Source organism: Antechinus flavipes, chromosome 3 (assembly GCF_016432865.1).
Source record: "Antechinus flavipes isolate AdamAnt ecotype Samford, QLD, Australia chromosome 3, AdamAnt_v2, whole genome shotgun sequence".
In the NCBI taxonomy this organism is placed as follows: Eukaryota; Metazoa; Chordata; class Mammalia; order Dasyuromorphia; family Dasyuridae; genus Antechinus; species Antechinus flavipes.
Genome location: NC_067400.1, coordinates 327,605,751 through 328,169,069, shown reverse-complemented (window position 1 = coordinate 328,169,069; position 563,319 = coordinate 327,605,751). Strand labels below are relative to the sequence as shown.

The 563,319-nt window shown below is 34.7% G+C and overlaps 2 protein-coding genes and 1 pseudogene across 5 annotated transcripts; 1 reads left to right on the top strand and 2 right to left on the bottom strand.

The window, feature by feature from the left end:
• Positions 1-18,200: 18,200 nt before the first annotated feature.
• LOC127557207 (telomere length and silencing protein 1 homolog) lies at positions 18,201-24,050 on the bottom strand (annotated as a pseudogene).
• A 52,435-nt stretch (positions 24,051-76,485) lies between these two features.
• Positions 76,486-112,194, top strand: MSL2 (MSL complex subunit 2). Its single transcript, XM_051985600.1, has 2 exons — positions 76,486-77,259; positions 108,246-112,194. The coding sequence occupies exons 1-2, from the start codon at positions 77,118-77,120 to the stop codon at positions 109,838-109,840; spliced, it is 1,737 nt and encodes a 578-aa protein (XP_051841560.1). The 5' UTR covers positions 76,486-77,117; the 3' UTR covers positions 109,841-112,194.
• Positions 112,195-113,802: 1,608 nt separating this feature from the next.
• PPP2R3A (protein phosphatase 2 regulatory subunit B''alpha) lies at positions 113,803-328,749 on the bottom strand. Of its 4 annotated transcripts, none has more exons than XM_051985596.1 (14): positions 328,344-328,749; positions 262,376-264,870; positions 246,986-247,255; positions 234,484-234,587; positions 210,390-210,492; positions 206,510-206,584; positions 191,479-191,565; positions 180,330-180,486; positions 152,712-152,760; positions 149,780-149,869; positions 147,254-147,429; positions 146,561-146,679; positions 143,195-143,301; positions 113,803-116,288 (listed from the first exon to the last, which is right to left on the bottom strand). In XM_051985596.1, the coding sequence occupies exons 2-14, from the start codon at positions 264,377-264,379 to the stop codon at positions 116,162-116,164; spliced, it is 3,468 nt and encodes a 1,155-aa protein (XP_051841556.1). In that variant the 5' UTR covers positions 264,380-264,870; positions 328,344-328,749; the 3' UTR covers positions 113,803-116,161. The 4 variants fall into 4 exon arrangements, with proteins under 4 accessions (XP_051841556.1, XP_051841557.1, XP_051841559.1 ...); XM_051985597.1 differs by lacking the exon at positions 149,780-149,869 and adding an exon at positions 148,918-149,007; XM_051985599.1 differs by lacking the exons at positions 262,376-264,870; positions 328,344-328,749 and adding an exon at positions 253,602-254,033.
• Positions 328,750-563,319: the final 234,570 nt, after the last annotated feature.

The following is a 563,319-nucleotide window of genomic DNA, read 5'->3' as shown; positions in this document are numbered from 1 at the left end:
TCTTTGACAGAGATCTAACTCAGTTGCAATTGATCAATGATGGACAGAAGCAGCTACACCCAAAGAAAGAACACTGGGAAATGAAATGTAAACTGTTTGCATTTTTGTTTTCTTCCTGGGTTATTTCTACCTTCTGTAACTAGGATATACTGTGACATATTTAACATGTATAGGACTGCTTGCCATCTGGGGGAGAGGGTGGAGGGAGAGAAGGGAAAAATCGGAACAGAAGTGAGTGCAAGGGATAATGTTGTAAAAAAATTATCCTGGCATGGGTTCTGTCAATAAAAAGTTATTAAAAAAAAAAAAAGAATTGCACTGATCTTCTCAAAGACCTTCGGTAATACCCTTTTGCCTACTTATTACAATTCAAAAAACCTATAGTGTAATACTAATAAATCCAGCTATATTTTATAGAAATACTCAAAATAAATCCTCATTCCAGCTAAGCTGAACTGCATCACTGGACCACTTTTAAACAATCTTCACTCTATTAATAAATTTCTTAACTATTTTTCTCAACCTTACTCCCCCAGCAATCACAATCATGGAGTTCCTACATTTGGGGCATTGTTTAGCAAAATAGCAAAAGATAAATTTATCTTTAACATTTTTGTTTGTCTATATCTTTTTCCAAAGAAAACTTGTCTTCAACAAGCTTGAATCAAAAGTCTGAATGAAAGCTTAGAACTTTTACTGTCTGTGCTGTTGGTCTGTGTGTGATGGGTGAAGGTTCATGGACTAGGTTTTGCCACCTAACAGCCAAAGATGACAAATAATCATAGGTGTGAGCAGCAGTGTTAAATAAAGTTGATCATTAACCATGGTATACATAAAAGTGTTTAAATTGGATGATGGATGTAGCTGCATTGTAAATATTTCCTATGAGTCATACAGAAATGAAAGCCCTCCTTTCTGCTCAACAATCCTTCTATTATTGCCTGTATCATTTCCCACGATAGTAGTTTCATACTTCAGGAAGAAGCATTTAGTAAACACTTAATATGTACCAGGCACTGTGTTAAGCTAAGTGCTAATGATACAAAGAAAGGCAAAAACAGTCCCTGCTGAAAAGAGCTCATAGACCACTGGGGAAGACAATGTGCAAACAATTATGTACAAACAAGATTAGAGAGATAAATAATATAAATAGATAAAGATATGCACATACATTATTTTTTTAGCATAAGAATTCTTTTTTTATTATAACTTTTTATTGACAGAACATATGCATGCGTGATTTTTACAACATTGTCCCTTGCACTCACTTCTGTTCCAACTTTTCCCTTCCCTCCCTCCATCCCCTCCCCTAGATGGCAAGCAGTCTTATACATGTTAAATAAATTACAGTATATCCTAGAACCAAACAATTCTCTTGTTGCACAGGGAGAATTGGATTCAGAAGGTAAAAATAACCTGGGAAGAAAAACAAAAATGCCTATTTCCCAGTGTTCCTTCTCTGGGTGTAGCTGCTTCTGTCTATCATTGATTAATTGGAACTGAATTAGATCTTCTCTTTGTCAAAGATATCCACTTCCATCAGAATGCATCCTCATATAGTATCATTGTTGAAGTATATAATGATCTCCTGGTTCTGCTCATTTCACTTAGCATCAGTTCATTTAAGTCTGGCCAGTCCTCTCTGTATTCATCCTGCTGGTCATTCCTTACAGAACAATAATATTCCATAACATTCATATACCACAATTTACCCAACCATTCTCCAATTGATGGGCATCCATTCATTTTCCAGTTTGTAGCCACTACAAACAGGGCTGCCCCAAACATTTTGGCACATACGGGTCCCTTTCCCTTCTTTAGTATCTCTTTGAGATATAAGCCCAGCAGTAGCACTGCTGGATCAAAGGGTATGCACAATTTGATAACTTTTGGGGCATAATTCCAGATTGCTCTCCAGAATGGTTGAATTCATTCGCAACTCCACCAACAACGCATTAATGTCCCAGTTTTCCCACATCCCCTCCAACATTCATCATTATTTTTTCCTGTCATCTTAGCCAATCTGACAGGTATGTAGTGGCATCTCAGAGTTGTCTTAATTTGCATTTCTCTGATCAATAGTGATTTGGAACACTCTTTCATATGAATGGAAATAGTTTCAATTTCATCATCTGAAAATTGTCTGTTCATATCCTTTGACCATTTATCAATTGGAGAATGGTTTGATTTCTTATAGAGTCAATTATCTATATATTTTGGAAATGAGGCCTTTATCAGAACCTTTGACTGTAAAAATGTTTTCCCAGTTTGCTGCTTCCCTTCTAATCTTGTTTGCATTAGTTTTGTTTGTAGAAAGGCGTTTTAATTTGATGTAATCAAAATTTTCTATTTTGTGATCAATAATGATCTCTAGTTCTTCTTTGGTCACAAATTCCTTCCTCGTCCACAAGTCTGAGAGGTAAACTATCCTATGTTCCTCTAATTTATTTATGACCTCCTTCTTTATGCCAAATCATGGACCCATATTGATCTTATCTTAGTATATGGTGTTAAGTGCACATACATGATAAATGCATATCTGTATTTATCTATTATCATATTAGATATTATCATATCTATTATTAAATAGACAAATAAGTAATCACAGGAAAAAACTAGTACTGATAATGGGGAAGGAGTCTTGCATAAGGTAGAATTTTAGCTAATACTTGAAAGAAGCAAATGAAACCAGGAGATAGTAGTAGAGAGAGAATTCCAGGAATGAGGGTCAACCAGTGAAAATACAAAGAATAGAGAGATAGTGTGTTGGTAGGTGGGAAGAACAGCAAAGAAGTCAATGTCCCTAGATTGTTGAGTATGTATAAGGAAGTCAAATCTAAGAAGACTGGAAAGAGCTAACCATGTTTCCCCTAAATCACTTATTACAAAAGCAGTCAAATCTTGCAGCACTGATATAACTTAATAATTGAGCATCTTCATCCTCCCTTCTCCACATCTCAAATCATGTTTTACCAGACTCTTCTTTCTCTCCTATCTCAGAGAAAAAATTACCCCCTTTTCTTGCTAATTCTTTTGCCCTTGATCTTACCACTTCTCCTAATACCTTGCTCTATAAATCATCCTTCTCATACCATCTTCAATTCCTTAGTTCCTGCCATATTAACATTTCCAGTCATTAGTCAAAAACTAATATATCTTTTTTGTTGAATTTTTGTATATCTTTTTTATTGAATTTATTTATGTATTCTTAGTGAAATTCTAGTGTCATCTGCTCTCCCTTTTCTCCTTCTTTCTTTCCCTCTCTGCTTCCCCCCCCAATATATTTCTCTTCCCCTCATTTCCATTCTTGTCTTAAGACCAATACATAGAATTACTCCCAGATCCTCTTTGATTAAACTCCTTCTATGACCCCTGATAATGGTAGAGTTTCAGAGAAGATGCATGTATCTCATCATGTTTAAATATAAGCAATTAATTTCTTTCAGTCCTTTAGTGTTCTTTCATGTTTATCTTTTTATGCTTCACTTAACTCTATTTTTGAACTGTTTCTACGTGTCCCAAGTCTTTTCATCAGGAATACTTCAAAGTTCTAAATCAATTAAAAATTGTCTCCTACAAGATTACATTCAATTTTGTTGTTTAAGTTTTCTTTGTCTATCAGTCTATATCCCTTACCTTCTAGAATATTATATTCTAGCTCTCTGCTCCTTTATAAAGTGATGACTGCTAAATCATGTGTGATTCTCACTGATTCTTTGATACTTGAAGTTTTTCTTTCTGGCTACTTACAATATTTTTCCTTTTACTCTGGATTCCAAGGAGTTTTCATTTTAAGTTTTATTCAGAAGGTGATAGATGATTTCTGTTTTCACTTTGCCCTCTGGTTCAAAGAGAGATGGGCAGTTTTCTTTTTAATATTTTTTGAAGATGATTTCGAAGTTTTTAGGCAGTACAGTGATTCTTAAATTTTTTTGTCTTAATTTGGTTTCCAGTTTAATTGTTATTTCTATTTCTATGATATGCCTTGTATTTTCTTCTACTTTTTAAAGCTTTTAGTACTTGTCATCCCAAGGAATAACATTTATTTCTCTATAGTTCATTTGCATTTTCAGGGTTTGTTGCTTGGGCAAGGTTTTGTACCAAGCTGTTAATTCTCTTTCTAACTCTTTCTTCTATGGCTTTTATTTCTTTTTAATTTTTTTCCCTCTAGCTCTCTCATTTCATTTATAAAAACATCTTAAAACATTTTTAAAAACCAAACAACTTTTGCTTCATTCTTTACAGGAATTCTCTATGCCAAAGCCATGTTTTCTTTGAGGCTTTGTTTGCAGATATTTTGTAATCATTTTCTCCTTCCAGGTTTATCTTGAATATGTCACCATATGTAGAGGGCCAGAACTCTGAAAAGGTATACTTGAATCAAGGACAACAGGATGCTTATAGTTAAGCACCTACCTACTCAGCGTGAGATAATGGTTCTCTAAACATATTCTTAATGTGATATGTGATGTAATGGTTGCACATGCTCAGGGTGTTATATTAATGTAATCATACTTAGGTATTTGAGGGCTGAGGAATACAGAAGTCTCTCAGCCACAAATACAGAAGAGTCTCAGACATAGATACAAAGAAGTGCCTGGACCCCATCTTTGACCAGCTTTGTAGTGGCTATCCTGCCTTCATCACTCCTCCACCTAAAGACCAAGATTCTCCAGAAAGCTAGCCCCGACATTACAACCATATTTTCTTTTTATGATGGGATTCTTTTTTCTTTTACTTATTCTTCCAGCTTACTTTTTTACTTCAGACTTGATGCTGGTATTGGACTCTGTGCACTTCTGGAGAGATGTTGGTTCCTCAGCAGAGTCTGATCTGGTATGTTGTCTAGATTTCTTTTAAGGAGTTTAGGCTGGAGAAGGGGAACTGGCTACTTTGCTCCTTCCATCATCTGCTCAGTCTCTTTACAATATTTAACTATTGGCCTTCTTGAAAAAATTTATTGAAAAAAATTTACTTTATGTCTGATACTTTATTTCTTCTCCACCTAATAGTTTATCAACATTTTACTATTTAGATTATGTCCCCATAACTCTGCAGAAACTTCTCTTTCAATCAACAAATCCAAATCCCCAAAATAAATTTTAACATTTATCCTATTAATTAAGAATCACAGAATTTCAGAGTTGGAAGTTATCTTTGTGACCATCTAATTCAACTCCTAAGTGGTTTAAAATCCTTTCTCTAATATTCCCAACAAATGGTCATTCGTCCTCAGTTTGAAGACTCAGTAAAGAGGAATCCATTCTTTCTTGAAATAGCCTCTTCTAGCTTGGTAGTTTATTATACCATATTACATAATACAATTCCTTGTTAGGAAATTTCTCTTTAAATTAGGTCCAATTTCTCTTCTTCTGCACCCAAGGATCATTTCTTTTTCTACCTTCTGGAGCAGAGCAAATACTCTTATATGGGACAGTCTTTCAACATAATCAAAAACTATTAACATTTTTCCTTAAATCATATCTTTTCCAGGCTAAATATTCTCAGTTCCTTCAAAAGTTTATACCTAGCATGGATGCTAGTCTTGTCACCATCTTTGTTATACTCCTTTAGAAATCTATAACTCGTATATGACTTTTCTTTAAAAAAAAAAAAGTTACTTTGAACTGAGTCTTGTACTTTGAATGTGATGATAAGAGCAGTTTATAGCAGAATTATTACCTCTCTTTGTTCTGAACACTATGTCTTTCAGTGCAGTCTTTAATAACATTAAATATTTTTTCTACTGAAATATTAGTGTAATCCCTGAGTCTGTGTGCATCAGTGGGTCAGAAGATCAGTTAACAAAAATAAGATGAAAGAAGAATGAGAAAAATATATGACCTTGTATTTTTTAAACTGGGCAGCTAAATGGCACAGTGGATAGAAAGCCGGGTATGAAGTCAGAAAGACATCTTCCTAAGTACAAATCTGGCCTGACACTAACTGTGTGACTCTGGGCAAGTCACTTAATCCTGTTTGCCCCAATTCCTCATCTGTAAAATGAGCTGAAGAAGAAAATGGCAAACCATTGCAGTTTCTTTACCAACAAAATCCCAAATGGAGTCATGAAGAGTTGGACACAACTGAAAAACAAGCTATTTAAACAAAGTGTTTAGAAATAGGAAATATACAACAGAAATGACATTAATAATTTTTGTCCAGGAGTTTAATCATTATAAATTAATTGTCACAATAATAAAGCACCTTAGCAAACATCTGGTATATCATCACATATTTAGAACTATAAGGGCCTTTAGAAGCTAGCAAATACAACTCCCTCATTTATAGTTGTGGGAGTTAGGCTCACAGCGTTTAAATAATTTGTTCAGGGTAACACAGCTAGTGAGTGTCTGAGACAAGATTCACCCTTAGGTCTTCCAGACTCCAAATCCAGAGCTATATTTTCTGTTCCTTCTATCTGTCTTCTCTGGCTTATTTGCCAAACAGCAAGTCAGCTGCCAAAGGCAATACTGATTAGACTATTAGTTCATCTGTAAAATCTTATAATTTCTGGTTCACACAGGAGTAATTGATAACCTCAAAAAAGAAAAAAAAATAAATGTTTATAATCAGCAATAATTTATCTTCAAGACAGTATACTCACACAGGGAAAAGATGGATCTTTAATAGAACAGAAGACCTTCAGGCAATTTTGATGACAAGACTAGTGCTGAGCAGAAACTTAAAAAGGCAAACATGGGAGTCAAGAGAAATTTAGAAAGGTTAAAAAACATTTGAGGAAATGGATGGGTCTAAATGATGTTTAAGTGATGATAAAGTGATAGCTAGATGGGGAAGTTGATTGCATATTAGAATTAGAGTCAAGAAAACCTCAGTTTTTAACTGAGGCAAGTTTTTAACTCTGGGCAAGTCACTCATACTCAATTTCCTTAAAAGTAAAATCATATCTACTACATAGAGTTATTGTGAGGACTAAAAGTAAAATGTGTTACAAACTTTTAAGGGTTATATAAATTCTAGCTATTATGATGTTCTTTTAAAGTGGGATTTTTATTGCTATCTTTTGTTTTTATATTGACTAGATTTACTCCTGTATCTTTGTCTCTCTCCTTAGAAAGCCATAACTTATAACTTTTTTAAAGAAAAGGAGAAAGAAAAAAAAGAAAATCAAAATCAATTAATACTTCAGCAAAAAAACAACCACCATAACCTGATGAAGGAGAGGAAGGTAATGTTAGTGATGCAAAAATGAATAATCAGTATCAATGCAACATGTCTACAAGTTCATAAAACAAAAGGAAATTCCTGCCTTCATACCTGACTTTCTATCCACTTTGGCATTTTAACTTGTTGAATGTTTTATAAACTTAAATAAGTAGTATATAGTAGGGAATTACAGCTCCATGTATAATACTCAGTATTCTTTTTCTGGTTCCCTTTTGTCTATGTAGAAATTGCTTTTATTTTTGTTGGTATTTGCCAAGTTCAGAGTTACAAAAATTATTTTTAAAGAGTCATGGAAAAAGATCATGAATTATTATGACTAGTATAATCTTATAAAATAGATAGAAGCAGTAGAGGGCAAAGCCAGTTTATAGAAAGCTTAGCAAACTATCCAACAAAGCAAAAATAATTCTAGAGGAATTTAAGGATGAAAATGAAAGAACAACAAACAGGATAAAAATGCTTACAGAGAGGGTAGAATTGGCACTAAGGAGAACAAAGACAAGAAAAACAGACGTTTTACACCAAGTACACAAAGAAGAAATCAGTGCTGGAAGTGACACAATTGTGAGGATATTGAGTGACATATATACAGAAAAAAATCTTGAATTTTAGTACTGAAACATCCAAAACTATTTACACATATACATTTATATTTATGTATATATTATATACCTCTCTCCCGAACAATGGAAAGTCTTTATGAGACTCATCTATATGTAAAATTAAGATACCCTCAATAAGAGAAAAGGTGAGTATTCATAAGCAGTATTCAACAGGAACTACATCTTCACAATTAACTAAAAATTACAGACAACATAAGAGCACATTAAATAATTTGTTTATTGACTATTAAATAGCATTTGATTCAGTAGAACTTAATCCAGTTTAAAAGGTGTCTCCCCATTCCTCAAGATTTCTTGAAGGATACAATACTATTTTTTCTTAAACAGCACGAGTAATATGGAAATAAATTATATATGATTGAACATTGCTTGCCATGTTAGGGAAGAGGAGAGAAGGAGAGAGAAAATTTTTCAACTCAAAATCTTTGTAAAATTGAATGTTGAAAATTATTTTTATGTGTAATTGGAAAAAAAACTACTCAATAAAAAAGAAAAACAACAACAGAAAGAACTTAACTCTGTTGATCCTCTGATTATTAAAAGGAATAAAATTAAAGAAGGATTAAACAAGGATTGGATAAGGAATAAAATGGATGTCTACTTGACAGAGGTTGTCCCCACTGTGATGAAAAAGATCTAAGGCTGTGTAAAGTTAAAGAGAGACTATATGTGACTGGTGATATCCTTCAGATGCTTCTGTTTAGGGATTACACTGTAATCATTGTATTAAATCCCAGAACACAGCAATTCCTTGAGAAGGCCATTTATAATCCACAGTTCCACTTCTCTTCTGACTCTTAACTCTGTACAATCTATCTCCTAACATCATTATTCAACTGAAACTGCTCTTTCTAAAGTCACCAACAATGTCTTTTTTTTTTTAATTTAAAAATATTTAATTTTCTTGTTGCTATGTGCAGTGTTCTCTTGGTTCTATTCCACTTAGCATTAGTTCATGTAAGTCTCCCCAGGCCTTTTTGAAATCTTGCTGATTGTTACAGAACAATAACATTCCATAACATTAATATACCACAACTTATTTAGCCATGCTCCAATTGATGGGTATCTACTCAGTTTCCAATTCCTTGTCACTATAAAAAAGACTGCCATTTTTGAACATGTGAGTCCTTTTCCCTTTTTTTGATCTCTTTGGGATACAGGCCCAGGAGAGACACTGCTGGATCAAAGAGTATGCACAATTTGATAGCTCTTTGGGCATAGTTTCATTTATCAGTTTACAACTCCACCAACAATTTATTAGTGTCCCAGTTTTCCCACATTTCCTCCAACATTCATCATTATCTTTTCCTGTCATCTTAACTAATCTGAGAGGTGTGCAGTGGTATTGTTTTAATTTGCATCTCTCTGATCAATAGTAATTTAGAGCATTTTTTCATTTGTCTAGAAATGGTTTAATTTCTTCATCTAAAAATTATCTGTTCATATGCTTTGACCATTATCAATTAGAGAATGGCTTATAAATTTGAATCAATCTCTATATGTTTTAGAAATGAGGCCTTTATCAGAACCCTTGGATATAAAATTTTTTCCCAGTTTACTGCTTCCCTTATAATCTTATTTTTATTGATTTTGTTTATATAAAACCTTTTTAAATTAATAAAATCAAAATTATCTAATTTGCATTTCATAAGGAACTCTATTTCTTCTTTGGCCATAAATTCCTTCCTTCTCTACAGATCAGGCACTGTTCTTCTAATTTGCTTATAGTATCACTCTTTATGTCTAAATTATAAACCTATTTTAATTTATATTGATATAGAGTGTTAGTGTGGATCAATGCTATTTTCCAATTTTCCCAGCAATTTTGATCAAATAGTGAGTTCTTATTCCAGAAGTTGGGGTCTCTGGGTTTATCAAACACTAGATTGCTATAGTTATTGAGTATTTTGTCCTATAAACTGATCAACTATTCCATTTCTTCTCCAGTACCAAATGGTTTCAATGACCACTGCTTTATAATATAGTGTTAGGTCTGGTACAGCTAGACCACCTTCATTTGTATTTTTTCATAATTCCCTTGAAATTTTTGATCTTTTTTTCTTCTAGATGAACTTTGTTATTACCAAGATTGTACACCTCACTATGACAATAGACTTCTGGTTGGTATTGCCTCAAATTTCTTCTGAGTCCAGTCCAGCTTCTACTCCAATGTTGGGTTAATCTTTCTGAAGCTCAGATCTGATCCTATCACAAACTACAGCCCTTCCAGTCCTATCTCCCTCAACCCTGGACTAGGAACACAGATACACAGTTCTTTGTTTGGTATTCAAAGCCATTCATCACTTTCTAGTCTTCTTATACCTTCTTAAACCTCACAATCCACCATGTAATTTATAATACTAAGATAATGGCCTCTAGGGCATTCCTAAAGGACATTCCCTTTCTGACTTCAGGTATTTTTATTAGCTGTTCCCATGCCTGGAATGTTCTCCTTTCCTCATCTGCACTTACTGGCTTATCTTGTTTCTTCAAGGCCTAGTTAAAATCCCATTTTCTATAGCAAACCTTTTTTGATCCCCTTTAATACTAATGCCTTCCTTCTAAAATCATCAATTTATCTCATCTATGTCTTGATTGTATATAACTGTTTGCATATTGTCCCCTCACTCCCTATCCCATTCCCCATCATTAAGACTGTGAGTTTCCTGAGAGCAGGGATGTTTTGTGCCTTTTTCTGTATCCCCGACATCTAGCAGTGCTTGGTACACTGTAAGCACTTAATGAATGCTTGTTAACTGACACTTACTTGACATTATAAAGCCTCCTAGAAAAGAATTGTAATCATTTAAAGGAATTTAGCTTGACTATTCTCAGAGGAAAGACCAAATTGATGAAGAATGTTTATTGCCCAGATTTCTTTTTTTTTTAATTTTTTTATTCATTTTTATCTTAAATGCAAAAAGATGAAAAGAAAAAGAACATTTCTATATATAAAGCACAACATAAAAATAGGATTCAATATAAAACCATGAATCTCTATTTCACACTGTTTGCTTTCTTTTTTTAAACTATGGAATAAATACTACACATCATTTTCAAAGTGACCCTATTTTCTGTGTTTCATTCTAGGTTTTCTTTTGTTCTCTTCTGTGCGTTTTTAATTTTTTTCTCCTTCCTTCCCCATCCTATGCCAGAAAAAACTACCATTAGACACAAATATTTGAATATTTGTAAAACTGTATTAAACATGTTTATCAGTTCCTACTCTGGATGTGTATAGATTCTTTCTTCACAGTTCCTTTGTAGTTGATTTGATTATTTGTAATGCTCAAGATGACTTAGTCATTCAAAGTTGTTCTTTATATTTATAATATATATAATAATACATATATATATATAGTATATAACATTCTCTTGGTTCTGCTTATTTCACTCTATTATTTCATTCAAATCTATGTTTTTCTAAAAATCAACAAACTCATCATTTCTTATATATAATACAACAGTATTCCATCACAATTATATACCACCACTTGTTTAGCCATTCCCCAAGTGAGAATCATCCCCTCAATTTCCAGTTTTTGCTATCAGAGAGAGTTGCTATAAATTAGAACACAGAAGTTATTTTTCTTTTTCCCTAATCACCTTAGGAAACAGACCTAATAGTGGTCTATTTCTTTCCTTCCTCTTTCCTCCCTCCCTTTCTTCCTCCCTCCCTCCCTTCCTTCCTCTTATCCTTCTTTCCTTCCTCCTTCCCTCCCTTCTTTCCTCATAGTCATCAGGATTAGATTTGGATTTGGAATTCTTTGTTAAGGGGAACTCCCAGTTGGTACATTCTCTCTACTAGTGTAGTAAGCATCTGGGCTGTAAATTATAGGCCTTTAGTTAAATGATTGGTCCAGAGTTACATAGCCAGTTATGGAACAGAGGCAGGACTAGAGCACCATGTCTTCCTGGCTTTGAGACTACACTACGCAACATTTCCTCACATCATATTTTTCATAATTTTTATTTTACAAAATTACATTGATACTTCATAGTCAATTGAACCATCTTCCAGAAGGATTTTTTCTGTTTTTTTTGGTCATTACAGAGAAGTTATGAAAATTTTTGCTGAAGGGTTCTTTTTTCCATTTTATAATATTTTTAGGGTAAAGTCCCAGCAATGAGATCGCTGAATCAGAGGTTATAGTCATTAATAGTAACTATTGTTTGGTAGGCAGCTAGGTGGCTCAGTGGATAGAGTTCCAGTCCTGAAGTCAGGAGGACCTGAGTTCAAATGTGGCCTCAGACACTTAACACTTCCTAGCTGTGTGATCCTGAGCAAGTCACTTAACCCCAACTGCCTGGGGGGGAAGGGGGGTATATGAGTTCCAATGTGACTTCAGACACTAGTTGTGTGATTTTGGACAGAGTTACTTTAGCCCCATTGGTTTTCTCATCTATAAAATGAGCTGGAGAAAGAAATAGCAAAATATTCCAGCAACTTTGCCAAGAAAACCCCAAGTGGGGTCATGAAGAGTAGGACATAACTAGACAACAATAATTATTAGGTCACTGTGGACTTAGATTAGAATTAGACTCTGTGGAGCTCAGTAGGGCTGGGGAGTAAGCCCGGGATAAACTGCCACTGCCCACTTGGACCAGTTGGAAGCTGGTCCAGGAGTAGTGATACAACCAGTGCTCTTTTAAAATGAGAGAAGAATCGTTTATTCAGCTGTTCTCATGAGGCACACTCAATGCAGATGCAGAAGCAGGCTTTATGCAGTTAGTCTGGTTCCTTATCCCGCCCTTTAAAGTTTGGATTCGACAGATACAGTCAGTTAATTACAATTGGTCAGATTTACAGTCAGTTAATTACAATTGGTCATATTTATAGTCAGTTAATTACAATTGGTCATATTTACAGTCAGTTAATTACAACTGGTCAGATTTATAATCAGTTAATTACAACTGGTCAGATTTACAATCTGAATAACAATTAGATTGATTTACAATCAGAATTACAATTGATTGGATTTACCATCCTTTTTATTCATCCATTCAATATGTCAAAAGGCTTGTGTTCTGCCATTGACCGTAGCCACTTTGGCTCAGTTTAAGCCTGAACCTTTTGTCTGGACCTTTGTTGTTTAGCCAGTTCCTTGACTCACAGGATGATTGGTTGGAAATATCTTAACGAGATACTTCACCCCTCCCTTCATCATGTTTTGACAAAATCTTTGGAAGCCTAATTTCTCATACTTATCACAGTTACTATTAATGGATATTGAGTTTACATAGTCTTCAGTACCAACAACAACAGTTGTAGAGAAACTTTTCTCTTGAAGTCTTCCCTATTCCCAGTCACTTTATTTTATCATAATTTTTTTTTAGTTATTTTCCCAGTGTAATAGGCTTATGTTTATATCTTAAGGTTGTCAATTTATATGATCATTAAGGAGTGTAAACATCTCTTCATGTGTTTATTGACATTACTTTGGAGGATGAAAAGGTAGAGAAATTCTATGAAGAACTTAACAAGCACCTCCAATTTAAATTAGCATAAAATTTGACTCCTGGTAACTAATGAAAAGGGTTGGAACAGAGGGGAGGGTGGCAAAAAACATGTTAGAAAATATTTCACAATGAGATGATTCAGACCAGTTCCAATGATCTTGTGATGAATCCTACAAAGAGAGGATTGTGGGAACTGAATGTGGATCACAACATGAACATTCTCACTCTTTTTGTTGTTATTAGAATGCATTTTATTTTCTTACTCATTTACTTTCTTTTTTTGATCTGATTTTTATTGTGCAGTAAGAAAACTGTATAAATATGTTTACACATATTGGATTTAACATGTATTTTAACATGTATAACATATATTGGATTGCTTGCCATCTAGGGGAGGGGGTGGGAGGAAGGAGGGGAAAAGTTGGAACTCAATGCTATTCAAAGATCAATGTTGAAAAATCATCCATGCATATGTTTTGAAAATAAAAAGCCTTAAAAAAATTAGAAAACAATCTCAAGGAATAAAACCATCCAGAAGTTTCACATTTATACATAGGATCACAATTATACAGCTGAGAGGGATATCAGAGGCCACCTACTCCAGTCCTGTAATTTTACAAATGAGAAAACTGAGGCCTAAAGAAGTCTATCCAAGTCACAAACCTGGTCCTCTTACTATAGTGTCAATATTCTTCCAGTGGGAATCCTGCCTCTATATTTCACTTCCTTTTTTTTTTTAATCTATAATCCCTGCTTTTCTTCATTTCAACTGATGTGTATGAAGCATCTATCAAATACAAAGCAGGTGGTACAGCTGGACCCACAGTCTGGAAGACAGGAGTTCAAATGTGATCTGAGATAGTAGCTGTGTAACCCTGATCAAGTCCCTTAACTTCTTAGTTCCCTTTAGGCAAGTCTCTAAAAGGAAATTTCAGCACAAGTACAGATATGCATTGATAGAAAGAGGTAAACTCCATGGATAAAATTGTAGGTGTGATAAAAGAAAGATATAAAACATACTGATATAAGCGCTGATGTTATAAATCCTAGATTAATGATTCAATCAATCAAAAAGTAAATTTTATTAAATATCTCTCATTTTTATTATATTATTTTATTTCCCCAAAACACATGAAAAGATAGTTTTCAACATTCATTTTTGCAAAACCTTATGTTCCAAATTTTTCTCCCTTCTTCTTCTTTTCTCTCCTTTTCAAGACAGCAATTTGATATAGGTTAAACATTGCAACTCTTATTTTTCTAGATACAATACTAGGCCCTGGCGTGCAGAGACAAAAATGAAACAGTCCCTGGCCTCAAAGAGCCTTCATTATATTGGAAGAAATGATATATACATATTTTTAATCGTTTGAAATGTCATAAGATCTGCAATGACTTTAATTTGATCATAAATACTTGCTTTGAGAAATGAATCAGAAGTTACTGGTCATGGTCAGTAACCAACTAATTTCACAAAACAATTTGAATTGATTATATTTTAACAGGCAGGAAATAATTCATTACTACTGTGGAAATCATTTATGAATTACTTGCCTCTAGACAGTCACATCATTCACTTATTAGAACAAAGATAAAAATTAATACAATGCTGGAAGAATAGAAATGTGAAAAATATGGCTTGAGACTTGGGATTTAATCACTGGGTGTAATTTCAGACTCATATGAGTATTCATGGTCTGAAATGACTCAAAAACCATCTGTTTATAGCCTTTGACCATACACCCATTGTAGACTTTGAATACAACTATAGAACTATGTCTATTTATAATATGTTAGAAATACACTGAAAATCAGATATTGAGGAAAATTTATTAAAGAAGAATTTTAAGGAATTGTCTGTCTTAACATTTTTGGCCAGAGGGGCCCCATTCCTCTTCGAGAAGAGGGAGCATTGAGTATAAAAGTGGGGGAACCTTTGTACTTGTGTGATTCAGCCCCTCTCTTCAGAGAGCAGATTGGTCTGTTCCCTTCTGGATTACAATCTTTCTGATACACCCACTATATGTTTCCTCTTAATATGTATAAAACATGTTCCCCCATCATACATCCCATGTTCAAAAATGGTGGAAAACTCCTTCTATACAATGTGTTGTTTGATATTCCATTAGCCTACAGACTCAATAGTGATTTGGTCAAATCAAGTCATTGACCCCAACCAGTTTGGACTAGATGGACCATCATCTTAAATTTATGGTTTTCTCAAAATCACAAGGCTCTTTCTGATGGGCTGAATCCATCTTGCCTGGGGAGAGGCATTCCTTGTTTGTTCAAGGCTTCTATTGATCACTTAATTGTTCTGTGAATTCTAATCTTCCTTCACCTCTCACATTCTGAAAACTTTTTGATCAAGGGTACCCATTATCACACACTATCTCAAAGCTTGCAACACTGTAGAAATCCAACTTTTCAGCATTTCTCACATTATAGATTTTAAATATCAGATGTGGAACTATTAGTTATAGCAAATGAAGAAGCTTTGAATGATGCTGTGGCTAAGTTCACTTACCTTGGCAGTATCCTTTCCAGGGATGTCCACATTGACAATGAGGCTGACACATGCATTGCCAGAGCTAGCTCAGTGTTTGGGAGGCTCCTAAGGAAAGTGAGGGAGAGGAGAAGTAACAGACTGACCACCAAACTGAAAGTCACAGAACCTCTGGGCTGACCCCCTGGTTGGTAAAGCCTGTTTTCTTGGTGTTAATTATTAGGCCAAAATTAGCACAAACAGCACAAAATAAATTTATCTAATTTATTTTCTGCAAATCTTTCCCCTATTTCTTTTGTTTTTATTTATACTTACACTGTTTTACTTTACTTACTTTGTATTACTTTGTTTTTAAATTCTTTTTTACTTAAAAAAATCACATCTTTTTATTTTGTCTTCAACAACTTCTTTCATTTGTGTATTTAATAAAAAATATTCCTCCTCTCAGCATGTAAGACAATTCTGTTTTTCTTCCAACTTAAAAAAAATCAATTTAGCTAGTTGATATAGTTTAAATTTATTGTAGTAAATGATGAAAACCCTGAATCTAAAAATTACCTTTACTATGGAATTACCCAATTTTTCTAATACTTTAAAAAATTAAAAATCAGCTGATTCTACCATTTCTCTTTTTTCTGAAATGGTTGGTCAGTTGTCTTTTATTTGCAAAGATAACCAAAATAGCATCAATAAATTAGAGTCAAATTACAGTGTTTGCAACTGCGCCTTACCAGACAAAAAACAAGCTTGGATCGCTCTACCACAGGTCAGGCACAAATAGTGCAAGTGAACATTGGGGGTGTGTTCTATTAAATTTGTGCAGCTTGTCTTGCTTTTGAGCTACTGCCATTCTGCTTTGCTCATAGAGCACAGCATCTCCATGCGGGGTGGTCCTTTGCCAGCATCATCCATGTCATGTAATCAGTTCCAAAGAGAATCCTTGAGAATGTCCTTGTATTATTTCTTCACATGAACGAGTACCTTCCTTGTGTGAGTTCTCTGTAAAAGGGTCTTTTAGGAAAGTATATGCTTGTCATTCAAACAACTGTTGTCAGTTGCACTCTCTGCACAAATTGGAACACTTGGTGGTTTAGCTGGAGAAAGGACCTCAGGCCCTTCTATCTTACCTTGCCAGGTCATCTTCAGAGTCTTCCCAAGACTTCAGATGGAAGCGATTCAATTTGCTGGCATGAAGCTGTTAGACTGTCCAGGTTTCACAGACACACAACAATGAGGTCAGCCCAGAGGTTCTGAGACTTTCAGTTTGGTGGTCAGTCTGATACTTCTCCTCTCCCTCACTTTCCTTAGGAGCCTCCCAAACACTGAGCTAGCTCTGGCAATGCATGTGTCAGCCTCATTGTCAATGTGGACATCCCTGGAAAGGATACTGCCAAGGTAAGTGAACTTAGTCACAGCATCAAAGCTTCTTCTTTTGCTATAACTAATAGTTCCACATATGGGTGGTGTGGTGCTAGTTGGTAAAGTCTGTTTTCTTGGTGTTAATTATTAGGCCAAAATTAGCACAAACAGCACAGAATAAATCCATACTTTGTTGCATCTCAGCTTCAAAGGCTGAAATGAGTGCATAATGATCCGTGAACAAAATATCATGCACCAGTTCACCAGACCAAGCTGGTCTTGGCTTGTAGCCTTTTCAAGTGAAATAATTAATCTACTGTCAGTATGATAGCTGATCTTCATACCATATTTGTCTTCATCGAAGGCATCTGACAACATTTTTGAAAACAACCTACTAAAAAGCATGAGACAAGCACACAGCTTTCTTTCATTCCAAATCATCATCTTAAGTATATTAAATTCTTCTTTATTTCTTATTCTTTGATTACTCTGTTTTTGCCATAACAATAGTTTTATAATTACAACCATTCCTTCCACATTTCAATTTTCCCCATTGTAGCTTCTGTACATCACAGGTGAGTATAAGAAATTAAATGGGAATTTTGGGTTATTTTTGTGGAAATCATATTCAACACATGCAGGCTAGCAAATGACCCAGAAAAAGTTTAGAAACTCAGAAATGCATAAACTATGTGTGTAGTTTTGTATAATATCAATATATTTTATCTTTTAATACCATAAATATATACAAACTTTATAATAAGGTTCTGTAAACAATCTAAAAAAGAAAAAGAAAAAATTCAGACTTCTCTGGTACAAAATGAGGGCCAAAAATTCAGCATGGATTTCCCAGATCATGGGGGCACTATACCCCTAACTCTCATGATGTGGAAGGGATAAAAATAATGTGTATAGCTTTATAATACATTTGAACATCTGATTAGATCTTTTTCTGTTCTCATTTTCATGGTTCTTAATAGTTTTGTATACTTTATTTTTCTTTTCTTCTTTCTGTGATATTTACATTGCATCTTGTACTTAACAAAAAGTAAACTCTCTGAAAAAAATCTCCCATCTACTCCTACTAAACATCACATGATATCAATAGAGTCTATTCATCTTCTTAAATTTCTCATAAAGATAATCATATATTGCCTTTTCTTTGGGGAATATTCACAGTTTTGAGAAGACCTCTCAAATTCTGACTTCTCTGTATCACCCACCCTGATACAGAGCTCCTCCTTGTGCCTCTGAACTAGGGATTGAGGTCTTCTTGATAAAATCAGTTGTGCTGCACATAGTTAACAGCCATGTTGGTTGGAACAAAATTGTCTTCTTTTTCTGTCTTTTTGTTCTTTTTCTATTGCTCAGTCAGTAGGAATGCCCTGGCATGTTCTGTTGAAATATTTTTTGTTTTCACATCAATGGCTAAGTTCATCTCAGAGATGCCAGTCAGCATCTGCATAGACAGATACATAGATGCATAGACAGCATCTTTTCTATTTTCATAGCTAAAGAGATTCAGATGCTTTTGGGGAGCTCATAGAGACAGTCTCTGGCATTCTTCATCTTTACCTTTTGCTCTTCATTTTCCATAGTTCATTTCCTTTCCTATAGCTCAGTTCCAATTTATTTCATTGTATCAACATCTTCATTTTTTTGGTTGGTTTCTGTTGAAAATGATGTTCCAAAATTGAAGTCTTACCAATTGTGTCCTTGTTTCTCTCCTTAAGTTTCTTCATGTCCACTATTCCACCTACTTTTTTTAATCTGTGTTTTATAATGAATTTTGTTTTGTGCTTTTCCCACTGAGTGCTTGCCACACAGTTATAAAATCTAGTATATTTGATACTCTATTCAATTAAGACTTTTTTTTGATCCATCATGTTCTGATCATGAGATAGTATGGTCTTCCAGTATTTTGGAATTGTTACTTTTTTTTAATTGTAAAACTTAAAACTTTTCCTAGTAAAATTTTGCTTTAGTATTATTAAGTTCATATAGATTGAAAATTCATGTGCTCTCACTTTGACTCTTACCATAACATAATGTCCTTATTTATATTTTTAAAAGGCTTTCTGTTTTGAATTGTGCCTTGTCTATCATCAGGATTCTTTTTGCTTTTTTTTAGCTGGCAATTGTGCAGGGAAATTTTTCAAAACTTTCTGGATTAAATGTGTTTCCTCTACATGTGTTGAGAACTTTGATTTTGTAATTTTAAAAAATGCTTTCTTGAAAAATTCAGCCTATTTGCATTTTTAAAAAATAACAAAATGACCAGAAGACAAAGGAAAAATCTGGTTTTTGATGGTAGATTTCTTTTTTTTTATTTAAAAAAAAAGATACATTTTGTTTTAGCTTTCAGAGTTGAATGTAAGCTTTGAAATAAATGACAGAGAACAAAGGGAAGAAAGAACAAAAAACTCCAACTCTTTTCTTGACTAATATAAATAAATATAAAACATGATTTAAATCGCACTAGAGTTGTAAATGCATGTTATTTCTAAGAGAAACAAAAACTATGCATTTTAGTTTTAACAAGGTGGTCAAGAAAATTATTCTGTATGCTTTGTCAATTTTGTATCTGTATAACATCTTTATTTATCTGGTGTGCTGTGGTTTTGGTTCTATTTTCTTTTCTCTGCATCATTTCAAATAAGTCTTGCTATATCTTCTTGACTTCTTCAAATATGTTTTTAATATCATAAAATTATCCCAGGGCATCCATTTGCTAAAATTTATTTTAACATTCCCCAATTGGGAATATAGTTTTTTTCAATTTGTTGTTATTATAAAGTACTACTAGGAATATTTTTTAAAGATAGGTCTTTTATTTCTGTCAATATTGTTCTTAGGATATAAATCTAATAGTGGGACTTTTGTTTTCATAATTTTTATCATATTAATCCATACTATTTTCCCAAAAGAACAAACAATTCATGATTCTCCTTAGAAGTTTGTTGCCATGCTCATTTTTCCACAGCTGAGTCAACAATGAATTTTATTGTTTTATATTACCTTTGTCCATTTGATGGATGTACCCTATACATGACATCCATGTTGTACTTTGCACTGAGTACCTTTCCTAGAAGAGGCTCTGTTACTTTTTAGGAGCTGCTCAATATGAATTATACCTAAGCATTATTTTAAAGATTTCCTTGAAGTTATTCTGGGATGGGGGCAATGAGTCTAAGAAGAGTTTGCTGGCCACCCTGTTTGGTGTTAGGCCATCCCTAAATGAATCTGGCTCCCTTCCAGGCCAGAGCAGGGCCTCTTGTGGGAAAGAGTTACATGTACATTTTGCATATGCCCATAAAGTCCATGTCTCCCTTGGTTAGGGCATTTCATTCTAGTCCTTATTCCACCAGGTCTAACAGGTATTGGGACATAGTAGCCATTTACTAAGTTCTTCCTGATTGATACTGTTGGATTCACAAACAACCCCTGAAAACTTCATTTCTCCCAAAGACTTTCATTGTCCTTCTAACTTATTACACAGCCTTTTGTGCCCAGGGATGGGCAAAGTCTGCTCTCTGATTCCATTTCCTAGCTTCCTTGACTTCCTTCAACATTTAGCTTAAATCTCACTTTCTGCAAGAAGTCTTTTCTCGTTCCCCTTTGTCTTCTCATTGCTAATGCTTTTTCTTTGAAATTTTCACCTATTTACTTTGTCTGTATTTGTACATACATAATTGTTGATATGTATCTTCCTCACTAGAATGTGAATTTCTCAAGGGCAGAAAATGTTTTTGTCTGTCTAGCACTTAATATGCCTGGCTCACAAAAATTGCTTAATAAAAATGCTTTTTGACTGACTAATCAGAACTTGTATGAATTAACAATATTTAGTTTTGCAGAGCTAAAACCCAGATTTTATTTCACAGATGATTCTGCCACACAATTTATACAACTCTTGAGGTTCCTAAGTTATATATTAAGTTATATTTAGAGAGATCAAATTTTTGTGCCATTAACAAATGACAAAGATCTGTTGCTATGAGAAATGGGTCATCAGTCTTTTACAATTTTTTCTACCCAAAGGAATTGAAAGTAATTTGTCCAACTCAACTTTCCCTTACTCCTTTGTGATTTTAGTGGGGCCTTAAAAAATATTTGATCAGTCAAGGAATAAGAGACTTCTGATTATAATTCAGTCAACAATGCAAGTGAGGTGTCAGAGGAGCCAAGAGGAGAGTCAGTTCAAAGAATAGATTTAATCTAAGCTTAAGAGTTTCTTCTGACCTTTGTTTCCTGGAAAGCATACAAAAGCTCTGGTCCCTTCTTTGCATTGGAGAGGCTTATCAACTATGTATCTTGGGAGCAAGTATCAGAGTGCAGAAGATATCTCACTATATCCACTGTAACAATGGAAATGTCCCAGGCAGCATGTAGCTTTGCTGCAAATATCCATTTGTGCATGTAGAAATACAGCTTTCATAGTTCATTAATTCTTTTCCTTGCTTAAATACTTTTTCTTTTCTTTTCTTTCTTATTTTTTTTTTTTTTTTTTTAGGATAATGTACAAAATCCTCCGTTAAACATTTAAGGGCTTCCACAATTTAGTCCTCATATACCTTCCCCACCTTATTTCACTTGATTTCCCTTTATCCACCATATGTTACAGTGGGGCCAGACTGCTGATTCTTCCTTAATCTCAACATTCTACCTCCTGCCATCTGCCTTTGTGTATGTGTTCAGTCCATCCCCCTCCCTGGAATTCATTACTTCCTCAAACTGATTCTTTTAGGTTCTTTCTTATCAAATTGCCTTCTGTAGTATGTAATACTTCTCCTTTTCAAAGGTAAGCTTCTTAAGGGTAAAGACTTTCATTTTTGTCTTTACTTCCCACAGTACTTTGTACCTAAAAGGTGCTTGATAAACATTTATTGAATTAAATGAAAAGGAGTATTATTCTGTTAGTTTCCAATCAGATCTGTTAATCCTATTTATTTTTAAGCAATCTGAATAGAGACTTTTTCAGACCATTGCCATGTCAAGAACTTGAAGTAATAAACATGATTAAATAGCTTTTATTCGTTCTTCAGATTTACCTGGGAGGTTATTTAGGGTTCATTACCTTAGTGTGAAATGTTACAAACCAGGATACATTAAATTGTTACCTCAAAAAATTAAACTTAAAAACCTCTTTAAAATATTTATTACAGGACATAGTTCATAGTCTCAAAGAGCCTTGGATGTGAGACTAACAATTTGTTGTCCTTAGATTTTCAAAATATTTTCAGTTTCTTTCAACCTCTCCCTCCCTCTCTCCCTCATCTCTCCTTTTCTCCTTCCTCTCTTTCCTTTCTCTCTTTTCTTCTCTCTCCTCCTTCTTCTCCCTCTTCCCCCCTCTCTTTTTCCATACTAAAGTGTGAAAGCAATTTGAGGCCTCATTCATATACTTTTCATTCTTCAGAATTCAGGGCAATAAAAATGCACAAATAGATGACCAGAGTGTCAATATATTGCATTAATTAGCAACTCCCAGTTACAAATGGCTTCTGGCAGGAGTAAGCATATTAACACTTTACTATGAGGATTAGTCACATTTACCTAAGAAGACCTAGACCGAATGAGATACAGAAGCCTGGCTTGGATGGGAGGAGCTGAGAAAGGCCCAGAGTATTTGGTATCACACTGAGCAGCTCTCAATTGCACGAAGATACTGGGTAGTTGGCTTAGAGGAAGGGTCACTGAAAGGGAGGAAAAGGCAGACTCAAAGAAAAATAAATAGAAGGGCACTGGCACACAATTTATTTTATAAGTGAACCCAAGGGTTAGACGCACTTCTCTTTCTCTGAGCTATAAACTGGGAACAAGATAGCAGAGTCCAATTCGTGAGATTCCTAGAAAGAACCATGTCTCCTAAGTTTATAGTCCTGGATTTCTTCACTATAGAACTAGACAGGGAGGCAGAAAATTTAGTTAAAAGGACAAAGTACAATAGCTCCTGTAGGCAAAAAAGAATTGCAATTTAAGCAACAATGATACAGAAGATAACAAATATGGAGCATTTCTAGCCATCAAAGCCATTGGGGGCTTTGTTTTAAAATGACTTTGCTAGCTTTCATCTACTAAGATGATGCTACGGTCCTGCTATCTGTAAAGGAAATACTTTGGGATTCTCCTTTTAGTAACAGTAATAGATGATGCATTGTGGTGTATAAAAAATTCCAGAGACAGTTTCTGGATAATTAATAATTTTATAAATTGGGTTAGCAATAATTGATAAAGGAATCACTAGTTCAGTAGTTTTTTTTTTTAAAAATCTGTTACTTCAATTTAACAAACATTTATTAAAAGCCTGTCACGTGTCAGACGTTGTGCATGCAGGGTATATGAAGTTAAAAACAATCTCTGCTTTCAAGGAATTTACATTCTGTTGAGAGGAGTAAAAAAGGATACAGATAGGTAAATATATAATATAGCAGAGTTCATACTACTAGTTTCAATTAGTGGCAATAATGAATCCTCTGAAATGACTGCATTATTTGAATTTGCCCTGCATTTTTCCAATGGGCCGGAACTAGCTACCATATTTTATATGATAATAACTTCCAAGAGTACAAATTTGAATATATATGACCACTTCAGGGGATTAATGATTGATTTGCTGTACTAATTCTTCCCCTTTCTGCCTGTGTATGCTGAGATGAAGGGGCAAACATTGCTTTAAAGCTTTAATCTGCCCATGGAGGAAACTTTCTGACTGTTGTGTCTATTTTTCCTGCTTTTAAATGAAGTAATAGGTATGACTGTACGAACTTTGGGTGAATTTTGACAGGTAGGAATAGCTAGTGCCAGAAATTGGGAGCCACAGACCATGCTGAGATTGGCTGGGAATCTGAGCACAGGTGAAACAGGGCCCAGCAAAGACTTACCTCTCCATAGACTGTCATTTGGAAGCGCATAATTGGAGGTGAGTGTGAAAGAATGCTTTAAATCGAAGTCTGTTCTTATTGTTTGTAATAGGGAGAAAGAAAGGGAGCAAGCATTTATTAAATACCTATTGTTATTTGAAAATGAGCCTGGAAAGGTAAGTTGAAGTCACACTGAAGAGCCTTAAATACCAAACAGAGGAGCATGAGATAGAAAGCACAAATAAGTCATGGTTCCTACTCTCACAGAGCCTGTGGTCAAGGGGGGAAAGAGCTTACACGACTGACTGACATATACCACAGTGAATGCATTAGAGAAATTTTATAGGTTTATGGGTTAGAACACAATAGACAGCCACGAAACAGCAAAACCGAGTCCGCAGGGAATCTCACCTGTGCCTTTGATGAATAAACATTCAAGAAGGCCCCAGTGGATAATGAATGTACAGCAGAAGATTCTGTATTTGGTCTCTGATGAGCTTACTTTTATAATACCTTACACATAATTTATTCTCACTAAATGTCTGTTGATAGATTTATTTAAAAAAAAAAACCAATCAAATAAACAAAAATTTAAGCAAGGAAGTGATGATCTCTTTAGTATTTTTTTCACAACCTGGAAGTCACAGATCTCTGGCTTTTTGATTCTCCTGAGCCTCTATGTAATAAGAGTTGTAAAATTATCAAGGAGAGGCCTTCTGACTTACGCGCAGCCAAATAGTCCTAGATTTTTTTTTTCTTATAGTATTGAAACTACGTAAGTATCACAGACCCTGGATGATACAGGACAGGGCTATTATCACCTTGTTCAGATCTTCTCTACCCAACCATCAGATTACAGTGTTAAGGAATTGGATGGGATGCATCAAAAAAGAAAAACAAAGCATCCTCTATTACTTTTCACATTCCCTGGAGAGGACTTCTCACATGTCAGACACTACTCGAATTTAACACCACCCCTGGAAACTAGATAGGTTTACCCAGTTCCATGGGAAAGAAGCTGACTCCTGTGATGGGCCTGGGAGACAGACAATTTTATTTGCCCTGAGACACTGTCACAATGCAGGCAGGAGAGTTAGGAGTTTGAGAGGGAAAAGTAGGATGCTCCAGGAGCAGGGTGAATTGGGGTACTCGGTGACGAAAAATACTCTATATAAAGATTCTGATTATATTGTCATTTGAACACCAATCCAAATTGATGCATTTAAATCAAACAAATCATCTTCCTGAAGAGCAGATCAGATGCTGCTGCTAGTAACCAGAAGGAAAGAACTTAGGAGAGAATTCCAAAGAGATACACATCTTCACTTATTCATTATCCAGGAAGAAAAGACAAAATGTGGTACAGTAGAAAGAGCATTAGAGTGGGAAAATTCAGGTTCTAATACCAGTTGTGACATTTGCTAACTTACTATCTTAGACAAATTTTTCACCTGCTTTCAGCATCAATTTCATCATCTGTAAATTAAAGGGATTAAACTAGATTTCAGGGAGTCTCTGAATTTGAATAGGAAAAAATACACATTATTAGAATTTAATAGACTTATTTAATAGAATTGGTTTCTTTTGTTTTTTTGTGTGTGTGTTTAATAATATTATTTTCATAGGAGGTCCATTGGATTCTTCAGACTGCTAATGGCATCTATGATACATACAAGATTAATACTAGATTTTCCTTCTAAGATTTGAGTACTGATACAGATTCTGTTAGAAAATTTTAAAAACCATAGAAGAATGATAAAACACATATATAAATCTTATTTTTTCCCTTAAGATCTACAAGCACATTTTAGTACTTGAAATTGTTTGGAGAATTCTTCAGCTAAAAAAGGTGGAAGAAATTCAAGATCTTGGTTGGGTTAGAATGTCAGGTTGGACTCAAGTAGACTGGAAGTTCCCCAAAGCCCAGGTAAACCATCCTATTGCTCTCTATTCCACTTCAATTTGTTTGTTTGTCTGTTTTCATTTATCTATACTCTGGTGGGTTAACCTCCCATACTTCCTTTGGTTAACTGAATAAAAAGAAGTTTTCTGAGGACTATTTCTTAAAACTAGATCTATGCTTCCTGCTCTGGGTTAGTTAGCTAACTCTTAGTTATCTAAGAGTTTGAAAGATCCTAAGAAGTGATCTCATACAACTTCTAACCAATACTTTCTCCTTCATAAATGAAGTAGACTTTACCCAATTCTATTTAGCTGTAAATATGTTTAGTTTTGTCTGACTCTTCATGGCCCCATGGATCATAAAACACCAGACCTTTCTATTCTCCACTAGCTATCAAAGTCTGTCCAAGTTTATTTTTCTTTGAAACAATTGAAAAGTCTGAGAGACTGAGTTTCTGGATGATTAATAATCAATTTATTAATTAGGCTAGCAAATAATCAACAAATTGAGGTCAGAGGTCAGTGGACTCTATACAGAAGTTGTTGAATGTTTAATCACCTTTGGAAAAGAGGGTATCCCTGAGGGTGAAAATCAACTCTGATTGGTTAACAATTAATGAAGGGGTAGACATATTAATGAGGAGGTAGGCAAAAAATCTTTAGCTCTTTCTGTAAAGGACATAACTTGATGAAACTCAGCAGCCACAGCTATCTGGACAAAGAAATCTATTTCCACCTAGACCACTTAAGTTGTGGAATGAGTCAGAATTCACCTAGACTAGATTCTCCTAACCTTTAAAGAGAAATAAGCTCTCCCAGTTGGGTAGGGTCTGACCCAAGGACAGTATCAGCAGTGATCTTCACATAGACTGAGCTTTGCATGAGGAAACAAAAAGAGAAATAACCTTTAATAATTGTTTATTAGTAATCAAAAAGATCTTTGGGTCCCCAAAATAAAACTGGTTATTAATAAAATAAGAATATAATAATTTCTCTCACATTCTTTACCTAATATTATATATCTATCTAAATTCTAAATAGTACTGGCTTCTGAATCTAAGAATCTAAATTCTGTATTTCTATATATTCTGTACATTTCTATGTAATTGTTATAATTCTACCTACTCATCTTGAATAGGCCTTCCTAGGTAATTTTTAGAAATTAAAAAAAAATTTGCTACATTCTTCCTGATATATTTGCCATACCAGTAATATGACAGTTGTCACATAGATCCTTTATTCCAAAATTCTAAATTCTGTGCCTTAGAGCAGAGAGAGCAATTCCCACTGTTCATCTAAGTGAACACCAGACATGTTCCTCTGTGGGAAGGTGGGGGCTGGGAAAGTTACATATAACTCTTATCTCTGACTAATTTATTGTACCTTTCTATGCTGAACTTTCTTTTTTTTTTTAAATTAAAGCTTTTTATTTTCAAAACATACATGTATAATTTTTCAACACTAAACCTTGCAAAACCTTGTATTCCAAATCCCCCCCCTTCCCTTTCCACCCCCTCCCCTAGATAGTAAGTAATCCAAAATATATTAAACATGTTGAAAAATATATATGTTAGGGACAACTAAGTGGAACAGTAGATAGAGCTTCAGCCCTGAAGTCAGGAGGACCTGAGTTCAAATCTGGTCTCAGACACTTAACACTTCCTGGCTGTGTGACCCTGGGCAAGTCACTTAACCCCAACTGCTTAGCAAAAAAAAAAAAAAATATATATATATATATATATATATATATACACACACACATATATATATGTGTGTGTGTACATATATACATATACATACATGTATATAATTATATATATATATACACACACATATATATGTGGTAAATCCAATATATGTATATGTATTTATATAATTTATCTTTCTGCGCAAGAAAAATCAGATCAAAAAGGAAAAAATGAGAAATAAAATAAAATTATGCTGTATTTTCTTGTGAACATCAATAAACTATTCTACTCTTTAGCAGTATCCTTATATGGAATTCATCCCAAACTGGGCCCTAAATTTGCATGACAAGATTCATATCTCTGGCTACCCATAGGACATTTCCCCTTGAATGTAAAACACCTCAAACTTATTATACTTCAAATCAAACTTATGCTCAGTTCAACTGAAAAAGGCTCATAGAGTGATTCTGACTCATTAAGAAATTGAATCTTTGATAAAAATCTATGGCTTGGGACCACTAGACAACTGGAGGTATAATCACAGAGAAGTTTAATTGCACCAATGACCACTAATTTATTTAATGATACCAGGTATTGATTATAGCACATTATTTAGAAATTCTTGCTTTTATCTGGAACTATGCCCCAAAAGTTATCAAACTGTGCATACCCTTTGATCCAGAAGTGCTACTACTGGGCTTATATCCCAAAGAGATACTAAAGAAGGGAAAGGGGCCTATATGTGCCAAAGTGTTTGTGGCAGCCCTGTTTGTAGTGGCTAGAAGCTGGAAAATGAATGGATGCCCATCAATTGGAGAATGGTTGTGTAAATTATGGTATATGAACGTTATGGAATATTATTGTTCTGTAAGGAATGACCAGCAGGATGAATACAGAGAGGACTGGTGAGAACTGATGCTAAGTGAAATGAGCAGAACCAGGAGATCATTATATACCTCAACAACGATACTGTATGAGGATATATTCTGATGGAAGTTGATTTCTTTGAGAAAGAGATCTAACTCAGTTTCAATTGATCGAGGATGGACAGAAGCAGCTACACCCAGAGAAAGAACACTGGGAAATAAATGTAAACTGCTTGCATTTTTATTTTTCTTCCAGGGTTATTTTTACCTTCTGAATTCAATTCTTCTTGAGCAACAAAAGAACTGTTTGGTTCTGCACATATATATTGTATCTAGGATATACTGTGACATATTTAACATGTATAGGACTGCTTGCCATCTGGGGGAGGGGGTGGAGGGAGGGGGGGAAAAGTCGGAACAGAAGTGAGTGCAAGGGATAAAAAATTACCCAGGCATGGATTCTGTCAATAAAAAGTTATAATTATTAAAAAAAAAAGATAAATAAAGTTGGTCAGACAGTGATTAAAAAATAAATTCTTGCTTTTTATAATTATTTTTGGCTAAATGATTTGCAGAAGTTAACATACTACTACTACCACCACTGGTCTCGAATCATCCCTCTGCTCTTGACCCCTTACAATTGGCCCTGTCCTTGTCTACCTCTCCACCTGGAACAAATACCCTCTGAATCAGACTTCCAGAAATCATTCTCACCTTTCTGGGTACTTAATTCACTCAGCCTTGGAATTCTAGCTATCCTGATAGGTAAGTGAATAAATACAAATTAATTTATCCCACTAAATCTAATTGTCCTTCATATCCTTCCTTCAAATCCATCCACCCCAGACATCAGCCTTTTGCCTTATTGCTGGTATACTTAGTACTTTCTTCCCTTTTTTATGGACATAGTAATTAAATCAACACTACTACGGCTTTTGTTGATATTCTTATAAATTCATTCACCATTACTTTTATTTCCAAGACTAAAACTCCTTTCCCAGGCCATGACTTCCTATTAAAATGTCTTTCCCATTACAATGTAAATTTTTTTAAAAATCAGGGGCTGTCTACTTACACATTTTTATCCCTAGCACCTAGCAAAATATTCAGAACATAGTAAATACTTAGCAAAAGTTGTGTGCATTCTTTCATATTACTTATCAAAATGTTTTTTATATATAAAAGACTGACAAGAAGTCTTGCAAAAGATAAGCCTCAGGATTGGGGAAATAAGTTAATTGGAGAAAATAATAAAGACCAGATCTGTGTTTTCATTAGGGAAGGGAATTCTTGAGCATAATTAAACTCTCTCTACCAATGCAAGTCAGCAACTTCTTTTCGGTAAATAAAAGAGGGAGTGAAAAAGGGCAGACAATAATTTACTAGAAAAAGACCTGGGAGTTCAGTAACCTCTCTCGTTTAGAGTCTTCAAGAAATTGCCTATACAATTGTATCCAGGATATAATGTAACCTATTCAACATGTAAAGGATTGCTTGCCATCTGGGGGAGGGGGTGGAGGGAGGGAGGGGAAAAATTGGAACAGAAGTGAATGCAAGGGATAATGCTGTAAAAAATTACTCTGGCATGGGTTCTATCAATAAAAAGTTATTTAAATAAATAAATATCCATCTTCTTCCATGGGGAAAAAAAAAAAAAGAGAAATTGCCTATACATTGACCCACACTTAATACGGTACACCAAGATAAGGTCAAAATGGGTTCATGACCTAGGCATAAAGAATGAGATTGTAAACAAGTTGGAAGAGCATAAGATAGTTTACCTCTCAGACCTGTGGAAGAGGGAGGAATTTATGACCAAAGAAGAACTAGAGATCACTATTGACCACAACATAGAAAATTTTGATTATATCAAATTGAAAAGTTTTTGTACAAACAAAACAAATGCAGACAAGATTAGGAGGGAAACAATAAACTGGGAAAACATTTTTACAGTCAAAGGTTCTGATAAAGGCCTCATTTCCAAAATATATAGAGAATTGACTCTAATTTATAAGAAATCAAACCATTCTCCAATTGATAAATGGTCAAAGGATATGAACAGACAATTCTCAGATGAAGAAATTGAAGCTATTTATAGACATATGAAAATATGCTCCAAATCATTATTAATCAGAGAAATGCAAATTAAGACAACTCTGAGATACTACTATATATCTGTTAGTTTGGCTAGAATGACAGGGAAAGATAATGGGGAATGTTGGAGGGGATGTGGGAAAACAGGGACACTGATACATTGTTGGTGGAATTGTGAACACATCCAGCCATTCTGGAGAGCAATCTGGAACTATGCTCAAAAAGTTATCAAACTGTGCATACCCTTTGATCCAGCAGTGTTTCTACTGGGCTTATACCCCAAAGAGATACTAAAGAAGGGAAAGGGACCTGTATGTGCCAAAATGTTTGTGGCAGCCCTGTTTGTAGTGGTTAGAAGCTGGAAAATGAATGGATGCCCATCAATTGGAGAATGGTTGAGTAAATTGTGGTATATGAATGTTATGGAATATTATTGTTCTGTAAGGAATGACCAGCAGGATGAATACAGAGAGGACTGGCGAGACTTACATGAACTGATGCTAAGTGAAATGAGCAGAACCAGGAGATCATTATATATCTCAACAACGATACTGTTTGAGGATGTATTCTGATAGAAGTGGATTTCTTCGATAAAGAGAGCTTTAATTGATCAAGGATAGACAGAAGTAGCTACACCCAGAGAAAGAACACTGGGAAATGAATATAAACTGCTTGCATTTTTGTTTTTTTTCCCGGGTTATTTATACCTTCTGAATTCAATTCTCCCTGTGCAACAAGAAAACTGTTTGGTTCTGCACACATATATTGTATCTAGGATATACTGTAATCTATTCAACATGTAAAGGACTGCTTGCCATCTAAGGGAAGGGGTGGAGGGAGGGAGGGGAAAAATCGGAACAGAAGTGAATGCAAGGGATAATGCTGTAAAAAAATTACCCTGGCATAGGTTCTATCAATAAAAAGTTATTTAAAAAAATAAAAAATAAAATAAAAATTCTATTTGGTTTAGGAAAAAAAAGAAAGAAATTGCCTATAGTCTAAATAGAGCTAAGTGATTTATCTAAAGTCACTCTGCTAGTGTATGTCCAGGGACTTCAAACCAAGGTTTTTCTGGTGCTGAGGACAGCTCTTAATCCACTTTCTTATGAGGTGAGAAGAAAAATGGCAGCTGGATTCTGATCTCCTTCTGTCAGTTTTTATGTCTGTCCAAGTCTTCACTGACTCCCACTTCTTCCTAGCATCCCTTAGAGCTGTGACAAGTTTCCTAGCAGCTCCCATGGGTGATTGCTATTTCCCCTCCCACTGGAAAGAGTGGTTACAATCAGGAGATGAGCAAAACATGCCCCAGAGGGAAATGTGTGGAGGTGGAACTCATTTGGAAATACCTGGCTATAAAACTGTGTCATTACTGGGTCTGTAATCCAAGGAAATCATAAAGGAGGGAAAAGAAACCGTATGTGCAAAAATGCTTGTAGCAGCTCTTTTTGTGGTAACAAAGAATTGGAAAATGAATAGACGCCCATCACATGGGAAATGACTGGATAAGCTGTGGTATATGAAGATAATGGAATATTAATGTTCTATAAAAAATGATGAACAAGCTTATTTTAGAAAGGCTTGGAAAGATTTATATGAACTGATGTTCATATAACCAGCCAAACCAGGAATACATTGTACACAATAACAACAAGAATATGTGATGATCACCTATGAAAGACTTGGTTCTTCTCAGTGCTTCAGTGATCCAAAGCAGTCCCAGTAGACTTTGGACAGAAAATGCCAGCTGCATCCAGAAGAAGATCTAAGGAGAGTAAATGTAATCAACACCAGAAAAACCTTGGTTTGAAGTCCCTGGACATACACTAGCAGAGTGACTTTAGGTAAATCACTTAGCTCTATTTAGGCTGTGGGCAATTTCTTGAAGACTCTACACTAGAGAGAGGTTGCTGAACTCCCAGGTCTTTTTCTAGTAAATTTCTAGTAAATTATTGTCTGCCCCTTTTCACTCCCTCTTTTGTTTCCCTCCGCAAAAAAAAGAAATGATGAGAAGGATGATTTCAGAAAAACGTGGAAAGAATTATATGAACTGATGCAAAGTGGAATGAGCAGAACTAGAAGGTTGTTGTTTATGGCAATATCAATATTTTTGTGATGATCAATTGTGGAAGACTTAACTACTCTAATCAGTACAATAATACAAGACAATTCCAAGGGACTCATAATGAGAAATGCTATCCACTTCTACAGAGAGAAGTGTTGAAATCTGAGTGTAAATTGGAGTATAATTTTTTTACTTTTTTTTTTTGCTTTTTTTTGGTAATATGGTTAACATGAAAATATGTTTACACATGATTCATATGTATAATTCGTGTATTGCTTGCCTTCTCAATAAGTGAGGAAGGGGTATGTGGGAAGAAGAGAATTTGAAACTCAAAAAAAATTAATGAATATTTAAAACAAATAAATAATAAATAAAAAGAACTAAAGCCATTCACTCCTTCAAAAAAAAAAAAAAAAGCAGCAGCTCTGATGGGAGCTTATGTGCATGGCACCCCCTTCCTTCCTCTCTTCCAAATTTAACAAGACCAGGGAAGTCCAAGAGGCTAAAAAAGAAAGCTAATGCTCCTGCTTCAATTCTTTCTGGTTCTGAGGGTCCTGGAAAAATGAAAAACTTCTTTGGAAGAGCTGGGAGAAGTGGGGTAGGATGGCCCAAAAAAATCCAGTGCAAGTCTTTAAGTGACTTAAAAGAAATGTTAGCAATAGTAAACTAATGGGGAAGTAACCCCACCCTGTATTCTTTGCTGACCATCACTGACAGAGGATTTTGGGGAAATACTGATTCAAATCAAGACAGCACCCAAGAGCTGAAGGTCAGAACAATTGTCATTGTGAAATAACAGAGTCTTGTTGAAAGCCCAATAGTTATTCCCTCTTATTAAGTTCCTCTTGAAGAACTTAATCCATGCAAACTTGTTCTGTTGCTTGTCCAATTACTCCTTTTCTAGTTTTCTCTCTAAAAATATGAGAAGGGGGAAGAGGAAGAGAGACCCTGTCTCTCAGCTATAATGATATTGCAACCTTAAATTATTCCTTTAAATGCTAATTTTTGTGTAGTCTACATTAGTTCACGCTGCAAGAAAACTATAGGTGTTTGCTCTGTTTTGTGTCCAGGAATATGAGTTCGGTGAGATGGAGGTGGGACTGAGGAGGGAGCCAAATCCTTAAAGGGACAAATGATTTTTCCATTAGTTAAGTAAAGCTATTTATTTTATACAAAAAGAGAATGAGCCTGATATTTAAAATTTTTTTCAGACTGTATATGGACTCTATTCATACAATAGATGTATAAAGACAATCAGCTGAAGAAACAGATAAGGAAACAGGACTGGAGCACTGAATGTCTTTGATTTTAGCATTGCTGTGGCTAAAGCCTGGCCTGGAATTAAAGAATGGAAGATTCCTAGATTAAGCCCCGAACCCATCCCACATTCCCTCTTCTTCTTCTTCACCTCCCCCCACCTCTGAACCATAGATTTACATGAGTGACTGTCCCCCCACTATCATGGACCCAGCGGTAGCTGAGGAGGAGATAGGATATTGCCTGTTTGTTGGCTCTTCAGTCTCTAGGGATGTGGGAAAATAAGAGTTCTCCCCAGGCAGCTGTGCTGTAATCAGACAATAGATAAGAAACATCAGTGAACAGAGCAAAATGCCACAATGGGCTCAGAGTAGCAGAAGGCTAGTCGTTTGTCTGTGAGGGAGCTAGCAAAGGGACTGTTATCAGAAATCAAGCAATCAATAAATATTGATCACCTACCATGTGCCAATCATTGCACTAAGTGCTGGAGGTTTTTTTTTTTAAGACACAAAAAAAGTAGTCCCTGCCCTCTGAGAGCTTACATTCAAATGGGAAACTCACAAGAAACAATGTTGCTATAGAGTTTAATGGAAACTAGAGCATATGACGTTGTCCATCCTTTCATAGTCAAATCCTTAAGAGGTAGAGGTGGGAAATTATCTGTAATTGTTGCCTTGAGTTCTCCACTTTGTCATAATTTTTCTGATTTTCCTGTTGGAATGATATGGCTCGCTCCAAATTACCAACAATATCTTAAAATACAATGGCCTTTTATCGGTACTCATCCTTAAGATCATTGAATTACAAATTTAGAGCTGAAAGAGATATAACAGATTCCCTTATTTTCTCCTTTTTGACTTCTGCAGGTTTTGACACGACCAATATTTTTAAAAATTAATTATTTAAATTAAGTTTTGTGAGTAAAGTTTTTTTTTTTCTTTTCCATTCCCCACCCTCACTTCCTACTCCTGTTGGAAAAGCATAATAAAAAGAAAACTCTTTTAACAAATAGTGAAGTCAAGCAGAATAAAATTTCATATTAAAAGGATTAGCCAATTAGCATTTGTTAAGTATCTACTATGTGCCAGGAGTTTTGTGTGTGAGGAACAGTAATGATACCAGAGTTACTAGATCAATGGGAAAAAAGGAAAAGAAAGAGGAAGGAAGGAATAAGAAGGAAAGGAAAAAAGAAAGAAAAAGAAAAGAAGGAAGGAAGATTAATCAAGTGAATTTTAAAAGTTTAGGATAAGAAGAGAGTATAGAATAGAATCTCTTCTTTAGAATAAAGAAGAGAGTATAGAAAAACCTATGGGTGAAATCTAGAATCAATTTTGCATAAGTAAAGATAATTAAAAGACTAAGTATGGACTCAGAAAAGGGAATAATTTAAAAAAAAATCAAACAAACAAAACCATAAAATGGAAGAAAATATAAATGTAATGTGACTTATAAAAGTTCAAGAAACATATTTCTGGGAAATTAATAATTTTGTTAATTATGCTAGCAAGAAATTAATAAAAGGAATCAGCAACATTCCATGTCAAATGTGAAAGACCCCTTAGGGAATTCACTCTATTCCAGTGAGGGCTGGACTGATCACTTTTTCTCCAGATCATCCACCTGCAGTCTCCAGGCAATCTAGTCATAGCATTTACCTCAACCCCTCTCCCCAATCTCCTAATTTGGACTTTCCCACTTGGGTGGGATCTGAACAATGTTGAAGAGAAAGTTAATCCACATTAGATAATAATTCGTCATTCCACTTATTCTCTCAACAACTCTGTGAAACAAATACTATTATTATTCTAATTTTACATGTGAGGCCTATAGGGACTGAATTAATTATTTAGAAATCCTTATCTATTAAGTATCTGAGACAGAGGTGACCGAATAGTTTTTCTCACTCTAAATCCAATGTTCTTTCCAATAAATCAGGACTAATCCCTTTTACATTTAGATAAAAATCTGGGTTGAATTATATAAATAGATTTAACATTTCAAAAAAGTATATCTTCTGTTTTAACATCAATTATATTTCATAGTATATTCTTCCCTCTCTCATCCAGAAAGCCATTTCTTATAAGAAACATTAAAAAAGAAGTCAGTCAAGAACAATTTAGCAATTGTTAAGTGTTTAATAATTGCTAAATTGTTGTGATCTAATTAAGTACTTAATAAATGCTTAACATTGCCAGACATAGTGCTAAGTACAAAGGATATAAAAAAAGCAAAATGTAGTCCCAATTTCAAGGGTTACATATTTCATGGAATATACAATACACAAACACCTATGTATAAATAAAATGTATATAGGAAAAATTGGAGATAATCAATAATAATAGTTAAAAAATCATATGATACTACATTATAAGTAGTGTGGGAAGTACTTTATAATTATTATCTTTGATCTTCACCACAATCCTGTGAAGTTGTACTATTAACCTTATTTTACAGATTTGATTTCTTTTAAATTCCAGGTCTAGCACCTAGATGCCTTATAGAGGGAAGGTACTAGAATTAAAGAGAATCAGGAAGGTCTCTTCACAGAATATGGGATTTTAGCTAGGACTTGAAGAAAGCAGAAATGAGGAGGGAGAGCATTAATTGCTTGGGAGATAGTAAGTAAAAAATGTTCATAGTCGTGAAATAGAACAGCAAGGCCAGTATCCCTGGACTGCAGAATAATGAACGGATGGGAATTGGATGAGTAAGGTATAAAAAAGACTACAAAGACAGGAGGGGGCTACATTGTGAAAATTTTAAATGCCAAGCTATGATATTTTATCTTTTATCTTGGAGATGGTAGGGTATCGTTCATTGAATGGGGATGGAGTGGTCTCTTAATTACCAGATCTAATGGCCTTTTCTCAATCTCTTCCTTCTTGATCTTTTTGCAGCCTTTGACACTGTCAGTCACCCCCTTCTCCTTATTGACACTATTCCTTCTAGATTTTTGTGACATTGTTCTTTCCTGGCTCTCCTCCTACTTAACTGACTGTTCCTCCTCTGTCTTGCTCTGTCTCCTTTGCTGAATCTTCATTAAGTTCTCCTCCACTAACTATGGATGCCCTTCAGGGCTCTCCCATAGGCCTTCTCTTTTCCCTCTATACTATTTCAGTGATATCATTAGCTTCCATGAATTCAATGATCATTTCTATACTGATGATTCTCAAATCCATTTATCCAGTTCTAACTTCTCTGCTGACCTCCAGTCTCACATTTCTAAATTTCTATTGGAAATCTTGAACTGGTTGTCCCATAGACATCTTAAACTCAGCATTCCAAAACTAAATTCATTATCATTTCCTTCAAACCATTGCCTTTTTCTAAATTCTGTTACTATGAAGGATCCCTCACAGACTCACAATCTTATCCAGGACTCCTCACTGACTCTTAGTTCCCATATCCAATCATTTCTTAATTTTACCTTCTTAACATCTTTCACATAATCCCCACTCTCTCCTAAAAAAAAAAAAAAAAAAAAAGGCCCTTATCTCTTTATTCCTGGATAATCAGCAATAGCCTGCTGATTGGTTTATTTGTCACAAGCTTTTATCTTCTTTAGTACATCCTCCACTTAACTAACTAAATGATCTTCCTAAAATGTATGTTTTACCTTGTCATACCCCTGCTCAGTTAAGTCCCAGTGACTCCCTATCACCTCCAAGATAAAATGTAAAATATTCTTTTTGGAGTTAAAAGCCCTCCATATCCTTGCCCACCTCTACTTTAAAAATATGTTGTTTAATGTATTTATTTATTTAATACTTAATTTAATAATTAATAATAATAATATTTGGTAAAATAAGGAGGGAAAACAAGACAGGAAAAAAATTGTCATGTGTCCAACAGAACAAAAGGGAAGATTCAAAATATGTAACAATAAATTTCTATTTCAAGAAAGTATATATAAAAAATAGGAGACATTTTATTCATAATTTTCTACTTTTTCTTTGCTTCCTTGTAGGTTTTCTATTGTTCTCTGCAGTGCACTTTTTTTTTTTCATAATTACAACTTTTTATTGACAGAACCCATGCCTGGGTAATTTTTTACAACATTATCCCTTGCACTCACTTTTGTTCCAACTTTTCCCCTCCCCCCCTCCATCCCTTCCCCCAGATGGCAAGCAGTCCTATACATGTTAAATATGTCACGGTATATCCTAGATACAATATATGTGTGCAGAACCGAACAGTTCTCTTGTTGCACAGGGAGAATTGGATTCAGAAGGTAAAAATAACCTGGGAAGAAAAACAAAAATCTGCAGTACACTTTTAACTTTATTCTTTTTTCCCCCCTTTCCTCTTCCCTACTTCCTTCAAGCAGGTTACAGTTAAGCATGGATACACACACACACACACACACACACATCTATAATATATTCATGCACATATACGTACACATACATGTATATACATCTAAAACAATATTAACATGGCTGACATGTAATATAGATTTCTCTCCTGATTGAATCTTTTAAAAAAAATTTGACTTTGAGATCAATGATTACTATTCCTACTTTTTTCTAATAAATTCCACTCCTAATCATTGTTATTGTATTTGTATATAATTAATCGTCAAGTTATTCTTATATTTTCTCTTCTTGACTTGATCTGTTCTCCTGTTCTGTTTTTTTAATGAGATGTCACACATTCGCCACTATTTTTTCATTCTTTGTATTTTGTTTTATTATTCTTCTTTGGCCATAAATTCCTCCTTTCTTCTCAGATCTGAGAGATAAATTATCCCTCATTCTCCTAATTTGGTTATAGTATCACCCTTTACGTCTAAACCATTTAGACCTTATTTTGGTCTAGCGTGTTAGATGTTAGTTGATGTTTAGTTTCTGCCATACTATTTTCCAATTATCCCAGCTGAGTACTTATCCCAGAAGCTGAAGTCTTTGAATTTATCAAACACTAGATTCCTGTAGTCATTGACTATTGTGTTTTGTGTAGCTAACCTACTCCACTGATCCACTAGTCTATTTCTTAGCCAGTACCAAATGGGTTTTGATAACTGCTGCTTTATAATATAGTTTTACATCTACTACAGCTAGGCATCTTTCCTTTGCATTTTTTTTTTCCATCAATTCCCTTGAAATTCTTGACCTTTTGTTCTTCCAGATGAATTTTGTTATTATTCTAGTTATCTAGTTCTATAAAGTAATTTTTTGGCAGTTTGATTGATATAGCACTGAATAAATACATTAATTTAGGTAGAATTGTCATTTTTATTAGCTCAATCTATGAGAACCTGATATTCTTTCAATTGTTTAGATATAATTTTATTTGTGTGAAAAGTATTTTCTAATTGTGTTCCTGGCTTTATCTTGGCAAGTAGAGTCCCAAATACTTTATATTGTCTACTGTGATTTTAAATGGGTTTTCTCTTTTTTAAAAAAAAAATCTTTCTGTGGGCCTTTGTTGGTAACATAGAAATGATAATCCTATTAAAGTTGTTAATTGTTTCTAGTAGTTATTTAGTTGATTTTCTAGGATTTTCTAAGTATACCATAATATTACTTGCAGAGTAATAATTTTGTTTCCTCATCACCTACTTTAATTCCTTCAATTTATTTTTCTTCTCTTATTGTTAAAGCTAACATTTCTACAATATTGAATAGTAGTGGTGATAATTGGTAACCTTGTTTTACCTCTGATTTTATTGGGAATGCTTCTAGTTTATCCTCATTATTTATAATGCTTGCTGATGGTTTTAGATAAATGCTGCTTATCATTTTAAGGAAAATTACATTTATTCCTATGCTCTCTAGTATTTTTTTAATAGGAATGGATGTTATATTTTGTCAAATGCTTTTTCTGCATCTATTGATATAATTATATAATTTCTGTTAGTTTGATTATTGATATGGTCAATTATGCTGATATCGAAACAGACCTGCATTCCTGGTATAAATCTTATTTGGTCATAGTGTATTATCCTGGTGATAGTTGCTTTAATCTCTTTGCTAATATTTTATTTAAGATTTTTGCATCAATATTCATTAGCAAAATTGGTCTATGATTTTCTTTCTCTGTTTTGGCCCTTCCTGGTTTAGATATCAGCACCATATCTGTGTCATAAAAGGAATTTGATAGGACATTTTCTTCCCTATTTTTCCAAATAGTTTATACAGTATTGGAATTAATTGTTCTTTAAATGTTTTGAGAGAATTCACTTGCAAATCCATCTGGCCCTGGAGATTTTTTCTTAGGGAGTTTGTTAATAGCCTGTTCTATTTCTTTTTCTAAAATGGGACAATTTAAATAATTTATTTCCTCATCTGTTAATCTGGGCAATCTATATTTCTGTAAGTATTTATTCATTTCATTTAGATTATTAAATTTATTGGCACACAATTGGGCAAAATAGCTCCTAATTATTGCTTTAATTTTTACTTCGTTGCTGATAAGTTGTGAAGAGTTTTAAATAACAAAAGGAAGTTTTTATATTTGATACTGGAGGTAACACAGAGTCACTAGAGTTTGTTGGGGGCAACTATGCAGTGGATAGAGTGTTGGGCCTGGAGTCAGGAAGGCTCATCTTGGTGAGTTCCCATCTGGCCTCAGATACTTTCTAACTGTGTCCCTGTGCAAGTCACTTAATCCTGTTTGCCTCAGTTTCCTCATCTGAAAAATGAACTGGAGAAAAAAATGGCAAACCAGTCCAGTATCTTTTCCATGAAAACCCCAAATGGGATCAGGAAGAGTTGGATATAACTAAATCAGCAAAACAACAGAGAGTTTTCTGAGACAGGAGTGGAAGAGGAGGGACATGGATCAGATCTGCACATTACAAAAATCATTCTAGCAGCTGAGCGGAGGACAGATAGGAGCAGGGGAAACTTGAGGCAGAGGAGCCAATGAGACTGCTATTGCAAAAGTCCAGGCAGGATACATGAAGGCCTGGACCAAAGTGGAGTCTGTGATAAAGAGAACGGGATATATATCTGAACTGGGTTTTTTTTTTTTTTGAGAGTTGTTTTGAAGATAGAAATGATAGGATGCTTTCTACCACCAGGGTGATAGGAAAAAAATATAGTTTAGCAAAACTAACACAACTTAACTTGTGTTTCATATTTCACACTCATAGCATCCCACATCTGAAAAAAAAGGAGGGGAATACATTTTTCTTCTTTTTTCACCATCAGATTTGGTCATTTTAATGACCATATTCAGTGTCAGGCTGCTGTTGTTTTTTGTTGCAATTGTTTTCCATTTATATTGTTGTCATCCATGAGCACATTTTTCTTTTGGTTCTCCTATCTTTTTTCTCTATTTATTCATGTAAGTCTTCTACACTTCACATGCTCTGACAGCACAGTAATATTGCATTACATTTGTTTACTCTGATTGGAGGATAGGAGAAAAGTTCCCCAAAAGCTGAATATTTTCTTGGTTAGTAGATATTTGCTGTATAAATACACTTTTTAAAGAAATCTCTCTCTGTAACTTCCTCATTTTATTAATTGCTTATCTGAAACTAAATAGCAGCTGTAAAGGAAACAGAAGTTGTATTATTGGTTTGTAGTATCAGTTTGAAAGGCCCAAGTGTTATACTGATCTTATCTATATTATATGTATTAGACACTCTCCACCCTGAAGTCCTGCTTTCCTGATTTTCTGCTTTAGGAAAAGCACCAGTCTTGCTTTACTCCAGCAGTATCCAGTAAAGTGTTTGATTTTCCTGCACTCAGCAGGGGTACAGTTTTGTGATATGAAATTCTTAGAAGGTCCTGACTCCTGACCCTGTTAAGCTACCTGCTATTCACTTTTAGAAACCTAATTTTGCATACTGAGCTATTCTCAAAAACATCAGCATCCAAATTGAGACACCAAATTTTTAGAAACCTTGAAACTCTTGAACTTTTGGGGAAACCCAAAATCCTCATACTGGTTCAGAAAATCTACCTTATATTGAATAAAGAAATATCCTACCCTACTTCTTGAGAAGGGTTCAGCTACTCCCAGCCCTATTGGAAAGCACCTTCTTGCAGGTGGCTAGGTCACCTGCAGCCAGAATAGAGTTTAAGATCTCTGGGGATCATGATGATCTCCAGAAAGGGGACAGCTGGGCCCCCACATGACTGCACCCCCTCTCCCTGAGAGTATGAGCATGTAACTTTGCATATTTCTGTTTTTATGGCTTACATAATTCCTTGAAGCTGCTCCAGACCTCCAGCTCCAAAACTTGCTTCCTCCCCTGACCTGCCCTTACTCAAATAAATCTATTGCTGAAGCATTATTCTAGCATTATTATGGAGTTTTCATGGAGCTTTCATTTCATGGGAATCCTAAACTGCTCCAGAATTTTCCTTCAAGTTTTTATTTCCCTTTTTTTCTTCTCCCCACATAGTTCTGGAAAAATAAACAAAGATCCTTTCAATTCTGCCATTGTTCAAGGATGGGGTTATGTCAAATTATTCCTCAGAGAGAGTATTGACTATCTCTGTAACTTTCAGCCCAAAGTGCCCTTGTCACTACTTCCACTGTTCCTTATACACATACTAAAATGTAAACTGCAGGAACTATCTTACTTTTTTGTATGAGTATCCTTAGGACTTAGCACAGTACTTGGTACCAGATAAGTTATAAAAACGATTTTCATTAATTCATGCTTAAGCTTATATGGCAGAGATTGGTTCCCTGAGATAGTCCCATAGGTCCATTTTCACATATGTTTCTTGGAGTTCAATTTCTAACTATATTTAGGTTGTATTCACTCTGAACCAGTCTGTGCTTTCTTCTCCTCCCACCCAGAAAAAGATAAGGCAAGCATTTTCCACTCCCTCCCTCTGCCCCTAAGCTCCTACTTTGTCCCACCCCTTTAAACATATTCTGCAGAGCTATCTCAGGAGAAATAAAATCAGAAATTAGACTGGAGCCATATTTATTGGCACCAATGCTCAGCCATAACATGGTTAGTGAGTCCCAGAAGACGATGAATGGTGTGAGATAAACTAGTACTTTTTCATAGAGCTGACATTCTGTAAATTCCTAGCAGAAAAGCTTGTAACATATAGTACTGAAGAAATTGCCATTCTTGCCAAGATAAATCCTTTCTGTGTGCATGTACCATTCCCTCCCTTTTCACCAGCAGATTGCTCCCACTATCATCCTCCACTCTGTATATAATCTTAAATTTCTTTCTATCTCCTGATTCTTTTCCTGCTGCCTACAAACACACCCATATCTTCCTTCCTCCAACTCTTGTTTTTTTTAAAAAAAAAAAACCCTTCATTTGCTCTAACTCTACCTCTGCTAACTAGTTATTATCTTATTTATTGGTGGTGTGATTGTCCAGTTGTGTCCAACTCTTCATGATTATATTTGGGGTTTTCTTGACAGGAAAACTGGACTGGCTTGCCATTTCCCTCTCCAGCTCACTTTACAGATAAAGAAAACTGAGGCAAAGAGTGATTTGCCCAGGATCACATACCTAATAAGTGTCTGAGACTAGATTTAAACTCAGGAGTCTTCCTGTGTCCAGGCTCAGAGCTCCATCCACTGCCCTTCTCATCTAATAGCTCTCTTCTTCTCAGTTAAACTGGAAAAAGTTAACTACATTAAGTGTTTCCACTTCCTCTCCTTCCACTTCTAAATAACTCTGCAATTTTGCTTCTGACCTCATCATTTTACCAAAACTTCCCTCTCAAAATCTGTTAATGATCTATTAATTATCAAATCTAATGTCCTTTTGTCAATTTTTATTGTTCTTAACTTCTCAGCAGCCATTGACATTTTCAATTACTCTCTTCTATCTGGGTTTTCATGACACTGCTCTCTCCTGGTTCTCCTCTCCTGGTTCTGATGGCTCCTGCTTGGTCTCTTTTGCTGAATCTTTATCTGTGTCACATCCACTTACCATAAATCTGTCCTGGGCCCTCTTTCTTTCCCCTTGACATCATCTACCTTGGAGATCTATGTAGATTATTCTCAGTCAGTTACTCAACAAGCATTTATTAAGCACCTACTATATGCTAGCCATTGTCCTAGGCACTAGGGATATGGAGAAGAACAAAAAATATTCAGACTCTCAAAGAACTCACTGTCTATTGAGGTACACAACATGCAAACAATAGTGTACTATCAATTTACAGGATGAATTATATCTAATGTTTATTAGTTGCATATATTATATTCCTGTTTAGCATTAAGGGAGACTGGGAAAGCCTTCTTATAGAAGGTGCATTTTTTAGCTGGGACTTGTAGAAAATAGGAAAGGCAAGAGATAGATTCATGGAGGAAGAGCCAGCCATGAAGAATGGCCCATGAACAGGCATAGAGCTGAGTAAATGGAATATTTTGTATGAGAAACAGCAAGGGCCTGTGTACAATACTGAGAGTGATTCAGGTGTAAGAAGATTGAAAAATTAGGAGGGGGCCAAGTAGGAAAGGTTTTGAATGACAAACTAAAAGGTGGAAGGAAATCACTGAATTTATTAAAAGGATGTGCATAGGAGAGAAATAGAGAGAGACAGAGAGAAAGGGACATAGATAGATGGTCACCCCTGACTTTGCTCCCTTGCCACCCTGTTAGTACCTCTCCTTGCCTGCCCTCTGCTACCTCCCAGAATTTTTGAGATTTTATTTTTCCATTGTTAGAATTTTTGCTCCTTGAAGGTAGGAACTATATATTTTTTTCCTTTTCGTATAGTTGTATCTTAGAGCTCAGTACAGTAGCTGACAAGCTTATCAATTAAGCTTATTACCTTATTGCCTTGAGGATGGGCAGGAGTGGAGGGAGATATGAGGAGGGGGCCAGTCAGAAGGCTATTCTAATAATCCCGGTGTGAGGTGATGGGGGCCTGCACCAGGCTGGTTTTGGTGTCAGAAGAGAGAAGGGGAAGTGTTTGAGAGATGCTACTAAGGCAGAATTGGCAGGACTTGGCAACAGATTGGGTAAGGGGGGAGAGAGAGTGATAAGTCAAGTTGTGACTCTAGGGGCTGGGAGGACAGTGGCAGCCTCAGCAGCAAAAGTTAGCAAAAAGGAGATGATTTTAAGTTTTTGTTTGAATTTAAAACTTACATGAGATATTCAGTTTGAGATATCCAATAGGTAGTTGTATGTATATCTATGTTGTATGTATATCTATGTATTCTGTCTGTCTGTTTATTCCTTCATTTGTTTATTTGTTTGTTTGTTTATTTATTTATTTACTCATTTTTTTTGAGAGGAAGGGGAAATATCAAACAAGGTAGTTCCCGTATGGACTTAGAAGAACTGAGAACACTGCCTCAGGCTCCTGGATTGCTGAATTTTAACCAATCCATGTAGACTTCAGTCAAGGTCTCTAGCTTTTGCGTCCCTGCCTTGTAATGGTAAATTAGAGCTTCTCACTGTAGCAATTAGAAGGAGGGCTTCTTGACTTCTAGGGGTTTAGAAATGAGGAAGAATTCTTTTCAGTTTCCCCTACCCATTCCAATCCCTCCATTTGTCAGCAAAGGCCTGCCTAAATGAATGATTGTGTGATAAATTTATTGTTTATTCCTAAAAAGGAAATCTATGTGTAAGATTCACCTCTCCACAGGAGAATTATCAAAGGGTGGTCCAGGCTAGAGACAAGAGAGGGATTCTTCAGGCCTCCAGATCTGCCTCTAGGCTGATAATGTGGTAGATCTTCAGATAATAGTAGTGAGGCAGCTCTAACATTCTTTTTTTTAAATAGAAAACGCCACATCTCTGATGTGAATTAAGAGATCCTTCCTTCTGGGAAGTTAGTGACTGGTGGAGAGCAAAATTTAATCTGCTACTACTGCTTCTAGATCTACAAGTTGAGATTTTTGTATACAGTAATTGGTTGAAGGGAATGAGAGCAAGGGAATGGAAACTTACCAAATATACCAAAGGTTAGCTAATAAGGGTGGAATTTAAATTCTTATCTATGATGTCAGATACTGTGAAGCCATCTGTGCTCAAAGTCTATGAAATTATTATTGGGGAAAGGGGAGATCTTTCCAGCTAGTTTTTGAAGTGGATGAAAAAAATAAAATAGAATAGAATAAAAGGACAGTTACTAGATAAAATAGATCTGAGATTATTCTCTTTAGAGGGAAATGAAAGACCTTGTAGAGCTGCTGGTTTTTTTTTTTTTTTCTGTGACTCTACATGTGAAATTCTAAACCAGATTCTATAAGGAGGATGGGAATTTATTTCCAATTCAAAAAGACTCTAGTGAAGAGATAAGCTTACTTATTTTTTAAATTAAATTTTATTTTATTTTTTTCAGTTAACAAGAATTTATTTTCTCTCATCTTCTACCTACTAGAAAAACAAACAAATATAAGAAAAGAAAACCCTTAGAACAAATAGACATAGTAAAACAAATACTCATGGTATCCAAGTTCAAAATTGTGTCTCATTCTGCATCTTGAATCTATCACCTCTTTCTCAGGAGATGAGTAGCATAGATAATCATCAATCCTCTGGGATCATTGTGGTTGGTCATTACATTGTTCGGAATTCCTAGATCTTTCAAAGTTATTTTCTTTAGAATATTGCATAAATTATTGGGTTCTGTTCATTTCAATCTATATAAGTTTATACAAAATATCTTACTATTCATGTATCTAATGTGCGTATGCTTATAAATTAATCTCTAGCAAGCCAAATTAATTCATGTTCCTCAGAGTGAAGGATAGATATTACTTTCCATCACAAAATTCCAAGAAATAAAGCCATATCCTAATAAACAACAAAAAAGGGAACCATAGAAACTGAAGAAAAGTCATTATAAAAAGCTTTGCAGAAATAAAAATTTTGCTAGTCCTATCTCAACCTATATCTTTGTACTTTTCAACTTCCTATCATTCAAATCTGAGCACTAATCTCTTAGTTTTAACATAGACTAACATAGTAGTTACAGAAAATTTTTTTTTGGCATTCAAAATTAGAGATCACTTAAATGAGGTCTATATATTGGAAGTTTTTTCAAGGCATCCAGACCTTAGGAAGATTTGACTTCAAATTTTATAACTTATCCTTAATACTGTGTTTCCCTGATAATAAGACCTATCCCGAAAATAAGCCCTTCCCCTTACTGTGTAAGATTCCTCTAAAATAAGCCCTCTCCCGAAAATAAGCCCTATTGAGATTGCTACTGTAGTGAAGGTGATCCCCTGTGCTACATGCTACATTACGGTACCCTCTGTATGCACGTCCCCCCTCCCCATTCCCCTCCTCCCCCCAGGTGAAACACACACTGCGCTCCGAGCTGCATCCAATCATTGCTGCAGCAGTGAGCGCGTCATCCTGTTCTTCCCCAGTGATTTGCTTGCTGGCGCCATTGAGAGCAGTGCCGCGGAGGAGAGCTGAGGCAGAACAACATAAAAACCCGGTATGTAAGCGGGAGTGAGGGGGCATGATGGAGGATAAAAGGGGCCTGATGGAGGATAAAAGAAGAACTCAGCCAGCACTCACCCGCTAAAGAAATGAAGAACTTCCTTGCAGAGAGAAGAATAGATTAAGTAATGATTCCTGCAGGAATGACTGCCCATCTCCAGACCCTTGATATTGCAATAAACAAGCCATTCAAGGACTATTTGCACATGGAAGTCAATGACTACATTGAAAATAGAATGGAAAGAAATCAGCGTGGAAACTTTGTGAAGCCCTGTCTGCAAGAAGTTGTGATTTGGGTGAAGAAGTCATGGGATAAAATTACTGACAGCTGTGTCACCAAGGCACTACGAGCAGGTTACCTGGACAAAACATGTTCATTTAAAGAGAGCTATATTGCTGGACATGACAGATTGGGTCCACTTCTTCTGAAGGAAATAGAGGTGCAAGACATCCAGGACGGAATTCAGAGTATGGACACTTATGACGATGTTGTTGAAGAAGATGACATGATCATTATTGAATAAAGGTACTTTTTTTGGTTCACATTTACCTGTTTATTAAAATTGCTGTCAATGTTCATTAAAATAAGCCCTCCCCTGAAAATAAGCCCTCTGGTGTTTTTCTGTCCCAAAAAAAAAAAAAAAATAAGACACTGTCTTATTATCGGGGAAACATGGTAGCTAGGTGACCATGAGAAAGTTATTTAAGCTCTCTAAGCCTTAGGCAACTCTATCAAGACTATAAATGTATAAAACCAGACATTAAAAACCCATAAAGGTCCTTGATATATTTGACAAGTCACAAAACCACTAGCTAGAGTCATAAACAAGCAAGGAAGCAAACAAACAAACAAAAAACGTTGAGGAATAAATAATATGACCCTTTAGGGGTGAAGAATTTACATTTTAACCTGACACTCCTCAAGTTTTCTTACAAAGGAATAGCATTAATGGTAGAATGAAAGACTCTGGGGAAGGCCAATGGGAAAGATATTTCAGAACCAGGAAGATCTTTTATGAAAGTGCTGCAAATTTACACCACAAAGTAAGTTTTCTTCTCTAACTGCAAAATGCTGGTGTTATCATGAGACAAGTTAATTCTAAAATCACCATGATTTCTTTTCTTAAAGTTGCACTGGTAATTTAAAAAATGTATTTATTTATTTAAAATTTAAATGCAAAACAGGGTAATTTTTGTTTTTATGCCATCTTAAAATTCCTCCTCCTCTCATACGTAAAAAGCCATCCCTTTTTTTAAAACAAAGAATAAAAAAGGAGAAAAAACAAATAGATAAGCAAACCAGTCAAGTCCTACAGTGTTTTGATGTTCCATTTCCATAGTCTCTACAAGAAGAAAGGAAGGTAGATATATTCTCATTCTATTCTTTGGGGTCAAGTTTATCTAGCCTTTATAATTTCAAAGAAAGTTTCTGAAATCATATTATTCCTTTGCATTTCTAAAACATTTTGAATACTGTATAAAAATAAATTTTAAACAAGCTTTGAAATTTAAAAAAGATGTTATTTCTTAGTGCAAAAAGTACTACTATAATCTTCAAAAGAGGTAATTACTTTTTAAAGTGTGGTAATAACTACCCCAGAACCCCAAAACTCAAGTAAATAGCAGGATGTGGCAAAACAGTTTACCTTAGTCTGATACCCACATCTTGAATTTCCCAGACCTCTCAATATTTCTTTGTTTCTCTCATTGTTGGAATCCTTTTTAAAAAATTAATTAATTTGTTTTTTTTTTAACACACATTGCTTTATGAATCACATTAGGAGAGAAAAATGAGAACAAAAGGGAAAAACCATGGGAGAGAAAAGAAAAAAACAAAAAAGAAGTGAACATAGCATGTGTTGATTTTTTTTTTTTTTTTTCTTTTCTTTTCTTTTCTTTTTTTTTTTTTTAAATAACTTTTTATTGACAGAACTCATGCCAGGGTAATTTTTTACAGCATTATCCCTTGCACTTACTTCTGTTCTGATTTTTTCCCCTCCCTCCCTCCACCTCTTCCCCTAGATGGCAAGGAGTCCTTTACATGTTAAATAGGTTACAGTATATCCTAGCTACAATATATGTGTGCAGAACCGAACAGTTTTCCTGTTGCACAGGGAGAATTGGATTCAGAAGGTATAAATAACCTGGGAAGAAAAACAAAAATGCAAGCAGTTTATATTCATTTCCTAATGTTCTTTCTTTGGGTGTAGCTGCTTCTGTCCATCCTTGATCAATTGAAACTGAATTAGCTCTCTTTATCGAAGAGATCCACTTCCATCAGAATAGATCCTCAAACAGTATCATTGTTGAGGTATATAATGATCTCCTACTTCTGCTCATTTCACCTAACATCAGTTCATGTAAGTCTTGCCAGTCCTCTTTGTATTCATCCTGCTGGTCATTCCTTACAGAAGAATAATATTCCATAACATTCATATACCACAATTTACTCAACCATTCTTCAATTGATGGGCATCCACTCAGCTTCCAGTTTCTGGCCACTACAAACAGGGCTGCCACAAACATTTTGGCACATACAGGTTCTTTTTCCTTCTTTAGTATCTCTTTGGGGTATAAGCCCAGTAGAAACACTGCTGGATCAAAGGGTATGCACAGTTTGATAACTTTTTGAGCATAGCTCCAAATTGTTCTCCAGAATGGCTGGATGTGTTCACAATTCCACCAACAATGTATCAGTGTCCGTTTTCCCACATCCCCTCCAATATTCCGCATTATCTTTCCCTGTCATTCTAGCCAAACTAACAGATATATAGTAGTATCTCAGAGTTATCTTAATTTGCATTTCTCTGATTAATAATGATTTGGAGCATATTTTCATATGTCTATAAATAGTTTCAATTTCTTCATCTAAGAATTGTCTGTTCTTATCCTTTGACCATTTATCAATTGGAGAATGGTTTGATTTCTTATAAATTAGAGTCAATTCTCTATATATTTTGGAAATGAGGCCTTTATCAGAACCTTTGACTGTAAAAATGTTTTCCCAGTTTATTATTTCCCTTCTAATCTTGTCTGCATTTGTTTTGTTTGTACAAAAACTTTTCAATTTGATATAATCAACATTTTCTATTTTGTAGTCAATACTGATCTCTAGTTCTTCTTTGGTCATAAATTCCTTCTTCTTCCACAGATCTGAGAGGTAAACTATCCTATGCTCTTACAATTTATAATCTCATTCTTTATGCCTAGTCATGAACCCATTTTGACCTTATCTTGGTGTACAGTGTTAAGTATGGGTCAATGCCTAGTTTCTGCCATACTAATTTCCAATTTTCCCAGCAATTTTTGTCAAATAATGCGTTCTTATCCCAAAAACTGGGGTCTTTGGGTTTGTCAAACACTAGATTATTAAAGTTATTGGCTATTTTGTCCTTTGAACCTAACCTATTCCATTGATCAACTAGTCTATTTCTTAGCCAATACCAGATGGTTTTAGTAACTGCTGCTTTATAATATAATTTTACATCTGATACAGCTAGGCCACCTTCATTTGATTTTTTTTTTATTAATTCCCTTGAAATTCTTGACCTTTTGTTTTTCCATATGAACTTTGTTGTTATTTTTTCTAGGTCATCAAAATAGTTTTTTGAGAGTCTGATTGGTATAGAGATAAATAAATAGATTAGTTTAGGTAGTATGGTCATCTTTATTATATTTGCTCACCCAATTCAAGAGCATTTAGTATTTTTCCAGTTGGTTAGATCAGACTTAATTTGTGTGGAAAGTGTTTTGTAGTTTTGCTCATAAAGTTTCTGATTTTCCTTTGGCAGATAGATTCCTAAATATTTTATACACTCAGTAGTTACTTTAAATGGAATTTCTCTTTGTAACTAACTGTTGGGTTTTGTTAGTGATATATAAGAATGCTGATGACTTATGTGGGTTTATTTTGTATCCTGCAACTTTGCTAAAGATGTGGATTGTTTCTAATAACTTTTTAGTAGAGTCTCTGAGGTTCTCTAAGTATACCATCATATCATCAGCAAAGAGTGATAATTTGGTTTCCTCATTGCCTATTCTTATTCCTTTAATCTCTTTCTCAACTCCTGTTGCCAAAGCTAGCATTTCTAATACAATATTAAATAGTAACGGTGATAGTGAGCAACCTTATTTCACTCCTGATCTTACTGGGAATGGTTGCAGTTTGTCCCCATTACATATGATGCTTACTGCCGGTTTTAAATAGATGCTACTGATTATTTTAAGGAAAAGCCCATTTATTCCTATACTCTCAAAAGTTTTTAATAGGAATGGATGTTGGATTTTATCAAATGCTTTTTCTGCATCTATTGAGATGATCATATGGTTTTTCTTAATTTGATTATTAATACGGCCAATTATACTGATAGTTTTCCTAATATTGAACCAGCCCTGCATTCCTGGTATAAATCCTGCTTGATCATAGTGTATTATCCTGGGGATGATTTTCTGTAGTCTTTTTACTAATATCTTATTTAAGATTTTAGCATCAATATTCATTAGGGAGATTGGTCTATAATTTTCTTTCTCTGTTTTCAACCTACCTGGTTTAGGTATCAATACAATATCTGTGTCATAAAAAGAATTTGGTAGGACTCCTTCATTCCCTATTTTTTCAAATAGTTTATAAAACATTAGGGCTAATTGTTCTTTCAATGTTTGGTAGAATTCACATGTAAATCCATCTGGTCCCGGGGATTTTTTTTAAGGGAGTTGATTAATAGCTTGTTCTATTTCTTTTTCTGAAATGGGACTATTTAAGCAATTTACTTCCTCCTCTGATAATCTGGGAAGCCTATATTTTTGAAGGTAGTCATTCATTTCACTTAGGTTATCAAATTTATTGGCATAAAGTTGGGCAAAGTAACCCCTTATTATTTCTTTAATTTCTTCTTCATTGGTGGAAAGTTCTCCCTTTTCATTTTTAAGACTACTAATTTGATTTCCCTCTCTCCTTTTTCTAATCAGATTTACCAAAGGTTTATCTTTTTATTGGTTTTTTCATAAAACCAACTCTTAGTTTTATTTATTAGTTCAATAGTTTTTTACTTTCTATATTATTAATTTCTCCTTTTAATTTTAGAATTTCAAGTTTAGTAATTGATGGGGGGTTTTTAATTTGGTCTTTTTCTAGCTTTTTAAGTTGCAGGCCCAATTCATTGATCTTTTCTTTCTCTATTTTGTTCAAGTAAGCCTCTAAGGATATAAAATTTCCCCTTATTACTGCTTTGGCTGCATCCCATAAATTTTGGTATGATGTCTCACCGTTGTCATTATCTTGAGTGAAATTATTAATTATGTCTATAATTTGCTGTTTCACCCAATCATTTTTTAAGATGAGATTATTTAGTTTCCAATTACTTTTTGGTCTATTTACACCTAACTTTTTGTTGAATGTAGTTTTTATTGCATTGTGATCTGAAAAGAAAGCATTTACTATTTCTGCCTTCCTGCATTTAATTTTGAGGTCTTTATGTCCTAATATATGGTCAATTTTTGTGTAGGTTCCATGAACTGCTGAGAAGAAAGTATACTCCTTTCTGCCACCATTCAGTTTTCTCCAGAGATCCATCATACCTAATTTTTCTAATATTCTATTTACCTCTTTAATTTCTTTCTTATTTGTTTTGTGATTTGATTTATCTAAATCTGAGAGTGCAAGATTGAGATCTCCCACTATTATAGTTTTGCTGTCTATTTCTTCTCGCAACTCTCTTAGCTTCTCCTTTAGGAAGTTAGATGCTAAACCACTTGGTGCATATATGTTTAATACTGATATTGCTTCATTGTCTATAGTACCCTTTAGCAAGATATAGTTTCCTTCCTTATTTTTTTTAATTAGATCAATCTTTGCTTTTGCTTGATCTGAGATAAGGATGACTACTCCTGCTTTTTTGACTTCACCTGAAGCATAATAGATTCTGCTCCAGCCTTTTACCTACTCTGTATGTATCTCCCTGTTTTAAATGTGTTTCCTGTAAACAAATTGTAGGGTTCTGACTTTTGATCTAGTCTGCTATCTGCCTCCTCTTTATGGGAGAGTTCATCCCATTCACATTTACAGTTAAAATTACTAATTCTGTATTTCCTGCCATCTTAATATCCCCAGATTATACTTTTCTTTTTCTTGCCCTCATTTCCTTCTTTCCTAGTGTTAAACTTATTGGTCTCACTTACGTCACGCAGCTCTCCCTCTTTAGTATCCCTCTCTCCTCCCTTTGAATCCTTTCCCCTTTCTTGTACCCTTCCCTTATTACTCTTTTTCCTTCTCCCTTTTCCTCTCCCACTTTTTAATGAAGTAAGAGAAGAATCTCTGTAAAACAAATACGTCAATTATTTCCTCTTTGAGCCAACTCTGATGAGAGTAGGATTCACACAATGTTCCTCCCCCTCTCTAAGTTCCCTTATATATGATAGGTTTCCTTTGCCTCATCGTTGCATGTAGTTTCCCTCTTTCTATCTCCCCTTTTCCCTTTTTCTGACACTATCCCCTTTCCATTTCTACTTCCCTTTTTTATGTTATATCAATAAAATCAAACTATACATATGATTTTTATCTATATCCACAACAGAAATACAGTTCTCAAGAGTTCCTTTTACCTTTTTCTATTTCTCTTGAGTCCTGTTGTTGGAGATCAAATTTTTTGTTTAAGTCTGGTTTTTTCTTTAGAAACACAAGGAATTCCTCTATTTCATTAAATGTCCATTTTCTTCCATGGAAAAAAATACTCAGCTTAGCTGGGTAGTTTATTCTTGGCTGCATTCCAAGCTCTTTTCCTTTCAGAATATCTGATTCCAGGCCCTTCGATCCTTTAATGTTGAGGCAGCCAGATCTTGCGTGACCCTTATTGTGGCATCTCAGTATTTGAACTGTTTTTTCCTGGCAGCTTGTAAAATTTTTTCTTTAGTCTGGAAATTCTGAAGTTTGGCCACAATATTCCTTGGAGTCTTTATTTTAGGGTCTTTTTCAGAAGGTGTTCGATGAATTCTTTCAACACCTATTTTCCCTTCTGGTTCTATTACTTCTGGGCAGTTCTCTTTGATGATTTCCTGTAAAATAATATCTAGGCTCTTTTTTTCATCATAATTTTTGGGTAGTCCAATGATCCTCAGGTTATCTTTCCTAGATCTATTTTCCAGGTCTGTTGTTTTTCCAAGCAAATATTTGACATTTTTTCCCAATCTTTCATTTTTTGTTTTTTCTTGACTGATTCTTGATATCTCAATGAATCAGTCATTTCTATTTATTCAGTTCTGATTTTTAGTGAGTTATTTTCTTCATTAGCTTTTTTTACTTCTTTTTGTATATGTCCAATTGAGTTGTTTTACTCTATGGAATTTTTTTCCATTTCACTATTTTTTTTTTTTTTAGTGAGTTATTTTCTTTTTCCCGTTCATAAATTCTGTTTCCCTGCCCTTCTTGGGAGTTTTTTACCTTTTCCCATTCACATTTCAGGAAGTTGTGTTCTTTTTCCACTTTATCAAATTTTTCTTTTAGTGAATTATGTGCCTTTTCTGTACTCTCTTGCATAGCTTCTCTTTCCTTTCCCCATTTCTCTTCTAGCTCTCTTTTAAGGTTTTTAATAGTCTCTTCTAGGAGAGCCTTTTGTATTGGAGACCAACAATTGTCTGGAGACTGTCTGCTATTAGTCTCTTCAGGGTTGAAAAGCTGTTCTCTTTCTGTGTAGAAACTATCAATCGTTCTTTTGATTTTTTTACTCATTTTGTTAAAGCCTGTAAGGTCTGCCTTCAGAGCCAGGAGGTTACCAGCTTCCTCTGCAGAGCAGTGAAATGTATATGGACGGGGTAGCTGTCCTGCCAGCTGACTACAAAGAGCAGTGAGGTACTGGAGTGCTCTGGAAAAGAGTTCCCCACCTGAAAGTAATTCAGGCCTGCAGGGCCGGGCTGGGAAAGGGCCCTTCAAAGGACCCCCCCCCACACACACACGTTGTGAGATAACGACTGCTCTGGGGGCTAGAAGCTGAGCAGGGAGAGTTTCACTTCCCAAGCCAAACCTGCCCTGGGGCTGTGGGTGTTAGCAGCTGAGCAGTGAATGGATTTGCAGGGACCGGAAGTCTCTGCCCGGGAAGCGCAGTCAGCTGGGGAGGTTCTATTGCCCCAGGCCGAGCCCCCCACTCTGCCAATTAGAGGCTGCCCAAGCTGTGCCCCCCTGCCGTGCAGCTTAGTAACTGCTCCCGTAAAACCCCCGAACTGCCGGATGTGGCCACAGGGAAGTGGTAAAGTCTGCCTGAGTCACTTCCGGGTTTGAGGGGTTACAGCCAGACCATGTTAGGTTCTGACATTTTTTAGAGGACCCTCTATTTTAGGCTTTAATTTCTCTGCCAGTTTACTGCTTTGTAGTCAAGGCAGAGCAGCTAGTCTATAGCAGAGTCGTCTCTATAACTTCTCTAGCCACAGAGATCACCCCCGCCCCTGGTCTGCTCAGGACGCTAGTGCTGCCCTCAGGACAAACCTTTCCTGGCAAGCTTCCAGACTGACTTCGGCTGGTAAGCTGTAGTGCCTCTAATCTTCATGAATTTAAGCAGTGAAGAGCTATTTTTGAGGCTGAATTAAATAGTTGGTTATGAGGGGAATGAAAGGAGCTTAGAGAGTCGTGTGTGCCGGCTCCGCCATCTTGGCTCCACCCCTGGAAGAGCATGTGTTGATTTACATTCAATCTCCATAGAGATTTTTTTCTGGATGCACACGGCATTTTCTATCCAAAGTCAAATGGGATTGCCTTAGACGTTGCTGGAATCCTAAAACCATTGACTACCAGGATGAATTCATGATTTCTTCACCTCACATAGGCAATCCAGACAAAATAGAAAAAAGTTCAGAAAGTGTTGCGAAGGATGCATTTGACATCATTTGTTGTTGTTTTGTTTTGTTTTGAATGGAGGTTAAGTGAATTGCTCAGGATCACACAGCTGATACATATCTGGGGTGGGATTTACACTCAGGTTCTACTGACTGTACTCACTATTGGTATTCTGTGCATTGTACTACCTATCTGTCCCTGTCCTTGTTCTTATGACACAAAAATCATCATTTCTCAGTTTTTTGTTTTGCTCAGAATATCAGGCCACTTATAATATATGTCCAGTCCCTATATCTGAAATACACTTCCTTCATGTCTTGTTGCTTTAATCCTATTTTTCTTTCAAGTGACATGAAGGCCAAAAACAATTATATTCACATCGCAACAAAGCTACTTTTAAGATTCTGCAAAGTGGGCTTCAACAATTTAATCAATCAAGAATAACTATAAGAGCAGGATGGTTTTTAGAAAAGGCAGTAGAACTAGAGACCAAATTGCCAATATTCACTGAATTATGGAGAAAATAAGGGAGTTTTAGAAAAACATTGACTTTTGTTTCATTGACTATATGAAGGCTTTTGACTGTGTGGATCATACCAAAATGTGGCAAATCTTCAGAGATATGGGGGTATGAGGCCCTGAGGAGGCTCTATGTGGGTCAAGAAGCAAAGTTAGAACTGAGCATGGATTCAGATTAAAAAGGCAAATGACAATGCTCTATTCTGTTACCTTATTTATTTAACTAACATGTAGAGTATATCATGTGAAATGCCAGGCTATATAAATTAAAATTCAGAATTAATGTTGCTGTGAAAAATATCAACAATTTTAGATATATAAATGATACCATTTGGATGACAGAAAGTCAAGAGAATTTAAGTCTCCATGAGGGTGAGAGAAGAAAGTGTAGAAGCTAGTTTGAAGTTTCACACAAATAACCCCTAAAAACTTACATTTTTGGAAACTGTTTCCATTACTTCTTATAAAATAGAGTGATAAAATGGAAGCACATCAGATTTTCTTGTACTCAAAGATCACTATAGAGAGTAACTGCACCTATGAAATTTAAAAAAAAAAACATTCGTTGGAAAGTAAGCTTTGACAAATTTAGATAGAACTAAAAAGCAATGGTATCACTTTGCTAAGAAAGGTCTAGATAGTCAAAGCTGTGGTTTTTCTAGTAGCAGTCTTTGGCTGTGAGAGTTGTATTATAAGGAAAGCTGGCAGAATTGATGCTTCCAAAATTGTGGTGCTGGAGAAGATTTTTGGGATTCCCTGGGATAGCAAGGAGATCAGTCAACACTTAAATAAATTAATTCAGTTATTCTGGAATTTGGATTCCAGAATTTTTAATTTTCCCGTATATTCCTCCTTCTAACGAACTTAAAGAGCCACCTTTTTTTTTTTTTTTTTTAAACAAAGAATAAAAAGGGGGGAAGAGCTGGACAAATAATATCATGGAAACAACCAACATGAATTTAGACTGACTTTGGAATGTGGTAGAGGACAGAAAAACCTGGCATGTTGTGGTCTATTGGGTCAAGAAGAGTGAGTCATGGCTGAATGATGGAACCACAACTGTGCTTTGAGAGAGATTTTGATTTGTATTGGTTCTAATAAATTAGAAAAACAATTTTCAATTCATTTTATCGTATCCTTAAAAAGAAATTCAACATAAGGAATAAACAAAAGCATATACCAGAGAAGATCTTTCTTCTTGAAACTAAATACTATCTGTAACAATTTCTTCTCTTTAATTCTGTATTTGGTTAACAAAAATACATTCCAGTTCTAGTATGATCAATAGTAAACAAGGACCATCAAGTCTACATTTGGTCATCACTGCTCAGTCAAAGGTGAAGAAGCAGCCCAATAAAGAGCTTAGCAGGTTTCACGCAGAAATACTAGTTTTCCCTAAACACACCCTACACTCTAAGCCATTGGTTACCTCAGGTTGAAATCAATCACTTCCTTGCTGAAGAAGAGGTTTTGAAGGTCACTTCCACATGGCAAAGCATCTGGTGCTGATTCAATTCCAGCTGAGATTTATGAGGTGGAGGGTCCATGGTTCATACAAAAGCTGACTGAAAATTTCCAGATTATATGGCAAGAGAAGGTTATGTCCCAGGGGTTCAAAGATGCCTCCATTGTCTGTCTCTGTGAAGGTAAAGGGAATAGTTTGTACTGAGACAATCATGGTGGGGTCTTTCTCTTAATGCTAGCAAAATTCCTGCCAGAGTCCTGCTTAATAGGCTGACCCTCCATCTAGAAGGTGATGTACCTGGGAACCAGTGTGGCTTCAGAAGGGGCTGAGGAACAGTCAATATGGTTCTTGCTGCCTAACAATTCCAGGAGAAATGCCAAGAGCAGAACAAGGTCAGTACATCACATTCATAGATCTGACCAAGGCCTTTGATATTAGTCATGAGGACTTATGGAAAATTATGTTAAAATTTGATTGTCCAGAAAAATTCATCAGTAGAGTACATCAATTTCTTTTCTTTCTTTTTTTTATTTTAAATAACTTTTTATTGATAGAACTCATGCCAGGGTAATTTTTTACAGCATTATCCCTTGCATTCACTTCTATTCCGATTTTTCCCCTCCCTCCTTCCACCCCCTCCCCCAGATGGCAAGCAATCCTTTACATGTTGAATAGGTTACAGTATATCCTGGATACAATATGTGTGCAGAACTGAACAGTTTTATTGTTGCACAGGAAGAATTGAATTCAGAAGGTATAAATAATCCGGGAGGAAAAACAAAAATGCAAGCAGTTTATATTCATCTCCCAGTGTTCTTTCTTTGGGTGTAGCTGCTTCTGCCCATCTTTGATCAATTGAAACTGAATTAGCTCTCTTTATCGAAGAGATCCACTTCCATCAGAATAGATCCTCAAACAGTATCATTATTGAGGTATATAATGATCTCCTGGTTCTGGTCATTTCACTCAGCATCAGTTCATGTAAGTCTCGCCAGTCCTCTCTGTATTCATCCTGCTGGTCATTCCTTACAGAACAATGATATTCCATAACATTCATATACCACAATTTACCCAGCCATTCTCCAATTGATGGGCATCCATTCATTTTCCAGCTTCTAGCCACTACAAACAGGGCTGCCACAAACATTTTGGCACATACAGGTCCCTTTCCCTTCTTTAGTATCTCTTTGGGGTATAAGCCCAGTAGAAACACTGCTGGATCAAAGGGTATGCACAGTTTGATAACTTTTTGAGCATAGTTCCAAATTGCTCTCAAGAATGGCTGTATGTGTTCACAATTCCACCAACAATGTATCAGTGTCCCAGTTTTCCTGCATCCCCTCCAACATTCCACATTATCTTTCCCTGTCATTCTAGCCAATCTGATAGGTGTGTAGTGGTATCGCAGAGTTGTCTTAATTTGCATTTCTCTGATTAATAATTATTTGGAGCATATTTTTATATGTTAGAGTACATCGATTTCATGACGGCATATTTGCCCAGGTTCTGTACATGGGCAATGCTCTCAAGCCTTCCCAGTCACCAATGTAGTGAAAGAAGACTATGCTTGCTCTCTTGGCATCAGCTTCTACACTGAGAGTGAATTTTTCTTTTTTTCTTTTTTAAATTTTTAATTTTTTTTTCTGTTGCAGTACTGGGGTTAAGTGACTTGCCCAAGGTCACACAGCCAGGAAGTGTTAAGTGCCTGAGACCAGATTTGAACTCAGGTTCTTCTGACTTCAGGGTTGGTACTCTATCTACTGCACCACCTACATGCCCCCTTTAAATATTTTTATTAAAGGTTTTTATTTTCAAAATTTATGCATAGATAATTTTCAACATTCACCTTTGCAAAACTTTGTGTTCCAAAAAGTTTGTCCTTCCTTCCCTCCCTCCCCTAGATGACAAATAATCCAATATATGTTAAACATGTGCAATTCTTCTATACATATTTCTGCAATTATCATGTTGCACAAGAAAAATCAGATCAAAAAGGGAAAAAATGAGAAAGAAAGCAAAATGCAGGCAAATAACAACAAAAAGAGTGAAAATGCTATGTTATGATCTACCTTAAGTTCCCACAGTTCTCTATCTGGATGCAGATGACTCTTTCCATCACAAGTCTATTGGAACTGGCCTGAATAATCTCATTGTTGAAAAGAGCCATATACATCAGAATTGATCATTGTATAATATTGCTGTGCTGTATACAATGATTTCTTGGTTCTGCTCATTTCACTCAGCATCAGTTCATGTAAGTCTCTCCAAGCCTCTCTGTATTCATCCTGTTGTTCATTTCTTACAGAACAATAATATTCTGTAACATTCATATACCACAATTTATTCAGCCATTCTCCAATTGATAGGCAACCACTCAAGTTTCTAGTTTCTTGTTACTAGTAAAAGGGCTGCTACAAACATTTTTGTACATGTGGGTTTCTTTCCTTCCTTTATGATCTCTTTGGGATACAGGCCCAGTGTAGACATTGCTGGATCAAAGGATATGTGTACTTTCATAGCCCTTTGGGCATAGTTCCAAATTGCTCTCCAGAATGGGTGGATCAGTTCACACCTTCACCAACAATACATTAGTGTCCCAGTTTTCCCACATCCTCTCTACCATTTATCATTATCTTTTCCTGTCATGTAAGGAGTGTTTATGCTGTGTTATCCCTTTATGATAAGTAAAGGAGTTTGTTTTCTTTTTAAGTCTGGCTTGATAGAATTTGAAGGTAGCTAGCCAAAAGAATGGACCATTAAAAACAAGACCCAATCTCTGAGGAACGAATGGAAACAAGCGACAGCAAGGAGGAATGTGAGCTTTAGTAGACAAGTACAAAATTAACTTTGGAAGAATGCAGCTCTTGAGAGGGAATTACTCTTTGGGAATGGGAAGAGTTTTCTCTGTTTTCTCCTCCTCTCATCGGTGGTGGGGACTTGGAATGGAGGAAACATTACACCCAACAGGAAGTAAGTCCAGCCAACCAAAGCATGATGCCAGAGGAGTTTCATGGATCAAGAGAGTTAGCTTGAGTTACTGGGTGCAAGCTGAGAGAGGCAGGCCTATGGGGCTTAGCTGAATGATCTGTCTAGCAGAGATGCTGTATCCATGGGGATTAGCACGGGGACACCATGAGAAGAGAATGGACATCAGAGCCATTTCTATTGGCCACATGTGTTCTACCAGTATGTTCCACATGTGTGTTCCCTCTTTTTAATGATTTCATGTATTGTGGGGAGGATGCTTTGTAATTAATGTTCCTTCTATGTCATCTTAGTGAATGCTTTTTCTTCAAGCTAATTGTGTCTATTAATTCACTATTAAAGTAAATGCAGGATGATTGAAGACAATTCCAAGGGATTCGTGATGGAAAAAGCTGACCATCTCCAGAGAAAGAACTATGTTATCGGAATGCAGATCAAAGCATACTATTTTCACTTTTCTTTTTGTTTTTTATTTCTTGGGATTTTTCTCCCCTTTGTTCTGAGTCTTCTTTCATAACCTAATATATTAATATGTTTAACATGATTTTATACATATAAAATATATCTAGATTGCTTGTTGCCTTAGGAAGAGGGGAGGGAAAGGATGCGGGAGAAAATTTTGGAGTTCAAAATTTTATGAAGGTGAATGTTGAAGACTATTTTACATGTAATTGGAAAAAATATAAGTAAGTAGAAAAAATGGTAAATACAAGGCTGCTAGGTGACAAAGTAGATAGACTGCAGGTCTGGAATCAAGGGGATCCGAGTTTAAGTCCAGCCTCAGACATTTAATTACCTGTGTGACCTGGGCAAGTCATTTAACTCTGACTGTCTTCATCTTCTTCCCTTCCCTCCCAAAAAGTATATGCATCAAGGACTTGTGAGTTACAGTTTTAAGAGTGAAGATATACAAAATACCTAGAACATGGGAATAGTTGCTTTGGAGACCTGATCTGTGAGAATGAGAATGGGGAAGAAAAGCATAGGGGAAACATTTTCAATCTAAGCATTTGTTAATATAGGCTTACCTATGTTTTAAGTATTTCTTTTGTTGTGAAGGAAATAAATACCTGTCTTATATTTGATATCTACTACTTTGTATAAGGAGTATCTTTCTAAGAGGGACTCTGTTAGTCTATATGTTTAAGAAAGTTTCTCTAGCACCAGCTGGGTGAGGGTAGACAAGGCAGAGAGTACACCTTTTTTTGAGATGAGACACCCAAATGACTGAATAAGGTCCACATAGGTCCAGAGCTAGACCACCTTCTGTGGAAATATTGATTTCTTAATTTTGATTCTTATATTGATATTGATTCTTCATTTTTATAGCAAAATTAAAGTATTATTCCTACATGCTTCCATTGTGACTCTAATTAGAGATTTGAGAATTATGTCATCCTTTCACTTTTTAAAAAATATAACCTTTGAATCTCTCTCTCTGTTTATATCTATAGCTATCTGGCTGGGACAAACTAAAAGCAGAAGGATAGAATAGTTTAGTCTAGACTTCCTATAATCTTTTGATAGTGAGGTCAATGATAAATATGATCAGGCCTCTAAGGAGTAAATTGTAAGGAGTAAGGAGAAAATCTAATCTTGTCATACAAATCTATTCCCCCCTTAACCCCTCATTTAATTTACTCTAGTGTTTTTCTATTATTTTCAGGATCAAATACAACATTCTTTGGCTTTTAAAGCAACTATGATTTCTACCTCTATTATTACTCAAGATATCTAAAATGAATACAAATGACATATCCCATGTATACTGCACTGTATTATCAGAAACATAGATAAGGGCCCAGTGATCCATGTTGCAAGTTGAATAAAACACTTTTCAAGGGAGAACAAGTGTAGGACTTCCCAAATTGGCCATAAATGAAAATATATTTTGTATCTGTGCCAATCCTCTCTACCCAGTCTTTTCTCTCTCAAATTTCCTTATAGCATTTTGTCTGGATTGCTTCCTTTCATTCATTCCCCCAGTCTTCCTTTATCATATTTATTTTTATATATCATGTCCTCCTTCCCCCATTTGATCATTAGCTCCTTTATGGCAAGAACTGTATCAATGTTCATTTTTGTATTACGAGTATCTACAGGTATCTGATTTCATGGTTAGAGTGAGCTATCTGGAATCAGCAAGTTCATTTTCTGCTTTTTTTTCCTATTCTCTAACTTTTTTGCATTTTATTGATTTTACCATTTTCATTTAAGTTTCAGTTGTTGGGCTTGCCTTTTCTTTTTTTTTTTTTTTAATAATAACTTTTTGTTTTCAAAATATGTACAAAGATAGTTTTCAACATTTACCTTTGTAAAACCTATGGTCTAAATTTTTCTCCCTCTCTTCCCTCTCCCCTCTTCCCTAGACAGTAAATAATTCAATATATATTAAATATGTGCAATTCTTCCATACATATTTCCACAATTATCATGCTGCACAAGAAAAATCAGATCAAAAAGAAAAGAAAATGAGAAAAAAAAAAGCAAATACACAACAAAAAGATGAAATATTATGTTGTGTTCCACATTCAGTTCCCACAGTTCACTCTCTGGGTGCAGATGGATCTCTCCATCACAAGTCTATTGGAATTGGCCTCAATCACCTTATTGTTGAAAAGAGCCATGTCTAATTGATCATCATATAATCTTGTTGCTATGTACAATGATCTCCTGATTCTGCTCATGTGGATCCCTTTCCTTTTTATGATCCCTTTTAGGATACAAGCCCCAGTAGAGACACTGCTGGGTCATAGGGTATGCACAGTTTGATAACTTTTTGAGCATAGGTTCCAAATCGCTCTCCAGAATGGTTGGATCCATTCACAGTTCTACCAACAATGTATCAGTGTCCCAGTTTTCCCACATCTGTCATTATCCTTTCCTGGCATCTTAGTCAATTTGAGAGATGTGTAGTGATATCTCAGAGTTGTCTTATTTGCATTTCTCTGATCAACAATGATCTAGAGCATTTTTTATATGACTAGAAAGAGTTTTAATTTCTTTGTCTGAAAATTGTTCACATCTTTTGACTGTTTATCAATTGGAGAACGGCTTGTATTCTTATAAATTTGAGTCAATTCTTCATATATTTTAGAAATGAGACCTTTATCAGAATCTTAGATGTAAAATTTTTTCCTCAGTTTTCTGCTTCCCTTCTAATCTTGTCTGCATTGGTTTTGTTTGTACAAAAAAAATTTTAATTTAATATAATCAAAATTATTCATTTTTTATTTCATAATGTTCTCTAGGTCTTTGATGACCACAAATTCTTTCCTTCTCCATAGATCTGAGAGGCAGACTCTCTCTTTTTCCCCTATGAGGTTTCTTTTTTATTCAGAGATTTTTATTTGAGATAGCTATCTCTCTATAAACTTTTCTAAGTTTGTTTGCTTTATCAACTATCCCTCTCTTATCTACACAAAGCATTATGAGTTCTGCTGAGTAGATAATTCTAAGTTAGTGACCTATTCTTTTTAATTTTGTAAGTATATACACCAGTTTCTGCAATTTTTCCTTGTCCTGAGAAAATCTGATACTAATAATTGTTCCTTGATAAGTTTTTATTTCTTCTCTTATTATGGTAGCTTTTATTTTTCCTAACCATTCATTATCTATATTTCCATGAGAGTTAAATTTTTTTCCCTAGTCTTCTAAATCTTTTCTATTAGGTTGTTTTTTTTTTTTTTTTTTGATAATTTTTTGAAATATAGTACCCAAATTGATTTGTTTTCTAAGTTTTCTGGGATATTAGTATCTGTTCTCTAGGCCTGTAGCTTGGGCCTGAGTATTCTGCTGTTGCTTTATGTATAATTTCATTTTCCACTAAATTAAGTCTTAGGCTTATTGTTTCTTTGAACTTTTGTTAAATTTCTTTTTTGTATGTACTCTTAGTCATTATTTCCTCATTTTTAAAATTTAAAAATTTTCGTTTTATTTCCCAGTGTAATTAAAAAAAAATTCAAGCTTTTATCTACTCATTTGATTTTTTTAGATTTAATAATTCTTGCTAATTTCCTTTGAATGTGTCTTCTATCCATATGGAAATGAGTGTCATCAGAATTTCTTATATGATTTCTTTTTCTATTTATTGCTTCTTCTATTTTATCTAATCAGACACTTCTACAATTATCTAAAAAATAATTGGCACTCTGCTCATTTTCTTTTGTTTTTGGCTTTGTGTGTGTGTGTGTGTGTGTGTGTGTGTGTTTTAATTATTTTTTTTCTTTGTAATTACTCTTGATTGTGTGTAGAATTTGGCTGCCTTTAGTCCATATATTCCTTTAGTTACTGTCTTCTTCCTTTTCCTATTGTATTTTATTGAAAACAACTTACTATTTCTCATATACTAGATGGCATTTTTAGTATTCCCTTTAGTCTATCTCAGTATTAGCTTTTTGACTTGACCACAAATTCTTTGAAGACAAGGGTAACTTAATATTAATGGTCTTGCCTCTGGTTCAGTTGATGTAGCAAGCCTTCATCAAAATCTGTGATTACATTCTACTGCAGTTGATCTTGTCTGTCTCATTGGAGATTTTGGCAACTCAAGTTTCTCATTCATATTTCTATGTTGCTCAGGCACAGATCCCAGGCTTTTCCCTATCCCTCCCAACCTCCTGGGCCAATTCCCTGGGGGAGAAGAAGAGGATATCCATTTTCTAACCATAAGATCATGCGCACATTATGGAATGTTTATGATCCCGAGGCAACTTTGAAACAATATGAGTCATATAAGTGATCTTGTTTCTGAGAATTTCTGCACCAATGAAACGACAGAATCTCAACATTTTGACATATTCTCAAGGCCCAACACATATCAAGCAATTAAAAATATTGCTTAACAAGATAATTGTATAAATATGTATGCTTATATTGGATTTACACATATATATTTTACCATCTTAAATGTATATTGGATTACTTGCCATCTAGGAAAAGGGGTTGGGGAAAGAGGAGAAATTGGAACACAAAGTTTTGCAACACTGAATGGTAAACAATTACATTTGCATATGTTTTGAAAATAGAAAGCTTCAATAAAAAGAAAAAAAAAAGAAAAATTAAAAATAAATAAATAAATGTTATAGGCCAGAACTCTGAACTTGAAACAAGGATTTTTACACAGTGCTGACTCAGTGGAATTGATAAGACAATGGTTATCTAGTTTAGCATGGTGATTAAAAGTGCTCTAATTCAGTACATGTACTTAGTACTTAATATAGTTCTATAAGCTTGATATCTATTCTACAAGATTCACACCTATGATACTGTAATTATAATAGAATATATAAACTAGAACAAACTCAGCCAGACAGATTTATTCCATCTCATACCACCGTGGTGGCAGGCCTGTCCTCCTTCATTTCTCCACTGAAACCAAGAAGGCTTTCAAGAAGGCAAGGAAACTAGATTATGAAGGAGATAATAAAGAATTTGAACTTTAACACCTGGCTATTCTCGTGGCGATTACTCTGCTGAAATGAAGGCTGGTCCAGAGACCTCCTGAAAACCAACCAGGATATTAAAAATAAATAAGTAAAATAAAATAAATGTTACTTAAATTCTACTTTTCATCTCTTTTCCTTTTTCCTTTATCTATTCTTCCTATTTCTCTTCCTCTCTGATTATCTCTACGGGCTTCTCCTTTTTTTCTTTCTCTTTTTTCTCCATCTTTTTTGTTTTTTTCCTCCAGTTGTTTATGAATATAACACTTTGCTGATTTGTTATTATATATATATATATATGATAAACATAAATACATACATATATATATATATATATATGATAAACATAAATACACACATATATAAATACAAACATATTCAAACAAAACAAATTCCTACATTGGCTGTGTTAAAAAAAAATGCATGCCATATTTTACATCTTAAATCTCTTACATCTTTCTTTGATGATAATCAGTCCTCTGGAATTGCAGTTGGTCATTTTGTGTTAAAAGTCTTTCCAAGTTGTTGTTCTTCAATATTGTTCTCCAATTGCATATATGATTTAAACTTAAAATATGTCTGTGGAGGCAGCAAGATGCATTTGACTTGACTTTGAGATTTGAATTTGATTCCCAGGGCTGATAAATTACTCTATTTTGGAGTGCTTGTTCTGTTAGTTAAACTTATGCCATCATACTTTAAAAAAGAAAAAAATAGCTTTCTTGGAAATTATTAAGCATACCTACCTTCTCTTAAAATATTTGATATGCTTGTATTTTTGAATTCCATTTTTTATTAGGTATGATTTTTTTTTAGAATTTGCATTTAGTGAAAATTTTCAATGACATCAAGTTCTATGACTTTCCCTGCCATGTGGGAAAGATAGGTTGGGCTTAATGAAATTGTTATCAATAACAATGATGATATCACCATTATTTCTGTTGATATCCTCATTCTTTTTATCCTACTTAGGAAACTAGGTGAAGTAGTGGATAGAGCTCTGGTCCTGGAGTCAGAAAGACATGAATTCAAATGCAACCTCAGACACTTACAAGCTGTGTGGGGTAGAAAAATCATCTTACCTATGATTGCCTCAGTTTTCTCCATTGTAAAATGGAGATAATAATGGCACCTACTTCACAAGATTGTTGTGAGGATCAATGAAAGTGATATCTGAAAACTTGGCATTGTGCTTGGCACATAAGCAGGTGATTAATAAATGCTTATTACCTTATAGTCAACGGGTTTCAGATAGAAACAGTGCTGGGACAAGCCATTGTTATATATATATATATAATGTTTGGTGGATTATCATGTAATTGGATAAAATAATGTGTTCAGCTTCACAGTGAAGTCATCAAGAATCAAGATATAGAAATTAACTTGGTTTAAAGCAGTAATTCTCAAACTTTTCCACAGTAGCAGAACCCTTCAGTTTAAACAAAACTATAATATAATCCTCTACATTTATTAGTTTTGATGACTATTATTGTTGTTATTTTTTACAAAAAACATAAAGTTCATTTTTGAAAAATAAAAGCTAACTTGTGTTTCAGGGTTCCTTGCAATACAGTTTGAAATATAGAGGTCTGGGGCAGCTCAGTGGTACAGTGGATAGAGCACCAGACCTGAAGTCAGGAGGACCTGAGTTCAAATCTGGTCTCTGACACTTAACACATCCTAGCTGTGTGACCCTGGACAAGTCACTTAACCTCAATTGCCTCAGCAAAAAATAAAAATTAAAAATTAAAAAATATACGTATATATATATATAGAGAGAGAGGAATCTGGTCTAATTCTTTATTGAATTTGTCAACTTTATCTTCTGCAACAAATATTGGCAAAAAAAGCCACATAGTGATCTTTATTTATACTTATCAAATATTCTCCAAAGAGAGTTGACCAAGTGCCTCATGAAATTCTATTTCTTGTTGCCTTTGGGTAAATGCTGAAACCAACTATGTTGACACCTTTTTTTGTCTCTACAAAGAGACCTGGTGAGCTATCCTTCAAGTTAACTGCTCGTAGCATCATATAACTGATCACAGCATTATGTAATTAGAGTTGGAAGGAACTTTGAGATCATATTAATCTCTAGACATTCTTAAGCTTTTTTTGTGCTACAGACTTTTTTTTTTTGCAATCTGCAGAAATCTATGGACCTCTTCTCAGAATAATGTTTTTAAATATATAAAGTAATATACACAAGATTATAATGAAAACCAACCATATTGAAATTCTATTATCTAAAATATTTTTAAAAATAATTTCCCACATCACAGATTAAAAATATCTGAGATAGACAATAATTTTACAGATGATGAAATAAGGCTGAGTGAGGTTAATATGATTTGCCCAAAGTAAATGACAACTAAGTTCCAAAACCAGGTTTTTTAACTCCAAATCCTATATTCTTATACCAGAGATACCACTTCTTGGTTCAACTTTAGCAGGAATTTCAACATATATGTTTCAAAGAATCAGAGTATTTGAGAATTGGGAGAGATCTAAGTAGCTATCTGAGCTTATACAGAGTGGAATCCCTTCAGTTCATTATATGGATACCAAGCTTACTGGCTAGTATACCAACATATAAATTTATATTTTTACATGGTCTTAATACAGCCGCTAAGTAACACAATGGGATAGAATGTTAGACCTGGAGTTAGGAAGATACATTCTCAAGTTCAAATCTGATCTCAAGCACTTTAATATATGGGTAAATCATTTAATCTTGCTTGCTACAGATTCTTCATCTGTAAAATAAGTTGGAGAAGGAAATGGCAAACTACTCTTGTATTCTTTTTTTTTAACTTTATTTTTTCTCTCTTCAGTAATATTTTATTTTTTCCAATTACATATAAAAATAGTTTTCAACATTTGCTTTTATAAGATTTTGATTTCCATTCTTTTCTTCCTCCCTTCCTTCCTTTTCCCTTCCCCAAAACAGCAAGCAATCTGATATAGATTATACATATCAAACATATTTCCACATTAGTCACATTGTGAAAGAAGAATCCAAAGAAAAAGAAAAAAACATAAGAAAAATACCCAACAACATAAAAATTATAAATAATGTGCTTTGATTTGCATTCAGATTCCATAGTTCTTTCTCTAGATTTGGATGGCATTTGCCATCATGAATCTTTTGGAATTGATTTAGATCATTGTCTTGCTGGGAAAAGCTAAGTCTATCAAAGTTGATCACTGAAAAATGTTATCCTGGTTCCACTTACTTCCCTCTGCCCCAGTTTGTACAAATCTTTCCAGGTTTTTCTGAAATCTTCTTGCACATCATTTATGGAACTATTCCATTCCATTCATATACCACCATTGGTTCATCCATTCCCCAACTGATGGGCATCCTCTCAATTTCCAATTCCTTGCCACCACAAAGAGAACTGCTATAAACATTTCTGTACAATGTGGGTCTTTTTCCCTTTCTTTGGGATATTGCTGGATCCAAGAGTATATGTAGTTTGATCGCCCTTTGAGCATAACTCCAAATTGCTCTCCAGAATTGTTGGAACAGTTTATAATTCCACCAACAATGCATTGGTGTTCCAATTTTCCAATGTTTTATCTTTTTCAATGTTTATCTTTTTTTTTTTTTGGCATATTAGCCAATCGATGGGTGTGAGGTGGTGCCTTAGAGTTGTTTTAATTTGCATTTCTCTTAGAGCATTTTTATATGCTATATAGGTAGCTTTAATTTCTTCATTTGAAAACTGCCTGTTCATATCCTTTGGTCATTTATCAATTGGCCACTCCTGTATTTTTGCCAAGAAAACCCCAAATGGGGTTAGGAAGATTGGACACAATTGAAACAACTGAATAACAACAAAAATATATGGTCCAAAAACCTCTTGATTTTTAGCATTTTCTTCCCCCTCATCTGCTATCAGTGTAAAATCACAGAGTGTTCTGTACAGGGCATAGGGTTGGTTATTCTAAATTTTAATTTGTTCATGGATTGATGTGACTGAAGAATTTATTACCTAAAGGCCAACTTACTGGTCACCAGCCTGTATCCTAAACTAGCCTGATCTATGAACATTAGTTTGTCCCTGGTAACAAACATAAAGCGTTTCCAACTCAGTAAAATCTCTTGGGGCTTGCATTCTGTTGAGACATTGGTATTTCTTTTATGGAGGGCCTAATCCTGTTCCTAATAAGTATTGTTAATCATTGGAATATTTCCAAAAGCCTCATTAGTTTTTTGGTCCTTTCTGAAGTCACTTAAAGCAGGTTATACCCCTGCTCTCTGTCTCTCTCTCCTCAGCCTAATAATCCCTTCTTAATACCTCCCCTTTTCTGGGAAACTTCCATATCCCAAGTTGGAAACTTACATCTTTTATACCTGTGATTTTCAGCTGCCAATCTCTCTGCATTCTACACCTGAAATATCAGAGATGGGAGGCCAATCTGAATTAACTTTCATAAGAAGCCCTCCTTTGCCTTATAGGTACTTATCACTCATTTATTATTTCCATTATAAGAAAGTGGCTCAATATGTTTATGACATATAACTTATGTCTTCTGATTCCAAATCTGATGTTCCTGTCAGTCCTAGACAGTCTAGCTAAGGCAGGTAGGTAGTACAATGGATAGAGTGCTAGGCCTTTTATGAGGAACATCTCAATTCTAGTCTTAGTCACTGATTTAGTCACTTAATCTCATTCTGCTTCAGTTCCTCAACTATAAAATGGGAATTATAATTGCATCTGCTTTGAAGTGTTGTGATGCTGAGATATTGTTATGAATTTGTAAAGCATTTAGAAAAGTGCCTGGGATGTTTAATAAATATGGCCTCATTTGTTTTTTGATTTTGTTTTTTTGGCAAAAATTCTGAAGTGTTTGCCATTTCTTTCTCCAGCTCATTTTCTAGATGTGCTTCCCCCCCCCCCCAAAAAAAAAGAGTGACTTACCCAGGATTATACAGCTAATAAATGTCCTGATTCCCAGTCCAGTGCTCCATAAATGCTGCCCTATTAATAAATACTAGGCCCTCATTAAATGCTTGGTCCCTTCCTTTCTCCACTCCTCACTTCCAAGTTCAATGGGCTAGAATAAGGCTTCAAACCCAAATCACTCTGGTTCTCATTGACTTACTAACAAAAAGTCTCAGGCCAAGTTAATTTGGTCTTTGTTTTGGCCCTGATTGCCTCAGAGTGAAGGAATCAATATTGTTTCTATTTCGACCAGAAAATCCAAAGTTCTTTCCTTTCCAGATTGAGTCCTTTTATTTATATATTTTGACTAGGTAAAAAAGGCCATTCTTTTCAGTCATTCAGATCCATATCTGGCTGCTGGATCCAGATGATTTTGAGGCTAACTGACCTTGTATCTCTCCCCCTCACTCAAATCCAATTCACTTGCATGTCATAGAATCACCTCATTGACCTCAAGGTTGGAGACGGAGGGACAAAACAAAAATAACAAAGAACAAGAACAATTTTCAAAGTGTCACCCCTGTGTTTGTCCTAAGGCATCCTCATTCCAAACTTGTAATTCCCTGGGTTCCCATAGCTGGACCTAGGGGTCAGGGATAATTCATTCTTCAATGCCATTTGGCTCAGGCTCTTTCTGATTTTATCAAGTGAGAATCATTTAGTTAACTCGAAGTAGCTTTTAGCTTTTGTGCAATGGTAGTACATTAAGGATAGCTTAAAACGTTATCTCAGAAATTTGGGATGTACTCTCTGACAAATACATATAGAGTCTAGGGAAAAGTGGGCTTGAGCTTAGAAAGTATGTGGCAAAGAGTAACTCAGTTTCTAACTACTAGAAGACCCATTCTCCCAATTATGGAATAGTTCCAGAAGTTTTCCTTAGACACGATTATAGTTTTTTGTTAGGCTTCTTGTAGAGTCCTAAGTCCCAGTTTGTTCTGATGCTGCAGACACTACTGCAAGCTGATCAGGAACAGCATTTTGAACATAAGGAAAAATGGGAAATCCAACATCCTCTCAGGCCCTTTTTAACTGCAAGGGGTTGAGGGAAGGAGACCTTTGAAGTCCACTTGAGATTTCTCAATTCTTTTCTTCTCCTGCACTTCCCCCCAACTCTCCAAGTCATTTTAATGAGGTTGAGGTCCTGAACCAAATGATGGGGTTAGGTTAGCAATTCAAATGTGAAGAATTCATAATGGCATCCTCCTTGCCCAAAGGTACCTTTATTTATGAGAACAGGTTACAGACAAAATGGAGGTAAAAAAGACACCAGGAGAGGTAAATATGAAATGGATTTGGGAGAGCATATAGTTAGCAAGAAAAAGGATTTTAACAATAAACGATGGAAAAGGTAAGTTCCCCAGTGGAATTTATAATTAACCAAGAGAAAGGGAATAAGACATGAGGTGGGAGTCCACCATTGACTGGGAGACTAAATCCATAGAGGAGTTTAGCACCCCAAAAGAGTTAATAATAACTCTTTTATAATTTTTTATAATCATGAGGTTTGTGGGAGGAGGTGAGAAGAAAGATACAAGGCAGAACCCCAGGGTGGACTAATGCCAATAGGGATTCTGTAAAGATGGCATAGGCTATAGGCAGATTTAAAGGGGAAATTAGGGAAATGACATCATAATTTAGTTTTCAGACTAGATAGAGTGAGGTGGGGTTTCCCAACATCTCCACTGGGTTGGGAATGTAAGGCTGAACAGATCCCAACAGCCTCTATTCTGCTTGCCTCAGGGAGTATTATAATCTTATCAGCATTTCAGGATTTCTTTGCCAACCTTACCTACCCAACCAGGACCTCATCAATTTCTCCTCAGAAAAGTGTTAAACAGATATTAGCTCTAATTTTTGGAATTCCCTTCCTTCCCAATCAATTTGATCATTTATGGATTATCATTAATCATAAAATGATCATAAATCAGCTCCCTAAAGGTAGCTGACCAAATTTCTGAGCCTTTTGGGACAGACTATGTCCAGTCTCATTTTGTTTCACCTAATGGCTTTCAAAATATTTTTTTCAAAGGTCTTTGATTGTGAGGTATTCTCATCTAGTTTAGGTATCAGAGCTAATTTGGGTGAGAGTTTTATAGGGTTTATAAGAAGAGGATATATTGGAGGCTGTTGTATTGAGTATTGATTCAACAGTTGATAAATTTTAAGTATAAATATTTATTTACACCTTTGATTAGAAATTGGCAAACAACAAATCAAGGGTTGGTTTATTGTTTCATTGACTGTTTAGTGGAAAGTCATGGAGAAAATGTTAATAACGTTAGAAACAATCAGGACTTTGATAACATCAAGTATCATTAGGTACCAGGTTTTGGGGTTTTTTTTTTTTTTTTTGGTATCGAGATTTGAGAAAGGTACATAAAATAGGAACCCAAATCAAGAAAAAGTCAGTATTTCCTTTGTTAAATACTAGAATATCTATCAATGATCATAAAACACTTGAATAAGGAGTTCTTACTTGGGGGATTCTAAGAACTTTACATATCTTGAAGGAGAAAATAGTCAAGGATGTTCCAGGGATAAATTCCTAGGATACATTTCTTATCATTAGTTATCATTAGTAAAAGTCCTGCCGAAACTTTCAGAGAGCTAATTAATGGAGCTGATCATGCAAACTATATACAAATAAGTTATATACAGGATAAACTGGAAATAATCAACAGAAAGCAACAAATAATCAACAGCACTAGAATTAAGGGAGATCAGTAAGAATTATTGGAGAACGTGAGCTTTTTGGCTGGGACTTGAAGGAAGCCAGAAAAACTAAGACATGGAGATATGGAGAGCTTTCCAAGCACGAAGGGCAGCCAGTGAAAATTCCCAGAGATAGCTGAAGTGTCTTGTTCCAAGAGCAAGAAGTCAGTGCCACTAGATAGCCTTACATGGAGGGGGAGGAGACGAAAAAGGTGAGGGGAACAAGTTATGAGATTTGGACGCCATTGGATTTTGTATTTGATTCTGGAGGTGAAAGGGAGCCAATGGCGTTTATGGAGAGGGGAGAGAGTGTAACTTGATCAGACCTACACTTTAGGAGGATCACTTTGACAGCTGAGTGGTGGTCATCTGTCCAGGATTTTTTTTTTTAAATCAAGAATGCAAAGGGGAATAGGGTGAGATAAGTACGTGGATTGTGGGGGTGGCATAGGGAAGTCAGTGCCAATTAGTCTGGTGATATAGACTTGGAGAAAGTGTAGGTCAATATGAGGTCTTGGTTTTGTGCTCTTGCCGTTATCCCCAGCCTCTCCGTAGCATTCGAGGTGCGTTGTGTTGGCACCTATAACTGAAAAGCATGCAAGAGGCCACTGGTACAGTGGAACCGGTCATATCCTTGGCGGGACCCTCCAGTTGGACATGAGTCAAAGGTAACCTAGTGGCAGTATGCTAGAGATTGGAAGGGGGTGGGCCACCAGTCTGTCGCGCTGAAAGGAGCTCGGGCTCGGATAAGAAATCCTAGAAAGCTTGGACTGACCTTGACCCCCACGGCTCGGCCCCCCTCCTACTTCGGTCCCCGCCAACGCAGCCCTGAACAGAGGTGGCGACCAAGGCAGCGGCGCGGGGCACCACGCCCTCGGGAGCCGCACAACGAAAGGTGGGTAGAGGAGGGGCGCCGGGGTAGTTCGTCAGCTGTTAGGAGAGGCTGGGTGCGTGGCGGGGGAAAGAATGGAGGTTGCTTCCCCGATTCCGGGCAAGAGCTGGAAGAGCATGCGATACTCCAGGGGTGGTGGAAGTGGAAGACGCAGAGGGCGGTTCCCAGTAGTTTACTTTGGGAAAGGCTCACTTTGCCCTTTCCCCGCCCCCTCCCCCCCAGTTCCCTAGCCTCTGAGCGTGGGTTGGGGGACGAGGGGGGCGGGAAATCGGAGGGTGGGGTGCGGGGTAGTGGTGGAAGATGGAGAGTGAGCATGCGCTTGTTGGCAGTCAAGCCCAAAGACTCGAGGAAAAGAACTCGCTCAGTCGAGCATGCGCATAAGGTAGCGAGTGTTTTTTTCTTTTTTTTTTTCATATATATATATATATATATTTTTTTTTTTTTTTTTTTTGATAAGGGGCGGAGGGATGGGAGAAGTGGAGCGGCTAGGTGGGGTGCGTGAAGGCGCTCGTCTGTTTATCCAGTTTTCTGGGTAGATGTCCATAGCGCACGCGCAGGAGACTGGCGGCGGTGCGAGGTGGGCAGCGCGCATGTGCCGGGTAGGTCCGGGGCTGAGGGTGGGGGGGAGGGAGGAGGAAGAGAGAAAGAGGGGGCGGGGGCGCCTAGAGGAGAAGCAGGGGAAAAGGGAAGGGAAGGGACGGGGGAAGCGGGTGGGGGAAGGGTGCAGACTGCGCATGCGTGTGGGCGGTAGCGACGACGGCGGCGGGGGAGTCTCGGGGATGACCGTGGCTTTGCCCGTTGGGGTAACGGTCGTTGTCGCCGGCAAGGCCTGAGACACCTCTAAGCCCGTGAGATCCGTTGGGGCTGCCGCGGCCTGGGACAGACAAAGTCGGGGCGGCGTGTGGAGTTCAGGGTGGCGGTGGCGGTGGTGTGTTGGGGGGAGGGGCTTGCGGCCGGGCCTTGCTGTGTGTGTGCGCTGGGCGGCGGCGGGGCCTGGCGGTGTGTGCTGGTGACCGCGGCGGCGGCCGAAAAGAAGCTGTAGCTGCAGAAGCGGGAGGTGACGGCGGCTGTCCTCGTCGTGTTCTGAAGGCGGAGGGACTGGTGTCTGTGGCAGGGAGAAGATGGCGGGGCAGTGAGGGGGCGGCGCCTGCGCCTGGTGACCCCGGTGTGTGAGTGAGTGTGTTGGTGTGTGTGTGTGTGTGCGTGCGTGTGTGAGAGAGGGGCGCCGCGGCCTGGCCCGGGCCTGTTACCCGCCCCCATCCCGCCGCCTGCGACCCCAGCCCCTCCCCCCCGAGGTGATTCCTGCGCACCCACGTTCCTTCCGCGAAAGCCGGGTGGTGAACGCTGGGGCCGGGGCCGAGAACCGGAATCAGCCCCGGGGCCCCGCGTCCGACATGGGGGAAGCGGCGGCGGGCCCCGCCAAGCACAGCGGCAGCGGCGGCAGCAGCAGCAGTGGCAGCGGCAGCGGCGGCGGCAGCGGCAGCGGCTACAGCAACAGCAACATCCGCCGCCACCGCTTGCAGTAGAAGTGGAAGTTGATGCATCTCCCGCCCGGCCTGGCGCTGTGATGGAGTAAGGGGTGCAGCCCGCAGAGAAGCAGCCGTCCAGCTCCACACACACGCGCGCACCGGGTCGGGGGGCCTGGACTCCCCTCACCCCCGAGCCCTTCCCCCTCCCCCATCCACCGCCGCACCTTACCGGGGAGGAGGTTGGTAATAGCGGCGGGAGATGCTGCTGGAGCGAATCCCCACCGAGCTCCAGTAAGGGAGCCTCCCCCGGCCGCACCGCGCACAGGAGCCGCTTCTCGGACTAGCTTGGGGCGGAGACCTCTCCCTCCTGCCGCTCCGGCTCCTGCACCGGAGGAACTCGAACACAGTTTTCTTTTTGTCTGGAAGTCTCAGGGACTCAGGAGGAGGGGCGCCGGGGTCCCATGTGTGGGAGGATTTCTTCAGCTCCCGGAACTTGTACGGATTTAAGTTACTTCTTTGGGCAGAGGTTCAACTTTGTTTTCAAAAGAATTCTTGCATCTTGGCCATTGTTCCTTGTCTGGTTACAGAGTTGGACCCGAACTTTCTTTTTAACCAGGAATCATCAGTGTCGAAGTGTCTGCAATGAACCCGGTGAATGCTACTGCTCTTTACATTTCAGCGAGCCGCCTAGTGCTCAACTACGACCCTGGGGATCCCAAGTCATTTACAGAAATTAATAGGCTCCTACCTTTCTTCAGACAATCCCTATCTTGCTGTGTTTGCGGTGAGACTTTTCTTTATTGCTCTTCAGTATAGCTTAATATTTTGAAGTCTTTTCAAGTGTATGAAATCGTAAAAACGAATTTTAACAGTTTGGAAGTACAGTAGTTTACATAAGGGCCCAACCTGGTTTCTTTATTTTTGTAATGTGTAAAGTAAGCATTCCGTCACAAAATGAGTATTTTTCTGAAACTTTAGAAACATGGTAATTTTAGTTAGCATATATGTGTGCTTTGAAGTTTGCATACAACAAACTAAGAAAATTTTTGTGAGTGGACCTCCCCGTTCAATCTAATTTTATTTCCTTTCACTTTTAGTGCCTTTTTCCAGTAATTTAAAGAGGGAAAAAAATTATGTTTTTATTCTATATATGTTGCTTGTTAGATAATTCATTACCTTCTTGGTCACGTTTTAAATTACACGCTCTTATATTTTGAAAGGTTCTCAACTTATTTAAGTCCGTATAGGATTTTATAGTTGAAAAGACCTTTGAAACAATTTTACAAATAGTGAAACTGAGGTCCACTGAAAATCATTTCACTTTCCATGTCGTCTTGTGTTATGTTTGTGGGTAGTGATGTGTTTGCTTCGGAGGAAACTTACGGAGGGTTTTTATACCTGTATTCTGTCACAAATAGTTCAAGATTTGTGAGTAAACGAATGATCCAAGGAAGACAGATTACATAGAACAAACACTTTTTCTAACTGATGAAGAAACAGGCCCAGAGAAGTCAAATGATTTATCCCAAAGTTGTAGTTGACTTTAAGGCCTGTGTTTTTTCCAGGAGATCACATCACTTGGATGGTAATTTAGTATTTGCTGTGGGTTTTTGTAGGACTATTTTTTTCCATTTATCTTTTTGTAACATAATTATCCCTTGGGCTATTTTGGTTTATTGAAGATTTACTTTGGTTAAAGCTGATAAATTTTTGTACTTTGGGTAGGACTTAGGAATCTGTTTTGACAGTTGAAATGCTTCTAGGAAAAGAATTATCAATGAAATACTCACATTATGAATCTATTTTAAAATTATGTAGAGCCAAGCTAGTGGAGAATACCATTTTAGGGGAAAATAAAGTTAAACTTCATTTAATTTTATATTGAATTGATCAAGATGACTAGTCAATACTTGAAGTATGGACCTTTTGGCTTCTTCTGTCTTAAATAAGAGAAGACTTTCATATATCATGACAAAATGGAAAAAATTTGTACGTGCAAGAGATTTCACTGTTAGTTTTTTTATATGTACTTGCTTAAAACTTTGGTTCCTTACCTTTTGGGGTCGATATCCGTTAGAAAAGGAAGATAGACATAAAAAACATGCAAGTAAGCATCTCAGAATGATTAAATATCAGAATGAATGTTAGCCATTTCATCTTTTTGATGCAGGGCCTAATTTTCCTACTGTAAAATTTGTATTGGATAAGCTTTAATATCCCTTCCAATTCTAAAATAATGATTCTAGACCTGGAGAGAACAGCTTAGCTACAGAGTCCACAACTAATTTTTGCCAAAGGAGTTTCTTATCTTTTGTCCAAAGCCTTGAACTTAGGTAGGTAGAGAAGGTGAGAAACATTCAAACAGCTCACTCTTTTATCCTCACCCCAACAAAAGTACAGACCCAATATTGGGACTTAGAAAATTGCAGATGAAAGGGAACTGATCAGGAAAGGTTTCTGTGGTTCTTGATCTGTCTTTGGATAAATCCCTGTCTCACCCAATATTCATGAGGTCTAGTAGTTTATTAACATAAACACTTTTCAATAACATTTTATCGGTAATTAATTTTTTAATTAGATTTTTGTCTCACCACAAGATAGTGGTACAAAGTTTTTTCTGAAATAAATGATCTTGAAGATATATAGCCGAACTTCTTCTGAGGCTTTGTCATCCTTAATAACTCTGGCAACAGGAGGAAATTCTGCTCAACAATGAGTCTTTGTAGTTATTCTTTCATATGAAACTTTTTTGCTTGATTTCTTATGTGTGCTTCCTTTTTTCCCCTTGTGGTATCAAAAAGTAATTGGCATTCCCTTATCTATTTTTCAGCATAAAATTGCAACCATCTGGTTTTCTGTATCTTAGAATCAAACGTTCTTAATCTGGGTCCATAAATTAAAATTTTTTTGACAAGTATGTTTCAATATAATTGGTTTTATTTGTAATTCTATATATTTTTACTTAGTAAATTTAAAAATTTTTCTGAGAAGCCATTTGTTAAGACATAATCAGACTGCCTAAATCCATCCATGGCACAAAAAAGATTAAGAACCCTTATTGTAAATAACACTTAAAGATCACCAAATGATTAGTTGAGATGGTTTTCTGACACTATTTTACTTGAAGGCTTTAAAAAAAAATCTCTTTTCTACTTTGACTCTTTGGATCTTAGAACTAGAGCTAAAAAGGCTCTTAGAGGATTTAATATCCAATTCTTTACAGTTGAAAAAACTATTCTGTATTAAGAAAACTGAATCCCCAAGAGGTAGTCAGGTACAGGATTTGATCCCAGGTCTTTTTATTCTTTAGTCTTGTACCAGAATTGGGAATTCTTCTTTTGCTCCCCCTCCCTTTTTTTTCCCTCCCATTGCTCCAATGATCATTCCTTATATAGAGAAAACTTGTAATATCATGATCCTAAAAATTTATTTTGTGTTTTTTGAGAGACGTGAGGGTAAATTTAAATTCATCTAATGTTAAAAATAGGTTATAACATTTTATTGGATAAATATTTTTGAATTTCATATTATGCTTAATTAAATTGGGGATCCTGGTCTCTTAAATTCAGGCCTCATTCTTTCTTTCCTCCACTATATTTTTCCTCTAAACAAATCTCATAGTCTCTTTTCTCAACTTTACCTAAATGTATCTTGTTGTCCAGTTTTGTTCTTTGTTTGAAATATCTTCCTGTTATCTTTCCTTTTCAAAATATTGAATGCATAGCTCATTAACTTCTTGAAATTTTCCATTCCTGAACTTCCAAGATGGATAAGATATTTTGTCTTATAGCACTCAGTAACAGAAATATAGCATTTAATACCTTGTATTTTAGTTGTTTTGGTTATCATCCTTTATTCCTTGTTTTTAAATCTTTACATGGACTGTAAGACTGAATACAATGCCTTGAACATAGATGTGTTAGGATAGTGAGGACAAATAAGAGATGAGTTGGAAAATGTGTGAAGTATGTCAGAAGTGGTTGAAACTTAAGAAGAACTTGGCTTTTGATGTATTAGCTAAATAATACTTTTGTCATACATAACCAATTTCCAATTGAAGTTAGGACTCTTCTTGGAAATATTTATTGATGATTAATATTTTTTCCTAAATCTTTAAGTTTTTTTTTTATTCTTATATTTTAAGAAGTTTAAATAGGACACTGAGAGAAAAATTTTTTTAGATTGGTAGTATCTATGATCAAAGCAATATTGTCCTAGGTGTCCCTGGAATTTTCCTGTTCCTGCTCTAGAGCTAGAGGGATGAAAGTAAAAGGTATCAGAATATTGACTTTAGTGGCAAACTTAGATTCTGTTCCTGTTGCTACATATGTGAACTTAGATTTTTCAGTTCTCATCTGTAAAATGAAGGGATTTAGGAGTAGCTTAGAGGACTTGTTAGGTTCTAGAGTTTTGAAAAATTTTCATTAAAGTACATGATTAATTCCTACATGTGTCACATGGGAAAATAAGACAATCCCATAGGGAGTATAATTAGCATCCTTTGAAACATCAAGGTCAAAACTGATGTTGCAGAAAAAGTAGAAAAGTTTATTTTTCTCAAGCTCCAAGAAAGTTATATACTTTTTTTTTTTTTTTGCTAGAATGCCAGTATCAAAAAAGGTAATGAATGTTAGAACTTTTTCAAAATTAAAAGCACTATGTAGATGTTAAGTGTTATTATTGCCCAAAATATGTATTGAAAAATTTTTTAGTCTTTTACTAAAACAGTTATCAAAGAGAAAATTTTTAAAGTAGAAAAATGATATGTATGAAGTACAGTGGAAAAAGCCCTAGATTAGAAGGTAGGAATTTTGGGTTCTAATCTTTGTATTGCCATTAAATTATGTGTAAGTTATTGAACATTTCTAAATTTGAGGGTTTTTTATTTGTAAAATTTTAGATTTTGTCTAGATGATCTGTCTCTAAGGACCTTGCCAACTATAAAACGCTATGGACTTCCTGATCTCTTTCCATTATCCTGCCCCATTTAAGAAGAAAATTTTGTGACTGATTCTACCACATCTAGTTTCTAGAAGTTTAGGAGTCATCCAGTTCATAATTCAAACTTATTAAATAGTACCTTGCTCAAAGCCTTAGATTGAAGTCTGTTTAAAAGGTTGAGTTTTTTTATAAATTATGTAGAGGGCAGGAACTCTGGAGAAGCATACTTGAAACTTGAGAAGCTTACAACAAGATGTTAATTCAGTGGAATTGATGAGATTCTCTACTTCACATATATAGTTAGTACTTAGTATGGTGATATAATGGTTCTCTAGTTCACACATATTCAATATGCTGTAATGATGTAATTGTACTAAGGTATATAAGGGCTGAGAAGAACTAGAAATGAGACGGTCCATCTTTGACCAGCCTACTAGCTGACAGTGGTGGCTGTCCTGCCTTCATCACTTCTCCACTAAGACCAAGGATTCTGGCTGATCATGAGGTCCTCCAGAAAGCTAGCCCGAACATTATAAGTTATAAATACCAATATATAGGTAATTATTTTGCATCTTCTAATATTAGAGAGAAGTATCCTGGAGTCCTGAGAAATTAATAGTAACTTAGGTAGAGCCATTCCTTAAAATAACAACAGCATTTATATATATCACCTCTTATGTGCTGCACTTTACCTTGCAGATATAGCATTTGATTCTCATAACAACCCTGGGAGGTAGGTATTATTATTATTTCCATTTTACATTTGGGGAAACTAAGGCAAACTGAAATTGAGTTTCCCCGGGTTGACACAACCAGCGAATAAGTCTGTTTTTGAACTCAGGTCTTACTGACTTTAGGCCCAGTGCTCTACCCAAGCTACCTTATATTTGAGGCAAATCTGAGCTTAGAAGTCCAGAAGTCACTCACCGGTTAATTTCATCATGGAAATTAAGACCTGCTTAGTTTTTGACCTGGGCTGGTTAACCCCTTCTTTTGGCAGCATGGACCAGCTTCTTTCCCTTCAGGACTCACCGTAGTGGACTTTACCAGTCTTAGTGTAGAAATCTGATCTGCATAGCACACTTCAATTCAGAACTTCCAAATTTCTTAAATGCTACAGTAACAAGTGTGTATTGCCATTCTCAGAATATACATTTTTATTGATATTTTAAAAAAATGAGTGGTTGTTATTTTTCTCTATTTTTTTCTCCAGCTTTTACTTTCTCCCAGAGTGCCATAACTTGTAAGACAGGGAGAAAAGGGAAAAAAAGGGAACAAATATTTGTGTAGAGGAACAGGAGGAAATATTGCCTTATGTCTTTTTGTTCAAATTTGTGGTTTGCAGGTTTCATTATTGTCTTTCCTATTCACTTTGTTAATTAGAGTGTATATTTTCCTGGTTCTGTTTATGTTTCGATTCATATAAGCATCACCATTATTATCTATTCATCATACCACAATTTGTTTAGCCATTCCCCAATCAATAGGCATCTGTTGTTTCCCCTCACCCCCAGTTCTTTGCTGTCACAGAAAATGCTGCTATAAATATTTTGCTGTAATTACTCCTTTCTTTTTGTCATTGATTTTCTTGTCATTATGCCTCGTAGGAGATCTGGAGATTGGGATACTCAAGGCAACAATGCCTCTAGTGCAAAGTGGAAAGAGTACTGGGCTTAGAGTCTGGAAATTCTGAAGTTTAAATTTCTTCTCAGATACTGTCTAACTGGGTGACTTTGAATAAGTTACTTAACTTCTGCCTGCCTCAGTTTTCTCACCTGTAAAAAAAATCAACAATATCAGTACCTATCTTAACAAAATTGTGAGGATCAAATGAGATATTTGTAAAAAGTGTTAAGCTTAGCATTTAGCATCAAATAGGCACTTAATAAATGTTTCTCTTCCCCTTCCTTTTAGGTCAAAAGAAATGGATCTTTTAGTAATTTCATTGCAAAATTCCAGATTGCTTTCTAGAATAGCTGTACCAATTCACAGCTCTACCATCAATGCATTAGTGTAACTATTTTGCACATTTCCTTCTTCTCCTGTTGGGTAGCAGGTGAAAACTTGGGTTGTATTTGCATTTCTCTTGTTAGTGATTTAGGGCATTCATTTATTCATGTAGTTGCTTATAACTTTACATTTCTTTTGACAAATATTGGTTCATTTTTGACTATTTATGGAAAATTTGTTTAAAGCAATATCTTAGTAGAAATATAGTTTATTTAATTATCTTTTACATCCTTAATTTAATTTGAAATTTGCTTGCTGTGTTCTCCAGATGTATTTACATTTTTTCCCTAGAATCACAGTCATAGCTTTTAAAAAAGCATTAAAATGTTTAGATTGAATTCAAATATAAGCATCATTTATTTATTTATTTTTATTATTATTATTATTTTATTTTATTTTGTAATAACTTTATATTGACAGAATCCATGCCAAGGTAATTTTTTTTTTTTACATTATCCCTTCCACTCACTTCTGTTCCGATTTTTCCTCTCCCTCTCTCCACTCCCTCCCCTAGATGGCAAGCAGTCCTATATATGTTAGATAGCATCATTTATTTTTGAATATTTTAAAGTCTAAGTTAAGAAGTTGAGCAAATTATAGTAGAGTAAAAGCTTGATTATTCTAATAAATTGACAGTAGACCTATTTGGAGTAAATGTTAATTATCTTGACTTCTCAGTAAGCATTTATCAAGCATCTAGTATGTACTAGTCATAAAAGCATAAAAATGTTCATGTAAAACTTCTTTAGGAAGTTAACATTCTACTGTGGCAGTTAAGGTAAATAAAGAATGGATTTTTATATGTATGTATATTATACATATATCTATATAAATAATGATTTTATAGTATATGCTGCCAACTTGGAGGAATCAGGAAAAACTTGAAAGAGATGTAGCTTGAAGTGAGGGAGCTTGGGTTTCCAAAAGATAAGAGGGTGAAGAGGTAGGAAATTCCAGATATGGGTAAGTAGTCTGTATGCAAAGTCAACTAGGAGGAATAGAGGAATAGTGGATAAAGTACTGGGTCTGGAATTGGGAAGACCTGAGTTCAAATTCAGCCTTAGGTACATATTAGCTGTGTGATACTAGACAAGTCATTTAACCTCTGACTGCCTTATTCCAGATGGCAAGCCATCAAAGTATCTTTGTGAAAAAACCCCCATGGACAGTATTGGTATGCTGTGGTCCACAGGGTCATGAAGAATTGGACATGACTAGACAAAAGCAAGCAAAGACATTGGAAGTGGTACAAGACGAGGAAGGTAGAGCATGAGGTAACGGGAAAAGGGGAGCAGGGTTAAATAGCTAATCTGCCTCTCAGGATAGAGCCAGATGCTGAAGGGCAGTACATTTGCAGGAGAGAAGTTAGCACGTTATCATGACTGCTGTAAGGAATTCCCTGAATCTTCTTTAACAGGAGTGACTTGTTCAAATCTGTTGTTTTAGGAATTACTCAGTTTGGCAACTTATGAGATGATGGAGGTGAAAGTATAAGTTTCTTGAGGTCAGGGATTGTTTTACTTTTTCTTTCTGAGTTTGAAGAGGGCCGGGATTATCTTTTGCTTTTCTTTGCATTGCTTGGATTTAGCACTGTTCCTGGACCACCATAGGTGTAATAAATATGTGTTGGTTATTGATTACTTAATAAATGGTGATTAAGTGGTTAATACACGTGGGAATGTCTGGTAAGTAGCTGGAGATTTGAGATGTTTAGATTTGGGATGAAATGAAGTTGGGTTGAAGCTGGTGCTTCTTTTAGCTTAGGGCATTCATGTTCACAAATTGGAAGAATTTTATAGAAGTTGGATCAGTTGAGAAGGAACTACAAGATTTCACTGTTTATTTTTGTCAGAAAGCATTAAGATATATAGTTCCTGTCTTCCAGGGTAGTATATACATATATACCTATATACTTATAGCTTCAGAGATGAATAGATGTTTGATTAGAATTGGGGTCTTCCTCCTGTTTGGAAGCTGATGGAAAGGCTACAGAATGATAAATTAGTCAGATAATTTAGTTGTATTGTGGAGGGCCCTGGATGTCTAGATAAGTAATTTATATTTTATTATGCAGAACTATGAGAAACTATTAAAGTTAAAGATATGACAGACAAGATTTAATTTGATTGTGAAGTCCTGAATGAATTGGAGTGGGGAAAAACTTTTAAGGCAGAAAAATAATTTAGGTTTTGTTATTAGGCAGGAAGCATTTTTATGAAGTTGATTTTTACTGGCTCTATGCTGGGGTGTGAAATAAGAGGTTCTGGGCTAGGTATTAGTTAAAGGAATGAGGAAACAATTTTTGAGGAAGAATTGACAAGACTTTCAAAAGTCATTAAATGTTATAGACAAGGAATTAGACGGAATTAAAGATGACAAAGTTTTATAACTAAGTGAAAAATGTCCCTCAAAGCAATAGAAGCAGTGTTTGGGGAAAGAAGCAGTACTTGAGGAAATGGGGAAAAAAGATTGATTTTGGTTTTATGTGACTTGAGCTTGATATGATGGCTATCCAACTAGATCAGACTCTTTCGGCAGTCTAATAAAGTTTGTATTCATAAAATAAAATACAGTAAGATTACAAAGGAAACTATTGAAATATAGTTCTTAATATATTTAAAAAAAAAAAAAGAAGAAGAAGCACGAAACCAACCCATGACCCCTAAGTTAAGAATTTCATTCCGGTACCAGTATGCCTTGAGTTAAAATATTGGTTTTTATCCTATTAAGCTGGAGATTGCAGGATTGCCCTGCTACATGTTTTTGTTTTGGCCGGGAGCTAAGAATAGTTTTTACATTAAAAAAAAAAGTATTCTAATTAAAAATATAAAAACCATTCTTAAGCCTATATAGGCAGTGCAAAAGAAGTTTTCAGTCTTGGGGATATATTGCCTCTAAGGGTTTCTTTTATCTCTTGCTCTTACTCTTTTGTGACACTGGTGTTTAGGGGTGAGGACAAAGTTGGAGATGTTTATTTGGAAATCATCATAGGTTAGTATTATTGAAACTATAATGGGACTTGATCATATAGAACTAAAGATTACAAAGTTGTTTCTTCACAGTTCTTGTGAGAAGTGGATACTGCAAATAATAATATTCATATTTTGTAGATTTGTTAAAAGTCTGAGACAGAATTTGAACACAAGTTTCTTGACTTCTGAATCAGTGCTCTTCCCTAGTTCATGTTCAGTTCCTGAGGGGGTGGATATGGTGAAGACCTAATTTTGGTATATGCCTACTATTTCAGTGCAGGAAAATAAAGCTAACAAAGGAAATTGGAGGTAGTGATTCTATTCTAGTGACAAAAGAGATGGTATAATATCAAAGAAGCCAGAGGTGGAGAGTTATTCAGGGATAAAGTATTCAACATATGAGAAGCTGTAGAGAGACTAAGGAGAATAAGGACTGAAAAACAAATAGTATTTAATGATTAATACTTTCTATTACCTTTTTAGAGTGTAATTTCAGTAAAATGATGGGAACAGTAGTCATTTTTCTTTGTGAAGACTTCATTTTTTGGTTGCTTTTTACCAATTTAGCCAAGTCAGATGACTTAAGAAATACCAAGAACTATATGCTGTTGGGAGAGGAGATGCAAGATGAATTTGGCCAGTGTCCCAGGATATTGAGAATGATATGTGGTATATTTTGTTGCGTCCCCAGTAAACATTTGAATGAACTGAGTATTAGGATATAGAACTGTGTGAGAAAATGTATATAATGTGGTAAGTGACAGTAACTTGAAGAAAAATAGTGGTTAGAAAATGATTTTATGTAAGGAAACTAGTTTTCAGTTAAAAAAAACTTCTTGAAATTATTCTATGCTCTGTTTAACCTGTTGTACAAAATTTGCATAATTATTGCTTTGCTTTGTTGTAGATCTTTGGCTGATTTCTGTCCTTTCCTCTCCTTTCATTCTTTGGGCTTGTCAGAGCATTCATCATTTTCATTTTATCTCGTGATTGTACGGTATTGTCATCTGTTGGTTTTTAACTATTTTGACTACTTCTTTAGTCTGTCTTAATGTTCTTTCTTTTACCAGTATATTTCTAAGGGCTCCATTTTCAGCTCCCTACAGTTATCTTTTGGTTAATTGTCTCTTTCTGTGAATCATCATTTATACTGTGATCTTTCATTTGTTTTCTTTCTTTCATCTTTATTTTGACTTGATTATTTTTTAAATTAAATTGTATTTATTTATTTTTAATTAGTAAAACCCACCACCTTTTGCTCCAGTTGAAGAAACAGAAAACTCCTGCATAAATATATAGTCAAACAAAAACGACTGTATTGGCTAGGTCCACACCAAAAAAAATTCATTTTGCATTGGGTCTTCTGTTTTTCTATTAGGAAGGGTGTGGTCGGTAACATGTTTCATCATTAGTATTCTGGAATCATAGTTGGTCATTACACCGATCAGAAAAAACCTAAGTTTTTCAAAGTTGTTTGTCTTCATAACATTGTTCTCATTGTATAAATTATTCTTCTGGTTCTGCTGATTTTAACTGTGTCAATTCACATAATTCTTTCAGGGTTTCTCTGAACCTATCCCATACATCATTTCTTACAATATTGTAATATTCCACTGATTTAATATACTGTAATTTGTTCAGCCATTTCCCAGTTGTTAGAAATCCCAGTATCTAGTTCTTTGCAATCCACAAAAAGAGCGGTAAATATTTTTGTACATTCTTAATTTAGAGTTTGTTTTGCTTAGGTCTTATCCCTCTCTTAACTTATCCTCTGTCTTATGACCTTTTCCTTTCTTTTTTCCTCTTATTCCTCTGTTGGGCATGTGGGTTTTGTTTTTTTTTTTTGAACAGGTTAGAGAAAGTGAGATTCTTAATCCTAACTCTTTTTCCTTCTCAGCCTGCTTCCCTATCATTTCCTCCTTGTTTTTTATTTCTACTTGAATCCCCAAATCATGAGAGTTAATTTTTTCTACCTTTCCTTTATCTTTTCCCTTTCCTTTTTTAAAAAAACTGACATATTAAAAACATACCCCAACCCTTTTCTCTTATTCCTTTATTATTCTTTATGAGGAAAAAGTTTTGAGTAGACATATTTTCTCCTCATATTAAGAATGAAAGTAGTTCATACTGTTTTGTCCCTTCTGGCTTGTTTGTATTTACCTTTTCATGTTTCTCTTGGTTCCTGTGTTTGTCTTTCAGAGTTTCTATTCAGCTTTGGTCTTTTCATCAAAAATACTTCGAAGTCCTCTATTCCATTATAATTCCATTTTTTTCTCTTTGTAGGAATATATCCAAATTTTCTGAGTAAGCTATTGCTGGTTGTAAGTTTATATTGGTCATCATCTGGAATGTTATGTTCTATTCTCTCTTAAGAGAGTGGAAGCTGCTAAATTTTGTATAATTCTGACTCAGGCTTTTTGATGCTTGAATTCTGATTGCTTGCAGTATTTTTTTTGATGTAGAAGTTCTAGATTTCAACTCTTATGTTCCTAGGAATTTTATTTTAGAATTTCTTTGAGATAGTGATTTGAATTCTTTTTGGGTTTCAGTTTCCTATAAGAGGTCTGTTCAGTTTTCTTTAAAGATTTTTTGAAATGTGATGCCTCTTCTTTTGGTTGTGGCTTTTAGATAATCCAGTGATTTTAAAATTCTTTTTCTTTGATCTCTTTTTTAGGTCAGCTGTTTCTGACTAAAAAAACTTTACATTTTCTTCTGTTTAGTCATTAACTTATATTTGGGCTATTCTAATTTTCATTGGGCAAAGTTTGATTCTCTTGTGCCAAACTGTTAATTACCTTTCCACTTCTTTCTAGCTCTCATTTCTTTTTCTTCCCATGCCCCCCATTTCATTTTAAACTTTTAAAAATTCTTGCTTCGTCTTTTTCAGTAATTCTAGCTGAATTTGTGCCCGTGCTGTTATTCTTTAAAGCATTGCTTGTAAATGTTTTTTTTTTTTTTTTTTTTTTTCACCAGTCTTTTCTAGCTTTGTCTTAGGTGTCCCGGTTATCATAATGATTCTTTATGTTGAGATACTTTTGTTGTTTGTTCTTCTAGCCTATTTCCTAACTTCTCAGATAATCCTGTTGCTGCTTCTTTGGGGTATTGAGTCTTGTGTGTACTTCTGTATTTTAGAGATAATTTGGTCGGGGGACCTGAAAACTTCTGTGCTTCCAAAGTGTTCTGATTCGGGGCAAAATCTGATAAGTCATCTGGAAAACCCTGCTAATTCAGTGACAAAACTGCGACTTGAGAGTGGGTAGTTAACAACAGAATTCCCAGATGGTATCTGTTCCTTATGCCCCTCTGTGCTAGATCTGGGACCACCTCTTGCCATGCTATACAATCTTTGCCTTAGCTAGAGTAGAATTTTCTAGGTCTCTTTGAAGGAGTGTTAAAGGGGAGGGAAGGAGAGAGACAGTGAGAAAGAGAGAGACAGAGGAAAGAGAAAAAGAAGCTTGTTCTACTTCCTGCCTACTTTGTCCCCTCTTTCCTCATTTTATGTTTCAATAGTTGCTCAGTTTGCTATAAGTCATCTTTAATTTTTCCATGCAATAATTTGATAAAGATTAAGTTTCTGACCATTTTAGCTATCTGTAATGCTTTTGTTTTCTCAGTCATTTTTGTATGTAGTGAATTGTTCATTTTGAACATTGCTTTATCAGCTATAATCTACTAAAATTGTCCTATGATTACATGCTGTTAAAATTTGGTTGAAAACAAAATTCAGGAAAAAATACTGAGTAAATGATAATATGCATTTCCTAAGGTAGGTTGAAAATAGATCCAAATTTTAAGCTTGATTCTTTTAGAATGTCATTGTTCTGAAACTTGATACTTGGCTGTTTTATTTTTTTGGTTGACAACAGCTGTAGCTGTGATGCCAGTAACTTATGGCTATTTGCTTCTCTTCCTTCCTCCTGTACTCATGTACTTGATATTTTTTAAAACCATCAACTAGCACAGTGCTTCATATATAATAGGCATTTAAATGTTGATTGATGACTAGGATGAATTTAGAACTGCATTTCTTAGTTTTGAGGAATTTAAAGAATCAAAGATATTTAAAGGACCTTAGAGAGGTTATTTAGTCTTCACTTTCTTCCCGGTACTAAAAAAAAAAACTTTAAAAATGTTGTGATGGATAGCTCACTTTAAGGCAGCATGTTTCATTAATGATTAAAAATTTCTTGCTTATATGAAAATGAAGTGTCTCCAGAAATTTTGAAAATAATTGTCATATATACCTGTTGATTTTTAGATGAAACATTTTAGATTAACTCACTCATATGTCATATAAATATTTTCCAGTGTACTTATTCTGTCTGCTTATTCTTAAATAAAATACTGAAGTAAAGAGCCCTAAATCTACGGTATTACTCTGGGTGTGGTGTGGTCACTGCAGAGTACCATAGGAGTGTCACTTTTCATGGTAAAATGGACACTACCTGCATTAATGCAGTTTAAAATTGCATTGAAGTATTTTTTAGCAGCGACGTCATATGGTGACTTATTTTAAATTTATGGTTAATACCTTCTGGTTCTTTTTACATGAAAATTATTTTTTTAAACTTTCAATAGTATTTTCCAAATATATGTAAAGATTCATTCATTCAACATTTGTTTTTGTAAGATTTTGTGTTCCAAATTTTTCTCTGCCTCCTTTACTTCCTGCCCAGATATGTGCAAAGTACACTTTTTTAAACATAAATGTCTATATTTGTCATATTGTGCAAGAAAAATCAGACCAAAAGGGGATAAAACCATGAGAAGGAAAACAAAAAGTGAAAACACTGTGCTTTGATCCATATTCGTTCTCTACAGTTATATGAAGTTTTCTAAGTTAGATGTCCCTATATTTATATGCTTTAGTTTTTGAGCCTAAATTCAGGATTTCACATTTATTTCTGTTTATTTTTTTCTAGCTTTGGACTATTCTTTAATTCATTAAAAAAAATCTTTAACATCTACTGTATATAAAGAAGTATGTAATAGGTGCTTCTGAAGGAGTTATAATATTGAATGAGGCAATTCCTGACCTTATGGTGCTCAGTATTTAATATTGAGGTAAGACTCCAGTGTTGATAGTTGATAATAAAGTAACATGTAAGTGCATGATAGAAGTGTTTAAAAAAAAAAAGCTACAGTGAGCTCTGTTGGGGGAAAAGGTATAATTATTGATTTGAGGGAGGAATAAAAAGTAATCGAGAAAGGTTCGTGAAAGATGTGCATTAATTCAAGTTTTGGTTTTAAAACGTGATTAGAAGTTCACTGGGGAAAGGAGGGAAGTGAGGACATTCCAGGAAGAATTTATTAAGTAGTCTGAATATCTTGGATATAGTAAAGTGCAGAGTACTGGTGAATCATAGCGCAGTTTGGAATTTAGAGTACCTTGAGATATGATTGTAAATGATGACATATAAGATTGTGGAGAGCAAGAGTTGGAAAGTTTGAAGATGCTGAAGACTTTTGAGCAGAAGATTGATGTGACCATATTTTTGTATAAAGAAAATTATGAAGCCCAATAAATTGGAGGGAAGAGAGTGTAAAGGTAAAAATACTTGTTAGAAGTTGTAGTAGTCTTGTACCAAGGTTTTGATAGTGCGAATGCAATGGAAAGCATGGGTATAAAATAGATTTAAAAATAAGAGTAATTGAACTTCTGTTCCTCTTTGATATAAAAAGTGAAGGAGTATGAAGAATTAAGAAATAGCATTAAGAGCATGGGAGAAAGGATGAATAGTGGTTCACTAGAGGGAAATAGTGATATCATAAGATAAATAATTTTAGACAAAGTTAGTCTACCTTCCTAGGACATTTTGAATTTGGGAATACATTTATTATTTGGAAAGATGTTTTGTAGACAGAATTGTGGAACTTGGAAAAATTCCAGAATAGTTTTCTTTTAGATTTTAAGAAAGGTCAAAGTTAAAATCATAGATTTAGAAATTTGAATAGAGGTAATAGTTAATTCAGTAGAAGAGGATATAGAGAAAACATGGATGAGGATCAGAGAAGCCTTACCCACATAAGGAGTCAGGAAAAATGAGAAATCCAGTGTAGGAGATTGAATGGTATAAGGTGTGGAGAGAACTAGATTAATATAAGTCAGCAAAGGACAACAAATTTTAAGATGGTAATTTATTAGTTAACATGAAACCCTATGATAACACCATTCAAAAATTTTCCAAATTGAAATCCTTTTATTAATCAGTACTTATAGGGTATTATGATTTAGTTGCTGTATCATTCAACTCTTTTTTCTATCTTGCTTACAAATATATGAGGAATTTAAGTAAATATTTTGTGTTAATCTTAGTTATGCAATCTAATCTCCCAATCAAACTTCAAAGGCCAATGGCTTATTTTGGCATAACTTGTTCATAGTAAATCTGTGTATTTTCTTAGGGGGTCACCTTTTCAAAATTTATTTTTTATAAAAAAAATCTTTTAGATTAACAAATGGTTTCTCTCCTACTTTGCTCCATTCTCATGGGGAGAAGGGGAAGGAAAAACAAAATGCTTGTAAAAAATGTACAGTCAGGCAAAAAATAATCCCTCAATGGCCATATCAAAATGTATTTTATATCAAATATATTCTCTTTTTAAGAGATTATTGTTGTATTTAATCATCAGTACTCTGGAATATGGTTAATCGGAGTTCTTCAGACTTTCATAGTTTATCTTTACATTGTTGTTATTGTATCAATTAATATCCTATTCTCATTTCGTTTTGCACCAGTTTATACAAATCTTCCCAGGTTCTTTTGAAGCCATCCCTTTTGTCATTTCTGATGGTATTATAAAGTTTCATTACTTTATATATTCAGGCTTTCTCAAATTGACGGGCCCTCATTTAATTTTTTGAGCAGCTATATTTGCATTTTTGTATATTTGGGATCCTTTTCCTCTTTGACCTTTTTGGAGTATAGACCTAGAGTGGTATCACTGTCAAAGGATAATGCTCAGTTTAGGAATTTAGGACATAGTTTCAGATTGCTTTTTCAGTATGACCAATTTCCCAACCTGTATTGATTTGCCTATTTTTCTGCAGCTCTTTAAACATTTGTTATTTTCCTTGTTAGTCAACTTTGCATAACTGAGGAGTGTAAGATTTGCTTTAATTTGCATTTCTCTAATTGTACCATTTTTCTTTTGATATTAATAGCTTGGATTTCTTTTTAAATTTGCCTATTTGTATTCTTTGATTCTTTATGGAACAAGAAACAGATCCTTTGAGCAGCTGGGAAATAGCTGGGAAATAGCTCATATATAAATTTTGGCTCAGTTCTTAAAACCAACCTTAGAAGTATCTTAGAAATGAAGTCTTTTTATCAGAGAAAGAAGCTGTAAAGATTTTTTTTTCCTGGTTAAATGTTTTCCTTTATTTTAACTGATCAACCTACACACTCTTTTTAAAAAATCTATTTTTTTTCAATTACATCTTAAATTATCTTTCTATTCCAATCGATGATTCTAGAGGTCAGAGGTTAGTACAGTCAGAAGGAGACATGCATAGCGCTAGAGGTGGTGCATTGGCATCTAGATGTCACAGTGGATAGAGTACTGGATGTAGCACCAGAATGACCTCTTCAGATTTGGCCTCAGACATTTTTAATTGGGTGGTCCTAGGAAGTCTTTTTTTTTTTGATGAAGAATTTGGGGTTAAACGATTTGCCCAAGGTGTCACAGCTAGAAGCAAAATAGGTAAGGTATTTTAAGCAATATAAAATTTCTTGAAATTTTGAAATCATGGGAAGAAAATGTTTTGAAAAAATTAGAAATCTTGGGAACATACTGAAATAATAAAACTTTTAAAAACATTATTACCAGCTCTAGTCATAGGCTTAATTTTAGAACTGAATGGAACCATAGAAATAAGCTAATATATATAATTCAGGTACCTAATTTCAAAGACAAGGAAACAGACCCCAAGTTAACTTTGATCAAGCACATATAGCATCATGCTTAGTAGATAACTGAATTACACATTTATAATTAACTTTTGTCAAAAAAATTTTTGCACACACAGCAGAGCAGTTACATAAAACCATTTTTCATCCTTCCATTTTTTACCACTTGCTTTCTCTTTTGAAAGAAGTAAACAATAAATTCTATATATTATTTTCAGAACTTCTGAACTTTATCCTGTTTTCCTTTTTTTTCCCTGAAGCTATTTGTGTTAAAATATTTAATAATGGCATTCTCTTTTTAAAAAAATAAAACCACCACTGTTCTTAACACTGGTCCTTAACCTCCTTTCCCCTCTCCCCCATTAAAAATTGAAAAATAAAATATTCTTTTGACAAATGAGCATAGTCAAGCAGCATGAATTTACAGTAGCTAAGCCCTAAAATATATATGTCTTTCTGTTTCTGAAGTCTATCACTTCTTTGTTAAGAGATGGGTAACTTGCTTTATAGGTCCTCTAGAAATAAGGTTGGTCATCGTAGAGCTTTTTGGTCTTTGAAAGTTGTTTTTCTTTACTGTGTTGTCCCTTTTACACTTTGTCCTGCTTGTTTCATTCTGTCAGTTTATATTACCTATGATTCTCTGAATTTTTTTTTTCCTTTTATTAAAGTGCTTTAATCTTCCATTATATTAATATTCAGAAATTTCTTCAGTCATTCCCCACTTGTCTGAGAGGTCTTTTTTTAAGACAAAGCTGTGGATCCCAATCCCTTTTAGGGTTGCATAACTGAATATGGGGGTTGCAACAAAGTCGGTAAGAGTAAAAGATTTCTAAGGCAATGACTAGAAATTCAAAATCAGATGTGTAATGAATCCAAGGTGTTTTCTAGCAGAGATTGTTTGTGTTGCATGAACATACAATATGTGTATTTTATATTGTGCATATGCATGAACGCTGTCAGAAACATCTTGGCTGAGATTTAAGACAGGGCCATGTAAAAATTTCTGTGGCAGAAAAGGGTCGCAAGTCGAAAAAGTTTAAGAAGCTCTTCTCTAAATAAGACCTTGGATTCTATTTATTTTTGTTCTTTTTCCTCCTTTTTATCCTGTAATATTTTTAAATATGTTTGATTTTTGTTAAAAATGGAACATAACGTTTAATTTTGAGATATTTACACAGAATTATTATGCTTTCTGCACTTAGTGCTTACCATAATTTTAAATGTAGAAAATTTCTTTTCAAAAATGTGAACTGTGGAGAAGTAAACCTCTCAAACTCATTGAATGTTATTGTAATTTTTTAAAATCTGTTATCACCAGCACGTTCTGTTTTGCTTTTAGTTTTAAGTTTTAGCATTGTTTTAGATTTGTGAAAACTTGACAACTTGCTTAGATAAATCATTTGTCACTCTTTTTTCCTCCTCAGTTATTTTATTTTTCCAAATTTTCAACATTCATTTTTGTAAGATTTCATGTATTTTAAGTTTTTTCTCTCCCCCTTCCTCCCTAACCACCTATCTCCAAGACAGCAAGCAATGTGATACAGGTTAAACATCCATAATTCTTTTAAACATATTTCTTTCTTTGTCATATTGTACTTTTTTTGTATTTAGGGGTAGGTATTTCTAAAACTTTAAATGTTTCTTTCATATGCTGCAGAAAGTTGAGGAATTTCAATCAGGTAAGGAATTTGAGGATGTGTTGTGTAAAAGCCTTGGCATCATGTTGCCAAAAGTTTATTATTGGCAGAATCTCAGACTCTTCCTGAATCAAACACTGAATAATTTTGCAGAATTTTAAAGTTTCTTTCCAACATCTCCCTACTTTGTAATTCAGTCAGTCAATATATGAGCAGTGTTATCACTCATGTTTCTGTTTTTTAAAAGATAAATTGGTGTCCCACTTTCAGTCCCTTTAGAACATACTCTTATTATTAAAAGTCATTAAGAAGAATCCCATAAGCAAAGAATTTCCTTTCCCAGGGAAAATGGCATTTCTGCATTTAATTCTAAAGAGATCAGTAGCTGCATTTTGCTGATAGTTCTTTTTCTATTCTTACTATTTACTTTTATACCATAAATGATTTACTAAAATTATCAGAAATAGCGGGTTTTCAGTTCCAATTGTTCAGTAATGTAGCTGAGAGAGAAGTATGGGAAATAAGTGTGAACCACAACATAGCATTTTTACTCTTTCTGTTATTGTTTGCTTACATTTTGTTTTCTTTCTCAGGTTTTTTCCTTTCTAGATCCGGTTTTTCTTGTATAGCAAGATAATTGTATAAATATGTATACATATATTGGATTTAACATATACTTTTAACATATTTAACATGTATTGGACAACCTGCCATCTTGAGGAGGGGGTGGGGAAAAGGAGGGGAAAAATTGGGACAGAAGGTTTTGCAAGGGTATAAATGTTGAAAAATTACCCATGCATATGTTTTGTAAATAAAAAGCTATAATAATAATTTTAAAAAATAGTGGGTTTTATCTAGATCTTTTGCAAAGGAATGTCTGATAAAAAGGTCATTGTGATTTTAATGCTGAGAAATAGATTTCAGCATCTTCAGGAAGTTGCATAGTTTAACTCACAGCATCTTTAATTATAGCATTCCTTTTATGCATTTTGTTATTTCCAGATCTTTAGTATAAATTTTTGGGGAGATATTCTTCTGTTTTTAGTAAAATTGGAAAGTATAATTACTTCTGAATCTCATAGTTTGTATGACAGAGTTTTTGTGATTGTGTTGCTTTTTTTCCCCTTAAAGTCTTGAGTAATTTTACCTTTTATTAAAATTGCCCTATAGATCTTTTTTTATGTGAACGTGCAACTTCTTGATACTACTTTTTAAAGAAGCACATTTAGTGGGGTGTGTGGCAATAACATATCCATTGTGATCTCTTGTGATGCTTTGATGTTCCTTGCATTGTCTTTTGGCAAAGCATATACTTGACTGTGAGGATACCCATTCTGTGTGAGTATTAGACAGATTTAGAAGAATCTGTTTTCTCCTTTGTCAAGGATTCTTTGAAAACATACCTTTTGTCATTTATTATGCTGCTGTAACATTAAATTATATTTCTATATACCAGTTTGTCTGATCATTTCCCATCTGTTAGGCATCCCCTTAGATTCCAATACCACCCCTTTCCTTATTATTTCCTCCTTTGCCTTTTAAGATTTGGAAATTTTGTTTTTCCTTTATTTATTCCCTTTCTAGTAATACCTTCTTAATTCTTCTCCTCTTTTGCCCCTCCCCCTCTAGAGTTTGTGTTTAATTTTCCTTTCTCCCATCTAATAAGAGGTTTATCTGATGCTGGTTTCTCCTACTCCTGAATTTGTATACTCTTGTAACTCAGTTATAATAAATGGCAAGGTCTATTTCTTTCTTCCTTTCTGTACTGGTGTATTCCTTCTTATACATTTGGAACAGAAGGAATCCATCCCAAACCCTGTTTTCCTATTTTTAAGTCCTTCAGTTCCCTTTGAGGACTTTTAAGATTCTTAAAAGATATTTTGTTCTTCTCCCCTTTTATAATGTTAAAAATACCTCTTTTAGTCTTTTCATTTGCTCAAATAAATTTATTTTTCGAGGTTGCTCTTTAACTCTTGTGTTATCATTTCAAAATTCTTATTCGGCCCTGGTCTTTTCATCAGAAAAGCTTGGAAATATTCCTTTCCATGAAAAGTTAGTTTTTTTCATCTTTTGGATTATACTCATACTTGGCTTTCTTGGAGGAGGCTTGGTTTCTCTTGGGTTTTGAAATATTTTCTAAAATCTCCTTTTTGACTATAGTAGAAGCTGCTAGGTCTTTTGTAATGTTGACTATAGTTCCTTGATGTTTGAACCCTATATTGGATGCACATGCAATGTATTGTTTTTTGACATGACAGTATTGGATTTTGACTTTGATGTTTCTGGGACTTTTTCTTTTTGGACTTCCCTCTAACACCGATCTGTGCAATATTTAGGTGCAATTCTTGAAAGATAAACTTTCCTACCCTAAAACCATGCTTTTAATGGAGTTCAGTAATTTTTATTTTTATTTTTATATTAACTTTTTAAAAGGGCTTTATTTTTCCCCTTAATTATATTTAAGACAAAAGAAGGGGAAAAAAACCCCACCCAACTGATTATTATATACATTATGCAGTTACACCTTTGTACCTTTTATCTCCATAAAGGGATGGGTTTGGGATATTCTTTCATAACTCTTCATCTTGCTTGATTATTTATAGCTTTGTAATTGACTAAGTGAATAATTCATTCACTTAGAATTTTTGTGTATAGTTCTTTCTATTTACATTATAGTTACGGCATATATTGTTTTTTGTGACTGCTTACTTCACTTTGCATCCATTCATAGAGATCTTTTCATACTTTTCTGTATTCATATACATTTCAAGTATAATAAGCCATTAAATTCATGTATCACAGATTGTCTAGACATTCCCCAATTGATGGGTTTTTGCTTTGTTTCCAAGTCTTTGCCTTTTACAAAAAAGGTGGTGCTATGATATATTTTGGTGCATGTGGAAACTGCTTATGGATGACTTCTCCCTATCTTCCCCACCAATTTTTTGATTTCATTCTAATGTTGCTTTATTTTATTTTTTCAAATACATGTAAAGATAATTTTCAAATTCATTTCTATAAGATTTTATGTTCCAATTTTTTTCTCCTCCCTCCTTCCATAAGAAGTCTTACTCAAGACAGAGTAAGCAATCATGTATAGGTTAAACATCTACAATCCTAAACATTTTCATATTTGTCATGTTGTACAATAAAATTCATACGAAAAAGGAGAAAAACCATTAGAAAGAAAAATCAAACAAGCAAAAAGGTGAAAATACTATGCTTCAATTCACATTGAGTGTTCCATAGTTCTCTCCTTTGTTGCAGATGGTATTTCCATCTCGTCTATTGGAATTGTCCTAGATTCACTACATTGCTTAAAAGAACTAAATCCATCATAGTTAATCTTGCTGTTATGTTATTGGGTACAGTGTATTCACTTTACTCAGCATCAGTTCATGTAAGTTTTTCCAAATTTTTCTGAAATCAGCTTGCTCGTCATTTCTTATGTTTTAATATTTCTTGAAATGTCAGGGAGTCACTGATTTCTTTTTGGTCTTTTCTGGTTTTTAGGACTTTGTTATTTGGGTAGGATTTACCACTTTATCTTTCTGAGCTATTTTCCTTATTTCATTTTTTTTTTTTAATCTCACTTATTTTTTTAAAGATTTTTTTTTCACGTAGAAAATGTGGAAAATCCATATATTACAAAGTTAGTCCCTTTTTTGGGGAAATATTTAAATCTATAATAAATTTTTGTACTGATGGACTTTTTTGAGCAGTTTTGTAGCAAAAGAAGTCACTGATTTCTTACAGGATTTCTCAATCATTATTTGATTTGGTGTGAATGTCAGGGTTTTGCTGAAATTAGGGTATGCGAGAGCTGGATGGTCTACCTTTATTCAGGCAGCCCTATGAGTTTTGTATCCTCTTTTAACTAGTTCTTTACTTGCCATTTTCTAAAGATTATTCTCCTTGGAAGAAAAAAGGGAAACTAATGAATTGATTGTTTCTTTTCTCTGTTAACACTGTCCTATTCATTCCAAGCAGAACTACTTTGTATTTCTCAATATAAAGTCAAATCTTTTTTCTTTTCTTGTGTGATTTAAACCTTTTAACTAAATAGTCTTATTCCATGAACCACAACATAGCATTTCCACTCTCTGTTTTTGTCCGCTTGCATTTTTGATTTCCTTCTCAGGTTATTTTTACCTTATGTCTAAATTCGATTTTTCTTGTGCAGCAAAATATGGATATGTATACATATATTGTATTTAACATATACTTTAACATATTTAACCTGTATGGGTCTGCCTGCCATCTAGGGGAGGGGGTAGGGGGAAGGAGGGGAAAACTTGGAAAAGAGGGTTTTGCAAGGGTCAGTGTTGAAAAGTTATCCATGCATATATCTTGTAAATAAAAAGATAAAATAATTTTAAAACTAAACTTTATTTAAAAATTAAAAAAAATAATAATCTTCCTGATTCATAGCGGAAAAATAGTTTGCTAATGCTTATGTCTTCCCCCATTATGTGACTTTCTTTACTAATAAATCCCTTTGCCCTGTTTCTACCTAATGAACCATCTTTTGTAACAGAACAAAAAAAGAGATAATATAATTCAGCAAAATTATCCAAAACATCAGTCAAGTTGACAAAATATTTGATATTCTGTGTTTGTAGTTTCTTCCCTCTCAAGAAGGAAGGGATGTGTACTTTTTCTGTTGTTGTTTTAGGCTAAACTTGCTTATTAATAATTACATAGTATTCAGTTTGGCTTTTTAAGTTTTTTTCCATCAATTAAATCATTGAGTATATTGTTTTCCTGCTTATAGATCCACTTGGCATATGTTAATAATGTCTGTCTATACTTCGGAATTCTTGACATTCATTGTTATAGTAACATTCCATTACATTGTTTATTTTCTTTAGCCATTTCCTAGTCAGTGGGTATCTACTTTGTTCTCTTATGTGTATTTTAGAGGGAAAAAATGGGAGGAGACTTTGAAACTTTAAAATTTTCTTTTTTGGGGAGGGATTATGGGAAAATTTGTATATGCCCTTTCCCTCTGCTCCAAACATTGCCAAATTGCTTGTGGTCGGACTAAGGACTTTGGTTGTCTGACTAAGGAGTTTGAAGTAATTAAAATTTTTTGAGCAGGAGAGTGACATGCACCAAATATTTTTTTGAGGAACAATTAATTTAGTTGCAGTGTATAGAAAGTGGGTAAAATAATTTTAGCATGATAAAGAAGATAGGCAGGGAGATAGATTGACCAATACTCTAAAGCACAGACTTTATTCTTACATAGTTTTTATTCACCTGAGATTCAATACCTACTCTAGATGGGCTTGGAAAAAGTTTGTATTTTTATCTTTAAAAATTCAACTTAATTTTTTTCAGGGAAAACCAACTAGATTGAACTATAGATTTAAATGCTTTTTTTTTTTTTAATGGGGTGAAGGGCTTTATATAAGTATGATTGCCTCCACTTTACTTTGCTATTTTGCCAAGTAAGACTTTGCTTTCTCTAATACATATGGTACTTAGGGCCTATAGGAAAAGCTAACCATAAAAGCGTTTTTCATTTACTTGCATATTAGTTCTTTTAACATAGGAGCAGCCTTACAGTTTGAGTTTGTTGGAAGCAGGTAAAATTATTAGAGATGCATCAATATGGATGACTTCCTTTCTATTAGGTAACTCTGAATTCTGAAAACAAAAATCTTAAAAATGAAGGTTTCTGGTCAGTGATGATTTTGATAAGTAAATAATTTCCTCTACTTCCTTTAATGTTAGAAATATGGAATTTGGAGTCTACCAGAGGGTAGCTATATATAGCCAAGGACCTGGGATGGGGGTGTAATTTCAAATATGAACTCGGACATTTATTATGTAGACTCTGGGCATGTCACAACCTCTGCCTCTGTTTTCTCCACTTTAAAATAGGAATGATAGCCCCTTCAGAATTGTTAGGAGCATCAAATGTGACTTTACAAAAAAAGTGCTTAGCACAGTGCCTATACACATACATAGCAGCAGTCCATGTGTAAATGTTTAATCTCTTCTCTTATTCTTTTCCTTGTAAAGGAATAGGTAGTGAGAATTGCAGAGAAGAAATTTGTAACATACTCTTTAAAAGATCCAATTTTCCTCATGATGTCTGGGAAGATTGAGATTTATGCTGTTGTTATAACTATTTAATGGAGGACTGTGGAAGCTGCTGATTTAGAAGAGATTGGGCTCCTATATGTTAGCTTCCATTAGCAATTCTAGGCTGTGGAGAAGGGACTGAGTTTGGCATAGTACTTACAACTCACATGTGTGTGCCAAAGAAATTGGCCATCATACCTGGGAGTTGTTATCCTCTTTTCTAATTTATGAAGTAACTTGATTTAATGATTGGTAATGATTTAAATGAATTAGCTTAAAGTTTGGGGTGGGGGAAGGAAAAATGGCTGACATGATAGCCTTAAAAGTATTAAATCTCTTTTGAAACTGCTCATAGATTGCTTTATTTACTTCTTCATTGATTAGTTTAGGACTAGCTTTCTTGGACTTTAAAGGTTTCCCCTCCTCACTCTAAATTAAATCAATATGCAATATATTTATAACATGAAAAACATTAAGTAGCTTATTAAATAACTACCCAAGATTTGAGGTCTGACATCATCAATATTAACTGAAATGATTTATGTTTTACCTAAGTTTGAGTGTGGAAGTAAGTTAAAATAGGATAAATTAGTACCCTTAATGTCAGAATGGAGGGATATGGAGCCAGAAAATAGGGAATGAGAACTTGGGTGAGGAAATATATGAAAAATGCACATCTCTTTTAAAATCAATGTAGGGAAAAGTACATGTAAGTAATAGAAGTTTGTGGAAATTAGGGGACAAATTATTAATCATATAGACACTATTTTAAAAGTTCAAATTAGGCTTTTATTAAGTTCAAGTAGATATTTTCAACAAAACTCTTATTTTGGAAATGGGAATATAAAATTAGATGGTGAGGGAACTTTTAATAATATGTAAAAAAAACCCCAAAAGCCATACTACCTGTTAGTGAAAGATGGATGAAAGATGGAATTGTTTTAATAGTGAACCTTTTCTTCTGGGTCCAGTATAGTCCATTAAGTCCTGATTTCCTGCTGATTGGTATTAATTTTGTGTAACTTTAGAATTCTTTGTATTTGGCTAGAATGATGTACTCTGCTCTGTTTTTATGTATTTTGATTTTGGTTTTACTTTACTTTTATAATCTTTTCCTTGTAAAATTTTTTCTTCATTTTATATCCTGTTTTCCCCACTCCCCATTTTGCCCCAATATTTACAAAAAAAAAAAAATTGCATATTTTTTCTCATCTTCAGATTCTCAAACATTTTACTTTTAATTTAATATTCCCTTCTTACTTTAACATGAAAATGCTTGAAAGTTCTGTTTGTCATCTTTTCATTTCATCTTGTTTTGGCTCCACTTTTTTCCTTTACGGATTTCTTTCATCTCTTCTTAGCCAGAGTTTTTAGGTAAGAGATACAGTGACATGTCTTTATTTGTGGTAGTTATGATAGTAAAGCAAAGAAGAAATGGACTAAGGAAATTCCAGGTCTGTGCATTATATGGAAGGGTACTTTCCACTACTTATTCTCAGTTTTCATTACTGTTTTTGTGGCAAGTGGTTTTGTTTCTTTTTTTTTCTTTTTTTAATGAGATGTTTTATTAATAATTAAACATTCAATAACAAGACAAACCGAACTTGTTACTAACTAACTACATAAAGTGTAATTATTTCCTTCTAATTCCTCATCAAGATTTTTGACCATTCTCATCTCCTTTTCCCCTCAATTCAATAAAATATTGTTCAACAAATATGACCAAATTTTAAAACTAACAATGAAGAAAATTTCATAAATGACTGAGACAATTTTGTCATCACTGTCATTAATTAGTATTAAGGCATCTAGAAATATTTTTTAGTCCAGGAACTGATGTTATAAACCTAATTTTGTGGATATGCTAAGCTCCTACCAAGTAGCATGATAATATATAACCCTTATCATTGCATCTTCAGGTTCAGGCAACATGTTTTGAAAGCATGTAACTAGCATTTTGTGATCACTTCAGGATTATATTGTGATTTGTGATCACTTCATAATTATATTGTGATTTGTTCTTAAAGAAATCAGTATAAAAATTATATACTTAGAAATTTTTGTTTCAATATGACTTAAATTTTTTTTCTTTTTAAACATTTGAAATGAACAAACCTCAACAAATAACACTTCCCTTCCTGTATGCAAAGTGGAATAAAGGTTATATGTGAAACCACAAATTTCTAATACATATGGCTTTCTTTAAAGTATATTTGTATGTATATAATCATTTCATCCTTATTTTCTTACCTGCTTGACTTGTGTTCCTTTTAATATTTTCTTCTGTTTTCTTCTGTGCATTGAAAGTAATGCTTCACTGAGCTTTTTGAGAGCAACATTATTGCTAGCATTCTTTCCTTTTTTTACATGATTGTAGAAAATGTGTATTTTATCTTTTGGTTTTGCTTCTTTTATTTTGTATTATAATAAATGCCTTTCCAGATTTTCTTGTATTGCTCATGCTTATATGTTTGAATTATGTTATAATTTATGTTTTATGATTTATAACACACTTTCTTAACCACACTTCTATTTTTGTTAGACATTTAGATTTTTATTTTCTTACAGGTGCACACAATTCTGATAGGAACTAGTTAAACAAGTAACTCTTCTTTTGGGGGTTTTGCACTTTCAGGGCATATTCCTAATGATAACTAGGCAAAGATTCTATTTTTAAAAGGCTTGGGATGAGTTAAGCACCACAATTTAAAGTAGTTGGGGAAAACATAAATTGCTGGTATTCTTTTTCATTGTAAATGCAGCATGTAAAAGATTAGTGGGCACTAAATTCATCCAAAGAAATGTAAAACTTAAGATCTTAAAACTTAGAATTATGAATTGATTTGTGTTGTATTATTTGTAATAATTTAAATTAACTCTTTATGATAATAACACTATGAAAAATATTTCACTTAATCCCCACCACATTAAAGTTAGTAAGTTGTGCACATATTCCTATTTTTAAATAAAAAATGAGCTGAGCCTTTTAGATGTATTAGGTGACTTGTCCAAAGTGACCTAGCTAAAGTTTTGTCAAAACAAAACTTGTCTTCTGATGCCAGTCCAGTATTTTTCTCCTATACCATGATACTTTGATGTCAAAAATCCATTTTATATCTAGGTGCTTACAGAACTAAAAAACATAAGACATCTGTTTTTAAGAACTTATATATATAGTTTTAAAAACCTAAGAAGCAATTACATATTGATACATATTGTTTGCTAATGAAGTGTAATATTTTGTTCTTCATATGAGACATGTTCTTAAGCAAATGTATCTGGGAGAGTGAGTTGTAGACATTATCACACTTTAGCGTGAAGTAGTATAATTATTCTTAATAGTAAAAAGATAATTTTAGTGCATTGACAACATTCTTAGAAAAATGGATAGGTTACACTTCTTAGAACTTGTTCATTTGTTTTGTTTTGGTCCAACTCGTGACTCCATTTTGAGTTTTCTGGGCAAAGATACTGCAGTGGTTTACCATTTCTTTTTTCAGCTTAGTGTACAGATGTAGAACCGAGCAAATAGGGATAAGACTTACCCAGAATCACACAGCTAGTGTCTTGAGGTCAAATTTGAACTCAGATTCCCCCTAGATTCCCCCTGACTAAGGACCAGGAATATTTATTGTGCCACCTATATGCTTGTAAGATGGATACAGGAAAATGGTAATGCTAAGAATTGGGAGCATGGTAACAGGAAAGGGATGATGGAGTGGAGTTTAGAAAAATTTTTAATTTTCCTTTACCTAGAAGTAAGAACAAAAACAATTTTTTTGAGAACAGACTCTGCAAATGAATATGCTGTCTTAGTTGTTTTCAGTTACTTATTCTATGGAAAAAGGACAGTGTACTGTTCACTGACACTCCCTGAGTGTTACATGGTAGATCTGCTCTCCTCTATCCCTTAAACACATACACTGGTTGTCTTGTAAAGGGGGCATGTATTTACTGGTACTTTCATAGGAGTTAAATAGGAGTTAATTTTCTTTTTGTTGAAAAGCACTTATGGACATGATTTTTATGGACATGAAGTTTACAGGGAAAAATTTAATGTGATTGGCCTTACTAAGAAAAGGATTTGTATTTGAGAAAAAAAGAAAGATTATGGAGATCCTTGAAAGGTAGATGTCACTGACACAGAAGTCCCTATTAGTTTTTCATTTGAGGAGATACTGAGGAGTATGATGAAATAATTTTAAATGATTAGTCTACCATTGAATGCAAGATATATGAATGAGGAAAGAAGACTGGTTATAAGTGGTTGTGGTATTGACAGATAAGCTTAGGAAATAATGGAGCTTAATTTTGGATGAATTTTAAATAGAGGTATTTATAAGTAATTTGAGGACTAGGATTTTAATGGCAGAATTAAGATTACCTAGGTTTAGGAGTCATCAATGAGAATGGACACTTCAATAATTTACCAGAGAACAATGCTTGGAAGAGGTGTCCTGTGAACTGAATCTTTGAAGAAAAGAGAAGGTAGCAACAGATACAGATAGGAATAAATGATTGAGGAATGTAGGGAATGGGTTGAGCACAGGGATAGAGTAAGGAAAGTGTGTTTAGCTGGAGATTAGAAAATATAAAGGCAAATAATGTGAGTTAAAGCCACAAGGGTAGATTGAAATCATATTGTGATAGGCCTTGAATGCCAGCATTATGTAGGGTTATTTGGAAAGTAAGAAGGAAGACAGTAAAGGTTTCTAATAGAAATTGGTATTAAAATGTACAACAGTGGAGATTGAAACACACATATGATACATATATACACAGATGTGTCTGTATATGTGTATATCAGAAAATTTGTTATTCTGCTATTTACAAGATAATTTTTAGATCTACTAAATATTTTATATACATGTATGTATATATACATAGGCATATATATACATACATGCATATATATGTTACATATAATTATTTTAGAGACATTTATTTTGAATTTTTTATAACTTCTGTATTCCATGAAAATCACTTTTGGGATACTGGATTCTTATTTTAAACAAATATTTATTTCTAGCCCCCCCTTATTATCTGTTTAATCTAAAGGAGTTGTTATACAAGTTAGCTGGCAGTAGTATATATGTAATTTTAACTTTCTCAAACTTTTATTTGAAAAGTAGGATCTTATGTGACTAAATTCTTCCTATATGTATTATGATCCATTTTTTGGTCTCTTCTATACTTAACGACTAATTGTTCTAGGTGGGGTGTTTTTGTGATTAGGTTATATGTATGAGTCATTGTAATTTGTAACTTTGCAAGTTATTGTACTTTTAAAATCAGTGGTTGGTTCTTGGTCACTGATTTTCAAAAAATAGATCTCACTTCCCTTCGATAGAATTACTTTTAACTGTTTAGGTTTAGTTCTTAGTTCTTCATTCTAAGGACAGGTACTCCTATTTTTTAAAGGATAGGTCCTTTTGTTCTTATCTTCTCCATTACTTGTTTGAAAAGCAGCTCATCCAAAGTGATAGATACCATAGAAATAATCTTTAAGTTTGTGTTGATAACATTTGGTTTATATATTATTTGCATTTCTTTTGTATTATTATATATGCATTTGTTTTATGTTATAATTTTGTTTAAATACATTGCTAATTCTCTTCATGTCAGTATCAATCTGTAGCTGATTCTGGTAATGTCATGTCAAATCATATAATACTCATATTATGAAAAAGCAGGAAGTAGGTACTCCTTGCTTGTAAAATTTTTTACTCCAAAAGCAGACACCAGAATTTATACATCCAAATGAAGTCTTCAAAGAGTAATCTGCTTGTTATTTTTTTATATATTTCAGCACTAATGACAATTCATAGAGTATTTGAGTTCGAGGCCAAAAAAAAAAAAAAAAAAAAGGTTATACAAAAAGAATTTAGTCACATGAGCAAAAAAAGATCCTGGTTTTCAAATAAAGACACAGGGAATTTAGCAGTATAATATATAGGTAGTGAGGATTGTTTTTTTGTTTTCTTAGTGACATTTTATTTTGATTTAGTACTTTTCCCAACTGTTGAGTGTTGTTTTGGTTTCTTAGTAGGTGTCTTTTTCTAACTGTAATCTGGTCTGGTAAACTTTAGGTGATCTTAATTATCACAAGGTAAATGGAAATTCATCTTTAATTCCAGCTCTTATCCAGCCCAGGCAAATTAAGGTTTTGTAATACTAATATCTTCCTCCTTCCCTTTTTTCTTTTAGGAAATTTGCTGCAAGATCCTATTGCTCCCACCAACTCAACATGTCAACACTATGTTTGCAAAACTTGTAAAGGCAAGAAAATGATGATGAAGCCGTCATGTAGCTGGTGCAAGGACTATGAACAGTTTGAGGAGAATAAACAATTAAGCATCTTAGTAAACTGCTACAAAAAACTATGTGAATATATAACACAAACTACATTGGCACGGGACATAATAGAAGCAGTTGATTGTTCTGCTGATGTTTTGGCGTTGCTCAAAGATGGATCTTTGCTGTGTGAGGAGATGGAAAAACCCTCAGATTCATCCTTGGCTTTGTGTTTGACACATTCCCCTTTACCTTCAACCTCAGAACCTACTAGTGATCCTCAAGCTAGTTTATCCCCAGTATCTGAAAGCACACTCAATATTGATATCAGCAGTTCTGTTATCAATGGTTTGCCCACTTGTAATGGGCTTTCAATAGATAAGTTTGGTATAAATATTCCTTCACCCGAACATTCAAATACAATTGATGTTTGTAACACTGGAGTTGACATAAAAACTGAAGATCTGTCTAATAGCTTGCCACCTGTCTGTGACTCAGTTTCTACTGATTTATGTCCAGCAGGAATCAATATCTGCAGTTTCAGTGAAGATATAAAACCTGGTGACTCTTTATTACTTAGTGTTGAAGAAGTACTCCGGAGCTTAGAAACTGTTTCAAACACAGAGGTGGTTTGTTCAAATTTGCAGCCTAATTTGGAAGCTAGTGTATCCAATGGACCTTTTATGCAGCTCTCTTCCCAGCCTCTTAGCCATGTTTTCATGTCCACCAATCCATCACCTCATGGGTTATCATGTACAGCAGCAACACCTAAGGTCGCTAAGTTAAATAGAAAACGATCAAGGTCAGAAAGTGATAGTGAAAAAGTTCAGCCGCTTCCTATTTCTAGCATCATCCGGGGCCCAACACTGGGGGCATCAGCTCCTGTAACAGTGAAACGAGAGAGCAAAATCTCTCTCCAGCCTATAGCCACTGTTCCTAATGGAGGCACTACTCCCAAAATCAGCAAAACTGTACTTTTATCTAATAAAAGCATGAAAAAGAATTTGGAACATGGACCCAAAAAATCTCATCCTAAAGCCAAACCAGGTCTTCTGAAAACAAAAGATAAAGCAACAAAGGAAAAGATTCCTAGCAATAATGTTATGCCAGGAAGTCCTACCAAGACTGTGTACAAAAAGCCACAAGAGAAGAAAGGGTGTAAGTGTGGGCGTGCTACTCAAAATCCAAGTGTTCTTACCTGCCGAGGCCAACGCTGCCCTTGCTACTCTAACCGCAAAGCCTGCTTAGACTGTATATGTCGTGGCTGCCAAAACTCATATATGGCCAATGGTGAGAAGAAGCTGGAGGCATTTGCAGTGCCAGAAAAGGCCTTGGAGCAGACCAGGCTCACTTTGGGCATTAATGTGACCAGCATTGCTGTGCGCAATGCCAGCACAAGCACCAGTGTAATTAATGTAACAGGGTCACCAGTAACTACGTTTTTAGCTGCCAGTACACATGACGATAAAAGTTTGGATGAAGCTATAGACATGAGATATGACTGTTAAGTTGGTCTATCTACTCACCCCACTCTGTTGGGGAATAGCTACAGTTTTAAGGCAGCTATGGTTCTGTTGGTTTAACTTGCCGGAGCTCCTGAATATAGATCACTTGTATCAAGTGTTTTCATTGCTAAGTTATATGTGTTAGTGTCGGGGAAATAGTTTGCAGATAATGGAGGAGTAACCCTACAACTATATGTCCTTAGTTCTTACAGAACCTCATAGTTTGAGAACAAATGCTGATGCAACTGATTTATACAAAATGATCTTTGGCAAGGAAAATAACATTAACCTCATTGTTTCTGGTCATGCTTTGTGCGTAATCAAAGTTTCTGATTAAATGTAAGGAAGTGGTATCTAGTCAGTCCATCAAGATTGTGCTAATTTTATGTGGAAAAGTAGCCATTAGCTTGGTTTTTTTGAGGGGTGGGATGGGGGAGGGAGGGAGGTTGTGTTGCTTCCAAAAAGCCATCGATTTCTCCTGTTGAAAAGCTGATGTATCCAGCGCAACCTTTGTGCTGACATACCATTTCTGATCATGAAAATTGGCTACGTGATGTAAGTAGCAGTTCTTAAATCAGTATTATGAAAGAGAAAATTTGCCCCTCATTAGAAATGCTTAAGAAATCTGTCTAAGTGAAAGAACTGAAATTGTTAGCTAGACAGCAAACATTAAGCTGTTATTGCTAATAAGCTCTTCTAAGTTGAACCCCTGTACTAAGTCTGATTAATTTCTGGTTTGAAAAAAAAAATCTATAACGTTCTTCCTTCACTTTGAGCAATGTTCTCTAATTGGCTACATAAAGAAGTGAAGAAGAGCCATTTTATTCTTAAGGCAATTGAATTTAGACTATAGTAAGTGACAAATATATGAACCAATAACTAGTTCATTTAAAAATTGGGATTTGTTTAATTTTGGAATAATGACCCTACAATTTGTCCAGATTTATTATACATTATATTACTGCCATAGGCCACTTCTTCATTTTTTGTTTTTGTAACAGTTTCTTGCAACATACGTTATTTTGAATATGGCTCTTAGTTAAAAGGTGCTATTTGGTTATGAAGGCTTCTTTATAGAAACTTAAAAAGAAAAAAAAAAACCTTTATATGAAGCCTGTATATTTTTTAGGTAGGTTTGAAAATAGGGGAATCTTCTTTAGAATGCTCTTTTGCATGTAAAGCACAAGATATGTTTCAGTTTAAATCCACCTTTTCCCTTTCCTGTTTTACTGGGGAGACAGATGAGTCAAAAACATTCTGTTGAAGGGAAATCTAGTCAGTTGCTTCAAAGAGCACAGCACAAACAAAAACCAGGACTGACTAGATGGTAAAGAAATGCCCTACTGATTTAAAAGGAGAGTCGCTGTTTTGACAGCATATATAAAGAAATACTGCTAATTTTCAGTTTCTACTACGTCCATCATCTCAAATGAGATCTGACATAACATTGAAGATATGTTTTGATTTGGCACACAGCATGTACAATGATGGTTACTCACCTAGTCCAAGAAACGAGGGAAAACCTTTGGACACAGAGCAGATGACACCTCCTTCTGTTTTGTAGTGTACCCTGGTGTCATTTTTCTGTGAATGTGGTCAGGTAGAGTTGTTTCTGTTGTTGTTGTTGTTTGTTGTTGGGTTTTTTTTTTTTTTTTTTTTTTTTTTGTCTTTCGGTGGGGTGGGGGGGCTAAAGCCATAGGAAGAAAAATGTGATGTATGTGTCCAGTATGTACTATTTTGTTTTTGTTTTGCAAGAAGAGTCGAACTATTTTTGATAACAAGAGTAAATGGTGGAAAATGCTTCTTAGTCGTCTTGTCTTTATTTGCTACCCCTAGTTTCAAGATTTTATTTAAGTCATGTGTTAGCAATGTCTTATGAAAAATGTATTTGGTCAAAATTTGTAATTTTGTGTTGACCAAAAATTGCCATATCATAGAAACTACTTCCATGAGTTGATGATTATAACTTAAAATGTAAATTAGTTATTATTTATTCCATAAATGATTATTGCAAAGAAAATGCTCTTAGAAATGGACTAATTGGGATATTTTTGCAAGACCCCTAAGTTTTCTTAATGCAGCTGATGTTAGAACTTTAAATTCAGAGTTACCTGATTGTTTCCCAAATTTAATGTGATTCCCTTAGTTTTCTATTTATTGCTGCATGGGATGGTGGCAATTTAGAAAATGTGGAAACCATGAGTATGTGAGACTTCTGATTGTTGTGTAATGTTGAAAATGATGATTTCAGGTTGTTTTTAACACAAATTTCCCTTTTTTATGCTGGTATTCTCACTGCCACGTTTTTTGAAATATGTATTATGCCCTAAGTCTATCAATAAATGTTAGTTTTCTAATTCCATGTTGTAGAATGTTGAGGGCTTTGGGATGGTATGCACTCAAATGTTTTCTGATATGTAATTTCAGGAACAAATTGATTACATCTTGTTCCTTTTTTTTTGTTGTTGTTGTTGCTTTCCTGCATCCTGTGAATATTTAAGACTGATAACTAGTAGCTGAAAAGGAAGATAGAGAAACTGCTGAAGAGGTCCAAGTTAACCTCAGAAATTATCTAAGAAGATCTGAAACAATCAGAAAAATTAAGTTTACTTTTAGCCACAGTTATTTACCATATTACATCTTATTCTCTTTTTGATATTCTGTGAGGAATTAACTTTTATTTTTATTTTTTATGCTTAGAGGTAGACTTTTTGTAGTTTAAAAAGTATGTAGATTTTCAAGTTGGAGTCATAAGTTGAATAGTAAAATGTCTCCTAAAAACTTGAAGAACATAATACAAAAGTAGGTAAAAAATTTTTTTTTGCACACACTAAAATACTGCTTTTAAGATTTAAAAAATTGATAGTTTCAAAATGTTACATTACTGAATGTATAGCACTTTATACTTTTAAAGATTGCATTCACAAAACTGAAGTAGATTTAAGAGAATTTTTGATATATATATATATATATATAATATATAATACCCACGGCACTGTATTTAAAATTTTTTTTTCAAGTGTGGTTATATCTTATTGATATACTAATAATGGTTTGCAGGGCAAATTACATTATTTACATTTCTGGGGCAAGGTTTTAGATTTAGAGATGAGTAGCTGACCCAGAATGGAATAAATAACATGTATGTGAATGGAAGTCGATGTGACCAAAAGAACTTTAATTTGGAAATGGAGGGGAAGGGTGAAAATGAGTTATATATTTTAAGCCTAATAGCACAAGAGGATTAACAGGTAAGACACTTGTCCAGTGAAATAGATTATAATTTGCAGATGCACTTTGGAAGATTGTTGCACGTGACTGCGGTACTTGGTGAAAAAATGAATCTTGTTTTATGAAAGAAGGGAAAAGTGGATTGTATAAGGTTATAAGTTTGTCTTTTGGCAAAATCCTAAAATGCCTTACTAAAATGTTGGTTTGTGAATATATAGAGAAAAGAATAATGGTAAGTACCACTGTGAATTCACCAGGAAAAAGTCATGCTATTTTGCCCCTTTCTCTTTTTCTAGACTAAATTTTTCAAGGGAATATTGTAAATGAAAAATGTAACTGATATTACATCTTATGATAGCATTATGGGCAAGATGGAGAGATTATTAGCTAAATGGAAGTTAGGTGGATTCTGATAAAGGAAGGGATCATTAGACTGGAGCAATGTTTCATAGTGTGGTCACCAGCCCTTTTTTTGTCAGTCTTTTCATTAGCAGTTTGCTAATTTACAAATCAGTTTTTTTTTTTTGCAAATAACACTAGTAGTATCAATGAACATTTTAGCTTTACTTAGCTGACATGTAGAAAAGGATTTACTTGGATCCAGAATTATTTGGATGAAAGAAGCTACATTTTGGCCTAAATGTAAGGGAAAATGTTCTAATATTTAGAGCCATCCCAAAATGCAATAGACTATTCTCAATAGGGAAGGTAATAATTAAGTCTCTCTTAGATGATGCTGTTTGAATGGACCATTTATTAAGGATATTGTAGAAGGGATAGCTTATAGGTTACACAGATCTGACCTCTTAAAGTTAGTTTTAATTCAAATATTCTAGATTAGTTTAGTAAATATTTCATCTTTGCATATACCTTTATTTGGTTGTCAAAAAGGGGGGAAAACAGTGAATCAAAGATAAAACCATGCACCCCTCTTATTCCCTCTCCCCCATCTCCTCCCCCCCTCCCTCCCCCAACAAATTTTCCAAGTTTTCACAAGTCATTCAACTTAATTGATTCTATCTTTAGCCACTGGAAACACTACTCAAATATTATACAAAGAAATGAGATAAGATGCATGGAGAAAAGCCATAAAATTAAATTTAATTAGTCTGCCTCATAGCAATTAGTGCTATGCTATTGAAATTTATTTTGTGTTGCATAGTATTAATACCAAAATAAATTAACACGGAAAGTATCAGACATGAAGATGTAACAGGGAATTGTGATGTGGTATTGCCAGTTTTGGAAAAATGTGACTATTAGCATGATTTCTGTAGTAAGTAGGTAGTGATGACAAAACATGCTACCCAGTTCTACAGACTGCTTTTTAAAAAATGTTATTTAACATTAAATCTGTTCTCATATACTGAGTTTTGTTTTAAAAAATGTGCCTGAGAGCATTAGATTTTGATCTAAATTTTTTTTTTTTTGTCATTTTTAATGGCTTTGGCCATTGTGTTTTTACTTAAAGAATAAAATACAAAATTACATATAACTTAAATTTTAAAAGCATGGGGAATTTAGTAGAGAAGGAACGTCAAACTAGGCCAAAAGAAAGCAAGGAAACAAGCCTAGTTTGTATTATTTTAAAATACAGGACTGAATTTTAATTTTGTTCTTTCCTGAGTCTTAAGTGAAACAGTATGTAGGCCATTATGAATGGCAGATCATCTATACACTACATTTATTTTAATTATTAGAAAAATCAGTATTACCCTTTTTTCATACCATGCAAGATGAGAAAATTGATTTCTTCTGTTGGAAAATTATATTGGTTAATTAATAGGTAAATGCAATTACTTGTATCAGGAAAAGAAGCATTAACATTAGGTTTATTGAGGTTGTCACAAATTTATGTTTTCTACAGATTGGTCAGTTTCATCTCGAGTTCTTTCTGGGGGGAAGTAAGAATTTGTTACTATAAATTTCTCTTTTGAATTTAAATGACCTTTCTAGTTATGAAGGGTAAAGCAAACTAAAGCAATTGGGATTCTCACTTTTGAAGTAAAAGGAATTATTGACTGATTTAAAAGTTACATATTCTGAATTTCCCTGGGTCTTTTCACTTTTTTCATTGCATCTTTCACCAAAAGAGAACAGTGAGAGCAAAATGAACTAAATTTGGTTACTACTAGTAGTTTTGGCATAAAAGTTTAGGAGCCTGTGGCTTTCTATTAAAGTATTTCCAAGTTTTCATCATTATTTACTATCCATTATCCCATTATTTTCAAAGTAAGACAATGTTATTAGATAATATAGAATTTGGTGGCAGTGTAGTTGCAGGGAACAACATTACAAGAAATGTAAACATGTTTGGAACTACTTCATGCCTCCACAGGGGACAAATACAGGTTTACTTTTCTCTATGAAAAGAATTAAAATTTTCTATTTTTCTAGGAAAGTCCAATCCAGAAATTTAAACAAGTGGATTGTGGTTAAATAAGTTTATTTTGAAAGAAAGTAATAATAGTAGGGAGAAAGAAATTTATCTTGCTTTGAAAGAAGAATTGTAACTCCTAAGTAGTTAGTTCATAACACTTGAGGGTGAACTAACTTTAGTAATTTGGTTTATTAATTATAAAACTACAACGGCTGAGCAAGTTGATCTTTGTACTGTAGTTCATGTTTATAACTAAAAGAAAAAACTTTGAAAAAACACTTATACCCAGGGGACAAGTACATTTGAGTTCAGGTTTAATTTTCATGCCTTGTGAGTGAACCATATATATCTTACATTTAAAGGGACACAGTGAAAAAGCTAGGAGATACTGCCTAAAGTTTTTGAGCACTTATGTGCAGAATAGCCCTAACATAATGCAGAACTGATAATTTTTTTTAATGATAATTTTCGATATAAACATTTTTTTCATTTCCAAAGTATGTAGCATTAAGGAAAATTGATAGATAGCTATATAGCTGTTGTAAAGGAAATTATTTACCCCAATTTAGAATGTGCATTCAAACCTATTGCACAAAACCATTTAAAATTAATCCAGTGCAATTGATACATTTACAGACATGAAAGATTTTAAGTGGCAGTATATAAAATATCCTTTGCATGAGGAAATAAAATTTAAAATAGTTGTGTGCTGGCTACTCTTCATCTACTGAATGAAGCTTTCCACATTTCTCTGAAAGGCCTGAGATGACAATTTTGTCCCCTTTGTTTCCAAGTTCAGAAGGAGGAACAGGTTCATCTGCTTCATATTCTTCAAAGGAGCTGTAAGAACAAAAACAATTCCATTTTAATTTTAAATTTGTATGTATCATTGTGACAAAAATGGTATAAAAAATGAAATAACTGCAAATTTAGTGGGGAAAAATGCACACCACAAATTTCTGTTCTTTGGTGACTATAGTTTTTGTTTTAGTTTATAAAGTACTCAACACTTTTATTTACTTTGTAATTTGTACATAATAAATAGGGAACATATTTTACTTGTTGAAAACTAAGGTTTGGAGAGTTTCTCTTAAGTCATTTAGCAGGTTGTGTGACAGCCAGAATTTTGAACTTGGTGTATATGTATTCTGCACTAAGTGCTTTAAAATAGGAATGGAGTAACCATAGAAGACAATTGACAATTATTTTTTGAGTTGTTTTTATTTAACTAGAACAATTATTTCTCAAGCTCCTTTTTAACATGAATAAGTGACTTCACTACAGTTAGAAACTTGCTGGGCTACTGGACTGGCTGCCCAGTGCGCTTTCCAATACACATGGCCTGGCTGGATTTTAACAGCAGTACATATTTCTAACTTTCTCAAAGAAATCAAATTGGCCAAGAAGAAATATTAGTAGCTCCTTCATCAGCTTTAATAATGAGTTAGTAATCAAAAGTGCATAAAAGAAGGCTAATTAGGGGTCAGACTAAATGCTTTCAAAATAGGAGATAATCACTATTGCCACCCAGTGGTGACAATGGGAACTATCACTTTACAATGGGTCTAAGGGAGAGAAGGGGATTTGCCTAAGTAACAAACCAACTAACCAAAAATGCCTATGGATCGAGGAAGATTTTTACAAAAGATAATCGGACTTGACTGATAGGAGAGGGAAAAGGTTGAAATACATTTTGTTAAAGATATAGAGGACACTTTTGGGGGGGGTTAGTATGAGGGAAGAAATGTGCTTAAGTGTATGTCAAGTTGAAGACTTGAGAGTAAATCCTTAAGCAGTGATGTTTTACAAACAGTTTTTGAGCAGGAGAGTGACATGGAGTATTTTAAAGAACACATTACTTTGGTTGTTAACAACATACATACAGTACGGAAGACTAGGGACTAAGTACAGTAGTCCATTTGTGAGATAAGAGAAAATAACCTAATATGCTGACTGTGGAAATGGGAGGAAAAGGATATTATATAGGAGAAATTTCTCCAGTAATAGCTACGAAGCAATAATTAATTAACAGGTCCTGATGCAAAAACATTTTTAATTTTTTTTTTTTAAGGTGGTGTTACTGGGAATGTAATACTTCGGCAGCAAAAGCTTTTTTTTTTTTTTTTTTTTTTTAAATGGAAGTTTTCTTCAACTTCAGTGTTATTTAATACATAACAATGACTTGAACTTATAGTTGCTGTCCTTAAGAAGCTTATATTTTACTGGGGTAGACAACATATAATTAAGGAAAGGCAGATGGGAGTCATAGGGTTTAAAATGCTAATCTTAAGTTGAAGTCTCATACTGATACTGAATACAGGAAGCCACAAAAAATTTTTTGAGTAGGTTTGACACATTTTAGGAATTATCAGTTTGGCCAATTCTGGAGGAAGGATTGGTGAGGGAATGAAATGCTAGAAAGAACATGCTAAGTTTATATAAGAGATGAAAAGAAACCTGGGGTTTGAAGATAAAGCTCTAGATGTAATCCAAAAAACGATTTTAAATACAAATGGAGAACAACTTTGTTGTATAGAGACCTAGGAAAAATGTTGTGGGAGGCAATGAATTTGCAAAGAATTGTCTAAAGGAGAATATGCAGAAGAATGAGAAACAAACAAACGGAATAATGCACAGAAAGGAGGTAAGTAGATGGATAGAGTGCAAGCTGAGTAATAAGTTAGAGAAGAAGGCAGCATGGATTGAATATAGATTAAAAGTTTTGATGGATGTCCTGGAAAAAGATCATGCCAGAAATAGTTAACTAGGGAGATTTAAGTTTTCATGATGTTGTAGAAGAGTGTACTGAGAAATCAACAGATCAATACAAAATGCTAATTGGCCAGAAAGCAGAAATGAAAAGAATAAAAATTCAAGTCTATGCATTTTTGTGACTTCCTCTCAAAAAGGAGGATTTAGGATTAGGGTATTTATGTGCAGGAAATAGTAAACCGGGTATGGTGTCAGGAGTGTAAGTGAGGGTACCACTGAAAAAGACCTAAGCTGGGAACAGAGTTAAATAAATACAGTTGGCCTGGGTTAAAGTTCAACAGACTATTTAACAATCATTAACTTTCTTCAATGGACAAGGTGTTTTTTTTTTTGCTGAACCAGTTTTTATATGTGGACCTTTTTTTGACTTTTTCCCCTAATTTCTTTCCACAGAATCACAAAAACTGAGTTGGGAAGAAACTCAAAAACCATCTTGCCCAACCTCTACCTGAATAGAGTCCTCTACATAACACACTTGTCAAAAGTGCTTATCCAGCCTTTGCTTGAAGATCTCCAGGGAGGAGGAAAATTGACCTTCTGAAACATCCCATTTCATTTATGGACACTTACTGTTCACAAGTTTTCCCTTCAAGAATAAATTTGTCTTGTTATTAGTATTAGCAAAACAACTTATTTCGTTACACCCCAGTTCTCGCTTTTAAGTCAAGCAGAACAAATCTTACTCTTCAAATACTTATTCCAAGTTAAATATCCCCAGAATTAATTGAAAACTGGATTTTAATCCTATGTTGCATACGGCAAGGGATATTTTTAGTAATGCGTTACATGAAATTTTGTTAAATCTGTCAAGCATTTGTGCTGTGTGTCAGGTACTATATGCAAGATGCTCTTTAGTTATTTCAGTTAAACTACAGTGAAAATCCTCTATACCCACATATGCAATTATCTTATTCAAACTTCTGTCACCCTTCTATTGTATGGAGTGAAACAAATGTTGATGTTTCCAATACTCCAGCCTCCCATTTCCTTAATCTGCTTAATTCCCATTACTTGTTCATCTCTGATACACAGATGGTCATAGCCTCTGTCACTTAACAGTGTTTTATTTCCTTGTTGACAAGTTTTGATCATAACTTTTATTAATTTTGTATTTCCTTATACTCTCAGACTTGCACCATATCTCTACCTCTCAAGTTTTTTTCCCCAAGTCTATGAGCCTGCATTGGTTACACTGTTATTCTGAAACTAGTTGAAAGTTATCCTTTGTATTCTTACCAGTCTTTTGCCCTCACAGTCTAATTGGAATTAGGACTTTCTCTAATCTAAAGTCTCCCAATTTATTTGTTTTTTCCTTTTATAGAGGAAACTAGTCCTTAACAAACTTAATTTGATTCTTGTCTCCTTCCCAGTACTTATTATTATAGTGTAGCTATTTAACTACATTAACTAATATAATATGTTTACTGATTTGTTAATAATAGCTAAACTTCTTGAGGAAACTTTTAGTCTTTATCCTTCCCGATCTATAGCATTTGACACTAGATTACCTTCTCTCTGGATTTCTGGAATACTGCTCTCTCTTCATTCTCCTAGCTGTTCATCTGCCCCTTTTTACTTAACTTTGCTAGTTTTTTTGCATCACAATTTACTTTTATGGCCTCACTGGCTCTGTCTTGGACCCTGTTCCCTCAATACTATTTTACTTGGTAAGCTCAGTAGCTCTCATAGATTCTCTACAGAGAGATTATTTCCTGTATATATCTAACCCTAATATTCTCCCTCAGATGCTATAGTCTCACATCACCAATTGCCTTTTTAAATACTCAACATGTTCATAAAGAATGCATCTTTTTCTTCCAAAGTTTATCCTGTTCCCAACTTTTTTATACCACCCCTTTTTTAAAATTTCACTTTCTTTTTTTTCTTCCCTCCAGTTAGGGAGGGAAAAAAAATCTTATAACGAAAATGCAAACAAATGCATTGTCCAAAAACATCTCATCCTGAATATATCTCCTCGAAAGATGGGTAGTATAGGGTTAAGTGATTTTCCCCAGAATCACACAGCTAGGAAGTGCTAAGTGGCTGAGACTAGATATGAACTCAGGTCCTTCTGACACCAGGGCCAGTGCACTATCCACTGCACCAACTAGCTGCCCTGATAATAAAGCATACTATCACTGAACCTCTGGAATTGTGTGTGACTGGTCATTGATCTGAGTTTTTATTAAGTCTTCCCAGGTTTGTCTGAAGTTGTTCCTTTCATCATTTCTTACACCACAGTAATTATAATTCTATTCATATTCCATAATTTATTCAGTCATTCCCTCGGACTGGTGGGCATTCTTCTTCCTAAGTTTTCAGATCTTGTCTACTTATGAAAGTTACTACAGTTATAAATGCATGGGTCCTTTCCCACTTTTCTCACTTAGGATATTGCTAAGTTTACAGGTATGGAGAGATTTGTAACTTTTAAGGCATAGTTCCAAGGAACTTTTAAAAATGGTAGACAATGTATCTATTTTCCCTTCACCATTTGTCATTTAAAGTTTTTCCATATTGGCCAATCTGATGCATATTCTTTCCTATTGCATATGAGGACATGAGATCATCCTTCCAATTATCTAGGCTCAGAACTTAGTTGTCATCCTTATTTTCCTCCACAAATCTTAAAAGTCAATTTTATTTTTATGTTTATAGCATCTCTCAGGTACTTCCTCATTTCTTTATTCACACACGAAACATCTTGGTTTAGGCTCTCATTTCTTACCTTGTCTTATTGTGCAAGTCTTTAAAAAAAGATTACTCAACAAGAAAATGAATTTATCTCCAAGTATTTTCTTTAAAATCTATGCAAGGCAAAAAAACTTCCTAGTCCTTAATCTTACTGCTTTCCTTCTGAGACAAACTAATTTTTCTGGTTTGTATCATGAAGCAAGGGTTGTTTTTTGCCTTTTTTTTTGTATCCCCCAACATTTTGCATAGTACCTGGCACATAGTAGGTACTTAATAGTTGGAAAGATGGTTATACTGAAGCTTTTGAGTATATTTTACATATATATATCTTATGGACTTATTGTTTATATTTTAACCTATATTTCTGTACAAACAAAATCATGTTAATCTTATGTAAATCTAAATTTGTGTTCATTATATATATTTGTATATATGTATGAATATATAATCTTTTCATTTATTTGTGAAATTACTATACAATTACTTGAATTGAAAGTTTGTGAAGCATTTGATGTTTATTATTTGGTTTTCTTAATAACCCTGGATGAGATAGGTGCTAAAATTCTTACACATGTAGAAAATATAGAACTCCTGGTTTCCTCGTTACACCACACTTTTATTCACTATCACTTAACTGTTTTAGTGGCCTTCCAATTGGTTTCTCTGTACTTCAAGACATTGTTTACCACTTGAGCTCTTCATAACCTGGTCCTTTCTCTACCCTTCCCATTGTTAATTTAATCTCCCACCTAATCTTACAGTCTGTATTTCCCTCTTTATCTCTTAGTTTCAAGACTCATCTCAAATCCCACCTTCTGAAGGATTCCTTTTTCTGTTAATCTTCCTATCTTCTTTCCATATATTTTGTATGTGTGCCTAGTTATGTTTTGTCTGATGTAAGAATGGCATGAGGACATAAATACTTTTGCCTGCCTTTGCATTCCTGACACAGCATAGTTTTCAGTGGAAGATGTAAGACAGGAACTCTGAGCAGAATATGTCTATTAGAGTTACCAGCATGGAGATGATTGTTGACTATGGGAATTGATAATCAATGAAAGAATATGAAGAAATAAGAGCACACAATCTTGCCAAATACCCATGGAAAAGGGATTGGGCATGGATGATGAGCCCACAAAATATATCAAGATGAATCAGTCCTCAAGATGGGAGGAAGAAAAAGTAAGAGAGAACAATGCCAAGAAGAAATGATTTTAGGGTTTAGAAAAAAAAAATTAGTGGTAACCTTAAGGAGAATAGTTTTAGTTATTGGGGAAGAAAGCCAGCTCAGAATGAGTTGATGAGAAATGAAACATTTTTGGAAGTTTACTGAGAAACGGACCCAGTTGTAACTAACTTTTTCAAAGCCACATAATTTGTAAGTGGGGGGTGGAGGGGGGTGGCGTAAAAATTGGCTGTTTGACTTGTAGTTCAGTGGTTTTTCTACAATACCATGCTGCTAATTTTATTTAAAAGTGAAAAAGAGACTTGACTAATGTGGGTAATAAATTATTTTCTAGGTGCCCATAATAAGAAAATGAGAAAAACCTGTCTGGCAGCAAGGAGCTTCCAATTTAGGGAGAAATGTACTTACTCATGAGAGTCTCACAAATACATAAACAACCAAGGAACATCTGAAGAGGAAGGGATTTTCTAACTAATGGGGATCAGAATGAATAAAGCATTTATTTACTAAGTACTTACTACCAGGCTTAGAATAAGGTATGTACTAATGCTGGGAATAAAAGGAAAAGGCAGTCCCTGCTGAGACAAGAAAGGTGGAAGCTTTGGCTAGCTGCAAGTCAGGCCCACAGATACTGTGGCAAAGCAAATAGTAACGCCTCTAATATCATTTCTACTGATAGAGTCAGGTGTCAGTTTCAGATGTTCAACTTTTTGACAAATGACTCTGTTGGTAACTTTCTTTTCTGAGATTTGGTCCGAGTGTAGTACCTGCGAGAGCATTTGCCAGGGTGTGTCTTTATAGGGGCTATTTCCTGGGATGATGGCTGTGGACTGAAAATGCTGCTATTCTAAATGTTCTTAGGTTTGAGGTTCTGGAATACAGGTACCAGGGAATAAGTCATTTTTTGGCTAGGTTGATGAGACAGACCAGGCTCATGGTCATGGGCTGAATCCTTCAAAGTCTGAAAAGAGAGACTATTCAAATGGTGCCAGTGATTTAGTTTTTTGGATTGTCTTTTCTCTCTCCTTTGGGTGACTTCTGTCAAACTGGCTTGTTTGCCTGTGAGTAGGACAGACATCCTGGAAGAAATAGCAGCTGATCTGAAAAAAAGATGTCAACAAGCAGAGAGGGTACATTGTAGAGTCTGTTTTAGTTAGAGAGATGGTGAAGAAAGCATGAAATGGCAGAAAAAAAGTAGAATGAAATCAGGAAATCAGGAGTCCAATCTGGCTGGAATCTAGACGTGGGACAACTATGAATGGGGATGGATATTTAAAAAATGAAGCTAGAATTGACAAAATATGACATTTGATTAAGACATGATTTCTCTCTTTTTCATTTTACTTTGGCTGGAATGAGAATGAATGTAACTTCCTATAACCAAAATGGGTTTTATCAGAGATCACTCTCTGATCTCAAGTAAGATCATTTTCCATTATGTGTTTTTCCCTTCAACTTTATGGCAAAATACTAAGATAATATAGTAAAAAATATTTTCATATATTTATTAGGAGCTAATTGAGAATTTTTAGTAACTCAGGCACAGAATGAACTTAACTTTATATGTTTTATGAAAGGAAGCAAATTTCAGTTAAATAGCTTCTTTAAAATTTTCTATATTTTCACACAGTACTTTTTAGTTATGTATAAAACAAGGTTTTCACTCAATTCTGGGGAAAAAACCCCAGTCTAGTATACATTTTATTCAGAGATCGTGAAGGAACCACATGCCAGTACAAAATAAATTTGCAACAGAATTTTAGTCATCACCTCCACACAAAAAACACATGTAATAATCGGTTATAGTATCATGAACACCAGTGTGGAAGGAACTACCTGGGGAAATGCATATAGTAAGACAATAAAACTTGTTGGTACTAAAATCTAATTGTAAAGGGCCATGTGTCTCTGACCTCATGTTAGTTCACGTCTATGTGGAATCAATATTTTGTGTGTGGGCAACACTGTTGTGCACCAACAGTTATCAAATCCGATTAGACTACTGTGTCCTTTTTCAGAGTTTCTTGCCCAAGGGGTCATTGATGTGCTATTGCTTGTGTTTCCCATTTTTTTCCTCCTAGAAGTGAGCTTCTGTCTCCTGATTCAGTTGATATCCAGACATAATAGTCTATGAAGTTCTGATGATGTGTTGTAGCTTTCCTTAATGGAATATCCTATCTTCTAGTCAGACCTAATTGCTTATAGTGGCTAAAATAAATATGACTTGCCCCTATTTTATGTGAATAGGGTTCTTTAGACTTTCAATAGACATAAATTTATGCTTAAGCTTTCTGATATCTCACATAAAAGCATTTGAAAACTATGAAAATGGTGGATCATTTTCAACCTAAATTTTAAAAGTCAACCCATCTACAAAAGAGGTCCTCTACTACCCATGGCAGTGTGGAGTTGATCCTAAGTTTGTAGAGGTAGAGCAGCAGAACCTAAGCTCTGACAGATTGTATCTACCATGATGGAAAGCCTGTAAGAATTTTCCTGCTTTGGTAACCCATGAAACAAAAATACAAAATGGTCCTCTATCTTGCCTCAACTCTGCTTCTCTAGCACAAACAAAAATGGTAACTGCAACTATTCAAAATGCTTATTTAATTTTTGGTACTCTTTTGGTGTCACTGTGTTAATGCAACATGAAACATTAAAGGTTCTCCAAGAAGTCTCTCTCATACATATGTTAAGAGCATACATGATTTCTTCATTGAAGCAACAAAAGAAATATTTTTGATGACCCGCTGATTATTAATATCAAGTGAGGGATAGTATGGTAAAGTGGAATGCAAAAATATCTGTCACTGTCATGGAGTTTAATCAGTACAAAATTCAAGAGGAAAGATAGCACAGTGTCTAGCAACACAGAAACAGGAAAAGCTGAGAATAATTAACAGAAGGAAAGCACCAAAATTTAAGTGGGATTGGGAAAGGCCTCCTGCAGGAGATGGGATCTTAGTTGGGACATGAAGAAAGCCAGGAGACAAGGATGAGGGATAGTCAATGAAAATGCTCAAGAGTGTCTTATGTGAGAACAGCAAGGAGATCAATATCACTGGATTGAATTCATGGAAGAGGAGTGGGAGGAGTAAGTATAAATAAGATTGAAAAGGATGGGGGTGGAGTGGGTGCAGATTATGAAGGACTTTGAATGCCAGGGCAGTTTTTATTTGGTAGAATTTATTGGGGGTGGGGTGGGGTGGGGTGTGACATTCAATAACCACTGGCAACTGACTGGAGGATGGGCTGAAATAGGAAAAGGCTCGTGGCAGACAGACCCACAATAAGGCTATTCTAGCAATCCAAGTGTGAAGAGATGAAGGACTGTGCCAGAGTCAGGTCAGAGGCTGCAAAGGTGAAATTAAAAGGGCTTGGTACTAGACTAGATATGTGAGAAGTGACTAAATATAAGAACTGGAAGAATGGTGCCCTCTGCATTGATAAGGAAGTGGGGAGGCAAGGTGCTTAGGAGAAAGGATACCATTTTGAATATGTTGTGTTTAAGATGTCTATGGGACATTTGGTTGGATTGTGAGACTGGAGGCTGGCGCTATATGAGTAGAGTTGAGAATCATCAGCATAAGCACAGAAATGATAATTGAATCGATGGGAGCTGAGGAAATAACCAAATGAAAGAGAAGGTGGTTCAGGATAAAGCCCTAGGACAACACATATCAATGACCCCAACAAAGGAGAGTGAGGAGGGATGGTTGGATGGGCAGGAGAAGAACCAGAAGAGAACCATGTCAAATAGCTAAAGAGAGGTTGAGTCAAGAAGGATGAGGATTGAGAAAAAGCCATTAGAAATTAAGAGATTTAGTAAGTTCTGGTGGGATGAGGTCAGAAACTATTCTGTAGAAAATCTTAAATTAGTGAGAGGAAAGGAAGTAGAACTACCTACTGTAGATGACCTTAAGAAGTTTAGCCATAAAAGGGAAGAGAACTATCAGAGATGAATGGCTCAAGTGGAGATTTCTTGAGGCTAAATTAGGAAGCAGAGAAGCAGCCCACAGACAAGGATAAATAAGCGAGGAGGGATGAAAGAAGGCAACTTACTAAAGATGTAATAAAATGACATTTCAAGATGTAGAGGGATTTTTTTTCTGGCAAAGAAAAGGACCATCTTATCATGTGAGAGAAGTAAAGATGTTCTCCAGGATGCAATTTTCAGATGACACTTGTAATTACATTAAGGCGTGAGACACAGAATTGCTATCAAAAGCTCAGCATGTTAGAAGAAATATACAGAGCCTGTACTGCTTGGCCAAAAGGAGGCAAAGTATTCCAGGTAAAGGGGATCTTCTGGATGTGTTTCAATCTCTGACATTTTGGGATGAGGCTGTAGGGTGTTTAGTTTGCCTAGAGGGTCTAAATAGGAGTTATTTACCAATGTTGATGCTCAGACCTCAGTCACCTGTACTTCTAGTTGTCAGGTGTATGGGTGACAAGTTGTGGAGGCTGACTGCATTGGCAGCTAGGTGGTGCTGTGATGCACAGAGCCCTGGGCTTGGAAGCTGGAAGAACTGAATTCAAATATGGCCCCAGATACTTAGTAGATATGTGGCTGACTTTAGGCAAGTCATTTAATCTCAGTTTCTTTATCTATAAAATAGTGCAATAATAGCACTTACCCCCCTAGTTTTTTTGGGAAGATCAAATGAGAAAAAGCATTTAGCCTAATTAAAAAAAGAATTGCTGTATTATTTCACCCCCTTTTCCACTTTTTATCCTGCTCCCTACCTCCTGAACTGATTAAAATGTCATTACAGGGCCCTGGGGCTCTAATCAATCAACTTTATCTTCTAATGAGAAAAATCCTAATCCTGCTTCTTTGATCCAAACCATATCATCCAACTTTCTTGTTACTCTGTCTTATAGAACCCCTCATCTATTATTAAAGAAATTCTATCAATGCCTTTTGTTTCTATATCATAGATGTATGAAATTCATTCTTCCCCTTGAAACAAAAACAATTGGCAGACCCTTTCAGACAATATATCCTGCCCTGGCAGTGCCCCTTTTTCTCCTTAAAAAGGGAGAGGGGTTTCATTGATTTTGGCACCATTATTGGTTTTTCTGGTTACTCAGTTTTTAGCTTTGTTATGTTTTTATCTATAGTACTGTAGTCACGGGATACCTTTTGTTGTTCAAAATTGTTTTATATAGATTTTGTTTCTCCATACTGACTGTATTGCACTTGTTATGCCTTACTTTATATTTATTAATTACCTTTGGATCCTACAGTTTGTTCATTTATTATGCCATCTGCATACCCCTACTCCGTTTACTACTAATGAAACTTTTGCTTATTGGAACTTTGCTTCCTGGCCTTCACTGGTAAATACCTAATAGTGGCACTTCTGGGTCACATCTTTTGCTTTAATAACATTTTCATCCTAGATTTCATGTCACACTCCATCTTGTACTTGAGGAAATGTGGCTCTCTCCAGAAGACAATGCTTCTCTGGACACTGTCATAAAAAATGGATGTTTTTCAAATATCCCACAATATATAGTGACCAGAACTTTATCTATTATCCAATTATCTAGTTAAATTAATTCATGAAGTGGCATTTCTGAATACATAGATTCTAAGATTACCAAGAGGAAAAACTATATGAAAAATGAGTTTTTGCTGAACTCAAAATAGATCAAGCAGTCTGCTATTGGAATAGCTATCAATTTAATTAAGGATCATTGATCAATATATTAGTGACATTCACAAAGGACGGTAGCCTAGCTGTACCAGACCTAAAACTGTACTGTAAAGTGGCAGTCATCAAAACCAATTAGTACTGGCTAAGAAACAAGAGTGGTGGATCAGTGGAATAGGTTTGTACTATAGTACTCTACTGGTTGATAAATCCAAAGACTTTGGCTTCTGGGATAAAAACTAGTGTGGCAGAAACTAGGCATGGATCAATATCATACCACATCAACAAAGTCGAAATGGGTACATGAAGGGATTCAGACTACAAATTTAGACTTTATATAATAAGCAAATTAGGAGAGTAGGGGATAGTTTCAGAATTTTGGAGAAAGGAGTAATTGTAGAGAACATTATGAAATCGCAAATTTTGCACAAATAAAACCAATGCATTCAAGATTAGAAGGGAAGCAAAAATTTGTTAGCCTCTATTTCTGATAAAAGCCTCACTTTAAAAATATATATCAAATTTATAAGAATACAAAGCATTCTCAAAATGATATAGTGAAAGATGTGAACAATTTTTCAGATGAAGAAATTAAAGCCATCTGTAATTGTGAAAAAATGCTCTTACTACTGATTAGAGAAACACAAATTAAAACAACTCTTAGGTATCATCTCATGCCTATCAGATTAGCTAAGAAGGCAGGAAAAGATAATGATGAATGTTGGAGGGTTATGGGATCCCAATGCATTGTTGGTGGATTTGTGGACTGATCCAGCCCTTCTGGAGAGCAATTTGGAACTATGCCCAAAGGGCTATCAAACTGTGCATCCCCTTTGACCCAGCAGTGTCATTACTGAGTCTGTTTCCCAAGGAAATCAAAAAAGAGGGAAAAGGACCCACATGTGCAAAAATGTTTGTAGCAGCATTTTTTGTGGTGGCAAAAGATTGGAAAATGAATAGATGTCCATCAATTGGGGAATGGCTGCTGTGGTATATGAATGTTATGGAATATTACTGTTCTATAAGAAATGATGAGCAAGATGATTTTAGAGAGGTCTGGAAAGATAAGAGCTGATGCTGAGTAAAGTGAGCAGAACCTGGAAAACACTCTACATGGCAATACCAAAATTGTTTGATGATCAACTATGATGGCCTTACCTCTTTTTAACTATTAAGTGATCCAAGGTAATTTTAATAAACTTTGGATGGACAATACTATCTTGCATCTAAAGATAGAATTATGGAGACTGAATGTGGATTGAAGTATACTATTTTCACCCTTTTTTCTTTTTTGTGATTTTTCCTTTAGTTTCGATTTTTCTTTTCTAACATGATTCATATGGAAATATATTAAATGTTAAAAAATAAATACTTATGTGTAACCTATATCAAAGTAACTGCTAATGTGGGGAGAGGAGAAGTAAGGGAGAAAAAAGAATTTGGATGACAAATTTTATAAAAATAAAAGCTGAAAACTTTATTTACATCTAGTTGAAAAATTACATACTTGTTTATCATTAATGACATTCAAAAACAATAAAAAATGATATCTAACTTTGAAATATAATGCTAAATATTTAAAGTTCAATTTATAAAGGAATCTAAGCTTCCTGAATAGAAATCAAGGAATTTTATGATTTATTTCATCTCAAAGATATCTTCCAATTCTAATCAAAACACTCATCAAAACTGTCATTTTACACAAGGGGAAAATGAAAATTCCCAATTTTAACTTCTAATTTCTTTAGTGCCTTTTTAAAAAATTAGACTATTTGTACCTTAGTTTTCCTAATTTAGGATAATTGAACCTATTCTTAAATATTTCACTTGATAATAAATTAGGTAAATATTTTGTTAACAGTTTTGCTTGGGGAAAAAATGGAAATGGATTGCTTAGTTATATAGGAATGTTAGAATGGAAGTGATGACAGCATTTGCTTAATGTTTAAGAACTCCAAATGGAAAGATCTAGGATGAATATGAGTAGTTTGCAGTTTCAATGAAGAAAAGTGATGTAAAAGATCCTATAAAAAGAAGAATAAGAATAGAGAAGAGTAAGGGAAAGTAGAAAAGGTAGGAAAAGCTAATCACAGCCGTGGGTTCCCTCGGGAGTCATGTCATGCCATATTAAGAATTTAGAGCAATGTTTCCAGCACATTGAGTAGATATTCATGGAGAATAAGGAGAGGACATAGAGAAGAAGAGTTTCACAGGCTGTGTATGGTTGAATAATTTACAGTTTTTGAAGAAATGGCCACATTGGATTCAGTTCAATGAAACATTTATTGAGAATGTACCATGTGTAAAGCACTGAGGATACAGAAATAAAATAGTACCTGCCTTCAAATAATTTATATTACATTGGAGGGAACAAGATAAATTTGATACAATGCCCTCACATTAATGTCCTACTTATTTCCCTTTCTCAGTCACATTCCTTGAAAAAGATGTCTGCACTGATTGCTTCCAGTTTCCTCTCTGTAATCTTCTCTCATCTCATTACTCATCTGAAATTGCTCTCCTCAAAGTTAACAGACATCTCCATTACCACATTTTTCCTCAGGTCTCCTCCTTTCTGCTGCCCTGACATCACTGGCCATCCTTTCTCCTGGACTTCTGTAATACCACGGACTTGGGGGTTCTCTTTTATCTGTGTTGTCAGTGGCTCATCATCCACATCGTTCCTCTCCCACATACCCACTGGGTATTCCTCAACATTCAATTCTGGAACCTTTTCTCTTATAGTCCTCTATGTTAAAATTTCTTGAGTTCATGAATTTGTTTTAAAGAAATATTTTGATAATTGCATTTCAATTAAATTGATTTTAGTAGTAATTCTTTTATCTTATGAGGCCGAGATGCACAAAAAGGTTAAGGATCTGTGTTCCATATTCTTTCTTTTGGTAATTTCATCAGTTCCCTTAAGCATTCAAATAATTTTTAGACATATACCCAAGCACCAGTGTTTCCTGAATTTCTGTCCTGCCTCATCATTTACCTATTGGGCATTTCAAACTTGTGTCTTGGAGACATCTTAAACTCAACATGTTTAAAACTGCACTCATTATCCTAAATAAACTTCCCTCTTCTTCTCTAAACCTCATTTTCTTCCAAACTCCCTATTTCTCTCAAAAACATCACCATCAATCCAGTGTCTCAAGTTTATATTAGGAATTTTCCTGGACTTCTCACATTCCCCCATTCCATATCCAGTCTGTTTCTAAAGCTTGCTGTTTCTACCTCTACAACATATCTTGCATATGACCCCTTCTGTCCATTCATACATGTATCACCTTAATGAAGACCTTCACCACCTCTTGCCTACATAATTGCAACAACCTTCTAACAATCCACAAATCTTTTCTTGCCCCAGTCTACCCTACACACTGATGCCAAAGTAACTGTCCTTAGATGTAGTTGTACCCATAACTTTTACTTAACCAACTCCAGTGGCTTCCTTTTGCATTGAGGATAAAATACAGGCTTTAAAAACTAAACAAAAAAGTTTATCTTCTCAGTCTCATTGGATATTATTTCCCCTTTTTAATTCACTCCAACTAGCCTTCTTTTGGTTCCTTATATCCAACACTCCCATCTCTCATTTTTTCCCCGAGCTGATGTGTGGGGAAAAAAGGTGAAGAACGTACAGATTAAGCACATATTGATCAAGGACTGTTATCTAAAGCCTTAAAGCCTCAGTTGAGGAAGCATGTGATTTTAGATAAGGCCTGGACTATATTCTATTGTTCAAAGACAATTATACATCTATTGCATTCCACTGACCAAACAGGGGAATAAAGACTATGTGACCAATCATACCATATAGAGGGTGGGATTTGAGGGGGTTCTTTGTTTGAAATATATAAAAGTTGTGAAAACTCTCAATGGAATGACTCTCTTACTGTGGTATTTTAGCTGTCCTTTCGGGCCCACAGGTCAGGATGGTCTGCTTCTTAAGATTCTAATAAATTCTTTCTGTACATCATTCAGAGCGACTCCTGAGTAGTCAGTTTGGGTAGATGCAAGTGTCCCAAACAGTTTTGGGGGCTTGTCTGGGATTGGTATCTTTTGGGGGAGATGGGTGCGCACATTGAGCGGAGGCAGGCGCCCACAGAGGAATTTTTCCAATGGTCTCTGACTCAAGCATGTGTCCTCCCTCCCTATCAGAAAACGGACTGAAGCAAGGGGACTCAGTGGTGTACAGAAACTGATGCTTTGGAAGAAATGAATGTCCTGACTGGATGGCTGCAGTTGTAGAATCCATACGTGTTGGCTCGGTAAACTCTTGGAATAGTTTGGGGGAGTCTTATTGGCGGGGTTTTAGGAAACCTGAAGAAATAGCCCTTGCTAAATTTTGTTGTGTGCTGGACTGTGACAGGCCCCAGTGTTAAAGAACTGCCAAGTGAGGTTTCCGATAAACTGCTGAACTTAGTATGGGAACTAAATAGAGATGGGAAAGACACAGTTCAAAAATGAGTGTCAGGACCCTAGTCAGGGAATTCCAGTCAACAGTCCATTAGGAAGTCTACTCAAGACTGGGAGGAACTTCCCAGATACAAAGGAAAGGACAAAAAAAAGATGTTTCAATATTGCTGCTTTGTTTGGAGCAGCTAAAACATTGATGGGGGAACTATTCGAGATTTGGTTCCTCCAAGGATTGGGTATGTCAACAATTGAATTTGTATGTGAATGGTAAAGATCTGTTTAACCCAGAGGAATCCATTTATGCTAATCTCTTGCTTGATGAGTCTGCTAAAGTCTTTTTGAACCAGCCCCAGGAACCAGAGTCAGAGAAAACAGAAAAAAAGCCAGGGACTAAAGAAAAAGTAGTAAAAGAAGAGAAGCAGATTTGGGACCTTTTAGAAGCTCTGCCCCCTCCTTACATTCCACCCCCAGGGGAGATACAGCCAGTTGAGGCCCCGTTTGTGGCTGAAGCTCCTGGAGAGCAGATAAGAGAAGGACCATATGGTTCCCAGAGCCTCCCCTTTAGGGAGGAGGCAGGATCACTCCCACAAAAAGATATTGAGTTCAGCGGGAGATATATGTAGAGAGGTCCCCCTCCCAGCTGGGGATGCTGATATGTTTACCTTCAGGGAAGTCCTGTTAGATGGGACTCAGGGGGGCATTGGATATGTGAATGCACCCCTGTCAAGAAGTGAAGTTGGGGCATTTAAAAAGGAATTAGTTTCCATTATGGAGAACTAGTTAGGGCGTCAAAACAATTAGATCAATTCTTGGTGTCCAGTTTATATACTTGGGGGAATTAATGCATGTATGTTATCAATATTGTTTACTCCTGAAGAGGACTGCTCAATTCGGGGATAAGCGAGGTGGGAATGGGAAAGGAGGCACCTACCCCTGAATGACGGGGCAGTCCCCATCACAGAATTATCCTGTGAATGACCCAGGGTGGTATGGTAATAATCAGGCGCATAGACAGAATATGCAAGATATGAGGGAGTTAATAGTTGTGGGGGTAAGGGATGCCTTCCCGAAGAGGCAAAATATAAATAAGGCCTTAGCTATCACCCAAGAAAAGGACGAGTCACCAGTGCAGTATTTAGAAAGAATTAGAGAAGGAATAAGAAAATATTTAGGAACAGATCCTGATAGCCCAGAGAATGAACAGATGTTAAAGGTGCAGTTTGTATCTAATTCCCGGCTGGATATAAATAGGAAATTACAGAAGATTGAAGGATGGATGCGGTCTCCTTTGGAAACTTTATTGGAGGAAGCTACTAAAGTTTATGTAAGGAGAGATGAGGACTGGACTAAGGAAAAAGTGAGGCAGAGAAGGAAATGGGAAAAGCAGAGGGATAAGAGAGAAAGAGAGAAATAGGATCATGATTCAGCAGATCCATAACCCGGATGCTGCTAAAAAGGGATATAAGGGACCTAGGAGGGGCTGGGAGTCTGCAAGAAACAATAAAGGAAAGGGTACACTGAGGAATCCAAATTTAGAATGTTGGCCATGTGGAAAACAAGGACATTTTTCTAGGGAATGCCCAAGGGGGAAAGAAGAAGAACACATGGCCTCATTAATGGAACTAGAGGATTAGGGGAGTCAGGGACTCATTGATAAGCCCCACCCAGAGCCCTTGATAAATCTAAGGTGGGCCCCTTTAGGGAAGAATTAGTATTTTTGGTAGATTCGGGAGCAGCTAGGACGTCAGTTGTCCAGGTACCACCAGGAATAAAATTATCCCAGGACTCTGGTGGTATCAGGAGTTAAAGGAGAGAATTTTACAGTTCCCATGTCTGAAGTAATACCCATAGAGTATGATGGCTTACAAGTGTTAGGATAACTGTTAGTAATACGAGGCAGGTGTAAATTTATTGGGAAGGGACTTAATTACAAAATTGTCAATTAACCTCATAATTAGAGACTCTATGTTGGTACCCATGCAGACTTAAATTATGAAAGAAGTAGATAGGGATCAAATTGACCCACAGGTATGGGCTAGCCCTAAAAACCCCGGGCACCTAACCCATTCCCCCTATTCGAATAATGATCAGAGAATCATCACCTATTATTCAAATAAGGCAATATCCCATTTCTCTGGAAGAAGAAAGGGTCTCCAACCAGTTATAAAGAGGTTGTTAGACACAAATCTGATTGAATCTGCATCTCACCATATAACACACTCATTCTGTCAGTAAGGAAAAAGGACAGAACTTATAGAATGGTACAGGATTTGAGGGAGGTTAACAAGATAGTTCTCTCGTCCTACCCAGTAGTCCCGAATCCTCATACTTTGATGGGAAAAATACTAGAGGATAGCATGTGGTTCAGTGTAATAGATTTGAAAGATGCATTCTGGAGCTGTCCTCTGGCAGAGGAGAGTAGGAATATTTTTGCTTTTGAATGGGAGGATCCAGACACAGGGAGGAAGCAACAATATCGATGGAATGTACTCCCACAAGAGTATACGGAGTCACCCAATTTGTTTGGACAAGCCTTGGAAAGGATGTTGGAGGACTTTGAATATCCTGAGCAGGGAATTAAAACATTACAGTATGTAGATGATTTGCTCACAACAGGGAGAAAAGAGAGATTGTGTAGCACACAAATTGATCTGCTTAATTTTCTGAGCTGGAAGGGATTGAGAGTATCCCAAGAAAAATTACAGTTTGTAGAACGGGAAGTGAAGTATCTGATAAGTGAGGGACAGAAGAGATTAGATTCCACTGGGATTAAGGGAATATTGCAGATGACTAGACCCAGGACAAAAAAGGAACTTAGGAAATTCCTGAGATTGGTGGGATATTGTAGAAATTGGATTAATGAGTATGCATTGTTAACTAAATCTTTATATACATATCTGTTAGAGGAAAAAACTAATCAAATAGAATGGAACTCTAAAACACAAGAAAGTTTTGAGAGTTTGAGAAAGGCTTTACTATCAGCTCCAGTGTTGATATTGCCATCTCTTAAAAAAACCCTTCCATCTATTTGTTAATACTGAACAAGGGGTGGCCTTAGGAGTCTTAGCACAAATAAGGGGGTGGGGAGAGACATCCTGTGGCTTTTCTGTCAAAGTTGTTGGACCCTGTGATAAGAGGCTGGCCCACATGCCTACAAGGCAGTAGCTGAGACAGCTGTATTAGTGGAAGAAAGCAGAAAATTTGACATTTGGGGGAAGTCTTATAGTGAGTGCTCCCCATCAGGTTCGATCCATCCTAAATCAGAGGGCAGGAAGATGGCTAACTGATTCAAGAATACTAAAATATGAAGCAATCTTATTGGAAAAGGATGATTTAATATTATCCCAAGATTCGAATCTAAACCCAACTAGTTTCCTCTCTGCATCCCCGGGAGAGGACGTGCAGTTAGAGCATGATTGTGTCAAAGTGGTGGGCTTACAAACAAAAGTCAGGGAAGACTTACAAGAGGAGCCCTTGCTAACAGGGGCCCGATGGTTCCTAGATGGATCCTCCAGAGTGGTGGAGGGAAGAAGACACAATGCGTAGGCTATTGTTGATGGGGATGGGTGATCGGTCATTAAATCAGGAGCCTTACCTAATAACTGGTCAGCCCAGACTTGTGAATTGTTTGCTCTCAATCAGGCATTAAAAGAATTGGGTGAAAGGAGTGGAACTAACTGACGCCAAGTATGCATGGGGAGTGGTACACATTTTTGGAAAGATCTGGGAAGAACGAGGCATGGTCAACAGCAAAGGTAAGGGACTGGCACATGAAGCCTTGGTGACTGAGGTACTGACTAATCTGATGACATCTAAATTTTTAGCTGTTGTTCATGTGAAAGGACACCAAACAGGAAATTCCTTTGAGGCCACGGGAAATCATTTGGCTGGTGAAGAAGAAAAGTTAGCAGGGGAGGGAGATTCTGTTAATCCTGAGGAAATGATGGTGTTAATACCGACCGTGCCTCAACATTTACCTCCACCATCCTATACCCCAGAGGAGAAACAGAGGTTCCAGACTTTAGGGGCCCAGGAGGATGCAAAGGGATATTGGTTTCTCCCTGGTGGCAGAGAGGTACTGACCAAAGCAGTCATGAGACAAGTGATCCAATATCTGCACCAGGGTAGCCATTGGGATGTCCAGAATATGTGCGACACTATACGCACTAAGTGTGTAGCCCCTGGATTATACACGCTGGGTCGTCAGGTAAAGATGGCTGCATTGTCTGTTGAAGGACAAACAGGGCGGCCCTTCGGCGAGCCCCACTGGGCGGAAGGACTCCTGGCATTAGACCCTTTCAGAGTATACAAGTGGACTTCACCGAATTGCCCCATGTGGGGCGTCTCAAATATCTGCTGGTCATAGTGGACCATCTGACCTCTTAGGGGGAGGCTTTCCCCCTCTGTTAGGTTATGGCCTCTACTGTAGTGAAGGTCCTCCTTGAAAAAATAATTCCGAGGTATGGGATGGTAGAATGCATTGATTCAGACCAGGGTATACACTTTACAGCCAAACTGCTACAAGCTCTAGTTAAGGCCTTAGAAATATTCTGGGAGTTTCATACTCTGTGACATCCTCCTTTCTCAGGAAAAGTGGAAAGGATGAATCAGGAAATAAAAAAAAAAACTTACAAGGTTAATATTAGAAACTCAGTTACCTCTTGCTTTGCTGAGAATTAGGACAAAGCTTTGTAGGGATATTGGTCTCTCTCCCTATGAATTATTGTTTGGCCATGCTTACTCTTGGGCTAATGAACCCAGAGAAATCAGACCCAATTTTTGAGACTAAAAACCTTTTCCTTAGAAAATATGATTCTGATGGAACATCTAAAAGCATTGCAACTAAAAGGTCTCATTGCTCAGACTCCCCCTTTAGGATTTGTGGTGCACCCATTTAAATCAGGAGATTGGGTCCTGATTCACTCGTGGAAAGAGGACAAGCTGATTCCAAGTTGGGATGGGCCTTTCCAGATCCTGTTGACTTCAGAGGGTGATATGCACTGAAGAGAAAGGTTGGACCCATCACACTTGAGTCAAAGGTCCCGTGGATGTGCCAAAGAAGTGGACAATAGAGACTGATCCAGAACACTGAAAGTGCAGCTGAAATCACAGGAAGCTTAGCAAAGAGTGATGAATTGTGCACGTAAAATCTTTTTGACTTTTCTCATTTGGGGACCTCTTTTGGGACTTTTCTTGTTTGTATCAGATATTATATTTTGCTGGACTGTATTGTTAGGAACTGGGGATATTATATACTATCAGGAAGAGTGGGGTGTGAACCAAACCCAAAGGGTTGGGAACTGCGCCTTGTATATGCATGTGTAATTTGATGTCGGTACACCTTTTGTACTGGTACCTCGGGACCATTAGGGCATAAAAATACCTTTCAAACCTTGATCCAAACAATAGCCACTAGCTTTAGATTGACTGACTTGGACATGTGGGGGACCTGATCAACTTACACAGTGGCCCCGGGTTCCTGTTCCCCTGTCTCCGGCCTGGATCTTGAGCAAGTCAGTGATACACAACAGAACAGGTTTCTGGTCAGCAGAAGAAAAGCATCGCTGGCCCCTGACCAGTACAGTTTTAGGGAGATATTGCCTGAATCAGTCTGGTACAGGCCATGGGTGAGAGAAAGTGAATGTACATGGACATTTACTCGCAGGCCAGAGAAGGGAGCTGTCCTAGACTGCAGTAGATATGTGAATAGATGGGACCAAACCAGTATAACTTGTTATGACGGATCAGTGATTCGCTGTATCCAACGTTCTAATAGTAGTGAGGGGTGTGAGAGGAAAATGCCACCTGCCTGTTTAATCCCTGATCCAGAGGGACCCCAGATATGGACATGTGTAACCTTGAATAGCACAGCACCGGGTTCAACTTATACTTCGATGGAATGGAAGTGGGAGAATAGAGAAGGACCTGTTAGGAAAATGTTTAATAATTTCTGGAGCCATCAGGATCTAACTGGGAAAATGGTTGTACCTGCCAGTGAGTAGCTGAAAGCCATCTTTGGAGATGTAATTCTAATATGGGAGGAGAGCCCTTAGGTCCCTGGGCTTTCAGGTATTTTCCACCTTCAAGTGGACCCTTTATATTTTGGTATGAAGATAATCCTGCCCTGAAGGGGCATTACTGGATCTGTCCTCTGAGGGCTTATACCCATTTACCCAAAAATTGGACTGGGTTTTGTTATATAGGAATAATTAGACCTAAATTTTTCTTTCTCACATCGAACGTTGGCAGGCAATTTGGGATATGGTTATATGAAGATTTGGAAAGGGAAACACGAAGTGCTAACCGCTCCTTAACCCGCATTTACTTCTTTGTCCCAGACAAATGATGCCAATGGGTGGGGAGATGCCCGGCCTCCAGAGAGAATCATAAAAGAGTATGGACCGGCAACATGGGCCCAGGATGGTAGTTGGGGGCACCGAACACTGATATATGTGTCAAGTTGGTTAATTAGGCTAATTAGTCCTAGAGGTAATAACTAAACAAACCGCTCAAGCCTTAGACTTACTGGCTGATCAGGCAACTCAGACAAGAGAGGCAGTGTTACAACATCGATTAGTCTTAAGACTATTTACTAGCAGAAGAAGGAGAGATCTGTGGGAAATTGAATTTGTCCACCTGCTGTATGTAGATTAGTGATAATGGGCAAATTGTTAAGGAAATCACGAAGAACATCCGTAAGATTGCACTTGTACCCATGCAGGTTTGAAAATCTCCCTTTGGTACTGGCTGGTGGTCATGGTTCAGTGGAAGCTGGTGGAAACAACTGTTGGGATATGGATTAGTAGCTATAAGTGGAATCATCCTATTACCACTATGTTTGCCTTGCATAATTCAGTTGGTAACAAGAATAATTTGGATATCACTGGCAAGAATCTTACAGACAAAGGATGCCATTAAAACGATGATTTTACAGAAAGATGGATGGAAGGCGGTAGCAGGGGATGATCCAGATGAGGAGATTAACAAGCAATGTGTAGAGATGTTAATTGAATTTGGCCACAATGTTAGTTCTTCATGAAGAAATATACATATATTTAAGAATAACATGGGGGATTGTGTGGGGAAAAAGGTGACGAACTTACAGATTAAGCACATATTGATCAGAGACTGTTAACTAAAGCCTTAAGGCCTCAGTTGAGGAAGCATGTGATTTTAGATAAGGTTGGACTATATTCTATTGTTCAAAGACAGTTATACATTTACTGCATTCCACTGACTAAATAGGTCAAATATAGGGAATAAAGACTATGTGACCAATCACATCATATAGAGGGTGGGATTTGAGGGGGTTCTTTGTTTGAAATATATAAAAGTTGTGAAAACTCTCAATGGAATGACTCTCCTACTGTGGGTATCTTTGCTGTCCTTTCGGGCCCACAGGTCAGGATGGTCTGCTTCTTGAGATTCTAATAAATTCTTTCTTTTCATCATTCAGAGCGACTCCTGAGTAGTCAGTTTGGGTAGGTGCAAGTGTCCCGAACACTGGTAATGTACTTTCTTATCTCTACTTCTAAATCCTTTTCTTTATAGGGTTTAAGAAACAGCTCAAAGGCCATCTTCTATGAGAAGCCTTTCCACATTCTTCCATCTGTATTTTGTTTAGATTTTCATTTTTGACTTTATATTTCAATTATATATTTTTATGTCCATTGTTGCATTTAATTATTTTGCACACATCTGCATTTTTAAATTTTATATTTAGGCTATGTTTATTCCCATTTGTTGTTTCTCCTCTTAGAACATACATTTCAGTATGTGTAGGGAATTATTCATTCTTTGTATTTGTATCCTTAACATAGTATCTAGCAAATAGGAAGTAGATGATTAATAAATACTTGTTGACTGAAGAATAATACACTGACAACCAGGAGGATCAAGAAAGGTTTCCTCTAGAAAGAAATTTGTGACCAAAGATGAACTAGAGACCATTATTGATCACAAAATAGAAAATTTTGATTACATCAAATTAAAAAACCTTTGTACAAACAAAACTAATGCAAACAAGATTAGAAGGGAAGCAACAAACTGGGAAAACATCTTCACAGTTAAAGGTTCTGATAAAGGCCTCATTTCTAAAATATATAGAGAACTGACTCAAATTTATAAGAAATCAAGCCATTCTCCAATTGATAAATGGTCAAAGGATATGAACAGACAATTTTCAGAGGATGAAATTGAAACTATTACCACTCATATGAAAGAGTGTTCCAAATCATTATTGATCAGAGACATGCAAATTAAGACAACTCTGAGATACCACTACACACCTGTCAGATTGGCTAAGATGACAGGAAAAAATAATGATGAATGTTGGAGGGGATGCGGGAAAACTGGGACACTAATGCATTGTTGGTGGAGTTGTGAACAAATCCAACCATTCTGGAGAGCAATCTGGAATTATGCCCCCAAAATTATCAAATTGTGCATACCCTTTGATCCAGCAGTGTTTCTATTGGGCTTATATCCCAAAGAAATACTAAAGAAGGGAAAGGGACCCGTATGTACCAAAATGTTTGTGGCAGCCCTGTTTGTAGTGGCTAGAAACTGGAAAATGAATGGATGCCCATCAATTGGAGAATGGCTGGGTAAATTGTGGTATATGAATGTTATGGAATATTATTGTTCTGTAAGAAATGACCAGCAGGATGAATACAGAGAGGGTTGGAGAGACTTACAGGAACTGATGCTAAGTGAAATGAGCAGAACCAGGAGATCATTATACACTTCGACAACGATATTGTATGAGGACATATTTTGATGGAAGTGGATTTCTTTGACAAAGAGACCTAACTGAGTTTCAATTGATAAATGATGGACAAAAGCAGCTACACCCAAAGAAAGAACACTGGGAAACAAATGTGAACTATCTGCATTTTTGTTTTTCTTCCCGGGTTATTTATACCTTCTGAATCCAATTCTCCCTATGCAACAAGAGAACTGTTCGGTTCTGCAAACATATATTGTATCTAGGATATACTGCAACATATCCAACATATAAAGGACTGCTTGCCATCTAGGGGAGGGGGTGGAGGGAGGGAGGGGAAAAAAATCGGAAAAGAAACGCGTGCAAGGGATAATGTTGTCAATATAAAGTAATCATTAAATAAAAATTTAAAAAAATTAAAAAAAAAGGTTTCCTCTATGAAGCAATTCTGAATTGATAAATAAAGGGGTGCTAAGGATTCTAAGGCGAACTTAAGGAGAAAGTATATTTCTGACATGGAAGACAGCCTGGGCAGACACAGGGGGAGGAGGAGAAATAGTAAGTTTTGGGGAAAGCATGTATGTCAGTTTGCTTTGGAATACAGAGTAACTTAAGGAGAAGAGTTTGAAATAAATCTGAAAAGATAAGAAGGAAGCATATTATCACAATTTTTAAATGCCAAATAAAAGCATTCATATTTTATCTTACAGACAAAAATGGAACTCTCTTGAACAAGGGTTTATTCTTTTAAAAATATCAATTTGTCTGCTATGTGGAGAATGGAATGGGAAAAGGAGAATCTAGAAGATAGGAAACTATATAGGCTTTTACAAAAAATATAGGTGAAAGGTGAATGAGGGTGGTGTCTTGAGTGGTAAGAAGAGAACAGATGATGTGGTGAAGATAGAAAGGATAAGATTGTCAACTTGATAGATATGTAGCATGGGGAAGAATGAGGAATCAGAGATGTCATAAAAATTGTGTGATAGTGCCCTTAATAGAAAAAAGGAAATTTGGAGGAGGTTGAATTTGGGGGATAAGATAACGAGTTCCATTTTGGTAATGTTTGAAAGTTTTTTAGCAGGCATTTGGTGATTTGGGACTGGATGTCTGGAAAATTAATAGAAGTATATGCATATATACATATGTATATATACACATATGTATACACACACACACACACACACACACACGGAGAGGATATCATCTTTATGGAGATGAACCCGTGAGGAACTGCCAATTTCATCAATATCACCAAGAAAGATAATATAGAAAAGATGGCCCAGGACAGGGGCATTCAAGAGAAGAGAGGAAGAGCAACTATGGGCAATGTAATAGAGAATTAATCAGTAAAGAATAAAAAGATTGTTATATATATAGTAGGAAGCTGCAAGTTCTGGTAAGATAAAACAAATTATACAGTGAGCCTGGAGGGATTAAGTATTAGAATAAGGCCACAGGAATTTATTAAGGGCTTACTATGAGTCAGGTACTGTGTGCTAAAGTATTAGTAATAAAAAAAAGGGGGGTGGGGGTGGGAAAACAACCAAACCAGTCCCTGCATTCAAAGACTTCACAGTTTCAAAGGGGAGACAATATGCAAATAACTATAAAGAAACAGACATGGGGAAGGGAAATAATGTTAGGGAGAAGATCGCAGAAAATGGTCTAAATGCACAGGAAATTTGTAAATGGTACAATATAGATTTCAGAGTATTTGTTGTTCTGACACAGTCATAAAACCTAATTAGAACAGAGAAGGGTCAATGTTCTTTGCTATTAATGAATCTAAGCATCTTCTGTCTGTGCCATATCTATCTAATATGGACAGAGGATTAATAGTGAGCCTCAGGGGTGGGGAAGGGGTGGAAGGGGAATTCTTAATGTCAGGATTGAGGAGAATCTCAGATTCTGCTTGAGTTTCTAAGAGGAAATATGGCAAAATAGGTAATAGAGCAGGCCTCAGATATGCTTCCAGAAGAGGCCTTAACTTGATTTCACTATGTACATTCGTGCCTTCCAGACAGCCGCTCCAAACACTGTGTGAAAATTCCTAAAACTATAAACTTGAGACTCCGGGATAATGGTGATGTCTTTGAGAGAAATAGGAAAGTTTGGAAGAAGATGATATTTAGGGGAAAGGATAATGAGTTCAGTTTTAAATATGTTGAGTTTAAGATGTCCTTGCATTTTTAGAAGGCTATAGCTATGTAGGGGTTGTCATGAGGTCATATTTTGAGAAATAGCTGAAAAAATTCTGAAATATACAGAGAATTCCACCTACCCTTCTTGTAACTGCTCACTGGCAGATTCCTCTGCAACAAGAATTTCATATTCCTCAGCAGCGTATCTGTCCCAATCAGAAGGTTCAGGACCATCATTCTCAACATCCTGATTAAAAAGAAAATAGTCAAAAGAAATGAATTAAATTTTAGTTGAAGCATTCATGATGAAAAATAAGATAAGTATTGGAATATAATGTGTTTTCAAATTAAAAATTATCCATCTGAGAAATGTTTCACTTTAATATATGTATGCTATACATGTTCTTCCTGCATCAGAAAAATTACTTAACAGTTCCACCTCTTGGCTGGTTGTTTTCATGTTCCTTAGCTGAAAGAAAGCAAAACTTGAAGACAATGGGTTATACAAATAAAGATACTGAACAAAAAACAAGAATACTTTGAACAAAACCATGACTGTAGAAGTATATTGTGTTTCTCATCAAATGCAACATTCCCTTATAACTTATTTCTAAAAATCAGTGGAAAGTTATTCAACACTTTTGCAAGGCTCTAGGGTTATTTTTATCTTGGAGGGCTTAATGTTTAATAGCGAGAACATTTGTTAAATTGGCAATAATCTTCCTTGAAGTTCACCAAATAAATCTGCAAAATGCTAAGTCATGGAAAAACAAAGTCTCCAAAGGAGTAATATTGTACATCATCTAAAGAGTAATGGAAAGTTATATGATGGATAAGAGTAGGTTTCAAAATAATTGGAGATGAAGAACAATGCAGAAGAAGCTTCATGGAGACATTAGAAAGATGTAAATGGAAACGGAGTTGGTCATATCAGTTTGTGAACTACAAAGATTTATGCAAAGTCAAAAGAGATGAAAGGTGGCTCTCAGTATGTTACTTAAATTCCCTGTGGAAAATTTATGGGAGGACATGTTCTAGAATCTTAAAAAATGAGAAGTCTTGAATAGACTGTAATTCAAATCTTTGAAAGGAATATCACATCAGTGAAATCATGCATTCATCAAAGTACTGATTTATGCCCTAAAGGAATTCTCTTGACTAAACAAAAGTTTTTAATTACTTTTAATTCAGCTTTGGCTGGATTTATACAAAATATTCCTATATACAAATAATTTTATTATAAATATATCTTATCATAATTAGACTCTGAGGGCCTGGATGCCTTTCTTTGAAGCTTAGTTCTTTCCACTAATTCCTCTTGATTTCATTTACTTGGTAAAATATCGTGTAATCAGCAGTACTTAATGAAAGTGAATGATGTGGTGACTGTATTGTTGGAGGGAAAAGCTGCTTCAATGAGATCAGATCCACCAAAGTTAAGATGGAGAATTGTGGTTAAGGCATAAGTCTAGTTAGATAGGTCTAGAAGTATAAATGACTACCCAAAGAATAGTGATTGATTAATGGAGAATTGTGGTTAAGGCATAAGTCTAGTTAGGTAGGTCTAGAAGTATAAATGACTACCCAAAGAATAGTGATTGATTAAATGGAGTAAATTTGAAGTATAGTCTTTAATTAAGCACTTAACAGCTGTTTAATTCATTTGAATAAAGATTTATATGGTATGCTTATCATTTCTGTACAAAACTGGGAGGTGAGGATAATGATTAAGATAAAGATTAAGACAGAATTGGGATTCAAAAAGATCTCAACATATTAGAACAATGCATAGTAAGATTATATTTAATAAATGTAAAATTCTACATCTGGGGTTCAAAAAACCCTACAAAACTATTGTATAGGTATAGGATGGTTGGGGTTTGGCTAGATGATAGTTCATGTAAAAGGGGCTTATAGGATTTTAATAATGTAAAAAATGACAGGAGACAATAAAAAAACCCTATGTGATTTTAGGCTACAATCAATTAATTAAAAACATGATTACTAAAAACCAATTTTACATGAAAATTCATAAGATCTAACACAAACCTACTGTTCTTTTCTGTATGCTGAAATATTTCTTAGAGTATTATAAATACTGTATTATAAGGTGAGATGAGCAAGATCATCAAATCATTTTGTTTCATATTAGTAGAACAAAACCAAATCTGACAATTCTTTGAATTTCTGATGTGAACCCCTAAGCCACCTTTTCGTGTAGTTCCAACATTTCTATGTCTTCTAGTTTCATTTATCACAAAGATATGTATTAAGGATGTTTTCCTCTAGGAGTATGTAAATTTGTTGAACAAAGGTTGATGTTTATATGGAGTCTAAAAACTGTAATTCTGGCATTTTCTTTCCCCTTTTCTATCAATTCTGTTATTGTGGAAGAAGAAAGTTATATAGGACTGAGTCTGTTTTGCATTTTGAATTTTATGGATTACTGTGGTCAAAAAAAAAAATCCTCTTTGGTGGCCAACCTTCTGATGATGAGCTTCTCGGTAATTAATCAATATATTCTCCTAGCAAAGTAGACATATTTTATCACTGTTTCACATTCATACCTTTTCTGTTATGGAAGAAACTACCGAAGAATGTGTTCTACTAGTAGATCTTTTAAAAACTTAGGATTATCACAATGCTACAATGATGTATTAATGTGGTACTTGAATGTGCTGTTATTTTCACGATTTGACTCATTCTTTTTAATAATTTTTAATTATGAGAGATGCTCATCTGGATCTAAAAATTCCTAGCTTAACATCTGTATGTAGCTATTTTTAGGTGTAAAATATATAGAGTGTAAAATTTGTCTGAAACCTTACAGTGATGCTCATGGTAATGATTTGATATTTGATTCACATGGTATAGTGAAAAGAAAACTAAATTTGCAGTTTAATTTTGTGCCTTTATCAGTTATTACCTGTGTGATCACGAACAAATTATTTCCCCTAGATTCAGTTTCTGTAAAACGAGTTAACTAAATGCTCTAAATAATCAAATGCTAAAGTTCTTTGATATGTCAAACTGGTAAAAACCTGTTTTTTTTTTTTGAAGCAATCTGTTCATAGATTAACTTAAATGTATGTAGGCTTGTTGTCATGAGAGATTTTATTGGGACTTTCTGCCTTCACTTAGCTGGCCAAATACCTCATGTATGCTATTAATCTGAGTGTTGATATGCTGCTTCTTTTTAAGAAGAGGGTTCTAAGGATAGTTTTGAAACTAATGTATTAAAGTTATTATATGTATATTAAAAAACCCAAGGTTTATGTAAGAGAATTTCAGTTTCCCATGTAGTCCTCTTGTCTGTTCTTGTGTGCATTTGGTCAAGTTCAGAATAACAAAAATAAAATTTATTTTTAAAAAAGATATGGGTTTTAGAGGGGCAAAGAAAAAATGTATAATGTGACTTTAAGGCACTTTCCAGCTCTAAATATGTGGTCTTATAATCTTTACAGCACTTATTGCTGAATGCAATAATATTAAATTACCAATGATACCTTTTGCACTGCAAAGGGATCTCTTTGTTCATGGTCCAGGTATTTCTCCAGATTAAAGAAGGTGTCGTAAAAAATATGAGCCATTCTGCATCTTTTTAGGTCTCTGAGTGTTATTTTGCCTGTATAAAAAAGCAAAGTTTAATTTCATTCAAAAGCTTATCAAGTGAAAAAAATTTCAGTTTAAAAACAATACGGACATGCTTTATTATTATAAAAATCCATTTTTTCCTAAGAAGGCTTATTATAAACGATTTAGTTCATACTGATATTGTATTAGAAATGCTAATTTTAGTAAAGAAGACATCAAATACCTCTCAATAAACTTACACTTTAAGAATTTGATGAGTTAAACAATTTAGGGCCATTTTGGATTATGTCACTCAGCACATGCATTCTGTAAAGTTTATTGTATTAGAAAGAAAATTAGGTTCCCAATCACAAACACAAATTTGGATTTTTCCTTTATGCTCATATAAATCCGAACCCATGATTATAGCTTTTCTGAGCTCCAATCTTCTCATCTACAAAACAATGATGCTAATATTTTATGTTATCTACCTTTTAGGGCTATTGTAAAGTTTAAATGCAATAATGTTTGTAAAGCACTTGAGATTTTAAAAGATTATATAAACATTTACTATTAATAATGGTTAAAACTATAAAATGACACAGAATACAATAAATCAGTATTACCATCAAGTTCTGGTTTTACTAGGTCAAGCATCTGGCAGAGCAAGTCATGGAATGGCAATGGTTCAATACCCATGGCTTCCATTCTTTCACATTGTTCTTCATAGAAATATTCAAGTTCATACATGGAGAGCACACCATCCCCATCCAAATCCATGCAGCGGAACCAATATTCAATGCTAGTAAATAAAGAAACTTTTTTTGTAATATGATGTATACTACTTTATTTATAGCATCAATTTCTTCAGTATTCAATGTCCTTTATTCATTTATTTATATTTCTGCAACTCTGCAAGTCCTTAATCACAGTATTTTGTTTTGTAATATTGAGCAAACTGTCCTATGTTAAAAATAAAAAGCTTCAAACATATATTATTAGATTTAAAAAAGCCATCTTTGTCTAATATACATACATATATATATATATATATATATATATATATATATAAAATCTTTAAAAAATTTTAACACAGGGACTGAGAATCTTTAAATAAGGGACAATATTCCATAAGAAAAAACAATTGAGAGTCACCTAAAAAAAGCAATTTTGCCTTAAAAAAAATAAATTAAAATGTTTTAATATTGTGAATAGGCAACTATTAAAAATTATTCAGTTTTACATAATTGCAAATTTAAAAGTTTTAAATTCCTATTTTAAATTTGGAAGCATAAAAGTGCCTGCCTTATTTTTAAGTATTAAGAATAATTAATAGACATATTTTTGTAGAGGAAAAGATCTACTTTCATGAAATAATGACATCTGGATTTTTACAGGATATGGGTCCTAAAGATGGTTAAAATTATGCTTTGTTTTTACACAATATAGGCAAAAGTTGGATTTACATACATTGAAAAAGAACTAATCTGCATTACACATTATTCAGTTTTCAGTCTAGCCACTTTGTTGTCATTTGTACTTGGACCACTTGACTTTGCCATTCACTCTATCACCGTATCTCTTTGGGGGATTCATTCCTCTCAGTTTTTCTCTCACTCTGGAGCTGAGGTAGTTCTGAGTGATGAACTCCTCTTGTGATCTCCTTTAGCTAGTTGCCCTAGCTTTGATTCACAGTCCACTTGGATCATTATCTTACACTATCCATGTTGGCTACCTCTGTACCCATTAGAACCACTAGAATTTGCCATCTCTCCTAAGACAATCTTCTTACCCCTTTCTGGACCTGGAAATCTAATCAAAACAGTACTGACATTGCTAAGGCAAAGAGAATGCCAATTAAATTCCTTACCACCAATCCCTGTCATCTCAGTCCAAACCATCTCACCATTCTCTGGTGTTTTGTTTCCTCTAACTACAAATTTCTTGAAGGCAAGAATTGTCTCGTTCTGTATTTGTATCCTTGGCAAATTGCTTAGCACAATGTAATTGCTTAACAAATGCTTTTTCATTCTTTTATACCTGATTGCCTATGCAAGTAAATGGCTTTCTGCAAAAATGTTTTTGAGCTCCTTTGACTAATTTCTTATTAGTATGGGTCATCAAACACTATAAAATTATGTAATATTTATGTTGCTATATATTGTCTTGTTGTTTCTCTTTCAAGTAACTTCAAAATACAGTGTTTCAGTATGCTTTAATTATAAAACTGTTAAGCACAATAAAGTAGAACTGAAATGGGAAGTTCAGAAAAGTAACTTAGAAATCATACCTTGTTAGATTTTTTTTATCTTCTTCAGAGATTAGAAACCACACAAAATCTGCATAGCTCATTCTTCCCTCTTTTTGTACAACATTCCCCCTAAAAAAGGATATGTAAGCAAAATTTTCAGGGCAATATTTTAGATAAATTCAATGGGATGACATTCAGAAGTCACGACGATATTTTTCTGTGGAAGGTTTATAATTTTATTTCAGGAACAGTTAAATTAGAAAAATGGGTATACTTAAAGTTAATGTTCCACTGAGCATGCTAAAACTGAGAAATTAAAATCCACAGTATTTGCAAATATTAATTTCTAAAGGAAAATTAGTCTTCATTTTTAGAGCCAAATGGTATATATAGAATGGACTCCCCTTTTTCCTTCCTTTTTTCTTCCTTCCTTCCTTCCTTCCTTCCTTCCTCTTTCCCTATCTTATATGGGGTTTTCTATGGGGTGAAATAAAGGCTTCTTTAATCAATATGCATTTGGTGTGCTGAATGCTAGTATAAAGAAAGGACCTTTTACACACTTGGGGAAATGGAGTCAAAATCAAGCTATATATTATATTTGGAAATCTTCCCATAGTAATTACAGTATAGGCAACAAGACAAAGAAAGAAAATGACTTTGAGGTGAGCTCTAAGAATTGGACCTAGTCCATATGAATCTAGTCTTAGAAGTTACAATGGCCATAAGTTATAAGGATATTTAACAAAGCTGTCCATATGAGAATGGGCTATCTTGAATAATTTAGTTCTCTCTCAAGTAACTTCAAAATACAGTGTTTCAGTATGCTTTAATTATAAAACTGTTAAGCACAATAAAGTAGAACTGAAATGGGAAGTTCAGAAAAGTAACTTAGAAATCATACCTTGTTAGATTTTTTTTATCTTCTTCAGAGATTAGAAACCACACAAAATCTGCATAGCTCATTCTTCCCTCTTTTTGTACAACATTCCCCCTAAAAAAGGATATGTAAGCAAAATTTTCAGGGCAATATTTTAGATAAATTCAATGGGATGACATTCAGAAGTCACGACGATATTTTTCTGTGGAAGGTTTATAATTTTTATTTCAGGAACAGTTAAATTAGAAAAATGGGTATACTTAAAGTTAATGTTCCACTGAGCATGCTAAAACTGAGAAATTAAAATCCACAGTATTTGCAAATATTAATTTCTAAAGGAAAATTAGTCTTCATTTTTAGAGCCAAATGGTATATATAGAATGGACTCCCCTTTTTCCTTCCTTTTTTCTTCCTTCCTTCCTTCCTTCCTTCCTTCCTCTTTCCCTATCTTATATGGGGTTTTCTATGGGGTGAAATAAAGGCTTCTTTAATCAATATGCATTTGGTGTGCTGAATGCTAGTATAAAGAAAGGACCTTTTACACACTTGGGGAAATGGAGTCAAAATCAAGCTATATATTATATTTGGAAATCTTCCCATAGTAATTACAGTATAGGCAACAAGACAAAGAAAGAAAATGACTTTGAGGTGAGCTCTAAGAATTGGACCTAGTCCATATGAATCTAGTCTTAGAAGTTACAATGGCCATAAGTTATAAGGATATTTAACAAAGCTGTCCATATGAGAATGGGCTATCTTGAATAATTTAGTTCTCTCTCACTGGAGTTTTCAAGTTTTCAAGGCTGGATGGACCCTTGTCATCCATGTTGTAGAAGGAAGTCTTGGTCAAGTATAGATGAGGAAAATGGCCTCTGAAATAATTTTTAAGATTCTGTGAATAAATTTTTTTAAATTGAATCTGAGTACCAATCACTTCACAGACTTTTTTATCTAGTATTCCTTGTCAATTACAAAGATTAGCCTTGGAAAAAATTCTTTCTTAGAAAGAGGCTGACTATAGTTACAGCTTTTTAAATATTGCAAAAGGAAGATTAGGCCACTGTTAACCACACTTTCATATTCTGAGATTGTGAAGTTTAAGAGCAATGTCTCTATAGAGTTTCAAAAAAGAAAAGGATCTTTAAGAATAGATTGAGATAACTAAGAATAGATAATAAGGAAAATAAGAAGTAACAATTATTTTTATGGATCCTTTCAGATGAGCTACTTTTATTTCTATATAGAGTTCTCTGCTGGATACTCTCTCTTCCCTGCTTTTTCATGACAATGCTATTTTCCTCATTTCTATCTATTACTTTTCAGTCCTATTTGCTAGATTATCATTCATATCATAAACCTTAGCTGTGCATTCTTTCTCCTTCGATCTCTAAACTAAATGATCTCATCCATTTACATGGGTTTAGTTTTCATCTTTATATTAAAGACTGCCAAGTTTACATAGTCAGTCCTAGTTTTTGTCATTCAACAAGTAAATATTAGACACCTACTACATGTGCAAGGTACTGTGCTAGGCATTGGGAATATAAATACAAATAAACAGTTCCTATATACAATAAGTTTATAATTGTAAACAAATATACAGAGTGGAAGTTTCTTGAAGGTAGGGACTATTTCATTATGGTCTTTGTATTTCCAGTTCCTATTATAATGCCTGTTACATGGTAGGTGCTTAATAAATCCTTCTTTATTTATTGAAAAAAAAATATAGCCTAAAAATAAAGTTAACAAATGGAAATATATATATAATTAAATACAAAGTAGTTTGGGAAGGAGTGAGGATAATTAGGTGGTGCAGTGGATAGAGTGCTGGGTCTGAAGTCAGGAAGACTCATCTGCCTGAGTTCAAATCTGCTTTCAGATATAGCCCAAAGAAATTGGGGCTATGAAAGAGACATGACTGAAAAACAAATCTCTATGACCTCTAACATCTATAAACTCTTCTTTTTGGCATTTAGATCCAATACATGGCACCAATCAAGTTTTCTAATCTTATTCCATATCTCATAAATTTATGTGTAGAGTCAAATTGGACTTTTTGTTCTTCACACATGGCATACCATGCCCCACCTGTATGCCTTTGCAATAGCTGTCTCCCAGTCATGGAAAATACTTCCTTGTCACCCCTGCCTCTTAGAAATCTAGTTTCCTTAAAAGCCAGTTCACCTTCTACATGAAATCTTCCTGATTTTCTCAACTACAAGTCCATTCCCCCAATAAATAATAATTTTTATTTCTGCACTGTGTTTCTACATTGTGTTTTATATGTACATGTTATTTCCCTTACTTTGTTATTCCCTGCCTTAAAATGTAAGCTTGAGGGCAAGAACTATTTCAGTTTGTATTTCCAGGCCTTAATACAATGTGTGGTACATAGAGTAGGCACTTAATAAATGCTTGTCAACTATTGATTGACTGAACCCTTCAGTAAAACTAAAACATATATTAGTGTACTTTGTTTTCATTAGATTTTTATAATAAATACTTTTGGATGGGAATTGAGTTATTATGTAAAGAACCTGGTTATAATAAGGTCTTGTTCCATTATTAGCAGTTTTAACTATTTAAGTGATGCTTTTTCTTTAGTAAATTTTAAAATTCTTTAATTTCAGATAAAGCACAGATGAAGTAAATGACTTAGGGAAGGAAATATAGAGAGCAAAAAGACCCAATATTAAGAATAATGAAAATTTCACCACAAAGTTTTTTTTTTTAATTTATGGCTTAACAAAGTTTGAAGAAATTAAATAAATGCAGCCCAATATTCTATTAGAAAATATGATAAGAAAAGTGGAATACCTTCCTTCAACAGGGCACTGTTAGCTATTACATAAATGTTATAGTTCTGACTATTGCCATTCTATACTTTTGAAAAGTTTTGGTTCAATCAACAAGAATTTGTAAAGTGCTTAATGAAATCTTTGAGGCATTGTCTTACCTTGTCACTGCTCCAGAAAATATTCTTTCAATAATTCTATTTGATGATGCTGAAAATGATTGAAGAACATAATTAGAAACATTCTTTATGATTCACAGTTTTATAAAACTATTTTCATCTTGCTAAACCGAAATGTAGACTGTGAAAGTAGCATAGATAATCTGGAGCACTTCTGTGTTACAAATTAAAGGCTAACAACTACACTTGATGAGACCATGAATAGAGATACAAGTGCTGACTCCTGGTTCAACCAGGATCAATCAAAGATTTTCATTTAAAGTTCAAAGGATCATCATAGAAAACTGGGCAGACTGAAGAAGGCAGGGATGCATGTATTTGATTGTAGGATATATACCAATATTTATGTTAAGGAACATAAAAGGGAATTTACACCTAGCATCGCTAATTATTAACTCTGGCATACATTATTAGTATGTACAATTCAATGAAATATCTTTCACAAAAGTTTTTTCTTAAAATGTCACTAATCACAAATGAGTTTTTAAAAAAGGCAGTATCTAGTATATTTTTGCAGGATTTTCACTTTATTTTCAAAAGGCCTTGATATGACATTAAAACAATGCAAGTTAAGGTATTTAAATATAAAACAAGAGGCCATCTAAGAAAAGAAGAAACAGATGCATTCAAGTTTCATAACTGAGTAGACTGGCAATATGTGGACCATAAATTTAGTTCAAAGTTTTCTGGTTGCTAAGGAAAACAGATCGGTAACTTAATTTTTGCTCTTTAGTAAGAGAAAGCACACAAATCAGAAATATTACTTTTCCAGGAATTAAACCTGGGCAGAAATTTATAGCCTGAGTCCTTGGAAAGACACTGGAAAATATATGGAATATAATAAAAATGAAAGTTCTACCTAATCTACTGATTTAATGCCATCTCAATTAAATTATCAAAAATTATTTTTTGAGCTACAAGAAATAACATTTACTTGGAAAAATAAAAGGTCAATAATATTAAAGGAATTAAATGAAAAGTAAAGAACTGACTATTTTAAAAGGCAGTAATTATCAAAAGTGGATCAGTGGAATAGAATGGACAATACAACGCGTAGTAAACTTATATTTGACAAAGGTAAAGTTTTAAACTTCTAGAATAATTTTTTTGTATTCCCCAATTCCCCAAATTTTTGAGAAAAATAGAAAATCTGGAATTGGTTATAGACCATATTGTACTATTTACTTCAAGATAAGGTGAACTGGACACATGATTAAGATATAAAGGGAGATATCAAAAATAAATTAGAAGAATATGGAACATATTACCTATCAAACTCATGAATAAGAGATTTTATAAATAAACAACAGATAGAAAGCACTGTGAAATGTAAAATAGACTTTGATTACATTAAAAAAAGATTTTTGTATAAATAAAACCAATGTAGCCAAGATTAGCAAGGAAAAAATGGGGAAAATTTTTTTTAATAGTTTCTTGGATAAAAGTCCCATCTCAAATATATAACTTTGCCAAATTTATAAAAATGTTATTCCCCAATTAATAAATATCAAAATATGTAAAGTTTTAAATTAAGATATCCAAGACACACACACACACACACACACACACACACACACACACACACGTAGTCATATGAAAAAACGCTCTAAATCATTATTGAATTAGAGAAAGGCACACTTATGAGACTGACTAAACTGACAAGAAGAAAATGACATATGCTGGAAGGGATGGAAAAATTAGGACACCAATACATTGTTGATGGAATTGCAAACTGATCCAAGCATTTTTGTAGAACAAGCTGTAATTATGCTGAAATAATTATAAAAATTGTATATACTCTTTGATCTAGCTATACCATTATTAAGTCTATTTCCTGAGGTGATTAAGGAAAATGGAAAAGGACCAACATGCATTAAATAAATATTTACTGCAGCTATTTTTGTGATCACAAAGAACTGAAAATAAAGAGGATTCCTATTAATTGGGGAATGATTAAACAAGTTGTGGTATGTGATGGTGATGGAATACTATTATGTTATAAGAAATGAGCTGGTTGGGCAGCTATGTGGTGCAGTGGATAAAGCACCAGCCCTAAAGTCAAGAGGACCTGAGTTCAAATCTATCTCACTTAATACTTCCTAATTATGTGACCCTGGGCAAGTCACTTAACCCCAATTGCTTATCACACCACCCACCACCCCTCCCCCCCCAAAAAAAGAAAAGAAATGAGCTGATTGAATTTTAGAAAAAACATGGAAAGTTTTGGAAGAAATAATGAAAAGTGAAATGAGCAGCACCAATAGAAAATTGTATACAGTAACAGTAATATTATTTGAACAATAATTAAATGACTGTTATACTGAATATAAGAAATACTCAAATTGACTACAAAGGACTTGTGAAGGAGTGTTATCTACCTGCAGAAAAAGAACTGAGAAACATAAGAATTGGCAAAAAGAATATACAATTTGTGTGTGTCAAATGAGGCAAGAAAGAAGGGAAAGAAGAAAGGAAGAAAGAGGAGAAGGTGGGAAGGAGACAGTTCAGGATTAAAATGTAACAAAAAATTAAATTAAAAAATAAAATATGAAAAATGTCAAGAAAAAAAGCATATGGATAAGATGGATGTGCAGAGAATGTGTGTGAGCGAAGTATACTGGCATACCTGGACCATGCTATGAGTATGCCTATTATAGACAATAGTTTCAGCCTAAGTTCAGCTACAAAAATGCTATCAGTGAGAGCAGTTTTCTCCTCAATCCACTATAAGAGGAATAGTTACGATATTAAATTTTAATTCAGTGAAAACATTTTTGGAGGGACTTTATATAGATAAGTTATTTTGCCCTTTAAGATAGCAGAGAAAGAAGCTGGAGGATCTAGATGTCTAGATTATTAACAGGTTCATTAGATTTTCTCACATATCAGATGCATTAAAAACACTACACTTCCCTTAATTCAGATTAACAAATATGCAATTGTTTAGAAGTTTGTTTGCCACTTTATCATTCTAGTTTTCCTGTTATTGATTTTTTGTTTTTTTCTTAGAATCGCAGACTTGAAAGGGACCTCAGAGACATGTGGTTCAATTCACACTTGACCAAGAATACTTTCTATGACATTTTGTGTATATGTGTGTGTGTGTGTGTGTGTGTGTGTGTGTGTGTGTGTGTAAGTAAGGGAGGCAGAGTTAAGTGACTTATACAATGTCACATAGCTAATCAGTGTCAAGTGTTTGAGACTAGATTTGAACTCAGGTTCTCCTGACTCCAGAGTCAGTGCTCTCTCTACTGTACCACTTAGCTGGCCTTCCCCCTTTTCCTCCTGACATTTATAAGAATTGTTCATATATCCTATGTCTTCTATATCATGAGACATTTGATTCACCTTTTGAACAATAATAATTATAACAATAATCCATTCAGCTCAGTATAACTTTTCTTCAGTTCCTTGTTTCTTTTATAATCTCTTCACACCATGCCCTCTGAAACTCCTGATTTATTGTTATTTCAAAATTTTTTATTGATGTCTTTAAACATGCAATTGAACTGTCTTTTTTTTAACAAAGAAAAAAAAGTAAAAATTACTTATTTGGTAACTTTAACTTTTCCTGACAAACATTTTGTCTAAGAGTGTTCTGACTCTCTGCTGTGAGGGGGAAGGCATGTCTCATATGTTCTTTGAGATTACTACTGGATTTTCAAATTACTCGAGAGTTTGGTTTCCTTTTTTTTTTTTTTTTTTGTTCTATTTATTTCATTTTCATCAACTTATACAAAATTTCCCATGTTCATTATTATATCATATTAACAGATTATAGTAGTTTTTCCCACAAGTTCTGAATTAGGAGAAACCCACTTTGCCTACATGCAATTCTTCATAACTACAAAAAGATTATAAATAGTTTGGCATATATTTGATCTTTGTTTCCATCTTAGACCTCCTTGAAGTAGATACAGGGGTGGGAAGAATTGCACATGTTTAACATATATTGGATTTCCTGCTGTCTAGGGGAGAGGGTGGGAGTAAGGAAGGGAAAAAAATTTGGGACACAAAATTTTGCAAAGGTGAATATTGAAAATTATCCATTCATATTTTTTGAAAATAAAAAGCTTTTAACTAAAAATGTTTAATCTGCATTAACATTTTCTCCACCACTGTGTTAATTTCTAAAAACTGACAAAATAAACCAAGCTCTGATTTTTGGTGGTTGCTTATTTTTAATGTATCTAAATGGCTTTTTTGAGCTAATACAAGCTAGCTCCAGTTTACTATTTGGTATAAGCTAAGTAGTGAGACTACTGATTGAGAGGTATGGAAAGGTTAGCCACTTTAAAAAAAAAATCAAATTTACAAATGATTATAGAATAATTCACAGTTCCACTAACGGTGTTTTTGTGTATTTGTCTTCTGAGACCCCTTTAAACGTTGACCAATTTTGCTCAACAACTAAACTGCACAGCAGTTTTTCAGGCAAAATTAACCAATCATTTCTTTGACTATGAATGATATGCAACATGTTTTCAAATGGCCATGTATAGTTTATACTTTAAAAACAATCTATTTTTAAATAGCTTTTTATTTTCAAAATATATGCAAAGACAGTTTTCAACTTTCACCCTTGTAAAACCTTGTGTTCAAAATTTTTGTCTCCCTTTTCTCCACTCCTATCCCTAGACAACAAGCAATCCAATATATGTTAAAACATGTGCAATTCTTCTATATACATATTTCCACATTTATCAAGCTGTACAAGAAAAATCAGATCAAAAAAGAGAAAAATTATGAGAAAAAAAGCAAGCAAACAACAAAAAGGTGAAAACACTCTGTTGTGATCCATAGTCAGTCCCCACAGTCTTCTTTCTGGGTATAGATGTCTCTCTTCATTACAAGACCATTGGAACTGGCCTGAATCACTTCATTGTTGAAAAGAGCCAAGTCCTTCACAATTGATCATAGTATAATTTGGCTGTTGCTGTTTATAATGATCTCCTGGTTCTACTCATTTCACTTAGCATTGGTTCATGTAAATCTCTCTAGGCCTTTGTGAAATCATCCTGCTGATCATTTCTTACAGAACAATAATATTCCATAACATTCATATACCATAACTTATTCAGCCATTCTCCAACTGATGGGCATCTACTCAGTTTCTAATTTCTTGCCACTACAAAAAGGGCTGCCACAAACATTTTTGGACATGTGGGTACCTTTCTCTTCTCTGTGATCTCCTTGGGATACAAGCCCAGTAGAAACTGTTGGAATCCTTACAAACTGCTAACTCATTAGAGTTGATAGATTGTTGATCTGATCTTACAAGAAGATGTTTTGGGCCAGAACCTGAAACAAGGTACTAAGTAGAACTAATTAGTACAATGCTTGTATTTACTTACACCTTTACTCATTGGAGTTCACAAGTATGCTAGAAACTTTGTAACTTGGTGAATTCACACCTCCCTTAAAGCTCTTTGGGCCAGAGAGCACTATGGGAGAAAACCCATAATCCCTCTCTCTCGTATCCCACAATTCCTCCCTCTTGTATAAAAGAAACAGACAGAGGCTCTCGATCAGATTTCACTGGAATGACATGAAGAGCGGTGCTGGCTCTGGAGGCTGAAGAAAGCAGAGGCAGAAGCAAAGGACAAAACTGCAAGAGCTCTTGGAACCAAGCAGAGAGATAGGCCTCTAAGCTAACCGGGCTATATTGGAGATAATAAAAGATCTGAACTTTGATCAACTAGCTGTGTTTTGAGAAGAAAAAGCTCACCACATTTTGGCGCCCAGCATGGGGCTGACAGACCCCCCTCAGTGGATTTCAGTGGAAAAGCTCCGATCCTGATCCAGTGGAAAAGACTCTTCAACCCAGAAATTAGGGTGAGTGCAACAAAGAAATTTTGTTAAAAGAGTTAAAGTAGAATTTCATCTAAGATGGGACAGATGTTTAGAAAACAGCCTGTTTCTGTTCAAGGAAAATGTTTAGAGAGCATTGTCAAAATTATGGAAAGCCAAGGTTTAATTATAATTTTGGAGCAGATCACTGAAACTTTTAGAAATTGTTAAATACATATGTCCTTGGTTTTCTACAGAAAAGGAATTAGATTTAGACGAGTGGAAATTAATAGGAGAAAAACTAGGTGAATATTACAGATCCAATCTAAATTCAATAGAGTGGAAATTAGAAGGAGAGGATCTTTGTCAATTCTGCAATAAAAATGCAATTTTCAAAGACATACTTAATACATATAATGTAATACAATTGGCTATAAGAAGTTATTTAAGTGATAGAATGAAGAAAAGGAAAGTACAGGAGGAAGAAGTGCCAACTTTACTAGGTGAAAAGGAGGATGAATCAGATGAGAATGGAGTTAATTACAATTCTGAGTGTGATACTTCACAACAGGAGGAATTAGGTGATTCCACATCTCATGACCCTCCCCCCTCAATTAACCCCTTCATGGATAGAGGAAGAAGGGGGAGGAAGAGAGGCAGAAACACAGTCAGCTTCTCCTGTAAAGCAGAATTTGACAAGATTAGAAAAAGCATTAATTAAAGCAAAAAATGAAGGAGAAGATATATCTGATTTTATAAACGCATACCCTGTGATTGAAAAGATTGACTCTTCAGGTCAAAAAGAGAGAAAATACACTCCTTTTAATTTGGGAAAAATTAAAGATTTGAAAAAGGCTTGCACTCTTTATGGGGCTACATCATCTTATGTGAAGATGTTACTGGATAATTTGTCTTATGAAATCCTAACCCCAAATGACTGGAAATCCATAGCGAGAACATGTCTAGAACCTGGACAAAATTTATTGTGGCTTTCGGAGTTTCATGAATTATGTAGGATTCAAACCCAACACAATAGGCAAACAGGACAAATCACTTTTGAACAACTAGCTGGTCAAGGTCAGTATGCAGAGAGTTCAGAACAGATTTATTATCCCATAACAGTGTATGAGCAAATTTCTAAGGCTGCAATAAAAGCTTGGAATTCTCTCCCTGGACAGAAAGATGGAAATAATGCTTTCACAAAAATAGAGCAAGGTCCCAATGAACCTTTTGCAGATTTTGTGGGACGTCTGCAAACATCTGTAATAAGAACCATTGGAGATAATGCTGCCACAGAAATAATGACTAGACATTTGGCTAAGGAAAATGCTAATGAGGTTTGCAAAAGAATTATATGGGGGCTAGACAAAGATGCTCCTTTGGAGGAGATCATAAGACGCTGTGCCACAGTGGGCACAAATGCTTATTATACCCAAACTATGATGAATATGGGAAGACAGGGTCCCTCTTGGCAAGGGACTTCTAGAAAAATTCGTTGATGTTTTCAGTGTGGAAAAATTGGACATCTAAGAGCCCATTGTAGATACAGAGACACAATGAGAAGACAGGGTGAGAGAATAAAACCCAAAACCCCATGTCCAAAATGTAACCGAGGCTTTCACTGGGCCTCTGAATGTAGATTGCAGGGAAATGAGAGGCAGAGTCCAGCTTCAGGACCCCAGGTGGGGCAAGATGGCAGCCGAGGTTACACTCAGAGAGTCTTTAGAAATTCGATAGTAAGATATGATCAATCAACCAAAAGGCAAACAGATGGAAGAAGGAGATTACACAATCAATTAGCCAAAAGGCAATCGGAGGGGAAAAGGGGATTGCAATTAGGAAAAACAGAGTTGTATGCAGTAGAGACTACTGAGATATCCCCTGGAGAGGTAAAATCTGTTCCTGTCCAGCCTATGGATCCCTTGCCTCCGGGCACAGTAGGCTTGACCATTTCACCTCCTGAGGGTGCTTACAAAACAGTGGCCATCCACACACTGATGTGGGAAACTGGGGAATTTGTAGCTAATATCCCAGTCACTAACACAGATAGAGAGCCTGTGATTTATCAATCAGGAGAAGTAGTAGCATCAGGCTTACTATTACATATCCCTGATAGACAATCTGACGATGGTTGCCCAGATGCTGACTTCAAGCAGCAGAGTGCAGGAATATTTTAGACTGCAGCTGTGACAGATGACCGACCTATGCTCACTATTTATGTGAATGGAATAACACTAAAAGGATTGGTAGACACAGGTGTAGATCATACTGTAATTAGAGGTGCCAGCTGGCCCAGTCACTGGCCAAAGATTAAGGCAGACACCTATATGTCTGGTGTAGGAGGATCAATAGCAGCAGAAGTTAGTGCTGCCCCTATGAAATGGACATTTGAAAATGAAACAGGAGTTTTTACTCCTTTTGTGGTTGAAAAAATCCCCATCAATCTGTGGGGAAGAGACATTTTGCAACAGATAGGATTACAATTTAAGTACTTTGGCTTTTTAGGCAGGGCTGCTGCTGAAGGCCTACCAGCACTTTCACCTGTTCCTATTCAGTGGAAAACTGATACACCAGTCTGGGTAGAACAGTGGCTCTTAACAAGAGATAAAATTCAGGCCTTAGTAGATATAGTGCAAGAACAACTTGACCAAGGACACTTACAACCTTCTCTAAGTCCTTAGAATTCTCCAGTATTTATTATAAAAAAGAAATCTGGAAAATGGAGGATGTTAAGTGATTTAAGAAAGGTAAATGAACAGATGGAAACTATGGGAACTCTTCAGCCTGGACTTCCATCTCCTACTCAGCTTCCTAGAGAATGGCCTCTTTGGGTTATAGACATCAAGGATTGCTTCTATTCTATTCCTCTAGATAAGGAGGATATGAAAAGATTTGCCTTTTCAGTGCCCAGTGTTAATTTAGCTGAGCCTTATAAAAGATATGGACAGTTTTGCCACAGCGAATGAAAAATAGCCCTACTATATGCCAAATGTATGTTGCTGCTGCCCTTGCTCCAGTAAGAAAAGCATTTCCAAAAGTTATGCTATTACATTATATGGATGATATATTGGGATGTGTACCTGGGGAGCAAATGTTAGAAGCATGTCTACAAAAGACCATAGAAACACTAAGATACTACAAACTTCATATTGCTACAGAAAAAATTCAAAGGCATGCTCCTTTTCAATATTTAGGATATGAAATATATCCTAAGGCACTTACACTACAAAAACTGTCTTTGAGAACAGAGAGGTTGAACACCTTAAATGATTTCCAAAAATTAATAGGAGATATCCAATGGATGCGTCCAGTGTTAGGTTTAACTATCAATCAATTGCAACCCCTATATGACATTTTAAGGGGAGACACTGCTTTAAATTCACCACGCCGGCTTACAAAAGAAGCTCGAGAGGCTTTGAGAGAAGTTGAACTGTCTTTATCCAATGTGGTTGAAAGAGTCACTCAAAAACCCTTGGAAATATCAGTTTTTGCTACACAAGAAGCACCCACAGCGGTCCTTCATCAAGGAGACAGTGTGATAGAGTGGGTGAACCTTCCAGCACAACCAGAACAAAGCCTTACTCCTTACCCAGTGCTTGTGGCTAGAATTTTATTAAAGGCCATTAAGCGAGCAGTACAATTATCTGGGACAAGACCTGACAAGATATACACCTTTTATACAAGTGCACAAATTAATGTATGCTGTGAAACCATCCCAGAGTGGCAAATTTTATTGGCCATGGCTCCAAATTTTGTACATGGATCTCCATTAAAGATAACCAGACTACTACATAATTGGCAATGGATTTTTGAGGAGAAGGTTTCTAAGGTTCCTCTTAAAGGACCAACTATTTTTACAGACACAGCCAAACAAAATATTTGTGCTGTATACTCTCATGATTTAACCGTAAAAAGAGTAGTCAGAACTCCTTTTCAGTCCACTCAGCAGAACGAATTATATGCGATCATGCTAGCTCTCACTTATTACCCAGGCGACATAAATATAATATTTGATTCAGCCTATTCAGTAGGTGTGGTACAAAGAATTGCCACAGCCCAAATAAAATTTGAAGCTTCTAATATATATCAGCTCTTTAAGGAACTTCAAGAGCAAGTAAGAAAGCATCCAGGAAAGATTTATATCCTGCATGTCCACTCACATAGTGGACTCCCAGGTCCTATTTTTGATGGGAATTCAAAAGCAGATAGCCTTTTAACTATGTTGGCCAGTACGCCTTTATTTCAGGAGGCCCAGGAATCCCATTCTAAATACCATCAGGCTGCTAGAGCTTTGTGTTTACAATTTGGGATTACAAAAGAAGAAGCTAGGAGCATAGTAAAAAGCTGTACAGCTTGCCTTCCCTTCCACGCTCCTACACTGCCTCCAGGGAAGAACTCTGGTGGTTTGAGACCCAATGAAATCTGGCAAATGGATGTGACCCATTATAAATCTTTTGGTCGTCTGTCTTTTATCCATGTTGGGGTAGACACCTTTTCAGGATTCACTTTTGCCATACCAGCAGCAAAAGAGACAGCCCGAGTGGTCAATGAATTCCTCATTCAAGCATTCACAATTATGGGTGTGCCACAAGAAATAAAAACAGATAATGGACCGGCATATACCTCCAAACATTTTGAACACTTTTGTGCACAGTATAAGATTTTACACACTACTGGCATACCCTTTAATCCTCAAGGTTAGGCAATCGTAGAAAGAAGAAACAGGTACATTAAGACACTCCTCCAAAAACAAAAGAAAGGGGGAGCCATGGGTAACCCTAGAGAACTTCTAAATTTAGTTCTCTATACCATTAATTTTTTAATCTTTGATAAAGATGCACTGGCTCCAGCAGACAGGTTTTATAACCCACCAGAAGAGCAGTGTCCAGTGCGAGCAGCTCCACTATCTTTAGATAATCGCCAGGTGATGTGGAGAGATCCAGAAAGTGGTGAATGGAAGTGACCAGATAGGCTAACTGCTTGGGGAGAGGGTTTGTTTGCATCTCTACATGTGGAGAAGGAATCAGATGGGTGCCTACGAGCCGCATTCGCCTTGTCCATCGCAGAGAGATGGAGCAGACCCTTGAAACGAAGGAGAAGACCCAAGAAACATCGGGTGGTTCTGTTGCTGATTGTGCTCACCATTGAAAGAGCATAGCTGACAAGGAGACTGTTAAAAAAGACTTTTAAAATCTTCAGGAATCATTGGATTTCCTAAGACAAGATGAGACCGTTTCAGTTCCTGAAAAACCAGCAAGAATCACTGGATTCCCTGAGATGAAAAATTGTTGATGAGACTTTTTGCAGTACTTCAGAGCTTACAGGAATTATTAGATTCCTGGCACATGAACTGGACAATGGATTCCTTATGGACTATTTCTAGGACTTATGGACATGTGTAAATTTTCAGGTTGATTCATGTTATTTGTTACATTACTACTAGCCTGTGTTATATTGCTATGTGCTTATGAATTATTATGTATAATGGCTCCCATATTGATGGATTTATGTATACTTCTTCAGAAACCCACTAATCTGATTTGATTTCCTATTTCCTTTGGTGTTTTCATCTCCCTTCCTGAGGTGTCAGGGAAGGCGTGATCACCTTTTAGGTGGGGTTCTCACCTCCTTGAGAAATCAGGGAGGTCATGACCACCCTATGTTCTAAAACAAAAGAAAGGGGGAGCCATGGGTAACCCTAGAGAACTTCTAAATTTAGTTCTCTATACCATTAATTTTTTAATCTTTGATAAAGATGCACTGGCTCCAGCAGACAGGTTTTATAACCCACCAGAAGAGCAGTGTCCAGTGCGAGCAGCTCCACTATCTTTAGATAATCGCCAGGTGATGTGGAGAGATCCAGAAAGTGGTGAATGGAAGTGACCAGATAGGCTAACTGCTTGGGGGAGAGGGTTTGTTTGCATCTCTACATGTGGAGAAGGAATCAGATGGGTGCCTACGAGCCGCATTCGCCTTGTCCATCGCAGAGAGATGGAGCAGACCCTTGAAACGAAGGAGAAGACCCAAGAAACATCGGGTGGTTCTGTTGCTGATTGTGCTCACCATTGAAAGAGCATAGCTGACAAGGAGACTGTTAAAAAAGACTTTTAAAATCTTCAGGAATCATTGGATTTCCTAAGACAAGATGAGACCGTTTCAGTTCTTGAAAAACCAGCAAGAATCATTGGATTCCTTAAGATGAAAAATTGTTGATGAGACTTTGCAGTACTTCAGAGCTTACAGGAATTATTAGATTCCTGGCACATGAACTGGACAATGGATTCCTTATGGACTATTTCTAGGACTTATGGACATGTGTAAATTTTCAGGTTGATTCATGTTATTTGTTACATTACTACTAGCCTGTGTTATATTGCTATGTGCTTATGTAAATTATGTATAATGGCTCCCATATTGATGGATTTATGTATACCTCTTCAGAAACCCACTAATCTGATTTGATTTCCTATTTCCTTTGGTGTTTTCATCTCCCTTCCTGAGGTGTCAGGGAAGGCGTGATCACCTTTTAGGTGGGGTTCTCACCTCCTTGAGAAATCAGGGAGGTCATGACCACCCTATGTTCTAAAACAAAAGAAAGGGGGAGATGTTGGAATCCTTAAAAACTGCTAACTAATTAGAGTTGATAGATTGTTGATCTGATCTTACAAAAAGATGTTTTGGGCCAGAACCTGAAACAAGGTACTAAGTAGAACTAATTAGTACAATGCTTATGTTTACACCTTTACTCATCGGAGTTCACAAGTATGCCAGAAACTTTGTAACTTGGTGAATTCACACCTCCCTTAAAGCTCTTTGGGCCAGAGAGCACTATGGGAGAAAACCCATAATCCCTCTCTCTCGTATCCCACAATTCCTCCCTCTTGTATAAAAGAAACAGACAGAGGCTCTCAGTCAGATTTCACCGGAATGACATGAAGAGTGGAGCTGAAGAAAGCAGAGGCAGAGGCTGAAGGACCAGACCTTTGGATTTGGCGACATTTGGAGGGAGCTCTTGGAACCAAGCAGAGAGATAGACCTCTAAGCTAACCGGGCTATATTGGAGATAATAAAAGATCTGAACTTTTATCACCTGGCTGAGTTTTGAGAAGAAAAAGCTCACCACAAGAAACATTGCTGGGTCAAAGGATATGTGCAGTTTGATAGCTCTTTGGGTATAGTTCCATATTGGATGGAACTCCAGAATGGCTGGATCAGTTCACAACTCCACCAGCAATGGATCCCAGTTTTCTTACATTCTTTCCAACATTTATCATTATCTTTTCTTGTCATCTTAGCTAATCTGAGAGGTGTATACTGGCATCTCACAGTTGTCTTTATTTGCATTTCTTATCAAAAGATTTAGAGAATTTTTTCATGATAGAAATGGTTTTAATTTCTTTGTTTGAAAATTATCTTCATATTCTTTGACTATTGAAATCTATTTTGTAAGATCCTTTGGCCCCTTATCTATGAGAAAATGGCTCTAGATGTCATTCATTTATGCTAGTTACCTTTAATTTAGCATGGATTATCAGACTTAACCATAATGACTGACATAAATGTTTCTCTCATCCAACAATTTTTCTTTTCATTTTACGTTCATTAATTTTATTGGTGCAAAAAAAGCCTTTTGATTTCATGTAACCAAAATTAGCCATTTTGTCTTTTATGATCTTCTTTATGTTCCCCATAGTTAAGAATACTCTTCTTAGTCATATTTGGTAGGAATACTATTTAGATTGGCTTCCCTTCAAGGGGGAAAAGACATTGTCATTGATGTTTGATTGACTGGGAGAATAGAGTTCCAACTATTGGTTAACTTCTTTGCCTCTTGAAGCATAAAAGGCTCACCATATCAATCCATCAAAATGTATTAAGCACTTACTATGTGGCAGGCACTGAGCTAAAGTATAAAGAATAAAATAATCTCTGGTTGCAATGAGTTTACATTCTAGAAATGGGAGACAATGAGTACATATATAGAGATGAAATATAAATTTAAAACAAACATAAAAAGCAGCTAAACACAAGGTGGTTTGTGAGGGAGGTCAGCAGTAATTCCAGATTAGGGAAGGCTTTATGCAGAATAAGATGTTGCATCTTAAAAGGACTCAATCAAGTAGAGGTTAAGAAGGGAAGTATTCTAGGCATGAAGATCAGTGCCAAAGACATGGAGACTCCATGGAGATGAAGTTTCTGTGACTAAGGAACATAGATAACAATCACTTTGGCTATGTCAGAGTGCATTGGAGAAAATATGTCTATTGAACTGGAAAGGCAGGCCGTTTTGTTTTTGTTCAGTCATTTTAGTTATCTTTTACTTGGCAGAAATACTTGAGTTGTTTGCCATTTCCTTCTCCAGCTTATTTGACAGATGAGCAAACTGAGGCAAACAGGATTACATCACTTGCTGAGGGTCACACTATTGAGGAAATGTCTGAGGCCATTTTTGAACTCGGATTCTCCTGACTCAAAGACTAGTGATCTATTCGTTACACCACAGAACTTTAAAAACCAGAAAGAATAGTTGGTATTTTATCTTAAGAGGCAATAAGAAGTCATGATTAGGGGAATCACATGGTCAGAAAATTATTCTGACGGCAGTTTAGGATGGAATGGAGTGAAGGAAAGAATATATGGGCAATTAATATCCTGAAAGATTTAGGGAAATTCCAGTAACACTCTAGGGACACCTTTCTGATTCAGTGTTGCTAATTGTTTTCGTAAATGTGAAGTGGAATGGAGCCAAGGAATAGTGTTTTATTTATTTTATTTAATTAGGAACTATATCTTTTAAAATGTCATTACTTGTTATTTTTGTTACATTTTATGGTCCAAGAGTCCTCCTTACTTTTCAAATTCAAGCCTGAATTACTTCACTGCCTAGCCCAGAACATTTGATGTTTTGTTTACAAAGATTTTGTGATTAAATTCATTGTTGATATGGGGGAAGAGTGAGTTAGAATGGGAGCCTTGGTCCATTGGACAGCCAGATATAGAACCTTAGAAAAATCCTAAGACTAAAAAAGTGTTTGGGATATATGGGGAACCCTCTTAGTGCTATGCAATGCAATGTCTCTTTCACCCTGTAGGATTACCTTGATAGATGCTTAAGAAGACTGAGAATGAATGCTAAAAATGGAAAAATTAAATACTCCTCAAATCTTACTAATGGTTTTAATAGTAAATTGCTATTGTAAGGAAATTGAAAATAAATTGTCCCCTTTTGTCTGATTATGGTCTAGAAGTAAATGATTTGATTTTTAAAGCCTGTGCTTTGAATCTAGTAACAGCAAAATGAAAAGGGCAAAGTTAATAGGAATAGGTATTGTTAATACATATAACAACATGTATGGACTATAGTCGGGAAAGAGGATCTCTGACCCAGAGGATTCCCTAAATCCTCTTATTAGATTTCCTTATTAAGATTATTAAGATTAGAACTATAAAGAAAGAGAATAGGAATAAGTAAAGATGAGATCTGGGAAACAGAATCAATGGGAAGAGATCCTCTGTTCCCGTTTCTTAGGATGCTACATTTTGAAGAGTGACTACGTAGAAGGGCTTTTAATCACCAAAGAACTTGAGAGGCTGCAGAAGTTTAGAGCAAGCTAATGAATTATTAGGACAATTGTTGGTGAGGGTATAGACTAATGGGGGAACTGTTAGTTGCAAACATCAACCTGGAAATCTTATAAAGCCTTTGCTCCAGAAAAATTGACTAAATCAGGTAGTGGCCCTTTGTCTCTTTTTAGATAGCCAAAGTGGATAGTTTTGCACAATTGGTACCACAGAACTGAATTCACTTTGTAGCTGACTGCCTGATGGGGACTAAGAAAAAGCGAATGAAATTGATTATAATAATGATAATGAGGAAGAGAGTAAATTGAATGAAGTGATTAAAATCAAAAGAATGAAAAAATAGAAAAATGTGAAATATTTCAATGGAAAAATAATTTATCTGGAGGACAGACTGGGAAGAAATAATTTAAGAATTATTGGACTACCTAAAAGTCATGATCATGAAAAGGGCCTAGACATGCTATTTTAAGGAAATTGAAAATAAATTGTCCCCTTTTGTCTGATTATGGTCTAGAAGTAAATGATTTGATTTTTAAAGCCTGTGCTTTGAATCTAGTAACAGCAAAATGAAAAGGGCAAAGTTAATAGGAATAGGTATTGTTAATACATATAACAACATGTATGGACTATAGTCGGGAAAGAGGATCTCTGACCCAGAGGATTCCCTAAATCCTCTTATTAGATTTCCTTATTAAGATTATTAAGATTAGAACTATAAAGAAAGAGAATAGGAATAAGTAAAGATGAGATCTGGGAAACAGAATCAATGGGAAGAGATCCTCTGTTCCCGTTTCTTAGGATGCTACATTTTGAAGAGTGACTACGTAGAAGGGCTTTTAATCACCAAAGAACTTGAGAGGCTGCAGAAGTTTAGAGCAAGCTAATGAATTATTAGGACAATTGTTGGTGAGGGTATAGACTAATGGGGGAACTGTTAGTTGCAAACATCAACCTGGAAATCTTATAAAGCCTTTGCTCCAGAAAAATTGACTAAATCAGGTAGTGGCCCTTTGTCTCTTTTTAGATAGCCAAAGTGGATAGTTTTGCACAATTGGTACCACAGAACTGAATTCACTTTGTAGCTGACTGCCTGATGGGGACTAAGAAAAAGCGAATGAAATTGATTATAATAATGATAATGAGGAAGAGAGTAAATTGAATGAAGTGATTAAAATCAAAAGAATGAAAAAATAGAAAAATGTGAAATATTTCAATGGAAAAATAATTTATCTGGAGGACAGACTGGGAAGAAATAATTTAAGAATTATTGGACTACCTAAAAGTCATGATCATGAAAAGGGCCTAGACATGCTATTTTAAGGAAAACTGTCCCAATATCCTAGAACCAGAAGATAAAATAGAATTGAAAGAATCCACTGACCATCTCCTGAAAAAGAAGCCCAAAATGAAAATCCCCAGAAATGTGGCCAAATTCCAGGCCTTCCAGGTCAAGGAGAAAATACTGCAAGCAGCCAGAAGTAAACAATTCAAATATTTGTAGAGCCATAGTTAGGATCACACAGGATTTAGGAATTTTCACATTAAAGGATTGGATGCGTTGGAATATGTTATTCCAGAAGGCAAAGAAACTAGGATCACATCCAGGAATCCAGCAGAACTGAATCTTTCAGAGGAAAAATGGATGTTTATTTATTTTCATTTTTTAAAAATAACAGCTTTTTATTTTCACAATATATGCAAAAATAGTTTTCAATATTCACACTCGCAAAACCTTGTGTTTCAAATTTTTTCTCCTCTCTTGTCTCCCACTCCTCTCCACATAGCAGGTAATTTAGTTAAAACATGTGCAATTCTTCTATACATATTTCCACAATTATCGGCTGCACAAGAAAAAATCAGATCAAAAAGGGAAAAAAAAAGAAAGAAAACAAAAAACAACAATAAAAAGCCAACAACAACAATAACAAAGGTAAAAATATTATGTTGTGATCCACAATTCAGTTCCCACAGTACTCTCTCTGGGTGCAGATGGATCTATCACAAATCTACTGGAATTAGCTTGAATCACTTCATTATTGAAAAGAGTCACGTCCATCAGAATTGATCATCGTATAATCTTGTCATATACAATAATCTCCTGGTTCTGCTCATTTCACTCAGCATCAGTTCATGTAAGGCCTGGGGAGACTCCCCAGGCCTCTCTGAAATCATCTTGCTGGTCATTTTTTACAGAACAATATTATTCCCCAGTTAGTTTCCAGTTTCTTGCTAACACAAAAAAGGCTGCTACAAACATCTTTTATGGGGACAATGTTTTGGTCAGAACTCTTATACTTAAAACAAGGATTCTTACAAGGTGTTAAGTCAGTGGAATTGAAAATACAATGGTTGTCTAGTTTAGTATGGTAATTAATAGTTCTCTAGTTCAGTACATGTACTTAGTACTTAATACTTAATATAGTTCTACAAGATTCACACCTATGATGATGTAATTAAAATAGAGCACATAAAGCGGGGACAAATTCAGCCAGATTCATTCCATCTTCATCAGCCTCGTGGTGGCTGGCCTGTCTTCCTGCATTTCTCCACTGAAACCAAGTCCCGTCTGAAGGTCACGAGAAAGCTAGCTGAGCACCAGGCAAAGGAGACAAGACTTTGAAAAGAGACAATAAAGAATTTGAACTTTAATATCTGGCTATTTTTGTGGTGATTACTTAACTGAAATGAAGGCTGGCCCAAGACCTCCAGAAAACCAACAAAAATACTACAGGACAAGGTAAAAAGTGAGAGAAGGATAAACAGGGAAAAAATGGGATGAAAGATAACATACACTTAATAATCCTAACTCTGATTGTAAATGGGATGAACTCACTCATAAAATGGAAGCAAATTAAAAAAATGGATCAAAATTCAGAATCCAACAATACGTTGTTTACAAGAAACACAACTGAAACAGAGAGATATATAGAGAATAAAAATGAGGAGTTGGAGCAGAATCCATTATGTTTCAGCTGAGGATAAAAACAAAACAAAACAGGAATAGCAACTGTGATCTTAGACAAGGCAACAGCAAAAATAGAGCTAAAAGATAAGCAGGGAAACCACATTCTGCTAAAAGATACCATAGACAATGAAGCAATATCAATATTAAACATATATTCACCAAATGTTAAATCATCCAAATTCTTTTTTTTATGGGTAAGAAATGTATTCTTTTTTAAAAAACATTATTAAAGGTTTTTAATTTTCAAAAGGTATGCATGGATAATTTTTCAACATTAACCCTTGCAAAACCTTTTGTTCCATTTCCCCCCCTTCTACCCACTCACTTCCCTAGATAGCAAGTAATCCAATATATGTTAAATATGGTAAGAATATATTAAATCCAATAAAAGCATACATATTTATACAACTATGTTGCTGCATAAGAAAAATCAAATCAAAAATGAAAAAATAAGAAAATAAAATGCAAACAAACAACAACAAAAACAGTGAGAAAAGTATCCAAATTCTTCAAGGAAAAGTTAAAGGAGTTACAGGAAGGAACAGATCATAAAGCTATACTGAGGGGAGACCTCAACTTCCCTCTCTCAAAACTAGATAAATATAACCATAAAATAAATAAGTTAAGGCGATGAACAGAATTTTTAAAAAGTTAGATATGATAGACTGAATGAGAATAGAAAAGCATATACCATTTTCTCTGCTGTGTATATAATGGCATCTTCCCCAAAAAATGACCATTATGATGTAAAAAACTCACAACTAAATGCAGAAAAGCACACATATTAAATGTATTATTTTCAGATCATAATACAGTAAAAGGTTAGGGAAACATAAATTGAATTGAAAATCAACTGGAAATTAAACAATGTAATTCTAAATAATATGTAAGTCAAACAACAAATCATAGGCACACTTAATAATTTCGTTAAAGAAAACATCCCATAAAATTTATGGGATGTAGCCAAATCAGTATTTAGGGGAAAATTTGTTATCTCCCATACTTGAATTTGAGCTTTCAACTGAATTGAGCATTCAACTTAAAAAATTAGAAAAAATAATAAATTAACCCCCAATTATATTTTCTAAATTGAGAATCCTGAAAACCAAAGGATTAATAAAATTGAAAGTAAGAAAATCATTTAACTAATAAAATTTGGAGCTGGTTTTATGAGGAACCCCCACTCCCCACAATAAAACACATGGACCTCTGGTTAATTTGATTAAAAAAAAGAAAGAAAAATGAAATTGTCAGCATAAAAAATAAAAAGGGTGAATTCATCACCAATGAAGATTAATTAAAGCAATTATTAGGAGCTATTTTGCTCAATTACATACCCAAAATATCTGAAAATCTAAGTGAAATGGATGAATATTTACAAAAAGCAAATTATCCAGATTAATAGATGAGGACATAGAACACTTGGACAATCCTAGAAAAAGAAATTGAACTCCCTAAGAAAATATCTTCAGGACTAGATGGATTCAAAGTGAATTCTACCAAACATTTAAAGAAACATTAATTCTAAGAGTAAATAAACTATTTAAAAAAACAGGTAAAGTAAAAGTCCTACCAAATTCCTTTTACAACACAATGGTGGTACTGATACACAATAACAAATGGAGCTTTCCTTTATATTAAGTAAAATATCTAAAATTATCAACAAGCATTATCTGTAATGAGGATAAGTTAGAAGTCTTTCCAATAAGAACAGGATTGTGAAGCAAGGATGTCCATTCATCACTATTACTTAATATTGTTCTAGAAATGCAAACTACAAAAATAAGGGAAAAAAAAGAAACTTAATTAGAATAGACAATCAAGAAAAAAATGACCACTCTTTGTCAATGATATGATAGCATACTTACAGAATCCTAGACAATCAACTAAAAAAGTTTGTTGAGATAATTAACAACTAGCAAAGTTGCAGGATATAAAATAAACTCACACAAAGCATCAGCATTTCTATACGTTATTAACCAAGTCCAACAGGAAGAGATAGAAACTCCATATAAAATACTTGGTAACCTACCTGCCAAGACAAACCCAGATACTATATGAACACAATTGGAAAGTACTTTTTATACAAATAAAATCAGATCTAAACAACTGTAAAAATATTAGTTGCCCTTAGATAAATTGAACCAATATGATAAAAATGGCAATTCTACTAAATTGATTTACTTATGTAGTGTCACAGCAATAAAACTACCAAAAATTACAGAGCTAAAAAACAGAATAAGATATAGCTAGATGGTGCAGTGGATGGAGCACTGGCCCTTAAGTCAGGAGGACTTGAGTTCAAATTCAGCCTCAGACACTTAATACTTCCTATCTGTGTGACCCTGGGCGAGTCATTTAACCCTAATTGCAGGGAAGAGGAAGAAGAAGAAAAATATAAACAACAACAACAATGAAAAGAGGAGAAGAAGGAAGAAGAAATTTGAAATAGGTTTTATCAAAGGAAATCAATGAAAAAAAGGCAAAGGAAGGTAGCCTAGCTCAAACTATATTGTAAGGCAAAACAATCTGGTACTGTCTAGAATGATGGATTGGTGGAAATAGATTAGCTATTATTTATTAAGCAATTTGAAACTATGCCCAAAGGGCTATAAATCTGTTTTATGCTATATTACTGTCATGTCTGTACTCCAAAGAGATTTTTTTTTAAAAAAGGAAAAGGATTTATATGTACAAAAATATTTATAGAAGTTCTTTTTGTAGTGGCAAAAGAATTGAGAGTTGAGGGGATGTATATCATTTAGGGGAAAAACTGGAATAAGTTGTGCTAAATGTGATGGAACCACTATTGTATTATAAGAAATGGTGAGCAGGATGCTTTCAGAAAAATATGAGTAGAACTTATGAACTTATTCAAAATGAAATTAGCAGAACTATGAGAACAGTATACATAGTAACAGCAATATTTTATGATAATCAACTGTGAATGATTTAGCTATTCTCAATAATACAACAATCCAAGACAATTCCAAAGGACTTATGATGAAAAATGCTTTCTATCTCCAGAGAAAAGAACCAAAGGAATCTAAAGTAGATTGAAACATACTTATGCATTTTCTTTATTAGTCTTGTTTTTTTTGGTGAGCATTTTTTTTTGTACTATGGGTAATATGAAAATGTTTTGCATGACTGTGCATGAAAAGTCTATATCAAATTGCTTTCTTTCTTAGGGAGAAGTTTTGGGGAGGAAGGTAGATGAAGAATCTGGAATTCAATTAAAAAAAACAAATTAAAATTTTTTTGTTTGCATATAATTAAAAAAAATAAAAATTAAATGTTTATTTATTTTTTTTTATTGGTACACTGGAGCCATAAGAAATGCCCTACATGATATAATTTAGACCTTTTTTTGAAACCCCCTATTCCATTTTTGTCATTTGTTCCTACCCATGTTTTTGTTCAACTATTTTGGATATAAGTTTGCAATTATGACAAAAAATTACTAATTTATCCAAATTGAGTTAAGTTTCACGTCCTAGTTCTTATCCTGTCTCCCAGTAATCACTTACTTCCCAATGAGGAACCAATCAACAGCAGTGTTTGGTAAAATGAAACATACAAACTACTAGAGAGGAGGGGAAGAAGGAACTTAGAACTGTTGGGAAGACTTGAAAGAGCTTGGCAAAAACAGATTTAGGCCATAATTTATACTATATTATGCCATAACAAGCCCCAATTTGATAAAAGATCCCATAAAAAAGGGGAGGTAATGAAAAAGATGCCTTTTAGATCTATGTTTAGAAGTATAATATTTTAACTAAGGATTTGAGAGGTTTGTAAAAAATAAAATAATCAATTTTAATGACAAATTTAATGGTTTTTGCGCACTTAAAATCAATATAGCTAGAATAAGAAGAGAAATTACTAAGGGGGAAAAAAATCTAAACTATAAAAGGAATTGACCCAAGATCAAATGATATTCTTTTAATGGATAAGTCGTTAATGGCTGTCAATACTTTTCATTTTTTTTTTCTTTTCTTTTCCACATTTCCCCCTGTTGAAGGCCTGCCAATACTTTTACCTGTTCCTATCCAATGGAAAACTGATACACCAGTGTGGATAGAACAGTGGCCCTTAAGTAGCAATAAAATTCAGGCCTTATTAGATATAGTACAGGAGCAGCTTGACCAAGGACACTTACAACCTTCTCTAAGTCCTTGGAATTCCCCAGTATTTGTTGTAAGAAAGAAATATGGAAAATGGAGGATGTTGACTGATTTAAGAAAGGTAAATGAACAGATGGAAACTATGGGAACTCTTCAGCCTGTACTTCCATCTCCTATTCAATTGCCTAGAGAATGGCCTCTTTGGGTTATAGACATTAAGGATTGTTTCTATTTTATCCCTCTAGATAAGGAGGATATGAAAAGATTTGCCTTTTCAGTGCCCAGCGTTAATTTAGCTGAGCCTTATAAAAGACATGAATGGACAGTTTTGCCACAGGGAATGAAAAACAGCCCCACTATGTGTCAAATTTATGTTGCTGATATTCTTACTCCAGTAAGAAAAGCATTTCCAAAAGTATGTTATTACATTATATGGATGATATCTTGGGGTGTGCACCTGAGGAAAATGTTAGAAGCATATCTACAAAAGACCATGGAAACATTAAGGAACTATAAGTTGCACAAAGCTCCAGAAAAAATTCAAAGACATGCTCCTTTTCAATATTTAAGTTATGAAGCATATTCTAAGGTACAGTACAAAAACTTTCTTTAAGAACAGAGAAGTTGAACACCTTAAATGACTTTCAGAATTGATAGGAGATATCCAATGGATGTGTCCAGTGTTAGTCTTGATTACCTATTAATTGCAACCATTATATGACATTTTAAGGGGATTCAGTACTTTAAATTCACCACGCCAGCTCAAGAGGCTCAAGAGAGCTTTGAGAGAAGTTTAACTAGGTTTATCCAACGTGATTGAAAGTGTCATTCAGAAACCCTTGGAAATATCAGTTTTTGCTACAAAAGAGGCACCCACAGCAGTCCTTCATCAAGGAGACAGTGTGATAGAGTGGGAGAACTTCCCGGCACAACCAGAGCAAAGCCTTACTCCTTACCCAGTGCTTGTGGCTAGAATTTTATTAAAGGCCATTAAGCGAGCAGTACAATGATCTGGGATAACATCTGACAAGATATACATCTTTTATACTAATGCACAAATTAAAGTATGCTGTGAAACCATCCCAGAATGGCAAATTTTATTAGCCATGGCTCCAAATTTTACACACAGGTCTCCATTAAAGATAACTAGACTATTACAAAATTGGCGATGGATTCTTGAAGAAAAGGATTCTAAAGTTCCTGTTAAAGGACCAACTATCTCTACAGATGCATCCAAACATATTTGCGCTGTATACTCTCGTGACTTAACTATAAAGAGAGTAGTCAGAATTCCTTTTCAGTCCACTCAGCAGAATGAATTGAATGCAATCATTCTAGCTTTTGCTTATTATACAGGAAATATAAATATCTGATTTGGCCTATTCAATAGTTGTGGTACAAAGAATTGCCACAGCACAAATAAAATTTGTAACCTCTAATATATATCAGCTCTTTAAGGAACTTCAAGAGCAAGTGAGAAAGCATCCAGGTAAGATTTATATCTTATATGTTCACTCTCACAGGGGACTTCCAGGTCCAATTTTTGATGGCAATTCAAAGGCAGATAGCCTTCTAACTATGTTGGCCAATACTCCTTTACTTCAAGAAGCCCAAGAATCTCATTTTAAATATCATCAGGCTGCTCCAGCTTTACGTTTACAATTTGGAATAACAAGAGAGGAAGCAAGGAGCATAGTAAAAACCTGTATAGCTTGCCTTCCTTCTCACGCTCTTACGTTCCCTCCAGGGAAGAACCCTTGTGGTTTGAGACCCAATGAAATTTGACAAATGGATCCATTATAAATCTTTTGATTGTCTGTCTTTTATCCATGTTGTGATAGGCAGCTTTTCAAGATTTACTTTTGCAATATCAGCAGCAAAAGAGACAGCCCGAGTGGTCACTGAATTCCTCATACAAGAATTTGCCATTATGGGTGTGCCACAAGCAATAAAAACAGACAATGGTCCTGCATATATGTCTAAACATTTTGCACACTTTTGTGCACAGTATAAGATTTTACACACCACTGGCATACCCTTTAATGCTCACGGACAGGCAATAGTAGAGAGGAGAAACAGACATCAAGACACTGCTCCAAAAACAAAAGGAAGGGGGAACCACAGGTAACCTTAGAGAACTTCTAAATCTAACCCTTTATACTATTAACTTCTTGATTTTTGGCAAAGATGCACTGGCTCCGGCAGACAGGTTTTATAACCCTCCAGAAGGGCAGTGTCCAGTGCGAGCAGCTCCGCTATCTTTAGATAATCGCCAGGTAATGTGAAGAGACCCAGAAAGTGGTGAATGGAAGGGACCAGATAGGCTAACTGCTTGGGGGAGAGGGTTTGCTTGTATCTCTGGCAGGTGGAGAAGGAATCAGATGAGTGCCAACGAGCCGTAGTCGCCTTGTCCATCGCAGAAAGACGGAGCAAACCCATGAAACGAAGGAGAAGACCCAAGAAACATTGGGTGGTTCCATCACTGACTGTGCCCACCGCTGAATGAGCATGGCAGTTATGGCGCGTTTGACTCATGGACATAGAAAATTATTGGACTTCAAAACCCTCAAGAATCATTGGATTCTCTGAGACATGATAAGACTGTTGTAGGACTTGAAAATCCTCAGGAATCATTGGATTCCCTAACACATAATAAGACTTTTGCAGGACTTCAAAAACTTGTGGGGATCATTGGATTCCCTGACATGTGAAGCAATGGACAATATATTGATTTTGGACTTTATCTTGGCTGTGGAAGAAGGCATATGTGTGACTGTTGTTTACAATCCCTCCTTCCAGAACTTCTGAAAATCTTTTACAACATCATGCTGATTTATATTGTTTGTTATATCACTACTTGCATGTACAATTCATGTTTATTGCACCACATTGAGCCTGCACCGGCTGTGGGGAAAGTCACCACTAATAGCCTGTGTGTTATTTATATATGCTTGTGTAATACCTCCCATGCTGGTGGATTTGTGCATACCTGTTTCTAGTAAGACCCTTTAGCCCAGAAACCCACTAGCAATCCCCACTTCCCTTTGATGCTTTTCACCTCCCTTCCTGAGAAGTCAGGAGGGGCATAATCACCTCCTTTTTGGGGTTCTCACCACCCTGAGAAGTCAGGGAGGGCGTGACACCTGTGTTCTGCAACAAAAGAAAGCAGATGCAAAGGGCTGAAACTCTGAGTTGGTGCACTGAGGTCGGACAACTGAGCACTTTAGGCTAATTACCAATTGGACAATACTCTATTTGCATATGCTTAGAAAATGGCCCTTCCCACTATTCTGTGCTGGTCCAATCTTTTGGTGTATACAGAGAATTGTGGGAAGGTTTAGGGGGTGGAGTAAGACAAGCCAGAGTCACTTTGGCGGTAGAGGAGGAAAAGGAAGGTCGCAGAGATCCTGTGTCCATTCCCTTCACTTCTACCTCTAAAGACCAAGAATAAAGACCAAGGATTTTTGTTTATCCTGGCTCCAACTGATTCTAAGGTATCCAGAGTGCTAACTTAAGTCTTCACATCCCCCCTCCCTATTTCTTCTTCCATCCATTGAGAAGGCAAGATAAAACACATTACAAATATGAAGACACACAAAACTAATTTCTGCAATAACCATGTTCTGGAAAAACAAAACAGAACAAAAACAACAAAAAACCCTCCAAATCAAATAATAATAAGAAAAAGAAAGAAAGATGAAAAAATATATAAATCTAACATTCTGAGTTATCAATTTTCTCTCTACTGGAGACATATAGCATTTTTCATTATGAGTCCTTTAGCATTGTGATGGATCACTGTATTAATCAGAATTGCTAAGTCTTTCACAGTTATTTTTACAATATTGCTGTTACTGTGTAATGTAAACAATTTTCAAAAGGAGAAATATATACTGGCAACAATCATAAAAAATGCTGCAAATCACTACTAGGTGAAAGCAAATTAAAAACAACTCTGAAGTTTCACTAAAATACATCAAATCAGCAAAGCTCATAAAAGACATGAATAGTCAATGTTAGAATAATTGTGGGAACACTAAGGCACTGTTGGTAGAATTATATACTGATCACACCATTCTGGAAAACAATTTGGAATCACATTGAAAGATCACAAAAATGTTACCCTTCAATTCAACATCATCTCTGCTGGTTATATACTCCAAGAAAATCAAAGATGAGGGAGAAATTCCCATATCTACCACAATATTCAAACCAAAAAAACTCCTCAGAAACAAAGGAGTACAATGAATTATGCAATAGCTAATCAATTGTATATGCCATGTCTAATTACTGTGGCTCAGAAATGATGAATATATTGAATTCACAGAGCCTTGAAGAGACCTATATGAATTAATACAGAACAAAGAGAGCAAAACCAAGAGAAGAATAAGCACAATGATGGGAATTTTTGAAAAAATCCAGTACAAAAGATATCAGACCTCTGTTCAGCACAATGATCAATTTTAACTCTAGAGGGCTTAAGAAGGGTCTGTCTTTGATAGAGAAGTGGTACACTCTAGGTAAGGAATGAGGCATGTGTTATTAGACATGGCCATACTTTGGACTGTTTTGCTTATTTATACTTTTTTGTAACAATGGAGGCTTCTGTTGGGGGATCGGAGGATATCAGAAAGCAAAAATAATATTTTAAAAAGCATCAATAAAATATTTTTAAGAAAACTAAAAGGGACTAGAATTCAAAATAACTCAATGACAAGGTCCAAAGGTCTAATAAAGCATATTTCTCTCCTCTTAATGAAGAGAAGGTAGATTGCAGTTGGAGAATACTGCATATGCTATTAGATATGTTTGATCAATACGTTTGTTTTTGTAAAAAATGGTTCCCTATTAGAGAAACAATTTTGTAAAATGACAGTGATGAAAAAAGTTACAAAAATTAGCACATTAAAAATAAACTATGAACAAAATAATCTTATTTCTTTAACTTTAGCATTTTCCATTCTAAAATAATGAATTTATTAAATTTTTCCATGAAGAAATGGATATTCCAACCAATGGAATGTGTGAGATTTTATTAACCACAGTCTTCATCTTCAGACTCAATAATCATGTCTATTTTGGCAGCACATGAGTTAAAATATAATCAAAATAGATAAGATTAGTGGGACAACTTACCTTGGTCATTATATCTAAATAGATCAGTTTGGTTGATGTAGAGGTCATGATCATTGTCTAATTCCCAAAATTTACAGTAAATGACATAGAAGTGTTCATAGGAGAAGTAATCTGTGATTTGATTTATGTCTTCTTCTTCTTCCAAAAGGGCTAATGTCTGAAATTACATGAACAAAAGGAGAAATTTATCACAAAATCATGAAATTGAAGTTTTAGTCAATCTAGGGAAAGCCTGTAGACCTTATGATAATTTCTTATTATACTGACTTTAAAATAACTCACATTTGTATAGTGCTGTAATGTTTTAAATTACAATTTAACATAATATCTTTATGAAGACTGAGAAAACATCTAATTCAACAAATTTTGTACCAGTTGTATATAAGCACCTATCATGTGCCAAGGATTTTTTTAGATTTAGGGGAGACAAAAATGAAAAATGACACAGATCTTGTTCTCAGCAAGTTATAATCTAAAAGAGAGGATCATGCTCAGAATCCATAATAGATCTCTTTCATTTTAACACCACCTTTCAAAGTGGGTTTACATATCAAAGAAGTCATTATGTGAGAGGAAGGGAACACTATGTCAAATGTTCTACAACTGTATTGTCAGTACTGATGAGAGAGTAGATAATGGAGAGAATTTTTGAATAGCAGGCCAGAATGTGAAGGACAAATGGGAGAAAGTTCAATGCTGCTCATTAGTTTACCCTTTCTGTTCAATTCTTTCTGATTCTACATGATCCTATTAAGGGTTTTCTTTGCAAGGAGCCATTTGCCATTTCCTTCTCCAGCTTGTTTTACAGATGAGGAAAATGAGGCAAACAGAATTAAATGACTTACTTAGGTTCACACAGTTGGGAGTGTTTGAAACCAGATTTGAACTTAATAAAATGAGCCTTCTGGACTCCAGACCTGGCTCTCTATCTACTAGACCAGCTAGCTGCCCTTGCCTTGCCTCATCTCTAGGTCTGGACATGTTTAGTAGTCACCAAAATGAGCAGTTACCTTAGATGAAAGATACGTATTTTCAGAGTAAGCAGGACCTAGACATTGCAGACTAGGATGACATTTGTTTTGTGATTGGAATCTTGAAGCTTTTTCTTGGAACTCTTCCAGTTCTTGTTTCCCAACCCCTCTACCTCCACCTATACTGCTGCTATTCCTCCTTAAAAAAAATCTGTGCATGCCTGCATCCTAAGGAGCGCTTATATGAAGTGTAGGAGCTTATAGGCTTGATTCCAATGCTCAATTAGGACATACTTCAGAGCTTCCTGGGGAATCTACATAGGGTGGTAGTACATGTAGACTACAGAATACAGTAATCCATTACCAAATAATGGACTCTTTGAAAGTTAGAAATGAGCAAATCATTGATTACGTGAGATAACAAATATAAAACAAAATGTAAGAATGGAAAAAACAGATCAAAGTATAAGATAAATGTTTAAAAATCTAGAAAACAGATAATTAAATAATCATCACATTTTCTGGAAACCAAGATTAAAAAGAATCTTGGCCATGGTATTTCAATAAATTATAAATGAAAACTTCTCTTAATCTGTCAGAATCAGAGGGAAAAACGAAAACAGGAAGAATTCACTGATTATATTTTCAAGGAAATCCCAAAAGGAAAAATACCAAGAATGTGATATTAAAAATTTAGAGCAATCAGGTCAGGAAAAAAAAAAAAACTGCACTAGCCATAAAGAGTTGAAGTATCAAGGAACTACAGTTGAGATCATATGGGATCTGACAGCTTTTTCTATAAATAACATGTAGTTCTTGAAATACAACATACCAAAAGGCAGAAGATACAGGCTTACTGTCAATAACTTTTCCTGTAAAACAAAAGACAAGACTAGGAGGACAAATGGATCTTAATGCAATAGAAGCCCTTCAAAGATAATGCGAATGCCTTGATTCTATTTTCTCAGGGCTAGGTAGGCTCTATCTGCCCTTCTCTGGGGCCCTAGGATACTCCTGAATAGGCTGGGGTCTCTGATACTGGCTTGAGCTTATGTTGGCTGTTTCTCCCATTTTGGGGGGAGGGGCTAGTAATTAGCACTTAGATTCCATTTAACCACGTAACATAAGGTAGTATTTACAAGAATAAATGTTGAAACATTTCTCCAACATGTTGGGGACATAATCCTTCCTGTACCACCTCAGTCTTGGAGTGAGGCAATTAGGCAAAAACTTAGATTAGTTTTTTATATCTATATGTAGATGATGGCTGCATGGGACAGCTAAGTGGTATCACGGATAAATCTGAGTTCAAATCAGACATTAGCTGGGTGAACCTGGGAAAATCACTTCACCTCTTTATCTCTGTTTCTATCTGCTTCCCAGGGTTTTTGGGAGAATCAAATGAGATAATAATTGTAAAGTGCTTCTCATAGTTCCCAGCACATGCTAAGTACTATATGAATGTTAGCTATAATGATGGTGATGATTACAACTCAGTTCCCATTGGGGTGAGATCCTGAAGGTCTTCTCCAAAGCTCACTTGTTTCTTGAGAAGCTGCTGCTGTATTGATTGTGTAACCTGAATTCTGGAAGCATGAGACACTGAAGCAGTTTCAATGCTTTTTTGGTCATGGGGCACCGAACCTGAATTGGCTCTAAATCTGAACTTTGGAACAAAAGGATGCTGAGGAGCTTTTTAGACTTCTCAAACTCACAGGCTCCATTCCCTTCAATGATCAAATTCTTCCAAAAACTTTAAGGCTTAAGAGCTGAATTTGACATGCTTTTTTGAAATGGCTCCATATTCAATGACTCTCCTCCTCTCAAAATGGTAGCTGCTGACCAGAACCAGTTACAGAATATCTATACATGTCCACAATCTGAACCTACAAGATATTTCCCCTCCTGTGTTCTCATGAATCTTCCAGAAGCAGCTCCTTAGCTTCCTCCACATGGAGAAATGCCATCTTCTTCCTGATGCTCTTCATATGGAGATGCCATTTGAGGCACTCTGGGCATGCACAATATCCCTATTATTCAATTATTTCTGATGAAAATAGCAGAGCTGAATACAAAAACATGAGAAGCCAGAGAAACCCAGAAAGGTAAATTTATTTGAGCAATTGAAAGGAATTCTATGATAATGGAGTCCTAACATTCTAAGAAAGGGAGAAGAACCAAATGTTCCTTCAGAACCTTAATGTCTTCAAAGGGCATTTAGGGAGTTAAATAAGAAAAGGAGAAGTTCCAGGGATGAATTATTCTCTTGTCATGGCTTTAAAGGAGGAAAGAAAAGAAAAGGCAAAAGGAGTAAAACAGAATGAGGGAGGAAGAGTGGGACCTTACTATTGCCAAAAGTGTATAAGCCATCTCCTGACTCTAATACTATACACAGTTCAAAACTGAGGTTTTCAGGGAGAGGTAGTTTACATGGGGGAAGGGCAGAGGGGAGCAGACATCAAATCAATCTCACTTTTATAGCAACTGGTATAGAAATACTTTAAACCCAGAAAAAGGAGGAAGACTAATATAATAAGACTATAACAGGGAGGGAATTGTTTTAAGCAAATCTAATTTCAACTTCCTTTATAATATTGTTATTACATAAGTTATTCTTTTGATATTGCTCACTTGTCTTGGTATCAGTTCCTATAAATTTTCTCAGATTTCTCTGAAACCGTCTCATTATTTCTTATAAAAGAAAAATATTCTATCACATTCCTATACCATAACTCGTAGTCCTTCCTTAGTTCGTGGGCATCTCCCTCAGTTTTTGATTCTTTGCCACTACAGAGTTACTATAAATATTTTGTACATACAGGCACTTTTTTTCTTTCTTTGATTTCTTTGGGAAGAGGCCTACTAGGAGTCAAAGGGTCACTAGTTAATAGCTTCAAAAAATTATTTTCTCTTCTTTTGTATGCATTAATTAAAAAAATTGAGTTCTAAATTCCTTCCAATCCCTCCCTCATCCACTGAAAAGATGAGAAATATGATTTTCATTATATGGTATATGAAGTTATATAAAAAATTTTCTATATCAATCCTGTTTAATACCTTTTTAAATAGCTGGATCATAGTTTAAAAAAGCTTTTGGCTTTTCCTGACTTCTACTCCTGAATTTTTGATTCTGAAATATGCCTCTGTTCTGTCTCATCTTGGAACTTCCCTTGGCTTTTAGGGCCTTCTGTTCATGTGACCTTCTCAAACTGGAATATTCTTATTCTTTTCTTCCATTGGTGAGTTTTTCTTGGGGCCTTAATTTTATGGCAGGGTATAGGCAGCCTTCCCTATTCTTCTCTATTCCCTATTCTTGAACTTCTGAATTTCAAAACCATATGCCAGCACAGGATATCTTTGACTTCTTTCCTGCACTCACTTTTCTATTCCTTTTTATATGTTGTCTCCCTCTATTCTAATGTAAGCTACTTATGGGCATGAGTTATCTTTTTATTTATACTTGTAACATCAGTGCTTATTAACACAATGGCACAGTTCTAAATGTTTAAAAAAAATACTTTTTTTTCATTCCTTCCTCTTTCCTTAGGCACAATTCCAATTTTCTTTCCAGAAGGGCTGGACCAGTTCATGATCCTATCAATAGTGCATTAATGTACCTGTTTAGGCATATAGCCTGCCTCTCCAGCACTTGCCATTTTCTATTTTGACAACTTTGTCCAAGTTGATACTGTCATGGCATTACCCAATATTTGTTTTAATTAGCTCTCTAATAATTAATGATTTAGAGCATTTTCCCATGTGGCTATTGATAACTTTAGACTTCTCCCTCTAAAAAATATTTACTCACATTCTCTATTTATCAACTGGGAGATGGTTCTAGTTTTTTAAAAAATGTTTTTATTGATATCATCTATTTTTTTTACTTCATTAAAGTTTTTCAAATATCCTTCCTTCCTCCCAACCCCAAAACTACCCATATAATGCACAGTATTTTCAGAGAAGAAATAAATCAATTTATTGATTGAGCAATAAATTGAAGAAGTTTGATATCATATGCAATGTGTGATATGCCTACATTTATTTCCATGAAGAGGAAAATTGGGGGTATCTGCTCATATCTCTTCGTTCAGATCCTGCTTGATATTTATAATTTTTTTATATTTACTTTTGATTTTTGTGTGTATGTATTTGTTTACATCATTATATTTAATACGGATGTTGTTTTCTTTGTCGCTGCTTATTTCACTTTGCAGTAGTTCATACATATTTCCATGCTTCCCTATATTCGTTACATACATCATTTCTTATAATACAATAATATTTCATTACATTCATGTATCACACTTCCTTCTTATTCTAAGTTCATTAACTTTGTGCAGAAGCTTTTCAATTTCCAGTAATCAAAGCTATCTGTTTTATTTTTTGCAATTACTTCTCTTGTCTGGTTAGTAATACATCCTCCTGCCCAAAGTTGTGGGAAGGAGATGTATGTATTTTTGCAACCCCAGAAGATTCCATAAATAAGTTTTTTAACTCTAGTTTCTTTGGTAGTTTGTTCCGTTCTATATTTTCCCTTTTGTTTATCTTTCTGTTGGACTTATACAAACCTGAGAGAGGGATATTGAAGCTTCCTGTCATTGTATTTCTGCTTGTGTGTTCTTGTAGCTCACATAATGTTCCTTTATGAATTTAGATGTTAAAGTATTTAGATCATTTATATTTAAGCCTCTATTTATCTCAGTTTCCTCATCTATAAAAAGGAAATATTAATACTACCCTCCCAGAGTTATGAAGATCAAATAAGATAAAAATGGTCAAGCAGTGCCTGGGCACATAGTAAGCACTATAAAAATGTTAAGGTGTTATTGTTATTATTACTACTACATTATATTATACTAAATTATTACTACTGTACTATTATTACTTATATTGATTTGTTGTCTGAAGTTTCTTTCAGCATAAGATTTTCTTGTTTATATAGTAAGCTTGATACATAGTAAATATTCCTCCATTTCCCTCAGTTTTATTTTGTGCTGTTATTATTTTTAGATGGGTTTCTTGGAAGCAAAAGATTGTTTTGCAAGGTTTTGTTTTTGCATTCAATTTGTAATATTTTTGTTTATTAAATTGTTTAATTCATTCACATTTAAAGTTATGTTAGGTTTATATTTTCCTTCATCTACTTCTAATTATAATTATCTTTTCAAGTTATAATTCCTCCTTTCCCACTCACATGCAGTACTATGTTCCTTCAATTACTTTAATTTAATCTTTTTAAAGGTAGCCCTATTTTGACTTGATTTCCTTCTCCTATCTCCAAACCCCTCCTCTCATTACTTCTTTCTTTTTGGAGTTTTGCTTCCCCTACTTTTTTCCCCTCTTAGTCAAGTAGATTCTCCCTCCCTTCCCCAGACTTCAATGAATCCTACTTATCGTATATGTGTGTGTGTGTGTGTGTGTGTGTATTCTTTGCCAAAAAGGATTACTCTTCCTCTTTTTATTATTCATTCTTTCTTCCTATCTTTTCTAGAACTTAATTCTCCAATTCATGATCCCTATAATTATGTAATCACTCTTTTTTCTCTCTATTTCTCTTCTAATCAAAACTCCCAAGATATCCATTTAGGTTCTCCCCTCTAGGAAATTTTTGTCACTGCTTTATAGTGCTTGATCCATGGATTCCTCTTTTTACTTGGACCTCCCAGAACAATGCCAGTTATTATAGGTATCAGAGAAAACACTGGGCCATGGTAGGCTCCTTCATTATAGGTTTCTTTATGTCAGTCTGTTGCTGTTGCTGCTGTCCTTAACTTCGAAATTTATTCATTCCTCCTGCAATTCTGTTGTCTGAAGTGTTTGAGAAGCAAACAATCTCTTCAGGTCTGGTTTTCTGTTTAAGAATGTTTCAAATGCCTCTTTATTACTGAACATTTATATTTTTTCATATATGGTTAAGTTCGGATTTGCAAAGTAGGTCACCCTGGATTACATTCTGAGCTCCATAACTCTTCAGAATACATTATTCTGTCCTTTCTATGCTTCCTGATGAATACAGAATAATCTTAAGTCTTTCGAATTCCCTTTCCTTTGTATTTGAAGATCTTTCTCCTGATTGCATGTAGTATTGAAATCAATTGCTAAATTTAACCACTATGATTCTTGTTTGATTTTTTTTTTTCTGGAAGGGTTTTTAGATTCTTTTAATTGGTATTTCATTTTCTATGTTCCGAAGTTCTGGGCAATTCTCTTCTATTATTTTCTCTGTCATGAAGCGTAAAAAAATTTTTTTGTCCTGTTGTCGTCTTCTGGAAGACCTATTAGGCTATTTTTAATGCATTTTGCCTTTAAGAATAGTATGTTTTGCTTCCATAGTGAGCATATATCTTTTAATGTTGATTTTTGATTCTCTTCTTTTAGTTTGTCCTTCAAATCTATGCATTTGCACTCCCAATTTATTGTTCCTTCTTTTGAATTTGTTGAGATTTGCTATCTCAGATCTCAGTTTTTCTATGCTGCCCATTATTTTTTGCTGTGCACATCATAAATTCTCCTCTCGTAATTCTCATTTCTCTATTGATTCACTCAAGAACAGTATATTGTGGTTCTTTGCTCTCCTCTCATTCCACAGGGTCCTCAATTTCATCAAGTGTTTTATCATTTTGTTTTGTTTTGTTTTCCAATATTTATTCGTGTATGCTTGAATATGTTTCCTAGACTTTAAGGTCATATTTCCCTCTGTTGTTAATGATTTCTCTGGTTAGATTCAAGATCTTTTAAGTTTTCTTCTTCCTGAAATGTTTGGTAATTTCCCTCCTTTGCCTCCACCCTCTAATATTTTCCTATTCACTTTCTAACTGTTTCTTTCTGATGGTGCTTTAGGGACTGGATCTCAAAGCATTTCAGCTTCCTCTATGTTGGGCAATTCACAGTTCACCTGCCAAGAGAGGTTTGAGAAGTAAGGAGGAATCAAGAGAAAGTTACTAGTCTTCCATATTTGTTGCCCATATAACTCAGAAGTCAGCTATTATTCTTAAAAAACTGAGTCTGCTCTCTCTTAGAAATAAGACTTTTGTCAAATAAACTTGTGGCAAAATTTTCCCTATTTTTCCCATTTACCTGCATCTCTTTTAATTCTACTTGCATTGAGGATGGACAGAAGCAGCTACACCCAAAGAAAGAACACTGGGAAATGAATATAAACTGCTTGCATTTTTGTTTTTCTTCCCGGGTTATTTATACCTTCTGAATCCAATTCTCCCTGTGTAACAAGAGAACTGTTTGGTTCTGCACACATATATTGTATCTAGGATATACTGTAATCTATTTAACATGTAAAGGACTTCTTGCCATTTGGGGGAGGGGGTGGAGGGAGGGAGGGGAAAAATCGGAACAGAAGTGAGTGCAAGGGATAATGCTGTAAAAAATTACCCTGGCATGGGTTTTATTAATAAAAAGTTATTTAAAAAAAAGTTCAAAAAAATTCTACTTGCATTGGTTTTATCTGTGTAAAAGCTATTTTGTTATATTAATTATTTTATCCTCTGTGATCCTCTCTATCAATTGTTTGGTCATGAAGTACTTTATATGTGCTGTCTCATATCATCTTCACAACAACTCAGGAGGGTAGGTATTATTCTCATTTTATAGATGAGGAAACCGAGACTGAGAAGTATTAATTGACTTGCCCAGAATCATACAGATAGTATGTGTCAAGGCAGGATTCAAACCTCTAGTCTTTTTAACTCCAGTTATTCTAGAATTCTGGATAGTGCTGTAAATGTTGCATAGTGAGTAACATAAAGATTAATGAGTTCTTCCTCTAATAGTTGGAATATTTTAGGTTAGCAAATACTAAGCTATTGTGCTGAATACTGTGATAATATAATCTGTTCCACTTAAGTTTCAAAGAATCGTGAGAAAACTTGTAGGTCCTGATACAGAATGAACTGAATAGAGGTAAAACGGCAGTTTAAACAATCACATGGAAAAGAAAAAAAGACTTATGAACTCCAATCACAGCTAAGCATACATGAAAAACTCTAGACAATTATGAAACATGCTATATATCTCCTAAAAGTCCATCATAGTCCATCATGACTCAAGGTACAGAATTTTACTAAGAGTTCAACTTGTATTAAGTGATCTTTTCATTTATACTGTGTTAGTTACTATATATATTGTTCCCTTAGTTCTCCTTATTTCATTCCATTATCAATTCACACAGAACTTTCAACATTTCTCTCAATTTCTTATTTTTGTCATTTCCTATTCCACATTAATCTTCATTTTACAGGAAAGTTTTAATCTAATGCTGAATGTCAGGAATACTGGAAAGGAGACTTGGGTAACTTGAGCTGATGGCTTCTAAATTTCCTTCTCTCAATGAGGCTTTATGATTCTGAGATTGGCCTGACTACAATATAAAGACATTACTCAGAATAATGAGAAAACATAGTTGGAGATCCAGGATTATGATAGGTGGAAGACTGATGCTGATTGGATGCTGAGTTGGTAACTCCGCTGGCACCAATGAAGAATAGTTATAAAATTTTTGACAGATCTTTTCTATTTTTGTCTATCTGGTATCCTTTCAAGCCTAATTCCTAAAACATTCCAGATAATCCTTAAATTATTAACTTCAAGTTATCAAGTAATAGTTATGGTAATAAATTGGGTAGATGTACATTTACCAAAGAAGTTAGCCACTGTTATGAAAGATGCTAGAGGGCAGAGTACAAATACTGAAGAGGAACTCACTTTAGAGGATGAGGTCCTCCAGATGCTCCTACTTGCAAATGACACAGAGCTGATTTTATTAAGTCCATAAGTTGTTAAACATGATTTGCAATTACTCAAAAAAGTTCAGTCTAACTTTCTGCACAGGAAATATCAAGTGTAAGAGAATGAGTTCCTACTATTCTACACATTTGAATAGTTAGATCACAGAAAGAACATTTGAATAAATACTAAAGCTAGACAATGAAAAGGAAAAAAAAAGCAGCATTTTCAATGACCTCAAAATTCTCCCTGAATCAAAGGCCCAGTCTTTTTAACATTAATATATTTTTGGTGATGAAATATGGGTAGTGAATTATGTAAGATAATAATCACCAAAAAGACAATGGAGAGGCATATAGCAGACTGTGTGTAAAATGCAACTTATCAAGAAGAACTGTGCCAGAGAGTTATAAGGATACTATCAGAGATTTTTTTGACTAGCAAAGAGGTGAACTGGTTACATAGTGCAAACCAGAGATAGCTAAATTGCAAGTTGTGTATTTTATAGGTATATGTACTTTGATGTCAGAAATCTAAAGGAAAAGCCCTTACAATGTTAGGAGAATCCCCTGTAGAAGCTTTATAAGAAATTATGGATAAGCAGCTCACACATAATACGAGGTGTAGATGGTCATGATCTACTTTGAGGAATTACAGACACTGATGAGGCCTATAGCTTTATCAAAGTAGATTCTTCAAAACACACCTTATTTAAGGCAAAGGAAAAGTATAATTACCATTAGTCCAATGCCAGTTGAAAATATACACCTAAAGCATGTTTCCATATTTCTATACATATATTTTAATTACAAATGCATTTTTCTTAGTTCAATTATATGGGATCCTTGAGGGAATAGATTTCCTCTATTTTCATATAGTCCCACTATCCCTTCATCTCTGCCCCTGTATACCTTTGGATTACATAACATTTAGTAAAATAGCAATGTAATTTGTGAGTACTAAATTAATTACAATGGTGTTGACTTTTAATTAGGTACCATAACTTCTGATTATGATGTGCTATGTTTGTTATAAATGCAGAAATGAACAAAATTATGTTAAGCTAAGTTTTAACTTAATATTCATTTAGCATATTTATTTACAATAATATGTTCAATTTTTTATCATAATATGAATAATCCACTTATGGTTTTGATTTTCAGGTAGTGATCAACATTATTTATAAACAATAAGCAAGATCATTCACTGACAGAATGTACAGTAAGTGGGCATTATGCTACACCTACAGTTCTTTTGTTAAAATGCCCTAGGAACAATACAGATTTTATCTTTTTTCAAAAAAGATTTTGATGTATTTTTCCCTACACAAGCTTAGAGGGGTGTATGTCAAAATGATTCTTCCATTAAATAAGAGTGTCCAAGAAAAGACGCTATTTTATGATGTGCTCTTTAAATCTGAAAATAAATCATTGGCATACTTGCAAAAAGTTGCTTTTCCTTAGTTCTGTCAAAGTGATTTTGCCAGTCCAGGATCTGTTGACTGTGTAGAATATTCTCTGAATAACCTGTGTGCAAAAATGAAAGCAAGATAATATTAAATACATGTTTAATTATCAAAGGTTGTTCTATGAATTAAACCAAATGAATGTTTAATTTATTTTTCCAAGATTTCTAGTTAAATGACACATGCTAATTTTGTACAGATCCCTGTTTCCAAATTACATATTTCTATCATACATATTATTGAGGATATTATCTAAATGCTCCTCTTTTCCATGTATCTGTCCCTATTATATGCATCAAAGCCCTACATTATCTATCATCCATGTATTACATGCCTGTGTCATAATCGTAAGGGGGGGGAAGATTAATGAGGATTTATCTACTTACTACTAGGTGGCAATCTATATGAGGGAGGCATTATTCAGCTATTTGCTTCATCCCATCTGTGTTTTGAAGGTTTCTGATCTTTAAGAGTACATTTATATGAAAAGGTGGATTCCTTAATAAGAATTAACATTGTAAGCAATAAGAGGTAGCATGACACAATAGAGATCTGGCCCTAGAAGTGGGAATACCTGAATTCAAGTCCTGCTTTTAGACACATTTTGTGTGATCCTGGGCAAATCACTGAACCCCTAAGTGTTCTAGATACCTCTCTAAGATTATAAATTGTAGATAAATTGCTAAACTATATTGACTGAGAGCATTTTCTCATCCATGATTTAACTCTATTAATAGAACCAGGTCTAGTCTTTATTATCATCTGAAGTAAAAAATAATTATAACTGTAGTTCTAGTTTAGTCTTTTATTAGAAATCAGCAGATCTAAAATACCAGACAGCAGTTTGTGCATAAAGTATTGATTCAGATTATCAGGAATTGTTTTTGTGGGTACAAGAGGGAATAAAGAAGGTGGAAAGATACTACACTTGCTTCAATTTCTCTAGGGAAAAATTGTTATCTATTGAATCTACCTGATTCCCATTTGAATCAATAGAAGCAGTACCTTAACAATTGCAGGAAAGAATAAAAATTTGATTAGTTTTCTATTTGATTGGGTGATTTTTATCCTAGGAGCCAAAGAAAGAATATATAAATCTTATACCTGTGATCACTGTGTTATCTTAGGAGATAATCCTTTTAAATAGATAAGGAGGAGGGTTAAAGTTCAGTTGCTTAGAGGAGATAGTATAATCCCATAAAGCAAAGATCAAATACATGTGTACTCAAAATTTTAAGGCAGTTTTAAGCTATAAAACTTAAAACTGTGCGGCAGCTAGGTGGCGCAGTGGATAGAGCACCAGCCCTTAAGTCAGGAAGACCTGAGTACAAGTGTGGTCTCAGACACTTAACCCTTCCTAGCTGTGTGACCCTGGGCAAGTCATTAATCCTAATTGCCTCAGCAAACAAAACAAAACAAAACAGAACAAAAACTTAAAACTGCTTTAGGAGGGATATAAGGCATAATGTCAAAGTATAAGAAAAATTAAGAATGAGAAGATATGGCATACAACTGAGGAACTCTTGTACAATTACTTATTTAAACAAGCTAAAAATGTCAAAAATGGAAAAGGGATAAAAGAACAACTATTGACAGCTTGCAACCATTTCCTATAGAAAACTTTAACTAATGTAAATCAATAACCATAATGAAGAGCCCCAAATAGCCTACAAATTTTTTTGTCAGCAAATAACCTCTCTATAGAAGCCAAGGGCTATACTACATTAGAACAAAAACTAATTTATAAAACCTTACCTAGGAAAATAATAGAAGATAATGGGCAATACTTCATAATCTCATTCATGTGAGTACTGCCTTCCACAATGAAGATAAACTCTCCCTCCCCCGATAATGTCTGTCAGTTTTGTGAAATTCTTGTCCATTTCTTCAAGTAAATCTTCTGCAGGGGCCCACTAACTGTATTGGGGGGCAGTACAGATACTGATGATGTATTCAAGTTGTCAGTTAGTTACTCCTCACTCTTACTACATGATTGATCCATCTCTGTTTGTCTCTCTTTTCTTCTCTCTCTAGGTCTCTGTCTGTCTTTCCCTTTCCTTTCCTCTCTCCTCATAACCACTCAAAGGAATTTGGCCTTGGTATTCACAGAAGAAAAAAAAAACAAGTGGATGAATGTCTCTTGTTTCTAGAGATTCTTGGCCTGTGGTATGTGAACTTGTTAATTTTTTTTTCAACTATATTTCAATGTAATTGGTTTTAATCCTATGTATTTTACTTTATGCTTCTAAAATTTATTGTGAGTTGGGTCCATATGCCTCTTCAGAATGTCAGAGATTCATGGCATGAAAAAAGTCAAGAGTCCATCTAGATTATAATATGCAGTTAAAACACACAACCAATGAAACTGGATCATGAGTATATATAGTAACTTGCAGTCAGTTAACTGCAGCTGAATAACAAACTGGGTCTAGAATTGAATTAGAAGAACATGGGTTAGATGGAATTTGGGAGACTGTTTAGTTCTTTTAAGCTTCTCCCAACTTTTTTTTTTAAATAAGTTTTTTTTTTTTTTGATGATGCTATGTAGCAGCAAATAACACTTGATAGCATTTTAATAGTGCTTTAAAGTTTGCAAAGTTCTTTGTATATTATTATAAACAATAATAGCTAACATTTATATAACACTACGTGCCAAATACTTCACAATGATTATTTCATATGATTCTCATAACAACCCTGGAAGGGAGGTACTATTATTACTTCTATTTTACAGATGAGGGAGCCAAGGATGACAGAAATTAAATGACCTGCTAGAATCACACAATCAGTAAGACTGTGAGGCTGGATATGAACTCAGGTCTTCCTGATTCCAGGCCTAGTGCTCTGTCCACTGTGATAACTTCATGGAATATCAAAATCTCTAAGGAATCAAAACTGCAGGTCACCTAAAGAGTAATTTAGAGATACATGATAAGCTGCAGAATGCTACCTATGAAGAATTATGAAGGAGAAATGGTGTAAAAAGTATCTGTGAACTGTACAGCTGGAAAAGGAGATAGACTAGTCATCTAAGAGTGAGAAATAAAATAGAAGGATAGTCCATGTACTTTGCTGGTATTCAAGAAATTTTAAAGAGAATTCTAGTGTGTTAGACGGTCCCTCTTGGGGACTATTTGACATGGAGAAGACTTGTACAGGATAAAAAGTCATGTGTTTGGTGAAAGACAATGGCCACAAAAATTAGATCACAGATCTATTGAAGAGAATAACAAAGACTGATATACTCTCATTTTTTATGGAAACTTTAAAAATAACATCCTTTATCAGACTTAATAGTTTTGGGTTTTAATTAGGCTTTTCTTAATGCCATTTAGTGAACTTTTGATTTTCAACATTTGGCAGTGATGTGGTATACTTTAGGCCAGGCTTTCATCTTTGAAATTTAGATTTTTTTCCTAGACTATGTTTTCTCTAAGCAACATATTGTCAGATCCTAATCATTAGCCTATTTTGTTACTCTTAAATTTTATTGAGGGGATAAAAGTTTCTTTAATACCTCAACTCTTATGAACTCAGTCTCATGTATAGTTAATTCATTCACCAGAACACTCATACCCTTACCTCATGATCATGTTAAAACATACAAAATCCCAAGATCTTTCTTATTTTTGTGCCATGCCTATTTTTGCCATTGCCGTGACTTGATTCTAGATTGCTCCATATTCTTCCACTTAGTTAATCTTGTTATGGCTTCACTTTCCCCTCTACCCATTTTTGACCCATTTCTTTCATATCCTCCTACCTCAGAGACCAGACTTTCCCACAACAATAATGTTTCCCTCTCTAGTCGTTCTTTCCAGCACTGGCTATACCTTTTCTTACAGCCTTGGGCATATTGGTCTTCAATGAAGAGTCGGATTACTCCTTGTTCCCATTACCATTTCCAGCTTCTATTACTCAGCTACCTCTCCTTGTGTGAACTCAATAAAAACTTTCTACCCAATATAAATGGTGCTGGCAGTTGTGTGCTATCACCCTCTCTCTTTTCTTGGCAAGTTCAGAACCTGGTTTACTACCTCCCTCCTCCCCACTCCCCACAACTTTCTTTATACCAAGGGAACCTAACATTCCTACTGATGCTCTCTGTAATGCCTTAAACTCCTAATACTTCAGTCTTCTTAAATCCTGGAACCTATTCCTTCATTCCATTGAAGTTGCATATAAGGGTGGTCCCAGACTGGATTTCATTACCCATGAGTGTTAGAAACTCTGACATTCCTCTTGCAACATCCATCATTCCCTCTCTTCCTACTAACCATCAAGTAAAATATAAATTCTTCATTATTAATAATGTGGCTCCAAACTTAAAGCACCATCTGATTCTATTCCTCTTGATGTATTCCACCTTTCAGTCAAACTTGACTTCTATAATATGCTTGCTCTGCCTTCTCCATCTCTATGTCTTTGTACATAGCATCACCCATATTGAGAATCATTTTCATCTCTTAGAAGTTCATTATTTTAGGTACCATTTGAAAGTCCTGTCCATTCACCATCCCTCCCTGACTACTGCAAGTTAGAGTTTGATCATTCCTACCCAACATTTTCCATGGTACATCACTTGGACCTCTTTGTACTTATTTCACATTCTCTTTAGTTTATTGTGGATCAGGGTCTATGCATATCTATTTTAGTATCTTACAAATTAATATAGCACCTCATATATATTAAATGGGTAACTGATACATATTTCTTGAACTCAATAGTGCTAGTATTATTAATCTTTTTCGACAGATAAGGAAACAAAGACACATAGAGATAAAGTGATTTGCCCATGGCACTCAAAATTCAAGACATCTGAATCCCAGTTCAATATGTTTTCTACTATATCAATGGTTCCCACTCTTTTTAAGTATAAGGGTCCTTTTTAAAATAAAAATTTTAAAGTCCACATTACAATAATTAGCATTTAACAATTGAGAAAATATGATAAAAAGGTAGTATGGATTCTATTATGCTTAAAAATATGTTACAAGGGTATGTATGTATCATCACCAGTCATTTTTATCTATTATCTTGCCACTGGACTGGATGGTTCTGGAGGGGAAAGTGAGGCAGGGGACCGTGTACTGCCCTCCCTCCCTCAAATCCAATGCACTTGCATAGCATGGCATCACCTCCCTGATGTCATGGTCCTCTTTGAGAAGGAATGACAAACAACATTTATGGAGATTGTTTGCTTATATATTGTATCAAGCCATTTCATGAGATGAGTTCCTGGAAATAAGTCTGAATTCCTCTTTCCTTCCCCTTCCCTTGTACTTTTCAGGCCCCAATTTCTGGGAACCACTGGAGTTTATTATTCTTGATTCTTTTTGTTTAAAGTCTCTACCACTAGGATCTTACTTATTTCTTTTCTCAACTTTTAAAAATCTGTTTTAACATTTAAAGTATATCTGACTATGAAGAATTTTCCTTTTCTGTTATAGATTTTAAAGTGATGTGGGCCTTCCCCACTTTCGTCTGCAAATCATCACTGATTCTTCACTCTTGGTTAGAATGAAATACAGAACAGCAATTTATCTATCACTTCTATATTCTGGGAGGTGAAACTGCTGGCAACTCAATAATTTATCAGATGCTCTGCTTTTAACAGAATTAAACTTTTAGGAGATAGCTGAATGGATGGTTGAAAATTCCCATCATTGCTATAGTTTGCCTCTGTGTCCAGTTTATCTGTACCAGACTAACACCATCTATATAGCTTCTTTAGAACTAGATGGTTTGTAGCATTTTTCCATAATCACAATACTTCTATTATCTTCTGTTTTCTTAACACAAATACTCTCAATTATGTTTTCAGGCTCAGAATTACATATTTCTACAGAATTTGTTTTTCTTCTTGCCATTCAGAACTATTATCTTCCCCGTTTATTCCTCATTTCTTAGATTTGATTTCTTCTAAATAAAGTACATCTTTTTATTCCTGTATCCTAAGAATGTTTAATCTTAACAATATATTAATTTGGCATTCAGGAGGAATTCAGAAAAGGAAATTCTCAATTTTCTTTGTTTCTATTGATACTTTTCTGCTTATTCTAGATTTTTTTTTGTTTTGTTTTAGGTAGCTTTTAGATAAATCCTCTCTAATTAAAGAATAAAGTAAAAACTCTGATGAAATCTTTTACTAATATGAAAAACAAGCTACTGGGGAAAAACAGAGTACATAGTGCCTATGGGAAAAAGTTAAGTGGAATATAATGAAATTATTATTTCTGGAAGATAAACAGCCATAGCTGCTAATTGATAGTTATTTGTATTGGAAGTACATGAGAGGGGAGTAGTAGCTTGAGGTATGGCAGGGAGACAGGCAGGCTTTTAAAGAGTCTTCCAAAGAGTTATTGTGTTCATGAAAGCAGCTGTGGTTTTAGAAAAATGTAGTAAACCAGGAAATAAAACTAAAGGACTGCTGCCACAACTAAGAGGCATATGTTATATCTGTCTCTCTATCTAAAAATCTGGAGCCAGAGCCAGAGCCAGAGACAAAGAGGTATAGGGAGAGGGAAAGAAAATGAATTCTAAAAATGGTAAAAAAATTTGGGAAGATATCTAGAAAGAAAAAAGATTCTGAGAAGAGGAAGGAAACCAGTGTCAATAAGACAGGTAAATGCAAGTACTTGGCAAAGTACAAAAGAAGAAAAAATATATACATTCTTGTATTTATATAGCACATATCTAACAGACCTCTGGAAAACAGATTTCAAAACTTAAGGTGAGACTCTCAAAAGATGATACAGCTCAAGAGGAAAAAGAGGTTCTAAAAATATACAATTTTGGTAATACAAAGTTAAATAATCTCAATAACAAAGAAAAGGGAAAGCCTCTAAATAAATAAATGTGTATATATAAGAACCTGTAGAATGGGAATGGGGAACCTTTTTTCTGGCAAGTGCCATTTGGATATTTACAACATATTTGTGAGCCATACAAAATTATTAAATTATAGAACTGAAGCAGTGGAAAGGTTGTTGTACCTAGCTTTCAGCTCATCATTGCCTGTGATGAACTTAGTAAATGATTTTGTAGGCCTTATGTGGCCCAGAGGCCAGAGATTTTCCACCCCTGCTCTAAAAAATAGTGAACTAGGTGAAAAATTTAAGGTCTATCCTGTAGAAAAGAATATTAGAGAGAAATTTCACAACTATTTTAAAATATCTAGAGTGTAGGGGGCGGAGCCAAGATGGCAGAGCCGGCACACCGACTCTCTAAGCTCCTCTCATTCCCCTCATAACCAACTATTTAATTCAGCCTCAAAAATAACTCTTCCCTGCTTAAATTCATGAAGATTAAAAGCACTACAACTTACCAGCCAATCCGGAAGATCACCAGGAAAGGTTTGTCCTGAGGGGCCAGGAACAGACTAGCACAGGCAGGGAGAGACTAGTGTCCTGAGCAGACCAGGGGCGGGGGTGATCTCTGTAGCTAGAGAAGTTATAGAGACGACTCTGCTATAGACTAACTGCTCTGCCTTGATTACAAAGCAGTAAACTGGCAGAGAAGTTAAAGCCTAAAACAGAGGGTCCTCTAAAAAACTCCAGAACCTAACGAGATCCGGCTGTAACCCCTCAAACCTGGAAGTGACTCAGGCAGACTTTACCCCAGGCCTGTGGCCACATCCGGCAGTTGGGGGCCTTTGTGGGGACAGTTACTAAGCTGCACGACAGTGGGGCACAGCCTGGGCAGTCTCTAATCGGCAGTGTGGGGGGCTCGGCCTGAGGCGATAGAACCTCCCCAGCTGACTGCGCTTCCCGGGCAGAGACTTCTGGTCCCTGAAAATCCATTCACTGCTCAGCTGCTAACACCCACAGCCCCAGGGCGGGATTTGGCTTGGGAAGTGAAACTCTCACTGCTCAGCCTCTAGCCCCAGGGCAGTCGTTATCTCACAACGTGTGTGTGTGTGGGGGGAGGGGGAGTGTCCTTTGAAGGGCCCTTTCCCAGCCCGGCCCTGCAGGCCTAAGTTACTTTCGGGTGGGGAACTCTTTCCCAGAGCACTCCAGTACCTCGCTGCTCTTTGTAGCCGGCTGGCAGGACAGCTACCCCGTCCATATACCTTTCACTGCTCTGCAGAGGAAGCTGGTAACCTCCTGGCTCTGAAGGCAGACCTTACAGGCTTTAACAAAATGAGTAAAAAAATCAAAAGAACAATTGATAGTTTCTATACAGAAAGAGAACAGCTTTTCAACCCTGAAGAGACTAATAGCAGACAGTCTCCAGACAATTGTTGGTCTCCAATACAAAAGGCTCTCCTAGAAGAGACTATTAAAAACCTTAAAAGAGAGCTAGAAGAGAAATGGGGAAAGGAAAGAGAAGCTATGCAAGAGAGTACAGAAAAGGCACATAATTCACTAAAAGAAAAATTTGATAAAGTGGAAAAAGAAAACAACTTCCTGAAATGTGAATTGGAAAAGGTAAAAAACTCCCAAGAAGTGCAGGGAAACAGAGTTTGTGAATTGGAAAAAGAAAAAACTCACTAAAAAAAAAAAAAAAGAAATTAGTGAAATGGAAAAAAATTCCATAGAGCAAAACAACTCAATTGGACATATACAAAAAGAAGTAAAAAAACCTAATGAAGAAAATAACTCACTAAAAATCAGAACTGAACAAATAGAAATGACTGATTCACTGAGACATCAAGAATCAGTCAAGCAAAACCAAAAAAATGAAAGATTGGAAAAAAATGTCAAATATTTACTTGGAAAAACAACAGACCTAGAAAATAGATCTAGGAGAGATAACCTGAGAATCATTGGACTACCCAAAAATTATGATGAAAAAAAGAGCCTAGATACTATTTTACAGAAATCATCAAAGAGAACTGCCCAGAAGTAATAGAACCAGAAGGGAAAATAGGTGTTGAAATAATTCATCGAACACCTTCTGAAAAAGACCCTAAAATAAAGACTCCAAAGAATGTTGTGGCCAAACTTCAGAATTTCCAGACTAAAGAAAAAATTTTACAAGCAGCTAGGAAAAAATAGTTCAAATACCGAGATGCCACAATAAGGGTCATGCAAGATCTGGCTGCCTCAACATTAAAGGATCGAAGGGCCTGGAATCCGATATTCCGAAAAGCAAAAGAACTTGGAATGCAGCCAAGAATAAACTACCCAGCTAAGCTGAGCATTTTTTTCCATGGAAGAAGATGGACATTTAATGAAATAGAGGAATTCCGTGTGTTTCTAAGGAAAAAACCAGACTTAAACAAAAAATTTGATCTCCAACAACAGGACTCAAGAAAAGTAGAAAAAGGTAAAAGGAGCTCTTGAGAACTGTATTTCTGTTGTGGATATAGACAAAAAGCATATGTATAATTTGATTTTACCAATATAACATAAAAAAGGGAAGTAGAAATGGAAAGGGGATAGTGTCAGAAAAAGGGAAAAGGGGAGATAAAAAGAGGGAAACTACTTGCGATGATGAGGCAAAGGAAACCTATCATATATGAGGGAACTTAGAGAGGGGGGAGGAACATTGTGTGACTCCTACTCTCATCAGAGTTGGCTCAAAGAGGAAATAATTGACATATTCGTTTTACAGAGATTCTTCTCTCACTTTATTAAAAAGTGGGAGAGGAAAAGGGAGAAGGAAAAAGAGTAATAAGGGAAGGGTACAAGAAAGGGGAAGGGATTTAAAGGGAGGAGAGAGGGATATTAAAGAGGGAGAGCTGCATGACGTAAGCGGGAACAATAAGTTTAACACTAGGGAAGAAGGGAAGGAGGGCAAGAAAAAGAAATATATAATTTGAGGATATTAGGATGGCAGGAAATACAGAATTAGTCATTTTAATTGTAAATGTGAATGGGATGAACTCTCCCATAAAGAGGAGGTGGATAGCAGACTGGATAAAAAGTCAGAACCCTACAATATGTTGTTTACAGGAAACACATTTAAAACAGAGAGATATATACAGAGTAAAGGTAAAAGGCTGGAGTAGAGTCTATTATGCTTCAGGTGAAGTCAAAAAAGCAGGGGTAGCCATCCTTATCTCAGATCAAGCAAAAGCAAAGATTGATCTAGTTAAAAGAGATAAGGAAGGAAACTATATCTTGCTAAAGGGTACTATAGACAATGAAGCAATATCAGTATTAAACATATATGCACCAAGTGGTATAGCATCTAACTTCCTAAAGGAGAAGTTAAGAGAGTTGCGAGAAGAAATAGACAGCAAAACTATAATGCTGGGAGATCTCAATCTTGCACTCTCGGAATTAGATAAATCAAATCACAAAACAAATAAGAAAGAAATTAAAGAGGTAAATAGAATATTAGAAAAATTAGGTATGATAGATCTCTGGAGAAAACTGAATGGTGAAAGAAGTATACTTTCTTCTCAGCAGTTCATGGAACCTACACAAAAATTGACGATATATTAGGACATAAAGACCTCAAAATTAAATGCAGGAAGGCAGAAATAGTAAATGCTTTCTTTTCAGATCACAATGCAATAAAAACTACATTCAACAAAAAGTTAGGTGTAAATAGACCAAAAAGTAATTGGAAACTAAATAATCTCATCTTAAAGAATGATTGGGTGAAACAGCAAATTATAGACACAATTAATAATTTCACTCAAGATAATGACAATGGTGAGACATCATACCAAAATTTATGGGATGCAGCCAAAGCGGTAATAAGGGGAAATTTTATATCCTTAGAGGCTTACTTGAATAAAATAGAGAAAGAGAAGATCAATGAATTGGGTCTGCATCTTAAAAAGCTAGAAAAAGACCAAATTAAACCCCCCCAATCAATTACTAAACTTGAAATTCTAAAATTAAAAGGAGAAATTAATAATATAGAAAGTAAAAAAAAAAAACTATTGAACTAATAAATAAAACTAAGAGTTGGTTTTATGAAAAAACCAATAAAATTGATAAACCTTTGGTAAATCTGATTAGAAAAAGGAGAGAAGGAAATGAAATTAGTAATCTTAAAAATGAAAAGGGAGAACTTTCCACCAATGAAGAGGAAATTAAAGAAATAATAAGGGGTTACTTTGCCCAACTTTATGCCAATAAATTTGATAACCTAAGCAAAATGGATGACTACCTCCAAAAATATAGGCTTCCCAGATTATCAGAGGAGGAAGTAAATTGCTTAAATAGTCCCATTTCAGAAAAAGAAATGGAACAAGCTATTAATCAACTCCCTAAAAAAAAAATCCCCGGGACCAGATGGATTTACATGTGAATTCTACCAAACATTCAAAGAACAATTAACCCCAATGCTTTATAAACTCTTTGAAAAAATAGGGAATGAAGGAGTCCTACCAAATTCCTTTTATGACATAGACATGGTACTGATACCTAAACCAGGTAGGTTGAAAACAGAGAAAGAAAATTATAGACCAATCTCCCTAATGAATATTGATGCTAAAATCTTAAATAAGATATTACCAAAAAAACTAAAGAAAATCATCCCCAGGATAATACATCATGATCAAGTAGGATTTATACCAGGAATGCAGGGCTGGTTCAATATTAGGAAAACTATCAATATAATTGGCCATATTAATAATCAAATTAACAAAAACCATATGATCATCTCAATAGATACAGAAAAAGCATTTGATAAAATCCAACATCCATTCCTATTAAAAACTCTTGAGAGTATAGGAATAAATGGACTTAAAATAATCAGTAGCATCTATTTAAAACCAGCAGTAAGCATCATATGTAACGGGGACAAACTGAAACCATTTCCAATAAGATCAAAAGTGAAACAAGGTTGCCCACTATCACCGTTACTATTTAATATTACATTAGAAATGCTAGCTTTGGCAATAAGCGTTGAGAAAGAGATTAAAGGAATAAGAATAGGCAATGAGGAAACCAAATTATCACTCTTTGCTGATGATATGATGGTTTATTTAGAGAACCCCAGAGACTCTACTAAAAAGTTATTAGAAACAATCCACATCTTTAGCAAAGTTGCAGGATACAAAATAAACCCACATAACTCATCAGCATTCTTATACATCACTAACAAAACCCAACAGTTAGAGTTACAAAGAGAAATTCCATTTAAAGTAACTACTGATTGTATAAAATATTTAGGAATCTATCTGCCAAGGGAAAATCAGAAACTTTGTTAGCAAATCTACAAAACACTTTCCACACAAATTAAGTCTGATCTAACCAACTGGAAAAATATTAAATGCTCTTGGATTGGGCGAGCAAATATAATAAAGATGACAATACTACTTAAACAAATCTATTTATTTAGCACTACACCAATCAGACTCCCAAAAAACTATTTTTATGACCTAGAAAAAATAACAAAGGTCATATGGAAAAACAAAAGGTCAAGAATTTCAAGGGAATTAATGAAAAAAAAAATCAAATGAAGGTAGCCTAGCTGTACCAGATCTAAAATTATATTATAAAGCAGCAGTTACTAAAACCATCTGATATTGGCTAAGAAATAGACTAGTTGATCAATGGAATAGGTTAGGTTCAAAGGACAAAACAGCCTATAACTTGAATAATATAGTGTTTGACAAACCCAAAGATCCCAGTTTTTGGGATAAGAATGCATTATTTGACAAAAATTGTTGGGAAAATTGGAAATTAATGTGGCAGAAACTAGGCATTGACCCACACAACACCGTACACCAAGATAAGGTCAAAATGGGTTCATGACCGAGGCATAAAGAATGAGATTATAAATAAATTGGAAGAACATAGGATAGTTTATCTCTCAGACCTGTGGAAGAAGGAAGAATTTATGACCAAAGAAGAACTAGAGATCACTATTGACCACAAAATAGAAAATTTTGATTATATCAAATTGAAAAGTTTTTGTACAAACAAAACTAATGCAGACAAGATTAGAAGGAAAACAATGAACTGGGAAAACATTTTTACAGTCAAAGATTCTGATAAAGGCCTCATTTCCAAAATATATAGAGAATTGACTCTAATTTATAAGAAATCAAGCCATTCTCCAATTGATAAATGGTCAAAGGATATGAACAGACAATTCTCAGACGAAGAAATTGATACTATTTCTCCAAATCATTATTAATCAGAGAAATGCAAATTAAGACAACTCTGAGATACCACTACATACCTGTCAGATTGGCTAGAATGATAGGGAAAGATGATGTGGAATGTTGGAGGGGATGTGGGAAAACAGGGACACTGATACATTGTTGGGGGAATTGTGAACACATCCAGCCATTCTGGAGAGCAATTTGGAACTATGCTCAAAAAGTTATCAAACTGTGCATACCCTTTGATCCAGCAGTGTTTCTACTGGGCTTATACCCCAAAGAGATACTAAAGAAGGGAAAGGAACCTGTATGTGCCAAAATGTTTGTGGCAGCCCTGTTTGTAGTGGCCAGAAACTGGAAACTGAGTGGATGCCCATCAATTGGAGAATAGTTGAGTAAATTGTGGTATATGAATGTTATGGAATATTATTGTTCTGTAAAAAATGACCAGCAGGATGAATACAGAGAGGACTGGCGAGACTTACATGAATTGATGCTAAGTGAAATGAGCAGAGCCAGGAGATCATTATATACCTCAACAACGATACTGTTTGAGGATGTATTCTGATGGAAGTGGATCTCTTCGATAAAGAGAGGTAATTCAGTTTCAATTGATCAAGGATGGACAGAAGCAGCTATACCCAAAGAAAGAACACTGGGAAATGAATATAAACTGTCTGCATTTTTGTTTTTCTTTCCGGGTTATTTATACCTTCTGAATCCAATTCTTCCTGTGCAACAAGAAAACTATTCAGTTCTGCACACATATATTGTATCTAGGATATACTGTAATCTATTTAACATGTAAAGGACTGCTTGCCATTTGGGGAAGGGGTGGAGGAAAGGAGGGGAAAAATTGGAACAGAAGTGAGTGCAAGAGATAATGCTGTAAAAAATTACCCTGGCATGGGTTCTGTCAATAAAAAGTTATTTAAAAAAATATATCTAAAGGGGTTTTAGGAAGAAAAGTGAGTGAATTTGCTTCTTATTGCTATGGAGGGCAGAACTAGTTAATGCTAGTGGGTGGAAGTCATAGGGAGGCAGACTGACTCAATAAAAGAAAGAACATCTGGACTTTCTGAATAGTAGAATGAATATTTTTTTGGGTGAAGTATTGATCCTTTTTCTCTAGAAAATATTTTGGCAGAGGCTGGATTACCATTTTTCAAAGACATGATAGAAAGGGTTTCTGCATTAGTTAGAATTGGACTGAATTCATTACAGCATACCTAAAATTTTCTGGGGGAAAAGAGAAAAGTATTCTTGGCTCAAATATAGTTTTTTACATGGAAAAAAAACAAAAATGTGTGTGCAAAAAGGCAAAAAAACCTGATTTATGACAGTTTAGTTCAGATATTTCAAGTATAGTTTGTCTAATTAAATGAGTAGGGCAAGTGAACTTTTCACGCCTAAGGAGATATTTGGCAGGGAGATCACAACTTCTTCCACCTGAGCAAAAGTAGTCTACAAAATAGGACTAAAGCAGTGTCACCTATTTTGTCTCTAAACTTGATGCTTATTGGCTTTTATTTGTAATTAAAAATAATTGATTAACTAAATGTTATTTATGTTTTATCACTTGTACTAAATTGGGGATGGGGACCTTGTCTTCTTCAGTATACAGAAGATGCTTAATTCTTTAAAAATGAATCTATGGGAAAGTTCTTTGAAAGGTGTAATAAAAACGCACTGTGAAGTATTGGATATGCATTTTTCCATGATTAATGCCTTCATCTTAAAACATGTTATTTAAAACATTTGTTGGGGCAGCTAGGTGATTCAATGGATAGAACACCAGCCCTCTAGGGCCTGAGTTCAAATCTGGCCTCAGACACTTGACACTTACTAGAGGTGTGACCTATAAAAAGTATTATCTTTTTATAATGATCTTAAAGGTTGAATTATTGATTGATAATATTAAAAAAAGAAAAATAATGTGAAGTTTTAATTATTTGAAAACCAACATACCGTAGTGATATAGCCAACATACCGTAGTGATATAGCGGGAATGGAATTCTGGAGCATCCTTAAGGAACGTGAGGCCAGGGTGTGTATCCACGACATCCTAGGAAGATCATGCCAAGCAAAATGTAAAAACAATAAAAAATAAAATTAGTAATCTAAATTGGTAGTTAATTTTTACAGATCAGAAACATTTTCAAGATCTAAATATGATTTTTGTGTTTTATGTAACAAGGGCCATAGAAATCATCAATTATAGAAATATAGCACCCAGAGTTACATTGGGATTAAACCTTTGAGACTATTAAACTCAGGACCTTTCTGAGGAAATCGGCCCAGAGATATTAAGTGAATTGTTTAGGGTCAACCTGGGACATTAACTGACAGAGGCAGATTCAAGTCCTAGTTTTCCCTGACTCCATATCCAGCATTCTTTCCATTATACTATACTGCCTCTCTATATCAGTCACATCAGGGAAAATAATTTAACAGATCTTGGCAGAAACAATTAAAGATGAAGTCAGGCACAATCCAGTCATAATAATTCTCCTTCCTAATCTTGGAGATACTACGAAATATTGAAAGAATAACTAAATTGTTAGACATTTGTATGTGTCAAATTTTATGAACTAGATACTAAGAGGAGAAAAAAATAGACTATGCTTCAGTTATCTTTGTTTTTTCTAAATGGTTTTGATTTTTGAACTTATACCTATGGGTCTTATTAAGATTGTTAATACATCAAAAACATAATAAAATATGCTTATATTTACTTTATTTTCCCCCTTTTTTTGTTTTTGTTTTCAACATTTGCTTTAACATTTTGATTTTGGATTTTTATATCCAAGAGTTTTGTTAAGGATTAATTTCTAAAATGTATAGAGAATTGACTCAAATTTACAAGAATACAAGCCATTCTCCAAATGATAAATGGTCAAAAGATATGAACAAACAATTTTCAGGTGAAAAAATTAAAACCATTTCTAGTCATATGAAAAAATGCTCTAAATCACTATTAATCAGATAAATGCAAATTAAGATAACTCTTAGGTACCAATCTCAAATTGGTTAAGATGACAGGAATGAATATTGGAGGGGATGTGAGAAAACTGAGACACTGATACATTGTTAGTGGAGTTATGAACTGATCTAATCATTCTGGAGAGCAATTTGGAACTATTCCCGAAGGGTATCCTGGGCATACCCTTTGAGCCAGCAGTGTCTCTACTAGGTCTGTATCCCAAAGAGATCATAAAGGAGAGAAATGGACCCACATGTGCAAAAATGTTTGTGGAAGCTCTTTTTGTAGTGGCCAGAAACTGAAAACTAAGTGGATGCCCATCAATTGGAGAATGGCTGAATAAATTGTGGTATATGAATGTTGTGGAATATTATTGTACTGTAAGAAATGACATTTTCTGTAAGAAAATGATTTCAGAAAGGCCTGGGGAGACTTACATGAACTGATGCTAAGTGAAGTGAGCTGTACACAGCAATACTAAGATTATGTGACCATCAACTATGAGAGACTATTTTCAACAATGAGATGATTCAGGACAATTCCAATACACTTATGATGGAGAAAGCTATCTGTATCCAGAAAAAGGACTATGGGGACTGAATGTGGATGACAACATACTATTTTCATCTTTTTAATTTTTGTTTGCTTGCCTTTTTTCCCCATTTTGATCTGATTTTTCTTGTCTAGCATAATAATTGTGGAAATATGCATAGAAGAATCGCACCTGTTTAACATATATTACATTACTTGCTGTCTAGGGGAGGAGAGAGAGGGAAGGGAGGAAGAAAAATTTGGAATAATAGGTTTTGCAAGGGTGAATGTTGAAAACTATCTTTGTATATATATTTTTTAAAATAAAAAGCTATTATTTAAAAAAGTATAGAGACTTATTGATTTGAATGAAACTAAATTGAATATTTTTTTATTATAGAAAATAAGAGGGTGACTTAAAAATTTTTCGATTTGGGGGTAGCTAGATGGTAACAGTAGACAGTACATAAGCCCTTGAGTCAAGAGGACCTGAGTTCAAATTTGGCCTCAGATACTTAACACTTCCTAGCTGTGTGACCTTGGGCAAGTCACTTAACCTCAAATGCCTAAAAAAAAAAAGAGAAAAGAAAAATTAAGATTTTGATTTCCATTTTTTTCTTCCTTCCCAAGACAAGAAATCTGATAAGGATTATATATGTATAAAAATATTAAACATATTTCCACATTAGTCTTGTTGTGAAAGAAGAATCAGAATAAAAGGGGAAAACTACGAGAAAAACAAAACAAAACAAAATGAAATAGTATGCTTCAATCTTCTTTCAGTTCTCTCTGGACATAGATGGAATTTTCCATCACGAGTCTTTTGGAATTATCTTACATCACTGTATTGCTGAGAAGAACTAAGTTTACCAAAGCTAATTATTGCATAATGTTGCTGTTACTGTGTGCAGCGTTCCCCTGGTTCTACTCACATCACTCAGCATCAGTTCATGTAAGGTTTTCTAGATTTTTCTAAAATGAGCTTGTTCATCATTTCTTATAGAACAACAGTATTAAATTACATTCATATACCATTAGTTCAGCTACTGATGAGCATCCCTTCAATTTCCAATTATTTGCCACCCAGAGAGAGTAGATATAAACATTTGTGCACATGTGAGTCCTTTCCCTTTTTTTATGATTTCTTTGGGATTGTATTTACTTTATTATTTCCACCATCTGTCTTACCTTTATATGCTGCTTCTAAAGAAATTGTGGTAGGAATAGAAACCAAAAAAAAAAATCAAAATGACAAGAAATGTATATTAAATAAGAGTAAGAATCTATGAATGAATGAAGATTTTTATGGAACAGTTCTTCCAGTAAGCCGAAAAGAGAACTATTATCTTGCTTTCAGGACTGGAGGGTAGATGATCTTGTATAGGTACAGTTTAAAGAACTCTCTTTAGAGGAACAAGAGGAGAGCTGACATGAGTGTACAGTAGCAGGAGATAGAGAACTCTCCTTTCATCTCTCTCCAGAAAGCTCTTAAAACTTCAACTTATACCAGAAGCTCTGCCCTCCAGTTCTGATCCCGTGATAATAGTTCTGTCTTTTTAGCCCGACAGAAATACAACTCCCACAGTCTTTAATTTGGAGGAAATTCGACTAGCCTGGTCAAAAGAGCTTTGCATAGATGTGAAAAGTAAATACAAAGAAATTTTTTTTTTGAAGGGGAGAGGCAGATGTAGAGGTTAGGAAAAGGTTCATATAGAAGGTAATATAAAGTTGAGCCTTGAAGGTGGTTAGGATTTCTAAAATGCAATATAGATCTGGGAAAGAGCCTATGCAAAGACACACTAGCATAAAAGGACATGGGTCTAGGAAACCATTCCAAAGTCAAATGTAAAAGATAATTTTCTATTTGGGATTATCCATCACTCCTTCCCTTCATTTTTAACAGATAACAGAGATTTAATTACTTTCAGGGCTGATTTTTCAGTATGTACAATTTGAAGCAGAGGCATTTTAAGGTCACTGAAAGACTACTTTACTAGTTGGGTACAAGAAGTTTAACAGCTATTCAATCTTCCCACCAGTTTCCTTATGCTTTCAATATACTGCTCTTAGTTTCTAGTGGATTTAGAAACCAAAATACTAATGTTGTTAGAAATGTGTTATAAACTAAGGCCAAAAGCACATAGGTCCCTTAGGAATGAATTAATGAATGAAGTATATAGGTTTTGTGAGTTATTTTGTCACTCTAAATTTTTTTTTTTTTTTTTTGCTTAACATCCGGTTATTGGAAGTGCTCCATATGACTGCAGGTGGTGAAGTAAGGATTAACTTTGCAGTTATTTTTTAAATCACCCTTCGATACAAATGGAAACTATTTTCACAAGCAAGCAAAAAATACCTGAAGTAAAGGAATAAAATCCTCCTGTTCCAGACAACTGCAATTGGGTTTTGCTAGAAGACTGACAAACTTAGATGCATCATCATGGAAATTATACAGCAACCTGCAAAAGAAATAATGCAGACTGTTTAATTCATCTGGTGAACTTAATGCTTTTGATAATTAGTAATTTTAATCAAAGCTTGCAGCCTAATCTATTTATTTAGTGCTATACCAATCAGACTTCCAAGAAAATATTTTAATGATCTAGAAAAAATAACAACAAAATTCATATGGAACAATAAAAAGTCGAGAATCTCAAGGGAATTAATGAAAAAAAAAATCAAATGAAGGTAGCCTAACTGTACCTGATCTAAAATTATATTATAAAGCAGCAGTCACCAAAACCATTTGGTATTGGCTAAGAAATAGATTAGTGGATCAGTGGAAAAGGTTAGGTTCACAAGACAGTATAGTCAACTATAGCAATCTAGTGTTTGACAAACCCAAAGACCCTAACTTCTGGGATAAGAATTCATTATTTGACAAAAACTGCTGGGATAATTGGAAATTAGTATGGCAGAAATTAGGCATGGACCCACACTTAACACCATATACCAAGATAAGATCAAAATGGGTCCATGACCTAGGCATAAAGAACGAGATTATAAATAAATTAGAGGAACATAGGATAGTTTATCTCTCAGACTTGTGGAGGAGAAAGAAATTTGTGACCAAAGATGAACTAGAGACCATTACTGATCACAAAATAGAAAATTTTGATTACATCAATTTAAAAAACCTTTGTACAAATAAAACTAATGCAAACAAGATTAGAAGGGAAGCAACAAAATGGGAAAACATCTTCACAGTTAAAGGTTCTGATAAAGGCCTCATTTCCAAAATATATAGAGAACTGACTCAAATTTATAAGAAATCAAGCCATTCTCCAATTGATAAATGGTCAAAGGATATGAACAGACAATTTTCAGAGGATGAAATTGAAACTATTACCACTCATATGAAAGAGTGTTCCAAATCATTATTGATCAGAGAAATGCAAATTAAGACAACTCTGAGATACCACTACACACCTGTCAGATTGGCTAAGATGACAGGAAAAAATAATGATGAATGTTGGAGGGGATGCGGGAAAACTGGGACACTAATGCATTGTTGGTGGAGTTGTGAATGAATCCAACCATTCTGGAGAGCAATCTGGAATTATGTCCAAAAAGTTATCAAATTGTGCATACCCTTTGATCCAGCAGTGTTTCTATTGGGCTTATATCCCAAAGAAATACTAAAGAAGGGAAAGGGACCTGTATGTGCCAAAATGTTTGTAGCAGCCCTGTTTGTAGTGGCTAGAAACTGGAAAATGAATGGATGCCCATCAATTGGAGAATGGCTGGGTAAATTGTGGTATACGAATGTTATGGAATATTATTGTTCTGTAAGAAATGACCAGCAGGATGAATACAGAGAGGACTGGCGAGACTTACATGAACTGATGCTAAGTGAAATGAGCAGAACCAGGAGATCATTATACACTTCGACAACGATATTGTATGAGGACATATTTTGATGGAAGTGGATTTCTTTGACAAAGAGACCTGAGTTTCAATTGATAAATGATGGACAGAAGCAGCTACACCCAAAGAAAGAACACTGGGAAACGAATGTGAACTATCTGCATTTTTGTTTTTCTTCCTGGGTTATTTATACCTTCTGAATCCAATTCTCCCTGTGCAACAAGAGAACTGTTCCGTTCTGCAAACATATATTGTATCTAGGATATACTGCAACATATCTAACATATAGGACTGCTTGCCAACTAGGGGAGGGGGTGGAGGGAGGGAGGGGAAAAATCGGAACAGAAACGAGTGCAAGGGATAATGTAAAAAAAATTACCCTGGCATGGATTCTGTCAATATAAAGTAATTATTAAATAAATTAAAAAAAAAATCTTGCAGCCTATTCATATCCAAAATCAATCATTCAATAATTGCAATTCTATTAAGTGCTGAAAACACAAAGAATCCAAAAAAGTTCCTGACCTTGAGGAGCTACAATCCAGTTGGGAAAAATAGTGTGTGTGTGAGGGGGTGGCGAGGAACACGGATATAGACATATGTAAATATTGATATATAGAGGCTATACTATTTGGATGGAAAACCGTTTGAGTTGTTGTTATAATTGAAAAAAGTAGGCAAAATAGATTTCTTATGACAGTGTCCACAGAATAGCAAAACTTTTTTCTTCAAGAAAGGTCTGCATCTGAAACTAGAGACTCAGAGATAGCAACGAGATATAAAGGAATAAATCCAAATAGGAAAAAAGTCAAAGAACATTAGATCAATATAAGAAAGTCTGTGAATGTCTTGTTTTTTTCATATGAACACATTTATGCTTAGGTTAAGCAGAAGCTTACAGATGTTAACATTTGGTATTTATATTTCCAGCACTAATTTTTCTTGTGAGCCAAACATGAAATTTCTCCCTAATTGCTGGATATCTTCAATTGGATGTTTATTTCTAATATAGACCAATACCTTAATATAACAGAATAAATAAAGGTGGCACTGGTCTCCAAGGTTATGGCAAGAAGGCAAAACTCTGGAAGGTCCTGTCAAAGTAAGAGTTCAAGTATGGACCTTTTGGTCATCCTTTATATTGCTAATGAACAAACTAATTTTATTCATTTTTATTATGAGAAATATGAACTCTATGTGTTTTTCCCCCCCTATATTTTTTGGGTTTTCACTGTAACTGCTAAAGATTCTGAAAGGATTATAATTTGCGTCAACACAATTTGAAATGATAAAACCACTCATCTTTTAAAATCCTCCTCTAAAATTATTAATATGCTTAAATACAGACATTATTTTTCTCTATGACTAGGATTCCTCTTGGACTTAACTCAATTTTTGTTATAATTATAACCCCAGATTAAAATCTTGAAATCATCTTTTTAAAATAAGAAATTATGAATTTGATAGATAATAAGCGCTATTATTTCCTTATACAAAGATGAGAAAGAACTGTATGTGAAACTGTGAATGAGTTGTTGCTTTTTAAAAAAAACAAACAAATAACAATTACTACTCTGCTTGTCTATCTCAACTTCTTTCGGCTCTCTTCCATGTATTTCATAAATTTCTTTTTATTCCACCCTTTTTATATCATCAATACTACTCCATCATTCTGCACAATACTTCCCTTTACCCCTTCCAAATAAACAGTGATGTTGTTTAGTCATTCTCTCCTCTGAAACTGCTACCATTCTAGCCCAAGCCCTCGCCATTTCATGTCTGGATTATTGCATTAAGCTGCTGGTAAGTCAGCCTGCCTTAGTCTCTCCTTACTCCTATCCACCTTCCAGACTCAGACTGAATATAAATACCAATCATATCTGCTTTGGCCAGAAACCCTGAGGATCTTCCCCTCCTTGATTAATATATATAAATGTACACAAATATATATATATATACACACACACACGTATACACACATAGACATATATGTATATGTGTGATGTGTGTATATATACACATATATGTGTATATATACACACATCACACATATATAGACACACATATTTTGAACTAGGTAGAAGAGGAGATTCTTTGTCTTAGTTGCTACTTAACCTTAATCATTTAATGGGTATAACCTCAATCAAACTGAGACTAGTGGAAGATTTTAACTTAAAAAGGCCAAAGTCTCCCATTGTATCCAGGACCATCTCCACTAATCCTGTTCTCCATTTGGCCACTGAAACCAGATGGTTCTATAGGAGAAAAGTGAGGCAGGTGACCCTTACCCAGCCTCCCCTCACTTACATCCAATTCACTTGCATGTCATGGCATTACCTCCCTGATGTCATGGTCCTCTTTGAGAAGGAATGACAAACAAACAACAATAATACCATCCACTAAAGAAATATTTCTAAATCATAGGTATGATACTGTCATTTCCCTACTCAAAAAACTTCAGTGACTTCCTATTTTCTCCAGAATTATATTCAAAATGAATTCAAAGCCATTCATAACCTCCCTCTGGTCTTTCTACTCTTCTTACACTTTACTCCCCAACATATACTCTTTGATCCAGTGGCAATGGAACAAATTATTTCATCTCTTGCTTTTGTGCATTTTTGCTGGTGGTCCTTCATGCTTGGAATACTTTCCTTCCTCTCTCTGATTGACCTGCTTGGATTCTTTTAAGTCCTAGGTGGGATTTCACCATTTTATAAAAGAAGCCTTTCCCATCCTCTCTTAATTTCAATGCCTTCCTTCTCTTATTATATTCTAATTATTCTGTCTATAGATTGTTTTATATATTTATCTGCATGTTGCTTCCCTTATTAGATTGTAAGCTCCTTGAGGGCAATCTTTTTTGCCTTCCCAGAGCTTAACACAGTGCATATCACATAATAGGCACTTAATATTTATTGAATAAATAACTGAGATATTTCAAATATTAGGCCTTTATCAAATAAGTTCCCTCATTTAACGATTTACTTTCTAACTTTAATACCATTGACTTTATTTGTATTTGAAATTTTATATAATCAAAATTGTCCATTTTATCTCTTGTGAACTTTTCAATTTCTTATTTTGTCAAGAACTCCTTCTCTCTGCCAAGAAACTGGAAATTGAGTGGATGCTCATCAATTGAGCAATGGCTGAATAAGTTATGGTATATGAATATAATAGAATATATTGTTCTATAAGAAATGGTGAGCAGGCTGATTTCAGAAAAGCCTGGAAAGACTTACATGAACTGATGGAATGAAGTAAGCAGAACCAGAAAAACACTGTATAAAGTAACAGAAAGATTGTTTGATTGATGATCAACTATGTTTAGCAATAGTTAATTTTTAGCTATTAGTCAATTCCAATAAAATTGGGATGGAAAATGCCATCCATATCTAAAGAGAGAACTATGGAGAATGAATGAGGATTAAAATATACTATTTTCATTTTTTCTTTCTTTCTCATGAGTTTTTTCCCTTTTGTTCTATTTAATTCTTTCACAACATGACTGATACAGAAATATGTTTGAAATGATTGTACATGAATAACCTATATCAGATTTCTTGCTGTCTTGGGGAGGGAGGGAAGTAAAAGGGGAAGAAAAAATTTTGGAACTCAAAATATTACAAATATGAATGTTGAGAGAGCAGCTAGATGGCATATTAGATAGAGTACTGGCCCTGAAGTCAGGAGGTTCAGAATTCAAATCCAGTCTCAGACATTTAACACTTATTGTAAAGTATGGGCTAGCTCCCTGGAAGGCTTCAGGGTCAGCCAGAGTCAGGATAAATCAAAATCCTTGGGTTTTTAGGGAAAGAAGTGAAGGAGGCAGGTAAACTGCCATGCAGCTTGCCAAAGATGTATCCTGGATTCTGGAATCCAGAGTCTCCAGCCTCTCTCCTCCTTGTCCTGCTGCCAAGTGACTCTGCCCTCTCCCCCCTTCAATCATTGCCTATGATTATCTTAACACCAAACATTCAGCAAGCACCAATGGTGAGGAGAGTCATTATCCAAATATATGCTAAAAGAGTCATTATCTCATGTGGAACAGGTAATTAACCTTAAGTGCTCAGTTGTCTGATTCAAGCATACTTTTTTGGAGTTTCAGCTCTCTACAACTTATTAGTTGTGTGAGCCTGGGCAAGTCATTGAACCACAAATACCTTGCAAAAAAAAATGCTGAAAAATATCATTACATGAAATTAGAAAAAAACAAAATACTTTTAAGTAAAAAAAAAGAAGTCTTCCCTTCTTCATGGTTGGCCCTTTCCTTAGAGACAGCAAGCAATATGATATTCATACATGTGATGAAATACAAAACATATTTATATATTAGTCATATTACAAAAAGAAAAAAAGCAAGTAAAATACAGTGAAAAGCATTCATTCATAGTTAATCAGTTCTCTCTCAGAGGTGAATTGCATTTTTCATCACGAGTCCCTTGGAACTGTCTTGGATCATTATATTGTTAAGTCCTTCACAGTTGATCATTTCAATTTTGCTGTTGTGTACAATGCTCTCGTGGTTAGACTCACTTCACTTTGTATCAGTTCATATATGTCTTTCCAGATTTTTCTGAACTCACCCTTCTTGTCATTTCTTACAGCACAACAGTATTCCATTACAATCATATATCACAACTTGTTCAACCATTCGTCAACTGATAGACATTCCCTCGGTTTCTAATGCTTTCTTCCACCAAAAAAAGCTGCCATATTTTTTGTTTATATAGGTTCTTTTCCTATATCTCTTTGGGGATACAGATTTAGTAATGGTACTGCTGGGTCAAACAACAGGTACAGTTTTATAGCCCTTTGGGCATAATTCCAAATTGTTCTCCGGAATGTTTAGATCAATTCACAACTCTGCCAACTCTGTAACAAGTTTGATAATTACTACTTTGTGGAATAACTTCAGATCTGGTACCACCACATTTTTTTTGTCTTATTTTTTTTGTCATTATTTCCCTAAGATTCTTGACCTTTGTAGATAAATTGTTAATATTTTTTTCTAATTCTAAAAAGTAACTCTTTAGGTAACAGATAATTGCATTATTATTCTTCCTTTCCCTAATATTATTAAAGGGGATCTATTTATCTGTGTCAAAGCTGTTTTTATAGTGATCTAAAGACTATAAACCTCTTTATGTTTCCCTAACCAACTTTAGAGTAGGTCTAGCTGGTTTTAGCTATCAAGTCAGCATTGATACCATAAAACATGGAAGTTCTTGGCAAAACCCTTTGGTGCATATAAACTTTCCTCTTCTGAAGTCGAAGAGATCTGGTGACCTCAGATCATTTTTTTTATTTGTAATGATCAAGTTTACTCTTTTCTATACCTAATTACCTTGATACCTGTGGAACTGCTTATTTGGCCCCACACCAGTTTCAATTTTTTTTTTTCTGGGTGAATGGTGGCACAGGTGTTAAAAAGGAGAAAAACTGTAACTAATGGAAATATAATTTCAATCCAAAATCCTGGAAAACAACATGAAAATGGAATAACATTACTTTGTCCCTAATTCCATATAAAAGACTGTTGCACTTCAACAAGCAGCTAGAAATCTCTCCCTTGAGATTAATAAATTGGCTTAGGACATGAGTGAATCCATCTTCTTCCTCCAAATTGAGGTAGATTTATTTAGCCCAGATAGTCTTACAAAATCACATGGTTCTAGACTTCTTCACTACCTCACAAGGAAAAGCATGTGCTATGATTAATCAGTTCTATTATTCCTACATTAATTAACAGGAAAAACTGTAACAATCCTTCATAAAGCAATCTTTGATGGAATCCTTTTCTTGGTTCACTTGGGTTCCGGGAAATGGCATGGTGGCCACTTTTGGTTAATGGGCCTTTATTGCCTTCTGTCTTAAATTTTTTTTTTTTATACTTAGTATTAACTGTTTTGTTAAAGCTGGTTCCAAGGTAGCGCCAGAGAGAATAATATTCACAATAATATATATTGATCACAACCCTGTTAAAAACCTTATCAAATATATTGGGTTACTTGCTATAGGGGAAGGAGTAAGGGGAAGGAAGGGAGAAAAAATCTGGGACACAAGATTTTGCAAAAGTGAATGATGAAAACTATCTTTGCATATATTTTGAAAATAAAAGGCTATTGTTTAAAAAAATAAAAAAAGATTCAGGGGGAAAAAAAACCCCTCAAAAACTAGCCTATTGAGAGAACCAAATCAATTCCATTCTGTATTATCACTGATATTTTGTATAATTGCTGAAGTTAAGCTCTGTGTCCCTGAGATAAATTTCACCCCCCCTCCATAAATCATATTATTTCAGGGAAATTAAGTATTATTATATCTGTAACTGGTTTTCAGGATGCAGGAAGATGCAACCAATCAGCATACCCAAGCACTGGAAACTCCGTAAAACTATAAATATAAAGTCTAAAAATAGTAACTTTGTTTTACTATAAAAACCCTTATAATTTTTTCTTTAGGATCCTTGTGCCCACTGAGGATCTTTGGAATTAGTTTGTTCTGTGATTATGTGCCTTGATAATAAGTTATATTAATCAGATTTTGTTTCTTTAGTTTACCTCATTTTCACTCATAACCATCTTTAAAAAGTGGTTATTTTTGTTTCCCCTCTACCTATATTTATTTCCTCAATTTTCTTTTCTAAACTTATTGACATGGGTATAATTTTTTAGAACTATGTCAAATCATATTTTTTCATTAGAACTCTGTCAAATAATAATGAGTAGCGAGGTGGCAGGTGCAGTGGCTAGAGCACCCAACCTGTAATCAGGAAGATGTGAGCTCAAACTTGGGCCTGTATGAGCCTGGGTAAATCACTTAACTTTCTTTGTGTCCATTTCCTCATCTGTCAAATGAGCTGGAAAAAGAATTCGTGAATCACTCCAATTTATTCCTCAAGAAAATTCCAAATGGGATCACAGAGTTGACTGAAAATGACTGAACAACCACCACCAATAATAATACTAGTGGTTTACTGGGACATTCCTAATCTTATTGGAAACACCTTAGTATTTCTCCAAATAGTTAAATCCAGGTTTGTTTGTTTTTTTAATCAAGAGTTACAGATTTAGAGCACAAACAAACCTTTATGGTCACTGACTTCAATTCAGTCCCTTTTATTATTATTATTATTGTATAGTTGAAGAAAATGAAGCCCATATGGGGTTTCATCCCACAATTTAAAAAGCTGCTTTGCACTAGAGAAAGACTTCACATTTAAAATACCCAAAATTAAGTTTTGTAAACTTAATTTAAAATCCGGATCTTTCTTAACACTCACAATTCCTTTTTTCTTTGTGATACTCTACCACCATTCTACTATGGAAAGAGAAGGAAGCAATTTTTCAAAAGTCCAAAGGACTTTCAAGACCAAAGGAATCATAATCTAATGGTTAACCTAGAAGTGAAGAACCTTTTTGAAGTTGGTCCTCAGACATGAAACTCAATTTGCCACCATAACATCTTATGTGCGCGTGCATACACACACACACGCGCCCCTAAAATAACACAAACCTCCTTAATAAAATCCACAACTTCTTTTGAGTTCAGGCTAACTCAAATAGTAAAAACCAAAGGCTGAAATACATGTGCTGTTCAGACTGTGATGTGTGGTCATATGGACAGCTCTCTGAGTACGCCCTGTAGGTACAAATCATGGATAAACAGTACAGATAGACAATAAGCTCAGAACTGTACAAGAAGACAACCTTTCCAGAGGCAAGGGTACTGTTGATGTGACTATAGTTTCAAAAGCAAAAGGTAAAAAAAAAAAATTGGGACACTTTAGGCATGTAGTTAGGGTAGAAAATGTCCATGTGAAGAAGCATGGCCTCAGAGACTTCTGCTGAGTGTTTAGCAGATATGGTCTCGAGAGATCCAGTATGGAGGGCAGACAGTAGCAACAACAGAAGGGTGTAAAATGGGTAAAGGGAAGCATCTCGGGGAAATAAAAAATGACAAGTGATGAACCATAATTTCAAAGAACTGCAATATAGGGGAAGTCTTTAGCTAGAACAATTCATTCTGACTATAATTCATTCTCACTGCCACATAAAGCAGGGCTTCAAGACTGGAGGCAGTCATAGCAGCCACAAAAGAACTCTTATTAGGCTCCAAATTTTCAGTGGTCCTTATTTTCTTTCCTCTAAATCTTCCAAATTCCTGACACAAGCTAGGAATCGCCTTTATGCCTCTGCAAATGCTTTTCTTTCTTTCTTTCTTTCTTTCTTTTTTAATTACCTTGAAGTTTTTTCCCATTTTAAGGGAAAATTTCATTCTTCCTATTAATCTAGAGTACTACCCTAGCCCCCTTATTATCTTGGAGAGAAACCAAGTTGAGCTTTGTGCAGATGCAATTATTACTTGATTATGGTAGGAACACAAATACTGAATATATAGTTAACAGAAAAATTCCATTTATCTTTCTTGCTGGAAGCAAGATCTCCCTTCCTCTGAACATTCTTCATAGATTTCAGAAGATCAGAGAATTTAATGAAAAGCTATTATGTTCCTACTTTGTGCTGAAACAATCTCTACTTACAAGGAACATAGAGGAAGACATCATTAACATGAGTATATGCAGAATAAATATTAAGAGATTATCTCCCAAGTATTTAAATACGAGGTAGTTAGGGAAGGAGGGCACTAGAGCTGGGGAATCAGGAAGGGCTTCACATAGAAGATGGAGTTTGAGCTGTATCTTAAAGGAAGAGAAGGATTCTATGAGGCAGAGGTGAGCTGAGTAGTTGCCCCTTCTCTCACGCAAGTTAGGCTAGTATTTCCCTAAAAGTTAGTGAAAAGTGAAAAAGCTATTTCTGTGACTTAACTCACCTAGAAGAATAATGCTCAAGCTGTGCATTTTTAATTCAAATTTATGGGGCCTTGCCCAGAATGATCTCATTTCTTGGTTACCTAAAGATATGAAAAGGTTCTCAAACATGAAGTCAAGGCCTTTCAGACTTTGTATGCCCCCAAACCTAATGAGTAACCAAACCCTGCCTTACTGATTAGGTACATTTTTATAGAGAGAGGAAGAAGATTAGAAGGCTTCATTGAATATACTTTTTATGTTATGGCTAGGTAAATTTCCTTTTGTTAACTATTGAAAGATAAATAGTATTTCATTTCATTCCAGCACTGAAGATGAACTAAAACAATATGGCCTAGCTCAAGTCTTCCTGAAAAAACATGGCATGAGGGACAGCCAGTTTTGAAAAGGCACAGGTAAAAGATCAGTTGGGCTGGACAGCAGAGTGCAAGAGGGGGAATCATTTACAATGATGCCAGAAATATAGATTGGGCCAGATTTTAAAAGATTTTAAAATCTAAACAAAAAACTTTACATTATACTGTGAAGGCAATGGAAAACACTGGAGTTTTTTGAGCAGGGGAGTAAAGTCTGTACTTAAGGAACATAATTTTGGCAGCAGTGAAGAAGACAGACTGAAATGGGGGAAAATCTTCAGGGAGATGATCAATTAGGATGCCAACAGAACAACCCAAGTGACCGATGACAGGGCCTGAGTGAGGATGGTAGTTCTGTGATGCCAGAGGTATTGTGAGGGTAGAAACAGTAAGACTGGACAAGTGAGGGAGGGACTGAGGATGACACCAGAGTTACAGACCTGGGCGACTATGGCAGAAATAGGGAAATAGGGGAGAAGGGTGGGCTTGAGTAGAAAAATAATGAGTTATGTTTTGGACAGGTTAAGTTTGGAATGTTTTTAGAAAATATGGTCAGAAATAATTGGTATTTCAAGCAATTGGTAATTGGTAATCAGGGATAAAGATTAAGGGAGAGACTCAGGTAAGGCGTACAGATTTTAGTGTCATCTTCAGTGAGATTATAATTAAATCAATGAAAGCTGATGGAGAAGAAAAGGGTCATGCTAGTAAATGCTAACAAGTGGGTCTCTAAGGGAAAATATGTGCCTGGGACATACTTTTAAATTTAATCTGCATTATTAACATTTTTTCTACTATTTTAAATCTAGACAATCAACAAAGCAATAAATCAAGCCTTGACTTGTAGTGGTTGCTGATTTCTGAGGTGTAAATTTTCACAAGGCAAATTTAATAACTGGCTCTCACAAGCAGTCTACAGCACACCCCTGCACCTAGAATAGTACTGTGAAGGACATTCACTGTTAGGATAAATTATGAACCAGTTAGGAGATTGAGTAGATGTTTTTAAACAGGGAGGAGCACTAGGAGAAAGTACTGCTATGAAAAGAGAGTATGAATATGAAAGTACTGCTATGAAAAGAGAGTATCTAGGAGGAGAGGATAGTAGTTAACTGTCCCACCAAGCAGAGTAAGAATAAAGACTAAGAAAAGTCCATTGGACCTGACAAATAAGAGATCAGTGTAAATTTCAAAGAAAGCAATTTTAGTTGCATGAGGAGGACAGAAGCCAGAATGCAAAGGGTAGAAAAGTGAGAGGGAAAAAAAGAGAGCAATTAAGTTTTTTCTAGGAACAAGAAAGATATATGGCATCTGCTTTAAAGTATAATAGGGTCTAATGAAAATTTTTTTTAAGGTTGAAGGAGAATTGGGAATGTCTGAAGACAGGAGAAAGAACCAGGAGATAAAGAGAAATTGAAGGAATGATAACTTGTAATCTTCTGGAAAAGATGGAAGGGATTAGATTAAGAGTATATATAGATTAACTGGCCTTGACAAGAATAAGCAATCTCAATGACAGAGCATGGAGGGGAAAAAGAGGACAAGCAATGATGTCTCTTTGGATCATCATTGATCCAATGATGGATTTTGAGATGAAGAAAAACCTCATGGCTTCAAAGAATGGTTTAAACTTTCTCAGTCCTTAGCTGAAACAGAAGGGCAGGGGATATATGAAAGGTTTGGGAAGAGAAAAGGTTTGGAGAAATTTTTGTTGGGATTAAGATAGGGAAAAAAGAAAGAACAAGAGGATTGACTTGGTTTTAATCAAAAGCATGAGAGGAGATTAAAGAGAATGCAGAATAGAGAATAGTAAGAATTAAACTGGTCAACAAAGGACTGAGACAGGAGAGGAGGAAGGAAAGTAAGAACAAGGATAATTGCCTTAAAAATCTTGGGGAATTGGGGGTTAGAAAGATTAGAGTCATGGAGTTTAGAATTGATTAAGGCATTAGGACAGAAGGAATCTAGGAGATTAAAGAGTAACTGCTAGGGTATGGAACTATGCTGAGAAGGGAGTACAGAGGCCACTTTGACCTCTGGTACACAATAAGTTTTCTGCCACTAGGAACTATAATATTTTCTTTTATTTAAAATTTTTTTACCTGTCAATATTATTTAGGATGATAGGAAATCTATTATGTAAGCCTAAATGTTTATGTATATGACAATTTAATTCAGTTTTACTATTGCCATAGTTGTTTGTATTTTAATTAAGGCTTTAATTTATTGTACTTATAGCACAAAACACTTTATGCAAAGAGTTCAATTTTAAAAAATCAACTAAAAGCAAATGCATGAATGCTCAAAAGATAACTTGCTTGATAACTTAAACCTACTTAGCTGTTTATCCTCCAAAAATAGATATACTCCTCTTTCTATTAAAGGACTCTAGCCAAATTGGTATGTACTACCACTAGAGGGTGTTAAAATAATAATAATTATTATTATAAGCAATTTGTTTGTCAAAGTTTAAAAATTATAAAAGGTTCTCTCCTGATTTTCTTAAAATAAAAAAAAAACTAATTGGAAATAAGAGTTCCTTCTACATAACCTTATAAGCATTTCTCCAGTTACATTAAATGAAAATGAGGACTTCTATTTTTATGCTCCTAATTTTATAAATGACCTTTGTTTGTTTCTTTAAAACTGAAACAACGTATTTCAACAAACCAATTATAGTATAATATTTGCTTATCTGAAATTGGTTAGGTACTACTATATTATAATCTAACATAATTTTTATTCCAACAAAGTATTCTCTATTGACAATATCATGGTAAATATATATATCTTCCTTTCCATCACCATTATAACTCATTTGTGATATTTAAATCCAGTGGCTGTGTCTTGCTTTTTCCTCATCTACTGACTTTTCAATCGAAGACTGTAAAAGCTCTCCAAATATCAAGATATTTGGGTAGCCAAAATTAAGGGGTTTGAAACCTGGTTGAAACTCACTTGACCTATATGACTTGATAATCAGAGCCAAACTGAAAAAAATATAAAGGAGCAAAAATTTATCAACTGTCAGGGTCACAATAGGCATCAGTATTGGGAGTATACATAGAGAAAGATGTTGAGTCAAGGAGCAGGTGTGGGCTGAAGGAACAAACTAAAAGAAAAAAAGCAAAATCTCAAAGGAGTTGACATTAATTCAGAATTTAGGAAGAATATCATATACCAAAAAAAGCAAATAAGGAAGAAAAAATGCACAACAGGAACATCTCCCAACATGATGTTGGGAGACTGAGATAATGGAAGAATACTAGGAAAAATGCTTGTTAAGTGTTACTTATTTGTATGGGAAGTTCTTCTCACAGCTCTTGCCACTATGGTAACAGCTGGGAAGAGAAACTGGATTAAAAATCTATTTGAAGACACAGAGATGCCAGGAAGTAGGTAAATGGCTAATGTGTAGTAAAGAGTGCTGGATTTAGAGATTAGCTTTGGTGCATTAAGTCTGAGTATAGTAGTAAGCCAGTAAGTAATGTATCAATTACTTGGTATGAAGATTTGAGTGTTAAAACTGAGAGGCTAGATTAGGTCATAGATCTCCTTTATCTATATTATTATTTTGATATGTAAAGATATATTCATGGATATCTTTTTGTTGGATTTCATGGCTTATTTCCACTATTATCACCACATATAATTAATTCATAAGTGTGAGAATGAATGATATAGGTAGTTATTAGATAAGTCAATTGTTTACATCAGTTATACTAAGTGAGCTTGCTTCTTAATCTTGTTCCTGAAATGGCCACTCGATTTTAAAAAAAATTGTGATTGATGGAGGGGAAAGCTAGACATTGTCTAATAAGCACTTTATATTTTAGGAGAACAGATTACAGAATCCAGAGAAAAGATGGGTAGTCTCCATAGTTTATTTTATAGGGGAAGTCAGCATCAGAGAAATTTTTTTTTTCATAATTGAAATACTAATAATTCCTAAAAGACTAACAAACCAATATGGATGTACAGGATATAAACAACTTAAAACTTTGAAACAAATGTAAATTGGAAGAAAACAAGTACAAGTAACAGGACCTATGTGATGATTAGCAAGAGCAGAATATAGATAATATCAAACTGTACAGTTGGGTTAAAAAAATGGTTCAAGTATAAGATGAGAAAAAGTATGATTAGAAAACAGATCATATGAAAATAATATGGAGTTGTTATTGAAATACAAGATCAATGTACATCAGTGTAGGTAAAACATGGTCAGTAAAAACCAAACCAAACTAAACCAAACCACAGAACTATTTTCATGTTAACTTTCGCTGGAGGCAGCTAGACAGGTCAGTGGACCGACCACTGGGACCAGAATAAGAAAAATCTGAGTTCAAATTCGACTTCAGGCAGTCTGTCCCTGGACAATCCACAAAATCTAGAAGTCTGTTTCTTCAACTGTAAAAAGGGTACACTAACAAAAACTCCCTTCTCAAGGCTGTTGTAGAGATCCAATGAGATAATATTTGTAAAATACTTATCACAGTGCCTGGCACATATTAAATGTTTAATAAATGCTTGTTTCCTTTCTCCCTTCCTGGATTAATAGAATCATATCATTTAGAATAAGGGAAATAATATTCTCATTAGGGGTCCTCAAACTATGGCCCATGGGCCAGATGCAACATCTGAGGATGTTTATCCCCCTCATCCAAGGTTATGAAGTTTATTTAAAGGCCCACAAAACAAAGTTTTTGTTTTTACTATAGTCCGGCCCTCCAATAGTCTGAGGGACAGTGAACTGGCCCCTTATTTAAAAAGTTTGAGGACTCCTGGTCTAAACAGTTGTATTAAATTCTACCAAATGCATTTCTAGGAAAAAATACTGGCTAATTAGATTGTATCCTGAGTATGATAACCAGGATGAGAAGGGGCTTGAATCCATACCTTATTGGCATAGGCTAAAGGAATGGAGATGTTTAGCCTAGAAAAGATTAGACTGGGTGGGAAGGTTGTTATGTTGGAAGAAAGATTAGACAGTTTGGTTTGGCATCAGAGGGCAGAACTAGGAAAAACAAACTAAAATTGCAAATAATATCTAAACTTGGTGTAAGGAAACTACTTTCTCATAAAGTCCTATAAAAATAAAAATGGTCTGATTTTGGAGGCAGTAGTGTGTTTCTTTCTTATTGCTATATGTAGTCAAGCAGAACTTGAAAGTGCCATTTGGTTATGATATTGCACAGGAGATTTTTTTTAAAGGCAGAGTTTGGACTAAATAACCTGTGTAAATGAACCTTTTTAGCATTATGAATCTGATTTCTTGTGATTTACAAATTTCTAAGCCAGCCAGTTAGCTAGATCTGTTGGACAATTCAGAAGTAGTGGTACTTCAGCAAGTGGTCTTTACAAGAAACTTGATACTTATTTACCTTTTGTTGTCACCTACTTTTAATATGCTATTTTCCCAGGTACAAAATGTAAAACTTGGAAAAAAGTTGTAGTTACAGCCTGTCCTCTTCTAATTACTAGAAATGCAGGTTAGATAATGTTTTTCAAAGCACAGCTCAGGGACCAATTTCATAAAAGTAGTTATTTCATGTTATTTTCAGGCTGCAACTGGGTAGTATTAATGTTAATAACAGTAATACATGGCATATTGAAGAGTTTAAAAAAGCATTTTTATATGTATTATTTGCATTTTTATTTCATTTGCAGTTAAGTAGATTTGGTATAACTCTTCTATAAGCTGTTTCCTAATTCTAAGATTCTGTTATTCTGTGATACATTTTAGGATGAGTAGTGATTCTTAGGATTTATACAGGATTTGTATTTCCAATACTTTATAGAATTTTATCTACCCTTCTATAAAAAGCTTTTCCACCTGGAACTTCATTCTATCTCTGGACTACTTCTCACATTGCAAGTACCCTGTACCCTATGGGTTTTCACTCTGACTGGCTGTCTTCTCTCAATATTCTAATCTTGGCCTTCTTTTCCATGTAGCTCTACTGCTACAACTCACACTGCAATTGTTCCCAAAGGGTAACTAACTACTATTCTCCTTAAGAATTCTGGGTGGCTGGTTGTTGTTCTTCACTTTAGAAGAGGTCCCAACTGATCTCATTATGTTAAGAGTTGAGTTATAGTCGACTCTGATTGATCAGACCAATACAAGTTCAGAATGCTCACAGGTTAGACACAAGTAGTCCTTATGAACATTTGGGGTGGACTTTCTCCCTAACTTTGTGGATTACAAGTTTCTTCCAAGCTAATTCAATTCTGCTTTGCTCATAGAGCACAGCACCTTCTCTGATGAGGACATGTAATGCTGGGCGGTCCTGTGCGAGTATCATACAATTGATTCTAAAGTTCTTAAAAGAGATACTTGAGGGATCATAGTACTGCTTTTTCTGATTACTTTGTGAAAGGTTACCCTCTGTGAGTTCTCTATAAAATAAATTTTTTTTAGCAAGCATATTTTGGCATTTGAACATTGTGGGCAGCCCAACAGAGTGGCACTCTGTAGTAGAGCTGGAATGTTTGGCAGTTCAGTTACAGAAAGCATCTCAATGTCTGCTGTCTTATCCTGCTAGGTGAACTTCACAATCTTTCTAAGACTATTCAGATGGAAGCGATTCAGTTTGCTGGCATGAAGCTGTTAGACTGTCCTGGTTTCACAGACACACAACAATGAGGTCAGCCCAGAGATTCTGTGACTTTCAGTTTGGTGGTCAGTCTGATACTTCTCCTCTCCCTCACTTTCTTTAGAAGCCTCCCAAACACTGAGCTAGCTCTGGCAATGCATGTGTCAGCCTCATTGTCAATGTGGACATCCCTGGAAAGGATACTCCCAAGGTAAGTGAACTTAGCCACAGCGTTCAACACCTCACCATTTACTGTAACTGATGGTTCCACATAATTGTTAGGCCAAAATTAGCACCAGCAGCAGAGAACTGACCCATTCTTTGTTGTGTCTCTACTTCAGACACTGCACTGAGTGCAAATCACCTGCAAACAAAAAGTCATGCACCAAGAATTTACCATCAGTGCGGCAGCTGACTTTGATGCCATATTTGTCCTCACTGAAGGTGTTTGACACCATGGCTTGAAAACATCATTCTAAAAAGCATGGGACCAAGCACACAGCTGTGTTTCACTGCACTGGGAAAGCTCGAGCATTGACCTTGTCCAGATGCCGGGCAAGTGTGCCATCATGAAACTGTTGGACCATCCCAATGAACTTCCTTGGGCAACAGAATTTTGACTTAATGTTCCATAAGCCCTCACAACTGACAGTATCAAAAGTCTTGGTCATCTCTACAAATGCTGTATACAATCCGCTGGAATTTTTCTGGAGTTGTTGGGTAGTAAACACCATATCGATGTTCCTCGGTCCCTTCTGAAACCAGTAGCTCTCAGGTAGATGACCTTTTTCTAGGTGTAGAGTCAACTATTAGGGAGTACCTGGCAAGAATATTGCCAGTAAAAATGAGAGAGAGACTGAGAGAGAGACAGAGACAGAGACAGAGAGAGAGAGAGACAGACAGACAGACACACCCTCCTGTAATTGTCACAGGACAATCTATTCTCTTTACCTTTATAAAGATGGACAATGGAGGCATCTTTGAATGCACAAAACTTCTTGCCATATAATTTGGAAAATTTCAGTCGGCTTTTGTATGAGCAGTGGACTTCCCCCCAATTTGTAAATCTCAGCTGGAACAGAATTGTCACCTAGTGCTTTTCCATATGAAAGTAGCCTAATGGACTTCGAAACCTCTTTTTAAGTTAGAAAGAGTATTTACTAAGAAAATTATAACAGGGACAACTATTATCAAAAAATAATCACCCCAAAGTAGGAGTATACCTACCTTTGGCATAAGTATATGGTATATGTCCCTGGGAGAATAGGCTCAAAGTTACCAAAAAATTCATAGCTATCAGAAGTTATTTTCTTTCTTTGTGGAAACTGTGGTTAGATGCTAGGAACAAAAATATAATGATGAAACAATTCTTTCTCAAAGGAGCTGAGAGATCCACATTTCTAATAATTCCAATTGATGACAAGAGATCTCTATCTAAGTGGTTTTCTAGAACTTTAAATTAAATATGTCTGAATAAGAATCTATAATTTTATTCTCTGATGTTTAATACCTCTATTATTACTGATGACAGTACTGCCCTACAGTAAACAAGGATTTATCTTGTAATCTCATAGACTTCTTTCTGTGTATATGGTGATAAAGAAGGTTGAGTCAATAAGGAACTAAATCCTATTGATCTTTCCCTCTATATTTTCTCTTCCTTACATCTTCTCATTTCTTCTACAGATAAATTAGCCCACTTCAGGCCCTAAAAAGAGAATTCTGTATGAAACTGTGAACATTCATTTCAAAACACTTGCTTTAAAAGCATATAATTAATTCTACAGCTTAAAACATTCCTGCTTGTCTGTATTTCCTTTTGAACTTTCTATATTTTCTTACATACATTTTAATAAGCTTTATAATGCCTTTTTGGAGGAAGAAAGATCACAAGATCACAAGATCACAACTACTAACTGTGAGTTGGTGAAAACTGGTTTGACAAGTAGGGATTAGCACCCCAAGAAACATGTAAGCTAAGGCTAATAAAACTATAACCTGGGTTTAACCATTCCAACAGCTTGGGACAGTTAAAAGAATTAAGTTTATTGCTCCTACCCCTTATTTCTCAATCTTAGGTGACTTTTATCCTTATTTCACTAGTCCCTGGCACATTTCATCCTGTCTTGCTTTCTACACTGGTATAATCCTCCTCCCTTTCTTTCCCCACTCCCCCAAAAATCTTCCCTTCTCTTGCCTCTTTAAATTCTCAAAACAGAACCAATCTACTCCCTGGACCTCTGCTTTTTCTTACTTAACTTCCTCAATAACCTCTGAAGACATTAAAATTCTGAAAGGATAACTGTTTATTCTTCCCTTACTAGAATATCAGCACTACATAATCATACAACTCCTCCCAATTAGCAACATGTTCAGGTCTTATACCAGTGCCTGGCACATGGTAAATGTTGAATAAATGCTTATTCACTTCCAATTGCTCAAATAAATTTACTTTTCTAGGTTTCTCTGGACTTTCTCTTAGTTCTGCTCTTCTCATAAGAAATGCCTGAATTCCATTAAAGGTACATTTTCTTTTTTCCACATAGGATTATACAAAACTTTGCAAGGAAAATTATTCAAAAGAAAAAAAACCGGTTGAATATATATATATATATATATATATATATATATATATATGTATATATATATATATATATATATATATATATATATATATATATATATGGTTGGAAATATATGCACTGTACAATTGTGGACCTTATACTTCTGTAAAAGGGATGGAGTGTCTTCTTATAATTTTTTTCAAGCCATACTTGATTCTTATAATTTTTTGATATTAACTTTGGATTTTGGGGAGTTATTCTTTTCACTTACATTGTTCCAGTCATTATATATGTGATTTTCTTGTCTCTGCTTATTTCACTTTATTATCATCAATTCTTATGCATTTTCTCTATATTTATCATGTGTAGCACAGTACAATTCAATTACATTCATGTACATTCTTCACATGCAATTAATTTTTGGGGCAGCGAACTGGTGCAGGGGATAGAGGATTGAGTCTGGAGTCAGGAAGTTTCATGTCCTTGAGTTAGAATCTGGCCTTATGTAATTATTAGCTGTATGACCCTTGAAAAATCATTTAACCCTTTTGTCTCAGTTTCCTCATCTGTAAAATAAGCTGGAGAAGAAAAATGGCAAAATGTCATGGAAACCCCAAAAGGGATCATGAAGAGGACTGAAAAACAACTAAGCAACCACAATTAGTTTTGCCATTCTACTACTAAGGGGCATCTATTTGTTTCAAATTCTTTGCTCTTACAAAAAAGTGCAACAATCAACATTCTGTATACATGGATTTTCTTCTTATCAATAGTCGTCTTGCAGGAAGATATTAATAGAATTTTGGGATCAAAAGATATGAATAGTCTAGTCACTTTATTCATGTAAGCACTTTCCAAACAATTGTTATTGATTCACTGCTTCACCAACAAAATGTACTAGTATGACTATCTTGCTATAATCCCTCCAACATTAACTACTCTATTTTTTGTCTACTTTACCTATTTATAGGATATAAGATGAAGTCTCATAGTTGTTTTAATTTGCATTTTTCTTATTATTAGTGATATGGAACATTCTTTCATATTGTTAAGAGTTTGTAATTTTTTTCATATTTTTGACAGCTTATCTACTAGGGAGATAATTCTTAAGTTGACTTTCTTTGATCTGTTTTTCTTCTGTTACCAATTTTGATGAATGAGAAAAGCCAAGGAATGGTAACATTTCCTGTTATCTCAAGATAGCAATGCTAGGCATCTGGAAGACCCTTGGCTTTTACTGTTCTGATCTGAGCATGCAGCACTATGTTTGTTGGCACCAAGTTAGATGCTGCCTGCTCTCCCTTCCTGGGCTTTCAAGGTTCCCACTCTGGAGCTTTCTAAGGGAAGTATCTTTGGAAGGATCTTAGTCATTGCTTCTATCCATAGAAACTTGAAGGTTACCCATGTCTCTGATCTTTCTCTGAGAAGGCAACCTTGTGCTGCTTTGCTCACATGTCCCCCTTCCTACTGTCTTTGTATTTTTGGTTAACTTTTTGTGCAATCTGGAGTGGATGGAAGAAATCACTTAGTAGTTCCTTTTTGGATTTCTTGATTTTCATTCTGGTGAACGCTTCAGATTTCTGCTGGAGTAAAATGGTTTATGGGATCTGGGAGGCCGGTTTCCTGTCTAGGTGGCAGGAAATCCCTGCTGCCTGCCACCACTACCTTCCCTTCCCCCCTGTGCCCTGCTCCATCAAATTTTCTTCTCTAAATAGCTGCAAAAGCCTTCTATCTGTTTTTTCTGTCTTTTATCCATTTCCTATTTCAAAGTACCACTCAAAGATACCATTCCTTGGCTCTTCCTCACCCATCAAAGAGACAGGGACTTCTCACTGCATATTGAATAAAACATTGATGCTTGATCATGATATCTGAGATCTTCTGTAATCTGCTCCTAACATACCCATTTAAGTATATTTTACTATTATTATTATCTCACTATATTTTTAGACAACTTGGAATTCTATTTCTTGTTTTTGCTATATCATCTCATATTTTAATACCTCTGCCTCAAGTTATTTCCCATTCCTGGAGTACACTCCTCTATTCCCTTCTTGATTACTTGAAAGCCCGTCCTCTCTAAATTCATGTTCACTTTGAAGCATTCTGTAATCCCCTTTTTCATTCTCCTTGCCTCTCCTCAAAGAAAGTGATTTTTCCCACTTCAAATTTCTCATAGTACTTTTTCTTGAAATAATCTCACATCCCCTTATGTTAGAGTTACTTGGGTACATGTTTTCTCCTCCCTAGATTATAAAAGATCAATCTGTGAAACATGTGCCTTAGGAAAGGGTATGAATAAACTTTTTTTTAAAATGTGGAATGGTGTTCTTTAGTAAGAAACAAATTTCCTCTTAATAGCAGTCTTTAATCAAAGGATCAAAATTGACTTGTCAAGATATGTTATAGCAGGGATTCTTTTCAGGACAGCACAAGTTCTGAGGTCCCTTATACTTCTGAAATCGAATCCTCTGATCCATAAGCTTTATATTCTCTATGTTTAATATACTGTAGGCACTTAATACATATTTACTGAATGAATTAACATAAAAATAAGTCAAAGTAGGTAAGGAAGAGAAAAGGATGATGTGAATCTTCATTTAAAGACAAATTATTTAAATAAGAGATCTGGGAGGGACGAGATAATGAAATCTACAACTATATCAACAAAGTATATCAGCAAATTAGAACTTAATTAAAATACTTATAATATTAATTAGATTTATTTCTGGATAATGAAACTTTTTTTTTTTGGTGTTTGCCTTACTGAAAGGAGTCTTTATTCAATTCAATTCAATTCAATACACACACAAACACACACACACACGTTTAAATTAAGAAATTGTGAGATTGTTATTAAATAGGTAGCCAGTGGACCTGAAGGGGCATGGCAAAGTGAAAAGGATATTAGCTATGCAGATAAAAAAAAGCTGGTTCTAAGTCTCACCCGACATCACCTAGTTGTACAACGCTGTACAAGTTTCTTTGAAATATGGACATATGTAGTTAGCTCTGCTTTATTTTCCAAATTTATAAAGTGAGGATAGCAAAACTTGCAATACCTACCTCACAGTTCTTTTGTGAGGAAAGCATTTTTACAAAGTTTACAATATTACCTAAATATAAATTATTATCTTTATTGACTGAAATAATAGAGAATTATGTTAGAAAAGATCCCTTTAAAGGGATCCACATGTGCAAAAATGTTTGGGGTACCCCTTTTTGTAGTGGCAAGAAATTGAAAACTGGGTGGATACCCATCAGTGAGGAAAGGACTGAATAAGTTATGGTATATGAATGCTATTGAATACTATTGTTCTATAAGAAACGATCAGAAGGATGATTTCAGAAAGGCTTGGAGAGACTTACATGAACTGATGCTGAGTGAAATGAGCATTACCAGGAGATCATTATACATGGCAACAATAAGATTATAAGATGATCAATTCTGATGGACGTGGCTCTTTTCAACAGTGAAATGATTCAAACCAGTTCTACTTGTTCAGTGATGAAGAGAGCCATCTACACCCAGAGAGAGAGGGCCATGGGAACTGTGTGGACCACAACATAGTATTCTCACTCTTTCTGTTGTTGTTTGCTTGCATTTTGTTTATTTTCTCAGTTTTTTTCCTTCCTTCATCTGATTTATCTTGTGCAGCAAGATAATTGTATATATATATACATATATTGATTTAACATGTATTTCAACATATGTAACATGTATTGGACTACCTGCCATCTAGGGGAGGGGGTGAGAGGAAAGTAAGAAAAATTTGGAACAAAAAGTTTTGCAAGGGTCAATGTTGAAAAATTACCCTTGCATATGTTTTGCAAATAAATAAGTAAAAATAATAAAAAAAAGATACCTTTGTTGTTGTTGCTCAGTCATTTCAGTTTTGTCTGATCCTGTATGACCTCACTTGAGGTTTCTTAGAAAAGACACCATGCAGTGGTTTTCCAGGTCCTTCCTTTTTTTTTTTTTTAACAAATGAGGAGATTGAGGCAAATGGAGTATAATGACCTGCAGTCACACAGCTAGTGTCTGAGGCTCTATTTGAACTCAGAAAGATAAGTCTTCCTGACTTCAGCTGTGGCACTCTTTCCAGAGCCACCTAGTTGCCCTGGAAAAGCACTCATATAGCACAAACATATGACTGAGTATTATAGATTTGAATGTGGAAAAGAAAGGAAACTGTCAAAATGAGATTGAGCATTCCCACATACTTACTTTCGCCACATGGCTATGAATGAATGTACAGACACAAATCCTGTCCTTTCACCCCCTGCAGCATTGAACATGGGGGCTTTCCAATAGAAAGGGCAGCTGCATGCCTGAAAACACAAACAGAGAGGCAGTAAGGAGATGAAGAGAAAAAGAAACGTCCTTTATGAGTTTTTGAGATCAACTACTCCTTTGGGGAGATGAATACCAGCAAAAATAGACTGAGGATGCTCAATTACTGTAATTTTAGGTGGCAAATATGAGAAATCATTAGAGTGGGGAAAGATGAGGAAGGACAATTTTGTCAGACATATAAACCATCAATTTAATAACAAAGAGGAAATATGTCTTTTACCTCCTCAGTTTCTTTTTCAGAATATTCCTTTCCCTTTCTTGGTTAGTTTTTGGATAAACTCTAAAAATCTAGCCTTCTGCAGCTTCATCTAACTAAAGTCCAAATATAAGCCCCCTTCTTTGCATGAAAGAAAAAAAAAGCAAGCCTCATTTTTTACTGTTCCCTGCTCTCTCCTAAACCCAGCAAATAGAGGGAGTCCCTTTTTTTCTGAATGGTCTGTAATTACATGGTTGATGTTATCTATACTTCTCTTCCTTCTATGCCTGTTTTTTTTTGACAATGTCCAAGATAGAAGAAAAGGCCAGAAAAGGTCAGACAGGAAAGACTACTTTTGTGTTTGTTAAAAGTGCTACAATTTATATACATGCTCAAAAGTGAAACTGTAATATGAAACTGTAATACTAGCACATAAATCATATTAGCAAATTAGAAGCCTTCACAAATAAGAGACTGCATTTTAAGACCTCAAGAATTTCAAGTGAAAAAAAATTATATTTAGGATACAGTCCCCCAAAGGGACCTATGACTTTATGTAAGAGATTCTAGGGCAACTAGTTGGTACAGGGGATAGTGCTAGCCTTTTAGGAAGACTTATCTTCCTGAGTTCAAACCTGGCTTCAGACACTTGTTAGCTGGATGAGCTGCTTAACTTTATTTGCTTCTCTTTCCTGATCTGTAAAATAAGCTGGAGAAATAAATGGCAAACCATTCCAGTATCTTTGCCAAGAAAACCCTAAATGAGATTACAAAAGGTCAGACATGGCTAAAAAAAAAAAAAAAAATGTAAGAATACCCATTTCTTTCCAGAATCTTTTTTTTTCATTGCCTCTTCTCAAAAAAAAAAAAAAAAAAAAAAAAGTGAATTCCCTTGGCTCTACCCAAGTATATTTATTTCTTTCCTAGAGGAAAAAACCCTAATTTATTTTCTATCACTGGCAAATTTCTCTAGCTCATAGCAGAGAAATGCAGTCAGCTTCCAAAACTGGACAATTTTGTATACTCAAAGCTTCATGTAAAACACACTTCCAAATGTGGAACTATCTAAAGTACCACACTTTATTAGTATTTAAAAACTATATGTCATTCTTCTTAGAAAGTAAAACTTGCCAATATAGTACCTCTGATTCATTTGATAACAACCATAAAGGATTTTGGAGATATAATAAATCAGATTTCCTTAATATATATGTCAGGTTATCAGAATATGAAAAACAAGATAAAAGTGAGGCAAGTAGTGGATAGATAACAGACTATCCCATCAGCTAACCAAATCAAGGCTTTGAGATATTGGGATTAGAATGGAAAATCAAAATTTCTCCAAATCCTGAGATACAAGATTCTTTAGTAATATTCAAATGATACGGGGAAAATTAGTTTCACCTCCCCTATAAAATGAAAGTGTCTGCAAGATCTTTAGGAATTCAAGAATTCTGAATTTGGGGTCAATGAACTTTGGTTTTAAAATATTTTGGTAACTGCATTTCAATATAACTAGATTTTTTGGTAATCCAACACATTTTATTTGTCTTAAAACATTATTCTGAGAAGGGCATCTATAGATATCACCAGACTGCCAGGTCTATAAAATATAAAAAACTAAGAACTTCTACAACCTATAGTTTTATTGGGTGTTAAATTTTGTTTTCTGTGCTATACATTTTTTGTTCTTATATAGTCTCAATCTTTGAACTTTTGCTTTTAATTGATGAATAAAGTATCAAGTCCAGGACAACTATCAGCATGATCAGGTTACCTAGCTATTTTCCATTTTGAGTCTGTGGCTGATCTGTTATTGCTAGCATCAGAATCAGCAGCAATTTGATAGCTTTCCCTTATATAATTTATAGTATAATATCTATAATGGAGTAGTGTGGATTAATATAGTACATAGAGATTTGTGGCTCGGGAGTTAAGACTTGTATTCAAATCTTGATTCTGACACATACTTGTGGTATGACAAATGTCTTAATCTTTGTTTCCCTGGCAATATTCTAAGACTTAGAATTTGCAGAGCATATGCTGATCTATACGAAAAAAAGTTTCAGTGCTGGGAGAATCTCATACTAATGAAATTATTGGTCCAGGTAAAAGGAAAAACCTAACCTGCATGTGCCAACACGAAAATGCTATATAAATTATTATAGCGGTTTCCTGCCCCACAAATTCATTTTCCTAGTCAAAAGGGAAACTGTAAGATGACAATTATTTATCTTTAATTTTATGACTTACAATTTTCTTTTTGACTGGCATCTATGTACTTTTAAGTTTTAGACTTCCTAATTGGTCTTTTTGTCTTAAGTCTCATGTCATGTTATATCATGTTCTCTCTCTCTCTTATTTTTCACATAGCTCCCAAAATGATTTTCAAATATTCAAGTCTAGTCATTTGTCCACTACTAAATAAATACTATTGTCTCCCTCTTGTCTCCAAGATCAAATATCAGCTCCTTTATTTAGCTTTTAAAACTCTTCATAACCTAGTTTCAACTTACCTTTATAATATTAATATATATTATTCTCATACTCAGCCTCTGGTCAAACTGGTCTTTTCGTTTTCCTCACAAAAACCACTCCATCTTCTGTCTTTATACTTTTGTACTGTCTGTCCCCTATGCCTGGAATTTATTCCTACTTTACTTTTCTTTTTCAGATTTATTAGTTTCCTTCACATCTCTGTATAAGCAATTTACTGTTGGGCCTTGTTACTGTCTTCCCGTCCAATTTACCTTGTTTTAATTTTATATATACATATTTATACATAATTTGCATATACACATAAATATACATTTTAATTTTGTATATACATAGTATACAAATACTGTAATATCTGATGTAAGTTCTTTAAGGGGAAGAACTATTTTCATTTTTGTATTTGTAACTCCAATGCCTAGTATAATGCCTGTACAAAATATGTTTAATAAATAATTACTCATTAAATAGAATGATCATGTGTTTCACTGGTACCATGCAATGAATGTCAAGAGATCTAAGAGGAAGACTCTCAGCAACTAGGTAAAATGCCTAAAGAAGATTTTTCAAAGAATGTGGATAAGAATTGTATGGGATAAGAAAATGTAGACAGATTGAAGTCTATACCAATGCAACAATAAAATCACAGGTTCATTAGAGAATTGAGTAAGCAATTAATTTAATAAGTAAACACAAAAAAAACCAGGATGCCCTAAAGAATCTCAGTCAGTAAACACTTGACTTCCCTGAAAAGAAGAGAAGCAAAGCATCTATACATACAAAATACCAGAATATAAACTGAATTGGAAAATATTATGCAGGAGAACAGTGGAAGATTATAGTCAATAATGTCTGAAAGATATTACAGATAAAAACTGAATAACAGTATAAAAATTAACTTAATTGTTAACATTTTTTTGGGGGGGTTACAATTGATCTAAAATTTCAGCACTGATAATGTTATATGAGGAAGTACATATGGAATATAAGGGTTTGCAACAGGACTCAGACAAATATTCAAAGAAAAAATCCAGTGAGGGGTTAATCTAGATTAGGGCTTCTTAAGCTTTTTTCACTCGTGGTTTCTTTTTGCCAAAGAAATTTTTACACAACCCTGGACATCTAGGTATACAAATCAAACATGTATTGATAGTAAATCATACTTTTGTGATCCCCACATTAATTACGAGACCCCATAGGAAATGGCAAACTACAATTTAAGAAGGTGAGATCTAGATGAGCTCTTTGATCCCAAAGAACTCTTATCATTATAGATTGGGAGGTACCCTGGTACAGCAGAAAGAGCACTGGTTGTAGAATCAGAGATCTGGATTAAAATTCCACTTTGCATTATTGATTTTTGGGCGATCCTAAACAAGTCATTTAACCTACCTGGTCCTCAATTTCCATATTTGTAAAAAATAAAAAAACACAAGGGAATAGACTGGATGGTCTCTGATGTCTCTGTAGGCTCCAGATCTATGGAGCCATTACCAAAATAGGTGAAGAAAATATTAATAATTGTCAACTTATATATATATATCTACTTTTTCATCTCTATAAGTTTTTATGTGAATGGCTTATACATATATAGTAATACTTTTATGTTTTTTGAAAAAGGAAGTAGATACACAAAAATATCTTCAGTATAACAACTTATACTTAACAAACGTTAAGAAAGAATACAAGATTCTGCTTTATTTTTTTGATTACCAAAAACAAAAGAAAACAAAACAAAAAGCAAAATCAAAAGACTCAATAGTGCAAAATTCAACCTTAAATGGCTTTTCTCCAACATCCTATCTCATACATTTTAGTTATATGTACACACACACACACATGATTTCTTCATAGAAACTGAAGAGAAAATAGTACTTAATCTTTTTATTAACATCAAGCAATGAGATATATTAAGTAAATCAGTCAGTTAATAAATATTTATTAAGTACCCTATTAAGGGCCAGACATTGTGCTAAGTGCTGAGGATAAAAAGAAAATCAAAAGACAATATGCAAACATCTATGTGTAAAAATGCTATATCAGGCATTGTTGGTGGAACTGTGAACGAATCCAGCCATTCTAGAGAGCAATCTGGAATTATGCCCAAAAATTTATCAAATTGTGCATACCCTTTGATCCAGCAGTGTTTCTATTGAGCTTATATCCCAAAGAAATACTAAAGAAGGGAAAGGGACCCGTATGTGCCAAAATGTTTGTGGCAGCCCTGTTTGTAGTGGCTAGAAACTGGAAAATGAATGAATGCCCATCAATTGGAGAAGGGCTGGGTAAATTGTGGTATATGAATGTTATGGAATATAATTGTTCTGTAAAAAATGACCAGCAGGATGAATACAGAGAGCATTGGCGAGACTTACATGAACTGATGCTAAGTGAAATGAACCAGGAGATCACTTTACACTTTGACAATGATATTGTATGAGGATGTATTCTGATGGAAGTGGATTTCTTTGACAAAGACTCAGTTTCAATTGATAAGTGATGGACAGAAGCAGCTACACCCAAAGAAAGAACACTGGGAAACGAATGTGAACTATTTGCATTTTTGTTTCTCTTCCCGGGTTATTTTTACCTTCTGAATCCAATTCTCCCTGTGCAACAAGAGAACTGCTCAGTTCTGCAAACATATATTGTATCTAGGATATACTGCAACATATCTAACATATATAGGACTGCTTGCCATCTAGGGGAGGGGGTGGAGAGAGGGAGGGGAAAAATCGGAACAGAAGCGAGTGCAAGGGATAATGTTGTAAAAAAAATTACCCTGGCATGGATTCTGTCAATATAAAGTTATTATAAAATAAAATAAAATATTTAAAAAAATAAAATAAAGTGAAAACATTTTTTAAAAAATGCTATATCAGGATAAATTGGGAGTAATCAATAGAAGGAAGGCATTACAATTAAGGAGGATCAGAAAAGGCTTCTCTTAGAAGGTGTGATTTTAATTGGGACTTGAAGAAAGGCAGAAAACACAGATGAGGAGGGAGAGCATTCCAGGTAAGAGGGACAGTTGGTGAAAAGGCACAAAATCTGGCATCTTGTCTTAGGAATGGTGAAGAGACCAGCATCACTGTATCTCAAAAGTATGTGGTGGATATAAGGTATAAAAGATTTGGAGAGGAATGTGGTCTTCAACTATTTCAGTGATGTCAGACTCTACATAAGCATTTGGGGTTTTCTCAGCAAACACACTAGAGTGATATAGCATTTCCTTCTCCAGCTCATTTTACAGATGAGGAAACTAAGGCAAACAGGGTGAAGTTTCTTGCCCAGAATCGCACAGTAAGTATCTGAGGCTGGATTTGAACTCAGAAAATGAATTTTCCTAACTCCAGCTTTGGTGCTCTATTCACAGTGCCACCTATTTACCCTGGAAAGCTAGATAGGGCTAGAGTATGAAGAAGGACTTTGAATACCAAATAGAATATTTTATATTAGATCCTGGAGTTGATAGGGAACCCCTGGAGTCTGCTTGGGGAGAGGGTGAGGGACACAGGTATACATGCTCTTTAGGAAGATCACTTTGGCAACTGTGTGGAGGATAGACTGAAGTGGGGAGAAATTTGTGGCAGAGGCACAAATTAATGACTATTTTAATAGTCCAAACAATAAGGTCTGTATCAGGGGTTTTAGTATCACAGAAGAGAAGGGGGAATCTATGAGAAGGCAAAACCAATAGGCCTTAGTAACCAATTGGATATAGATGAGAGAAAGAGTGAGGAATCAGCGAGAATTTCTAGATTATAAACCTGGCTGAGTGGATGATTGTACTGTCAGGATCCTCATAGCAAGCCTACCCTCTCTTTTTCCTACTCTGTTTTCCAGAGTAAGACCCAGAATAAAACTGTGTCCTGAGCTTGGCCTAACAACAATCCTTTGAACACCTTCTCTGGATGAACTCAGCCTCAGCCAAATCCCAGAACTGTCTTATAGGAACACCAGATGGTCCCTCTGAGCTTGGACAAGCACCTGGAGTACCTATCTCTCAGTCCGGAAGCCCTGCTATGAATCAAACTTGTCTCATTGTTGCTGTTACCTCTCATTCTCAGGTCTACAGCTCACTGAGTTACCAAGGCTAGAAGTATTAAGATTTAGTCTCAGTAAAGGGGGTCTCCACCTAGAGGAGGCTCTGGCACATGTATGGAATTTCCCTCCAACAACAAAATAAAGAGATCCTTTTGCACATGAACACTTTTAGCTTTTTTGGTTTTATTTTATTCATATTTTATTTTATTTCTTAGAGTTAATTGTGGTTGTAATAACCTATGTGAGTTCTTTGATATTTTTGGAGTTAAAAGAAATTGCATAATCTTTGTGACTTTTTGCTCATTTGTTTTCAAACTTGACAGTACCATTGACAGTAAATAGGAATTTAGGAAGAGGACTTGGTGGGTGATGGAGAAGAAGAAAGAGTTTTGGACATGTTGGATTTAAGATGTCTATATCACAGATAGCTGGTGGTAATGGAAAGAGGGCTGGGCCTAGAGTCAATCAAAGTTGAATTCAAATTTGATCTCAGATACTTGCTAGTTATATGATCCTGCGGGCAAGGCACTTAACCTTAATTTGTCTCAGTTTCCTCAACTGTAAAATGACATAAGAGTTATACCTATTTCTTAGGACTGTTACAAAGATAAAAAAAAAAAGAAAGATACTTAGCATAATATCTGGCATATACAGTTGGCACTATATTGATGCTTATTCTCTTCCCACTTTATGGGATATTCACTTGAGATGTCTAATAGGAGCTGGAGATGTGAGACTAAAGGTTAGCAGAAAAGTTAGGGCTAGATATGTAGATCTGAAAATCATCAGCATCATGCACTATCATGGAGGATATCCTACACAGAATCCAAATTGATTAGGATTTTTCATAGATGATGAAGTCTGAAAGATGCTATTGCCTGCAGATCATAATACACTGATTTCATAAAACTAGAGAATTCCATAGGGTATCCTTGATTAGATTAATGTACTTTTGAAATAGAAAAGCCTAATAACCTATACTGGAAGATCGACTGGAATAATATCTATTTTCCTGATTTAGGACATACGAATGGATTTGTAATCTGCCATTACTTCATTAATACATATATCTTGAACTAAAGGCCTTGAAGATGGTAGAGGCTCAATCTAGAATTGAATCTTGTTTCAATCTCTGATGAAGAGGTGGATCTTTTCCTTGTTAAGGCTAACCCTACTTTATATACATGTGTACTGCTATCTTACAATACCTCTTGTCTTTTCCGGAAGTTCCTCTCCTTGAATATTTTTTACATCTCCTATCTCCAATCTCTTATCCACTGCTTCCATCTTCACTATTTACAAACATTTCCAGAGAATGTTTCTGAAACTTTTCCCCTCATTCTGAAAACTTTTACCCCATAAAAACTATCATTCCCTGTCTTTTCTTTTAACAATTAAATTCTAGGAAAGTTGGTTTATTTATTATCTCAACTTTCTCATCTCTCATTCATTTCTCAATCTCTTGTAACATATTTTCTACTGGTTTTGCTTACTTCACTTTTCATCAATTCATTAGTCTTCCTACCTCATCATCTTTTGCCTGGAACATTGCAATTGGTCTTCCTGCTTCTAGCATTTCCCTTAAAGCTATCCTTAAAAATTACCAAAATTCTATTTCTAAAACAGATATGATTATCGCATAACCTTTTCTGATTACTTCAAAAATGAAATATAAAATTCTCAACTTGCTATTTCATTGACTTTTCCAGAGTCTTATTTGGGCTCCTAGACTGTAGTTAAGAAGGCTGGATTCAAATCCTTAGTCTGTTTCTTAGGCAAGTCACTGAAGCTCTTTGGGCCTTTAGCATCTAAATTTATGATCCTCTAATTCTTGGTTCTATTCAACAGAACTTGCTAGCTGTGCTTTGGGTATGATATTCCCTCTTTAATCTCTTGCCTTTACGTATGAGGGGTTCCTCCTCATCTCCAGTTTATGGATCCCCAAGCTTACTTCAGAGTATAACTTAAGGGCCATTTTCTATAAACAGCTTTTTCTGATTACTTTTCCTCTCTTCCAATTATTAGCATTCACTCTCTAATCAACAATATGGTGGTTTTTATATCCTTTCTATGTAGTTTTTGTACAAGTGTTTTTTAAATTGAATAAAACTGAACTGGTAGCAGGCTGTATTGTATTTATAAAATAAGGCAGCATTATCAATAGTCTCAAGGTAGACCCTCAAACAAAAAACCTGACCATTTTAACATTTTCTTGGTGCTATATTCCTGAGATTCTTGACCACAAACTCTGAAGAATCAAGATTCTAGATAAATCTATGAGCAATGAAGAGCACATATAAGTAGGCAGGATATAACCAACATTTTGTACATATGAAATAGTATAATGTGTCATAAAAATATCTGATCAGAAGAATAGGTAGTCTGATGTAGCAAGAGATAAATAATAAGAGATAGATAAAACCTCAGTGCTGCAGTCATAGCTATGAAATGTTTGAATTGAAATGAAATCCTGGCTTGTGACTTCTTCAGTATAGGGAACCCCTAGAATGGAAATCAGTGAAAGACTAAAATATATGAAGTTTATGATAGTGTCCAACTCATAGAATGTCAGTTTCAAGGGATTATCTAAGATAACATAACCCTTAAGAAAACCTTTAGAATATCATTAAACTTTACTCTAAATTCAATAACACAGAAATATTTCCTTGCTATACCACCTCTGTCACTCTGTTTTGTAATCCCATGATGGGTCTCTAGTTACTCACCCTAAAGCTGGGCATTTGATTATTGAATGTTTACTTCATTTAACCAGCTCCAGTAATGCAATCTAGCTCTGATCAATAATCAAATCAACACAACATTATTTCTAGAAAGGGTGTAATGTTCAAATACTCTTATGATTCCACTTAACGTCCTCGTGATTTCTCCCTTCCTTCGTCCTTCACTCCCCTTCACTCCCCTATATGTAGTGGTCGTCCCTTATTTGAAAGTACTACTAATCCTGTAGTAAGGTCGTCCCTTACTTTCAATACAGGGACCCTCCTTTTTTTACTTTATCTTCAGCACTCAGCAAAATTCCTGCATATTATTAACTGCTTAAAAATTGCTGAATAAATTAATCTATTGTTACTCCACATGTGATCTGAACAGTGAAGAGTAAAGTAAGATTATTTCCTCCTTTAATCAGAATTCTGTATTTTTATTATGAAAATATTTTATTATTTTCATTTTTTAAAGCAAATAAACCACCATTAAGTCATATAGAATTTCTGGTAACTAAAATTTCCAAAGTTTTTTCTTTTTCTTTTCCCACCCAAATGAACAGCTATAAGCCAAGTTTTAATGCATAATTCCACATTAACCCCTGTTAAATTTCATCTTAACTGGTTGTAACTGGTCATGATTACTTTGAATCTATACAACTATTGGCCAATCTTCCCAGTTTTACATAAAACACTATTTTAAAACTAAGGAACTGAGGAAATAAACATTTGTCAATAGAAAAGTTAAATAACAATTACCAAAGGAATACCATAGGTGATATGTTCTGTGTTTTTTCATAAGATAGAGAGGAAGCACTGGGTCTTGGACTAGTTAGGGAAGGGTTCACAGAAGTGGGCAGAGGGTTCGTTTGGTTGGGTTGTGAGGGATATCTTGAATGCTGGAAGAAGATTTAGATTTTCTCCTATAGGCAATGGGGTCATTATTAGAGAGTTTTAAACAGAATTAATGAAATGAAATGAATGGTTTAAGAAGTTTAATCTAGTATCATTTATGCTATGTGTATTGAAGGGAAGAGAGACTATAGGCAGGGAGACCAGATATGAGTCTATAATAATGCAGGAAGTGATAAGTTTCTAAAATGGAGGCAGTATAATTCCAGTTTTGAATATACCACTAACTAATAAGGTAATGCTGAATTAGTACCTTAGTTTTTCTGAGTCCCAGTTTTCTTGTAAGGAAATTGAAAAAGATATATTAGATAAACTCTAAGATTCTTTGATTGATGGACTTATTCTTACCAAATGCAAATTTTATAATTGTAAGGCATTTTTAGTGGGAAAAGAAAGCAAAAAAAAAATGACTTTTTTTTTCATTTGGCATAGTTTGATATGTATGTTGGTAAACCATTAATCCTAGTGCCAAACTTGTCAAGGGTCACATATTTGCTGTGAATTGTATGTTTCAACTGTCATTCTAAAATGAAATAGAGAACAAGGAGGAATGAATGCATGTCTACACAGAGATATAGTTTCCCTTTCTCTTGACCATATTACAAAAATCACTCCCCTCCTTCTTTCCCTTCTCTTCATCTCTCTTCCCCCTATTTTTTCCCACCAGAAATTCTTTTTTAAAAGTGAACAGGCACAAATTATTTTAACTTCAAGAGGTGAACGTGTATTATATGTTGTTTAGTTGAAGTTTAGTTCAGCTTCAAGTTTTATCCATTTTTACATAATTAAGCATTTGAACCAAAGAATAATGCATTTTTATCTTCTTCACTGGTCCCTAGCATAATATAGAATAAAATATTTCAGAATTATCTACAGATTTCTTTTTAAAAATTAGTGTATCAACAAATAAGCTTTAAGGGAAAATGTTGGATATAAGAATTAATACAACTTTTTGACTGACTGGAAATGACTGTTAAAGATAAGTGTAGGAGTGAAAGATTATAATAAAATTTTGATTGTAGATAGCTAAGAAAATCCAGAGAAAGGGAGAACTTTAGAGAGAAAACTAGTTTTAGAAGATGAGTTTGAATTATTAGTTATAAATGACAGGGGATATCGGATATCCAAATGAAAACATTCAACAGTGCTGCGAGAATGAGGCAGAAGGATAGTTAAACTTTGAAAGAGATATTTTAGCAATCTTATGAATAATGGTAATAATAGAAGTAGTTGAGAAGCTCAGTGCTGGGTCTATGAAGAGATGAGTTTAAATCTAACTTCAGGCACTTATAAATTTTGTGACCCTGGGCAAGTCACTTTATGTTTGTTTTCCTTAGTTTATTGGAGAAGGAAATAGCAAACCACCCCAGCATCTTTGCCAAGAAATCCCTATGGATTATACTGGTGCTTAATGGTCCCACAGTCATGAAGAGGTGGATATGTCTGAATGATTGAAGAACAACAATAATAATCGGTTATTGCCTTGAAAATGGATAGGATTCCTAAATGAATATAAAGAGAAAAAAAAAACACTAAACAAAACTGATTAATGAAACGTGGGAAATACCAACAATTAAACGAGAGTAACTAAAAAGATATGAAAAGAGAAGGAACAGTTAGAGAGGTAAGAAGAGAACCACAGTAATGTAACATCTTAGACATCAAAGGAGAGAGGTCAAAAGTGTCAAATCCAGCAGAAAGGTCAAGGAGAATGAAGGATAAGAAAAACAATTAGATTTGGTAATTAAGGAGTCACCAAAGACCTCTAAGAATATGGAGGTAATTTTGTAAGATAAATTATGTTAATTAAATACTGAGAAAAGGAATGTTATGGATATAAAAAGGGCCATATTTTAGAGAATAAGTTGATAATGTCTAGCCAGAATATTAAGGTCAATCAGAGATTATTTCATGAGAGATGGTAGTTTATTAAAGAGAGGAAAGGAACCTTCACTGGAAAAGACATATTAAAATGCCTAAAGAGGAAGGGCAGTTATATTACCTTTGCAATTTTCCCCATTTCGTAAATATCTGCTTTCTGATCTTCAAGTTCCATGAAGGCCAATTCAATTCTGTTTAGTGTCTGTTCATGGTTTGCACATGTATCTGGAAGTCCTTTAGGGAAGTAGAACTGTGGAATGTTTATGGATAATGGCACATTGATAGCAACATTATTCACACGAAGGAGAGGAGAGAGAGGTTGGGGGCTGCTTCCAACACCTGATGCAGGTACAAGTGGTGTTCCAAGTTTCTTTTCTTGCTTATTCTGAATCTGAAATGACAATATGAATACAATATGAATGTGATTTTAAAAATATGTCTTTCTTAAGAAGTTTCATTGGGTTAAGAAGCTGCACATAAACATCATTTCAAAAAGTTGGTAGAGACAGTATACAAGCAGAACTTTTACTTCAGGAGTAGTGAGATGTATTTTGGGAAATATTTACATATACTATACAAAATGTGGTCATGAATAAATTATTATTATTTATATCTAAATTGCACTTGTGATTTTTAAAAATCCTACAGATTTTGGATTAGTGGTTTGTAAGATATTTTCTAACATTAAAAATTATAAAAGGGCAGAATCCAATAAAATAAATATTGTTTTAGCTTAAATTATTTTGAAACCCAAAGTACCTGTCTGAGACCACTACTAGACTTCTTAATAACTTCTACTTCTTATTTACTACATTATATGAATTGAAGTTTTAAATTGAAAAACTGAAGTTACTTTCTTTGCTATTATTATAATTTGAGAATACTGTTTGCTATTCTCCAAGGAGAGTATAGGTCCTGTCAAAGTTCATCCAGCAAAGATTAGAGGAAGAAAAGCAGAGCAGTGGTGATTGGTGAAATGCTGAGAGAATACTGCAGCAGCTATTTGTCAACCTGATAACAATAAAGAGGAGGGTTTTTTTTCCTTGGAGCATTTATCCAATACATAATAGAGAACCTCTGAAGGCTCTTCTACCATCTACTTTTGGAGATTCGCAAAGCCACGTGAACACATATTAAACTTAGAATGCTTATTAAAAATTATAATCTTAAAGAAAAAAGAGAAGACCATAAAGACACCAATGGGTCCTGTCTTACTTACCCCTTTCTGCCATTAGTGAATGCAAGAGATACAGAACAGAAAACATCTGCGAAGTAAACAGATGCTTAAAAATGTGATACCTGAGAATAAGAAGTGCATAGGTGGTCCAGATTATAAAATACAGGAATGAGAGGCTTCTAATCAAGGATAGAACATACTCAACAGATTTGGTAAGAATATAGTTTTCTCTTGCCTCATGTATGAAACTAATCATATTATTAATTATTAAGAGGAAATATTAAGATGAAGGGGAAAGCTGCTTCCACTAAGTTACCTATCACAGAGAACAGTTATGTGTAGAGGAATAACAGCAGCTGAGACAAGTTCAAAGGAGAGAAGAATTCAAGAGAGAAAGGAATCTGTTTAAAATCTATATCCAGAGGGCAGCTAGGTGGCGCCGTGGATAGAGCACCAGCCCTGAAGTCAAGAGGAACTGAGTTCAAATTTAATCTCAAGACACTTAACACTTCCTGGTTGTGTGACCAAGTACTTAACCCCAATTGCCTCACAAAAAGTAAAATAAAATAAAATCCATATACACAAATGAAAATAGGTACGCTTTTTTGAATTAGAAACCCTAATTCTCACTAATGATTGGAAAATGGCTCTAAGATACTTATAACTTATTCAAATGAAACAGAATAGGTAAAGTGAAGGGAGCAGAGTTGCATTATTTTATGAAGAAGATACATTCATAGGAGAAAATCAGGGACTCAAAAAAGGTTAGGGCAAGTACTATATGAAGTGGCTGGGGATATGGTGTAAGAAACAGAAGCAATTTTATCATTGTAGCTTACTAAAGACCACAGAGGCAGATGAATAAAATAGATGAGGACTTCAGGAAAACAGATGAAAAGCTTGACAGAGAGCCATGATATAGTAGTGATGGAAGACCTAAATTATCCAGCCATATTCTGGAATACTTACTGCCAAAAGTAGAGCAGTCAACATTTTTATAATTTAAAAAAGTAAAGGAATCAACAAGGGCAAATTCTATTTCGTATTTAATTCTTACCAATATGGAAAAACATGGGTTATAGAAATGATTTGATTTTTAAGAGAGAAAAGAATACTTCCTCCTAGAGAGAAGCCAAGCATCATTTGATAAGTGCCCTTGATTTGGTTAGAGCATATTTCAAATATTTCAGAGGAAGTCTAGGTAGGCTCTCCTGACTGAAAATTCTACAACAGAAGTCAAATATAGAGAAATAGGACAATGACATGAATGAAATATTGATGACACAGAGAAACAATTCTGAGGAGCAGTAGAAAAGGGGAAGGCACATGAAGAGACTGGTAGAGATACACAGGGAGATCACCCTACATAAACAAGATGACGCTGATTGAAAAGAGAAAGAATAAAGACCTGCTTAATTCTTATTTTGTTTCTGCTTTTTGATCTTTGATCTGGAAAGGAGAAAATTTAAATGGTTAATAAAAAGTTGATACCCAAAAATAAAGACATAATGAGGGAACATTCTAAAATTGTCCTTGATGAATTCAACTCACTTAGCTCAGATGAATTACATGTTTAGTACTGAAAAAACTGGTAGCTATAAATGTGTACTGATTCTCCCTCCTTCCCCTACCCAAAGAAAATCACTCTTAAGTGATATGTGAAAATTCATAAAAAATAAAGAGAATTTTACCACAAAACTTGTTAAGGGCAAAGTTATTTGGATTGTGAAAAAAAGGAAAAAGAATAGTATACCAAACTAAAGGGTTGACTTTGAGCCTGTCAAAATTAAAGAATGATTAATGGTTAATGAATTTAGCTAATGAATTACAAAAGGAGTATAAAGGAATTATGAAAGGAACCTTATTGACCTTAAAGAACCAGGGAACAGATTATTCCAAAGTAATCTTGCTGATTCCCTCCTCCCCACAAAAAACCACTAAACTACTAAACTTATAGCACATTATAGATAATTTACCTAGAATAGCAAACACATTGATATAACATTTGATATATTCTCATATCATTACTGTGGAAAAGATATGGACTTTTAAAAAATGAATTAGATGAATATTTAAAAATTGTTCTGAATTGGGTGAATAGTTGGATTCAAGAAGTAATCGATATTTTGATGCTAACTTGGAAGAATGTTCCAATGGTGTTCCCAGAGAATTGTGCTTAGTTCTGTACTATAATGACTTGTATATGAGCATAAATGATATCAAATTTGCAGATGCCATAAAACTACAGGGATAGATGACACAAAGAATGATATAATGTGTACCTGAAAAGACCTTAATTAGTTAGAATACTGCCTGAATTGGATGAGATGAAATTGAATAGGGATAAAGTGGTCAACTTTACAAATATTAGGTGAGCAATTATTGTTAGACAATCATTTTTCAGACAAATTGGGGGTTTTAGAGCCCTACAAACACAATAGGAATTAAAAGTGTAAAAGTTCATGACATCTTTGATTGCATTAAGAGAAACATAACTTCCGGGAATAAGGAGTCAACAATTTGACTGTGTCCTGGTCTGAGTTTATCTAGAGTATCGTGCTCAGTTCTGGGCAACACATTTTAGTTGAAGCTTTGATATGATAGACAATAGGAGGAGGAGGGCAGCCAGGATATACAGAATCTTGAAATCATGCTATATTTTGATTAATTGAAGGAGCTGGAAATATTTAGTTTGGAAAAAAGAAGACTCAGGGGAAATGTGACATATCTAAACCTTTAAGATATATTACAGAAGAGGAATTTGATTAGTCTTGGTTGCCTTGGGAGGGCAGAAATAGGAACAGCAAAGAGGAGGATGATTTTTAGGCTTGATTTAAAGAAAAACTTCCTAACAATCAGAAATAACCAAAAATCAGGTGAGGAGGCAGTCAATCAACTCACATTTAATAAGCTTCTATTATACAACAGGTGATGTTTCAGACTCTCTATGACATTTAGAACACAAACTGTCTTGTTTTTAAAGGTCTTCACAAAGTGGCCCCAATTTATCTTTCCAGTCTCACTGAATCCCACAATCTTGAGACTCAGTTGTTCTTACATGACACCCCATCTCCAATCTGTACTTTTGAACTGGCCATCTCTCATGAGTAGAATGCACTTCTTTGTCTATCTATGCTTCAAAGAAGCTCTCTCTTTGTTCAAGACAGCTTACCTTCTATAAGAAACTTTCCTGATCCTCCCGATTGCTAATATTTATCCTTTCAAATCATATTGTATTTTTGTACTTTGTTCTTTCCCTCTCCCTCCTATGTATGATATGTATATATATTTATTTTCTACCCCATGAGATAGTTTCCCCATGAGAAGCACTTTGGGATTAGAGATTGCTTCATTCATTGTATTTGAATCTTTGGGGCTTAGCAGTGTCTGGTACAAAGTAAGCAATTAACAAATGCTTGTTAATTATTCTTCCCACTTCACTTGCTCTACCTCTAATCAACCACCCTATGGCTCCACTCACCATACCAATGCAGATTAAAGTGCTTTCCCCTAGAAACTACTTCTCTATATGTATTCTTTCTTCCTTATCAGAAGATAAGCTTTTTGAGTTAGGGGTCTCTCTCTTTTGATTGTATCCCTAGTACTTAAGTCAGGACACAAAGTAAGTGCTTCATACATGCTTTTTTATTCATATTTTTTAAAAAGTATGTTAAACATAGGTCCAACATAACTTTCATCATATTTAAAAATTTAGTGATGGCATGGTCAGGCAACCTAAGCAGATGGTCATGTTATTAATAAACTTACAATGTAATGTAGATCCATGACCCAACAATAACTTCAAATTATAAATGCATTTTAAAAATTTACTTCAATATACCTCCAATAATCTTCAAAGAGCAGTTTTGACCTACATCCCTTAGTTAGCACTCCATCTCCCACTTCCATGTGTTTGCAAAAGTTGTCTACCATGCCTGGAAAACACTTCTTCAGAATTTCAAGCTTCCTTCAAGGCTCAGCTCAGGTGTCATGTTTCTCAGGAAGCCTTTCCCAGGCCTTCTAATTTCGACAGCAATTCATCTTGCTTTCCTTGATGAACCTAAATATAAATCTATTCTTCCCCCATATATATGTGTTTTATTTATAGTTGATTCTCTTGTTAATGAATTGATGACTATTGATGACTTTCCCCCTCTTTAATGCCTATTAAACTAGTATAATTCCTTTTGGAAAGGACTATCCAACTTTTCTATTTATATCCCCCAATACGTATAGGCATTTAAAAATTTTTATTGGCTGATTAGCCTCTAAATTTTCATTTCCAATTTAGTGGGGCTATTAATATTTGAGGAGAAAAAAACCTAGCTGTTCATTTTAAAAAGCAAAGGAACATGGTAGAATAGGTTTACATGTGCCTGTTATAGGACAAAAGTGTTTTATACTGAATTTACTAAGAAATAAAGAGTTTAAAATAAACTAATTTGATACAAATGATCCAGTATACATATTTCTACAATTCAATCTGAATGTTATATATCTTCCTTATTTTAAGTTCTCTGGTTTGCTTACAGTGGTTTCATTCAAATAGAGGAACATCATTATAACATGTTTATTGTCAAATAACAAAAGACCAGATATAAAGTTTGCTTTTTTTCTTCTGATTTATCTAAATTTAATTTTTGTTTTATTTTAATCATGAACACATGGCTACAAAAACTCATTTAAAATATCTTCAATTTCATTGTTTCCATATTGTGATCCAAAGAACCCAGATGATTTTATATTCTGTCAATAGCAGCTCTAGAAGAAAATGCTGATGCTAATATTTCCTTCTCTAAAATTTATATATCAAATCATATTACATAGTCATTTTATATGAAAACTGATTTGGTTTTCTCTGATAGTTAATAACATTTACTGTGAGAAAAGCTTTTGTCTCATTATCTTTAGTCTATATACCCATCTGACACTGGGCCTTGGAAGCTGGGTATGTGTGGATTGCATAAATTGAGTTACCACCATCAAAAATAATTCCAGCATTTCTCTTAGCAATGACAAAAATTCTATTACACTCAATAATGCCTTCTGTGTATATGTGTGTGTGTGTGTGTATAAAATACATCTGTGAACACTGATGTGCATATATATATGTATACACATTCAAGTTAAAAAAGACAACCTTCTTGCATTCAAAGTATATTATTGTAATCAGATTGCAGACCATTAATTGAAATACAAGTAAGATTTTTAACACTAGAATGCTAATCATCTGAAAATGTTTCCTCTACCAAAAATTGCAATGCATTTTAACTATATAGCTAGTTACTTATGAAGCTGCATTGTCACTAAAAACTCTTTCCCCTTTTTTACTGATGAAAAGTGTGAGTACTATACTTCAGGTCAGAGAGATCTATTTTTAAACATGTTGGTATCTAGCTACAAATAGCATTCTGCAAATAGACAACTGAATAGAGGACATATTCCTTGTTTTAATATCAAGATACAAGTGAGTTATAGGACTACTTAAGAATTTAATTCACTGAGTATAGTTTTATTTGTTATAAAAATATGAGAATAAAAAAGAACACAAGTTTCAAACCTGTGTCTGTTGAAATATCTTTAGCCTCTTCTTAAAGCGTGACGGAAGAACAAAATCACAGCCCTTTGCAAGAAAAGCTAACTCTCCCCTCAAATCCGGGTCCCTTCGAAGAGAGGTTTCCTTGATCATCATCTTTGAAAAACAAGTTTACTTTACTTAGCAACTGTCCAGTACACTCCTTAAGATGATCAGATTTAATCTTGACGATATATATGTTATAGGCAAAAAGTCATGAGTCTTGTAATGAAGAAATTGTTTCTTGTCTCCCATTGAAATAATATTCGCACATAATGATCTCCTAACCTCTTGAGGCCACAATTTCCACACCTAAACTGACAATCAAAATGAGTCTCACAGTAAGATCGTGGATTCCAGTGCCTTCTCACAATTTTCAAGCTAGAAACACATCCTGCAACAGAACCTTTGCTCCTGGGTAGCTGTATGACAAACTGACTTGCACATGTTGTGGGCACAGAGCATTCTGGGAAGGAAAGTACCCACTACCAAAAGTGCTAAAATTAGAAACATTACAGCTATACCTAAATATATCAACTTCTTTGACAATGTTAACTTGTTAAACTACAGCTTAAATGAGGTGAAAACTTATACAAAACTCACTGCTGCAATAAATGAACCCTTTAATCTTAACTAAAATAAAGACCATGAGATGCTTTTCTTGCTTTTGATGTGTATAATTTTATTAAACTTTAATTATTTTGAATCAAGGGCTCTCATTTTTTAAAAGAAATTCTGTTCTTTTTAGGAAAAAGTAAAGAAATATCTTTAAATTTATTAGAGAATTTTGTGAAGAAAAAAGGCAAAAATAATTTTATCCAACAGTGATTTGTGGATGATTTAACACGGTTTTTTTCCCCCTTACTCCTACATTTTATAATTGCAATCAATTACATGTTTCTTAAAGTCTTTTTGGATATTACTAATGTTCTCATACATCATTCTGGAGTTTTCAAGCCAATCCAAGGATAAAAGGGAGGGACTGGTAATTAAAGCATTGGAACAATGAAATAAACAATAACAAAAGAATTCATTTAATGAATTCTGAGATTACAATATCCATTTTATATGTACATTGTTACTTGCCTATTGTGTCCTATATTAGCTTATGAGCTCCTTGAGGGCAGGGGCTAGTGTGTGTGTGTGTTTTGCTTTATATTTGCATATTTTTGTATCTCAATACTTTACACACACAGAAAGCACTTACATAATTGCTTGTGGTGACATAATTAAAATGGTGACAAAAACACGGAAAACTATATGTATAAGATAGATATATGTACATGTATGTATCTGTGTGCAAATCTATATATAAAATAAAATTGAGTGATTTTGCATGTCTTTTTTCAAAGTGGCTAATGGAATGTGATATTTAAAAATATTAAATGATACAAGATTTAAAAATTTAAAACTTCTGAAAATGCTTTAAATTCTTATCATCTTATAATATTCTGATTTTATGCATACAAAATATCTACTCCTCTTCTTGATCATTAAAAATTATAAGAAAAATAAATAATCAAAACCCCATCATCATTATCATAAAAGCAAAATTCCTACTGCATTACTATTTCTTGCTTAGTTGGATGTGAGAACTATTTTGCTTTCTATTGTTTCTCTGCAACTCAAATGGGTAGATTTCCTTTGGAAGGCATTTTAAAAGTAGTCAATTGACTGACAATTGTTCACAATGGACTGGGTATATAATGATGATGATGATGATGATGATGATGATAGCATTTATATAGTACTTCAAGATTTGCTTTAAAATTATCTTATTTGATCCTCCCAACAACCCTGAAAGGTAAATTGCTATTATCTCCATTTTAATAGTGGGGAAAATTGAGGCAGACACTGGTACATGATTTGCCAGAGTCATGCAGTTAGTTTCTGAAGCAATTTTTGAACTCAGGTCTTTCTTATTTGTCCAAATGTCTAAACCTGTTAATCTAGAAAACCTATTAATATCTAAATTTAAGGTAGGATCTGTCTTTTGCCTCTTTTTGTATACCTAGCACTTAGTACAAAAGCTGACACACAATAGGCAATTAATAAAGATTTATTGATTTATTGAACTCGAGGAGTTGAGCCCTCTGAACTTCAACCCTGGGATCATCTAGTTCCCATGATTTAGAGATGTGATGCACCCAATAAGCAATTTGCATATGTGTATATACATACATATACACACACATTTATATACATATATATACACACATACATAATTACAAACATTTATACATGCACATACACATGTGTATATAGGCATATATGAAACTAAAAGCTATTCCACAATAGAAGAGTAGTTAAAGGATAAACAAACAGTTCTTAAAAGAAATGTTGCAAGCTATCAGCTTGGAATCAGGTTATGAAGAGCTTTAAATTCTAATATGAAAAATTTGTATTGTGCCCTAGAGGCAGCAATAAGGAATCATTGACTATTCCTAAACACTAGAGCTACATGATCAAAACTGTGCTTTAGAGTGATTATTTTGGCTGTTGTGTGGAATACAGATTATAAAGGAGAAAGACTAGAAAGCAGGGAGACCAAACAGAAGGTCATTACAATGGGCCATAGGCCCAAAGAATCATAGATTCACAACTAAAACCACTGCGGTTCATTAAGTCCATTCTTTTATATTACAGATGAAAAAACCAAGGCCAGGATTGATTAAATAATTTGCCCAGTTTCTGAAGTAAGATTCAAACAGATCTTCCTGATTCCATGTCCACTTCTTTATCTATCACATTAAATGAAAAGTGTTGAAAAGCCTGAATTAGAGTGTTGGGCCTGTGAGTACAGAAATGGACAGTTGTCAGAGATATTATAGAATAAGAAATAAGACATGAAAACTTTTTGGATGGGATGAGGGTGGGATTAGGAGTATCATATGCTAGAGTTTCCATAATGTGGATTGGGCTAGTTTTCCCTTAAGTGGTAAGGCTACTGTCCTGCTGGTTGGCTGGTCTAAGGAATTAGGGTTCAAAAACTATCTACACAAAATCTTAGCCATCGGTAGCATAAAAAGGCCAGCCCACACTGAGGCAGAACCATTTATATCTGACAGATGTGCCACTTTCATGAAGGTCAAAAGTGTTTTGACCAGATAGGTTTCCCTATGGAATTGAGAGGGACTATGTCTTTCTGAACCTATCCTTGTTGAATGGCTTTTCTATGGTTAAGTAACTTTTCTTTTTTTAATTGTAAAGTGATTGATGAGTATTTCCTATCATTCTAATTCTGAACCATAACTCTCCCTTGGTCAAATTTGGCTCGCTATTAAGGAGGAGAGAAGAGTGGATGACTCTGGGGTTGTGAACTTGGGAGACTAGATGTGTAACATCAGTGGAAATGGGGAAAAATACAGAAGGGATTGCTGTAATGAGGAAAGATAATGTTTGAGATATGTCGAGTTTGACATGCTATGGAATATTCAGGCAGAGAAGTCTAGCATTCAGAAGAGAGTGTAGAATGGAGAGCTGAAATTGAGAAGTTAGGGTCTGCATATATAAGTTTGTGTGTAATCTACAAATAGATTACAATTGAATCCATTAGCACTACATATGAACCCATATCACTACAGCGAGTTTGATGAAACATAAGAACAGAAAACAGGACTAAATTTTGTGGACTACCTAGTGTTAAGGGAGTGGGACATGGATCAACAAAGCAGATTAAAAAGGAAAGGTCACATAAGGGAAAGCAATAACCAAAAAGAGTTGTTGTTGTCTATCCTTTGTCTTGGAAGAGGATCAATGACATCAGGAAGGTGATGGACTGACTTAGAAGTCAATTGTATTTGAATGAAGGAAGGCTGTGCAAGTCATCTGCCTCATTCTCTCCTCCAGAGGTATTTAGGTCCAGTGGGCCAATACAGATCAAGACAACTGATGATGGAGTTTTGATTATATTTCTTATAATTTTTAATGATCAAGAAGAGAAGCAGATATTTTATATGCATAAAATCAGAATATTATAATATGGTAATCATTTAAAGCATTTTCAGAAGTTTTAAATTTTTAAATCTTTTATAGTTTAATATTTTTAAATATCATTCCATTAGCCACTTTGAAAAAAGACATTTCATTTCATTGTTCAATGCTTTAATTACTGATTCCTCCCTTTTATCTTTGGATTGGCTTGAAAACTCCAGAATGATGTATGAGTATATTAGTAATATCCAAAAAGACTTTAAGAAACATGTAATTGATGTGCAATTATAAAATATAGGAGTAAGAAAAAAAAACATGTTAAATCGTCCACAAATCACTGTTTGGTAAAGAAATTATTTTTTTGCCTTTTTTCTTCACAAAGTTCTCTAATAAATTTAAAGATATTTCTTTCCTTTTTTTCCTAAAAAGGACAGAACTTCTTTTAAAAAATGAGAGCCTCTGATTCAAAAAATACTTAATGTTTAATAAAATGTTTTAAACATTCATGAAATGTGATGTTTGTAGGTATAGAATAGGATATAAATGGGAGACCAGGATGGACAGCCTTTACTTTCGCAGGAAACCAGGAGGTAACATCTTTGCTTCAAAGAAGGAGAAAGGAGATGGTGTTGAGGAGAGAATAGAAGATTTCACACATCTCTTGTGGAAAATATGATAGTCAATTAAGCAATGATAAAAAAGATTGCCATGTAGCAATTAAGACCCAATTGATATTAGATAACATAATTTTGTGGAAGAATCTAATTGGCACAGTTGTGTAACTGAAGTACACACTTCAGTTTAGTAGTAAATGCTTAGGAGAGAAGGCTTACGGTGGGGGTAATAGGCTTGTATTTTTTTTTTAACCAAACATAAATCATGTTTATTTTAAAGTATTAAATATTTTCTAGAGTTAAACAATTTCAAAACAAATATTTAAAACAAAAATGTTGAAGTTTTTTCAAGTTCAGTAAACATTATTCCCTTCATTATTTCAGAATATAAATTAATCTAAGCCAAATACAAAGTTGTGGGAATAAACCTAATCTATCCTAAATAATCCATATTTCAGTTTGATTTCACCACCCTAGGCTTTACTACAAGCAGATGATTAACAAATAGTAAAAATAACCATTATAAAAAGCAAAAAGAAAATAACCTTCCCCCTAAAACAAACCAAACCCAAAAACCCCTAATACTAAAATTATCCTTCCTTCAAAATGTGTAATAGTGATAAGCTGGTGACTTCAAAGGGTTAATTCTATCCCTATTCTTAGTCTACATTTTAGAAAGGTATAGTTAATGTACCTTATACAATAAAACAATCAATGGTATTTCTTGAAAAGAAGTTGTTTAATAGGTCAGAGTACAAGGCTCATCTTGTAAGGGAAAATTACCATAAGATTCTCTTTTGTGAAAAGACAATCCTAAAGTGATTATGTCAGGCTTGTATTTTGCAAGGAATGAGTGTTGATTAAATCACTAAACAAAAGAATGTTTAAAGAGAATAAAATAGTTAAATAAGAAATTCATTTAAGGTCAAGTTTAAAAAGAAAATGTGCAAAAGATGGAAGACATATACACACACATATATGCAAGTAAGTACACATATATACTATACATATGCATATATATGTATACATGTGAAGCCAAATCATAGTATCCTTTAAAAAATCTGAAGCCTAAAATAATTTGAAGAACAATAAAATTTCTCTCTCTCTCTTTTTAAAGAAGCTACTTTGGGCATAAGAAACTGGATAAAGAGATTGGCAGGTCCAGTATTCTGGAGGAAAAGGGAAAAAGGAACTAAATAACTACAACAGATGACAGTAAATAAGCAAATAAATACAAATTCTATTTTGTTTCTGTTTTCCCTCATAAAGAAGAAACAAAATAGTAAAATTTCCCTTTATTCTGTTAGACCATACCTAAAATATCTGGTTTGGGTTTATATGTCAATCATATTTTTGGTATAATATTGATAAAACTAGTGTCTGTCCGCAGAAGTTCCCCTTCATTGTATATTATACAATTTCCTATCAATGTCTATTTCTAAAGTGGATGGATGAGAGGGAACTTCAAGTACCTGCTTACATAAGTGAGGAAGACTTGAGGGAAAAGGTGGTTTCAAGGAAGTATGTGATAAGTATTGCTCGCTCTGTCATGAGGAATATGAGGATGTTTAGTCTGAACAAAAACAGATATAGAGAAAACAGAACTGTTGTCTTCAAATATTTTCTGGTAGTTACATGAAAACAAGATGAGATTTTAGATGCTAAAGAAGTTCGAGGAGTTGACAGTAAATGTGAAAACATCTATATCTCCTTTCAGTTTAAAAGTTTTATTATTGAATTAAGTTAAAAATAAAGGTTATCAAGCTAAAGGTATGAAAGAAGTACATCTAGTAGAGTAGCAGGGGGAAAACTAAGAGCTTCTAAACTGAAAGCAAAGCCTTTCCAGGTCATAAATGTTTTTTTGGTTGCCCAACATTCTGATGTTTCACAATTTTCATGTTATATTTATAGTGACATTCTAGAGAACTACAATGTCTTTAAACAAGCTAGTATATCACTATACCTTATCAAAAGATTGTTCTTTTGATCTTACAAATGATACCTAGTGCTCATATCCTCACAACCTTTTTAGATTATTTACCATCTTCCTCTCTTTCATAATACTCATTTGACATTTACTTATTATCTAACTTAACTTAACTTAAAAGATCCTTGGGCAAAAATCTTTACAAATACACATTACATATTAATGGTAGTCAACTAACAATGTTGTCTTTTCATGGTTAATTCTTTGCCTTGAATCATGGTATTAAAGTCATTTCACCTTTTAAAAATATAACAATGTTGCATTTCCCTCATGACTTACTAAAGGAAACAAAATTTTCATAGGAAATAAGTTTACAGTTAATAACTAAATGTTTTGAAAGGTAATGGTAATCTTTACATTAAAAAAATCTTTGAATTCTAAATTTTTCTTTGAAATACATTTTTTTTTTCATTTCTTCTTTGAATTTGTACCCCGTCCCCTCCCAGTACCTAATCCATTTATCACTTTCTCAAAGCCCAAAGAGACACACTCTGAAGTGAATATAATAAGCTGTAAGACTTAAGGTTTCCCACCTGAGTTCAGGAGGACCTGAGTTCAAATCTAACTTCAGACACTTAATACTTTCTAGCTGTGTGTCCTTGGAAAGTCACTTAATCCTAACTGCCACAAAAAAAAAAAAAAAAAAAAAAAAAAAAAAAGACTTAAGGTGGGAGATAGAGAGACCAGAAAAGTGATAATGTAGTATCATGAAAAGAACCTAATAAAAGGCCTTAGTCCTGATACTGGCTCTACCATTAACTACTTAATTCCCTTGCCAAATTTCTTCATTTGTACAATGAATACGTTAGAATAAATAACTTCTAAAATTGTTTTTGGGTAGATTGGTGGTGCACTAATTAGATAACTATGCTTGGGGTCAAGAAGACCTGAGTTAAAACCCAGCCTCAGAAATTTCACGGTATGTCATTGGGCAAGTCAACTCTGCTTGCTTCAGTTTCTTCACCTGTAAAATGAGCAAAAGGAAATGGCAAACCACTCTACTATCTTTGCCAAGAAAACCTCAAATGGGATCATGAAAAGTTAGACCCGACTGAAAAAAATGAACAGCAACAACAAAGATCATTTTAACACCAAAAATATGAGGTTTTTCTATTTATTCTAAACACAACTCACTAGAATACTTTTAATCTGTCTAGTGCAGGTAGTTGATTTGAGGGTTCATGGAACCCTTGGGAATCTATTACAAGAAATTGTGAATTTATTTTTTTAACATTGATAACTATATTTTAATATAATTGGCCGTAACTATCTATATTTCATTTTATGCATTTAAAAACACCATTATAAGAAAAGGTCCCATTGGCTCCACCAGACTGTCAAAAGAGTCCATGGTACAAAAAAGGGCTAGGAAGCTAGTGATCCATTCATTTGTTACTTTAGATTTTGAGGAGGAAAGGACAATAGGAAAAAACAAAAGAAATGGGAAGAAAAAGGATCAAGAAGGGAAAAGAAAAAGTAAGAGAAAAGTCATACAGAAGAGAAAGATGAAAGGGCTTTTTAATACTGCATCTTTACTTAGTATAAATGTTCAAAAGCTGTCAAAAGAAAACTAGAGCAATGTTTCCTTTATTTCCATCACTGGGAGAATGAAAAGTTAAAAGTTTTTAATTGTTAATTTATCTTAGAGATTCAGATGGTTCCTTTCCATTTCCTTTCTCACAATGTCCCAAAGCAGTGATGGCAGGACAGGTTAGGTATTTATTTAATAACCAGTATTAAATATGATAAGTCTTAACAATATAAAGAATATAAAGATTCACTATAAATTCTTTGCATGTGTATGGTGAAGAAATATTTGTCATCTCTCTTTTCTTCTCTAATAAGAAATGACCTATTATTCATTTTCAGGGATTAATCAGACACTTGTTTAAATGATACTTCCTAAAAGTCAGGACCATATTGTTTAGCAGTACATTGTTCTCTGATTGTTTTGTGCATCTTAGCTTTAACTAGATTAACTTCCCCAAAGCAGGCACCAGTCTTGTATTTTATATCACCTGAAAAGCCTTCCTTGTGCACTACTGGAAAAGGTACACCAATACTTGACAGGCTAATTGAAATGAGTGAAAGTATTAATATGCTAAAGCATGCATTTTCACAATAGAAACAACATTAAAATAATCAACCAAGGCATTTTTTCATGTGTATTTATTTTATAAATATTTCTTTGATAAAACTTCAAGACAAAAGATTATTGATCTTACCTTGATTACCTCAGGACTCTGCTGAATCAAAACCACTGCAGTACTATCTTTAATTTTAGCATTTGTATGATTTTGACATACTGATGATCGAGCCTGGGAGGAAGTTGTCAAAGTTTCCTGCAAAATTTGCATCATTTCCTTTTCCTGTGATAAGCTTCCTCTGCCTGATTTGCATTCAACTAGTTCTTGAGCAAAGTCCTCAATGCTTTCTAGGATACGCAACAAAAGAGCACGATCCTCTTCCTCTATTTTATGTCCATTGGTTTCCATAATTCTTGTCAAACAGGAAGACGGAGATTTTTCTGAAAGTGAAGAGTCATTAAATTTGGGTTCAAGATCCAAAGGTATCTGCCCAGCCAAAGGAGTAGGGTTGTTTAAAGACTCAGTATCACAACTTTTGGCAAGAGGCTCCCTTAATGTGTTTTCCATTCTCTGTGAGAAACACTCCAAGTCCAATAATAGTTTATCTATTTCTTCTTGATTATTATGTTTCATAGTCCCTATATGATCTCTATCTTCAACTTTAGTGACTTTGGATGGAGGATTCTCCTTGGATAAGGCAAAAGTTGTTTTTTCAACCACCTTGCCAAGAGTTTCAGCTTGTACTAAGGTAGGAGATTTTTCAAGATTGTTATTATGGTTTGTAAATTCTGGTTTAGCTTTGTTCATATCTAAAGATTCCTGATTAAAGCTGTTCTCAGCTCTTTTTTCCTTATCAAATACTTTTCTCCCATCTGATTCTTCCTCTATATAAAGAGTTTCCATGAAATCAGTAGAAGAAACACTTTCCAGCGGATTCACAGTTAAAGTCTGTGGTTTAAGTTGGACAATTTCTGTAGTTCTGGGGTCATTTAGCTCTAAACTTTGTAAGGAATTTGAAGGACCTTTTGTGGAATTAGGCTGAATAGATTTCACTGTTCCAGTTTTAACACTCTCATGTTTGTCTTGAAATTCAACTGAATGGAACTGCCCTGGTTCTGGTGCTAAGTGGACAACATCTTCATATTTAGGGGGCTGTTCAGTGCCAAATATTGGGGAAAAGGGAGTTGGCTCTAAGTTTGGCAAATTACTAATAAATTCAGTCAAGTCTGTATTCTCATTATGTCCAGAATGCATGAATTCAAATGGTATCTTTTTTAGATAGGAAGCCAACCTGGTCATTACATTCATATAGATAGTTTCTGAATTTGAAAATGAATCATGACTATTTCCATCATTGATATTGCTCCCTGATTTTTTCTTTATGCATTGCTTTATGATGTCTGTGCATTTTTTCAAGTCCTCAGAGCACTTCAGCAAGATATCCAAGCACATTTTTATATCTGTCCCAGAAGAAGAGCTGTCCAACTTATGTTTTTCCAATATCTGGGTAATCAGATTTTCTTCAGACAAATTTTGGAGAAACAAAGAAGCCATATTTGTTTCAAGTAAATTACTATGGGGCACAGATTTTTCATCAAGTGAGGAACTCCGGAGTAAACCAAAGGATGGATAGTTCCCATCACTACCATAATGACCAAAGATCAGGTCAAAATCAACTGATCGCCTATTAAATGAGTCACTCTTAACTTTTCTTCCTTTTCTGTAAGTTACATGATTAGAGTTCTTAAGTTTTTCAAGAGAAAATTCCTTGATTTTTCCACTGGCAAAATTGATTGCTTCTCCTGCAATGTCTTTTACGTTGCAGGTGCTTTGTACCACAGAAACTTTCTTGACCTTAGGTATACCAGGGAGGACTTGATGGTTTTCTTCACTCTCAGCCAAGGAAAGACTATTTTCCTCAGGTAAAAATATAGGATTATGTGCTGCATTTTTGACACCAGAGACAGGGATATGCAAGAGCTCTGCACAAACACTATGATGTACCACAATACAGTCAACTCCATGTCTGAAGGTCTGACAAGTTCCAGTACAATAATGTATAGCCTGCTGAAAGCGCTGATCTATGACAACACTGTTGTAATAGTTCACAGTGCTAACCACAAGCCTGTATGCTGCTGCCATAACATAAAATCCACTTAGTAGAGGTTCTAAATTTATAAAAAGGTTCTGGTTCAACTTAGATTTCCTAGTTTCTTCATCTAGGCTATATACATTTTTGACATTTAAATTTTAGTTATAACTTGCTATTGTTGATTAGTGTTCCTTTTTTTTCTTGCAAAAGAAAACAAAATTTGACAGTAGAATATATTGCTATGATACAGTAGCTAGTGCACATGTGAGACTGAATGAAAAGTCACATTGCAGAAGACACTAGTCCTGGGCATAGCATCTATTGTTTGTCTCAACCTTCTTGGACATGGCAGTTATGTCATGATAATTCATAGAACTACATTGAAGTTTTTTTTTTAAACAAAATATCTAATTTCAGTTCTTCAGCAAGTTCTATGATATTGAAATGGAAGTTAAATGACTTAAAGTAAGCTCTAAACGTTGTGAATGCTGAGTTCTCCAAGGGTTGAAATGATCCATTTTTCCATGAGTGAAAGGGTAACCTAGAATAAAACAAAAATGAAAAATAAGTGAGAAATAATTAAGAGCAAATACATTTTTATATTAAGAGAGCTAAAGCAACTTATAATTCTTCTTCATCCTTTACTTCTCAAATTACACAGTAATGAAATCAAAAACACCATTTCAGTGGTTTTCATCCAAATGATCCTCACATCTTGACTGTCTCTTGTGCCTTATCTTTATTCAGTCAGTACATGCATCACTTCAAATTCTGGATTACCATAATTGTCTGCAAATTATTTCTTTCCAAAATCTCACTTTTCTCAAGTGCATTTTATATAATAATGCTATATATACAATGTACCCTTGCTAATGAAGTAGAAACTCCTTTGAGAGTCACTCTATTCAAACATATTACTCTATCCAGATTCTATAGTATTTATCTTCTGGCTACAAGGCCGTTCTTTTTCAAAGAATTCATCAGCAGGCTTACTATTATCTTTTCTATATAACCTCTGTCCTCATATTAGAAGTTGTAATATATCTATGAACTAAAATTTCATTATATCTCAGCTAGATATACATAAGAATGATCACATTTGTGATTATACCAACTCCCATAAAATCTCCATTTCTATGATTAAAAAAACAACACAAAGTACTCTATCAACTGATACTTCCTATCACTCAAAATCTCCCTATAAGTTTACTCCTACACTAAATTTTTTCTCCATCCAAAATTCCCATCTTTCAGTGCTTTTTCCAAGACATTGCTCCTCACTTTGCTCCTTTCTCAGTTTTGAAGCTACAGTTAACTAGCTCAATTGCACATTATTTGTCTATGTTTGAATCCCTTGCACCCCTGTCCCACCAAGTTCCAGCTTTGCTTTGCTCCTAATGTTCATTGGCTCCCTTCCTATTCCTATTCTCTGTATGCTTGAACTGTGCTGGAGAAGTCACACAACTCTGCTGACTAAGTCTATTACATATTTATATTATCTAATCTTATCTAGACTCGATTGCCTCTGGGTAATCCTTTTATTCTTTCCTAAACATTTTATTCTCCAGAGCTGCTGTACTAAACTTATTTTCTTTGTTCAAGCCTTCCCACCTTCCTCTTAGCAGAGGATCTTACTTCATACAGTCCTAACAAAATATATTCTTAATCCCTTCTCAGTTTTTCTATCCTACATCTATATAGTCACCATTCTTTCCCCTGTTTCACTGAAAGCAATTTCATATTGCAGAGATTTTTAAAAACAAAATGAGGAAAAAATAAGTGAAACCAATGAATTAATAAAAAAAAAAAAATCTAAAAATATATGCGCCATGTTCCACATTTAAGGACTCTTGCCCCTGGAAAAGATCTTTCCTTCTACCTCTTTAGGGACATGCTTGTCCTAATAATTTCACAATGTGGGTTTTTTATTATTTTGTGGTACTTGTTCTTTTCATCTGCATTGTTATAGTACTTGTTTATATTATTTTATTAGCTTGGTTTCCTTTACTCTGCATCAGTTCATATAGATATTTCTGTGCTTCTAGGTATTCATTATATTCATCCTTTTTTACCTCATAGGGATTCATTTATGTGCCACAGTTTGTTTAGTTATTCTCCAGCTGATGGACATCTACTTTGTTTCTTGTTCTTGGCTGCCATGAAAAATAATACTATGAATATTTTCACAGAGAGTATATGGGGAATGCTAAAGAGGTTGTGAAAAAATATGTACACTATTGCACCAGCTGTGAACTGGGCCCAACCATTCTGGAGAACAACTGGAACTATGCTATGCCCAAAGGGCTATATAACCATACGCTCAAGCAACATTGCCAGGAAGGCTAAATCTCAAAGTGATTAAATAAAAAGGAAAAAGACCCATATGTACAAAAATATTTAAAGCAGCTCTTTTTTCTTTTTTTTTTTGGGGGGGGGGGAATTGGAAACTGAGGGGGATACCAATCAGTTGGAAAATGACTGAACAAATTGTGGCATATGATTGTGATATAATACTATGCACTATAAAAAATGATGAAGGAGTTGGTTTCAGAAAAACATGGGAAGAATTATTTGAGATGATGCAAAGTGAAATGAGCAGAAATAGGAGAACATCATACAGTAATTCAATACTGTAACTATAATCAACTGTGAAGGACTTAGTTAATTTGACAATATAGTGACTTACAACAACTTTAGAGGACTCATAATGGGAAAAAAAAATATTATTTACTTGCAGAAAAAGAACTGATAAATTCTGAATGCACGTTGAAACATTTTCTTTCACTGTATTTTTCTTGATCCTCCCTACCTCCACAACAAGGTTAATGCAGAAATATATTTTGCATGAATATATATAGACACTGAGTACTGTATTCCTTGCCTTTTCAGTGGGTGGGAGGGGGTAATGAGGGAGAGAATTCAGAACTAAAAATAAGTTAAAAAAAAAAGCACATGTGGACTTTTTTTTCTTATAACAATTACTTCCTTGGGGTACATGCTTAATAGTAATAACTAGAACAAAAGGGTGTAAACATTTTTATTTTTATTTTTTTTCCCAATTTCTGCATAATTTTGAATTGCTTTGCAAAATGATTGTACTTTTCACAGTTCAATCAGCAATGACTTCCTACATCTCTTTCAACACAAAAACTATTCCAATTTTTGTCATCTTTACCAATTTTCTAGGTGTGAGGAAAAAAATCTCAGGATAATCTTTTATTTTGCATTTTTCTTCTTGTTATTAGTGACTTGGAATATTCTTTTATATTGCTTTTATTAATAGTTTGAAATTCTGAGAATTGTTCATTTATATTCTTTGACCATTTATCTATTAAAAATGGCTTTTATTCATAAAGATACAGTTGTTAGTTGTTTATATTTGATAAACTCTTTTATTATCCTAGATGTATTAATTTTGTTTCTGTTTTTAAGTTTCATGGAATTAGTTTCTTATTTTATCTTTTATAACTGCCTCTTTCTCCTAATTGGTTAAAATACATCTTCTACTCATAGATATGAAAAATATTTGATCAGCTTTTCTTCTAATTTATTTTATAGTATGGTCTTTGATATTAAGCCTACATATCCATTTTGAATTTATTATGGTTTAAGATATATTGGTTTAAGACTAATTTCTGCCAGTCTGCTTTTGAGTTTTCTAGTAGTTCTTATCAAGTAGATTTTTTAAAAAAATAATTTATCTTTTTAAAACTTAAGGAATATTGAGTTGAGTTCCACTATTTCTGATTTTCCCTTACATAGTCCCACTTTTAAAAACAATTTAATGTGGTTTTGATGAATGTTATACTTTATAATATATTTTGAAGTCTGGAACTATTTTTCTTCCTTTAATTCCAATCTTTTCCCCCATCATTTCCTTTAATATTCTTGATTTTTGTATATTCAAATAATTTCAAATTCAAATAATATTTATTCAAATAAGTTTATTGAGTTCCCATAAAGTATCCCTTCCCCCCCCTTGATAGTTTGGTATGGTATTAAAATGGTAAATCAACTTTGGTAGTATTATCATTTCTGTTATTTTTGCATTGCCAAGAGGATTTAATATTCTTCCAATTATTTGTTATTTTTCAAATTTCTGCAAGGAACACTTTGTAATTGAATTTATATAAATATTTTGGTGCTTTGTAAGATTGCCCTCCAAATTTCTTTTATTCATTAATTTATTTCATACTTATTTTGAATGAGATTTCTCTTTCTATTCATTAGGAAATTTTCTAGGATATACTTATTATATATATTTTGTTTTTGATAAGTATACTTTATATTTAAAAAGATATCTCTATGACTATAATTTGTAGAATTTTTAGCAGAAATGAATTTTATACTTCATCAAAAGTCTTTTTTGCATTTGAGATAAATATGCTTTGGAATTTTTTTCAAGTTATTATGTTGATTGTTTTCCTAATGTTAAATTACTCTTATATTCTGCTATGAATCTAACTTAGTTATATGAGTGATTTTTTAGTTAAATTGTTGTAGTTGATCTGAAAGGACATTATTTTAAAATTTTGAGTGATATTCATTAATGATATTGAGTTATAGTCCTCCTATACAATACTGCTGCTACTGCCCATTTCACTTTGCATCCGTTCATGTCTTTCCAGATTTTTCTGAGAGTATATTGCTTGTCATTTCTTAGAGCAAAACAGTATCCATACATCATAATTATATACAACTCATTCAGCTATTTCCCAACCGATGGACGTGCCCTCAATTTTCAATTCTTTGTTACCATTAAAAAAGCATACAGGTTCTTTTTCTTTTTGTTTTTTTAAGCTTTTTGGGAATACAGATCTGATAGTGGTATTGACTAGTCAAAAGGCATGAAAAGTTTTATAGATCTTTTGAGTACAGTTACTAATTATTCTAATGAATGGTTGAATCAGTAAACTAACTTCCCCGACAGTGCATTAGTGTCTCAATCTTCCCACATATACTCCAACATTTGTCATTTTACTTTTCTATCATATTAGTCAATTTGATAGGTTTGAACCTGTGTTTCTTTAATACTTTAAATAGTGACTTAGAACATTTTTTCATATGATTATAGATTTGATTATTTTGTCTGAAAACTACCTGTTCATATCCTTTAACCATTTATCAAACAAGGAATGCTTCTTATTTTTTTATAAATTTGACTCAATTTTCTATATATTTGGGAAATGGGGTCTTTTTTAGAGAAACCGGCTGGAAAAAATTTTCAGTTATGATGACTGTTTATTTCCTTCCATTATATTTCCCCACAATTATTCTATTTTCTCTTTCCTTTCACCCAATCCTCTCAAAAACATTTTGCTTCTGTCTTTAACCTACCGCAATCTGTCCTCCCTTCTATCATACCTTCTCTTTTTCTTCTCTTCCTGCTTTTTCTGTAGGATAAAACAGATTTTTAAACCCAACTGAATATGTACATTATTCCTACTCTGAGCCAATTCTGAGTAAGGTTCCCCCTAAAAATCTCCCCAATTTTCCGCTCAATTGTAAAAGCTTTTTTGTGGCTCTTTTATGTGAGATAATTTATCCTATTCTACCAATCCCTTTCCCCTTCTCTCAGTACATTACTCTTTCTCACTCCTTAATTTAATTTTTTGCTTAATCATGCCATCATTTTCAACTTATACCCATGTCCTCTGTCTTTGCATACTCTTTCCAACTGCTCTAATAAGGAACAAGTTTTTAAGATTATAAATTATTTTCCCATGAATGGGCTTAACTTATTGAAACCCTTATGATTTCTCATTCCTGTTTATTTGTGTGTGTGTGTGTGTTTCTCTTGAATTTTATATCTGTCAGTCAAAAAATTTATATTTAGCTCAGGAATACTTAAAAATGTTCTATTTCACATATTCCTTCCCCCAGCTATCCTACCCAGAAATAAAGATTACTCAGTTTTGTTGGGTAGGTAATACTTATTTGTAATCCTAGATGTTTTGCCCTGTGGAATGTCATGTTCTAAGCCCTTTAATCTTTTAATGTTGAAATTGCTAAATCTTGTTTTATCCTATGGTACCATGATATCTGATTTATTTCTTTCTAGCTGCTTGAAATATTTTCTGATTGACCTGATAGCTGTGTAGACTACTAACAGATTGTTTTATGCTGGTCCTGATCTGTAGTCCTATTATTTATTATCTACTGGGTGTCCATCCAATAAACAGCTAAAATTAAATTCAATGCATCCTAAACAATCCTCCCTGATACCTGCAAATTCTTTTAACTTCTCTATTTCTATTGAGGGTACAGATCCTTCTAATTACCCATATTAGTGACTTTGTGCTTATTGTTGTTGCTTTACTCTAATTATTCCTCCATTCAAACAGCTGGCAAGTCTTAGTGATTCTTCCTCCACAATTGTGCTAACACTCTGTCTCCTTTGCATTCATATTTCTACCACTATAGTTTTTGCCCTCATCACCTCTCTTCGTTTCTATTTCAACAGCTACCTGACAGGTTTCTTGGTCTCAAGCTTCTCCAATCTATCTCATTTAGCAAAGGGGTATTTCAAAAGAAATACTCTGACTATATCACTCCTAAATTTAAGAATCTTAGTGGTTACCAGCTGATTCTAGAAGAAAAGACAAATTCATCTCTTTGATATTTAAATTCCTTCACTGTCTGGCTCCAGCCTACCTTTGTGTGCTTACAAACACATCATTCCTCTTCAAACACTCAGCCTTTTAGCCAAATGAGTCGACTGCTGTTTTTCAGACATGACATTCCATCTTTCTTCTCTGTTATTTGGCACAGACTATTCTTTTTGTCTAGAATGCTCTCCTTTCATAGAGAAATTTATAGAATTATTTGCTTCCTTCAAACGACAGTTCAAGTGCCACCTATTATGTAAGGCCTTTGCTGATTCCCCTTAACTGAACATCTTTTTCCACTTCAGAAATGCCTTGTATTTACTTCATGTATATATATTCACAAACATAATTTGCATTTACTTAATATGTACACTCTCCCCCCTCCCCCAATAGAATGTGGGTTTTTTGAGGATTCATTTTTCTCTTTGAATTTCTAGCACAAAATGGTTTCATAGATAGTAATCAACTAGTGAATTCTTACTGACTCAAATTATTGACTTACTTTCAAGAAATACATAATTTGGATCTGTATTATTTATTCAATTTCATTTTGATATATTTCCCAACACAAAACTTAAGCTTCCTTCAAACAAATCTTACAGTCCCCAACACACCAAGGTCATTTCTGCCTTTAAAACTTTGCTCATGATCTTAACAATTAGATAATTCTCTCTATGGAGCTTCCTATCTGTTCTTCAAAGACCAACAAAAGTTCCATCTATTTTATGAAAATTTTTCTAATAATCTTTGGCCGCAATGATTTGGTTTTTTCTCTAGCTTCTTTTTAGCTTATTATATATACTATAAAATCAGAACCTTATTGCATTCAGATATTTGATCAGTTTGAAGCACACCACCTTTATGTCCATCCACACACTCCCATCAACCGTGAATATTGTTTTAATTATTTAATTATATTGAAAATTTTATTCTTATAAGTTTTATATATATATGTTACATATGTTTTATGTTTCTTTCTTAATGATGTCTTTTGTTTATACTTCATATTCCTTAAATATACTCTTGTCATACCAGCCTTCACTTGTAATAAAGAATTAAGAAAACTTCAGCAAAACTAACAATCATCATAACTGCATCAGCATATGCAGCATCCCACACCTATAGCTTCTTACCTCCTCAGAGAAAGTAGTTGAAATCCATCTCCTTTTCTCTTCTCTGGGATCAAACATGGTCTTTACACAGTGTTCATTTTTTTTTTTTAACATTATTTTTATAGTCTATAATTATTTTCTCTGTTTCTGGTTCTAGTTCATGTCTATTCCCATATTACTCTGAATTCTTCAGATTTGTCATTTCTTATAACAAAATAATATTCTATTACATGCCAAAATTTGTTTATCCATTTCCTAATATATAGGCACTTATTTGTTTCTAGTTCTTTGTTTTAACAGAAGATGTTGCTATGAACATTTACATATATATGCACACACATACACAATACACACACACACACAAATATATATATAGTTTTCCCTTTCTTTGAAGTCCTTGGGGTAGATCCTTACTAGCAGGATCTCTTTTCTCACTTCTGCTAATCTGCTGGGAGAACAAAAAAAACCTTAGTATTCTAAATTTAAATTTCTCTTATTATTAACGATTTGGAACAATTTTATAACTTTAATAACTAGCAATTTTAACAGCTGGCAATTTTGGCATTTATTTATTCTACATGTACATTTAGGAATGGATCTTGGTTTTGTGCATGTGTGAGTGTTTGTGTGTATATATTACTGCAAATATTACAGAGAATAATTAACTCCAAATATTTACAAAACATAAACTTAGCAGATATTTAATACAAAGTTGCTACCCCAATTGATAGCTTTTCTTCTGAGTCTAGGTGCAATGACTTCGTCCATAGAAAAGCTTTTTGATTTTTATATAACAGATATCTGACTGAAGTTGAAGTAACCAAAATATAATTATACTATTAATTTTCCAATGTTTACTCATAGTTATACTATCAAGAGAGAAGCAATCTACTATCCCAGCATTTTGCTTACACTGCATTACCCTCTTTATCCCATATTTATTTGGATGAATACTTCACAGCTTTAAGCCATTTTATTAAAGATTAGTGGATACAAAGTAAGCAGTAAATTTCCCTCTTGAAGTAGAAACTATAGTGAAGTTCACTTATTAATAAATCAATCAATATTGATTGTTAATCGAATACTTGCACATATCAATACTGTTCTAGGCATATGGTGGGGGGATACAAAAAAATCAGAGATGTGGCCCTTAGTCCTGAAGGAAATAATATTTTTGTCAGAGAGAGTTAAGACTACTACATAAAAAAGAATGAACAATGCAAGAGTAATTAATTTGCCCATTAGAAACTATAAGAAGTTCAAAGGACATAGAGGTCAATGTGAATTGGAGTAGTAGGGAATGGCTTTATAGAATACAAAGCTAGGCTTAAAGAATAGGGAGGATTTAGACAAAGGAGGGAGGAACATGTGTGGAAAACACGATGAAAGAAGGTACCAAGGCAAGAATAAGCATGCTTTATTTGTGTGATAGTGATGAGAACAATCTGATTAGTGTGAAGGGTGTGTATTAGGGAGCAGTGGGAAAGAAACAAGATTGAACAAGTAAGGTGGAATCGAATTATGGAGGGCCTTGAAAGCCAAGAACTCATAACTGATCATTTAGGCAATGTGGGGCCATTCATGTTTTTTGAGCAAGAGAGTAGCATGAAGAAATGAGCATTTTTAGGAAGATTAGTCTACCAGCTCCATTAAATCTTCTTGTGTTACCTCACTGTAGTATGTGGGGGTGACTTTGGGTTCTTGGAAGCGATATCATCTGAGAACAAGTTCTGGAAAAGTTCAACCCATCTGAAAGGATTTTGAATATGAGTCTAGTGATAGACTGTGTTTCTTCTGCCTAAGGGAAAGATAACCTAAGCTCATAATTACATTGGTCATAGGATAATGAATTTTTCAGCCACGGCAATTCTCTTGAATTATCTGTTATGTTACAGAGGAATTGCCATCTGTATCTGAGGAAGCAAAGTGGTACAGTGGGCAGAGTGTTGGACCTGGAGGCAGGAAGGCTTAAGGTCAAATATAGCTTCAGACATTTAACTACTTATGTGATCCTGACAAGTTATTTACATTATGTTTGCTTCAGTTTCCTGATCTATAAAATGGGAATAATAATAGTACCTGCCTCCTTGTAAGAATAAATGAGATAACATCTGTAAAGTGCTTTGTAAATCTTAAAATTGCTTTAAAATATTATTTTCAATGGATGGGAATACCTGCAGTAAGGAAATTACTGATCTTTAATGTACTTAAGTAGCAGTACACTAAATGGATGGCAGAAAGAGAGTAGAGTCAGGGAGGTCAACTATTACAGTAATTCAAGTATAATGTTAGTGTATTAGTAATGAGAATGGAAAAAAAAAGATAAAGACATGACAAAAATTTTAAGGAAAAAAATTGTTTCATAAATGAGAAAGAAAGGAAAACATTTTAAATGGTGAAAAAGAAGTACTTCCCTTCCTAAAGACAGAAAGGCTTAAGGTGAATAATCATTTAGGGTTATTTTGGTTAAAACTGATCTGAAGAACTGGCAACTTACCCTGTGGTATTTGCTGATGTTTATTAAGCCAAGTGTAAGTGAGGTACTCCCCAGGGGAGGTCTGCCAGCAGAGGCAGGCCTAAAAGTGCTATATTAAAAGGGAGCTAGGAAAGAAAATGGGAGGCTCTCCTAAGCAAGAAACCTGGAGCCGAAATGACAAGAACTAGAAGAGCTTTATGCATAGTTAAATAAGATTTTACCAAGGAAAGCCTAGTGGTTTCACAAGGTAGACCAGAAACTAAACCACCAGTGAAATAAAAGCAGGTGGCATCATCTATTGGTTTGGTCTTATAGAAGTAATATTCTAGGAACTAATTTCTTCTAGGAGACTACAACTGAAAACTTGAAAAGAAAAGCACAGAGAAGATATTAAATGTGTCAGTAAAGAGGAAGCTTCTCAGAGAAAATGGACACGGGAGCGCAGAGTTGTACAAGGGGGAGACCAGAGCCTGATTCATATTTTGTCGAATGCTGACCTTCTTAGAGTAGTCAGTGTCCAATCAGGGCAGGGAGGTATGGTCAAACAAATGGTTCTTTCTTCTTCAGTGCTTAAATGACCTTAAAGAAAAACAAACCAAACCAACTTTGGTTTGAACTGAAAGAATAAGTTAAAAAACACACCAAATAATGACTAAAAAACCCTATTACTATTTTAACATGTGGCAAGATGAAGTAAGTAATAGATCCTTAGAGTAACCAGTCATAAATATTTTGGGAGAATATAAGGAAGTAAGTAAAGATATCAAGAACAACATCAAGGGAGGATTCTGAGATGATGACAGAGTAGGTCAGAAAATTCCAAGCTCTCCAGATTGCCCTCAAAAACAAAACAAAAGTGCATCTCAGGGAACATAGACCAGTGAAAAACAAATAAAAACAGGGATCCTGCTGGGACAACTCAAGAAGACCCAAAGACTGACGCTAGGAATGGGGTTTAGCTGGTAGGAAGGGTAAATACCTCAAAGCTACTTCTCCAGAAACAGCAAGTAAAGAGCTCTGGGGCTAGATGAAATGGGAGGAAACCTCAGCCATAAACATAAGAAGTTTCACTTCCCGCATATCATAGGAAGTCAGGAGTCTGAGACCAGGAAGTCTATGGAACCTTGGCTGATTTAGGAAGGCCTTAGCTGTGCTGAGACACAGCTCTAGGCCAGAAAGAACCAGCACATTTAGTGAATACTGAAGTAGTGGGGCAGGGGCACTGCTGGCTGTAGCCAATAGAGTTTTTGGTTTAGAGTTCCAGGTCAGAGAATAGAGCTGAAGTGAAGCTAGAGGCAATTAATCCCTCCACCTCAGGATTAGAATTGCTTATACTAATAGTTCTCATTTAAAAAAAAATGAACAGGCAAAGAAGAAGGAACTCAACCATAGAAATTTTTACTATGAAAATGGAGGAAGACCTGGTTTCATCTTCAGAGGAGGACAGTGAAATAAAAAAGCCTCTTCTACCCCAAAGAGTAATGTTAAATGGCCACCTACCCTGAAAGAATTAACAACTCATAAAAGATTTCAAAAGTTAAATGAAAAATTGAGGAAAAACTTAAAAAAAAAAAGAAACAACTAGAAAAAGAGAGAGTCTTGAAGAAGAAAATAATTCTTTGAAAATTAGAATTGGGCAAGAGGAAACCAGTGACACTAAAAGAGACCAAGAAATAATAAAACAAAATCTAAAGAATGAAGAAAAATAGTACAGAATGTGAAACATTTTATAAGAAAAATAAAAGATTTGGAGAACAGATCAAGGAGAGAAAATATAAGAATTGGACTGCCTGAAAGCTGTGACCAAAAAAAAAAAAAAAAGAAAAAGAAAAAAAAAAAAGAACACTGGCACAATAATGCAAGAAATAATCAAAGAAAATTGTCCTGGAGTGAAAAACAAGACGGGAAAGTAGAAATAGGAAAAAGCTACCAATCACCATCTTAAAAAAATCCTGCATGGAAAAACCACTTAAGAATATTATTACCAGATTTTAAAACCCTCAGCTCAAAGAGAAAATTTCTACAAGAAACAAATACCCCCACCAATTCAAATATTCTGGAGCTACAATTAAAATTGTACAGGATACAGCTACTATATGGGACCACAGATCCTGAAATAACATATATCAACAATCAAAAAAAAAAAAGCAAAACAAAACAAAACACAAAAACCTAGGCTTGTGGCCAAAAATGTCAAATCCAGCAAAACTAATCATAATACTGATCAACAACAACAAAAAATAGTTTTAATGAACTTGCAGATTTTCAGGACTTTGTCTCAATCAAACCTGAACTCAAGAGAAAATTTAACATATAAGAGCCAACATCAAAGATAAATTTCATGGGACTCCACAAGGACAAATGATTTACATTTTTTATATGCAAATATATACTGTATGTTTAAGGTTTGACATCAGTAACTGAATAGCTCAAAAGAAAGATTGGGCCAGAGCAGAGTATGATTTGGGGCTAAAAAGCCAAAGTATGAAGGAAATGGTAAAAAATAGCAATTATGCCACGCAAATGAGGTGCAGAAGATGAACTGACAGCTGATACTTCTAAAAATCTATTCATATCTGGAATGGGTTAAACATTTAGAGAAAACCTGTCTACACATACATATCATAAAGGATACATATTAGCACCCTTCAAAATCTGTAAAAGTGGGATATAGAAGGGTAAGTGGATTTAGTTAATGGGACAAGGTAAATAGATTAACAGGAAAGGAATAAAGAGGAAGGGAGAAAATATGGAAGGAATCCATGGGTGGGATGAGTTAAGTAATAGCAAAGCAAGTTAAGGACTAGAATTACAGTAGTAGAGTCAGCAGAGAAAGGAAATAAGAGATATACACAGTGTAAACAAGGATCAGGAATAAAACTAATTAGAAAGGAACTAGTAATCACTTATCTCAGACAAAGTCAAAGATTCAATCAAGAGAGAAATCTACATTATATGTCAGCTATATAGATATATGTTCACATATGTGAAAATGCATATGCGTGTATATAGAATATACATATAATACATATGGATGGATGTATGCATATACATGTGTTTTTATGTGTAAATGGGTGTGTATGTAAATATGAAATATAAATATGAAAAAAAACATATATATACACACACATGGGTATGTGTACAATATACCTGTGCTTAACTATAGCTTGCTTAGAAGAAGTAAGGGGATGAAAGGGGGAGAAAAAAAGAATAAAGTAAAAAGTACACAACAGAGAATAAAAGAATAATCTACAAGGAAGCAAAGAGAAGATGACAGTCATGAATAATATAATATATAATCTTTATTATATATGCATTCTTGAAATGGAAATCTATTTTTAGATATTTTGAATACTCCCTGATATTCTGCTGGGCATATGACAATATTATGTTTTGTTTTGTTTTCCTTTTCTTCTTTTTCTAATTTTTTTTATTATTTTGTATTTTAAATTAAAAAAAAGAGAATAACTTCAAACTCTGAAGAACTTGCAATCTAATGGAGATGGGAGATGAAAGCAATTTGTAATAGATAAAGTGCGGGATTTAGAGAAATGGGTATGAATCCTTGCACTTTGGCTTACTGCTTTTATAACCATGGGAAAACCTAGATCTATTTCTGGAATGGGGATTGGACTAGATGTCTAAAATCCCCTTTACCTATAAATCTTGAACTTATGAGGGCCATGACAAGTTGAATGACAATTGAAAACAAAAAGAAAATATGTATTAAGTTAATTGTTCAATCATTTCAGTCCTGTCTGACTCTTTGTGACCTTTTTTGGGGTTTTGTTGGCAGAGATACTAGGTTTGTCATTTCTTTCTCTAGCTCATTTTACAGATGAGAAAAGTGAGACAAACAGGGTTAAGTGCCCTTTTTAAAGATTGCCCAGGATCACATAGCTAATAAGTGTCTAAGAAAAGATTTAAAGTCAGGTTTTCCTGACTTGAAGCCCAGTGCTATATCCTTTGTACCATCTGGCTGCACCAGTTAAATGAATGCTATGGACAACTGAATTTGTCAAAAATTTATAAACATTTACTACATTCTCAATACTCAGTGGTAAGTATACAAATATAAGCCATAGCCCTGCTTAGAAGATTAAAATGGAATGGGAGAAATAAGCCACATAGAGGAAAAATTATATATAATATCTAGCTGAGAAGCTAGACTTTATTTGACAGGTACTAATTAATAATCATATGTGTGTACAAGGTATATTAATTTGACAGTGTTATGAATGATGGATTGAAGAAAATGAGTCTAAAGAGAGAAAGTCTAAAGAGAGAGACCAAGCTAAGAGGCTATTGTAATAATCTGTGCAAGAGATATGAGAACATGAACTAAGGCAATAGTGATGGAAACAGAAAGGAGAAAGATGAGAATATTGCAGAAAATCTTTAGAATTTGGAAATACAAGTCATTCTCCAATTGATCAATGGTCAAAGAGTATGAACAAACAATTTTCAGATTAAGAAATGGAAGCCATTTCTAGTCATATGAAAAAATGCTCTAAATCACTATTGATCAAAGAAATGCAAAATAAGACAACTCTGAGGTACTACTACACAACTCTCAGACTGGCTAAGATAACAGGAAAAGTTGAAGGGGATGTAGGAAAATTGGGCCACTTAATACATTGCTGATGGAACTGTGAACTGATCCAACCATTCTGGAGAGCTATATGGAACTATGCCCAAAGGGCTATAAAACTGTGCATACCCTTTGATCTAGCAGTGTCTCTACTGAGTCTGTATCCTCTAAAGAGATCTTAAAAAGGGAAAAGGATCTTTCTGCAAAAATATTTGTGGCAGCCCTTTTTGTAGTAGTAAGGAACTGAAAGCTGAGTGGATGCCTATCAGCTGGGGAATGGCTGAATAAATTATGGTATATGAATGTTATAGAATATTATTGTTCTGTAAGAAACGACCAGCAGAATAATTTCAGAGAGGCGCGGAGAGACTGACATGAACTGATGCTAAGTGAAATGAACAGAACCAGGAAATCATTATACATGGCAACAAGAAGATTATACGATGGTCAATTCTGAATGACATGGCTCTCTTCAGCAATGAGGTGATTTAGGCCAGTTCCAATGGTCTTGTGTGACCAAAGGAGAGAGAGCCTTTTGCATCCAAAGAGAGGACTGTGGAGACTGAGTGTGCATTACAACATAGTATTTTCATTTTTGTTTGCTTGCACTTTATTTTCTTTCTCATTTTTTTTCCTTTTTGATTTGATTTTTCTTGTGCAGCATGGTAGAAATATATACAGAACTACTACACATGTTTAACATATATTGGATTACTTCCCATCTAGGGAAGGGAGTGGGGGGAAAGAAGAGAAAAAATTTGGAACACAAAGTTTTATAAGGGTGAATGTTGAAAATTATCTATGCATATGCTTTGAAAATAAAAAGGCTTTAATAAAAAAAGAATTTAGAAACAAATTAGAAGTGGAAAGGGAAGGAGAAAAGAGGATCAAAAATGACTCCAAACTATCCCCAAAGGGCTGTAAAACTGTACATATACTTTGGTCCAGCTATAACTCTAATAGACCTGTATCCCAAAGAGATCATAAAAAAGGGAAAAGGACCTATATGAGCAAAAATGTTTGCAGCAGCCCTTTTTGTAGTGGCAAAGAATTGGAAACTGAGTAGATGCTCATCAGCTGGGGAATGGCTGAATAAATTATGGAATATTATTGTTCTATAAGAAACGATCAACAGACTGATTTCAGAAAAGCCTGGAAAGACTTACGTGAACAGATGAAGTAAGCAGAATCAAAAGAACATTATACACAGTAACAAGAAGATGATATGATGATCAACTGTGATGAACTTGGCTCTTTTCAACAATGAAGTGATTCAAGGCAATTCCAACAAACTTGTGATGGAAAAGAGCCGTCTATATCTAGAGAGAACTATGGAAACCGAATGTGGATCAAAACATAGTATGTTTACCTTTGTTGCTGTTTTTTTTTTTTTGTGTGTGTGTGTGTGTGTGTTTTTCTTTCTTCTGGTCTAATTTTTCTTGTGCAGCATGATGAATATAGAATTATGTTCAGAAGATTTGCATTTGTTTAACTTATATTTAATTGTCTCTTGTCTTAGGGAGAAGGGAGAGGGAGAAAAATCTGGAACACAAAATTTTGCAAAGGTGAATACTGAAAACTATCTTTGCATGTATTTGGAAAAACAAAATACTATTTAAAACTTTTTTAAAAAATAAAAAATGACCCCAAGATTTCAAGCATGGGTGACTTTATTTATAGGTGGTCCTAATCAACAGAAATAGGGATGTAAAGATGAGGGAACAGCTTTAGGGGGAAAGACATACTGAGTTTGAAGTATTGGTAGGTTCCCCCTTCCTACTGCTACTAAAGAAGCAACTGGATATGAACAATGAAGATCTTATTCAAAAAGATCTCACTATCATTCCCCTCCCACTTCTTTCAGAAGTATGGAGTCAGATCAGGGATAGCCTTGATAATCAAGAATTTAGACTTGATTATGGAAGCAATTTGGATCCACTGAGTTTTTTGAGCAAGAGAATGACATAAAGAAACCAGCAATTTTCCAAACTTTCAGAAATGGAGCAAAATGATGATGGGGGAAAAAACATATGTTAAGAAAGTATATACTTTTTCATGAATTTTTGAAGCTCAACAAACATATATTATTGAGTTGAGAAAGAAAGAAAACAGAGGTAAAGAAAGAAAAAAACAGAAATGATACTGTTATAGGAAGTACAAAAAAGCACTCAATATGATGGCTAATATGTAAAGTATGCTTCCTAATTACTGGCACAGAGGTGAGATAAAGTGTTACTAGAAAACATTATCACTGGTTTGAAGTTCTCTGATAAAATATAAGAATAAGATATATTTGCTTTGTCAACAGTCATCCCCCAAGAACGTAGAGAAATTAATAAAATTACTATTTTGAATTTAAGTTTGACCAAAAAGCATGACTGATGATGTGACTGTGACAAGAAATGTTGAAAGAAAATATTCATCTCATCTTTGATTTAAAAAAAAATAAAAGCAAAAAAAAAAGAAATGCTGGGCATAATCAGATATGTAACTTAGATTTTTTTCAATGGGCATTTCTGATTTAGAAAGTCCTTCTAACAATGTAGACTATGAGTCTATAATACTGAGTTTGTGGATTTAGAATTAGAAGGGACCTTAGAAGTTGTCTAGTCCAACTATCAACTTTACAGATGTGGAAACTAAGATCGAGGTGTTAAATAACTCACTCAAGGTGTCAAGGATGAACCCAGATTCTCTATCTTAATATCCAGCATTCTTTTTGACTATACTAGGCTATTTTTCTGCCATTAAAGAGTTTAGAACACTGAGTTGTTAAGTCTAATTCAGACTAAGGAGTCAAAATCAGGTCTTCCTGACTCCAAGGCTAGCCTTCTGCTCACTGAACCATATTAGCTCTTACCTTAGACTTATTTTAACATTTTTCTTCCTTTGATCCTTGTACAGTATTAATTCCAATCCTCTCAATGTTTGGGTTGTCACTCTGAACACTCCCAACATTTTATCAGTATCTTTACTAAATGTGGTAGCTGGAGTCCCTCAAAATCCAAAGAATTAAAAATAATACTTCAGGTACAATCTGAATAGGACAGAATAAAACAAGACCATCAATTCCTTCTTTTAGGGCATAACGCACCTCTTAGGATAGTATTAATTTTTAAAAATTTTCCATGTCACAATGTTGACTCACACTCAATTTTCAATCCACTAAAATATTCAGCTTAATTTTTTTTGCAAGCAATATTATCCAGCTATGCTTTTAGTAGATATTTCCTGAAACTGTTTTTTAAATCTTAGTGAAAAATATTACATTTCTTTGAATTAAATTTCCCTCATATTAGATCTGATACACCATCCTAATATATTCAGATGATTTTGGATTCTGATCATTACTCAATGTGTCAGCTCTTCTAGTTTTGTCACCTGCAAATTGGTAAGCATAATAATTTGTTTTATTCAAGTCACTGATTTAAAAGTATTAAATAGGATAGGACCAAATTCCTCCAAAAGCCATTCCATTGAAGATCAATTATTCCAAGTTGGGATTTGCCTGTTAAATGACTTCTTGGATAGTGTCATTTTAAGCAATTCTGAACCTACCTGTATCATAATCTAAAATTTCCTTTTTCCATCTTCTCTACATGAATAAAATGAGAGTCTTTAACAGATACTTTGCTAAAGTACAATTTGTACTATAGCAAAAAGAAACATAAGATTAGTTTACTGAGATCTCTTCTTGATGAAACTACTTCATTTATCATCATATACAATTTTAAATGTTCAGAAAATTGTCCTTTTAATAATATAGACTAGAATTCATCTAGAATTTGAAGAAAGTTCAAAATTCTAGTGGTTTGTTTTTGCCTTTATATTTCTATGCTTAGTACAGTGTTGGGCACAAAGTAGATGCTTAGTAAGTACTAGTTGACTGACTACATTTTTTTTTTAAATTAGGATGTTTACTTTCCAGTCTTGTGGCACCTGTAGATTTTTGTAGATTCTCAAATATTTTATACATTTTGTTGCATAATTATTGAATGCAAGTTCTCTTTCTATCTTTTCTTAATAAGTTTTGTAAGCAATATTTGGAAATATTGATAAATTTAAGAATCCTTTGGGACTTTTAAACAGACCATCATGTTGTCTAAAGCAACACTGAAGTTAATTTCTCCTTTGCCTATGTTTATTCTGGCAACTTTTTTGTTGTTGTTGCATGAATGAGTACATAAATAAATAAAATCATTCATTTAATGCTTACCAAATATGAAATACTGGGATACTAACAGGAAAAAATAGACAACTAAGAGCTCTCAAGGATCTTCTACATAAAAGTAGTAAAGAGCTTATAATTTAATATACCAGAAAGCAAAACAGACTTGAGAAGGGACAGGGTGAAAAAAAGAGAGAAAGAAAATGATAAACAGAAGAAAATAGAATAGAGAGAAATCCACAGTTAGTAATCATAACTGTGAGTGTGAATGGGATGAACCTACTTATGAAACAGAAGCAGATAGTAAAATGTATTAGAAACCAGAATTTAATAATATTGTTGTTTACAAGAAACAGAAAGACATACACACACAGTTAAAATATGGAGTTGAGGAAAAATTTATTTTGCTTCAGCTAAAGTAAAAAAGGCAGAGGTAGCAATTATGATTTCAGACAAAAAGCAAAAACATCTAATTAAAAGAGATCATCAAGAAAACTAATTTTGAATGAAAAAATATTAGCACTTAACAGATATACACCAAATGGCATAGCATATAAATTCTTAAAGGAAAAGTTAAATGAATTACAGGAGGAAACAGACCATAAAACTACACCAATACATTAATACACTAATTTTATAGATGAAAAAAATTAGGCTGAGAGTGGTAAATTAATTTGCTCATTGGATATATAAGATGTTCAGGGGTCAAGCCCTTTTTTCAGGTGCTTTCTTTCTTTGATGTCCATATTCTCACTGATGGCTCCAAGAAGCTGCAGCATGCACAATAGCCACATCATGGTAAAACCATTTTAGCAGGTGAGCTAAAGCAGGTTGAAGATAACTAACAGGCCTCAAAACCCATCAGTGAATTGGAGCAGGACTTCTTAAACTTGTTCCACTCATAACACCTTTTCATTTGAGAAATTTTTATGTAACCCCAAGTATGAAGATCTATATAATCAGTATATAAATCAAACATAAACTGATAATAAGTCAGAGAATTTGGAACCCTGATATTTGGGCATGAGATCCTATATGGGGAGTTAAGAGGAATGTATGCTACAAACATGTGAAGAACTCCCTGGTGGAATTAAGTGGATATAAACAATTTATTCCAGCAGACCAGGAAAACAGTAAAAGTAGTTGCTGTGGAATGTTTAAAGGTTGGTTAGACATTGAAGATGCCAAGGTCTACTGCATCCTAGGCCATTGCCAGTAGTCTTAGCTTTTGTCTTGCCACTGGGCTTTGAGAGTGTGAGACTGGTGACAGCGTAATTAGGCCTCACTTAAATCCAATTTATATGTGTGTCAAAAGACATCATCTACCCCATTTTATAATTGGTTTTATCTCAAAATCCTGTGGTAATGGGTAACTGATGAAGCAGCAGGTAAAGATACACTGAGAGCTGGAGTTACAACCTTTCATCCACTGTCCTCACTGGACTGAAAACAGCAGTGCAATCTGGCAATCCCCAGTTGTCTGAGCAGCCTTTTAAAGACCACGTTGCTCTCTTCCTGGCACGAAGAAAGGGCTTAAAAAAGTACCCTGAAAATTGTCTGCTTGGCCCAAACTAACGCCGGCTGTGGCTGAAACATAAAAAAGCGCACAATAGCTTTGTGAAGAGGATTCCACTCACCAGTAGCACATGGAACATGCACATGCTAGTAGACCAATAGACCTGAAAGACGAATAGTTCCTGTTGTGAGAGAACTCAGCAGGTCTTGCATCCAAAAGCAGCCTTTAGTGAAATAAGATTGGCAGGTTGGTAACCAAAGCTCAAGCAGAATAACATGTTTTTCTGGAATGGTCACTACAAATGGAACACTATGAAGCTGGCAAAGATTTTCTAGTCAACAAGCTAGTCCGCCTCCCCAAAGAAGTGATTAAGAGGCTCAGGACAATGTGATTGCCACTTTTAGGAAAGTGCCAGGCCACATCATCAGACAGTGCATATGCTCCCACCATATGTACATTCTGCTCCAACTTTGGTGAGAAAAGGAAAAAAGGTTTTCCTGTAACATTCATGGAGGGTTAGAGAGTTCTTTCTCTTTGTCATTACCAGAAAGATTCTTGCCAGAGACCTCTTTAGTTAGCTGACACATGTCACCCTCCCAAGAGTGAATGTGGCTTCAGAAAGGGGCAAAGAGTGGTTAATATGATATTTGCTGCCTGACAACTCTGAGAGAAATGCCAGAAGCCGAATAAAGGTCTGTATACATTTGTTGATCTGACCAAAGCCTTTGAAAACATCAACTGGAAAAACATGTATGGCAAAATTTGGTTGCCCAGAAAAGTTCATTAGCATTGTATATCAGTTTCATGATGCATGCTTGCATGGGTTCTAGATGGTGTTCTTGTGCTTCCCTAAACACCAATAGAATGAAATAGGGTCGCAAGCTCTCTCCCATGCTTTTTAGTATATTTTCAGCAATGTTGTTGGACATTCAATGAGGACAAAAATAGCACTGAGGTCAGCTACTACACTGGCAGTAAATTATTTAACTTGGAAAAGACAAGACAAAATAAAGAGAGACTTGATGCATGACTTTTTGTTTGCAGAAGATTGTATGCTCAGTGCAGCCTCTGAGGCTAAGATGCAACAAAGTATGGATCGATTCCTATTTGTGCTAACTTTGGCCAGATAATGACAAGAAAACATTAGTTGTCCGTCAGCCAGCACCATACCATCTATATAGGAAACATAAAGTACAACAAATGGAGAAATTCTGAATGCTATGAATAAGTTTACTTAACTTAGCAATAATACTTTTCTGAGAAGTACATATAGATGATGAAATTCAGTGTTTGGGAGACTCCAAAGGAAAGTGCAAGAGAGAAGAAGTACTAGACTGCCTATCAAACTGAAAGTTTACAGAACTGTTGTGTTGACCTCATTATTGTATACCTGTGAAATCTGGACAATCTATAGCACCATACCAGAAAATTGAACTACTTTCATCTGAATTGTCTTAGGAAGAATCTGAAGTCACCTGGCAAGAGAAGGTACTGGACACTGAAGTCCTTTCTCCAGTTAAACTGCCAAGCATTCAAATTCTATCACCGAGAGTACAACTCTGATGGGCTGGCCATGTTGTTCCAATGCCAAATATTCAACTGCCTAAAAAAGGCTGTGATGTGGTATATGAAAGTAATGGAATATTATTGTTCTATAAAAAATAATGAACAACCTGACTTTAGAAAGACCTGGAGATGCTGAGTGAAACAAGCAGAATCAGGAAAACATTGTACAAAGTAATGAGTGATGACCAATTTATTTCAAGACTTGTTTCATCTCAGCAGTTCGGTTACCCAAGGCAATCTCAATAAACAATGGATAGAAAACGCCATCTAAAGCCAGAGAGAGAGAACTAAGGAGACTGAAATGTTAATTAATACATGTTGATTATGTTTACTTTTTCTCTCTTGGTTTTTCCCTTTTGTCCTGATTTTTCTCTCTCAACATGATTTATAAATATAAATATACATATGTACATGTATAACCAGACCAAAAAAAAAAAAAAACTGGAGACAAAGTAAGTGCTTACACGGTGGTCAGAAGAAGCAATACAAGGATATTCTGAAGGCCTCTTTGAAGAAATCTGAAATCAATTGTAAGACATAGGAGATACACTGTAGTGTGCCAACATCAAAGAAGATGCTGTGCTTTATGAGCAAAGCAGAATATTTCACTAGCTCAAAAAAAAGTAAGATGTGCAAATTCAGAGATATCTTCATCTCAAATATTCACAGAGATTTATTTGTTCTCCAATTGTTGTAGAGCATTCTGAACTTTTAACTAGTCTAATCAGCCACAGTTGGACACACTGTTCATTGACATCAACATCCTGATGTCATTTTAGTCCTCTTCAAGTATGAAACACAATCACCAAGCACAGGTAACTAATTACAACTCAGGCCTCCCAACTTTTAGTCAATCTTATGCTTTTTCTATCATACAGATCTAGACCCCTAATTTATGTTTTAATTTTAAATTAAATTTTAATTCAATTACATGATATGATTTTTTAAATTAAAAGTTATATTTTAGGTAATAAGTGCCAAACTGTGGAAATTGTTAAAATGCACAAAAGAGCCATGTTTATCTACAACATGAATCCTCATGTTGTGGTTCTGTATTACCACTGGCCCTCCTTTGTTCCTCTAATCACTAATCTAGAAAATTTTGCACCTGTGTAAGCAGTCATATCAGGTATACTTAGCACAGAGCAGTGTTTGTAATCTCTGCCACATATATTTTCTATTGAAATGGCATAATAAGCCAATGGTTTTATAATTTCAATCAATTATATAATAATCCCTTTTTATTTTAAAATATTTTCTTAAATAAGAAAAGCAGAAAACACTAAATTATAACAAATGTGTTGATAACAAATACCTTGGCTTCTCTGATAAAGAATTTATATGAAGAGATCATAGATCATACACTGGAAGCTGAAAGGGACTTTGAAGACTATATAATCCAATCCCTTCACCTTACAAAGACAGCCCAAGTCTGCATGGCAGCAGGTATCCAAATTAAGGATGGCATTTGGGTCCCTGAATTTAGCATCACTGGCTTTTTGACTGCAATGTGATGTCTTCTTCCTGCCATCATGAGTCCCAGTAGATACAATAAATTAAGCAACGACCAATAAAAACAGACTCGATTGCTTAGTCATTTTTCTCTCAAACCATCAAACACTGCAATAATCACTCAGTCCATGATATTCCAAAACTAGATTAAATTCTTAGCCAAGATGTTTATGTTTTCTAAAAACAAACAACAACAACAACAAAAAACAGATATTCAGTTAGATTTGTTTAAAAAATGCAGGTGGACAAAATATAGCCACCAAAGAATAAAACATTTTGCCTTTATCACTATATGTGTTCTCTAATAACACAACAAAGAAGGATCACACTAAGCTCTCCCTCAGATCTTTTACAAATATATTCAAATATTGCATATAAAAGAGAAAGAAGTACAAGGTCCTGTCAGTACCCTTGACTTATTTACAATTTTGTATAACTCTGTGAGTTAGTCCTCACATCCTAGGCTCCCAATTCATTTGATAGTAGTATCAGCCTATATTGAATTAACTTACCCATAGTTATCCAAGCAGATTCTAACAGATACACTCAACTGTGGGAAACTTTGAAAAAAATTATTAAAAGAATGCTAATGGTTGAATAAATTTATTTTTTCCAATAATACATCAATATAGTTTGAGTTCTTTTAAGCCATAGATGTAAAAAGTAGAAACCTCCAGGGAAACCAGTGGAAAATAAAATGAAATTTTTATTATTTGCTACTGCCTATTCTTCCCTCCTTCTTTTTCTATCCTTGATTCATTTATCTCTCTGCCACTAAAAGAGTTGGGGCTCCATTCTTGTGTCTAAACATAAGTGATTAAGAGTGATTTTATTTCTATCAAAACTTTTCTAAGTTTCATTACTCTAACAAGTATTCCTGAGTTGTCTAATGGCATTTCATATAGTATACTAATAAATATAACTCTTAGTTAACTGAAAATTAAATATGGTATCTGATATGCTGTATAAACAAAATTTGTTTTGTGTATAATACAGGAACATGTTGTTGTACTGTGAGTTTTATGTATATTTTTCTCCATATCTTTCAGGAGAAAAAAGAATGAATCCTTGAAAATTGGAGAAATAATGGGAAATAGATTACGTAAAGACCATTTTAAAAATGATTCTACTTGTTTGTTTGAACTCACTAGATTTATAGCATAAAGATTTATAACATAAAGATTTATAGCATAAAGAATGAAGAAAAAAAACTTGTTATTTTTCTCAGCTGATGAAATAGTTAAGGATGAAAAATAGTTAAGACAATCAGAATAGCTAGGAAAAAGTGATTATGAATATATATGGATGACAGATCCATCTTAAAAGTTATCAAGAAAAAAATGAATAAAACCATTTAAAGGATTTTGTACATAATAGGGTATATAAAGTGGGATGAATCAGAAGTAACAAGTCACTTAGAATGAATAGCACCATTGGCATACTCAGAAAACAGTCTTTTTTTAAGAGTGACTCAGTGTGGAAACTGTGAGAGAAGGCTAGAGGGACATAAGAATGTTCATCTCAAAACTGCTTTTAGGGATTTAACAGAAATTATGAAACAATTTTTTATTTGTAAATGCTCATTTTAAAAGGTTTCAAAAATAGCAGTAATTTTCAAATATATTTAGGAAATTTCTCACAAAGCAAGAGTTTATATGACACTCAAAATCTTCAAAAAGGTACTGAGAAAAACAAAACCAATATAGCTGAACACTTCAATGAAAATACAAAGATATAAGAGAATGAGGAGAAATTGATTTTTCTTTTAAAAAAAAGGAAAATGGAAAGCAACATCCATTCCTTTTTTTTTTTTTTTTTGGATCAGGGGAACAATTATAAATTTTTTTCAGTTCTGAATTCTCTCCCTTCCTCCACCTGTCTCCCCACTGAGAAGCCAAGAAATTCAGAATTCATTTTACATATGAAATCATATAAAACAAATATTTCCATGTTAGTCATGTTGTAAAAAAATGATTATGAAAAGAAAATATGTTTTAATATGCACTTAGAATTCATCAGTTCTCTCTCTCTCTCTCTGTATGTAGGTAATAGATTTCCTTGAATCATCTGAAACTGTCATGGATCATTTTGCTAATTAGAGTAGCTAAGTCATTCACAGTTGATTATTTTTACAATATTGTTTTTACCCTGTATGATGTTTTTATAGTTCTACTTCACTTTACATCAACTCATGAAACCTTTTCAGGCCTTTTAAAAAGCATTCCCTTCATCATTTGTTCCAACAGTATTTCAACAAAACTATATTCAGCCATTCCCCAACTGATGGTTAGCCCTTTGGTTTCTAAGATTTTTTTTTTCACCACTTATCTGATAGGTATGAAGTGGTACTTCAAGAGTTGTTTTCATTTGCATTTTTAATTATTACTGATTTATGACAATTTAAAAATATGATTACCGAATAGTTTTGATTTTTTTCTGAAAACTGTCAATATTTTTGACCATTTATCAATAAGAAATGGTTCTTACCTTTTTTCTTTAATTTGGCTCAGGAGGGAAACAATTCAAAACATTGCTTTGAAATTTTGATTTTTGAAATTTTTCATGTGGGAACTGTAAGGGAGGGAAATTCATCTCTTAATGAATGTAAGAAAGTTTACTTGAATACCCTACGGAGTATATTCACATGGCAGAAAGTTAGCTGAAAAATATTTTGTTTTAAACTTTTATTATTTTATGGATTCATGAAAATCCTTGTACAATAAAAGTTTAGAAGAATAAACATACTCTAAAAATATAATACATAATAATTGAAGATATCTTAAATTTTTTTAGCACTTTAGACACAAGATGGTAAGATGGTTTTGATAAACCTTAGACAATATGGGAAATATTAAAAAATACATTTTATTAAAAATGAATATAAGGGAGTTAAGATAGTGGAGTAGAATCACCAACCTAGCTGAGCTCTCAACATTTTCTTCCAAACAACATTAAAGTAATATGTCAAATTAAATTCGGGATTGACATAGGCAACAAAAGGTCAGGAAAAGATATTTTTCCAGTCCAGACAACTTGGGAGGTTGGCAGGAAAGATTTGTCATAATAGGGTGGGAACCAATGTAGACTGCAAAGGCAGCAACAGTAGCAGCTTCTGGAACTCTCAGACTAGAGATAGCAAGGGCATTGAGGAAATGATCAGAAAGAGACTGTAAGAGACCCCATAAGAGTGTCTACTACTGGGCACAGGATCAGGTATTGTATCACATCATACAGTTTGCACCATAGAAAATGAAGTAATAAAAAATGTTTATGGCATTTTTCTTTGAAAAAGGCTTCATTTCTCAACTATGTAGGGAACTGAATCAAATTTATAAAAATAAGAGCCATTCCCCAATTGATAAATGGTTAGAAGGTATGGAAAAGCACTTTTCAGAATTTCAGGGAAAAAAATCAAAACTATATAGTTGCAGGAAAAAGATGCTCTGAATTACTGATTAGAGAAATGCAAATGAAAGCAACTCTGAGCTACCATTTCACACCTATCAGATTCACTAACATGACAGAAAAGGAAAATGACAAATGCTTAAGGGGATGTAGAAAAAAAGGGACACTAATACATAGTTGGTACAGCTGTTAACAACTCCAATCATTCTGAATGACTGAATGAATGAAACAATTTGGAACTATGTCTAAAGGGCTATAAAATCATGCATCCCCTTTTATATAACAATAGCACAAAAGAAAAAAAAACAATCTATATGTACAAAAATATTTATTGTTGCTCTTTTTGTCATGGCAAAGAACTGGAAATTGAAATGATGCCCATTAATTGAGGAATAGCTGAACAAGTTGTAGTATATAATTAAGATGAAATATTATTGTTCTATTTTTAAAAATGACCTGATAAGGGGGATAGTTTTAGCAAAATTTGGGAAAACTTTTATGAACTGATGTAGAGTGAAGTGAGCACAACCAGATCATTGATCACAATAACAACATTATAATGATGATAAACTGTGAAAGATTTAGCTACTCTCATTAATACAGTGATCCAAGAATTTCAAAGGACTTGTGATGAAAAATGTTATTTATCTCTAAAGAGAACTGATGAACTCTGAGTGTAAACTGAAGTATAATTTTTTTTACCTTATTTTTCTTGCTTTTTTGGTGATTTGGCTTATAGGAAAATGTTTTGTATGATTTCACATGTATAACTGATATTACACCTCTTTCCTTCACAATGGATAGGAAAAAGACTGGAAGGAGGAAGAGAATTTGGAACTTAAAAAAAAACTTATTAATAAATAATAAATTTTAAAGAAATAAAAATGAATATAAACAGCATTTTTATTATAGTTTTTTATGGCAGGTAGACATGCACAAACAGCATATTAAAAGCTACTCATGGAGCAGCTGAATGGCACAATAGATAGAGTACTGGTCCTAAATTCAAATCCAGTCTCAGACACTTAACACTTACTATTTATAAGCAAACTCCATTTACCTTGCCAAAAAAATTACTCATGTTTTAATTGTGGATTAAATTTTAAATGCTAATGTGGTTTAAAAAAATCACAAATGGCATATAATAATTAGCCCTTGCTCTATAGAGGGATATAACATAAAAGCAACAACAACAAACATGAATAGATTGTTCTTTTTGGATTTTCTTTTCCTTTTCTCTCACTGATCCTTCAAAGATTTTAAAGTAGTTAGAAACCCACAACTAATTTATATTCACTCAGTGAAAGCATAATCTGTATTGAAAATAGGATATGAAGGATATGTGGAAAATAATTAAAGTATAGGTCAATTTAGACAGTTCAGAGCATGGATAGATGTCAGGAGTATATGAATTATCTTTTAATATTCTAATAATTGTATTTTAGGATAACTGGGATATTCTGTAATCCTATTTATTTCATGTATATGAAATATATCATTCTGAGAAGGTGTCCATAGTTTACCCTGGCTTAGAGGCTCCAGAATTTAAAAAAAGAGCCAAGCGAAGACTTGATAGATTAAAGTTGAAAGAGTGGGCAAAGGTCAAAAACAAAAGGGATATAAACAGGAAGCAAATTGGTAGAGAGCATAAAAGTTCAAGTAATTTGGATCCGATGTTGCAGGTTTAGGAAGGGAAGTAGTACAGTCAAAGCAGGAATGATTTCAGCAAAACAAATATTCTGAATTTAAAAGAAGGTTATTTATCTCTAAATCTATCTAAATTTAATTTTAATTTAATTTAAGAAGGTGGAAAAAGATTAAAAGTAGAAAAGCTATTGAAGAAATTTCATTATCTGAAGCGTAAGATAAAGGATCAGAGTTTCTTTTAAGAAAGAAAAGAATTTTAAAAATTTAAACAAAGAAACAAATAAAAAAAAGATATATTAAACAAAAACAAAATCTTTACATCTGTAGAACAGAATAAAAGATAATAAGTATTTATGCCTCAGTAATAGTTCTCATAGTTTCCTAAATGCAATGTCATAAAGAAAGGATAGAAATTTAAGAAATTTCTTAAGAAATTAAAAAAATTCTTAAGAAAATTAAGAAATTAATCTGCTCTTAATTCATTAACACTTATTATTTTTCAGTGATAAGGCTGATATGGAAATATTTTGTATGCTTTCACATGCATAACTGATATAACACCTTTTGCCTTCTCAATGGGTAGGAGGACTGGAAGGAGGAAGGGAATTTGGAACTTTAAAAAATGCTAAAAATAAATAATTTTAAAGAAATAAAATAAATATAAACAGCATATTAAAAGCTACTCATGGTGCAGCTAAATGGCTGCTATTAGTTAGCATATTTTTTCTTTCCTTATAGTTTGAGAAAGGGCATGAAAATGAAATCCATTTAATCTACTCAAGTCTACCCAAAAGCTTTTTAAATTTTAAAGGAGATTTCCTGCTTATTAATGCAAGAACTTACCAAGCTCCATAAGGGTGCATATCTGAGTGTTTCAGAGTCAGTCACATATGTCTTCTTTTGGCATCTACTGTTAGACTTCAGGCACCAAGTTAAGGCTTAGAAAATTAGAATCAGAACTTCAGAACTGGAAGAAGATTGTAGAGATCATCCAAATGAGGACAATAAGCTTTAGAGAAGTTAAGTAACTTGCTCAAAGACACCAAACTAAGTAGTGGTAGACCTTGAACTGAATTCCTAGTCCAATTTCTAGTTCATTGTGCTCCTCTCTACTATAATACCCGACTACCATAGCAATGAAGGCACTTGTGTTTATGGTTTTCTACCATCTGAAAGGAAAAGAATAAAAATTAAAGTTTAATTAGGTAACCAGTACAGAGTAGTGGAAGCGCTAGATTTGAAGGTAGATGACATACATTTAAGTCCTGACTGCCATTTAGCACTGACGGGACACTGAGCAAATCATTTTACTTTTCTGGGTTTCAGTTTCTTTACTTGGAAAATGAAGAAATTAAATGAGAGAACATTTAAGGTACCACCCACTTCTAACTCTTTCCCCCCAACTTCATGTGTTAATAATATTTATTGAGAAGCCAAGTATTTCTCAGCAGAGGTAAAGATGACTCAGTTTGAAGATGTTAACGCTAACAAAACTCTCTTAGAAGAACTTTTGACTAAATTAAGATTGCTTGATATTAAGAGGCAGGTCAACTCTTCAAGAGCCTCCACAGTTGTGGATCATAACATCTGAAGGAGCTGCAGGGCAGCCTTTGCTGACACAGGTGTTGCAGACTGGGAATGAGATAAACTGAAGGCAGAGGGAAGAGGAGAAAGGTCAGACAATGCAACGGCCTTTCAGTCAGAGAGGTCAGGGAACAGCAACTGCCTCTCAGTCTCCTTCTATCATCCTCTCACAAGAGATCCATTCTGAGTTGGATCTCCAGCAGCCACCATCAGGCTCCCGTGTATTCCAATAGCTTGGCTCCACACAGAGATTAATCTTTAAAATTACTTAAAAAAAAAAACTTACAGAGAGAACAATTAACTTTCAGAAAAGACTTTGAGAAGTGGAAAGTTCCATCTTTCATAATCTACAATTTTCTTTATTAAAAAAAAACTCTTGGGATTTTGAACTTAGGTGAACACAAAGTATTTTGTTAGTATATTACTATAAAGGCTTAGGTATTATGGCAAGATGCTCTAAAATAAAAAATTAATAAAATTTTTGTGCTTATTAGATATTTAGTTTGATGCTTCTTATAGAGACTTGGTTCCACTGACTTTTGTATTTTATAAAGAAACTAGAGAACCTTTCGTGGTGTTTTGACTATTTCAGAAAACAATTTATTGTGGAAGGGGTGATATGAATTTATTTCTCAAAAAATTTGATTTTGGAACTCATTCAGGGAACGTTTTTCAAAAGTAAAAAAGGAAAGCAGATCTAGTTTCACAGGAGTGATAACTAAATGTCATTAGTAAACTTTAAAAGCGGGACAGATTTAGAGTAGAAAGGAACCTTGCAGGCCATGGAAAGAAAGTGTTTATATGATACCTGCTTATACTAGGCATACTAAGCACTTTGACAAATATTATTTCATTTGACCACAACAACCTTGGGGAATAGATGCTATTATCATTTCCATTTTATAGGTGAGGAGAGTGGAACAAGTAGAGGTCACAATAAATTATTTCTAGCTGTATCTGAACTCAGGTCTTTCTGATTTCAGGCTCAGTGTTCTATCCACTGTACTCCAGCTAAGCTTACTTTTGAGTGTAACACTCATATTTTATAAATATTTTACAAATTTTACAAAAATTTTTATTTTATAAATTAAAAAATGGCAGAGCAGAGGGATTAAGTGACTTGCCTAGAATCACATGATCTGTGTGACTGTCTGGGACAGTCATTAATATAACTAAAACCCACCATTTCTTCTACCATTCTCAGAACTTTAAATACAATTAGAAGAATATAAGAAATCACTGAGATGAAGTATCATTTGAAAGAACAGAGTCTATCTCCTTTTAATGATATTACTTGACCTGCTATAAAAACAATTTATATAGGCCCATTTAACACAGGTTATAAACAATATTTTTCATTGTATATAGCAACATGATGTGATGATCAGTTGTGATGGACTTCATTCTTTTCAATGATGAGGTGATTCAGGACAATTACAATAAGCTTAGGATGAAGAGAGTCATCTGCATACAGACTGCATTGTGGGGATTGAGTATAGATCACAACATAGTATTTTCATCTTTTGTTGTTGTTTGCTTGCTTTTTTTTTCTTTCTCATTTTCCCCCTTTTGATATGATTTTTCTTGTGAAGCATGATAAATATGGAAATATGTTTAGAAGAATTGCACATGTTTAATCTATATTGGATTACTTGCTGTCTGGGGAGAGAGAAAAATTTGAAATACAAGATTTTGTAACAGTGAATGGTGAAAACTATCTTTGCATGTATTTTGAAAAATAAAAAGCTATTATTATTAAAAATAAACAATGTTCCTGTTTGGGGTTACTAAAACACACTTTTTCAAACCAGTTAAACTTTGGAAAAGTTCTAAAAATTTTTTTGATTGTATACTCTTCCACCCCAGTGATTAAAAAAAAACTGTACAAAAATAAAAGTTTTAAAAAGATGAGATAAAGAGGAAATATTTCTTGAATTAATTGGGAGCCCATGGATTTAAATGACACAGTTATACTGTACTTTAGGAAAATCACTTTGGTAGCTATATAGAGAATTTCAGGTGGGAAATGGAGCAGGTAAGCTATAGTTTCTAAGGAGACGGCTGGGTGAGTAGAGAGAAACAGATGAAACACGTTTTGGACAGTAAAGTGAGAAACCAAAGATTATACCATGGTTATGAAACTATATAACTAGAAGGAATGTAACAGACAAAATTTAGGAAAAGAACATATTTAGGGTAGGAAAATAATAATGTAAAAAATGGTCTGTGATACAGATCATGTCTCATCCTGCTTATCTTGTTTGACTCACTCTTCCCACTTCAAATGGAAAAGGGGGAGGGGAATGCCAGGATGTATAGTGCTGGACCTTTGTAGGGTGCCTGACACAGCCACAAGATGATCTGAAGGGAAGAGAGACAGGAAGGCTAGAATACTGGGAGGAGGTAGAGGGAGCTATTACTGTGGTGTGGTATTAATAAAGTCTAACATCCCTGAGAGCACTTGCCATAATGGGGAGACTGGGAGCTTATACAGCAGAGGAAAGAAGTGCGGAAAGCAGCTGTGGAGGAGAGGGGTAAATATAGTTGTGTTGGAAACAAGCTCATGATTCATCTTCAAACTGTCCTGATTGATCATGTACTCTTTAGAATTATATTCTAACCCTTACTTTGAAGATCTTTGCTTTAAAGATGATAAGAAGTTGAATATATTGATAAGCCTTTCTAATACCTGAGATGCTTCACTTGTTAACTATCTAGCTCTCTGGGGAGAGCTCTATTATCTCAACAAAATTTGCTATTGCAACTTGAGAGAATATATTTTTACAAAAGCAATAATAGCATTTCAACAGACAATTGAAGAGCAGTGGAAGAGAAACCCATTGAAATACTGTTTCTTAACTGATTATCTTATTTTCTCACACTACATACATAGGATTTCAATTCAACCAACATTTATAAGTTACTTACAAGTAGGTTATATTGGAGGTAGAAGGGGAAACAAAGTTTAGATAATCTCACATTTATATAGCACTTTACAAAGTGCTTTCCTCACAACAATCTTGTGGGACAGGTAATAAATGTGGCTATAAATGAAACCAGAAGATAAAAGGAAGTTTCAACTAAAGGGAAGGATAGATAGCTCATAGTTACAATCAATTAAGCAACAAACATTTACTAGGTGCTTATTATGTGTCAGGCACTGTGATGAATGCTAGGGATATAAAAAGAGGCAAAAAAAAATTGTCTCTGTCCTCAAGAAATTTTTTGTTTAGGAAAAAAAAGGCAAATAAAAGTTTTAGGAAATGGTTCCACTTTTTGCCCAAAGGTAACAAGAAACATTTTCATGAGAAATTAGGTGATTTTGCATGTAATGCTCATCCTGATTATAATTAAACAAAACAAAACACCATGAAGATAATTGAACTGAATATACAAATTCTATGGAGAAGGTGAGAAAGTAAGGAAATTCTATGAAGAAATTTGTTGTCTCTCTAAGTTTTAAATGATTGACTATAACAATATACCACAAAGAGGCCAAGATTGATAAATATATGTAGCAACTTAACTGAATTCTTCACATTTCCCTTGTAACAACTTTAAAATAATGCTTAAAATTGAATTTTGGTATGACAGAGTTAACAAAAGGACCTCTGTAGGATGAAACAGTCTTTCAGCTTAAGCCAATTTAGGAGGTTATCAGGAGAGGTCTGAGGACTGGGGTGGAGGTTGGTCCAGAGCTGGGAGAAACATAAACATCAGCCATTGGAGGTTGCTGTGACAAAAGAATAGGAGCTTTGAGAGATCTGGCCAGGAAAGGGTAAGAGGGTCATTTGACTGGTCAAAAAGAAGGTTCACTTTGCCAACACTTTGCAGGACCCTATTGCATTCCCTATCATTATTCCAAGTCACAGCTCCAGGGTGAAGCGGAGCTCCAGTACTAGCAGCTCCAGGACAGTAGGGGCTCTCATCACAGTTCAAAATTAAAGAAGAATGTTTGTGATCACTTTTTAGGTCTCAGTTCTAAAACAAAGAAGAACACTAGTACTAGTGGCCGCAGGAAAACAAGAGGACCTGATCACAGTTTCAGGACCAAGAGGAGCAAGGTCTCTCTCTCTGGAGAAAGACTGGACAACAGGCCAAGAAAGCAGTAACTATGCCATATGCTCCTTGGATCATACTGCCTTGGAAGCATCAAAAATTTGTAGACCTCTCAAATCTAGTTTTGAAAAAAAGCAGAACAAAAACTCTGATGCCTGTGACAGTGCCCTGCCAAGCCAGGAGCAGAGCCTAACTCTAATATAAAGTCAAAAAATAAGATGTAAAAATAAGCAAACAACAAAATGCCATTGATGTGAGAAAATTATGAAAAGAGAATCAACAGTTTGGTAAAAGAAACACAAAAATACTGAAAAAAATAACACCTTAAAGAACATAATTGGCCAAAGAAAAAAGAAGATATAAAAGCTTACCAAAGAAAATAATTCCTCAATAATTATAATTGGGAAGCAGAAGCTGAATAACTTCATGAGACATCAAGAACAATAAAATAAAAATCAAAGGAATAATAAAAAAACAGAAAATGTGAAATATTTCACTGAAAAAATGACTGATATAGAGGAGAGATAGTTTAAGTATTACTGGACCTGAAAACCATGATCAAAAAAAGAGCCTGTATATCATATTTCAAGAAATTACTTTTAAAAATCTGCCTTGATATCCTACAACCAGAGGGTAAAATAGAAATTGAAAGAATCCACTGATCCCTTCTTGAAAGAGAGGTGATCCCAGAATGAAATCTCCCAGGCATATTATAGCCAAATTGCAGAGCTCCTGGTCAAGAAGATACTGCAAACTGCCATAAAGAAACAATTCAAAAGTTGTGAAGCCACAATAAGGATCACACAAAATTTAGCAGTTTTCACATTAAAGGAACAGAGGAGCTAGGATGAAAAGACAAAGAAAGTAGGATTATGAGAACCACCTACCCAGCAAATCAATAAATAATTTCATTAAATACATTGACAATAATGAGTAAACATATTGAGATCTGTGGGGATGTAGTCAAAACAGTACTCTTAGTGGAAAATTTATACCTCTAAACACCATCAATAAATGTAAAGGGCTGAAACTCTGAGTTGGTGCACTGGAATCAGACAACTGAGCACTTAAGGCTAATTACCAATTGGACAATATTCTATTAATAGCATATGCTTGGAAAATGGCCCTTCCCACTATTCTGTGCTGGCTCGATCTTTTGGTACATACAGATAATTGTAGGAGGGATTAAGTGGTGGAGTAAGACAAGCCAGAGTCACTTTGGCTGTGGATGAGGAGAAGGGAAGTCGTGGAGAGCTTGCGTCCATTCCCTTCACTTCTCCCCCTAAAGACCAAGAATAAAGACCAAAGACTTTTGCTTATCCTTACTCTGGCTATTTCTAAGGCATCCAGGGTGCTAACCAGGCTCCACAAATAAAATAAAAAATAAATTGATGAATTAAGCATGCAAATAAACAATCTGGAAAAAAAATTTAAAAAACCTAAACAAATATCAAATTGGAATCCCTGAAAGTCAAAGGAGAGATTAATGAGACAAAACAAAACAAAGTGAACTAACCAAACTGGAAGCTAGTTTCATGAAAAAAAAAAAAAACACACACACACACACACACACACACACAAAAACCACCCTAAAACAAAAACAAACCACAATAAAATGGATAAACATTGTTTAATTGAAGAAAATCAAATTACCAGAATCAAAAATTAAAAGGATTTGTGCATGTGAAAACTAAAGTAATTAGGAGCTACTTTGTCCAATTACATGCCAATAAATCTGACAATCTAAGTGAAATTAATGAATAGTTCAAAAATACAAATTTCTCAGATTAACAGAAGAAATAATATTTAAATAATCCTATCTTAGAAAAAGAAATTGAGAAAGCCATAAATGAGCACCCTAAAGGGGTAAAAAAAAAACCAACAACCCAGACTCAGATGGATTTACAAGGGAATTTTATCAAATTCTAATACTATATAAATTATTTGGAAAAATAAGCAAAGAGTCTTTTCAAATTTCTTTCATGAGCAAATATAGTGCTGATACCTATAGAACAATATCCTTAATAAACACTGATGCAAGGAAAATTTTAAATAAAATACTAGCAAGAAAATTGAAGCAACATATCGTAACACAAAATATACTTTAACCATATGGGATTTATACCAGAAATATAGAGATAGTTCAATATTAGGAAAACTATCATCATAATTGAGCATATCAATAACAAAATAACAAAAAAAAATCAAATGATTATCTTAAGATATAGAAATGTTGAAAGGGAAGCAGAAAAAATTGGTATACCAACTAATGCACTGTTGGTAGTTATGAAGTGATCCAACCATTCTGAAGAGCAATTTAGAACTATGTCCAAAGGGTTATAAAACTGTTCATACTCTTTGACCCACTAATAACACTATTATGTCTCTATGCCAAAGAAATTAAAGGGGGAAAAAAAGATATTTAAAAATATCTATAGCGACACTTTGAGGTAGCAAAAAATTGGAAACTGAGGGGATGTTCTTCAATTGAAGAATGGCTAAACAAGGGATGGTATGTGAAATTAATGGGATATTACTGTGCCATAAAAATGATTTTAAAGATGCTAATAAACAAATTAGAGATGAAAGGGAGAAAGAACATCATATCTATGAATAAAATTATTCATTTCAGAAAGAAAAAAAAGGATCAGAGAAGATAGGATTGTCAATTTTGATTACACAAATATATACATATACATACATATACACACATATCAGGTTCAGGAAAAAAAGGAGAAATTCAAGCTATTAAGAACTTTTGGAAAAATACTCTAAATAACTAATTAAAAGTGAAATAAGTGATTATTAAGCATCTATTATATGCTAGGTGCTGTGCTAAGTGCTTTACAACTATTATCTCAGTTGATCCTCAATCCTCAGAGATAGGTGCCATTATAATTCTTGTTTTGCAGTTGAAGTAACAGAAGTGGATAAAGGTAGAGTTTTCCAAGGTCAGCTATTGAGTGTCAGAGCATGTATTTGAATTTCTTGACTGTGGGTCCATCTGTGTCACATAGCTGCCTTGAATTAGATAACAATCAATAGAGAGGGCAGAGCCAAGATAAGCTCTTCCTAGCATCCCTCAGATCAATACCAAATCAGGCCTCTGAACTGGTTTTGGAGTGACAGAACCCACAAATATTTGGAGTGTAACAAATTTCCAGCAGAAGATACTTTGGAAGAACTTCAGAAAAAGTCTGTTTCATTTGGGCAGGAGGGGGAGGCAAGTGCAGGTGCACAGAAGGGACTCAGAGTGGTGTGGCCTTTGTGTACTAGGGAATCTACCAGGAGGCTCTTAGTCAAAATACAACAGTATTGGCTCCTCTGTCCTGGTTAGAAGCCAATGGATCAGCAGACTGGCTGTTAGATCTTCAATGAAAATACAAAAGGCACATAATGAGCCTCTGAATAGCATGGGACTTGGTCAGGTCTCCCTCCTCCTCCCAGTACCGGAAGGAAGTCAGTAGGACTGATCCAGGGAAGCTAAAATCCCCTGTTGCCTGTAGAGGAAGGTAGGGGTTATCTCCTCTTTGCCCTAAGAGCAGACCTCAACCTTTAAAAAATGAGGAAAAAAAGCAAAAAGATCTTTGATCATAGATAGTTTTTATGGAGAAAGAGGAGAACAGATCTCAAACTCTGAGGACACTGAAGGCAAAACATCTCCAGGTGAAGCCCCAAAGGGTGATATGAATTGGTCCCCATTTCAGAAAGCTCTCTTGGAAGAATTTAAAAAGGATGTAAAAAGAGTTAAAATAAAAATGGGGAAAGGAAATAAGAATTTTGCAAGAGAGTTTGGAAAAGTAAAAAATTATCTGAAGAAAACTCCTTAAAAACAGATTTAGTGAAATGGAAAAATCCTGTAACTCCCTACAAAACAGATTTGATGAAATGGAAAAAGCATATTAATTCCTTACAAAATAGATTTGAAAAAGAAACCAGTTCATTGAAAAACAGAATTTGTGAAATGGAAACAAAATCAAATGAACAAAATACCTCATTTACAAGTTTAACTGGCCAAATGAAAAAAGAGATAAAAAAGCTAATTGAAGAAAATAATTCACTAAAAATTAGAAATAAACAAATGTAAGTGAATGACTCAATAAGACTTCAAGAATCAGTTAAAAGAAAAAAAAAAAAGAAAAAATAGAAAATATAAAAACAACTGATCTGGAAAATAGATCCAAGAGAGACATTCTAAAAATTATTGGACTATATGAAAACCATGATGAAAAAAATATTCTAGACACCAACTTTCAGGAAATCATCAAGAAAAACTGCCTTGATATCCTACTACTAGGGGTAAAATAGCCATTGAAAGGATTCACCGACCATCTCCTGAGACTCCAAAATGAAAAGGCCAAGGAACATAATAGGCTAAATTTCATAATTTATTAGATCAAGGAGAAAATACTGCAAGTAGCCAAAAAAAAAACAATTAAAATATCAAGGAGCCACAATCAGGACTTCCTAGACCTAGCAGCTTCCACTTTGAAAGGATTGAAGGCCTTGGAATCTGGTATTCAGAAAGGCAAAGGAACTTGGCTTGCAGCCAAGGATCCAGCAAAATTAAGCATTCTCTTTCAAGAGAAAAGATGGACATTCAATGAAACAGTTGAATTTCATTTATTTCTGATGAAAAGATCAGAGCTGAACAGAAAATTTAATCTTGAAATACAGAACTAACGAGAAGCATAAAAAGGTAAAAAAGAAAGAAAAAATAACTTTTAAAAGTTAAAAAGCTTACAACCTTATATGGGAAGATGGTATGTTTACTCTTGAGATCTGTATCTCTGTTATGGGTATACTTAAGAGAGTGCAAGTATAATTTGATTTTATTGTAATAATATAAAAAAGAAAGGGGATTCTACTGGAAGTAGAGGAAAATGGAGTTATAATGGAGTAAATGACATCTCAGGAAGAAGCAAAAAAGACCTATTACAATTGAGGAAAAGAAAGGAGGGTGATGAACATTGTGTGAATATTACTCTCATCAGACTTAGCTCAAAGAAAGAATATCAGACACATTTAGCTTCACAAAGAAACTTGTCTCAGCCTCTAGGGAAGTAGGAGGAGAAGGGAGAAGAGAAAGGGAGAGGCTAATAGAAGGGAGAGGAGAAGTAATAGGGGAAAAGCACAAGAAAAGGAGAGGGGCTGTAAAAAGGAAGGGCTGTCTGAGGGAGGGGATTGTCAGAAGCAAAACACTGGGGAGGGGGGAAGGAGGAAAGAAAAGAGAAAAGTATAACTGGGGGAAAACAAGATGGCAGGAAATAGAAACGCAGAGTTAATAATTTTAACTGTGAATATGAATGCGATGAACTCTCCCATAAAATGGAAGCAGATAACAGACTGGATTAAAAGCCAGAATCCTACAATTTGTTGTTTACAAAAAACACATTTAAAGCAGAGTGATAATAGAAAGTAAAAGTAAAGGGTGGGAGCAGAATCTATTATGCTTCAGCTGAAATAAAAATAGCAGGGATAGCAATCCTGATCTTAAAGGAAGCAAAAGCAAAAATAGATCTAATAAAAAGAAATAAGGAAGAAAATTATATCTTGCTAAAGGGTACCATAGATAACTAAGTAATCAATACTAAACATATATGCATCAAATGGTATGGCATCCAAATTCCTAGAGGAGAAGATAATAGAGCTACAAGAAGAATTAGACAGCAAAACAATATTAGTAGAGAATCTCAACCTTGCTTTCTCAGAATTAGATAAATCAAACCACAAAATCAGTAAGAAAGAAGTTAAGAAGGTAAATAGAATTGTAGAAAAGTTAGGTATGATAGACCTTTGGAGAGAAATGAATAGAGACAACAACATATAGAAGCTATACAAAAACTGACCAAGTATTAGGGTAAAAAACTTCAAAATCAAATGCAAAAAGGCAGAGATAGTAAATGCAATTTTTTTCATATCATGATGCAATAAAAATTATGTGCAAAAATATTTATGGCAGAACTTTCTGTAGTGGCAAGAAACTGGAAACTGAGTGGATGCCCATCAGTTAGAAAATGGCTAAATAAGCTATGGTATATGAATGTTATCGAATATTATTGTTCTATAAGCAATGATCAGCAGGATGATTTCAAATAGTTCTGGAGAGACTTACATGAATTGATACTAACTTAAATGAGCAGAACCAGGAGATCATTATACATTGCAACATCAAAATTCTGATGGACATGGATCTCATCAAAATGGGGTTATTCAGGCCAGTCACAATATTCCTGTGATGAAGAAAGACATCAGCACCCAGGGAGAGGACAGTGGGAACTGAATGTGGACCACAACACAGTATTTTCACTTTTTTATTGTTTGCTTGAATTTTGTTTTCTTTCTCATTTTTTTACTTTTTGATCTTTCTTGTGCAACATGATACTTGTGGAAATATATATAAAAGAATTGCACATGTTTAACATATATTGGATCACTTGCACTCTAGGGAGAGAAAAAATTAGAGCACAAGGTTTTGTTAAGAGTGAATATTGAAAGTTATTCATGTATATATTTTGAAAATAAAAAAGCCAGGCGAAAATAGACCAAAAATTAATTGGAAACTAAATAATCTAATCCTAAAAAATGAGTGGATGAAACAACAAATCATAGACACAATCTATGATTTCATCCAAGAGAATAACAAAAATGAGACAACATACCCAAATTTATTGGATATAGCCAAAGTAGTTCTTAGGGAAAGTTTTATGTTTCTAGATGCTTACTTGCAAAAAATAAAGACAGAGAAGATCAATGAATTGGGCAGGCAACTAAAAAAGCCAAAAAAAAGAACAAATTAAAAACTCCTAATTAAATACCAAATTTGAAATTCTGAAAATAAAAGGGTAGATTAAAACAATTGAAAGTAAGAAAACTATTGAATTAATAAACAAAACTAAGAGTTGGTTTTATGGGGGAAAAAAAACCCAATAGGTAAACCTTTAGTTAATTAGAAAAAGGAAAGAAGAAAATCAAATCGTTAGTATCAAAAATAAAAATTGAGAACTTTTCCCCAATAAAGAGGAAATCAGAATAATATTAGGAGTTATTTTGCCCAATTATATGTCAATAAATCTGATAATGTAGGTGAAATAGAGGAATCCTTACAAAAATATAGATTGCTCAGATTAACAGAAGAGGAAAAAACTTAAATAATCCCATTTTAGAAAAAAGAAATTGAACAAGCTATTAATCAACTTCATAAGAAAAAAATCTCCAGGGCCAGATGGATTTACATGTGAATTCTACCAAACATTTTAAATACAATTAGTTCCAATACTATGTAAACTATTTGGAAAAATAGGGAAAGCAGGAGTCCTACCTAAATTCCTTTTATGACAAAGATATAGTGCTGATACTTTAAACTAGGTACATGAAAACAGAGAAAGAAAATTATAGACCAATTTTCCTAATGAATATTGATGCAAAAATCTTAAATAAAATATTAGCAAAGAGATTTCAGCAAGTTAACCCCAGTACGATATATCATGACCAAGTAGGATTTATGCCAGGAATGCAAGACTGGTTCAATATTAAACTATGAGCATAATTGACTATATCAATAACCAAACTAATAAAAATCATATGATTATCTCAATAGATGCAGAAAAATTATTTGACAAAATGCAAAACCCATTCCTATTAAAAACAATTCCAGAATATACTGGAATAAAATGATGTGTAGCATTTATTTAAAAGCATCAGCAAACATCATATGTAATGGGGATAAACTAGAACCATTCCCAATTAAAATCAGGGGTGAAACAAGGTTGCCCACTATCACTATTACAATTCAATATTGTATTAGAAATGTTAAGCTTTGGCAATAAGAGAAAAAAAGAGATTAAAAGAGTAGGGTCATGAAAAAACCAAAATATTACTCTTTGCAGATAATATGATGGTTAGAGAATCCTAGAAAATCAAGTAAAAAACTACTAAAAACAATCCACAACTTTAGCAAAGTTGCAAGACACAAAATAAATCCACATAAATCTTCAGCATTTTTATGTATTACCAACAAAGTCCAGCAGAGCAAGAGATAGAAGGAGAAATTCCATTTAAAGTAATTGTAGATAACAGAAAATATTTGGGAGTCTACTTGGCAAGGCAAAGTCAGGAACTATAGGAACACAACTACAAAACATTTTTTACACAAATAAAATCAGATTTAATCAATTGGAAAAATATAAGGGCAGCTAGCTGGTACAGTGGATAGAACATAAGCTCTGAAGTCAAGAGGACTTGAGTTCAAATCTGATCTCAGATACTTAACACTTCTTGGCTTTGTGACCCTGAGCATGTCCCTTACCCCCAATTGCCTCAGGAAAAAAAAAAAAAAAAGAAAAAAAAAGAAAAGAAAAGAAAAAAAGGCAGGCCAAGTAAATATAAAAAAATGACAATACTACCTAAATTAATCTTATTAATCTTATTCAGTGCCATACCAATCAAACTCCCAAGAAATTATTTTACAGAGCTAGAAAAAAATTGTAATAAAGTTCATTTGGAAGATCAAAAGGTCAAGAATTTCAAGGAAATTAATGAAAAAAATGCAAATGAAGGAGGCTTAGCTGTATCAGATATAAAACTATATTATAAAGCAGCGGTCATCAAAACCATTTGATACTAGCTAAGAAATAGGGTAGTTAATCAGTGGAATAGATTAAGTTCATAAGATAAAAGTCAAAGACTATAGTAATCTAGTGTTTGACAAACCCAAAGACCCCAGCTTTTGGGACAAGAACTCACTATTTGACAAAAACTGCTGGGAAAACTGGAAATTAGTATGGCAGAAACTAGGCATTGATCCACATCTAACACCACATATAAAGATAAGGTCAAAATGGATAATAATTTATATATAGTGATGTTATAAGCAAATTAGAAGAACAAAGGATAATTTACCTTACAGATCTGTGGAGAAGAAAGGAATTTGTGGCCAAAGAAGACCTAGAGAACATTGATCACAAAATAGATAATTTTGATTATATTAAGTTAAAAAGTTTTTGTACCAAAAAAACCAATGCAGGCAAGATGAGAAGGGAAGAAATAATCTAGGGGGAAATTTTTACATTCAAGGGTTTGATAAAGGCCTCATTTTAAAAATACATAGAGAACTGACTCATATTTATAAGAATTCAAGCCATTCTCCAATTGATAAATGGTCAAAGGATATGAAAAGACAATTTTCAAATGAAGAAATTGAAACCATTTCTAGTCATATGAAAAGACGCTAAATCACTATTAAGCAGAGAAATGCAAATTAAGACAACTCTGAAATACCACTACAACCCTCTCAGATTGGCTAAGATGACAAGAATATGCAACCTTAATTAATAATCAGTCTATAACAAATTTAGAAGACAAGCAAATTGTATACCTTTCACAGTTATGGATAGATATATTCTTAATCAGAAAGTTATCAAACTGTCCATATTCTTTGACCCAGCAGTATTTCGACTGGGCTTATATCTTAAAGAGATCATAAAGGAGGGAAAGGAACCCACATGGGCAAAAATGTTTGTGACAGCCCTTTTTGAAGTGGCAAGAAACTGGAAACTGAGTGGATGCCCCATAAATTAGAGAATGGCTGAATAAATTATGCTATATGAATACAGAGAGGCCTGGAGAGACTTACATGAACTGATGCTGAGTGAAATGAGCAGAAACAGGAGATCACTGTACTTAGCAACAAGACTATAGGTTGATCTGTTCTGATGGACGTGGCTCTCTTCAACAATGAGATGACTGAGGCCAGCTCCAATGATCTTGTGATGAAGAGAGACATCCCTACCCATAGAGAGGACCAGGAACTGAGTGTAGATCACAACATAACATTCTCACTCTTTCTGTTGTTGTTTGCTTGCATTTTTTTTTTACTCATTTTTTTCCTTTCTGATCTGATTTTTCTTGTGCAAGCAAGATAATTGTACAGATATGTTTACATATATTGGATTTAGCATATTTTTAACATGTATAACACATGGACTGCTCTAGGGAAGGGGATTGGGAGAAGGAGGGGGAAAATTTGGAACATAAGGCTGAAAAATTATCCATGCTTATGTTTTGAAAATAAAAAGCTTTAAAAAAAGAAATATTCTTTAAATAAGGAGCAATTATAAAAGATGAAATAAGTAATTGATTACATGAAATTGAAAAGCTTGTACACAGAGAAAATTAATGCATGTAAGATGAAAAGGACCATGATCAAATGGGAGAAAATATTTGAATCAAATTTCTCTAACAATGTTTTGGCATACAAGAACAAATAATAAATATATTAGAACTAATATCTCTTCCTCAGTAGATAGTCAAAGAATATGAACAAACAGTTCTGAAAAAAAGAATTGCAAAGTATTTACATTCACATGAAAGAATGCTGCACATATACTAAGAAATCAAAAAACCTTGAGGTTTCATTTATAAGGTTTCACCTGTAATCCTCTATTTCATGGAAGATTTACTACCCTTGACCCCACTTCTGGTAGGATTATACTGAGTTTTGCTAGGTAGTTTATTCTTCACTGTAAGCCATAATCTTTTGTCCTTAGGAATTTTATATTCTGAGTTCTGTTCTTTTTAAGTGATAGATGTCAGATTTTGTATGTTCCTAATTGTGGCTCTACAGCACATGAAGTCTTTCTTTCTGGCTGTTTGTAAGTTTTATTTCTTCACCTGAAGCTCTGGATATTAGCTATAATATTCTTGGGAGCCTTCATTTTAGGATTTCTTTCAGGAGGTGATCAATGGAATCTTTCAATTTTGACTTTGCCCTAAATTCTTGGATACTTGGGCAATTTTCTTTTATGATTTCTTGAAATACAATGCATAGGCTCTTTTTTAGTCATAGCTTTCAGATGGTCCATTGATTCTTAAATAAATCTCTGTTCAATCTGTTTTCCAGGTCAGCTGTTATTTTCTATCTTTTCAGATTTTTGACTTTGTTTTATTGTTCATGTCTCGTGGAGCTATTAGTTCCCATTTAGCACATTCTGATTTTCTTTTTTTCTTTTTTTTTTAATTTTAATTTTATTTTAATTAATAATAACTTTGTATTGACAGAATCCATGCCAGGGTAATTTTTTACAACATTATCCCTTGCACTCGCTTTTGTTTCGTTTTTTCCCCTCCCTCTCTCCACCCCCCCCCAAGATGGCAAGCAGTCCTATATATGTTAAATATGTTGCAGTATATCCTAGATACAATACATATTTGCAGAACCGAACAGTTCTCCTGTTGCACAGGGAGAATTAGATTCAGAAGGTAAAAATAACTCGGGAAAAAAATCAAAAATGCAAATAGTTCACATTCGTTTCCCAGTGTTCCTTCTTTGGATGTAGCTGTTTCTGTCCATCATTTATCCATTGAAACTCAGTTAGGTCTCTTTGTCATAGAAATCCACTTCCATCAGAATACATCCTCATACAATATCGTTGTCGAAGTGTATAATGATCTCCTGGTTCTGCTCATCTCACTTAGCATCAGTCCATGTAGGTCTCTCCAAGCCTCTCTGTATTCATCCTGCTGGTCATTCCTTACAGAGCAATAATATTCCATAACATTCATATACCACAATTTACCCAGCCATTCTCCAATTGATGGGCATCCATTCATTTTCCAGTTTCTAGCCACTACAAACAGGGCTGCTACAAACATTTTGGCACATACAGGTCTCTTTCCCTTTTTTAGTATCTCTTTGGGGTATAAGCCCAATAGAAACACTGCTGGATCAAAGGGTATGCACAGTTTGATAACTTTTTGGGCATAATTCCAGATTGCTCTCCAGAATGGTTGGATTCATTCACAACTCCACCAACAATGCATCAGTGTCCCTGTTTTCCCGCATCCCACACTCTAATTTTCAAGTTGTTATTTCATTTAGTAAGGTTTTTTTTTTAATGTGCAATCTTTTTAAACATATTTGTCATGTTATGCAAGAAAAATCAGACCAAAAGAAAAAAAAAAAACACGAGAAAGAAAAAAATAAAAACAGGAAAAATTACTATACTTTGACCTACATTTATCTCCAAATGATTGGCATTAATCTCCATGTGATTGGCATTTTCCATGCCAACTCTATTGGCATTGCCTTGAATCACTCACTGCACTATGGAGAAGAGCCAATTCCAACACAGTTATGGATCATCTCAATAAGATTTTGTACTTTTTATGTTATAGGGCCTATAACAGGGGTCCTCAAACTTTTTAAATAGGGGGCCAGTTCACTGTCCCTCAGACTGTTGGAGGGCCGGACTATAGTAAAAACAAAAACTTTGCTTCGTGGGCCTTTAAATAAAGAAACTTCATAGCCCTGGGTGAGGGGGATATACGTCCTCAGATGCCACATCTGGCCCGCGGGCCGTAGTTTGAGGACTGTATAGGCTGTCAATTCTCTTTTTTTTATATGTGTATGTATATTCCACATAGCTCTCAACTTGGTTTTTAAAATAATTTTCAGATCTTTTTGGGGGGAAATTATTTTTTAAAAATGTAAACATTTATATAATTCTCTTGCTGCACAAGAAAAATCAGATCAAAAAGGAAAGAAAATGATTAAGAAAACAAAATGCAAGTGAACAATAACAAAAAGAGAATGCTATGTTGTGATCCATATTCTGTTCCCACAGTCCTTCTTCTCTCTGTGTGTAGATGGTTCTTTTTATCACAAAATCATTAGAACTAGCATCAATCATTTCAATGTTCAAAGAGTCATGGTTATCAGAATTGATCATTTCATAATATTTATATTGCCATATATAATCTCCTGGTTCTGCTCATTTCACTTAGTTCATGTTTCTCTAGGCCTCTCTGAAATCATTCTGATGATCATTTCTTATGGAATAATAATACTCCATTACATTTATACACCATAACCTATTCAGCCATTCTCCAATTGATGGGCATCCACTCAGTTTCCAGTTTCTAGCTACAAACATTTTTGCACATGTAGGTCCCTTTTCTTCCTTTAAGATTTCATTGGGATGTGAGGAAAAAATTCGTTAACTCTTCTACAGATTCTTGTTGGCTTGGTGTTCAAGATACATTTTTCTTTGGGATTTGCTTGTAGGTATTTTTAAGTCATTCTCTTTTTTTATGTTTTTTGTGTTTGTCTTGAGCTTCCATAACACCACAGTGGTAGCTCTTTATCATCAGGTTCTTTTTTTTGTTGTTTGTTTGCCCATTTTTCCAGCTTACTTTTGGAATTTGAACTATTTTAGTTTTTAAATCTGTATACTTCTGAGGAAGAGAAATATCTGATTTAAGCTTCTGTTCTTTTTCATCTTTCTGCTACTTACACAGCTGAGTTTGGGAACCTGTAACTTTTTAGTACTTCCAAATTGGTATGATCCAAGGTTTTCTTGGTCTGACCTCTAAGTTTCGGCCTTAGTTTTGGATTTACTGGCTTGGGGGTGGTTAAAAATGTCAAGAGTATGCTGTTGGACTCAGTCACTCTTAACCTGCTAGGAATTTCTGCAGGTTCAGAGTTACTGAACTGCTGACTCCCCTTAGGTTTGAGACTCTTATCCTATTATTTTATTACAGTTATATGCTGGACAATAGTTAGAACTGAGTCACTGCTCTGCTCTTGGGATTAGAGTCATATATTTGCTATAAAAAGTTTTAGGAACTTGTTCTTTGTTTAGTACAAAGCTAGGGCTCATGTTGACTCAGCACCACTCCTCTCCATTATGGATCTATAACCTGCAACTCAGCCCTAACTCTCTAGCTGCTCTTGGAGATAAACTTATTTCATGTTATTTCAGGCTTACACTGCATCCAGTTTTCCATTTCTCAGGTACCCAGAAACAAATAAAGGGGGAAGAAAAAATTAACCTCTGAAGTTCAATTTTCTGTTCCTAGTTTTTCCATTCACCAGAAGAAAAATGAATATGAAAATGAAGATCTGATATACAGATCTCTCTGTTCCAATGTGACTTCATACATACAATTATTCTTTCCCAAACAGAATTTTTCTGGCTATTTTGTATTAATAATAGCTATTATTTCTATACAACTTAAAGGTTTGCAAAGAATTTTAACAAAAATTATTTTATCTTCACAACAATCCTGATAAATAGGAGCTAGTACTGTTCCCATTTTACAGATGAAAAAACTGAGATAGAGGTTAAATTACTTGTCCAGAGCTACAAAGTTAGTATATGGGGTAGAATTTAAACTTAAGTCTTTCTGACTCTAAATTCCACTATTTACAATATCACACAGCTGACACACTATTTTACCTTTTTTTTTTTTGGGGGGGGGGAAGAGAAATGAAAATCTCCTTATTGCTCCAGTTTTTGCCTTCTGAAATTGGAATTGCTAAACTCCAAGAGTAGTTGATGATGGCTTAGTGGAATGATCTAAAGATTTATTCTTGGCTGTGTGCTGTTTAACATATCATACTGTATCAAGTTATATTACATCAAAGGATCATATATTTAGAGCTGGAAGAGTCCTTAGAGATTATCTAGTTTTACTCCATTCATTTTACCTATCATAAAGGTTGAGAGATTAAAAGCAAGTGGCTAGTTTGTTCCAGTTGGTGTATTTATAAAGTCATAATCAGACTCAGAATAACTCAACATTTAAGCACCTATTATATGCCAGGAACATTTCTAAGCACCAGATACAAAGAAAAGCATAAGACAGTCTTTGCCCTGAAGGACATCATAATCTAACAGGGAAAGACAATACATAAAAAGAAGCTGAAAAGAAAGGTGGGAGAAGATATCCCATGTAGAGCCATAATGAAATCTTGCAGCCATAATGGAAAATGATCTGCAATGGTTTGAGTTACAGAGCTGATTTCATCTTGCAGAATATTGAGTTTATAGAAGGAATGAAATCCTGAGCAGCAGGGTAGGAAATAATGAAGGAGGACCCTAAAACAGTGAGTCTGGGAGGAGCTCCGAGATGTCCACGCTCCACTCCAATTAAGAGGGGAAAGGGACCTTAGGGACAGAGGATACAGGAGAAGGTTGAATTTCAGAGTTGATTTCATCTTATTAAATGATGGTTTTCTGAAAATGATGAAGTTTGAACATAACACAAAGCGAGTAGGCATACTAACAGCATCCAAAAAGATTTCAATAGGCTAAACAATTAACAAGCTTTAATAAGTTGAAAATAATATTTTTAATTACAAATTTAACAACATACAATTAGAAATATACACACACAGACACACACACACAAATGCCTTTAAAAAAGCACAGTCAAAATGTATTAATGGACAACAAATAAGCCAAGAAAATATATTATGGGCATATAGCCAGGTCAGGCTTGATGAAAAGTTCTACCATCTTCAGTTCCATTTCCCTTCCTTCTCTATTTTTTTTTTTAAAGATAGTTTTAGTCAGTGAGTTCTTGGTAGAAGATTAAATTACTAAAATAAAAGTAAAGTCTTACACTTTAAAAATTCAACTATATAGGTACAGAATATTGAGAATATTGCTATATGGCACTTAATTTGAAAATTAACTGGAGTGTTTTAAGGAATTAAAGGAGTAGAATCTTAAGGAAAATAATGGAAAAAAAGTAAGAATATGGTACTTTAAAACCTCACATTAGATTAGAAGATAGCAATCATCAAAACCATTTGCTACCAATTAAAAATAGATGGATAGGATAGAATTAATCATAAAAGATATCACAAATACTTTCAATTACATGAAATTGAAATGGTTTTACATGAATAAAGTCAATTTAACTAGTATAAGAATGGAAAGGATTGGGAGAAATCACTGCATCAGACATCTTTGGTATCTAAGAAAGAGAGAAAACTAATAGAAATATGTAGTCAAAAGCTATTTCCTAATAGTAAAGTGGTCACAGTATATGAAAAACAGATCTCAAAAGAAGAATTGCAAATTAACAACCATATGTGAGATTACTTTGAGTTACTAAGAAAAATGCAAATAAAAAAACTTAGGTTTTACTTCACAACCAAAAAAAGAATCAAACAGGATGAAATATAAAAATAATCAAAACCAAAAGGGTTGCAGAAAAATAGGTGAATTAAGACACTGTTGATGGAACTGTGATATGTTCTGGGAACAAACATTATTAAGCATATACCCTGTGGTCAAACAGAACAAAAACTCATATACAGACCAAACATTCATAGAAGCATTTTTAAAAATTAGTAGCAAAAAAATGGAAACAGAATAGCTACCTGCTGGGGACTGGCTATACAAACTATTGGGTAAATGAATGTATTGGAATTCTATTGCATTTTAAGAAAAAACAAATTTGAAGAATTTGGATAAGTATAGGAAGATGAACTGATTCAAACTCAAATATGCAGAATGATGAAACCAATATATACAATGACTATAACAATATAAATGAAAAGAACAAAAACAAACTGAATACAGTACAATTATAATTGTGTGTGGGATACTGTGTGTATATTACATATGTATATATAATACATGTCTATATATGTTTTTTAAAATATATACAGACACACATATACATGTGAAAATGAAGGTAATATACAAGTGAATCATACCAATAAAATTTTTTAAACAAAAAAGAAAATTACATGGAAGTATTATTAGACTGTAAGCTTTAACTAGTAATATAAGAAAACTGAAAAATCTAATTACTCAACCTTAAGTCTAAGGCAATTGCTCTGAGCAATTTATAAGCAAATTATAAGTAAGACCATTATCTGGACTACTGAATTCTCTTCTTGCACCATATTTTAGAAATAACAATGATAAGTTAGGGGGAATATTCCTAGAGGAAGATACCAAAGATGGTTAAGTATCTTAGGATCATGTCAAATCAGGATCAGCTAAAGGAACTGGATATCTAGAGAAGGGAAGATTGAGGGCAAGAATATAACATATAGTTACCTTCTAGTATCTGATATCATGTAGGAGGAGAATTAAATTTGTTTTTCCTCCCACAAGAGTAGAATAAAAAACACTGACTATAAGTTACAGAGGCTGACTTAGGCTTGATATGGAGACAAACTTCCTAACAAAACTATATAAAATGAAATGGACTGCCTCAGGAAGTAATGGGTCCTTGCTTGATGGAGTTCTTCAAACAGAGGCTATGTAACTAACTATCCATTTTTAAAGTACTCTTTCCTGTCATAGACTTAAACATCATCAAACACAAAAGTTTTATTGAACAAAGAACAGTTTTTGAAGTCCATAAGAAATTTAACATAAATAAAGATAAAACTGCCCAGATTGTGTCCAATTCTAAACTCCCTTCTGTTTTACTACATGAAGTTTAAAAAATATGTATAAAGACTTTTCAGGAATATTGTAGAATATATTCATGACTATGCATAGATTGGACTAGATAGACTCTGAGGTCCTTTCCAACTTTTATATTCCATCATTTGATTTAATAAGTTTACCAATGTCACAAGGGCAAGTTTTCTGAGATTCTGGGAAGGCAACCATCATGTCTTTTGGAAAAAACTAGAAGACAGGGTAGAATCAACAAAGCAAAAAACTTCATATTAAGCAGAAGAGCTATTGAATATTGATATAATTTGATTTGCTATATGTATATAAGCGCCGCATGCTATCAGTAATATCCTTCATCATGTATTTCCTCAGTGTCTCCTACAATGCAGTTAAAAATGCTACATGTATGTAAGAGCTACACGCTACCAAAAAAAATCCACATAAATAATTTACAAGCAAAAGGCCCTAGAGTATAATTATCCATTTGTTACACCATGAAATCCCAACAACCTTAATTCATAAATATGGAGGATGAGTTTGAGCCAATTATGTTGAATGAGTCTCCAACTACATTTCAGTTTTCTTCATTGTTTTACATGATCAGTCAAAAAACTTGGCTTCAATGTTTAAAGAGAAGTTCATTGGGTTATGTGAAACTAGTCAGCAGTACACAGGAAAAATCTTGATGAATAAAACCAGGGAAATTCTTTCATTTATGAGTTTGCATTATTTTACTCTATAATCATTCCAAAAAGATGCTTTTGTTTTGTTTTGCTTTTTTTTTTTTTTTTTTGGCTCATTAACGGATGACAACTAGGATAGTGAAAACCACCAGTCACCACAAACTATCTCTAACTTTCCCTGCCTTCTCCTCCATCCCCATGAATGTAATAGCTGTTTGTCTTTTTTTATACCATCTCTTGGATTGCTTCCATCTGTAATATAATTTAAACCAGTGGTTCTGAAAGTGTAGTACAGGTAACACTGTTGAATCCTTAAAGCCCTTATCAGAGATCGAATCATGAACTTGTTTCTTTGTATAAGATGTTTAGTGTTTTTAATGCCTAGTTTTTGCCATACTTTTTTTCCAGTTTCCCCAGCAATTTTTGTCAAATAGTGAATTCTTTCCCCAGAAGCTGGAGTCTTTGGGATTATCAAATATCTTTCAAAACTTTAGATTCTGGTTCTGTTCATTATATTTCAACATCTATTCAGAAGAGATCCCCAGAATGTCATAGCCAGAAGAGGTCATTTTACATTTCCTTCATTTTACAACTGGAGAAACTAGGGCCCAAGGTCATATACAGTGACTGGCTACGTAATCATGTATTTCCTCAGTGTCTCCTACAATGCATGTTAAAAATAAAAAGTATCTCCCCTTATCCAGTTTAGCTTTAGCTTTTACACTGCTGCTGAAGGAGTCTTTAGTCAACTGAACAAGCATTTATCATGTGTCTATTATATGCCCGATACTGTGTTAAGAACTGAAAATATAAAGATAAAAACCACATATAATCCAAAATCTTTTTCTCAAAAAAATTTATAGAATTTAAAGATGGAAGTGACCACAGAGATCAGCTTTATTAATGAGGAGACTGAGAACTTGAAGGGTTAAACAATTTTTACTTCTAATTTCTTACAGAATAGAGCCAGGATTCAAATACAGATTGTCTAGCTACAAACTCAATATTTATTCCATTAAAGAGGTAACCAAGTGATGTCAGATAGAGTGTTGATCCTGGAAATTAGGATGATCTGACATCAATTCCATCATTAAACACTTGATAACTGTTACCGTAGACAAATCACCCCTCTAATCAGTGTTCTTATAAAATCTATAAGGTGCAGATAAATACCTACTTTCCAGAATTATTGTGAGGATAAAATGAGATCTGCAAAGTGCTTTGGTTATTTTTATTATATCATGCTGCCTCTGATTCTTTATTGATTATAGGATAAAAACATAAACTCTTTAGTTTTAAGGTCTCCCCAAACCTGGCTCCAATTTATTTTTCAAGCCTTACTTCATGCAGATTTCTGTAATGTTCTCTTTAAAATGTAATGTTCTCTGTTGATGTTTTCTTGAGGACTCTGGAGGCAGCCTTCATTTCAGTTTAGTAATCACCACACGAGTAGCCAGGGGTTAAAGTCCAAATCCTTTATTGTCTTTTTCAAAGTCTTGTCTCCTTTCCTGAGGCCTGGTTAGCTTTCTTAGAGGACTATCTCTCTCCTTGGTTATGAGAGCTTAAGCTCCTGCCACCAGTCTTTTACCTTCTCTCTAAATGTCAATCCTGGCTAAGGCTCCTGGCTTATATATTCCACAATGAGTACACACCAATCATTATATCACTAGGAAATCATTATTTGTTGTAGGATTAAATCAATGCTAAACTAGATTTAACCATTGTCTCCTCAATTCCCCTTAGTACCTTGTTTCAAGTTCTGGCTCATAATAGATCTCCTCCACTCAAAATACAATACAGAAAATAAGAATCTTAATCCAAATTTCCCAGTTTCAAACTGTACTTTTCATGTATTCACATTCAAAGGAATACTGCAGAAGGCTAAGAGGAAAGTGAAGGAACAGAAAATGAAGACTCTGAGTACAGATGGATTTTTCAAGGAATTAAACAAAGAAGGGGAGGAAAGCTATAAGGTAATAGTTAGCAAGATTGGTAGAATCTAGAGAATTTTTTTTGAAAGGATGGAGAGGCTTGGGAATACTTGCAGACAATAGGGAAGGAGTCAGTAAATAGGGAGAAACTAAAGATTTACTAAAGAAACTAAAGAACTTGAAGGTATTCTGCTGAAGAAGAGGAGAAAAATCAAGGGTACTTCTAGAAAGTTTGGCAGTGGTAAGAAGGAAGGCCATTTCCTCTCCAATAGACACCAGAGTAAGGTTATAGTGAGGGATGTTGCCAGAATGATTTGAGATAAAGGGAAGGGAAGAATAAGAAGCTACTGTATCCTGGACTCAAATTTTTGGTATTATTTATAAGTTGAATTCTTTAACTGGGAGAATTGGAGATTAAATTAAAGGATGCTGAGGAAGACGGAAAGAAGAAAATGTCTGAAATAGCATCTAAGTTGAATGGGATATAGAATAAATTAAGAAACAATAGCAAAATGTTTTGCAGTGAGAGTCCAATTGAGATTACTTAACAAAATTATAATGGACCCACTTAGCATGATTTTGTGACTTCTGCCTTCCTTTCAGTAACACAAAAATAGAAACAGAGGAGGCCAATTATAGAATACTAGTTTTGAATATGGGCAAGGTATGAAGAATAAAAATATAAGGAAATTTGATAGTAGAGGATAAAATAGAGTTGAACTGATTCATATAAGGAAGAGATGTGAGATAGTCAAAGCATAGGTTGAGGAATTGGTGTCACAGTAAAGATGAAAAATCAAACTGGAGTAGTAAGTAAGTAAATAGTAAGTAAGTAATACTAACAATAGGAAACATTTTTCTCATTCATTTCCTATGAACTGTACTCTTTGAATTCCAATCCACTATCATCAAATCATCACCTAGAAACTCATCCACATGGAAATTCTTCCAGCTTTGGTACTCACACCTCATCAAAACCCTTAGCAGCCTCTGTCTCATTGATTAAAGAACTGAAGGGTGAAACCTTCCAAAGCCTCCATATAAAGAGGGTTCAGAAGATCAGTGAATTCTTTTCATTTTATCAGTCAGCTGCCCTTTGGATTCCATTCTACCAGTTACCTTCTCTCTCCCTCTTCTTCTCCTTTTATTTTAGATTCCTTTTTGGTGCTGTCTTCCCCGTCAGACTATAAGCTCCTTAAGACCAAGGACTGTCTTTCCTTTTCTTATTTGAATCTCTAGCACTTAACACAGTGGCTGGCACATTATAGATGTTTAATAAGTGTGTATTGGATTTATATAATGTTTTTAGGTTTCTGAAGCATTTTATAAATATCATTTCATTTCATTCTCATATAATAACTCTGAGAGGTTGGTGCTATTACTATCTCCATTTTACAGATGAGGAAATTCATCTGTAGGTACGTAAAGATTTAAGTGAATTAAGTCATAGAGCTAATAAGAATCTGAGGTAGAATTTGAACTCAGGCCTTACTGACAAGTTGTATCCACCTTAGCTAAGTAATAAGAGGTTATTATCAACTGTTATCAACAATTAAGGGAATTTCAGAATTTTTAATAGAAATTAAACACTTTTTGTTTATGGCAAGATAAAGAGCCTGACCATTTGACCATTTTTCTACCTGCGGTAGAGTGATGATATAAGTTATGGAAGTTGAACAGACTGAGGAACTTAGAAGTTAATTTGTTGGCACACTAGCATTTATGGTTAAATAGTCTAAAGTCTTCTAATATGAAAGTAAGAATTAGGGGAGGAGGAGAGAAGAAAATTGTAAGCCAGTCATTGAATTCATTAAGAAAGGAGGTAGATGTCCTAAGAATTGGTAGATAATGGCCACTAGTATCTGGACTGAGTGAAAAATTTGATAGTGTAAATCTGAAAGAAGGACAGGTTGCTGAGTGATGATGGGAAGGAAGTAATATTCAAATTTCCTCATTAAGACCAGTGAGTTGGAGGTTATAAGAAGGTGTAACAAGAACTAAAAATGAAAGCCAAGAATGTTGTGTCATCCAAACAAGGCCACACGTCACTCACTGAGTGCCAAAGATGAATGAATGATTGAAAAGCATTTATTAAGCACTTACTATAATGCAAAGCATTATGGTAATGCTGGGGATATGAACCAAAGCATAAAATCTTTCCTGATTTCAAGAAGCTCACATTATGGTGGGGGAAATAACATATATAGGATGGAAAGAGAAAGAGAGGAACAAATTTAGAACGAATTTAAGTTTGTTGAAAGTGGAGGGGAAGCTTCAGAGGTCACAGTAGAAAGGATAGGAAGATCTGGAGTGGGACATGAGTAGTGTTGAGATGGATAAAATGAGGGAGGGTAAACTGAGGAGATAATTTCATGTTTCAAGGCACTAGCAGCTAGGAAGATGAGAAAAGGATTAAGGTAGAAAATGAGTTAAATGAGCGGGGCTTTGAAGGAAACTAGGAATTTTAAAAGGCAAAGATGAACAAGAAGCACATTCCAGGTATGATGGAGGAAAAAGGATTCTGTGTAAAGACATAAGATGGATGGGCTGTTATGAAGAAGAAAAAGTAAAGCCTTCCATTTGTAGGGCTTGTAGAATTATAAAAGAGTTAAAAATTGTGTAGGTGAATCATGTTGAAATGGACTTTAAATATGAAAGAAAGGAGTTTGTATTTGATCCTTGAGGTATAAAAGAGCTATTGGAGTTTATTTAGGAGGGCATGATCAGAGCTATGCTTTAGAAACATCACCTTTGCAGCTGTGCAGAGGATGGTTTGAACTGAAAGACAGAGAAACTAAATCGGAAGCTGTAGCAATTGCCTAGGGAAAAGTTAATTAGGATCTGAACTAAGCGGTGGCTGTGTGAGAAGAAAGAAGGGTATGTTATCTAGCTTGAATCATCGAAACTATTGGAAGACTTAAAACAGGTCACTCAAAGTTCAATGAAGCAACACAAGATGGACATGGTTAGGCTCAAATACACATCAATAAATAATTGAGAATGAGAACTGGCATAAAAGATACTACTTTTATCTTTTTAAATGGATATACTACTAGAAAAAAGTTGTAATTTGGTTATGTAACAAAAGCGAGGAATAACAGCTTGGCACAAACTGGTACCCTAGTAATTTCAAGAGTTATAAGATACCTAGCATATAGAGAACAGACCCCTTATGCTGGATCTATACAGGATACGGACAAAAGACACATGACAGGTTGTAATTTGTACATTGCAAGCTGTTTCTACATGAAGTAAATTACAGATTCAACCAAGTATCAACGTTTTAAAAAAATGTCATGCCATTCTGTTCATTTTGGTGAGAACAGCTACAGCTGAGTGGAAGAGTCAGTTATCAGGTATTGAGAATATGAGGTTAACAATAAGAGACAATGAATGTGATGGCCCCTTTCTAAGAGCTTGTCTTCTAAAGGGAGAAATTTTTGGATGATTGCTTGAAGAAACGATAGGGCTAAGTAAATTTTTTTTTTTTAAAGTGGGAAGACATGGGCATATGTTGGGATGATGGGGAAGAGCAAGTGGGAAAGAAGAGATTACGATTAAAGAAACAGAGGAATGATGATAAAGGGAAAGCTCTGAAAGGACCAAAATAAAAGCAGTTTGACTTGGGAAGAAGAGCCAATAGAGACCCTTCTCCTAAGTAGACCCTGTCTTCTCCATTAGTACACAGGCTTCCTAAAGGCAAGGACAATTTTTTTCTTGCCTTTTCTTTAGTATTTCTAGCTCTTAGCTGGGAGCTTGGCACAAAGGAAACACAAGTTTTTGTTGACTGAGTAAAGAAATATTGCCCGAGGAACTAACCCAGTAAGATAGAGACCCAGAATGTTTGTTCACAAAGGAGGTGTACCATCAACAATAACTGTGTGGGACAGCAGGATTCGTCTTTGGGAGTAGAATCCTGATTCTCAAGGTCAGTTATATGGGTCCCTTCAATAATGGTCCTGAAGACTTCTCCCTCTCTTTCCTCTATATAGTTTTGGGTTATGTGGAACATTAGTATCTGTTTTGTATATACCAATGGCAAAAATTAAAGTAGTATCAGTGTCTTTTTTTTTTCTTAGAGTCAACAAGGATTAGATGGATTCTAGGTGTAGAGTCTATTGTCCCTGGGGGATTGCTGGGTATTGAATAGTTGCTTTTAGACACCAGGTAGCAAGATAAGTTGAATTTCCTGCTGAGAAGCTCTTACTCAAAAGTTGACAAGAATATGGTTGTTTCTCTGATAAATTCGTATATGCTGTTCAACAGGCAACTGATAATAATTTACATGTATTGAGTATTTTAAATATTTACAAAGCACTTTTCTTTAACAGAAAAAAAAACTGTTGCCCATTGAGTAACACTATCTTTTAGTAAACCACTGTCTGAACAGTTTTAGGAATTATCTAAGGCAAAGTTAGAACACTGATTAGGATAGAAAAACTGATGAGAACAAAAACTTTTACAAAAGAAAAGTATTTTTAAAAATTTTTTAAGACCTTTGAGTTCCAAATTCTCTCTCTTCTTCCCTCTCTCTTGAGAAGGCACGTGTGAAGCTATATAAAATATTAGTAGAAAGTTATACTGCAAAAGATATAGATCTTCCCGCAAAAAAACTCTCATCCTTAAGACACAGTTAAAAAATATATTCAGACACAATCAGTTCTTTCTCTGGACATGGATAGCATTTTTCATCTGAAATCCTTCAGAATAGTTTTGAATCATTGTATTGCTGAGAATAAAAAAGTCACTCACAGTTGATCATACTTCAACATTGCTATCACTTTGTACACAGCACATTTCATTCTGCAAAATCTCATGGAGGATTTTCCAGTTCTTCCTGAGAGCATCCTGCTCATCATTTCATATAAAACAATATCATTCTATCATACTCTATCATAATACAACAATTTATTCAGCCATTCCCCAATTGATGGGCATTCATCCCCTTAATTTTTAATTCTTTGTCCTGAGAAAGAACTGTTATGCATATTTTTATACATATAGGTCCTTTTCCTTTTTTTTTATTAAATCTCTTTTAGGATTCATGCCTAGTAATATTATTAGGTCAAACGATATACATGATTTTATAGCTCTTTTTTAGTTCATACTAAAAAAAAAAAGATTTTGAGCATGATACTAGAGAGCTTCTTTTATTCTTTATGTTGAAGTAGCCTAGGACTACATGTACAACTCTGCTTTATTTGCTCAGCTTACCAGGAGACAAAGGGGATTTACTGATTGAGAAGTCTGAATTCATTCAACGAGTGTTTGTTATATGACTACTATATGTAAGGTACTATGATAAGGGCAAGTGCAAAAGCACAAATGAAACCAGTTGCTGCCTTTGATAACAGAATATTTCATCTTGAACATGTGGATCACTCTCAAAGCTTACAAAATATAATCCATTTCCTTATGAAGAATGATGAAAAAAATAGGTTTGATTAGAAGATGATGAAGAGAGAGCTAGTGACTAGAAGTGAGTCATAGCACTTACTACTCTGGGCAAGGTTTGAAAAAAGTGCATCTCTCCTCCCCAAACTTTAGTGAATGTACATATTTATTTATACCTCTTAAAAGATTATGTTCAACTTAGAGGTATAGAAGTACTATAACAACATCTATCATTCTTTTATACAACTGCAATTTTAAATGATTACAATATAATTTTCATGCAATATAAACATCATAATGTACTTTGCAGTACTGTGTCCAAAGCTTAGGTGATCTAAACTATTCATTCAATCACCTTATATCATTGGATAAGGTTCTAGAATTCTTCATTTGAAAGAAAGGAACAGGGGAGAAAGGAAGGAAAGCAAGGAGAGAAAGAAGGGAGGGAAGAAAAGAAGGAAGGAGGAAGAGAAAAAAGGAAGCAAGGAAGAAAAGAAGGAGGGAGGAAAGGAAAAAGGGAAGGAAGTTAGAAAAGAGGGAAATAGGAAAGAAAGGAGGAAAGAAGGAAGGAGAAGAGGGAAGTAGGGAGGGAGGGAAGAAATAAGAAAGGAAGGTGAGAAAGAAGGAAAGAAGGAAAGAATAAGAAAAGAAAAGAATAATCTCTATTTGGATATAAGATCAAGATTTTAATCTTAATCCTGATACTTTGCTAATTTGGGGGGAAAAATCATTTAACCTCTGTAATTCAATTTAGCCATATATATAAAATGAGAAAGTTAGATGCAATAATTACCTTTCAATGCTAAGATTCTATGATTCTAACACTATATTACATTATCCTACTGCAAGTCTTTTAGATTATACTATCTACTGTAAATATAAAATTACAACTCTGAGAAATTGAGGAGACTATATGTACTTTGGTCTATATTTTGGAGGATAATGAATGAAATCTAATATTGATCTACTGACTTTGAATACCAAACTGTCATTTGTTCTAATACCTCCTTTCTCTTTGAGTACTTGACGAATAAAGTGTTTAGATTCTGAACTATATAAAATCATTATGTACCTGGACAATAACTTAATGACTTCTGGCAGCATATAATCTATGTATTTATCCAAATGGGATTCACTGGATGGATACAATATATTCACCAATAATGAAATTTGAGAAATATATAAAATAATATGTTATTTGGAATTGGGACTAGCAACTGAAGGTATTAGAAAAGCAGCAGCACTTGAGCAGAGGAGGGAGTCTGGTGTTCCAAGTGGTGAAGGTGAAGAGAAAGAGCAGTCCAGGTATGAGAGAAAGCCTGTCCAAAGGCCTGGGGGAAGGAAATAGAATGTTAAGTTACATCATGTCACATACCAGAAGCAGCAAGTAGGCTAGTTTGGCTGGAGCAGAGTATGTGGGGGTGGGAAGAGTAATGTGTAACAAGTCTGAAAAAATAGCCAGATTGTGAAGGGCTTTAAATACTAACAGAAAAGTTTTAATCTTGTTGGGAGGGGAGGAGATGATAGTGTTGCTTAGTGGACAGTTTAGAAAGATAGAGCAGGAGAATGCTTTGGTCAACCCCCTGCTCTAAAATGATTTAATTTGGTACCTCTGGGGAATAGACTGAAGAAAGGGAAGACTGGATATAGTGACAAGATTAGGAAGCTATTATTTATTATAGTCCAGGGAAGATTGGAGAGGGCCTGAACTAATGAGACTGTGGTATAAAATAAGAGTTTCTGGTGAGAGAATTATTGAGGAAATGAAAATTGATTGGATATAAGACATTAGGGTAGTGTTGAGAATGACTCCTATTTGTGAACCTCGCCAATATAAGAATGCTAGTTTGAATGACAAATTAAACAATTCTTTGGCCTCTACTTTTGTTTATCAAGTACATCTTTTCTTAAAGATTTCAGATAGACCAGGTGAGTACACTCTTTTATTGTAAACCACTACACCACCCAAAGGCTACTAAAAGTTTCAAGAGTAACAAGATATAACAAAGGGTTCATCCTGAAATTTCTTCCCTTGGCTACAGAAGTATCAAATATTACAATGGACCTCTGAAGCCAAATAGGTCCATCCCCTATTTTTACAGTATATACAAGTTCACAAATGTCCTGATCCAGGAAATAGCTAGAATCCTGAAATGTCTTCTAATCACTGAAGTCCATGTCTCAAAACTAACCACGAAATGGTTTTATTGCAGTAGAATTTTGAGTTGGAATACTATGTCCGTGTACCTAATTTGTCCCCTAAACTGACCCCTACTTGGAGTAATTACATAATCTTTTACACAACAGAGGCCCCTTTAAAACTTGAGTAGATACCTAAGACCAAAGGGGAAAAACACTGTTTACTATTTCACCGGCTCCTATAAATTCAATCCATAAACTATAATCCTTCAGATTTCAATCAACTCAAAGTGCTACTTACTCAAAGGCTAGAAGTCTTTCCGGATCCCCTAAATGCTATTGTTCTCTCCTAAATTATTTTATATGTATATCATGCTTATTTACAAGTACTTTTTTTCCCCTCATAGATTAGTGAGTCTTTCCTTTTTTTTCCTATTTGCAGCCCCTAGTAACTAGCAAAATGTAGTCACTTAATAAATGACTATTTAAAATTACTTTGCATATATTTTGTACTTACCTACACATATAATAATGTTTTCTTTTGCAGATTGTGAATTTACTGAAAGAGGTTTTTTAAAAAAATATACAGTACTTAACACATAGTAGGTGGTCAAATGTCCGACTCTCTAACCAGCAATGTAGCAAAATTATCTATTAGGATCCAGTAACATAATCTGTTTAAGACTCTTTTAAGACTTAACCTGTTGAAGAGATCATCACCAAGGGGCATAATCTTGGTTACTGTCCCAAGTACTAGTAGTACATTCTGTTCCAAAAATTTGAAGCAGGCCCTAACATTTGAGGGAGTCATCAGAGAAGACTTTCCCTTCCATAGTATTTCCTTCTGAGGAAAGAAAGAGAAAGAGAGAGAGAGAAAGAGAGAGAGACAGAGAGAGAGAGAGAGAGAGAGAGAGAGAGAGAGAGACAGAGAGAGAGAGAGAGAGAGAGAGAGAGAGAGAGAGAGAGAGACAGACAGACACAGAGATTAGGCTATGGAAATGACTAAAAGATGACAATTGTTAAGATTCATAATAGTGAGTTTCAAGGGAAAAGAACAGGAAAATAAAGACCAAAGATCTATGGTTCTAAGGTTTTCAGAGTTATTATAGTCATAAATAATATAACTTATAGTGGGTATTTTTACCAAGTTGAGTTGATAAATATAGTTGATTTTTTACAATTATGTATTTTGATTTTCAAAACTAAACATCGTCTTAAGGAACACAACATTTTAAAGATACCTTAACCTTATTTCATATTAATTGTAGAATCCATTCACTAACACTTTCCTTTCCTTTTACAACTACTTCCTCCTGAAGAACTAGATTGTCACAATACTTAGAACTACAGAATAAGCATACCGAATTTAGATTCAACACTACGACAAAGCTCTAGACCAGCTGTTTTACATTGAGTGTTTTCCAAACTGAAACTTACATGTGGCATTTCAATAAAGTCTGAAGTATGAGCAAAGTACATTAAACCAGGGTTTAGTATCCCACCAAAGCCACAGCTTGCATAGACCTGATGAGATCTCCCTATTCACAACTAGTTTCTTCCACAGCATTTCCATCTCCATCTAACACAAGAACAATTTTCCAGACTGTCATGAACCTGAGCCAGGAGCTATCCTGGAAACTGGAAACAGGATTACCGCTTAACTTTGTTTCAGGGAGTCATCCTCCTGAATTGCCAGGGGTCAAAACATGCACTCATGAAATTAAGTTTGTGACACATCCTTCTTTGGCCAAGTAGGGAGAGGGAGGGATAATTCTCTGAGAATTCAATTCTTCCAAATCGCTGGCAGGGACTTCCCTGCCGGCCTCTTCAGATGAGCAAGTTTCCTAGCGTGGTATGGAATTGCTCTGGGCAAAGTGGGCTTAAAGGATTCTCCGAGCTATCCCGTGGATTCATCTGTTCTCGGTGAAAGGGAGCTCTTTAGGACCGTCTTCTCTTTTTAAAAATTATTTTAACATTTTATTTTTATGTAAATTTAAATTTGTAAGTAAAATTTAATTTTATCACCAGAACGCAGCACAGTGTCAGGCACACAAGAACGTTGTTGACAGTGTTTACTGACTGGTAGCCTGGAAGTCTCCCCACCTCCCCGCCCCCCCCCCCCCAACCTGGGCTGGCTCGTTGATGCCCGCCCCACTTCTTCCTTGCCCCAGGAGTCACTTTTCCCAGAGTGGGGCGGGGAAGGGTGGCTGCGAGCCCTTGACCCTCCCCTCCCAGACCTTGACAGTCACCGCGCTGGGGGGGAAGGGGGTGCAGTCGTCCCGCGTTCCTGCCCGTGCTTCCCCCCCTCCTCGGGGGGCTTCTGGGCGGGCTCCGCCTGGTCGGCCCCCGGAGCGCCCGAGCTGGGACCTCGGCCCCGGGGCCGGCCGCGTGCGGAGGGCGCCCCCGTCCGTACCTTGGTGACTCCGGCTCCAGCTACTCCTACTCTGCTCCGAGCCGAAGAAGAAACCCGAATCCGTGGCTCTCGGCTGCGGCAGTGCCCGCGAGCTGATACTCCTGCTCCGCCTCTGGGAGCGCCTGGAGTCCAGGGGGGCGTGTGGGTGTATGGGTGTGCGCGTGCGTGCGTGTGAGAGTGAAAAAGTGTGTGAGGACAGACCAGCCCACAGTCGCGTCTCTACCGTCGCGTCCCAGGCTTCGGCTCCGTTCTCGGGCCCGCCCCGCCCTCGCCTCGCCCCTACCCGGGCCCCGGCCTCGCCTCGGATCAGCCCACCGAGGAGCCTACAGAGCCGGGAAAGGGGGCGGGGCCGGGCGGGGCTCCGGGGAGGCAGATGGGGGGACCTCGAGAGCCAACGTGCCGCGCCTGCAACTACCTCACGGTCGCGAGCCTGGCTTGTCTGGGGCGGGGGAATTGTGACTTACCAGGGGGCGAGAGGGGGAGGGGGAAAGAGGGGCGCACGCGCGCTCCCGCTCAGCTTCAGCTCCCTGGGCCGCCAGCCCCCTTTACCCCCCTGTAGCTCCAAAGGAAAAAAAAAAAGCTCCCGTGTTGCATGACCTCCTCTCCTTTCCCTCCCTCTCGTGAGACCTTGTTCCTATTATTTTGATCCAATGTGCACTAATGACAGAAGGTCGATTCGACCGACAGTGATTTGCAGCGGGAAGCTGGAGCCCTTAAAGCCTAGGATCCTCGAAGGCAACGGGAGGGGAGGAACGAGCTAGGAGACGTGCTCTGGATCCCCCCAAACACTTCTCTTCCCCACTTCTTAACAACCTCTAGCTTTCTGACCCACCCTGCTCTGACACACATGTACACACACAGCTCTCACACACCTCATTAGCTCTGTATAATTAGTCGAGTCTGGAAAGCAGCGATTTAATACTGTGTCTATATTACTTTGACTTTGTAGTCAATGAAGCGGATTTTCATTGTTATCCAAGCGCAGATGGGACCCAAAAGATTGATTCGGTACAGCCCCTTTTCTCATTGTGGGTCCTGCCTTGCCAGGCATTTCTAGATATCTTGAAATGAAAAAAGATTTCACATAAATTTCAAAATCCAGCTTATATGCTTTTATAATTTTTTTGTTAAAAGATATTTTAAAAGTTAAAGTATTTGAAAATTAGATTTCTTCCCCTCTCCCCCCCAAAAAATCCCAACAAAACCAGCAACTGCGTTTTCATCAAGCAGGCCTAATCTTAGCAAATAAGGGGAAAAAAGCCAGTTTTTCTCTTTCTGTCTCTCCGTCTCTGTCGGTCTGTCTGTCTTTCTGGCTCTGGCTCTTCCTCCTTTCCTCCCTCTTTCTTTGACTTCCCCTTTCTCTTTCTCTTTCCCCCTCCCCCTTCTTCTTAGTCTGTTTCTCTCTCCCTCTTTCTTCTCCATCTGTCTCTGTATCTCTCTCCTCCTGTTTCTGTCAAGAAGAATAATCTGTGAACTGGAAAGTACACTATAACAATAAGAATTATTGACATTTACATAGGATTTTAAGCTTTGTAAAGTGAGATCATAGAATCATAGATCTAGATCTGAAAGGGATCCCAGGCACCATCTAATCCAACTTCTTTGTTTACAAATGAGGAAATTGAAGACCTCAGGGTGATTCTTACTTATAGGTAATAAGTACAAACAGGTTATAAGTATCAAATGTGAAATATGAACCCAAATCATCAGACTCCAGAGTCTATGCTTGAAATATTTCAATTACATTGTATAATTAGATAATGAACAATATGGCCAAGAATGAGTTGGTACCCAAGACAAGAAGATAAGTAGACAAAGTACATAATTGTCCTTGCTGAATTCAAGTCACTAGATGAAGATTAATTATAATCTACAGTATTAAAAAATGACAGTTGTGTGAAGGGTCTTTAAAAGATTTTAAAGAACTGGAGAGATTCCACAGATTTTTGAAAAGGGAAAATGTCCCAATCTTTGTTTAAAAGAAAGTAGAATTTGCAAGTTACAGGACAATGAAATTGACTTTTATTCCTAGTAAAATATCAGAATGAATACTTAAAAGGATGGTTATTGAATGTGCAGTGAAGGAAATAGTGATCATAGAACCAGAATAATTTCACTGAAAATACACCTTGTCAGAATATTTTCATTTCCATTTTTGACTAGGTTTTAGACAGATATATTGGTAGAATACTTATACTTATTTAGATTTCAGCAAACATTTGACCAATTTACTCATACAATTTTTTCCATGGAGAAAGGAAAGGAGGGAGAAAGTTGGAGGTTTGGATTTGGTACTGATTTGGCCAGACTCAAAGATTAGTCATTTAATCATTTAAAATCAATTTTTAGCAGTTGAGTGCTCCAGGAATTCGAGCTTGGCTCTTTGCTGTTTAATATTTACATCAGTGACTTGAATAGAGATATAAATATATCCAATTTGCAGATGGCATACAGGTTAACACACTGGATGACAGTATCAGCATCCAAAAAGAGCTCTACAATCTAACATTTTAGGTAGAACCTAATGATGAAAATTATAGGGAAAAGTATAAAAGTCTTGGGAGAAATGATTATTCCATATTAATAACTATTTATTGGATTAGGACTAAAGGTTTTCCCCTTTTTACTTCCCTTCATTCAGAAATCAATCCTGTAAATTATTTAGGCAGCCTTTGAAGAGCAGGACTGATGAAGAGAAAACTCAGATCCATTCAAAAAGTTAAGAAATTTTATTTTAAATGAATTGATGGATTCTGGCTCATTGTAATACTCCAACAGGTCTGGGTAAAAGTGCATTTCCCATTTTTTCTAGATTAACCTAGGTAGTGATATGGATATAGATAAATCTCTTCGACCAAGATTAAGAGATCAGAATCAAGTCCCAGAATCCTTATTAGAATAAGCCCATCTCTCATTATAATATTCATTTTCATTACTTATTTACCAATCAAATTGAATACCACCCTCAGGAACACCCAATTTTCCAAGGACATATAAGTGTTGAGTGTGTTCCATGAAGTGTCTTTGGCATTGAAAAAGTGCCACTAATCCTTTTATTAAGTATATGCTAGCATGATTAATAAAATTATTAATTACCCAGAAACTATGTCTCTCAAACTTTTTATATGTCATAATCTTATACTTGGGTTTAAAAAAAAATCAAGTTCAAATTTTTCTGGATAAAGGAAACATGATTGAAGAGTAGCTCATCTGGAAAAAAATGGAGATATTAGCGGACTATAAGCTCATCATGAGTTAACAATATAAATATTATAGCCAAGAAAGTTAACAATCTTAGGTTGTGTTCAAAAGGGACATAAGGTAGAGGATGAGAGAGATTGATAGTCCTATTATATTTGCCCTAGTCAGACTACTTGTGGGTTATTTCTTCCTGGGTAGCGCATTTTAGGAGGAAATTGTTAGACTGCTTCCATAGGAAGATAATTGAGATGGTATATTATCTCAAGATCATTTCATGTGAAAATCAAGTTATTTTGGATAAAAGAATCCTAAAAATAAAACACGATAGCTGTTTTTAGCCATCTGAAGGACTATGATCCATATACACTCATTTGGCTTGGCAGAATTGGGAGAAATGAATGAAAGTTGTGAAAAGACAACTTTGCTTGATATGTTGAAGAACTTCCTCACAATTATAGCTCTCCCCAAAGTGTAATGGGCTGCCTTTAGAAGTAGTGGATTCACCTATACTGGATGTCTACAAATGAAGACTGCATAACTGTTTCTTGAGTATCTTATAGAAGAGGTTATCAACAGGTAAAAGTTGGATTACATAGCCTCTGATGTCCCTTGTAACTAAGAAATTCTTGATATTTATACCTTACATTTAAAGAATTATTGTAGTAGAAAGGAAACAACAGAGAGACTTTGCGTCAGTAGACTTGAGTTTCTTTCTAAGGTTTGGTACTTGCTATCTATAAAGTCATTTTGACCTCATTCAGACTTAGACTCCTTATAAAATGAAGGCATTGGACTAGACTGTCTCAGTATCAATCATCAATTAGCACATACCGATTATCAATTTAACCATTTGATCTCTCCTCAATATCATTTAACAAATTCACATCAATTAGTATATACAAAAAGATATTTACTGAGGAAGATAAAAGTACAAAATGATTACTAACTTCCTCAAATAAAATTCCTCAATACTTTCCTCTTTATGTATAATTTACTTAAACATAGAGGGGATTCAAACACAATGGTGAATAACCCAACATTTACCAAAGAAAGTTCATCTCTAGATGTGGTATGGTGGATAATCATTCCTTTGCTTGTAGATGTAGATCCTTGATTGCTGAGCTATGTCAAGTAGCATAACTATCAGCTTTGTATGTCATGACTATTAGCCATAGACTCCAGTTACTGGACCTCTGGTGTCTCTTCCAACCTTTAAAAACTCATAAAGTCTTAACCTGATCTGGTCTATCTCTGATATTTATTTATCTAAGATCTAGAAAGAATAAAAACAGAGAAAAGACATATTAGTGCCATGTATTCACAACCTCATGGCAGCCCAGTAAGAGAGAGGACCCCCTGCTCCCCAACCAGAGATTCACAGCAGTTCTTCTTTTTCACTCAAAAGCTGCTAGATGAGAAACAGCTGTTCCATTCCTTTGAGATTCTTGTATACACATTCATTTCTAGCCCAGACACCAATTAAAAGGCTTTTTGTCATCATGGCAATACGCCAATAGGAAAGAACCAGAGAATATTTGAATATCTGCACATGTTCTGAATGGGTGAATAGTAGGGAGGAAGAACTCTTTTTAATACATTCTGGAAGCAGATTCATCACTCTTTTATGTGAATTAGCTATAGGAAATATTGAGTATTATTAAAGATTGATTATTAGCACATTGCCCTGTTACATGAGGTTACACTTTCTTTAATAATGTAGTTTTTTGTTGTATTTAGTTTTTAAAGAAATGGGATCCTGTGGAAATAGTGGAATAAAATCTGATATGCAAAAACCCAAATTTATAAACAAGAGGAGCAAAGAGATGCAGTCTTGACTTACATGGCATATTAATTCACAGTTTTCCAGAAATGGTAATCTGTAATGGCTTTTTAATGCTCTATGAAATATTTTTGGTAAAATTCATTTTTTAGTGAGCAATATAATCATGTTAATTTGGTCTAAGTTGAATTTCTTTCTTGCATTTTAGGAGGCAAAGATAGTTTGATAATACAGGGCCAATAGCTTATACTGTGAAGTACTCTAATGAGACCAGGTATACTGGACAGTCCTCGGGGGAAGATAGATAAAAAGATGGAAAATGCTTGCCATTTGCCAAGATGTCAGGTATTCTACTTGAGGAAGCACTGATAAGTACATGCCAGAATATTCTGTATTGTAGCTTTTCACTAATATGACCATTTTATGAGACTAGAAAATTTTTTTTAGGGAATTCTATGGGAACTTTACTCTTTTATACACAAGATTTTTTTTTTTTTTCTTTCCAAGAATTAGAGGGAGAGAAAAGTATTATTTGAAGGCCTGGTAGGAAACAATTTTTTTTCAATCAGAGGTGGGGAAAGTCCAAATTGGGGTTATTGAAGAAGAGGGCTAAAATAAGGAACATCACTGGTTGTATCATTCTTAAGTTTAGTGAAAATAGAAGTGCTCTAGTAATATCTTGACAACTGCCATTATGGCTTAGATTAGAAAAGTATTAACTCAATGCTAGGAAAATAATGCCCCTCCTTCCTTAGGAGATCCCATGGGCAAAGATCAAGGGATATTTTGGCAAACTGGGTTCAAAATTTTAATCACTTTCTAGGAGCCTAATTTTAAGCCAAGGAACCACATATCAGACCAGAATTCATAGTATAGCACCTTGTACTTAACAAGTATTCAATAATCTTTGTTGATGATTGTTATCAAATGACAAGGTGTACTCTATTAACCTTCTGTAATGGTTAAAGCTTTTTCAAGATTTCTTAATCACAAGGATATAAAAGAGCAAATAAAAGCAGGATTGGCATCTGTCTGTGTAATGAAAGAGAGAGTTTAAGCATAGAGAGACTATGGTGAGTAAGAGATGAAATGATTGAAGAAACAAAGGTTCAAGCTTCTGAACATATCAGTTTATTAAGTAATGCATGCCAATTGCAATCAGTACTTTGGTTTAGATTAGATTAGAATTAGATTAGAATCAGTTTTGGTAGGACCCCAAATACAGGAGATAAATTTTAGTACATTAAAACAATTAGTAAAGATTAATTAGTTAAAAGAAAGCATTTACCCAGGATACAAAATTGGTAATCTAATTTCTAATTGGTGACTTTCCAGGTTTGCAGGGGGAGAATGAGCAAATGCAAGTCTCTGAAATCAGAAAAAGAGGTGCCCTGCTCCCCACAAATGGCTGTATTTGGTCAAGCAACATGAAAACAATAATTGATTAAACATTAATGAGGCCAGTTTTTGGATAAGATATGTGGGTTGCTTGAGAAATGTAATGGTGAGAAAACTCTTGATCTGACTGGATTACTGCATCAATTTTCATATCTGACTGTTTATGGTCCTTGGATTCTAGTCCTAACAGCAACAGGTAAAGGTAGTATAGCTTCCCAGCCATGCAAGGGTGAAAACAATGCAATGTTTTTCCCAGTTCTCACAATTGAATAAAGATTTCTCACAAGACGGAAACTGAACTATCCCCATAAATAAATAGAAAGGGAACTATCTAAGAAATTACAAAATAGAATTGAATCACAAAATGGAGTCAGTGTTGTTCACTTAATTCCCACAATTCCCTAAAAGGCAGTGGCCTAAAGAATTTGATTTCAAATATATCAATAGGTTCATTAGTTCAAGATATCTTTTGCTTGTATGAATCAATAATGATGCTTCATCTCTATTATTAAAAACAAAGGAAAAATATACATATAATTCCTATTCCCCTACCCCTTTTAACTATCTCCAGTAAGTTAACTTCAAGAAGCAATTAAACTAGAAAAATGTCTTCAATTACTGTTGGCTTGACTTTTCTCTTCATAAATGTGCAATTACATATCCAGACCTGACACATTAACACTAAATTTTGTGGCATTTTGTTGACATAGTGTTACAGGAATTAAAGACAATCATAGAACTGTATTGTTTGAACTAGTGGTCTCATATTATAGATGATGAAACTAAATTTAAGACATTAGGTACTTTGTCCAAGGTGGCAGATGCTTAGATTTGAACAAAATATAAACTACAAATCCAGCCTTCTTTCCACTGTATCATGTTACTCCTATAGTTTCTTTAAGCCTCTTGGCACTTATGAGAGTTCTGTGATAGGTTGCTTGGGACTCTCTTTGGATATACTAGGAAAAAAAATCATTAAGGTCTAGTCCTACTGCTAACTAGCCAAAGCAGATCTGACCATGTCACTTTTCTACTCAGTCAACTCCAGCAGCTGTTTATTGTCTATCTCTAAATTATCTATAAACTTCTTTCTTCAGTATTTCTTGCTCTTCATAGTCTGGCCCCAATCCAATTTTCCTGCCTCACTACATTTTACCACACCTTATTCTATGATCAACTAAACAGGTCTTTTTTTTTCCTTTCCTCACACATAGAACTCAATCTCCATCTCCAACCCATTTTTTTGTCTCATTTCATGTCTGAAATACTCCTTTCTTACTTTTGCCTGATAAAATACAGACCTACATGAAGCCCTTCATGGTTTTCTTCAATTATTAGTGTGCTAACGCTTGAATTACTTTTTATTTAACTACTTTATAAGACCCCCTTGGGCAGTACCATGAAAATCAGTTCTGTGCTGCATGCTACAAATTTGGAGGAAAACAGGACTCTTGATTGAGAATGCTGAGCATAATGTTGCATATGTGCCCTATGAGGACAGCCTTTTAGGACAATCTCTAGGAAGTAGATCAAAAAAAGATTTTTTGACTGGTGAATGGCAGACTAGCTCCCCTCAGAGGGGGGGGGGTATGTTTGAAAAACTGATCCCATCATCCTTTATTTTTAGGGTTTGCAATTATTGGAACTGCTGAAAATAGACATCCCATTGTTTAGATCATTCTTTCTTTGTTTTGATTTCTCTTCTGGAATTTACAGCTTGCTTGCTCCTAGCTTAAGAGCTCATTTTGTCATGTGTATTCTTTGGTAAAATGGAATCTAGAGAATGTTGATTTCTATTCATTTTGTTTGAATAAATGGTTTTTACTTGCTACTTTTATTGTCTTTAATGGTCTTCTGGATAACCAACATTTGGTTGGAAGGGACCAAATTGGCAAATGTAAGCTAAGAGCTGTTCTCCTCCTCTAAGAGTGATTTAGGTCTTTGCTTCCTCATCTGTAAAATGATAATTGAATTAGTTGATTTTTTAAAGGTACTTTCTAGCCCTAAATCTATGATAACCTTAATAAGAGAATTTGGGAAAAAATTGTGTTTATCCAAAAGCTTTTTTTTTTTGTTGAAAAAAAATTGAGAATTTTGAAATATATTTATTGTTACTTTAAAAAGAATAATGAATATGTTCAAGGTTTTTAGATATTATTATCCAACTTTCATTAACACAACATTATTTCTGAAAACTATTTTCAATGTGTAAGTATTGTTCATGGAATCATTGAACATCAGTATACCTATTTTAATGTTTTTTTTTAAACCAGTTCCTACTTATATTTATTAATGCAATTGCTTTTTATTTATTAATTTCTTCTTTGATTTTCTGAATTTCTATTTGGGGGGGTTTAATTTTTTAAAAAATTGTTGGCTTCCTAGTCTTTTTTAGTTAAAATTTATTGATCTGTTATTTCTGCCTCCTGTTCAGAAATATAACATTTTCCTAAAGAATGGTTTGACTACATCCTAGTAAAAATTTCGGTATGTAGTCTTATTATTGGAATTATTTTAAATAAAATTATCTATTGTTTCTGATTTATTCTTTGATCTACCAATTTTTTTTAGATTAAGTTATTTGGTCTTCAATTAATTTTTAGTCCTTTCTTCAGTGATTTTTATTGAATATAATTTTTATTGCAAACTTATTAGAAAGATGTGTTAAATATTTCTACTTTCTTGCATTTATCTTTCAGTTTTTAATGCACTTATACATGGGTAATTTTTGTAAAGGCATCATGCACAGTTTAGAAATATGTATACTTCTTCCTATTCCCACTTGATAATCACCAAAGATCTATCCTACCTTTTTTGTTATTTCTTTCAAGTTCTTAACTTTCTTATGTATAATTTGCTTCAATTTGTCCAAATTTGGAAGTAGTATATTAAAGTTTATTGCTATTCTACACTATTATTTTCTCCTATACCTTGTTTAGACTTATTTTAAGTATTTAGATACTTTAGTATTTAGTGCAAATATGTTCATTGTTGATAATAATTCATTGTCTATGGTACCTTTTGAACATAATGTAGTTTCCCTGTTTATCTCTTTTAATCAGATCTATTTTTCCTTTTGGCTTGATCACGATCATGGTTGCTATCCCTGCTACTTTGAGTTCATCTAAAGCACACTATATTTTGCTCCAGACCCTAAGTTTTACTCTGTGACTCTGTTTTATTTCTTGTAAACAGTACATTGCTAGATTCTACTTTTTAATATATCTTCCATTCCCTTACATTTTATTGGTGAGTTCATCCCATTTTCCATCACAATTATATTTGTTAATTGTGTTTTTCTCTCCCTCTTAATTCTTTTATGCTTTTAAAAAATCTTTTTTTTTTTTTTTTTTTTTCTTAAAGGAGAAGATAGGAAGAGAAAACTGTCATGGAGAGAATGTTTTTTGTTTGATGTTATTAGCTTCTTTACTGTCCCTTTTTCTTTTCTCTAGATACCAATCACAAGCTCTTACCTTTTCTTTCTTTCCTTTTTAACACCTCTTCAAATCTCCCTTATGAGTTTATATTTTGTTTTACTTATGACTAATCCTTTCCTGAATCAAACTCTTTTTGTCTTTGTTTCTTTCCTTGTTTCCTCATATTTTCTTGTTTAGTTGAACATATTTAGACATCTAAATCTGTGTGTGTGTTCTCTTCTTAGATCAGTTCATATGAACTCATATTTTCCTCATTAATATAGGTTTTTTGCTTGCTCATCCTTATTTAATATAACGATCCTCTATTCTGCCCCACCTTTTTCCTTTGTGTATCCTGTTTCCTCTCCCTTTTCTATCTTTTATTAAGACCATCAAAACATAACAAAACCACTCCCAGGCCTTTTGCCTTTTTTTACTTTGTTTATAATTCTTAAGAATATTAGGATTCTGAGGGGGCATTTGTATCGTTCTTCCCTGCCTGCCTCCTCCATGCAAACGCTTCATTCTTGCATAGTATCTTTGGATTATTCACTTTTGTTTTCCTTTATGGTTTTACTTTTGACTTCCATCTTTATACTTTCTTTTTTCTATATTTCTTTTCAGCTTATTTATTTTTCTCATCAATAATGCTGGAAAATTCTCTATTTTATTAAAAATCCATTTCTCCCCTATAGGATTATATTCAGTTTTGCTCAGTGAATTTTTCCTACCTATAAACATATCTTTTGTCTGTTCTAATATTGTATTATATACTTCATGTTACTTTATGTTGCTAAATCTTATGTGATACTTAAACTTAAAAAAAAATTTCAATAGTATTTTATTTGTTCCAAATAAATGTAAAAATAGTTTTCCATTTTTGGAACAAATAGGAAATCATAGAGATTTATTAAAAATAATTCCAACAACAAGATTACATACCAAAATTTGGGATGCAGCTAAACCATTTTTTAGGAAAATGTTATATTTCTGAATATTTTTATAAACAAAAGAAAGAAATAACAGATCAATAAATTTTGACTAAAAAATCCCTAGAAAACCAATAAATATTTTTAAAAAATTAAGTACCAGAATAGAAATTCTGAAAAATGTCCATTTTTGTAAGACTTAGTGTTCCAAATTTTTCTCCCTCCCTCCCTTACTTCCTCTCTTGCCAAGAGAGCAAGCAATCTGATACAGGTTAAATATGGGAAATTCTTTTAAGCATACTTCTATATCTATCATGTTGTTCAAGAAAAATCAAACCATATGGGAAAAACCATGAGAAAGAAAACAAACAAAAAAAAGATAACAAAAAAAAGTGAAAGTATTATGCTTCAATCCACATTTAGTCTCCAAAATTCTTTCTCTGAATGTGGATGGCATTTTGCATCTTAAATATATTGGAAATGCCTTAAATCACCACATTGTTGAGAAGAACCAAGTCCAACTGTGATACTTTTGTACTTAAACACTTTGTTTTTGGCTGCTTACAATATTTTTTCTTTGATATTTGGCTATGATGTTTCTTGGAATTTCCATTTTAAAATTTCACTTAGGAAGTAAATGGTGGATTCTTTCTCTTTTCATTTTGGTCTCTCGTTCCAATTTCTTGAAATATAATCTCCAGGTTCTTTTTGTTTTCAATCATGATTTTTAAGTAATCAAATGATCTTAAATTATCTTTCCTTAACCTGTTTTCCATATCAGTTATATTTAATATGATATATCATTCATTTCCTTTTATATTTTCAGTATTTTGAGTTTTTTTAACTTTGTTATTATGCCAAAAGTTATTAATTTATGTTTGGGTCACATTTTTATTTTTATTTTTTACTATTTTAATTTATTACTTATTTTTAGCATTCTTTTCTTTAAAACTTTTAGTTCCAAATCTTCTTCCTCCCATTTCCTTTCAATCCACTTAAGAAAGCAATCATTATAATAATTACATTAATTATTAATTAATTAATTAACTAATAATAATTACACATATGAAATTAAGCAAAAGGTGTTTCTAATATTAGTCATATTTTTTTAAATAAGGAAGAGAAACAAAGAAAGTGAGAAAATTATACTTCCATTTATGCTCAGATTTCCTCAGTTCTCTCTCTCTGAAGGTAGTTATCATTTTTTCATTTGGAATACTTTTGTATCTTGGATCTTTGGAACTCTTGGATCATTATCTTCATTAGAGTTGTCAAATTTTTTACAATTGATCATTATTAAAACATTACTACTATTGTGCCTAATGATCTCGTGGTTCTTCTCATTTTACTTTGCATCAGTTCATGTAAATCTTACCATGTTTTTCCAAATTCTGCATTATCATTTCTTATAGCACAATAGCATTCCATCACAATTTGTTCAGTTATTGCCTAATTGATGAGAATCCCCTCAACTTCCAATTCTTTGATATCACAAAAGAACTGCTATAAATATTTTGTATGTATAAGTTTCTTTCTTTTCTCTTTAATCTCACTGTGATATAGACCTAATATTACTGTTGCTCAATCAAAGTATATGGACAGTTTTATAGCTCCTTTGGACATAGTTTCAAATTGTTCTCTAGAATGACTGAACTACTTCACTAATCTACCAGCATATATTAGTATACCTATTTTCCCCTCATTCCCTCTAGCATGTGTTATTTCTGATGGGTGTGAGTTGATACTTCAGGATTATATCTCTCTAATTAATTCAGAGAATTTTTATAAAAAAGTGACTATAGATAGCTTTGATTTCTTTTCTTCTGTAAACTTGTTTGCATCTTTTGATCATTTATCAGTTTGAAAATGACTCTTATTTTTACAAATTTGACTCAATTCTACACACAATACATATTTGAGAAATGGAGCCTTTATTAGAAACTTGCTATAAAGTTTTTTAATGTTACTTCATTATTTATGATACCAATTAGCATAAAGTGATTTCACTGATTATTTCTTTTAATTAGGTCTATTTTTCGATTTGCTTTGTCTGAGATCATGATTATTACCTCTACCTTTTTAAAGATCAGATGAAGCATAGTAGATGTGTTTATTTTAGCTCTGTATATATCTTTCTGTTTCAAGTGTTGGATTCTAGTTTCTAAGACATTCTACCATATACTTCTGTTTTATGGGTGAGCTAATTCCATTCACATTCACAGTTATGATTATTAACTGTATATTTTCTTTTATTTCATTTTTCAAAATACATGTAAAGATAGTTTTCAATATTCACCCTTGTGTTCAGTTTTTTTTTTTCCTTTCCTCCTTTTTTCCCCTCCCCTAAATAGCAAGTAATCCAAAATAGGTTAGACATGTGCAATTTTCCTAAACATTTCCACATTTATCATGCTGCACAAGAAAAATTGGATCAAAAAGTTGAAAAAATGAGAAAGAAAAAATCAAGCAAGCAAACAACAACTACAAAAGTGAAAATAATTTGTTGTGATCCACACCTAGTCCCTATTGTTCTCTCTCTGCAGGTGGTTCTCTCCATTATAAGTTTATTGGAATTTGCCTGAATCACCTCATTGTTGAAAAGAGCCAAGCTTAGGTTCTGATAAAGGCTTCATTTCCAAAATATATAGAGAAGTGACTCAAATTTATAAGAAATCAAGCCATTCTCCAATTGATAAATGGTCAAAGGATATGAACAGACAATTTATAGATGAAGAAATTGAAACTATTTCTAGTCTTACGAAAAGGTGCTCCAAATCATTATTGATCAGAGAAATGTAAATTAAGACAACTCTGAGATACCACTACAGATCTCTGTTGGAGGGGATGTGGGAAAACTGGGACACTGATGCATTGTTGGTGGAGTTGTGAATGAATCCAACCATTTTGGAAAGCAATTTGGAACTATGCTCAAAAAGTTATCAAACTGTGCATACCTTTTGACCCAGCAGTGTTACTACTGGACTTATATCCCAAAGAGATACTAAAGAAGGGAAAGGGACCTACATGTGCAGCCTTTTTTTGTAGTGGCTAGAAACTGGAAACTGAATGGATGCCCATCAATTGGAGAATGACTGAATAAATTATGGAATGCTATGGAATACTGTTGTTCTGTAAGAAATGACCAGCAGGATGATTACAGAGAGTCCTGGAGAGACTTACATGAACTGATGCTGAGTGAAATGAGCAGAACCAGGAGATCATTATACACGACAGCAACAAGACTATACAATGATCAATTCTGATGGATGTGGCTATCTTCAACAATAAGTTGATTCAAACCAGTTCTAATTGTCCAGTAATGAAGAGAGCCATCTATACCCAGAGAGAGGACTAGGGGAACTATGTGGACCACCACATAGCATTTTCATTCTTTCTGTTATTGTTTGCTTGTATTTTTGTTTTCCTTCTCAAGCTTTTTTTTCTCTTTCATATCTGATTTTTCTTGTACATCAAGATAACTGTGTAAATATGTATACATATATTGGATTTAACATATAATTTAACATATTTAAAATATATTGTACTACCTGCCATCTAGGGGAGGGGATGGGGGGAAGGAGGGGAAAATTTGGAACAGAAGGTTTTCCAAGGGTTAATGTTGAAAAAATTACCCATGCATATGTTTTGTAAATAACAAAAATATAACTAAAAAAAGATAGTTTTAACTTAGTGTTGAGTGGAGATCAATATTATCAAAACAGCACAATTTGTCCCTAATGAAAAAAAGTCTCCATTTTGGCAGACAGTAACACAGGGATTGGAGGCAATTCTATATCATTTGAGATAAAGGCAAAACAAGATTTGGAAATAGTGATTCTTTCAAAACTGTTAGCTAAAGTTTTCACAAAACACCAAGTTCCTTATGGATATCTTTTAGCCAAGGCAATGTGTCAAATTGTAGTTGTTCAGTTGCTTCAATCTTGTCTGTCTCTTTGTAATCCCATTTGTGGTTTTCTTTGCAAAGATACTGGGGTAGTTTGCCATTTCCTTCTCTAGCTTATTTATAGATAAGAAACTGAGACAAACAGATTAAGTGACTTGTCTAGAATCACGTAGCTAGTAAGTATCTGAGACCAGATTTGAACTCAAGAAGATGAGTCTTTCTGACTCCAGGTCATTATACATTATATCAACTAATTTCTCTTATGTGCCAATGCAAAGACTTATTTCCGCATTATTCCATGAAATATGTTTAGTAAAATAATATGCAATCTTTTAATTTACAATTTGTCATAGGTTGGGAGGCTATTTCTATTGAGGGGTGTGCTTAACTGAATTATGCATGAGTGCACTAAATAACAAATGGATTATTTTTAGAGAAAGGTGCCCTCCTAAGGAATAGAAAGCATATTTTCATTGCAAATGTAAAAAGAAACTCTTTATACTAGCAGTATGCATTGAGAATTCCAATCCCCTCACATCCATTTATAAATTTTCATTAATTTAACTCCGCGACATCTTCAGATATTAGCTTTTTACAACTTTCACAGTTGCCACCCTAGTTCAAAGCCTTATCACTTCTGGACTAGACTATTGAAATCCTACCCTATTTAGTTATCTTGCTTTCCACCTCTCTAATCCAATCTCTACCATTTCTAATCCAAACTCTGCATAGCTGCAAAATCAATATTCCTAAAAACCCAAGTCTAGCTGTGTTATTTCCCTCCCCAAGAAGCTACCCGGCATAGAATAAAATGTAAACACCACTGTTTGACCCTTAAAGTCCTTCACAATTTGCCTCCAGTACAATCTTACTTTGCATTATTCCCCCTTATATCTTCTATGTTGCTGCTAACTGGCCTGCTGAGACAACCTTCATCTTCTATAATGTTCATGAAGGTAGGAAGGAAGGATGAAATGAAGAGAAAGAAGAAGGAAGGAAGGAAGGAAGGAAAGAAAAGAGGAAGGAAGAAAGTAAGGAAAGGAGGGAGGGAAGAAAGGAGGGGAAAAGGGAGACAAAAAAGGAATAAAAAAGGGAAGGAGGGAAGGAAAAAAGAAGGAAGGAATGGAAGAAGAGAGTGAGGGAGGGAGAGAAGGAAAGGAGAGAGAAGGGAGGAAGAAGAAAATGAGTGAGGGAAGGGAGGAAGATAACCTAAGAAAAGAATCCCAAACAAGAGATTAGTGATTAGTGGAGCCAATTTAGCTCCAACCCTTTCTAGAATGGAAGAGAAAGCCAAAAAGATTGAATATTAGCCAATCAAGTCTATTTTCCATGATGACAACACAGTATGGCATAGGCTAGTACTGCCAATAACTTAAAATCATTAGAAGTATTACTGAATGGTGCAAAGATCAGTGGCCTTAGAATTGGGTTTGAATTCTAGCTCTCCTATTTAACATCTATATAAACTTAATTAAATTATTTGTTCTACCTAAAAACCTCGATTTTCTCTTCTGTAAAATGGATGTAATAAAATTTGTACTATTTTATTTAATTTCTGTACAATCAACAAACACTTTGTAAATGTTAAAATGGCATAGAAATGTAAGCTATCATTATTTCTTCATGTTAATAATGCTAATCTACTTAGGCAAATAATTCCTCTGACATTGAGTTACAGAATATCAAAAATCTTGAAATTAATAAAGCATAACACACATACACACACACACACAAACACACACAAGAGACAAATCTATTATAATTGATCATCACATAATCTTGTTGCTGTAAACACTTTTTTATTTTTTCTTTTGTTTGTTAATGGTTTGCATTTTTTTAAATAATAGCTTTTTATTTTCAAAGTACACGCAAAGATAGTTTTCAACAGTTGTTATTTTTCTTTCTAAGATTTTCCTTCAAAGTCTCATTTTCTTTTCTAACTCTTTCCCCTCACAGTCTTATTTCATTTGTATTATCTTTTTAAAAAGAAACCCTCATAATTCATTTCTTAACTTTATGGCCAAGCTATGTTTCTTTTTGAGATTTTGCTTATAGGCTTTGTGGAATTATCTATTGCTTCTGTGTGTGTCTCTTTGACTTTCTGAGCACCATTTTTATTTGAGGAGGGTTTTTGTTGTTGTTGTTGTTGTTGTGTTTTTTAAGTTTTATTTACTCACTTTTCTAGCCTTGTTTCCTAGATTGTGACTTTATGGTGGAGCCAAAAGTTGTATTTTTCTGGAGTGGTGTTATGGCTCCTATGATTCTGGTCTATATTATTTGAGGCCTGCTACTATATTGAATATTGTGTTCTTCAGGATCAGGGTTCAGGAGTTATAAAATTTAGTGACCCCAAAGAGGTCTGATCTAAAGTATAGTCCACTTATTGGTCTCCTGGACTTTCTGGGCTTCAGATCCTGGTTTGAATAAATTTGCTCTTGGGTGGAGTTCCAGTAGACAGTTGCTGGCTTTGAAGGCTATCTAGAAAATTACATAGGTTTGGAGAGCAATGCTGATCTACTCCTGATCTGAGCCCAAAAACTGAATCCATAATTCTACAGAATACTCTGTTGGCTCCTTTCTGTTCCACAGTTCCTGTCTTGGTCAATTGTCTGAATTTCTGAATTTTCTCTTGGGCTAAGAAAATGATTCATTGTGGCTTTTTCTTAGATTTCATACTACTCAATTCCGTGTTCCTCTTTGATCTTTATTGGAGTAGTTGTGGGAAAACCTAGGTTGTGATACTCAAATGCAGTATCTCCACAGAATCAAAATCATGGATAACCAAAAGAGCACTAGAAAAACATATGTTCATATCTCTACAAGTTTCAAGTTTCATGATTTAAGACAGAGAGGAAGGTTTCATATGTTAAAATATATTAAATTAATACATGGAAAGGTAAAAGTAATAACTAATACATCACTTTAAAGTTTGTAAAAGATTCTATATATAGACATCTTATTTGATTCTCAAAAGTTCTTTGTGAAGTAGGTATTATTAACATCTTTATTTTAGAAATGAGGAATACAGGTTGAGAAATTAAATGAATATAGGTTGCATGCTATTAAAGTATTTAAATTAATATTTGAATTCAGTTCTTTCTCACTTTCTTATACTCTATCAACTTCACTGCCTAGCTAGGTAAACTTGTCTTAGTGCAAACTTTCAGATTCAAAAATCCATGAAAATGATGAAAAACCAAGCATCAGAAGAAACAAATTGGTATTAGTGACAACTCAGAAAATGATAATGATGAGAGAAAGTTTCATGTGGCAAAAATGATCAAAAGTCATTATAAGAAGAAAAAACAAACATATTAGATTCCTTAGTGTTAGCACTATATATTTTTTCTTCTCATGGCATTAAGTCTTTTGAAAATGATAGCCTATTGCATTGGAATTCAACCTGTTAGGCTAGCCCTAAAGATAATGATGATGTCTGTGGATAATGGCAGATTGTGTTGTTTCTATTCTGATACTAACATTTACTAACGCTGTGACCTGTGGCAAGTTGGAGCTTTTCTGTGACTTATTTGTCTTGCTCATTAAAGAAAGGGATTGATTGGATAAGATTATATTAAAGATCCTTTTTCTAGCTCTAAAATTCTATGATTCTCTAAGATTCTTTTGCTTATGTCTTTATTTGTTTATAAGGGGGAAAATCTTACAATAATTTTCCAACTGTGTGTCCCTTATAAAAAGTATTAGCAAGTTCTTTGACTTTTGAGTTATCTAAAGGACTAATGTTAAAATGAACCTTGAAGAATGAGTTCTTTCTAATAACTTTCCTTTTGAATAAACTTTGTTGCCTAAGATGACAAAGATCCATGATAACCTAATTCAGTGTTTTTAAACATTACCAACAAAATACTAATTATTCTGAAAATTTTACTTAATTTGATATTTCCATTATTTGCAACGATTCCTTCTAATTATCAGAAAAGTAGAAAGCATAATTTGTGCTTAGTAATAAAACCCTATATTTGTATTAATGATTTATTATTTTCAAAGCATTTTCGTATATTTTGTGTCCTATTATTCTCCTAGTAGTCCTGTGAAATTATCAGGAATTATATTATGATCCCCATTTTTTAGATTAGCAAATAGAAGATAAGAGATATTAAATAACTAGCTTAAGGTCATACATACAATGAGTGTCAGAAGCAATACTAGAATCTAGGAGTGAGTTTTCCATTATAACATATTGGGTGACTGTGAGCATGTGCAAAGATGTTTTAAGAAGCCTATATTTGGTGAGTTGGAGCTATTATCTAAGATGGTAAGCAGCTGATCTCCTTGAGGCTGTATCCAACCCACCAATGCTATTTCTTAATAAGCAGGTCTGAATGAGTCATTTGGCTGGCACATGGAGACAAAGTGGCAGTTATAAGACTGCCTGGAAAGAATAGGTCCTCCCTTTGCCCTGGAGTAACAGACTCAATCCAAACCTCAGCTATAATATTACAAATGTTCTGAGGCTGAGTACGTTTTTTCCATTATGTGATTTCAGGCTACGTTTAGCACTTTCTTATTTCCACCTTCTCTTCTTACATTATAGGGTAGATGCAAAGTCTTTTAATTCACTATATACTAGTTCTCTATTGGATTGTATAGTTTTTACTTTGTATTAGTGTTGGGGAAGAGTGATGCAGATCTTATTTGGAAACCAAATACACAACCAAAAAACCCCAAACCAATCAAGACCCATGATTTTGTTCTGAATAGTTGTCCATGTATAAGGCAGACAGACATCAAAGGAATTAAGAGCTTCTTCCATTGCAGGTGGGAATTTGGAGAGATTTCTTCTCTCTCCCTTCCAAATTTGAAAGGTTCAGGATTCATTACAAATACAGTACTCTCCTAGTGTGGTTTGGGAGTTTGGAAAACTCTCTAATCCTCACTTTGTTTGATATAACTGCAATCATTGAGTTTGAGGGGAAATCCATCTCCATGTATTATCTGTCTACTTGACCAACATGTAATTGGGCAAGTGTTCGATATAGTATCAAGGATAATAGAATGTAATTCTTTGCTTTTCATCATAAAATCACATAATTGAAAAGTTAGCAAGAACCTCTGTGATCAGCTACTTTGAGCCATGAAAGAAAAAGAATCTTTTACAACATATCTAATTTAATAATTCATTTATCTATTAAATAGATTAGATACTTAAATATCTAATTTAAAAGTAAAATGTTAAGGAAAATTTTCTTTACATCAAACCTATTTTGACTCTTTGAAACTTCAACCTGTTGTTGGTTTTTTGCTCTTGGACAAAGCTGAACAATTCTAATCCTCTTCCCCATGACAACCTGTCCTGTCTCCTCTGAGTCTTTTCTCCAATCTCAGCATAATTCCTTATATGTAATGGACCTAGAGACTTTCAACCATTCTGATCTCTTTTTTCTGGATAATCTCCAGATTTATCAATGTACCTTCTCAATTGTGGTGCATCAAATCAAATCAAATCCTTTAAATAATGGCTGACAAGGGGAGAATAGAGTGTGACTATCATCTTCTAATTCCTGGAAACAATTTCTGTTTTAATGTAGCCTATGATTGCATTAACTTTTTTGGCTGCCATAACACACTGTTGACTGATATTGAGCTTTCAGTCCACTAAAACTCCCAGATACTTTTCAGACAAACTGCTAACTATCCCTTTCCTTTCTTGTACTTAATAAGTCAATTTTGTAAACCCAAATATAAGAATTGACCTTTCTTTCCACTGAATTTCATCTTATTAAACACAATGACCTCACTCAGTGGTGTCACATTTAAATAGAAATGGGGGGTTACTCAACCATATATAAGAATTCCTGTGGCTCACATATTGGCCTACTTTAAAAATGTAATTTATTCATAATTCACAGTGTTTGTGATTATTTTGTTAAATTTTTCTCAATTACATTTAAATTTGATTTGAGCAGTACTTGAGAGTGTTATGGGACATATGTGACCCACAGAGCATTTGTCTGGCTGCTTTGGTGTGATTGACTCTCAAGATCTTTTTTGGACTCATTCAGAATATTTGTTATCCTTCCCAATTTTATGATATGTGCAAATTCGACAAGCATGTTATCTATGCCATTATTCAAATCATCTACAAAGATATAAAGAGGCTAAGATCAAATGCAGAACTTGGGACATTGCATTGAAGAACTTTTCCCACTATGACATCAAACTGTTAATGACTATTTTTGAGTCCAGACATTTAATCAGTTCTAAAAGCATTAGTCTTCTTAAAAAGGTTCCCTCAGCTCTCAGTCTCTCCAGATTCATATCCAAGCAACAAAATGAAATTGCTTACATCCTTCCTATCATTGTTGGTAAGTAAATGTTTTTCCTTTAAATATTTAAGAATATACTTGGTGAAGATTCTGAGAAGCACAGTCCTGGACAATGAGAGCTCAGGTTAGAATCATGGAAGAGAGAGAAGATGTAGAGTCCAATGGTGATGCAGCATTTGCTGAAGCTCAGAGTTGGGTAGAAGCAATTGAGAAAAATTTTGGAATCAAGAATTTTTTAAAGTCTCTAGAAAATGATATCCTGTTGTGTAATTTCATTAACAAGCTTGACATAATTAAGAATATCAGTCATCAATATATACCATTAGCAGCTTTAGATAATGTAAATGTTTCTCTGAAGGAGGCAAAGGAAGGAAATGAAATACACAACCGTCCTCCCTCCAAAAACATTTCTGTGATACCTTCAAATGTACAAATATACACACGTGTATGTGTGTACATGTATGTGTGTACATCAATTACTCTTGGTTCAGTCTCATAGAGGCTAAATCTCTTCTGCAGAGTCCTAAAGTAACTTTGAAAGATTGGGATTCCAGGGTGTTTTACACACTATTAACTACCATTGATTAGTGCTCAATTTGTATGTAACAAATTAAAATTAATTAGGTTTTTATTTTGTTTTTACAAAGAGATACTTACTGCGAAAATATAGTAGAAACAAAAAATATCAACATTCTCTCCCCCCACCTCCATAGCTGGGTGTATTACTCTCCCTTTTACTACTTTGGTACCTGGGGAGAGTGGGCTTAAACTTAACAGAGTTTAATATGTCATTCATTCAATCAAGTTTATCTCCAAATGTGACATAACTGATGGATATTGAGCCTATGTTTCTGCTATTACAAGACTGAGCTAAGAAGTTGCTCAATACTATACTCTCCACTGTCTGGCTTCTGGCAAATACAGTTCCTTGATTTCTGATGACTTTCCTGATCTTTTGAAGCTTATCAAGTATCCTCTGTCTTCCACACTCCATCTAAAATTAAAAAAAAATGCAAAGAGGCAAAGAACAGAGTGCTGTGTACTAACCATGGATGGGGAAAAAACAGATCTTTTCTCATGGGTATCTTTTTGTTAAAAGGTTTCCGGAGAAGAAAAGGATGGAAAGCAAGATCCTTGTTTTAACTTGCTAGGGCCTTTTGGATATCCCACTTTTAACTTCTAGCTCCACAGTCAATCAAAAATCATTTTTACCACATAGTTAGGGGACCAAAGCTACTTAGGAAGGAAGGAGGAAAGGAAACAAGTATTTATAAAGTGCCTACTATGTACCATACACAATGCTAAGCACTTTACAAATTTTATTTCATTTGATTGTCAAAACAATCCTGGGAAGTAGATAATATTAAAGTGCCCAGGTCACACAGCTAGTAAGTATCTGTAACTAGATTTGAATTCAGGTCTTCCTGACTCCATTCCAAGAACTCTTATCTATTGTACCAACAACTGCCTCTAATTGCACATTCCAAAGTCCATGTGGAAGTTGTATCGATTGAACAGTTGAATATACTCATAAGGACTGGGTCCATTGTCTAGTCTTGACCACACCAGTTATATATACACATTAATTATACACATATTATATGTATATGTAAATATGCATATATTTAGATGTGGTTATACACATACATACACATGGTATGTCTTTATGTGTCTATGTTGTTTGTTTTTCAGTTGTATTTTCCTCTTTGTGATCCCATTTGGAGTTTTCTTGGCAAAGATATGAAATAGAATTCCTTCTTTGATTCATTTTACAAATGAGGAAACTGAGTCCAACAGGGTTAAATCACTTGCCTACACAAGTAGTATCTCAGACCAGATTTGAACTTACGAAAATGAGTCTTCCTGATTCCAAGCCCAATGTTCTATCAATTGCCCCACTTAATTGCTGTGTGTGTGTGTGTGTGTGTGTGTGTGTGTGTTTGTGTATTTTTCTACCAGTCTACCAGTCCATCTACCTGTCTGTCTTCTGTTTGTATGTCTATCTTCTGTCTGTCTGTCTGTCTATCTATTTATTCTCATCTTTAAAAGAGTGTATGGACCAGGAAGTGCTAGCATGTTTGAAGTACTATGCTCTGAGTTGGGAAGACTTGTATTCACATCTATCTTCTGACATTTAATAGCTAAATAATTTGGGGCTGGTCACTTAATCTGTATATTTCATATTCCTAAAAATTCTAAATTGGAAGATAAAGTTCTTATATCTGACAAAATAACAAATTTCATGCATTATATGATCAGTGTGTTATCTTTTTGATAAAATATATTTGAATGTTTCATAATACTTTTAAAGCATTCATATTAAGCACTCCAATGGCTTTTTTAAAAATAATACATGGAAGCTTAACCCTATGTGGATGTTAGTGACTGCCATAGTGGCTGTAGCCATTTAATTTTCACTTTTTTTTTTTAAGGGTTCACCCAGTTACCTTGTAGAAGATATATAAAGCAGGTGTTCTTAGCATTAACCTTTTTTTGTATCATGAATTCTTTTAATTTGGTAAAGTCTATGAATCCCTTCTCAGAATAGTGTTTGTGTTTTTTTTTTTTTTTAAATTCACAATCAAAGCAAATGCTAAATTTCAATTTGAGTTAAGTGAAAATGAAGATGCATTTTTTCCTCCAAGTTCAGGAACATCCTGGAATCTATCTGTAAACTTTTTTCTCTGGACCCTATATTAAGGACCTATGGATGAAGAAATATAAGGGAAAATTTTAATTTCAGGCCATTGTAAAATGGAAATGAGGAAAGAAAAGGTAGTAAGGGAGGGTGGATAATGACAATAACATGCAAAATACTTAACTTGGTTTTCTCAAGATACCTATATTCAGAGATTTACATGGATTATATCTATGTCTATGTTTGTATCTAGCAGTTGGAACTTGGGATAATGTCTATAATTAGAGAACAAATATTATGTAATACTACATGTCTACCTTTAGAGTTTTAAACAGTTTTTCCTAAAAAAAAATTTAACTTAAATATTGAATATAAGCAAGAAGCTTTTAATAACAAATGTTGATTTTCTATAGACTGTTTCTAGCTTTGTTATGTTTTTTTTAATGGTATGGAAACCACAATATTCTATACATGGATACCCTGACAGTAAAACTGTGCTGTTTTTTTTTTTTTTACTATCCTTCATAATGATATAGTTTTATTGTTTTTTGTTTTTTTGTTGAAAGTAGGCCTGTGTACTTTGTTACCTGTCTTTAAAGATTCTACTTTTATATATTGCTTTTATTTACTTTTACATACTAAAAGACAGAAGAAGGCACCTGACATTTAAAGAGCAAATATTTATTTGTTAGAGCAAAAGTTGTCTTAAGTTATGCATGATTGGAATAATAAATCGATTGAAAGTTAATATTTATATGTATCGATATACAAATATTATAGGGATGTAGAATGTGGGATTAATTTAGAGAGCATGGCATCTAAATATATTTCTTTATAAAATAGTGTGTAGGGGCAGCTAGGTGGTGCAATGGATAGAGCACCAAACCTGAAGTCAAAAGGACCTGAATTCAAATCTGGCCTCAGACACTTAACACTTCCTAGCTGTGTGACCCTGGGCAAGTCACTTAACCCCAATTGCCTCTGCAAAAAACAAAAACAAAAACAAAATAAAATACTGTGTAAAAATGATCCTAGATTATTTGTGATACAAAATAGATGGTGTGTTAAAGATAGAATGGAAATAAGATAATGCTTTTGAGGCAATCAGGATAATAAATTTCCTTTTGATCTTATTACTAGATTTTTTTCAACATTAGCTAGATTTTTGTAAAATGTCAAGATTAGCTGGATAATTTCAACACTAATTTGGGTATTTTATCTTTATTATAGTATAACTACATACATAAATCATGGATGGGCCCAAAGAAACTAGAGTGCTTGCCCTCTTCCTTTTGTTATGGGGATCCTCTAAGATCTGGAGCCATGTACCCATAGATTATATTGCTTCCTAAAGAACCTTTGCTCTCAGAGAGAGTTTCTTCTTTAAACTCCACCTTAAGCCCCTCTAGAGAATATCTTAAAATTTGTTTTACTCATGTTTAGAATTTCTCCAAAAGGGGAATAAAATAGTATTCAATGTGCATTATAAATTAGGTATAGAACAGCTATTTATTTTCCCACACAAAAGAAATGCCAAATACTAAAGATTCACAGTATGCATTGACAAGACTAAATCAATCCTTAGTTTATAGCAACTATTATACTTGTCTTTGAGACATATTTAATAAATCAAAATATTAAGCATTTTGTGAAACTGCTGAGTCAGCTTATCACCTTAATCTTTACTTTGCTTTGCCTAAATAGTTCCATTCAGGTCCATGCTTTTTGGCAAGCCAGGGCAGGAATTAGTTTTTATCCTGGTAGTCATCTTTTCTAGGAAATATTGTAAGTAGTTTCTAGGAGCTCCTCCCAAAGTACATCAGGTTTCTATAGAGGATCCAAAAATTTTCCTCCTATCAAATTTATAAAGTTGCTTTAGTAGCTCGAACTGCCCATGTTCATCTGTGCCGGGGAAAGAAAAAAAATCAGAACTGTAATCATGGGCTTTGCTCTCTTTACAACCCCCCTTCTTTATATACTATTAATGAAGTGTGTGTGGGGGGAAGTAAACTCTGAATTGGTTAATAGGTCCTGCTAAAGTGAAAAATTTCTGTACTTTTGAAAAAAGATCTAAATTATTTGCATTTTTGACAAGCATTTTTAAGTCACTGTATATCTGCTGTATTACTCCTATAGAATATTTTCTTGAGTACAAATTAATTCATTTATATCTTTGTATTCCCACCCTGAAGCTTTGTACATAGCTGATATTTAATAAATGTTTGTTGAAATAAGTTAAATTTTATAGGTTTGAGTTTCCAGACTAAGATGCCAGAGGCCATTTTGTTTCTACTCAGATATTATGCCAGCGATTCAGGTATCTTTCTACTAGGGAGACAGTAGTTTCTGGTTTGGATCTTGCCTCAGTTCCAAACAACAGATTTTAGACTCAGGGACTCAGAGTTAAAAGGAACTTTACAATCATCTGGAATGTAAATATTAATCATTAAAACCTTTCAAGAAGCCTTGGGGTTTATCAGCTAGTTTTCTTTCTTAAGGACTATGCCTTAAACCCAAGTCATTCTGATGCTAATTAGCCAACAGCCCAAACCATCACCTGGTTATTGTGCGTGTCTAACGGCTCAGAATGAATATAACTAACTGTTACATTCTAGAAATAGAAACTAACTGTTTCTATTGCTAGAAACCATGAGGGTTTTTCCCACTCAGACCAATTTTTTTTTTTTTTTTGATTAGGTAGAGGAAGACATTCTTTGCCTCATTTCTTATCTTAATCACTGAATGGATGTTACTTCAATCAAACTGAGATCCAGGAAAGACCTTAGTTGCATCCTGGGCCATCTCTAGTTGTCCTCTACATCTTGCCACTGGGACCAGATTTCTCAGGAGGAGAGAATGAGGTTGGTGATTTTGCACAGCCTTCCCTCACTTAAATCCAATTCACTTATAAAAGCCATGACATCACCCCTGTTGTCATTGTTCACATCAAGAAGGGTAAATGGGGCAGCTAGTTGGCGCAGTGGATAGAGCACCAGCCCCAAAGTCAGGAGGACCTGAGTTTAAATCTAATCTCAGACAATTAACACTTCCTAGCTGTGTGATCCTGGGCAAGTCATTTAACCTCAATTGCCTCAGGAGAAAAAAGAATGAAGGACAACAATAAGTTTAAACTTTGCATTTTTGAAGCAGAAAATTAAGTCTGCAAAAGGTGAAGTTACTTAATCATGACAATACTGATAACTCCAAACTTTAAAGCCTGAATTTTGGCCATTACTCTTATTTCCTCTTTTCCCTTCTTTTTTTCCTTCTCCCAGACACCCCAACTTGTGGAATCCTGGACTCTCTTTATAGAATGCTAATAAGTGAGTTTTTAACCTTTTCCTTCCTATAATCTACCCTTTACATTATTTCTTAGGTATTATTTCCAAAAATGCTACCTATGTGCCTTTCCCACTTTTCAGCTCTTCTTTATGTATTGTCTTCTTCTATTGCAGGGAAAGCTTTCTTGAAGACAAGGACTATCTTGTTTTTTCATTGAATATTGAGTACTTAGTACAACATTTGGCACATAATAATTGCTTAATAAATGTGTTCTCTTTCTCAAGGACCTGGGATTCATATCGTTCTTCTGACTCCCAATTTAGCATTTCTCCCATTATATCAAGCTTCCCATAGGTTAATTAACTGAACTAGCAATTAGCACACTATTGTATGTAATACTCCTTTTTATATAAAAACACAATACTTTATTGAAGTAGTGCAGAATAATTAGTAAATAGAATTATCACATTATATTTAAAAATCTGATATACTTATTAGAACAAGATTAAAAGAAAAACAAACTAAATTATAAATTTGTCACTATTCTTCATGGCCTGATGTCTTTAAAAGAGTTTTCTAAAACATAAAGAATAAATACAACTAGTTATTCCATCACCTAATTTTCAACTATTGTCAATCACTAAACAAGACTGAACTTCATTTTTGAACTTGATTAGAATACAATTTTCTGATTCATATTGTATTAAGATCCATGACTATAGTGATTATAATTGTATCATATGACTTGCCTTAGCCAGTTGTCATGTTCCTACCTATAAGGTAATGTCAATCCATATAAATGTACTATTAGTGATAAGTTCTAAGCAACTGGAAGACTCAGCAGGAGAGTGTTTTACCTTGAGTTTAGAACCTTTCCCATCCTCCAAAGGGCAAAAGAAAGCCTTAGGGAAGCTATAAGTGGACAAGAATTTAAACTTATTTGAGTGAGGCAACTGAATTATATTAGTCTTTGAATATATAGCTGCTTCAATTTTCAAAGGTTACCTATATATTAACATTGAGCCTGTATTATATTTGCAGTATGACTTTTAGTAAGGTGAGAGAAGACAATGAACTACATTGTTTTATTGGCATAGATTTGCTTCTGTTTTGTCATTAAGTTTCATTCTTACTCACAAATTTTGATTGCTGGTTTAAGACAAGATTTCCTTGACCTCTTTATGTCCCAGATGTTGGGTGTTTTTGAAAGGCCCTGATGTTTTCTGTCTGTGCTGGTAAGGATCCTTGAATATTAGTTTTGAGGAACTGCGCAAATTGGATGAGAGTTTAGTTTCCGCAGAGTTATGAAAATTGAATAAGAGAAAGATGGAGAAATGAAACTTAAACTGGAAAAATAAAGTTGAAACCCAAGAAATTAAAGTTAGAGCAGGGAACAAGGAAATAAAAGAATGTTGGGGATTTTAGATTTGAAAGTGAACAAAAATGTAATCAAGAGTGGAGATTTAGAATAGGAGATACTTGTGAGATATAATTAAGGATAGAGTAAGTATTTCACATTCATCTAGGAAGATTGCACATTTCTGATAGGTTGTAACCTCTGGTATTTATCCAATGGGACATCATGGGAGCAATTTGTATTTTGGGTATAAAAAAGAGGATAAATATTGATTCTAGGCATATTCCCAAGTCCAGCGGAGTTATTTTTCACAGAACCATGAAGACATTGGTAATGAATCTTTTCTTACAGATTATTAGCCATCTCAAAAAAGATGAACTGAAACTCTAGCTTTACTTGAGATTAAGTAAAAGCAGAACACATCTTCTCTTATAATCTTGAAACTGAACTTTTTATGAGACATGTCCATTAGATTCATGAAGTATCCTCATCCTTTCTTATAATCTTATTTATGAATGCATTTTGATATTCCTGGAACATCTTCACTGCCTTCTCACTTAATACTAAGCATTTAGGATTCCTGTTTCTTTTACTTTCCCAAAGGATAAGAAAAATTAGAAGCATCTCATACACATACGCTTTCTGTTTTCCATCATATCCAAATGACTATTCTTTCTTTCAGTCAGAAGGATATAATTTTGTCTTTTTCCCCCTTTAGCTCTTTTTCTTAAAAGTTGAATTGTCTATTCATATTGTCTATTGTCTGTAGACATAATTGTCTATTATTGTCTATATTGTCTATAAAACATAACTGAATTAATTTTTAATTTTTATTCTTATCAACTTACTTTTATATATCATTTTAAGATTTACAAAATGCTTCCTTCACAACACTGTAAAACAGGGAGTACAAGTACATTTTCCCTGTTTCTTGAGATAATGGAGGTTCTCAGAGTTTAAGTGACTTAATGTAGTGATAGTTATTCAAACTTCTGATTCAAAATCTTGGACTCTTACCCTACTGTATTGTAAGATCAGTAATAGATGTGTCCTTAACTAATACTTTCTAAACTCTTTCCTTTGGGAGGAGTGAACTATGTGACAGGACAGATCCTGGTAGTTACATCTATATGAAAATAGTGTCATAATCCTAGAGCCCATCTTCTTAAATTGTGGGTCATGTTCCCTTCTAACTGAATGTGGGAATCATAAAATAAGGATTTATTATCAGTAAATATTCAAATTGTATACCTATTTTACATACCTATGTACTCAGGGTTATGTAAAAATTTCTCCAGTGATTAAAGGATTTGTGAGTGGGAAAAAGTTTAAGAAGCCTTTTCCTAGATGGAAGTGGTCTGTGAAATTGCTGCTGCAACTCTAGGGTACAGTTGCTTTGTATTAGTTCTCCTAGTACCTTCAGCCAATCTGTACTGTTGCTGTTTATACCTATTATTGTTTCCATGGACTATGGAAGCAGACACTGGTCTTTCCAGGCCAATATGAGTCTTTAAGGTCCAGTATTCAACGTCAATAGATTTCTCTTCCCAGTTTACCCTAATCTAAGTCTGTGGCTTTTACAATGGAGTTTTGCTAGGTTTAAACCCTCTTTCTAGGATCCAGATTCAGGGAAATTGGGCTCATCTAATCCTTGAAGTTATGATTTATATCCTTCCAGAAATATCTTTAAACTCAGACCAGGCTCTCAGTAGTAGTATTTATCAATGGCTGAATTTTCATTGACTATCTTCCATATTTGGAATATTCTCCCTCTTCCTCTCTGCTTCCTCACTTCTCAGACTTCCTCAGTCAGGGAAGCAGTCCGACTTAGAATCCCTATCTTAATCTACCCAAAGTAAAGGCTACCTTTTAAAAAAATCTATTCACATTAACCTAGGATTGCAAGTAAAGGCAGACATTTCCAACTCTTATTAGTTTCTCACAAGGAGCATTAGGTAAGGCAGAGTTGCTTTCCTGTAGGAAGGGAATGGATGGGGAGAGAACAGACTTTAGAAGTGAGGAGGGAATAGTGCTACCACAATCAATAAGTCATGGCAATTGACTCCTGGGGCAGCAAGGCAGCAGACATGGTACTAGCCACAATAAAGGCCTTCTACCACTCAGTAAGCATTTTTAAGTGCTACTGTTCTTTGTACTAAGTGCTGGAAATACAAACATAGGAAAGAGCTGTCCTGAAGGAGATTATATTTATTACAATTCTAGTTAGCTCATAAAAAAAGAAAGCCCCTCAGATTTCTGGGATTGTATTTCTTAAAATGACCTTTATTGTTATGGACCTTTGTTACAGATGGGAGGACTAGAGAATCAAATGGAACTTCTTTGTGGTCCAACATTTCAGCTCTGAGGAGTCTGCTTGCCTGACAGGCTTGTTTATTATTATTTTTTTTAATTAAAGTTTTTTATTTACAAAACATATACATGGGTAATTTTTTAACATAGACCTTTGCAAAACCTTTTGTTCCAACTTTTCCCCTCCTTTCCCTCAGCCCCTCCTCTAGCTGGCAGGTAGTCCAATACATGTTAAATATGTTAAAATATATGCTAAATCCAACATATGTATATAAATTTATACAATTATTTTGCTGCACAAGAAAAATCAGATCGAGAAGGAAAAAAAAACTGAGAAAGAAAACAAAATACAAGCAAATAACAACAGAGAGAGTAAGAATGCTTTGTTGTGTTCTACACTCTGTTCCCACAGACCTTTCTCTGGGTGTAGATGGTTCTCTTCATCATTGAACAAGTGGCACTGCTTTGAATCCTCTCATTGTTGAGGAGAGCCATGTCCATCAGAATTGATCCTTGTATAGTCTTATTGTTGCCATGTATAATGATCTCTTGGTTCTGCTCATTTCACTCAGCATCAGTTCATGTAAGTCTCTCCAAGCCTCTCTGTATTCATCCCTTTGGTCATTTTTTACAAAACAATAATATTCCAATTTATTCAGCCATTCTCCAATTAATGGGCTTCCATTTTATTTCCAGTTTCTTTTTACTACAAACAGGGCTGCCACAAACATTTTTGCACATATGAGTCCCTTTCCTTCCTTTATATCCTCTTTGGGGTATAAGCCCAGTAGAAACACTGCTGGATCAAAGGGTATGCACAGTTTGATAACTTTTTGAGCATAGTTCCAAATTGTTCTCCAGAATGGTTGGATCTGTTCACAATTCCACCAACAATGCGTCAGTGTCCCAGTTTTCCCCATCCCCTTCAATATTCATCATTATCTTTTCCTGTCATCTTAGCCAATCTGAGAGGTGTAGTGGTATCTCAGAGTTGCCTTAATTTTTATTTCTCTGATCAATAGTGATTTGCAACACCTTTTCATATGACTACAAATAGTTTTAATTTCTTTAAAACTTATCTGTTCATTTCCTTTAACCATTTATCAATTGGAGAATGGCTTGAACTATTATAAATTTGTGTCAATTCTCTATATATTTTGAAATAAGATCGTTGAATGGAAAAACATTTTCCCAGTTTATTGCTTCCCTTCTAATCTTGTCTGCATTAGTTTTGTTTGTACAAACCCTTTTTAGCTTAATATAATCAAAGTTATCTATTTTGTGATCAATGATCTCTAGTTTTTCTTTGGTCACAAATTCCTTCCCCCACAGATCTGAGAAGTAAACTCCTTATAATGTGTTTATAATATCATTCTTTATGTCTAGATCATGAATCCATTTTGGTCTTATCTTGGAATATGGTGTTATGTGTGGGTCAATGCCTACTTTCTGTTATATTAGTTTCCAGTTTTCCCAGCAGTTTTTGTCAAATAGTGAATTCTTATCCCCAAAACCGGGTTCTTTGGCTTGTCAAATATTAGATTGCTATATAGCCATAGATTGACTATTTTGTTCTGTGAACCTAACCTATTCCACTGATCAACTGCTCTATTTCTTAGCCAGTACCAAATGTTTTTGATGACTGCTGCTTTATAATATAGTTTTAGATCTGGTACAGCTAGGCCACCTTCATTTGCTTTTTTTTTTTTCATTAATTCCCTTGAAATTCTTGACCTTTTGTTCTTCCAGATGAATTTTGTTGTTATTATTTGTAGGTCAGTAAAATAGTTTCTTGGGAGTCTGATTGGTATAGCATTAAATAAATAGATTAAGTAGTATTGTCATCTTTATTATATTTGTGCTATCCACGAGCACTTCATATTTTTCCAAATGCTTAGATCTCACTTTATTTGTGTGGAAAGTGTTTTGTACTTTTGCTCATATAGTTCCTGACTCTCCTTTGGCAGATAGATTCCCAAATATTTTATTCTATTGACAGTTATTTTAAATGGAATTTCTCTTTCTATCGCTTGCTGTTGGATTTTGTTAGAGATGTATAAAAATGCTGATAATTCATGTGGATTTATTTTGTATCCTGAGGCTTTGCTAAAGTTGTGGATTACTTCTAGTAGTTTTTTAGTTTATTCTCTAGGTTTCTCTAAGTATATCATCATATCATTTTCAAAGAGTGATAATTTGGTTTCTTCATTACCTACTCTGGCTTGCTTATTCCTGGGGAAGATCTCCTGTTCTACTCTAAAGGCACTAACAGAGCCCTGACAGTGATTTTCTGTAGTCCCCAGTAGACACCCAGATTTCCCTCCCTATGAACCACCCTTTCCCCACCTTCATCTCGTTTCCCACTGAGGTCTATTGAAATAGGACTAAGGATACAGCTTGTGTTAGTCCTATATTTGGAAAAATATGCTCATTAAACAATACATTCTGTCAGCTAGATGGCACAATGGTTTGAGAGCTGGGCCTGGAATCAGAAAGATCTGAGTTCACACCTACCTCAGATACTCACTTACTGGGGGCGATGATGCTGGGCAAGTCACTCGACCTCTTTTTGCCTCAGTTTCCTCATCTGTAAAATGGGAATAAAAACAGGACTCAATTCTCAAGGTTGTTGTGAGGATCAAGTGAGATAATAATAATTATAAAGTGCTTACTGCATGCCTGGTACATAGTAAGCACAATATAAATGTTAGCTATTATTATTATTAAATGTAGCTTCTTAACATACTTTTATTGTTTGGATTCTGAGGAGTTGATTTATTAATTAATTAATATATTGATGTGTTTATTCCTTCATCCATCTGTTCACCCATCCATCCATCCATCCATCTATTATTTATCTATCTGCCTATCTATCTTTCTACTAAGTTTCCTTATCTCATCTAGGGGGGAAATCCAGGGACCACTCATACACAAACTCATTCTGGTCAGCTTGAGAGCTTTCGCATGTTTCCTTTCTGACACAAGTGCATCACTCTTCTTTAGACAACCCACTCATGAGAGCTCACCATATTGATGTCAAGTTTAGTGCTGACATCTGATCATCATAGCAGCTCAGAACTATTTTAACTCAAAGAGATCTGCCAACTTCAGCCTCCCTGGTGGCAGGGATATCAGGTGTGTACCACCACACTTGGCAGATTGTATTACTTTAGTGAAGTTTGAAGTGGCTAAAATTTCATATCATATCAGAGCTTAACCACTTAAAATGGTTTTTGAAGAGAATGATTTCATAGTGTTCATGATAAGCAAAACAATTAAAAGAAACTTCTAAGAAATTCAGGTCGATATTTTAGGCTTTAGTAAATGAGAAAAACAGCAGGTTTGGTTTCTCTTGGGCAGAATGTGTTTTTGTTCTGTTTAAATCAGAATCAACAATCTTTGTGATTTTGAGTGTCTGACACAAAGCTGACACTTCATAACTTTTGTTTTGCTGTCTTTGCACTTAAGAGATTCTTGTTGCTTAGTTACTGCCCCTGTACTTTAAATATGCTGCCATAAGTTAGTATGAGGGGGCTTCCTTCAAGCTACAAGGTGGATGCCCCTGAGATTCAAGATAATGAGTCTTTCTGTTCAAGCACATCTTGTACAATTAGAAACATTATTTTCAAAAATCTCTTTGTGCAAAAATAAATCCATTGAAAATATGTTTAAAGGAGACTGAGTGAATGATAATAACTCTTACCTCTAAGTCTACCTTTGGATTTTGACAAAATTACTATTAAAAGTAATCTACATGTACATTGAAGCATCCTTGGAAGAGATCTGAGAAAGGAATAGGCAGGATCTTGCAAACAATATTCTAGAGCAGATGACATCTGAATAGTCACACAATTGACTGAAACATATAGAGAATACAAAATTATACTGTGTTCTTTGTCAACTATAAAAATTGATTCATTAAGAGAAAATGCTACCTTAAATGAGATAAATAAATAAATAAATACTCCTTAATAAGAGACTCATGTCAAAATTAGATAAAATTCTTTGAAATTTGTAATGAAAAACATGTCTATGTTTGAATAATTGATCATTAATACTAAAACAACATACTAAATAGATAGGCTCACCAAAAGTGTTGTTACTATCATAGAATATTTGCAACATAAATTAAAAATGGAGGAAGGTTTCCCTATAGATGGTGCTATAGTCTAGATTTTCCTACTGAGCTTGACAGCACCATAATATTGGTACTGATTGTGTCAAGACCCAAAGCATTGCAGAGCTCACTAAATGAGATTCATAACTCAATAAATGTTGGCCTACCTACTCACATAGGAAAAAAACCAAAGGAATGACAATATTTATTGTTCATTATGATATGGGGTTAGATGGATAGCCAATCCAAATGGTCCATTAGTACACATATCTTGAACAGATACTTCAGTTTGCAATGAGAATTTTCTTAGAGAAATTTCTCTAAGTCATAGAATTATCACAATCTCTTGAGAATTTAATTCAAATCAAATTCAACACTTACAAATCACAAATTGCAAAAAAGAAGTAGTGATAAAGATGTCATTAAAGATGTATAAATGGAAATGGTGAATTGATTAGAGGCTGAGAGTGAAGGACTGTCTCTGTAGACCGTGTACATGCTACATTGGGATCAATGTATCATCAAGAGAACTGAAACAAAATTCTCAGAATTTTCCACCTAAGAAATATTAACAGAAGGACATTGGCAGGAGTCGCAATAATAAGAAGAAAAGGAAAAACTGTTATCTGAATTGTTGGAAGAAACACATTAAGGGAATATTTACATAGCTAAAATATAAGCAAAGTTCAAAGAAAACTCAGAGTAAATTCTTTAGAGAAAAACAAACCAATAATTCATTCCCAAGATATAAATGAGTACTTTTAATGAAGAATTCTAAATTGTTTCAGAAAGGTAGGAACTAGTTTGACTGAGAGATGCCAAAGTGGAGGTATGGCAGAGGTATACTGGTAAATGTTTAACAACTAACTGTACAGGGGAAAATATATGAATAACATACTTTAAAGTTTAATCTGCATTATTAACTGTTTCTCCATTATTTTCTTAAGTTTAGACAATAAAACCCCCAATAAATCAATCCATGCTTTATAGCATTTGCTGATTCCTAACATGTAAATGTTGATATTGAAGATTTAATAATCAGCTCTTGAGAACCTATTCAAGCTGGTGCCAGTATCTCTTTTAAATAAATTCAAGTAAATAAGCACTTATTAAGCATTTACGGGATGCTAAGCACTGAAGATACAATAGGAGAAAAAGTAAAGAGAGGTCCTGTTATAAGGAATTAAAAAGTCAATTATTTAAAAGGAGAGCAGTTGTGAATAGACATAAGGTGTAGTGTTCTGGTTATTTTTCTGGAGGTCTTTGAAGCAGCCTTCATTTCAGCAGAGTAATCACCACGAGAATAGTCAGAGATAAAATCCAAAAATCTTTATTGTCTCCTTCACAGTCTTGTCTCCTTGCCTGGGACCTGGGCCATCTTTCTGGAGGTGCTCCGGAATGTGTCTTGGTTTCTGTGGGGGAGGCAGGAGGACCACCACAATGGTCTCTGTCTTGAAATCTCCCTGAGTCTGGGAGCTTGTGCTCCAACCTCCAGTCCTCTGTCTATCCTGAGTCTCTTCCAGTCCCTCATGGTGGTGGGAGATAGAATGAATATCTGAGTCTGAAGGCTTGTGCTCCAGCCTCCAGCCACCACAAAGGTGGGAGATGGAATGAATGTCTCTCCTTGGCTCCGAGACCTTGAGCTCCAGCCTCCAGTCCTTTGTCTTCTCTGAGGCTGTCTCTAGGTCCATTTGGTCCCCCTTCTAGATCTTACTCTGACTTCTTAAATACTCTATTACAATTAAATCCATTCATTATACTGAGTATAAGCCAATCATCATATCACTAGGGAAACATTTTTTGTTGTAAGATTAATTCAATCATACTGAACTAGAGAACTATTAATCACCATATTAAAATAGATAATCATTGTCTCATCAATTCCACTTAGTCATACAGAGTTTCAGCCCTCTGCAATAAGGCATGAAGCACAGATCAGGTTCCAGATTGGAGTAAGCAAGAAGAATGAATTTAGAGTATAATGATATCAGAAGCAATTGCAATTGGCAAATTTCCTGGAGGTCCCAGGAATATTTGGATTGCTTCAAGTAGTCATCATATGATTTCTTATGTGGTAAACTCAGCATTATTATCTTCTGAATATTTTTGGGTTTATCAGCATTTTTCCTATCTTGTAGAGCCAGCTTCTTTTTTTCATATTTTTTTTTATTATTATAACTTTTTATTGACAGAACCCATGCCTGGGTAATTTTTTTTTACAACATTATCCCCTTCACTCACTTCTGTTCCGATTTTTCCCCTCCCTCCCTCCATCCCCTCCTCCAGGTGGCAAGCAGTCCTTTACATGTTGAATAGGTTACAGTATATCCTAGATACAATATATGTGTGCAGAACCGAACAGTTTTCTTGTTGCACAGGGAGAATTGGATTCAGAAGGTATAAATAATCCGTGGAAGAAAAAAAAATGCAAGCAGTTTATATTTATTTCCCAGGGTTCTTTCTTTGGGTGTAGCTGCTTCTGTCCATCCTTGATCAATTGAAACTGAGTTTAGATCTTCTCTTTGTCGAAGAAATCTACTTCTATCAGAATACATCCTCATATAGTATCGTTATTGAAGTATATAATGATCTCCTGGTTTGGCTCATTTCACTTAGCATCAGTTCATGTAAGTCTCGCCAGTCCTCTCTGTATTCATCCTGCTGGTCATTCCTTACAGAACAGTAATATTCCATAATGTTCCTATACCACAATTTACTCAACCATTCTCCAATTGATGGGCATCCATTCAATTTCCAGCTTCTAGCCACTACAAACAGGGCTGCCACAAACATTTTGGCACATACAGGTCCCTTTCCCTTCTTTAGTATCTCTTTGGGGTATAAGCCCAGTAGAAACACTGCTGGATCAAAGGGTATGCACAGCTTGATAACTTTTTGAGCACAGTTCCAAATTGCTCTCCAGAATGGCTGGATGTGTTCACAATTCCACCAACAATGTATCAGTGTCCCTGTTTCCCCACATCCCCTCCAACATTCTGCATTATCTTTGCCTATCGTTCTAGCCAAACTAACAGGTATATAGTGGTATCTCAGAGTTGTCTTAATTTGCATTTCTCTGATTAATAATGACTTGGAGCATCTTTTCATATGGATAGAAATAGTTTCAATTTCTTCGTCTGAGAATTGTCTGTTCATATCCTTTAACCATTTATCTATTGGAGAATGGCTTGATTTCTTATAAATTAGAATCAATTCTCTATATATTTTGGAAATGAGGCCTTTATCAGAATCTTTGACTGTAAAAATGTTTTCCCAGTTTATTGTTTCCCTTCTAATCTTGTCTGCATTAGTTTTGTTTGTACAAAAACTTTTCAATTTGATATAATCAAAAATTTCTATTTTGTGGTCAGTAGTGATCTCTAGTTCTTCTTTGGTCATAAATTCCTTCCTCTTCCACAGGTCTGAGAGGTAAACTATCCTATGCTCTTCCAAATTATTTATAATCTCATTCTTTATGCCTAGATCATGGACCCATTTTGACTTTATCTTAGTGTACGGTGTTAAGTGTGGGTCAATGCCTAGTTTCTGCCATACTAATGTCCAATTTTCCCATCAATTTTTGTCAAATAATGAGTTCTTATAGAGCTAGCTTCTTGATGCCCAGTCAGAATCAGACAGTCCCAAATTGAACCCACGACTTGCTGGACGTGACACTAGCCTATGTAGAGATTATACACTTGGGCAATAATAGGTATTAGGAGTAGTAGGTATTAAGAGCTCAGTGATGGGACACTGAGGCTTTTGATTAGGAATCCAGTATCTAGGAGGGAGAATATACAATTACTAGAAATTGGGGTATAATGCAGAAATTCATTTATATGGCTCTTAAGACAGAAAATTCAAGTTTTACTGCTAGTGCTCTCTCTTTCCCCAAATTAAGATATATTATATTTATGTATCTGTATGTTATGCCAGACTCCAACCAGAGTAAAAAATTGGTTTCTTGATAGCTACAACTGATTTTTGATTGTCATTATTATTATTTGTATCACTAGCACTTAGTTTTACACATTTATGCTTAGTAAATGTTTGTTGAATTGAATCAAACCCAGTCTAGGGAATCTAGGCATTTCTAATTTATGGATATTTCATATATCAGTCTATCTCACAATTAAAAAAAAACAATTGCTGTGGCTAAAATAAATTAATCTTTAATCATTAACCTGTGTTGGTCATCAGAAGAGAAGCAAATAGTCTGTCACTGGCCCCATGCTGGAAACCTTGTTTTTATTATTCTTATTATTTTTAGTCTTTTACTGGCATAATCTTCAAGACTGATTTATAGATGAGGATATTGAAGTCCAGAGAAATTAAGTTACTTGCTCAGATTAAAATAAGTGACAGAGGAAGGATTGAATACAATATGACAGAAAGGGAAAAGAAATTTGCTTGTAACTCTTAATTACCTAGATAACAAAACTGGGAAAAATTTTTTTCAGGAGAAAAGATGATTTTAAAAAATTAGCTTAAGATATTATAGATGTAAATCAATATCAGAACCTCTTTTCTAAAATAAATGTACAACAGCATGGATATGGAAATATTTTTATTTTTATTTTTAATTTTATACTAGTTTCTTTTTTATATTAAAGCTTTTTATTTTTCAAAACATATGCATGGACAATTCTTCAGCATTAGACCTTGCAAAACCCTGTGTTCCAATTTATCCCCTTTCCCCACGCCATCCCCTAGATGGCAAGTAGTCCAACATGATAGAAATATATGTTAAATCCAATATATGCATACATATTTATACAATTATCATGCCACACAAGAAAAAGAGAGAAGCAAAATAAAAGGCAAGCAAACATCAACAAAAAGAGTGAAAATGCTGTGTTATGAACCACACTCAGTTCCCACAGTTCTCTCTCTGGGTGTAGCTGATTCTCTTCATCACTGAACAACTGGAACTGGTTTGAATCATCTTATTGTTGAAGAGAGCCACGTCTATCAGAATTGATCATTGTATAATCTTGTTGCTGTGAAAAATGATCTACAGGTTCTGCTAATTTCATTTAGCATCAGTTCATTTAAGTCTCTCCAGGCCTCTCCAAAATCATTCTTTTGGTTGTTTCTTACATAACAATAATATTTATATGGAAATATTTTGAGGAGAATTATAAAAGATTGCTTGCTGTCTTGGGGAAGAGGGGAAGGGAAAAATTTGGAACACAAGGTTTTGCAAAGGTGAATGTTGAAAACTGTTTTTACATGTATTTAGAAAAATAAAATAAATGTACAAGTTTTTGATGTGTGAAGTTTCAGTGATTAATAACTTCTCTGGATTGTTAGTTTTATCCCTATCCCTACCCAAATAACTCTGGAAGCTTCTGAAGTTGGCTCATGTCTAGGATATTAAATTTATAGTCTGATAGCGAACTGAAGCTATCAATAAGTTAAGAAACATATCAATATTTAGTACATAAATTAGCAGAAATAGCAATCTGAAGTCATCATAATCCACATTTGGTGAGTATAATTTAATTCTCATTCCCTCAAGACAGAATAATCTGTGTCTTAAAGCCCTTCAAAGACTCACAACTCCAAAGGGAAATGAAATTTTATTCTTTTAGGAGTAGTACAATTATTCATTCCAAATACTCCATGCACTTCCTCTTCTATCTCTTTGTGAAAGAAGAAGAAAAATGTGATAGAGTGGTCAGAGCTGTTCATCCATATTGTGAAACACATAGTTCTGCTATTTATCCATCAAATGTCTTTTTATTTTAGAATGTTCTACAATAGTAAATTTGTTTAAAGCAGCTGAGCAGTGGAAAGTCAAGTTTTGTCTTTATTCTTTTAAAAGACCTGTTTTTCTTTAGGAAAATCTAGAAATCTAGAAAATCCTCTGAAAGGATGGTTAGAACATCATGTCTTCCACTTGATCTATAGTTAGACCCAAAGCAGGAATGGGACTTTGAAAATAAAACCCAAGAAAAATAACACCCAACTCAAACAGTCCTTGATGACTATAACAATCTCATTCCCTTTTGCTTCTTGGCTGCTTGAATTCTGATAAAGACAGTAAATTTATATGATCTCTCATTTAGATTCCTTGTCAGGGAGAATTTAGAATACATGTAGCAGAAAAGGCAGAGCTGTCTTTGCACTTATTTGTTACAACACAAACATTCCTTAGGAGGAGACTGGGCTTACTTTAGATTTTGACATGCAAACTGAACATAACACAGAACTCTAAGTATTGAATGTTACTCAAATAACATACAGTATATAAGGAGCAAAAAATTGCTTGTATTTGAGATCTAACTTATAGAAGGAAACCTTTAGGAATTAATACCAGGAATTAAGTAAAAAAAAAATCAGTAGGGAATTTCAAGGAAGCGTGTGATTTTGAAGAGGAACTGAGACCTAGAGAAATTAAAAGACTTGCCCAACATCACAAAAATAGCAGGCAGAAAAATCAGAATTTGAATCCATGACCATTTTCAAATCTAATATACTCTCCACTATGCAAAGCTCATTGATTCCAAATGGATCAGTATTCTGAATATTTAAGAATCTTTAAAAAATTAAAAGATTGAAGGCTGCATCTTTCATCATTATGGATAGAAAGAAACATTCTTAGCTATTTTTAATAGACAAAAATAATAAAAGACAAAGCTGATAATTTTGAATAAAAAAAGATAAAACATTTTTTCATTAAAAAAATGCACCAAATGCATGTCTCTATTGAAATCCTCTCTTTGAAGTCCTGCTCATATACTTTTATTGATTTTCTCTTCTCTTAATTAAAAGTCATTTCTCCTATTTTCTTTAGATTTCTCCTATGCATTTTCCTAGCCTTAAGCACTAAATGGGTGTGACCTCAATCAGCCTAAGACCTATTGAAGACTTTAGCTTAAAAAGGACAATGATTTCCATTTTATCCAGGGTTATGTCCAATCATCTTGTTCTATATTTTGTTACTGAATCCAGATAGCTCTAGAGGAAAAAGTGAGGCAAGTGACCTTGCACAGTCCTCCCTCCCTCATTCCAGTCCAATTCACTTGCATATTATTGCATCACTTTCTTGATATCATGGTCATCTTTGAGAATGAAGGCTAGGCAAAACTCTGGAATTTTTGACATTTATCTTTTTAAAATTAATTATTTTATTTATTAAAATTTATTTATTTATTAAAATAAAATTTAAAATTTATTTATTACCCAAGCATATGCATAGGTAATTTTTCCAACATTGACCCTTGCAAAACCTTTTGTTCCAAATTTTCCCCTCCTTCCCTCCACCTTCTCCCTTAGCCGGCAGATAGTCCAATACATGTTACATATGCTGAAATACATGTTAAATCCAATATATGTTTACATAGTGATACAGTTATCTTGCTGCACAAGAAAAATCAGATCAAGAAAGAAGGAAAAGGAAAACTGAGAAAGAAAACAAAATGCAAGCAAATAACAATAGAGAGAGTGAGAATGCTATGTTGTGTGACATACTCTGTTCCTATGGTTCTCTCTCTGGGTGTAGATGGCTCTCTTCATCATTGAACAAGTGGAACTGGTTTGAATCATCTCATTGTTGAAGAGAGCCATGTCTGTCAGAACTGATTGTTGTGTAGTCTTGTTGTTGAAGTGTATAATGATCTCCTGGTTCTGCTCATTTCATTTAGCATCAGTTCATGAAAACCTCTCCAAGCTTCTCTGTATTCATCCTGTTGGTCATTTCTTATAGAACATTAATATTCCATAACATTCATATACCATAACTTATTCAGCCATTCTCCAATTAATGGACATCCACTCAGTTTCCAGTTTCTTGCCCCTACAAACAGGGCTGCCACAAACATTCCTGCACATACAGATCCCTTTCCCTTCTTTAAGATCTCTTTGGGATACAGGCCCAGTAGAAACACTGCTGGATCAAAGGGTGTGCACAGTTTGATAACTTTTTGGGAATAGTTCCATCTCCAGAATGGTTGGATCCATTCACAATTCACCAACAATGTATTAGTGTCCCAGTTTTCCCACATCCCCTCCAACATTTGTTGTTATCTTTTTCTGTCATCAAACATAGGAATCGGAAAGAGGGGATCAATCTGTCTTCCTCCCTTCTTTTCTCCTTCCTTTTTATTCCTTTTCTCCATCACTCCATTTCCCCCCTTCTCTCCCTTTTCTCTGAATTAAAAGTGTTAAGACACATTATTAATCTGCACACATTATTAATCTGCATCTAAAGCAAAAGTACTGATAAAGATAGAAAGGAGTGAATTATTTATAGTAGCAAGGCAGAGTGACATTTTGAATGACAGAAGTTTGTTCTTTCACACACTGTACTTTGGCATTTTTCTTGGCACAAATGTTTCATGAATACTTGACCTTATCTGATGGACTGTAATGTAGCAACTGATGTCACAATGGGTCTTAACCTCCACAATAATGAATTGTATACTTTGCTTATCTGTCAGAGTTCAATGATTTCCATAAGATTGTTTAGACAAACTTACATGATGTTAACTTCAACTATACATTCTCCTTTTCCAAAAATTCAGAAAATGATGTTTAGGCTATTGTGAAAAATTCCTTGTTTGCTAGTGTATCCAGTGTTCCTGCTAATTATAATTTTCATGTTTCTTGTAATTGTATGGATTCTTTAAAAATATTGTTGGGGAAACAGGTGTTCCTATAATAGGAAAATATATCATACTAAAGTATATTATATAATACTATGACTATTATTTTCCTTACCAGGGATCCTCAAACTTTTTAAATAGGGGGCCAGTTCACTGTCCCTCAGACTGTTGGAGGGCTGGTCTATAGTAATAACAAAAACTTTGTTTTGTGGGCCTTTAAATAAAGAAACTTCATAGCCTTGGGTGAGGGGGATAAACATCCTCAGCTGCCGCATCTGGCCCGTGGGCCATAGTTTGAGGACCCCTGCTTCAGACTATGCAATATTTTCTAGTGTTGTCTTGCCCTTTCTTGCTTTCATCCTTTAAATATCCGGTCCCACATATTTAGAACAGTTCTCCCTCATGGCTCTATTGAAATCCTTTCTTTGAAGTCTGGCTCAAATACTTCATGAAACTTTTATTTCCTTTCTCTTCCTTTAATTAAAAATCATTTCTCCTACTATTTTCTTTGGACTTCTATGCATTTATTATTTTATAACTTGGATTATGGTATAGTTACTTGGATATTTGTATCATATTATCTACATTAGATTGTAAATTCCTTGAGAGCAGGCATACCACTTTTCATTTTTGCATCTCTTTTGTCTAGAACAGGACATGACACATAACATTTAATAATAATAACTAGCTTTTAAGTAGGACTTAAGAGTTTGTAATATGCTATACAAATATCTCATTTTATCCTCAAAAAAATCCTTGGAGGGAGTGCTATTATTTTTATTTTGTGGATGAGGAAACTAAGGCAGACAGAGTTTAAGTTACTTGTCCAGGATCACACAGCTAATAAGTGTCTGAGGTTGGATTTGAACTCAGGTTTTCCTGTTTCCAGTTCCTTTTCTCTATCCACTGTGCCATCTCAATTTAATTATTTTGTTGAGCAGAAAATTAAATAAAGATTTACAGCCATGTATAACAGGTAAAAAAAAAAAAAAGATCTGTAGTCAATGATTTCTGGCCCTTGATCCCTAAAGCAAAACTAAACAATTCATGAATTTTACAAAATTTTGACAGTTCTAGAATTCTTTCTAAGACCTAGCTTGCAAATGCATTTCACATATATCATGGTTATTAACAACTTTGTACAATGGCAAAAAAAAAAAAAGCACTGCAGTATTTCCTGAGGATTGTGAAATTTTCTGGCTAATTCACTCCAGTTATTTCACACTGACAGATTTTTATGTGGCTACTAAAGAAAAGATACTATTTTCTTTGGATGCAATTACAGAAATAGGTCTTCTAAGGCCATTATGTTAAATTTTGTCTTTGCACTGATTTTTTACATTCAGACCTGAGCCTCTTTGTGGTATAAGTCTATTCCTCTGGAGTAATACTGGAGGAATTATGCAACATAAGGAGAAATCTGAAGAATTCTATAACAGAATACTTCCATTTAATTAGTTGCATATAATTCCCTCTACTACTAAATTTGGCTGAAGTAAATCATATTGTCATGGACCAGGAGTTCCTGTCAATTAATGTGGCATTCAGAACTTGGCACCACCTCCTGGAAAGGCCCAGTATTCCATCACCATTTTGATAGATCACAGAAACTTAGTCTATTTTAAGGAGACTCATGTCCTGTCCAGACAGCATACACTGTGTTTTTCCTCTCCTCACATTTCAGTCTTACAATAGTCTGGACTGGACTTTACCAAAGATGCTGACAGATGTTCTAAGTATTCTTTTTTGATTTATTCTCCTTCCTGTCCTAAGTATGGATATCCCCTAAAGCTATCTGTCCCCTTTCTGTCTCTACAGGCTCTTTTTTTTTGGCACAATCCACTTTCATAGTTTCAATTGTCACTTCAATGCAAATTGTTCACAAATCTTTATCCCCAAGTTGAACTCTCCTCTCCATTTCTAATTGTCCATTGGACATCTCCACTTGGATGTCCTGCTAATACCTGTCAACCTATTCAATTGAACTGTGTAGTGATAAAAACGTTAGCCTTAGGGTTAGGAGAATCTTAAATTCAAATATCTCTTTCATCACATTGGAGGGAACATCTAAACTGAGTCTTGAAGGAAGCTAAAGACTAAAAGTAGCAGAGGTAATGAGAGAATGCATTCCAGGTATAAGGAAGAGTTTATGTGAAGATATGAAGATAGGAGATAAAGTTTTGGGAACAACTCAACATAGTTTGGATGGAATGTATAGCATGTGAAAAGGAAAATTTATCAAGTAAGTCTGAAAATATAAGTTGGAGATAGATTGTGGAAAGTTTTATATGATAGGCTGAAGAATTTATATTTTTATATTATACTACTATCAATAAGGAGTCATTGAACTTAATTTTCCAGTGATTACCTGATCCAGCTTATCTTTGGCCCCTTGAAATATTGCTTTATGATTATCTTAATTTTGGCTACCTAGACTCACATTTTCAAATAATTTTTGAGTCTGACACACTCAATGTAACAGTGGGATAGCTACTGCAAAAAAAGAATTCAAACAGTTGCAACTTAGTGCTTGTATGTCATATAAATTCACTACCACCAAATGAACCTGTTCTGGGAAGTGGAAGTCCTGGCCATTAAAACTGTATTTGAAATTTGATAGTGGTACTTCTAGGTACCCATTATTGTTCACAATAACCATGAGAATCTTAGAGGCAATACAATATAGCAGAAAGTATGTTGGATCTGTAGCCAGAAGATGTACTCAAATAACAACTCTGCTACTCACTTGGTGTATTACCTTGGCTGAATTCCTTCACCATTATGGCTTCAATTATATGATCTATAAAGTGAAAAGATTGAACTTAGATGATCTTTAAAGTCCTTTTTGTCTCTAAAATCTATGGTCCTCTGAAACTGGGGTACTTTCAGATCACTTAGAAGTATAACCAGTCACAGGTTTGTTAGATATTATTTGCTAGATAAATAGGTTTAATTTCACTATCATCTACATTTCAAGAGATTTCAATCTGCAGATAGATCCAAGTGCTGAGAAAACTGAAATCCGAGTATCTGGTAGATTAGCCCATCAGCATTCCATTTTTTTCCTTGCTCACTTCTGCCATATTGAATTTCTCGAAAGCAGGGACAAGATATCTATACCCAGACCCAATTGTCCATCTTTAAAACTGTCATGCATGTTGTAATTCAAGGGTGGTACATCCCAATGGACTTCTACACCTCTTCCCACTCCTATATGTCCTTCACAATAAGGCTCAATTATTCAATCAATCCTCAAGTGTTTATTAAGAGTTTATTCTAACTTCAAAATAGGTAAACAAACAAAAAATTCCATCATCTTTGGGATGAGGGAGAGTGGGATAAAAAAAATAACAATAGTCATGTGAAAATGAATAACTCACACATTTCTGCCAACATGATAAAGTAGAAAGTAAATCATCCCAGTGGGCAAAGCATAATTCATAATATATAAAAATACTATGGAAAAGATATGGGAGGTGGTACATATTTAAACTAATAGAATAGTCAAATGTCCTTGGACATGGTAAATACTGCAATGAAAATTCAGAGATTTAGAGATAGGATTCTTTGTGGAACTCTCACTAAATAGAATTGTCAGTTATTGATTTACATATCCTTTGTTATTGCCACCCCCCCCCAAACTACCCCATCACTGAAGAGGAACACAACACTGAGTTGGATCAACACATACAGCCTATGATAGAAACTATTGAATGTTGTTGCTTGCACTCCCTGAACTTTGCAGCATGAACCCATGAGTAAAGCAGATGGAATAAAGACCTTAGAAAGCCATGAGCTAAACTGACTTTGTCACTGCAGTGGGCAATTGTCTTAACTGCCAGCAAAGTTACCTTTCTTAAAATAACTAATTATGTCAAAATATCCCAAAGAAGATTACTAGGAAATTGTTTTTAGATCTACTGTAGAGGGCCCTTGTTTTTCTACAATAGAGGGTCAAAGATTTTTCTGATTTGTTTTGACATTTATTCAGAGTTTGGTTTTGCATCCTTACTCTCCCAGCAACAACAGAAACAACCCTTAAGAAGTCTGACATACTGTCATGCATTTCATATCTTATAGCTTCCCAAATATTCATTTTCTCTAGTTTTGTGACTTCTGAAGATTTTTTTGACTTCATGACTAGCCTTCATAGAGCTTCTTCTTTCCCACCAAAAGCAGTAAGAAGAGGATTAGAATAATCTTTTAAGACATGAAAGCCTGAGATGGGGACTGTAATGGTACTTACATATACTGAATGGGGCAGCTAAGTGGTGTAGTAGATAGAAGAACTCTGGGACTAGAGTTGGGTGAACTCATATCTCCAAGTTTAAATCTAGCTTCAGATGTATACTAGTTGTATAATACTGTCAAATGATCTGGAGAAAGAAATGACAAACCACTCTAGTATTTTTGCCAAGAAAATCCCAAATGAGGTCATAAAGAGCAGGACACAATTGAAATGATTGAATAACAACAATAACACTATAAGATTTTACTCTATGGAAGAATGATTGCAGAATTTTGTTTAAACTAAATTAGGATTTGATTCATCAACAAATAAATAGGGAGCACAGTCAGAAATCTGAGATTAACTTTCATGAGGCAACTTAATCAGACTTGTGATTTTATAGGTGTAGGTAGTTCCACTGTGGAATTTCATCTTGTAAATGAACAATTTTTCTACAATTTATAGCCTTAAGGAATTGCCTATAGGCACAGAGAGGTTACATTCCTTGCCCAATATCACACTGCTATTTTTTTTTTAATCAGGGAAGGGTCTTGAATCCAGATGTCCTGGCTCCAAGTCCACTTCTCTATCTGCTACCCCTTTACAAGCCACCGTAACAATATAACATACTGTTATAGAATCCCAATGATTTGTTTTTAAACTGCAATGATGCAGTTGCAGTTATTATTATTATTATTTTTGAGACTGGATCTCCCTGGCTCACTCATACTGGAAGGACAGTGCCCACTCATGGGCCTAATCCCCACTGCTGAGCATAATGGAAGCTTCAATCTTTCTGACCTGGACCAGTTTTCCCTTTCTCAGGCAGCCTGATGGCTCTCTATTTCTGGAAACCCAAAATACTGGTGCCAGATTTAGTACAGATAATTGATCAGCTTTAGTCTTGACTTCTAAAATTATAAACAAAAAGAAATAGCTCAAGTGATCCATCACAGAGCACTGTTTTTTTTTTTTTTTTTTTTTACAGTATCGTATACCTGCTTCTTCTTCTTCTTCTTCTTTTTTTTAAATAGCTTTTTATTGATAAAATGCATGAATGCATGCCAGGGTAATTTTTTACAGCATTATCCCTTGCATTCACTTCTGTTCCGATTTTTCCCCTCCCTCCCTCCATCCCTTCCCCCAGATGGCAAGCAGTCCTTTACATGTTGAATAGGTTACAGTATATCCTGGATACAATATAAGTGTGCAGAACCGAACAGTTTTCTTGTTGCACAGGGAGAATTGAATTCAGAAGGTGTAAATAACCCGGGAAGAAAAACAAAAATGCAAACAGTTTATATTCATTTCCCAGTGTTCTTTCTTTGGGTGTAGCTGCTTCTGTCCATCTTTGATCAATTAAAGCTCTCTTTATCGAAGAGATCCACTTCCATCAGAATGCATCCTCAAACAGTATCGTTGTTGAGGTATATAATGATCTCCTGGTTCTGCTCATTTCACTTAGCATCAGTTCATGTAAGTCTCGCCAGTCCTCTCTGTATACAGACCACTGTTAACAAGAGAATCCAGAACTGTTTTATGCCCTTTAAGGAATACAATGACATCCATGGGTCTCTTGAATAGTTATGGAGGAGCCCTATAACTGGTAAAGGTTGAGAAAAGGTGTTATTATTGTTGGTATTGTGCATGTTGTATAGACATGACACAAAAGGAGAGGGTGCTGTTCAAATGACTTCGAAGATACTTATGATACCTATGTAAAATGATGGGGAAGAAAAAAAGACTATTAAAGATATTTGTGCCCACAGTAATTAAGACTGTTAGAGTGTTAAATTTATGTTATATGTAATAAGTGTTGTGTATCTATTTTGCTGGGCTATTGTGAAGATTAAGCAAAAGAATATATGTAAAAGCTTGGAGTAATATATTAATATGAGCTATTATTATTAATGTCTAGGATTGATGGTATCCTGCATTTGCAATGCAATGTTTGATTATTTTTATTTGTTTTAAGATATTCTCAATTGTGTAGAATGCTTGATGTGTGTGATAAGTGAGGGATAAAATGTTTTTGGGAAAGAAATTCAACTGGTTTATGAGGCTCAATGATTATCACAAACATTCTGCTACTACTATATTTATAATATTCAACTATTAACTATGAGCAGTGAAGGAAACCCAGTTGGCTGGGATGCAGCAACAAGAGGTCAGTCAGATGACTGACAGGTGTTGCCTTAATAAGGCTCTTCCATAAAAATGGCATGAACCTTTCTAGCTATAGATCGGTGATTCTGTGAATTGAGTCTGTAAATTCATAAACTGGTGAAACACAATGTTTGAAAGGACCCAATCAGGGTTACTAAGGTCTCCAGGGAAAAAAATTTAAAAAGAAATTAATATATAGCAACCTAGTGAAACCTCTCAGTTACAGGTCAATGGTCTATTCATTGCCTACCATTGAAACCTGATTGTGCTTCTAGAAATAGGTAGACTGGATTCCCATAGTGGCTGTTTAAGAATTCCAGCCAGGATCATACATGAGATAATTCAAAACCACCAACTTTACAATGCTGTAAATGATGTCTTTCTAATTTCATGTTAAATATCTATTAATTTTCAAGAACCTGTAGGCACTAATAGTTTTTAAGCCCTTGATAAATACTTTTAGATTCAAACCTTAGCCCACTCATTGCTTTTATCTATCAGAAACTTAAATAATAGTTAATAAACCAAGAGAGAGGCACCAGATTGGAATAAATGCTCTGGCACAATCTAGAATGGAATTAGACTTTATTGTCGATAGTCTTTTCCTTTTGTGGAAGGCATCTAGGTGGTATAGTGGATAGAGTTCTGAGTATGGAGTCAGAAAGGAGATCCTGCCTCCCACACTTATTGGCTTTGTCATCCTAGGCAAGTCACTCTGTCTGTCTCAGTTTCCCTAATTGTAAAATGGGGCTAATGATAGCATCTTCCTTGCAGAGTCATTGTAAACATAAAAAGAGGTAGTTTTTTAAAACCTTGCACTTAATAAATCTTTTCTCCCTTCTTTCCTTCCCTTCCTCTTTTCATTTCTTCTTGGCTCTTTTCCTTCCTTCCTTCCTTCCTTCCTTCCTTCCTTCCTTCCTTCCTTCCTTTTTTCCTTCCTTCCTTCCTTCCTTCCTTCCTTCCTTCCTTCCTTCCTTCCTTCCTTCCTTCCTTCCTTCCTTCCTTCCTTCCTTCCTTTCTCTTTCTTTCTTTTTTCTTTCTCTCTTTCGCTCTTTCTTTCTTTCTTTCTTTCTTTCTTCCTTCCTTCCTTCCTTCCTTCCTTCCTTCCTTCCTTCCTTCCTTCCTTCCTTCCTTCCTTTTTTTCTTCTTTCCTGGACAATAATTTCAGAATTCTATTGTACATTTTCCAAATATGTTAGCCAGAAATATGGTATAATTCATAGAATACTGGATCTAGGATCAAAAAGACCTGGATACAAATGCTGTCAATATGACCTTGGAAAAGTTATAACCTTAGGACTAATCTACTAAGTCATAAAATAATTGCTGATCTGCTTCTCTGGAAATTGAGGGGTAATCATTTACCAACCAGAATACTTTCTAGATAGGCGTATAGTGGATGCTTGAATGATACTTAGGAAGGTAACTCCTGTGGATGGAGTTTTCATCCTGGGAATTTCCCTCCCTATAGAAAACAGAGGGTTAGGTTATTGACTCACCATGCATTAGAGATAGGAGGGATAGTAATTGCTTGGATAATATCCAAGGTGGTAGCTGCTATTTTTAACATTGTTCCTATGAAAGTAATTACCTCCAATGTAGTTGTTTTGCCCAATGTCAAAACAATATTTTTGCAGAATCTATTAATGATATTAAACAGGGTAGTGTATTGCCTTTTCCTTTTAGCTTGGAAGACTAGACTAATGATGCCATGTCTTTCCCTTGCAGAGCTTGGAACTACAAGGTTCTTCATCCCACTTTCATCTATTGAGGTAAATTATTATGTTCTCAATAAGGGCAATGGAAAGTCTATCTGATGCTTGAGAAATCATAGTGTGCAAAGATGGCTAGGGATTAATAACTAGAAGCTTTTTTTTTTAAAGAAAGACTGGAATTGAGACAGTTCTTGATATAGAGTAATTACTTAATAAATGCTTTTTTAAGCTAATAGTGGTAGAACGGGATGAATTAAACCACACCAGTCAGACTGGACAGTCCTAAGTCAGGTTGTCAATGCATCAGGGAAAGTTTTCAGTAAATATTTTTGTACTAAATAGACTGTTTTTTATTATATGTGGTTTAGATGTTCTCTGTTCAACTTCATCCCTTAGGGGGACTCACTAGATTCTCATGAGATAGCTTGGATCTTCTGGAGAAGGGACAGGATCCTAATTCATCTAGGAACCACTTTGATGTTTGTATATATTAGCAGAGTCAACTTCTGGGGAGCAACTATAGGGCTAATATGCTAGGTTGGAGCCGGTGGTTTATTTGGATATGGTTTCTCAGGTAAGATCTTGAACTTCCATTCTTCAGGGTCCTCTTCATGATCCATGGTCTCACAGGGGTCCTCAAACTTTTAAATAGGGGGCCAGTTCACTGTCCCTCAGACTGTTGGAGGGCCAGACTATAGTAAAAACAAAAACTTTGTTTTGTGGGCCTTTAAGTAAAAAAAACTTCATAGCCCTGGGTGAGTGGGATAATCATCCTCAGCTGCCGCATCTGGCCCGTGGGCCGTAGTTGGAGGACCCCTGCTAGAGCATGAATCCTATATTTATGGGGACTTATATTTATATCTGTGAAGAGAGTGTGGTGGTCCTCTAGTCCAAACTCTTCATTTTACCATGTTTATTTCTCAAGGTAATGACTTTGAAGGACAACATTAATTTCAATGTAAACATTCTGGGTATGTTTATTAAAAAAACTATTAGCATATAACTTTAGTCATTTTGTGACTGTTAGCACTTTGACAATATTGGGTACTGCAGGAGAGGGAAAAACATATGAAGAATATATCAGTTCATTGGGGAGATAGTATATGCATAAGAAACTATTAGCAGAAAATAGGTGATCACATATAATTAAATATGAAATGTATGGTTTAACTATAAATACTTCCTGATTTCAGAGAACAGAAGGAATCAATGAGGGGTTAATAGAATAGGAGGAGCTTCATGAAAAAAAAATTAATCCTTGATCTACACCTAAAAGATAGGTTGGATATAGGATGAACAAAGAGTCAAGCGTATTGGCTTCTTTAGAAACCATAGAGAATAGGCATAGCAAACAAGTGAGAAGAGGTGAGTGGAAATTGTGGAGTACTATTTATAGAGAGTAATTTTTCCCTGTGTATTATGTTTACTCAAGAGGATGGGAATTGATGCCTTGGCAGTGTTAATTAATGTAAATTAATAATGCCCCAGACAGGCTAGTGAGGGAAAGGATAGCAGCCAGACAGGATTAAAAGCAGATTTCTCAAGAGTCCTTGTCACAGGAGTCCTGGTAAACAGGTGCAGTGAATAAGCAGTTTGTTGCAGTATTTCATAAGAGTATTCATAAGGGAATCATAAAGATGAATGTTATTTCATTTTGATGTCCAAGACTATGAACACTGGAAGAATTTTTGCAGCACCCTGGAGAGTATGAATATGTGCTATTGTTATCTTCTTGCCTGACATGGTCCTACAATTATATCAAGTTTGTATTCTAATTAGAGAAAAAGGACTCGAGAAAGAAGAACTCTCAGAGAGCATAGAATATGAGGTTCTTACATTTCAGGACCTTTGTGAATTTGGAAAAGAAAAACATTTTATCTTTATTTACACAAACCTTTGGCTTCCTCTGTAATCTTACATATTTTATTTTATGTGCTTTAAAATATTATTTTATAACTGTATGAATATATATATATATTTATATTGTATTTAACATATACTTTAACATATTTAACATGTATTGGTCTGCCTGCCATCTGGGGGAAGGGGTGGGGAGAAGGAGGGGAAAAATTGGAACAAAAGGTTTTGCAATAGTCAATGCTGAAAAATTACCCATGCATATATCTTGTAAATAAAAAGCTATAATAAAAAAACAAAAAAAATCACATTATTTTAGGGGTTCCATAGGTGTCACAGACTGTGAAAGATTTCCATCACAAAAAAGGGCAAACAATCCCTGACATATAGGACATAAATTAGGAAGAAACTTAAAAGAAAAAAAAAGACTCTTGAGGTACCTTTGGAAAACATTGTCAAGAGGTGGGTAAGACAAACACTATATCCCTTTGTAGCCCGATAATAGATCTGAGACTTTTTTCCAAGAATGAAAGTTTTGTACTTTCTAATGAATATTGTACTTAATAGAAAGTTAAGTATGATAAATAGATACTGATATTTATATATCTAGGAGGAATCCTGTTACTATTCTCAGGAGCAAGAGGCAGACCATGGGAAGTGGTGATTTCTGCTGGCCCTTAGATAACGACTATATGTGGACCTGAGATGGATAATTGAGAGATGCACTGTCTTTTTAAAGGTATAATGGAGAGCTTGTTGCAGTTCATTTTTCTCACCAACTATTGCCTGCTTCCTTAGACTCATGTTAGGAAGAAACTTGGAATAGATTTTTAGTCATTTTTAAATCCTGAAGGACTTGGAAATACAGGTAATGTATTCATTCCTTTCTTCCAGTTAAAATTTGCTAAGTAAAAGGCTTACTAGATAGCTGGTGTTATAAAACAGGATTTATTGTTGAGAACCACTCACTAATAGATCAGAATTTGGAATCTTGCCAGTGGTTGTGATGAACCACAGAAGACTAGAAGTCCAGAAGACTAGGAAAACCTCCTTGTCAGGAAAATCATGAAATAATTGAATTTTAGATATGAAAGGGAATAATCTAATTTTACAGAGGGAGAAAACTGAGGCTTAGAGAAGATGATTGATTTATACATTGTGATAGAGCTATCAAAATAACTCAGGAGAGACCCTCAAGATTGTACCATGTGGTTTGCATTCATGTGACACTCATTCAGAACTATTTTTTTAATTGAATCTAGACAACTTACACTAGCACTATGTGAATCAGAATGGCTAAGAATGGATCCTATATTATTGTGTACAACTCTGGGTCTTGTAAAAGATTCTTGTGTACTACAAGTTTAAAAGGAAGTTAAGTCCTTGATGTCCAAGCAATTCTGGTTCTTCTTCTTTGAAGGGAAAGCCAATTTTTTTCTTTTCCTTTTTTCTTTTTGTTGTTTTAATTTCTCCTATTTGTAATCTTTAGGTTTGGGACAGACTCTTGCAAGCATTAGAACAGACTAGAAGTACTTGGCAATATTATTTATTGGGGGAAGGGGGCTCAATGTAAGTACCAAGTCCAATCAGTTTTGAGAGTTTAGGTCTCTTCCAAAGGATTGTTGATTGGAAGAATTTTAAAGAATTGTAATGGCCATTGCTGTACCTCTCTCTCTCTCTCTTTCTCTCTCTCTCTCTCTCTCTCTCTCTCTCTCTCTCTATATATATATATATATATATAGATATATATATATATATAGATATAGATAGAGGTATAGAGATATAGATATCTATCTATATACACTGTATAGTGTTGATAGACCTATCTGTAAGGAGAACCCACATGTGAGGACTATCATTGTGTGGTGTGAAGGGAGGCAGAATAGACATGTCTAATCTCTCCTCCCTCCACCTGTCTCCAAGGGAGATTTTCATTCTTGTTTGGAGGGAAAAGAGTAGGTTGGGGTTGGAGGCCATCATTCTGCTCTTCTTAGAAGGAATACCAGTCTAGGAGTTTACTTCTCTGCTTTCTTAAATTTTGCTAGTCTAGGAGATGTATTCAGGTAACATCTAACTTGTTATTGCTTTGTCATCATTGAGGGGGGAAGGAAGACCCCCAAGTTTCATATCTAAGACGTTAATATTTTCCTACCCAATATTCATTTCATAATGAATGCACATATCAAAGAGCATGTAGTAAAATATAAAGTAGAGAAGGTATATATATCAGAGAATATATCAGACAATACAGAATGAAGGATCTCTCCTTGGGAGTGAGATAACTCAGCTTAACCAAGAGAGAGGGTCTTAGATCTCACCCAAGGGGAAATTGCCTGCTGATGTCTCTAGTTTAGCAAGTTAGAGGATCATAATGGAAAAACTAGATTTTTTTCATGTCTTTCCAGAATTTTTCCTTTAATGGCCCAAAATGAGGTTGGCTTTCTGCATCTTCCCTTTAAGATCTGGAAGCCAGAAGTTGGAATGGCTGGAAGAAGACTTGAAGCTTAAAGAGTCCCAAAGGAGACTGAAGAATGCAGGCTGGAACTTTCCCTTCTTTTGTAGTCTGTAAGATGGTAAGCCTTTGTTGGAACTTTTGATTGTCTCCTCCTATAGAGAATATGGCCATGTTTCTTTTTTATTTTATTTTATTTTTTGTCATTTATTTGATATTTATTTTCTCCAGTTACATGTGAAACAATTTTTAATATTTGTTATTAAAACTTGGAGTTTCAGATTCTCTCCTTTCTTCTTTCCTCACACATTCTCCCACTGAGAAGTCACATTTGAAGTTATGTAAAGCATTCTCATAAGTCATGTTAAGAAAAAAGAAACCATAGATCTTGCCCTCCAAAAAACCCCTCAAGAAAAATAAAATCAAAAAGTATGCTTCAATCTGTATTTGAACACATTGAGTTCTTTCTCTGGGTATGGAAAGCATTTTCATCATAAGTCCTTCAGAGTAGTCTTAGACCACTACATTACTGAGAATTCATTCACAGCAGAAGTCATTACAGGTGATCATCCTATAACATTGTTATTACTTTGTACATTTCATTTTTCATGAGCTCATGGAGGACTTTTCAGGTTTTTTTTGAGAGCATTCTGATCATCATTTCCCACAGAATAGTAGTATTCCATCATAATCACACACCACAATGTATCCAACTATTCCTCAACTGATAGGTGTTCTCTCAGTTTCCAACCCTTTGCCCTTAGTAAAGAGCTGCTATAAACATTTTTGTACACATAAGTCCTTTTGATTTTTTAAAAATCTCTTTTTGTGACACATGTCCAATAGTGTTATTGTTAGGTCAAAGGATGTGCATAATTTTATAGCTCTTTGGGCATAGTTCCAAATTGCTTTACAGAATAGCTGAATCAGTTCACAATTCTACCGACAATGCATTAATGATTTTTTTTCCCCATCTTTCCTCCAATATTTGTCATTTGTCAAAAGGGGAACCTTTTGGCTTATTAATCAATCTAACAAGTATGAAATAGTACTTCAGAATTGTTTTAATTTGCATTTCTCTAGTCAATCTTTAGATTTTTTTTTCATATGGCTATAATTAGATTAGTTCATCTGAAAACTGTTCGTATCTTTTGATCATTATCTATTGGTTAATGATAGCCATGTTTCTTAGTGCCTCCCAGAGGATAGGTCCCAGATAAATTGTGGGGTTTGACTGTGGAATTAACTATTAAAGGATGTGTATAAAAGATGGGACCCTTTGTACTTCATCTAAAATGAAAGCTTTTATTGAACACTCATTAATTTGACTTTTTGTGGGGAGATTCTGTGAGCAGACTTGGGAGGTGGGAGAAGGGTTTGGTGAAGGCACAGTTAATGTTTGCTTGGACCCAAGGGCCATGGGCACTGGGGTACTGTAGTTCTAAGGGCCTAAGAGAGTTCCGGCAAAAATTCATAATTACCTACATATTTGTTGAAAGTAAAATTCTACTAATAATAGTGCATTTGTGAAATTTTTGACTTGCTTTGCTAAAAAATTGATCTCACAGAAGACACAGAAAACAGGAAAGGCATTATTATCCTGGATTTAGTTCTGACCAATAAGAAAAACTTTTTTTTTTGGTGATGTAGAACCTAGTGAGAAAGTGATCAGGTCACTTTGGAGCTCATTAAGAAAGAAATATTGAATATAGTTAAATATGTATCTAAGACTTTAATTTGTTTAAATAGGTATTTTATTGATTTTCTTTTTTTCTTTATATTGCTGTTGGGGCAGCTAGAAGGTATAATGGATAGAGCACTAGCCCTGAAGTCAAGAGGACCTGAATTTAAATCTGGTCTCAGATACTTAACACTTCCTAATTGTGTGACCTTGGGCAAGTCATTTAACCCCAATTGTCTCAAAAAAAAAAAAAAAGAAAGAAAAAAACTTTATATTGCTGTTCCTTCCTAATAACTAGTCTCCTCAATAATCCCATCCCCTGTAAAAAAAAAAGTACAATTAAGCAAAACAAAAAAGCACTTTTGCCATGTCTGAGAGCATATGCCTCAATGAGGAGCAATCTTCTAAGGTCAAAATTACTCACTATATTGATCAGAATTCTGATACCTTTAAATATTTTTTCCCTTTATGGTCTTTGTGTAAATTGTTTTCCTGGTTTTGTAGCTCTGGTTATTTTGCTTTGCATTAATTTAACAGATCTTTTCAAGTTTTTATTTACTTTTCCTTTACCAGCTTGGGCATACAAGTAAATGTTTAACTATCAACTCTCTGAAAGTGTAAGATTCATGCACACTTTTTTGTTTGTTTGCTTGTTTTTTATGTGAGGCAATTGGGGTTGAGTGACTTGCCCAGGATCACAATTAGTAAGTGGCAAGTGTCTGAGGTCACATTTAAACTCAGGTCCTCCTGACTTCAGGGTCAAAGCTCCATCCATTGCACTATCTACCTGGCTCTTTAAGCACACCTTTAAGTTTAATCTGAATTAACATTTGCTCTATCATTTTCTTAAGTCTAGACAATCATCAAAACAACAAAACAATATATCTGTTTTGTAAGCATTTGCTGAATCCTGATTCCTGCTTTATAATATAGTTTGATATTTGATAAAATTAGGCCTCTTTCAGTCCTACTTTAAAAAAAATTATTTCCCTTGAGATTTCGAATGCTTTGTTCCTTTAGATGAATTTTGTTATTATTTATCTACTTATATAAATTTCTTTGAAATTTGTTTAATCTGTAAATTAATTTAGATATTATCTTCATTTTTATTATATTGACAGAGCCTAACTATTAACAATAAATATCTTTACAATAATGTAATTTTTCTTTATTTTTTGTAAAGAATGTTGTATAGTTATAGTTATTTAAATTCTGAGTTTGTCTTTTTAGGTTAACCCTCAGATATTTTATGCATTTCTCATTGCATCTGGGATTTTTTGAATAAGCTATCATACTTATTTGCAAGTAGAAATAATTTACCTTTCTTTTATCTATACTTACTTTTTCATTTTATCAGCATTTCAAAAGTTATGTTAACTAACAGTGACAACAATGGATATTGTTATTTTACTTTGGGATTACTTATTTTACCTTTGAACAGACTTCAATAGTAGGCTTTTTCCATTCAAAATAATGTTAGCTCTTTATTTTAGAGAGAAGATGTTCTGAAAGATAGTTAAAATCAATTATCATGATGAGTTATGCCTCTGGAAGTCAGTTATAGAAGATGAAATCAGTTCTTGAAAATACATCTTTTGACTTTAGATGGAGATTACTCTCTTCCCTCCCTCATTCATTAGGAGGATCAGATTTCAAAACTTGCCAAAGACACTTATTAGCTACATAAACCTGAGTAAGTGACTTGGTCTCTTTGAACCTGTTTCCTCATCTGCCAAAAGCAGAGGTTGACTCAATGACTTGAAGTCCCTACCAACCCTAAGTCTGCCATCACATGATCTTGAGGAGAGAAAGGACACCAGGGTCTTGAAGCCCTAGAGGCTTGAATTACCTTTGTTACATTCATATTCAAGACCATCTCCAGTCATCCTGATCTATATCTGGCCATTGGACTCAAATGGCTCAGGAGGGGAAAGTGAGACAGGTGATCCTGCACAACCCTCCCTCACTTAAATACAATTCACTTTCATGTTAAGACATCACCGTCCTGATGTCATGGTCATCTTCGAAATGAAGAATAAAATAGCAATAGCAACCACCACCACCACCTCCTAATAGTGTTTTTTGTGGATATAACCATTTATCTAATGCTACATATATTTGTGAGATATTATATCCCAGATTTCTGGGTAGGAATATTTTATTGTTTTGTTCTTATAATGCTATCTCAGTAAATGACTTGATTTGAGTAAAATAGGTTTTTTTGGTTGGCTATTAAATGTAATCACATTTGTGAGCTATATTTTTACAAATATGGACACATAGAATGTTTTCCCTTTTTTCTGTAATTTGGAGAAAATGGTATAATGGTATGATGTTGAAAAATGCTAGAGAGAATGTATAAATATTTGTGTCTTATATTGCTTATTTTTCAGAAGAACCAGCTAGATGGCAGAATACATATCTGGCTTCTGCCATTTCATAGTTGTGTGACCCTAGGGAAGTCCCTTAACCCTGTTTGCCTCAGTTTCCTTATCTGTAATATAAGCTGGAGAAGGAAATGTCAAACCACTCCAGAGATACTGGAAACTCCAAGAAACTCCAAATGGGGTCATGACGCTTCAGACATGAATAAAATGACTGAAGGATAATGATTTTTCATAAAAAGGACAATCTTAAAATTGGAAAGGACAAAACAAAAATAATAAATAGGAAATTTTCAAGATAGGTGAGGAGATAGCAAGAGAACACATACTTTCAATGAATTCAAATCTCTAAGTCAAGCTGAATTATGTACTTGTACTGAAAGAATTTGCAGATACTATTTATAAAAAAAACCCTACTATCAGTAATCTTAAAAAAATCAGGGAGGATAGAAGTATAATGTATGTGTAGTAGTGACCATTAGGATGGATTCACTAAAAAAAAGTTCTGTTAAACTAACCTCATTTCCATTTTGACAGTTAAGAGAAAGAGATTAGGGGAATGCATTTTGATTTCAGAAAAGTGTTTGTTAACATTTAATATGATAATCTTGTAAATAATATGGAGAAATGTGATTTGAACAATAGTGAGTCTCTGCTGGTTAAACAACCACACACAAAAACCATAGATAGATTAATTCAATAGGAAGGGATCGCTTTTAGGCATGTTGAAAGGCTTTGTGCTTAGATCATTCATTGTCAACATTTTTTGTTAACAGTTTATATGAAGATATAGAAGGAAGAAAATTCAAATTTATGGATATAAAATAGTGATAAAACTTCTATATCATATACGTAAGTTTCAAAATAATCTTGACAGACTTGGAGAATAAGCTGAAACCAATGAGATCTAATTTAGCAGGTATAAATGTTAAATTCTCCATTTAGAGTTTAAAAAATGCATAAGAAAGAAAGAAATTTGCTGCCAAACCACGTCTCTTCCTTTCTTATGCAATTTATACACACACACACACACACACACACACACATACACACACACACTCCAAATCTGTGAATTTTATCTGGCTATAAAGTGCAGCATAAATGTGTTAAAAATACAAATTTAAGCTTCATGATACAAATATAGACCAATTCAAGGAGAGCTATAATTTTATTGTGCCCTTTGTTGGTTAGGCCACATATAGAATATTAATGTTCAGTTCTTGGCATGACCTTTTAGGATGTATATCTGTTAATTAGATTTTGTCTAGGATAGAGTGAGGATATTGCAAATCATTTCATATGAGAAATGGTTGAAAGAAATAGACTTTTTAGTTTGGAGAAGAGAAGATTTGATTGGGATATGATAGTAATCTTCAAATATTTAAGTGATAGGCTGGAATGCCTCACATAATCCTATTTTTCTCCCACTCCCTAGATCCCAGAACTATTTCTGGTTTTCCTGATTACTGAGGTCCCAAAATATCATTCCCTTTTTTTGTTTTTTCTCCATCCCACTATTCTAACCCCTCTTTAAGTGTGAAGTCAAACAGAGGAACATATAATTGATGGGGAAGATAAGAAGTTAAGGTAAATTTGAAACAATGACCTGTCCATAACTGAACTGGCTTTCTCTGCAACAAAGTCTGACTTCAGAGCTTTTAGAGGAAACCCTGAGCATAACTTTCTTGTCCCTCTTTCCAGCTAGAGCTTCAAGTGAAGAAATATATACTGTTCAGCTCTGCCTCCTTGCCCAGTGACCTTTGGGGTGGCTGACTCTGGGCTCTGTTTCAGCAAACCAGAGTGAGGATCCCATTAGCTTCAGTCTCAATTTATAAAGGAGCTCAAACTGGCTTCTGCTTCCCTGGGCATGTTAACTTTCTGATCACCAGCAGGTCTTTGTTGTGATGTTTATGGAAGACATGCGCTCATCAAGACCTTTCTATATCATCTTTATTGGAAGTCTGGCTCTGCTGTTTGGTTCTGCCTTCTCTTCCTCCCTCCCTCCCTCCCCCATCGGGATGTTTGCTGTCTGTCTGCCTATCTCCTCTCTCTGTCTCTTCCTCCTCTTTCTCTCTTTCTTTGCTCAGAGGCTAACCTCTCACCCTTTTGGTTAGAGACAGATCTTCACACACTTAATTATTGGACTATGGGAAAGTGACTTTTCTTTCCAAAATGAGAAAATGTTAGCTTCCAAAATCTTTGTTTCAAGTCTTAAGCACTTTGTGGAGGACAAAATCTAGCTAATTAGTTTTCAGACATTTAGTTCAAAAGATAGATGAACTTCCTTCATATTATTAGTAGGATTAATGGCCATGAAATCCTGAGCTGCTATCTGATTTAGGGTAAGAAAGTCCTTTCTGATTTCAGTCAATTCCACTCAGACTAATTTAGAAAAAAACACATTATAACAAATTGTAAAGATCTGTATGACTCTGTGACTTGGAAGCATCATAGCTTCTTTTAGCCAGCCAAGATTTTTTGGGTCTGCCATGCAAATGAGCAGATGAGAGAAAGCAAGAATAAAAAGGATAGTTGGAGTCCATTGCAAGGCTGTAACACATTCCTCCTCAAATACTCTGTTCTAAATTCCTGTCTTTCACATGCAAATGTGACATGGAACAAAATACCCAAGCTGTGAGCCATCCTACAAATAATCAGCAAAAAGAAGGAGTTTAGATGGTCAAGATTCCAAAAGTATAGAGATTCATCCATTTAACCTCAACTCAGTCTCTCTCTCTCTCTGTGTTAGTAATTTTCCACTCAAAACTGTCATGGAGAATCCAGAGTTCAGCTATATGTTTTCCTCTTCTTCCTGAGATTTTCCTTTATATATATCTTTTTCGGAGACATGGGAATAGCTTTGTTATATATTGATTCATTCATTTAATTCAAAAAATATTTGAGCATTTACAAATATTCAAAGCATTTTGTTAAATGTTGTGGACCAAAAAAAAGAGAGTTGTTTCTGTCATAGAGAATGTAGTTCAATATGGGAGATGAGGTATGTACACAAAGAATATATATAGAACTGTTGCAATGACTTTTTACCGGTATTTATGGGAGAAAAAAACCCCTCATTTTAAGTTAGTACACCATATATATATATATATATATATATATATATATATATATATATATATATGAAACCTTTGCAATGAGCTTTAATTTATGGGGAAATTTATGGGGAAAAACTCTCATTTTAAGTCAAATTGATTGTCTAATCAAGTGAAATATTAGCCTATTTATGAGGAAAGGCCTTTGGCAGTGGCTTTTGCAGTCAAACATTGAATGTTAATTATGAATTATTCTTATCTATTTTTAAAGTTCTTAAAAGATTATCTAACATATATATTCCCATCAGCAGTATGGCTTTATATACTCGAATTTAATAAAATTAAATTCATTTTTAAAAAAAAACATTTCAATACTCACATTTTTATTGATTCTGACATCTCCCTTCAGACAGAAGTAGGACAACGAGTATCTTTGTGATGCTCCTCTTTCTCTGTTTGCACATATTGTATTTTTGAATCTCAACAAAGACTCAACACTAGGACACCACAAGCAAGGAAGAAGAATGGGGAGTTATAGGCAGAGACATTTGAGGGAAACAGAGAAAAGGTAATTAAAAATAAGAGGAAAGAACTAGAATGGAGAAAAGTAGGGAGAGAAATGGAAGGAAATACAGGAGAAAGGACAAAGAATGAAGTAAATGGAGAGGAGTAAAGGAGGGAGGGAGGAAGAACAGAAGGAAGAAAGGGAAGGAAGTGATAATTCTTTATATCATTTGATCCTCACAACAATCTTTTGATAGTCTGGCATATCCACTATTGTGATGATGAAAATCTGACCTATCTTCTATCTTTCTGACTTCTATCCTTATGTGGGATGGCATCATTCGTTCCCAACTTCTCTACCTCAACATGATTTGCCTTTCCTTTTAAACTAAGGGTTTGTTGCTGTTCAGTTGTGTTCATCTTTTTGTGACCCTATAGATCTTAAGTCCGTGGGATTTTCTTGTCAAAGGTACTGAAGTAGTTGGCCATTTTCTTTTCCATTGTGTTAGGCAAATATAGATGAAGTGACTTGCCAGGGTCACACAGCTAGTGAATGTATTAGACTGTATTTGAACTCAGATCTTCTCAACTCTAGGGCCCAGAGCTCTATCCATTGAGTCACTTAGCCACTAAACTAAGAGCTAGAAAGAAATAATGGAAGGAGAAAAGTAACTGAGACTCTCTTCACAATCCCCATGGCAACCTATTCCATTTATTAGTCTTACCCTCCAGATGAGGAAACTGAGTGTCTGAGAAGGTAGTTGATTTGAATAAGACAAGACAGCTAATAAGTAATAGAGCTAATACTTGAATGCAGATTTTTTTCCAAACTTAAGATCACTACAACCACATCATGATTACCATAAAAGCATTAAATGCCATATTTTGATATTATGTCTTTTATTCAAATGGGATTCTTCCTATGATTGATGAATTCATAAAATTAATCAGATGCATATCAGTTTAATATGATCTCATCTCATTACTCTCTCATCTTTCAGTCCAATCAATGATTACATATTTGTGAGATAGGGATAGGAATTTGGTCTGTAATTTTATTGGGAGAGGGAACTCCTAAGTGAAGAATCTCTCTCTGTTAAAATAGATGAATCCTTCTGATCCAAAGTCTTGTTTTTGACACTTACTGATCATATGACCTTGGGCAAGACCCTTGTCTTTTAAGAATTCTCAACAATTTATAGTTTTAAAGACATGCTGAGAAGTTAGGGTCACATGGTTAGTATTTGTCAGAGGCAGGACTTTAACTCAGGTCTTCTGGACTCTGAGACCAACTTTCTCTATTGACCAGGACAAATTTCCTATAATATGTTTATGATTTCAATGATACAACACACTTTCAAACTAAAAAGGGCCTAGTAAAGAGCACCCAAGTATTTGCCATATGAAGATTAATTGAAAGAACTAGGAAACATTTGGAAAACATGAACATTGTCTTTAAGTATCTAAAGATATGAAAGATCTTTAAAAGTCCTTCCTAAAATATGGCACTAAGAATTGAACATGATATTTCATATGTGGTCCCACTAGGGCAAAGTACTATGCAAACAATACATTTCTTTTTTCTTGGAAACCATACCTTTTTTTTTGGAAGGATGGGATGGAGAGGAAGCAAATATCAGGGTTAAGTGACTTGCTCACAGTCATACAGTTAAGTGAGTACCGGAGGCTGGATTTGAACTTAGATTTTTTTGATTCCAAAGCCAGCCTTGTTTTTTATGCAACCCAATATCAGCCTTTTTTTAGCTGCTGTAACACACAAGTAACAAGTATGAGCTCAGTAAGAGCTTGCAGACCACTAAACCCTTTAGGTTTTTTCAAACTTTTCTAATCCTGGCTCATCCATTTTGTACTTGGCGAAGTTGATTTATTTTTTTCCCTATTAAATTTCTTCTTAATAGATTTAGCCCAGAATTCTAGTTTGTTGATATCTTGGCTCCTAACTTTATTATGCAGGATTAATAATATGAAATATTAGGTTAATAATAGGAAATAAATTTAGAAGGAAATCGAGTAGACTAAAGTCTGCAGTGATAAAGAATGAATGACATGGAAATTAGCACTTTTCTTTTGTAAGGCTTATTGTCATGAGGCTCCTTGATATTTTGGTAACTGCTTTATAATTCCATATACTAAGAAAAAAATTCTGGCTGACACTCATTAATATGTTGTTCAGTTGTTTTTCAGGTGTGTTCGATTCTTTGTGATATCATTTGGAGTTTACTTGACAAAGATATTGGAGTGGTTCGCCATTTCCTTTTCTGGCTTATTTTGCAGATGAAGGAACTAAGGCAAACAAGGTGAAATGACTTACACGGCATCACACAGCTAGTGTCTGAGGTCAGATTTGAACTCTGGAAGGCGGTGGACTCTGGGGCTGGAACTCTGCATGATGGTGCCATTTAGCTGCCCTTGTGAGCTTACTATTATTTTTCAATTACTAATGGATTCATTGCTTTACTTTGTTCTAATTACTATGAGGACTTATGATAACTTGCTGATGAAGGTTTTTTAAAATTTGTGAAAGGTAGCATACTGGATTCAAGGCCCTTGAAATCTTGAAGACGTGTCAAGTTTTGTTTCTGATGTACATTGGCTGTATGATTGGAGACAAGTCATTTAACTTCTCATTGTTCTCAGCAACTTTCAAGTTTCAGGGCTTCCAAGCTGTATTGGTAGAAGTGATTTCCTCCCTCAGGAATTTTCTATTCCAATTAAATTTCAGATCTAGCTCAAGTCCCTATCCTTTTAAAGTTTACAAAGTACTTTCCTCACTATAATCCTCTGAAGTAGATAGTGAAATTTTTATTATCACCATTTTAAAGATGCTAAAATTAGAGCTTATAGATGGTCTGTAAACTGTGTGATTCTTAGTACCCTTTGCTCCCTATTCTACCACTCTGCCTCTAGCATTGCTGAACTGGAAGGAATTCAGGAAGAACCGAGACTACTTTTATTTATTTATTTTCAGTTTCATAAATTATTTTGCCATAGCCCAAAATTTTTTCACTGAGTAGCCAGATTCTTGGGGATGAATCTCTCCATATTTAGCTAGACCTTGGAAAACAGACTTGATCTGCTTCTGGTCCATCTTTGAAGCCTTTAGAATATGCTAAAGCAAATGCTCAATTGGCATAATCTTTAAAAATCCAGGGTCACTTTCATACCTTTATGCATTATTAGGTCATGTCAACAATGATGATGACTAGCATTTATATAATACTTTAAAGTTTGCAAAGTGTTTTACAGACATCACCTCATGTGATCTTCACAACAGAACTATAAAGTCAATATTATTGTTATACCCATTGTACAGATGAAGATATTGAGTCTGAGAGAGCTTAAATGACCTGTTCAGGATTATGCATCCAGTAAATATCTGAGGCAATATTTGAACTCAGATATTGGCCCCAACTCCAAGCCTCCATTTGCTGTGCTGCTTAGCTGCCTGGTAAGACTTTGTGGAGGAACCTGACATCAGGGAAGTTAAGTGATTTATTTGCCTGTGATCCCTGCACCTGGCAGGTATAGGAGGCAGAACTGATCTTGAGTTTCCTGATATTATATCCTGTATATTATATCAGATTACTTCTATATTGATAACAGGAGTATATTCTAGAAGTCATATGTCTGTAGGTTCTTGATTTGGTTCAAGCCTATAGGGTGAACAATGATCAGTAGAGTTGGCCATGCTTGAGGATACAAAGAATTATTTGCGAGCAATGTTTAATGATTAAAATTCATAGGGGAGAGGCAGTAGATATTACTCTGACTTATACATTTCATATATTCTCTCTCCTCTCTCACTGACCCACACATTCTCACACTTGTCATTTTGTAGTGGGGATAATGTCAGAAGTGGGGAATCCAGGACATCATACTTTTGTTGTTGTTGTTCTTCAGTCATGTCCCTTTCTTTGTGACCCCTTTTGGGCTTTTCTCACCAAAGATACTGAAGTGGTTTGCCATTTCATTCTCCAGCTCATTTTACAAATGAGGAAACTGAAGCCCAAAGGGTTAAGTGACTTTCCCAGGTTCACATGAATAGTAAGTGTCTGAGACCAGATTTGAATCAGGAAGATGGGTCTTCCTGATTCCTTGCTCAGTACTCCATCCATTTTACCACCTAGCAGCCCAGGGCATTTTGGATTTAGTTCATTTCTGTAAATACCAATAAAAACATGAGAGGAAATCTAGCTTAGCAACTATTTTTTATGTGTGAAGTTCAGCATCATTTGGGGATTTTTTTTCACATAATAAACAACAATATTTAGACAATAATTCTATGATATTATTTCTCTCATATTGTTAGGGCATAATATTTACAGCTTTAAAGATAATACATTGTGTATATTCTCTCTCTCTTTTTTTTTTACTCTATTAACACACACACAAAGATTCTTTATAATGTGGATGGGGGAAGCCTTATTCACTTCCTTTGGTTAATTGCTCTTATTTAGAATTACTTAGTTCTGTCAAATGATTTCCAGGTGAAAGAGCTTTAATTTTCATGCTTCTGACTAGAGCTGACCACTATAATCCGGCATTTCTAGTTAGGGGACCTGAATTTAAACCTTTATTATTTATTAACTGAGTCACCATCAGTTTCCAAACTTCAGTTTTCTCATCCTTAAAACCAGAGGTTTATACTAGATAATTTCTAATGTATCTTCCAGCTCTGAATCTATGACTCTATAATCTTATTTATTCCAATACTTGAAATAATGTCTCTATGTGACAGCGATTGATAATTACCCTTTCTTTCTGGTCCAGGTGTGCTTAATCTGGAATCTGCAAATTATTTTGATAACAGTATTTCCGTATAATCTTGTAAGTTCAAATAGTTGCATAAACAAGAAAACTGTTTGGTTCTGCACACATATATTGTATCTAGGATATACTGTAACCTATTCAACATGTAAAGGACCGCTTGCCATCTGGGGGAGGGGGTGGAAGGAGGGAGGGGAAAAATTGGAACAGAAGTGAATGCAAGGGATAATGCTGTAAAAAATTATCCTGGCATGCGTTCTATCAATAAAAAGTTATTAAAAAAAGAAAAAAATAGTTGCATAATATGTATATAGTTTGTATAAATACAAAGTTTTCTTTGTAATTGCGTGTATTTTATGCATTTAAAAACATTATTCAGAAAAAAGGCATCATCAGACAGCCCAAAGGGCCAAGAACACAAAAAGGTTAAGGATTCCTAGATTAGGAGGTGGAGTGACTTTAGTGAAAGAAATGCTTTAACCCAAGGACATTCATTACTAATATAATTTTGAACAATCCCTTCTTTCATCTGTTGGCTGAAGGGATTTTCAGTGATGAGCAGCAAAACCTTGATTGGCCACTAGAGTGCAGCAGCGTACTTCAAAAGTTTTTGCCTTTCCGAATCCAGGAAAGTATCCCCGATATCGCAAGGGCAGAACAGCACAGACACGCGTTGGAAAGGAGAAAGAATGAATATATTCATCATCCTCTTATATCTGACTTGAATGCCTGCTTGCCATGTATTTATGCATCCAAGGTTTCTTTAAATATAGGCATTACAAGAACACTAGACAATAATAGGTAGAGAGGAGGGATTAGATTGAAAATACTTCATTTGATGATGTGAGTAGGTCAGTTGACTTTAAAGCAGAATAAACCACACTTAGAAGCAAGGTAGCTATGGAAACATTACCAAAATTGTTCTATTGCTTCATCACTGCAGTGGTTTCTGCAGTCAGGAAACACAAGGGAGGGAAGAATATTATTTTCTTATAAATAATACAACACTGAATAGTGTATGGAAAGTTGCAAGAAATTAGATTTTAGGGGTAGAGATGTTCCAGCAAAAAATACTCCAGAGCTGTAATTTGACTTCTTAGAACTTTGGGTTTACAGCTGCATTTTATATACATATATACATATTATATATACACATAATATATATTTATATACATATACATACATAAATCTACCTACCTACCTACTTATTTATCCACCTCTTTCTTTTCTCTTTCTTTCTTTCTTTCTTTCTTTCTTTCTTTCTTTCTTTCTTTCTTTCTTTCTTTCTTTCTTTCTTTCTTTCTTTCTTTCTTTCTTTTCTTTCCCTCCCTCCTTCCTGCCTTCCTTCTTCCCTCCTCCCTCTCTTCTTCTCTCTCTTCTTCCTTTGCTTCTTTCTTCCCTCCCTCCCTCCCTCTCTTCTTCCCTTCCTCCTTTCCTTCCTCTCTTCTTCCCTCCCTTCCTCCCTCTCTCCTTTCTCTCTCCCTCCCTCCCTTCCTTCCTTCCTTCCTTCCTTCCTTCCTTCCTTCCTTCGTTCCTTCCTTCCTTCCTTCCTTCCTTCCTTCCTTCATTCCTTTTTCCTTCCCTCTCTCCCTCCCTCCTTCCCTCCCTCCCCAACTCACTCTCTCTTTCTCTATTCAAAAAGATATGATATATTTGGCACACTGGTTGGAAGATGCTTGTTCACCCTTGGGAAGAACTGCATAGGGTCAAATAATCTTATATTTGGCTCTCCTTGGAGGAGTTGGCTTCTTATTTTGGAGCTGATTCTTTGTCATTGAACTTAGGACCAATGGCCCTCATGCATCTGTGCGTTACCCTAGGTAGGCAAAGGGAACAAATATGTAACTTTTTCTACCTGCCCCTGTTCATGTATGTAAGGTTTTTTCTTTTAAACAAGACATATAAATTTAAGTCTCAGCATACATTTTACAAAATATCCCTTCTCTCTTTGTGAACTAAAAACAAAAACAAAACAAAACCAAAAAAACCCCCAAAACAAGACAAAGCTTATCTTTAATTTTTCCCTTTTATAGGGCATGGAATATTTGAATAATAGATGTACCAAAAGTTCTCCCCACACCCAGAAACATATACTTATTTAGCATTTTCAGAAATTATTTGCCTGGCAAAACTTCTGTTTGGCTTACAACGTATGCATTGATCTTGCCCAAAATTGTTAATATAGTCTTTTCAAACTAGAAGCTATGAGACTTTGTGAATAGAATGCTGGGCTAGCAGTCAGGGAGATCTGAGTCTGAATCCTGACTTTTACTATTTGTTACATGGTTTTGTACTTAACCACTTTGTGCTTCAGTTTCCATATCTGTTAAGTGGTGATAATAATCCCCACAATATCTATGTCATCGGATGGATGTCAGGTTCAAATGAGATAATGTATGTAAGTGCTTTAACAATTTTAAGTCCCAATAAAAATATTGGATATTGTTATTTTCATTCTCATTTACCACAGCGGGATAGAGAAGCAAGACAGAAAGTAACCCCAGAGTCAGTAATATATGGTTTCAGACCTATTCCTGATATAGTTGCTATGTGATCTTGGACAATTAATTTAACCTCTCAATGTCTTAGGCAATTCTCTATGATTATAAATTTCAGAATGGAAACTGATCTGAATTGGGAGAGAAACTTCTCTAGGGGTTCCCTATGATGATAAAATCATAGGTCTAAGTAGAAAAAACAATTATTGTTGCTTATATTGATTTGTGATAAACATTCTACAGTGGGTTTTGTGAATACTTAGAAAGGGAAGATCTTACTAACATCATTAAGAATAATGAATCATGTCCATCTAAGTGAATTTCCTTTTTGGATGGGGTTATTAGAATAGAAGACCAGAGGAATGTTGTAGTGAGGGGTTCTTAATCTTTTTATTTTGAGTTTTTTAGTTCTACTACTAAATATACTTTGAGAAAATATCGATTCATGAATGGATTTGCAGATTCCTTGTAGTAACTGTATGATTCTCCAGGGGTCCTCAGCCCACAGGTTGTGAACAGCTTTTCTAGACATTGTATAGATAAATTTCAATTGAGCCATTTGATATCAGACAGCTGGAAAATATTGTCAATAAGATTGAGGGATATGAATTTTATCATAGAGAGGTGATACAAATTCGTAATGGTTTGACCTTTAGGATCCAAAAATGAGTGGGTTAATCATTTTATGACAAATTGGAGGGAGATCTCTAGCAGAATGGAAAAGGAGTGTGGTCAACTTGATAAGGTTAAAAAAAGAGATCTTTGCTTTGTTTATGAAGCTTCCTTCCCATTTGGAACTTTATTGATGTCTCCTTGATGTCTTGTAAACTTGGTCCATTGACGCAACATTAAGAATGATTGATTCCCTGGAGTTAGGAAGATATGAACACAAATATGACCTTACTAGCTGTGTGATGGTAGACAAGTCACTTCATCTCTGTCTACCTCAATTTCATCATCTGTAAAATGGGGATGAGAATAGCATTTACCTCTCAAGGTTGTTGAGAAGACAAAATGAGATAATATTTGTAAAGCACAGTAGTTAGCACATAATAGGTGCTATATAAATCTTAGCTATTATTGTTATTATTATTATGTCTAGTAGATATTTGAGGCAATATCATTCAATCTGGGCTTTAAAAAGATAGAACTCACAGATCTCTGTCTCTGTCTCTGTCTCTCTCTCTCTCTCTCTCTCTTTCTGTGTGTGTGTGTGTGTGTTTGTGTGTGTGTGTGTGTGTGTGTGTGTATGTTAGAGAGAGACCAGCACTTAAAGTAAGACATATAGTAGAAGAGTTACAAAGAGAGACCATATTTGGCTTTATGGTAAAGGGGAAACAATATTATATGCATGGCACACCAAGGAGTCCCAAGATAGTACTAGAAGAGAGATTAGTCTGAGACACAGTGAATAGGTACAAGTTCTTACCCTCTGATACAATTGTGAATTGTATGACCTTTCAGGTCCATTAAGCCCAGGCTTTGGGGCAGCTTGAACTATAGAGCAGTACTCTAAGTTTGTAGAATGGTTATCAGTCGCTGGAGAACTAGGGGTGGTGGTGAGATATACTAAAGAAGGAAGGAGAGCTATTTTGATTGTTTATGGGTTGTTCTATTTTCTGTTGTGTGAAGCAAAGCAAAGCATGTCTCTCATATCTAGTGTATTGTTAGCTTGAGTGCTTACTTGGGAGCTGAGAACCCTTTTTGGTTGTTTTTAAGTACATTTTATTAATATCTTTTTTATAACACAGTAATTTATGATTACTTTTTTCTGTATATCCCCACCCATTTGTCTATAGAGACCTATGCATTTTTCCCTCAGGGAAAAAATCCTGAATGGGAGCAAAATCAGCCACATTCTGATATTCCTATTCTGGGAGAAGGTATGGGCCAAAGGAATAAGATTTAAGAGAAACCCTAGGGCTGAATTTGGTCCCTGTAAACCCAAAACTTTGATTCTGGGCCACAGATTACATTAAATTTGCAGAATTCAGAAAACTTAGAGGGACACTTGATGCATCAGCTAATAGAATGGGTATCCCAAAAGATCTTGACAAGCTGGAAAGATTGACAGAAACTAACACAATGGAATTTAATAAAAATAAAGAAAATGTTCTGCACTTGGATTCGCATAGTCAACTGTACAAGTACAAGAAGATGAAAATGAAGCTACAAAGTATTTTATGTGAAAAAAGACCTGAGTGTTTTAGTAAATTGTAAAGTTTAATCTACAATGCGCCATGGGAGCTAAAAAACCCAGTGTGATCTTAGGCTGAATTAATAGGATCATAAGATTTTACATTTAGAGCTGAAATGGATCTTAGAGACCTTCAAGTCCTTCATGCTACAGATGAGGAAACTTCCTTCCCTCCCTCCCTCCCCCTTCTTTCCTTCCTTTCCTCCCTCCCTCTCTTGCTCCCTCCCTTCTTCCTTCCTCCTTTCATTCCTCCCTCATTTCCTTTCTTCCGTTTTTCATTCCTCACTTCCTTCTTTCCTTTCTTCCATTATTTCCCCTTTTCTCTCTTTCTTTTCTTCATTCCACTGTGTTACCTACCTGCCTGGGTCTAGTCATGGTATTTATTGGATTGAAGGGCATGAACTGTTTATGACTTTTGAATAGTAGTTCTAAATTGCTTTCCAGAATGGATGGGCTAATTCATAGTTCTACCACCGAGGCATTAATGTTCCTGTTTTCCTACAGCTACTATAACATTTGTAATATTCCTCTTTTTTCATGGATGCCAGGTGAAACCCCAGAGTCACTTTAATTGAAATTTCCCTAGTTATTAATGATTTGAAGCATTTACAAATTTTTTATCTTCTTTTGAAAACATCCTGTTCATATCTTTTTTGACCATTTATTTACTGGAGAGTACCTCTTAGATTTACAAGATGTTGATCTATACCTAATTTCTGCTAGATTGCTTTTCAGTTAGACTTCTCTTGAAAAATAGAGAAAATTGGATCCCAGACAGGTGTGTTTTGTAAACTATAATTGTTATGTGAAATCCTTGTCAAGTGACCAACAAGTGGGCATACTGCTATAGGGAAGTAAATCATCTCCATCTAACAGTCAAACTATAAGTGAAGTCCAGAGATATGAGGGAGCTGCAGCTAAATGGAAGGATGGCTTTTAGTCTCTTTTGGGAGAGACACATAAAGGTTTCATTATGGTTACATTTCTTTTGTGTTCAAAAACATTAAGAACTCTTGGTTAACTTGAGGTGCTCTCATCTTACCTACAGACCCTAGGGCTGTGCCACCTGATCTTCTACTGCACCATTAGGACTTCTGACCCTTTGCATTTACTTTATCACTGAATTTTCTTTCTCCCCTAATTAGAATGTGTGATCACTGAGGACAAGAACTGTTTTCATTTTTCTAATTACCCAATGCTCAACACAGTGTTTGGTACATAGTAAGCATATAATAAATGCTTTTTTCATACATTAGTATGTTAATTCAACGATCCCATCTTGCAGCACTCAGGATAAACATTTGCAAAAATAATACTAACATGAAAATAATTACAGTATTAGAATCAAAATCTCTTGTAAAGGATGAGGAGGTAGAAAAGTTCTATGAAGGCATAAATTTAAATGAACATTAATTCATTGAGTTTAATGCAAAGGTGAGCCTAGACTGGAAAGTAAATACCTGTTGAACATCATAAGAAATGATAGTAGCCAATGGTTTGCAGACTACACTGAAACTTCTGCTATATAGTATGAATAGTTGTTTTTTTTTAATTCAAGTACTTGGTGAATACCAAATAACATTACAAAAAATGAAATAAGTTATAATTTAAGAGATAAGAAATGACTGACTACAAATGTGATAGTCATTTCAGAATCAGCTGTCTTTGTAAAATCAGATCACCGATTTGTTAGAATACAGATCAAAATCAATACCAAGTTAGAAGAAAGATGAAAAATGAGATGACTATATGAAATGCAATTGAGGCACTTCCAACCTGACCTAATTAAACAAACTACTAATGCTGAAAAATGGGAACAGACATCAAAATGGACTATCATTATTTTAAAAAGAAATTTAGCTGATGTAAACAAATTACCAAAATGATCAAACCAAAAAAATCTAGAAACCATATTAGTTGACAAAAACTTGATCTCTTTGCCAAGCTGCTGGCAAGTAGAAACACATGAGTAGAAACACGTTTAGAATATAAATAAGTTTTCAAAATCTTACAGAGGAGAATGATAGAAAATCCTAAAGAATATCATCTCATAAAACATTGAGAAGCAATTGAAGGAAGAATGGGTTTCTAGAAAGCTTAATCAGAGATGCAACAAAACAAAATTATCCTGAGAGTATTTAGGGATGAAAGTGGAAAAAAGAAAAATGGAGGAATTAAATGTGAAAAATCTGTTATTATCACTTTAGTAAGCCCCTTTTCAGTAGGATGATCGATGACAGAGGAATCATTCTATTTGTGCTCTATTTTACCTCGATATACACTATAAGGAAATAGAAATCGTTGTAAAGGGGAAAAGGCCAAACAAACTATGGTACATGAATATAATGAAATATGACTTTGCTATAAGAAATGAATACAATAAATTCAGACAAACAAGGAGAGAATTGTATGAACTGATACAGAGTGAAGAAAACAAGAAAACAATTTATACAATGATTACATGAATGCAAATTGAAGATACATCCACCACAAAGCAATCCAAAATGGATATTGTAAAAATACAGAAAACGAGCTTGCTCTCAAAGAAGGGAAATTTAATACGTTCTTTCAGTTGGAGTGCTATTATGTACTTTCAGATAGCAGAGACTTTCACCACAGGACAGATCACAGTTCTGCTGCTTCAGGGCTTCAGCAAGATGGTTAGTCACCTCCCAAACAGGAGGTGGAAAAAGTAGAGTCTATTCTTTTTGACAGTTCTTCTTGGTTCAAAAATGAGCTTCCTCACTGGGAGCCTCCTCCCATAAATTGTAGAGACCATTGAATCTTCCTGATTCTAGGTCATATGCAAAATGAGAAACCAGACACAAAAGAAAGCCATTTGCATAGAAAATATGACTATAATTGGAACTGAAGAGGTCTTTGTGAGAGAGTATAAAAAGGGAAGAGAGGGCTTAGATTAGAGCCTTGGGATATACCCATGGGATAATATAGATGATGATAGAGTAAAAAGAAATGGTAGGAGTACCAAAAGACAGACTATCAAGAAAACCTATTGGGAAGAGAGTATTTAGGTCAGGTGGTCAGCAGGGACAAATGTTGCAGAGAGGAGAAAGAGGGAAAAGTATAAGCATTTATCAAGCATCCATTATGTACAAGGTACCATTTGAAATAATTTGAGTATCTAAGAGGGATGAGGATGGAGAAAAGTCCATCAGATGTGGCAGTTAAGAGATTATTGGTAACTCTGGGAAAGAGTAGTTCCAGTTGAGTTATGAGGCTGGAAACCAGTTTGCAAATGGTTAAGGAATGAGTAATTGAGAAGAGTGGGAGTGAAAATAAAATCTGAATACACAGATTTTCCTGGATAATGGAAAAGAGATATAGGATGATAGCTTGAGAGAATCTTGGGGTCTGGCAAAGGCTTACATTTATTTATTTTAGGATAAGAGAGTCTTGTGTATGTCACACCAGTAATTAAGAAGAAACTGAAATTTAGAGAAAATTGGATAAAGGGCATATATAGAGTCATTGGTCTTGGCCATATTGGCCTTGGTCATCTCATAAGAGACTGGAATAAAAAAATCAGAAAGCATGGATGATATGAAGAGGTTTTAATCTCAAGAGAAAGGAATAGAGAGGAAGCTCATGATGAATGACTCAGTAAAATGACCTCAGTACGAGGTGATGTCCTCAGCTGAGAGGATGAGAGAACAAAGGAAGGAGGACAGTTTGAGGAGAGAAGAGTAAGTTTCAAATAGCTTTTGGGAGTTTTAAAAATTTTTGATAGGAGATCAATTTGGGAAGAAGTAACAAAAGGATTGGCTTCTTGTTGTGAAGGCTAAGTTGAGTGTAGATAAGTTAAAACTGTGGTATACTCACTTGGTTAAACAACTTCCCCTTAACAATATTCAGGAGCATGTAAGTAGAATGGAAGAGTTTGAAGGTAGAAGTAATGCACTACTGATTTTTTTCAAGGTGTGGGAGGGGAAGAATAAGGGAACAAAGGATTGGAAAATAGAGGACAGTGTAGGTTTGAATTGTGGAGTCAATATTGGGTAAGGAAGAAAATAAAATCAGATTATGGTAATGACCTGAGAGAATACTGAAGGAAGGTACCATGTGCAGGCTGCTTTATGCATGCTAAATGCTTTACAAATACTGTGTCATTTTATCCTCACAATAATCCTGGGGGGTAGATGCTTCTCATTATGCCCTTTATTATTTTACTCCTTAAAGAAGGTAAAAGAACAGATATATAAGGAAACTATGATCAAGCAAAGGATTATGAGGGTTTTTAAAAATAAAAATGGAATATATTTTTTAAATTTAAATTTTTTTATTTATTTTTAATACATATTGCTTTATGAATCTTGTTGGCAGAAAAAAATCAGAACAAAAGGGAAAAATCGTGGGAGAGAGAAGAAAAAAGAAGTGAACATAATATATGTTGATTTACAGTCAATCTCCAAATTTTTTTTTCTGAATGCAGATGGCATTTTTGTTCCAAAGTCTTTTGGGGTTGCTTTGGATCACTGAAACACTGAGAAGAACAATGTCTTTCATAGTTGATTATAACACGATCTTTCAATTATTGTGTAAAATGTATTCCTGGTTCTGTTTGTTGCATTCAGCATCAGTTCATGTAAATCTTTCCAGGTCTTTCTAAAATCAGCTTGTTCATCATTTTATATAGAACATTAATATTCCATTACCTTCATATAACACAGCTTATCCAGCCATTCGCCAGTTGATAGGCATCTATTCATTTTCCGATTCTTTGCTAGAACAAAAAGAGCTGCTACAAATATTTCTGCACATGTGGGTCCTTTCCCCTCCTTTATGATTTCCTTGGGATACAGACCCAGTAATGGCACTTCTGAGTCAAAGGGTATTCACAGTTTTATAATCCTTTGGGCATAGTTCCAGATTACTCTCCAAAATGGTTGGCTCATTTCATAACTCCACCAACAATACATTAGTGTCCCAGTTTTCCCATATCTCCAATATCTATCATTATCTTTTTCTGTCATCCTAGCCAATTTGAGAGGTGTGAGGTGGTACCTCAGAGTTGTTTTAAATTGCATTTCTCTCATCAATAGTAAAATTTATATTTACTTAGATTTAGAACATATTGTTTTATAACTACAGATGGCTTTAATTTGGTCATCTGAAAATTATCTGTTCATATTCTTTGATGACTATCAATTGGGGAATGACTTGTATTCTTATAAATTTGACACAGTTCTTTATATATTTTAGATATGAGAACTTTAACAGAAACAGTGGCTGTAAAGATTTTTCCCCTAGTTTTGTACTTCCCTTTAATCTTGTTTCTGTTGGTTTTGTTTGTGCAAACCCTTTTTAATTTAATGTAATCAAAATTGTCCATTTTGCCTTTCATAATGTTCTCTAGTTCTTCTTTGATCATAAATTCCTCCCTTCTCCAAAGATCTGACACAAAAATTATCCTTGCTTTACTAATTTATTTATAGTATCTTCCTTTATGCCTAAATCATGTACCAATTTTGATATTATTTTGGTATGGGATGTGAGATGCCGGTCTATGCCAAGTTTCTGACATTATTTTCCAGTTTTCCCAGAAATTTTTTTCAAACAATGAGTTCTTATTCTGGAAGTTGAAGTTTGGGGGTTTATCAAATACTAGATTATTATAGACCTTGATTATTGTGTCATATATATTTAATCTATTCCATTAATCTATCATTCTGTTTTTCAGTCAGTACCAAATGATTTTGATGACTGTTGCTTTACAATATAGTTTAAGGTTTGATACTGTTAAATCATCAACCTTTGTACTTTTCCCCATTAATTCCCTTGATATTATTGATCTTTTGTTCTTTCAGATGTTTTGCTATTATTTTTCCTAGTTCTATAAAATAACTTTTTAGCAGTTTGATTGGCATGGCATTAAACAAATAGAACAATTTAGGCAGAATCATCATTTTTTATTACATTAACACAGCCTACCCATGAACAATTGATATTTTCCCAACTGTTTAGATCTGATCTGTGTGATAAGTGTTTTGTAATTGTGTTCATATAGTTCTTGAGTTTGTCTTGGAAGGTAGACACTCAAATATTTTATTTTGCCTACGGTATTTTAAATGGAGTTTCTCTTTCTATCTCTTGCTGATGGGTTTTGTCAGCAATATATAAAAATGCTGATGATTTGCATGGAATTATTTTATAACCTGCAACTTTGCTAGGATTTTCTAGGATTCTTTAAGTATATCATCATATATCTGCAAAGAGTGATAGTTTTATTTTCACATTGCCTATTCTAATTCCCTTAATTTCTTTTTCTTTTCTTATTGATAAAGTCAAAATTCCTAATACAATGCTGCATAATAATGGTGATAATGAACATTCTTGTTTCATCCCAGACTTATTGGGAATGCATCCAGTTTCTTTCCATTACAAATAATGCTAGCTGTTGCTTTTAGATAGATACTGCTTTTTATTTTAAGGAAAGCTCCCTTTATTCTTATGCTCTCTAGTATTTTTTAATAGGCACGGGTGCTAGATTTTGTCAAAAGCTTTTTCTGCATATATTGAGATTATCATATAATTTCTGTTGGTTTTATTATTGATATGGTCGATTGTGGTAATAGTTTTCCTGATATTGAATCAGCCCTCCATTCCTAGTATAAATCCTACTTGGTCATAGTGTATTCCTGCTGATAAAATGTTGTCATTAGGGAGATTGGGCTATAATTTTCTTTGTTTTAGCTCTTCCTGGTTTAGGTTTCAATACCATATTTGTGTCATAGAGGGAATTTGGCAGTACTCCTTTATCAATTTTTCCAAATAGTTTACATAGTATTGGAATTAATTGTTCTTGAAATGTTTGGTAGAATTCACTTGTGAATTCATCTTACCCTGGAGATTTTTTCTTAGGGAATTAATTAATGGCTTGTTCAATTTCTTTTCCTAAAATGAGACTATTTAAGTGATTTATTTCCTCTTCTGTTAATAAGGGCAATTTATATTTTTGTAAATATTCATCCATTTTGTTTAGATTGTTGGATTTGCTACCATACAGTTGAACAAAATAGCTCCTAATTATTCCTTTAATTTCTTTTTCATTGGTGTTAAGTTTACCCTTTTCATTTTTTTATGCTGGTGATTTAGTTTTTTTCTTTCCTTTTTCTAATCAAATTAACCACAGGTTTAAATATTTTGTTGATTTTTTTCATAAAACCAACTCTTAGTTTTATTAATTAGGTCAATAGTTTTCTTAGTTTCAACTTTATTAATCTTTCTTTTGAGTTTCTAATTTGGCATTAAATTGGGAGTTTTAATTTGTTCTTTTTTCTAGCTTTTTTTAGTTGTATGCCCAATTCATTGATTTCCTCTTTTTCTATTTTATTCATGTAGCTACTTAGAGATATAAAATTTTCCTTAAGAAATGATTTGGCTGCTTTATTGTCATTCTCTTGGATGAAATTATGGATTGTTTCTCTGATTTGTTGTTTGACCCACTCATTTTTTAGAAATAGAATATTTAATTTCCAATTGGTTTTTAGTCTATCTTTCCTTGCCCCTTTGTTGAATATAATTTTTATTGCATTGTGATATGAAAAGGAAGCATTTACTATTTCTGCCTTTCTGCATTTGATTGTGAGGTTTTTATGACTTAATACACAGTCAATTATGTGTGGGTTCCATGTACTGCCAAGAAAAAGGTATATTCTTTTCTGTCTCTATTCAATTTCTCCTTTTCTAGGATCCTATTAACATCTCTATTTCTTTCTTGTCTATTTTGTTGTTTGGAACTATGCTCAAAAAGTTATCAAACTGTGCATACCCTTTGATCCAGCAGTGTTTCTACTGGGCTTATACCCCAAAGAGATACTAAAGAAGGGAAAGGGACCTGTATGTGCCAAAATGCTTGTGGCAGTCCTGTTTGTAGTGGCTAGAAACTGGAAAATGAATGGATGCCAATCAATTAGAGAATATTTGAGTAAATTGTGGTATATGAATGTATTGGAATATTATTGTTCTGTAAGAAATGACCAGCAGGATGAATACAGAGAGGACTAGTGAGATTTACATGAACTGATGCTAAGTGAAATGAGCAGAACCAGGAGATCATTATATACCTCAAAAAAATGATACTGTGTGAGGATGTATTCTAATAGAAGTGGATTTCTTCCACAAAGAGATCTAATTTAGTTTCAATTGATCAAGGATGGACAGAAGCAGCTACACCCAAAGAAAGAACACGGGGAAATGAATATAAACTGCTTGCATTTTTGTTTTTCTTCCCGGGTTATTTCTACCTTCTGAATCCAATTCTCCCTGTGCAACAAGAGAACTGTTTGGTTCTGCACACATATATTGTATCTAGGATATACTGTAATCTATTTAATAGGTATAGGACTGCTTGCCATCTCGGGGAGGGGGTGGAGGGAGGGAAGGGAAAAATTGGAACAGAAGAGAGTGCAAGGGATAATGTTGTAAAAAATTACCCTGGCATGGGTTTTGTCAGTAAAAAGTTATTAAAAATAAATAAATAAATAAATAAATAAATAAATAAATAAATAAATAAAGTGGAAACAACAACAACAACAACAAAAATAAAAAAAAGGAAAAAGAAACAGCCTGGTTTCCCAGAGTTTGCCTTCTGAGCTGGGGCTGGAATTTGACCCACTGATCTATTGTTCCTCTACTGAGCTAAGACTGAGAGTTTCAGTTGCTGATTTGTTGTGATTAAGACTCTCTTAGTGACTTTCTCAGAGTTTGTCACCCCAGTGAAACTGACTTTCTTAAAGTTTTTCCAATATATCTTGAATTGGAGAGTGATTTCATTCTGTCAGACTCTGTTCAGAGGTTTGATTTTATGTGATTTTCAAGGAAACTGGGAGAGCTCAAGCAACTTCCTGGCTTCACTCTACCATCTTTGCTCCACAGATGGAAGAAGAAGATGGAAGTGGAATATTTTTTGGTGAGATCTAAGGTATCACCATTCCTATGCATGACTGAAATGGAATAGAGGATTAGATTATGAGATTTGAGGGGACTAAGGGATTGGGATATTCAAATAAGTGCTGAACTCTCTTAATATGAAGATAAGAATTGGGGAGAAGACAGTGAACTAAGTATTGAACTCCTTGAAAAAAAATGGGAGGAAGACTTGGATACCATTGGAAAAGAGTATTCTTTTGTAAGAATTTATTGTAAATAATTTTTCAATAGAGTCAGAGACATTGCTGAGTGATGGTAGTAAAAGAAGAATTTGAAAATGATAGTTGGAGCAAGAAGTACTTTGATCCCCTACAGGGCCAGTGGAGTTTGTAAAAAGGTACATTAAATTTAATCTCATATTCAGCTCAATTTTCTAACCTATTAAAGGTCTTTTTAGATTCTGACTCCTTCATCAAATTGTTACCTAAACCTTTTAGCTTTCTGTCATCTGCACATTTGATAAGTATGCCATCTCTTTCTTTATCCAAATTATTGCTAAAAATGTCCAAAAGTACAGGACCTAACAGAGATTCCTATGATGCTTGGCTATTCTTTGGGTACAGTCATTCAACTAGTGTAGCCTAGCCCACAATTTTCTATCTTTTCCATAAGAACAATATGAAAGTTTTTAAATCAAACACTAAAAATTTAAGGTAAACTTTTAAAAGATAAATTTTAATATCCCTCTCATTGGTTAATTTAATAATTTCATTAAAAAATGAAATAAAGTTAACTCTGGAATGATGAAGACATGTTGACTTTGTCATCATCATTCCTCTTCTAGATATTCTTTTAAGTATTTCTTTAATAATACATACTAGAATTTTGCCAGTAACAATAGTGCCTGATATTTACATAGTGCCTTAAGATTTGCAAAGCTCTTTACTTACATTATTTCATTTGAGCCTTCAAACAATTCTGTGAAGGAGATGCTATTATTATCTCTGTTTTAAAAATGAAGCAAATAAGACTCCAAGAAGTTGTTCTTTTCCTTTCAACTAGGAACTATTTAAGATAGGATTCAAAGGCAGGTCCATCACTATTTATTTATGCCATGCTGCCTCAAGAATTGAAGTTGAGCTCATTGGCTTATGGTTTAAAAATTTTGATCTCTTTTGAAGTATTTATTATTCTGTACGCCTATGTTATCTCTGATATTCTCTCAAAGTTTTTCATTCCATAGACAGTGGCTTAGCAATGATATCCCTTAGTTCTTTAGAATCTGTCGAAATAGTTCATCTGACCCAGGAGGCTCTGAATATCATAAAGGTAGTTATCTGCTTAATTATCTATTTCTCCTTATTATCTACTTCTGTCCTTATGCAAAAGCTATTCTTGGAAAAGGAAACAGATAAAGAATAATAACTAAACTACTGTACTTTTTCTCTGTTGTCCAATTGAGTACTATTGAGCAGAGCTCCCATTATCCCTTTTTGAGATTCTCTTTTTGCCCCAATAAGGCTAAACAATTCTCTTTTCATGCTCTTATATTTCCTCACTAACTTTTCTCATCTCCACAAAATTCTTATGTGATTATAGAAGATACGATATAGGAACAGCCTGTCTTTTATAATTGATATTCTATAACAGAATGAATCTTTACAGTCACATGATTGCCTGAAAGGTATGAGGGATAAAAAAGGCTATTGTGTCTATTTCTTTCTTTTCTTTTCTTTTCTTTTTTTTTTTTTTTTTTTTGCTGAGCCAATTGGGGTTAAATGACTTGCCCAGAGTCACATAGCTAGGAAATGTTAAATGTCTGAGATCAGATTTGAACTGAGGTCTTCCTGACTTCAGGGCTAGTGCTCTATCCACAGCAACATCTAGCTGCTCCAGTGGTTATTTCTTGTGGAAGATTAAAGTCTCTCCTCCTTCAAGGAGTTTCCTTAAAAGAATTAAGAGGAGTTTAGAAATCCATGATTCATATTTTGTTCCAAACAGAATCATATCATGCAAACAAACTTTGTTTTTACTTCTCTGTAAATTGCTTTGCTTGTACTCTGACTCAGTAGAACTAAAATTGGTCAGTCTCAGAATCACTGGCAATCTCCTATTGCTGGAGACTGCATTAATTAAAACCTTTCCATTAAATTACCATTCTCTCTTAGTGGAATAACCCACAGCTGCACTTTGCAGGTGCCACATTTCTTATTCCTTTTTATATTGCTCCATCCTATATGCAATGCTAGGTTATGATTGCCTCCTTTCTTTGGATGATGTCTGTTTCTGGAAGACAAATTGAATAAAGTGTTTGTATTTCTTTCAAGTTTGCTCTATGTAGTATACATCACTTTTTATTCACAGTATAACAGTATAGATGTTAGTGATTGTTACACTTTGTTTATTAAATAAGTTTTATTGATATTTTCTATTTCTTGGATTACTAGAAGTATTCCATGTATTCTTTCTCCTTTGCCTCCCAGAGAAGCATGACAAACCACAAAAAAATATTTTTTTAGAGATAAAAAAAAGGCAGCCCAATAGATGTATGGAAAGTCCAAAAACATGAGATGTTTAACCCCTCTGGATCCCACACCCAAGTTGTTAATGCTTTGATAATTTAATAAAGTATTTTTTATTTAAAAAAACGGGAGGAAGTTAAAAAAAAGTCGTGCTGAATTCTTTTGCAGCAAATTGTACCTTTGGGAAATCTTTTTGTTCAGAAAACATGACCATAGTTTAGGTATCCAAGGCATCTGGTGGACGCTTACCTAAACCATACTTGTAGGGCCTAAGAGGAAATGAATAACATCTCATATATGCTAACTTTGTAAACCTAGCATGACTGCAAATTTTATGGGGTATGATAGAGAATGGAAAGGGCCACAACACCATGAAAGAGCTAATAAGGGCTTCAGGGGCGGCATTGAAGGCAGAGAGCCTGCTGTGTCACCACACCTTGACATACGGAAAGGCTGTATTCCAGCCAAATTGGCTATAAAGTGAAATTCCATATGTGAAGAACTATTTTTACACTGACAAATTGAAAAATTGGAAGTGGTTCAGGGTCCACTGCCATCTTATCTCTGCTGTCTCCTTAGGCTGCTCTTCTTGTAATTCCCATTTTGTTCTAACTCTTCTCACTTCTGTGTTCCAACTTGTGCCTTAGCTTTTTGGCTCTGGGTTTTGCTGAAAGTTAAGAGTTTGGGAATACTATAGATCTTGGGAGAAAGGAGAAGGTATAGAAATCAGGGAGAGAAAAGTACTTAATATTCTTCAGATATTTTTATGAACATAGGGATGTAGCCTCAAGAATGGTGCTTGGTTAAAGCACAAAGTTAGAGACAATCCTGTGAATATTGATTATAATAGCATTGGCAAGAGGTTGGGAGTGGCTGATCTATAAAGAAAGAGGGCATTGATTAGGAAGATTTGATGGCAGACTTTTGGTGTAATGATACAGGAGTTGAAATTTAATGAGACATTTTGGAATAATAGTGATTTAATAGTTTTATGGGAGAGGGTGGAGTGAGTGCTAGTGTGTGTGTGTGTGTGTGTGTGTGTGTGTGTGTGTGTGTGTGTGTGTGTTGTGTGTGTGTGTGTTTACCCTTGTCTTGTATCCTGACTTCTGATCAGAGAGAAACTATATTTGGGGGTAGGGTGGTACTTTGTGTTGTAGTGCTCCTACCCCAATGAGTAGAAATCAAGTCAGCAGGGAGAAAATCATGAAAAAAGCTTCATGATCTGATTTTGTCTTGTAATACATCTGTATTATGGGTTTTTGAAATCCTCCCAATTCTTTCTGGGAGGAATTTGCCAGGGGTGTGTGAGACCCTTAGGTGTTGTCTTCCTTCATTACAGTTTACACTCTCTTAGGACAAGGACTTTTTTTTTTGTATTTTCATTCTATAAGCACTTAATAAATATTTTATCATTCATTTATTCAGTCATGATAGTGAGCGACAGTAGAGAACACCCAGAAACTCTTGTGACAAGGAAGCCAAAACATCATTTGTAGGTTTTTCCCAATGCCTCTCTTGTGATCTTGTGGACATCTGAGCCTCACACATATTCTGCCATCCTTCTCAAGGGTTTGCATGGTAAAAAGTGCTGTCTTGCTTTTCAAGTCCACTAAAGAAATAACAACTTCCCTATAAGAGTCTAGGAGAGTGAAGGAGCCTCTTAAATAGGTATTGCCTGAGAAAAACTAAAATTGAAAGTGATCTGAAATAGAAAGAGGAACCAGTGGCTCCTGGAATGATTCTTGGGAATAGATGGAACTAATGCGTAAAGAATGAAGATAATAGAAAGTTTTCTATTTAAGGGGAGGTAGTACAGAGGCAAGAGAAAGAATCATATTGTCTAAATTCCCCATGTCTGTTATTTAAGGCCTTCCATGATCTCTCCTTGCCCAGCCTACTTGACCTCCTCCCTCCCTCCCTCCATTTTGTAGTTTGAAGCTCTATTTCAGTCAAGTGTCTTTACTCTCTCCCTTGTTCTCATCTTCATTCTATCCTTCCTTCTTCTGAATTGCCTTTTCCCCTCTTTGCCTCTACCAAATCCTAGTCCTTTTAAGGCCTAATAGCAACTCTTCCATGAAACCTTACCCGATTATCTCAACAAAATTAACCTTTCCCTTCTCTGAACTCCTACAAGAACTCACTGTCTCTACCATACAATTTAATACTGTTTCATTTTCTCTAATTGTCTCACGTGTATAAATCTTATCTATACAACTAGATAAATCCCAGAGGCCATGGACTGTGTCTTATGCTTCTCCTCCATCTTCCACAAGACTAATCACAATGTTGCTGGATAGTAGTCGAAGTAGATCACCACAATTCACTTCTCTTATTGATACATTTCTTAAGACCCTGGACATTAGCTATTAATCTGGTTAATCTTGTTAATGCACCATTTATTTTTAGAAGTAATATATGTAAGCTTTACAAACATTGTTCACTGTTTCCCATTGTAATATTTGCTATTTTCCTGGGGAAAAAAAGAATAATTTGAGATGAAAGCATGACTATGTCATAAAAGAATGACAGAGAGTAAATGAGGGCTTGGTCTCTATAAAGCAAAGGATGGGAGGAGTGAGATAAATTTTAAGTAAATCTTAAAAAGTGCAGCAGTAAATGCTATTGTTATTTCCGAGAATCTTTGGTATTTTAAATTCTTGTGAACAGCTGAATCATGGAATTATAGATTTACAGTCAGAGGTCATCCAGTCTAAACTCATTTTGCAGATGAAGAAAAAGACACAGAGGGCATAAGTGAGCTGCCTAGGTTGACAAAAGAAATAAATACCAGATTTAGGAAGGACAGCGAGGTGGTGGAGTAGAGAGAATAGAGTGCTGGTCATGGAGTCAGGAAGAACTGATTTCAAATCTAATCTCAGACATTAGTTGTGTGATCCTGGGCAAATCATTTAACCGTGTTTGTCTCAGTTTCCTCATCTGTAAAATGAAGTGAAGAAGAAATGGTAGATCATCCCATTATTATCAAATATGACTGAATAGCAATCACAACAAAATAACTAGAATCGGGATTTTAATACACATTTATGACTTTAAAACCAGAATTCTTTGCATTGTAACACATTGTCTCAGCAAAATATTTTAGAATTAATTCCAAAAATGGAATCAGTATTTGGGTGCATACTAAGCATAATACTTACATATTTGAGTGATATGTAATCAATATATGCAGAGTTGTAAGGAAATTGATTTGTAAACTTTGAAGTTTACAAAACATTTGCTACATAACATATGACCTGATATGATTTAATGTAATGGAAGGATAGTAACTAGACCAAAGATTTTGTTAGCCTTGGGATATCTAGGATAAGGAAACTCTGTTCTATGCAGGACAATCAATCAATCAAGGAATACTTATTAATTAAGTGTCTACTATGTGCTAGGTTCTGGATACTAGTGATATAAAAAGAGGCAAAAGACAGTTCCTGACTCAACCTAATGAGGACAACAATATGCAAATATATGCAAAACAAACTATATTCAAGATAAATAGGAAATAATAGAGAGAAGGCATTGGAATTTAGAAGGGTTGGGAAAGGCTTCCTGTAGAAAATCTTTCCAAGACTTTCTCAAATCATCCTGCTGATCATTTCTTATGGAACTGATGCTGAGTGAAGTGAGTAGAACCAAGAGAACATTGTGTACAATAATATTATCTGATAATCAACTGTGATAGACTTGACTCTTCAATAATGAGATGATTCAGGACAATTCCTGATAGGGAAAGCCATCTGTATTCAGAAAGAGGATTATGGGGACTAAATGTGGATCACAACATAGTATTTTTACCTTTTTTGTTGTTGTTCGCTTGCTTTTTTTCTTCATTTTCCCCCCTTTTTGATCTGAATTTTCTTGTTTAGCATAAGTGTGGAAATATGTTTAGAAGAATTGCATATGTTTAACCTATATTGGATTACTTGCTGTCTAGGAGAGGAGGATGAGGAAAGAAAGGAGAGAGAAAAATTTGAAACAAGATTTTGCAAGAGTGAATGTTGAATATCTAACATATATAGGACTGCTTGCCATCTAGGGGAGGGGGTGGAGGGAGGGAGGGGAAAAATCGGAACAGAAGCGAGTGCAAGGGATAATGTTGTAAAAAAATTACCTTGGCATGGATTCTGTCAATATAAAGTTATTATAAAATAAAATAAAATACATGAAAAAAAGAGTGAATGTTGAAAATTATCTTTGCATGTATTTTGAAAATAAAAACGTTATTATGAAAAAAATTTCAGGCAATTGATCTTATTAAATAACAGGTGAATTTTGGTGTGTGTGGATGAACAGAATTTCCATATCAAGAATTCCCCTGTTTTGATGAAATTACAGGTCCCTTTTCTAAAGGAGGAAAAACTCCAATGACATAATGCATAATTAATACAGTATAAGTTTCACAAACTTAAAAAAAAAAGCCTGCATCTTCAGTTTTACACTTCTGACCAGGGCACTGATTCAGCTCTGACCTCACTTTTGCTTTCTGTTTTCTCTTATTTCTGATCAACTTTTTTTTTTTTTTTTTTTGGTGGGGAGAGTATTTAATAATTTATTAAATGGAAGAGATTTACTAGGACCAAATGGATCCATGGTTTGGTCCCAGGGCTGAATGAGACTATCATCTCCAAGAATCCAGCAGCAAATGTCAGATACAAGATTCTTTTATAGGGTAACAAGAACAATGACATAATGGGGGAGATACCTGGATGGGGATGACCTAATGAGGGGAGGCACCTAGGATGACATAATGGGAGGTACCGGGGAGGCTCCTGATATTCTAATGAGGTCTAAAATGGATAAAGACGTTTATCCCAAACATTAAGAGGGAATGATTATAGCCTAACCTGACCAACTTCTGAAGTTGTCCTCTCTGTTGCCTAGTTGTGACTCCTGCTCTCAGATTCCCTATCCCAGGCTCATTTACTTTCACCTGGCCTTAGTTTCACACTCTTCGAACTGGCAATTCACTACTAGAACCTATTTCTCAGTTCAAATTGTCTCCTTTGTTCTGATTATATACTCACCAGGCAATGTTCTGTTAACTAATTCAGTCTCTTAGGTACAGAAAAGGTTGTGCCCTGGATAATGGATACAATGATTCCGGCTAATGGAAAGGTCTACCTCCTATTTTAAATTAATAAGTTGACATTTCAGTTTTTTGTGAGTTTGGTTAGCCTCCTAAATGTCTTCTCTAAAATCTATTTCTTGTGAGTTTGGTTAGGCTGAATCAGTCACTCAGATTGATAAATTTATAAAACACAGTTCTTGAATACACAGGGTTGAGGAAGATCTTTAAGACACACATGGCCATGTACCTCATAAGACTTAGTATGGTTACAGCAAGACATCTACTACCCATTGGAATCATAGAAGCCAAGAGTTGAAAGAGATTATGGAGGACATCTAGTTTAAATCACAGCTTAATTATGAATATATTCTACAAAATACCTGAGAAATGTATGTCCAACATCTGCTTGAAGACTTCCAATGGTAGAACACTTATTACCTCTTGAGTCCATTCAATATGGAACAGTTCTAGTTGGTAGGAAATCCCTCCTTACATTAAACTGAACTCTATTTCCCAACAATAGACATTCACTGACAACAGAATAGAATTAAAAAAAAAAGAAAAATGCTTTGATGCAATTTCTCAAATATTCTTGAAGATAGCTATTGTGCCTTCTAAAAAATTTTCAGGCTAAATACCCTCAGGTCCTTCAACATGGCAGAAAGTCCCTGCTCTCTCCTCCGTCCTATGCATTCACTCTAGCTTCTTGAGACTCAAAAAGATCCAGAATCTTTTTGATTACCTCATCTCTACACTCTGCTTCTCTGATTGAAGGGTGAGGACTGGAATTCCCAACCTTCATTTAAGGAGAAAGCTCAGCTCAGCCATCATCTTATTTCTCACCTGGTACCTACTTTGGTATTTCTCTGGCTGAGTGACTTCTCTACCACATTTCCATGTTAGGTAACTTTCCCCCTCTCCTTTCTTTTCTTTTTCACTTTTTAGCTTCCTTTTATATGCTGTCTTCCTCCATTCAATTATAAGCAACCTGAAGAAAGGGAATGCCTTTGTTCATTTTTGTATCTCCAGTATTAGAACAGTTCCTGGCACATAATAGGTGCTTAATAAATGTTTATTGATTTATTGGCTTAGAAATTTCTTTTTGTGATAGAGGTCATAATTTATCCTTGCCTAATTATTCTGTGCATTTTTGTCCAAGTCCTCCTAAAAGTTGGCTATGGGAAGTTCACCCAAAGTAAACTTGTCTCATTTTCTCCTGATATCACTGGGGTATAAGTAGAGTCCTCTGGCTATCTATCTGCCTTCCTTCATCCTAAACATCCTAAAAAATTCTAATATTTCCATTATACATTTCTTTGGTGACGTCTTTTACCCCTGTTCTTTGAAAATCCTCATTGACTAGATATTGCAGTCTGCTCATGCCCGTCATGCACTTTTTCATTGGCCTCTGGGTGATATTAATTTTTCAATTTTTTAAAGACTGCTTTATTCCATGTCTTGCTACCATACAATATCAGTATTATATTCATATTAAAAAGATAGACTTTAGTTTCTATAGGAAGCTCAAGATCATTAAAAGTACTTTGCAATTTTCAGAAGGCAATCTAGCATATGCTAATTCTATTCTATACTGGCCCCAGCTCATTGAATCTTTAAAGTGTCTGCTCAAGATATATATATTTTTGTGTCAACTTTATTGGTTATACATTTAACTTCATAATCTGAATAATACATATTCTTCACTTTTTTGAGCAATTATGTATCTCTTTTAGGAGGCTCTGTGATGACCCGATGCTTGATGAAATTGGCACCATGCCATCTGGAAACAGTAACATTTGGAGAACCTCATAGAGAATAACTTTTTGATCTGAACTCTTTGCTGGATCTTTTCCATCACAGTGGCAAATACTTTTCTTAAATGAATGTACATCTCCCTGTTTTGTGTCTCACTTGATTTTTATGATCTGACCATTGTTGAATGTGGCTATTTTTGTAGTTACATGTTGCAATAAATCTTGAATGATTTTGAAGTATAGATAGATGAGAGACACAAAGAGCCTTTAAGACAAAATTTTGCTTTATCAAATCAAAAGCAATAAGCACAGTGGTATCTAACATTTTCTATATATTTCAGTCAATTGTGAAATAACAGAGATGTGGTTCTCTCTTGAATACTACTTGTTAAAGTCTGTTTGTTCCTTACTAATAGCCTCATTGTGAATGCCCCTGATTTGTGTATAGATGATTCATAAGGATTTTGTATAGATGCAAAAATAAATTGATAGTTAAATGTTTTATCAGCCTCCTTTTTGGTTATCGACAAAACCTAAGATTTTTTCCCCATACCTTTAGTATAATCCCTTCAGAAGTGATCAAATATCAGAACAGATATTGATTTAATTTAAAAAACCTTACTAATTCTTCATAGACTTTATCTACCTATTTTTCCTTAGCAATGTTGGTGTGAAAGTTGTGATTATTTTTTGGTGGACTTTTTATAAATATTCATCACCACAATTGTAATATGAGATGATCAAATGTCCCATGAAACATTTCTTCTTGTTTTTGAGATTACAGTAAGAAGAACCCTTCTACCTCCTTCCCTTGTCTATCTAAGGAGTAACCATATTTCCATTTAGCTATAACTTTTTTCTTTCTTCTCCTTTCAGTTTCAAAAAGTCCTGCTCTGATGCCTCACTGTGACACAAAAATGACCTGAGTTCTCCAGAGTTGTATCAGTGGAACATAAGCTTTGGCACATTCTAGCAATACTGGAAAGGCTTCAAGGATGGCCTCAGCAGCACACTGAATGTATTCTCTGAGGACCAGTCAAAGTACAAAGGAGCTCCTCATCAGTAGTCTGGACACTCAGTGGTGAAATTTTGGCCACAGCACTCCCTAAAATCAAGAAAAATATAAAACAGCCTTCAGTCTTTTGTGGCTCCCTTCAGCTTCTACAGTGCTTATGACAGAATGGTAAAAAAAGGGCAAAGGGCATTAAAAATTTCATAGTTTTTAGGTCATTTATAAGCTTTCATTTAACAAACTAGATATGAGATTCTTGTTCAATGACTGATCACTGGCCATATTGTTGGAGGAGATGAATCATATCAATCTTGACATTCTTGGTGTAAACGAAACTTGGGAGGTAGCTCCCAGCCCTACAGCTATGAATTTATGAACCAATGAAACCCAGGAAAGAGAAGGAGGCTTGTTAGTGTTCCTACTAAAAATATGCTCTGAACTGGCTCCAATAATCCAGATATAGTCTCACCAGGGCAGAATATCAACTAGATTATCATCACCTTCCTTTCTAGGTGGTAACTCAGGAGTCACTTTTTTGATGTTTTTTTGATGTATATTGTTGACTCATTTTGATTTTGACTTTGCAGATCACTAAAAACCCAAATGTGTGTGCATAAACATCAATATATACTTATATATACATATATGTCAGGAATTACAGGAATGGTGTGTTCTCTCTTTTTTGGTCTTCTAAATTAAATCTATGCTTTTATTCCTATTAGAAGGAAAATATTCTCTTTAAAAGACTTCAGCTTTAAGTTCTTCCTAAAGAGTTAATCCTGTTTGTTTTGTAGTTGTTTATTTAACAACCCTGGTTAGCCTGTTGGAATATTTGTTTAGCATCTTCTGTAAATTTTGTATTGGGAGAATCCAGCTCATCTATCCCTGAGGATCATTATCAGGGCTTATTTTTTTCCCCTAGTAAGCATATGATTTTCTGTAGAGTAGATTTCCTTTTAATGGAGGTACACAGGGATTATGATGATGTACACTTAGAAGCAGTTGCTTTATTAGTATTATATAATTTATTAAGATTTATAAATACAACATGTGAAATATTTGGAGTTTTTAGAAGTTCTGATATTTTAGTTGCTATATTAATATTGTTATTATTATTGCTAACGATCATAATGACAATGGATTTTTGTAAATAACATGAAAAACTCAATTGTTTAGGCAGAGGAAGGGTTGTTGTTGTTTGTCTTATGGTTTGAGGACCAAAATGATGTGGTGATACCAGATGTCTACATCAGATGATGGTAGGCACCAAAAGTGAGGGTTTGGTCATATGAAGAATTCACAATGACTATTTTCTTTGGCAAAAGATAGATTTATTTAGGGGGAATAGGTTACAGACAAAATGAAGGGATATAATAGACATCAGGAATAGTAAATATGAAATAGAATGGGAGAGCATAGAAAGGGGTTTTCCTGAAAGGAACATAGTACCCTGAAAAAGTTAGCTATAAAGGAGGAGAGTAGGGTTGAGAAGCATAATAGAGTTAGGGGAGATACCACAGGATATTGGGGAGGAGAGGTAAGGTGGAAAACACCATAAAGCAGAGTGACATGGTGGATTGATCCAAAGGAGGGCAGCAGCCATTGGATGGCCTATAAGTAAATTTTATAGGGAAAATTTAACTTCAGGGACATGACTGGGATTTCTTACAGGTTATGGTAAGGTGAGACTGCTCAAGATCTCTATAGAAGGTGGGTCTCAGGGGTTTGACATGACTTGGATTTCATACTGGATGACTTCCTCAAAGGGTAGATCCATAGATCTAAACTGATCTCTATAAGTGCCTTCTCCCTGTTCGGATCAAGGATCAATTCTTTAGTTTCTTTTTGTCCAAAATACCAGTAAGGACCTCATAATTTCATTCTTGAAGAGAACCATGACACGCAAGTGATTTGGATTTAAGGAAATGAAGGCTGTGCACCTGCCTCATTTTTCCCTCCAGAGTCATCTGGGTCCAGTGGCAAGACACAGATCAAGAAGACTGGAATTGATCCTGGATGCAGTAGACCTTTAATTAAGGTCTTCAAAGGTCTCAGTTTAACTGAGGTGGCGCCCATTCAATGATTAAGGCTAAGTAGCAATTGAGGCAAAGAATCTCCTCTTTCCCCTAGTCGAAAAAATCTAAATAAATAAATGAATCTGGGAGGAAAAGACCCTTAGGGTTTCTGATCAAAGAAGAGATTATTGGTATTTATATTCAATCTGAGTCCATTTGGACCCAAGCATTGACCAAATGGGGCAGAGAAAGGCTATGGAGGGCTGAAATCCCTATTCATCTCTAAATTTCTTAGTTAATCATTTCAGACCCCTTCCCTATCAAAATTTAGGCTAAAGTTGATAACAAGGAACAAACATATTGCTTTCAATTTCATCTGTTTTTGTTCTTTATGCTCACTCTGGAAAAGCGGCTAATGAGAACTGAAATGGCTAAAACCTAAGGAACCTGAGGAGAAGAGGTAAGGGAACTGAATTGTCTAGCAACTATGTAATCAGTCCTTGCATTATTGAAAATTGATGGCACTGATTTATTGAGACCTCTGTGATATATACTTCCTAGAAAAGCTGAGGGGTGAATTTTTTTCCTGGAGAAAAGGAGGCATTGTTCTGTTTTCAAGAATGTCCACTCTGCCCTTCTGATTGGAAAAGTGCTTCTGAGTAAGATTTCTTCTAGAGCAAACAGCAGAAGATAAATATTGATTTGTAAAACATCACAAACCTGTTTGTGTTTACAGTGTAGGTGCTGACACTGTTTAACCTATAAGCAAGCTGTTGCCCAAGCATTTTTCAGAGGATAATTAACAGACCAAAAACAGTAGCTTAGATGTACCAGAACCAATTAAATGAATATTTTTCTTTAGGGGGAGGGCTCATTTCTTAAAGTTCAAAGAAGCAAGCTTTTCTACTGTCAGAATCAGTGATGCTCCTATGAGAAGCCACCATCATCATATCTAGTGGCTGTTGGCAATAGCAGAGGTTTGAAATATATTGGCTTTTCTTCTTCTTGCTTGAATGCTGCTTTAATGATCTGAAGAAAAAAGCTAGTTATTAAAATACTAAAGGAAAAAAAGTGTAAGAAGGAGTGAGACACTTTCTCTGATCATTGCCATAATCACAAAAGTGGTGTGGACATGCTTTCTGATGTTTCATCAGCCACATAAATGCACAAACATCTTCCCCATAGGGATAAAAAAATGCTACTGAGAAGATCTTTTCTCTAGCAATGTATTCTCTTATGGAATAGTGAAAAGGATTGTTGGTGAAAATGCTGGAAGATGTATGGTTAATTAAGGCAAAGGGGTGTGTGTGTGTGTGTGTGTGTGTGTGTGTGTGTATGTATGTGTGTGTGTTTAGTCAATCAAAAAAGCCTTTACATGCATTATAATAACACTATAATGGTACTCTGAATTTAAAAAATTCCTTTATCCTTATACAGTTCACAGAATTATTAACTTATCAAGTTTGAAGAAACATTGGAGGTCATTTAGTCCAATCCCCTCATTTTACACACATTCTTATTGGTCTTTACAAATTCCTGGTGAGAAAGATAAGAACAGGCAGTATTTCCCTTATTTTATGAATGCATTAACTAAGTAAGGCACAGAGAAATTAAATGACTTCCCTCAGGCCATAAGTGCAATTCTCTTGACTTCAAATCTAGTGTTTTGCTTATTTAGGCTCTATTATATATTAGTCAAAAACTATATGGAAAATGAAGGAAAAAAGACAATTTGTAGGATTAATCTATTTGGTATTTTTCTTCAAAGGATTAAATTATATTAAGATTATAAGATCATATGTTTATAGATCTATAGCTTGAATAGACTTCAGAGGTCATTGAATTCCATCATTTTCAATTTGATACATTTGGAAGCTAAAGCTCAAGAAGCTAAATGATTTACATAGAAGTAGCCAGATGTAGAATTTGAATTCAGGTCTCCTGACTTCAGAATAAGTTGATAACTCAATCAGTCAATGACATTTATTAAGCACCAACTATGTGACAGGTACTGTGCTAAGTGTGATAAATACAAAGAAAGGTAAAAAACAGTTCCTGCACTGGAGAACTCCAAGGAGAAAACATGTAAATAACTATGTATAAAGAAGATTCCATACAGGACAAACTGCAGAAAATCACAAAAGGAAGACATTAAGATTAAGGAAGAATGGAAAGGGAAAGGCTTCTTGCAAAAGGTAGGATGATTCTGTTGTTCTCCTCCTCTTTCTTTCCCTTATGTTACTCTATTTAGCCCTTGGTTGGTCAGAATTGAGTGTTATTAACTGGCACATCTTACAGTCTATGGAGATGAGGCAAGCAAGTATGGATGGGGTTGAATGAAAGCAAAAGAGGTGTGAGAGACTGGTGATTATGGGAAGAATAGGGTTTGGAACAGAAATAAAGAGTTTAAATGAGAAATGAGACATTGTGGTAGACAAGGTCATTACAACAGTAGCTGTTTGTTTTTAAGCTGTTTTGTTTGTTTTAAACTACAATATATAATTTCTTAGCCTCAGTTTTCTCACCTGTAAAAATATTGTATGTAAATGTAAAATTTAAGATGTTGGACCAAGTGATCCCTGGGACTATTTTTGACTCTACATTGATTGGTTGTTGTCCTTTATTCTCAAACTTCCTATCAGTCATCCCCTACATCGACACTACCCTGACTGAATGAATCTGAGGGGGTTTCGCAGTAGATAAAGCCACCCTCACCCGATTCTTCGCATTCCACTTCATCTTTCCTTTCATCATTATAGCACTAGCCATTGTTCACCTCCTTTTCCTTCATGAAACTGGCTCCAACAACCCTTCAGGCATCAACCCAGACTCAGACAAAATCACCTTCCATCCATACTATACCATGAAGGACGCCCTAGGGCTAATCTTATTACTTCTTGTACTCGTCCTTCTAGCCCTATTCTCACCAGATTTGCTTGGAGACCCACACAACCAGCCAACCCACTAAACACCCCTCCCCACATTAAACCAGAATGATACTTCCTATTTGCATACAAAATGACATCACCTTGTTAGAGTCAAGTTAGTGTGTCTGACTGTGGCTGATCAGACCAATAAGAGCTCAGAGTGTTTTGCCCACAGGTTGGACATGAATAGTTCCAATGAACATTTGGGGTGGCTTCTCTAATTCTGCATGTCTTTCATTTCTTCTGGACTTAATTCAATTCTGCTTTGCTCATAGAGAACAGCACTTTCTCTGATGAGGGCATATTGTGGTAGGCAGTCCTATGCCAGTGTCTCCCATGTCACACAATCGTTTCTAAAGTTCATTTGTGATCCCTACAATTGATGACAATGTACTCTCCTCCATTGCCCAAAGAGCCAAAGATTTTTAAAACTCAGAATGATAGGATCATCTTGATCATCATTCTGATTTTTGGCTATATATATTCCCCAATTATTGGGTATGAGGAACAATAAACTTAGATCCAATTCTGTTCCAAAGCTGTCTCTGTTTTTTTTGTTCTTTTCTTTCATCTGTTCTCAGATAATGTGACCAATATGAAAATGGGGCAATGTACCTTTAGGCAAAATTGTAGAATAAGTGGTTTGTCTTCTTTTCCTGCCCCCCCCCATATCTTCTTACCCCTTATTCCAAGTGCCACTTATATTGCTACATATGTGTACCTAAGTACACAAATTGGGTCTGTCTCATCAAGAGCATAGGTGTATGCTAGAATTACATGTTCCCCTTTATCTATTAAAGTTTATTTGTCCAATGTTCCATTCCTCCAGGATACTAATTTCTGCCAGAAACTGATAATCAAATTTAAGCCAAGGTTAGATAATGGTTTCATTCTATTTACTTCTGAAGCTTACTCTGAGACAATATAGTCTTGAGATATACCAAAATCTGAAATTTCAGGGTAAAGATAGAAAAATAAAGGGTTCTGGACTTAAAGTGAAAGGGATATTTATAGCAACAGTTCTTTTAGGAGCAAAGAACTGGAAATAGCTCAGTGATCAGAGAATAACTAAGGAAAATATGGTATGTTACTATAATGTTATATTTATATGTACATGTGTATTATTGAATAATGACAAGATGAATATGAAGATTATAAAGAAAATGCAAAGAAAGATAAAAATAAGGAAAGCAGAAGCAGAACATTTATAATTACTAAAATAAAGTAAGTAGAAAGATTGCTGAGATATTTTAATGATGGTTTCGTCTCAAAAAAGAGTATCAGAAACACCTTTGTACTTTTGTTGTGGAGCTGTGGGATGATGTATATGCTAAGAGATTTAATTGATGTGTTGATCAATTTTAGTGAATTGCTTTTCTTTCTTTCTCTTTAATCTTTGCTAAAAGAGATGATTGAGGAGGGAAGGAGAGATGGCTATATTTATAAATGAAGACAATATAAAAACTCAAAAGATTAAGGTATGTGACTTTAATGGAATATTATTAAGTCATAAGACATGATGAATATCAAGATTACAAAAAAACATGTAGAAGAATCAAAGAGACAGATACCATATAAGGTAAGTAGAACCAAGAGAAGAACATGCACGATGACTAAAACAAAGTAGATGGCAAAAAAAAAATGAAACAGACTACAGAGATATTTTAATGATGAAGTTTGGTCTCAAAAAAAGAAAGTATCAAAAGCACCTTTGTATTTTCTTTGTGGAGTTGTGGGATGATGTATATACTAAAAGATTTAAGTGGTGTGTTGATTAATTTTGCTGAATTGTTTTTCTTTCTCTTTTTCTCTTTAGTCTTTGTAAAAGGGATGATTCTTTGAAAAGGGAAGGAGACATGGCTATATTTATAAATGAAGGTGATATAAAAAGCATAAGATTTAAAAAAAGAATAAAATGAAAGTGACTAGCTGCTCATGAAAGGGTTCTTTCTTGAACTGGTGGATCCAGGGGCATGCTTGTTCTACGTCACTGTCAGTGTCACAAATTAGAGAGGTGGGATCACTGACTGTTATGTGATATAGTAGACTTGAAGTCAGAAGAACTGGAGTTTAGGAGTTGAGAACAGAAAACCAATGTCCCTTCCTATAACTATGATTATATGATCCTATGATAATAATAGATTGTAGATATAAATAAATAAAGAAATAGTAAATAAGTAAAGAAATAGACATAATCTTGTTGACAGGCTAAACTATAAAATCTATGTAAGTGAGGTCAGGGAGAATGAGGATTTGAGTGAACACATTAAAGAATGACTCTTATGGAAAGGACAGAAATTTATAATATATAAAAAGGTTAAATAAGAAATGAAGTAAGGTAAGGTAATGATGGATGGAGAAAGGCAATGAGGAGTTTAGAATGAAGAACTTTGGTAAAGACAAGAGTAAGATAAGTATTAGAAGTGAGGAAAAGAATGAAGATGAATATCTATCTTCATTGAACTCTGTACATTGTGAGACTCACAGAAGTGATAAGATAGTCAAATTGGGTTATTGAATATGAGCACTGGTTTTAGCAGAGTCTTTGCAGAATTTTACTTTATTCTATCTGCATCTCTAGGAATCTCTCTAAGTCATCTCTTCTAATTAAGATCAAGCCCCTGGATTTCTTTTTCTTTTTTTTTTTTTTTTGAGAGTTTTAATATTTTTATTAATGGGAGAGTAAGATTGACTGGACAGGACTCATGTCTCAGATTATCCAGTCAGACAGAGATAAGTATACTGGGACCAAGGAATCCATATTGGTCCCAGGGCTGGAGGACCCAAAGAATCCAGCGTCCAGCATACAGCTGCCAGATGCCATTCTCCAGCAATGAATGGAAGAACAACAACTTCTTAAATACCTTTTTGGAGACAAAGAAGAGAAAGGGAGGGAAAGTTTTTTTATCAGGGAGGGGAAGCCATAAAACCTAAAAATTCCAGAGACAAAGAAGTAAAGATATCATGGGTTGGTCTTGGAATATTCTAAAGGAATATTATAAATCCATGAAAGAGTCAGGAGAGCTACTCTTTTATCTTGCTAATTTACAACCCGAGAGCGAATAATCCTTAGTTTTACTGGGTCAGAGACAGAACAGTTAAGGTAACTGAGACAGGGAAACTGAGTCAGGACAGTTAAAGAAAACTGTGGCATAACATTCCACACTCTTTCTCCTAAATATTCAAACCTTTGAATCTTAGCAACTTCCTCTAGATACCCAGGAGGTCTTTGACCCACCTTATGTAAAGCAAATGAGTCAAAAATAAAACTAGAAAAAATGTAAGGACTCATATGGCAAGAGCAAGTCTCTCCCTGATAACCCCAGAGTTAACAGCTGTACAAAGGCTCCCTTGTTGCAAGCATGTCAGGTCCTTTCCAGTTCTGGAGCACCATCTCAGCCAGAGAATCCAGTTTGAGACGGACAGTTAGGTCTGGTCATTTGTGCACTTAACTCAGTCTCTGCTTACAAAGCAGCAGGGTCCAAGGCCCATTCAGAGAGGCAGCCCTCTCCATGGGGGAAGGATGAGGCTTGTAGTAGCTCCACCCGTCCCCACCCAGAGAAACAGGCAGAAGCCCCTGGATTTCAATGATAATCAGTAAAAGTTTTGGAAGAATGGCCCTCTTCTAGGCCCTTGCTAGCCAACTTCTGGCTAAGTCTTTCCTGTAGTCTTTCCTGGCATGCAAATAGCCTCTGGGACCAGCTAATGTGGTGCTTATGTACTTTAAAATTCCCATCAGATCTTAAAAACACTAGTGTTCATAATTTTCCCTGAGAGTATTACATACATTATGGAGAAGACCAATTTAAGTTTGTGAAACATCTATAAGTGTCCAAACATTAGAGATAGGGAAATAGATTACTTCCCTTTTCAAAAATAACATTATTCTGTGATGTTAATACCTGTCTCAGGAGGCTGAAGCTTGGTTTCTAACAGGTCTTAGAACTCTAGTCTGACATCTGGCTCCTACTCAAGAATTGGGTTTACTACATGCAAACACATTCTCTCTTCAGTTCCATCCTTTTTAATTCTTTGTTTTCCTTTAATTTTTAACTCAGAAGACACTTTCTGTGTCTGTGAAGTCTTCCCAGAAGCAGCTGATAGTACAATGGAAATAAACCTTACAGCTGGAATCAGAAAATCTTAGTTTAAATTTTATTTCAGACACTAATTGTGTTATCCTGGGTAACTCTTTGTTTGCCTCAGTCTACTAGAATAATAGTACCTACTTGTTGTAAGGAACAAATGGGATAATATTTGAAAAAAGCACTTAGTATAGTGACTGGAACATTGTAGGTACTTTATAAATGCTAATTCCCTTCCTTCCATTTCCTCAGGTTATTAATACTCTTACTTTCTCTGACCTACCTTGTACTTAATTATTTGTGTTTTTGTTGGTATGGGTTTGTTTTTTATCTTTGTCTCTTTATTGCCTACTGAGAGAAATAATTATTTTTCTCTTGTATTGATAACTAATTATTGAAATAGGACCAAGTTTTTTCCTCTTTTCTATTTTCTCATGCAGAAGTCAACTAGTGTGGAAAATCTTGGGCAAAAATTTACCCAACCAAATTGAGAGAATTGACAAATTCCTATTCATTTTGTTTGGTCAGACAGGTCTGAAGTAGAAGCAGATTTCCTTTTATGTCTATATCTATATCTATATCTATATCTATATCTATATCTATATCTATATCTATATAAGCTTCTTTGACCAAGACTTGTGTGATCCAAGTCACATATGCTCCAGATTCTCATTAGAATGAGCCCATATCTTACTATAATATTCATTTTCTCATTAATTGTTAATCAATAGGAGTTGATTGCCACCCTTAGGAACTCCTGCTCTTTCAAGGGCATGTAAAATTTTAACCCATTGCTATGAGGGGTCTTTGGCATTTAAAAATGCCACTGACCTTTTAAAAAAAGTTAATAACATACTATCCTTGGTAATAAAATGATTAAGTCACCCAGAAATTATGTCTCTCAAACTTTTAAAACATCACACTAGTATAATGATTGGCACATAGCAGATATTTACTAACTTTATTGATGTGTGGAATAGAATTGAACAGTTATGACAAAGAGAAAAATTTTGGGGGGTGTTTGTTAGGGTAGAAGAAACAATATTATTATCTTTCCAAAAGTATATTGTTCAAGATTTGTTGTTTGTGGTGATACATATTTATGTCAAATTCATTCTTGATGCACTTAACCATGGGCAAGTTGAAGACCTAATCTGGCATAAGTCTGAGGCATAACGCTGTAGGACAATTGGCCTGAATATTTGGCAAGAAGTGAATCATTATGGATTCTAGAACTCATATCAAAAATCCAGTGAGTTGTGGGCTGAAGCATCAGAAGAAGCCGTTCTCTATCTCTGATTGGCTTAAAAGAACTTTTGTCATTCTTGTACATTCCCATATGAAACATCATTAATGTGAGGAGTTTGATGACGATGTAAAAAATGCTTGAGTTTCCAGAGAAGGTGACATCATTGTGTGACTGAAGAACTTCCCTCACACTGCTACTATTATTATACTTAAAGCAATAATAGTTATAACTGACATATACAAAATTTCAGTCTTCTAAATACTTTACATACATTGTTGCATTTAAGTGTTTCAATAAATGCATGATATTATCTTCATTTATAGATGAGGAGTCAGTGTAGCATAGTAGAAAAAGTATTCAACTTAATGACAGATGATCTGGGTTCAAATTCTGACTTTGCCACTGTTTGATCTTGAGTAAATCACTTAAACTCTCAAGGCTTAAGTTTCTTCAATTGTAAAATGCAAGTATTGGATTAGATGATCTCAAAGTTCTCATCCATATAAAAATCTACCATCCTAGCTCAGGGAACTTAAATGATTTGTCCATAGTTAAGTTGCTACTATACATGAATGTCAGAATTGAATCCAGCTCTTCTTGAACTGGTCACTTGACTGAGGTCACTTGAATCCAGTGAATTTCTACCTAAATATTTTGTAGAAGATTTTTTTTTCACAAGGATTAGAACAATTGGAAATTTAGGGATATAATTCACAAGGGCAGAACACAAGCAAGGTAGCCATTTCATTCTCTCATCTGGAGGTTATTCATTCATTCTTACAAACTCAACTTTAAAGGCCTGATATGAATTTGAGAAGATTTGTGGCTTCCTGGATTATTTAATACAGATGTTATTCCAAGACAGTAATTAAGGAGTCAGTGAAGTATAGTTCTAGGAAAGGTACTGCATTTGAAATCAGAAGACTTGGGTTAGACCACTGCCTTGAACACATGTGTGACCCTCCCCAGGTGCCTTTATTATAATCACTAGCTATCTCCTAGTTCAAGTCATTATTACTTCTTGCCTGAATTATTTCATTAGCTTCCTAATTGGTTTCCCTGCTTTTAGTCTCTCTTCTCTTCAATTCAGGATTTTCTTCTACCCAGATTCCTACTGTGAGTGAAATTTAACAAAAAAGTAAATTGAGGCACACATCTCCAAGCAAAAATCATGTTATTAACAGGAGCATGCTACCTATCATCAAAAGGGTCAATGGATAGTCTCAATTTATGCCAAAGACTTCTAGTAGATAGCTAGCTCCTATTTTGTAGTTTTTGGGGAGCACAGAATAAAGAACAGAACAGGGTAGGTGACATCATGGAGCTAAGGAAAATGTGATTGGTTACATAGCTGGAGGCATGAGGAACAACAATAATTGGTTAGCAGGTAGAAACAAAAAGCTAGCAACAGCCCCCCTCCTTCCCTCTTGTGATTAAGAAAAGTACATTTTGAGTTCATCTGCAAGATAGTGACCTAGACTTCTTTGGATAGCAAATCAGACATCCTTGAGGATAGCTTGGTGATATGTAGATATAAGACCTGACTTCTTTATATCTTCCATAGTTAACCAAATTCCCTGAAGCAATAATAGAATAATGATTATCAGGAAAGTTGGATTTCTGGACTTAATTCATTATAGGCCAGCCAAATTCTGAACTAAATTTTGAGACTGAGAACCACAATTTGAGTAATTTCAGGACAAAATCAATTAACTATAAATAGGATCAATAAGAAAATGATACAGGATCAATTTTAATCTTTTCATGCCAAAATATCCTTCCTAGAATATAGGTCTAACCATGTTAGGTCAGTACTTACACAGTGCTTGGCACATAACAGGTACTTAATAAATGTTCATTGATTAACTATGTCACTTCCTTGCCCAAGAATCTTCATTAATTCCCTATTGTCTTTAGAATAAAACAAAAACAACAAAAAATTTCCTTTAAAGCCTATCATACAACATATCCAACATATAAAGGACTGCTTGCCATCTAGGGGAGGGGGTGGAGGGAGGGAGGGGAAAAAAATCAGAAAAGAAACGAGTGCAAGGGATAATGTTGTCAATATAAAGTAATCATTAAATAAAAATTAAAAAAAAAGCCTATCATACTCTGACTATCCTTCCTTTTCTTATTATTTCCCTCTGTACTTCTTGTGTTCTAGCCAAATTGATTTATTTGCTGTTCCCTTAATCTGCTAATCTAGCTCTCATTTCTGTGACTTTGTAGCCTCATCTAGTTCTCTTGATTCTTCACCAGCCTTTATGACATTTCAACCATCATGTCTTTCACAAAGCCTTTCCCGATTACTCCAGCTGGACATGATGACTTCTGCTGCTTATATGACACTAGATTTCTTTATGTAATTATAATTTGAATATATGTCTTACATTTCCTCCCAGACTGTAAGCTTCCTGAAGACAAGGGCTGTATCTTATAGATTTTGCTCTTCTTTATAGGAAAAGCTCAATGCCTTGTGCATTGTAGTTGTATGAGAAATATTTATTAAATGGCTATGTACATATATGCTCCTAATGGTGAAACTTCAGTTAGTGCCCTCTAGTGAGGGGAAAAGCAAGCTCTGTGACTATTGATTTGGGTGAGTATGAAGCTTTATAATTCCTCTAACTAGATATGATCTAAATATGAAAATCCACAAATGGGTCTGTGTTGGTATAGTTTATTTTGTAAAGAGGAGAATCTGTAACCAGGTTTAGAAACAAGCAGGATCATTTATCAGATATATAGGATAGCAAAGAGGCTTAAATCCAAAGGAATGGGTTGGTCAGGTCAGTCTATGAGGACTGACTAATAGAGGATGGGGCAAGAATCTTCAAAGCTCATGCATATCCCTGACCTAATTTTACTGAAGTCAATACTCTTTCAAGCCTGTTTTTAACCATGCCTGTGTATAAGAGCACCTCAATTACAGGTGTGTAGGCTAGAAAGATGACTATTTAAAATGACAAAATTTACCCTAAAGATTATTTTTAAAAAATAGACATTTAACCTTCTCAAAACATTTTCTTTTTCATTAATTTGAGGACATGAGTTTTTTATTATTGCTGCTCATTTTGTTCAGACATATGGGTGTGCATACTGCATTTTTCCTCTTTTCTCTAAGAACTAGTAAACAGAATTGGAACATGACCGATCTAATAATATTCATTATCTCGTTGACCTTGCACAGTTTTTCCAAGGTTAGTGACAGAGGTTTTTATTTCTTTAGAATTGACTTGTTTTCAGTGAGAACTGCATCTCCTGACTACTAACATTTGTAATCTCCCCTCACTGTCTATCCTGCTGTAAAATTACTAGTACAGTTTCCCCAGGCAATGACTTTGTGATTTTCTTCTTTTTATTGATCAATAAACAGTTTTAGACTAAAAACCCCCACAGCGAGGTTTAGAAGCCAATTTGGTTCTTGTAAATACTGGCCTTGGAGAAGAAAGGAGGATTGGAATGAAGAGCCTTAGGCTGTGTTGTCCACATCACACCAGTACAAACCAGTTAAAAAGTGAAAAATTCAGTTGAATGATGAGAATTTTCTTAGTTTATTCAATAGCAAATGAATGGTTTAAAATTCTCCCACTGAACTGAGTTGTCTTGGAGAGCACCCAGGTCATCTATTAGGGATGGGGTACTGATTATGATCTTGAAAAGTGAAAGATATAATTTTTCTTGAGGGTTTTTATTTTCATTAGAGTGGGGGATCTAAGTTTTCTTTTATAACAACTGTTATAGAAATGTTTTGTGTAACTTCACATATAGTTTCTTAATTGTGGGTTGGGATAAAGGAGAGAAACTAGAACTCAAAAATCTTTTTTTTTTAATTCTTTAAATAACTTTTTATTGACAGACCCATGCCAGAGTAATTTTTTTTACAGCATTATCCCTTGCACTTCTGTTCCAATTTTTCCCCTCCCTCCCTCCACCCCCTCCCCCAGATGGCAAGCAGTCCTTTACATGTTGAATTAGAACTCAAAAATTTTAAAAGCAAATGTAAAAAAATTGTTTTGAATATAACCGAGGAAAATATTAAATAAATAAAAATTTAAAAAGAGTGGAGAATAATGGGAACAGTTAAATGATATAACAGATAAGAGTACTAGACTGGTAGTCAGGGAGACAATTTAAAATCCCATCTTAACCACTAATTAGTTACATCATTCTGGACAAGTCACATAATTTCTGATCTCCTGTTTCTTAAATTGTAAAGTGAGGATAATGTCACTTACCTTTCATGGTCATTGGGGGATTAAATGAGATAATGCAAATCTCTTTGGAGCAGTGCTTGTCACATAGTAAAGGTTATATAAATGCTTACTATCATTACTAAATATTCCTCCCCGCTCCTATCACTCTATATCTGTATTTCATGGCTTTAGGTCTTGTCTTCCCACCTAGACTTTCTTTAATGTCTTGTCTGTCTCCCAAGTAGTTCCTGATATCATATTAAGTACATAGCTCATAGTCACCAAACTCTGAATAAATGAATGCATAGATGAACAAAGGTCACTGATAAATCCTCTTGAAAGATGCCCTTAAATGAGGCTGATGATATTCTCAATAGTTTAGGAATAATGTTATATATAGGATTTCATCTTCAGAATTATTTTGTAAATCCTGGAATATAATTTTAAAAATAAAATTTGAAATTAAAATAATTTCCTCATTCAACACAACAAATTGTAATTAAGTATGTAAGATATGTTGTTAATTTTTTGTAAAGTATGAGCATATATATAATGTTATAAAGTATAAACATATATGAACATATAAGTTTGGGCATATTTCATGCTCACACAGCAGAAATTTGTAGCAAAGACAGAATAAGCAATACATCTTTTTTTTTGCATTCAGAAAATGTCAGTATTTCCAAAGGTCCAGCATTTCACTCAGTGGATTAATTTTATGAGATTATCTTACCAAATTTGATCACTCTCTGGCCAACTTCTGGTGATGAAATTAGTCCCCAGACACATAGTTCTTTATTAGGCTCATACTTAGGATGCTTCTGATTTCATAGGAACTGAAAAAGATTGGATTCTGCTGTCATTGCCATTGAGAACCTAGGGTCACTTCCTTCTAGCACATGACATATAAGAGAAGAACTTCATAGGAGTTTTTTTAGAGTATTAGAGTTTTAGAATTGGAATATTTCTAGAACTCACATAATCCAACTCCACTTTACAGATGACAAAATTTAGATCTGGAGTAAATTAAGATATTTGTCCAAGGCTAGACCAAAACTCTCAGCCCAAATATTCTTCCTACATCCTCACATTGGCTCTTGGATAAAGCTTAGCTGTAAACCTCAAGAAAACTGGGAGTATGTTTGTTTATCTCAGTTTGACTGGAACACACAGGAAATAAGTAAAATGGTTGTCTGTTAGAAACCTCCACCTATCCACCCCACAAAAATCTAATATTCCTTTTATTGGTTATTTTTTTCTTGGAAGGTTGTTCATATCTCTTCTCCATCCTTGACTCCTAACTTGTTTCTCCTGTGCCTGAGAAGAAGGTCAAGAATGGATGTCCTAGAAAGATCATACCCAAGCAACTACCATGAGAAAGTCTTTTTTTTTTTTTAATTTTTAATTTTGCTGTGGCAATTGGGGTTAAGTGACTTGCCCAGGGTCACATAATTAGGAAGTGTTGTATCTGAGACCAGATTTGAACTCAGGTCCTCCTGACTTCAGGGCAGGTGCTCCATACACTGCACCACCTAGCTGCCCCTGTGAGAAAGTCTTTACCTAGAATTTGACTCAGTAGAGTATAAGCTCCTTGAAGACAGGAACTGTTTTGTTTTTATCTTTATATCTCTAGTATATATCGCAGTACTTGGCCCATATCAAGCATTTTAACAAATGTTTTTTGAACTAAATTGAACCAATGAGAATTTTGTCCTTTTCAGAATGTCCTAGAAAGCTAGAATAACGCCAATTTCCCACTTGAAGTCAGAGCAGATTTACGTCCCTTCAAGAGAGCATGTGGTATGCAAAGATGAAAGGAGATACAGTCAAATGTTTTACATATGGCACTGAGTTAAAGCTGTGCCATTTTGGCCTCTCCCTGGCGAGCTCCTGCAGGGTGTAATTAGAAGTAAGATAGCCATCCAAGCAGTTCTAGTGCTTTCAAATCTGGACTAAGAGAAAATAAAAACCAAGGCAGAATTGATCAATGACAGGGTTAAAACAAGAGAGAAGACAAATGAAGTTGAAATTCCTCCTTGTTTATTTTAATGTGCAGAACATTTTCTGGGTGATTTATGCCATGGCTTCAGTGTATTTTTCATTTTTTATTTATTTTGGAGTTAATTGGATTTCCAGGTTTTGCAGCCAGTCACTGCAATTGATCCCTGAAAAGATGGATTTATTGCTTAGCCAGGCAGAAGCCTGACAATCTTCAGGGAACTGAAAATAAAAGAAAATAGTTCATATACAAAGCGCAGTAGGTCACCATCAGGTCAGACTAGCAAGATATGTGACACCTTGTGGGTTCATGCCAGAACACCCAGCACAGACCATCTTTTTTGGCTAAGTGGGTAGGGACTGGATGTAGCTGAACATTTTGTGAATTGCCACCAGGAAACAGAGCTGGAACAGGAAACCAAGAAGTCCTTAAACACAGCAGGCAGGAACTAGCATGAAAACTACAGATAGGAGTGGGGAAGAAGAGCAGGAGGCAGAATCTGGAAACCCAGTAAGAGTGAAGCTTAATTCCAGTGCCCAGCCAGGGCTAGCATCAATGAAAAAAGAGTGAGCTCAACCAGAATCAGAACCAAATTCCAAAGCCAGAGTGAAAAAATGGAAACAGGAATCATGTTATTGAAGCTGAGTTTTATAGTCTGAACATCAGGACAGCATAGGATAAGAAAATCATGGCAGTGAAGCCCTCATGCCTTCTCTCTGTCTCTCTCTGTCTCTGTCTCTGTCTGTCTCTGTCTCTCTGTCTCTCTTTGTCTTTCTCTGTCTCTCTGTCTCTCTCTGTCTCTCTCTCTCTCTCTGTCCCTCTCTCTGTCTCTCTCTCTGTTTCTCTGTCTGTCTCTGTCTCTCTCTCTCTCTGTCTCTCTGTCTCTGTCTCTCTCTCATCCTCCCTCATCCCTCTCTCCTTTTCTCTCTCTGTCTCTCTCTTCCTTTCTCTTTCTCCCTCCTTCCTCCCCTGCCTTTTTCTTCCCCCCCCCCCAATTTGGACCCACAAGTTGCTGAACAAACCAAAGTTACAGGTCGACATTAAACTCTTCTCCTATTCTCCCCCTCCCAAAGGTCTACACCCACCATTATACTTGGCCAGACACTGATAGGTATGTATGCAGTTAATGCTCAGTAACTGTAGGTGGTAACTAACATTTTCTAATTCATTGGTTATAACACCCACTAATTGGGAGCATCTTATTTTCCTGTTTAACATTTGTATCCATTCTATATTTGAACATTTCTTTCTAAATACTTCTTACCAATCTATTTTCATTGTCTCGTTAAGTTTTAGCTTGAGTCACTGTCAAACCAATCTTCCAATTTAATTGCTAAGATTTTGAATCTGAGGATCCAAGATTTAGACATGGAAGGGACTGAAGAGATTAGTGTAACCCCTTCATGATACAGATGAAGAAACTGAAGCTGAGAAAAGGAAGCAATTTGCTCTAGTTGGTATTTGAAATCTGATTTTCTGACTCTAAAACTAGACCTCTTATTTGTGTTCTCCATTGCACTGCTGAAATCATATAGCTTGTAAATGATAGGGTCAGGTTTTTCAACCCAGAGCTTTTGAATTAAAGTCTAATGCTCTTTAACACCATGCCACACTAATTCTCTTTCTAAAAAAATCCACTCTATTAATGCCTTCTGTCTTTATATCTCAGTCATTTCAATGTCCCCATTCCTGATAATGGAACCCTCCATTCTGACATAGACAACTGCATCATATAGTGCATACAATATTCTGTTCCAGCAGTCCTTTCTATCTCTGACTATCTTACTGCTTCTCCAGCTGGGAGGCCAGTTGTCAAGCTTTCAGACCCAGAATCTATTTTCTCCTAGTATGATGGCTGTTGGCAGGTCACTTGAGGTTTGAGCAGAAATAAAACCAAACACAAAAATCCTTAATTTTAGGATATTTTTCATTCTAAAAGACACTTCTCAATGAGTGAACTTTCAAAATGTAAATGCATTGAGGATGCTCTAGCTCAAGGTATTTGAGATTAATAGCTAGAAATCAAGCTTTTAGAGTTATCATAGTTATAGGATATTTAGTATATTGCTCAACGCTCAAACAAGTTCTAAAAACAGTCCAAGGCACATTTAATTTTTATTTCCTCTATGGAACTTGTCACCATTTATTAATCTTAATTTTTCCCAACATAGCGTATCAACAAAGATGAGAGACCTATTTTTTCCTTCTCTGTTTCTATCACATTAATATTTAAATGGCAGAGTGTGACACTCATAAACAGCATCAGAAAATGGTGATATTTCCTGAAAGGGAAGCAGGGATTAAATGCCATTGCAATATTTCTCACTTTTACTAAAACAAAATAAAACAAAAAAGAAATCAGGCAAGTATATCTTGCCATGCAGAATAGATAGATTCCTGAGAATGAACCTGTAAAACAGATCCATAGAAAGTGTCTAATAATGTTATTTTCCATTATGAAATGGAACATGAGTTTGGATTAGTGAGGCACTGGAGAGGGTCAGAGGAGTTGAACTGAAAGGGGAGATATTTTGTGAATGTTGCTGGTCAAGTTCTGTGATAAGAGTTGGTACAGCTTTCAGGAGAGGGGGCATTCTCGTTTACCTAGATTTGTATCTTGGGCAAGAATTCAGATGGTCGGGGCATCAGCAATTATCCAAATCCCTGTTTGTCTATTGGCTCTATGATCTATATATTTTTTCTCCTATTAAGTCCATGATTTGGTTTGCTAGTCCCATATCCCCACTTTCCCAACCCCAGCTCTTCCCTATTTGCTGCTTTGCTTGTTGCCAACACTACAATTCTTGGCATAGATTCCTTGCCACCCATCCAGGTTTTCCTTGTCTTCTCTTCTGTGCAGTTCTCTAGAAATAACATTAAAAAACCCCTCAAGGTGTTTTTGTTGTTTATTTATTTTAAGGATTTTACTAATAAGAACCACAGGGGAAGAGACAACATTTAAAATGACAAGTGACAGTGTTTACAAATTTACAGAGACTGAAACAGCATGAGAAGCAGCATGATGTAGAGAATAGACTGTTTTAGACACTTGGCTAGCTGTGTGACTCTAGACAAGTCACTTAGCATCCTTAAACCTTGTGTTTCCTTATCTGTAAAAGGAGGATAATGGAAGTACTTCTCTTGATGTTGTGAGGATCAAATGAGATAATGTATGTTTTGAAAACATTAATATACTCTATAAATATTAGTTACATTTAAAATTTTTAATGCTGTCTTTTATCACTATTATTCCCTAATAAATCCTTTCCTGCTCTCTTACCCAGAGAGCCATATCTTATAACAATGAAAATAAATGTACCTTATAACAATATGTATATTAAATATATCATAGCATTATATAGTCCTATAGTAATATTATATAATATGTACCTTATAGTAAAGCATATAAAAGAAAAAAAAATTTTTACCAAATCTAAACAACATAATGTTCATATAACTACTTATTCATTATTCGACCTTCATCATTCTCTACCTCCAAAGAAAGATATGGAAGCAAATTCTCATATTTTCTTATTGGGGACAATTTTGGTCATGAAAATTACATAGTTAGAAATAATTATTTATATTTGTCCTATGCACAAGTTTCAGAGATATAGGTACTAATCTTTTTTAGCTTCTCCCCCTCTATTTTGCCTAGATTCCATTTTTCTAGTTTTTTTTTCCCTAAGAATCATTCACTAACTATCTGAGTGAGATGACAGATCTAGATTTCTATGGTTTGATGAACCTATTAAATATCCTGGACCTTCTAGATCCTTAAAATTCAGACATGCATTTAGTTTTACTCATGTGCTATCTTTGATACTTGGCTTGGCTCCCTGGATGAGATAGACCTTTTTCTACCTGACCTTCAGAGATTTTCTCCTCTGGGTAATGTATGCTTGGTAAGTGTTTAACAACCAGTTCCCTGGGGAAAAATACCTACACACAGATTAACATTTAATCTGCCTTATTAACATTTTCTCTATCATTTTCAAAAATCTAGATAATTAAAACAATAAATGAAACTTTAAGTTTCCTCCATCATTGAAGTTGGAGTTGGGGTTCTGCATGCTTACACTAGGGCAGAAGTTCTTATCCAGGAGGCTGTGAACTTTTTTTTCCCCGCTGTCTTGAAAATTATATTTCAATAGAATTGGTTTCCATGGTAATCCTATGTATTTTATTTTGTGTATTTATAAACATTATTCTAAGAAGGGGTCCATAGGCTTCACCAGACTATCAAAAAGATCCATGATAACAAAACAGGTTAAGTATTGGGATGAGGAGACATATTGTCATCGTCCAGCCTGCTTCTGTTATGTATTCTTTGTTGCTTTGTAGAAATCTTCAGCTATGAAAAACGTTGGTATATGATTCTGGAAGTTTGTCTACCAATAAAGTCCATTCCTGTGAGGTCTCAGGTAACATATGTAAAAAATCATTCCCTAATATTATTATTATTTTTTTTCTTATAGTATATTTTTGGTAAGTGAGGTAACTAATTGGTTAGTTAATTGGCTTATTGGCTGGACTGCCTAACAAAGGATACACCTGTAGCGCTCTCTCTCTCTCTCTCTCTCTCTCTCTCTCTCTCTCTCTCTCTCTCGTGGTAGGAAGGTGGAGGGAAGAAAGGGAAACAAATAAGCATTTATGTAGTACCAGATACAAATGTCAACTCATTTTGTTCTCACAATAATCTTTCAAGGCAGCTACTATTGTTTACCAATTGAGGAAACTGAAGAAAACGAATTTAAGTGATTTGATCAGCAAGTGAGTGACTGAGACTAGATTTGAATTCAGTTCCTCCTCACTCCAGGTCCAGTACTCTGTCTACTCTCTCTGGCTCTATCCCTAACAACCTCAGGAAGGAATTTTGTGATCCCTGACCACATGAATGGGAGCAGCTCTTTCCATTGGCTGAATGGCCAGAACTAGCTGTAGCTTTACATATGCCTGATGGAGGCACTGTTGCCCCATTTTCCAGTGGCATCTGGGAGTGAAGGTCTCACACCATTTAAAGATGCTGCCAGTTTGTCTAGGCAGCTAATGGTACCTCCCACATCTTTGGGGATCTGGGCAGATATCAAAGCCTCGTTACACTAATTTCTTCTTCATTACTATCTTTTTAGAAAGTAATGACAAAATCCAAGAAAGGAGACAGCAGTAAAACGCTTGAGCTCAGATGCCTTGTAACAAATTTAAAAGCCCAAGGTAACAAGTGAGATGAAATAAAAATAATAAAGCAAGGGGGAAAACTTCCTGTCATAAGTATCATTGAGACTTGGGAGGGAATCCTGGACTAGAAAATGGCACAAGAAGGATATGCCTTATTCAAAAGGAAAAGGTTAGGTAAAAGGGTTTTATTAATGGAAATGACATTAAACAAAACATATTACCATCTGCTTTGCTGCTGAACCATAAGGACTGTGGAGCCTTTCTCCCTGATTTGTAGCTGAAACTTTCCTATGTGTGTTTTTCCTCCTATTCGACTGTGAGATCCTTAAGAACAAGAATTGTTTTACTTTTCATATCCCAGTCCTTAGCTCATTGCTTTGCATATATTAAGTACTTAATAAATGCTTTCCATTAATCAATCAACTAATTAATTAATTCATATATGTGGCATGCATGTTATATTCTTTGTGTGAGGAAATAGGGGAACCAGAGTAATGAAGTGTGGTAGGAAGTGTTTGGACAAAAATCAATGAAGGCAGAAACAGAGGTGCAAACAAAAGTTCAGAGTAGCAAACAACTGCAGCATCAATCAATCAATAAACATTAAGTGCTTTCTATGTGTCAGACATTGTGCAAAGGCATAGGGATACAAAAAGATGAAAAAGACAGTCTCTGCCCTCAAAGAGCTTACACTCTAATGGGGGATACAATATGCAAACAAATATATTATAAATAAGCTATGTACAGCATTAATAGTAAATAAGAGATGGAAAGCATTAGAATTAAGAGAAGTTGGAAATAGATAAAGAGTTTGGGAAATAGAAAAATCTAGCAGGGAGGCTGGCAGAGATGGGGGAAAACTCAATGAGACAGACATCTGCTGGAGCTTTGTCTTTGTATAAACAGAGCAGTTAATAATTTCTTATTTTGTTTTAATAGTTTTTCAGACTGTAATATCCTATGATTCCAATCCATGTGGAATTACCAGAATAGTATTAGTGTTACAAAGACAGAGCTATGTTTCCCTGAGAACCTCAGGGTTTTGTCAATGGTGCTCTTTTCACCTAGTAATGCTCTTCTTTGACTTTTCCCCTAATGGTTAGAAAACATCCATCCCCCTCATAGTCACTCAAACATTGTGATATTGAATCCTTGCATTGCCCAAAAGCAAACCCCACCCACAGAGCCTATGATGGTTGCTCTGTCATCTCCATCTCTTTCAACTCTATCCCATCAATGAATCTACCTACCTCTTCAACTATGCCTCCTGGAACTCGATAATGAACACACTTTCCTTCATTTTATACCTCTTTCTCTCATGATCCTTCCATTTTCTGGCTCTTAAAGATGACTATCTCCTTAGGATAACATTGTACACTTGGTCATCTTGTACCTTACAATTCACTGACCCCAGTGGAAAATTCAGAATACTTAATTATTCCCATTGGCACTTCTGGACTTTTCTTCTGTCTTAATCACTTAAGTAGAGATTCTCCTTTAAGTAATTAAAGTTATTTTTAGGAGAGACTCTGGAACTTCCAGATTCCAGAACATATCTATAAAGTTCTCCCATTCCATCTCTGTATTCTAGAATGCTTTATGATTTTCAAGATTCAACTCAAACATGACCATGTGCATGATTTCAGTATTCTTTCCCCTTCTGCCCTTTGGAAGTTAGCTATGAAATGTAAAGGATAAATAGTCACCTTAACTAAGAAACCAGAAATGAAATCCTGGTTTATATAATCTGTCATATAAACTCTCATTAGAACTACCACACTCTTGATACAGCAGAACAGCATTTACAATCATACCCAACATAAGAATGTAGATTGAATTGTTTATCTAAATGAATCAACTTTCAGAAAACACAACTAGAGATTGAAAAAAGGGAGATAAATTTCACTATTCCTGGCTTATACTGCTCTCCAGGATTTCACTATCTAGGGACTGGTGACATCTGTCTTCAATGCACATTTGGTCTTGCTCTAATAGTTTCTCCTCTCCCTGTTTCACTGGTCTCACCCCTTGATAGACAAGCCACTACTTTGCTTTCACATTAGTCTTTAGAAGTTTGTGGAAGGGGCTATACAAAGTGCCGAAAGAAATGGAAGTATTTGCTTGAAGGAATGGAGAATCAAAGTAGGACTGCAAGAATTGGAGAAGGGTAAATATTGCCCCAGTTTTCAAAAAAGAGAAGGGAGTTTGCAAAGTGTAGGCCAGTGAATTCAATTTTAATTTCTGACAACATTCCAGAACAAATTGTTAAAAGTGTGATTTGTAAAGATCTATATGAAGGAGTGATCACAAAAAGTCTTCATCACTTCAGCAAAACCCAGTTCAGGACAATGTAATTTCCTTTAACAGAGTCATTAGACTGATAGATTAGAGGGATGTTATGATAAACTTTACCTACATTTAAGCAAGTCATTTGTCAGGTTTTCACATTATTTCTCTATTTAAGGTGGAGAAATATGAGCTACAACAAAGATTAGTTGGGTGAATTCCAACCAAAGTGGGAACTTTGAAGAAGATTTCTGGTAAGGTGCCTCAATAATTTTTTACTTGATTCTGTGCTATTTGAAAATTTCCCCAAAATTTGGCTAAAGAATCATCAGTTTATGGTTAGAGGAACCTGAGAAGTTATCTGATCTGATCACTTCATTTTATACGGAGTCAAAAAGATGATAAACAACTTGAACCCAGAGCCCTTCCTCTCTACTACTATGCTGCGTCTATAGATGCTGTTGTGATCACTTGTGATGCTTAAATTCTGGAGAAAGAGGCACCTAAAGCCTGGATGATCAATCCAAGCTTTATTAGAGTATTTATTTACAGAGGTTCTTGTGACAGCACTTAGCACTGGACACCAAGCAGCGGGGCATACAGGTTGTATAAATTCGTTGAGGGACTTGTTCCTTAAGAGATATACACACATACATATCTATATATTTACATATCTATCTATCTATCTCTATTTCTGTCTCTCTCTATCTGTCTGTCTACATATAGTGGGCAGTTAGGTAGCCCAATATAGAGTATCAAACCTGGAGTCTGGAATGCCTCTCTTCTGAGTTTGAATCTGACTTCAAAAACTTAGTTATGTTACCTTTGGCAAGTCTTGCCTCAGCTTCTTCATCTGTAAAATGAACTGGAAAAGGGGAAATGGCAAACTCTTTATTATCTTTGCCAAAAAAACTACAAATGGGGCCAAAAAGTGTCAGACTGGAAATGATGCAACAACAATAAAATATATGTGTTTGCATATGTGTATATATGCACACATATGAGTGTTTATATTCATAAATATACATTCATATATGTATATAAAAATGTATTTAATTGAACTTAAAAAGAGAGTGGGTTGAAAGATGAAGGATACTATCAAAGTATCAGGATATGTAAATGTTCATAGGTATGTAAATGTTCAACCAAGATGGAGTTGGCTACTAAATGCCCATATACCACTCTTGAACCCAGCTAGAATATTTAGGATTTTTTTTTTTTTTTGCCTCTGACTGCAATCTTGATCAATGTAATTCATAATGTCCTTAATTATAATCATAATTTGTTTAATTTATAGATGCAAGAAAAATAGACCAGAACATTAGCTCCTGGTTTCAATTTTGGGGGCTTTTTCAAAGATTGTTTTTGAAGAATTGTTAGGAGAAAGAGATATTTGATGTGCTTTGCCCTATAGGGGGTGATGGATGGAAAATGCAAAATGGGCAGATAAAAAACTTCCTAATAATTAGAATTATTCTTTGTTTAAGTATGGGTAGGACTTGGATGCCTCCAAGGTCATTTCCAATTTTGAAATTCTGTAATATAACTTCCTAATAAAAATAGTAAAACTATAAAATCTAACCATATAATTCTCCTATTGCACCTTGTATTTAAGTCAAGACATCACCTTCCTGATATCATTGGTCCTCTTTGAGAATGAAAGACAACTATTATCAGGTCAAACAGAAATCGGTAACAGAAAGGTTCTATTTATATCCTAAAAGTTATAGCAGCATTTTTAATAGTAGCAAAACAATGAAAACAAAGTAGACATCCATCTATTTACTGGGGAATGTTTGAATAATTGGTAGTACATTATTATCATAGAATAATATTGTATTATAATATAGGGAATGTAGAACATGAAGATTTCAGAGATATGTACATTGTTCAAATTTTATATATGTGTAGATATATGTGTACACACATATAAACACACGCATATACATATACGCATACATATATACCCATATACTAAACTAAATAGGATTTGGATGAAATAAAGTCACCAATGTTTGTCCCAGAGAATTGATGCTGGAATACACTTTCTTCTTTTCAAGAGAGAGGTGGTAAACTATTGGCACATTTTTGCCATTTTTTTTTTTGGAAGCAGGTTTTCTTAACTTTTTAAAATAAGGAAAGATACTACAGGGATGTTGACTGGGAAGTGATTAAGTCATAAAGAACAAAAGGCAGCAAAAATATGGAAAAACTTTTTTTTAGAAAGAAAAGTATACATCTGAAAAAACAATGAAATAAATGTGCTTGCAGCTGCAACTCACTGTGATATCTGAACAAGCTTCTCAGTAGCTAAGAAGGATCAAAGGTAGCAACCCAACAAAAAGACAGTCTGAAAAGGTAGTAGAAAAACCAGTAGCAGATGAATCATCAATATGGATGTTAGGTACTTGGAAGGGCAGACTTCTCTAGTATTTTTTTATTCTCTACCAAAACATTTGTTTTCTGTTGTAAACCCCATGAGTTGCTATAAAAATGAGGAATGGACTACAGTGTAGTGGAAAAGGGGATAAGGTATTCTAAGAACAGCACAATTTATGGGTGAAATATTCATATTCATTTAACTATGAACTACAGTCTTATTGTCCTGTTCAGTCAGGTTTGTTTTGGGCTGGGAGAATGACTGACATTCACTAGCCCAAACACCAGGTAGCTGTAGCTTGTTGGATTTAAGTATTTCTTCAACTCATGATGACTTTGGGTTCATGGATAGCATCATTTCTTCCATTTTTTTCACATAACTTTTCCCTCAGAAAGAGCCAAATCATTCTTTACTACAGCCTTACTTCTATTTTTCTTGGCGTAGCAACTCTTATCTGTGTTGAGCTGCTAACACATTCATGGATTATTTTCAGAGCCCTGGTAGCTACTGATATTGCTGCTTTTCTTGAATGGAGAAGCATGATAGGGTTAGATTGCATATGAATAATAATAAAATTGTGCCTTCTAGCAGACCAGATGGAATGTCATTGAACTTTACTGAGTATATCTAGTACATGGACCTCTTCAGCCTGGATTCTTGGCCTTGGGAGACTATCTGGTATTAACCTTCAGCATTCAGCACAGCTTGAGGCTCATAGTAATAGGTATTTAATAAATTCTTGTTGACTTGATTGGACCTTGGTTATAGACAGGCTCATAGTCATGTACAAACACAAGTCAATGCTACTGAGAAACCCTAGTTTCCCCCTGAAAACCAGGGCCATTGGCCTAGAGGATAGCCTCGAATTCTCTGAGGTGCTTTTATTACCCTGAAACTCATGACAACACAGGCCCAGATTTCCTGAAGGTTTCTACTGCTGTCCCATGGTAGATAGACTATTTGAGTTAGGCAAGGCATTCAATTACCTAATCCTCATTTTCCTAATTGATAAAAGGAACCTGTTGAATCAGATAACTTTTTATCTTATCTTATAACTTTACATCTGAGACCCTGAGCATTGAAATTTCTTCTTCTTCTTCTTTTTTTTTTTTTTTGCATTGTATAACATGGTCCTGACTAACATAAAGGTACCAATTTTTAGCCTCTCAAGGCTAGTAAGCATTGTAAAATGGGCTATTAGTTTACCAAGCAATTCTCCAATGGAAATTTATTAAGGCAGGATTGAATGATGCATTGCAAAACTAATAAATCTTTATTTTTATTTTCTTGCATTCAAAATAATATGCTGGCCAATTTTTTAAACATGATATTTCAATAGGGAACATATTCATAAAGTATCTTGAAAATTTATTGAATCATCACACTAATTTTATGGTGCAGATATTATTGGGGAAAAATGAAAGATGGAGCATTTTCTGGAGTAAGAGGATAAGAATTCAAGTTCAGACTGTTCCATTTGCTAGATGTATAACCTTTGATAAGTATCTGAGCTCTCTGAGTTTCATTTATTAATTTCTTATGTGGGGACACTAATATTTGCATTGTCTACATCATAAGGTTATTGTAAGAATCAAAGGGGACAAAAGATATAAAATGCTTTATAATTACGAAGTATTATTGTTCCATTCATCATTTCCTTCTCCATGAAGCTTCCCTTCATCTTATATATTTCTTTGTTTGCTTCCCTTACAATGCATTATTTTATATTATGATTCAATGGCAGATAACTGCTATTATTTCTTATTTCCACCTTGCTTAACAGGGAGGCATGATACATGATAGGCACTTAAATGTTTGCTGATTGATTAATGTTAGCAGGGCACTGATTAAATTACCAAAAGAAACGAGCATTTTAAGATCATTTAATGGGAATAAATTTTATTCCATAAATGATGATTCTGTAATTAGAGGATCTGAATTCAAATTAATACTGAAACAATTAGATGGTTCAGTGGTTAGAGTACTAGCCCTGAAGTCAGGAGGATCTGAGTTCAAATCAAACCTTAGACATTTAACACTTAGTAGTTGTATAACCCTGAGCAAATCACTTACCCCAAGAACCCAAGAAGAACCCAAAACAACTCCCACCAACCCCCCCCAAACACTTAATATCTATATGTTCTTGGTCAAATCACTTAGTCTCTTTGGATTTCAGTTCCTTTATTTCTAAAACGAAGGGGTTGGGCTAAATGTCCTCTGTAATCTTTTTGGCACTCTAAATCTATAATCCTTTGATATTAAATAGTTTTAAATTATTTTCAGTTTACTGATGCTCTTTTGACATGATGCAACAGTAGAGGCAAAAGTTAAACAAGTCATATTGTGTTTTCTATGTTTGGACAGACTCTTTCAAGAGCATAATCCTATATCAGATTAAGAATTGTTGCTGATTCCATGGGAGCCAGGAAATTTTGTACTTGATGCTTGAAGCTTTCCAATTTTAAACAAAATTCTGGAAATATCAAGGTCCTTGTTATATTTCATAGCTAGACCATTTGTAACTATTTTAAATTAATATTTGGGAGTACAGAATCAGAAAGGAAATCAAAATCCAAAGTCTTGTTAAAATTTACCTCTCTGACTTCATTCAGTTATGAGAAAACCTGTTTACATACACAATCTTTTACAGACAAAACTAAACTTACACTGCTTAGTTGCATATTTTTTTGTGTCAAATTGGTGAAAAAGTGGTGGACATTTCCAATTCTTTTGCAATTGCTCTCTTTCTCTCCCCAGCATAAACAAGAGATTCTGTCCCTACATCTTTACATACTACTCAACATTTTTCAGGCTTATAAGAATGTCATATTCTTGGAATACAATGCTCTTTCTCAAACATCCTGGTTCAGAATTTGATACCAAGTTGTTATTGTGCACAGAAATGGAAAAATTTATTTGATGGTGAAGACTTTGGACCATGAATATTGTATCTGAATTTGCTTGTAGATTTGCAACATTCAACACCCTAAACCTATCACCTATTTGTAAATGCAATACTATGATAGCATTTGCTTTAGACAATCAGGATGTTCCTGAGTGACCTTTGAGAGGAGTCTGTAATGTGTTCATTAACATTTCCTAGTGGTTGGTGAAACTTGAAAAAATGTAAAAAGTCTTTTTAATTTTCTCAAAAATGAACAATTCACATTATTCAAATACCTGTATTTATACCTGCTAAATTAAGACTACAAACTGTTCATGGTGCAAATCTGATCAATTAGTTTTCTTGAAGAATGTTTACTTACACTCTGTTGTATTTATCTACTATATTTGCAGGGTTGCACATGCTTCACTTCTTATATAGAAAAAAATCAGTTGCATCTAATATGTGCAGACAACATGGTGTTTAGGGAGTCATTTTTGGTGTCAGGTAGACCTAGATTCAAGTTCACCCTGTGACATATACTGACTATATGACTTGGGCACACCACTGAAAAATGACTTAACAACAAGAACATGAATTTGGATAAGTTACTTAACTGTCTTGTTATATCTTAGACAACTCTCTAAGGTTATATCACCTGTAATTCTACATTGGTAGGTGAAGTTTTATCAGTTGCAAATCCTTATGCCAATGAAATCATAGGTATAAATAATTAATTTATGAAGAATTTGTGCCAACCCATTACTAATGTTTTCTACAAAATTCTTAAAAATAGAAGCTTTTTCATTTATAGCAATGACAAAGCGAATTCCTTGATTTGTCTCTAATGGTTAATGCCAGAAGTAGAGTCAAGTAACAATGAGAAATATTTTGCTCTCTTAATTATGGTTTGAACTTAGTTGCCTGGCAAATCAGTAAATTCCTTTTGGATTTTATTAGAAGGATAGCTTAGATCAGCAGTTCTCAAAGTGTGGTTCAGAGATCCCTGGGAAATCTCCAAGAATCAGAGAATTTGTGAGGTCAAAGGTATTTTCACAATAATACTAAGTTATTTTAATTTCTTACATGGCTAATATTTATAAATATAACCCACATAAAAACACTACTTGAGGGGAGATTTTCAAAAATCTTTAAAAGTGTAAAAGTGTTTTGAGACCAAAGTTTCAGAGCTGCTAATTGAGATTTCCAGTGTCGTCCTTTGAAATCACCTTTTCCAGGGTTTATAGAAGTTATCAATTATTTTCATAATACTAAGAAGGATCCTAACATTTAGATTCTGATTTTGTCAATAGAAACCTTTTATATCAGCTTATTTTTTTATGAAAAAAATAGCCTAAAATAGATTGAGAGTTTTTTTACATTTTTACTATATAATTCAATTGGATATTGAATTATTATGAATACATACTTCATCTTTTATTTTTTCTTTCTCCATCTTTTATTCTTTCATCTTCATCATAAAATTAGTGTGGAGACTCAATGAATTCTCATGATACCTTATGTATATTTTCCCTGTTGGAATAGCATTTTGAATATTAGCTAGTATATTATTTTGAATGCAAAAAAACCCAAAGATTTATTTGATTTGCAACACATCATTCAATCCTGACTTAATATATTTTCATTGGAGAATTGCTTGGTAAACTAGTAACCATAATACAATGCTCACTGGTTGGAAACTGTTGTCTTCATGCTAGTCAGGACTATGTTATATTAGATAAAATGGACATTTTAACTTAGAGTTTCAGATTTAAAGTGTGTGATGTAAGTAACCATCTAATCCAACCTCCTTTTTTTATGGATGAGGAAATTTGGGGCCAGATAAATTACTGAAAGGTTACTCTGTAGTGTCAGCAGTAGAATGTGAATCCAGGTCCACTAACTCTATTACCAGTGATTTTTCCAATGTACCATACAGCCTTCCTCCACATTGGATCATTAGAATGAGTATTAGCATTTTCACCACTCTTTCAATCTTCATTTGATCAATTATTTGTTATGATTTTTATTACTAGACATTTAGAGGAAGCTTATAGAACATTAGAGCTACATGTATTATACATAGTCTTTTAACAATGTTCCTTAGTCGTGGAAACCTGCCTACTACAGGTTTTTTTGGCAATGTATTTTGTTCTTGTAGTTAACTAGAATAAAAAAATCTTAAAACTTAGAATCTGAATGCCACTTCTTTTTATCACGTTTTTTTCCTTCTAAATTGGACACTATATAGAAAGGCATCATGGCATAGTATGATGAAAATTAATGTGGGGTTCAAATCTATTTCTGACCCATACTAATTGGATGATTGTGGGCAAAACACTTAATCTCTTGGTGCCTTCAGCCAGTTCTGTAAGATGATAAAATTATTAAGGAATTGTTAATTTTTATTGGTAAAGCCAGTTTCCACAATATATCCCCACATATCAATGAAATCACAAATCTCAATCCAAATATTTGTCTTGATGTCATTTTAAATAAAGCATTGATATTTAATTACTATATGTGAAAAAAGAGTAATATGATTTTCCCTCTTGATTTACCTTATAAATAATTCAGAGCATGACAATTGTACATGAATGCCATTTGCTCAGATTTAGTACCTTTCATTCTTAGCTACCTTAGTAGTTTATGGATAGAAATGCTATTCATTTTTTTGACAACCAGAAAAAAGTATTTTTGTTTACTACTAGGGACATTTTAATGCCAAGGGTGGTGGTGGACAATTTGTCATTGAGTTAATGGTTGACTAAATGTTGAAAGTGGAGCTTATCTTCCCCATTATCTGATACTGGTGCCTGGTGTTTAGTGACAAAACGGAAGAACGATTAAAACTTGTGCAGGTGGAAAAAAGAACTCCTTTAATATAGGCAATGTATAAAATTCAGTGGTCACTATATACTACTGAAATTGTCAGATTATTTTTTAAAAAAACACCTTCCAAAGAAATAAAGTAACATTTACAAAATCTTTGTTATTGCTTATTTATCCTGGGCAACAATTGATAGATAAAGAGAATTCTTGTTAAGACTTATTTTCCTTCTTTGTAGTGTAGCTGAGATGATACATTATTGTCCACTTGAAGCTTTCAAGCTTTTCAATAACCAATTTCACTTGATTTGTCAAAAAATACAAATATGCCATGGAGAATGGGATTGTTGACATTAATATGGTTTCTCAATGGTGTATTTTTTTTCATTTTTACCTGACACATTTTCCCAAATACATGTAAACACAGTTTTCAACATTCATTTTTGTAAAATGTTATTTTTCCCTTTCCTCCCTTACCTTTTCCTTCCCTAAGACAAGAAGCAATCTGATACAGTTTATATGTGTGCAGTGCTTTTAAACATATTTCCATATTTGTGATTTTGTACAAGAAAAATCAGACCAAAAAGGAAAAAAAATCACAAGAAAGAAAAAGCAAACAAAAAAGTGAAAATATTATGTTTTGATCCACATTCAGTCTTCATAGTTCTCTCTCTAGAGGTAGATGGCATTTTCCATCCTAAATTTATTATAATTGTCTTGGATTACCTCATTGCTGAGAAGTGCTTACATTGTTGATCATAATATGTGAATTTGTGAAAATCAATATAAAATTTTATTTTGTATTGTGTCTCTTCTTACTTCCTTTCCCATCTCCTCCTGGACCGTGTCTTGCCTTAGGTAATGCCTCCGTTGATTAGTACTTAGTAGTCTTGGTTCTGGACATAGTCAGGAAAAAAGTATCCATGCAACTCAGTGATATATCATTGTTTATAGAATTGTCTCTATAAAAAGTAGAGTTATTTCTGCAAAAATTAATTAACAATTTGTAACTCCTGCAACACCTACAGATGCTGCAGTTTTGTTAAAAATACTTTTTGTTAAAGACAACTTTCAGATTCAGTGCTGTTTTTAAAAGATTATAAGCAGTCTCAAAGAAGTCTCAGAAAAATAATTTGCATGAAAATGTTTCAATTTCCTAAAAATTGCCTTTTTTTGCTGGGTCATTCTAAGGCATTGTGACATTTATCATCATTGGATTATTTCAGGATTGCAGTTTCATGCTTCAAGAGGCTACTGTTTTCTTCTTGAATAATTTTCATATGGCCACCAGATGGTAGTAGGTCCTTTGATCAGTGTAATCCAAACTATAAAGACGGAAGACCAGATTTTAGCTAGGAATTTAACTAGGAATGTCTCTTTCTTAAAAATATATGTATATATGAATACATGAATGTATCCTTGTATAGCATGTAACTCCAGCCCAATCAAGTTAGCTAAAACACATAAAATACTAACAAACTATATGTAATATATAATATGTATATAAATACTTTGAGAACAAACATCTTAAGGAAAAATAAACCTAGAAGGATTAGTACTTTTCTCACAAGTCTTTTATAATTAAAAAATCATAATGTAAGGTAACCTTATCCTGTAACTTTGATTACAATGCTCCTTTCTAATGCATCATAAATCCTCATTGGAAATCAGATTCTTCTTAAAGGTATTATACAACTTCAGACCTTCAGGCTTGGTTGGCATCAAAAGCCCTTATAGTTTTTCATAGGTAATACATGTGAGCCCTTCAATTGAAGGAATTATTCCTGTGATCATTCTTGTGACTTCTCTATTTCACAGTCTATTGCTGAAATATTCCCTACAGGATTCTCTTCCCTTCTCATTCCTTTTTCAGAGATATGCTTTTTGCCCGCTTCTATGTGGCATAAGTTGGAAGAATTAAAGCCCCATATTTTATGCTGGGAAGAGCACTCTCCTCTTTGATGCTCTTCAATAATCTATTTTTGACTTAAAGGAAGACCAAGACACCTTCTTTTTGTCAACCATCAAATAGATAATTTATTAAAACAAATTTGCATACAATTATTTCTCCCTTTACTTTCTTTGCAATGGATGTCGCTCCTGTGAAACCTTAACAAGTTATTCACCAATCCTTTTAAAGCTATTTTCTAAAAAGATTACATCTTTTCTCACAGACCTTTGTGAAGCAAAATTTAAACAAAATTTTTGAATGTAGATTTAAGCTAATTGCATGAGCACCATAAACATCTTCAAAACGATCATTCTAACTTGTTATTGTTATTCTTGCCACTCAAAAAAATTCAAATGACAAATAGGAAATTGTTTACAGTCATGACTGCAGATGGCTAACTTTTCAGTTAAGGACACTCAGGTGAGATCATTATTAAAATTGCCTAAAGGAAGAGATTCTCAGCCTTTCCAGCATGAAACACTAATCAATTTTCAATTATTCAGAAACTGATTAAGCATACAGTTTATGAATTATTCATAACATACTTTTTGCCCCAGTTTTTTCTTAATCCCTCTGTTCTCACCATTGTACTTTATAATTGAGAGGCAACATGAGAAAGAACATTTAGATTGAGGAAGAATTTGGATCTAAATTCCCATATTTGACACTTTTAAACCCGTTAACAGGGCCAAGTCAATTAGCCTCTCAGCCAGAATCTCCTTATCTATAAAATGGCCATAATATTTGTGGCCTCATAGGGTTGTTGTGAGGTCTAAATGACATATTTATAAAGTTTTTTTGTAGATCTTAAAGTGCTATATAAATATGTTATTACAAATATTGTTACTTGTGGAGCTCTGAACAGGACACAGCAATCATTATGTAATCTAACTGTAACCTAACTATACACAGAAGAAAAATGGAAGAAGAATAATTGGCCAGATCATGGCATAGATAACGATAGACATCATTCACGTATATATGTATATATATGTTTATATACTCACAACACACAGATATACACACCCATACACAAATCTATCCAAGGTATCTCTATCTTTCTAACCTCTCATCTATGTCTTAGATATTCCAATGGGCAATAAATTTTGCCAAAATAAATAGGTTTGAAGAAAACTGATTAGATTATCTTTGGGAAATTATAAAATTTTTTTAATGTCTCCAAGCTTCTTCCAGAAAGACATCTTTTTTTAGTACCGATATTCAACTGGTAGTGTTGAATGACCATCAATTATGGAATTCTACAGTGGCTAAATAGTTTAAAAAATGAGTTTCACTTAGTGGGGCTGTGAGGAGGTTGCATTATATAATAAAGAAATAACTATTAAGAATAACTTGAGGAAAGGATATAAACTAATCAATCAACAAATCTTTTTCAAGTATCTACGTTGTGCCAGGCACAAGATCATGAAATGTATTGAAAAATGATTAGATATTCTTATTGTGATGGGTGCTAGTCAGGGAATCCCTGATCAATTTTGACCTTAATCACTTTAATAAGATTACAGAGAATGAGACTTTCCTTCCAACATACATTGGAGGTAAAAGTATGCCTTAAGTCTTTGAAGAAAAGCAATAAAGGAAACATGTATTTATTAAGTACCTATTATGTGCCAGGCATTGTAATATTATTATCAAATATTATCTCATTCCATCTTTCCAAAGTCCCTGAGACGTAGGTCCTATTCTTATTTCTATTTTACAGTTGAAGAAACCGCAGCAGACAGTGGTTAAATGACTTCCCAAGGTCTGAGGTCATATTCAAATTTGGCTCCTCTTGACTCCAGGCCCAGCTGTTCTGTTTTATCTTCCACCTAATTTAAACTAGTGACTGGGGCTACCTTCAAGGTGATTGTCTAATGAAAACTCAGGAGGAGACGTACTCTAATGAGCGGAATCACCTTTTCCTTATAGTTCATAACAGTGAATGATGATCAGTTTGCATTTTATAGTCATTGTTGTCATCTTCCTTCTTTTCCTCCTTCTTTCTCCTCCTCCTCTTCCTCCTCTTCCTTCTCTTTCTTCTTCTCCTTCTTCTTCATCTTCTGCTTCTTCATCATCATCATCTTCTATCCTTGGATTCTCAAACTCAAGCTCAGTAATGGTATGTGCATGTGTGCATGTGTGTCTCTGTATGTGAGTGTGTATTTCTCCTAACCTCATTTCCAGGAGCAGAAAATGGTGACTTACAAGAGAAGTACCTGGTGAGAAGCCAATGCTTAGGTCTCTCTGGATCTCAGCTCTAAATGTTATCTTCTGTCTTTCCATTATCTTTTGAGAGCTCTGGTCAAAGACTAAAGATTCTGAAAATGGACATGTCCAGCCCTGCAGGTGACCTCCCCTCTAATTCTGACTTTTGAGAATTCCCAAATCTGAAATTTCCAGAGTTTGAGAGTTAGTCACTGGCCTCCCTGAGAGATTACCCTAATAATGCATTTTTAAAGGAAGAATACCACCAATAAGATTACTCTACATCTAGAGTTCTAAAGACAAGACTTAAAGGCTCAAAAGATCTAGCCGTGGCTAACCTTTTATGATATTTCTGTGTGTTGTTTGAGATAAATGGGTTGTACTTGTTTATCAGGCTCACACTATCATCACTTTCTGGGGATACCTAATGAATCTAATGGGTTATTTGATTGTTTTATGGATGTGTTTTTGTACATGAACTAAGGGGAGTCCTTTGCATCTTAGCCATTTTCATGGAAGGTAAAATAAAGGCTATCTTGTACCTAAATCTGTACATGAAGTACCTTTGTGGGAACTGGAGAGTCTGTTATCCACTAGCATGGCAGTTTGGGCAAGTTGCCCATCCTCCAATTTATAGCCAGCTTGCAAACTACAATTATACTGGGTTTTTGGACAAGGATATGTTCAAGTTCAGTGTATTCTTGGACTAGATACAACATATCCAGAAGCCATACCTAAGCTCCATTTTAGAGAATTTTTTTCCTGAAGAAATCTGAGGGGCACAGTCACTCAAAGCAATAAAAAATGAGGGACTGAACCCAAGGATACAGAATCCCAGCATCAAGACCAATCTATGTAAATCCAGAATCCTTGGGATATGGGTTGGATCATACATATCATTCCAATGTCAGGAAAAGGTGAGGACAAGTTTTTTCAAAAGTGAATGTTGAAAACTACATTTGTATGTATTTGGAAAAATAAAAAGCTATTATGTATAAAAAAGAGAAAGTGAGGAAAGCCCACAATTCAGTGAATGGTGTCCCTATAGTGAACTTATGGGGATATGGAACATGAGATGAGAAAAGCACATAATGGGCAAGCTTGGTGTGATTTGCAATCCTCATTATTGAAGGGAACATCCTTGATGAAATCACATATCTATTTCAGTCTTTGAATAGTGTTTCTTTCACTAAAATACAGGCACAAGAAGATTAATGAGTTGAAGGTCAAATTTGACAATGTTGGTCCTTATCTAGAATTCCAACAAAAGGTTTGTGAAGTTAAAGCCACAGACTTTTTACATTATGTCTGGATTTCCAGAGTACAGCTGTGTGCAGTGGAAAGAATATTGGAAATAGAGTAAGAGGGCATGGATTTGAATCCTGATGACCCATATGATTTTGGGAAACCTCTTCAGGTTTTAGTTTTCTAATCTGCAAAGTAAAGCAGATAAACTAAATAACCTCCCAGGTTTCTTCCACTTCTAAATTCTATAATATCTCTTCTCATTAAGCCTAGGAAACAGTAAATAGAGCACTGGTCTTAGAGTTAGGAAGATTTAAGTTCCTTAAGTCTGGCTAGACACTAGATAAAACTTAACCTCTGTTACCTTCAATTTCCTCAAATATAAGATGAAGATTATAATAGCATCCATTTCCCAGGGCAATACAACGACATTCTCAAGGTCTCTCTTAAGAACTTTAGAACGGATTGTATGACATGGAAGACACTGGCATAAGACTGTCCAGCATGACATGTCCTCGTCAGAGAAGGTGCTGGTCTCATGAGCAAGACAGAATTGAATTAATTCAGAAAAAAAGTGAGATGCTCAAAGTTAGAGAGTTCAGCCTGGATGTTCATGGGGATTATTTGTGTCTGAATTTGTGGCGGTGCATTCTGAGCTCATATTGATCTGATCAGCTACAGTTGGACACACTATAACTCCACTCTAACATAGTCATATCATTTTCGTCCTCTTAGAGAATGAAGAACAACAACCAAATGAGATATTTGTATTTAGTATAGACTTGACACATAAATGCTTCCCTTCCCTCTCAAACCCAGTCCAGCAACTGATTTACATACCTGGCAGCAGACTTGCTCATTTTGATCTATGAATAATTGAAATAACCTGCATCAGACTGAACTTTTCAGAACTCTCCCAAAAGAGAAAAGATCTCTTAGCTCTAGAGTTGTGACTTGTCAGGACACATGTATCTCTACATGTGTCTCACAACCATTATATTTTAATATTGTCCCTATCTAGACTTTGTATCTTTTTGAGAGCGAGTACTCCAGGTTTTGTAGGTATAATTCTTTCTCCCTTGGTACAATCCCTTTTCTAGGTTTTTGTGATACTGCTCTCTCCTGGTTCACCTTTTATCTGTCCAACAGTCCTTCCCAGTCTACTTTGTTAATTTTTCATTCAAAACATTTCCAGAACTAACTATAGTAATCCCCAATATCTCTGTTTTATGCCGCCTCTCTTTTTCCTTTATCAGCTCTCATAGAGTTCAATTGTTATCTCTATGCACTTGATTCCCAGGTTTATACATCCAGCTCTAGTCTCTCTTCCGAGCTCCAGTTTGACATCTCCAACTGTTCTTTAGATATCTTAAATTGCATGTCCTGCAGACATCTCAAACTCAACATGTCCAATATAGATTTCCTCCCTAGCTCTTCCCCTTTCCAAATTTCCCTCTTATAGTCAAGATTACTACCTACCTTCCCAGGCAGCCAGTCAAAGTTACTACATCCTCCCAGAAATACAAACAATTTTGTATGTCTTCTACTTGACTTTTGCACTCAATATGACTATCCAATCTGTTGCCGAGTCTTGTCATTTCTTTCACAATAGCACAATTCCTTCTCCCCACTCACATATACATACTTCATTTAAGTCTGCATCACTTCTCACATGGATTATTGCAAAGGTGTCCTATTGGGTCTCTATCTCAAGTCTCCCCCCTTCTATCTTCCATTCAGTTGCCCAGATGTTTTTTCTAAAGCATATGTCTGAAAGGCTTTTTTTTTTCTTTTAAAGCATATGTCTGACTTTGTCATTCTCCTGCTCAATGAGCTGAAATGATTCCCTTTTACTTTCAGGATCAAATATAAACTCATTCCTTTAATGTTTACAACTCTTTAAAATCTAGTACCCTCTTACTTTTCTAGTTAATTTATACTTTATTCTTCTCTGCACACTCTACATTCCACCCAGCAACATTGGCACTAGTTGTAGTTTTGATACTTCATTTCCTTTCTCAGTGCCTTTGTATTAGTTTCCCCTCCATGCTTGGAGTGCTTTAGCCCATTATCTCTTATCTCTCAGCTATCTGGATTTCTTCAGGACTCAGCAGAAATCACATTAGTCTGGGAGGTCTTTCCTAGTTTCCATAACAGCTAATGTCTCTGCTCCAGAGTGACTTCCATCTACTCTGTATGTCTCTTGATTTATCTAATTATGAGCATGTTGTCTCCCCTATTCGAATTCAAGTTTTTGAAGGTAGGAGCTAAATTTTTTGTCTTACTTTTTATTCCTACTGCTTACCACAGTGTCTGGCACAATGAAAGCACTTCAGAAATGCTGTTGACAGATTGATGTAATTAAGATACATTTATGGAAGAAGACACATACATTGGAGACACATATGGTTAAGAGACATGCATGAAGAGGAACACATATGAGGATGACTATAGGTAGACAGATTTGGAGGGGATCCCCATATTTGGAGGGGATAAATCACTCCAAGGCTAAAACTGTTTTCTGGTTGTGTTCCTGTACTGTTTCCACTGGCATTGTAGAGTATGTAGTCTCTTTTAGTCATGTATTCTTTGGTGGGTGTTTGAGCATTGCTCCCTGATGGTCTCATGAGAAAATTTTTGGGAGTTGTAATTAGGAGATAGTCCATGAATATGTGGTTATAGACTTTGTCTCTGTTTTCACTCTGCCATTTCTGTGATTTCCCAGATCAAGATCCATTTCTTGCCTTTTCTCCACTGAAAGTATTTATTTTTCTCTCTTAGAAGGCAAGTTCTTTGAAAGCAAGGACTTGTTTTCCCAAGGCGTAACACAATATTATGTAGTAAGGGCACAACATTTCTTTTAGAAATTGTTTTTCTTTTTTATCATTATAAACTTAAGAAATATCATAGACATGAACATTTCCTTATGCAAAGAACTTAAAAAGGGGATTGTATGTGACACTGAGAATCTCTGCTTCATGCAACTTTTATATTGTTTATCTTTTCTTTTTACTTTATTCTCTCAGAGCCTTACTTCATAATAAAGAATTAAAAATTGGAATAAGAAAAGTTCAATGAAATTTACATATATATACATACATACATACATACATATAGTCTGCTGATAGTTACAGTATTTCACACTCATGGTTGTCTACCTCTGCTGCTATTGTTGTTGTTTGTCCTTTGTTTTTGAAGAGGACCATGTCATCAGGGAGGTGACACCATGACATGATTTAGGTCAGGATGACTGGGGATAGCCCTACATGAAATGGGAGACCTTGGACTTTTTAAACTAAAGTCTTAAACCTCTGCAAAGAAGTGAGGAGTGGGGCAAAGTATCTTTTAAAAAATTTCAATAACACTTTATTTTTCCAAATACATATATAGTTTTCAACATTCATTTTTGTAAGACTTTGTGGTCCAAAATTTTCTCCTTTTCTCCCAACTCCCCAAGATAGCAAGTAATCTGATATAAGTTAAATATGTGTAATTCTTTTAAACAAATTTCCACATTTGTCATGTTGTGCAAGAAAAATCAGACCAAAAGGGGGAAAAACACAAAAAAGAAAACAAACAAACAAACAAATTAAAAAAGGTGAAAATATTATGCAAAGTATCTTATTTTTGGGGGGGCGAGGAGGGGATATGTCAAGTTTGGTTATCATCAGGAAGATTAGGAAGATTGGAATTCAAGTCTGGCCTCAGATCTTATCACTTAACTTCTTTTTTTTAAATAGCTTTTTATTTACAAGTTATATGCATGGGTAATTTTTCAGCATTGACAATTGAAAAACCTTTTTTACCAATTTTTCCCCTCCTTCCTCCCTGCCCCTTCCCCAGATGGCAGGTAGATCAATACATGTTAAATATGTTAAAGTGTAAATTAAATATAATATATGCATACATGTCCAAACAGTTATTTTGCTGTACAAAAAGAATTGGACTTTGAAATAGTGTACAATTAGCCTGTGAAGGAAATAAAAAATTCAGGTGGACAAAAATAGAGGGATTGAGAATTTTATGTAGTGGTTCATAGTCATCTCCCAGAGTTCTTTCGCTGGGTATAGATGCTTCAGTTCATTACTGCTCTATTGGAACTGATTTGGTTAATTTCATTGTTGAAGATGGCCATGTCCATCAGAATCGATCATTGTCAAAGTATATAATGATCTCCTGGTCCTGCTCATTTCACTCAGCATCAGTTCATGTAAGTCTCTCCAGGCCTTTCTGAAATCATCCTGCTGGTCATTTCTTACAGAACAATAATATTCCATAATATTCATATACTACAATTTATTCAGCCATTCTCCAATTGATGGGAATTCACTTAGTTTCCAGTTTCTGGCCACTACAAAGAAACCTGCCACAAACATTCTTGCACATAAAGGTCCCTTACCCTTCTTTAAAATCTCTTCGGGATATAAGCCCAGTAGAAACACTGCTGGATCAAAGGGTATGCACAGTTTGATAACTTTTTGAGCATAGTTCCAAATTGCTCTCCAGAATGGCTGGATGTATTCACAATTCTACCAACAATGTAACAGTGTCCCAGTTTTCCCACATCCTCTCCAACACTCTTTCCCTGTCATTCTAGCTAATCTGACAGGTGTGTAGTGGTATCTCAGAGTTGTCTTAATTTGCATTTCTCTGATAATAATGACTTGGAGCATCTTTTCATATGGTTAGAAATAGTTTCAATTTCTTTGTCTGTAACTTGTCTGCTCATATCCTTTGACCATTTATCAATTGGAGAATGGCTTGATTTTTTATAAATTGGAGTCAATTCTCTATATATTTTGGAAATGTGCCTCCATTTTCTTAACTGTAAAATAGGGATACTAGCAGTACCTATCTTTAAAGATTGTTGTGGGGATCAAATGAAATGATATTTATAAAGTGCTTAGCAAAGTGTCTGGCACATAGTAAATACTATATGAATGCTTATTCTATTACCTTACTAATCACTTAAAAACCTTTTATTTGGATTTCTTTCCATTCATCAATCTTATTATGTCCATTTACATTATTGTAGTCATTGTGAACATTGCCTCCTGTTTCTATTTATTTTACTTTGCATTAGTTCATTATTCATAATGTACATCTTTTCCTATAGCTTAGTAAAAAGGCCACTATATTCATCTGCTATAATTTGTTTAGCCATTCCCCAATTGATGGTCAATTGTCCTGTCCTGATAATGCTATTATAAATATTTTGGTGTAGTCTGGGGGCCTTTTTAAAGAGTCATTGATTTTATGAGGCAATGTCTGGCTGTATAATTTTTGGGTCAAACAGTATGAACATTTTAGTCAGTTTGTTACTATGATTCCAATTGTTTTCCCGCCAACAGTGCATTATTGTGTCTGTTCTCCCACAATCTTTCTAATAATTGTAATTTTACTTTTTTATCTTTGCCCATCTGATGGGTGTGAAATGAAACCTCAAAGTCTTTAAAATTCATTTTTTTTAAATTAGTGATCTGGAGGATTCTTTCATAAAGTTAGTGGTAGTTTACAATTCTCCTTTTGAGAACTATGTCTTCATGTTCTTTAATCATTGATTGATTGGGAAAGAGATCTTGTTTTTATATGCTTGTATCAATTTTCTGTATATTTTGGATGTCAGATTTTTATCATGAAAATTTCTCACAAATATTTTTCCTAGTTCCTAGTTTCCTAGTTGTTGTAATTTAAATGCATTGATTTTTTTTTCTGTAAAAAATATTGTCAATTTTAGGTGAGCCAGATTGTCCATTTTATCACTTTGAATGTTCCTTACCCTTTATTTGGTGAAGGACTCTTCCCCATTCCCATTCCTATAAAAATTATCTCCTTCCTTGCTCTTCTAATTTTTAAAAATAATATGATATTTTTTATCTAGGTCATGCAAATATTTGGAGTTTACTGTTGTTTATAGTGTGAGATGTTAATTTAAATCTGATTTCTACCAGATCATTTTATAGTTTTCCCAAATATTTTTGTTGAATATAGAGTCCTTACCTAGTAGTTGATGTACATAGATTTTTAGATCACTAAGCTACTATGTTCATTTGCTTCTATGTTTTATACAAGGACCACTGATCAATTTTTCTATTATTTAAATAACTATCAAATAGGTTTGATGATTCTGCTTTGTAATATAATTTGAAATTTCATTCTGAATGAATAAAAATATTATTAGAAGATAGATGCTATAGAAATACAAAAAAAAAAACATGTTTTAAATGGCCCTATCAATTCAATTTTTGTGTATTAATCCAACTCTACTTTCTCTTCTACTCTTGAGTATTGTGAACTGGCCTTGGGTCTTGGGTTCAGTGCCCTGCCTTGTGCAGCATTTCTTGGATTTTTGAATTAATTTTCTGGTTGGTCTCCTTAGGCTTTGGCCTTTTCCTACATAGTCTATATAGTCTTTTTTTTTTGTATTTTAAAAAAAAATTATTTAGTATTTCATTTATTTATTATGATGAGAATAGCTAAGTCATTCACAGCTGATCATCTTACAATATTGCTATTATTTTGTACATGGAAATTTCACTTTGTATCAGTTCATAGAAGTCTTTCCTAGGTTGTTTTCTGAGAATATCTTGTACATTATTTTTTATAGCACAATAGTATTCTATCATAATCACATATCACAATTTGTTCAGCCATTCCCCAATTGATATGCATCCTCCCACTTTCCAATTGTTTGCTCCTAGAAAAGATCTGCTATAAATATTTTTTGCATAAATAGTTCCTTTTACTTATTTTTAAAATCTCTTTTGAAATACACATCTAATAGTAGTATTGCTATATCAAGAGTATGCATGGTTTTACTGCCCTTTGGGCTCAGTTTCAAATTGCTTTAGAGAATGGTTGAATTAGTTCACAATTCTACTGACAATGCATGACTGTCTCATTTTCCCCACTTTTCTTCCATTTGTCATTTTAATTTTAAAACAATAATAATTGTTTTAATTTGCATTTCTCCAATTAATAGTGAGTTAGAACATTTTTCAAATGGCTATAAATCACTTTGATTACTTCATCTGAAAACTATTCTTATCTTTTGATCATTTATCAGTTGAAGAATGAGTTTTATTTTTATAAATTTGACTCCAGGCTCTATATGTTTGAGAAATGAAGAATGTTGATAAGAGAATGAAGAAGTTTATCAGAGAAACTTCTTTCAAATTTTTTTCACAGTTACTTTTGCTAACTCTCCATCTATTTCCTTGTTCCCTGTTTATTCAGTTCTCTCTCTCCTTTCACCCTGACCCCTTCCCCAAAATATTTTGTTTCTGACTATCTTTACCCCAAATCTGCCTGCCTTTTATTACCCCAATCTTCTCTTATTCCTTTCCCCTCCTTTTTTTCTGCAATGTAAGTTAGATTTATATAGCCAATTGGCTCAATTGCACTCAATTGAGTGCATATATCATTACCTTTGAGCCAATTCTGATAAGAGAATTTACCAACTTCTTCAATGTAAAAGCTTATTCTTGACTCTTTTATGTGAGATTATTTCCCATATCTTACCTCTCTACCTTTCTCCCAGCACATTTCTCTGTCACCCCTTAATTTTACTTTTTAAAGACATTTTCCTTTCAGAATTCGATTCACCCCTGTATATTCTCTATATTTCCTTCTAATGAGAAAGTTCTTATGAGTTCAAGTATCATCTTCCCATTTGGAAAGTAAAAGTTTCACCTTATTAAGTTCCTTATGATTTCCCTTTCCTGTTTATCTTTTTATGCTTCTCTTGAGTCTTGTATTTGAAATTCAAATTTTTTATTTAACTCTGGTCTTTTCATCAAGAATGTTTGAAAGTCCTTTATTTCATTGAATAGCCACTTTTTCCCCCTGAATGATTATATTCATTTTTCCTGGGTGAGTGATTATTGCTTGTAAACCTAGCTCATTTACCCTCCAAAACATCACATTCCAAGCCCGCTAATCCTTTAATGTAGAAGCTACTGAATCTCATATTACCCTGAAAATTATATCATCCTTATTCTAGCTGCATGACACTTGAATTGTTTCTGGCTGCTAGCAATAGTTTCTCCTTGATTTGGGAGCTCTGGATTTTGGCTCTAATATTTCTAGGAATTTTTATTTTGTGATCTCTTTCAGGAATTAATTGATAGATTCTTTCAATTTCTATTTTATCCCCTGGTTCTAGACTATCAGGGCAGTTTTCATTGACAATTTCTTGAAAGGTGATGTCTAATTTCTTTTTCTTTGGTCCTGGCTTTCAGGTAGTCCAAATCATTTCAAAATTATTTTTCTTGAATCTATTGTCCAGGTTGGTTGTTTTTCCTGAGATATTTTACATTGGTTTCTTCTTTTTATTCTTTTGCTTTTCTTTTATTATTTCTTGATTTCTTTCTTTCTTTTTTTCTTGATTTCTTATGAAGTTATTAGCTTCTTTTGCTCAGTACTAATTTTTAAGGAATTATTTACTTCAGTGATTTTTTTCAGTGAATTTTTGGTGCCTGTCCATTTGGCCAGTGCTTCTTTTTAAGGCATTTTCCCCCTCTGGCATTTGATACCTTCTTTAGTCTTGTCTGTTTTTAAGGTATAATTTTCTTCAGTATTTTTTGTCTTCTTCACCAAGCTCTTCACTTGTTTTTCATGATTTTCTTGCATCACTTTCATTTTGCAACTCATTTTTTTCCTCCACCTCTCTGACTTTATTTTCAAAATCTCTTTTGAGCTCTCCCATAGGCTGAGACCAATTCATGTTTTTTTGAAGCCTTTTGATGTAATCTTCCTCTGAGTGTATGTTTTGATTTTCCTTGTCACCTTTCTATGATCAGTTTTATCCCTCTTGTTTGCTCATTTTCTCAGCCTATTACTTGAGCTTTAACTTTTAGTTCTGCTTCCAAGGTAAAGTGTACACTGTCCCAAGGTTCAGGATTTCAGGCATATACAGCTCCTTCTAGGGATCTGTAAGTTTTCAGTTCTTCCAAGGTGGTATGATTTAAGGAGAGGTGTACTTACTCCTTTCCTGGTCTATGCTTTGGACCAAGTATCCACAAATCCTGGTACTTGAGGAAGATTACCATTCCAATGTAGCCACAAAATGTTATACTAATATCCTTTCTATCCCTGGACTTTGATCAGGATTCAAGTATGGGCAAATCAACAGAGTCCTGCCCCAGTGCTAGCAAAGATATTCCTGTAATCTCTTTCTGATCAATTGTCTGACTCATTTAATGCCTGTAGACTGAGAGTTCCCAGAGTAATCACTGGTGCTGCTGATTCAGGGGTCTCCTGCTGGTTTGCTGGGGCCAGGGCTATTCCCGTGTAGTCTGAGCTAGACTGTGTTCCACTCTTACCCAGGTGTAATATGCCTTTCCTACTGAACTCTAAATTGTCTTGAGATGGAAAATTGTTTCACTCCATTTTTTTCTGCGTTCTGCCTCCTAAGAATTTGGTGAGCATCATTATTTAAAGATATTTGGAAAGCTGGGAGTAAGAATTTAGGGGAGTCCCTGTCTTTATTCCTGCCATCTTGGTTCTACCCATCTTACATAGTCCTGAACTCAGAGTTAACTACATTCCCTTGCTTTGAGTCTGATAGAAACCAACCAGAAGCTGTTTGTTCTGGAAGGAGGGTTCTTGTAAGACACCAGGTGCTTTGCTTCTGATGTTATACCCTTACTTGAGTGCCAGCCTGACCCTGTCTCCTATGGTGAGAATTCCTGAGTGCTGCATTGCATCTTCTCTGTGTCCACACTTATGTTTGCTTATCCTGCCTACCTTCCCATGTTTCTACTCAGAGCTTATGCAGGATGGAAGTCTTTTTGTGAAATACCGAACTGCATGAGTAGATTGCAGCCATTTTTTGTTACCTTTGCTCCTTTTGGCACATTTTTAGAGCTTTGCTGGGGGAGGGGTTGTTGAGGATCTGGGCTCCACAAAATCCTAATAGGTGGCCAATCTCTGACTGTATTTCTCAATTCAACTCAGTAAATATTGTGAAGTACATACTATACTCTGTGCAAGGTACTAAATTCCAAGGGTTCAAGGGAAAAAAGATACCATCTGTGACTTTGAAGAGCTCAAGGAGCTTACAATCTGGTAGGGTTGGGATTGTAACATGTACACAGATGAGTAAATACCAGGTAATCTGAAGAGACAGAGAGCATTAATTAATAGAACAGGTTCTGGGAAGATTTTGGGAAAGATTTAGCACCTTAATTGAGCTTTGAAGGAAGATAAAAATCCATAGAGGCAAAGATAAGAGAGTGCATCATAGGCTTGGGACAGCCCACATTTAGTGTGCAGAGGAATGTTGAGTTTGGAGAATTACTATATTTGGATTGCAATGTGGTATTTATGCAGAAGAGTAATATGAAATATCCAGAAAGGTATACAGGGGTCAGATTGTGAAGGACCTTAAATGCTAATTTATATTTCATCTTTGAAGTCATATAAGCCACTGAAAGCTTTTGTTTTGGAAGAGACATAGTAAGTACTAAAGTAAGATTATTTGGTAGCTAAATGAAGGGAGATTAGAGAGGGCATATATTCAGTCATTTTAGTTCTGTCTGACTCTTTGTGACTCTTTTTTGGAGTTTTCTTGTCAAAGGCATGAAAATGGTCTGCCATTTCCTTCTCCAGCAGAAATAGGATACAGGAGACTGATTTGGAAGCTACTAGTCATCCAAGTGAACTGTGATAAGGAGTTAAATTGGAACAATGTCTGTGAGTGGAGAGGTGATGAGTATGGGAAATATTTTGGAGATACAATCAATAAGAATTGGCCATTAACTGAGGGATAAGGGAGAGGAAAAGCCAAGGATGACTCAAAGATTATGGACTTGTATGATGGAGAAGATAGTGGTACCCTCAAGAAAAATAAAGAAGACATTGGGAAAAGGACAAATTTTGTTGTGAATGTGTAGAGTTTGAGATGTTGACAGGACTTGATGGTGTAGATGTCTAATAAAAAGTGATATGAAATTTAGGGGGAGATTAAGTACTGGATAAATAAATTTAGGAGATGATAATAGAATCCATGTGAATGGGAGAGATCAACAAGGGAGAAAATATATTGAGAGGTATAGAGTTGGAGAGAAAGGAAAAAGCTTTTATATAGCATCTACCATATGCCAGGAAAGCCTTCTTGACTCCAGCCCAGTGTGGTATCCACTGAACCACTTAGCCACTTTTGAGGGACAAAAGCAGATTCTTTTTTGTTGATGTTATTATTGTTCATCCTTCATTCTCTCTTGTTTCTTTTATAATATTGTATTTTTCCAAATACCTGCTAAGACAGTTTTCAACATTCACTTTTGCAAAACCTTTTGGTCTAAATTTTTTTTCCTCCTTCATTTACCTCCCCTATCTATCCCCAAGACAGTAAACAATCTAATACAGGTTAAACATGCACAATTCTTCTAAACATATTTCTATTCATCCATACTTTGCAAGAAAAAATCATATCAAAAAGGAAAAAAAAAATTACAAGAAAGGACAAAAAGCAAGCAAACAACAACAACAAAATGGTGAAAATAGGATGCTTTGATCCACATTCAATCTCCATAGTTCTCTCTCAGGATGTGGATGATATTTTCTATCACAAGGCCATTGAAACTGCAAGCGCAGATTTTAAGAACACACATAAAATGAGGGATATGGACTTTCCATCAGAAAAAACTGAGAAGGAGCAGTCAGATATGTAGGAAGAAAGCTAGGAGAGAGCACTGTCAAAGAAGCCAATATGGGAGAGAATATCTGGGAAGAGGGGATGCTTTACAATGTCAAAAGCCACAGAGAGATGAGAGAGGAGAATTCAAATAAGATTATTAGAGTTAATAATTAAGAGATTAATGTCAATGTTTGAGAAAGAAGTTTTAATACTATGGTGGCAGATGAGAAATTTTGTATTAAAAGATTGAGAAGGAAGTCTGTAGTTAATGGAGGCAACAAGTATAGACAATTCTTTCTAGGACTTTGCCTGTGAAAAGAAAGAGAGAACTAGTATGATAACATAATAATATGTCAGAGTTAAATGAAGAATTTTTTTTTAGATTGGAGAAACCTTAGGAATAGTTGTAGGCATTGGGGGAAAAACTAAGAGATGTGAAGACATTGAAGATGAAAGAAAGAATGATCATTATGACACACTTAGAAGAGATGGAAGAGGAAAAGTCATAAGTCAAAAGATTAGCCTTGGTAAAGAAAAGTATTACCTTTTCTTCAGAAATTGGGACAAAGGCTATAAAACTGTGTATAGCCTTTGATCCAGTAGTGCCCCTATGGGGTCTGTATCCCAAAGAGATCGTGAAAGAGAGAAAAGAATCTAATTGTGCAAAAATACTTGTAGCAGCTCTTTTTGTAGTGGCAAGGAATTGGAAATTGAGTGGATGACCATCAATTGGAGAATGGATGAATAAATTATGATATATAAACATTATGGAACATTATTGTTCTATAAAAAATAATGAGCAGGCCAGTTTTGGAAAAGCTTCAAAAGTCTTACATGAACTGATGCTGAGTGAAGTGAGCAGAATGAGGAGAACATTGTACATAGGATCAGCAAGATTATGTGATGATCAATTATGGTAGACTTATTTCTTTTCAACAGTGCCATGACTCAAGGCAATTCCAATAGATGAAAAATACCAAATACATCCAGGGGGAGAACCAAGGAGACTGAATGTGGATTGAAACATCATTTTCAGCTTTTTGATTGTTTTTTCATTCTCTTGGTTTTTTGACTTTTGCTTTCATTTTTCTTTTACAACATGACAAATATGGAAATGTTTTAAAAAAAGGAACCCAAATTTAATAATCCCAATCTTTTCAGTAAAAAGTAAGGTAAGGTCACTTGTGATGAGATAGGAAATTTGGGTGATGCTGTCGACTTGAGAAGAGAGGATAAATTTCAGAATAAAAGTTATGAGAGTCAATCATGGAAGAATAAATTATTTATTTATTGTTATGAGGATCTAGTTGGGATTACATAATCCATAATGGATGCAGTAGGCATGATTATGCAATTTATCCCAATCAGCATCCAGTAGCACATGAATAAGAGAATAGAAGGCAGAGGGTGGGGTTGGAATAGAAAGTTTGACAATTTGAAGTTTGACAGGACATAAGGATAAAGGGACAAGGAATTCAAGGGTAGAAAACAATGTTTAGTTGAAATAGCTAACTACTGGGCTAAACTGTGAAGAAAGCAAAGTGAAGATAGGACAGGGGAGAAGGAATAGAAGAAAAAGAATTGCCATGAAGGGGAACAATGAAGAAGAAGAAAAGTTCCAAGCCTGGAAAATTATGATCAGAGGAGGGAAATTCAAATAATGGAAGTTTTATAGTCTTAAGTGATAGTGACAAATAAGCTGTGATTACTTTTGTAGGTGCCTGAGCTAGAGTTAAAATACGGGTGTTGGAGATTGAGAAAGTTGAAGAATTGGCTCCAAGATGTTTGAGGGTTATTTTATTTATTAATTTTGTCTCTCTAGCCTCAGTTGTAATAAATATGGTTAATCATTGAAATTTATATATACACATATATCAAAACAATATGTACATATCTGTCATCTTTCTCTATGTATGTATATGTGTATAAGTACTATTGAGGAGGATACTGACATTTTCCAACTTCCTTCTTTTTTTTTTCTCACCTTAAACACCTTTTTAAAGGCATTTAGGACACTACTCTAGGGAACGTCTTTAACATGGTTCACTTGGACTATTATAGTAGCTTGCAAATTAATTTCCCTGCATTCAGTCTCTTCTTTTTTAATCCATCCTTCTTATAATTGTCCATATAATGTATGGAGTGACTGTAGAGACAATTGCACAGATGAAGAGGCATAGCTCTATATAGTTCCATCTGCAAGTGATTTGCCCAGGAATATGTTTCTGAGGTCATATTTGGAAGATGAGTTTTTCTGACTCCAGGATTTGCTCTCTATCCACTGTGTTATGATGAAAGACTTGCCTCAAAAACCAGACTAGCTACTGCTGACTCATTGCTATATGTTTCCCCTCTCTGTTTAGGGAAATTATAGAAGTGAATCAGTAATTCTTTTTTTTTTTCTTTTTTAGCTCCAAGCCTCCAGTTCCAGGTGACTGGCAAAAAAGTTCCAGTTTTTGTGTCAATCTCTCTTCTTGGGTGCTTCCCAATTATTCTTCTTTATTTTAGCCAATGTCCTGCCATGCCTCTTGATCATCTGCCCACACAACCCTGGTCTTGAAGTTCAATGCTAAAAATCCTGTAGTGTTACCTCAAGCTGTGGCCTTTCAGTTATTCCAGGTTCAAAGCCTCTCCTGCTGCATTTATCCCCCTTCTTTTCAATCTGCCTTTTCCTTTCCCTCAACCCTTTAGGATGGAAGAGCTACCTTTTTAGTCAAAGTTTGGCTCTTTCAGTCACAGATCATGGCAAATATGCCAGGGGATTAAGTTGGGGAGTGCTAAAGTGATTTTTGTCCTTTTCCAGTCTCTTGATTTTCAGTGCAAGGCCAAAACAATGCTAAACAAAGATGGAAAATAATATAGACCTCAAAATCCCATTCGAATGGAATCAATCAACAATAATTTAATAAATGCCTACCATGGCACTGTGCCATTAGATGCTAGGGCTATAAAGAGAAAGAAGAGATAAAGCATTTAAAGAAATAACTACAATGTGCAAGGCAAAAACTGGGTAAGAACTAAGGAAGGTGATATAAGAAAATACAAAGCCAAAGGGACTGTATTCAGGGAAGAATTGCTGAAAGAGGTGGCTCACAATTGTTACAGTGGATACTAAGCTTCCATTCCAGGCATGGAGGCCCATTTGAGGGATGACATAGAGAATGGAATGGGCAAGATTAGGAATGGTAGTGGTTTAATTTGGTTAGAATTCAGACTGTAATAAGGCAAGTCTGGAAAAGGTCATGTGAAGCAGTGATAGCAAATTCAAATAGAAATGGGGACCATAAGGATCTCTACTGGAAGCATATTGATTAGAATGTTACATATTAACATTATTTATGTTCTGTTATATTTTCATTTATTTTGTTAAGTATTTCCTAATAACATCTTAATCTAGCTCTGGATCAGTAGGGAATATTGCCAGTTTTGCCCTTTTGATGTGAAGGGTCTTGAAAGGTAGGTTAAGGAGTTTTTATATTTTCTTGAGTTGGCAATGGGGAACCCAGTAAAGTTTATTTTTATCTTTGCATTTTTTTTTAGTACAGAAATGATGTAATCAGAAGAATGTATTAGCAAGATTATTTTGGAAGAAGGGAAGAAGGTGAAAGGCAGGAGCCTTGTTAGAAGCTCTAAACTGTTTGCTATCAGGCTGAAACCTTCATTCACCATTTGAGAATAGAACTGTTGAATTCTCAGCAATTCTAGCTTTAAAACATTGATAAGAATGGGTGTTCTTATTACCTGGGCCCTGGATGTTTGACCCTGCTCTTTCCTTGTCACCTGATGTCACCCTGTAGCTCAGAGCAACTAAGGTGGTCTGAGAATATTTCCCTGCCAGAGAGAGAGGATTATGCACTTAGTGAGCTCAGAGATCTGCTTTAAAGCAAACCAAGGAGAACCGATTTGCCTGTACATCTTATAGATAAAGGGTATAATAAACCAATTCATTTGCTACCTTACAGAATCAATGGGAAGGTGACCTCTAAAATAAGGTGGATGAGGTTAAATCTACAGTTATAAATCCTTCTGAGAGTCTCAGGGATTCTGCCTTAGTCCTTGCTTCAAAATTGAATAAGGTTATCTGAATCTCAGAGTACTGAAGTTTTTGAAAAGTTGAAACAAGTATTAATTTCCTTACCATTTTTGAGAGCCTCAGCTTTTTCAAAAACTTTCATTGTAAAAGCTGATGTATCTGATAGTGGGTCACATGTGGGTTTATTACCAGTCCAGGAAAATATAAAATATCTCAGCAGAAAATTACTGCTAAGATAAAAAACCTTGTCTTCCTACTTACTATATTAAGTATGAGATTTACTTGTACTTTGACCTGGAGTTTACAATGAGGACTAATTACAATGAGGACTGATGTGACTACTCAAAATATAAGCTCAACATTTTAAATGAGCTAAAATTTGGAAATAAAAAACTCCAATCAATTAATTTATTTAATTAATAGAAAATACAAAGGACACTGGTCCAGCAACACCAGATCTAAAAACTCTATTATAAAGCAGCAGTCATCAAAACCATATGGTTTTGCTAAGAAATAGAGTGATAGATCAGTAGAATAAGTTAGATACATATGACATAATAATCAATGACTATAGTAATCTTGTGTTTGATAAATCCTGAAACTCTAGCTTCTGGGATAAAAATTCACCATTTCACAAAAATTGGAAAATAATATATCAGAAACTTGGAATAAACCTACATCTCACACCCCATATCAAAATAAGGTCAAAATGGGTACATGATTTAGGTGTAAATGATGGTATTACAAGCAAATTAGGAGAGCAAGGGATAGTTTCCACATCAGATCATTGGAGAAGGAAGGAATTAATGGCCAAAGAAGAACCAGAGAACATTATAAAATACAAAATGGACAACTTTGATTACATTAAATTAAAATGGTTTTGCACAAACAAAAACAATGTAGCCAAGATTAGATAGGAAGGAGAAACCACCTATAATCATATGAAAAATTCTCCAAATCACTATTGATTAAAAAATGCAAATTAAAACATCTCTGAGGTACCACTTCACATCTTGCAGATTAGCTAAAATGACAGGAAAAGATAATGATGAGTATTGGAGGGGATGTTGGAAAACTGAGACACTAATGCATTGTTAGTAGAGTTGTGAAATGATTCAACCATTCTGGAGAGCAGTTTGGAACTATGTCCAAATGGCTATCAAACAGCGCATAACTTTGATCCAGCAGTGTCTCTACTGGACCTCTATCCCAAAGAAATCATAAAAGAAGGAAAAGGACTCACATTTGCAAAAATGTTTGTAGCAGCTCTTTTTGTTATGGCAAAGAATTGGGAAATGAATAGATGCCCATCAACTGGGGAATGGCTGAATAAATTATGGTATATGAAAATTATGGAATATTATAATTCTATAAAAAATGCTGAACAGGCTGATTTTATAAAGGCCTGGAAAAATTTACATGAACTGAATTTCTAAATGAAATAAGAAGAACCAGGAAAACATTGTAGACAGCAACAGTAAGTTTATGCAATGATCAATATGACAGGCTTAAATCTTCTCAGTGGTTCAGTGATCTAATGCAATTGCAATAAACTTTGGACAGAAAATGCCATCTGAATCTAGAGAGAGAACTGTGAAGACTGAATATAAATCAATATATGTTATGTTCACTTCTTTTTTTGTGTGATTTTTCCCTTTCATTTTGATTTTTTTCTTCCAGTATGATTCATAAGGAAATATGCAAAAAAAGAATATACATATATAACCTCCAAAAATGTTGTTTTTGCATTTAAATTACATTTAATAATTTAAGTTAAAATTTTAAAAAGTTATGGCTTGAAAAAGTAAAACAAAAAAATCACCACTTTGGTACAATTCTTACCATTGGAATTATATGGTCATTACTGGGACAAGATGGTGACAAGAATCTATAGTTTCAGGAAACATAGTATTTTTTCCCCACACTGTCAAAAAGCTCAGAGTTTAATAGTGAAAGCAACATGTAAATAACTACATACAAACAAAATATATATTAAATGAAATGGAGATAATCTGAAAGGGAAAATTGTTCAATACTCAACAAATTAACAATTAACTCTTCACTTGGGTTGTTTTGGCACACTGTGCTTTTCAACAATTATATTATTTTCTTGTTTGTATGTGACTTAGTTTATATTTAGATGGATCTAAAGATTCTCAACTTTACCTACAATGGTCTGTGTCAAAGAGTGGATGAAAATAATATTTTATCTGATAGGATACTGGCAAAGGGTTATCCAAGTAATTCATGAGTCACTACAAAACCTTTGAGCCCATGATTATGATTTTAATATGATCCTACTGCATTCCAGGTTTTCAGGCAAGCTACAGAGGAGACATAGTTTATGAGGGGGAAAAAACTCCAGTTTATTGAAGATTAAAATTAAGAATTACAAGTTAAAAAAGTAATAGCAAATGACACATCTCCATAGGGATTTATCTTTACTTTTTAAAATATTTCCCAGAGTATACGATGAAACATATTAAGTTGAGGTAACAATAAATAGCTACTTTTAGTTTTACTCCTTTCTTAAAAGATACCCTGGGAATATCTGCCTATCCACAGCAGGAAGTTGGTCCTCCATCAGAAAGGTGACAGTGCCCAAACATTCAATATACAATAAAGATAGTATATTGAAGAAAAGAAATAATAAAAATGATGAGTAGAAGGGGCAAGTATAGGACATGGACTTTATTCTTGAGAAACTTACAATCTAGTTAGAGAAAAAAAAGCCAATTTAAAATGAACTAGAAAATAATTTTTCATTAAGTAAATGCCAAAAAAAGGACTAGTAAAGGCAAAAATTTTCAAAGAGTTAAGAGAAATAAGTGATGACTGAAGGCAAAGAGAATTGGAAAAAGATATAACATAGGAAGTGGAATTTATGGTGACTTTAAGAATTGAAGATAAATTAAGATGAGGAGAGTTGACATTTCAGTTAAAGGGAATTGCATGAGCAAATACATGGAGAATGTAAACATGATGTTATAGAGATCACAAAGTTTGGGAAAACACCTGTTCGGCTGGAGAGGAATAATCAGTGAGAGATTTGGTGTGGGGGATGAGGAGGATCAGACAATGGAGAGCCTTGAATGCCAATCTCATATTTTATACTGTTTTGAGACCTTGGGAACTCCCTGAAATTTTTGATTGGGAAAATGATCAGTTCTAAAATCCTAGGAATATCTAGGCAGTGTGCTGTAGTGGAAAGAGTGCTAATTTGAAGTCAAAAGATCTTGGACAATTCACTTCCTCAATTTCTCTGGACCCCAGTTCCTCATTTGAAAAACTGGGGGTTGAATTAAATGATATTGAAGGTCCTTTCTGGTTCTATAAACCTGTGAATCTGTGATCTATATTAAAATCTCAGCTTTGAGACTTATTCGCTGTGTGAACTTAAATACTTTTCATCTCTCTGTATCTAAGTTTCCTTACTCATAAAAATAAAGTGGTTTCATTAGATGATTTTGAAGGTCCATACCAGTTTTAAATTTTATTTTCTTCTTTACAAAATGATGCTTTAGGAGGATTAATCTGGTTTTAGATCATAGGATGAGTGAGAATTCTTGAGACTGATTAGAAAAATACCATTTAAAAATCACTGCAAGAATCTAGGCAGAAGATGTTGAAAAATAACCTAAAAATGGTCACAGAAGGAATAAAAAGGAAGAAGGGAATACAGAAGACATCAGAAAGGAAGACTCAACAGCAACCATAGCTGTAAGCTTTGGTGACTGGATCTCAGGGCACAGGAAAAAGAGGGAGAGAAGTTATGACTACCATTGAGGTTTTGAGACAAGGTGATTAAGAAAGTGAAATTCTTGATGGAATCAGGATAATTTTCTAGGGTGACTAAGTTTGGAGTGAAATTAAGTTAAATGAAATTAAATAAGGCATGTAATATATATATAATATAAATAAAATTGAAATAAATATAGCTAAGATATGGATGATATATATATGTATAGCATATAAAGAAAGCTCTATAGCAGGTATGATCACTGTCCTCAAACAGGTTATATTTATAGAAATGATATGGCAATAATAATGAGAATGTGATAGATTTCTAAGGAAGTTATCAACTGCTAATTAGTAAATCCAGAGAAAAGAGAAAGAACTTCTGTCTGGGAAAGGAGAGCATCATAGAAAGCTTTGTGATGGAGGTTTCAGTTGAATTAGGCCTTGAAGGATAAGGTAACCTCCTAATTGTCTCCCTGCTTCCATCTTTTCCTCCTGATAGCTTATCCTTTACAAATTGTTTTAAATTTTAAAAATAAAATTTATATTACATTATTTTATATATTGTATTATATTTAATATTCATTATTTAAAATATCTATATTTTATTATGTTTTATATTATATAATTATAATATATTATATTTAAATTTAAAATATAAGATATATTTTAAATATATTTTTATATTGCATATATGTTATTATATATGTATATATATTATATTTTAAATCTTTAGTTGTAATTTTAAATCTATAGTTGTAAAACACAAGTCCAGTGATATTCATTGCCCACTCCAAGAAGTTTTGGTTGGTTTCCTGATATTTGTACCCAAAACACAAACTTCTCTGTGAGAGGTAAAGCCCTTCATGGGCTGGCTCCAATATACTTTTCTGTAGTGGTATAAAATTATTTCTTGTTCTTTTTTGTACACATCACTCCATCTCCTACTCTATTCATTTCCTAGGCCATTTCCCTTGCTTAGAATGCTCTTTGTCCTTACCTTTACAGCTTAGAATCCTTAATTTTTTCAATTCAACTTGCCATCTAGGACACAAAACAACTGCTACCTTCTACACAAAGCTTTTTTTGATTTTCATTTTCCATATTATTATCACCCTCCTGTCTTGGAATTATTTTATACTTATCTCTGTTATTTTTGCCCCCAAGGATGTAAATTCCTTGAAGGAAAGAATTGCTTAGTTTTTGTCTGTATATTTTTGCACTTAAAATGGTATTCAAGATATAGAAGAAATTTAATAACTATTTGAATGGAATTGAAAGCGATCAAATAGAATTGAAAGTAAGATTTGAATATGAAGAGATTGTTGTTGTAAGATAGAAGGAAATTCTAGGCATAGGGAATTGTTTAAATAAAGTTAAGGAGGAAAGAAATAAGGAAATACAACTTTACAAGAGTTAGTGACTGGTTTATTTTAGCTAGTTTTTAGAGTACCATTGGTAAGATGAGGTTAAGAAAATAAATTTGAGCCACAAAGAGGAATGTGGATGGCTTTATTTAATGTGCTATGAGGAACCACTGGAAAATAGAGTGAAATGTCTGAAGTATGAACTGGTTAAAGGATGCAGAATGGAGAGAATGTAAGTAGGGGCAACAGTTTGAAAGCTGATGCAGTATTGGATAGAGTAAGGGAGAGAAAATAAGAGCCTAAAATCACTATAGTGGCGATGGGAATGAAGAAAAGAGGATAGTTACAAGACATATAATAAAAGCAGAATAGATAAAATTAGGTATTATGATTAGATGTGAGGCTGTGTAAAAAAGGTCAAAGATGACTGAAGTTTTAGACATATGTTGAATTTTAGGTCACTAGTATATTCAGGGAAAAAGGTCTAGAATGTAATTGGAAAAATGGGATAGAAGTTCTGGATAGTATTATACCCATCTTCCTATTCTAGATTCAATATCTTCTTCCTATGTATAGCCAAAAGAAAATACTGAATTAGAGATTTGAAGGCAATTTAACCTTGTTATAGCACTAAAATAGAGCCCAAACTAAAAAAAAAATCTGTTTGAGGACATTGGGCACATACTGGGGAAGAATAACTTCAACTTTTCAAAAATTTAGAAATAAGTACCATTAAGAAAGGCAAAGGGGACTGGAATTATATAGTTTTGAGGAAGCAGCAGAGCAAATTAAAATTTAATTGGGGGCATTCTGATCATTTCCATTTGCATAGATAATATAAATAAAAGAAATGAGCTTAAGCAACAGAAGAAAGATTCTAAGATAGGCTGAATTTCATATTAGGATGATAAACCACAGAAACAGTTTATGAAATTGTGGTTCCTGAAAAAGGACAGGCGACTATCTATTTGGATTGTTAAAATGCAGGGAACTAGACTCAATTATCTCTTGAAGTCCCTCTTCAAATTCTAATAATTTTTTAAATGGCAAGAATTAATTATAATTCTATTTTGATATAGTTCCCACAAGATACATAGGCCTTAAGATACCAAAAAGTAAATGATGCCTTAATTCCAGACTAATAGTCAATAATAATAATATATGTAGAACTTTTAAGTTTTGCAATATACTTTGGTAATAATAATTCTATAAAGCAGGTAGCTAATTCCCACTCCCCCCTGTTTTAGAAATGACAAAACAGATCCTAAGATATTAAGTTATTTGCTCATAATCACACAGCTAGTATATATCTGAGTCATGATTTGAACCCGATTTCCTGATCCAAGTGCAATGTTCTACGCAGAAGAGTTTCCTGATCAAATGGATTGCATTATGGGAGAATGAATGTTAAGACCTCTATTGTATCTTCCTATGAAAGACTGAGATTAGGTGCTAGAAAATATTCGTGAACATATCAGCGAAGATATATTATTATTATTACTATTATTATTAAATCTCATCAATCAGGGAAGATTTAATTGGCCAGGAAGAACTATTAATCTTGAATTAGTTCTCTAAATTTGTTTCCCTTTTGAGGAGAATTAAAGTTTTAGGGAAGAAAGTTGCTTTTCTAGCATCCCCAACTTTATTTCTAAGGAGAGTCCAATTCTTAGGGTATTATTTTAAGATTGACTGCCTATATATAGTCAAATGTATGATTCACCAGAAAGGATAGAATTTTATTGACCATTTATAGGCTACTGTGGAATATAGTTAAGGCTCCTCTGAATCCAGTATGTACCACTATTTTATGTGCTTGTGTATATTATAGAATTATATAGAATTAGAATTGAAGGGATCTTAGAGGTCATTTAGTTTGCTCTCAGGGTGGCAGTGGTGATCTGGAGGACAATCCTTTTAGACCACTGTGATTTTGTTGTAAGCCCAGAGCCTGGGGTCTGGGACATTATGTTACTCTGCCATGCTGCTTCTCAGTCAATATTCCAGGGCAGACTACCCAACGCAGCCCAGCATATTCACTGATTATTGGTTGGTGACATCTAGGTTTTCTTCTCTATCTGAAAGTTGCATTTCTTGTTTCTTTTCTATGGCACCATTATTCATTCTAATCACTGAGGTTGTGTTACTTGCTTCACTCTGATACACATCAGTGGGAGTTATACATGTGTAGCAAGGAGGGGAGAATGAACCTCTAAGCTGTAGCCAAATTGGTTTCCTAAATGATGCTGCACATTTTAACTGGAATTTGTGTAGCATTCTAGTGGAAAAAAAGGGGGAGGGGGAACAGACTCCTTTGGTTTTCAGGCTGTTAACTGTAATTAGCCTGGTTTCTGAGATGTAATTATCTTGCAATCTCAAAGCAAACACCCTGGAGGAAATTGCACTGTTAAAGACAGCATGGCATTAAAAATAAATTATTACCCCGGTGCCTGCTATTGCCAGTTATACTTTGCAATTTGTCAGTGTTTCCATTAGAGAACTCCTGTTTGGGGCTGTGATTTTGCAGCCACGGTGTCATTGTTTGTATTATAGGGGCAGGAGGTTTGGTGTTTGTTGTCATACTAATAGTGCTAGAAGTGTCTGGGGAATAGGATGCTTAGTGTTTTGTAGTTGTGATGGTTGCTATCACATCATCCTCTATATCCTGACCCATATTATGAACCCCCCAAATAAGCAGAATGGCTGGAATCAAGAGAGCAAACTCATTCTAGACAGAGAAGTCTGCAGATCTGTTTTAGAAGTAGCCAGTTGCTTACGATTATAATATATAGCAGGAAATATTGATTTTGCACTAACTATATGAGAGACACTGGGTTAGGCACTAGGGATATAAAGAAATAAAAGCTACAGCCTCGAGTCTTAGGGAGTTTATCATTTAGTTGTGGAGATGTAATAAGTACATGAAAAAGATAAAAAGGAACACTGTGCCTTTGTGGACAATATGACACTAAAAGAGGACATCCTATTTTATTCCATGAATCAGAAGTAGCTGGGGCTAGCATCGGTGTATAATCAGAAAAGAATTAATCATTGCAGAGGGAAGAAAGTTTTAAAAAGTCTTTGGAGGGTGTAGAGAAAATAGTATAAGGGAGAAGGAGACAGAACAAAGGAAGTAGTAAATTACAAGGAGAAAGATGAGTTGTGAGAAAGTGAGGTAGATAAGGATTAAATTTAAGGAGGAGGGACAATGAAATTCTTTTAGATTTAATAAGACACCAATGGGTCAAAGAAAGAATTTGATTAACTAGAAGAAAAATATAGTCTATTCTCAATGACCATACTAATAGGGACCAGGAAATGCAAGGATAATTAAAATCCATAGATAATACAAAATCTTCATTTTAACCAATTTCTTTGCTTTTCCCATGATTAAACTTCAAATGCATCTATCTTTTTTTCTGAATGAATTATGAAATGAGAAGGCCAATTAAGAAGTCTATCCAGCTGTATATTTCACTATCATGAATATAAAATTAAATTTCTGTCTAAAGCTATTAATTGTGGATTATTAAAAAAAACAGCACACACAAACTGAGTCTGTGTGTGTTTAAAATAAACTTTTATAATTGAATCCTCATATTGGACGGGGTCTCAATTAATCTGTTTCTTTATGTTTCAATAAGACTGTGTGGGTCCTTACAAATTCTGAAGAATCTCAAGGGAAAGAGATTCCACAATTTCTCTCAGAAGGTTATTTAACAAAATTGAATGGAGCTCTTTCTTGGGTCTAGCTTCAGTCTCATATATTCTTAGGAAATTCAGATTCTATGAGATAAAGAATATTTCTGAATTTAATTAGCTCTTAATGGCTAAAAAAGGGATTATTGAGTAGCAGCTTTTGCCATATAATTCCAGTCAATTCACTCCAACAAATAATATTATTAACTTCTTACTTTTGCTTAGGAATTGATTAGGTTTTGAGGATACACAAAGAAGATACTGGGTCAATCCAACATAATATAAAGGAAGAGGCTGGTGAAGACTGAAGACATGAACATATATTACTTTATTATAAGGGAGAGTGTGATGAATGCAAAGAAAGAGATCCCGGTAAAGTCACAAGAGAAATTTAATGACTGGAAAAATTTATCAGGTGAAGGAAAGGAGTTGTGAGAATATCACAGAGGAAGTGACACCTGATTTAGATTTTGAAGAAAGGAAGTGACGTTAATAAATGGAGATGGGGATTGGCATGAACAAGGGCAGAGAGAAGGTAGAAGGCAGGATGATAATGGAACATAGAGAGTTAATCCAGTTTTTAACCCAGAAATGTAGATTGGAGATAGGTTATGGAAACCTATGAATACTCTTTTGTAGCATGAGTTTGTCAAGGCAGTAATTTGTAGTGGAAACAGTCCTGGATTTGGAGTCAGAGGATCTAGTTCAAATTCAGCAGTTTGGCAATTTAGGTGACTTAAGTGATCTTAGGCAAGTCAAGATAACCTTCCTGAGCTCATCTGTTTAGATAATGCTGAGTAATAGATAGCTGCTGAAGATTTTAAAATAGAGGAATGATTTGATTGGAACAGTGCAAAAGGAAGATTATTTGGGAAAGCAGTATGTTGAATGGATTAGAGATGACTTGGACTAGAAATGAGAAGACCATTTAGGAAGACAGTTTGGATGAGAAGATAAGGTTAAGTTTGTGTAGCTGCAGGGTAGTGGAAAGAAAATGAATGGCTGAGACTTTACAGAAGGGGAATCAAGAAAATTTGGCAAGTGATTGAATGTTTGAAGTGAGGGAGAAAAGTGTCACAAACAATACCTGTATTACTAGATAGGCAGATTGGAAGGATAGTTGCCATCAATAATCAGAGAAGTTAAGGGCAGTAAAGGGTTTTTTTGAGGGAGAAAAAATGATTATTTTCATTTTATACATGTTGAATATGATGTACTGGAAGTATTGGAAAATCCAGCAGGTACTTGGAAATCCTCTGGAACTCTACTGAAAAGACAGAGCTACAAATTGTTGAAACGTATCATCTGTGTCTGATTCTTTTTGTACAGCAAAATAACTGTTTGGACATGTATACTTATTTTGTATTTAATTTATACTTTAACATATTTAACCTGTATTGTCATCCTGCCATCTAGGAGAGGGGGTGGGGGGAAGGAAGGGCAAAATTGGAACAAAAGGTTTGGCAATTGTCAATGCTGTAAAATTACCCATGCATATAACTTGTAAATAAAAAGCTATTAAAATTAAAAAAAAAAGAAATGTATCATCTGTGTGGAGATGATAACTGAGTCTGTGGAAGTATATAAGATGAATTAAAAAAAGATACATCAGAAAGAAAATGTGCAAGGATAGAATCTTGTGAAGTATTCATAAGTTTTGAGGGAAGGGAAGAGACGAAAGAATTACAGAAGAGACAACAGAAGGACAATAAAAATGATAGGAATAGAATCATGACAGTTCAATGTCTTGGAAGCCAAGGAGTGAAGGTATCAAGAAAGAGTAGTCAGGTAGTGTGTTAAGTTCCACAGATGGGTCAAGCAGAATGAAGATAGACATTTAGGTTTAAGTATAAGGAGAGAAAGATTTCAGTAAAGAGGTAGAGACATTGTAGATTTCAGACTGAGGGAGTGGAAGCAACAAATGCAGACTACTTCTAGGAATTTACTATGTTTTCAACACTGTTCTAAGAACTGGGGATAGAAATTTTTAAAATGAAATGAAATGAAAAATGAAAAAAAATGAAAATTCTTGCTGTTAAGGAGCTCACATTCTAATTGGGGGAGAAAAAAAATGAAAGTTAAGCATCAGGGTAAATAAATCAGGTCCTAATGTCCTAATGGTTCAATGATGGGGTGAATGAAAAAGTCTAAAACTTCTTAAGTTACATCAGTAGATGAGATAAAATGCTGTTGTCTGGGGACTTCAAGGAGTCGAGGCAGAACAGACAGCATGTGCTGAAGCATCTTTGGATACAGTGGCAAAGTGGATGATAAGAAGTGGTTGTTCTTTATCCCACTGGACAGAAATAAAAACAGTGCAGATTGATTTCAGGAAACCTGACTAGGGGAACAGGTGAAGAAAAAAGGGAAATTATGTAGTGACAGGTTTACTTGATGCCAGATCACCTTAGGTAGGCTGGAGAAGGGAAAGAAAGAGATAAGAGGGTAACTTAAGGGAGTGTCACAATAAAGGAAAAGATTTTTTATTGTTGTTTGCTAGTGTTTAGAATAGGCAAGTCCTGAGCATATTTTCTTACTGAGTGGAAGAAATCTTCAGAGAGCAAAAGATTAAAAATATGTGGCACACATTTTTTAGAAAAATGGTAAATTTTGCAATGATTGAAATAGTTAATGTTGGAGGGGCAATTGGAAATCAGATAAATTAACACATTATTGGCAGAACTCTGAATTCTTCTAATCATTCTCTAAAATAATTTGGAATTAGGCTATAAAGTGACTAAGATATATTTCCTTTATCTCAGAGATTTCATTATTAAGTTTATGCCTTAGAGTTCTAAAATAGAAAGATTTTATATATGTAAATTTAAATCTAAATGTTTATAGTAGCATTCTTTGTGATAGCAAAGAACCAGAAACAGAATAGGTGCCAAATGCTTGGGGAATGACTGAATATGGCTCATGGATGTACTGGAATATTATTATGCAACAAGACTATAAATCTGAAGACTTGTATGAGCTGATGAAGTGTGAAGTCAGTAGAAGAAGGAAAATTATATATACATGATTCCAACATAAACATGAAAACAATAATAAAGTTAAGTTAATAAAGATGATGTCCAAGCAATAATGTCCATCAGATAATTAGAGATGTGGACTTGGAATCTATGAAAAAGGTCAGGGCTAGAAATATTGTTTTGGCCATCAATTTTTGAAGAAGTAAGAGTTAAAATTGTAAAAACAGATGCAATCTTCAGGGAGGAAATGTGGAGGGTCAAGAGTCTCACACTACAATATTAGGTATCAGAAGAAGGAAGATAACCCACTAAAGGAGATAGAGTTTATTTGACTTGTGTCTACCTTAGTATGTAAAGGCTTATGCCACTTCACATTTTTAAACTAGTAGATATTTTGCTTTAAATTTGGTTGACATTGTCATCTCTTCTATCAAGAAGCAGAATTAATTAGATATAATGTTTGAACCAAGTTGCTCAGGATTTTGTGTTCATTTTATAATAATTTTGAAAAGATTAAGGTGAGCTTTAACAAATTTAATATACTATGAAAGTATCCAGATATATATTACTTTGAGGTCAGTCTGTCATCTTGAAATGAAATGGGGATTGATTATAAATTTTCAAGTGGTCATGTATTCTGTAATTTTCAATGGTTTGGTACAACAGTAGAGGTTAGAAAGATATGTGATTGCATTGATTCAATCTATAATTCATAGAAATGCTGGTTTAACTTTGTTGATATGATTACCTTCCCCTTAGACTAAGGCTAGAGAATCTTTTTTCTTTTTTCATTGAAGGGCACTGATGCAGAGGAAAAAAATCGATCAGATGCTACATACCAGCAAAAAAAAAAAAAGCATTTTAGGATTTCTTTTTAAAGGAAACAGAAAACACTCTACTAATCTGCTTTTAAAAATTAAATATATGCTTCAGTTCCATAATAATATTGTTAAAATACAGAGGGTAGTAAAAGGTGGGGGAAATGAAGGGACAGGTAAAGGAAGGAAGCAAGGAAGGAGCAGGCAAAGATAAGAAACGAAAGAAGAAAACAGGAGAAAAGGAGAGAAACAAGAGAGGAAACAAGAAAAACTGAGTGATAAAGGCAAAAAAGGAGAAATAATGAATGAGAAAGAGGAATATGCATGAAGCTCACATGGACACACAAAGAGGAAGAAGGGGAGTTATAGAGACCTATTTTGGGAGAGACTAGGTGGAGAAATTCTGGGATAAATGAATCAGTTCTATCAGTTAGGAACAGACCTGAGAGACTCTCCAAATTCACCACCTCTATTTTATAAGGAGTTATAGGGATGGAACAGGTTTTAGTAAGTATCTGGCAGCTGAATCCAAGTTAGCAGCTTCTGCCTCTCAAAGGGACATCCCATCCTTCAGTGTTAGTTAATTCCGTTGGAAGAGTCAGAATTAATCTTTAGAGAGGTTTCTATTTGTTGCCAGGGGTTGCAACAACAGACAGGTAATAGACATCATAGTTAGGTTTTGCAACATGGGAAATCTTGATGTTATGAGATTTTTTGATCTTTAAATTTTTTCCCCATAGAATCATGGGATTTCAATCTCCAACTCAATCCAATTCAATTTATTTACTAAGGGCCTGTTATGTGTTAGGCACTGGAAATACAAAGACCAGAAAAAAAAGGAAAAATAATCCTTGTCTACAAGGGGTTTATGTTCTATTGGGAGAGAAAACATATAAGCATATTATGTATATAAAAATATGTTTGCATCCCACTCCCACTATAAGCTATATATTTATTTATATTAAAATATAAACTAATCTGCAGAGAGGGAGAAAGAGAGAGAGGGAAAGAGAGACAGAGACAGAGAGAGAGAGAGAGAGAGAGAGAGAGAGAGAGAGAGAGAGAGAGAGAGAGAGAGAGATATGTCTTGTCTTCTCCACTAGTAAGTTAAATTGTTGAAAGGACTATCTTTTTTATTTGAAATCCCAGTACTTTGCACACAGTAAGTATATAACAAAAGCTGTATTCATTGATTGATTCATCCATCTATCCATTATTCTTCAAGAAAGCCTCCCTACAGGAAGTCACACTTGAACTTAGTCTTGAAGAAAGTATCAATCCATTCCACAGTATCTCCAAAAATTGGTCATTCAGTCTTTGTCTGAACACCTCCTGTGATGAGGAGCTAGCTATGTAATGAGGCAGTTGATGCTATTTTGGAAGTACCTCTACTTGTTAAAAAATACCTTCTTCTATTTAACCAAAATGTTCTCATATTATCAAGGTATTGTTTTCCCATTCGGAGTGTACAGAACAAATTTAATCTTCCATCTTCCCAGATTCTGCATTCATTTTTAACAAGCTGGATCACTGAAAAGTATTTCTCAAGATATTTCAGTTTCTCTTCATGCAGAGACAAGTTTTTCCCAGCAACAGATGTAATTGATTATTATCTTAGCTGGAAAAAAGAATACCATGTACCCTGCAGATCTGCGGGTCATGGCCACGGTTCCCTACATGTCCATATTACTTGGACTCTTTGTAATGGGTGTGCCTTAGGGAGAGCTGTCCACAAAGTTCTGGTTGCTAAAGTATATTGGAAAGAACTGAAGAGTATGTATGTGGGAGGATGGATGGAGAAAATAAGGCCATGTACTTTTCAACAAGGAAAAAAAAAACAGAGAAGAGAAAGTTGGAGCAATAATGGGAGTGGGAGTAATCACTATCTGGGCCTGGGCTTGCCTTTAAGCTCAGCTATGTTATTCTTTGAGTAATAAGAAATCAGTAAGGATTAATCAGGTTCTATATAATTGAGCCAATGAACCAAAGAATCCTAGAGCAAGACTTGAGGTCTCTGCTAATGATAGATGGCTGAGTAAAACTGTGGGAGATGCCCGAGATCCCAAGTCTCTTAAGTAATAGGTGTTGACATTTCATTTTAGCTGGAAAATTTGATTATTAAAAGAAGTTTGGGAGACCCTTACTAGTTCCCTGTGTAAGAGACCAAGCAGGAGGTTCAACTTTTAACCACCAAGCTACATACTTTAAACACTTAGTTTCTTTTTAGACTCTAGGCAACAGGGAAATTTGGATCTAAGCATTTAAACTGCGTTCCTCATTTGGTTTGACTGAAAACAAAAATGGAGGAACAAAGGGCCTTATCCTGTGCAATAGTTGTTTTTAATATATTTAATTTAATATTTTTCTTCTGTATTTAAATAAGAGTTTTTTCTCTCTTTCTCATAGTTAAATCATGTTTATATGTTCAATTTTATTATGTCATCCTAGTTATTGGAGTCTACTGAAAGAAAAGAGAAGATAGAGTTTCACGAGACTCTAAAAACTAAAAAAGTCTAATTGAACACATCCACATTTCCATATTTCTACAATAATGAGATAAACACTTCCACAGGCAAAAAGTAGCAAACTCTCTACTAGCCACAAGGAGATCCTTATTTTCCTGGAGAGTACACAGGCATGGGTAAAACACATGTGAGAAGGGGGTTGCTAATATCTGGTCATTATTGAATGGGATCAGGTAATTGAACAGCTGCTTCAATTCTGGTGATTAAATCTTGATTGATTAACAATCCTTCATGTTTCATCCTAGAACTTCTAGGAACTTCTGTAAAAACCACCTGTCAATGCAAACCTCCATAACTCTGAACAGAAATTACATATTTCTCACTAGATTATCTTGATGCTTTTTGGGAAGGGTGCTTTGTTGCTGCTGCAATGCCCTCCTCCAGTCTGCTCTTGGGAATTTCTTTGATGAGTATTGATTTTTATGGAGAGAGAGAGGCAGCTTTGAAGAAGGGCTGTGGTCATTGTCAGAGAGAATGAGACCAGAATAACATGATACTAGCACTGTTCTTTGCTGGGATTAGAAGTTGAAGCCATTCACCCTGCCCCATCATGAGCTGGCTCAGGCCAGAAACAATCAGAAATCCCTGAATGTTATAGACTTCTGAGGCCAAGGAAAACATCAAACCACTTGTATTGTCTAAGTTACAAGACTGAAACTGAACTAAGATCCTGATAATCAGCCCAATTGGATGTATGAGTCAAACATATTGTGTTAAATTTTATTATTTATACTCCTTCATCTGCTTACAAAGATTGCAGCAGAACTCCTGGGTTTGAAAACATCTTCTGTAGTGGAAGATGGTGAAATTCTTCAATAAGAGAATGGCAGTCTCATAGCTGCTTGGTAGATGTTTATTATGTATTGTTTTGTTATAATTATATCCTTTATATTTTCTCATAGTAAACATGATATGTTTACCATGTCTACCAATGTCTACCAATGAGTAGAGTCTTGAGGCTGATTTCTGTTGGGGTAAATGCACAAATTCATAATGAGATGGTGTAGCTTTGTAGAGAGTGGAGATCTGAAGGATAAAAGGTTGCTGACTACCAGAAACAGAGGGTATAACATTACTTAACATTTCCACCCAGGGGCCGTGTATAAGCCTCCAGGGTGGTCATGGAGCTTCCTAGGACCCAGATGCTTTTCCTGAAAAGGACTGGTTGAATGATTATCTTACAGATACTAACCTGCTTACATGTTACTGAGTGTTAACAATTAGTAAGGTTTTCTTTAATCTCTGTAAATCAATTTACCTATTTCTCACTTTGTCCTAGATAGATACATGTAAATCAGTTCACCTGTTTCTCACATAGCCTAGATAGAAATCATACTTGCAACCCTTCTAAAGAGTAAAAAGTGCTATATTGAACATTCCAATAAACAATATTATAAAACATTATATTTATCTGTTTCTGTGTCTATTTTTTTGCTCTAAATCTTGGAAAAAATTCTTCAGGTTGGTAAAAGATTTTCAAAGGCTAGCAGATTCTTTGATTTTTTTAATTGCTAAGTTTATCAGATCCATTTTCCCTCTATGATTGTAGTTCAAATGTCTATATGGTAAAACTTCACTAACTCAAGCTAATGATGTATGGGAATGAGACTTTAGATTCTGTTCTTGTTTTCCCCTTCAAGTAAGGTGAGGAGGAAGAATCGTGGTTTCTTAGATTAGATTTCTTTCAGGCTGTAGTTTCTGAAAACTTTAAGCTCTCTCGAGGTAATGGGATGGTTCACTGGATGGATCACTAGATCTGGAATCAATAAGACCTGAGTTAAATTCAGTCTCAAAAAATTATCAGCTATGTGACTTTGGATTAGTCACTTAGTTTTTGTTTCTCTTAGTTTTCTTAACTGTAAAATAGGAATAATCATAATAACATCTACCTTGCAGAGCTGTAAAGAAAATCAAATGAGTTAATGTTTGTGAAGCATTTACCATAATGCCTGGAACAATAATAAATTTTTGTTTCTTTGCCTCTGCATCAAGGTTCATCACTGACCACAGTCATAGTTATGGCTACCTGGGTCAACTAATAAGATCTGCCAAGTGATCCACAGACTCAGACTAATGGGACTCTCTGATGAAATCTCCCTTACTCAGGAACATAGACTAAAAACTCTTTAACATGTAACAAACAACTTGTAACACACAGAACTTTTCTCAATTTTTTTGCAATGTTAAGATACTTAATAATATTGCTTTCCTAGAGCAAACCCAGCTTGGGCCAAATATCAGAAATTTAGAATTAATGGAGCTTACCTTGTTGAGAACCGACCATCTATACTAGTTAGCACTAAACAACAGTTTTTGAATCTTTTGCTATTGATAAGATGGCTAGAAAATAGATAGAAGATTAGTTTTTCTTCAAGGCAATATGTAGGGGCAGCTAGGTGGTACAGTGGATAGAGTACCAGCCCTGAAGTCAGGAAGATCTGAGTTCAAATCTGGCCTCAAATATTTAATACTAACTAGCTGTGTGACTCTGGGCAAGTCACTTAACCCCAATTGCCTCAGGGAAAAAGAAGACAATATGCAAAACCCACTTCACTATTTCACAATAAGCTTTCCTTTAATTTTCTTTTTTATTATCCTGAACTCCAGCATAATCCGAGATTTGCCCTGCCTACTCAGCATGGGAAGGAAATCAGCAACACTGGTTCCAGGGTAGCATGAAGCCAATGTCTCCTGTAAAGGAGGCTTGGGACAATCTCCCTTTCCCCCAAGAACAGACCTCAATCTTTTAAAATCAGCTAAAAGCAAAAAGGAACTCTGACCATAGATAGCTTTTATGGAGAGAGAGAACAGATCTCAAACCTTGAGAACATTAAAAACAAGACCTCCAGAAGAAGTCCCAAAGGGTGATATGGGTTGATCCCCCTCTCACAAGGCTCTTTTGGAAGAATTTAAAAAGGCTCTTAAAAATGAGTTAGAAGACGAATCCAGCCATTCTGGAGAGCAATCTGGAATTATGCCCCAAAAGTTATCAAACTGTGCATACCCTTTGATCCAGCAGTGTTTCTATTGGGCTTATACCCCAAAGAGATATGAAAAAAGGGAAAGGGACCTGTATGTGCCAAAATGTTTGTAGCAGCCCTGTTTGTAGTGGCTAGAAACTGGAAAATGAATGGATGCCTATCAATTGGAGAATGGCTGGGTAAATTGTGGTATATGAATGTTATGGAATATCATTGCTCTGTAAGGAATGACCAGCCGAATGAATATAGAGAGGCTTGGAGAGACCTACATGGACTGATGCTAAGTGAGATGAGCAGAACCAGGAGATAATTATACACTTCGACAACGATATTGTATGAGGATGTATTCTGATGGAAGTGGATTTCTATGACAAAGAGACCTAACTGAGTTTCAATGGATAAATGATGGACAGAAACAGCTACACCCAAAGAAGGAACACTGGGAAATGAATGTGAACTATTTGTATTTTTGATTTTCTTCCCGAGTTATTTTTACCTTCTGAATCCAATTCTCCCTGTGCAACAGGAGAACTGTTCGGTTCTGCAAATATGTATTGTATCTAGGATATACTGCAACATATTTAACATATATAGGACTGCTTGCCATCTTGGGGCGGGGTGGAGGGAGGGAGGGGAAAAAACGAAACATAAGCGAGTGCAAGGGATAATGTTGTAAAAAAATTACCCTGGCATGGATTCTGTCAATACAAAGTTATTATTAAATTAAAAAAAAATGAGTTAGAAGAAAAATGAGGAAAGGAAATGAGAACTTTGCAGGAGAGTTTAGAAAAGGAAACAGAAATTATCTGAAAAAACTCCTTAAAATTGATATAAAGAAATGGAAAAAAAAACATATAACTAAAAGATTTGATGAAATGGAAATAGAAAACAACTCCTTGAAAAACAGAATTTATGAAATGGAAAAAAATCCAATGAACAAAATACTCATTTAAAAGTTCAATTGGCCAAATGCAAAAGGAGAGAGAGAGAAAAAAAAAAAACAACAACTACCTGATAAAGGTTTCATTTCCAAGATATATAAAGGGCTGATTAAAATTTATAAAATATGAGATACTTCACAATTTATAAATAATCAAAAGATATGAATAGCTAATTTTCAGAGGTAGCAATCCAAGCTATAATAGTTCTGTAGAAAAATATTCTAAATCACTAATAATTAGATTAATTCAAATGAAAACAACTCTTAACTTTCCACCTCATACCCATCAGATTTGCAAAGTTGATTTAAAAAAAAGGCAAATGGCAAATGCTGGAGGGTGGGAAACATGTATTATTAGTAGAGTTATGAATGAGCTGCCCATTCTTGAAAGAAAGAAAATTATCAAGCTATGCATACCTTTTGATTGGTGACACCATATAATATCCATATCTTGTACAGAAAAGGAACCACAGATACAAACATCTTTATAGATGCTTTTTTTTTTTTTGCCAAAGAAATGGAAACTAAGGGATCTTCATTAATTGGGGGAGGATAAACAAATTATAGTATATGAACATGATGCAACACCATTTTGTTGTAAGAAATGATGAAGGGCAGATATTTGGTGTAGATAATGAATCAGGCTAAAATGGAATAGATTGCTTTGGAAAAATGACACAATTCTTTTAATGACCTTAAGCTTTTCCCTGAATAAAAACCTATCTTTTAAAAAAAATATTGATAGCCTTAAATTAAAAAAAAATTCTTGTTATATTTTGATACAAAAAACCTTCACAAATATGCAAGCAAACTTACTTATTAAAGACAGAGAAAGGACCACTGGATAAGAGGTTTTGTTTAGATACAGGTTGGATTGTGATGAATGTCTGCATTATATGAGAAGTAGAGCTATATCCTTCCTTTAATTGATTGATGACAGCTGGGTTTTTTTTTAAAAACTGATATCTTTTCCTTTCCTTCAGTGCTAGAATGATACATAAGAATTCCTGTACAAAGTGCCCATAAAAATTAGTGAAGCTGAGGAATCATTATTATCATGCTTTTCAAAGAATTCTATGACTTGACATTTGCACAGGGATCATCTTGTTGGTGAACATATTCATTCTCACATACATATAAATATATATGTACACACATACACACATATACATAAATCCAATAAATAACTGGGATCTTGTATTGTCTGCAGATTTCAGTCAGCTGATAGGAGTCAATAAACTTACCTACAAAGTACTTTCAGTTAAAAAAACAACAGATGATAAATTATTAACAATATGGAGGGGTGTGTCTTTTATCTTTGACTCCCCAGCAGAAGCATTCTAGTAATATATTATAGCAAAAGACTAGTCTAGAGATAGTCAAAGGAATTATCCTTGTGGGGAAAATTGAGTTTTTTCTCCTCCGTCTCACCCAATGACTTGAGGATGAACCTTGTGAACTTTGAAAGATTAGAAGATTTGGAAATCTTCTATCAATGTTGGTACCAGTGTCCTTTCAGCAATAGTGACTGATGGGAACATCTGCATCAGGATCTGATAGTTCCACTGAGAACAAATTGGACATACTGTGGAAAGGTGTCTTTAGGATGTTCTCACCTATGTTGACTAATAGAGAGTTACATCTAAAGAAAACTTTATGAGAACTCTGTGAAGATAGAAGAAGACTTAGAGTAGCCAGGAACCACAAATGACTATGATTTATCATCATTTTACCTTAAAATTGTACTTCATTTTTCAATGGTACTTGAGTGAATTGTGGGAGAACGTGCTTCAGGATTTTGTGGTATTGTTCTTTGAGCTAACTATTTTTATTATGCCATTTCAATAATTACCCTTTTCTAAAAGCTAATTTAATAGTGATAGTCACTGGTGACTATATGGCATAGGAGCTTTTGAGATTAACATTACTGGTAATCCCAGATCCTCAAGTTTATCCAGTGATAAGACTGAAAATCTATCCTTAATTTACTGATCTTTCTTTTCTCTCATCTGTTTGTAAAAATGTTCAGATAGAGATTTTCTCCTAATTACTTCTTAAATTATTTCCCATAAGATACAGTATATTTCTTCATTGTTATAATTTATATGATTATTAGTTGTTTCTATGATTTGTTCTTTAGGTTAGTATTATTTGGTCTTAGACAGAGTTTGTGTCCTTTGTTATTTTTCCTTTTATTGATTAAATTTTTTATTGTGTTGTGAGCTGTAATCTATACAAAGTTCTACTAGATGCCTCATCATAGCATAGTGGTGACTTTGGCTCTCAAAGTCTTTTCTACCATAGCATAAATTCCTGAAGATTACATTCAAGTATTTGGGCATGATCTGTAAAGGCTCTATTAAATGTTTCTGTCTCTCTTCCTTTTCTATGGGTTCTTGTGTTCTCTGAATGTAATCAGTTTTTGCAAAGGTTATTATTGTGGTTAAAGACTAGGTATATTCCCCAAGATTACTATTCAGTAACCACCGAAGAAATTTCATAACTAGTTTTAAAAATATTTTAAGTTTCTTAATTTCTACTTTGCTTTTCTTACTTTTCAATTTATTAAAGTCTGACAAAGAAAAACTTAACATCACTCTTCCTCCTGTGATGTTGTACAGCTATGAGTAAATAATTGCTAGGGACAATAAAGAAATGCATAATAGATATGAGTAGTTTACAACATAGTCTCAGTAAAAATTCCACAGGAAAAGTGGTAAAAAAATGTAAAAGAAAGATATATGACTAGAAGGAGAGCTAATTATGTTTAGCCTGGCAAGGGATAATTGATTGAAAGATTCCACTGAAATCAATGGAATGTCACATAATCTAGAGTTGAACTCTCACTGAATTTATATCTACTCTGGCTACAAACCCCTAGCAAGAACTCTTTAGATGAACTTCTCTGGATGTTTTATTGCCTTAAAGAGCAGCGATTCTTTAAGTAAGCCAAAAACATCATATACTAATGGAGATAATTTAAACCCATAAATCCTTTATAGGGAGTTTAGCTCATAGACACTTCCTAAAAGATGAGGTGGTATGGATGTACTCTAACTTGTTGCAGGAAGTATTCACTTTGTTATGACGGTAGGTCTAGGGAAGCTTTAGATAAGCTTGAAGTTTATAAAATAATTTTTTCCTATATTCTTTGACCTAAATAGTATAAACATTATTATGTAAACTGAGATTGAGAGAAGCGAATCACCTGGATAATGGCCACATTGCTGAATAAATGGCAGAACCAGGATTTGAACTTTGTGGTCTTTTACTGCTTCACACTCAAGTGTGTTTGTTGGTGGGGAGGAGGGGTCACAATTGGGGAAGGAGGTAGCTATTGGAGACAAATTCCAGGCTGTACTAACTTGGACTAGAGACTCCTAATGTATGAATGAGGTTGTATTCTTACCTTGTTTTTTTATAGCTATTGTGTTCTAATGGTTGTTGCAGCTGTCAGTTCCACAAGGCTCCGGGTCTGAGGCATATTTCCCCATTAGGCTTCCACTTGCTATTTTAATAGTAATCTCTGTGTGTGCTTCTTCCCACCCCCCACTCCTAAGTAGGCCTTTAGGAATAAGTGGGTTTTCCCTATTTCCCTTGTTATCACTCCCGCTGCTTGGAAACAAAAGAACACACACCAATGTTAACCTTGCTAAACCTGTAGAAAATAGCAGATTTACATTAAGCAACAAATATTCTTCAAATTGCTAAAACTAATGTGATAAGAGGCCTAGCAGGCTACATAACAGGCATTTTAGTTTTCTGTTTTGAATTCACTAAACCTTTATGATTACAAATTGTCTCCTGTACTTTTAAAAAAGACAATTAAGGCAAGCATCATCTTTGTGATGACCACATTCACCAGCAAGCAGGCTAACATTATACCACCCATTATCCAAATTGGTGATGTTCTCTAGAGCTCCCGGCTGGGGGGTCTTGTCCCCTGTGGCTTTTGTTATCAACTTGCATTTTCTCTTTTCTCTTCGAAGCTGTAGCTGCTGGATTAAAGGTGGGAAGAGTCAGTATAGGAAAAGGAGGACTAGAGGAGGGGTGAGTGGGTGTGGAATTAACCTTGGTGATGGGCATCCTGCCGGGGTTAGGAGAGCCTGGGGAACAGCCAAATTAATGAGGTTGTTAGGGTGAGAAGACTCATTTTCTTTTGAACATTTGCAGGTCAGCAATATCTCAGAGTTATTTTATAGGGTTTAGAGAAGTCTTATTGATGTATTTCTGCTTATTCTATTTGAAGCCTCCAGAAATGAACTCTAGGCTATATCTACCCTTGCTACAGATCCCCAAGCAAAAATTTTTCAGCTCCCCAAAATGTCCTCTTTAAATCTCTGAAAGAAATACCAATTGGCATTGGAATGATAATTCACTCTCTATCTGTGCCTCATTCATTATACATATAGTCTGTGGCAGTGATCTTAATAACAGAACATTTGTAAGAGGGAGAGGATGATAGAATCAGCCTGAAAAGTGAAGGCTTTATCCTTAAACTTGCCCTTTGTACTTAACGAAGGATCTAGGGATTTTAATTATAGAACTGTTAAAAAGCAGCATGCTGTAGTGGAAAGAGAAAGGAGAAGACCTTGTATCTAATCCTAGCTGCACCATTGATTGCTTATGTGGTCTTGACCTTGGGAAGTCACTTTAACTCTTTATCCTTAGTTTTTTCATTGGTAAAATGAAAGAATTGAATATGATTCTAAGTACTCTGAACCAAGGAACTTGTATGAACTTCTCTTGACAGTTGTAGTTTGAGCCAAATCATTTCATCAAATGGAGAAAAAAATTTCTGTCTTGTTTCCCTTCACATGGGATAGCATTTGTGAATTTGCTTTGTAATATATATACAGTATTATATACATAAAAATCATATGATTACAATTGGCTATTAGTGAAAGAAAAAAACAAATAGGGTTCAATTGTGTATATAATTACCACAACATCCAAGAAATAATGGACTATGAATTAATACTATAACCCAGACAAATCAGATACAATTTTTATTTTCATAGACTTCCTTCTCTCAATTCCTTCTTCCAGTTTTTTTTTTGGTATGATTATAAAAAGGGTCGTTGTCTCATGAGGGTAAATTTAGGAAGAGTCATTAATAGTTTGCCTGTTCTCGGTAAATTAGAGGATACTTTTAGGAAAAGTATGCCCAATCCTATCTTAAGAAAGGGTTTAGAGGAATACTTAAGATGTGTTTCCTTAACTAACATAAAGTATATAACTTATCCCAATTTTAGGGCAAGTGAAAATGATCCCTTAAATATTTCTGTTTGTTCATTAAACTATTGATTGATTATCTATCTTTAAGAGGAACTAATGGAAACTGCTAATGGCAATTGCCTAGATCTTTTTGCCTCACAAACTTCCTGGATGTTTTTATTATCCATCTTCCTTTCCCTTGATTTGGTCAATGAAGGGGCACCCACAAAGGAGATACCATCCATGGTGTCAACTTTATACCAGAATTCTAATTATGTCTATTCTTCTCCATACTTACTATTACCACAGTCATAATCCTTTCTGCTCTCTTAATCAATGTGATTCAGAATCACTATTTCCCAGAGCAAAATATATTTCCTTTGTTATCCTTCCTTGTAATGGGCTGAGGCTTGAGTTGATGCACTGAGGTCCCAAGCACATGAGGCTAAATAGTAATTGGACCATACTCTATTAATATATAAGCTTGGAGAAAGAATGGCACTCTTTGTGCAAGTCCTGATGTGTTGTATAGGAAATGACGATTTCGGTGGGTGGAGGCAGGGGAGTGGAAAAAGAAGGGGAAGGAGAGACTTTTGGGATTGCCATTGCCACAGTTGGCTCAGCTCAGACCTGGCTCAGTGGATAGAGCACCAGCCTTGAAGTCAAGAGGACCTGAGTTTAAATCCAGCCTCAGACACTTAACAATTCCTGGTTGTATGACCATGGACAAGTCACTTAACCCCAACTGCCTCAGCAAAAAGCAAAAAGAAGAAGAGAAACAAACAGAAAAGAGAGAGAGAGGTCTGAGCTGAGCCAACCATGGCAATGGCAATCCCAAAAGTGTCTCCTTCCCCTTCCTTTTCCACTCCCCTGCCTCCACCCACCGAAATCGTCATTTCCTATACAACACATCAGGACTTGCACAAAGAGTGGGCGGGAGCCATTCTTTCTCCAAGTTTATATATTAATAGAGTATGGTCCAATTACTATTTAGCCTCACGTGCTTGGGACCTCAGTGCATCAACTCAAGCCTCAGCCCATTACTTCCTCATACTCTTATCCTTATCAAGCTTAACCCTTCTCCTGCCTAGTTTCTATCACCTTTCTCTGAGATCCCTACTCTATTGTTAACAAAATCCATCCTGGATTTCACCCTCTGATGCTTTTCATCCTCTGGTGCTTATGGAAACCTGACATTCTCTGAGGACAACTATTTCCGTGTCATCCTCTTTTGTGAAGACTGTCACTTTTCTCATTCTCTCTATCCCCCAGTCTGCTCCTGTCCTCTAGCCAGGTGGAGAAATCATATATTCTTTTATTGCCACTCTCACTCACAGACACTCTTTGTCACCATTATTCAAAAATCTCTTCTTTATATTTCACTCCAAATATCTCTATCACCTCTCCAAATTTTTATTCTATCTTCTACTGACCTTCAAGTAACCCTTAGTTCCATTAGAGGATTTGAATTTTAATTATTTAAAAAGATTTCATTGGTTTTTAAAATAATACATCAACTTACCAATATTTCCCTACATAACTCCATAGAATATTCCTCTATGATAAATAAAACAGGTGGGCAACTCAACTGATACAGTTGGCTTGTCTGAATCAGTAGTCCTCTTCCCTATCTAAAGAACAGAGCTACATAATGAACATTTCCCAGCAAATACCCCAGTAGACTCATACTCCCTATGAAGAGTATTCTAACAGTAGGAAGGAAATTAGCATTTGTTAAGTGCCCACTATGTGCTAGGCAGTAAGCTAAGTTTATCATTTGATCCTTACAACAACTCTGGAAGGTAGATGGTATTATTATCCCCATTTTTTAGCTGGGCAAATTGAAGCAGCCATGAGTTAAGTGACTTGTCAAGGGTCATAAAGCTAGTAAATTATCTGAAGTTGAACTCGGGTCTTCCCAATATCAGGATCAGGGATCTATTCACTGTGTCACCCAGTTGACTGTACTGTCTCAACAGAAAGATGTGTTCTTTAACTTTGAAAGTATGATATTGACATTGATTGTTTAATTGGACCCACTTTAGTTAATAATATAATTTATATTATTTATAATATATAATTATGTTATTGCTATATGTATAATATGTTATTATTATATGTATAATAATTATATAATATATTATGATATACCTTATATAATATAAACATAATTTATTTATGTTGCAGACATTGTAATTGTCATTTAGTTTCTGCTCTCTTCCTTTTAATAACCCAGCTCTTAAATAGTAATATTAGCTCAATGATATCATGTGGTGGTAATTAAAGACCAAAGGCTCAAAAGAATCAAAATCACAGTTTGCTGAAGTTTAGCCTTATGATGGATATAAGTATGAATGAATGAAGAGTACTGATGTTTTGATGATATTTTCTACATTCCAAGTATGGTTCTAAGCACAGAAAATAAAAATGCTAGAAGACACAGTTTTTTTCAAGGATCTCACATTCAAAATGGGCAAAGCAACATATATCTAAGAGTAGTGAACTAAAAAGATATCTGGGAGGTCACAAAGATGGTGACTAGAGCAATAGAAGAGTCTATTAGCACATCCTTTCCAGAGGCAATGGTGGGAGTAATTTGATTGAAGTTCTCAGAGAAAGAGGAAGAAAACAAGGGGGGATAATTTGTAGAATATAGAAAATTAGACAAGGCGAAGATTAGCACCCTGATCCCAAGGAGTGCAGAACCAAGTAACTTAGCTTCTAATTTTAAAATTAATTTCTATCACAATATAGTTATCCTTTGAGAACTCTAAAACTTTGAAAAGATAGAAAACATACCATTGTTTTTCCTCTTATTTTTTCTTCATAATAACAATTTTCTGTATTTTTCCTTTTTTAAATAAGACAATAACAGTAAAGAATATTGGTGATTTGAGTCATTCATTTTGAACACCATTTCAGGACATTTACAAATATGAAATTCATATAAGAAATTATAGAATCTCATAGTAGAAATGGATTGTAATTTCATAACTAGAGTTGAAATGGCTTCAAAAATCACTTAGTTCAACCTCTTCAATTTATAGATGAGAAACTGAATTGTGGAGAGATGAAGTGATATGTTTATGATCATTTAGATTGTAGGAAGCAAAGCCAAGATTAGACAACAGGTCCTGACTTAAAAAGACAGCATTCTTTTTTAATGGTACCTTGAAAATGGAAATTAAAGGGATGTGTTCCCAATGGAGAATAGCCAAACAAATTGTGGTGTATGAAGGTAACAGGAACATTATTGTACCATAAAATGAGGAAATGGATGGTTTCAGAGGAACCTAGGAAGATTCCCACCAATGGATTCAGAGAGAAGTAAGCAGAATTAGATGAACAATTTATACAATGATAACATTATAGAGAAAAACAGCTCTAAAAGACTTTAGAACTCTATTCAACATAATGATAAGCCAAAAGTGAAAAAGAAGGAAGGTGAAACATATTGTTTACTATCTTTTGTATAAACTTAAAATTCAGAGACTTAACATTTTCAAACATTTTGTTAGAATACGTATGTATGTTTGGAGATCTTTATTTTTCAGGTTTTTTTTTTTAATGTTTATGGAGGAGAGAAATAACAGAAGAGTCAGACTGATTAAAAAAAACATTTAAAATGTACCATTCTTTAGGGCAGTAGCATATTACGAAGGAAGACAAATGGATAAAAAGAGGCATAAAAAGAGACAAGGAAATGTATGAATGAATGCAAAAGCATTTTTTTCCAAGTTGACTGTCTGTCAAGCATTGTTCTAAACCCTATGGATTCAAATAGAAAAAGTCAGTTTCTGTTTTCAGGAAGCTATTTGTGGGAGGCAATATATTAAAGAGTTAACTTGGAAGGCAAATGTAAAGGCTCAGAAATCCTAAGAGTGTTATGACAGGGCTGATTGTAAGGCCAGGGGATCCTGAGGATGTAATACTAGATCAGACAACAGTGTTTGGATATCTGTGGGGTAGGTGATAATGCCCAAAAGACCTGGTAAGCCCTGGTGTTCCTCCATTTCACTGGAAGGATTAGAACTATTGACTCATTTCATCCAAAGAGTAGTCCCATAGCTTTTTCTAAGCAGAAACCCTAATAGGGTTAAGGCAGCATGGGAAGAAAGAAAAGGATCCAGGGAAATATTACCTCTAGGAATGGTAGTCATATAGAGAAAATGAAAGAAAAGAAATGGATAGCTTTTATGGTATCTTAGTATTAAATGTTTCTTTCTTTCTCAGTGAGTTCAGTAACTGGCTCCTCTCAGACTTGCTCTTCATTCTATTTCCTATCCTTATCCTCTCTAACTTTAATATTCTTGCTAATGTCTGTATGGCACCATTGCCTCTTAATTCATCAAAGATAATTTCTGTCTCTATTCTAACTCATACATCCACAGCATACCTTAGGTGTACCTAGTACCCCATGCCCATTATCTTAAGCTCTGATCTCATTAGGTCCTCTCATTCCACTCTAGTCTAGTTTTCTCCTCATTCTTATCATTAACTCACATTATCACTAACCCACTGCACTCCTAATCTGTTACTCCTATTACTATTAGCAAGTCATGTTAAGTTTGTTTGCCTCAGTTACCTCATCTGTAAAATGAGGAAAATAATAGCACCTACCTCCGAGAGTTATTGTAACGATCAAATGAGATAATATTTGTAAAATGCTTAGCATGGTGTCTGTGATAGTAATAATCACATCCAAATTTCATTAGACTCACTACTACATGATAGTCCCTATACTGATCTTTGATTCATCCCTTATTCCATTTCCCATAGTAATGGGAATAAATTCCCAAATCACCCAAATCTCCCTTCATTAAGCAAATAGTCCATGATTTTTACTTCATAGAGAAAGTAAAAGACTATCTATTATGTGCTCTTTGGCCTCCCTTACTCTGTGCTTCAGAAACTCTCTTCATCTTTATCTTCCATTTATTCTCTTGTTCCAGGGTCAGAAGAAGTAGCTATTGTATGTTGTTGTTTAACTTCTTTGCTTGTGTCTCTGATCCCATGTTCTATTTCCTGAGGGAGTTTTAGCCTATTGATCATCTCCAGGATCCTTTCTTGTTGCCTACATGCAAGTCATTCCCCACTCCAGTGCATGTATTGCTGCCAAAGTGATTTTCCCTAAGTGCAGTTCTGACCATATAACTTCGCCCATTTAGTAGTCAACATGAGTGGCTTATTTCCTTTAAGGTAATAAGCTCCTTCGTTCTTTAAAGCCCTGAACAAAGTTTCCTAGTCTATCCTTCAAGTCTCAGTGGATATTGGCCTTCTTCCTCCAGTCATTGACCCAGCCAAATTACTATTTGGAAACAGAGGCTAAAATCAGTTTGGTTGGATTGCCTAGTATGGTTAGAGGAATAATGTCCAAGATGGGTTGGGGCTAGATTAGGAGGGATTTTAAAAAGCAAATGGAAATATGAACTCATGAGCAATAACCTTTAAAGGATATTTCCAATCCTACACTATTGTCCCTGGAATCTTAAAGGGAGAAGTAGTCAACTCATTCTGGGGACCTAACCTGTCAGTTTCAGTGAGGTTAGGAGAGTGAACCCACTGATAAAGGCCTCATTTCCAAAATATATAGAGAACTGACTCAAATTTATAAAAAATCAAGCCATTCTCCAATTGATAAATGGTCAAAGGATATGAACAGACAATTTTCAGATGAAGAAATTGAAACTATTACCACTCACATGAAAGAGTGTTCCAAATCACTATTGATCAGAGAAATGCAAATTAAGACAACTCTGAGATATCACTACACACCTGTCAGATTGGCTAAGATGACAGGAAAAAATAATGATGAATGTTGGAGGGGATGCGGGAAAACGGGGACACTGATGCATTGTTGGTGGAGTTGTGAACGAATCCAGCCATTCTGGAGAGCGATCTGGAATTATGCCCAAAAAGTTATCAAACTGTGCATACCCTTTGATCCAGCAGTGTTTCTATTGGGCTTATACCCCAAAGAGATACTAAAAAAGGGAAGGGGACCTGTATGTGCCAAAATGTTTGTAGCAGCCCTGTTTGTAGTGGCTAGAAACTGGAAAATGAATGGATGCCCATCAATTGGAGAATGGCTGGGTAAATTGTGGTATATGAATGTTATGGAATATTATTGCTCTGTAAGGAATGACCAGCAGGATGAATACAGAGAGGCTTGGAGAGACCTACATGGACTGATGCTAAGTGAAATGAGCAGAACCAGGAGATCATTATACACTTCGACAACGATATTGTATGAGGATGATATTGTATGAGGATGTATTCTGATGGAAGTGGATTTCTCTGACAAAGAGACTTAACTGAGTTACATTGGAGAAATGATGGACAGAAGCAGCTACACCCAAAGAAGGAATACTGGGAAATGAATGTGAACTATTTGTATTTTTGATTTTCTTCCCGAGTTATTTTTACCTTCTGAATCCAATTCTCCCTGTGCAACAAGAGAACTGTTCGGTTCTGCAAATATGTATTGTATCTAGGATATACTGCAACATATTTAACATATATAGGACTGCTTGCCATCTTGGGGGGGGGGAGGAGGGAGGGAGGGGAAAAAACGAAACATAAGTGATTGCAAGGGATAATGTCGTGTAAAAATTATCCTGGCATGGATTCTGTCAATACAAAGTTATTATTAAATAAAAAAAAAAAGGAGAGTGAACCCAGAACATGTGTTACAACTGGAGTGCGAGCCCTCCTTAAAGACCTCTCACCTCCTTTAAGATGAAGCTCAAAGGACACCTGTATGAAGCCCTTCCTGGTCCTCTCAAATTACTGATGCCAAGTCTTCCAAATACCAACTTTGTATATATTTATTCATTTTATATTTATGCTGTATATATTTATTGATAGATTTGTGTCCCTATTAGAATTTAAGTTCTTTTTTAGTAGAGATTATTTTAGTGAATCAACATTTATTAAGCACCTACAGCATACCCAGTATCATGCTAAATGCTGGGGATACAAAGAAAGGCAAACATAGCCCTTGGTACCCGAAGAATTCTCAAGGTAATAGGGGAGATACTATACTAGTCATCAAGTATATACAAAATAAATTGGACATAATCTTAAGGGGAAAGCATTAACATCAAGGAAGATTTGAAAATGTTTCTTACAGAAGATAGGTTAGCTGAGCCTTGAGGGAAGGTCAGGAGACAGAGTTGACAAGGGAGAGAATTACAGATGTGGAGGATAATTCAAGTGGAGAGTTGGAGTTAGAAGATTCTTTACATTTGTATCCTCAGTCTTAAGCAAATACTTGTGGATTGATTGTTATCCAAATCTTCCATGTCCTTCAAAAGCCCTTCAGTTCACTCTGTTATACCCTCAAATTATCATCTAGAAATCTCTTCAATCCTTTGCCTTCTTCCTTGACTGTCTTAATATTGTTTCTATTCCAAAGACTCCCAGATCTATATATTCAACCCTTATTTTTCTCCTACATTCCAATTACACACAACCAATTGACTGTTGGATATCTCTTTCTTGATGTCCCATAGATATTTCAAACTCAACATGACCCAAATGGAATTATCTTATGTCCTCCAGCTCCCTGTGCAATCTTCCCCAATATCTAAAGTTTTCTATATTTGTTGAGGGTATTACCATTTTCCCTCATTACCTAGGTCCAAAGCTTACAAATCATTTTTGACTCTTCCCTCTCTTTCTGCCTCCCCATACAATTTTCAAGTTCTATCAAACACATTTCCACAGCATTGTTCATATCTTCCCCTTTTCTTCACTCACTTGATTACCACCTAGTTCAAGCTCCCTTCATCTGTGTCCTTCCTGAGTTATTGTAATAGCTTGCTTATTGGTATCATCAATTCCACTTTCTCTGTGGTCTAATCCACCCTCCAAATAGTTGCCAAAATAACCTTCCTAAAGCACAGGTCTGATTATGTCACACTCTTTTTTCAAAACTTTCATTGGATCCATATTGCTTTCAGGCTAAAATATAGACTCCTCAGTCTGGTACTTAAGACATCCTATAATTTGGCTCTATCCTATAATTTGCTTTTCTAGTATTAATCATATTATTCCCTGTGATACACTCCAAATTCAAGAAAAGCTGGATTATTACTCCCTCCCCAAACTTAGCATTCTGTCTCCTACCTGTGTTTATTTGCTCTAACCATTCCCTGTATGGAGATCATATTCCATTTTTCATCTCTCCTACTAGAATCTTATCTTTTTTTAAGATTTAGTTCAGATACTACCTGCTCCATGAAGCTTCCCATAATCTCTTTGTTAAAAGTGTTATCTCATTCCTCATATATGCCTAGAAAACTTTGTCTAGATCTCTCCTTCACCCCCATCACTCTGTACTTTGTGTGCTATCCCAAAATAGACTATAAGATCCTTGAAGGCAGTAACTAACACAGTACTTTGTACATGGTAAACGCTTAATGGGTATTGAATTGAACTGATTAAAATTTTGTTCAGTAGCCAGTTTTCATAGGGACCATCAGGTTCTACATTTTGTGCTTTATTTGTACTCCTCCCTCCTCTCTCTTGTTCTACCTATACCATAGGTAAGAATAGCACCTTCTCAGGTGATATATATTCTGGAAAAGATTTTGAAATCAGTCATTTACACTTCAGTGTGAATGAAGCTCTATGAATTTAGCACCCATCATCATTTGCTTTTTAAAGCCTTAGCTGTATTTGTAAAAAGAAAGACTGTCTTCCATCAAAGAGATTTTGATCATTATTGGAAAAATGATTGTGGCAGAGGATAGGGTTTTGCATTGGATTATACTTTCATGCTGCATAAAATCACTATACATAAATAGTTTTTAATCTTAAGGTCTCTCTTGGCTTGGTTTATTTGGATGTTGGCTCATTTATACATCTTTGATTCTGTGGGAAGACTATGCCGTACTACTAATTTCAAATGGTAAACCAAAGGTATGGTGGCTGCTTAGTCTTTTTCTTGAAATGGTTTCAAAACTTCTAAATTTGACATTTGAAATAAAGGAAAACATCAAAGCTGCTAACTATTTTTCAGTGACTTGTATATTACACTCAGCTGAACAGCCTAAAAGTTTTTCTGTAAGCTTTTATTCTAAATAGCTCTGTGCAGGAATGAGCTTAAAGAAATGCTGAAAGAAGGGAAACTTTCAAGAATATCTTATTTCCCATTAGATATTTTATGTTTTTCCTTTAATGGGGTCACTTACTAATGAATGTTACTAAGGGTGATGATGGATCAAGATCCAAATGTTCATATAATTCCTCCTCCCTATTTTAGATAGAAAATATTAGGGCTAAAGGCTGTAAGTAATGGGAGTAAATATGATAATTGTCTTCCACAGCTTGACAGCTCCTTTCCATTTTTTTCTTTAGAGAAGGTTAGGAAAGGAATGGAGTGGAGTCAGGTTTTATGTAAGCCTTATTGCTTTCACATTCACTTGTACGTTGCATTCCCCAATGTAACACAAAATATCATCGTAATGAATTACTCTCAAAAATGATGCTTATCAAAATAATGAACAGATTGCCTAGAAGTCGAGTACTGCTTCTGTTAGTGATCCCAGAAGTCCATCTAGGGAAAGTACTTACTATCTAATGCCTCATCTTAAGGAAGTTAACAACTCTGAAAGATGATGAGGAAAAACGAGCTTTGACCTTAATCAAAAGCATCTATGAGACTACCATATAGTTATTTTCTGTTGTGGAAAAAGATGTTTTTAAAAAGTTATTTCTTAAATGCTGCCATGTTTCTGGGGAGAGAGACAAGGTGACACTGGTTTGGAGCTTTAAGAAAATGCCTTCAGGCTGGAAAAGGAACACAGAGTAGAATCCTGGAACATTTTACCTGATAATTCTTTATCTACCTGAAATGTCTCCCTTTATTCAGACCTACCTTGAGTTCCCTAGGTAGATGCTACCAGCACATCCTAGCCTATAGAGATGCTTAGATTCTCCCCAATTCTGTTGACCTAAATGTGAACAAACCATTTTTGCTTCATTTTAACTGGGATAAAGGTTTTCTTATTTTTCCTTTTTTCCTCAAAAAGATTTTTACTAGGTAACCAAGGGAGAAGTATAATAAAACAACATATGAAAATATAGAATTGACAAATTTATAGAGCAGGGAAATGTTATATAATATTTCAACCTAGAAAGAAAGTGTGATTTAGGGCAAATAGCACCAAACATACAGGCCAAAGATCTAGGTTCAAGTCTCACTTCTGCCACTGATTAGCTGTGTGATTTCAGGAAGTCTATTTCCTTAGGAGAACAATATTAGTCCTATTCAGTTTTTGAATAGATGATAGTTGGGGTAGTGGTTGCAAATAAAGCAAACAAATTATATTTCTTATTATCTTCAGGCTGCTTGACCCAGTCTCAGAGCGAATACCTTATTGGTACCTACAAATAGCATCACTCTTGTCTAAATTCTGATTGATTGTAGAACATATGTAGCATGCCAGGTCTGGAGTCAGGAAAGACTCATTTTCCTCAGTTCAAATTTGGTCTTAGACACTGATTAACTGTGTGATACTGAGCAAGTCTCTTAACCCTATTTGCCTCAGTTTCCTCATCTGTAAAATGAGCTGGAGAAGGAAATAGCAAACTACTTCAATATCTCTGCCAAGAAAACCTCAAATGAGATTATGATGAGTGGAACATGATTCAACAGCAACAACACATATTCTTCTCCTGGAGATCTCCAATATTTACTCAGAATGGGCTAGTTTTATCCCTAATCAAAATTTGATCACAAGGTCAGTAATATGAAAATGTATGAGTAATATGTCCAAGGGAAGGATTATAATTCTTAAGTCTTCTAGCTTTAAGAATGACTTGGAGAAAAATTGCCAGGATTCCATTTCCTTTGAGATTGTGTGGATTAGAGCAATTACATAGTGGAATATGGACTCTTGTTAGGTATAAAGAGACTTCTGAGAGAAGTACCATGGAACAGGGATCATAAAGGTGCCTTCGATAGGAAGGTCAGCAACAGGTCCTATAATGACCATTGAAAAATCAAAGGGAACGCAGAGGGAGATCCTCTTATTATGACTGATATAGTAGAAAACATTAGACATAAGTCAGTGGGAGATTTAGATGTTGTAAAAGTAAATATTCTCCTCCAGATCCCTTGTTCCCTTTGGTTTGACTGCCCAAAAGGCATTTGTCATACCCTCCTCTGCATCAAATATGAGTCTCAGAATAGATTGTTTTTCCTACTATTCACTTAACAATACCTAGCATTGAGAGACTATGAAGGTTGTTTTTCCTTATTTCTTTACATCATTTCAGCCCTAATTAAATAATTTACTTTGAAAATGCATGCTTTTTTGTTTGATTTGCTAACCTGATGCAAATTGAGTTTAGACAATTTTATAAGTTTTCATTGAAGCTTAGATTGGAACTCAAGATAAATGAGGTTCATTGATTTGCCAGTGTACTTCACATTGAACCCAGTGATTTGTGGGAGAGAAACAAGAGGTATATTAATATGCTAATGTTGTTGCTCTTCTTCTTTTTTTAAAAGAGCATTTTATTTTTCTGAATATTGACCTTTTCCTTGCAAAATCTTGTGTTCCAATTTTTTCTCCTTCATTTTCCCTCCCTCCTTATCCTCCCCCCTTGACAGCAAGCAACCAGATATAGGTTAAACATGTGCAATTCTCTTAAACATATTTTCATATTTGTCATGCTGCACACAAAAAATCAATCAAAAAGTAAAAAAAAACAATTAGAAAGGAAATAATGAAGCAAACAATAACAATACTCTGCTGTGATCCACATTAAGTCTCCATAGTTGTCTCTCTAGATGTGGATGGCACTGGAATTTAAGGGGGTCTATGGACTTGAATGAATTTTATGTTATTAACCTGTTAGTGAAATTTAGAATTTTTTTCATTGTTTTAAAACATTATTCTGAGAAGATATCTATAGACTACGCAGAGTACCAAAGGGTCCTTTATACTAGAAAGGTGACTATGTTTTTAAGTGAAATCCTGCTTTGGTTATCTCTTTTTCTAGCTAATATTTTGGCTTTGTCTTAGTTCTGTTCACATAATCATTCTCTTTTATTCTTTAAACCTACCTTGAGAACATTATTTTGTCACTTTTTTTTATCATATTTTACCTGTTGATTGCAACTTTTTATTATGCTATAGTCTATAAAAATACATTTAATATTGATACTTTTATATTAGTTTTTCTAAAGGTGTTATGCAATACTTAAAGATAAATATTTCTTCTTAAGATTATCATCATCATCATCACCAAAGGTTTAAAAATATGGATTTATTTCCTGTTTATATCTTTCTGTTGGATTTATATGAATCTGAAAGATGTATGTTGAAGTCATCTATAATTATTTTCTTACTGTCCTGTGATGACCATGTATTTAAAATCAGCAGGAGTCAGGAATTCAGGTTAGGGGAAAATCTTAGATCTTTATTCTTTGTGGAGGTGAAGAAGGATCCCAATCGCAATGTGGGCAGCTGCAACAGGACCTAGCCAGCAGAGGTGAAGGTGGATCGGGATAGCAATGTGAACAGCTGCGACAGGAATCAGCCAGCAGTCCCTTTCCCCTCTCTCACTGCCCCCTGCCCCACCCACCAAAATCATCATTTCCTATACAACGCATCAGGACTTGCACAAAGAGTGGGCGGGGCCATTCTTTCTCTAAGCATATATATTAATAGAGTATGGTCCAATTACTATTTAGCCTCACGTGCTTGGGACCTCAGTGCATCAACTTGAGCTTCAGCCCATTACACTGTCCAAATTTATTTTTGGAATCTAGTTTTTCTTTTAAATATTTAGATAGTTATTTCAAATGTGTTTTTAAAATGTTGATATCATTCTATTATCTATTATGCCTTTAAGTATATTTTACTTTTCCTGTTTGTTTATATCTTTTTGTTGGCTCTCTTGGCTATATCACTTTTCACTGTTGTCTTATAGGAGATCGTTATTACTACTTCTGCTATTTTTGCTTCAGCTGAAGTATAATATTTTCCATTCTATTTTCTCTCTACAAATCTTTAATTCTTCTCTTATATGTAGCAAATTGTGTTTTGTTTTCTAATACATTCTGCAGTCTGCTTTCATTTTATGAGTAAGCTCATCCTATTAATATTCAAAAATATAATCATTGTTTGCTTTTCCCTCCATCAAGTCTTGTTGAATTGAACAATCTAGGTACCTGTAGCTTGTTTTACTCGACACACACATTTCACTTTTCTCATTTCCCCCTTCCCCTCTCAAATCACTGGTTTTTGCTCCTTATTCCACTCACTTTTTTGGTATCATCCAGGATCATTTACAGTCATCCTGGACTTGGTGCACAATTTTTTTCAAAGTTAATGCTGTGAAAAAATTAATTTTGCTAAAAACCATTCCATACCAGCTGTAATATACTAAAAATTTCAGCATAAGTTATTTCTGAGGGGGAAAATTGTTTTCTTTTGATTTTTTTGGAACATCATATTCAACCTTTACTCTTCTTTTTTGATTGTTGATTGCTTGACAATGTGAATTAGAAATTCTTGTTACATAATTTGTTTTTTCCAGGTAACTTGCAGGATTTTCTCTTCAACTTGGAGGTCATGGAGCTTGAAAATTGATTCTCACTTCAGATCTAATTGAACTTTGAATTTTTTTTTAATGCTGAATTCCTAAAATATTGAATCTGGACTGTCTATATTGTGCTTTTCAGGAAGTTTTGATTTACAAATTAAAATTCTGAACTCTTAAAAATCTTTGCTTTAACCTGTAGAGATTTCATTTGTTCTTCCAATTTGGATGACTTTTAACCTTACTTTAATAATACTTTTTGCATCTCTACATTTAAAATTCCATTTCCTACAATTTTTTACATGATAACCAATGCTTTATTAAAATTTTGCTGCTTCTGCACTAAGAACAAAAGTTTTGTTTTTGATAAAAAAAGAGCCTTTTTTCTTTCTTTCTTATTTTAGTTCCTTCAATTACTTTACTATGTCAAGGGTTTTGTTTTTGTTTTTTATAATCCTGGTTTTTTTGAAAAAACAACTTCTATTCTCTATACTGGACATCTTGTAGTTATTCCAGAATTATTCTTTTCTCATTCTGGACATTCCCCTCTGTGTTCTTTTATCACAAAATACTTTTTTCCTCACTTAGTTAACATCTTTTTAATTTTTCTTTTGCTAATTTGTTCTTTTCTCTGACAGCTTTTCTGTGGTTATTTATTCATGAAGATTGTTTCCTTCTATTCATTTTCACTTTTCTTTTACTTTAAGAAATTTGTCACTGTTTTTAGGTGATGAAGGAAAACTGGATTTGGACAAGGCTTTTCAGTCATCTTGACAGAAGTCTCTTTGAATCTACTTTGAACATGGGCTCTCCCTTCTAGCATTCAGAATCAAATAACTTTTGGTATTTTTCAAGTCCTATGCCCCTTCTTCTTTTAACCCATTCAGGCTGCTTGAATGATGGATATACTCTGCCCCCAGTGACATATTTTTCCTTGTTCAGCTTATCTATTTTATCCACTTTCTTATATTCATATTTTGATGACTCAATATTCAAATGTTCTTTTCTCTTTTTTAAAAAATATTTTATTTATAAAACAGAATAAGAAAAAAAACAGAAATGAAATACAAAACAAAATAAAACAAAACCAAATACAACATTGTCATGTACCCAGGGAGGATTCAAAATATATAACAACAAATTCAAGAAAGTGTATATGAAAGTGTATGTGTATATATATATATATATTATATATATATATATATGTATATATATATATACACTTTCTTGAATTTGTTGTTATATATAAATATGTACATATATAATATATATTAGCTGTTACTAGAAGAAATTGCTTCTAGAAGAAATTATATTATATTATATTTATTATATTACATTACATTGTATAATATTATATTACTAGAAGAAATTATATTCATCAATGTTCATCTTTACTTCCTTGTAAATTGTTCTTTTGTTGTTTTCTGGACTCCTTTTTTACTTTTATCTTTGTTTTTCCATTTCATCCCCTTCCACCCCCAATACAGGCTATAGTTAAGAAAGAATATATATATATATATATATATATATATATATATAGATAGATAGATAGATACACACACACACACACACACACACACACACACACACATAATCATCCCCCTCCCATCTTTAATATACCTGCTGACTCTTTGCTTTAATTCTACTCCTTAACTTGCCTTGCTATTACTTAATCTCACCCTTTCATGGATCCTTCCCATATCTTCCTCCCTCCATCCTTTGTTTCTCCATTCACCCACCTCTTCCCCTTTATTTCTTTATAAATTTTGAAGGGTATTATATCCTTCATGGTATATATGTAGCATTGCCTATTTAACCCATTCCCAATGTGAGATTTTCAGAACTATGAGCTTTCCTCCCCCCTCTAATGCCTCTGTGCCTATTCTTTCTCAGAAATTCATTTGTGTAACATGATTACTATTTTTACCTTAACTCTGCCACTTTCTTTTGATTTTTAAATTCTTTTTTGAATTTTTCTTTAAATTCTCTCTAGACAGGGAGCCATTTCATATTATTCTTTGTGTCCTCCTCTGGAGATGAACCCTGGTCTTCCCTGTTCCCATAGTAGGTTTCTATGGTGGGATTCTTTCTTCTTTGCAAGTTCATTTTTTAAAAAATAAGAGTTATTAGTGTTAAGGACCTCTCATCATGGGGTGGGGGAATGGTACCTATAGGCTCACTTGAGCTCTTCCCTCTGACCAGCGACCAAGAGCTTCACCTTCCAGAAAGTGCCTGCAGCCTCTCCTTTGTAGAGATCATTGTTCTAGGAGGTATTGGGAGAGATTGGGAGAGAGACGTTGCTTTAGAGAAACTGAGACTTATTAAAGACCTTAGCTTAAAAGTCTCCCACTACATCTAAGGCAATCTCCAGTTGTGCTGGTCTATAGCTTATCAATGGATCCAAGTGACTCTGGAGGAGAGAGAGAGGCTGGTGACTCAGAACAGCCCATCCTCACTTCTATCCAATTAACTTGAATATCATGGCATCAACTCCCTAATGTAGAGGTCCTGAAGGACGAACAACAATAGCCACAAGGGCCCCTTTGCCTTTGTGGAATAAGCGGGATCTTAGATAATAGAGTAATCCTTCTACCTGAGTGGTTCCCTTTTGTATGTATACTAAAGAGCACTGACTCATCAGTCAGCAGACTTGTGTTGAAATCCCTCTTCAGATTCTTATTCTAGTTCTACCTGAGTTACTGTGGATGAGTTTCTTGTTCTTCTTGAGACTCATTAGATGATTTATAAAATAAGGGGGTTAGATTAAAAGGATTCTGATATCCCTTCTATATCTAGAGCAATGATCCTATAATATTCAAACTTCTTGGTTTGGAATTTAAGTAACTTTTATAATCTTGAATATTTTAATTTTCTAGTTTTATCTCTTACTGTTTCCTTCCATATACTCAATGCTTTAGCAAATGTGAGTTTCTAATTGTTTCCTGAATATATCCTATCTATACTGTCCTATTTCTAACTCTGGAACTGATAAGAAACTTGAGTTCTGATGCTTTTATTTATTTGGGACTTTGAATAACTCAATTAACCTGAGTGTTAGTTTCCTAATCTACAAGATGAGGGAATTGGACTAGATGAATTCGAGGGCCCTTTCAACCATGTCTTTCTTTAATATTTTCCCATATACCTAGAATACTTCACTCCCCTCTCCCTATTGCTGTTGAAATCCTATTTATCGGACTTCCGGCCAAGATGGCGGAGAGGAAATACACTGTTGTGTAACCTCCGTGTTTTTCTCTCACTATTCATTTCATTTCATGCCTCTGAATTAATGCTCGACTGAAAAAAAACATACAATTACTTACCAAGAGAAACCATCCTTGAGACTCGTCAAGAAAGGTCTGTTTTTGCGCGAGGGCGGGGACGGTATTTGGAAGCAGTCTGCGGGCAGCAGCTGCAGCGAGAGCACAGATAGCAGCTCAGAACCGGGTAGAGCGGAGAGGGGGTGGGGCGCGATTGCAGCCGTCTCTGCGGGGAGAGCTTTGCTACAGGATAATTTGCTCCGGCAGCGAGTCAGCAGCCCAGCAGAGAAGCTAAAAACACCGGGGGTGAAGAATACAACCCCAAACAGCTGGAGTCTCTTGGGACCTGGTCACCCCTCCCCCACAGTGTCTCAGCCCGCTCGGATCTCAGCACGCAGGCGCCATAGCACAGTAGGACCCGTGCCTCACGAATACCCTGCCCCTCCCCCAAAGAAAGCAGCCTCCATTCAAGGGGTTTTTTTCCTTCTGTTTCTTGGATAGTTTGTCTTTGATAAATAGACAGAATGAGTAAGAAACTGAAAAAGAATTTAACCCTGGACAGCTTTTATACAGATAAAGAGCAGACTCCAAATCCTGAGGAGACTAAAAACAAACAGTCCCCAGGTGAAGCCCCAAAGGAGGAGATCATATGTTCCTCAGCACAGATGAATCTCATGGAGGAAATTAAAAAGGCTCTCACAAGGGAGCTAGAAGAAAAATGGGAAAAGGAGAGGGAGGCTCTGCAAAAGGGGAAGGAGGCTTGGCAAAAGGAGAAGGAGGCTTTGCAAAAGGAGAGGGAGACTTGGCAAAAGGAGAGGGAGGCTCTGCATAAGGAGAGGGAGGCTTGGCAAAAGAGCCTGGAGAAGTCAGTTAAAGAGAGAGTGGATAAAGAAACCAAATCCTTGAAAAATAGGATTGGTGAACTGGAAAACAAAATTGGCGAAATGGAAAAAAATTCCACAGAACAAAAGAACTAAATTGGACAATTAGAAAAAGATCTTAAAAAAGTGAGTGAAGAAAATACCTCACTGAAAATCAGGGTCGAACAATTGGAATTGAATGAGTCGAGGAGACAAGAAGAATCAGTCAAGCAAATCCAAAAAAATCAAACAATGGAAAAGAATGTGAAATACCTTCTGGGGAAGACAACAGACCTGGAAAACAGATCCAGGAGAGACAATCTGAGAATCATCGGACTTCCAGAAAAGTATGATGAAAAAAAGAGCCTGGACACTATTTTCCAGGAAATTATCAAAGAGAACTGCCCAGAAGTCATAGAAACAGAAGGTAAAATAGACATTGAAAGAATTCATCGATCCCCTACTGAAAGGGATCCTAAAATCAAAACACCAAGGAATATAGTGGCCAAATGCCAGAACCCTCAGGCAAAGGAAAAAATACTGCAAGCGGCTAGAAAAACCCAATTCAAGTATCAAGGAGCCACAATAAGGATCACCCAGGATCTGGCAGCATCCACATTAAAGGATCGAAGGGCCTGGAATATGATATTCCGAAAGGCTAAGGAACTTGGTATGCAACCAAAAATAACTTACCCAGTGAGATTGAGCATCTTTTTCCAGGGAAGAAGATGGACATTCAACGAAATAAGCGAATTTCATCTATTTCTGATGAAAAAGCCAGAACTTAACAAAAAATTTGATCTACAAGCACAGAACTCAAGAGAAATCTAAAAAGGTAAAGATTAATCTTGGGAACTATATTTCGGCTATAAAGATGTATAAAGAATACATGTATACCTTGTTCTAGAAACTAGATGTGGAAAGGACATTGTACCAGAAAAAAGGGAAAGTGGGGGTACTACATTTCATGAAGAGGCAAAGAAAACCTAGTATATCTGAGAGAAAGAATGGAGAGGGATGAATATAGTGAGTATTTTACTGCTTTCAGAATTGGCATTAAGAGAAGAATTTTAGACATATTCAATCTATGGTGAAACTTCTCCCACCTCATTGAAAAGTGAGAAGGGAAAAGTGAAAAAGGAAGGAATAAGCTAAGTGGAAGGGAATACGGTAACTGGGAGGGAAAGGGGCAAGTTGGGGGGGGAATTCTAAGGGGCAGAGGGATACTAAAAAAGGGAGGGCTGTGAGAAGCAAGTGGTGCTCACAAGCTTAATACTGGGAAGGGGGGTAAGGGAGTAAGAAGGGAGAAAAGCATAAACTGGGGTTAACAAGATGGCAAGTAAGACAGAATTGGTCATTTTAACCATAAATGTGAACGGGGTAAACTCCTCTATAAAGAGGAAGCGGTTAGCAGAATGGATTAAAAGCCAGAATCCTACAATATGTTGTATACAGGAAACACACCTGAAGCGGGGTGATACATGCAGGTTAAAGGTAAAAGGTTGGAGCAAAACCTACTATGCTTCAGGTGAAGCCAAAAAAGCAGGGGTAGCCATCCTGATCTCAGATCAAGCTAAAGCAAAAATTGATCTAATCAAAAGAGATAAGGAAGGGCACTATATATTGCTAAAGGGTAGAATGAATAATGAAGAAGTATCTATATTAAACATATATGCACCAAGTAGTGTAGCATCTAAATTCTTAAAAGAGAAATTAAGAGAGCTGCAAGAAGAAATAGACAGTAAAACTATAATAGTGGGAGATCTCAACCTTGCACTCTCAGAATTAGATAAATCAAACCACAAAATAAATAAGAAAGAAGTCAAAGAGATAAATAGAATACTAGAAAAATTAGATATGATAGATCTCTGGAGAAAATGTAATGGGGACAGAAAGGAGTACACCTTCTTTTCAGCAGTTCATGGAACTTATACAAAAATTGACCATATATTAGGACATAAAAACCTCAAACTCAAATGCAGTAAGGCAGAAATAGTGAATGCATCCTTTTCAGACCATGATGCATTGAAAATTACATTCAATAAAAAGCCACAGGAAAATAGACCAAAAAATAATTGGAAACTAAATAATCTCATACTAAAGAATGATTGGGTGAAACAGCAAATTATAGACATAATTAATAACTTCATCCAAGAAAATGATAATAATGAGACATCATACCAAAATGTATGGGATGCAGCCAAAGCGGTAATAAGGGGAAATCTCATATCTCTAGAGGCCTATTTGTATAAAATAGAGAAAGAGAAGGTCAATGAATTGGGCTTGCAACTAAAAATGCTAGAAAAGGAACAAATTAAAAACCCCCAGTCAAACACTAAACTTGAAATTCTAAAAATAAAAGGAGAGATCAATAAAATTGAAAGTAAAAAAACTATTGAATTAATTAATAAAACTAAGAGTTGGTTCTATGAAAAAACCAACAAAATAGACAAACCCTTAGTAAATCTGATTAAAAAAAGGAAAGAGGAAAATCAAATTGTTAGTCTTAAAAATGAAAAGGGAGAACTCACCACTAACGAAGAGGAAATTAGAGCAATAATTAGGCGTTACTTTGCCCAACTTTACGCCAATAAATTCGACAACTTAAATGAAATAGAAGAATACCTCCAAAAATATAGCTTGCCTAAACTAACAGAGGAAGAAGTAAATATCCTAAACACTCCTATCTCAGAAAAAGAAATAGAACAAACTATCAATTAACTCCCTAAGAAAAAAACCCCAGGACCAGATGGATTTACATCTGAATTCTATCAAACATTTAAAGATCAATTAACTCCAATGCTAAATAAACTATTTGAAGAAGTAGGGATTGAAGGAGTCCTACCAAACTCCTTTTATGACACAGATATGGTACTGATACCTAAACCAGGTAGGCTGAAAACAGAGAAAGAAAATTATAGACCAATCTCCCTAATGAATATTGATGCTAAAATCTTAAATAAAATATTAGCAAAAAGATTACAGAAAATCATCCCCAGGATAATACACTATGACCAAGTAGGATTTATACCAGGAATGCAGGGCTGGTTCAATATTAGGAAAACTATTAACATAATTGACTATATCAACAACCAACCAAACAAAAACCATATGATCATCTCAATAGATGCAGAAAAAGCATTTGATAAAATCCAATAGCCATTCCTAATAAAAACACTTGAGAGCATAGGAATAAAAGGACTTTTCCTTAAAATAGTTAGGAGCATATATTTTAAACCTTCAGTAAGCATCATATGCAATGAGGAAAAACTGGAACCTTTCCCGGTAAGATCTGGAGTGAAGCAAGGTTGCCCACTATCACCATTATTATTCAATATTGTATTAGAAACACTGGCCTCTGCAATAAGAGTCGAGAGAGAGATTAAAGGAATTAGAGTAGGCAATGAGGAAACCAAACTATCACTCTTTGCAGATGATATGATGGTATACCTAGAAAACCCCAGAGATTCTACTAAAAAGCTATTAGAAATAATTCATAATTTTAGCAAAGTAGCAGGATACAAAATAAATCCCCATAAATCCTCAGCATTCTTATACACCACCAACAAAATCCAAGAGCAAGAGATACAAAGAGAAATTCCATTCAAAATAACTGTTGATAGCATAAAATATTTGGGAATCTACCTACCAAAGGAAAGTCAGGAATTATATGAGCAAAATTACAAAAAAGTTTTCACACAAATAAAGTCAGACTTAAATAATTGGAAAAATATTAAGTGCTCTTGGATAGGCCGAGCGAATATAATAAAGATGACAATACTCCCTAAACTAATATATTTATTTAGTGCTATACCAATCAGACTTCCAAGAAAATATTTTAATGATTTAGAAAAAATAACAACAAAATTCATATGGAACAATAAAAAGTCGAGAATCTCAAGGGAATTAATGAAAAAAAAAATCAAATGAAGGTGGTCTAGCTGTACCTGATCTAAAATTATATTATAAAGCAGCAGTCACCAAAACCATTTGGTATTGGCTTAGAAATAGATTAGTTGATCAGTGGAAAAGGTTAGGTTCACAAGACAGAATAGTCAACTATAGCAATCTAGTGTTTGACAAACCCAAAGATTCTAAATTTTGGGATAAGATTTCATTATTTGATAAAAACTGCTGGGATAACTGGAAATTAGTATGGCAGAAATTAGGCAAGGACCCACACTTAACACCACATACCAAGATAAGATCAAAATGGGTCCATGACCTAGGCATAAAGAATGAGATTATAAATAAATTAGAGGAACATAGGATAGTTTATCTCTCAGACTTGTGGAGGAGAAAGAAATTTGTGACCAAAGATGAACTAGAGACCATTACCGATCACAAAATAGAAAATTTTGATTATATCAAATTAAAAAGCCTTTGTACAAACAGAACGAATGCAAACAAGATTAGTAGGGAAGTAACAAACTGGGAAAACATCTTTACAATTAAAGGTTCTGATAAAGGCCTCATTTCCAAAATATATAGAGAACTGACTCAAATTTATAAAAAATCAAGCCATTCTCCAATTGATAAATGGTCGAAGGATATGAACAGACAATTTTCAGATGAAGAAATTGAAACTATTACCACTCACATGAAATAGTGTTCCAAATCACTTTTGATCAGAGAAATGTAAATTAAGACAACTCTGAGATATCACTACACACCTGTCAGATTGGCTAAGATGACAGGAAAAAATAATGATGAATGTTGGAGGGGATGCGGGAAAACGGGGACACTGATGCATTGTTGGTGGAGTTGTGAACGAATCCAGCCATTCTGGAGAGCGATCTGGAATTGTGCCCAAGAAGTTATCAAACTGTGCATACCCTTTGATCCAGCAGTGTTTCTATTGGGCTTATACCCCAAAGAGATACTGGGGAAGGGAAGGAGACCTATATGTGCCAAAATGTTTGTGGCAGCCCTGTTTGTAGTGGCGAGAAACTGGAAAATGAATGGATGCCCATCAATTGGAGAATGGCTGGATAAATTGTGGTATATGAATGTTATGGAATATTATTGCTCTGTAAGGAATGACCAGCAGGATGAATACAGAGAGGCTTGGAGAGACCTACATGAACTGATGCTAAGTGAGATGAGCAGAACCAGGAGATCATTATACACTTTGACAACGATATTGTATGAGGATGTATTCTGATGGAAGTGGATTTCTCTGACAAAGAGACTTAACTGAGTTTCATTGGAGAAATGATGGACAGAAACAGCTACACCCAAAGAAGGAATACTGGGAAATGAATGTGAACTATTTGCATTTTTGATTTTCTTCCCGAGTTATTTTTACCTTCTGAATCCAATTCTCCCTGTGCAGCGGGAGAACTGTTCGGTTCTGCAAATATGTATTGTATCTAGGATATACTGCAACATATTTAACATATATAGGACTGCTTGCCATCTTGGGGGGGGGAAGAGGGAGGGAGGGGAAAAAACGAAACATAAGTGATTGCAAGGGATAATGTCGTGTAAAAATTATCCTGGCATGGATTCTGTCAATACAAAGTTATTACTAAATAAAATAAAATTAAAAAAAAAAGAAATCCTATTTATCATTTAAAACCAATCTTGTCAACATAAAATACTACCTCTTATAGAAATCCTTCTTTAACTCCCCTAGTTACTAATGTTCCTTCAAAATACATATACTAATTTGTAGGTACCTCAATAATGTGCAGAAAGTAGTTTTTCTACTGTACCTTTTTTCTAATGTCATATTTCTTACCTAGATTATAATAAACTTTTTAAAATGCTCAGTTTATCTACTATCTCCTTTGTGAAGTTTTCCCTGGTTCTTAATGCTCTCTTCCTACTCATATAGTCATAAATTTATTATTAGTGTATGATTTCCAATTTTCCATGGTATATTCCTCCGAAAAAAAGATTATGAATTGTTCAAGAAAACTGATTATTTTTATTTATAGTAGGAAGCTTGATAAAAGTTTACTTAATTGTTGATTAGAAAAATCCAAATTCTGCTCTGAATTTTTAGCATAGTGTCTAGCACATAGTAAGTACTTAATAATTTTTTCCTCATTGATTAATTCACTGAACAACATCCCCTTAGTAGAGACTGTGAGAATATCAGCTCCATTTTTGTTTTCTGCTACAAAGAAAACATTTCAGAAATTGCCTTTTTATCCTTTATTAATTTAGAAAGAAATATATCTTCAGGGAAGAGAGCATCTTTGTCTTTGAAAAGGATGGGCAAGTTCTAATTGTTTTTGCTTTTATTATTCCCTGACCTCTTCAGAACTTGATCCATTCAGTTATAGCAACAGAGAAGGGTTGAGGTGAGGTTGGTATATGATGTTTATTATGATTAGGCACTCAAATTTCCCTTTCAATTTTGATGAACTAGTTTGGAGGGAATATTTATCGTGTTGGCAAATAGCTAGGTCTAGAATCAGGAAAACCTGAGATTAAATCTGCCCTCAGACACTTAATAATTGTGTGACTTTGGACAAGTTACTTAACTTTTGTCCGTCTCAGTTTCATCATCTGTAAAATGGGAATAATGACAGCATTTGTTTTCAAGGGCTGTTGTGAGGAGCAGAAAATTTAATAATTGTAAAATGCTTAGCAGGATGCCAAGTCGTGTAGAGGATGAGAATCAAGAAGAATAGAGATGAAATTAGGCTTCACAATACTTACCTGTTATCTGACTCTGGGCAAATCATTTAACCTTGTATGCCTCAGTTTCCTCTTCTGTCAAATGAGTTGGAGAAGGAAATGGCAAACAATTCCAGGATCTGTCAAGAAAATTCCAGAGGGTCACAAAAAGTTGGACATACCTGAAATGATAGAATAGCAATCACAGTACAAGTATGACACATAGTAAGTACTAAATTAATTTTAACCATTATTATTATTATTATTATTGAGTTAGCTTTTTTTAGTGATATGAGAAGCATTATAAGAAAGAACATTGGTTTAGGAGCTAGAAGTCTAGAATTTTTAGATTCAGTTCTATCAAGTCATGTTCTGTTTTCTCATATATAAAACCAGGATAATGAAATAGAAGACATAAAGATATCTTACAATTCTTTAAAAAAATAACTTAGGCATTTCTCTTTGTTTTTCTGTGAGTGCAAAATAGAGGTGCAGGGATCCTCAGGACTTGAAAATTTGAATCTTTTTCTTCTTTTCCTTCCTCTTCTCATCTTCCTATCCTCCTCTTCCTCCTCTTCTTCCAACTCCTCTTCTTCCTTCCCTTCCCCCCTTCTTCCTTTCATTTCTGCTCCTCCTTTTTGTTGATTTTTCTTTTTCTCCTCCTATTTAACAGGATGGTTCTGACCAAAATTCCCCTGTTCAAAACAACAGAGATTGCTGGTGAGTAGAGAGAGAAAAGCTCATGCTTTTTCAAGGTCAATGTGTAGAATTCCTCCTGTAATCTCACCCATAACCCACCTCAGTAGTGAGATATCTACACAATTCTTGTCTGCAACAAAATATCTTTGCTATTTGTTAGAAGCCTTCTTACTTGGCTCTTCTTTGTAATATTATAATATTTTGGCTCTTTAGAATGAAAATCTTAATAACACACCCCTTTTCTAAACTTCTCTAAACAGTCCAATAGACCATGGAAGAAGCAATAGTTCAAAAGGTAACTTTCTCTTGCTATTTTTCACCTAGATTCTAATTTACAGAAACTTTTAAAAGAGGTAGTACCCCAATAACCTTTAAAGCATGGAATGCAGGTGTAAAATGGCTTCCAAGTATTGGAAGTGCTGCTATATTGAACATGATATACTCTTAAAAAATGTCTAATTGAACTAAAGGACAGATGTTGAAGGCAGTAGTAAGAAGGAAGGTAATCTAGCTAGAACTGAAGCTTATATAGAAAGAAGAAAAATCGCATGGGAATTTTGCTCTATCCTTTAGCTCTTTCTCTCACTCTGGCTGACAAAGATACAGCTGGCACTAGCATTCCCCTGCCCTTCATTTTGATTCTTTGCCCTCTTCTTTCTGGTGGAAAGGCAAGGGAGTAGCAGTATTATCCAAGTAAACCCCTTCCCCCAATATCTCAAGTTAGTTTGGAGCTGGGAGGTCTACATAGACTCTTGTCAAGGTATGCTTAACTGGACTCAGGAGAGGCAACCTAGTTCCATCTAATTTGAAAAAATGCTGGTGAGTCTGTGTCTTTAGGGTTACTGTTTAAGAATTATGCTTTCAATTTATTAGAAATACTTTCTGATTGATTTGCATGTTTGTACTGAGCTAGAAATTTTCCCTAAAGTCCATATGCTTTCAAGTCCCCATAAAATATGACCCTCTTTCTCAAGTAAAGTTATTTCTGTTGTTTCAATGGGATTCACTCATTGTTTGCCATAGTCATAAAAGAAAGGGTGATTTATATGTGGGACAGAAAGCTATCGTCCTGCCAATAACCTCAATGAAGACACCAATCAATGTTTTTTAAGTGGCTTCCCCTAGGAATCTCTGTGTTTCCCCTCATATTCTCTATGTCCCTAGGGTCATACAGAAATCTTCCTCCAGATCTTGTCCTAAAATCCACCAAAGGACTTGGTCAGTGATGCTGCAGTGTCAATTAGACCAGTGACGGTTGTAACTTTAAAAACATATTCCCTACCCTCTGCATCCTCAATATATTAATAGTGTAATATGTCAGCCACAAAATTTAACACAATCTTAGGATGCATTAATAATAATAGCTCACATTTATATAGCACTTTAAGGTTTATAAAGCACTTTATATACAATACGCCATAAAATTGTAACAACAATCCTGTGAAATAAATAGAATTATTATCTCCACTTTACATCTGAGAAAAATAAAACTCAGAGGGTTTTAAATGGCTTGCCTAGAATTACACAGTGGGTAAATAGCCAAGGAGAGAAACAACCCATTCTTCTTGACTACAAGTCCAGCATTCTGAACTTTATGCCATAATGAGATTAGCATCTAGAAATAAAAGAGGCATAATATTATCATATTCTATTTTGGTCAGTTCTCATTTGGAGTATTGTGTTCTATTTTATGTATCACATGAGGAGGAATATTGATAAACTTAAGAATGTCCAGAGAAAGGAAATAGGGAGAGTGGAGAGACTTAAGGTAATTCCATATAAAGATTGTTTGAAAAAGGTGGGGTCTTTAGTTTGGAGAAGAGAATGCTTAAGGGAGACACCTTATCTGTCTTAAAGTTTTTGAAAGACTGTCATATGGAAGAGGAATTAGAGTTTTATCCTCTAAGCCTTAGAAGATATAATTAGGAACAATTAGTAGAAATTGCACAAAGATGTTCAGGCTTGAAATTTTAAAAAAAAAAAAAAAACTTTTCCTATCAACTAAGACTATCCAAAAGTTGAATGGCTAACTTTGGGGGCAATGGGTTTCTTTCAATTTGAGATCTCTGAGCAAAAACTGCATGATACCAACTTGGATATGTTGTAGAGGAATTTCTTGTTTAGATATGGGTTAGATTAGATGACTTCTAGTAATCTTTCTGAGACCTTCTAAAGAAGGTTCCTTCAGATTCTATCTTAGAGACATAGCACTTGAGTGCTTCTGGATAAGTCACTTAAGTTCTTGCCTATCAGTTAGCAAATAGATTCTGTCCTCAAAGAGTTTGATCCTCAGTGCAGGAGGTGATATGTAAAAGAATAGGTAGAGATCATCAAAGAGTAGATGGAAGGTGATCATTTAAGGGAATGCTCTAGTAGCAGTAAGAGAGGGAAATACATATTTATACAGTACCTACTATATGCCAGGTACTATGTTAAGCACCTTTTACAAATATTATTTTATTTGATTCTCATAACATCTCGGGGAGTTAGATGCTATTATTAACTTCATTTTACATTTGGGGAAACTGTGGCAAATAGAGATAAAGAGATTTGTCCAGGTCACACAGTTAGTAAGGATCTGAGGCTTGATTTAAACTTAGTTCTTCCTGATTCTAGGTCTGGGGGTCTACCTATCGTACCATCAGCTGCCTCTAGGGAGGAAATAGACTCTATTTTCTTATTTGTAAAAGGAGAATACTCATTATAATATTCTCAGTGGTCTTGTGGAAATTAAATGAAGTAACATATATAGAACAATTTATAACAATAATCATATAAATGTTTGCAATTAGCTATTATTATTCAAAATCAGAAATTCTCTGATTCTATTATGTTCTTGGTTGTGCAAGTACCAGTTTGTTAACGACAGAACATATTAGGTGTTTTCTTGTTTTACCAGTGGTAGTCTGGTAAATATTTAACAATTGACTCTCTGGGGAAAATATGGATTATACCCTTTTAAGTTTAATTTGCATCATTAATGTTTTTCCCATCACTTTCTTAAGGGTAGATAATTAACAAAAAAATAAATCAAGTTGTGATTTGTAGCATATGCTGATTTCCAAAGTGCAAATGCTTACACAAAAATATTAACAGCTCTCCTAACTACTTTATGCTGGTTCCATCACATTCCTGTCAAAATCATATTATACTGAAATTTTGATCCTGCTTTAGCTTATAGTTACTTGGAAAGTGGAGGCATAGTTTAACTATCTTTCATTTAATTCCAGCCAGAAAATCAGATTTTGGGAAAGGACACAGGGTAGCAGTAAGTCATGTGATTGGAATTAGCAGCATTGCTATTAGGATTGGATCTCTCTGATTTAAAATTAGAAACTATCTTGTCTCTGAAAAAAGGGCAACATTATGTAGAATCCTATCAATTATGATAACCAGTTGAATAAATATTAGTTCCAACTGTATGGAGCATACTGCAGATACCAGAGATACAAAGGCATGGACATAATAGTAGTTCCTACCTAGAAAAAGCTTACAGTTAAATGTGAAAGGGAGGAGAGGTTATATTATTACCTACATAAATACATATAACAAAAGGAAAATTTAGGAGGGAGGGAGCATTGAGATCTGGTATGTGGAAGGCACTTATTAAAATTCTTGTTAATTGATTAATTGACAAAGAAAACTAATAAAGTCATAGTAGAACTTCTCTATACCACAATAATTAGAGTTCCTGTCTAGGATTGTAAAGACAATAGAGAAATTGATCACTGGTAAAGAAAACCCAAAGGTTTAACCTAAGAAATATAATAGTATTTGATAAACATGCATTTTAAGAACACTAATGAACAGAATATCTAGTTAATAAAAACTTGGGATAATTAAATTACTGGCAAAAATATGCTTGGATCCATAGTTCAAAATATACTGTAATAAATTTTTACTAGATCAGCTATCTAAATGTAAAAGGACAAGTCATTAACATAAACTAGGAAAAAAAAGGAATAATATGTGTACCTTAAATATGGAGAAGAGAAATAGTTTTAATTTATCAAAGAAATAGAATAAATCACTGGGAAAAAACAATGGATTTGAATATACAAAGATAAAAAGATTTTGAATAACTAAGAGCAATATTTCCAAAATTAAAAAAAAAAGAAAAATATTGGGGAAATATTTGCAGAATAAATAAACATTTGAGATCTAGAATCTTTATGGAACTTATATAAATATATATAAAATAATCCTATACTATTCCTAGTGAAATAAAAGTCAAAAGACAAGAACAGAAATGTTTTGAAAGAAGGCAATCTATTAGTACTTCATAAAAGATGCCACAATTACCTAATAATCAATGAAATGTAAATTAAATAAGATGATATCCTATATTCATTGGAATGATAAAAATGGCAAAAATCCAATACATCTCAACATTGTCAGGCTAGTGAGAAAATAGTTATCCCAATACATTATTGGTAGGGCTGCAGATAAGTGAAAACATTGAAGGATGCGATAGCACTTATGAAATTAGTCACAAAACTTATTGCTTTTGGTTCAGAAAATCTATTGCTATGACTTCATTCCTAAACATCACCATTAGGAAAAAATGAAAAACACTTATCTGTAAAAAATGTGTTACAGCTGCCCTATTTCTAATAACAAGATGGAAATAAGTTAAAAGTATAATTTTAATATGTTTGAATCAATTATATTAATGTAATAGTATCAAAAGCAATAATAAATGCAACTTTTACAAAGAAATGTAGAAAACCTATACAAGGTACAATCAGCTTTTGGGCTTGCTCAGATTTACTTGCAAAGTAAGACCTAATGTATCTTGGGAATTTGATTAACCATCCCTTTAAGCTTTGTTGGAAAGCAATGTTTGAAATAACTTGAGGGGAATATATATCAGCAGTTAGGAATTTAACGGATTTTACTGAGACTTTCTTGTCCCAAGTCATACAGAGACTTGAACAGAGACATTGATTCTTCATCTAGGCTCTTACCAATGTTATTCCATATTTGATTTCGTATCTCATCCCCATTGAAGCTATCTCAAAAAATTCTTTCTTTAAAACGTCTAAATTCCTTGCTCTCCCTAGCTAAGAATTTTGTATCTTACTTTGTTGTGGAAATTAAGGCCATTCTCTACAAGCTCCTTTCTTTTCTGGTTCTTCATCTTCATCTCAAAACTCCTCCCATCTCATTTTCCCCCTTTTCTAAAGTGTCTCATAATGAATGTTCTCCTCATTGCCAAATCTCACGGCTCTATACATATCTTTATCACCATTCTCTCTCATCTTCATTAGATTGTTTCCTTACTCATCTCTTCTTTTCTGGTCTTCAGCCTCTTTTTATGTACTGTTTTTTCCTCTTGCTTCCTTCCAAAACTTTCCGTACCCTTATAGAAAAACAATAAAGCCTAAAAGACCCTAAAAGTCCCTCAAATTGTCATTACAAATCTTTCCTATCTTTCTTAGTCAAACTCTTAGAAAAAGCTGTCTACATTTATTGCTGCTGTTTCCTCTCCTCTCAGTCCTCAATATTTTAAAATCTCCAAAATTATCTCTTAATTACTAACATCTGAAAATCTTTATTCTCAGACTTTTTGAACTCATTACTAAGTTTGACATAGTTGAACATACTCTTCTCCTAGATAGTCTCTTCTCTCTGGATTATCTTTACCCAAATGTCTCCTAGTTCTCTTTCTACTTGTTTGTCTGCTCTTTTTCAGTCTTCATGCAATATATCTACTCACATTTTTTTCTGTTAGGCCAGCTTCTTTACTGATGGTATAATGCCATATAGGAAAGTGTCTACCATATGGGCATGATAGGAAACTTCTCTTGTAAGTTATGTTTACTCTACTGTTTGAATAAATGTCTTTTGTTAATGAATGTGTTTTCTGAGCATATGATAGATGTAAAAACATCTGGTAGGGGATTGTGAGCTATAGTTTTGAGTGGGTAGGGACTCATAAAATTCTTTAATGGTAAGTAGCTTTTTGGGAGATTCATATGCAACAGAGAGTAGGCTTAGGGGCTACATGTAATAATTTTCCCCAAAAACGTTGGCAACATCCTTCATTGGCCATCAGATGTGGTAGAACTTGAAAAGCAAGAGTAACAGTTTTGCCTCTCATACCTAGAGGATGCTGAGGAGCTGACTTCAGAGAGCAAGGTGTAGAAGGGAGGTGGTGAGTGTGATGTGGAACCTAGAAGTAGCAGGAAGGATTTAATGATACACAGGTCTTCTGTTTCTTTCCTTGTATATTTTGTTAGAGCAACTGGTAGTTTGTTCTCTTTGTGGCTCTGACAAGCAGAAAAGTGACACTTGATAGTAGGATTCTTTTGCTCTCAACTCCAGCTTTTCTCTAGTATCCATGTGGGAAACTCAAACCAATAAACATTTAAGATATGTCTTCCCTTTCTGGTAAGCTCCATTCCCCTATAGACCTATAGAGTTCTCAAGACATAATACTACCCTGTGCTTAAGTATTCCCTAAATGGGGAAAGCATTTTGAGTGAAGAGAACAACTATTCTTTTCCTTAAACCTTTATAGTTCACACAACTCATTGTGCTAATGAAGGGCAAGACCTGTGTTTGCTCCTACACATCATAACTTTGTCTCTTACTGCTCCTTAATACCGCTTAGTTTTAGGACTTTCTCTGGCCCAGGAACTGCTCATATTTTACCTACAAGTTTTTGTCTATTAACTCAGTGTTGTCCAAGACCTTCCTCCTTTTTTAGTCTCTGTCCAGGGTCCTGGAAGTCTTTTGTTGTTTTGCCATTCCCTTTGCTTGCATTAAAATATCCAGGAGTTAGTTCTTACAGTGTGTGTGTGTGTGTGTGTGTGTGTGTGTGTGTGTGTGTGTGTGTGTGATGGACCCCTTTTGACAGTCTGGAAAAATCTTTGTACCTCTTATCAAAATAATGTTTTCAAGTACATAAAGTAAAACACAAATGACTACAAATAAAAATAATTATCTTAAAATAGTTGTCAAAATATTTTAAAAAACAAATTATGCACCATAGATACTACCCTCCTTTTTTAAAAATTGAGGACAGTGAAACCCAGTGAAGTGAAATGATTTGTCCAAGGTCACAAAGCAAGCTAGTTATAGAAATACATTTAGAACCCAGGTTGATTGGATTTACTCATATACTTGCTTAGTGGATTTATTAAATGCTTTTATGGAAATATCATTGGACTAGGAGTTGAAAAATCTGGATTTATTCCTGGCTCCTCCAGACACTAGTCTTGCTAAGAGTAATGTGTTAGTCCATCAATATATATCGGCAGTTAGTGCATTGGATAGAATATTGGACTTGTCAAAAATACTTTGAGTTACAATCCTATTTCAGATACTTAGTAATTGTGAAAGCCTCAGCAAGTCATTTAGTCTATCTCAGCCTCAGTTTCCTTATTTGTAAAACAGGGATAACAATATCACCAGTCAGAGTTGTGATGATGAAATGAGTCAAAATATGCTTTGACAATTTAAACATACTATATAAAAGTCACTTTATATCTTAAATTATTACTTCCATACATATTACAATATCATATATTCATTATTTTATCCACATATATCTTTAAAGTGATGATTTATATGAGTAATGACTTAAGGTTATGATGTTATCTAGTTCTGAGAAGCAGCATGAATAAAGAACTTGCTCTAGAGTCAAGAAGATTTTGGGTCAAATCCCATCATTAATTGATAGTAGTTATAGTACCATAGGCAAATCGTTTTCAGTGACATTTTCTTTAAGATTCCATTATAGAATTTTGAGGGAATTTCTTCATTAAGAGTCACTCATACAGATGAAAACTTTAGTCTCTGCCCCCCTAACCTCCTCAAGAAAAATTTACTAAAAATAGGAAATATTACAATTTCAAGACTCAAGGAAACATAGCAGAAGCAATACTTTGAATATGTGTGTCCCAAGTAAGAAACCTTGTTTTCTTCTAAACTACCCTTTCAGTGGTGGGAGTTTGTGAATTTGATTTTTCCTCCTACTCCTCTGTCACTTCTGTATGGAAAAGGGAAACTAAACAGTCTGTCCCTGTTCAAAAATCAGTTTCTCAAATGACAGGAAGAGGAAAATTACTTAGTCACTAATTGCCATCCTTTTTTGTTTACTCATTTGTTTACTAATTTTATTAATTTTTCTATGGGATTTCTTTGTGAAGATGTCTCTTGTCTATTTTCTTCCGTCTGCCTCTTTCTTTGTATTTTTGCTACCCTTCCTCTGTGATTTTCTTTTACTTTGGTGCATTTCTGACTAGTTTTTGATGTTGAGAAATTGAGAATAATATAATCTCTTGGTCATATTGCTAAAATCATACAATCATAAGTTTGGGATAAGAAGAAATCTTAGAGGTCATTTAGTCTCTCCCTCTCATTTTATAAATGAGGCAAATGAAATCTGGAAAGTTAAATGATTTGATCTAGATCAAATAGGTTTTTAGAATTACTGTCAGAATTCAAACTGGAGTCATTTAACTCCAAATCAAGCATACATTTTTAAAAACTACAATTCTAGTCTTCTCTAGAACCACCTAGACTAGAGCACAAAAGGCACAGAGACAAATCTAGTTATTTCTCACTCCATTTTTAACAGAAGGAAAATTACTTCAGGGATTATTTTGATATGAGTTTTTCTGCCTGGGAGCCAGGAAGACCAGTTCTCCAGTCTGACTTTGACCCTAGAAGTTATAGATAAATAGCCAATCTACATTTATTGAGTTTCTAGGAGAAAGTACTAGTACCTTCTCTGCCTTGATTATCTCCAATATATTCTCTTATAGCTAGATTTTATGTAGTTGTTTGCATGTTATTTCTTCCATTAGACTAGGAGTGCCTGAAGAGTAGGGTCTATCTTTTTTCCTCTCTTTATATCACCAGGGCTTAGCTTAGTAACTGTTGCATAGTAGATGCTTAATAAATGCTTATTACTTTATTGACTAATGCTATAAATAGGTGTCAAATGGCATTATTTGACAAATATTCACATTAAAGATAGAATTTCTTTAGTTGGTTCTTAGGATCATTAAAAGCACTACACACTTTTAAAATGGAATATAGCCCAATCTTTTTTATTTTATTCTCTATCACATTTGTTGGGTAGCTGTAGGGCCTGACCAAGATGTGCAAGCAATATCAATTAAACACATTTTAATCTTGGCAATATGTTTTTCATTCTTCATGTTTTTCTGAAAAGGTTGTTGAACTTGACCTAGCAATTGTAACTTTCACTGTAAAGATATTTTTGCAATTAATAAAAATAGTCCAGTCATCTGAAAATAAAAGCATTTGGAGAATGCCATTTACATATACTTGTCTTTTGATATGACTCAAGCAAAGGATATTTTTATGACACTGACAAATATCCTAAATGAACATATAAAATATCTCCCTTTTATATGATTGGCTTGATGTAAACTTTCAGTGGATTGTTGAATGATGTTATCTTGAGGTTTGCTTGAGAAATGCCTTGTTTAAGGAGCATCTTCAAAGTTCAGTTAAAAAAACCACAGACATTATAAATTTGGACTATAAATCTGTATATTTACCAGTCACTTATGTAACTGAAAATGTGGCTTACTGAAAAATCACCCTGGAAAGCCACCTTTTCATTTTTCCATCTAGGATCCACTTGATATATGCATACATTATTCTTGTAATGATTTTTAATAGAAAATAGGAGATAGGATCTGGGTCAAAAGTTGTTGATGTCTTGCATTCTTTTAGGGTAGTAAAGGCTCATAGTCTATGAATTTCCTTTTTTGTAATCCAATTTTTGAAATATCTTAAAAATAAATTCCCTAGTTGCTTTAAATTTATATCACTTCCAGAATGGATTTCTTTTGTCTAGATAAGTAATGATATAATTATGACAACAACAATAATAATGATAAATAGTTGGCATTTATGTAACACCTATTACATGTCAGGCAATGTGCTAAGTATTCTACAAACCTTATCTTATTTGATCCTCACAACATACCTGAGAGGTAGGTGTTATTATTTTATATTGGAGGAAACTGAGAAATACAGAGGTTAAGTGATTTGTCAAAGCTAGGAAGTGTCTGAGGGTGGATTTGAATTCAGATTTTTCTGACTGTAAGCCCACCATCTTTTCACTAGCCACTCAGTTGCCTCATTAATGTAAGTATGTAAATGTATTAGAATTAATCAATTCATTAATCAAATAATCAATTCAGGAGTTCTTTTTAATTCAACTCAATTCTAATCAATACAATTCAACAAATATTTGTCAAAAGCTACTGTGTATGTTAGTACATATATAAAAATATGCATACAAAACAAAAAATAATATAACAATTCTTGTTTTCAAGGAGCTTGCTGGAGGAATACAACATGTACACAAATTAGTGAGCATAAAGAAGTTTGAGGAAGAACAAAATGTTTAAAACAGAAAAAGAACAACATTTAGAACAATATAAGTGGAGATACAAGTAGTGGAAAGCATAAATCTAGCTCTTTTAATATTAAATATGAATAGTTTAAACAATCTAGTAAAAGCAAAACACAGTAGATCATTTGAACAAGAAAATGAATCTCCACAATTTGTTGCTTATGAAACGCATCTAAAAAGCAGGCAGTTGAACTTCAAAAAGCAGGAGTAATATCCATGTTCTCAGACAAAGTAAAAATAAAAATTACAATATAATCAGAGATTAACAAGGAAATGACATTATGCTTAAGAAAACCATAGATAAACAAACCTGTATTTTAAAAATGGAATAAATCTAAATTTATAGGGAAATATCACCAAAATTTCATACTCCCCCCCAAATGTAGCACAGTAAAAGTAAGAAATTTTAATGTATCCCTATCTTAGAGTGGGACAAATCTAAGAGAAAAAGCAAATAAAAGGTAAAAACATAGAATTGAATAAATAGGGGGATTTGGAACTTTTTTTGGAGCCTTCTGAATGAGACCACCAAAGACTAGATGTATCTTACAGATGGAACTTTTGTACAAATATAACAAGTTATTAGTGTGCTGAGAAATTGCAAACAAGTGTAAATTTCTTCACAACTTTCTTCCTCTTCCCTGTGGAATAGAGATAAGGTGAAGAACTTACAGGAATATATGAATTCTTTTTCTGGATTTTATTTTCATTATTTCTGTGTTCTCCTATGACCTGTATAATATGTGCAGGCCCATATTTACTTGAGCCTTGGATAACTATATCTGAAGCCTGAAGGCCTGATTTTCTGTTTCCTAGAAATCAGGTGATTTAAGGGAAACAAAAACCTTCCATTACAGTTTCTCCAGATAGCAACAACCAATTAGATGTCTCACCCTTCCCTTCTCAATGCTCTCTTACTTGTGATGTAATTTCTTGTAGAAAAGCTATGTATCTTTATTACTTCTTTAATCCTCCTACCACAAGTTTTCTCTTCCCCTTATCTCGTGATAGAATGGCTCATCCTCCGGAGGTATAATAAAAGACCTTTCTGCTTTCTATTTTGAGTGCTTTCTGAGTAGTCATTTTGGGTAAGGGTCTTCTACATCCCACACCTCCCTTTCTAATTTTATTACACATCATTTCCTTCATGTAGAATGTATATTCTATACTTCAACCAAATTTATAGTTGTTATTTCTTACACAACTCTACCTTCTTTATACACCCTGTCTTGCATGCTTATAATGAATCTTGTTTCACTTCTGCTTCTTAGAATCCCTAATTTCTTTCCAAGCACAACATAAACATTGCTTAAGTCTTTCCTGGTCAACCAGCTGCTAAATAATGTTTTGTTTTAAAAAAAGTCATGTTGAATTTACTTTTAATGTAATTTTCTATATGTTTATATAAATTCATATTATCTCAGATAAAGTATAAATTCTTAGAGAATAGGGACTATTGCATTTATATTTTTGTATGCCTTAGTGTCCAGCATATAGTTGGCATTAGAAAATGCCTGGTACTCCATCTTACAAATTGTGTGACCTAATATGTATATCTTTACTTGAAAATAACTGAAATTTACTGAGGCTTCTCCATGTTTTGGGGGCATTGTGATTTTTGAATCAAAAGTCCAATTGGCAAATTGGAGCCATCTTTTGATCTCTCTATAGTAGGGGAGACCTTTAATTACCTGCTTACAATCTCTCAGGGGAAAGACTTCAGTTAGTTTTATAATTTCTCTGTTTCCCCTCTTCTCTAGGCCCCAGAGTACAAAAGAGAAACTTACATAGCAGCATGACACACAGACCTGTGTAAAAATTTAATTTTGCAATTATCAGTTTCCCTGTAGAACAATTTCTAAATCTCCACATTCTACTTCTAAATATCTAACTGCTAGATATTTACTGATTCATTTGTGTGAAATACAAAGCTTAAATTTACTTATTACATACTCGTCTCCATAGCAAATGAAGCTTTTATAATCTGATCTCTGACACAAACTGCTTTTTGTTAAAACTGTCATCTGATTATAAATAAATTTGAGTCTACACCAGAACATAACTGCTAAAAACACAAAACACAGAATCCAGCAATGTTTTTAAAACAAATAAATAAAGTAATTTTCTCACACTTATATTTGCATGTTTCTATAATATGTTCACCTTTTTCCTATTCATTTTTTCTAATTTTCCTACTTTACTCTGGTTTTTTATGTTCTTATTCCATTTTATTCTTATTTACTTGAATATAGCTAAAATACATAGCAGAATTTTATTGCTCCGATTTTATAAATTTTCTTTGTTATTTGCATGGAAGGAAGGATACGCTTGTAGAGCTTTCATTTAACTAGTCCCTAGAACTGACTGAGGTTGAGATACCCAAATGGGATTTGAATTAGAATGAACTTAGAAAGTGGGATACTATTGTTACAATGTGCAAAAAACTGCAGTGGTAGGAAACAGTTTCCTTATCTTTAGATTGAAATGGACTTCATAACATCATCTGTCCATTTCCTTTGGCTCAGTATAGCCAAAGAAAAATAAAAGTAATAGGAATGGGGAGACTGTTTAGTTCAATTTCTATAGTTAATAAAGGAAAAGGTTCTTAGAGAAGTGAGATTCAATGCTACACAATTACTTAGTAGCAAGGCTGGTAATAGAACCCAGTCTATTGAATCCCAGCCCAATGCTTGGCCCTTGATACTACAATGAATCTTGGTGAAATAGTTCTCTGTTTCATTCTTAAATTTCTCTAGAGCAAGGGATACTTTACACTTCCAAATTTCTCCATTCTTTGTTCTTGATTTTTTTTTTTTGGGGGGGTGGGGAGAAATAATGAGAGATAGGTGATATCCACATCTGTGAATTCATGGTATCCTGTTCTGGAAACTCCCTTTAACTGCTGCATAGCAACGATATTCTTGGAGAGTTTTCTGGCAAATAGAAATTAGATGATTTGCTCATGATTATACAGTTAATGTAAATCAGATAAGGGACTTGAATTCAGAACTTCCTCATTATAAGACTTGCCTTTATTTGCCAGTATTCCATGTTGCCCTTCATAGCTATTTATATCCTATCTCCTATGTAAGTATAATCCTTGGTATGGCTTCACATTATTTTAATCTTTGCATCAAGAAAGACAGAAACTTCTATGTCTGTTTCCCACTCCTAGAAATTCAATTTGTATATTATTTAGGACTTATTTATTGTTTCTTCTTGGTTTCTCTTCTGGCCTTGCCTTTTTTCTTTTTTACCATAGTACACTGAAGCTAAATAGAAAAAGGGTGGGGAGAGGAGGTAAAACTCAAGTCTGTTCTTTGACCATTTATCAATTGCATTCTTAGATGAGATTTTATTCAGAGAAATCTGCTGTAAAATTCCTTCCCTTTCCTTCTAATAATGGGTTCAATGATTTTAAAAAACTTGATATAATCAAAATTATTCATTTAAAATCCCATGATGTCCTGTATCTCTTGTTTGATCATAACCTTTTCCCTTATCAATAAATCTGACAAACTATTCCATGCTCCCCTAATTTGCTTTGTCACTTTTATATTAATATCATGTGTTATTTTGACCCTCTCATAGTATGTAGGATAAGATATTGATTTATATCTAGTTTCTACCAAACCACTTTCTAGTTTTTCTAACAATTTTTGTCAAATAATAAGTACTTGTCCTAAAGTCTTGGATTTTTGGATTTATCAAAAACTAGAGTACTATGGTCATTTACTGCAGTGTATGTGTACTCTATTCCACTGTTCTACCACTATATTTCTAATACAGCATTAGATTGTTTCAATTTTTACTGCTTTCTAATGTAGTTTGAGATCTAGTATAGCTTAGTCACCTTTTCCCACTTTCCCCCTATTGATTCCCTTGATATTCTTAACATTTTGTTCTTCAAAATGAATTTTGTTATTATTTGTTCTACCTCTATAAGTTTTTTGGTTATTTGATTAGTATGTCATTGAATAATAAATTAAATTAGGTAGTATTACAATTTTTATTCTATTGGCTTATCCTATCCATCAGAAATTAATCTTTCTTCAAATTGTCAATATCTGGCTTCATTTGTATGAAAAGTGTTTTGATTATTGTGTTCATATAGTTTCCTGGATTTGTCTTGGCAGATTAGATCTCTATGGATTTTATATTACCTGAAGTTATTTTAAGTGGAATTTCTTTATCTTTTCCTTTTGGATTTTGTTGGCAATATATAAAAATGGGGATGATTTATGTGGGTTTATTTTGTATCCTACAACTTTTTAAAGTTGTTAATTATTTCTATAAGTTTTTAATTGATTCTCTAGTATTCCTTAAGCATACCATTGTATCATCTGTGAAGAATGACAGTTTTGTTTCTTCATTGTCTAATTCCTTCAATTTATTTTTCTTGTATCTTTGCCTTACTCCTGATATTATTGGAAATACTTGTAATTTATTCCCATTATACATAATAGTTGATGGTGGTTTTAGATACTACTTATTATTTTAAGGAAAGCTCCATTTACTCTTATTCTTTTTAATGTGTATATATGTGTTTAATAGGAATGAATATTGTATTTTGTAAAAATCTTTTTAATCATATAATGTTTTTTGGTGTTACTAATGATATGGTTAGCTCCGCTATAATTTTCTTAATATTAAATCAGACCTTCATTTCTGCCATAAATCCTACCTGGTCATAGTGTATGATCTCTGTGACATATCACTGTAATCACCTTGCTAGTATTTATTTAATATTTTTGCATCAAAATTCATTAGGAAAATGGCCCTATAGTTTCTTTTCTCTATTTTTGCCCCTCCTAGTTTGAATAATAGCACCATATCTGTGTTATAAAAAGAATTTTGTAGGATGGCTTCTTTCCTATTTTCCCAAATAATTTCTATAGTATTTGTAATTAATTGTTCTTTAAATGTTTGGTAGGGTTTATTTACTTATTTATTTATTTATTTTTGCTCCATTTTAAGTTCCAAAATGTTTTGCTCCCTCCCTCCCTACCCCACACTATAGAAAGTCAACATTTAACACAGATTTATAAATATATGTAAAAATCATACTAACATACTTTTATCTATCAGTTCTGATTTTAGAGGTTGATAATATCTTTCTTCATATGTTCTTTGTAGTTAATCTGAATATTTATAATACTTAGAATAACTTGACTTCACAATTGTTGTTTGAACAATATTGCTGTTACTGTATATAATGTTCTCTTGATTCTCCTCATTTTACTTATCATTACTTCATGCAAGTCTTGCCGTGTTTTTTAAAAATCAACCAGTTCATTTCTTATAGCACAGGAGTATTCCATTACAATCATATGCCACAATTTGGTTGAGCATTCCCCAATTGATGGGCATCCTCTCACTTCTGGTTCTTTGCTAACACTAAGAAAACTACTATAAATATTTTAGACCTTATAGATTCTTCTCCTTTTCCCCTGATCACCTTGTGAAATAGACTTAAGGGTATATATACAGTTTTATAACTCTTTGGGTATAATTCCATATTGCTCTCCAAAATGATTGAACATCCAACAATATGTTAATATTCCCATTTTTTCACTTTCCCTCCCAAGATTAGTCATTTCCCCCTTCAATCATTTTAGAGAATCTGATATATGTGAGATAATAGCTCAGTGTTATTTTAGCTTGCCTTTCTCTAATCAATAATGATTTAGAATACTTTTTCATATGATTATATGACCCCTTCAATGAAAAATTCCCTCTTCATATCCTTTGAACATTTGTCAGTTAATAAATGACTCATATTTTAAAAACTTTTATTTTTCCAAATACAAAGATAATTTTTCATCTTTTCAAAACCTTGTGTTCTATTTTTTTCTCTCTTCTTCCCCTCTGCTCCTTCCTATACACAACAAATAATCCAATATAGGTTAAATATGTGTAATACTTATAAACATATTTCCACATAAGTCATGCTGTGCAAGAAAAATCAGATCAAAAGGTGAAAGAAAAAAATACAAGATTAAAAAAAAAAAACCAAGCAAACAAAGAACAATAACAACAAAGGGCAAAAATATTATGCTTTGATCTACATTGAGTCTCTATAGTTCTTTCTCTGGATGTGGATGACTCTTTTCATCACAAGTCTATTGGAATTGCCTTGAATCATATCATTATTGAAAAGAGTCCTGTCCATCACAATTGATCATCACAATCTTGTTGCTGTGTGCAGTGTTCTCCTGTTTCTCTACTCACTTCACTTAGCATCAGTTCATGTAAAGCTTTTCAGGTTTTTCTGAAATAAGCCTGCTTAAAAGTGACTCATATTGTTATAAATTTGACAATATTGTGTATAAATATTTGAAATTTGAAACCTTTACCTGAGAAATTTTCTATAAAATATCCCCTAATTTTCTGCTTACCTTCTAATTTTGACTTCATTGGTATTATTTGTATCAAGATTTTTAATTTAATATAATCAAAATTATCCATTTAACAACTTGTGATGCTCTCTATCACTTGTTCATTCATAAATTCTTCTATCTATAAGTTTAATAGGTAATGTGTTCCATGTTCTAATTTTCTTCTGATATATGCTTTTATATCTGAGACAAATATTCATTTTTAACTTACCTTGGTAAATAGTGTAAGATATTGGTCAATATCCAATTTCTGCTAGAATTGATAGCTTTTTAATTTCTTTTTCTAAGATAGGGCTATTTAAGTATTTTATTTGCTCTTCTGCTAATTTGAGTAATTTATATTTTTATGGACATTCATCTATTTCACTTAAATTGTTAGATTCATTGGCATATTATAGTGCAAATTTGTTCCTAATAATTGCTTTTTTTTATCTTTATTAGTGATGAATTTACCACATCATTTTTGATAATGGTAATTTGGTTTTGTTTTAAAAAAAATCAATGCTTTATCTATTTTATCTTTTTTCCCTATAAAATCTACTTTTATTGAACTAGTTCAATGTTTTCTTACTTTCAATTTTATTAATCTCCCTTTTGATTTTTAGGATTTCCAATTTGGTGTTTAATTGTGACTTTTTAATTTGTTCTTTTTTAAAAAAATTGCATTACCAATTCATTAACCTGTTTTTTTCCCTTTTTTTAAATAGATGTGTTTTGAGATATAAATTTCTCCCTAAGTACTGCTTTGGCTGCATCCCATAAATTATTATATGCTTTCTCATTGTTTTCATTCTCTTTAATGAAATTGCTGATTGTTTCTATAACTTGTTCTTTGACCTACTTATTCTTTAAGATTAGGTTTTTAGTTTCCAATTAAATTTTATTTTGTTTTTGTCTTTAATTAAATATGATTTTTATTGAATTATGGTTTAAGAGATGCATTTAATATTTCTGATTTTCTGATTATTTCTTTTTTTGAAAATAATATGTTTTGATGCTTTAAAAAAATAAGTCATTTCCAGACATAGCTATCTCATATCCCCATCCACTCAATGAAACTCTTCCTACAACAAAGCAAAACAATAAACCCAAACCAATTGGTCTGATAACATATATACTCTTCTGTCCCCATATGCTGTCACTTCTCTCAGGAAAGAAAAGTCAATTTTTTCATTTCTTTTCTGGGGCCAAAATTGTTCATTATAAAACCTAGCACTTGACTTTAGTTTACTATTCTTTTCACTTAAATTATAGTAATTATTTATTGTGTCTTTCTGGTTCTGCTTGCTCCTTCTGCATCAATTCATGCAATTCTTCCATTTTTTTCTCTAAATTTCTCATATTGTTCATTTCTTATCACAGTAATATTCTACTTTATTCACATTATCTAGTGGTTAGTACAGGGTTTGATTTATCAGAGATGCTTAATAAATGCTAGTTGATTAATTAGACTATTATCTATGGAACCATGCTCTTCTTTGGTGGAATGCTGACTCTTAATGGGAGGTGAGAGATTATCTAGTTTAATCCTCTCATTTTGCAAAAGAGAAAGGAGAGATCTAAAGAAATGAAATGATTTGCCTGGCGCCCCGCAATTACTTAGTTGCCAATGTGGGGACTCCAAAAGAATTTCTCTTTACTATATCAAATTTACACTACTATACCATCAATATGAGTTGGCATTTTTGAGGTAGAACATATTAAGGGAAAAATTTCAAAAAAGTTAGCATAATCAACATTCATAAACATTGACATTCTAATAAGCCTTTGGTTAAGTAATCATTGAGTCTTTTGAGGAAATAGTGAATTTAATTGGTAGCTGACTAGAGTGAGTGGGGCTATCATTTAGATCAATGGCAGAAAGTCTTCCCTTTGGGAGCAGAGCAGTGTTGGTCCCCAAAGACCTTCACTGCCATTAGTTGATTAATTAATTCATTAACACCTCATAGAGTACAGGCTATTGACTCCATATGGCACTGAACAGGCTGTCAGATTCCTTTGGAAATTTTCTTTTATAAGAATGCACAGAAATAGTAAATAATTAAGCTTTAAGCTGCCCCACAGTGATCTTTTATTGATCAAGCAAGAGTTTCCAGAGTAAGAAGGCTTTAGGCACTGGCTTTAACCAGATTTCATTTACCCTGGCATGGCATACTACAGTAGGATTTGTGTCTCTCCTATAAAGCCTTTAAGTTAAAAGAAGAGCAAACATATGAACAATTTTTTTGGGTCTTCTATTGCCTTATCCAACATCACATTCACAGTGGAGACTGAAGTTTAGGCTGGACAGATCCCAAGAAGCAAACAGAAGGGTTACGATAAGGGAAGCATGTCTGTTGATGGTTTCTAAGTTCCCAGCTTCATTAAATGGAATTTTAATTGGCTTTGCTTTTATTAATGTCCCTTTCCCTGTTAGAAATAATGAATTTTGATTGAGTGGTCCCCAAAGAGACTAAAGTGAAAGACTTAAGGGAAAAGATTCTTTCCTAAGATTGAGAACAGAAAATGGGTTAATAATTATAAAATGAGTGAAGTTGCTCTTTACCTCATTTCAGGGAAATGCTTCTGTCAAAGAAGTGCATCTGGAGGCCAGGCTCAGTTAAAATCAGCTAAAATTAATATTAAAAAGGCTATAAATGCAGTTAAGGATGGGACAACAAGATGCCTTCATGTCAAGTCCTTTTACTTGCTTTATATCTTTGTTTTGCATACCCTGCTTATGTCCCATTCCACAAAGATTTTCTACCTGCTGCTTGGTCCTTTGGCTTTGTGTTATTTCTAAATTCTTTTAGTTGTGAGGACTTTGGACCTTTTTCCTTCCTTTCTTCCTGGTATTTGTATTTTCTTGGTTTCTGATAGCTTGATAGGGATGTACTGGAGCCAGCCTGAATGGCCAGGAGAGCCGATGGTTAAATTTTCATTGGGAGCATTTGCACACTGAAAATCAGCTAATATTACAAATCTGTACTTCAATTATTGCATTGTTGATTGTATAGACCTAAGAAGGTAATGGAGAAAATTTTTATAAAGAAGATTAAATTTAAAAGTATATTCTGCATATAATCCTCTTCCCCAAGCCCAATTGTCAAATACCTACAAATGACCAGTCCTCCTAGTCTGAGTTCTGATTCTACTTCTGGGTTCAGTAGCCACATTTTGTGGGCTATCTACTTTCCTAGAGGCATCATGCTATAGTAGAAATAGCATTCAATTTGGATTCAGAAAGTTAGGATTCCAGTACCAGTCAGACTAGTTATAGTCTGTACTATGTACAGTTTAAGTTGCTCAGTCTTCTAAAGGCTTTAGTTTCCTTTTCTGCAAAATAAAAGGGTTAAAGTAAAGCAGAGATTCTTAACCTTTTTTATGTCTGTAGTTTGATGAAGACTTCTTAGTAAAATATTTTAAATATGTAAAATAAAATATATAGGATTAAATAAGCATGTCAATAATATATATCCACACATATATATCCATATGCATACAATAGGTAAATATAGAAAATAAAATATATAGGACTAAAAGGAAATTCTTTTGAATTTGTTTCTTTGGAAACAATTATCAATGTATTTTTAAATCCAATTTAAAAATTCCAACTTTTAGAACTCTTGAATTACATTATTGCTAATGTTTTTTTTTTTGTTCAAAATCTGATAACCATTACTAGTACTGGATCCTTATTCATCTCCTTGATCTTTTGCTCTAATGGTCTGATAAGAAACTGAAAATATTTCCATTCCTTTTTCATAATTATTAAGGTGGTGAAGTATAAAGAACATTCATTCTGGCAACAGAAATACCTGGGTTCAAATCCATACTTAAATACTTGTTAGCTGACTTTGGGTGAATCACTTTAATCTGTTTGCCTCAGTTTTATCAGTATTAAATGGTGGTCATAATACCTCCCAGAGTTATGAGGATCAAATGAGATAACATTTTAAAAGTATTTAGCACAGTGCCAGGCACATAGTGTTATATAAATGTTATCTGTTTTTATTATAATTATTGTTATCATTAAATGCTTACTAAATGCCTTCAACGTCTCAAAGTAGAGAGGGACATTTGGAAGCTAAGAGAGTAAAAATGTAAAATGGGTACAATTAGTTGAAGATTCCTAATAATTTGTGGGTGACTCTGGGTACAAAGGAGGGAGGTTGGTATGCTTCATACTGTTTTAAGATCTGAGAATGTGAGAGTCTCTGGGTAACAGGATCATAGATTTGGGACTGAAAAAGACCTCAGAGGCCATATAGTTTACTTCTCTTATTTTACAAATGAAGAAACTGAAGTTTAGGGAGATTAAATAGCTAGCTTTAAAGATCAACAGATAGTAAATATCAGGAATGGTATATGAATCCAGGATGTCTGACTCCAGAACTAGTATTCTCTCCATATTCAGTAACTTTCCATCAAATTATTCTAGCATATGGGAATAGTGATGACCCAGGACTGGCAGGAATGAGATTTATGAATGACAGTTTTAAATCCCTAATTGTTTTTACCCAGGAAAAGAGTATTGGAATGAAGCTCAATGACATTGAGTGATCCAGAGACAGAGCAGTAAAGTGTTTGTGAACTATTCCATGACACAGAGCCATTTTCACACTATATTTTGGATAAATTATACCCATAAAAATCTAAACATTTTTAAATTCTATGTTCCTAGAACTATACTGGTCACATTCCAGATGAGCTGATAGTTTGACCTTTTTGGAAAGTTTTCATTTTTCTATTACAATTTACTCATGATTAAAGGTCTTAAAACACCTTCCATATTATGGATCCCTCAAATGGTCTTCAAAAGCCTAGGTATCATATATAATTTTACTTGAATTCTCCCAAAATTGAGATTTTTGCTTAGAGAAGAAATCATAACCCTAAATAGGATTGAACTAATTGGAACTGAGTATGGTGAGATGATGGAATGTGGTTATCTTTTTTTTTTTTTTGATTAAAAAAATTTTAATAGCTTTTTATTTACAAGTTATATGCATGGGTAATTTTACAGCATTGACAATTGCCAAACCTTTTGTTCCAATTTTTCCCTCCTTCCCCTCACCCCCATCCCTAGGTGGCAGGATGACCAATACATGTTAAATATATTAGAGTATAAATTAAATACAAAATAAGTATACATGTCCAAACCATTATTTTGCTGTACAAAAAGACTCGGACTCCGAAATATTGTATAGTTAGCCTGTGAAGGAAATCAAAAATGCAAACAGGCAAAAATATAGGGATTGGGAATTCAATGTAATGGTTCTTAGTTATCTCCCAGAGTTCTTTCGCTGGGTGTAGCTGGTTCAGTTCATTACTTCTCCATTAGAACTGATTTGATTCATCTTATTGCTAAAGATGGCCAGGTCCATCAGAATTGATCATCATATAGTATTGTTGTTGAAGTATATAATGATCTCCTGGTCCTGCTCATTTTACTCAGCATCAGTTCATGTAAGTCTCTCCAGGCCTTTCTGAAATCATCCTGTTGGTCGTTTCTTACAGAACAATAATATTCCATATTATTCATATGCCACAATTTATTCAGCCATTCTCCAATTGATGGGCATCTACTCAGTTTCCAGTTTCTGGCCACTACAAAGAGGGCTGGTATGGCTGATAAAGGATAAAGGACATGTAAGGATGGTGATTTCTTTCCTTTGTTATTGAATTACAAAGGTTTGAAAAGGAGCTAAGCTATTTGAACCTACAGAGAAATTCACCAACTTATAAAATATGTACAGCCTTTCTTCCTATTTGTCCATCCTTTCTGCCTTTAGTAATTCACAAATCATTGATGTATTTCTTAGCTTCTTAAGGCATTAAGGAAGAAACAAATTTTGAGGAAACAGTCTGTCTTCCAACTCTGCCACTCTTTTGGAAAATGTTTTCACTGATGACCTTTTTCTTACCAAATCTAACGACATTTTCTGAGACTTTTATTTTCTATTTGTCATTGTTGATTGACCTCTTTTCCTTACTCTCTCTTCCGTTAATTTCCCTGACATTATACCATTGAGAATCTACTCTGACTCTCTATGTTGATGATCTAAAATCCACATTTCCAGAAGATTTCTCATAAAACCTCTATTACCATAACTCTCAATTGCTTATTGAACATGAACTTGGATATCTCATTATCTCCTCAAACTTAATATATGTGGATCTTAATACATCATCTCTTTATGCAAAACTACTCGTTTCCCAACTTTCTTGACTGTCAATATCACCATCAATCTCTTAATCTCTTATAGCTGTCCAAAACTCCCTCTTCTCCATTATCACATATATCTAGTCATTCAGCAAGCTCAATTGATTATTCTTTCTAAGTCTGTCTTCTTTTCACACCTTCCTCTTTATTCATACAATCATTTCCTAAATTAGGAGCTTCATCAAACTGTATTATCACAATAACTTCTCTTTTTTCAATTTATCAACACTGCCAGTAATTTATCTCAAAAAGTTCTTTCATCAATCATGCTACTCTTTTGTTCCAGGCATCTACATCATTAGCTAGATCATCAGCCTTGGACTTGAAAGACTTGAATTAAAATCTGGCTTTAGACACAACATAGTTGTGTGATCCTAGGCAAGTCACATAATCTCTGTTGATTTCCCTTTTCTGTAAAATAAGGATAATAATAGTACATAATAATATTATTAAGGATAATAATTGTCTCCCATGATTGTTGTGAGGATCAAGTGAAATTATAATTGTGATGTTCCTGGCACATAGTGATTTATAAATGTTAGTTATTATTATTAAATTATTGTTATTATCATTAAACCTGCAATGTCTCCTTATTGCTTACTGTATTAGGTCTATCTGACTTTCATATGAGCCCATTCATTGCTGTTCCTTAGGGATGATGGCAGGGAGGTGTCTTGAAGATTTCCATAGAATAACAATATATTTATATTTAGTGGATTTTATCTCATATAAAAGAAGGTACTTAGCTTGAGACTCATAAGGAGAACAAGGATAAAAACAGATTTCCTGAAGGACATTTAGTCAGTACATTAGTCCAGTATGTCTGAACCTTAGGTAAGATGACCTTTTAAACCATTAGCAGGAGGAGGAAAGGGATTGATGACCAAGAGAGATTCATTTTCTAGATCCAGCTGTTATATTTTGGCAGAGCCTTGCTATTCCTCCAAGCTTGGTATGAGGATAATAGGGTTCTGGTCCACGATATAGGTTTGTTTCCCTGATTTGAACAACAGTTAGATGTTTTATAGGGATGGAACAGTTCTCTAATAGATTTGCCCTTTTGATTTCCCACATCTGGTGTCACAGGTAAAGAGAGTTCAAATGGGTACTTCTTTGGGGGAGCCTAAATCAGGCATGGAAGTTTCTAGCATGGAAGATTCTGAAGAATAAAAGGAATGGCAAGTGGGGCCATGTCTAGAAAGAGAAACTCGCCACATGAATGGCCAGGAATTTTTCTTTTTTTAAAAAAAATCTCTCTTTTATGTTATCTTCATTTTGTAATAGTTCCTTCCCTTCTCCCCAAACCTGAGAACTGTTCATTTTAATAAAGAATGAAAAAAAGAAAAAAAAAACTTGAGCAAAATTAACCAATGCATCAGTCAAGTCTGACTATATTGTATTACAACTTCATAGTCCCTTTTTCTCTGTGAAAAAGGGAGAAAGATCCCTTCTTATACCCTTTCTTCAAATCTACGTTTTGTCTAAAGGTTTTTCAAACTAAAAACAAGACTACCACCCTTTTAATTCAAACTCAAGTGCAATATTTTCAAATATGAACCTTTTCCTCCAGTTAGGTCAGTCTCAACAAAATGGTAAATTTTACAGAATTCAGATGTGTTTATATTTGTCTATATTCTTTTTGTTCACATTTCCTCCCTGCTAGGAATGCCTTTCCATTCTCCTTTCTGACCCTGCTGTCCTAATCTTATTTTCATGAACTAATAAAGATAAATCATGAACTAATGAAGACTCAGAAAGGATGATCTTAGTCCAGTGATGTCAAACTCAAATAGAAATAGATGTGTAGGGGACATTATTGACATAGAAAATCACAAAATAACATCATCTATGTTAAATATTATCTGTATTGTATTGCATTTCTATTTATTTTATTAAGCATTTCTTAGTTAAATTTTAATCTGGTTTAGGCAGTACTCAGGAATTTTGCAGGGCTGCTGGAGGCCCACAGATATAATCTGATATTTCTGATTTAGTCTAATACCTTGATTTTTCAGTTGAGAAAATTGAGATTCAAGGAAGCAAAGTAACTTACCTCAGCTCACAGAGGTATAAGAAATACCAAGGAGATTGTGGCAGAGTTGTAACTAAAACCCAGGTCTTCTGACTTCCAGTGGGGTGCTTCTTCTGTATATCATGTCCTTTAAAGCCCAGTTCAAATCCTTCAGGAAGCCTGCCATAATTCTTCCAGCCCTCACTGACTTTTTCATTTATCATTTGATACTTGCAACAGCATTGTGAATTTCATATTATCATCTTCATTTTAATAGATGGGGAAACTGAGAATTAGGTTGTGAAGAGTCAGGGAAAATGGAGTGGCCAGGATGACCATCCATCCATCCATCCATCTGTCTTTCCACTTATTCAGTCACTTTTCAAGGATACATAGTTATTAAGTATAGGAAATAAATCTAGGTTTTTGAATTCTAAATCCACTTTGTATTACACCACATTATTTCTCATTATACTTGTAATTAGTCCTATTGCTGAGCCATTATTTATCCTGAGGGGTATATAATTCTAGATGCCTAAATATTTCCATCTTTAAAACAGCGTCATAAAGGACCAGTGAGTTGTTCTACATCAAGCCTTTTCTGAGGAGAGTGAATTCCTAATATTTCATTTTTCAGAAGTCAGAATATTATACAGATTGCATGAAATGTGTCAAAACCAGAATAAAAGAACAGTGGAGTTTGGATAGTTTCATTAAGAAACGTAGAAGTCCAAAGGACATCATATCTAGGCGGTGAAAGAGAAAAGGGCTTATAAAATCAAATCTGGAAAAACTTGTGCAAAAGTAGAAGATGACTATGTGCTATATTAGAAGGACTGCTGTGTCTGAAGTTAGACATGGCGCTGATCCTGGCTTCCATATTTACTATGCATGACCATGGTTAAATCAGTTAATTTCTCTGAGCTTCAGTTTCTTTCTTTTTATATATATAATAACTTTTTATTGGCAGAACCCATGCCAGGGTAATTTTTTTTATAACATTATCCCTTGCACTCATTTCTGTTCCAATTTTTCCCCTCCCTCCCTCCCTCTATCTCCTTCCCCAGATGGCAAGCAGTCCTATACATGTTAAATAGGTTACAGTATATCCTAGATACAATATATGTGTGCAGAACCAAACAGTTCTCTTGTTGCACAGGTTATCAGAAGGTATAAATAACCTGGGAAGAAAAACAAAAATGCAAGCAGTTTATATTCATTTCCCATTGTTCTTTCTTTGGGTATAGCTGCTTCTGTCCATCCTTGATCAATTAAAACTGAGTTAGATCTTCTCTTTGTTGAAGAAATCCACTTCCATCAGAATACATCCTCATACAGTATCGTTGTTGAGGTATATAATGATCTCCTGGTTCTGCTCATTTCACTTAGCATCAGTTCATGTAAGTCTCGCCAATCCTCTCTGTATTCATCCTGCTGGTCATTTCTTACAAAACAATAATATTCCATGACATTCATATATCATAATTTACTCAACCATTCTCCAATTGATGGGAATCCATTCATTTTCTAGCTTCTAGCCACTACAAACAGGGCTGCCACAAACATTTTGGCACATACAGGTCCCTTTCCCTTCTTTAGTATCTCTTTTGGGTATAAGCCCAGTAGAAACACTGCTGGATCAAAGGGTATGCACAGTTTGATAACTTTTTGAGCACAGTTCCAAATTGCTCTCCAGAATGGCTAGATGTGTTCACAATTCCACCAACAATGTATCAGTGTCCCTGTTTTCCCACATCCCTTCTATCATTCTGCATTATCTTTTCCTGTCATTCTAACCAATCTGACAGGTGTGTAGTGGTATCTCAGAGTTGTCTTAATTTGCATTTCTCTGATTAATAATGATTTGGAGCATATTTTCATATGGCTAGAAATCATTTTAATTTCTTCATCTGAGAATTGTCTGTTCATATCCTTTGACCGTTTATCAATTAGAGAATTGCTTGATTTCTTATAAATTAGAGTCTATTCTCTATCTATTTTGGAAATGAGGCCTTTATCAGAACCTTTGACTGTAAAAATGTTTTCCCAGTTCATTGTTTTCCTTCTAATCTTGTCTGCATTAGTTTTTTTGGTACAAAACTTTTCAATTTGATATAATCAAAATTTTCTATTTTGTAGTCAATAGTGATCTCTAGTTCTTCTTTGGTCATAAATTCCTTCCTCTTCCACAGGTCTGAGAGGTAAACTATCCTATGCTCTTCCAATTTATTTATAATCTCATTCTTTATGTCTAGGTCATGAACCCGTTTTGACCTTATCTTGGTGTACGGTGTTAAGTGTGGGTCAATGCCTAGTTTCTGCCATACTAATTTCCAATTTTCCCAGGAATTTTTGTCAGATAATCTTATCCCAAAAATTGGGGTCTTTGGGTTTGTTAAACACTATATTATTAAAGTTATTGGCTGTTTTGTCCTTTGAACCTAACCTATTCCATTGATCAACTAGTCTATTTCTTAGCCAATACCAGATGGTTTTAGTAACCACTGCTTTATAATATAATTTTAGATCTGGTACAGCTAGGCCACCTTCATTTGATTTTTTCATTAATTCCCTTGAAATTCTTGACCTTTTGTTTTTCCATTTGAACTTTGTTGTTATTTTTTCTAGGTCATCAAAATAGTTTTTTGGGAGTCTGATTGGTATGATGTTAAATAAATAGATTAGTTTAGGTAGTATTGTCATCTTTATTATATTTTGAGCATCAGTTTCTTTATCTGTCAATCAAGGTGTTGATCTAAAATAGAAAAGCTGAACTCTGACCTACACTATGCATTTGCTTAAAATGTAATTGGGAAATTTTAACAAAACAAATAAAAATAAAATCCAATATGGATCATATAAATTTGTGATTTTCTAAGTTAACATTCAGTCTATTTGGATCCATTTCTTTTTGAGTTTGACACCACTGATCTAGATTATTTATAAAGTCTCTTTCTATTCTAAATGTCATAAAATCAGCAATCAATTTATATATATATAAATATTCTCCATCTGGATTTTATGGTAATCAGTGGCTAGAGTGTTGGACTTGATTTAAAGAAGATTTGATTTCAAATTCTGTCCCAAATAGCTTATGGTCCTGGGTAATCTTTTAACCTATTTCATACTTCATATATAAAACATTTTATTAGAATATATTAAGATATACCTTATGGAGTGGTTGTGAGGATCAAATATACAAAAAACATTTTGCAAGCTTTAAAGTGCTATTTAGATATTATCTAATATATATATATATATATGTATATATATTTATTTATTTATGTTGTTCAACTAGAATCTTGGACCTCTAAAAGAAATGTCAGCTGTGGAATGTCAGAATTTGGCATTATTTTCTTTTTTTCTGACAGCTTAATTTTTACTGATAACTTTTGTTTTATATCATCATTATTTCAAATATATCCCTTCCCTCTCTCCTATACACAGAGCCATGCCTTGTAGCAAAGGATTAAAAAAAAAAAGGAAAAAAGGTATTTAAGCAAAATTAACCAACATATAAATTGAGTCTGACAGTATATTCAGTGTTATAGCTCATAATTCTTCATCATTAAAAAGAAGAGATGGGCCAAGCATGGCCATTAGAATTACATTCATTTTTTTTGTGGGGGGCGGCAATTGTATTTTTCTATTTAAGTTGTTATTTGCCATTTTGCATATATTTTTCTCATTTTGTTTATATCACTTTGCATCAGTTTATATGTCTTCCCATGCTACTTAGAATTTTAATGGTATTTAATGGTACAATAATATTCCCATTAGATTCATGTGCCACAATTTATTTAGCTCCTTATTCCCCAATTAATGGAGAATCTGGCATTTTTACTGATGATACTGTATTGGACCTATATAATAACACTCTTTCATGTTTTACACAATAAATGACATTTTTAGTTTTCTCATTTTTGGTGATAGGTCTTTCTGAAGTTAGCTAGGTTAGTTCTTAAGCCACAGAAAATCTCTCTCTAGCTAGCAAGAGCCTCCCTTCTCCCTAAGAAAAAAACAAAAGCTCATACTTTTTAAAATCTTACTCATTAACAAAAAGCTTTCCTCAAACCACCCCAAGAAGTAGATAATATAGTCCTCCATTTTATATACGAAATACAGAAACATTAGGTGTCTTGCTCAAGATCACACAGCTTTTAAGTGAAAGAGCTAGCTTTCAAGGTCCCTTTAATTCTAACATTCTTCAGTGGTAACATTCTTCAGTATTCTTCAAGGATATTCTTATAACAGTCCCTATATCCAGTAGCTGTGTGTAGTGGGCAGGAAATAGGAACCATTCAACAAATGAGGGAATTTAGGCACAGAGAGTTTGTTTCTGGCCTAAAGTCATATGACTACTAAACAGCAAAGCTGGACTAGAACTTAATTTCCACTGTTTTATGCTGCCTCTAACACTGTTCTCATAGAATACATCATTTATATCTGTCTGACAAATCATTTTCACCATCCCACCTCTGCATCCTCACCCATCCCCTCCAAATCACTCCAAATCCCCACTCCACCAAAAAAAATCCAACAACAAAAAAACAAATGAATAAACACACAAACACAAAACCCCAGGAACCAAAATGCAAAAATGAAATCTTAGAATTAGGACAAGTCTATTTGGATGTTTGAGAGCAAGAAACTGATCAGTAAAGAGCTTCTTGCAGTTTACCTGCTCCTTTGGGCAAGCTCCCTCCTTGGGCTCAGTAATGTTACTGGAGACTAGTTCATATTCATTTTTAACTCCCAGCTGTACCTTTCCTATAGGCCTTGTGGAGATGTGGATCTCCATGGAAACTGGTGAGGTGAAATCACTCAAGTGTTGACAAGCAGAGTCTTTTCCACAGCTTAGAAAGTAGAGAAAAGTCTCACAGCTGCCTAGAAGAGGAATAAGTCTCAATCTTCTGTATATTAAACATGCTCTGCAATTCAAGCCAGGGATTTTTTTAAAAATTTATTTTATTTGAAAAAATAGGGTAAAAAACAGAAAAGAAATTCAAAACAAAATAAAGTAAAAGAAAAGAGAACATTGTCATGTGCCCAGCAGAACATCAGGGAGGATTCAAAATATATAACAACAAATTGCCAAATCAAGAAAGTATGTATTTTAGTAGAAGAAATTATATTCAAGAATGCCCATTTTTTCTTTATTTCCTTGTAAATTGTTCTTTGGTTCTCTGCTGTGTACCTTATTAACTTTATTCTTTTCTTCCTTTTTGCCCCCCTCCCCTCAAGAAAATTACAGTTAAAAAAAAGATATATTTATGTATACATATGTAGATGTATACACACATACATACACACATTCTCACCCTGCCCACATACACACAAATGTCTTTCCTATCCCTGCTGACTCTAATTAAATTCTGCTCCATGACTTGCCTTGCTATTATTTAACCTCCTCTCACCCAAGGACTGCTTCCTTGTCTTTTTCCCTCATCTTTTGTTTCCCCATTCACCCATCCCTCCCCCATTATTTCTTTATAGATTTTGAAGGGTGCTATACCTTTCATGGTATATATGTAGTGTTGCCTATTGAACCCAGTCTTGATGTGAGTAGCTTTTCTAAACTATGAGCCCTGCTCCCCCCACTAATGGCTTTGTGTCTATTCTTCCTCTGCACCTCATTTGTATAACATGGTAACTATTTTTACCTTAACTCTACCAATCTTTCTTTTGAGCTACCATTTTGTTGATGTGAATTTTAAACATATAATATACATATGAGTGTATATATATAAAATGAAACATAAATAATTTGCCCATGTTAAACAGTTTGTCTATGTTAAGTTCCTTAAAATTCATCTTTCATATTGGTACTTACATGTTACATTTTCTGTTATGTCCGGGTTTGGTTGATAGAAACTCTTGAAAATCTATAAGTTCATTAAATGTCCATTTTTTTCTCATTCAAAATTATAAATAATTTTGCAGGATATATTATCTTTGGCCATAGGTCTAGCTCTTGATTATTGGTAGATATGATTGCAGGACCTGTGATTTTTTATTTTAGTTGCTGCTAAGTCTTGTACAATTCTAATTGTATCAGTTTGAATGCTTTTTTCTTGTAAATTTTTCTTGCAAAACTCTTTCTTTAATCTGGGGGTTTAGAAATTTGGCAATAATATTCCTGTGTGTTTTCCACAAAGGATCTCTTTGAGGTGGAGATTGGTGGATTTTTTCTATTTCTACTTTCCCCTCTTGTTCTATCGCTTCAGGACAATTTTCTTGGATTGTCTTTTGGGTCAGAACTTTCTGGCAGTCCAAATATTCTTATATTTTCTCTTCTTGATCTATTCTCCAGATTTGTCATTTTTCTTATAAGATGTTTCACATTCTGTTCTATTTTCTCATTCTTTATAATCTGTTTTGTTATTTCTTGCTCTCTCATTGTTTCACTGGCTTCCCTTTGCCCAATTCTAATTTTCAAAAAATTATTTTATCTTTGAGACTCTATACCTACTTTTCTAGTTGATTAACTTTTTTTTTCATAATCTTATTTTTCTTAAATGATTTTTATTTTGCTTTTTAGTTTTTCCTCAGTGTCTCTCATTTGATTTTTAAATTCTTTTTTGAGTTCTTCTATAAATTCTCTTTGGGCAGGGAGTCATTTAATGTTACTCTTTGAGACAGAAGCCCCCTCTACTAAGTGTCCTTCCCTGAAAATGAACCCAGTCCTCCCAATCCCACAATATGCCTCAATGGTGGGGTTCCTTCCTCCCTTCTGCCCCATCCTTTCTTAATAAGAGGCACTAGTGCAAGCACCTCCAATTGTGGAGTGGGGAGATGGTATCCCAAACCTCCCCCCAGCTGGCCACTCTGACCAGAAACCCCAAGCCAAGAGCTCCACCCTCCCACAAGGGCCCACAGCCAGCAGCATCCCCTCCCCACTGTCCCTACATCCACTGGATGCTGGGTCTTGCTTAGGACCACATCCCAGCAGCCATCTGGTTCTGGTATCCCCAGTCAGCCGAGGCTCACCCAGTTTCCCATCCCCCAAACCCTGACTGCACAAACAGTCCAGGAGGTGAAAGTCCTGCTGAGGCTCACACCACAACTAGCTAGCTTAAGGAGTCCTCAATTTATGTCCTGGAAGAGCCAGCCTAGAGATACCTGCATTCCAGACAGGCCAATCCCCAGCCAGTGTCCTTCTATAGATCTTCCTGCGTTGAACCAGGAGGACCTCCATTCTGCCCCAAGTTCTCCTGAGTTTTTATCAGTCTTATGCTATCCTTGAGGTGCAAATGTGTTCTATTTGTGGGGAAAATCTGAAGAGCTTGAAATTTACCAACCTATTCCACTCTTTCCAGAATTCTCCCTTTCTTTTTCTTTTAGAGGTAGAACAATAATGGTATAGAAAAGTCATTAGTATGGGAACTAGTAACAAGAAAGTCCACTAGGAATGGGATGTAAATACTTATAAGATTCTGATTTTGCTGGATCTTATTAACATGGTAGTTTTTTCCTCTTGTAAATCCTAAAACAATAGGTAAAACACCATTTAAAATTGCTGAAAAATTGGTAATTAAACTATATAGACCAAGATTAAGTAACCTCTGGCCTGCTGGCCATTTCTGGCCCTTGGTTCATTGCATGCTTTTGCTGGGTCAAAAAGTGTTCACAGCTGAATAACTTTTAAAACACTGTTCCAAATTGCTTTCCAAAATGGCCAAACCAATTCACTGTATCTATTGGCCCTCTCTGTTCCGAAGCACGACTTCAACTTCAAATTCAAAACACTATCTTCAGAGTCAAAAGACTTTCTGTGAATCCTGACTTTGCTAGACCTATAGGCAAGTAACATTGCTTCCCTGGACCTTACTTTCCTTGTCTGTAAAATTAGCAAATTGAACAAAATGAGTTCTTAATTCTATAACTTTCTGATTGTATTGGTGTGAGCATCTTTAGGCTTTCACCCCATGGTACTTGAGCATAAGTGTTTCATAGTTGCTGTGCTGAAAAAGTATTCCTTTTGGCCAGCCTTTTAGTGATGGCTTCTTTGAACTAAGGAAGTCTGGTGTTCTGATAGTAGCATAATCTAGGATCTGCCAGAGTACATAATTTACTGATATATTTGTAAAGAACCTGTAGGCCATAATGAGATAGCAAAATAAGAGTTTAGTGGAGGGATCTTAAGTATTAAGAAACACAAATAAAAAATATGTCCCTTTCTTCCTAAGCACACAGCCTCCATACTATTTCAATACCTCTGTCTTGGACTCTTTCCCTTCCTTAAGTCTGCTTCCATTTCAATCCATCTTCCACAGTTGCTACAGTGATTTTCTTCAAATGCACATCACTTCCCTATGTAATAAATTTCATTAGTTCCCTATTACCTCTAGGACCAAATTAAAAAAAAATCCTCTGTTTGACTTGTAAAGCTATTTATAACCTGATCGCAAATGCGTTTTCTGTTTTACACATTATACTATTATACTCCTTTATGAACTTTACAACCCCAACACACTAGCTTACATGCTCTTCCTTACACATGATGCTTCAATGCTTCTTCCATCTCTATGTCTTTGTATTGGCTGCCCCAAATGTCTAGAAGATTACCTCATTTACTTTCACCTTTTTAATCCTTTTCAAATATGTCACCTTTTGCTGAAGGACTTTCCTAGGCCCTCTAGTTGCTGATGACTTCCTCGCTAAGGTATCTTGTATTGACTTTATATATCTTAAATAGACCTATTCATGGGCAGTCTTTCCCCAACATAATTTAAACTCCTTGAAGTCAGAGATTATTTTCAGCTTTTTTTGTCTTCTTAGAACTTGACACAGAAATAAAGGTTCTGAGGTAATATATACATCTTGATCTTTCTCAAAGAAGCACCTTCCTCCCTTGTCCTTTGTATTTTACTTCGAGATAGGGTTTTTCAGAGGGGGAAATGAAAAAAACTAATGGAAGGCTCATATAATCACATCTGAAAGAGATCTTCAAAATCATTTAGTCTAGCCTTATTTTACAGGTGAGAAAACAGAACTGGAAAAATTAAGTAAGTAGCTGAAGGTTCATCAATAGTTTTAGAGCAGGTATTCAAATTTAGATCCTGTGACTCCAAGTTCAGTGTTCTTTTCAAAGCATTAATCTACCTGCATGTAGGAGAAATATTTGCTTAAGGAGATATTACTTACATCCCTCAAATCATACAATGTAGCAAGCCACATACTTAGCTAATGGGTTAAGTTGGCCAAGAGATCCTAGTAAGATCTTGGCATTGGTTTTTGAACAGCAAAGAGAAAGATGACCATAAATTTCATATGACTGCTTAAAAAATTGAGTACTGGAGTTAACAAAAAAGAAATTGTGAATTGGAGAGTGGTCGGAGAGGAAATAAGACTTTGAGGAGGCAGAGTGGACTGTGAGCCTGGGGTAGCTGAAAACTGGAACTAGAATATAAGAGCTAATTCATTCTTCTATTTCCCTCCATCTCTCCCTCTTTTTCTCCTTCCCTTCCTCTCTTGGTCCCTCCCTCCCTCTCTTTTTCCCTCCCTCTTACCCTCTGTTTCTCTCCTTTCCTCCCTCCTTCCCTCTCTCCCTCTCCCTCTCCCTCTGTCTCTATCTCTGTCTCTCTCTTTCTCTCTATCTCTGTCTCTCTTCTTCCCTCCCTCTCTCTCTTTCTCACTTCCTCTTTCTTCCTCCCTTTCCCCCTCCATCTCTCTTCTCTCTGTCTCAGTCTCTCTGAATCTCTCTCTCCCCCTTTCTTTCTCTTTTCCCTTCTCTTCACTCATCTTCACTTTTTCCTCTCCTTCCTTCCCTCCCTCTCTCTTTCTCTTTCTCCTTCCCTCCCTCCCTTTCTCTCTCTTCCTCTCTCCCTTCCTCCCCCTCCCTCTCTCTGTCCCTATCTCTTTCTCCCTCCCTCTCTCTCCTCTCCCCCTCCTCCTCTTTACCCCCCTGTCTGTCTGTCATTCTCTGTCTCTCTCACACACACACTCACACACTCTCACTCTTTATTCTTTTCTTTCCCTTCCTCTCTCTTTTTATCTCCCTCTATGTATCCTTCTGTCTTTCTCTCTCCTTCCTTGCTCTCTCTGTTTCTATCTGTCTGTTTCCCTTTATCTCTCTCCCTCTTTCTTCCTCATACTCTTTTTCTCTTCCTTTCTTTCTCTTTTCCCTTCCTCCCTTTCTCTTTCTACCTCCCTCCTTTCTTTTCCTCCCTGTTTCTGTCTGTCTCTCTGTCTCTTTCCACTTCCCCTCTCCCCTTCCCCTCTCCCTTCCTCCCTCCCGCTCTGAGTGTCTGTCTCTGTGTCTGTCTCTCTCTTTCACACACACTCTCATTCTTTCTCCAGGTCTTTTCCCTTCTCTTCGCCCCCCCTCGCCCCCCCCGCCCCCATCTCTCTCTCCTCTCACCCTTTTTTCCCCTCCTTCTCTTTCTCCCCCCTCCCTCTCTCCCTTCCTCCCTTTTGTTTCCCCCTCTGTCTCTGTCTCTCACTCTCTCTGTCTCTTTCTCTCTGTTTCTATCTTTGTTTCTCTTTCTCTCTCTTTCTCTCCCCACTTCTGACCTCCCCATTTCTTCTCTTTCTCTCTATTTCTATATCTGTCTGTCTGTCCTACCTTCTCTAATTTTGGTCTATCTCTCTCTTTTTCTCCATCCCTCTTTCTCTCTTCCTTTTTACTTCCTTTCCTCTGTCTTTGTGCCTGTCTGTCTTTTTCTTCCTTCCTCCCTCTCTTCTTACTTCACTCTATATTCTTCACTATTATTGTCTCTCCCTTTTGTTTTACTGGTTATAGCTTTCAAATGATATTTTCTGTTTCTACTCTTAAGGTAAAAAATGATGAGTTAAACATTCTTTTCCTTTTCCTTTTCCTTTTCCTTTTCCTTTTCCTTTTCCTTTTCCTTTTCCTTTTCCTTTTCCTTTTCCTTTTCCTTTTCCTTTTCCTTTTCCTTTTCCTTCCTTTTCCTTTTCCTTTTCCTTTTCCTTTTCCTTTTCCTTTTCCTTTTCCTTTTCCTTCCTTTCCTTTTCCTTTTCCTTTTCCTTTTCCTTTTCCTTTTCCTTTTCCTTTTCCTTTTCCTTTTCCTTTTCCTTCCTTTCCTTTTCCTTTTCCTTTTCCTTTTCCTTTTCCTTTTCCTTTTCCTTCCTTTCCTTTTCCTTCCTTTCCTTTTCCTTTCCCTTTCCTTTTCCTTTTCCTTTTCCTTTCCCTTTCTCTTTCCCTTTCCCTTTCCCTTTCCCTTTCCCATATCCCTTATCCCTTATCCCTTATCCTTTATCCCTTATCCCTTATCCCTTATCTTTTTCCTTTTCCTTTTCCCTTTCCTTTTCCTTTTCCTTTTCCCTTTCCTTTTCCTTCCTTTATTTGTTGTAAGTGATCTGCTTTATTGCTTTATTTTATTGGGTGTTAGTGTTCTTCAGTGGAAAAATTAGTTTTCCAATCCTGTAATAGATCAGGAGAATGTTTATTTTTGTACTTTGTGCTAATCACTCAATAAATATTTATTGAATAAATTAATGAATGAATATTGTTCAAATTAACTACATTTTTTTTCAATGGAGAAAAAAGAAAGCCAGCTGTGATTTAAGCAAGATAGAATGACTAGTCAGCAGTGGTCAGTAAACTGAGTTAACTGGCTAGGCAGGTCTCAGTGCCTGGTTCAGTTATCTTTGTAATAAATGGTTCTCATATACCCATTTCGCCAGGAAAAGTCTTCCTGTGCTTAGAATAAACACCTCTTTAAATCACTGATGGATTTGAGACTCCTTGGTTATTCTCAACCTGGTTTAGCCCAGTGGCTGAAATGATTTATTGGGGTGTGACTGCTTTGCAGGCTATATCTTCTTGGAACCACAGATGAAAGTTGGGTGAATCAGCTGGACACCAAAAGTGGACAGCAGTCCAGAAAAAGGTTTGGCAATTCTACACCAGAGATATTTGTCTTCCCTAAACATCCTATAGTGTTATCTATGTATCTATCTATCTATGTATCAATCTATGTGACAGTGGAAGGAGTTTGCATGCTTGCATGCATCACACATTGTATGTATGTATGTGTATATATTTGTGTGTGCATGTATGCTGACATTTAAATTTAAATATCATTATATTTATTTTCTCTACATATATAGACTATAATGTCTCCATCACTTAGTATAAGTTTTTTATAATTATTGGGGCCAAAATTTATTACTCTTTGGCCAATTAGGTAAGTAGATTCTTAGCAAGGTTGAATCTTGGTGATATACAATGGCTGCATTTGAAATCTTGCCAGATTTATGCTAAGGTTGCAGAGCTTCTGAGAACCCAGAGTTATTGCCATGCCAGCTGAGGCACTGGAGCAGGCCTCCAGGGGAAGAATGACCAGCACTCTGCACAAATTCCTACGCTGTACCCATTTGCCATGTTCTGATCTGATTGGTTTGTATATCTAACCATTTTATTAACAATTCTGAATAAGTTAAAAGGGGTTAAGTTAAAAAAATACATCATCTCTGCAATTAAAGACCATTTATCCCTCTGCCAGAATCAACAATATTGTTTTGATACATTGCTTCCCAATTTACAGCATACATCAACTAAATAAATACATGTTTTTAAGTTGAGAAAAGAAATGTCAACACACAGTCTATTAATCTGTTAATTTCTGATGGACTTTAGCCATGGCATATGTATGATGACATGTACTATATTTCTCTAACAGATCACACAATTAATGAAGAAGTATTTCATGCCATCTTACAGAGGGGCAGATGCAATGTCAGGAAGATTGGAATTTAATTTGTGTTGATTTCACTCCTCCAATCACCAAAATGCTGTTGGAGTAAGTTACTTGATTTTGAAAAAATGTATCAGCAGTCACTCTATAATGTTCCTAAAATGTGAGATGAAAAGGGAAAGGGTTAGTGGTTCCATAATCCAGATTCTTGAAAGCCTTCTTTTCAGGGTTTTCAGCATTTGGTTCTTTTGGCTGTTGGGAAGGAGGGCCATAGCCCCTGAAAAGTCAGTTGCTAGTCACTTATCTGCAATGGTCTGGTGGTTGGTGGCAGACATAGTGTATCTCTTTGTCTCACCAACTCTGCTGGGAGCAGAAGACATTAAATGGCTTTCTTCACTTGTCAGAGAGAAATGATAAGCTCTAAATCAATTGTCTCATTTCCCAATATAGAATCATAAAAATAATGTCCTAAAATTTGTGAATTGGAAAATACCTGAGAAGTCATGTAGTCTAACCTCCCACAGTGCAGGAATCCCTTCTTTTTTATCTTTTACAGCTCTTCATTTAATATCAGTGGCAAGTAACATTGTGGTATATACAGATTAGGACACTGAATTCAGAGTTAAGAAGACTTGGATGCACATCTTGGTTCTGACACTTACTATGTGATTTGAACAAGTTATTTACTTTCTCTGTATTTCAGTTTCCTTGTCAGTAAAATGAAGGTGTTGGACTTCATGGCTTCTAAGGTCCCTTTCATCTCTAAATTTGTGATCTCATAATGTATCTATTAGAAATTATTTCATAGTGAACTGACTTCTTCATCTCTTAAATATTCACCCAATGGTCCTAGTTATATCCTAGGGAGCAAGACAAGTTGACTATATTGCTTTTTTTAGTCAAGTCAAGTCAAATCAAATCAATAAATATTAAATGCCTTCTCCTGCTATATGCCTAGAATTTGTTAAGTATTGGAAGTACAAAGAAAGCTAAAAACAATCCTTCTCTAAAGCAATAATATATAAACAGTGATGATATAGTGATAAGATATTGTGTACAACACAGGGTAAGTAGGATATAGGATGTTATCAGAGAAAAGTAGTATATCTAGGGTGAGGACTGCTGAGGCTCTTTCAGGGTTGCATACTACCTTTGGTGCCTGCTTGATCCACCTAATTCTTTACTGTGGATCCCAGAAGCTGTAGGATGCACAGCAGCCACATCCTGGGAAACCATTTTAGCAGCCAGGCTAAACCAGGTTGAGGGTAACTGAGTGGATTCAGATCCATAAGTGAATTAGGGGCATGTCTGCCCCAAGCATGTGAAGACTTCTGGTGGAATGGGCAGATGAGAAGCTGAGAGAGAGAGTGAAGTTGACAATTTTGTGCAACTCTGTCTCACTTAAGTCCAGTTTATGCATATATCAAAACACATCATCCATGTTATTTTATCATTTTTACCTATCTCAAAATCCTATGGTGACAGGCAAGTGACAAAATAGCAGATATGGATACACTGGGAATTATACTCACCATCCTGCATAACAGTTGCCTAGGCTGTAGGGTCATCTTCTCATAGGACTGAAGCAGCAGTGGGATTTAGCCACTCCAGTTTCTGAACAATCTTTTTTAAGGACTACACTGCTTACCTGACATGAGGAAGAGGCTAGGAAAGATACTCTAAATATATTCTGTTTATACAACCATGGCTTAATTACTGTAGCAGATGGAGATCCCATCTTTTGGTCAAAACATGAAAAAAATGTACAAAAACTTTTGCAAAGATGATTCTCCTCACCATTGGTACATGGAATGTCTACACACTTAAAAACAACACAAAATCCAGCAGACCTGAAAGATGAAAAGCTCCTGTTGTGAGAGAACTCAACAGGTATCACATTCAAATAGCAGCCATGGCAAATGAAGGCCAGGTTACTGAAGTCAAAGCAGGATACATATTTTTCTGGAGTGGCCACAGTGAAAGAAAGTGCTATGAAATTGGTGTAGATTTTGCAATGAAAACTAATCTGGTCAACAAGGTTGTGACCTACCAAAAACGGTGAATGACAGGGTCATGACAATGTGATTGCCACTTGCAAGAAAATTCCCTGGCACCATCATCAGTGCCTGTGTTCCCACTATTACAGATCCTGATAAGGTTAAAGAAAAAATTTATGAAGACCTTGAATCTCTTATCATCAATGTGTTAAAACAAGACAAGCTTATAATTTAATGCCAGAGTAGGCATAGTATACCAGGCATGATAGGGAGTCCTTGGGAGGAATGAAATTGGAAACAACAGCAGCAATGGTCACTTATTATTAAAGACTTGTGCATCTCATAACCATCTCATCACCAACACTCTTATATTTACCTAAATGAGACAAAACTTTATGGCTGTGCTCTTGCAACAAACACTGGCATTCAATAGATTATATGATTGCAAGGAAAAGACAGACAGGATAGGATGTAAGAGTGACAAAGGTGATACATGATACAAAGTGCTGGACTGATCATAGACTTATCTTCTCCAAGCTAAAAATTCAAACTCTACAAAAACATTGGCCCCAAAGTCAAGTAACTACCAGAAAAATTAATGCCAATGGATTAGAGCACTTCTCTGAGGGGAACAGTTTGTTGATAAGTTGGAGGGGAAGTTGGACCAACACATAGTTGGCAACAGTGGAGCAGAAAATGAGTGGTTAACTTTCAGAGATGTGGTATTTGGTACCGCATTTATTTGGGTCAGAGTACTTGCAAACAGCAAAGTTGGAGTGACAAAAATTATGGGGAAATGATGCTAAATGAAATACAAGAGCTCCGCAGGATTTACCAGCAGGGTAGTTCATCCATCTCTAAGAAGGCAAAATCTAATTCCATCAAAAGTAAAGAATAAATGAAGCTTAGAGA

What these genes read in the sequence shown, in the direction of transcription:
- MSL2 (XM_051985600.1), top strand. Translation starts at nt 77,118, where the DNA reads ATGAACCCGGTGAATGCTACTGCTCTTTACATTTCAGCGAGCCGCCTA. An exon ending in CCTATCTTGCTGTGTTTGCG is followed by an intron (nt 77,260 to 108,245) that starts GTGAGACTTTTC and finishes TTTTTCTTTTAG; the next exon opens with GAAATTTGCTGCAAGATCCT.
- PPP2R3A (XM_051985596.1), bottom strand. Translation starts at nt 264,379, where the DNA reads ATGGCAGCAGCATACAGGCTTGTGGTTAGCACTGTGAACTATTACAAC. An exon ending in TTCATAGCCATGTGGCGAAA is followed by an intron (nt 210,493 to 234,483) that starts GTAAGTATGTGG and finishes TTTCTTTTGCAG; the next exon opens with GTTGCTGTATAATTTCCATG. An exon ending in GATAAAAAAAATCTAACAAG is followed by an intron (nt 147,430 to 149,779) that starts GTATGATTTCTA and finishes TTTATTTACTAG; the next exon opens with CATTGAATATTGGTTCCGCT.